The 576,716-nt window shown below is 41.5% G+C and overlaps 5 protein-coding genes and 2 long non-coding RNA genes across 10 annotated transcripts; 2 read left to right on the top strand and 5 right to left on the bottom strand.

The window, feature by feature from the left end:
* Positions 1 to 18,180: 18,180 nt before the first annotated feature.
* Positions 18,181 to 290,054, top strand: SPON1 (spondin 1). The gene is made up of 16 exons (XM_053673014.1): positions 18,181 to 18,638; positions 43,354 to 43,460; positions 92,151 to 92,284; positions 123,937 to 124,010; positions 129,059 to 129,181; positions 179,252 to 179,400; positions 260,442 to 260,506; positions 273,487 to 273,688; positions 274,660 to 274,800; positions 275,242 to 275,317; positions 276,362 to 276,544; positions 283,844 to 284,014; positions 284,105 to 284,272; positions 284,611 to 284,775; positions 285,763 to 286,023; positions 287,743 to 290,054. Exons 1-16 carry the CDS (start codon positions 18,395 to 18,397, stop codon positions 287,904 to 287,906), a joined length of 2,427 nt encoding a protein of 808 aa, XP_053528989.1. The 5' UTR covers positions 18,181 to 18,394; the 3' UTR covers positions 287,907 to 290,054.
* A 6,868-nt stretch (positions 290,055 to 296,922) lies between these two features.
* On the bottom strand, positions 296,923 to 374,491 carry RRAS2 (RAS related 2). The gene is made up of 6 exons (XM_053673015.1): positions 374,078 to 374,491; positions 315,152 to 315,239; positions 313,560 to 313,662; positions 313,285 to 313,393; positions 300,759 to 300,877; positions 296,923 to 298,406 (listed from the first exon to the last, which is right to left on the bottom strand). Exons 1-6 carry the CDS (start codon positions 374,183 to 374,185, stop codon positions 298,319 to 298,321), a joined length of 615 nt encoding a protein of 204 aa, XP_053528990.1. The 5' UTR covers positions 374,186 to 374,491; the 3' UTR covers positions 296,923 to 298,318.
* Positions 374,492 to 452,078: 77,587 nt separating this feature from the next.
* On the bottom strand, positions 452,079 to 488,473 carry COPB1 (COPI coat complex subunit beta 1). The gene is made up of 22 exons (XM_037150549.2): positions 488,370 to 488,473; positions 487,472 to 487,621; positions 484,091 to 484,320; positions 483,538 to 483,707; positions 481,788 to 481,902; positions 480,564 to 480,656; positions 478,775 to 478,912; positions 476,564 to 476,683; positions 474,865 to 474,972; positions 474,636 to 474,782; positions 472,315 to 472,460; positions 470,775 to 470,871; positions 468,948 to 469,108; positions 467,974 to 468,094; positions 463,334 to 463,561; positions 463,003 to 463,182; positions 461,049 to 461,193; positions 459,805 to 459,924; positions 456,559 to 456,704; positions 455,738 to 455,827; positions 454,741 to 454,896; positions 452,079 to 452,466 (listed from the first exon to the last, which is right to left on the bottom strand). The coding sequence occupies exons 2-22, from the start codon at positions 487,560 to 487,562 to the stop codon at positions 452,407 to 452,409; spliced, it is 2,862 nt and encodes a 953-aa protein (XP_037006444.1). The 5' UTR covers positions 487,563 to 487,621; positions 488,370 to 488,473; the 3' UTR covers positions 452,079 to 452,406.
* A 3,879-nt stretch (positions 488,474 to 492,352) lies between these two features.
* PSMA1 (proteasome 20S subunit alpha 1) lies at positions 492,353 to 504,388 on the bottom strand. Its single transcript, XM_037150534.2, has 10 exons — positions 504,301 to 504,388; positions 502,961 to 503,005; positions 502,604 to 502,705; positions 502,377 to 502,480; positions 500,407 to 500,495; positions 499,738 to 499,808; positions 499,493 to 499,622; positions 497,888 to 497,967; positions 493,948 to 494,058; positions 492,353 to 492,723 (listed from the first exon to the last, which is right to left on the bottom strand). Exons 1-10 carry the CDS (start codon positions 504,301 to 504,303, stop codon positions 492,667 to 492,669), a joined length of 792 nt encoding a protein of 263 aa, XP_037006429.2. The 5' UTR covers positions 504,304 to 504,388; the 3' UTR covers positions 492,353 to 492,666.
* Positions 504,389 to 504,434: 46 nt separating this feature from the next.
* On the top strand, positions 504,435 to 518,870 carry LOC119053089 (uncharacterized). Its single transcript, XR_005083236.2, has 3 exons — positions 504,435 to 504,816; positions 507,426 to 507,481; positions 515,893 to 518,870. It is a non-coding gene; the product is annotated as an uncharacterized LOC119053089 (long non-coding RNA).
* Positions 518,871 to 543,056: 24,186 nt separating this feature from the next.
* Positions 543,057 to 553,189, bottom strand: LOC119053120 (uncharacterized). Of its 4 annotated transcripts, XR_008392970.1 has the most exons (5): positions 552,867 to 553,189; positions 551,106 to 551,230; positions 550,383 to 550,671; positions 547,287 to 547,432; positions 543,057 to 545,529 (listed from the first exon to the last, which is right to left on the bottom strand). It is a non-coding gene; the product is annotated as an uncharacterized LOC119053120 (long non-coding RNA). The 4 variants fall into 4 exon arrangements; XR_008392971.1 differs by having other exon boundaries at positions 547,287 to 550,530; XR_008392969.1 differs by having other exon boundaries at positions 547,287 to 550,671.
* Positions 553,190 to 565,950: 12,761 nt separating this feature from the next.
* Positions 565,951 to 567,693, bottom strand: LOC119053098 (heterogeneous nuclear ribonucleoprotein A3-like). Its single transcript, XM_053673174.1, is given in 2 exon segments — positions 565,951 to 566,741; positions 566,744 to 567,693. Coding segments are annotated over 2 exon segments (1,041 nt in total). The 5' UTR covers positions 567,687 to 567,693; the 3' UTR covers positions 565,951 to 566,643.
* Between the last annotated feature and the right edge of the window lie 9,023 nt (positions 567,694 to 576,716).

Here is a 576,716-nt window from a genome sequence, read left to right on the forward strand (position 1 = left end):
AGCTGTCCCGGTCAGGGCTCCTACTGGCATTTTAAAGAGCACTGCTCTATAGAGGAAGTGTACAGGCTTGATTCTGGACCTTGTGGTTAGAAACAGGAAGCAAATGTGCTGAGATATTAATTTGAAATATAAATGTTTCCCCTCCCTCCATTTCCAAAAGTGGACCTTCTTCTGCTCAAACTAAACCTTTCTAATTCTTTATCTCAGGGGTGGAATGGGCCCCCATTGGGAGAAAACAGAAGCTTTCTGCTCTTGGTTTTTAGAAAGCCAGCCTTCAAGGGTCACAGGGAGAGCTCTGGGCTTGAACAGTGTACTAGGAGACAACCAAATAAGTAAGAGCCAGGCTACCCTCACCTCAGCTAAAGAGTCTCTGGAGTGGGAAGAGGGGAGTCAGAAGGCAATGGAAAAATTCATCAGCACTGTGGGCCTCAGGAGAAGGAGCTTTCTTATCCCTCAATCAGTCAAAGCTCAGGGCAGGGCAGATGCTTCAGAAATGTTGGAGGAAATGGAGAGATGAAAGACCCTTATATTGTTTCTTGTGTGGAAACCAAAAAGCTATAAGACCTAAGGAAGGAAACAGCTGCCCTGTGTATGCAGTGCCCATAGAGATTCCTTTAGCCCAGTGGGGCCTGATAGCAGTAGAATAATTGAGGGCACTGCAGAGGGACAGAAAAGTAGCTGAGAGGTGGTCAGACCTCAAGTGGACTGCAGAGATGCTTTGTGGAAGAGTCAGCCCATCCCACAAATGCTCTCACGGGTCAGTAACCCAGAGCAGATGATGCTTCCCCAACCCTGGAACTTGGATGGGACTTCCAGGAAGCAAGGAAGGGGAAGCAACTAAAATTTAAATTTGAATTTTTACCATCCAGCGAGAAGGGGCAGGAGCTTTTAATAAAAATTGCACTGAGTTCAGCCAAACTGAGTTTCATAACTGAGGTTTATATCCATTGAACAATAAGTCTCCTTCTGGGAGACTCAGCAGGAAGAGAAAGATGGGTGTCCAGGAGGAAGCAAACTGGTGGATCATAACAGGAAGGGCCCCAGGTATTGATGCTTCCCTGAGTGCCCCCTCACCTACCTCATTTTACACCCGTTCCATAGCCTCTTGTGTGACTTGCTTATAGCAAGGGACGTTAACAAACATGAGGCCAGCTGAGGCATGAGCTTGCACATTGGCACTTGTCCTCTCTCCTGCTGCTTTTGGAACCAAGTGAAGAAGCCCAGGCTAGCCTTCTGGTGACATGGGCGTGGTCCAGCCAGCCGACAGCCGGCACCGGGTGAATGAAACCCTTTTGGACCATTCAGTCACAGAGTGTTGCTGTCAGATAACTTTGGCCGCACAAGTCATCTTTACAAATTTTCTTTCCCATGGAATCATGAGTAATTAAGTGGTTGTTGTTGTAGACTGTCATATTATGCAGTGGTTTGTGACACAGCAAAAGATCACCAACACAGGAGCACACAGGGAAAATATCTCTGAGATCTGTGAAACTGAGCTCCCCAGCAGGAGCTCAATACAAATGAATTAGCCAATGACCTGACATTACTGTGCATTTGAACCAGGAACCTATATTTCATTTGATGTCAGACTGATCCTGTGAAGTGAGATTTATTAGAGGTAACTCCGGCCAAAAGACTGTGTTAAAGTTCCTGGTTTTCCGCTGAGTCCGAGCTGGGTTTTAATAATGAGCCCAAACTCTCATTCTATTCTGTAGCACTTACTAGGAGGGTAGATCCCAGCATGCATAATAGTTAACTCCCCTTTCCTTTTCTTTCTTTTCTCTTTCGGATCCAGTCCCAAACCTGCAGCCTATCTACCACAGGCCCCTTCTTCTCTCAAAACAAACAGAAGAGTTGGAGGGAAGAAAAGGGAGGAGGGAGTGAGCCTTTGTAACACCCCTGGGTGAGACTTGAAAATCACCATGGAGCTCAGTGGTCTCATATGAGACAAAAGCATTCAATTCCCCTCTGTTTGGACAGCTGAGACTGGCCCCTTCTCTCCCCAGAATGCGTGCCAGGAGACCCAGGCTGAATGCTAATTCCAGTCAGTAAAAGGGGGCTTCTCAGGAAAGGTTTTCAACAGCAAATAGGTGAACACTCTCTAATGATCCAATACTGTCTTCCAGGAATACTTCAGAAAAATTTTGGCTCTATTTTTGTGTCGCTCCTAATTTTTTACCCCTTCATACTCAGAAAGTGGAGATATATAAAAGCTGAGTATGTGTTGAGGATGAGGGGAAGGAAAAGACTTTAGAGAAATTCTTGGATTCACCAAATTTTAGATTGGGAGATTATCTTGGGCCTTTAAGCCACACAGAAGGCAGGTCTCTGTCAAGAAGTCCTTTCTCCATAGCAGTTCTAACCCGGCCTTTTGCCCTTAGAAGATGCTGTAGCACCTGAGGCATCGGAGACCGTGAATCAACCCATGGTAGCCTCTACACCTATGCTCCTTCTAGAATGTTGCATCCTCTGCCCTATCCTAAACTCAGAGGAGGGACTGCATGTGCAGATTTAGTGGATAATTCTAGCTCTCTGGCTTACAGAGGGTCACCATGGGCCCCAGCTCCCTCCTCTGTAAAACACGGATAATATGGCATGCCCTGCTGTGTGGTTCTGAGGACGAGATGCTATAATATACAGGGGAGAGCAAAAGCAGGTTTTCAGTTGTGAGTACGCAAAATAGAGTTCATTCTTGTATTACATATTTTTCCATAACAACAACTGTAAACCTACTTTTGCCCACCCTGAACATGAATTTCCAACATGGCTTTTTTACACATGTTAGGTACTCCTGGAGCTGGCACTCAGAGGAGGTGTTCGGAGAGCACCAATTCCTCTTAATCTTTCCACGTGTGGATTTATTGGAGGAGTGAATGGACAACGGGTTATATTTTTATTCCCTCCAAAAAGACAGGAGCACTTTATTTTGTTTATAGAGTCAGGAATTATTTATTCTGTATTTCTGAAAAAACAAAAAAGCCCTGGCCGGTGTGGATCAGTTGGTTGGAACATCTTCCCCTAGACCAAAAGGTTCCATTTGGTTCAATCCCAGGTCAAGGCACATAGATAGGTCAGTTTTCCCCTCTTTGCATATCACAGCACCAAGAGGCAACCAATCAGTGTTTCTTTCTCACATCGATGTTTCTTTCTCTTTCTTTCCCCCTTCCTCTCTCTCTAAAAAGCAATGAAAAAATGTCCTTGGGTGAGGATTAAAAAAAAAAAACAACCTTTCTGAAGGTTCCTTTGCTAAATTGGAAAATCCAATCAATCCCTCTAGAGTGCCTACCCAGCAATCTTGCTCCCCTCCCCCACTCCTTTTTATTTCCTCCTGCTTTATAGAATCCTGACTGCATACAGATATTCATGCTCCTCCCTGGTCCTGGACTTCAAAGAAGTAGCCCGTGCCCCATTTCCAGGGAAAGAGTCTACTGATTCAAGCCAGAGTACTTCAATCTCAGAGCCACTGATGTTTTGAACTGGGTATTTCTTTCTTGTGGTAGAAACTATTCTATTCATTGCAAGAGTTTAGCAGCATTCCTGGTCTCTATCTACCAGATGCCCTTTCCAGTCATGACAATCAAATATATCTCAAGACATTGCCAATGTCCCCTGGTGGGAGGGGACAAAATCACCTCCTATGGAGAACCATCAATCTTAGCCAATCATAGTGATCCTATTACCTGCTGGTGATTAACTTAGACATTGGCTTGTAGTGCATTTCTGGCCAATGGAGCTGGGGGAAAGTTTGCTGGGGCTCCTGGAAAAGGTTTCCTCGCTCTTAAAAAAGAGACTCCAGGAGTAGATGGGTCTGTTTCCTTCTGGTGGACATTTTGGAGTCTGATTATAATGACTAGAATTGTAGGGGCCATCTCAAAACCATGGAAAACTAAACTGAAGGCAAAGTCAGCTAAGCAAAAGACAGACTGAACCTCAATCTCTGATGCTGTCATTGAGTCACTGAGTTACCCACGCCTGGAGCTCATGCACTGCTTGAGAGAGCATTCATTTGTCCATTCAGACATTACTTACTGGATGCCTACTGTGTACCTGCTACTGTCCTAGAAACTGGGGCCAGATTGGGAGCAAAATAGCCCCATTTCCTATAATTATGATACTTGCAATTTAGTAAACTTAGTGCTTAAACCACTTTGAGAAGACGTTCTGTTACTTGTTGCCAAAGGCAACCAAACAATACACCTACCAAATGCTAATACTCTCAGCATTGCTTGGGCCTTTCTTGATACCTAAGACTTTTGTCCTTTCTTTGGTCTGATTTCTATCTTATTCTTTAAACAGACCATTCCAAACCTTCTGCACTTTCTTCAGACCTCTGACCACCAACTACCTTTTCCAACTTGGCCTTTACTCTTGAGCTACAGACTCCCTGTAGTCACCAATGGCACTTCATGCATACCACTTTCATTGCATTTGTCTGTTGAGTTATCTGTGGAGGCTCTGAATGCAGAGGGGTAGCAGGCTGGACCTAGAAAAGGAGTTGTAGTACTAAATGATAAAGAGAAGCCATGAGGGAGACCATGTCTGGTATAGACAGAGGTCCTACCAGCTTTCTATTTTCCTTTTCCAGTTCCCACAAGTTCTTGCTATAGCCTTACAGAAAGAAATTCTTCTCTTAAACCAGCCCTAAGGGTATCTCCATTTCAGGGATCAGCAAACTATGACTTATGTGGGTCAAACTCAACCTTCTGCCTCAGAATCTAAGAATGGTCTCCCATCTTTAAATAGTTGAAAAATCAAAGAAAGAATAACACTTCTTGAACCATGAAAATTAGATAAAATTAAAATTTCACTCCAGCTGATGTAGCTCAGTTGATTGAGCATCCTACAAACTGAAAGGTCACCAGTTCGATCCCTGGTCAGGGTGCATACAGAAGGCAGCCAATCAATGTTTCTCCCTCACATTGATGTTTCCTTCCCTCTCCTTCCCCCTCCCTGCCCTCTCTCTATAATCAAAGGTAAAATTCCAGTAGATTCACTTTAATGATCTTTAAAAAAATTCAGCATCCATCCATGAGGTTGTATTGGAACACGGCCACACTCATTTGCCTGTGTGTTGTTTCTGGAGGCTTTCATGCCACAGTGTCAGAGGTGAGTGGTTGCTACAAAGTCCATATGACCCATGAAGCCTAAAATATTTGTTATCTGAAAAAGTTTGTTGATACCGGCTCTGTTTCACACGACAAAGAGAGCCCTGCCTAATACAAGTACTTCCTAAAATTAGAAATCATCAGGACCTTTAACAGATCATTCAGCATATTTCTCATTGGATTTGATGGAATCATTTTCTGCTCCTAGGAGAACAGAAGGCAAAAGCCAAGAAGGAACTTGGATTTAGTGTGGCAGAAAGATGAGTGATCCAAGAAATAATAAATCCAGACACCTTCTGTTTTAAATTATATTTTTCAATTACAGTTGGCATTCAATGTTATTTTATATTAGTTTCAGGTATACAACACAGTGGTTAGACAATTATATAATTTATGAAGTGATCTTGATAATTCAAGTACCCACCTGACACCATACTTGGTAATTACAATATCATTGACTATATTTCTTATTCTGTACTTTACATCCAGGGACTATTTTGTAACCACCAATTTATATTTAATCCCTTCACCTTTTTCACTCAGTCTCCCAATCCCCCCTTCCCTCTGGCAACCTTCAGTCTGTATCTATGAACTGTATCTCTAACTCTGTATCTATGAATCTATGAGTCTGTTTCAATTTTGTTAGTTCGTTTATTTTGTTTTTTAGATTCCACTTAGTATAAGCAAGATCATGTGGTAGTTGTCTTTCCCCTACTGGTGTATTTCACTTAGCATAATACCTTCTAGATCCATCCATACTGTTGCTAATAGTAAGCTTTCAGGTTTTTTTATGGCCTAGTAATATTTTATTGTATATATGTATTACAATATTTTAGCCACTCAACTATTGATGGACACTGAGGTTGTTTCCATATCTTTGCTATTGTGAATAATGCTGCAATGAACTTTGGGGTAAATGTATTCTTTTGAATTAGTGTTTTGGGTTTCTTTGGATATAGACCCAAAAGCAGAATCGCTAAGTCATAAGGCAGTTCCATTTTTAATTTTTTTGAGGAAACTCCATACTGTTTTCCATTGTGGTGGCACTAATTTACATTCCCACCAACAGTGCACAAGGGTTCACTCTTCTCCACATCCTCCCCAGCACTTGTTGTTTGTTGATTTATTGATGATGGCCATTTTGGCGGGTGTGAGATGGTATCTTTTTGTGGCTTTAATTTGCCTTTCTCCGATGAGTAGTGGCATTGAGCATGTTCCCAATAGTCTATTGGCCATCTGTATGTCCTCTTTGGAGAAGCGGACCCCTACTTTTGTTTCCCAAGAATGTTCTGCTAATGCTCCCTGGTGGTTTTGAATAGCAAATGTCGCCACACAAATATCGCCAAGAAACGCCATGGCCTATACTGTTCATGTAGCAGAAAGAAAACACTAAGCCACACCTGCCTCCGAATGACTGAGCATTCCCTGATGTATTTCTATGGCTGATTGAATTCATTAGTCTGTTCATATATTAGATACATTTATTCAGTCTACAAGCATATATTGGAAATTGTGTAAGGAAAGTTGGAGACCAAACTGAACAGAGACGTGCAAGAAATGTCAAGATCAAAAAAGCAGACTTTTTTTTCTGTTTGGAAGGATGAAGGCAGGGCCCAGTGTTTGTGGCTTTAAGAAGGGCCGTGAGGACAGTAGATGACAGAGAAAACAGAGCTGCTCCTCTACTTGGCTTCCATCTTTGTTCATTTGAATGCTCATTGGACTGGTGAGAATGAAATTGTATATTGGCAAGAGAGACCCAAAGTGCATTTAAAATTATTGGAAAACCCAGCTGCTCCAAATAATGCCAAGTTTCTCAAACTAAATAACCTACCTGGGTGTGAAGATAGGTAGCCAACAAGCTCACTGGCAAGTAGACAGTGGAGTTGTGAGGAATTCAGTGATGCTGGAAATGAGAAAATAGTCCAATAGCATCTTGACTCTATATCACAGAAGAAGATGAAGTCTTCAAACTACAGAGCAGTGGTGTTGATCCAGGTCAGAATTCCAGGGCAGACGTTCCATTTCAGGGTTGCATTTATCTGTTAGTAACTGGAACCCCAAGGAGTAGCTTCATAATTTTAGAGACTTATTTTTCTTGTTATGTGAGCAGTCCTAAGGTAGGCATCGGTTTGGCTGCTCAAGGATGTCAAGACTCAGCTCCACGAGATTTTCTTCCCTCCCGCTCGTTGTCACCTCAGTGCCAAGATGGCTCTCTCATTGCCAGCATAAATTTCTAGGTACCAGGCAGAAAGAAGAGGAAGAACAACAGCAAGTTGATTCTGTCCATTCCTCCCCATTCCTTCCTTTAAGGAGCTTTCCCCAAACCTCTACCCAGCAACTTCTTCATATATCTCATTGGTCAAAATGTGTCAGATGGTCCACTAGTGTCTGAAATAAGTGAGGAGTACAGTTTTTTAGCTGGGTGCATTGCTCCTCTCCCCCAACAAGACCAAGGATTTATTAGTGAAGAAGGACAGAATGGTACTGGTGACGTGTCTAGCAGTCTCTCTAACAATGGATTTTCCAAGAAACAGGTAATAGGCATGTTTTTTAAAGTGTCGATCACTAAGAATTTCCGTGAGTTTGCAAAGAAACTGTAAAGCAGATTAATCTACTTTTCTTCAATGAAAATGTTACTAGATTGTGGGAAAAAGAAAATACGGGAGATGTAGTAAATGCATTTATCCCCAGCAAGGCATTTAACAAAGCCACTTGGAATGTCCTTACAGATACTACGAAGAAACGTGGACAGTATGACAGCAGAGTAGGTAGATTTATCACCGGTTAAAAGACTCAAAGACTGTTGATGAATAGTCAGTGTCAGCCCCATAAGCAAAAGCTATTAGTATTGCATTGTATTATTTTAATTAATGTCAGAATTGTGAACAATAACAATATTTATAAATGATAGGAGATTCAGTTCTTGTCCCGGTCAAGCTTCACTTCAGTTTCTGGGATGAGGATCTAGCAGACCTTATGGAAGATGATCTGAGTCTAGAATAACAGATTCAGAATAAAAAATTATCTCGATGAGTTGGAAAGGTGGAGCAAATAAGATGCACTATCATTTATTGAACATTTACTACATGTCAGATACCATGCTAAATGTTTTCCATGCATAATCTTTTATCTATCTCTAAATAGCCCTGCATTGTAGGTTCTTCTCAGCATCCTCATTTTACAGATGAAAATCCAAGACTCCATGAGGTTGAGTCACTTGCCTAATATAGTTGGAAGCAAAAGAAATAGATTCCTTCCCAGGTCTCTTCACCTCTAAAACCTTTTCTATCTCCTCCCCACCCCCACTCCCATGCCATTCTTATTTCTATGCTAATAAATGTAAACAAGTCCTGTATTTCAGGACCAAGCATGGGATGGGGGTGGGGAATAGGTCGGGGGAGGGAGCAAATAGAGAAAGGACTTGGTGACTTTGGCCGAAAGGTCAATGGGGATGACTCCAGCTTACTTTGAAATGTATTAAACAAAAAAGAAGCACTAATGGAACGGCACAGTGGTAGACAGATTTGTGACGAAGCAAGCCTAGTGAAATGTCGACTGTGGAATCTAGGTAGTGGATATTTGAGTGTTAATTGTAAAATTGTTTCAACTTTCTGTCTGTTTGAAAATGTTCATAATAAAAGGAGGAAAGAAGTCAATGTCAACTGACAGCATGATGTGGCCATGTTGGGGTGTGGCCTCTCTCTTTGGGGAAAACACAGCCACACCTTAAATTCTGTTTTCAGTTCTGGGTGCCAGCCTTTTTCAGGGTCGGCGACGAGTTGCAAAACGCCATTGGGAGACAGAACAGGAGGATGAGGGATTCAGAACCACGTCTAAGATGGAAAAGAGAAGAAAATAGGACAATGTGGTAATTCTCCACAAATGCCTAGAAAGTTATGTATCAGTTATCTGTTGCTGTGTAACAAGTTAAACCCAAAACTTATTGGCTTAAAACATCATTTATTATATATACTTTCTGTACATCAGAAATTCAGAAGTGGCTTATCTGGGTGGGTCTCTCTTGGGGTCTCTCATAAGGTTTCAGGCAGAAACCTCGGGGTAGGAATGCAGTTCTTTAACATGGGTCTCTCCATAGGGTCACCTGAGTGTCCATCCTCAGGACATGGCCACTAACATCCCCCAGAGTGAACTATCTAAGAGAGGAAGGAGTCACAGTACCTTTCATGACTTCATCTCTGAAGCCACACACCAAAATATCTACATTATTCTAGTATTAGAAGCTCGCCACCGAGTCCATCTCACCCTCAAGGGGAGGGTTGGTTTCAGGAGGGTTTGAGACTCTTGTAAACAGGAGGATGGACTCCTGTAAACAGGAGGATGGACTCCTGTAAACAGGAGTCTCAAAGAATTTGTAGACATTTAAAAACTACCAGAGCCTGCTTCTTAGTAAGAGACTTTGGCTTGCTCTGTAGGGATCTTAAGAAACTAGTTTTTATTTCAAGAGAAAAATTTTTCCTAATTATTAGAATCATCTGAAAGAACAAGAATGAGTTTCCCTTCACTCAAGGGATCCAAAAGGAATCTGAACAGTTGACTGAAGATGTGATATTCAATCTTTTATTCAGCAAATATCTTCAGGGCATTTACTACTAGCTACGCGCTATGTGAGGCGCTGTAGATGCAACAGTGAGCACGACAGATGTGGCACCTGCTCTCATGGAGTTTACTGTCCTAAGAGAGGGAACAAGCACAACAAACAGTTATAGGCACTGATGAGTGTTAGGAAGGCAATAAATAAACAGGCTAGTATAATAGCAACTAAGGGCTAAGGAGCAACTTTGGTTTTACAGAGAGAGTTCATCAAAGAAACACAGGTTTGGGCCAGATCATCCTTTAGATTCCTTTCAATGTAATAGTGGTCACTTATTCATATTTCATCCATTCATTCAGCAGACACTAGCTTCTACAATGTGCCAGGCACCGGGCAAAGTACTAGGGGATACAGAGTAAACAGTTCTGCCTTTTAAAGACCCTGGGGTCTTGTGAGAGTTAACGAGATGGATGCATAGATGATGATTCCATTTAATAAAGGCTACAGGCTTCTGCCCGAGGAGGCTGATACACACGGTAGCGACAACCCTGCCTGGGGCATTAGTGGAAGCTTCACAGAGGTGCCATTTGAGCTGTATCTTCAAGGATAAGGAAGGGAATTAACAATCCACATAAGAATCTCTCTAAAAGGTCAGCAGCTGAGAGGCCAAGACTTGTTAAGGAGAATGAAGGAACAGAGACAAAAGTGAAATGTGAAGTTTAATGAGTGAAATCTTAAGTTTAATGAGTTAATGGAGCCTGACGAAGGGATGCACTCAGAATACTGGCTCCGGTACACCACCAGGAGGTGCGCTGGGCCGAGGACTCAAAGCTCATTTCACATTTAAAACGTCTCAAAAGAAACTCCAGTAGCACAGTCTCGTCACAGCAGCTTCCCCTGTGATTCTGTGCTCCAGACCACGTGCCTCCCCACTACCCCACCACTGCTCCTCATTCCTACAGTCTGTGCCACCCGAGATGCCTTTCCCCCAAATTCTGCCCTTCGACCAAGTCCTACCGCTTCCCTGAAAACTTTGGACTCTCTGGCATCCCTTTGGGGACTCACCAAGGAACACTGAGACCATTTGCCTCAGTTCCTCATTGACACTGAAATGTCTCTTGTAGATCTGCATGGGCTCCCCCCAAAATTGTGACTTTGGGCAAGCAAGTCACCTAACCTCTCCATGCCTCAGTTGACTCATTTGCAAAATGAGGATTAGATGAATTTATAACTATGAAGCATTTAGACCACTGGCTCATAGTAGGCATGATAACTGGTGGTCTTAATTATTGCAAGCCCTTTGGAGATGGAGGCATGACCTTTCATCCATCGGCGACTCAGTAAAGAGCTCAGCATTGTCAATGTGACCATTATCTAATGAATGAATAAAATGTTTTAGTCTCACTTTCTCTTAATGCCCAGACCAACACACTTGGTACCAATTTTCTGAGAAAAATGAATCCAGGGCTGATTATGTTCTTGGAACTTTTTTTTTCAGGTCCTAGCTCTTTGGGCTGTGTATTTGAAGTAACAGTTGGAAGCAGCTTATTTAAAGCCACAATCCAATCCAGAAACCTGACACTTCAGCAATTATATTTTTCAGATCGGGAGAGGTGCAAAACTTGAGCCACAGATAATTGGAAGGCAAAGAAGACCTTTTTTATTTTCAGCACACGGCCCCTTAATCATGATGAGGGAGAGGGGGGCATCTTTTCCTCTGCCCTCACTTCGTTACTCCTTTCTGGCCATTTCTGTCTTCTTCCCTCACCTCCAGTTTCTGGGCTTCCTTCTTTCCCTTCCGTCTCTTCCTCTTGTCATCAGGCCGACAGGCTGTGGGTCCATTTTCTCCTTCAGCTCTAGTCTGGTGCATCAGCAGAGCCGCTGTCTGCCAACAAACCCTGAAAGCTGCCCAAGACCAAGGGTACCTGCACACACCTCTCTGGCTCACTTTGAGATCCCACTGTAAACAACCACATGACACCTGGTGAGCCAGGTAAGGAACACAGATTATTTCTTTCCACTAATCTTCTGGTCAGAGTATATTTATCAAATTGGTCTGTTGGTTTGGAAATCAGCACAAAACTGAGAGGAAGCAACGTAGGACTTTGAGAGCACCTTAAATGGTGTTGGGGCCCAATTTGTTGCCAACCCCCAGGCACCAGTCCCCAGCACCCACTTATGTTCTGAACTGGAGACCTATTGCCTGTGACACATCCTCTTTAAATGGGATGCATCCACAGTACAATGTCTGTCCCCGGGCCCCACACCTCATAGCTCCTCTTCTTAAATTCATTATCTTGGGCAATCATATCACCACGGACACTCCCTGCCCGTGGCTCATATGAGAACCCTCAGAGTCATCCCTGACTCCCCTCCCCCTCCTACACTCACCAAGCACAGCACCCCACTTCCTAGCAATTCTCGATGTCATCCTCTCTAGCCTTAGCCATGGCTGCTGCAAAAGCTTTTTAGCATATGTCCCTGCCCCAGACTCCCCCTGACAATCCGTCTTCATAGGTGCCACTGCAAAGGTCACTCTGTCACCCCAAGGACATATCCCGCCTTTTCACGCCCCTCTGTCTTTGTACTATCTGTTTCCTCTGCCCAGAATACTTGTGCCCTTTTCTAATTGGCAGGCTGTTGCCTGTCTTACAAAAAGGTGTTGGGTGCCTTTTCAAATATTGCCTTTCCCTGGGCCCTCACCTCAGACAGAATTAGCCTGTCCTTTATCTGTTTTATCACTGATATTTAGTATGTATGGATCTTCATTTTACAAATACCTGTTTTATCTGTCTCTGCAGCTTCTTGAAGGCAGGAATTACGCCTTCCCTTTGTATCACCCTCCTCCTACTAAATCAGTAAATGTCTGTTGAATGAAAGGCTTAAATTTCACAAAAATTCATTGAGTAGCGAGTTCATGCAGACATAATATTCTAAACACAGTGGAAAACTCAGTGGTTCTACTCACAGAGCAAAACAGTCCGGTCTAAAATTGGCTCAAGGAGGTGACCTTATGAGTACCTTCAGGTTCCTTACTTAACATTGCTGCATGTTCAGTTTGTTGTCACCAGGTGGCAGTAGTGTGCCATGGTCATGTGGTCCAAGCCCTGAAATTTCAAAACTTCAAAAGGTGGTTGGGGGTTGCTAGATGAACAGCAAGAGAGCCACAGGGGGAATGTGGGCTGTCATTAGGTCCTGTACATGGCCGGACGTGCAGGGGCTTACTCATGGGAGCTGCCTGCAGCTGCATGCGACATGCTGTGCCCTCTCTAATCCATAAACCCAAAGCAGGGAGACTGAGAGGTCTCCAGGTTGGGACCAGGCCTACACCTTAGAATCCCTCCTGCTCTGCACCTCCCTTTAACTTCTTCCAGCGGTGAGCTCCCTTCCCCTGAGCCGTGTAATGACAGGGCCCTTACTTACAGCGTTTGCCTATTTTAATTCAGACCACAACCATGGCAATTAGGAGGTCTTAGGTGACCTCTGTTGGAGCAGTTTCAGTAAAGAGATACCAGCTGATCCCAAACTGCACTGCATGGAAAAAAATGAATGGAAGCAGAGGTTATAAGGGAGGGCACCTCTTTCAGCAACTTTGATTCTGAAACATGGTAAGAGAACAGCTGGAGAGGGAGAGAAAATTGGTGCAAGGTCCGGTGTCATGCCCAGTGCCACCTCACCTTCCCACCCCCTCTCCTGCCACCCGCCAGGGTCGGGGAGACTTACCCAAGTCTGCAGGCTAAGGACATGGACAGGAAGAACAGTAAACAAATACAAGAGGGAGAGAGGATCACAGCCTGCTCAGTGTTCAGGGGAAGGCAGGAGGGGACAAGGAAGAATTGAAGAATCAAAACTCTTCCTCTGAGGCAAAAAATGAACTTGGGTTTTGCCAGAGTTTGGTAGGAGGATAGAGGAAACAGAGATTTGAGGAAGTTCACGTCAAAGGTCCTTTATTTGAGGGTGAAATAAGTGATATAGAAAGCTGAAAAAGTGGTAAGGATTAGAAGCAAGACAAAAGACACTATGAAGAATGGGAAAGGAAACTGATGAGGAATACATTTAAGAGCTATGGTTAAGAATAGAATTCATGAGTTTATAGTAAGGCTTTTGGTGGGGTTGCCAGGTTTCGTACAGCAGAACTCAGATGGTCTGGGGTAGTTCTGTTGTTCTGCTTAGCTGATCTAGGGATGGGGTTGGTTAGAGGAATAAAGAGGTGACCTAATAAAGAGTGGTGGTGAGGGCGTGGTTAACATCGTTAGGCACGGTGTCGTGACAGGAAGGAATTGACAAGATGGGCGGGGAAATCAGAAGGGAGTAAGCAATTGTAGGTCTCAGCGACACAGAGGAGTCCAGGCAAGTGGGTCAGGAAATGGGAAAGCTGATGGTGGAAGGAGAGGGCTGTTGGGAGTCAAGATTTTCCAAAGCTGAGGATGTTTCTGTGGGGGAGGCAGCAGGCGTGGAGGGAGCTAAGCTCACTGGAGCAGTGGAAGTTAGATGGATGGCTGCACTCATGTCTAAGTTGTAAACTCCAGCACAGCGATCTCCTAAACTTCAGCTTGAATTCGTTCCAAGTACCAACTCAATAGGTCTGGGATGGGATTTTGGAATCTGCATTTAAGGCAAACATCTGATGCTTGCATTTCAATGGCCGTACTCAGAAAGATAATAATTCAGAAACTCCTTTTTCTTTCCTTCTCTGCTAAAGAGAAGGTGTGAGAAGGTGCCAGAAGGGGGCTGATCTGAACTTTTTCCGATCAAAGGGATCTTTTTTTCCTAGCAGAAGTGTTCTTCTCTTCTATGACTTACCCATACACACTGATAACGTTAATTATATGCCCTGGTTAAATGACTTTCCCTAGCAACATCCTAGCAACTAACACCAGCTCTGCCTTAGGCTAGAAAACTGGAAAGAGATTTCTTGAAGTCCAGTGTATTTTACAACAGAGCAAAACATCTGAACAGGAAATTAAACAGAAAATAAACTAGATTCATTGCTAGGAGATGATACCAGACACAATAATTCATGACGATCCATTGGAACACAATAGTCAAAATAAACTTCCTCCTCATAGATTCTACTGAAGTCCAGAGGAGAGAATAAGGGACCTCATTCCATGGAGAAGAGACTTTAACGAGGCAGGAGGGGGAAGGGCATCCTAGGTGATGGGGAAGCTATTAGCAAATGTGCCAAGTCAAGTCTGAAGTTGGGATAAGGTAACCCAGGTGGGCGGCACCAGGAGCTCAGTCTGGGATCTATGACCAGGTCATAGAGGGTCTTGAGGTCACTTGAAGAAATTCAGTTGAGTAACAGGGCATTGGGAGAGTGTTAAAGACATTTTATTCACAGAACAAGGGTTTATGGAGCCAGGCACTGTGATGTGCGTGGAGAACACAGTGATGAGCTCCAGGGACAGTCCCTGCTCATACAGGGCTTAGAATCTAGTGATGGAGACAGACACCGAACAAAAGCAAAACATAAAAATCAAACACATAAATGAATGAGTAATTACACATCTTGAGGACATTAAGAGAAAAGGTATCAAGTTCCAAGAGTGCATATAAAGAGGGGCAGGATCTGTTCTAGGAAATCAGGAAGGACTTCTCTGAGGAAGCAGTTTTGCACGGAGATCTAAAGGGTGCAGAGGAGTTGGCTGGGAAGGTGAAGGTGGAAGAGACTAAAGAGGGTTGGATTCCAGTCAGAGAGAACCTCAGCCACGATGGTGGGGGCCCACGGGAGAAAGGGCACATGGCTTGAGAGGCCGTCCAGCAGGGCCCTGGAGGCCACATCAAAGATTCTGTCTGTGTTCTGAGCCCCTTGAAAAGCCACTGAAAAAGGATTTTAATCTTGGGATTGCCGTTCAAGTCTGCATTTTAAAAAGGATCATTTGGGCTTCAGTGCAGAAGACAGATTGGAGGGAAGTAAGAGTAGATGCTGGCAGCCCAATTCGGAGGCTGAGAGGTGGTGACGGCTCAGACTGGGGTGGTGGCAGAGGAGATGGGGAGAAGTGGATTCAAGAGGTAGTTGGAAGGGGAAACTAATGACTTGGTGATGGCCTAGATAGATGTGTGGAGAGAGAGCTGAGATCTGATGGGACAGCCGGGCTGGGTAAGGGAAATCCAGCTCAGGTAATGGGCTGGAAGTGTGATGGGCTGCTTAGAGCCAGCTGTCATTGCTGTAATGATGGGGTCACTAAATGGCGTGGTGGGAAGGATACCATTTTCTTTCCCAAATCAGGTGGGGAGGCCTGATTTGAATGCTGGTTCTTTCCCCCTTATTAGCTGTGGCATCGGGACAGGTAATTTTATAAATTCCTAGTCTGGAAAACAGGAAGGGGGAGGGAAAATGGGCCTGCTCCCTCACATGGTTTTTCTGTCAGTGTTCCATGAAAAACTAACTATTACATCCCAGAAAGCTCCACACCACACACCTCCACATTAGATCTGAATGTGCTATTTAGATGAAAAGACGTTCAAGAGCACACATTTAGGCTGCTAGACACACAGTAAGCCTTGAGCTTTGTGAAACAGGGGACCCATTTTATGTGTCTCTGCAGTTTCTTGTCCTCAGAGATAAAAACAGGGTATACTCTAATAAGCTACTTAGTTTGTAGCATATATAACAATTATAATTTGAAAAGATTCACGTAACTGTACTTAAATTAGCCTTCCCCACAGGACTGTAAGATCCATAAAAGCAATAAATGTCCTGTGTCCCAGAGCTGAGCACATGAAGGACCTTCAACATGAATGGATAAATGAATGAATTTTTGTTCTCTCTGGTGCCCACTGCTCAGCCCAGACTTGGCCCCAAACCTACACTCAGCGCAGGCTTGCTGGATGACTGGGATTGTGCACCATGGAGTCTGGCATGAACTCTGAGGCAGGAGAGCGATGCTGAAGACAATTCAGTCAGGACACAGATGTAAATCTGAGTGTCGCTTTTGTAAAGGAAGGCTGGCCAGCTGGATCCGGTGCTGTTGAGGGTCAAGGAGGGTCGGAGTGGAGAAAACAGCACACAGTAACTAGCTTCAGCAAGAGGCTACTCTTGGGTGACCTCCGAGGAAAATGTCCAGTTAATAATGGCGGCAGAAGTCCCAGAACAAGAACCGAGGAGTGAGTGGGCTGGTGGAGAGGAATGGAGACCTGCGGTGCAGAGGGCTCCTCCAGGCTGTTTTGTTAGTGATGTTAAAGAGAAAAACCTGGCCTGGAAAGCAAAGGAGATAGCTTTTTAAGTGTAGGCTCTTGAAGTGTGTTGACGGCCCAGGGGAAGGGGGAGCTATAACCGAAGCTTCCGAAAGCAGCTAGGGAGGCATGAGCATGATAAGCTGAGGCAGAGGGCTAAGGCCTGTAGACTTGGTCTACAGGGTCAGCCAAGAGCTGCCCATTGAAGGGATGGTGGGGGCAGTGGTCACTGGAGACCAGCCCAAGTGTTTTACATGGGTCATTTCATTTGATTCTAGCACTCCCTAGAGGGAGAGCGTGTTGGCCCACTGGCACACACCAACACCTTCTCCAGAGCTCGGCGCTGAAGCTTGGAGAGGTTAAATAGCTCTCCTAAGACTCACAGTGGCTGAGTGGCAGAATTGAGCTTTGATCCAGGTCTGTCCCCAGGGAAACACTGGGAGAAGTCTCTTCACTTGGCCTTTCTCCTGGGTGGCCTGGAGGTTGATGCCTGAGGCCCTGCCTAGTGATGCCTCAGGCTCAGCTCCTCTCCCAGCATCTGTCACGGGGTCGGAGAACCTGAACGAAAATCTCAGCCAAGAAAACGCAGGCTTTTCTCAGAACCTTTCAAAACTCCTTTCCAAGGCTACATGAGGACTTTTGTGGACACCAGGCACTTTTGTCTTTGTGAATTTCTTTCTTCATAAAACAGTAGTAAAATATCCTATACTTGTATAGGTATAGATATAAGTATATTGATATTATATAGTGAAACCTTTTATCAGACCTAATTTTCTTCTGATTGTAAAGAAAATACTGCAGGAATCTCCAAAAGTATGACAGGCCGTGGGCGTTGTGCCTGCAGGACCCGACGGATGGGTTATTCTGTCCATTTCTCGTCCTCCAGTCTGACTTGTTGCAGCAGCCGCCACGGGAAGAACCAGAGATAGTCATGGCCTCTGACCCCGCCTTTACAGTTCGGCTCGGGCTTCAGTGTGCTCGTCCGTACCATGCGTGAAAGTAATGCCACGTTTATTGTGTGCAGTAAGTGTGAAGGTGAGCAGACACCGTAAGTAAACTGCCCAGCATACAGCTAGGCACAGAGTGGGTGTGCAGCAAAAGTTAGGTCTGTCTTTCCCTCCTTCCAGTACCCTCTTCCACACAATCCAGAGCATAGCGGGGTTTGGGGGAGCCGCCTCCTTGGTGGTGGGACAGAGCGCCCAGTGTCCTTGTATCCTGTGACTTCCTCTCCAGACCCTGGAAATCAGCATCGCAAAATAAACACCGCCGGTCCGCTAATCGCCAGCTCGGAAACAAAACAGCGCTGCGCTCGGGGATCTGGGCAAAATCAGCCCTCCCTCTTCCTTCGCCACCGCCCTCCCTTCCTCGCGCTGCTCACTCGCTCAGCTCCGCGCCGCGCCGCACAGCCGCCAAACCGAGGCAGGCGCGGTCTCTCCGCTCTGAGCTCCGGCTTCCCGCCCGGGCTCCGCCAGGTCTCGCTTCCGCGGGGACCCCTTCGGGCAGGAGTCGCGTGCTGAGAGGGCCGGCGGCAGCGGCGCAAAGTTGGGGGCCCGCGAGGATGAGGCTGTGGCTGTCCCCGGCGACCCCGCGGCTGAGCGGGAGTCCAGTGCTGCTGGCCCTGGCGCTGCCCCTGGCCGCGGCGCTGGCCTTCTCCGACGAGACCCTGGACAAAGTGCCCAAGTCGGAGGGCTACTGCAGCCGCATCCTGCGGGCTCAAGGCACGCGGCGCGAGGGCTACACCGAGTTCAGCCTCCGAGTGGAGGGAGACCCCGACTTCTACAAGCCCGGAAACAGCTACCGCGGTAAGTGGCCCGGCGTGGCGCTGGGGTCGCGGGACCCAGCCCCCGGGGGGCGCTGGACGCGCGGTGCGGGAGGAGGGCGCACAGCGTCCAGGCGCACGGTGCCGGCGCAGCCGGGCAAGGGCCCTAATGCCCTGGCTGCCCTCAGCCCTTCTAGCTGCGAGCCCATTTCTAAGCCAGTTCTGGGGTCGTCGCGGGCCCGCAGCCAGGCTGGCAGCGCGCATCTCCGACTCGCGGTTCCGGGTGTGTGCTAAAGCAAAGCGACGCGTCACCGACCTGTCTGGGAGGGAGCCCGCCTGCTCCCGGGGAACAGTGGAGACCCGCCTCTCTCCAGATCCGTCTCTGGAGGGGAGGGGACCCTGGCTTCTCGCAGTTGGGTCCCAGTCAAGGTGGTGAACTACGGCTTTCCCCAAAACAGCCATTCCTGAAGTAGAATATTTCAGCCCGTCTCTGAGTGACCCCCGGCGGGACGGTCACTCCAGCTTCCCCGACAGATCCCTTTAGGAAAAGGGACTTTAAGCTCCCCCCTTAACTGCACACGGGGAAGAAGGGAGGAAGAGCCTGAAGCTTCTCGGAAGGGTCCCTGGAAAGAACTCCCAATGATATTCTTTCTGTCCCAGGCTAGGGGAAAGACCCTGGATTTTCCAGGATAGGCTCCCGGCGGAACTGGAACGGGCCTTCAAAGATCTCTGGGTAGTCTCGGCAGTCTCGGGGAGCAAAGGGGAACCCGGTGAAGACGGAAAGGGAAGCCCGAATTCCTGAGGCCTGCTCCCTGGAGGCCGGGTGGCCTTGGCTCCGGAAACCCGGAGGCTCCGTGCCCCAGGGACCTGGCGCCTAAGCTCCCCAGATGCGAGCGGGCTTTCGGGAGCGCGGGGAGGGGATGTCCCAGCAGGTGAGCGCTTTCCAGGCAGGACTCGCAGCGCGACCGGCACAGCCCTGGCGACCTCCGACTCCATCCCTACGGCCCACCTCCTCTCCTGAGCCGGCCATCTCCCCAGACATCTTTTTCCCCCGTGCAGCAGCTGCTTTCTCCAGCTGGGAGACAGGACCTGAGGCAGGGAAGGAAGCCTGCCCGGCTTCACCTGTGGCCCCGCTGGCGAGGAGTGGCGAGGGCGCGTATCCCTGCACTCCCGCCCGCCCGCTCCTCCATAAGTCAGCCATGGTACCGAGCAGGGAAAAGTGGGATGTTGTGGCATCTGGTGGGGCAAATGGGTTCGCGGCCGCCATCCTTCCACCCCGCCTTCCCGGTTCCCAGAGCATCACAGGTGGAAGCTGTGGGAGCAACCGTGGAGAAAGTTTGGGGCAGTGTCAGCGGGCTCCCGGCCCACACAGACGACAAAAACCACGGGCCACCCTTCTCAGAACGCTTCGGCTGTTTCCCCCGTCCTTGCCCCCGACTTTCTCCATCTGGGCTACCCGGAGCCTGCTGGCAGGCGCCCTGGGCACCGGGAGGCGCTCAGCGATTGGGCACGCGGGTCGGCGGGATCATCGGGACGTCGCTGGGAGGAGAAAGACGGTTCGGTGGAGGACTGGAGACCTAACGCAGGAAGGAGCTCGCGGGGTGGGCGCGCGGCTGAAGTAGCTGAACCGACGTGTGGCCACAGCATCTCAGCCAAGCTGAGAGACAGCCTCTGCTCTCGGTGGGCCGGAGGGAAGCGGGCATACGGCATTGGCCTCTTTAGCCCTCCCCAAAAGAGAGGATCTGTGTTCTCTTAGGAAACTGCCCCAGCACCACGGGGCAGAGAAAGGTGTGGCTCTGGAGTCAGATCAACTTGAGTTTCGTAGCTGTAAGACGTTGTGCAAATCCTTGCTTTCTCCGAGTCATTCTTCCAGTGTGAAAATACCCGCTGTTTATCCCCCCTCTGTGTGGTTGTCAGGAGTAATCGACTTTACAAAGTAGAGTGTGCCCAAGGTCTCTCATACGTGTTCAGGGGAGCACTAGACGTTCACCTTACAGTAATTCCAACCTAAAATGTTAGCCTTTTGGACTGTGAAGCCCCCACTTAAACCACTAGGTAGGCAATCATCCTTTCTCCTTTCTGCTGGCGAAGAGATCTTGCAAGATCTTGCAGGAACCATACTTCGGCCTTCTGTGATTTGCAAACCTGATTCCACCACTCAAAGTTGGGAAGAAAAGGGTGCTGACCCAGTTTGACATTTTTCTGTTGGCTTATACTTTCTTAGAATACTTGTGTGAAAAGTATTCTGCTTGGAGTATTGACTTAGAGCTGTGGAAATTAAAATTCCGCTGGTGTTCTATTTGCTTTTTTTTTTTTAACTTCTTCTTGAATTAGTGCCCCTCACAATCCTTGGAATCAATCCTTGGCTTGTTTTCCTTCCTCAAATCTTTGTCCCCAGTATTCCATCCCCAAACAGCTTCTGCTCTCCATGCTCCCCACCCCAGTGTACCCTTTAGACAGTCTAGCCTGGAATAAAATGGTCACTGTTAAAAATATGTATATCGAAACATGGGGTTTCTTCTCAATAGCCAGGACCCGGTTGAGATTACTATTCAGCCTTTTCCAAGCTGTTAGTACTATACTGACTTCCTTCTCTCTCCCACCACTTCTCTCTACTCTCCCCCCTCCTCCCTCATGCCTGTCCCTCTGCAATAATTATGCTTTTGAAAGCTCTGAAAGGCCTGCTCTGTTTCTGACCATGCCCTCCTTTGAAAAGGAGATTACGGTGATTAAAAATAACAAGTTGAGGATCCTCAAGGGGCAGTTTTTATGGGAGGACAATTCGCAGGACAAGCCATTCCCAGATCACAATTTCAGGGCAAATAGAAGAGAATCAGCTGAAATGTTTAAGAATTGATTGAAAATAAAGGAGGCTCTTTTGTCTGACTAGAGGTCTGTTTATTAGGAAAATAAAGCCAGACCCTGGCTAATGAGAGTGGCTTTTCCTAGATGCTCTTTAAAGGGAAATTTCAAGGAACTTGATGGGAAAAGAATGTCCAGTTGAGGTTTGAAAAGCTTCTCCAACTTCAAGCACAAATGGGGGATTTATTCTAAACCTGGGGGTTTGGAGACCTCCAAAGCTGCTTTGCCTTCTCTTTCTTTGTCCCACTCTGGGGCACACACTGCCATAGGAGTGTGTGCCCAGAGTGTCCCACCTCAGCCTGGTAGAAAGAGCACAGGCTTTAATATTGGCCGAGTCTGTTTCAGGTCCTGCTCAGTCACATAATCACTTTGCAGCCCCAAACAGGCCACGCCACCTCTCTGACCCATGGTTTCTCCAACTGTAAAATGAGAGTGTTTTCCCGAACCCCACCCCCAGTTTTGCTGTGAGAATTAGAAATAATCCATATCAAAAGGAATTGTCACACAGTAGGTGCTAAAATAAATACATGTGATGAGATGATTATTTTAGAAATAGAAAAATACTTGGCAGTAAGCACTGGATGAGACATTGTGTTAAGTGCTTCCTACTCATCTCACATCTTATTCCTTGTAGTACTTTGAGGTGGTTTATTATTCTTATTTGCATTTGAGAACATTAAGTTTTAGGGAGGTTAGTAACTTGTCGTGGTCGCACAACTAATAATCAGTGGAGTCAAGATAAAAATTCAGGGATATCTTACTTCTGTGCTCTTAACCAGTCTTCCACGCAGACTCAATGAAATGAATTAGGAGTGGAATAGATTCACTCAGCTACTCCAGCCTTCTGGATGGTGTCTTCACTGAAGGACAACACAGGCAACAAATCAAGATAATAACTGACGTATCTTGGGACACAAAGTATGAAGTGATGGGTCCGTATTTACATTTGCTTTTTTTTCTTTTTCTAGACTGCAGATTTGCATTTTCCCATAAACCAGAGGATTAATTTGGAAAAATGAAGAATCTTGTCAATCTTTAGCAATTCGTTTTGTTTGCAGGGAAACAGAAACAAATTGGGTAGAAAAAAAGAAACTAATTCGAGTATTGTTTTCTTTTTACATACAGATGTTATATGATCGTGCCAGTAAAATCATATGTTTGAAAAGTACAAAGGTGTAATCTGAGAAATTTAAGCCGGATGGGGCCTTTTAAATAAACTCTTATCTAGTGTTTTTATTTTAGGTACTGCTGATGATATTGTAATTAATCGTAAGTTGCTCCTCCTACCTCTTCTCTTTTCTTGCACTACTACTCTCTTTTTAAAAAATAATGTTTGACTGGACTGCTACATGCAAAAAAAAAAAGGAAGAAAATCAACTACCAACATACACCATACACACACAAAAAACTCAAGGTGGATAAAAAATTTAAATATAAGTTGTGACACCATAAAAGTCCTAGAGGAGGACATAGGCAGGAAAATCTCAGATATTCCACACAGGAGTTTTTTAACCAATATGTCCCCTAGATCAAGGGGCTTAATGGGCACAAATAAACAAATGTGACTTCATCAAAATAAAAAGCTTCTGCATGACTATATAAAACATCACCAAAATGAAAAAGTAACCAGCCATATGGGAAAACACATTTGCCAATGATACCTCAGACAAGGGTTTGATCTCCAAAATGTAGAAAGAACTCACACAGCTCTGCTCCAGGAAAGCAAACAACCCAATTTAAAAAAATGGGCAAAGGACCTGAACAGACACTTCTCCAAAGAGGACATGCAGAAGGCCTAGAGACATATGAAAGGAGTCTCAGCATCACTAGCCATTAGAGAGATGCAATTAAAACCACAATGAGATACCACTTCATACCAGTCAGAATGGCCATCATAAAAAAAATCAACAAATAGCAAGTGTTGGAGAAGTTGTAGAGAAAAGGGAACCCTAGTACACTGTCAGTGGGAATGCAGACTGGTGCAACCACTGTGGAAAACAGTATGGAGTTTCCTCAGAAAACTAAAAATGGACCTGCCTTTTGACCCAGCAATTCCACTGCTGGGATTATACCCTAAAAAAATCTGAAGCACCAATTCAAAAGAACCTATGCACCCCAATGTTCATAGCAGCACAATTTACAATAGCCAACTGTTGGAAGCAACCTAAGTGCCCATCAGTGTATGTGTGGATCAAAAAACTATGGTACCTTTGCACAATGGAACACTACACAGCAGAAAGAAAGAAGGAGCTCCTACCCTTTGTGACAGCATGGATAGATCTGGAGAGCATTGTGCTAAGTGAAATAAGCCAGATGGTGAAGGACAAATACCATATGATCTCACCTATAAGTGGAACCTAATTAATAAAACAAACAAGAAAAATGGAATGATCGACATTGAAATAAAGAACAAAGGGATAGTACCACAGGGGAGGAAGGAGGGGATAACAAGAGAAAAAGGGGAAGGGTCATCAAGAAACATGTATAAAGAACACATGGACAAAGCCAAAGGGAGGTAGAATCAAGGGAGGTGGGGATGAGTGGGGCAGGGGGAGTGGTGTGGGCTAAATGGAGACAACTGTACTTGAACAACAATAAAAAAATAATGTTTGAGGTATATCGACAAATAACTTTATGTAGTGTACAATGTACAATTTAATATTTATGTACACTACAAAATGATCGACACAATAAGTCTAGTTACCATTGTCACTATACAGAGTTACAAATTTTTTTCATTTGATGAGGACTTTTAAGATTTACTTTCTTAGCAACTTTCAAATATGCAATAGAGTGTAATTAACTACAGCCACCACACTGTACATTACATCCTCAGGATTTATTTATTTTATTATTGGAATTTTGTACTTTTTGATCACCTCATCATTTCCCCTCTACTCTCTTCTGGCATCCACCAATTTGTTCCCTGTATATGTAAGCTTGAATTTGTTGTTTTGTTTTTTAAGATTCCACATATGTGAGATTACACAGTATTTGTTTTTCTCTGTCTGACTTATTTTACTTAGCATAATGCCCTTAATGTCCATTCATGTTGTCATAAGTGACAAGATTCCATTCTTTTTTTATGGCTGAGTAACATTCCATTGCACACATACACATGTACTGCATCTTTTTATTCATTACTTATTAATGGACACTTAGGTTGTTTCCACAACTTAGTGTTGTAAATAATGCTACAATGACCATGGATATCCAGATGTTTTTGCAAATTATTATCTTCATTTTCATTTCCCTCTTTTTTATTATTTATTTTTAAACCTTTTCCCCCTTTTAATAAATATTTAGTTCAAATCAATAATAAATATTAAAAGATGCATGTATGCGGTCTGTCGAGAAAAAGTCTAACTGCTGTTAATATAATCAGAACAGTTTGTGCAACATCAGTGTAACCTGCAAGCCGAGGAGAGTAGACTGGAATGCGCATGTGTGAACAATGACAACTTTACTGCACTAGTAGTGGGGGCAGTAGACAAGACTGAGTGAGCATGTGCTCACTGAGTGAGCATGTGTACTGTGTACACTTTGAATGCATTAGGTTCCATTTATAACAACCTAATGCATTCAAAATGACTGAGAGAGTAAAGCAATGATATCTGCATCAGTTTTTGCATTAAGCTTGAACATTCCTCCAAATAAACTATTCAGACGATTCAAAAGGCCACAACTATGGTCAACTGGTCATGATTGGCAGCTTCATTGCAACAACACACTTGCTTATGCATCACATCTTGTGCAGAGATTTTTAGTGAAACATCAAATCACCAAGGTGACTCATCCCCTCTACAGCCCAGGTTTGGTGCCCTGCAACTTCTGGCTTTTCCCAAAACTGAAGTCATCTTTGAAAGAGAAGTGACTTCAGACTGTTGAGATTCAGGAAAATATGATGAGGCAGCTGATGATGACTGCAAGAGCTGTGTGGGGACCCAAAGTGCCTACTTTGAAGGGGACCGAGGCATCATTGTCCTATGAACAAAGTTTCTTGTATCTTCTTCAATAGATGTGTCTATTTTTCATGTCACATGGCTGGGTACTTTCTGGAAAGACTATATCTAAACATTTAATGGTTGTGGAGACTGTTTATTGCTTTCGGTTTCATGCAGTGCAAAAAAAATCAAAACATGCAAAGAATGAAAGCATATCAAATTGTAATTTTTCAAGATTTAAAACTTGAGTACGTCTTCATACACAGTCATGTTGTTCCTTCACCATCATCTAGCACTGTTCTGTTCAATAGGTAGCCATGAATCACGGTTCCTGAGACATGGCTAATCCAAGCTGAGATATGCTTATAAAATGCACACCGTTGAATAATTAGTGTGAAGAAAGATGAAAACTTCTCATTAATAATTTTATACTGATTATGTGTTGAAGTGATAGTTATACATATTAGGTTAGATAAAATGTGTTGTTTAAATTAATTTTATTTGTTTTACATTTATTCCTACTGGATACCTATTAACAAAGAAAATTAATTTCACCGGGCTTATTTCCATTGGACAGCACTGTTTTAGGATGTTCTTATCAGCATAGTTACAAGTGAGCTCATTTACTACCACATCTGAGTTCTGCTCAACATGCAGGTGGAAAACGGAAGTAGAGGACCAGCAGCTTTCTTTTAATGATGTGACCCAGAAATTTCACCTAGCACTTTCAAACACACTCCATTGATAAGAATTTAGTCACATGGTCACATATAGCTGCAAGGGAGTCTGGGAGATCTAGCACTTAGCTGGACAGCCATATACCCAGCTGAAACTTGGAGGAAGAATTTATTTTTTCAAAAGGACAAAAATGAAGATGGAATTGGGGGATCAATTAGATATCTTTGTCAAATGTTTTAATATACCATTATGTAAAAACATAATCTTTGATGTTCTTGCAGTGATAGGTCATCTAGATGTATCTTCTCAACAGCATGCGAAGTTGACATAACTGCCTACTGAATCAGTAGGGGATGGAGTGTGTGTGTGTTGATAGATTTCACACTGAAAAGACAGAAAGGGGCCAATATGTTTGAGTTGCCTGTTCTGTCTTACCTTCTCTCTCAATAAAAAAGGAAGCTGCAAGGAAAAAAAGGGGCGAAGGTATAATTGGATAAAACAAGTAAATACACACGTGCTTGTGTGTGTGTGCAAGAGAGAGAGAAGAAGGGAAAAGAAACTAAAAAGGAAAGAAAGAGGAAAACCCTGGACATACATTCAGAATGAAGACAAGAGAAATAATTTGAGTGCAGCTGAGTCTCATCTTATTTCAGGGTTATATTCAAAAGGCACTATGGAAAACCATAGTTACATAAGTCAAAATTATTCCTTAAAAATCCTTTGAAATTGTACATTAAATATAACATGGACATGACAATCAATCTAGCCTAATTTATATACCCCTCCAGATAGTTTTGTTAGTGGGGAATAGAAACAAACTGACATTTTTTCAGTAAGTCCAGCACTTCTGGTTTTCCCCTCAGCATTGGAAGAGATCAATGTTTCCTAAGTTTAGGACCAGATAAAATAATTGGTTTTCTTGTCTTTAAAAACTGATATGACATCTGAAATACTATATGATGGAGTAAGGGAACTCATGCTCATTGAAGCAAATAATGAAGTAGCAAGTTGATCAAATTATCTAAAGTTTTATTTCTTCTCTTTTGTTTCTAACAGTATGTAGTTGAGTTTGAATATATGTGTATCAGGGAACTTACTATGTCACATAAAGAATTCCATGCAGCTGGCCAGCTCTTGCTAGTATGAAATTCTTACCAGGTATCTTTGCTGCTCTGGAGTTGAGGCTAAGACAGGAAGGGTCAGGGGTTATGTGACACCACCAAAAGTTCTTTGCAAGCTCTGCATAGACAAAGCTTCTAACTTTCACAGAATAATCATAACTGCTATGAATAGTTCTGGGAAACTTAAACAAGAGCCTACTTACATCTGTTTATTTGATGCAGCACCGAAAATCTGTAGGAAATAACTTAAATCCAATGTATGGTTGTGGTTCAAATATTTGCAAGTATATCTCATAGACTGTGCTAGAGAGGGGAAGGATGGGGAAGGGTACCAAGCACAAACCACTACATGTGGGGGACAGGAATGTGGGAAGGTGGGCAGACTCAGAAGTAGGTCATAAAAACTAAATGTTGATTCTAGGTGCCAAAAAAAGCTCTTCTGATGTTCTTCCTCTTTCTTCCTTCTTCCTTTTCTCCTCTCTTTCCTTCTTCTTTATTTTCTCCTCCACCCTTTTTTACTTCTCCTTCTACTCAAAACAGCAGTACTGCTCTTTGAATTTTCTAAGTGCACCAGGCTTATTTCCACCCCAGGGCCTTTGTGTGTGTTCTTATCCATGTCTAGGTTGCTCTCTGTATGGCTCACTCCTTATCTTTTAAGTTTCAGCTCTGATGTTATCTCTTTAAAGAGGCTTCTCTGACCACCCATTTATGTTTCCCATTATTTTGTTTGATTTTATTTCCTTTATAGCCCTTAATCATTCTCTGAAAATAATCTTATCATCTGTCTCCTCAAGCTAGAGTACAAGCTTTACGAAATAGATCAATGACTGTGCCTTTCTTATTGCCATTGGTGAAAGCTGGATCATTGATGGTTCAGAGATGAAGAGCAGAGGACATAAGGCAAAAGAGCAAAGGAAAAGGGCTGCCAGCTTCAGACACCAACTCTGATTACATAGAGAATAGGGCAGAAGAGGCTGTTGATCCATCAAACCTGGAAACCAGTTAATAAAGTGACTTTCCCTGAAATCAGTGCTTTGTGGGGTCGCTGTTCCCAAACCTGAATCAGAATCGCTTGGAAAGTTTTTTATTGTTGTTCTATTACAGTTGTCCCAATTTTTCCCCCCTGTTTTTCACTGCTCCCCTAGTCAATCCCTGTTGTCCATGTCCAAGGGTCAGTTATATGTATTTATTGACTAGACTCTTCCCTTTTTATCCCCTTTCTTTCCCTATCCCCTCTTCTAGTCACTGTCAGTTTGTTCTTTATTTCCATGCCTGTGGTTCTGTTTTGCTGCAAAAGGTAGGAGTTCCTTCTTTCTTTCTGCTGCATAGTATTCCATTGTGTAAATGTACCACTGTTTCTTGATCCACTCATTTGCTGATGGGCACTTAGGCTGTTTCCAGCACTTGGTTATTGCAAATAATGCTGCCATGAACATTGAGGTGCATAGGTTCTTTTGAATTGATGTTTCAGCTCTGGCATCACAGTCCCACTTTTTGTTTTTTGAGGAAATTCCATACTGCTTTATACAGTGGCTGCACCAGCCTGCATTCCCACCAACAGTGCACTAATGTTCCCATTTCTCTGCATCCTCTCCAACACTCGTTGTTTGTTGATTTGTTTATGATGGCCATTCTGACTGGTGTGAGGTGGTATCTCATTTTGTTTTTAATTTGCTTCTCTTTGATGGCTAGTGATGTTGAGCATCCTTTCAGATGGCTATGGGCCCTCTGTATGTCTTCCTTGGAGAAGTGTCTGTTCAGCAGCCTTTGCCCATTATTTAATTGGATTGTTTGTCTTCCTGGAATGGAGTTGTGTGAGTTTTTTCTGTATTTTGGAGATCAAACTGTTGTCTGAGGTATCATTGGTAAATGTGTTTCCCCATATAGTTGGTTCTCTTTTCATTTTACTGATGTTTTCTTTAGCCATGCAGAAGCTTTTTAGTTTGTTGTATTCCCATTTGTTTATTTGTTCCTTTATTTCACTTGCTCTAGGAGATATATGTGTGAAAATATTGCCATGTGGGGTATCTGAAATTTTATTGCCTATGTTTTTCTCTAGGGCTTTTATGATGTCACAGCTTATATTTAAGTCTTTTCTCTATCTTGAGATTATTCTCATGTAATTTATTAGTCTAGTTTCATTTTTTTGCATGTACCTGTCCAGATCTCCCAACACCATTTATTGAAGAGGGTATTTTTATTCCATTTTATGCTACTGCCCCCTTTGTCAAATATTAATTGATCAGAGAGACCTGGGTTTATTTCTGGGCTCTCTATTCTATTCCATTGATCTATGTGTCTGTTCTTATTCCAGTACCAGTCTGTTTCAATTACAGTGGCTTTGTAATATTGTTTGCCATCATGTATTGTGATCCCTTTTTGTTCTTCTTTCTCAAGAATGCTGAAGCTATTTGGGGTTGTTTTTGATTCCATATAAATGCTTGAAATATTTGTTCTAAATCTGTGAAATACGTCATTGGTATTTTAATAGGAATTGCATTGAATCTAAAAAAAATTTTTTTAAAAATATATAGCTTTACTGGCCCTCCCCCAACAAAGGGATGAATTCCAGGAATGTATATACTTTATATTTTTTCTTTTTAAATGAGACAACAAGGCACAAAGAGAAGGTGGGCAAAGTGTAGTCACTTTTCTATGAGCATGGTTTCCAATCACCACCTCTCCCAGCCTCCACCTCCAGATTCCAATGCCCCACGTACTCTAACACCTGGTCACCTCACTGCCCTTTCCTGTTGCTGTGGGCACAGTACAGCGGCCAGTGAAATGTCCTCAGAGCCAGCACAATGACAGTGTTTCTTGCCTTGGCAGTGGAGAGGTGAGGAGAGAAGAACCTGAGCTTCCTTTAGATGACCACTCACAGCCTTGTAGTACCTGAGCTAGGGCTGACTCGGTTGTACTTCTCTGCTGCCAGCATCTTCCTCTCATGCAACTTTCACTCATAGTTGAGGTTCTGTCCTTGGGAGTCAAGCATATAAGCTTTCCCGTTGGCCATATATCAGCCCTTGAGATGTTAGTGGAGAAATAGCTACTATGCCTTCTGACACAAATGCTCCATTTCTTTAACTATTCTTTATAGGATGCTGTTTCTTGTTTTCTTGCACTTTGTACTCCAGGTATGCCCTGATCAGGATGGAACAAAGCTGAATGATTATCTCGCTTGTCCCGGACACTGTGTTTGTATTAAGCTTGCCAGGTCTTGTGTTTGCTATTTTGGCAGCTGTACTCTGAGATCACACCAAGCCAGCCAAAATTCCTGTGATTTGCTGAGAGGCCTGCTGCCCTCCTCATGCATAAAACTTGACATGATTCCCCACTATATTTATTCCAGTACGTTTGGGTCCACCCCTGTAGCTATCAACCATTCATGAATCTGGATTCTGTCACTGAGTGACTAATCCACATATCTAATTTTGGATTATCCACAATTTTAATAAAGAAGTAGTCATTAGAGAAGTTGATTAGAATGTGGACAGGAGCCCTCTGACATCCATTAAGAGTCTTTCCCTAAAGGTGACATCTAGTTAAGTAGTTTTGAAGTCAACTGATCTGCTGTCATCTCAATGACATTTAAATACCAACTGCCACCCTCCTGGTCAGCCACCTCAGCTTAGTCATGAAAACTGTTTCTTTAGCCTGCTCATGAATTTTACAGTCTAGGCAGAATTATTTTCTTTCTTTGCTTCAAAATTAGTCACAACTTTTTCCATTGCAAGTGACAGAGGTAAAGTCAAACTAAAGCAAAAAAGAGAATTTATTGAGTCCCATATTTAGAAAGTCCAGGACGCAAATGTTTTCTCTCTTTCTCCCTACCCTCTCTCCTCTTCCCTTTCAACCCTTCCCTTCTACCTACTTTGTCTTGCTGCTCTCATCCTTTATGTCCATTTGGATTTCTGTGTGTTACTCTTGCTTTACTTGCTGAGATAAACTTTCTCCAAATGACAGGAAAGATAGCTGCCAATGACCTTCACTGAATAACCTTTCAGTTAGTTTTAGTTTTCTATCTTAAAAAATTATCCCTTTTCCTTTAACTTCAAACTGAACAATCCCAGGGAAGTGTTTTGATTGGTTCAGCTTGGGTCATATACCCAGGGGAATGGGGTCGAGAGAGATAGGCTGGTTCTGGGTCACTCATTTTTGTGACTTTATATCTTAAGGAGAGGGACTGTGATTGGTATCCCTGAAGATCACATGGTCACAGTAGGGGAAGAAGTGAGGTCCTAGAAGTATAGGTCCTTTAGAGCTTCTTGCCCTCATTCATATTCTCAGCTACAATATTTGTTTAATTAATAAAATATATTAAAATAAGTCAGTCTCCTGTATAAGATAGGGATCATCATTATCATCTCATAAATTTGTCGTAAGTATTAAAGAAGATAACGAATATGAAATGCATTACAACAGCTCAATATAAGTTCACTCTTCTTCCTGTGTGCTACCTCCTCATGGGATAGCTTGGAGCCAGATGAACAATTGTGGATAGAAAGAGGAATGAATGGCAAGGATGTGAGCATCTTGACTTATTTTTAATATATTATTGTGTTAATGAATGAATGAATGGATTAATTAATAATATATTTTCTTAATGTAGTGAACATTTATATATACTTAATATTAAAATATTAATTCATTAATTGCCATAATAACAGCATGACATAAGTACTGCTACTACCATTTTATAGGTGATTGAAAACTGAGACAATGAGAGGTCATGCAACTTGCCTAAGGTTACTACACACGGTAAATGGGAATTGAGATGCAGGACTGCTAGCTACATCCATTGTAGAAAGACAGCCTTTGCAATTTTAAACATTCATTATCTTTAATTCGGAATGGGAGATGTTCCCTGCCTTGAATTCTGGGAGTATATACTGAAGAAGTTCATCCAAGGAAACAGCATTATTCAATCCTACTATACATACACACTTGCTCACTCTTGGACTTTCAGCTGTCTTCCTATCTGCCAACCCATCATCAGGATCTTTTTCTGCCTGATCCTGATGGGGTGGGATGAATTATTGTGCCAATTTCTACGTGAAGCATGTCAGTTGCAGCTCCTCAGAGCTCTGGAAGTTGTGCAGAGTAAGGAGTGGATCACAGTGGCTTATGTAATGCTCCAGTAGTCTATACAATGTCATGTTACAAGTGAAGGCAGAAACTGAGTTCCCTGTAGTTGATGTGTGGGCATATAGCAAGTGGGTGGCAGGGGCTGGCTGTGCGATGGAGCTGGGATCTGATTCAGGTCCCAGACTGGGGCTGGGGTCTGAAACCTAGAGGCAGAGTGGGGCAGGCGATGGCACTGGACAAGATTCAGTAAGGCTAATGGGTATAGCCAATGAATTGGGAAACAGTTCACCAGAGTTTATGTTAGACGGTTGACACACAAACACTTGAAGGACCCAGAAAGCTATTTGTGATTTAGGTAGAACTGAAGTTTTTACATGACAAGTGTACCAAAAGGTGGGGAGAACTCAACCTTGATTGTAGATTTGCGGCCAGGCTCTTGTGTGAATTATCAGTCCCCAGGTAAACAAGGCAAGAAAGACCCTTGCCACTGAGCTGATTTCTAGGGCAGGGCTGTAGTCCAGTAATTGTGTAACTTTCAGCCTGATATTCCTAAAACATAAATCTGAATATAACATTCTCCAACTCAAATCCATCAGTGCCTCCTCGCTGCCTCCAAGATGGTGTTCACACTTCTTACCTAAGCTTTGAAGAAGCCTTTAACTATTTACCCTCTGTGTTCCTTCTTCTCCCACTTAGCCTCTTATCACAGCCTCTATCCTAGTTTGCAGCTTAGGAAATGCTGAATTTAGGAAGTGGTTTTGGTTTCCAAGTCCTAGACTGGCCTAGCATGCCTTTTTCTCTAACTGGGATGCTGTTGCTCATCTTGTCCCTTGGACAGACAGACACCTATTCCTCATTCACCTTGCTGCTCAAATGCCATCTTTTCCTCAAAGCCTCTTCTAACTCCCCCAGTAGACTTACATGTTCCCTCCTCTGGGATCCCAGACCATTTTTGTTCATACCTCCATTACATCCATCACATGTTGTAAAAACTACCTGCTGATGCGTCTTTTTCTCCCAACTCCTAGACTGTGCTTCAAGAGGACAGAAGCCATGCCATTTCTCTCTGTGTCTCCAGGGGTATAGCCCTGGGCTGGCATGGACAAGTGCTCGGTAAACAAAAGGATAAGGGAGGTTGAGACAGTACACACAGTAACCCATAAAACCCATGAGAACTTTGGAGGAGTAACCAGAGAAGGAATAGCAAACTGTGCACTAAAGAACTCTTTGTCATTCATTCATTCATTCATTCATTCATTCATTCAACAAGCACTTTTTGAGAACTTCCTTTGTGTTAAGAGCTATGGTAAAAGCTAAAGATACAGTGCAATTCAAGAGACTTGGTCTCTGCCCTCATATAATTTACAAGTTATTAAGGGAGACTGGCATTTAATCATTCACAAATAAATACTATATTAAAATTGGGGAAAGAAAAGGGGTATTGACAGGGTGTGTTGTATAGATGTGGAGGGGCTGAGAGGACCTCACACGGCACTCTATCTTGGGTCTGATGAGCTGCAAGAAGACTCGTTTCAGTATAAGGACTTACTCAAGTCCCTCCATAACCTGTCCCTGCAAAAGTTATCTCCCCAAACGATATCCATTGCAACCCTGCTAGTGGTCCTTTATTAGCACCTATTAGAGTGTTTCTTTGGAGATTCAGTCATTATGCCTGAGTACCAGCCCTTTGAAACTCATTGTTGGTTGATCAGCCTACTGGGCATCATTATCTTAATTATCATAATCATTATTTTTTACCATCATCTTCATTATCCCCCAAATCACCACCACCACCACCATTATCATCCTTTACAATTCTTGAATGCTTTATATGTGGCAGGTACTATGTTAAATGCTTATTTAATCCTTTCTACATTCTTATGGAAAAGGCAATATCATTAACTTCTTTTTAAATGAAGAAATAAGAAGGTTAAGTAACTTGCCCAGGGTCATGTAATTAATAAGTGTTAGCTCTAAGATTCTAATTCCAAATCTTTGCTCTTAACCAGTTTCCTGTATTTGCTCACAGGATGGCTTCACATGGACCCTTCTTTATTTCTTTCCTTTTAAAAATCCTTTGTAAGCATTTTTCTTGAATTTCTTAGGTCCCTTAATGGCTTCTCTTGGGAGGCACTTGGAAGAAGTCATTAGAGAGAAAATTCTATTATTTGTTACCAAGCAGTCGTCTTTAGTCATTACTGGGACTCAGAACACACCACTGCACATTTGTTCCTTTCAGGAGAGAGTCATGTAATGGGGTCCTTTGGAGAGATAGGGTCTCCTCACTTCCTTCAAATTAGGTATCTGTGTGATACCATCATCACCAGGGATAATTACAGACTGAAACACCGCCTGAGTTCAGCATCCAGAGCCTCCATCTTGTGGGTTGTAATCAATAATGTAGAGTCAAACCATAGTTTTCTAGAACCTACAGGAATGCAACATTCTGGAAGGCTGAGTTTATGGTTAGTCCTTTAAGGGCACTACACAGATGTACAAAAAAATGAACATGTATCATTTGGAGACATTTAATCAGAATGTTACTTACATACAGAAATGTTCACTAATCATGCAGCTTAGTGAATTATAACATGTTGAATACACTCACACAATTGGCATCCAGATCAAGAAATAGAACTTGAGCCCTGACCAGTGTGACTCTGTTGGTTGGGAAGCATCCCACAAAGCAAAAGGTCTCAGGTTCGATTCCCAGGCAGGGCACATGCCTGGGTTGCAGGTTCAGTCCCCAGTCGGGGTACAAATGGAAGACAGCCAAGACATCAATGTTTCTCTCCCTCTCTTTTTCCACCCTTTCCCCTTTCTCTTAAACAACAACAACAACAATAACAAACTTAACTACTTCTCCAGAAGCATCCCTGTGTCCCCTTCAAACCAGTACTCACTCCCCTTTCCCACATATAGAACCACTGTCCAGACCTCTAGCATTATAGGTTACTTTACCTGTTTTTTGAACTTTATATAACTATATATATATCAATGTAATCATACCTTTTGTATTCTTTTGTGTCTATCTTCTTCCACTCAGGATTGTGTTCATGAGACTTAACCATGTTGTATGTAGCAGCAATTTGTTTATTTTCATTACTATAAAGCATTCAGTTCTGCGAATATGTCACAATATACATATATATCTATTCTACTGCTGATGGACATTTGAGTGTTTCCAGCAAGTGTTGTTACATGTAAAATTACTATGAACATTCTTGTTCATGTGGTGTGGTTCCATATATGTATGCATTTCTGTTGACTTAAGAGTAGCAATGCTGGGTTCTGGGTATCTATATGTACAGCTTCAATAAATATTGCTGAGGAGTTTTCCAGTGAAAATCATTCATTTTCCATTTATCAACTCTGAGAATTTCAGTTAACAACATTTAATATTGTTGGTCCCTTTAAATGTAGTCAGTCTGGTGGACATGCAGTAGTATTATGTTGTGGACTTAATCTTTATTTCCCTGTGGACTAATGAGATTGAGTGCCTTTTCATATGTCTATTGGCTTTGGGTACCTTCTTTTGTGAAATGGTAGCTCACATGTTTTGCCTGTTTTTCTCTATTAGGTTGTTCATTTTTTTTTACTGATCTGAAAGAGTTTTTTATGTATTCTGGACAAAAGTTAATGTTGGATATATGGATTGAAAATATCTTCTTCCACACTGTGACTTACTTTTTCCTAATGGCGTTGTTTGATAAGAAAAATGTTAATATCATCCCTTTTATATATCTTCTCCTTTATTATCAGTTCTTTTTTATGTCTAGTTTTAAAAAAATTTAGGTCGTTCACATTTTATCCTATGCTATCTTCTACAAACTTCGTTATTTTACTTTTCACATTTAGTTCTACAATCTGTGTGAAATTTATTTTGTGTGTGATGTGACATAAAGACCGAGATTTTCCATTTTCTATACGGTTAACCAGTTTTCCTAGCACCATTTATTGAAAATACTGTCTTTCTTCCACTGCCCTGAAGTACATCTCTTATCATAAATCAAGTTTCCATATCTTTGTGAAACCTTTCTGGACCCCACATTGTTCAGTTGGCCCATTTTTCTTCCTTGCTCTCACACCTGATTGCATCTCTCTAGATGTGCAGGTCCTGATACCCGGCGGCAGAAGCCCCCCAACTTTGTCTTTCTTCCTTGATCACCATAGATATTCTCAGCCCTTTGCACTTCTGTGTACATTTTAGAATAGGCTTATCAATATCATAAAAGCATGCTGGGATTTTAATTTAGATTGCACCAAATCTATAAATCAATTCGAGAAGATCTGACATCTTCATAACACTGAGCCTACCGTTCTACAAAGTATGTTTAATTGTACATCAACTCTGTGTTAATCACTGTGCTGAGCTCAGAAGTGGTTCTTGCCTTTGAAGGCCTTACCAATGGGCCAACAAACACTTACACACAAAATATAATTAATGTGATGGTCTCATCACTGATAATAGTAAGAGCTAATATTTATTACATGCCTATTATTTGCCAAGATGATCTTTAAAGACTTTACATGTATTAATTCACTTATGCTTCACTTTTGTGAAGTGAATTGATATAATACTATGAAGTAAGTGCTATTATTATGCCCATTGTATAGGTATTTATTTTTAATCTTCACAGGGTCCAAGACCAAAGAGCACACAGGTCTTGATGGTGAAATCAGAGGACACACCACACAAAAGGTTAAAAGCTGATTTTTGAAGGAGTTTGTTAGGAATGGAGGAAGTGGAACATGGCAGACATATGAGTAGCCTCTGGAAAAAAATACTGCAGGGTGAAGTGATAAGCTTTCCAGGAAACTGCCAGTGAGTGAGTCCCAGGACTGGAATGTGGTATGGTGGGAAATGGGAATGTGGTTAGTGAGGCTGGAGAGGCAGAGGCTGAGGGCCTTATAGTCTATGGAGTTTGAGCTTTATGCTGAAGCCAGTGGCTGTGTAGCAGAGATTGACCATCTATCTGAGGTTGGGCTCCCCAGAGCAGACTGTATTCATTTCCTGGGGCAGCCACACACAGTACCACAAACCAGAGGCTTTAAAAAACAGATGTGTGTTCTCTCACAGTTCTGGAGGCTAAAGTCTGAAACCAACATGTCAGCGGAATTGGTTCCTTCTGGAGGCTTGGAGGGAGCATTTCTTCCATGGCTGTCCTTGTTCTGGTGACAGTCTTTGCTATTCCCTGGCTTGTAGGTGCATCACTCTAATCTCTACTTCTGTCATCACCTGGCATTCTTCCCTGTGTGTCTCTGTGTAGCTTCTAAGGACACCAGTCATACAGGATTTAGAGCCCACTGTAATCCTGTATGACCTCATGTTAACTAATTATACCTGCAAAGATACTGTTTCCAAATAAGGTCATATTTCCAGGCACAAGGGTTAGGATTGCAAAGTATATTTTTGGAGGATACAACTTAACCCATAACATAAGCCCCCAGGTGAGAATTTGGGTGCAAGTGACTTATTAGGAAGTGATCCCAGGAGAAACCAGGAAGGGAGTAGAGAAACAAGACAGACAAGGACAAAGGCCCTGACAGGCTGTGACCCCATGGGAGGTCCCTAAGAGGAGTTTCAGTTTGATCCTGACAAGCCATTTTGAAGTGGCAGGTGCTCTTCAGCGTTGTCCTCCCCTGGTGTAGGCAGCTGGGACTTTCATATTAGGCAGAGCAGCCTCCAGTGACATGAGGGCCACAGATGCTGACTGCTGGAAACAAAGACACATCAGCATCAGGGTCACTTTAAAATAGTAAAAATGAATTTGAGGGGATCTGAGCAGAGCACCTCTACTCTCTGCATCCCTTGCTCTAGAACTGTGGCCTTAAAAGCCACTCCACTCCACCCTAGAGAGCCTCAGACTGCTTTGGGGCTGTCTGTCTGTCCCTCGGAGATATCAGTTCTTTCTTCTTACGTCATGATCATTTTCTGCTTTCCACTCCTGAGCACCATGATTTTCTTACTGTGTTTTATAGCGCCCCACCCCCCTGCCTCCATACTTCCTTCCTTCCTTTCTATCTGACCTTTTATAAACATCAGTAGCCAATAAGAATGCTCCTTTACTTTTATGGGATGAACTGACCAATCATAGCATGAGATTTGCAATTTTTGTGTCTCAAAGTTCTCCTCTGAGAAGTATTGGTGGCTCATGGACCACTGCTACATTATCCAAGACGATGGTTTTAGTTTTGGGAGTTTTAGGGTGCTTCATTTTCAGGACTGAAACTAGTTTGAGAATTTGGAAGACTAAATGCCCCTCCTCAACAGAGGATTGCTTATCAGAATTGCATAAATATGATGTTCAGTGAATTAATTTAAAAAATTTTTAAATCACTTTTTTATTTTTCAATTACAGTTGACATACAATATTATATTAGCTCCAGGTGTACATTCCAGTGATTAGACATCATATAACTTACTAAGTGATCATTCTAATAAGTTCTTTTTTACCCGTCCCCAGCCCCATCTCTTCGAAAACTGTCACACTGTTCTCTGTATCAACAAGTCTGGTTCTGTTCTACTTGTTCATTTATTTTGTTGTTTAGACTCAATTGCTGATAAATATGTATCTATTGCCATTTTATTGTTCATATTTCTGACCTTTTTTTCTTCATGTTCTTAAAAAAGAACCTTTAACATTTCATGTAATACTGGTTCCTTTAACTTTTTCTTATCTGGGAAGGTCTTTATATATTCTTTGGTTCTAAACGATAGCTTTGCTGGATAAGGTAATCTTGATTCTAAGTCCTTGCTTTCTTATCACTTTGAATATTTTTTGCCAGTCCCTTCTGGCCTGCAAAGTTTGTCTTATGAGAGCTCCCTCATAGATAACTAACTGCTTTTCTCTTGCTGCTTTAAAGATTCTCACTTTGTTTTTAACTCTTTGCATTTTAATTATGATGTATCTTGGTGTGGGCCCCTTTGAGTTCATTTTGTTTGGAACTCTGTGTATCCTGGACTGGCATGTCTATTTCCTTCCCAGATGCCGCTTGTCTGAAAGATGTTAGGAAAATCTGAAGCATGAGCCAGGTCAGGCCATTTGTAGCAATAAGCCACTGGAAACAACTCGGGTGGACCCACAGGTTGGGTGGGGGTGGGGTCTCAGGGAGTCACCAGGGCTGGGCAAACAGTGTTAGCCAGGTTGATGGAGACTCATATGGGGCCCACCTACGAGCTCTGTGTGAAGGTGGTGGGTCTCAGGAAAGAAAAAATGGCTTCTGCCAGCATTTTCATCATTGGCAGAAAGCCAACCCTCAGTTCTCTCCCTGATGCTGGACAATTGAGTTTCTACTTAATTGTCTCCGGTTTCTTTCAGAATGCTGTCCCAGCGTGGGAGCTCAGAGGTAATTCCATGTAATTCCATGCATAGGCCATTTGAGAGGAACTGCTTGGGACTCCAGAAACCCTCTGTCTCCCTCTGCCTCAATCCCCACTGCTTTTTGCAGCCAGAAGTTATGGGAACTTCTCTTCCTGGCACTGGAACCCTAGGCCACAGGGGCCTGGTGTGAGACTGGGACACCTCGCTCCTCAGGGGGAACCTCCACAGCCCAAATAGTCTCCATATTGCTTTTTCTTTACATCCCTAGTTGTAAGACTTCCATTCAGCTAGATTTCAGGCAGTTCTGATTGATGGCTGTTCTTTAGTTTAGTTGTATTTTTAATGTGGTTGTGGGAGGATTTGAGTACCACATTTGCCTACATGACCATCCAAACTGGAAAGCCCCTGTAAACATTGCCACACTGTGCCTCCCATGGGGCACAAACCCAGGGCCATCTGTGTGTGATACAGAAGTGCCAATTGCTGCACTATGGAACCACACCATTTCAAAAATATTTAAATATAATCAACACTTGTGGGATATGCACACTCTGACAAATATACTCAGGGTGTGCAACCATTGGAAGAGTGTTAAATGTGGCAAAGGGTTTGGCCCTGAGCCTGCCTCTGGGTAGTTTTACTACCTTGGGAGAGTCTGTTGACCTTTCTGCATCTTTGTTTCCTATCTGTGAAGTTGAAAGGCTGGAATGGAGGATACCTGGGATAGCTTGAGGTTCTAGTAATCTATAATTCCATGTAAGGACCAGAATTTTAGCACTTTGATCATGCAGTGAAGTAGTCTAAACCTCGATTTATGTCAATTTCAAGGAACTTGAATGGAGTATCTAGTAGATGCCAGGCTCTGTACTAGGTGCTAGGGATACAAAGATAATTAAAATCCAGTCATTCTCCAGCATTAACTGACAGTTCAGTGGAGAAGACAGGTAAAAAGAGAATTTCAATTCAGTGCAAATTTACAATGAAAAATTTTCATCCCAGGACATTGGGGATACACAGGGAAGAGTGACTGTCATTGCCGAGAAGGCACTTGATCTAGATTTCCATGAAAGCATAGTGTTCTGGGTAAATGTGAGAAGAACGAGCATAATGTGAACTCATAACCCCAGTTGCTATAACAAAAGCCCACAATATAAGTTTATGCCCAGTACTATATTATTGTCTCTGGTCAATGAGTGATTCTTTGTGGTTTTTCAGAAGCCCAGGTTTCTTCCATCTTGTGGCTCCTTCTCCTGGGACACCAGACTACTCTGCTGGATCTCCTGCGTTTGGCAGGCAGAGGCAGGAAAGAAGAGAGGAGGATCATGTGGAAAGTTTGCACGGGCCAGGTTGGCAGTGGCATGCATCTTGTCTGTGCATGCTCTCCACCTAACTGCAAGGGAGGCTGGCAGTGTGGTTCAGCTGAGTGAGTGCCCACAGGAGAAAGAAAATGTGTTTTGGAGAACACATAGCAGTCTCTACCAGTCTGTGCTGTGAGCTGCTAGATTTCCCTTGGGCAGATCTAATGGGAAGTGTCTATCATTAGATAACTGTCAAGATTCAAGTTGCTGGACTTCCGCCAAGATGGAGGCATAGGTGGATATCCGTGCCTTCTCACACAACCAAGTTTAGAGACGACTAAATATTAGCAACAGAAAACACAGCCAGAACACAGAAAATTGAACTTTTCGGAAGTCCGTTAACAACAAATTCTTCAATCTGACCGGTAAGGGGCAAAACCAGCAGCTGGTGGAGCGGGGTTGCACGGGAAAACTCGGTCAGACAGACTCAGGCGCGTGGAATCCAGGCGCAGGGTTGGACCTAGTGAGCGACCAAGCGAGCGACCAAGCGAGCAACCTCGGGGAAACAGTGAGGGAGCAGGGCTGCGGGTTGACTGTGGTCGCGCATTTGTGCACAAGTAGACAAGCAAGGGAGTGGGTGATTGGACCAGGACCCAGCGGGTCCCCGCGCAAGCGGCAGGGAGGGCGCCACCATTTCCCTGCTCTGACCCCACCTCCACATACAGCGTCATAACCCAGTGACTCTGAGTGGCTCCGCCCTGGTGAACCACCTAAGGCTCTGCTCCTCACCCAGCGGTGCAAAACAGTAGAGGGTGCCGCCATTTCCTTGCTCTGACCACGACCCCACATACAGCGTCACAACCCAGCGACCTGGGAGTCCAAGGCTCTGCTCCTCACACTTAAAGGGTGCGAACAGACCAAAAATGGCTCAAGAAGATCTCAAAGCCCCAGAGCCTATAAATCTAAGCGATGAAGAAATAGCAAAACTCTCAGACGCACAGTTTAAAACACTGGTGATCAGGATCCTCACAGAACTGGTTGATTATAGCCACAAATTAGACAAATATATGAAGGCGAAACTAGTTGAAATGAATGGAATTGCACAGGAAACCAATAGCAATGAAAAGGAAACTGGGACTCAAATCAATGGAGTGGACCAGAAGAAAGCAAATAATGGCCAAACAGAAAAGAGTCAAGAAGCAAGAATTCAAAGAAATGAGGAGAGTCTTAGGAACCTCCAGGACATCTTTAAACGCTCCAACATCCGAATTATAGGGGTACCAGAAGGGGAAGAGGAAGAGTAACAAATGGAAAACTTATGTGAATAAATAATAAAGGAGAACTTCCCCAATCTGGCAAAGGAAATAGACTTCCAGGAAATCCAGGAAGCTCAGAGAGTACCAAAGAAGTTGGACCCAAGAAGGAACACACCAAGGCACATCATCATTACATTAGCCAAGATTAAAATGAAGGAGAGAATCCTAGAAGCAGCAAGAGCTAAGGGGACAGTCACCTACAAAGGAGTCCCCATCAGACTGTCAGCTGATTTCTCAAAAGAGACCTTACAGGCAAGAAGGGGCTGGAAAGAGGTATTCCAAGTCATGAAATCCAAAGACCTACAACCAAGATTGCTCTATCCAGCAAAACTTTCATTTAGAATGGACGGACAGATAAAGTGCTTCTCAGATAAGATCAAATTCAAGGAGTTCATCATCACCAAGCCCTTATTATATGAAATGTTAAAGGGACTTATCTAAGAAAAAGAAGTTAAAGAAACATGAACAGTGAAAGGACAACAAACTCACAGTTATTGACAACCACACCTAAAAAAAAAGCAAATTAAAAGGGCAGCTAGATCAGGAGTGGAAACATAGAAATGAAGATCTCAAGGAGGGTTAGCAACAGGGGAGTGGGAGGAGGAGAAGGGGGGAGAAGGTACAGAAAATAAGTAGCATAGACAGTAGATAGAAAATAGATGGGGGGGCAAGAATAGCATGGGAAATATAGAATCTAAAGAACTTAAGACACATGGTCATAAACTAAAGGGGGGGTAATGGTGCGGATGGGGGGGTAGAGTGGAGGGGAATGAAGGGGGGAATAGAACAACTGTAACAGCATAATCAATAAAAAAATTTTTAAAAAAATGATTCAAGTTGCTGAGCAGGGACTATCTTTATCCAACCATGGTTTACTAGGAGAGAACTCACCACAGCCTTGGTTAGGTCAAGAATTCCTGAGATAGCAGTTCAGGCATTTAGAAATGTAAGAGGGAGCTGGGTGGAGAGAGTAAGAGTTCACCACTTAACTGGACAAGTCTTTTCCACCATCTGCTGTCCCTCTAACCCACAAGTCTGAGATGCTGATGGAGAATTCACGTCTATCCACTTGGCAAATAAAAGGCAGTTGATTCTTGTGCTTATAATTTGCTTTCTTCTCTCTCCACAGTGACACTTTCAGCTGCTCCTCCCTCCTACTTCAGAGGATTCATATTAATTGCCCTCAAAGAAAACAGAGAGGGTGATAAGGAAGAAGACCATGCTGGAACCTTTCAGGTAAGATCCTTTCTGGGCTTATTCAGTGGCCCTTATTGCCCTGGTAGGTAGATGCCAAGTGAGAGGTGGACAAACAGAGAAGACTGAGTAAAATGAGAAGTGCAAGTGTCTGAGGTGGCTTCTTGTGCAGTTCCCTTGACTTGACCATTGACCGGGTGGGCCAGGTCTACTTGAAAGACCCATGATGGAGTACGCATCCAATGCCTCCAACTTACCTTAAGGGGTTGGCTACCAGGCAGGGCTCACAGTGCCTTTATGCAGCATAGTCCAGCACATTGAAAGAGCACTTGGAACCCAGGCGAAGCCCAGCTGCTTTTCCCATAGAGCCATTTCATGATTGACTGGCAATTCTCAAGTATAAACTGAACAGGAACTTAGGATGGTCAGACTGGAGGGAGTTCAAAGCACAGCAGAAGGACTATTAAGGGAACGAAGGGATTGATTTATAGGAGAAGATTAAAAGAATTAAATATGCTTTGCTTGGCTAAATGAACAGGACTGAGTTTAAGAGGTGGTAATGGTCTTTAAATGTCAGTCCTCACAGAGCAATCTGGGGCGGGACTGGGGGGAGGCTTCATCTGACTTTGTACAAGAGCACAGCATGAGGAAAGTGGGTCAGGAGAAGAAAGGGAATCTCAAAGGCAAGGGCTCTGACAGTGAGTCATATTTCACCGTCGAATATTCTTCCAAGGGAAGTGGCGGGAACATCATCCCCTTTCAGAGCTTTAAAAAGAGGCTGGCAAGTTGTCGGAACACATCCCAGAAGGACTGGGGTGATCCTAGGGGGGAGCCTGGCCAAATTTTCTGTAACCATTACTCATCTCAAATTTCCATTGTTCTGCAGTCCATTTCTATCTGGCATTTGCAAACTCCAAAGAAAAAGAAAATCTCCAAGGAAGATTACTTATACCCATAGTTGGCTGCTGGGGACTCTGATACACTTTGTAGGCTTCACAGAAGACCCTGCTCTGAAGTATTTTCCCCACCCAAAGATATTTTCTAATCTCTGTGGCCAGGTTGTAATTTTGAATCCTGTGATTTAAAAAAAAATGTCCATTTTTTAGGCTTCTGGGCTTCTGGCCTAGCAAGTCTGCTAATACTAATGCCCATTGTAATGTCCTTCTATGGACCTAGATGGCAGGGACTTTCTTGGCACATATCTGAAGGAGTTACCCCATAATAATACTAACGACAGACAGTATTTTCTTGTTGTTGGCACTTACTGTAAGCCAGGCACTAGGTGAAGTGCTTTCCTTTATCATGGTTTATCTTAATTTAATTAGCTTGCTTTATCTTAGTTTCTCAAAACAATGAAGTAGATAGGAACTTTTATTTCTATTTTGTAGAACAGGAAATTGAAACGAGAGAGATTAAATCATTTGCCTAAATGGTTCGTAAATAGTAAGGCCAGGTTCCCCTGTCTGATTCTAGAAACTCTTCCTTAGAGGACTGAATAAACTCCAGGCAGAGGTGCGTTTTAACAGTGCATCAGTAAGTTTTCCATTATAGGGACAGGAAGATCCATGCATGCATTTAGCCCATAGAGCATTAAAATATATCTCCCTGGTCCTTGTGCCAATTTACCTTGAGGTGTGGATGATTTATGAGATTCAGGCAGCTGAGAGAGAGCTGGGTACCTGAGTTTCAGGAGGGGTAAAGTTCTAAGAAAAAAAAAAGTTTGGGGGTGCCATGCGGGAGTGTGATCTTATTTTTCACCCAAACACAATTTATCTGCTTTGAAATGATGCTTCAAGGTGTATACCCAAGAGTTAGAAGCAGGAACTTGAACAGGTATTTGTGCACCCATGTTCATTGCTGCATTATTCACCATAGCCAAAATAGTCCAGTGATGGATGAATGTGTTAAAAAAATGGGGTTTATACAAACAATGGAATATTACTCATTCCTAAAGAGGAGGGAAACTCTGACACATGCTATAACATGGATGAACCTTGAAGACCTGGTAAGTGAAAGAAGCCAGCCACAAAAGGACAAATAGTATGATTCACTTATATAAGGTACGTGGAATAGTCAAATTCGTAGAGATAGAAAATAGAATGATGTTGACAGGGTATGCAGGAGTCGGAGATTAGGGAATTACTGACAAACAGGTAAGGAGTTTCAGTTTGAGAAGATGAAAAAAATTCCTGATGGTGGTTATGGCTGCACCATAGGAATGTACCTAATGCCACTGAGCTGTACACTTAAAAATAGTTAAAATGGTAAATTTTATGTTATGTATATTCTACCAAAGTTTTTAAAAAATGATGCCTGAGTTAGGCCAGATGGGGATATGATGTAGAGTTAGGCCTGTGGGGACATGGCTTCTCTTTCTTTAATGCTCTTCTGTCTTAATTCTGTAGGTTGGAAGTCCTCTCCAACTCCCTATAGTTTCTGCTCAGTTAAATCTTGGGCCCTGCTCACAGTGAGCAGTGAGTGTTTGTTGAATGAATAAATGATCAAATTATTCTTTCTACCAGTGTCCATAATTCAGTCCTATTTGGAATTGTTTCGGAACTTCTATCTTTTTATGCATACCTCCTTTTTCCTTCTCTTGGCACTTCTGACATATTTTCTCATTACATCTCAGTGGTTTTCAGAGTGTGGTCTGTGGACCAGCAGCATCAGCATCATCTGAGAACTTGTTAGAAATGCAAAATCTCAAGCCCCACCCAGACATACTGAACCAGAAGCTCTGAGGGTCGGGGCCCCATGACCTGTGTTTTAACCCTCGGGGTAAAAGCAATGCACACTAGAGTTTGAGAAGCCGTGCTGAAAGGAGACACAGACCCAGCCATCCAACATGAGCTCCTCCATCACCATGCCAACGTATCTGTCTGCTCCTGTCTACCCTCTCATTGCTTCCACCAGCACTAGAGGGATCAAAATGGGAGACAAATATGAAAAATGCCTAGCGTACCATACAAATGTGTGCCAGACATAGTTCTAAGTGGTTTACATTTATTAACTGATTTAAGCATTATTGTTCTGCTTTTCACAAATGAGGAAATTGTGGCACAGAGGAATTAAGTAACTTCCCTAAGATCATCGAGCCGTAAGTGACAAAGCTGGGATTCAAACCTAGGCAGTCCAGGGCCCTGCTTCCGACCACGGTGTGCACTGCCTCTCAATGTGCATATGTTAAGTGAGAAAATGATGGTGTACTGTGACTTTTTATGGTGGGACTTTCTGTGCCAGGGGCTTTATATACTGTTTCCTAATGGACTCTTGTAGCAATCTTGTGAGGCTAGTATAGTTATCCCCATTTTCCAGGTGATGAAACTGAGTCTCCAAGAAGTTAAGTAAATTGACCAAAGTAACCTGACATCTGTGGGAGGGGAAGGGGGCAAACGCTGTGCCAGGTGGTTTTCTCTCACTTCATCTCTCCCCGTTCCTGTCGTGCTTTGAACACGCACTCTGCTTGGGTTCCCATCATCTCAGACGTTAGAGGGTGCTCACGCTTCCATCTTGCCTCTCCTGCTTCAGACATGGTGGTCTCTATGCTTGCCCTCTCCCACTTCGGCAGAAAAGTGTTCTCTCTCTGTACCAAAGCTGTCATCTGTGGAGTCATTCATTTACCCATCAGCATTGATTGTCTCCTACATGCCAGGCCCTGAGGTCAGCAGTGGGGACATGAGGGTGAGAAAAACAGACATCGTCTTGTCCTCACACAGCATACGGTGTCCTCCTCATCACTGGACCTAGATTACCTCTGCGGCCAACAGGTGTGCTAGACAGGTGTGCTAGCAAGTCATCAGTTGGGACATGAGCAGATGATCAGAATGACAAATGCCATTGTAATTTTAAAAATATATATGTAGTGATTAACACGTATTTAGATAGACTTCTCTGTTAATACCCTCACTCTAAATCTGACAGCTTTGAGGCCTTAACCTCAACAACAAAATTCTAATACTCTTTAAATCTGGTTAAAGTTTACATTCTATGTTCTAAAAGTGGCTCTAAAAGTGGGTGATTTTGCTTTTGAATGGATGACCCCTCACACGGAGAATCCAGGCTCGCCAGGTACAGAGACAACAAAAGTGAACCTTAATGCCCCTTTAGACTCAGTGGGAAGGGCCTGGGGCTGCTTCCTACAGGGAAATAAAGGTTACGACTCTCACCGCTCCGGCAGAGGGCCCAAAGAGAGGTGGGACTGCCTTCTCTGCTGCCAGGGGAGGGTCCAGCGTGGCAGCATTGGCACCAACTAGGGGATCTGTCTCTGGCTGCCAGACAGGAGAGACACAGAAGTCTCTCTTTGATGCGCCGGTTGGGTATACTCGTGGTTAATTGAAAGTGACAAGGAATGCAGAGCCTGGCTGCCTGCACAATAGTAACCCGCCCATCCTTTAAAACTGTATTGCTAAAAACGAATTGCTGCCTGGAATGCTCATGGGCCAGCCAACTGCCTGGCTCGCTCTCCCGCCCCCCATCAGGTCTCTGCTCAGACCCCCCTTTTCCAGGGAGACCACCCTGATGACCTGATTTAAAAGCTCCTCCCTCCTTGCTTCCTCCCTGTTTCCATCCCTGAGCTGGATTCCCTCCCCTTCTTCCCCACTTAATTTTTTCCCATGGCCTTTATTGTCACCTGACATGCTATCTATTCTGCTTGTTGATTTGAGTATTACCTGGTCTCTTCCCCTAAATTATTAGCTTCATGAAGCCGGGACCTTTATCTGTCCTGTTTGCCGCTGTATTGCCAGCACCTGGAACCATGCCTTGCACACAGTAGACACTCAGATATTAACAGACAGAACTCTAAGCTGCTAATTTATCATACTATTGCTTTATTTAATTTTAATTGAAGGCATATTGCTTCAACTAGTTTAGGTAACAGTCTGCCAATCAAACGAAGAAAGACTCATTATAAAGGGCTGTTTGCCTGAGGAGATCCCTTATCAATACCACACAAACAAGTATTTTTTAAATAGCTAATTATTTCCTATTCTTAATCACCTGTTTCTAAACTATTTTCATTATCTCTTCATTAACAACAAAAATTTATTAGCATTTAATGGGTCTGAGCCATATGAGAAGCTAAGAGTTTTTCACACACTTTTTAAAAAGTAAAATGCTATTGGAAGCCTGTTCTTAAGAATTTTTTGTTTATAAGAAAACTTTTTTTTTGTTACAGTCACCTAAGTTTAATCCTGCATCTTATAAGATCCCAGGATTTTTTTCACCTGACTCTCACTGTTATAAATAATGGAGTAAAAATACTTTTTGGCATAAAAGTTCTTTTCTTATTGGGTATTACTTGCTAGAATTGATTCCCAGAGGTGTAATAAAAAATTCAAAGGATTTGGACATTTTTATGTTACTTAAGCACATTGCAAAGGTGATTTTCATACAACCTCCCCTCCAAAAGAAATTGCATTCAGCACTCTTTTTAACAACTTGAACCTGGGCCTCCCGCTGTGGCAGCCACACCCACTGACACAAAGGGGAACATGTATTTCCATATCAGGACTGGGCACCTCAGGATGTGGGCAGGTCAACTTGATGGACCAAATCTAGCGAGAAGCTAATGGAGAAAACAAGAAAGTCACCTACCTTGATCCGAATTTCAAATGGGGGGATCAGGATGGCTTCTCGGGGAGGTGATAAAGAGTGCAAGAAAAGAGCCTTGGATCTGTGGCAGCACATCAAACAAACAAGGACACAGATACCCCAGGATTTTTGGTTGCCGATACGTAAGTTCAGAATGCGTCATCCGTGAGATAGGACCACGAAAACTGATAAGGTCTTAGGATGCATCCTAGGAGCGGCACATAGGAGTCAGATTGTTTGTTAAGACTCCTCATCCATCCTGCAAGAGCCCACAATATTCTCTTTCTTCCCCTACAAAGTACACCTTTCTAGTGAACAGATATCACAGTCTACAATATAGTGTTTTCTTTTATTCATTCATTTGTTTATTCATATAATAAACAAATATTCATAGAACCCTGTACTTTTCCTTCAGAGTGAATATTACAATTTATGATTGTATATTTGTTTATAGCTTTATTTGTTTGATATTGCTTGGCCCCACCAAACTATAGGGCAAAACCAAATCTATTGTGTTAACCAGTGTGTTTCTTACAACTAACACTGCAGGAGGCACGTGGTGGACACTCAATAAATATTTGCTGAACTAAAGTAATGAACACACTAATTACCAGCTATTTGAAAGACAATGTTCTAGGCTCTGAACATATGGATATGAATAATTAAGGCATAGTCACTGGTATTAGAAATTCCCAACCCTGGGTGCTACGTATACTGGTAGATTACAAATAAATTCCAGGAGAGCCTAGATATTTATTTTCTTAGATATTGGGGTGGTCTCATCTGTTTAGGGAAATTCTCATTTCCTACATGTGACAGAGTAAAGGGACTTGTCCACAAAGAACTGTTTGGCAGTGTGCTGGTGCTATAATCGTTGCACGTGTATGCGTGCAAATGAGAAACTTTGCAGGAAGTGAAGAGTGAGTGCTGATTCGGGAGAATACGAAGGACATTTACTGAGATAACGTTTGAGTTGTCTCTTTGGGTGATGGAAGTTTGCAAGTGGACAAGGGATGAAGGTGAAGGGTGTGTGTGAAGGCTACTCCACTCTTTCATCACACCTCTATTTTAAAACTTCCCCTGCTTTAACATCTCTCCCTATCTTCTCTGGCAAGTGCACAGAGCCCATCCAGGGCCCGGTAAAAGTTTTCTTAAATGAATGAGTGAATAAATAAAACAGGATGAATGACATACCATGCCTGCCCCTGCCCTTCAGAAACTCACTCAATGTAACATGCTTCTGTGGAGTTGCATCCTAAAAGAACCATCAAAGGATACATTTAAAAAGCAATGTCAATACCTCTTTCCTGTTCAACACTGAGTTTGCTTTTTAAAATTGTTATCTGAAACTTGGAAGAAGGAGGAGACGCAGCACGCCCTGTGAGTGCCCGGGGCGGACATTGGGTCCTCCGGCCTCCACAGTCCTGGTCTCCAGTGTCTGCCAGCAGGAAGGATGAAAGCCAGGTTTTTTCTGAGCAGACAAGCTCTGAGTCTGGGAACGAGACTCCTTAGGAAGGCTTGAGCATCACTCTTCAGCAGAGCACGCACTTGTTTTGTATGGGAAAATATAGAAAAGGGTGAAGAATACAGAAGAAATAAAAAGTAATTGTCTTTTAACCTAGAGATAATCAGTATTAACGTTTGGGTACATTTCCTTCCAGATTTTAAATATATATATATGCATGTATATAATTTTTCAATAAAATTTTGGAACCATACTATATATAGGGTCTTACAACCTTTTTATTTTTTGTGAACATTATATTATGAGCACATTTTAATGCAATTTAATATTATTCTACAACATGAATTTTAATGGCTTTATAACACTCCACTATACTGTTGAATTATAGTTTTTTCAGCCATTTCTCTATGTTGGGCAAGATAGGGGTTCCAGTTTTCCTTTTTTCTTTTTCTGTTTACTTTTACTTCTAAAAACACTGCAATGAATACTTTAACCCATAATCTTTGTCAGCATGTATGAGAAAGGACCCCCCAAAATGGAATTTATTTATAAAACATTGTGTATTTGTTCTTACATTTTTAAACTTTTGTCACCTTCAAAGTAGCCTCCGTTTGATGCAATACACCTACTGAGAAGGTTTTTCTACTGCTCAGTTTTTGAACTTGTCGATTTTGATGCCTTTAGTGGTTCTGTCTTTTTTTGTTTCACCTCTTCCACAGTGGTAAAATGTTTCCCTTTGAGGAAAACCCTTTTTCATCCTGGAAAACAAAAAAAAAGTTGCTCGGGGCCAGATGCAGAGAATAGGGAGGGTCATGCTGGTTTTGGTCAAACACTGCTGATCGCTCAGCTCTGTGTGGGCAGGTGTGCTTGTAAATCACCCACCGTGAAATGGACAAATGCTTCAAAAGAGTCTTCAAAAAACATTCAGTGAAGCTGAACACAGCCTCTCACAACAGCGCCAGCTGGTGCACTGATACAGATGGGTTCTTAGAACACTCACCTAGATGGGGAAGCCTATACCACCAGAAGCCTGCCCTCCAGAAGATAATTCCAGTTTTTCAAGGGTCCCCCTCATATATTCCCTTATTATTAGTTTCAAAGTTTAAATTATGGGGTTAAACTAAAGTATCTCTCTCTCTCTCTCTCTCCCCTCTGTGCATGTAACATGCTTCTGATACAGGAATGAGCAGAAGTAGTTTTCTAGTAGTTTGTACGGAAAAAGACATGAAGGTTATGGTTATTACAATAGTTTTATTAACTCAAAAGTGTGTTGCAATGCAACTATGAAGATACTTTTGCCCTGTGTGTATACGCTTCTCCATTTCCAGAGGGGCCGTTTGGATTTGCCAGTGTCAGCGGTAGGCACACAGGTTATTATGGCAGCAGAAAACATCCCTATTTTTAGACTGATCCTCCTCCTCAAAAAGGATCATGTATCTTATTATTCTTCCACTTCCAGTTTAACTTTTCTATTCATAGAAGGATGTGTGGAAAGAACATAGATTTTGGGAATCAGCAGACCTGGGCTCAGATTCTGCCTGTGCCAGCTAGGTATAGGTGGGGAAGTTGCTTAATTTTGAGTATCAGCTGAGATAATTTCTGTAAAATGCCCAACAGAGGGCCTGGACATGATGGACTGTCAGTCGTGCCTCTTCCTCCTGAGCCAGCAGCCTAGCATCCGCTCTCCCCATCTCTGTGTCCTCTGACTCACGAACTGCCTCCTTCTGTGGACGTGGGCAGAGAGCTCAGCTTAGGTGCAACTGACCAACCATCTGTAGGTCTCCACCAGGTGAGGAGAAAGACAGGCTTCTCTCTTCACTGTAATATAAGAGGGAGATCTATAAAGTAGAATAAGAAATTTTATTATTACTGGGTAAATGATACCCAGTAAATAAAAACAAAACTGTTCCATGTGGGTGCTAGCTATTTGGCTGGGCTCAACTACTGCCTTTGTGATCTATTGCCGCACAACAGTTTCACTGAAAAATGCATTCAAATTATACCTCGACAAAGGCCCCACACCTGCGAATGAGCAGGTGGAAGAAACCACGACAGTCACCTTCAGGTACTAACCAGTCCCATTGTTTCATTTACTTAAAGTCTCTTTCTCTTGGTTCTAAGTTCTGGAAGAACAGGGACTGTCTGTTTCTTTCACGACAGCACACCTAGAGCTGGGCGCAGTGCCTGACACACAACAGACGCTCAGTAAATATTTGCCAAACCAATCAACCAATTTCCTATAATTTTCAGACCCATCTCTGGGGGTAGACACTATTATTATCTGCATCTTATAGGCCAGGTAACACAGAGAGAATTAAAAATGTGACAAAGGACACAGAGCCAGTCAATGGCAGTAATCAAGGAATAAATACCCGAGGTCTGTGCCATTTTCTCTACTGAGCATCTTTTGTAGCTTCGGGGGCAGATGTGTGGGAGAGACAGACAGACATTGCCTACTTGGTCTCCTGAAATCCTTTCTGGGTTGCTCCCGGAATCACACCAGGTTTGTCCCCTCCCATATCCTTCATCTTCCACGTCTCGGCCCTTCACATGCCAGCTCCTCTGTGCTTCCTGACACTTAGGTCTTGCTTTCATTCCATTTAGAGTCTGAGCCCCTGGCGCCATCTGTGATCTCTCAAACACTAGGCAGGTCCCTTTATCCTAGCTCTTCACTTATCGTGTGACCCTGATGCGTTACATCCCTATTGTTGTGCAAGATTCTGCAAAGAGGCAGAAATCTGGGCTGCAGACATTTCTGCATTCCCACGGTCTCACCAAGGCTTGGCACACTGGCCAGCGGATAAATATTTTCCAAACTGATGGATAACTGCTGCTGGAATTTCTGGCCCTGCCCACTTGTTCACTGGCATTAGCTGACCTCATGTTTGGGAACTAGCATTGTTTCCACATCTATTTTTCTAAAGGTCTGGAAATTATTTTCCAATATATTATAGAATTGTTTAGCAGACAATATATAACTTTTACTGCCCAAAAGAACTTTTATATGTAAGTATTAAGTAGCTTAAAAATGCCAATAAATCATTGTGTGGCTTTGCAATTCCTCATCTTTAAAATGAAAACAAGGAGCCACCATTCCAGATTAACTGTTTTTATGGGATGGATCTCAATTCTGGTTTTACTTAAGCCATCATGTTTGCTTTTTTATAGAAAGTATTTTACATGTTTATTTTTTTAGAGAGAGAGGAAGGGAGAGAGAAGGAAAGGAAGAGAAACATCAATGTGTGGTTGCCTGTTGCGTGCCCCCTACTGGGGACCTGGCCTGCAACCCAGGCATGTGCCCTAACTTGGAATCAGACCCGTGACCCTTTGGTTCACAGGCCCATGCTCAGGCCACTGAGCCACACCAGCCAGTGCTGCTTTTTAAGATAGTTAAATCCAAAAAGTGAGTGGATCATAGTTTACTTAAACAGAAGCTTATTGTAGGATATTTAGGTAAGTTTTTAAGTATTATAATTTAGCAGTGTACATTTTTATAAAGAGAACTTCTTGTTCATTTATTTATTGATTAAACAAATATTTACTAAGCCTGCTGTGTGTAAGACATGTTCTAGGCTGTGAGAATGTAACTGTGACAGACAAAAATCTCTTCCCTTATGGACATGGTGTTTCTGTTTTTTAGATCATTTTCATGGGATAGAGTCTCAAATTTCTGAATCAAATAGTATTTAGGCTCTCGATGTATATTATATCACTTTACATTGCACTTGACCAAGTAGGAGTTTGAGTAGGAGCCTGACTCAGCTAACTTCTAGAGAGAATGTATAACCTTTGCCAAGTTACTTTGTCTTGGTTTCTTCTCCCTTGGATACAAAACTGTCTCTCCAGTTGACCCTCAGCTGATACATGATGTCCCATAGACCTTTGTTTTGGGAGCAGCATGAGTGCTGGGTGGAAGGAATTCCCTTCTTTCTACTATGTGGTTACTAAACCACAGCATGCAAATCTCATGCTTGTGTAATTAATTACCTCCTTGGAATAAAGTTCAAGGCCTTGGATTTTTACCCTGCTAAATTGATTATTCAAAATGACCCATCTCACCAGCATTTCCCGCCTTTTCTAGATTTGGCGTCTTTTATCCCACATAATTAATTACTGTCCTCACAGCCTTATGGCATCTGTGGATTGAATGAGCCTGTAGCCTCAGTTGAGCTACTGGTTCATGCTTCAAGGACTTTGTATTTCCTCTTCCCTTGACCCAGATGCTTCCCACCAGGTATCCACAAGTCTCACCCCCTCACTTCTTTCAAGTTTCTGCTCACACATCATTTTTTGTCAAATGGTCTACTTATGACCATATTTTAGGAAACCATATCCCCATCAGTCTTAATCCCATTTATCTTGCTTTCGTTTTTTTTCTTTTTTTTAAAAAAGATTTTATTTATTCATTTTTTGAGAGAGGGAAAGAGAAGGAGAGAGAGGGAAAGAAACATCACTGTATGGTTGCCTCTCTTCCATCCCCTGCTGGGAGCTGGCCTGCAAACCAGGCATGTGCCCTGACTGGGAATTGAACTGTGGTTGTTTGGTTCACAGGCCCACGCTCAATCCACTGAGCTACACCAGCCAGGGCTTGCTTTTGTTTTCTTCATTTGTCTTCTCACCACCTGACCTGGTGTATCCTTGCTGGTCTTTTAGCCATTTTCCCTCACTGCACCATTAACTCCACGAGAGTAGGGACATTGCTTTGTTTAGCGCTAGCACAGTGCCTGGCACATGGTAGGCATCTAATAACTTGCTGTCAGTTTCTTTTTAAATTCAGCCCTAAAGCCGGTTGTATTTTTGACAAAATGACAAGGATTCTGGTCCTCGCACTCAGCCCCTTGACCTCCCAGAGACAGCTGACATCCAGGGTGTCTTCACATGTGCCCATATGAGGACATGCATGCTCACACACACCTTCTGACCTCTTTCCAAAGCAACCTGAACCTGTACAGCTGTCTTTCTGGATCCTAGGAGTTTGCCTGAATACCAATTTAATATTTTTATGTTAGTGGTGACATAGCCACTTTGTGCGTGTACTGGAGCCCTGAACGTGGAGAAAGCTGTGCTCCAGTGCAGATTGGCAGACAGACATTGTCTTAGTTCCGTGGGGCTGTTGTTACAAATCACAACAAATGTGGTGGCTTAAAACAACAGAAATTCATTCTCTCACCGTTGCGGAACCCAGAAGTCTAAAATCAGTGTCACCAGGCCAAAAACCAAGGTGTCAACAGGACCGCACTTCTTCCGGGGGACTCTTGGGGAGAGTCTGGTCCTCGCCTCCTCTGGTTTCTGGTGGCTGCCAGAAGTCTTGGGCTCGCAGCCACATGACTCCAGTTGCTCTGTCTTCCTATCACCTTCTCCTCTGTCTCTTTCTCTCAAAACTTCCTCTACATTTCTCTTTTAAAGATGCATGTGATTGTATTTAGAGCTCTCCCCATCTTCCTCCACCCCAGATAATCCAGGATAAATGTCTCTTCCCAAGATCTTTGAAGTGATCACATACTTTGCTACATAAGGTTATATTTATCAATTCTGGGGATTAGGAAGTGAATATATTCTGGGGGACATTTTCCACCTAACACACATATCCATTTGGGAACATGAACCTTGAAGGGCCCTCAGCCTGCCGGGCAATCTGCTAAATTACTCTGGAGGGTTCTCTGCCCCACTTCCCTTGTGCCGAAGTTCTGTAATTTCTCACTTTTCTCTACCGCTTCCCACATCTCTCTCATCAGATGACCTTGTCTCTTTCTCTATAAGGGGGGAAAAAAGAAGGCAATTCCTGGACTAGAACTACTAAACATGTTGGTATCAAGTTAATAAACTTCTCACCACCCCTCCTACGAAAGTGAGGGAATATGAATAACCCTGCCTTCTAAGGCCAAATCCTCTACTTAGGCTCTGGGCACTTTCCTGCCTTCTTAGTAACTTCAAATGGCCACTAACCCCTTCTCCTGTTTAGAGAGTCGGACTTTTCCTCTCAGATCCTTCCCTTCAAGTTTTATAACTCTTCCTTCAGGAATCTCTCTTAAAACAAGAACAAAATCTCACGATAAACAGACACTCCATCCCCTGACCAATCCACCACTACATCCGACTGATTGTACTTCCTCAGGATCTAATTCACCAGCTTCTTTTCTTCTCAGCCTAGTATTAGTCCAGGCTGTGGTCATGCTCCCCTGGACCATCGCGGTGACCTGCCTGCACCCACTTTTGCTGAACACCTTCTGTGGCTGTGTGGCCAGTGTGTCAACTCCATGAGATCAGGACTTTGCTTCATTCTCTGCTGAATTCCTTGTGTCCCTAGCATCTAGATAAGTGTCTGGTGTTTATCGAAGGATCATTAAAGACAATCAATATATTACCAATTCCAGGAGGAAAACAAAATTCCTTAACAGCTTAAAGGTCAGCCCCCACTTATTTCTTTTCTCACATCATCTTCCCCTTACTCCCTGAGTTCAATACACACTGGTCTTCCGTAAATACTTCAAGTTCCCTACTGCCCCGGGGCCTCTGTAAATCAACGTGTTTTCATTATTTGGAACACTCAACCCACTCAGTCTTTGGATCTTAGCATTGTATGTTGCAAGTTGCTTCCTTGCGAAAGCTTTCCTTAGCACCCTTATTTGCTCTTATATGTCTTCATTGTACACATAGATTTCCTTTGTAGAAAATTCCCCAGCTATAATTATGTTTTTATTTGATGACTGCCTGATAATGGCCATCTTTTCCAGCAGAAGAGAATGGGGGCCATTATGGTGCCTAGTGCTTGGCATGTTGTCTGACAGAGATGCTCAATAAGTCAGTATTGCAGGAATAAATGAATAGACAATGGGATAAAGCTGGGGCTCAGATCAGAGACAGGAAGAAGAGAGAGCTGGAAATTTAGATTGGGGGCTCAAGACAGGCTGGTTATTTAGGCTTAGATGGTTGGTGAAATATGGTAGACAAGAAAGATTGGAGATACAAGAGGATTAGCATCTAGAAACGAGAGGGGCACGGGTTAAGAGCAGAGTGGGAGCTCATTTTAGAAAGGAAGAGGTGCATCTGTGAAAGATGGGTGTGGATACAGATGAGTATAGAGAGGGAGGAGTTTGAGGGGGGATGTGAGCAGAAGGTGAGACTAGATGAGGAAGAAAGAGGAACTGGGGGAGAAGAGGGAAGGTTTAGATTCCCCGAAAGGAAAGAAAACCCCAAACTGCTGACATAAAGGAAGCAGGTAACCTACATGAGTGGAGCGTGTGGGGAAACATGATCACACTATTCTCATTCTGAGCCTGTTCTCAATAGAGTACTGTGCATCTGTTTACAGCACCCCAAGCTCACTGAGGCAGGTAAGTCAGGTGTGATGATCTTCCTTTTCTAGACCCAATATTAAGTTGGCTTCATGTCCTGTGCCTATGCTCTTTCCACTAAACCACACTGTCACTGTCTCACCCTGCTCTAGCCTACCTGTCTGGGCTTGAGCATATGTTTCTCTCATCTTTCAGAATTTCAGTCTATTGTAGATGCAGTTGGTCTCCAGCCAGGGGAATAGAGCATCCTTGATAAAAGTCATAATAGGATCTCAGCTTTAAGAAATCCTGATGTTTCTTACAACAAACCATTCTCTTTCTTGAATGGGGAGCCCTTAAGAATGAATTACATTCTCCTAATTGTGTGGGTGATTAGGACAGACCAGGACCAAAGTGTTATGCATAGAATTGAGAAGTACGTGCAGCCCCAGGGCAGACATCAGTCATCTCAGCTCCTTTTTATGGGTTTGATTCTGCTCAGGAAGCTCCAAAGAAAAAGCATTTGACTCTGCTGAGGGTGTGAGGTGTGAGGCAGCAACATAATGCCTGGAAAGTGCTCAGCAGTATGGCCAGTATACAGTGGATAAATGTAGGATGGTGAGGTACCTCCAACTGACAGGTGGTTGAGGGTCAGGTAATGGGGGGCTCATAGGCCACAGGTAGGAGTTTGTCAGTTCTTCTTTCCTTTCTTACCTTGAGCCAGATTTGACCTTGAGTCAATTCTCTGACTTACTGAATTAGGCTCCAACATTGCTGGACAGCCTTCCAGAGGCCCAACGCTCAGTGATCCCAACTCCTATACCTGATAACACATTGCTGCAAAGCTTCATTGTGCCAGCAGTGATTGCAGCCCAAGAAGACCCAGCCTGCTGACAGGCACCTTCAGTCCCAACACCCACCCTGGCATTGCACCCAGGGCCACAGGGCCTAACTGGGAATACCAATGCCATGCCACAGCAATGTGTCCTGAGATCCCACACGTGGGTCAGCTCTTGACCCTGGTGACATATATCTGGGAACCAGACTGACACCTGTTCCCTCGTAGAACAACTTAACAGTGCCAAGCATGTTCTCACTGTGGAGACACACAGGCTCCATGTACCCTGTGTGCAGGGGAAAGAGGCCTTTTCTTTAAGTGCGTCCTCCGCGTAAGCTGCAGCCTTCTGAGTAGCTCAAGGAACCCATTCAGAGTGTTGGCCTGATAAATGCTCACTCCTCTTTGAGACTCAGCTCACTTCTTCCAGGAAGTCTGTCCTGTTTCCCCTCAACCTCAGTAGAAGCCATGCCCTCGGAGGCTGCCTCTGTCCTTGGTTCAGATGAATTTCCCTTTTCTTCCCATTTCTCTGCCTCAGTCTTCTAGACTGCAAGCCCCTTGAGGACAAAGCATGTTTTAGTCAACTTGGGATCCCCAGGGCCCAGCACAAGTTCTAGTTCTTAATAGTTAATTAACGTGTTTGTTGAACAAAAGGATGGCTATCTTTGATGTCCCCTTCCTTAGTTATTAAATATTAAATGTCTATTTACATATCCTGCCTTATTGCAGAGGCGAGACTTACCCCTGCACAAAAGGTCCCCGATCACTGTGTTCTGGGATTTCTTACATCTTTTCCCTGTGTGTCTGTTTCTAAGAGCAACCTTATCCTCCAAATGGAATTTCACACGTGTTAATAAATCAGTTTGCTCCATTCTGAACCTAGGTTCCTGCTTCTCCTTCAGAGTAAGTTGCAGGCTGGGAAGACAGATCCAGGCAGTCCCAGAAGGCCCAGGCTAAGTGGACTGAGTGGGCCCAGCCCAGTGACTATGTCCATACCATGTCTTCTTAACAATAAGTGACATGTTAGCAAACACTCAGAATGCCGTGAGTGGGAAAAGAAAGGACAGGCTGCCACACCAGGGAGGGCAAGAACAGCTTCCAAAGATTCTAAAAGGCTCTTTTAAATTGCACTCAGAAATCAGAACGCACCTTACAGCAGATGTACACGTGAAATGCAGGATTCCTTCACCCCAGGTAGACTGTTAACAGTATCATTGATGCCTCTTATCCTCAATGACTTCAAATACTCAAGAAACTATGGCAGGTTTTGTCTTGTGTGTTAGTTCGATTGTTGGAGATGACCTGGAGTATGGGAGGAGAGGGTCAGATGCTGTGTCCTGTCACAGTGAGGAAGAAGGATAAGCTGGGGTGACAGTGTCTCTGGGAGGTGGCAGGAATCCTTTGTACCAGACGTTGCAACTTCATGCTGTATCTTTGGGAGTAAAAGAAGGAACACCTACCGTGTCTTTAATTGTAAACTGAGAGACACAAAGCTCAGGGAACATTTCCCAGGGACCAGGTTGAAGGCTCACCTCCACTCACGCGGATTGGTGACTTTGGTCTTCTTAAATAGCTTTTTAAAGTACTAATTTAATTATAAAAATAGCACCTGTTTGTTGTAAAACAAAGATGTGTAAGTATTTGAAATTTAAATTTTTTATTTTATGAAGTTACTGTTAATGGCTGCATACATACATTGTTTTTACCTTTTTTCTATTACAAATCAAAATAATGTGTTTGCATGCACATGTGTGTGTATTTACATACTCGCTTGTATATCTAGAGAGTAAATTTTTTAAAGCAGCAGAATTCCGGGTGGACATCATTTTTAAAAGGCAAAAGATTTATATGATCTGCAGAGAAACCAGAATATAGACATAATTTTTAATTAGAAAAAGAAAATAGTCCACGTAACCTTTCCCTGTTGAGGTGTAGCTTGAAGATTACTTCCTGGTTTTTACTTCCTGAAAACCAGGAAGTAATCTTCAAGCTACACACAAGACAAAATTATAAATGCTGGGGAAAAATCTTTGACCAGAAAAGCTCTTTTTTTAATGTTTTAGATTAATTTATTAAGATGGTTTCCCAGAAGTAGAATTAGTATATTAAGGGGTATGAATATGCTTAACGTTTTTGATAATTTGTGAATTGGTTCATAGACTTGTTTGATGGGCACTTGCAACAATGGATAAATTTAAGCTCAATAATAAAGCCTTTGTGTTTCCACTGCCAAAGAAGAAAAGAGAATCGGAAGTATCTCACTGTGTATCCATGGTGGCTGGTTAGCAACAGCTCTTGCTAGGAGTGGAGCAAGTGCAGTGAACCAGGAGTGCAGCGGCTTAGGGACACCTCTCGGGAAATATGCACGTTCTGGGTCACCATTGACTTTACTGGCCTCACGTGAATTGTTTGTAGCAGACTGGGGAAATGTCCACACTGCCAGGACTCCAGGAGGGATCTCCAAAGTGTCAGGCTGCACTGTCTTTCCTTCTCATGGGTTGAGTACAGATGACCACAAAGGGCTGGGCAGTAGAGGAGTTAGCCCTTAGGGTCCAAAAATCCTGGGATTGATTCTTGTTAAATGTCTTTGAGGGGGAAGAGGAAGGAACGAAGGAGATGGGCTCCGATAGCAGCTTCAGGCACTACTGTTCCTGTCTGTTGTGTTGTCTACAACTAGAAGGCAAAAGTCTATGCATCAGGGTGGACACTTATAGAAAAATAACAGTCAGCTTAGTCATTCTTTTACTTGGAAAAGGGCCCAGGTAATTATGGCATTGGTTATGCTTTCTCTAAATTCCATTAGCAGTCAAATGAACATACTGTTCACTTATTGCTAATGGGTGCTTTAAAGTAAGTTTTCAGCATAGCAGGATTTATTTTCTGTTATATTTTTATATTCACATTAAAAGAAAAATATATGCTCAATCTTGTTAAAAAAGAATTTAAGACAGCTCAGATCCGGTTTAATCTAAAATTAATCCTTTTTAAATAGAACTTAAAAATGACCATTTTAGTAGTGACTTAGATTGGGAAGGAAAGGAAGCTTGGTGTTGACTCACACAATTACTTTAACGTCCACAAGGTAATGTGCCTTTTTTTCCTTTCATTTCAATTCAGGCAACACTTCTTGATCACTCACTAAGTGTTAGGTGCTGCCTTTAGCCAGTACGACCCATGTGCCCTGTGCAGCAGCTGACAGCAGATCAGCAGACTTTTGCTTCCAAATGGACACACAGCATTGCAAGTTTGCAAAGCAAGCTCTAGACCCCTTTTGCAGGTGCCCAGGGCTTGCTGGTGTTGAGGGAGATTTTTGTAAGTTTCGGTGCCAGTGTCAGGCCCGTTTCATAGGCACTGGCCCTCCTCACACATGGTGCGTTTTCTTATGTTCAGATGAGATATGTAATTTTACTCTCCAGAAGTACTAATTATTAATGAAAATATTACAAACCACTTTTCAAGTTGAGACTGAACAAATGGCCAAGTATAACTGGATCCAAGGCCCCCAAACAATGATATTATTTCTTTAAAACATTTTCATTGACTTGAAAACCAATGAGGTCACAAATAAAAATAGTAAAACCCGATAAAATAGTCTCACTCTTTAGTAAATAGAGAGAGCCAAATAATGAAATAGATTTAAGAAATCAATGCAATGTGTTTTTAAAATAATATTATTGTTTCTAGACTCAGCATTAACTGAGAGATTTAATTTTGCTTAATTTGCATTAGTTTTGTTTGCCCATCTATAAATAAAGCCTTTTCCCTCCTCTGGGTTGAATATGGACTGGTCCTTCTGCAAAATTCATCTTACATTTCTAGAGAACTTAGCAGGGTGTAACTAGTGTTCATATTCACTCTCGTTTCAGCTCCATGATAGCCCTGTGATGGAAACAGAACTGGGTTCTTATCCAGGTTTCACAGATAAAGAATCAGAGGTTGAGCAACTTGGTACCAAGCCAGTAAGTGGCAGAGCCAAGCATATCTCATGGGGCCATGCTGCCTTTCCATATATTTACAAAATTAGGTACTCGAATGGAAGGGTGGGGGCACAAAAAAGTAATTTTCTAAGTCCTTCTGGCTAGGCTAATAATCAAATTAACATGAGACAGATGAACAAGAGAAAATATCCAAAATTTATAACAGATGTACATTCAGGGGGACCATGAGAATATGAGGCCCAGGGAGGCATTGGGCAGTTGAGATTTATATGCCATCTAGAGCTAAGGACAAAGATGGGTTGGGGGCATTGTGGTTTGGGACTTCAAAGGGCAGGGAGGCAATCACATGGAGGTAGAAATGCAAATGTTTGGTAAATAAATATTTGCTAGGCCATCTTTAACAATGGGACACCAAGAGGACTTTGAACAAATGAATCCTGTCTATCACACTCAAGTTTATATTAAACTATAGTAATCTGTGATGATCTCTCCCTTTCCAGAACAGGTCCTCTATCTAAATTTCTTTTAGGCAGTTAGGGGGAAGCTTTTGGATGGTGGAAGACAAGACAGCAGAAGCAGCTCGATTGTAAAGAGCCTGGTCATAGCAGCCAGCATTCCTTAGGAACTTACTGTAAGCTAGGACAGTAGAATAGTTCAGAATAGGTTCAGAAGGTAGAATTGTCAGCAGGTGGTGACTGCTTGGATGTGGAAGAGAAGAGAGAAGCACAGGTCCAAGGAGCCATGATCAAGAGGGAGGGTTTGAAGGAAGAGCCCATTTATTAGTAAGACAGAAGGTGGGCCCCATTTGGGATATGTTAAATTCAAGTTCTCGTTAGTAATCCAGGTAGCTGAGAGGCATCGTATTTGGGCATAGGAACCCTAAGACCTAGCTTGGCCACTTAGACTTATGACCTTAGGCAAGTTACTTAATCCCTCTGTCCCTCAGTTTCCTTATTAATAAAATGAGGATACTAATAGGTCTTTAGCATTAACCTTATAGAATTGTAGTGATGTTTAAATGGTGTATACAATTTAGAACAGTTCTTAACTCATAACAGGGACTTAATGAATATTTATTGTTATTATTATTAACAATTAATATTATCATTGTAAATAGTTCTGAGGCTTAAGAGACAGCTGCATTGTCACCATCAAGGTAGAGTATTAGGCTAAGCTGACTCCTATGTATCTATTTATTAGGAAATAGTTGGCTATAAGGAACAGAAAATCCATTTGAGGTTCTTGTCATAGACTATTTTATTGTTTAGCAAAGAATTTGGAGATGAGTGGTTTCAGCATTCTTTCAGCAGCTCACTGATGTTGAGCCCCTGGACAGGTGACCTGTGATTCACTTGGCCTTTCTCTCCTGGCCCATAGAATGGTTGCCCTAACTTGAAGTGTCTTATCCTCCCCGGCGGCATTCCAAATAGGGCTGAGGCTTGTGAGGAAACAACGGTCTTCTCACAGACCTATATTCTGTACAAGAAAATCCCAGAAGTTCCAGGCCGAAGTTCCCCTTGGGTATCACTGGCCAGAACCGGGTCACACAGGCACCTGTGGCTCACATAAGGGAATAGGACAGCCATGATTGGCTTAGATCATTCATGATTCATTCTTTGGGGCTGGACACTTTAAGCCTTGAACAAAATTTTAACATGAAAGTAGGAGAGAATGGCTGATGGCCTGCAATTAAGAAAGACTGCCACACTAAGGAATATGGGCATTTGGAGCAAGAAGAAGAAAAAGGGAGAACCCAGGACCCCATGGATGCATGACATTCATATGGGGAAGAGGGTAGTGAAGAGATTTCAAATGCCAAAGAAATAGGAGAGGAGAGCCAGAGGAGAGAGCCAAGAAAAGCCCAGGAAGACTTTTCAGGAGGGCATGTCTCTGGCGTTCCATGTGGCAGAGCTCTGAGCAAGAGGAGGCTGTAAAGAGCTGTCAGATTTGGAAGTAAGGAGGTCCCAATGGCCTCTGCCAAAGCACATTCAGTGGTGCCAAGGGTTGAGGAGAGAATGGCATCTCTCCCACATGCAGCTGGTGGGAATGTAAATTAATTCAACATTTTTATTGGTTTGGCAATGTGTATCAAAATTTAAAATGCTCGTACCACTTAACTCTGAAATTTCACTTCTAGGAATTAATCCAATAAGAAGAATTAGACAAATGTAGGCTGATATAGTAGATACAGGGGTGTTGATTGCAGCCTTGTTTATGATAACAAACAACAACAAAAAAGGGATAATGGATCTAAATGTCCATCACGCAGGATTAATTAAAGCAAATGAGGGTACATCTTGGCAATGGAATGCCAGACACAGTGGCTAAGAGCTGAAGTTCTGGAATCCGACAGCCAGGGCTTGAGTTCTGGCTCTGCCATTTACCAGCTGATTGACCTCAGCTTTCTGGAACACCTCTGGGGCTCAGTTTTTTTAGTCATAAAATGGATAATTACAGTAGCAACTCTTAAAGCTGTAGTGGGAATTAAGGAAATTGATACAAATGAAATACATAGAATATTACTGGCATATATTATTATGCAGCAAGAAAAATATATGGTGGGCCCCTTACTATGTAACAGGCACATGGAGACAAAAAAAAATGGCCCCCAAATGAAAGAACAGATCAGAGGCGTAGGTGGAAACACTTTGCTTCCTTGCACAACCAAATCTAAAAACAATAAAGTTTTAACAACAATAAATGCAACGAAATCACAGAAAATCGAACAATACGGAGTCCAAAAATAATGAACCGCTCAGCTAAACCGGTGAGAGGGGTGAAGCCAGCAGCAGAGCAGGTTGGGCAAAAATGATCCCCCGACCCTGGCGGTGCACAAGCAGCCAAGGACGCGGATCCCAGGTGCGGGGTAGCTACAGGAAGGCTCGGCGCAGCTGGCTGTCTGAGGTCGCACATTTGCACGCAGATAAACCAGTGAAGAGACGTGCATTGAGACAGACCTCGCAGGCCCCAGTGCAGGGCGGCGGGCTCGCACATTTGTGCTCAGATAAACAGGCAGGGGCAAGCGGTGAGATGGGCTGGGAGAGGGGAGAGGACTGCCATTGCTCCCTCTCTGACCCCGCCCCCACATACAGTGTCACAAACCAGCAACCCGGGTGGCAGAGACCTGCATGGCCCCACCCTGGTGAACACCTAAAGCAACTCTCCTCATACGTAACAGGCACAAACAAATCATAACATGGCTCAAGAACAACTCAGAGCCCCAGAACCAATAAATCTAAGTGATGAAGAAATTGCCAGACTTTTAGATGCACAGTTCAAAACACTGGTGATCAAGATGCTCACAGAACTGGCTGATTTTAGTCACAAATTAGAGGAACATATGAAGGCTAAACTAATTGAAATGAAGGGAAATGCACAGGAAACCAATAGTAATGGAAAGAAAACTGGGACTCAAATCAAAGGAGTGGACCAGAGGGAGGAAGAAAAATGATGAAACAGAAAAATATGAAGAAACAAGAATTCAAAAAAATGAGGAGAGGCTTAGGAACCTCCAGGACATCTTTAAATGCTCCAACATCTGAATCATAGGGGTACCAAAAGGCGAAGAAGAACAGTCACAAGTGGAAACCTTATTTGAACAAATAATAAAAGAGAACTTCCCCATTCTGGCAAAGGAAATAGACTTCCAGGAAATCCAGGAAGCTCAGAGAGTCTCAAAGAAGTCGGACCCAAGAAGGAACACACCAAGGCACATCATAATTACATTAGCCAAGATTAAAATGCAGGAGAGAATCTTAAAAATAGTAAAAGGAGACAGTTACCTACAAAGGAATTCTCATAAAACTGTCAGCTAATTTCCCAAAAGAAACCTTGCAGGCAAGAAGGGGCTGGAAAGAAGCATTCCAAGTCATGAAAGGCAAGGACATACATCCAAGATTACTCTATCCAGCAAAGCTATCATTTATAATGGAAGGGCAGATAAAGTGCTTCCCAGATAAGGTCAAGTTAAAGGAGTTCATCATCACCAAACCCTTATTATATGAAATGTTAAAGAGACTTATCTAAGAAAAAGAAGATAAAAATATGAACAGTAAAATGATGACAAACTCACAGTTATTGACAACCACACCTAAAACAAACAAAAAAAAACTATGCAAACAACTAGAACAGGAACAGAATCACAGAAATGGAGATCATATGGAGGGTTTTCACTGGGGGAGTGGGAAGGGAAGAGAGGGGGAAAGGTGCAGAGACTAAGTAGTTTATATGGTATGTAGAAAATAGACAGGGGGAGGTTAAGAATAGTATAGGAAATGTAGAAGCCACAGAACTTATATGTATGACCCACGGACATGAACTAAAGGGGGGGAATGTGTGTGGGAGGGGGTGCATAGGTTGGAGGGGAGTAAAAGGGGAAAAATGGGACACCTGTAATAGCATAATCAATAAAATATATTTAAAAAACTCAAGAAAGGAAAAATACAAAAAACATGGTAGATCTATAGATATAGAAATAGAAAGCTGTTTATGAGATGGTGAGAGAAAAAAAGTAATGTTACAGAATAGCCAGATAATATGATCCAACAGTTAACAATACTTTTTTCTGGGAGATGGAATCATAGAAAAAGTTCATTTTCTATTTTATACATTTCTGTTTTTCTTACCTTTAAAATAAAAGTATCTTAATGTCTAATTCACATGGCTGACCATAAGCCACATAAGGGCAGGTACCACTTTTGTTTTGTTCACTGTTACCAGGTACTGTGATATACAGCTACCACCCAATGGTAACCATATATCACAGCATCTGGCACATTGCAGACAGGTGATAAATATTTGTTGAACAAATGAATGAAAAATAGGAAGTGTCTTTAGGAGGAAGTTGCATGAACTAAGATTTTAAACTTGTAGCAGTTCTGTACTGACCAGGCCCAGGATGACCTCAGGGAAGAGGGATTCAAGCTGAGGGCTGTCTGTCAGTCATCAGCATGGATGCCGCAGTTTTCCAGGATGGGGACAGCACGAGAGGAAACCAGGTCCAGAAACAGTGGAATCCAATCCCTGCTTCATTTCAGCCTTTCCCAAACTGGCTGAATCTGAGAAGATAACCATATATTTTAGAACCACTATTTTGGTGGCCTTGAATCATTTTACATGATCAAATGAATGCCCAGAAAGGTTGAATTTCCTGTGTTACCCTAGGACCTTTGTCTCCCAATTTCCATGCTGGGGTTGGTTCCTTCCTCCAGGGACCCAATAATGTGGATAGTTCTGATAGAAATGAAGTTGTTGTGAGAGGACATTTATTGAATCTTTAAGAAACCCATTTCTCTTATGTAGCATGACTTGCATTTCTAAAGTTCACTGATCACACATGCCCTTTACTTTTGTACAGAACAAAGGTACTAACCCACAACTTTCATAGTCCTAAGTCTTTTTTAAATCTCTCTTAATCTTTTAATTACAGTTGATGAACAATATTATATTAGTTTCAGGTGTATACCCCAGTGATTAGACATTATATAACTTACTAAGTGATCATCCCAATAAATCTCATACCCATCTGATGTCATACATAGTTATTAGAATATTGTTGACTATATGTACTGTACTTTATATCCCTATCACTATTCTAACTATCAATTTGTACTTCTTAATCCCTTCACCTTTTTAATCCATGCCCCCAACCCCTCTCCCATCTGGCAACCATCAAAATGTTGTGTATATCTATGAGTCTGCTTATGTTTGGTTTGTTCATTTATTTTGTTTTTTTAGATTCAATTATTGCTAGATATGTATTTATTGCTATTTTGTTGTTCATATTTTTAACTTTTCTTCTTCTGCCTCTCCTCCTCCTTCTTTTTCTTCTCTTCCAAGAAGACCCTTTCACATTTCTTGTAATACTGGTTTGGTGGTGATGAACTCCTTTAGCTTTTTTCTGTCTGGGAAGCTCTTTATCTATCCTTCCATTCTAACTAATTGCTTTGCTAGAGTAATCTTTGTTGTAGGTCCTTTCTTTTCATCACTTTGAATATTTCTTGCCACTCCCTTCTGGCCTGCAAAGTTTCTGTTGAGAAATCAGCTGACAGTCTTATGAGAGCTCCCTTGTAGATAACTAACTGCTTTTCTGTTCCTGCCTTTAAGATCTTTCTCTTTGTTTTTAACTGCTTGCATTTTAATTATGGTGTGTTTTGGTGTGGACTTCTTTGGGTTCATCTTGATTGGGACTCTGTGCTTCCTGGACTTGTGTGTCTATTTCCTTCACCAGGTTAGGGAAGTTTTCTGTCATTATTTGTTCAAATAGGTTTTTAATTTCTTGTTCTCTTCTACTTTCAGTACCCCCATGATGTATATGTCAGTGTGCTTAAAGTTATCCCAGAGGCTCTGTAAACTATCCTCAGTTTTTTTAATTCTTTTTTATTTTTGCTGTTCTGATTGGGTGTTTTTAGCTTTCCTATATTCTAAATTGCTGATTTGATTCTTGGCTCCTTCTACTCTACTGTTGATTCCCCATAAATTATTCTTTATTTCAGTAGTGTGTCCTTCATTTCTGACTGATTCTTTCTTATGGTGTTCATGTCTTTTTTACACTGTCAAAGTTCTCTCTAAGTTCATCTACTCTTCTCTTAAGTTCATTGAGCATTCTTATAGCCAGTTTTTTGAACTCTGCATCTAGTAGATTGATTGTCTCCATTTTGTTTAGTTCTTTTTTATGGAGGTTTGTTCTGTTCTTTCATTTGGACCATGTTTCTTTGTCTCCTCATTTTGTCAGCCTCCCTGTGTTTGTTTGTATTTATTAGGTAAAGCTGCTACATCTCCTGGGGTTTGTAGAGTGACTTAATGTAGTAGGTGTCTTGTAGGATCTTGTAGCCTCTTCATCTGAGTTGGGTACTCCAGATAGGTGTGCCCACTGTGTGGGCTATGTACATTCTCCTATTGTAGTTGACCCCAAGCTGCTATGGCAAGTCAGTGGAAGGGATTTACCTTCAGTGCAATCAGCTTCAAGGGCTAGCTGTGATAACTGACCACCATGAGGATCAGCTATGCAGAGGTCCACCCCACAAAGCAGGACTTACTTCAACAGGGCTCTGGTGCTCGCTGAGTTTATCTCTTGAGTGTGTTGCTTGTGAAGGTGGTTGGGGTTTCCTAGACATGGTCTGGAACTGTCTACTGATTGCACTGGCTTGGGGCCTCCCAGGAGGTGCAGGCCAAGGTCAGCTGCCATTGTGTTCTGCCTGGGGCCACCTGGCCTGAGCTACAAAGTGACTTGTAGATGGCTGCAACTTGCACTGGGCTTAGAAGTGCCCAAGTGAGGCCAAGCTGCAAACCAAGGCCAGCTGTTGCTGGTGCTGGGCCTGGGACTACTTAGCAAGAGGTAAGGGACACACTTATCTGAGGTCAGATTCTGCTTTTTTAAGAAATTTTAGGAAAATCTGAAGCATGAGTTGTGACAGGCCATTGTATGGAAAAGCCACTAGAAACATCTTGGCTGGGCCCACAGGTTGGTGGGGCAGGCTCTCTGGGAATCACCAGGGCAGGGGGAAGAGTGATAGCTAGGTTGATGGAGAATCAGATATGTTGCCTTTCTACCAGTTCTGTCGGGAAGGGCTCAGAAAAGGAACAATGGCTTCTGCCAGCACGTCTGTCTGGGAGAAAGATGTCCCTCAGGCTCTTGTCCTCATGTCAGATACTTCACTTGCTTCCCATATGTCCTTGTTGCCTTTTGAGCTACTGTCCCAGCACTGGAGCTCAGTGGGAGTGAGTTCAAGTAAGTCTGTGTGTGGGCTCTTTAAGAGGAACTGTCTGGGACTCTAAAAGCTCTTTGTCTCATTCAGCCTCAACTTCTACTATTTTCATAGCCAAAAGTTATGGGGATTTCTTTTCCCGGCACCCCTAATTTTTATCCACCACAGGTAAGTGTGGGACCAGCCTGTTCTGTGTCTCCTCCCCTCCTGCCAATCTTGATGTGATTTCTTCTTTATATCCTTAGGTGTAGGACTTCTACTGAGCTAAATTTCAGGTGTTTCAGAATGATGGTGGTTCTTTAATTTAGATGTGGTTTGGGAGTATGTAAGTGCTGCATTTATCTCACTGCCATCTTGACCAGAAGCCCTAAGTCTTTTGTGAAAGCATTGATCGCTGTTCCTATTGTTGAAAGCAGGATTATTCTCTTGGCAACACACAACCAGAAAGAGGGCCCAGCAGGGCACTCAGCCTGTGACACTGTTGAAGTTTGATCTTATGGTTCAGGTAAATAAAAGAAAAAAGCACTAATTGAACAGAGAGTCATTCTGAAATGGTTACCAATCTAAACTATAGAATGCTTTGGGAGAAATGACATTTGGTTATTTTCAAGTACATTTAGAAATTCAGAATACTGGCCAACTGAACTCTCAAGGACAGGCCCTCAGAAAATCCAATTTAATGAATATTTAAGAACAGCTTGTTGTTATGCTGTTACAATTAGCACAGGTAAATGGAGGTTTCAAATGTGCTCTTGGAAAGAAGCCTTTTCTCAGTTTTCTATGTTAATCATTGATTACTCATATGCTATTGTTTACTCTGAGGCTGCTTTTACTGGGAAGAAAGGGTGTGTTTAGTGTGCTTAGTGTCAGAAGATGGTGTGGCAGAGGAGAGGGACTGAGATTTGGGTTCAGATACAGCTGGGTAGAATATTGGCTCTGTCCGTGAGGAAAGCTGTGTGTCCCTCAGGAAATATTGTTCTCTCCCCTGAACCTCAGTTTCCTCCCTGGATCATAACACCTATTTCAGCGAGTTGTTCTGCTGATTCAACAAAATCATGCTTAAAAGTCCTGGCACATAGTTCAATAAATTCTAGCTTCCTTTTTCTAAAGCTGAACTTTAGATGTTCCCTGATCATCTAAAAAAAAAGTTATAAATTACCAAAATCTTTCAATAGGTAAAGAGAAGGCAGTGTATTGGTTCCTTACCAGTTTGCATGTGCCTTTGACTTTATCCCTAGACTGTCTTGAGTTGCTTCGTCTACCCTTCCGGAAGCAGCACACTGAGAAAGCAAAGGTGAGCAGCAAAACTAAAAGTAGGCTCATGTTGGTTCACCTGAAAATCAGTTACCGTGAAGTCTCACACATATTTAAATTTGTTCCCTACTCTTTTCTCTCCTAACTCTTTAAGATCTATGGGAGGGATCATGTAGGACGGAGGCAGCCAGAAGCAGCCATCAAAGGCTCTGGAGTGGAGCGTGTCTAAGAGACTGCAGTGTGATGGACAAGACTAAGAGTAGCAAGAGATGCTGTTCAAGAAGTTGGCAGGGACCAGATCAGGTGGGGAACTTATTCACGGAAATCTGTTCCAAGACCCCCAGGGGATGCCTGAAACTAAGGATAGTACCAAATCCCTATATATCCTGTGTTTTTTCCTAGACATATGTACCTATTATAAAGTTTAATTTATAAATTTGGCAGAGTAAAAGATTAATAATAACTAATAATAAAAGAGAACAGTTATAACTATATTCCACAACAAAAGTTATGTGAATGGCTTTGGGGACAATATTAACTAAAATAAGGGTCACTTGCACACAACACCAGTACCATGACAGTTGATCTGATAATGGAGATGACTGCTAAGTGATGAATATGTGGGCAGCTTATGTACTGTTGATAGGCTGGACAAAGGGATGAGTCACATACCAGGTGGATGAATTGAGGTGGCAGGAGACTTCATCATGCTACTCAGAACAGCAGGCAATTTAAAACTTATGAACTGTTTATTTCTGGAATTTTCCACTTATGGTAATATTTTCAGAACTGTGGTCAACTGCAGGTAACTGAAGCTACAGAAAGAGAAACCACAGGTAAGCGGGCACGACTGTGTCAAGTTTAGATTTTAAGTACAATGGAAAGGCACTGGAAGTCTTCAAAGCAGGAAGTGGCATGACCTGATGTGTTATTTTAAATGTGCATTCTGACTGTTGCAGGAAGATTGGATTGCAGGAGTTCAGCGTGGAAGCAGAGAGATAGGTTAGGATGCAGCTGCCTTAGTTTATGGAGCTCAGGTGCTCTAGGGTGGTGGAGGGAAATACTGTAGAGGCACAATGAACAGGCAGTCAGAGGTGAGGCTTAAGTAAGATAACAGAATGAAAAGTTCAAAGTAGACATTTAACAAACACAAGTCCGCTTCCTCCTTTGTGCTATAATTACATCAACAAAGTGATGCTCTTCTCTGGAATTGGATTTAGAGGGATGAGAAATTAATAACCACATTTTCTCAGCTATGGATTTGCTCTTTGGAGCCAGGGCTGACGAGGTGATGAAGACTAGCTCTTGTGACCATGGCCTGCCTACTAGGAATACTTGCCAAAGGAGGGAGAAAGAAAGAAGCAGGAAGCAGGGGGAAAGGGAAGAGAAGTGTGGGAAAAGGCTGGAAGGTACAACCTGGAGACCTCCTAACAAACCTGAAGATGCTGCTGTGTGCTGAAGGTGCTGGCATAGCAGCGGGATGTGCATCCTTAAAGTGACAGTATAGGGACGGCAGGGCAGTCTGCTGTGAGAACCGGAAGGGATCTTCTAGAGGCCATTTCATCCTGTGTCCTCATTTTAGGAAATTCAGATTCAGAGAGATGTGACTCATGCAAAGCCGCATAGGTAATGGCAGAAGCAGAGCTGGTAGCAAGGGAGAGTGGAAAGAGACTAATTTTCCAAGTAAGAGACAGGGTGCAGTCTTTATTCAGTAAAGGTGTCCTGAGCCCTGCTCTGACTGAGACCCAACTCTAGGCATGGGAAACACAGAGTGCAATAAAACAGACTAGGTCTCTGGCCTGTGGGGCTTACAGCAACTTTGCCACCGTGGGCCAGCTATTTTGCCTCCACAAATCAATTTCTTGTTCTCTAAAATGGTAGTAGTAGTAATTAACTTATCAATTCATTCTGCAAAGATTAATTAAGTGTATATAATGTGCTAGGCACAGAGCTAGGTGCTGGTAACACAAACGTAAGGCCCCATTTTCAAATAGGATTCAAGATGATGTCATCCTAAATGTCCATCTAAATCCCCCAGGGCCTTTTAAAAGTTCATTACTACCCTGGCTCCACTCCCAGAACTTCTGATTCAACTGGTCTTGGGTGGGGCCCAGGCGTCACTAGTTTCATAAAGTCCCCAGGTGGTTCTAATGCTCAGGTTGGGGGGCAGGGTGGTGAAGAAGCTTTGGAGAGGAGAGGATAAAGGACACAGGCTGGTGGGGGAGGTGATGGGGCGGGTACAGAAAACAGCACATATGGCTCAGGCCCTGGGTTTTGGGAAGGTTTCCCAGAGAAAGCAAGGCCACTATTAGACGCTAGTCTACCACCAAGATAAAGGAATGGTGTCTGGGAGGTAGGGAGGACCTCAGAGAACTGACGAGTAACAAATAGCCGCTGTTACCACTGGCCAGGGCCAGTGATGAGCACTCAATCATGGTTCCTTTGCCTGTCTCTCTCTCTCTCCCTTTGTTCTTCCCAGCCTCACTCCCTTCCCATTAATGATCTTTCTCCGGCAATGCACTGTGCTGACAGGACAACAGCTGATTCTCCAGCTTCTAGTAATTATCTGGAAGAGCTTCTTCTGTCATCCATCAGCTGGTGAACCACTCACATCTCCTGCTCCTCAGCCCGGCACGAGCCGGGCTCTCAGCTCCCTCCCCACGGCTCCCAGCTCACATGCTCCCTCTAGCAGAGGGGAAGGCCCACACCCTTCTCTGCATGATTTGATGAGTGTATCCCCCCAACCTTCCACCTTCAGGCACACCAAGACAAACTGCATTCTTCTCAGGTATTTAATTTGTTCTGCACTCAGTAACCCCCAGCTGGTAACCCAACCACATTGGATGTGTTTGACAAATAGCCAGTGAGAATTACCATAAATCCACTTCATTAAGAGAGACTCTTAGTGTTAAAATATAGTTAGATTAAAGTTTGGCTTCCCCCCAGGGTGCGGAGAAGTTCACAGACATGTACCGTATTCAGTGAGATTTAAGTCCGTGCGCAATGTCTGCCGCTTTCATGCTGAAACAGGAGGGAAATCTGACATGCTTTTACATCCTGGAGAATAAAGAGAGTCAAGGACCTGGTCAAGCCTCTTCTGAAATAACCCTCAGCAGAACCTTACCTCCTTCTCAAGGCGAGGGGTGGAGGAGAAGGGAGCCCCCTCTTGACCCTGTGTTGATGTCTGGTGACTTAAGCAGAGTACCACCAAGCATCAGAGTAAGAAGGAAACTGGGACATGGAGGAGAAAACCCCATCTTCTGCTGGAAATGTCCTGTGCCAGGGTAGGGGAGAGCTGGAGAGTCCACTTCTATTTATAATCGTCTGAATGCAGTGTAAAAAAGGATTCAATTATTATTTTCCAGCCTGTAAGATAGCCCCATTTTGTCCCTCCTCCCTCCCACTTTTCCTCATTTTGGGCCACGTTGCCATATGGGCACGACCAGAAACAAAGGTTGTTGTTTCATCCAAGCAGCCATCTGTCCACACTTGCCAGTGAACTGAGTTTGCCAAGAACTCCCACTCTGAGGGCTCTCAGGAGAGGCAAGCTGATAAGCTTGTGCCTTTGATAAAGCTCACAGCCTCATGATCTGAGCGGGGTGGGGAGGCTGAAGCCATGGGAAACTGCATCTCTCATGGACACGGTCCGGATCCCTCTGGGCCTGGGGGTGCTGACAGTGAAAGAATGAAGGAATGAGGAGGGAGGGATGGGGCTGCAGGATGCACTCAGGATGTTCGAGGAGCCGGGGCTGCAAATAAAATCTGGCAGGGCTCAGTTTTCTTCTGCATCTGACCTTACCACAATCCTTTTCCCCAAAATCTAAGCTTTCTCTTTCCAAAGGCTGTTGATACCATGGAGAAGCTACTGGTTTGGAGCCAGACTGCCTGGTATGAGTTCACAATGAGCCTGGCAAACCTGGCTCAGTGACATTTCTTTGAGCCTTGGTTTCTTCAGTGGCATGACAAGCATGGTCTTCCTTCTGAACTGTTAGGGACTTTAAATGTGCCAACGTAGTTAATACATAGAAAGCCCAGCACAGCAACTGAGATGTGGAGGGTTCTCAGCAAACTGAGTTTTTGCTCCTCATTTTGTCCTTTGTTCAGTGAAGTCAGACCCTTGAAAGCCCATTAGTGTATGAGATGATCATCTGTCCATCCCAGAGGGTCCAGCACGATGTAACAAGGCCTCCTGAACAAGTTCAGGCAGAGCAGGACAGAGAGACACACATTCTGCCGAGCTGATCGTAAATCTGAATGAAATAATTACGTAAAGTTCTCAAGAGCAATTTGGTGAGAAGATGCCTCATCTACCTTGATGGGCTCTTCAATTACCCGTGTTTAGTACTGCATCGCACCATTCTCTGGCAATAATTATTAAACACTGCAACTGTACTGCAGTATAAAACCTAAAAGGCTGATTTAGTTCCTTGGCATTAGACTGCCTAGCATAGCATTCCCCAATTATACGGTTTTATTTGTTTAAACCTGTTTATCAGAGTGGTTTTCCAGCATTGAGTCAAAACTGACATCATCTTCCCAAGTGGATGACAAGGTGACTGTGCGTTGGGTCCAGTGGTTACAAGCTTTGGGGTTACAGGGGACATTAGGCCAGGCTCCCTACTTCCTAGCCCCAGTTTCTGAATCTGTAAAATGGGGATAATTCCTACTTCACAGTATTATTAAGGTGATTATGTGAAATAGTGGATATGAAGTGTAAGCAAGAACACAGAGTATGGACCCCATAATGCTGGATATTATTGCTGTGACTGTGCATTCTGGGACGCCCTGGAATTCCCAGTATCCACATACATGCATCACCTTCTAGGTTCTAGGCACTGAAGGTGCTGTCATGGTACGTTTTCTGTTTGTCACTTTAAGAAGTCAAAGGAAGTCACAGTTATGGGCCACCCAACTGTTCCAGCCACCCTGCTAGGCACTTTCATCAGCGCGACCTAACCCATTTACAGATAGGGACACTGAGGCACAGGGAGGTTGGCTACTTCATTCAGTCTCATTCAGAGACTAAGACAGAAGTCAGACTCAGGCCCGCTTGTCCCCAAAGCCCGTACAGCCTCCTCTCTTCACTACCCCATGCTCCTGTCTCAGGACCCCAGGAGGCGTAGTTCACCTGGTTTGAAGGAGCATTCTTCCTTCTCTTCATGAATCTTTTAAAGGCAATACCTTTGTGCTTCCTGAGGGTTACCTACCCCTGATAATTGACTAGTTCCCCCAAAGTCCGTCTGTACCTTTTAGGGTCCTCCAATCATGTGGAAAATGAGGTCTCTCTCTCATTCTCTCTCTCTCTTTTTAATCATCACCTGAGGATATAGTTATTGATTTGAGAGAGAGAAAGAAGGAAGAGAGAGAAAGAGAAACATCAATCTGTAGCTTCACATACCTGCCCTGACTAGGGATCAAACCCACAACCTTTTCTCTTCAAGAAACGGGGCGACTCTTCAACCAACTGAGCTACCCAGCTGGAGCAAGGCTTTCTTTTTAACCAAAGGCTATGCTGTGGATAGAGTGATCAGGCAATGACCCCTACATGTGCGCACACACACACACACACACACGCACACACTAGTTCCACTGGAGCCTGTCCACTGTACTTGAGGCCCCGAAGCCAAGCTGGATTCAGGTGCAGGCCAGCTGGGCTGGTGCCAGGACACCAGTTTTTAAGGAGCACTAAAACGTTGCTGAAAATGTAATGAGTCGGGGAAAACAGCCTTTACCAGAATCACTGATAGTGAGCATGACATGAGAATGATGATAATGTTTATTATTACAAGTGATACAGAGTAATTATAGTATACACAGCAATAGCTTTGTGCCAGGAACTTATCTAACTGCTTTCCATATATTAACTCATTTAAACTTTCCAGCCTACTGAGGTGGCCCCATTTTAAAGATAAGAAGACTCCTTCCAGAAAGGTTAAGGAATTGCCAGTCATACCACCAGTAAATAGGCTGTTGGCTTTCCCAGGATGTTTACTATTGCCTCTCGGTGGGAGGAAAAACCTCTGGAAGCACTTAAGTGACAAGAGATGGTGTCTAGCCTCCCTTCCCCAGAGTTGCTAGATGACATGTGCAAGTTCAGGGCTGGGAGCTGACCTGCTCAGGGCAATGAAGAGTGAGTGAGTGCTGAGCCAGCAGCCTTCCCTGCCTCCTTCTCTCACACAGCACTCAGCCTGTCCTCCAAATGGATGTTGGGCATCTATTTAGAGCATATAAACTCCTTTGACAGGAGACCCATTATTAGCCTTCTCAGACTGCCCACATGTTCTCGTCCAGCTCTGTTTCCAAGCCTGGCCTGTTGTGTTTGCTCTCAATATGGGAGACAACCCATTTAACTTGGGGAATTAACCTGCTTTGGGGGGAGGACACGATCCATTAGCTCTTGGGACTTGACCTGGACTTGACCATGTGCTGAGGGCCCGGTGTCAGAGGGGCCACCTGCAATGCTCACGGCCACCTGTGCAGGTTCTGAGGGAGGTGGAGGGCATACGTCAGGGAAAGAGAATATAAAGCAGAAGGGGTAACAGAGATGACTACAATGAAAAAAAATCTGTTGGAAGAGCTGCTAGAGCAGAAAGGGGTGCTCATAACGTCGGTGAGGGGGTATGAGGTTGGAAGGTGAGAGTCTTTGTAAGACTTTGAAGGTAAGTTTTGGGCTTCAGTCTTTACACACTAGAGGAGGGACCGCTGTCAAAAGTGACTGGATAACACAGCCAGTCCAGACATTCAAATGATGTTTCTGGTTCATTTCCGAAACCTGGGAAAGTACAGATGCTCCTAGCACAAAAATCAAGCATAACATATGCACAGTATGAACACAACAGTTTACAAATGTCAGAGTGTAACCAGGGAAAAGTCTAGAAGGAAACACACACCAAAATTATTGAAACAGTGGAGGATTTTTTCCCTTTCTGTCTTTGTAAAATTTTCTATAATGAATTTAGTCTTGAGGGCAGTAAAGAAAAAAATCTTTATTAAATTTAAAAAATCTGTATAGAAAGTTCTTTCAGAAAAGACAAAGCAGCTGTCTTTCTTTCCAGTATTCTTCAGACTGAGAAAATGCACATGGGAAAGCAGAAAGAGGTGGTTTAATGGCTGGGATTATTTTCTTTGGAGTCTCTTTCAGATATTACTGAAGTGGTTCAAAAACCCTTTCTGGACAGATCCAGCAATAATAATCTGCATCAATTTTACCCCCAGAAAGATGAAAGATGTGAAATTTAGCCATAAGTGGTGATCTTAATAGCCCCAGATGATAAACAACAAAATGTTCAACACACTGAGGCTTGTTAAATAAAATGTGGATAATCCAGACTGTGGCTATTATACAGCCAATAGAAAATGTTATTGAGACATATATTGAGTAGTAAAGAAAAACATTCATGATGTGTTACTGAGTGAAAAGCAGGTTCCCAGACAGTATAGTATAATCTTACATTATAGAATGGCACGTATGTGTATGTATATGTATAATCTGAAAAGATGCATATCAGAATATTAGTAACTGTCTTGGGGGTAGTAAATTATGAGTAACGTTTGTTTCATAATTTTTGTGTTTCTGTTTTCCGATTTTCCTCCAATGAAAAAGTATCCCGGCTTGTTCTCTTTAGAGTGTCTTTCTCTGTGTTAGTACAATTAGACTAAAGTATTGGAGGACCATTTTTGTCTAACTACCATATACTCAGGTCCTGAATGCTTTGTAAATACAATCTCACATATGTCTGTGGCTGACCTAGCAAGATGGGTACTATTATTTTTATTTTGCAGATGGGAAAACAAACTCAGGCAGGTCAAGTAACTTGGCAAAGTCATACAACTGGAAAACAAGAGAGCCAAGATTTAATTCAAACCTACCTTACTCAAACATTCATGCACTTTCTGTTCTGTCACTACTCACAAACCTCTAGAGAAGAAATATGTATGAGATGATGCCATAGAGCACATCTTCCCCCATTCTCCACCCCAGACTCTGTAACTTCCCCTACGCTCTCTGACAACAATCTGTGTTCAGACACTGATGTTCTGTCCTTCAGACTCAGCCCACCCACTACCCAGACTAAGAAGGACATAAGCAGTCACTATCCCCAGTTGTAGGTTATCATATCACTATTTCTGATAGGTGCAGGGACATGAAAAATAACTTTCCTTCCACCCTTTTAAGTTCTTCTAGCTGGGCTATAATCAAATTAACATGAGACAGATGAACAGGAGAAAATGTTCCAAGTTCATTATGAATGTACATTCGGAGGTGCCATAAGAATGTGAGACCCAGGGAGGCATTGGAAAGTTGAGATTCATATGCCATCTGGAGCTAAGGAGAAAGGTGTATGTGTGTCTTGGTGGGGAATGGGGGTGGGGGCGTCGGTTGTGGTTTGGGATTTCAAAGGGCAGGAAGGCAATTCACATAGAGATGAAGAGCTGATGTTTGGTAAATAAATGTTTGCTGGGCCATTTTCAACAATAGACACAGAGAGGACTTTGGACAAATGAACCTTGCTAGATTCCTCTGTCATTCATGCACTAGTTTATATTAAACTATAGTTATCTATGGTAATCTCTCCTTTCTTAGAACAGGTCCTCTATTTAAATTCCTTTTAGGCATTAGGGGGAAGTCAAAGGTTTTTCCTGAGTCTTTTGTTTTTTAAAAATAACCGTGTTAGCCCTGGTTGGAGTGTTATCCTGTAACTGAAAGGTTGCAGGTGTGATTCTTAGTCAAAGCACATAGCTAGGTAGCAGGTTCAGTCCCTGGTCAGGTTATGTATGGAAGGCAACCAATCGATGTTTCTCTCTCTCTCTTCTCTCTCTGAAAATCTATGGAAAATAAAAGGTCCTCAGGTGAGGATTAATAAATAAATAAATAAATAAATAAATAACCATCTTAAAATCAGTATTACAAATGGCATATGTTGCCACGGAAAAACTTTGGTCCCCCTCCTTAGGCGTCCTTGGTCGTGGTGCCCTGCACTGACCCCTGTGCTCCTGAGTTGCTCTCTTACTCACCTCACACATCCCGTCAGCAGAAGTCCCTTCTAATCACAGGGCCTAGCTTTCCAAACCTACCCTCTCCTGCCAACTATGCTGCAAGCCCATGATCATGGGCCCAGTTTCCTGTTGTGAATGCCATTTCATGCCCCTTTGCAATTAATGACTTGTGCTCAGTTCTCACTTGGGAACTGGAGCCCTGACCCTGACCACTAGTCCTGGTCTCCATGTCTGGGGCTCTTGTTTCCTGAACAAATGTCCAAGAGGGCACCTACATGGATTTGCCCATAGCAGTCTCCTGGATGTCCAAATCTCATAGTCCACACACTTTTTAGAATGCTTATGACTTCATCTGGGAATGCTATTTAGATTCATCTCCTGAGGCTTAGGTCTGTTGGACCAGAAGGGGTGAGATAACTTATCAGGAGAGAAAATCCAGACCAGAGATGAGGAGGGGAGCCAAGATTAGATTCAGGAAAGAAGTATTGTGTATTCAAGTCTAAAGAAAGTGAGATAATAAACTGGACGAGGGAAAACTAAAACACCAGGGTAAAGGTAGGTCATGATGTAGCATTCAAAATAGGTTTGGTATGTGATTCAGGACTAAGATTGTGACCAATGAAGACTTTTGGAAGCCTTTAAAGTCATGCTGATGAGGTAGCTTAGAACGTCCCTAATACTTGAAAAGGCTTGTTTGTGACCAGATGTCCAACCAGTTGCCTTAACTATAGGTTGCCAAGAATTCTGGAAATCAAACATTGTCCACCTGTCTAACCTGGGCCTTACCTGGCTTACCTGACTACCTCATCCGGTTGGATGGGGACCGGTTACAGTTACAGGTCCTTAAACTATCTCTCGTACAGGGAGTTAAACAGCCTGTTTGATCAGCAAATCTCCCTCAAGTGACTTTAAACTTAAACTTAACCTGAGAATGTTTATTTTAGCCTATATTTTAAAAATGGGAATGTTACCCATGGACTGTTGTAATGAGGTTCTTCAAAAACATTTTGAAACTTCTTCATTTAAAGGAATGCATCATTATTGTAGAAAATTTAGAAAATACAATAAGCTCAGAGAGGAAATAAAAATCACCCATAATTCTATGACTAGACACAAACCCTCTATTGTAATGTTTTAATTTTCTGGCCTCGGGTACTGAAAAAAGAAACCACAGATTGAAATGATTGGTGAAGGCTTCTTAAGGGAACTTCATTTAGTTGGTGGCTAACACAATGAGTCTACTCTAGACACTGACAAATGTGGAGATGTTTGGGGGTTGGAGAAAGGGAAAAGAACAGGTTCTGATAGGACTGAAGCTTGTGGAAAGAAGCTAATATTTTCTGAAAAGCAAACAACTTTGGAAGCATTCCCTGAATGGGAGGAAATAACCCTTCTGTTCAATACTTAATTACCATCTGGCATCTGAGGTTGTGGATAAACAACTGTATTTACCTGAGGAGGTTTTACGGTTTGGACAACATTCTTTTTGGTTTCAGTTCTGGGCCAAGGGTCTTAGTCTTATCACCCACTGGGATCTTTGCCCACTTGGAAGAGCACAGGCTTTGGCTTCAGACAGCCCTGGGTCAGAATCCAAACCAGACCACTTTGAGCTTCATTTTCTTATCTGTAAAATGGTAATAATTATTCCTATCAAGAATTCAACAATGTGACCACATTAAGCACCTGGCCCATAGTAGGTGTTAATTAAATATTAGTTCCCTTTAGTTTTCCCCAGGTAGTCACCCAGAATGCTCCCAAGACTTTTAAAGGTTCAGGATCAAAGGTACCTGTGAAAGTTTTCTGTGACATCTGGAAAGGGAGTTGTTACTGGAGCCCAACTGTGCAAGTCTAGGAAAATCACATTGTTTGGAAATCCACCCTCACACCAACAAAGCTGCAGAAGGAAATCTAAGTACTCTTCAAAAAAATACGAAGCAAAAGTACTATTTACATGTACTAAATATGTATGTGTGTCTGTTAGAGTTTAGTTGTTGGGGGCTGGTTGGCCCAGTGTATGTGGTTCTACTGGGGCTCAGCCTGGCTGCCTAACATAAGGGGGAATGACAGTTTACGGAGGGACTGTGGTATAAGGAGAAGAGCACAGGCATCAGAGCCACCTAGCACTGAGGTCAACTCCTGGCTCTGCCACTGTGGGACTTGGACAGGTTACTGAACCCACTGGCATCACAGGAGCTTGTTTAAGGATAGGCTGAATAATGTTTGAGGGGAGTGAAAATAACATATGTTAAGTCCTTAACCAACAGATGGCTGCTCAAAAGTTCTAGCTATTATTATTATCAAAGCTATTAGTAACCATCTAGGAATACAAAGTCCAAAGTCAGAAGGACGTCCAGGGAGTTGTCTAATTAAGGGAGCTGGAGCAGACAGTGCACTCAAGACTAGAGCCAGGAATCTCGCAACCAAAGAGAGGGGGCAAGTACACACCTGCTTCTTCAGTGCACACCTGCCATGTACCAGACCCTGTGCTAAGTGCTGAAGAAATAATGAGGGAAAAACTCCAAGAGATAGTACAGTCTTCATGTAGCTTATGGATTGCTAGAGAAGTAGCTATTAATCAAGGAATCAAACAAGTGCATATAAAATTAAAAGACCGATAAAAAGTCCGAAAGGAGAGCAATGAGTCTGTGGGAACATACAAGAAAGGGGAATTGCCAGAGTGAAAGAAGACAGGGAAGGCTTTCCAGAGAGAAGTGAGCTGAGATGGAGGAAAGCAATGAAGGAAGGGAAGAAGAAAAGAAGGGAGGGGAGAGAAGGAAATAGGAATTGACTAAGCTTTGGCAGAAGAAAACAAGACCAGCACAGCCAAGTGCAGAAAATGAGGAGGCAGCACAATGAGACTCAGAGGTAGGAAGGCAGGGACTCAGCTCCGGTTAGGATTCAGCCTTGATTCTGGAAACAACAAAAAGCTGTGGAATTGTTCTCAAAAGGGAGATATTATCATTACGTTTGTGTTTTTAAAAGATCACTCTGGCTTGCAGTATAGAGAGCAAACTGAAGAAAGGCAAGAGAGGAAGTACAAAGACTAGTTAGGATAATTTCAAATAGTTTTAGATTAAAAATGATGTGGCATAGTCTAGGGTAACAGTAGGGGTGGTAGTAGGAATTCAGGAGATATTTGGAAAGTAAAATGGATAGCATTTGGCTACAAAGCGTGAGAGAGAGGGACGAGCCAAGGATGACTTCCAACATTTCTGACTTGTACAATTGGAATAGGACCAGGTTAGAGGGAAGATAGCTAAATTGTTGACAAGGTGGATTTGAGGTGTTTTTGATCCACAGAGGAAATGCAAGTAGAATGTAGAAGGTTGGTGATCCATGCCTGGAGCTCAGAGAAACCACCAAGACTAGAAATACAATATAATTTTTGAATTATCTACACAGAGGTAGTAATTAAAGCATGAGCCGAATGAGGTCACCTACAGAGAGGTAATAAAGTCAGAACAAGAGAGTGCTTAGGACTGAGACTTGAGAAATTTCAAATTTAAAAGCCAGTAGAGCCCTGGCAGGTGGCTCAGTTGGTTGGAGCATCATCCTGTACACCAAAAAAAAAAAAAAAAAGATTGTGAATTCAACCCCCTATCAGGGCACATACATAGGTTGCAGGTTCAATCCCTGGTCAGGGTTCATGCAGGAGGCAACTGAGCAACTGATCAATGTTTCTCTCTCATGTCAATGTCTCTCTCCCCACCCACTTCCTTTCTCTCTAAAATCAATAAGCATGTCCTCGGTGTGGATTAAAAACAAACAAACAAAATGGTAGATTAGGAAAGACTTTTCTTTCTTTGGGAAAGAAAGTTGAGAAACATCGGACAGGAAAGTTGAAGTGGGAGAGGAGGCCAGTGAGGAGCTATGGCACAGAAACCAAGGGAGGGGAGTCTTTGGAGAAGGATTACTAGTATCTGTTGGGCACTGCAGAAGCCAGGGATTACCTAAACTAGAGCTGTTTTGGTAGCGTGATATGTCTCCAAACACCTGGGGTTGGGTTGAGAATGAGTGGGAGGTGAAGTGAAGACAGTAAGTACAGCCAACTCCTTCAAATAATTTCATTGTGGTGGAGAAGAGAGACCGCCATAAGCAGAAGGGGATTAGGGGTTAATTGTACCGCTTTATTTTTAAACAGAGACACTCAAATGCGCTTCAAAGGTGAATAGGAATGCTTCAATTGGGGCAAAACTTGAATCTGGAGGAGAGAACAGGGAAAATTGTTAGAGTCAGGAAGAAGGGAAGGGACCGAAGCAGAGATGTAAGCAAAGTCAGGCTCCTCTGTTATAACAGGAATGAAGAAATACAGGGTGGCTGCAGACGGGAAAATGAGAGCCTCTATATCTGACAAACTCTATTTTTCTTTTCTTTTTCTGTAAGGTAACAGGCAAAGTAATACAATATAAATTGTATTATATTGGGAGACTGTATTGAGGAGATTTGGGAAGATTTGAAATGACCATTGTCAAGAGTGGGAAAATAACCATTAGCCAGTTACATACAGCACCACAGCAGGGCACACTTGAGGCTAGGACTCTATTAATATAGGAGACAATCAGCCTGTCACAGGGTTTGTCCAGCAGCACCATGCTGCACAGGTGTGAGAAGTTCATCTAGGTCTGGGATTTTGTCACGTTGGGAAGATGAATGACGGAGAGATAATGGAGCTTTTAGATGCAGGGGTGTCCAACCTGCAGCCTACAGACAACATGTGGCCCAGGAAGCCTATGAATGTGGCCCAACACAAAGTCGTAAATCTACTTAAAATCTTTTTTTTTTTTTTTGGCTCATCAGTTTTCACTAGTGTTTGTGTATTTAATGTGTGGCCCAAGACAACTCTTCTCCCTCCAGTGTGGCCCAGAGACGCCAAAAGGTTGAACATCCCTGTTAGAGTATTTGTACCACAGATGAAAAATAAAAATCCATAAAGAGATAACACAATGTTGATAAAGAAGAGAAAGGAAGAGGGCCTTGCCCTTCCAAATATTAACTACCAGAAACGGCATGAGTTTTTAGGAACTTGCTATGTGATTACATTGAACATACATCCCATTTGCCTGGGAAAGTCTCAGTTTTGCCTGTTGTCCCAGAACAATTATTAATAACAGCCTTTTCCAACCTTGTTTGACAGTAAATCACATCATCACTCTATATATGAGAGAGGGAGCACCACAAAAAAGTGAGGGAAAGATGGATTAATTAAGTAGTAATAAGAGTAGCTCATAGCATGGGCTTCTGGCATCCCATCCCCCGTGTAAGGAGCGGAAGGTTGCCCCTCCACCCAAACAACAAGTGTAAATACCAATAGACTGGGAAATAAATCAATAACTCTTCTGTTATCCATCAGGGGGCATACCACAGCCCTCAAATCAGAGAGACAGACAGGAGGACACAGGGAATCTCAGCTTACCGGAACAAACCTCCACATGCCAGGGTAGCAACACTTGAACCGGAGCTGAGAGATTGCTAAAGGCTCGGTGTTGACAACTGGAGAGCTGCAGGGGCACCCATTTGGTGAACTGGGGAGGGGAGTGAAATTTTTGTGAGCTCTACCAGGTCTGTCCTCACAGTGAATATCGGAGAAAAATTCCCTTCTATACAGTTCTGGCAGGGGGAGGAGAAAATGAACCATTTCTAATGTGCCAGAGCATTCTGTTCTTAACAAGGCCTGCCCTCAGGATGAACTGTTTTACCAGAGCCTAATCTACGGGAAGGGGTGGGGCACGCAACCTCAGCCCCCTCCAGCCATCCTGTCTAATCTAAGGAGGGCAAAAAACTAAGGAGTGGTGTGAAGTTACAGTCCAGGACCACACCTCACCAGAAAGACAAAGACCTAACAACAGGAAAATAGAAGGGTCCTCCAAAAACACACACCTTACCACCACAATGCTAAATGCCTGTTTACCTCAGTTCCTTTTAGCCAGTACATCATGTCCACATGTCAACAAAAAATTGAAGGCCTCCTACAAGGAAAAAACCCACAATTTGAAGAGACAGAGAAAGCATCAGTACCAGACAGGGCAGGAATGTTGGAGTTATCAGACTAGGAATTTAAAACAGCCGTGATTAATATGCTAAGGGCTCTAGTGGATACAGTAGACAGCATGCAAGAACAGATGGGTGATGTAAGCAGAGAGATGGAAATCCTAAGAAAAAAACAAAAAGCAGTGCTAGAGATAAAAAACCTTGTAACAGAAATGAAGAATGCCTTTGATGGGCTTATTAGTAGACTAGACACAGCAGAGGAATCTCTGAGCTTGAGGATATATCCACAGAAACTTCTAAGACTGTAAAGCAAACAGAACAAAGACTTAAAAAAAAAAGAACAAAATATTGAAGGACTGTGGGACAGCTACAAAGGGTATAACATACGCACAATGTGAACCCCAGGAAAGAAGAGAAAATAAAAACAGAAGAAATATTTGAAACAATAACACCATTTTCTCAACTTAATATCAGACACCAAACCATGAATGCAGGAAGCCCAGAGAATACCAAGAAAAATAAGTGTCAGAAACACTACATCTGGGAGATTGCTGGAGGGAATGTGGGTACTGGATAGAAGGGGGCCAAGGGGAAAAGTTGGGACAACTGTAATAGCATAATCAATAAAATGTATATTTTTAAAAAACACAGAAGGCAGAAAATGTTGAAAGACAAAAATAGGAACAAAAAACATGGGCAAAGAACAAGAGCAAATATGGCAAGTATTAATCCAATTATAATCAAGAATCACTTTAAATGTCAATGGTCTAAATACACCAATTAAAAGTCAGGTTTTCAGAGTGAATAAAAAAACAAGAGCCAACTATGTGTTGTTTATAAGAAACTCATGTTGAATATAAAGCTATATATAGATTAAAAGTAGAATGATGGAGAAAGATATACAATGCTAACACTAATTAAAACAGGAATAGCTGTATTAATTTCAGACATAGCAGACTTTACAGCTAGGAAATTTAGCAGGGATAAAGAGGAGCATTACATAATGATAAAGGGCTCAATAGCTGAAGTAGACATAACAATCCTTAATGTGTATGTGCTGAACAACAGGGCGTCAAAATACAAGAGGTAAAAACTAATAGAAATGCAAGGACAAATAGATGAATCCACTTTTATAATTGGAGACTTCAACACCTCCTATTATAAATGGACAAATGCAGCTGGCAGAATATCAGTAAGGACATATTTGAACTCAACAATGCCATCAATTAACTGAATGTAGTTACATTCATATACTACTCCATCCAACAACAGTAGATTATGCATTCTTCTTAAGCTCACATGGAACATTCACCAACATAGACTGAATTCTGGTTCATGAAGCAAATCTTAAGTTGAATAGGATAGAATGCATATACTAACTGCTCTCAGACCACCATGAAATTAAACTAGAAATCAATAACAGAAAGATAGCTAGAAAATCTTCAAATACATACTTGGGGATCAAGCAACATACTTCTATCACATGTGTCAATGAAGAAACATCAAGCTAAATTTTAAAATATGTTGAGCTAAATGAAAGTGAAAATACAGCTTATCAAAATTTGTGGGATGCCACAAAACCAGTTTTAGAGGAAAATTTATATCATTGAATGTACATATCAGAATAGAAGAAATATCTAAGTTAATAATGTAAGTTTCCTTCCACTTTAGGAAACTAGAGAAAGAAAATCAAATTACATTCAAAGTAAGCAGACGAAAAGAAATAAAAAATTAGAGCAGAAATCAATGAAATTGAAAACAAGATATCAACTAGAGAAAATCAACAAAACCAAAAAGATAAGTAGGCCCTGGCTGGTGTAGCTCAGTGGATTGAGCATGGGCCTGTGAACCAGACAATCGCAGTTCGATTCCCAGTCAGGGCACATGCCTGGGTTGCAGACCAGTTCCCTGCAGGCCACTTCCCAGCAGGGGACGCACAAAAGGCAACCATACATTGATGTTTCTCTCCCTCTCTCCTTCCCTTCCCCTCTAAAGAGAAATAAATAAAATATTTTTAAAAAAAGGTAAATAAAACCCATAAGCCTCTACTCACACTAAGAAAAAAAACACAGAAGAAACACAATTACTAATATCGGAAATGAAAGAAAAGACATCCCCCCAAAGTCTCTGGACATAAAAAATAATAGGGGTGTATTACAAACAACTCTATGCCCACATATTTGATAACCTAGATAAAATTGTTAAATTCCTTGAGAAACACAATCTGCTAAAACTCCCACAAGAAGAAACAAACAGTCTAAATAAGCCTATATTTAATAAAGAAATTGAATCAATAATTAGTAACCCTACAAAACAGAAAGCACCAGGATTCACTAGTGAATTTTGTCAAATGTTTAAGGAAGAAATTATACCAATTATCTACTTTCTAACTCATTTTATGAAGCCAGCTTCATCCTAATACTAAAACCAAACAAATGCTTTGCAAGAAAACCAGACCCATACCTCTCATGGACATAGATGCAAAAGTTCTCAGAAAATATTAGCTAATTGAATCCAACAACATATAAGAAGAATTGTACACCCAACCAAGTGTGATTTATCCCAATATGCAAAGCTGTTTCAACATTTAAAAGCCAATAAATGTAATGTATCACAGCAACAGTCTAACAAAGAAAAATCACATCGTCTTATCAATGGATGCAGAAGGAGCATTTAACAAAATCCAATGTACATGCATGTTAAAATTTCTCAGGAATAGAGAGGAATTCCCTCAGCTTGATAAAGAACATTTACCAAAAAAAGAATAACATATAGCTATTTCAGCCTTGCTAGTAAGGATCTTGAAGCTTTCCTGTTGAGATCAACATCATCCTGGAAATGCTGCCTAATCCAATAAGACAAAAGAAAGTAAAAGGAACATAGGTTGGGAAGGAAGAAATAAAACTATCGTTGTTCATAAACAATATGAAATATATAGGGAAATCTGGAGGAAATGGCAAAAAAAAACCCCTCCTGGAACTAATAAGTGACTTCTATTAAAAGATTAATGATTGCCCAGTTTGGGGGTGGGAGACAGAGGAGAACTGGTAGAGCCCAGAGGAGTTTTAAGGCAGTGATGGTCAGTACAATACTTCAGTGTACAATGACACAATGATAGATACATGTCATTATACATTTGTCAAAACCATTAGAATGTACAACTCCTAGAGCAAAGCCTAAAATAAATATGGACTGTGAGTGGCAAGGACGTGTCAATGTAGGTTCACCTATTGTAACAAGTGCACCATGCTGGTGCTAGATATTGATAATGTAGGGTGTTGTGCATGTGTGGGGGCAGGAAGTATGTGGGAACTCTAATTTCTGCTCAAATTTGCTATAAACTTAAAACTGCTCTTTAAAAGTGTTTATTAATTTTAAAGTAGCTTACAGTATGGAGAAAATAGAGTTGACCCCTACTCCATCACATTAAAAAAATAAATTCCAAAAGGATTGAAGACTTAAATGTGAAAAGTAAAATTATAAAGCTAATGGAAAAAATACTGGAGAATATTTGAGGTCTCAGTTTTTAGACAAAACTTAAAAAGCGCAAGCCATGGGAGAGAAATTGATGAATTTGGCTACATGAAAATTAATTGAGTTCCATTAAACAAAGAATTCTAAAGGTAAGATGAACCTCTGAGGAACAGAAAGATAATTGTAAATAATGAAGGACTCATATCTAGAAAGTCCTACAAATCAGCAAGAAAAAGGCAGGAAAATCCACTGATAAAGACTCTAAGTAGGCAGTTCACAGAAGAACAAACCTGATAAATTTGTGAAGAGATGCTCAAATTTCCTAGTATTAAAACAAGATACTAATGTCCATGTATCAAATGGGAGACTATTAGGAAGTCCAACAATCACAGACTGGTGAGGATGTGGGGGAATGGAAACACTCATGCAAAGCTAATGGGATAAAAGCAGGCATCACCACTCTACTGCACAATCTGGCAGTAATTAGTGAAATTAATATTATTATATCCACAACCTAGCAGTGCAGCAATCCCACTACATGGTTTATGATTCTGAGAAGGTCTTGTGCGTGTTCACAAGTAGAGCAGCATGAAAATCTTCATTGCAGCAATGCTTCTGGGGGCAAAGAGCTGGAAGTCAGCTAAGTGCTCCTCGCTGGGACAGCGGGTAGATAGTACATGGTCTATGCATGCAATGCATACCAAGCAACATAATCAATGAATTACATTCACACATAGTAACACGGACATACCCCGAAAGCATAAGGTTAGGTGAAAGAAACATTAAAATACAAAATAATTCTATATAACTTCAACTAAGTAATACACACACACTCCAAAGAACATACATTAAATATTTAGGGGTAAGTGTTGAACAGAGGAGGGAAATGGGAGTAGGATCAAGAAAACAGAGAAAAACAAACTGTAATAGATGATCGCCTTTGTTTTGTCCAGTGATGAAAACATAAGATGAACTAATGAGTTTGGGCGACTTAATTTTTTTAACTGCTGTGCTAAAAAAGAAGAGGAATTTTTTTAAAAAAAGAAAATAACTAACTAAACAAACAAGCGAGCAAAATATAACCAGAGACATGGAAATAAAGATTAAATTGACAGTAACCAGAGGGGAGGGGACAGGGGGATGACAAAGCAAAGAAGGAGAAGGGTCGTCAAAGAACAGGTGTAAAGGACCCATGGACAAAGACAATGGTGGGGAGGAGAACTGACTGTGGGAGGTGGGAGGAGGTAGGGTGGGGGAAAGTGATGGGGTGGGGGGAAATGGGGACAACTGTAATTGCACAACAATAAAAAAGAAAAGAAATACAATATGGCTATAATGATCTCTCTCAGGTTATATCTGAAGATTAAATGAGTAATTCAGATAAACAGTTTAGTGCTTGGCATGTACTAAACACTCAATAAATGTTATCCATTAATCTATTAACAGTACTCCTGACATAGCTGCTACCAATCAACTGGACTTGGCACTTAAGACCGATTGGATTTAGATGATTCCCCCAAAGATCCATAGTCTATGGTTCTAATAGATGAATAGGCAAGTGCTGGCAGCAGACCCAGATGCAAGCAGCAGAAATGCTGAAAGCAGCTTTGGGGAATGGGAATGGCTACCAGCTTTTTGGCAGGGCCGTAGGAAACCTTGATGGTTAACATGGGAGAACGCTACTAGAATGCACACATTAAGAACGTAGAGATTGCATAAGTAAGCTGTGCTCTGAAACTGGGGAACTTCACGTACTTTGAGATACTTCTCCAAAGGGGCGTTTTCTTCTAATATTTTGTTTTTGAGCTATAAAACTGTAGCTGCGTTTAAATTCTAACTATGGTATATAGAGAGTGTTTGCTTTGGATGTTCCGTTCCCCATTCTCCTCTTCCTTCCCTGAGGTGGGACATGCCTCATTTTAGTGAAATGAGCAAGATCTTCACCTAGTAGTCTGTTCCTCAAAGTGTTGACCCAAGATCCTGGTCCCAGAGAGCCCAGGACAGACGCCAGAAGCTCGTCAGCATGTTAATTCAACAAGCATTGGCTGGGACTCTATCCCAGGCACTATTCTGGTATCTGGGGACCTAGAGTTGCTAACACAAAATGACAGGCTTAAAAATAAAATTAAGAAAGTGTCAACTTGGAATCTTAAGAGCCTTCCCAAAGTGAAGCACATTTTAATGTGTTTGTGTTGCTGGTTTTCCGTAGATCATAGATGAAGAAGAAACCCAGTTTATGAGTAACTGCCCTGTCGCGGTCACGGAAAGCACCCCAAGGAGGAGGACGCGCATCCAAGTGTTCTGGATAGCACCGCCAGCAGGATCGGGCTGTGTCATTCTAAAGTAAGTGAGCATGGAATGCATTTAACACTTCATTCCCCTTCCCTGGGGTCCATCGAAGACATCATGGTGTTGCAGAAAGGAAATGGCTTTGCTGGGGCATCAGGCAAACTGCATAATTTCTCCACCCTCAGTTATCTCAACTCAAAAACGGGACTTGGGCCATTATTGGTAAAGTGCTATATAAGAATCATTCTCCTGAATCTGGATTTTCATCTAGTACAGTAATTCTCCTGGCCACTTTCTATCTGCCTGGAGATAATGATACTGTGGCTAGTTAAGAGAAATTACAAACCAGGTGAGAATAATCTTTGACTTTCTCCATCTGGAATGGGATATCTAATATCCTTAATCCGCACCAGGTTGACTTGAGACCCAGTTGTAACCTCCATTAGCCTCTGGCTCTCCTTTATGGTCCTATTTTTTTTCTCCTCCCATCAAAATTGCCCCCTTGTGCCTTTCCTAAGGGGGCCCCTAATTTTCCTTTTGGTGAGTTACACTAGATGGTAAGAGGTATTAACCAGCTAATAGTTTTTCTCTGAAAAGTAGCATTATCTCAAAACTGCGTCTCCAAAATTGTATGCCATAGAGTGATGTTCAGGGAGATAGATATAAATAGGTGGGCAGGAAATCAACTCTGTGGTTAAACAAGTTTGGAAAATGCTGTGTACTCTAGCCTCTTCTTGCAGATTCACAACATATGTTAGCATACTGATGGTTTTACAAACTCCTACTAATATGAAATGTTTGGCCTGGTTTTACCCACCATTTCCCAAACTTATTTGACTGCAACATTCCTTTTCTACTGAGACATCTACTGACATTCACCAGTTTGGGAAACATAGGAATACATTTAAAATAGATTATAGACTGTGTAGGGTAATGGTGAGAATTTTAGGATTTCAGACAGGCAAACAGTCGTGGTTAGGTGAGCAGGGCTCCAAGTCCAGTGTCCGAGAAGTCATTTTCTCATGGAGGTAGGGGCTGGGACCTTCCCAACAACCTTCCTCTTCTTTTAATTACGCAAGGCCTTATTCATGTATTTGGTTCACTTGTCTGTACCTCTGACAGGTAGACCTTTCTACAGGATTACAACTGTAGTTAACTCCAGCCCAGCCCCGAGGAGAGCCTAATAAGGAAGCATTTTACCTATGCACTCCAATCCCTGAAGCTTCTGGACTCAGTTGTACCTGACTTGTGGAAAAAAGCTCACGGAAATCTTTGGGAACCTCTGTCCCCTGTCCAGACTCAGCCCTGCCTTTGGCTGCTATCTGTCTGGGCATAATTTGTTTCTCTTTTAGTTCAGATTCCTTGAGAACTTTAGCTCTTGGCATTAATTTACATTGGAGATTTGTTTTAAAAATTTTAGCAGTAGAATTTTTAGATGAAATATTTTATATATAAGCCCAATATATAACATGCATCTAGTATCTAGTTGAAATGTGGGAAAAGACCTTCTGGGAATAAACAAAAACACTGGAAGGAGAACAAGCAGAGACTATTTATTCAGAGCTTGGTGTATATCAAGGGAGTCGGCTGCCATCACTAGCATTTGGCAGAGACTCAAAGGCAGGCAGAGGAGCTGAAAAGCTTTACAGTGAAAAAGGGAGAAGACTGCAGCTACCTGCTGTTTGGAGGTGGTTTGCATGGGGAAGCGGAAGGTGGCTAAGCAGAAGTGAAGCACCTTATGCAGTTAGTTTGTAGAGTGTGTTTGGGTTTCTCTGGTTGGTCCTGAATTAAAAATAGAGGAGGCGGTGGGGACAAAGATTCGAGAAGTTGGCTGGCATTGACCAGGTCCTAGATGTTCAGGGCTGATAGCTACGGAGGTTGTGCTTTGGCTTCCCAGGCCAGTTGTTGCAAAGGTTGGGGTCAGATATCTATTGTCCTATGCAGCCTGGCCATTGTTCAAGAGTATATCCAATGTCTCAACCTGAACATGGCATCTTGGTTTGGGTTTCTTGTACCGATGGTGGCCCTGTCTCTCCACAGAGCCTGGAGCCTGAAGAGAAAGTTGGAAAACATCAGACCTATGTGATGAGTCTTCCCACTTCCAAAACTTTTATCTCTCTGGCCTAGTTCTCTGATTTTCTTCGACTTCTTGTTCTCACAAACCAGAAGCTTTTGATCTCCCTGGAGGAAGTGAGAACAGCGTCTCTTGTTTATGCATTAACAATGAACACATGTGAACATATGTTTATTTATTAACAGTTAACCAACGTGGCCTGTGCATTCACTTCTTCTTTCACCAAATGTAACAGAGCTTCTATTTGCACAGGCATCCAGGATATACAGGCAACTGAGGCATGTTTTTGGCCCTTGGTTCTCATGGGCCAAATGGAGGAGAAGAAAAGGTCAACAAGTTCTTTCTGTGTACCAGGAACTCAGCTGCTCTTCTCTCAGGCTTTATCTAAATTAATCTTCACAACAGTTACCCCGTTTTACAGAGGAAGAGTCAGGTCTCTGAGAATTAGACAAGTTTCTTGAAGTCACACATCCATGTAACTCTAAAACCCCCATGCGCTCCCTTTTCCTGGTTTCTTTTGAAGGAATGAAATACAAGCTTCAACTATTCCCTAAAGAAATAATAATTTTATAGGTAAGATGTAAATACGTTCACACTGTAGAATTTCAACACCATAGAAAATAGTGAAATACAGAATGCAGAAAGAGTGAAAAAAAAAAAAATCCCTGACATTGCCCCCAGTGAGTCTCAGAGTTTCCTACCCAACAGTAGCAAAGATATCAATTTGGTGTTTATTCTTTAGATTTATCTGTATGTTTGCATGCATGTAAATAAACATAAAATAACACAGTTTCATTTTTGTGGGGATTTAAATTTACACAAAGGGTGTCATGGTCTGCATGACGCACTGAACTGAATGGGCGTATTGAATTTGAATGGGTGTATTGAACTCGAATGGGTGTATTGAACTTGAATGGGTGTATTGAACTTGAATGGGTCTTTACTAAAACGTGTCAGAGATTTCCGGGTCAGGACGCAGAGACCAACCAGTTCTGAAAAATGGTTGCACACAGCCTATGATAGAAATGTGCTCATTACTCCATAGTTGGTGGAGGGCATTTAGATTGTTTTCCAGTTTTTTACTGTTACAAGTAATATTACGATGAGCATTCTTTGTACATGCCTCTTTGGGCAAATATGCAAGTTTTTATCCCTGGTAAATGGCAAGAAATGGGATCTAATGGGTACACATTTATAATTTTAATAGACATCGCCAGATTTTGCCCCCCAAACTATGCCACCTTAAACATTTTCTTTATGAACGAGAGAGCCTGTTTCCTTACTCACCCAACAACTCTTGATATTATTGATCTTCCAAGTTCTGCCCACCTGACAGTTAAAAACAGTATCTCATATCAATTTGCATTTTTCTGATTACCAGTAATAGTAAGAATCTTTACACATATGTTGCATTTCTATTTCCTATGCCTATTCATGTTCTTATTTGTTTTCCTAATGATACCACTTTTCAAAATTGATTTTAAAGTAGTTAAATATATAATTATATAAAATATTTTATGTGCAAAAAATATTTTATACATAGCACTTAAAATAGATTTTTATATGTTCCAGGAAACAATACTTTGTTATACATTTTAAATATTTCTTTCCACCTTTCTCTAACTTTGCTTATAGGTATCTAATATTCCAGAAAATTGAAATTATGATTTCAGTCACATATATCCACACCTTCATTTTTGAAGTTTGATTTGTGTCTATTTTAAAAAGTATCTTCCCACATCCAAAATTATAAATATATTTCCATAGTTTTAATATGTTTATAAATTTAAAAATAAATTTAGGTCTTAATTTTGTGAATGATATGCTTCAAATAAGTCCAATAGAAACAAGAGGGCAAGCTCAAAATGAGGTTGCCAAAAGGTCGGTTTAACAAAGGGCCTGTCTACAATGATGTGACCACAACAACAGGGAGAGGAGCTTTCACCAACCAGAGCTGAGGAGCAAAAGGTGGGGAAAGAGAGGGCAGAGCAGAGGAGACCACCCTATCTCAGGAGCTGAGACTTTTGGTTGAGGGAAACAAATAGCCTGAAGTCACAGAGGCTCCCACCCCGCTCCTGTCCTCTGACTTCCTGCCAGTTGGCCCCTTCGGCCTGGCCCCAACTCCCAAGAAGATGAAGCCCAGGGAGATTTATATAGTCCATATAGATTCCCCTCTCGGGCAAAGACCAGGGTGTCAAAGGATGGCAAAGGTCTTTGGAGGAGCAAGCCAAAGACATCAGCACAGATGGGAAATCAAAGTCTATCTCTCTTTTCTCAAAATGACTCGTTAGTTGTCTCATATTCATTTATTGCATAGTTTGTCCTTTCCCTGATTGCTTGGCATGCTACTTTGTCTAATATAAAATTTCCATACAGGTCTGTTCCATTCTGTTGATTTTTTTATTCCTGTGTGAGACCCACAACATTTAGTAGCATAATTTTATTTTATGTTTTGATAGCAAGTCATCACTCATTAATCTTATATTTCAAAATGTTCATGCAAAATGTCCATTTGAGCAGATTCATAATTCCAGACAAATTGCGGAGTAAGTTTGTTGTGTCTAATAAAAACTTACATTGAGATTTTAAATGGTATTGCATTGCATTAATAGTTTAATGTGAGAAGAGTCAGCATCCTACAATATGTTTTGCAAGTCAGAAACATGGACTATCCCCTATTTATTTGGTATTTTATGTCCTTCAGCAAAGTAATGTAATATTTCTTCATTTAAATTGCACATTTTTATGAGGTTTTTTTCCCCCATAGGTATTTTACAGTTTTATTGCTATTTTGAATGGGCTTTTTCCCCCTATTTTACTTTCTAATCCTTGATTGCTTGCATTTAGAAAACCTATTGACTCATGTACCTAGAATTTAAATCTGGACATTGCCAAATCCTCTTGATATTTCTAATGAGTTGTTCTTCCATTCTTTGGGGATATAATAAATAAATATATACCTTTTATTTTTTTTCATGCATTAGTTGCTTATCTATCCCTGTAGTAGAATATTAAATAGTGGTAGTCATGCTTATTATCTGATTTTAATAGGACTACCATTATATTTCACTTCTGAGTAAAACAGGAAGTACAGATTTCAAATCGATATCTGTAGTTGAGTTGAGAAAGACCCTTTATCTAACTGAAAAGGTTTCCATCTTTTTTCAAGTGGAAGGTGGTTGAGAAAGCAACCAAGCAACCAGTATTCCTTGTGCACCTGCCATGTGCCCAAAGCACATCAGCACTGATACTGACTTTCAAGACTTTCAGTCTATTGTGCTAAATAAAAATATGTATGCAGTCCTGGCTGGTGTGGCTCAGTGGATTGAGGGCTGGCTGGCAAACTGAAGGGGTTGTCAGTTCAATTCCCAGTCAGGGCACATGCCTGGGTTGTGGGCCAGGTCCTAGTTGGTGGCATGCGAGAGGCAGCCAATCTATATTCGTCTTGCACGTTGATGTTTTTCTCCCTTTCTTTCTTCCTTCCTTCCTGTCTCTCTAAAAATAAATAAGTAAAATCCTTAAAAAACATATGTATGCAAAAGTTAGCAAATCCAAGGCAGACATGAACAGGGGACAAATTAAGCATGGTTAGTCAGAAAGGAGATGAGTGAGGATCAAAATAATGGGAGCACCAGAGCTTCTTGGAAAGGTTAGTTTATATCTTAGAAGCTGAAATAGGGTTTGGATAGAAGGGATAAAATGGACAGAAGGGAAGAGGTTATTCCAGGTGAAGAAGGTGGACAGAGTGAAAACCGAAGTGAGAGCTTTGAGGTAAGAATAAAGACGGCAGCCTTGGGAGACACTAAAAGGCAGACTTAGTGAGATTAAAAAGGTCTGTGGGGGCCAGAGTCCATTGGTCAATCGTGGAGGTCCTCCAGTGTCAAGATGAAGAGCTTGAACTTGATTCCAGAGGACCAAGGGAGCCATTAGTGGTTATTAAACAGTACACTGACATGCTGGAGGAAGTTTCATTTAAAAAAAGTTAGTAAGGACACTGAAATCTGGCAGCGAAGTTCAGGACAGATGAAAGGGAGATGCCAACTTTGCTGCAGTCCTCACTTGCAAAAAGGAGTGCTTGTTGTTGCGGTGTTCGGGTAACGTTCCTGGGAGATGACAGCGTGGTAGAATCAGCGGCAGAGTCTGCTCAGTGTCTGGAGATGACAGCTCTGAAGCTGGATGGTTGTATTCTTTTGCCCAGGAGGGTTGGGAAGGGAAGCACACAGCAATTACGACTTTCCTTTTGGCACAAACCTGACACCATTTCCATTAGATGCAAAGACTTGAACATTTCTAAATTACAAGCTTTCCAGGCAGCGCTCCTTATATCCTCCTCCCTCCAAATGAATGACCCAGCACTTAAAGTTTCCCTGGCACGCTACAGTGCCACAAGAATGCTAAAAACCACTGTAACAAAGTTGCAACTGATTGAAAGGAAAAGCCCTCATGAATATTTACAATACCCTACCAGAGGGAAGTCCTGTCTTCTGAAGTGATGCTCTTTTTCCGTACATTTATTGTCTTTATTACATACTCTTACTACTGGATTTCTTTTTTTCCTTTTTTTATTGATGTTCGAATACAATTGTCTCCATTTTCCCACCACCACTTTCCCCGCCCTACCCACGCCCATCTTCCACCTTCAATCCCGCCCCTTCTTGGCTCAATCCATGGGTCCCTCATTCATGTTCATTATTACTAGATTTCTTACACCCATTTGCCACTTCCCAGGAGGGTCTGAGATGTCATCCTATACTGAGGAGACCAGTCACTTGGTGAATCATTTGGGGAATTCGACTTTATGAAACCGTGGTTGGCTAGAGGTAGTAATAATAGCCAAGAGCCAAGCCCTGTTCTAGGTCCATTACAAATACTTATTTAATTTTCACAGCAACTCTAGGAAGTCAATACAAAAGGAAAGGTTAAGACACATAGTGGTTAAGTGACTTGCCCCAGGTCGCACGGTGACAGAGCTGGGATTTAAACAGAAGCATCTGGGCTCTGCAGTCGGTGATTATAATACTGCATTCTGCTGTCTTCAATTGGCGCCACTGGGTCAGGTTCAACTCCAACTTAGCCCTCTCCCCCAACATCAGTAGTTGCCAATCTGTCTCTTCTGTCACTTGCTTTGCATTCACTGCCTTATTTGTAGACACTTCTTGCCTCCCTGTGGCAGGAACCTCCTCAGTCCTTACCCCAGCACCTTCCTCACTCTGGCATAAGACTGATGCCATGTGCTGCTGACCTGCATGTGCTGCTGAGTTACTCCAGTTACCTAACAACTTAAATGAGGGCTTCCATCACCTTCAGATTAAGTCCAGAATCCCCATCAGGGCATTGAAGTCTCCTGGTGTCCTTTACCAGGGTCCCTGATCAGCCTCTTCTTCCACTGAGTCCCTCCTTGAACACAGTTCTCCAGCCACTCTTGTCTGCTCACTCTTGGGAACACTCATTGTGTGCCTGCTGTGTGTAGGTACTGAAGACTCAGACACTGGCCTTGAGGACATCACAGTCTAGGAGTGAAATACAACAAAAGAATTCAAGTCCAGAGTCTACAATTCTGAAATCCAAACACCTCTAAAATACAAAATAGTTACCTTAACTCATTTAAGGCCCAAACCAGCCCTGAACTGACTTGAAGTCATTTATAATGTTTTAGTGTAAATATTAATGTATTTGATGCTCCCTCGGGCCCTAATGGGGATATTACAAAATATATGGAATTTTCACTTTATTGCTTTCTGAAATCTGAAACTCTTCTGAATTCTGAAACACATCTGGCTTCCAGGCTATCAGATTAGCCTATCGGATTAGGCCCCTTTGCTCTGCTGATTCAATAGGGAGGGGATGGGGGGTTGGCTATCACTCAGAACACTGGAGGAGAGCAGAGGAGGCAGCCCTCGGGTAGAACTGGGCTTTGCATAAATGTCAAAAAAGGAGGAATCCGCTTCTTGCCAGTGTAATAGTCTATTCCCAGCTGCAGTTGCCACAAGATATGAGAATTGATTTACTGTTCCTCATTGCCAGAGAAAAAGTTAAAATTCCTTAGCATGGTGTCCAAGGTCATTTATGACTTATTCCAGCCATGTTGGAGTCTCATTTCTAGGCACTTCCCCACCCCACACGAGACTATGAGCTTCATGGAGGAAGGGATCAATTTTATTTCTCTTTGTGGCTCTAATGCATGGGTTGGCAAACTACAACTGATAATCTAAATTCAACCCATTGATTGTTTTTGTAAATAAAGTTTTATTGGAACACAGCCATGCTCATTTACGTATGTATTGTTTAGGGCTGCTTTCCTGAAAAGTTGCAACAGAGACCTTATGGCCTACAAAGCTTAAAACACTTCTTCTCTGGCTCTTTCTAGAAAAAGCATACTGACTCCTGCTCTTATGCATCTCCCAGTACTAGGAACTCAGTGACTGCTAATATCTGGCCCAGGTTCTCCCCAAAGCCCAGCTGAGACAAAGGCTTGTATGCAGGTAGCTTGTTTGGGAAGTGATCCCAGCAAGCAGGAGGTAAGGAATGGGGGCCTGTGTGTTGTGTCAGGGTGGGGGGAGCATGTGTGATTCACTCATGTGTTACTGACTTGTAGGCAAGTGGTGCTTGATTCGGCTGAAAACTTTTGAGAAGGCTTATGATATGTGTCTCAGGATCATGTGCCCAGAGATGCAGGGGGAAGCCATTAGCCATTGGCTTCCATCCTCCATTTCAAAGGGGCAGGCACAAGCATTAACTTCCCTGAGCTTCTGGGGCGCACGTATGTGAGTGCTCATCAGATTCTGAACACATACTACAGTATCAAAGAAGCCGTGGTACAGAAAGCAAGAGGTATACCAGGAGGATATGATGTGCATCATCCACTTACAGCGGGCAGAGCTGGTCACAGCGCAACAGTGGCTGGAGTCAGAGGTGTGTGGCAGGATGAGAAGAGGCATAGAGAGGTGCCCGGTGTATCAATTAGTATGAGTAACAGTGTAAGTAGTTTACATTTATTACCAGCACTATGCATTGCATGCCTTATCTCCGTGCTTATAAAAGCTTATAGGTCTTCTGTATATTATTCCAATTTTGTTGATGAGAACACTGAGGTTTACAGAGTTTATATTCAGGGTAATAAAGCAATTACAATGTAGTTACAGTTGTCATGTAACTGTTACATGATAGAACTGAGTCTTAAACTCACTTCTGCCTAACTTCAAACCCCTTGTTGTTAACTAGTTGCCACTAAACTACACTGACTGAGCTTGACCAACCCCACCCCTCACCCTCACCTTCTGTCTCAGTTGGCCTGTGAGGGCTTAGCCCCTCCTATAAACCTGCCTGTAGGGGTAGAAGTCTGCCTGTAGGGGGAGATATTTTTCTCTGAGCAAGGAAACTATATGTCATTTACCATTTAGAAAGTGGAAAACAAACCCACAGATCTGGCAAGGGAAAGGCTTACCAATGATGTTTCCTGATCCCTGCATCATTTCTCCCTTTTCCCCCCTTCCCCCTCCCAGCTGATAACCCTCCAAATGGGGGATGTTGAGAATAGTATAGGAAAGGGAGAAGCTACAGAACTTATATACATGACCCATGAACAAAAACTAAGGGGGGGAAGGGTATGCTGGAGGTAAAGGGACAAAGGGGGAAAAATTGGGACAAGTGTAACAGCAAAATCAATAAAATATACTTTAAAAAGAGTGCATGCTATTTAAGATTCTGTGTATATAAAGTTCAAATGCAAGAAAAAAGTCTGTGGTGCTAAAAGTCAGATAATGACCTTCAACATCTGGAAGGGGAAAGACACCAGGGGGGTTTCTGGAGCACTAGTAGCGTAGTGCTTGTCGTGAGGGTAGTGTTTCCCTGTGAAAACTCATGAAACTGTACACTGATAATTTGCGTACTTTCTTATATAGGTCATTTTTAAAAGATTTTATTTACTTATCTTTTTTAGAGAGAGGGGAAAAGGGGGAGAGAAACATCAATGTGTGGTTGCCTCTTGCGTGCCCCAAACCGGGGACCTGGCCTGCAACCCAGACACGTGCCATGACTGGAAATTGAACACAGCGGCCCTTTGGTTTGCAGGCCAGCACTCAATCCACTGAGCTGCACCAGCCAGGGCTTGTATAGATTATTCTTTAATTTAAAATAAAATTGATGGCTTCTGAAACAAAAGAGAGAGAAAGGCTTATTAGTAGGGAGAGAAGATGAGTACTGAGGAATTAGCTAGCACCCAACACTTTGTCGCTTCATAGAGCTCACCAGCTCTTTTTCTCTGGGAAGGAAATAACACAGACAAGCCACGTGAGAGGACTGTGTGTGATTTAGAGCAAGCTGGCAGCCTCAGGAGATCTGATGTGGCTGGGGTGCAGCTTACCCCACAAGTTTCCCAGCATTAAGTAATGAGAAGAACCACAGACTCCTTTATTGTAACTCAAGGCTGCTTTCCCTTGAGGTCATCTAGAATCTCAGCAATGCGAACCAGGGGAGGAAACAAGGACCCTACAGCAAACAGGGTGGAAAAAAAACCCAGCCAGTTGAAGTGGCTGGTTCTTGAGAGAGCATTGGGAAAGACCAAGGTCGTGTCTAAGAGGGCAACATGTTCTTGGTTCAGGAAGACTTAGATGCCCTAAGACCTACCCTGCAACAGGTAGAGTCCAGATGCCAGGGGTTCCAGGAGAGCTGACCAATGGCAGCAGAGTTTCACTCAGCAGCTGGAGTCCCAGGGGCTGGATCCAGCTCCCAGGGGAGGAAGCTGCCCAGAATTCAACCAGAAGGAAGGGCTGCAGAGGCACTCCAGGCACCGCAGTGAACCGAAGCTCAGGTGGAAACACTATAGCCCTGCTCTGTGGATGGTGCCAACACTGGGAGGGGTCAGGGGCTGACTACAGCCCCTGGTTGACTCACGCATGGTGGGCATGCGTGAGTACATGGCCCACCCCAGCTGTGCACCCGTGCCCAGGGCCCTAGCAGCGAGACCAGTCTCGGTCCTCTCCCACGGATGGAGCAGGAGTTGCCAATCTATTCCCTTCCCTAGTCACTGTGGAATCAAAACAAAATGTTTGGACCTTGTAGACAATTTTTTAAAATTGAGATTAAATTCACATGACCTAACATTAAACATTTAAAGTCATCAATTCAGCAGCATTTTAGTCCATTCACAGTGTTGTGCAAGCGCCACCTCTACCTGGTTCCAGAACATTTCCATTGCTTCAGCATAAAGCTGTTTACTCACGGAGCAGTAAATTCTCCTCATTTTTCTCTGCCCCCAGCCCTTAGCAACCACCGATCTTCATTCCGTCTCGATGGATTTACCTATTCCTGATATTTCCTATAAATGGAATCCCACAATATATGATCTTTTGCATCCAGCAAGAGATTTTTTCACGTAGGTGATGTTTTTTAGGTTCACCTATGTTGTAGCATGTACGGTACTTCATTCCTTTATAGATCTGAATAATACTCCATTACATGTATATAACACAATTTATTCCGGTGGACATTTTTGACATGAAATGGTCAAAGGATAAAAATAGAGACATTTGAGCAACAGTGAAAAACTACCAGGTGGTATCATGCCTACATTAACCTTGCAGTCCATGTATTGTTTTAACCAGAGAATGTATCATGCAATAGACATGGTGCCCCACCCCTGGGCCTTCCCCACTCCCAGGAGGGACAGTGATGACTCTGCAACAAGGCCAGAGAAAGACAAAGAAATGGTTCCACTAGTATAGCAGACACATGGACAGTAACAAGGGGGGTGTGAAGACAGGAAGGAGATGAGGAGGGCTGGTGGCGATGGGTTGGGATGGGGGTAAAGGGCAGAAAACTGTACTGGAACAACAATTAAAATTAAAAAAATAATTAAAAGAAAAGAAATGGTTCCACACCTACTTTGTCTTTCAGGGTCACGAAGTAAGTGTGAGACAAGTTAGCATAATTTATCCAGTCACCAAAATGGTCCGGTTAGGTTTTTATACCCAGTATGTGACCACAGTGTCACAAAGTCACATCCTTGGCACGTGTTACGTCATCTGGAAGAAGCATGTGCTGAGTCCCACCCAAACGATGCCGGAAAGATGAGCCGCGGGTGCTCAGCAGTGTAGGAGAAGGTGTTTCCTCCACAGGTGCTCACGGCTCCATTGCCGTCCACTTTCAATCTGTAATCAAAGAATTGTCTCTGAGTTACCTGCCTCCCTGCCAGCCTGCTTACCACAGAGAATACCCAACCGAAAGCCAATAAATAAATGAGATTACATGAGAAGAATGTCCCCCTTGCCTTCCGTGATGAATTATTGCAGGTTGATTTCAGCTACATTTTCCCTTGGGCATTTCCCTAAGATTTCACATATAATAGCTCCTGGACGCTGGAAAAAAACAGAGGAGAAAAAGCTTCATTATATCTCAGTTCTATGCTACTCATAAATGAAAATCATTGTTAATTTAGAGTTTGACAGCTGTGGAAAATTTGTAAGTTTAGGGCAGCTGTCATCAACACTCTAGCTTATTTTTCAAACAGATGTTTAATTTGACTTTAGTGCTATTGCCAATTTTTGAGGAGAAAGGGGGAAGCAGAAACAGAAATAATCATTATATTCATCATTTGGTTTCCTTTCAAAACATAAATCGGCATGATTAACGATGACATCAGAAATGCTGTAATTGCAATTCTGGGTGCAGGACTGGTTAGCTATCATCTCCGTACTTGATCCAAAACTCCGTTTTTCCTCTCCTGAAGTCAGAGGCTGTTTTGTGATCATTACACCCAGACTCCGAACAACGGTCTCAGCTGACTAGCGTACAGGAAAACTCAGGGAGTGGTCAGCGATGGGTGACTGGCTCCCAACCCCAGATGGAAGTCACAGGGCCAAGTCTGTCTTGTGGCTGTGGAATCAGGAAACCATCAGGAGCCAACAGAGCCCAGGGAATGGCTTCCAGGTCTCCCACTCCCGTTTACATAGCTACCATGCGTCTGTGGCTCCGGCAGCTGGGTTAGTGCATGCTCACAGTGTGCAGATTGGTCTCAATGTATAAAATTAAACACATGTGTGGCTCTGGGTAGAAATCTGATGAGTCAGAATGCACTTGAACAGGCCCCGCTCTTCCAGTCCACGTTACTTGGAGGGAATCTTCCATTACAGCGGCTGGGTTGCTAGGTAAACCCACTGCCCGGATCTGATTTCTCTGCCCTTGCCTTTTTGTGTTTGGATGTCAGTGGTCTCCCTTGGCTTTTACTTTTTACCATCTGTCCTGTGTTTGATGGTGGCCCTCAGCACCTCTTCAATAGTGACTCTGTGGTGGGAAGACTAGGTGCAGTAACACACTTATTGTTTATCTTTGTATTTGTCTCTTTGTACATTGAGGCAGAAGACTCACCTTGCCTTCTCCCTCAGTCAACAACTCTGATACGTGCTATGCTAAAGAAGAATCTACCCCAAGGAAAAATTGGGCAGATATTTTGGATTTCAGTCTGAAGCCGTGGTTTGGTAGAAGAACGATCCACAGCCCAATCCAGCTAGTGCTAGAAAAAACAGGTCTGAACAGAACTGAGGATGTGCACTCTGAGAGCCAAGTCTGAAACCTCAAAGGGTGCCCCCCTCAGTCTCTTTAAATGGAAAGTATTATTTCTAGAATATTAACCTGGAACTAACTTTTTCTTAACAATAGAAAGACCAGGCTTCTGCCAGGGTAAATGCTCAAGAATCCTGGGGAATCTTTAGGGAATTATTGCATGGAAACTCCTGGCTGTTGCTCGCCACCCCAGCCATCCACCTGGGTCTAGACTACGCGTCTGTCCTCAAGCAGTAGCTCCCCGACCTTCGCTTCGTGCTTGGAGCCTGTCCTTCAATATCCCACACCACAGCTAGGGTCAAGCAACGATGGTTGATCAGATGTTGATGAAAGCTTGGGGAGTGCCAGGTGGGAACTTTAACACAGAGGACCTACATAACTGGCTTATAGGTTTGGCTGTTCTCAGGGCCCGGAAACCTAAGCTCATCCTTGGGGGTTCCTTCCTCTCACACACGGTGGGTATCGGGCTCTCAGCCTGACCTCAGGAGCCAGCTTACTTCTCCCGAAGAATGCCCCTGTGTGAGTCCCAGTTGTCCCAAATTTCAGACCCAATTCTCCTCTAGACTAGTTTTTTTAGCATTATAGTTACAAAGGTAGATTCACAGGTCAGGCAGCCTGTGATTGAATTCTGGCTGCACCACCCACTGATGACATTGGGCAAGTCATTCTAAACTCCCAGCACCTCCAATGCTACCCTGGAAAATAAGGATGATAATAGTACCTACCTCACAGGGCTGCCGTGCGGGTGCAGTGAGTTAATATATGCATGCAATGTGTTTAGAAAGTGTCTGGCACAGAATATGCTCTTTACAAGACGGCTTATTATCATAGTTTTGTTGTTGATGTTGTTATTGCTTCACATCTGCAATAAAATGAAGATCGTCGTATAGATGTTTCCTAAGACAAAAGAAGTGGTTAGCCCCCAGGAGTGAATTCCAATTACTAGTACTTAGGGCAAAAACTGTACAATTTTAAACCAGGTTTTTCAAACTGCAGAAACTATTACATTTCAGTCTCGCTGGGTCTACTTTCCTTTCGCTTGCTTGCTCCTTGCCAATTAGCATAAGAAAAACATAAAACAAAATAGTCATGTTAAATTTTTAGAAAATCAAAACCTGGTAAAATAAAAATGTAAATATAACATCAAGACAAGAGGGAGACCAAGCACAAATATACCTGGGCTCTAAGTTCCTACAGAGTTGTAAGAGGAATAGATTATGCCTATTAAATAAAATGGAAAGCTAGCGGTCATCTGATATAAATAAATACATATGCCAATTAAAGAAGTGAATGAATGAAAGAATGTAAGAGAGTTTGATAAAGAGCCAAATGTATAATCTCAAAATACCTGTGCTCAAAATACTGACTAATTGCAGAAAGAAAAACAGGAACTTTCGAGTGGGGACGTCTGGCTGACGCGGTAACAGGACAAATCTAAATTTACATCCTGCGCCACCTGATAGGACACAGTGAGAAAACATGGCATCATTTCTGTGGTGTTCCTACTAAAGACACATAACTTAAATCGCGTCCTGAAGAAACATCAGACGAGCTCAAATATTTTACAGAGTTACTGACATGTAATCTCCGGAAGTGTCAAAGTCATAAAAGTCCAGGAAAGACTGAGGGGCTATTTTAGATTGAAGGAGACTAAAGAAACATAAAATCTAAGTGTGACACTGTGATTCTAAACTAGACCTCTTGGCTATAAAGGAATAACCGGCAAAATTTCAATAGGGTTTGAGGATTAGATGTATTAATGTTAATTTCCTAAATCTGACAGTTGTATCATGGTTCCTCAGGAGAATGCCCTTGTTTATAGGACATGTATAATAAAGTACTCAAGGTGACCAGATATCATGTCAACCACTTACTCGCAAATGCTTCAGGGAAAAAAAATTCTTTGTACTGTCTTCTAAGTTTTCTTTAGGGTGGAAATGGTTTCATGTTCAAAAGACTCAGCTCAAAGAGAGAGTGAAAGGGAAAAGAGAAGAGCTGCATTTGCATCTTTGTCTCTCCTTTCTTGTTTCCGTGTCTTCCTGGCTTCTTCCTCTCAGCAGCTGGGGCTTACATGTTGGGGAGAAGGCTCTGGGTTCAATGGAGAAGACAGGCAAGGACTCAGCAGGCCCGAGAGGCTGGGCTGAGTTCATTTGCACCGCTGTTCCATACCAGGCACCATGCCAGAGGCCAAGAATGCAGAGCTGAGCAGGGCACAGCCTCCCAGGAATGCCCCGAACAGTAGGAAAACCAGACAATGGGCAGCAACTACGTGGTGTGAAAGAGGCCACCCTGGGAAGAGCACAGGGCTGGGGTGGGCAGGCCCCCAGCCTGGTCTGGGGCGCTGCAGCAGGGCCGCAGAGCACACAGAAACAAGGAGACAGAAAGCAGTTGGGGACAGAGAGCAGAAGAGGCAGTGGGTGGGCGTGTCCTTGGCCCAGAGAGAGCAAGGAACATTTGAAGACCTGCATGTGGATCCTGATGGTGGAGCAGGAAGGAGTGGGGTTGGGACGGCAGTGACACTCAATAAATGTGACTTTTTTTTTTTACTTTCTTTCTATTCTTTAGCCTTTCCTTTGCCAAAACATTCCTTCCTTGAGCATTCAGCTGAGTATTCCTCTATTTTTTTAATAACAGTAAAATAATAGCTAATTATTATTAGCTATTAATACTCTGCCATCAACTCTATAATGAAGATACTAACCCACTTTACAGAGAAGAAACTGAGGCACAACGTGCATAACATCATAAGTGGAGTTAAACCCCAGACAGACTAACTCTATAGCCCAAGCTTTTGATCTGCTACAGTGCAGATCTTTCATGAGGCTGAATTCTTGCAAGGATTGTCTTTTCTGGGACTCAATGGTTCTCTGACTAGAGAGGTAAATGGGAGAGACGCTTGTACACAGCTGTCTGTCAGTGCATCTTACCCACTCAGGTCACCTCCCCTCTCACCCCACTCCACACCATCAGCAGTCGTGTAAGCCCCGCCATGGGGCCAAGTGAGCTTGGAGCCTCGGCTGCTTACAGCCTGGCAGCTGTAGGGCCAGAGCAGCTCAGCGGAGGAGAACGACAAAGGGTCAGGTTAAAGAAGAAAGTCTAAGAATCAGGTCCAAAGCATCTTCAAGCGGGGGAGGCCTTCACAAGGGAAGAAATGGGGCACAAAGTTGGGTTAAGATGAGCAGTTTAGGATAGACACCGTGAATAAGGCAAAGGTATAAGTCCCATGCATATGTGCTACTACAGGTGGCACTTGGCCTCTACGGGAAGGAACGTCAGTGTACCTTTCACCACCCTCCGCACCCCACTACCCCGCAGGACTCTACTGTTCATTTGACAAACATTTCCTGAGCACCTATTATGTGCCAGGCTTGGGCTAGGTATGGAGGAGATGAGAGAACAAGCTGGAGGGACTAGCAGATGAATATTCATCTGGGAACCTGAAATGCCAAGCTGTGTTTGGAATGAGGCTGCATTTTCGTTTTCACTTTAGCCCCTGGAACAAAGCAGGGAAGTGACAGTTACCAGCTGGGCTGGAGTGGGGAGTGTGGGAGGGAAGAAGAGCAAGTTCTCTCCAGCGGCAGGACTATCTCCAAAACAGCTTTTCACAGAAAGCCTCATTATTTCATTATTCCTCCACAACAGGAAAAGTCCCCCTTTCCACACTTTTTTGGCTACAGACTCTATGGCTAATCATGTTTTTCAAGATGGTTCTTGACTGAAGCAAGTGTTGCCCCCTGCAGACAAGCTCTGGCATCAGACAGGTCAAGATAGAAGTCCTGGCCCCACCCAGTCTTAGCCTGTTTTGGGTTTGTTGTTTTTTTTGTTTTTTTTTGTTTTTTTTAAACAAATTTTGGATCTTCTATTTTTTTTTTAATATTTTATTATTTATTTATCTTTAGAGGGGAAGTGGGGGAAGGAGAGAGGGAGAGAAACATCAATGTATGGTTGCCTTTTGTGCGTCCCCTGCTGGGAACTGGCCTGCAGGGAACCGGCCTGCAACCCAGGCATGTGCCCTGACTGGGAATCGAACCGCGATCGTGTGGTGCGCCGGCCCGCGCTCAATCCACTGAGCTACACCAGCCAGGGCGGGTTTGTTGTTTTTTTTACTGTAAAATGGGGGTGAGGCTGTAAGGCTTAGGAAGTGCCCCTTTACCTTTTTAGGTAGTTTAGGGTTTACAGAGTGCCTTCCCAATGCTCTTGCAAGTTGATGTGTTTGAGTGAAACCAAAGCTGAGAGAGACACTGTGATTGGAACTGGATCACACAGACCGTGAATATGAAAGTCAAGATGGAAACCTGGCCTCCACTTTTAAAACAGAAAGAATTTTCTGTACTTTGGCACATTTTCTTTTATGATGATCAAAGTCACTGGGTAACTCTGGGGACACCTACATATTCTATTTCTGCCCAGGAGTTTTAGCTTGGGATTTCCTTGCCACATGGGAGCTGGGGGAGCAGTGGAGAAAGTGATAGCATCAAACTCATTACCTAATCCTGGCTCCACCTCTTAAGAGTTATATATACTTGGTCCCCCTGTGCCTCAGCCTTTTTCATCTGCAAAAGGAGATAATAATAGTAACTATCTCACAGGTGGGAGAATTAAACCGAGTAGTCTAAGTCAGTGGCTCTTGGCTACACATGAGAATCACCTGAGCAGCTTTTAAAAATTACCAGTAAAGGCCCCATCTCTGGAAATTCTGATCTCCTTGGTCCGGGATGGAATTGGGGTGTCAGTGCTTTCCAAAATCCCCCTCCCCAAATAATTCTAATGAGCAGCCAGGGCTGAGAACCCTCAAGGTATGTAAAACACTCACTACGGAGTGCCTGGAGCATAGTAAGCACTCAATATTGTTCACTATTAGTGTTGCACCAGCCGGTGGTGAAATAAGGCACATGGACTAACACTGGTGAACTGGTACGAACACCCTGGGCACCAGCTGCTGTGCAGTGCACTGTGGGTGGATAGATGAGCAAGAGAGTCCCCACTTCATAAGAGTTTAATTAACTCCCCAGTTGCATAGGAAAGGCATAAATACATGAGAAATTAGTAGCAATGTGAGGTTTAAAGTAGAAGAAAGAAAGTAAGAGAACATTTTTTCAGGTACCTACTTGGTGCTAGGATCTTTACAGACCAGCTTAGCTCATTAATTGCTCACAAGAGTCCCATAAAGTTGGTATTAACCCCAACTTCTGGGGGAGAAAACTGAGGCTGTGGAGTTACATTACCTACTGCACCCTGAAGAGGTAGGTCAAGATCTGCCTGACTGCAGAGGTCTTTCTATCACACCATGTCTGCACCATGCTGGATCATGGCAACTATAAACAAAAATAATGAACTAGCAGGGATTAGAATTTAAAAGGTTTAAATATCAGTTCTAATTTAAATATGTATGTGTATGTACCTTTTATTCTGTGTATCTACCATTCTATCCACTTACTCTTTCTCCCTTTCATCTAGCCATTCATTTAATCCTGTTACCTAACGGGGCTCTAAAATAAGATTTTCAGTGTAATCAAATATTTTGGTTAATAAGCCAATCTGTTGGGTAAAGTTTAATTAATTATTTTATTTTATTGCATAAAGTTAAAAAATCAGCATTAAGCTAAACAATAGATCACTTCCAACAAATCACAGAGGGATGGGAACCCTCGGGTTATGCTTCGAGGTACACTATGCATCGGAGTTTTTAATGTAGATTAACTACCAGTCCTAAACAGTAATAGAAATAGAGGAAAACAAAATTAACGTGATTAAATACACTCAGAGACTATTTATTCTGTTAATTGTTAAAATGTAGGCAGCAGTCAGATTGCAAGGAGACTTGCAGCTGCAGCTCCGAAATAGCGAGTCCTCCCCTCAGCTGTTGCTAATTAATGTGATTTTCCTAATAACAGTTGCCTGATAGCAGAGAGATGGTAGCAAATCAAAACAACTCCATTTCGGTGTTGATGAGCCCTGACAACAACAACCAAAAGAGCCCAGTAAGATCCAAACGGAAATGTTGCTAATTGCAGGCTAACATGTGGTGTTTCTTTTATTTTTACATTTTTTTTATTGATTGATTTGAGAGAGAGAGGAAGGGGGGAGGAGAGAGAGAGAGAGGGAGAACGAGACATTGATTCGTTCTTCCGCTTGGTGCATTGGGACGATGCTCCAACAAACTAAGCTGTGGGCCAGGGCTACCTGTGGTGTTTCTCACGCACCACTGACCTCCAGAAGTTTATTGTACAAATATGTAGGGTATATTGGATAGTATGCAAGTAACATCATTACATCAGCAACAGTCACCATGGGATTATGCCACAGGCTCCAGAGAGGAACAGAAAAGTATCCTGGACAATTGTTCAACGCTCTGGACCTTGGCATGTATAAGTGACCCATCTTCTCTTAACCTGTCTGACATTTTTCCCCCAAATGACAGAATTCAAGAAGCCAGTTCACACCATACAATATGCAGAACCCTACTGGGAAGAGTTTTCAGAAAAGGAATCCAGAAGCATCCAGCATCTCTCGTATCTAACCCATCTGTGGTTGCATTTGGCTTATGTATTGATCCCCAGTCCAATCAATTGCCAACTACTTGATTTCACCAAAATATGTTGCACAAATCATAACAATTTATAGATGAAAGAACTGGTTTGGTTTTCCTTAGGAAGGTACAAGGCACATGGAAGACTATGGCTTTTCTACCAGCAATGCAGGATATCAGCATCGCAAACTGGCCAGTCAGTGACATTAGACCCCTGGCTATAAGGAGCTCCTGGTCATCTTATGGCAACTTGAACAGAGAAGACACCATGTTAGCAGGAGGTCGAATTATAGATTTCCAAGACCAGCTATGTCTTGGAAGAAACACTAAGCATATAGACAAAGACGGGTTAAATACAGTGCAAAGGGTCATTACCAAAAGGTCATTACCAAATATCCTGCTAGGACAAGGATTCTGCTAGTTTACTTTCTTGAAATTTATTTTACTCATATTAAAATGTCCTTGACATGGAGCCATCCAAAAACGAGGGAAACGCACACCCCATTGTGGTGGCACAAACTCAACCATTTGCAAACACAAAATGAAGCAGTGTCTGTGACCAGGGCCATAGACACTGACAGGTTCGTGATCTTTCGGCCCACCACACTGTGAGGGTCCAGCTTTAAGGACATCTGCTCTGCTGCCCCCTAGGGGTGGCTACCATCTGGTTTTACTCCTGTTCCCTCATAGAGATGAGGTGGTTGAAGCTGAAGCCTCCTCCTTCCTTCCCTTCTCTCTCCATCTCCACCTCTATCAGCATCTCCCCTCTTCTGGTCCTCCCTCTCCATCTCTGCTTCTATCCCGACTTTGTGATAGTTCTAGACATTCCCTTAGGAACACACACACTGAAGTTCAACTCCATCTCGCAGAGATATGCAACATGTAAATGTGGTGACACCGTTGCCTTCAGGATAGAGGTCTTTATTGATTTGTTGGGTTTTAATTTATTCCTTGCCTACTTGAAAAAAAAAGACTTGTAGTACCTTGTTTAATATGGGTAAGAGGCTCCAGATTCATTCCCAAGTCCCCCATCTCAAGCCATTAGTGAAATTTTGTAATTTACCGTATTTTAGAAAAAGAATTAGTCACTTATATTCTACTCTGCATCATAATGAGGTTCCATTCATTTATCTTCCACATATTTTACTCAGAAAATTAGACCTCTTGACCTTCCTTCTTTCTTCTCCTCCATACCTCCTCTCTCCCTGCCTGTCTTCCCTCTTTTCTTTTGTTTATTTTTTTTTATCTCTGACATTATTTTCTATAAGAATGGCTAGAAAACAAAGCAAAGTATGCCCAGATTTTGTGGCTTACGCGTGGCTCATGTTGTTGTTCCAGAACTCTTTGGTGGTCAGATGTGATCATGGTTTACCTCCGATAAGCTTATGTGACATTAGAATGGGGTCAGGTGCTACAGAAGGGTGCAGATGTTGAAAAGAAGAAACATGGTACAAATCTGGAGTCAAAAATGTAAGGCCTATGGGTATCTATTTCTTTTCTTTTTTTTTTTTTGGTAAGGATCACCTCAAGAGATAACCAAAGTGGATTACACTGTGAAATCAGCCACTCTCTTTTCGATAAAGTTCCATCTTTGGTTTAACCTTTTCCTGGCAGATACGTCAACATCCTGTTGACTCCCAACATTGTGAGGGGATTTTGAATTCAACCCAAATGGTTCCTTTTGAGAATAACGGTTGCCATCAGTCAAACAGCCCAGCTTGAACAAAGCAACGCAGACCTAACCGGCCTTTGTGTAGTGAGGATTGTCCCGTGACTCACACCAGCCGCTGTGTGCTGCTCACCGGCCCTCCGGTACCACTGCTCACCCTGCGGAGCTACTGCTTTTTTCCAGATCGTGGATATATGGTAGACACCCAACACTATGTGCTGAATATGAAAGAGCTGAATGATGAGTACAGTCGATGTATGAAAATGTATCAGATCAATACACCTTCAATGCCTCCAGCATGAAAGGCACTGTGCTAAGAGCTAGAGGAGCCCCAGGCTACATATAGGGCTGCTTTTATGAAAGAGCTTAGAATTCAGTAAGAAGTACATGGTATAAACACACATTAAATGGTAACACAAGCTATTAAAGCTCAAGCAAGCATCAAGAGTAGCCAGTGCCCAAATGTCAAATAGAAAGTAATGACGGGCAGTGTTCTAGAAACCCAATGAGACTCTAAGGAGATGGTGAGGGGGCAACAGATGAGTGTGCTAGAAGAAGCGGAAGTGCATTCCTGGTTTAGTGAGTAGCGTGGGCAGAAGCCGGGAGGGGTCACGGGACCCATGCTCTGCACACAGTGAGAAAGCAGGACTGAGTTCAGGTATTTGGGAAGAGTCAGGTTGTGCCAGTGGAGTGTCAGACCTGGAAGGCGGTAAGTATCTGGGTGTTCAGGATTGTGGTCGTTTAGCTAAGTGTTTGGACTGTAGTTGATAAGTGAGAGAGGAACCTTTGTTTGGAGAGGACCTACTATGTGCAAGACCCTGTGCTGGGGTGGGCTGGGACAGAGCAGTTATGGGAGATGGGTTAGTTAGGACTGTGGTGCCCTTGCTGCCTAACAGTCTATGGAATGAAGTGATAATGTGCTCATGGTGATGACTAACCAGTCCCTTGGCAGAGTATATATAAATTGATGGGTTTGCAAGGACAGGTGATTCATTAGGAGGTTACTGCAGTAATTGTACAGGGAATCCTTCCTTTATTTTCCCATGCATGTTCTTTTTGAGGGTGGGGTGGATAGGACTCCAGTGGATACAAACAGGCATAAAAATCAAGATTCCTAATTTCAAGCAAATAGTTCTTGTAGAATCTCTCCCCGAAGCAAGGCAAATGCTTACCATTTTGCATACAGTTTTTTCAGGGGTTCAAGAATCCTCTGAAATTCACTCAGCAGCCTGAACCCCTAGCTAAGAACCGTAACCACCCTCCCCACAGTCCCTAACCCAGCCTGCAGGAGGGAGCATCTCCCAACACACAGGTCTGCTACTGTACAAGAAACTCCCATTTCCACAGCAGAAGTGCCAGCTGACAAACGGTCAGGGAAGCTCCCCGAGGGACAGGAAGAATAGCAGGTAGCCTGTGTTTAAGGATGTTACTCTGTCACCTGGATTGCTTCCTTACACCTGAGGGGACAATGTCGCCAACCCTGGCTTAAGGGAACCTGCAAAAAGGGGAGGCAGCTGAGGCCAAGGTGGAGTGGTAGAGAGTAAGGACTCAGCAGGAAAGAAACTTGCAAGGAGGCATTTCCTCTCTAAGGAGGGGGTGGAGTGATTATGGGATTACACCCACGCCCTGGCCCTGCAGAGCGCAAGGACTCAGCAAGGAACGCGGAGAAACCCAGGAGCAATGCTCTGCTTTCTATTTCTTGTTTTCCAGCCGAGACAGGTTCTATTTCCGATCAGAGCACAGTCTGGAGAGAAAGCAGTTGAAGTCTTGGATGCTTGGAATAAAATTTTAACCTTCATCTTTACAAAAGAAAAGCATATACCTTCGTTGAAGATTTTTATTAAATGGAATGACACCATGCCATTTCATATCTCTCCCAGCATGCATATCAGACCTAACAGTGGTTCTTAAGCTTTTCAAGGTCAGGAACCCCTTTGGGAAGCAGAAGAGAGCTATGAACTCTTACCCAGAAGTATGCACCTGTGGACATCACACAAAATTCCATCATCCTGAAACCCATCTGCGTACCCCAGATTATGAACTCTGGGTTCAATGAGCTTTGGCCAGATCCTCTGCTGGGTTCCAGGTACCCAGTGAGAAATAAGAAACAGTCCCGGAGCTCAAGAGGTTCACAATCTGCGGGAGGGTTTGTAGATGTGGAGAAGTTGGGGGAGAAAGTGAGTCAGAGGGCTGACCAGCAGCTTAACTGTACCAGACGTTATGCAGAACAATCATGGGTTCAATAGTACAGAAACAGCGAACCCAACCGTCAGCTGTCCTTGGATTACTCATACCTCAGGTACCATTGATCATGTTGCTAAATGGTGAATAATGTGCTGAGGCTGGTTTTTCTTTAAAAGTAATGTTTCAGGAACATAAAGCATCATGGTTTTGTATTCTTAAGAGAAAAAGATACCCTGGCCTCAAGATGCATTGTGAGATATTGCCTTCCCTCCAGGCTGATCTCTCTTTGCAAGGTTATGAAATGCCATGGGTAATTCAAGCCAGAGAGGAGAACCCAGAAAGGGTCAAAAGATGCTGGGGAAAAACAATTGAGTGGTTTAAAACAATTATAGGAAATGAGAAATGGTCCTGTTCACTACCCAGCATCGCCTACCTTCCAGAGCTTCCACCACTGGGACTACTTCCTGCAGTTTATTTATTTTGTCTATGTGAGTTTATTTAAGATTTTTTTCCAACAGGTGACAAATTTCCAGCCAGTGATTTAGCAGATACCCCTAAGAGTTTCCACTGTTTCCTCAGCCATGGGGCCCGGGCATGTGACAGCCTCCTCCAAAGAAAAATTATTTCCCACACCTGTGTTTTCCTGTCAAAATCCCACCCATCACTCTTCCCCTTATGGCCCAGTCTCTCTTCACACTGGCATGTACTTGTAGGAATGCCTGCTCTCTTCCTAGTCACGGTAAATAGGTGTCTGTCTTCTGCACCTAACGGCAAGTTTCAGCAAATGGCAGCATGACCTTCCACCCACCAATTCCGAGCCCCCCTTTTAAGTCCTCATTCATAATGTCCCTCTCCAAGGTTCTTCTGACCAAACTGTCCCACCCCAACCCCCGCCTAAGTCCTACAGTGCTCCCAGGTACAATCTCTTGGCCTGGTGCATAGGGGCTTATTTTTCTCACAAAACAAGAAGTCTAGGGGTAGGTGACTGGCTGGTATTGTTTCAGCACCTAAAAGATGTCAGGGCTAGTGTCTCTAGATTTTCTTGGCCTCTTCCTCATGGTCACAAAAAGGCTGCCTTGTTTTGTACATTGTGCTTGTAATCAAAGCCAGAAAAAGGACAGGCCGGAGTGACTCATTAATTTCTTTTACCTGGAAAGCAAAACTTCCTCAGAAGGCCTCCCCTTTATCCTGTAAACCTGCCCTTATGTTACTGAAGCCATATGTGGGGCATATACCTCCCATTTCCTAGCAGCAAGAAAGGCTGGGAAAGTGAGAGCAAGATACTGTGATTGGCTGCCTTGTACTACCTCCCGAGCTGAGGGTCTGGCAGGCACGGCAGATGGAAGACATGGGTCCTGGGTAGACTCTCATACTTGCTATGCAGTATTTTGATTCACTGGATTACATCTCTCTCCCTCTTTCATCAGGCCGTCAACTATTTGCTGTCGCGCTCACACTGTCTTATTCATCACTTCTCTGCCAGGGCCTCACGCAACTGTTAAACTGCAACATGAGTAGATGAATATCTTCCTGCTTTGCATGCCTCTCACATCTAAGCTCGTTCTTTTAAAACATAATCCACTTTTATTCTGTTTTTATGTCTCTCTTGTGATACGAAAATTAATTCCTCGTTGTTAATTTTCCACTGGATTTTGCAGGGGAGGCAGTAAAATGTTAAACCCTAAAGTAATAGTATTGAGAAGATATGATAAAGACCAGGTCTGACACTGGACAATAATAAGAGAAAATGGGACCACAATAAACTTGTGGTCCTCAGGGTTATTCTAACAAGAAATAAACTGAGTGCTAAAACAAATTTTCCTCTCATTTTTGTTAAAATTAGAACCAGCATTTATGAATGAGTGGTAATTATTAAGCAGGAATAAGCTCATGGCAGCTACTAGAATTGCTTCTTTGTGGTAACGACAAGTGACTATACCAATCTTTGAACCAATAGTTTTGTGACCTCAAGCGAGGATTGTAACCTTACTATTGGGCTCACGTGGAGTTCTCATGTGTGTTGTGGACAGAGCCCTGCAGGTACCCTCTGCCTTTTTTCTCCATGGGCACATTATCATGGGCTGCCAGGATGTCCGTTACCTCCTGGACTGAGCTTCACGTCCCGAGATGCGCCTAAAGCCATAGAAAGAATTGATGAGGGTCTGGATCATGAAATGTACCCAGCCTGTAAACATATCTGCTCATGAACATAAGACCATGGTCAGGGTAGCAGTCGGGGTCCTCAAGAAGTGAAATAAGGCAGATAGCCTCAGTTCCTAATGATATTAGCATTGCTATGACTTTAACATTTCATTCCTGGGGCTTCCCGCAGAGCTGTTCTTTCATGGTAGAAGGAAGATGACACTGATTATAAACTGGATCACTTCTATGGAAAACACCCCTGAGATCACAGGCAAATTTTGTCATGTATTATAAGAAGTTTTCAGTAATAGGGATTTCACTGGAATTGGGATGAGGATTGGCAAAAATAGTCTGGAGACCACAGACCCGAGCTTCATTTTGGCCATTCATTAGCTCTGCCTAAGGCAGATGACCAGGGCGGCACCTTCACTCCTCCCTCTGCAAGGGAATGAGACAGACCTGGCGCTGATCTTAACAATAGCTGCTATTTATTAAATATGTTAATGTGCCAGGCGCTTTGTTAAGGGCTGGTGATTTAACAACAGCAGCAATAATGGCTACCACGGACTGAATATTGACTTTTTGCAAAGTGCGTGTAGTAAGTAAGGCCTTTGCATGAATTCTGTGTACACAGCAGTGACCCAGCTCCTGAGGATCACGGTGTATTTTTAAGTCATTTCATGGCCGTGGCCTTTAGTTTCTGAGGTGTCCCTGTCTGTTTTCGGAAAGAGTTGGGATCCCAGGCCCGTTCAGCACTAGACAGCAAACCCACAACCTAGCAAACTCTAACTTCACTCCAACAGGCAAATTCCCCAAGGAAAAAGAACAGCCAATACGTAAACCCTTCAGAAAGAAAAGGGCCGAGCATCCAAGAGATTCAGGATGGCATTTCTGGAAATGTTCTACTTTAGGTTTAAAAGGAAACTTTTGAAATGATTACGTTCTTTAGAATCTCAATATTCCAAAGTTTGAGAAGCTAACACACTGAGAAATTTAATTTAGATTTCCTTAACACATCCTTTCATGATAAGAGAGCATTCAGTAGATCAGTGTATAAATGCTGTGCAACAGGACTGCCAAATTGCAACAGAGAATGGGAGAGATTTGTCATTGGGAAATGCTGAGGGAGTTCTTACTAACAGCTTTCTCATCTTGTAAAGCTATTATTCTCCTGAACGATAATATGATTTATAAATCTCAGCTGAGTTTTATACTTTGATGTGAACAGACTTCAAGTGAAATGCATTTTTGCAGAATATAAAAATCTCTCAGGAGTTGACCAAAGGAGGAGTAAAAAGAGACATCTTCTGCAGCTAAGTATATCCAGGTCTTGGTCTCTGTTGTCAGATTGGTAGGTGGATGTGGGTCTTCTTCAGAGTTCTGGGCTCAGCTTGACTTCTCCCTCAGTACACTTTCCCTGGATGACATCAGCCACTCTGAAAGCTTTAACGTTCACCTCTGCCTCAGTGACCTCCATTCCCACACTCACCACCCTTCACACCTCTTCTGAGTTACAGTTCCCCACGTCAAACTGTCCCCTAGATACCACCTTCACATCCTACGGTTCAATCTCAAATTCTCTCCTTTTCCTCCAAACCCTGTTTCTTCTACCACTACTACAGGGACATTAGTAATGTCTACAGAAATTAATAAGATACAGTTCCGGCTCTCAAAATTGAATAATCTAGCACAGGAGATAGAAGAGTGAACAGGCCATTACAATATAAATTAATCAGTGCTGTGGTAGGAGAAACCCAGCAGGCTGTGGCTGTGGTTCTCATAGGAAGAGCACCTGGCCAAGGAACCACCTGAAGGAAGTACCATCTTAGTTCAGTGTGAGTTAGGTAACTGAACTGTGCATGTGTGTATGTGTGTGCATGGTGCTGAGGAGTCATGAGGAAGGAGAGAAGAGGTCCCATGGACAGAGGCCCAGAGGTATAAGACCATGAGCCACAGGTATAGGACATAGCTTGGACAGAGTGCTCAAGCAGGACTGGACAGGGACAAGGGCAGATCAGAACAAGCCTAGTGTCTCATGTTTGATCTGCACAGAGTGAAATCCAAAGGGCACGACGCAGAGAGCTGGCCAGCCACGTGGAGCTGTCTGCTCTGGCTTTTCCTGGTGATCACGACCCAGGCTCCAGGCAGACCCACACAAATCTCAGTTCTCCACAGTGTGTGTTCCATGAGCTGATCCAAGGAAAATCCATCAGGGTTACATTTCATAATAATGCTCACCTCACAGGGCAATTTTTTATACCTCGCAGGTAGTTTTTATACCTGACTTTTAATCCTTACAACTGATCTGAGCAGAAGACAAAGCGTGGACTTGGGAAACAGACGAAGGAACTTCAAAACCTTAGGCACGTGACTTGAACCTTCCTGCTTCTCAGTCATTCTCCTCTGGAAGATAAGCCCTCATCTTAATCCCTCTGAAAACAGTAGCATTTCTCTAACTTTGCCAAGCTTGACCTGAAATGACATGAAGCTAGTTATAGTTTTATTTACTCTCTTGGTGTAAATATCCTTACATTTTGCTGCAGAATATTGATGTGTTTAATTGGGGGGGGATGTTAATGGTATCTGAAAAATTAATTCAAAAACACACCTAGCCCAAGGGTCTTGGATGAGGAATCTGAGGACCTGTGATATACGTAATGCATACGACATGGGAGATAACGTGCGTGAAGGCCTCCACAGTGCAGGGACTGGCAGGCTCAGTGCAAGGGCGCAGAAATTACAACTATTATCAAATCGAGAAAGTGAGCCCCCTGAGATCTTGGAAAACAAGGGATGAAAGAAACTGAAGCATCTTATAGGAAATACATGTTTCTATCTCTGGTCTCCCAAATTTTTACAATCTTAATTTTGGAACATTTTGGGATGATTTAATTGTTGAAACTGTGATCATGCTTTTAAATCATTGGCTTTGCCATTGTTCTCGAATTTATAGCAGGAGGAAGAAAATTCAAGATATTTGTCATAGACACTAGCAAAGGCAGGCTTTGGGAGCTTCTGGGAGAGTAAACAGCACAGACAAAGGCCTGGTAGAGTGGAAGAAGAGTTGGGGGAAGGGGCATGAACTTCTCAAAGTCTGCAACCCAGGGAGCACGGCACCAAATGGCAATAGATGAAACCATAGTAAGTTTGCATTTTATCTTGTACAGCAGGGTTTTCAAACTATTTTGGCAAGAGAATTTTATGGAGACAAAGTTTGAGTGGTGTGGGAGCTCTGTGTGCCGCAACCACATACCAACCTGTTTTTACTGTACAGCCCAAGAGCTTCTTCCAAAGAGCAAATCTGACCAGCCACACTGGTCAAAGCTACCTCAACAAGCTCAGAGTAAAAGGCCATCTCCTTGCAGCCTCTGGGGGATGTGGTTCTGCCTACTCTCCAGCTGTCTCACACCACCTCCCTGGCTCACCATTTGTAGGTTCTCCAATGAGCTCTGACCCTCCCCCACTTCAAAGATTTCACAAGGAATGCCCTCTCCCTTGCTTCGCCCTCCCACTTGCCTAGTTAGCCTCTTCTTTCAAATCTATGCTTAGCCATCTTTTCTGAAGGGAGCCTTTCCCAGCGTGGTCAGGGCTTGGTCCCAGCTAGGACCCCCCGTGTTATGCTATCCCCCACCCTGTGGATCTCTCCATTCAGCACTTAATCACAGTTGTGTTCAATGAGTAGGTGAGGATTTAGTTGTTTGATGCTTTCCCTTCCACGGTACTGTGAACTTTGAGAATGGAAAGGGGCCCCATCTGTCTTGTTCATAAGTGTCCCTGGCCAGTGTCTAGCCACTAAGTAGGCCTCCAACAACCACTTGTTGAAAATGTACCAGTAAATACAAGAAGGCAGGAGGGGAAGGAAGCTGCTTTGGCTAAAATGAGGATAAAGCCTTTAGTTGAAGCAAGAATGTGGGGCCTGGAATACTTCCCACTAGATCTTCTTCTCCTTGCCTTCCGAAGGGGTCCCTGAGGCCCTTCTCGGTGGGAAACAGTCTGAAAAGCACCGTGGGATACTCTGCCTAACAAAAGGCTTTATTATCTGGCTTTGGGGTGAGAGTCAGTGTTCTCAAGAGTGTTCTTTTGGCCCAAGGAAACATTCTGCTTGATGGTCAACAGAATGATCATCGTAAATGATCAAAGTAGCTTTGTGTGGACAGAAAGTATATTTCATTCATTTATTTCAACATGTTGTCTCCCCTGGGTGGGGAAAAACTATAAAAGACATATGTAGACTGGTCTGAATGTTATCCTTTTGTGCAAGGCAGGGTGTAGAGTAGACATTTCTTTGGAAAGTCATCTTGGCCTAGGCCCAGACCATTGAGAAAACTGCCTCTGTCCTCGGCAGATCCGTGCACACTTGGCCCCATTCCTGCTTGAGAGATCATGTGACGCAGGGCAAATTGTGTGACTCTTTCACTCGTTCAGTGTGGTCAGCTGGGATGGAGTCAAGGGCCCCTGCTTAATAGGGTAACTCAAAGTAAAAATTACCTTTTGATTGAGTAGCGTTGCTAATGAAAATCAGCAGAAAGGGCTGGAGATCCATTGGCACCGTCTCACCGTTAACTGTAGTAGACTTTTAAATTACTGGAACACTGGGTTTTGGGATTCAACTTGCGCACAGCCAGCTAAAAATAAGTAGCAGGGTGGATTAAAGGAGAGGTAGAATGTCTGTGTGATCCTAATTAACGAGAAATATGTGCTGGCTAAAAGTAAGTCATTTTTCAACCTCAAAATATTCTTTCCAGAGTCTAAGAACCTGTGTTTGGCATGTTTAAGAGAGAGATGTAACAGCTGAAGTTGTCTTTGTTCAGAATGCAGGAGACAGTTTTGACTAAACTTTCAGGAAAGATATAGAATGACATTTTCAGAACAAATCAAAATATATATTTTAAATTCCCTTTTTCCCCTTCAGGAATAGGATTTGACATGCTTCTCTGATTTGAATTTGGTTGATCTACAAATGGTCTCAACAGTTTATATGAAACTAGAGTAAAATGAACCACTGAGAAAGGTTATTAAAGATGCTGTTAATTCATTTTCTTACCTTAATATTAGCACCAACACCACCAACACAATTACTAATATTTATTGAGTGGTTTCTAGGTTGTTGCTAAGCTCTTAACATATTTTCTTATTTAGTTCTCATAGCAATCCTATGGGGTAGGTATTTTTTTTTTAAGATTCTATTTATTTTCAGAGAGAAGGGAAGAAAGAGAAAAAGGGAGGGAAAGAAAAATCAGTTGGTTGCCTCTTGCATGCCACGAGTCAGGAACCTAGCCCACAATCTAGGCTTGTGCCCTGACTAGGAATCGAACCAGTGACCTTTTGGTTCACAGGCTGGCGCTCAATCCACTGAGCCACACCGGCCAGGGCAGAGGCAGGGGTAGGGGTAGGAGTATAATAATGTCAACTTTCCAATGAAGAAACTGAGGCACAGAAAGTTGAGGTGACTCACTCAAAGCCACACAGCTGTGGGTGTCCGAGCAAAGTACCAACATCCCCCAGATCTGCCTGCCTCATTGCTGCACTTGTGTCTTCTTTCCCCACAGGGCCAGCATCGTACAGAAACGCATCATTTATTTTCAGGATGAGGGCTCTCTGACCAAGAAACTTTGTGAACAAGGTAAGAACATGCGGACAGCAGAGGACCAAAGAAGTGGAAGGTGGCTCATTCAGTCCAAACATCTTGCCTTGGGAATAAAGATGATTGGGCTTTCTGAGTTCCTCCAGTCCTTCATCACGTAGCTCCAATTTTTAATTTAGCTGTATGCTCTGGATAATTGGATCTGCCTTAAGCTCTAATTACCCAGCTTGATTCCCTGGGTAGGAGATAATGTACCTTATATTGGTGTCATCTTTTATTTTTGTGAAACAGTGATTATTCTGAAGAGGTTCCTTGGAATAATTCACAGGACTTAATTAAGGAATGCACAATCGTGTACCTTTAGGAAGTTTTTAATGGTTTTCCAGAATAACTACCAGCAGAGACTTGTGTGGCACCCCGGCAATATGGGGGGATCTTCTCCAAGAACATGGGGTTGCCAGCAGGTCACTGACCTTGTGATTTCAAGGATCTGGTCCTTAGATTTGCAAGCTCATCATCAACCTCTCCGTGGGTTGAAAGCAGTCTGACAAAGCCCATACGGACCAAGTAAACCGGAGAGGTCAAAGCAGAGAGGCCTGTATTCGGATCCGACCGGTGTTAGAGCCTGACTTTGCCCTTCCTAACCATCTGACTTAATGTATGTAAAATAGTGCCATGGTTCCTCAGCACATAGTAAACACTATATATAAGTATTAGTTATTGTTATCTATATCTGAGAGCTTGTTTGCTAATCTACCATAAAAAATTAAGACCTTAAACATCTGAATGTGTTTAGAAGTCATTAAGGAACTAAATAAAAATAGAAAATGTTCTATAATTATACATCTTTATCTCATTTCTATTCATTTTTGCAGGATTTTATTTGCATTTAAAGTAATTAGCATTTTGAGAAGAACTAATCCTTTCCAATTCTAGCAAGTCGTAAACTAAGAAAAAGGTTGATAAAAGTCTTCTGGGAAAATTATACGAGGTAATATTTTTTCTGAGTGCTTGCAACATCTCAAGCACTATTCTAAGCACTCCACATCCTTAATAATGTAATCTATACAACCCTATTTGGTGAAAACTATTAATTACATCATTCCTATTTTACAGATGGCTCAGACAGGAAAAGTTTAAATGGCTTGCTCAGCATCACACAGCTAGTGGTAGAGGGCAGGGTTTGAATCTAAGAGCCGATGCCCTTAACCACTCCCTTTTATCTGAGGGACTACCTCCCAATTCAGTAGAGTGAACTGTTGCCTTTTTTAGATCAAAGCATAGGTTTCCCTATAGATGAGCTTAGGTTTATCTATAGGTTCTATTTCTATAGAATAGAAATTAGGTTCTGTACTGGGCGGGGGGGGGGGTGCAGGGCAGTGCACAGTGAGCCTGGGAAGAGCAAAAGGGGAGAGGTCAGACACCCTGCATTAGGACCATACTTGCCATAGGGGCCAGAGAGCTGGAACCTGCGGGTCAGGGCCCTAGTCGGCTTCCAGGCGGGCATCACAACACATGGCTCTTGGGGCTTTCTTTTCCTGTATTTCACTGTGCACAAGTTCACCCCACTTTTCTCCAAACAGAGACCATCTCAGCTGTTGAGGCCCTTGCTTCTCAAAGGGCATTCCCAATCCTGCCCCGGCTCCATGAGGTGACAGGGAGGGCCTGTGGGTCGGAGTTGTGGGTTTTCTGGATCGCACATTTATAGGCACCTCTTAGTTTACACCCACTGGGGTATGGCTTTGTTAGTCTGAATATCAGAAAACAGCCTTATTTCCCAGATTTGAGGCTTCTCGGGAGACACTTCGCTGACACTCCCATGTACTAATAATGATCCTCAACTAAGTGCACTTTCCAAAGCCTCCATCCTTGTCTAAGCTATGAATGTGGTAAAATTCTGCAGGGGCAGTGTCAATAAAATGGCACTGCAAATCTCTGTTGGTTATCATTTCTGAAGCAGAGGTCCTGTCAAAATGACTAAGCACACACCTGCATAAAAACACCACTTCCTAATGGCAACTTCATGGGGGGTAGGAGGAGGTCCAGCAGGACCTGGGCTATAGGATCATTAGATACAGCTGTAGATGAGCCCTGGAGGCAGCAGACCAAGGAGGAAATTCATCCGCCAGCAAGCAGATCACGTTAAGAAAGTGTTTAATTTATGAGCATAGAGCAAAGGGATTTTTCTTAAATGTGTATGACTACTTAATTATCTCTAGCTCTTTCATTAAGGTCTTTATATTCTTTGCTTCTGTGGTGATTCCAATCAAATCTATCAAAGAAGAGGAGAGAGAAATGAGTATTTTTCCCCCCAGTTGAAGCTGTTAATGCATAGGGGAAAAATTAAGAACTGCACAGATCAAAAGCAATGGCAATCGTTATTTCAAAGAAGAAACATAAAACATTAAGCTCCTTACAATTAAATGAGAAACATAAAATATTCAAAAAGGTGACCTATCATAAACACATGAATCCCCACGCTCACTTTAAAACCATGTCACAAACAATTAAGGGAAAGAGACAAAGAGAGGGAAGGATGAAGGGAAAAAACAGAGAAGAGAGGAGAGTGTGGGAGAGAAGAGATCATGAGAAAAGGTAAGAAGAGGGAAGCCTAAAGGATGACGGCCGGAAAGGAAGCTGATGGAGTAGAAATGGGGAGAGAGCACGTACCTCAGGAGATGCTGTAGGACCTGAACTTGCCCGTAGCTGGCAGGCCCTGCCGTACTTGGGAGAAGGGGGAAGTGAACGCTTGTCATCACCGCCCTTTGAAAACCTGGTTCACTTTCAATAGGCTTTTCTTCCCTAGGAAACAGTATGGATGTTTCTAATTTCAAACTTAGACATTTACTTTTTTTAAGTGGAAGCTTGCTTTCTGTTGGAAGTCCAAAGGACTTATTATAAATGTATCCCTTTGAACTCCTGGATACATCTTAAGTTTACTACCTGTATCTGAGAGCCCTTATGCTAAGGTAAACTTACCAATTTGCCTCAGTTTTGTTCCCTGAGACATTATTAGTCTCATTTGATGCTGCCTGGTGGCTAACAATGGAAACCCCAGCATGTATCTCTGAGCTCTGAATCCCTTTTTCAAAACTGATTTCATTTTTTCACAACATAGTTGGTCATAATGGAAATGTAGAAAACAAAAAATCTTCAGGAGTTATTGATCTACCCTGCCTTTCCTAAAATATATTCAACAGGGCTTGTCCCTTAACTATCAAAGTGGCTTGCACAGGAATCAGACGTGGTTCCCTGTGCAGAAGGCAGTGGGGAGCCTGCTCCTAAGCACAGACGATGCTCTGGCCTCTTCCCAGTGTACAAAGAGGAGCTACACAATGATTTCTATTTCGGGTGGTTTCGGACCTCTTCTTCAGGGCCGTTTAGAAATCCTGGAGCTGTGCAGGGAGATAATTTTCTAAATGGACCATTCTTCATTTGAAAAAGCAAAAAGAGAAATACACAGAAAAAAATTCACTCATTGGTGTTTCTGCAGATCTATCCAGCGGAAGGTCTTCCCAGACAGGTGTAATGCAGACACTAATAGCATGGGCCCTGGGCTCAAAACCTGACCTCCAGTTCTGCCTGCACCACTCGCTAACCCTGTAACCTCGGGCTGGTACCTAATCTGCCTCAGTTTTCTGATCTGTAAAACAAGGTTAACTAAAGTACTTACCTCCTAGGATTGCTAGGACCAACCTACCTATAATATGGAAAAGACTCAGCGCAGAAAAGGACTCTATACGGTGTAGTTTTTATTACAGTAATGTGTCCCTTTTTTCTTCATCCTAAAACCTAGAATGCACTTCTTCTCCCCATCACTGATTTTGCATATTCAAAGCAAATGAACCCAGTCAATTCCATATGGAACACGTATAAAATGCTCTTCCTTACACTCAAGAGTTTTGTACTTTTTGTTACTGTTCTTATTATATAATATTTAAGAATAAGTGTCCAACTTGGGAAAAAAACAACATTTATGTCTATATGGCTAGAAGAACAGAAGATGAAGCAGTTGAAGCAAGTTGCAGCTGTAGTCATTGTTTTCGTCTTATAGCAGACAGAACAGACTACCAGCAACAATGCACAGTGAGGGATGTGGGCTTGACCGTCGGGTATCCTGAATTTATTCATGTAATCTCTCTTTCCCCACTTATGGCTATTCACAGCTAAAAACGGGGGCAGAGAGGGATTCTTAAGTGTTTCCTGGCTACCACTGCGCTCAGAAGTAAACCTGAATTTAGGAACATATTTCCAGACCCCCACCACTCCCATTAAAATGTCCAAAAGCTTGATACAAAGTAATGTGACTATACATGCATATCTTTTTTTAAAAATATAACTTTCAGCAGTCCTTTATCCCTCCATCTCTGTCTTTCTGTTCTCACTGCTGTCCTTCAGAGCAGCTCCTTCTGGTCCCAGCAATTTGGCCCCAGGAGATATTTCTTATCGAGAACACACACAATGCCTATATGCATATCCCTCTTAAAATCTGAAGAAAGCCCTGGCCGTGTGGCTCAGTTGGTTAGAACATCATCCCATACACTGAAAGGTTGCAGGTTCACTCCCCGGTCAGGGCACATACCTGGGTTGCAAGTTCGAACCTCGGTTGGGTTGCACGCAGGAGGCAACCAAGTGATGCTTCTCTCTCACATCAATGCCTCTCTATCACCCACCACACACACACTTTTTTCTCCAAAATCAATAGAACATATCCTTGGGTGAGGGTTAAAAAAAATTGGTGGAATAATTGTGTTGTGGTACAAGGCAGGGAAAGAAACTGGAGCCCAGAATGGATAACTGAGTCAATGTTATCTCTGGTTTCTCAAGATAATCTTCATCCCAAATATTCTGCCTTATTGGCACCACAGTCTCCTCACTTAATTAGAGCAAAAGTTTTCATTTTTGTTTTTTTTGCAGAATAGAATTACTGTACTTAGAGGTATACAAATCCTTTATAGCCTAAGGACTGCCCCATTCTCTGTATTGTCAGTAAAAACTCTACCTCACATTTTTATTCCCAAGCATTAACGAGGAGACCAAGACCCACATTTGCTTCCTCACTTCGGTGCCTTTCCTTCCTGTTTCAGATTCCACTTTTGACGGGGTGACTGACAAACCCATCTTGGACTGCTGCGCCTGTGGGACTGCCAAGTACAGACTCACATTTTATGGGAATTGGTCTGAGAAGACGCACCCAAAGGATTATCCTCGTGAGTAGAGCGGCTACTTTCTGGGTTGGGAAAAGCGCATTACAAAGTTCTGTCTGTCTCGTCGCGGGATACACTAGCTAAATTGTGTTAGGTCTGCTCACTCGTGCCAGATGATTCATGAAAGGCACATTCCCTGCAAGTGAATTCATCAAGATTGTGGTATGCTTCTATTTCTTTGTGTGGCATTGCTCTAAGGGTTTTCTTATTTGTGACTTTAAAAAATATTCCTGAAGTTATGCTGCTTATTTTCAGGTCACACATGTGGTTACCTTAGCCCTCTTCAAATGGCTCTAACTGCAAATTATACAATAGGCATCTTTGTGCTAGAAATAGCTGGCCAAATGGACCTGCCCTTGATGCCACAGACCAAGGTTGACAACTATTCAACATCCTTAACCACAGCAGGCACTGGTAGTCTCCCGGCACACCCTTTCCTTACTGACTCCAGGTACCCCCTTCAATCCTCCATCACACCACGCTCCAGATAAGCAGTGCAGGTCCATGAGAGCTGTCAGGAGACCCCAAACTTGCTATTTTGGAATCGATCCTTAACTGGGACTCTGCCAACTCACTTTTATCATTCAATTGTCTCAACAAATGCCTAGCGTGTGCCAGGCACTGTGCAACACACTGGAGATATAATGATCAAAAAAGGACACAGCTGATGTTTGCATAAAACTCAGATTAGTGGGGAGACAGACATGAATCAAATGACCACACAAAAAGATGTGAAAATGATGACAATGAATAGCAGACTTACTGGGTGCCATTTATATATTATGTCATTTAATTCTCAAAAAATAAACTGCTTTTGTGCATGAGCTCACTGGAGATCAGAGAAATGTCATGATTTGCCCACAGTCAAATGTAAGTAGTGGATCCAAGCTTTCAAAGGGGGTTGCGGGCCCCTGGCCCCACCTCTCCTTTGGATTGCCTTTAGGACCCAGTGTCGCTCGTTCTAGCCGTGGGTGGCAGGCTGTACGTGTGTGGCACAGAGCACGCTTTTTCTGTTCATTGATTTATTCGTGTTCACTTCACTTTGGAGTCGCCACAGCTGGGAAAGAACAGTGGGACTGGGGGAGAGAGATTAAAAAGAGGGATTTGAGTCAGCCCCAAAGGAAGGGGGAGCAAAGGATACATGGTTGGGACTTTGCAATATCCAGTTCAGACCAGAACCTCCTCGGTCCCAAAACAGCCCACCCAGAGGGCACTCCAACATTTCTTGGCAGGTCAAGAGGCCTATTGTTTAATTTTACCCACATGTAATTAGGGCTTGGGATCTTAGAAGCCTCTTAATAGTTCATTCTTCTGACTCTGGGATTCAGTTTGATCTGCTTCAGCTGGTGTGGGAGACCTGTTTGAACAAACTTGGGCTCTTTGCCTGGGGGTGGAAACCACTTGGAACAAGTATGAAGGAAAAAATTCCCTCCAGTGCCTCCCAGCCACCAGCCCAGAGGAAATAAAATGTTAGGGGCCCATTACTCATCTTTTCTAATTCTAATGAGCTACTTGATCTTTTCTGTTCTGACACCATTATTTCCCAGAATGAAAAAATAAATTTAAAAAGGTACAAACCATTGTTTCTGGGTCTTTGGGATAAATCAAGGACAAATCTGCACAGAATTTCTGTGGAGTTGTTGGTAGTCTCTTAACTAATAAAGCAGACATGTGTCCCAGATCCCTCAGGGTGGTTCCATTGTCAGCTGTCAGAGTGTGTCAATTTTGGGTTGGAAAAATCTGGTCACTATGTGCAGAAGAGCATTTATCACATCATGCTGTAATTATTTCTTCAGGAGACTTTCTTCCCCATCAAAGAAAGAAAGTCCCCAGGACAAAAGCCACAACACACTCATTTTTTATTTTCAGTGCCTAGAAGTGCCTGTTGCCTTCCCAAGTGCTGTGTCCTGATTGTTGGACTTGGGGTGGCATTGGCTTTGACCTGGCAGGCAGATTTCTAGTGCACATCCAGTCACAGTGGCCAATCCCGAACAGGGGATGTGGGCTAGACCCTCCTTGGAGGACAGGGGCAGCTTCGTACACTCAGGAGACAGGAGCCAGTTGGAAGGGCACAGAGAACATTAGTCAGGAGTTTCAAAACGTGATATTCTCTAAAGTTATTTCTACCATCTTAGGTCATAGATGACTTTCCTTTTGCCTCCCTGAGGATGATTTTTGTCTTGATAACCAAAACTTGCCATTAAACCCAATTAAGCCATAATGTCTCTCCACAATAGTGCAGACTAATAAATGTGGAGTTGGTCTCTCCGTATTAATTACTCACCCAAAACAACACTTCCTCTGCAAGGATCTTGGAGCAGCAGTTCTCAAGCTTTTTCATTGCAAGGTCCCTTTTACACACTTAAAATTTATTGAGAACTTCAGCATACTTTGGTTTATGTGGGTTGTATATCTCAATATTTACCATATCAAAAATTAAAACAGAAATTAAAAAATATTACCTAATTTTAAAAAGCAACATGCAAAGAATTAGCAATAATGAACTTATTACATGTTAACATATTTATGAAAATGACTGTTGTCCAAAAAAAGGAATTTTAGTGGAAAAAAAATCACTGTTTTACATTTTTCCAAATCTCTTTAATATGTAGCTTAACGGAAGACACATAGATTCTCATATTTGCCTCTGCATTCAACCTGTTGTGGTTTTTGGTCGGGGAGTGGGGGGTGGGCATTTTGGTTGAAATATATATGAAGAAAATTCTGGACTTCCGCCAAGATGGAGGTTTAAGGTGGATGTGCCTGCCTCCTCTCACAACCAAGTTTAAGGACAACTAAATATTAGCATCAGAAAACACAACCAGAACACGGAAAACTGAACTTTTCGGAAGTCCGCAAACAACAAACTCTTCGGCCCGACCGGTAAGGGGCGAAACCGGCGGCGGGTGAGGAGTTACAAAGGAGAACTCGATCGACCCGGGAGCGGGCGCGGAATCCAGACGCGCGAATCCAGTCGCACGGGTTCCAAACCCAGGATTGGACCTAGTGAGCAGCCCACCGGGTGAGCGACTATGGAGGAGTCAGTGGGGAGGCGGTGGCAGTGAGTTGACTGTGGGTGCCCGGTTACGTGCGGGTGAGGGAGTGAGTGGTGGGACCGGCTGCGGCGGTGGCGCCATTTTCCCGCTCTGACCACGCCCCCACATACAGCGTCACAACCCAGCGACCTGGGACTCCAAGGCGCCGCTTCTCTCACTTAAAGGGCCAGAACAGACCAAAAATGTCGCAGGGGGACCTCAAAGTCCCGGAGATAAATCTAAGTGACGAAGAAATAGCAAATCTCTCAGACGCACAGTTTAAAACACTGGTCGTCAGCTTCCTCATAGATCTGGTGGACTATAGCCACAAATTAGAGAAACATATGAAGGCTAAATTAAGGGAAATGAATGGAATTCCACAGGAAACCCATAGAGATGAAAAAAAAACTGGGACTCAACTCAATGGAGTGAACCAGAAGGAAGAAAAAAATGATCAATCAGAAAGGAATGAAGAAATAAGAATTCAGAAAAATGAGGAGAAGCTTAGGAACTTCCAGGACATCTATAAACGCTCCAATATCCGAATTATAGGGGTACCAGAAGGGGGAAAGACACAACCACCAGTGGAAAAACTATTTGAACAAATAATAAAAGAAAATTTCCCCAATCTGGCAAAGGAAACAGACTTCCAAGAAATCCAAGAAGCCCAGAGAGTACCAAAAAAGTTGGACTCAAGAAGAAACACACCAAGGCATATCATAATTACATTAGCCAAAATTAAAACAAAGGAGAGAATCCTGGAAGCAGCAAGAGCTAAGGGGACAATCACCTACAAAGGAGTCCCCATCAGGCTGTCAGCAGATTTCTCAAAAGAGACCTTACAGGCAAGAAGGGGCTGGAGGGAGATATTCCAAGTCATGAAAACTAAAGACCTACAACCAAGATTGCTCTACCCAGCAAAACTTTCATTTAGAACGGAAGGACAGATAAGGTGCTTCTCAGATAAGACCAAATTCAAGGAGTTCATCATCACCAAGCCCTTATTATATGAAATGTTAAAGGGACTTATCTAAGAAAAAGAAGTTAAAGAAACATGAACAGTGAAAGGACAACAAGCTCACAGTTATTAACAACCACACCTAAAACGAAAGCAAACTAAAAGGACAGCTAGATCAGGAGTGGAAACATAGAAATGAAGATCTCAAGTAGGGTTAGCAACAGGGGAGTGGGAGGAGAAGACGGGGAGAGAAGGTACAGAAAACAGGTAGCATAGACAGTAGATAGAAAATAGATGGGGGGGGCAAGAATAGTATGGGAAATACAGAACCTAAAGGACTTGAGACACATGGACATAAGCTAAAGGGGGGGTAATGGGGGGTTGGGGGGGCAGGGTGGAGGGGAATGAAGGGGGGAATAGAACAACTGTAACAGCATAAACAATTCAAAAAAAATAAATAAATTTATTTAATTAAAAAAAAAAAAGAAAAGAAAATTCTACCTCACACAGATGTGTAATTGGAAAAGGAGAGAATATTTTAACAACCTTTTCAGATGAGTACAGATGACCTCCCTTGATACTACACCAAAACTCTACAAATGGCACAGCGGTCCTCCCTCAGCTGGGGGTACGTTCTAACACACCCAGCGGATACCTGGAACTACAGATGGTACTGAACCCTAAATACACTATGTTTTTCCTATAGACACATACCTACGATAAAGTTTAATGCTTTTTCCAGCTTAACCCAGCACTTATCACACACTGTGAACATAGGTTTGTAATCTGAAGTGGGACAGCAAATCTAGTGTGAATGTCTTTCTTCTTCACAATTTCATCGACAGAGATTCATTCTTAGAGTAGATCTTAGCAACCTCAGCATATGGTTGTGTTTTTTGTTGTTGTTGTTTCCTTATGAAGTTGAAAACTTTCACCTTTTCACTGAAAGGAAGCACTTTACACTTTTCGTTGGCATATGCAAATTGCCAGCATCACTACTCTTGTGGTTTGTAGCCACTGTTAAGTAAAATAAGGGTTACTTGAACACAAGCACTGGGATACTGTGACGTCCACGTGGTAACAGAGACAGCTAGCTACCAAGTGACTAAGAGGCAGGTAATCTATACACGTGGATGCGCCGGACAAAGGAATGATTCACTTCCAGGGCAAGACAGTGGGGCATGTCATCACACAGCTCAGAATGGTGTGCGATTTTAAAACTTATGAATTGTTTATTTCTGGAATTTTTCATTTGATATTTTCAGACCATGATTGACCTCAGGAAACTGAAACCGTGAAAAGCAAAACCTCAGATAAGGGGGGACTACTCTACTTTGTTAAAGGATAATTGTAACATAGAATATTAAACCATGCTAATGAACTTGTATTTTGTTACATTAAAATGCATTGCTTTCCTTTGACTGGATCTTTTACAACTGAATGATTTTGTAACATCATTTATTGGTCATTTGAAAAATACTGGTTTACTGAGTTATGCAGACGATCCAAACGTTGAGCCATCTCATTATACAATATCAAAAATCACATTCATTAGCATCATTTCCAGTCTCATCAGAAAACGGTTTATATATTGGAAAGCTATAAAATTTATTAGTGACATGCTAAGTTTTTGCCAGAAAGCTTGAATTTTATCATTGGCAGCAAATGCTGTCAGTTGTGTTCCTTGAAGTGACAGGCTCACTTCATTTTTGAGATGTCTGCCAGATTCTCAAGTCTGAGTAACCATAGTTTTCAGCCCACCTTGCACCTCAAACAATCACACAAGGGCTTTTATTCAAGGCAATCATGGCACTTCAGCATATAGTGCTTTATACATATTTCCCAATTAGTCACACAGTATAATAAAAATATACTGTGTATACTCAAAGGTACAGAGATTTAATAAAGTTAGTAATTTTATGGTTTTATCAATGTACTCTTAAGCGAAACTGACTTTTTTGGTGGTTGGTTTGGCGGTTGTTCCAGGCAGTAAAGAATACATTGACTGCTGATACACTTAAGGCCACTGCCTGGATCTGCACTAAGTTCCAGCAGTTATACTCACCCTGTTTTCACACCATCATTGTTCACAGGAACATGTTGCAAAAGGCAAACTAGGTCTTAGTAGTATTATGAGAATAGTTTTCACCTCACAATCCCCTTAAAAAGGCCCCAGAGTCCCGACAGGTCTCTGTAGTACTCTCTCAAAGTAAACCACACTCGGAGAACCTCTGCGGTGACATAGCTACATAGGGTGTCTGTCCTGTTCTCTTTGGATACCTTGAGGATTCACACTGGACTCTACAGGGCGGATCGGGTACCGACCTTATGCTTTCGGCCACCTCTTGTGGTGAGCCACATCTGCCCATGGCTCCTCTCAACCATTATACAAAATGGTTTATTCCAAATGCTGACTTTGCAGTTCCCTCTCTTAGAAAACAGAGCACTCTCTGCGTCCAATACACTCCTTCCTCTTGGAGAGACTAGGTGTGGTGAGCTAAGGAAGATGGCCTAAACAACTTCTGACATCCCCTCTCTATTGTAATGCCATAAATCCTTGATGGCCATCTGGAAATAGTAAAGTCCTTTCAAAACACTCCCAATTGAGTAATTTTTTAGAAATTCATTTTAAGGCTGGATCCTGTAAGTTTTACCTCCGAATTTTATAAGTGGAAAAAACCTAAAGTGCAAAGAAGTTAAGGGCTTAGATCTCATAGCCAGAGAATGTCAGAACCAAAATCAAAGCTCAAATCTCTTGATTCGTTTTTGCCTTCCTCTGGGGCTGTCATGAGGCAATCTTCTCTCCTCTTCAGTAAAATTATATGTCTTATACACAAAGCATCTTTTAAATTAAAATTTTTTTTTATTTTAGAGAGAGAAAGGGGGAGAGAGAGAAAAAGAGAGAAACATTGATTTGTTGTTCCACTTATTTATACATTCATTGGTCGCTTCTTGTATGTGCTCTGACTGGAGATTGAACCTGCAGCCTTGGTGAATTGGGATGATGTTCTAACCAACTAGGCTACCCAGCCAGGGCTAAGCATCTTCTAATAAAGTCCTGTTGTACCACCATGAACTCAACAGATACCAAGTTCTGAACAGCTTTGCCCTACAGTACAAAGACCTACTCTGCAGAGATCCTAACTTAGAAGTGAGAGAGTGAAGGTCTAGATTCTCTGAGCCTGAAGAGTTCCAGAACCCTGGGGACTGGAGGTGCAAGGCCCTCCCCCTCTGTACCCCCTCAGTGTCTGTCCTCAGTATTCTGAGTCTGAAGTGCCCAGCAGCTGTCTGGGAGCACATGTTCTTTATAAAAACACAGTGACTGGGCAGTGTTTCTGCACAGGGATGCCCCAAGGAGACGTGACCCCTCTTTGCCAGGGACTGGGAGTTGCCTAACACATGCTGAGCTTTTTTACTCTCTTGTTCTGAACATAGCTCCTGGGTTTTCGACAAATGCTTCCACTCCAGAGAGACTGTGTAATCTCCCTTGACAATGTAAAATGCATAATGCCCTTCATTTTTGATATAGGTTTAACACTGTTCAACAAACTCATATTGACAAAAGAACATTTTTTTGCAGGAGCCAATTATTTTTTGCATTTGAGAACACTTTGCCTCAAATATAAACATGGCCACTGGGAAATATACTCTACAGAATCAAAGTCAATTTTATAATAAAATTCAGCCATTTTCTTAAACTGGGTCATTTAATTTAAAAAATTATTAATTACTAAATCTGATCACATGAAAGCCCAACATTCTGACACTTGGCAATTACTTCATTTCTTTGTATATTCATCTATATGTAGAGTTTCTGTATCACATTGGAACACATTGTGTCCCTTTTTTTTTTGCATTGGATTTTGTTTCCATGGTCACAATTTTTTACACCAGCTTGCCCTTAACTGCTTACCTAACTGTTCTTTGATTGAACATTTAAGTGATGTCAGGTCTTTTGTTAACATAAGAAGCACTGCAATACCAAAACTTTGTATGTAAAGTCTTCCTCCACCCTTTCTACTTCCTTTGAATTATCTCTTTGAAGTAATTTCCCAAGACTACTGGATCAAAGGATATGGCCTTTTTCAGCTCTTGAGATTTTTTTGTCACATTCTTCTATAAAACATTTCTATCAATTCACCATGTTACCAAGAATGAATAAATATCTGTTTCTCCCAGCCAGCTCAGTGTTCAAGTTACCCTTGTTTGTTTGGATTTTGCCAAATAATGATAATAAAAAGTGAATCTCATCATTTTCTTTTTTTAATGGTTTATTTTTCTAGGTATCCTTTTAAAAAAAGATTTTATTTATTTTATTTTTAGACAGAAGGGAAAGGAGGGAGAAAGAGAGGCAGAGAAACATTAATGTATGGTTGCCTCTGGCACACCCACTACTGCAGACATTGTCCCAGGCATGTGCCCTGACTGGGAATCAAACTGGCAACCCTTTGGTTCACAGGTCAGCGCTCAATCAACTGAGTTACAACAGCCAAAGCAAAAAGTTAATCCTATTATTTTAAATTGGGATTGGCTTAGTTACTAACACATTTGAATCTTTTTTTTTTTCATGTTTATTGTCCTTTGCCTTTAAACCCACTAGGGTATTAGCAGGAATCAAATCCGACTTTGCTCATTATTTCCCCAGAGCCTAGCTTATTGTCTGACCCAGTGAAAGCCTTTCAATAAGTAGTGGTAAATGAATGAATGAATGGCACTTACAAAATGAGCAAGCGAGAAAGTAGAGGGAGATGAGCAATGAAAAGCCATAAAGAGGTAAGGGCAGGAGAGAAATAGGACCTCGTGTGGCTTCTGAGTGGAGAGCACATTGGACGGAGCTGTATGGAAAGATGGGTTAGGAAGATATTGCAGTGATGGCAGTAGCTTGGACTAAGGCAGGTTACATGGTGACTGAGACAAGGGAGTGATTCAAAATCTTTTAGAGGTAGATTCTAACATGGATTGAATGTGGGAGAGTGAAAGAGAGAAGCATCAAACCTGACAAGCCAGGTTTCTGGCTTGGAAATGAAGGTACTCTTCCTTCTTAAAATATTCCTCAATATTATTGTCTGTCTATTTTTATAAATGATTGTGAAATCATTTTATCAAGTTCTATAAAGATCCTGTCAGAATTTTAAGTGGGATTGCACTAAATCCCCCAATCACTGGCAAGAATTATTAGCTTTATAATATTTAGCTTGCTCAGTTTCTTCCCATTCATGAATGACTATTCATGAGTTTCCATAGGACAATGATGAGCTACATAGGGACCATAGGACTCTTCTCTTGATCTAACCTCAGAAACAAAATTAAATTCAACAAACAATAATCCCACTCTTTTCTGTCATCACTGGGGAATTTTTTTCCCAAGCTGAGTAATTGTGTCCATCAGAGCCTCTCAGTTGTGCCACCCCCAGACTGAGTCACAGATAAAACATGTCACTGGGAAATAGAATTTGGTACCAAACACCTGTTTTATGATGTACCAGTTCAGTGATAGAAAGGGCAAAAGAGAAAGGATTAAACAGCTTTGTCCCCCTTTTCCTCCTCTCTTCCTTTCATTTTTCTGGGAAGTCTTATGGCAATACTCACTATTTATGGAGTAGAGAAGAAAAGTCCATAACCTGGTCTTCCACTTAAACATGGCAGGTTGAACGCTTACATTAATCTCTGATCTTTTTTCAATTCCCATTAAGAAAACACTAGATAAATAAAAAAATATATAAACCCACAAAGAGAAGGGGAAAGACAGCTAAACAAAACAAGAGATAGCATCAAAATCTGGGGAGATGAAAACAGAGAAATAAGACGCAACTCTCTCAGCAGAGCACAGAAAAGTGGATCCTAAAATCCACAGAGAGGGCAGTGCCTAAGAACCAAGCCCACTCATTGTACAAACGTGGGAATACCCTCAAGATAGGCTATTCTCAAAATAACCAAAAGAAGGCCAAATGCTCTACACAGTGAATGAAGTAGGCATATTATCTTGAAATTTCAGAATGTTGAGTACAGGGACAACCCTAAACACATCCAGAGAAACAAGTAACAAACAAAGGATCAGGAACCAAGTGGTATCATAACTCTTTCAAGCAATGCAAAGCAACAAAAAACAATGGCACAGCATCAAACTCCAAATTCACAGTTATAAATTCTCAAGGGAGACAATTTTTGTTCAGTCCAGAGTCCAGGCGGAGACAGAGAACCTTTCTTTCTGGATCACTTTTTCATTGAAAGTGTTCCCCTCCAAGGGCCCTGCCTTCCTGCTTCTGTGTAATCCTGCCATGCCCCCATTAATTGTTCCTTCATCAAACTTCCTTTCTTGCCTCATTAACCACGTCATCAGTTTTCTGTGGGACCCTGACTACTATGGCCACGTTTTCAGAAATTGATTCTTACTCTGTACGTGTATTCCCTTGATTTAAAAAAAAAATTTACAAACACAATAAAATCACTTATCACTTATCACTATAGAATTTTGCCTATATCCGCACTACACCACCACCACCTTTGACTTAGAATTCCCCACCTCTCCAATGCTGCTTCCCTTCCATTGCTCGTAGGACCTAGAGAGAGCCAAATGGGACTGTCTTTCTTGGTCTGTGGGTAAACTCAGATGCCAATTCAATTTCCACTCCTAAGGCTTCTAATTCTCTTCACCAGCACTAGGCTCTCATTCCACCCAAAGCATATGCAAAGCAGCACTGTTATATGTAGACATGTCAGTGCTTGTGTGCTAGGTTGTTTCTGTCATTTTAGCCAAGAGAACACCCTTTACTAATAGGCAGTACATTTGCACAGCTCATGTTTCCTGGTTTAAACATATATGTGATTTCTGTAAACACTCAGAAGAACAACTTTAATTTTTTCCTAAATGATTTCCTTCCCTACTAAAGCTTTCTTGCATATCCTTCATAAATTCCTAGAATTATTTTATATTTTTGTTGTTATGAATAGAATTCCATTTTTCATCATGTTTTCTGCCAGGTTACACTTATTATACTAAATGCTATTGATATTTTATTCACTTTTATTACATTTATATATTTTTATTGCTAATAGTTTTAGTCACAGTTCCTTGGATTACATATATAATCACTTTTGTCCTTTTCTTCTGATTACTATTTTGTGATTTCTATGGTCTCCTTGTTCACTGACAAGAACCACCACTATGAGCCATGGCGCTGGGCTGCGTGGTAGAGACCAGAGTGGTCGCAGCCCAATGGCAGTGGTGGCAGCAGGGGTCTGGCTCTGAGAACGTTGGCCTCACAGGTGGAAAGCACACAGAAATGAGCTTGAGGCAGCGTGGGTGCCACTTGGTGTAGCACCCAGGTGGAAATGAGTTCTCGACAGTTTTCTTGGTTAGGATCTCCTTCCACTGGGCTAAAACAGGCTCCTTCACAGATTGAAAACAGTGGTCCTGCAGGATTGATAAACTCAGTAGCTGCAGAGTAGGTGGAAGTGGTGAACACCAGGATACCCACTGAAAGAGGAAACCCAACAACAAAGGAACCACCAACAGATAACAACAGCAGAAGGTGAAGGAGGAAGTAAAAACCACACAAACCTCAATCCAGGACCTATCTGGAAATACAACTAAATAGTGGAGAAACTAACCAGTACAAACAACTGAACAAGAGCAGAATCCTCAGAACCTTGTACACACAGAACAACTAGCTTCAACACAATCTGCCCTCACCAGCACAACAAAATACAAGAGGTGGTGGACAGAGTGACCCTCAGTTAACCAGCTGATGGGAAGGACACACCAAAGAAAGACCCAAGAACAATCAAAACCCAAAAACAAACACAGAACCAACTTAAACAACAGCCCAGAACCAGTGAGCTTGGGAGATCAAGGAAACTACACCACTGAATCTCACAGGTATTCTACCACAGAAGTTCACACCATAAACCCAGGGAACAAGAACAGATCAATTTAAGAAGCTGAAGCTAATAAGAAGAATCTCACAAACAATGGGAAGACAAAGAAACAATCCCCAAATGAAAGGAAGGAGGAAGCCTCAGAAAGAATGCTAAATGAAATAGAGGCAAGTCAACTATCAGATATTGAGTTCGAAGCATTGGTTATCAGGAAGTTCAATGAGCTCACAATGAGCTTCCAGAAACTGTAGGGAAGCTACAGTGAACTCACTTCAAACTATACCAACATGAAAAAGGAAATAGGAACTATCAACAAGGGCCAATAGGAAATGAAGAATACAATCTCTGAACTGAAGAACAGAGCAGAAGAAATCAAAAGCAGGATCAATGAAGCAGAAGATAGGATCAGTGAGTTGGAGGACAAAGTAGAAAAAAAAACACCCAGAAAGAGCAAGAAGAGGAAAAGAGGCCCAGAAAGAATGAAGAGGGATGAAGAGAAATGCAAGACAATATGAAACATAATAATATCCATATAATAGGGATATCAGAAGGAGAAGAAGAGCAAAAGATAGAAAACCTATTTGAAAAAGTAATGATGGAAAACTTCCCTAATTTGATGAGGAAAAAAGTCACACAAATCCAGGAAACACAGAGAGTCCCAATTAAGAGGAACCCAAAGATGCTCACTTCAAGATACATCATCATAAAAATGGCAAAATTCCAAGACAAAGAGAGAATCTTAAGGGCAGCAGGGGAGAAACAGTAAGTAACATACAAGGGAGCCCCAATCAGATTACCTGCTGACTTCTCAATGGAAACACTCCAAGCAAGAAGAGAATGGCAAGAAATATTCCAAGCAATGAGAACCAGAGGCCTGCAACCAAGGCTACTTTACCCAGCAAGGCTCTCAATCAAGATAGAAGGCCAAATAAAGAGCTTCCAAGACAAAATAAGTCTAAAAAAATTCACCTCCACCAAACCAGCTCTGCAAGAGATGCTAAAGGGACTGCTCTAAGGAAAGGAAGGAAAAGAGACAGAGAGGAACACAGGTACAAAAATGGCAATGAATATGTACCTATCAATAATAACCTTAAACATAAATGGATTAAATGCTCCAATAAAAAGACCTAGAATAGCTGAATGGATAAGAAAGCATGACCCACACATATGCTGCCTACAAGAGACCCACCTCAGGAAAAAAGACCTACACAGACTGAAAGTAAAGGGCTGGAAACATTTTCCAAGCAAATGGACAAGAAGATAAAGCCAGGGTAGCAATACTCATATCAGACAAAATAGACTTCCAAAAAAAGGGCCATAAAGATAGACCCAGAAAATCACTTCATAATGCTCAAGGGAAGAATCCACCAAGAAGACATAAACATTGTAAATATATATGCACCCATCATAGGAGCACCCAAATACATAAAGAAAACCTCAGAGGACTTCAAGAAAGATATTGACAACAGCACAATTATAGCAGGGGATTTTAACACCCCACTGTCAAAAATGGACAGATCTTCCAAACAAAATATCAACAAAGATATTGTGGCATTGAACAATGCCCTAGATGAAATGGACTTAACTGATATAGATATATATATATATATATATATATATATATATATATATAACTTAACTTTATATATATATAAAGCCATTCATACTAAAGAAGCTAAATACACATTCTTTTCAAATGCACACGGAACATTTTCAAAGATAGACCACACGGTAGGATACAAAACAAGCCTCAACAAATTCAAGAAAATTGAAATCATATCAAGCATTTTCTCCAACCACAAGGGACTGAAAGTAGGAACCAACCCCAAGGGAAAAAAACCCAAACACTCAAAATCATGGAGATTGAATAGCATGTTATTAGACTATGAATGGGTCAAGAATGAAATTAGAGAAGAAATCAAAAAGTTTTTGGAAACAAATAAAAATGAACTCACAACAATCCAAAACTTATGGGACACAGCAAAGGCAGTCCTGAGAGGGAAGTTCATAGCAATACAGGCCTACCTAAATAAGACAGAAATATTGCAAACAAACAACATAACCCTACACCTACGAGAACTCGAGGAACAGCAACAAGAACAGCCCAGAGCAAGTAGAAGGACGGAAATAACCAAGATCAGAGCAGAACTACATGACATAGAGACTAGAAGCACAATTCTAAGGATAAATGAATCCAGGAGTTGGTGTTTTTAAAAGATAAACAAAATTGACAAGCCTTTAAGCAGGCTCATCAAGAAAAAAGAGAGAGGACCCAAATAAACACAATCAGAAATGAAAGAGGAGAGATTACAACTGACACCACAGAAATATAAAGCATTGTAAAAAAACTACTATGAAGAACTATATGCAAAGAAATTTTAAAACCTAGGGGAAATGGACAAATTTCTAGAAAAATATAATCTTCCAAAAATCAATAAAGAAGCAGAAAGCCTGAACAGACCAATAACAGCAGATGAAATTGAAGCAGTAATCAAAAAACTCCCAACACACAAAAGCCCTGGACCAGATGGTTTCACAGGAGAATTCTACAAAGCATTTAAGGAAGAGCTAACCCCTATTCTTCATAGACTATTCCAATAAATCCAAAGTGATGGAAGACTCCCAAGCTCTTTTTATGAAGCCACCATACCATCATCCTAATCCCAAAACCAGATAAAGACACAACAAAGAAAGAAAACTTCAGACCAATATTGCTGATGAACATAGACGCTAAAATCCTCAACAAAATATAAGCAAACCACATCCAACAATACATTAAAAAGATTATACACCATGACCAAGTGGGATTCATCCCAGGGATGCAAGGATGGTTCAATATTCGCAAATTAGTAAATGTAATACATCATATAAACAAAAGCAAAGACAAAAAGCACATGATCATATCAATAGATGCGGAAAAAGCATTTGATAAGGTACAGCACCCATTTATGATAAAAACACTCAGCAAAGTGGGAATAGAGGGAGCATTCCTCAATATAATAAAGGCCATATATGAGAGACTTACAGCCAACATCATACTCAAAGGGCAAAACCAAAAATCTTTTCCACTAAGATCAGGAACAAGACAAGGTTGTCCACTTTCACCACTTCTATTCAATATAGTATTGGAAGTTTTAGCCACAGTGATCAAGCAAGAAAAGGAAATAAAAGGCATCCAAATTGGAAAGGAGGAAACGAAACTCTCATTGTTTGCAGATAACATAATAGTGTACATGAAAAATCCTATAGATAGACTCCACCAAAAAACTGCTCAACATAATAAACAAATTTGGCAAAACAGCAGGACACAAAGTCAATATCCAGAAATCAAAGGCATTTTTGTATACCAACGATGAAACAGCAGAAGCAGAAATCAAGAAAAAATCCTATTTGATATAGCAAAAAGAAAAATAAAATGTCTAGGAATAAACCTAACCAATGAGGTAAAAGACCTGTATGCAGAAAACTATACAACACTGAAGAAAGAAATCAAGGAAGACACAAATGGAAACATATACCATGTTCATGGATCAGAAGAATTAACATCATCAAAATGTCCACACTACCCAAAGCAATTTACAGATTCAATGCAATACCTATTAAAGTACCAATGGCACATTCCACAGACATAGAACAAACACTTCAAAAATGTATATGGAACCATAAATAACCCTGAATAGTAGCTGCAATTTTAAGAAAGAAGAGCAAAGTAGGAGGGATCACAATACCTGATACCAAACTGCATTACAAGGCCACTGTAATCAAAACAGCATGGTACTGGCATAAAAATAGGCACATGGACCAATGGAACAGAACAGAGAGCCCAGAAATAAACCCAAGTTTCTATGGTCAATTAATATTCGACAAAGGGATCAGCAACATAAAATGAAGTAAAAATAGCCTCTTCAACAAATGGTGTTGGGAGAACTGGACAGCTACATGCAAAAAAAAAAAAAAAGAAACTCCAGCACCAACTTACACCATACACAAAAATTAGTTCAAGGTGGATAAAAGACAAATATAAGCCATAACACCATTAAAGTCTTAAAGGAGAACATAAGCAGGAAAATTTCAGATATTCCACGCAGCAACATTTTTACTGATACGTCCCCTAGAGCAAGGGACATAAAGGAAAGAATAAACAAATGGGATCTCATCAAAATTAAAAGCTTCTTCACGGCTAAAGAAAACAGTATTAAAATAAAAAGACAACCAAATGTATGGGAAAACATATTTGCCAATGATACCTCAGACAAGGGTTTAATCTCCAAAATATACAAAGAACTTACATGACGCCACTCTAAGAATACAAGCAACCCAATTAAAAAGTGGCCAAAGAACTTGAACAGACACTTCTCCAAGGAGGACATACAGAGAATCCAGAGACACATGAAAAGATGCTCAATATCGCTAGCTGTCAGAGTGACACAAATTAAAACCACAATGAGATACCACTTTACACTGGTCAGAATGGCCATCATAAACAAAGCAACAAACAATAAGTGTTAGAGAGGTTGTGGGCCAAAGGAGACCCTAGTTCACTGCTGGTGGGATTGCAGACTGATACAACCACTATGAAAAATAGTGTGGAATTTTCTCAAAAAACTAAAAATGCACCTGCCTTTTGATCCAGCAATTCCACTGCTAAGATTATATCCTACGATCCCTAAAACACCAATCCAAAAGAACCTATGCACCCCAATGTTCATAGCAGCACAATTTACAATAGCCAAGAGTTGGAAGCAACCTAGGTGCCCATCAGTAAATGAATGGATCAAAAAATTATGGTACATATACATAATGGAATTTTATGCAGCAGAAAGAAAGAAGGAGCCCCTACCCTTTGCAACAGCATGGATGGAAATGGAAAGCATTATGGTGAGTGAAATAAGCCAGGAGGTGGAAGACAAATACCATATGATCTCACCTTTAACAGAGGCTAAACAACAAAACAAACAAGTAAAACATAACCAAAGACACTGAAATAGAGAACAGACAGACAGTGACCAGAGGGGGTGGGGAGGGAATTTCAGGGGGAAAAGGGGAAGGATTTACAGGAACTAGTATAAAGGACACATAGACAACAACTAAGGGGAGTGGAAATGGGAGGGAGGTGGGGAGCACTGGGGAGGTAGGCTGGGGTGGGAGTAAAAGACAGAAAACTGTACTTGAACAACAATTAAATTTAAAAAAAAGAACCACCACTACAATAAAACAGTAACAGTAAAAATGGGTGGCTTTGTTCAGCTCCCACAGGCATTTAAAATGCCTTTAATATCTCAAGTACCAAGCTGACTTTTGACTTTAAGTATATATTTATATAAATGCCTACTTTTAATTTTTAAATGGTTATTGGGCTTTTCAAATGCTATTTTAGCACCTATGGATATGAACATATAATTGTCATGATTTAACCTCTTTTTATAGAATATTATAATTAATAGTTTTCAATTGCCAGCCTATTTATTCTTGCATTCTGCAACAAACATAACTTGATGATGGTGTATTTTTCCCTTTGGTGCACATGCATAGTTATTCTTCTTCCACTATTATATACTATTTGCAAGGCATTATATTAATCTTCCATATATTTTTCCCAATAACCCTTGCCTTAGCCCCATAGGATGAGTATTGTGTTTCCTATTTGCAGAAGAGGACGTTGAGTCCCAGGAAGGTCAGCAATCAGGTGCAGTCAGAGAGTCAGTGTGGGCAGTCAGGCTTTGAATTCTGGTCTATCTGACCGTAGAGCCCTTTGGCCACTACTCACCTTTAAAATAGTAATCCGTCAGTGTTGTCTTTAAATCATTTTCAACTGCCCGCAAGAGTGAAATAGTTCTATATTTTCTGATTTTTAAATGTGTTCTTTACCTGACTTTAGTCTCAAGATATTAACTTTCAGGAGAAAGTTGGTTAGTTACTAAGTACTCATCTCTATTACTCATTGATACTTCAAAAGATTTAACCACAAACACAGAATTTCTCCTCCATCCTCAACTCCAAGTTCTATTCCATTTCTTCATCACTTATTGGTGTACTCAGGCTCTATCTTTTGTGTTAACTTTAGAATTTTATTCCTTAAAAAATTATCTACTTTATTTAGATTTTCATAATGCATAGCAAACCACTACAGAGCACAAGAAGATAATTATCCTTTATTTCCTGACCAAACCTACCTGTGTTGACTTTACAAGTTTTGTTAGCTTAGTAAATAATGCTATTGTGATAGTGTTATCTTTTTTCCAATTTACATATATCTGGTTTTGTATGTACTATTCTCTCATTTCTTTTGGATTACCCACTTGTTCCTTTGCTAAATTTTTATATTGTTTAGTTAATATTGTTTACTTAATATGCTGATTTTTCCATTTTGGTTTTTTTTAAATATTAGTAATAAGTGCAATTTAGGGTCATGAATTTTATTCTTTAATAGAGCTCTGAGCCCCTCTTGAGATTTTAATATGTAGTTCTCATTTTCATGCTTTTTTTAAACAGAGTACTTTTGTATTTTATCTTCTTGACATACTTGTTAACTAGCAGAGTATTTTTAAATTTCCAATTAGTCAGGGATTTTGATTTACATTTTTGTTCTTAATTTTGTTTATTTTGCTTTGGTAATAGCATAGTATATAACTTCTGATTTTTTGTTTTAACAGTGTTTTTTTAAATAACTTCACTCATGTTTACTTTAGAAAGCCTTTTTTTTTTTTCCATTCCTCTTCAGGTGCTGAGTAGTATGTTACTTATTTCCTCACAACCATCATTGGTCCATGGAAGGCCCTTATGGTTATATTTGTTTTTTGTTTCATTTCATTTACCCCACATATATTGTGATTACTGCCGTGTTACAATTTTTTTCTGCCATTTTATTTTACATTTTCTTATTATAACTTTTTGTCTTTCTTTTTTAATGATTTCTTTTCTTTCCTTTGCGTAAATTAAGTTTTTTTCTACTAGTTTAAATGTTATTTGATTCATTTTTTTTTGTTGTTCTAAAGGGTAATTGCCTTTATTTTTGTTGTTGTTGGTATATTTTTCTTTTAAATTATTTTTGTTTTACTTTCTCTTTCTATTTTACTTTTTAAAAATGTTTTATGGGGGTTGCCTTTAAGATACATGTTTATGTTTATTTATCTCTATTGATTTCATAAACACTTTAAGATTTATGTCTTCCCTGAACAAAATAAGAATGTTAATATGCTTTCAGATTCTTCAGTCTCTGTCAACCCTCTACTCAGACACACACTTTATATTGATTATTTTCTAGAATTTTATTTCTGGATCATTATGGATACTTTCCTCATCTCTTCTTTAGTCAACCATAACTTTTTCTGAACTTTGGAGAATGAGTAGCAGATATCATGCCTGGTCTTTTACCCTTAAATACTTGAGCCATGTATTTTCTAAGAACAAGGATATTCTCTTACAAATCACAATGCACATCATTAACCCTGATAAAATACTATTATCTAATCTACATACCTTGTTCAAGTGACATTAATTGTACCTCCAATGTTCTCTATAGCAATACTACACTCTATCAGTATAATTCAAGCTGTAAATATGAGTCACATACAAGGTCTGTCTGGAAAAAGTCCAGCCATTGTTAATATAATGAGAACAGTTTGAACAACATCAGTGTAACCTGGCAGCCAAGGAGAGTGGACAGGAATGCAACTCTACTGTACTAGTCAGTAGGGGTGGTAGATGCCATTGAGTGAGCACATGTACTGTGTGGCCACCACATTCAAAATGACTGAGCAAGTAGAGCAATGAATCTGCATCCGATTTTGTGTTAAGCTTGAACATTTTTCATGGAAACTATTCAGATGACTCAGAAAGCTGCAGGTATGGGCAACTGATGATTGGCACCTTCCTAATGACAGTGCGTCCGCTCATGCATCACATCTCGTCTTCATGCAGTTTTTTGGTGAAACATCAAATCACCCATGTGACTCAGCCTCCCTACAGCCCAGATTTGGTGCACTGTGACTTCTGGCTTTTCCCAAAGCTAAAATCACCTTTGAAAGGGAAGAGATTTCACACCATCGATGAGATTCAGGAAAATATGATGGGGCAGCTGATCACTATTAGGAAAATTGTGTGAGATACCAAGGTGCCTACTTTGAAGGGAACTGAGATGTCATTGTCTTATGTACAATGTTTCTTGTATCTTGTATCTTCTTCAATAAATCTCTCTGTCTTTCATATTATATGGCTGAATACCTTCTGGACAGATCTCATAGGTAATTTTAAACGTTCTAGTAGCCACATGAAAAAAAGGGAAAAAAATCAAGTGAGCCCTGGCTGGGTGGCTTAGTTGGTTGGAGTGTTGCTCCATGCACCCAAGGATCATGGGTTTGATTCCCAGTCAGGACACATACCTAGATTGCAAGTTCAATCCCTGGTCAGGGCACATACAGAGAAGGCAACCAATTGATGTTTCTGTCTCACATCAGTATTTCTCTTTCTCTCTTTCTCAAATCAATAAATATATACTTGGGTGAGGATTTTTAAAAAAATAAATGAAATTAATTTTAATCATTTATTTTATTTAAACATATCCACAATGGTATCATTTCTACATGTAATTAATATGAAAATTTGTTATTGAGGTACTTTACATTGTTTCTTTATGCTAAAACCCAGGGTAGATTTTACAATCGAAGCACATCTCAATTCAGACGAACCACATTTCATTCACTCAGTAGCCACACATGGCTCATAGCTACCATATTACACAGCACAGCTCTGCAGCAAGTTAAAAATAAAAATTGCAGCCTGAGATCCAATCTAAGATCACATACTGCATTTCTTGTCATATCTCTTTAGCCTCCTTTAATCTGGAGCAGTTCCTTTGTCTTTCTTGACTTTCACGGTAGTGACATTTTGAAGGGCACCAGACAGTCATAGAGAGACCGTGTCTCTCAATTTGGAATTATCTGAGTTCCCTCTAGAGTAGATTCAGGTTGTGCATCTTTGGCAGGAATACCACAGCCATCACTACTATTTGTTTAACATGCAATTTACATTTGGTTCTTTTTCTTTACTTCCTGTTCTTCCTTCATATTACTAATATCCTCCCTAAGTCCTTAAGGAGATGTATGTGCTCAAGTTAAATCTTTGGTCCATCTGTTGAAAGAAAGCTGCTTCATGTTTGGCTTGCTTTCTGTTTTATTAGCTGTACCCCTTGGTATCCAGTTATTGTGACTGTTGGTTTTATGTTTCTCTGGTGATACAACTTTAGGCCTGCTAGTGTGTGATGAGAAAGGACCAAATCCTAAGTGGTATTTCTGTTAATGTATGTAAGGGACAGGAAGAGAAAAGAAGCTAAGTACCACATCACTCTATCAACTCCCCTATTTGCTCTCATTTTACTGGTACCTTCTCCAGTTAGGCATTCATCTCAACACTCTTAGAACAAAACGGGAATACTAAAAGGTGATCCCCTTAGGTTCTACTCCCTAGCCCTGTGAGTTTGAAGAGGGAAGGGACAGAGAAGGGTACACCCAGAGGTGCCTGGGCTCTCTTCACCTCCTCTTCCCTTGAGGAGTAGCGCCCTGAGATTGCTCTGCGTACAGACAGAAATAGGGCCGGCCTGCTCCATAGACATCTGGGTTGCAGGATAGGCGATGCCCCTCCCTTGGAGATGTCAGAGACGGGAAACAGGAGAACAACAGTCCTCCCAAGCCCATCCTCCCACCACTGCGTCAGAGGAAAGAGGAGGCCTCCATCCACCCTCCTACTCAAGGGTCAGGTGCCTTTCATCCCATCCCAACCCTCCAGTCAAAACAGCCTGTAATTTTCTTAATTTTTTAAATCTTCACCTTGGTATATATTTATTGATTTTAGAGCAAGAGGAAGGGAGAAAGAGAGAAGCATAGAAATGAGAGAGAAATAGGGATCAGTTGCCTTTCTATGTTCCCTGACCAGGGAGCGAACCTGCAACACTGGAATGTGCTCTGACTGAGAATTGAACTCACAACCTTTTGATGCAAGAGAAAACACCCCAACAAACTGAGCCACCCAGCCAGGGATGGACAGCCTTTGACCTCCCTTTATTTTAATGTCTCTGTTAGCTCCATGGGTCTGTGATTCCCTGTGTTTCTGAACTTTTCTGGGACTAAGTTTAGAGGAGTGAGGAGGGTGTGCTAATTCACCGCCTCATCAGGTACCAACAGCAGATTTTCAGGGGTTTTTGTTGTTGCTAATTCTTGTTTTTAATTCTTGTTTATTGCAAGAATTCTGGGCAATATCCAGTCTTAACTGCTTAATCGTGTTTTTCAGGCTGTCTATTCCTTTACTATTTTCTTCTTGATTTTTCTATAATGGGCTATTAACACCTTGTCCTAAAATCATATGCTTATTTCTCACTGATTTTTAAGTGATTGCTTTCTATTTGTCACTATGTTCTTTGGGTCCTATAGATTTATTAGTATTATACTCTCATTAACCCAGACTTCTATCATTACATTATTAATATAATTAGCTCCCTTTAATAACATCTGCCTTAAATTCAACCATGTCGAATTTACACCTGCTTTTTCTTTACCTTTTTAGTGTTTTTATTTTTAATTTTATTTTCCATAAAACATTTCTGACTACCCCAGCTAACATGCCCATTTATTTTCTGAACTCCTAACTGGTATTATATTTTGGCATCTAATCATGTACAGTCTTAGGACCATCCTTGTCTCAGCCTGTCTAGAAGTGTCAGTTAATATTTTACAGTTATAAGGAAAACCAATGGGATTCACACCAGACCTGGGTTGAATCTCTTGCTAGCTGTATGACCTTAAGTAGGTTAATATGAAACTGGAAAAGCCAGCATCCCTGTAGCCTGCCACCACCAGAACCAAGAAGCAGAGACAGGGATTGAATATTTGTGCTTTATTCAGATGGCTGGTGGTGGGTTTGTACCCTAACAGACCATCCGAAATTACATTTTAAACCTACTCTTTTTATAAGTAGAAGAAAGGTAAAGGGTTTGGAATTCAGCAGGAAAGTTAATCAAATAAAAAGCTGCAGCATTCTTTCATTTGTTTCCTGGGCGTTGGTCTTTATCTGTGTGGCTTAGATACCATCTTGATTGCTTGCAGTCCTCCTGAGGCACAAAGGTGGAATGCTTCTGGTCTCCTGGAGTCAGGGTGGGTCATATCTTCAGTTCCTGGAACAATAGTTTTTTATATACATTGATTACTGAGCTTATTTCTGATTACCTGGAACTAAAATTTTCCAATATTTGAGTCCCCCATTAATTTGATCTCTTTTATTCTTGTTAACATAAGAAACTTCCAAACCTGTAGAGAATTTTTATAAGTTTATTTGAGTCAAACTAATCACATATGCCAGGGAGTATAATCTCAAGTATTTCTATAGAATAACAGTTTGCTGCTTCTTTTCTGCATTTGAAATTAAGGGGTGAAAAGAAGGAAGATTACATGAAGGTGGGAGAAAGCAAGGCGGGGATTGGATCACAGGACAGTTAACAAGATTACGTGCTCTGTTGAGGGTGGTTACAGCTGATTTTAAAGGTGTGTTTATTTAGATGAACTGAAACAATGGGCAGGATTTGCTTAAAGATAAACCACTTAATAAGGAAGTTACATTCCTGGGGCATGACTACCCACCATGACTTGCCCAGTTAGCAATTTATGATCAGATCACCCTGTGAGGTTACTTTCCATAGAACTCCTTTTTTCATCCACATTCATTTTCCAGGAGTTTCTTATGATGATTAGATTGCTACTTCTGAAACCTCTGCTTCAGACTCATTTACTTGGCACTTAAATGGGACTTGAAATTTGAAGGTTCACAGCCTCTCACTCTGCCTTTCTCCTGGAAGTCCACAAACTACATTTCTTGAGTATATCCTTTCTTAAATGAGACATGCCTCTATTAAATTGACCATTCAGCACTGTATAAAGTTATACTTTCCTTATATCCATCAAGGTAAAGTTCCATTATCACTGATAGACACAAGTTAATTTACTGATAATTTGCCATTGAGTCTTGCTGGTTGGCAGGTTAAATAGGACATGGTCTCTGCATCTCATTCATGTAACTTAAATAGTCACTTGTCTTGAAGTGATTTGAGAAGGGAACAAAGTGGCATCACTGACACATCATGGATCAGTTATTACATGTTTGAATACTACCAGTTTTCCTGGCGAAACAGATGTGATTAAACCTCTTTGCCATTTCTTATATTGTGATCCCAAGAAATGCATGCTCTAATAATAAAGATTTAATTTTCCCTTTGCATGAAAATATTCTAAACTCTGAAAGGCTTTATGAAATCACAGGAGAGGGAATATACAAAGCCCATTAAACAACAGCATTAAGTATGGTTACCCAGGAATTTGCACACAGAACTCTGCTAAAGCTAATGGCATTTATGTACTTACAGTTTCCTAACGATGAGTTGAGGAATATACCCTCAAGAATTGTTTATGCCAAGAGAGGCCCACTATGTATAATTACAAGGGGAGTTTCTGCACAGTTCTGTGCCAGGCACTATAGACCTGGCACACATTTCTGCCAGTGTGCAAGAGCTCTACTGTTTTGGGCTAGATGAGAAGCATGAGAAGCACAAATACTCTCGGCTTTTTCCCAGCCTCAGTTAAATTCACAGTGAAAGAACAAACGTATAAAAGGACAAAGGGTATAGGAAATCACAGCACAGGCAGTCCTGCCTTGCATTTAGTAAAAAGGATTAGTATGGGGGACCTCGCAGTGAAGCTGCTTGCTGGTGATTCGGGAGTAGGTTAGTTGTAATCCCTTTACTCTACCTCTGAGTTGATTGATTAAATTGAAAGTTACACGTCAAACGCCCCAGCACCTCTTGGAACCTGTCAGAGTCTGTGCATATTCATGTGATCCTAATGACCTTCCGCTGGAAGGGAATGTGTGCATTACTTGCAGGGACCCCCTGAAGAAGGCTTGGGCAGAAAGCTAAACTTTTCCACAACTACCAGCAAGAGTTTAATTAAACCCTCTCTAACATAATAAGCTTGGTTCAGTTTCAGAGGAAAATGTGCCCTTTTCCCCCACACATGGAGCTTCGTGGGGCCTTGCAGCCCATGTGGAAAGAACAATAGAAAGCAGAAGTCTTTCTCTTCACATCTGGCTCCTCAAAATGAGCTAAGAGGCTTTCTGTAGGGTTTTGCTGGCTGGGACTCTTAGTGTTTACAGATGTGAGTGACTTTCAGTCATCGAATGCAAATTGCATTTGCTTTGCTGCACACACTCTGGGAATACCAAGAGGAAGAAGAGGAATGCTGTTCCTTTATCCTCCCACCCACATTGAGATTCAGGGCACAGATTTTTCAGGTTTGTTGGGTCCCTAAGCAACCTCTGAAGAGAGCTGTACATCTGTCCGCTGTCCCTGCTGCAGCAGACACGGATTCATTTGGCTTTGCCTTTCAACTTTCTGGTTCCATCTTTGGTCCATTGACTACATTTTTAGGTGAACATTTCTTGCCTGCAGCCCTGAGTGGCTACCCAGCTCCTGGTCTAATTCTGCCTCCCTCGTAAACTTTGATCCATATTCTGCGGGGAAGCTCATCAGAACAAAAAAAAAGAAGGGGGGGCTAGCTTTTAGTGAGGAGGCTTGACGCCAGAAAAGTAAGCTAAAGCAGAAAGTGGGAGAGAGCAGGTTCTTGCTGGAGTAATGGATCTGAACACCTATTATCAGAACAATGTGGGAGTTAAAAGAGCATTTCTGAGGTGAGAGAAACTGTAACCCAAGTTTCTCTTGTCCCAAGAAAGTGTCGCCAGCGGTCAGCACTCTGCTGAAAGACAACATGTACTGCATACAGTCGGAAGCATCCAGGACTTGGAAGTCAGATCCAACTTGGAGTCTTGTATCTGAGACTTATTATAGGACTTCAGGACAATTGCTGTACCTCTCCGTGCCTCATTTTCCTCATTTGTAAAGCAGGGATAATCAAAATTCATAAAGCTCTTTTGACAATGGCATGGGTGCAAAGCTAAGTTTCTTTACTGACTAGCCCGTAGGATCTCGGAAGAAACCACACCAAATGACCTCTCCGAGCTCGGATTTTGCACAATGAGACCAAATCTCCGTTATTGGGTTATTGCAGGGTTAGCTGAGTTAACATTCTTATCGCCCTTAAAAGGGGGGAAATAGAACAACTGTAATGGCATTAATATATTATAAAATATATTTTAAAAAAAACAGGCTTGGCATGTACTGAGAGCTCACGGTGTTAGTCATTGTTATTTATTTATTTATTTTTAAATTTTATTTAGTTATTTTTCAAGTACAGTTTTTTTTGAGTCATTGTTATATTTAAAATGAAATAACACATAAATGGTTTTCGAGCTCAGTACGAGAGGCACAGAAAGTGCTGTATTATCTGTGGCTGTAACTCACTTATTTCTAGTCTTATCAGTAGATCCACCCAAATTCTCAAACTTTAAATTAAGGATTTAGCTCTGATCTCATGATGATATCTTGGACAAATTCTCTCATCTGATTGGTTTCTATCACCTAGTGAGAACTTGCTGATGTTTCAACCTGGCTCCTGAATTTCATCCACATCCCAAATGGAGACAGCCTGAATTGCAGGTTATTTTGTCATCCTTAACTCTATAGATACCACTAAAATTGAATGGCCCCAAATTTAAAATTGAAATAAACTTTACAAAAAATCTCATGCTGCAGAAAGCCTGACCAGCAATAAGGAAATAGAGTTTGCGTTTGTGACTTTTTCTCCCCTCAGAGAGGAATTTAATAACAAATACAACATATGTCTCACAATCAGCCAGCCAAACACATGGAATTAGTCAGCTAACTTTAATTACAAGTTAGTATTTACTGACTTGTATTTTTGTAAATAAGCCCAGGCAAGTAAACAGACTTTGGGATTTATGTGTGCTGTGATTTCTGTTGGGCAAGATCAGTTTTACTGGGTTTTTCCTCCTCTCTTTCCCTCTGTTCCCCTCTCCCCCCAAACACACAAAGACAATTCGTAGGTGGAATTTGCCTCAAAGCATATTAGGGCTTGAGCAGCAAACCACTAGAGAGGCTACAAAGTTAGAATGAGAAAGTGAAACTGACCTAAAATATTAAGTGCAGCCCCGTTCTCTCTTCACCAAGCCAGGTCCGGCTCAGCCTTCCTAATGCAGCTGAAACCATCACTTCTTCAAGGTCTTCCCTGACACCCCACACTGGACTGGGTCCAGTTCTCAAAGCCCCTTTGTAACCTTTTGCCCCCTGTCTAAGCCATTTATTATTTACTGTGACTGCTACAGCTTCCCATAAGGTTATGTTCCTCAAGATATTTACATAATTTAAAGCTTATAGAATTCAAGATTAATCCTGAAGAGAATTAAGACTGCTGTTTCATTTCACCTATGAAATTGTATATATGTGAGCCAATAACAGCTTAAAATGCATTCAGTTGCCAGCTTTGAAATTATGATTCTTGACAGTCCTTTTTAATTTGGAGCAAGGGTAATTTGCATTGTTTTACATTTTGTGCATACAGGAGCTTTAATATTTTAATATCTCTTTTTATATGTCTTTATTAATATCTTTTTATGTTGCTTGCCCTATGATTTACATCCAAGTAAAATGAAGTTACTCTGTAATTATTTGTTTAATTACCCAGGCCCTCCTCACACTGGTAGCTTCTCCTCCTGTTTGCAGTAGAAGGAGCTGGAGAGCAGGACCCACGGCGGGGTGCCCACTGCCATGGTCACCTCTTTTCTCCCCCTCCAGGATTAGAGGTCACAGGTTGTGGGGGATACCTAGCAGTGGGAAACTGGGTTGGCAGCCCTGGACAAGCAAGGAAGCCATCCTGCATCTGCCACTTAGGACAAGTGGGAGGGGCAGCATAGACCAGGTACTGAGCTATGCAGAGGTAGGGGATGGTCAGGGAAGGTGTGGGCAGGGAGTGCATGTGAACCCCACAAAGCAGATACAAGCTCAGCATGATCATTGGACATAGAACACAGAGCCAAAACAGAGCTAAATTAGGAGTCAAAAGAAAATGAAAATAATGTATTAATCCAGCACATAAGCAAAACCCACTATGAAGGGCTGAACTGAGTCCTCCAAAAGACGTTGCAGTCCTAAGCCTCAGGACCTGTGAGTGTGATCTTGCTTATAAATAGGGTCTTTGTGGATGATCAAGTGGAGATCATTATCCGTAAGACTGCATCCTTACAAGAAGAGGAGATTATGACAGAGGGACGGACACACAGGAGGAAGCTGTCAACAAGCCAAGAGACACTTGAGGCCACCAGGGCTGGGAGAGAAGCCTGGACCAGGTACCCCTCTGGAGTCTTCAGAGGGAACAAGACCCTGCCACACCTTTATCCCAGACTTCTCACCCCAGAACTGAGAGAGAATTGATTTCTTTGTTTAAGCTGCCACTCCCCTTCCCAAATTAACTGTCTTCCATAAAGAATAACTTCCAGAAACTGTCACACTACCCATTGTTCATTGCAGTATAAGGGTGTGCAGCAAAATAGTGTCATATAGTAGACACTTGAGAAACATGGGAGGGGCTAATGAAGGTAGAAACTGACATCTTAAGAATCTAAAAGGAAACAATTTTTAGACTTCCAACCAAGATGGAGGCATAGGTAGACTTTGCCTCCTCACACAGCCAAAACAAGCGAAATAACAAATTTAAAAACAAAACAGCCAGAAGTCCCAGAAAACCGAACTGTATAGAAGTCCAACAACCAAGCAGTTAAAGAAGAAACACTCATCCAGACTGGTAGGAGGGGCAGAGATGAGCAGCTGGGGTGGAGAGGACTCACAGCAAGGTGGCAGGTGGAGTACCAGGCAAGGCGGTGGCTGGTGGACCAGGCGGTCCCACATTTTCATGTGGATAAAATGGAAGGAACAACCGGGGAGCAAGATAGACTGCACAACTCAGGGTTCCGGCACAGGAAACTAAAGCTTCAAATCCTCTAGTTGTAAAAATGTGGGGTTGCAGCAGCAGGAGAAACTCCCAACTTCACAGGACGGTTGGTTGGAGAGAACCATAGGGTCCTAGAACATACACAAACCCACCCACCCAGGAATTAGCACCAGAAGGGCCTAATGTGCTTGAGGGTAGTGTGGGTTAAGGGAGGGAAGAGACTGAAAGCTGGCAGAGAGTGGAGCAAGCAGCATTGCTCCCTCTCTCCCCTCTCCCACAAACAGCACCTTAACACCTGAAGTCGGTTGCCCCACCCTGATGAATACCTAAGACTCTGACCCTTGCAACATAACAGGTGTGCCAAGACAAAGAAATATGGCCCCAATGAAGGAACAGATCAAAACTCCAGAAAAATAACTTAGCAACAGGGAGATAGCCAGCCTATCAGATCCAGAGTTCCAAACACTGGTAATCAGGATGCTCACAGAAATGGTTGAGCATGGTCATCTAATAAAGGAAGAAGTGAAGGCTATACAAAGTGAAATAAAGCAAAATATACAGACAACCAACAAATAGTGAAGTGGAGGAAACCAGGATACAAGTCAAAGATTTGGAACAGAAGGAATAAACATGCAACTGAAACAGAATGAAGAGATAAGAATTCAGAAAAAATGAGGAGAGGCTTAGGAACCTCTGGGACAACTTGAAACGTTCCAACATCTGAATCATAGGGCTGCCAGAAGGATAAGAGGAAGAGCAATAAATGGAAAACTTATTTGAAAAAATAGTGGAGGACTCCCCCAGTCTGGCAAATGAAATAGACTTCCAGGAAGTCCAGGAAGCTCAAAGAATCCCAACGAAGATAGACCAAAGTAGGCACACACCAAGGCACATCATCATTAAATTACCCAAAATTAAAGATAAGGAGAGGATTTTAAAAGCAGCAAGAAAGAAGATAGTTACCTACAAAAAAGTTTCCATAAGACTGTCAGCTGATTTCTCAAAATAAACTTTGCAGGCAAGAAGGAGCTGGAATGAAGTATTCAAAATCCTGAAACGCAAAAACCTACATCCAAGATTACTCTGTCCAGCCAAGCTGTCACTTAGAATGGAAGGGCAGATAAAGTGCTCCCCAGATAAGGTCAAATTCAAGGAGTTCATCATCACCCAGCCCTTATTATATGAACAGAACCTAAAGAAAAAAAAAACAATTAAGCAAACAACTAGAACAGGAACAGAATCACAGAAATGGAGATCACATAGAGAGTTATCAGTGGCAGGAGTGGGGGAAGGTACAGGGAATAAGAAGCAAAATAGTAGGCACAAAATAGATGTGGGGAGGTTAAGAATAGTATAGGAAATGGAGAAGCCAAAGAACTTGTATGTCTGACTCATGGACATGAACTAAAGGGGGGAATGCTGGTAGGAGGAGTGCAAGGTGGAGGGGAAGAAAAGGGAGTGGAAAAATGGAAAAACTGTAATAGCATAATCAATAAAATATACTTCAAAAATAGCAAAATTAAAAAGAAACAATTTTCTTTTCTCCATGGGCAGGAAGGACAGTCATATCTTTCATCTCAAAAACAGAAGAAAGAGTTAATCTATTCCTCTGGGCTTCATCAGGATTTTGTCCACTCCTACAGCATGGCACAAATCCTAATTGGCAGGAATTATTTATCAGTCTATCCCCTGCACTAGACTACTAGTTCTCCGAGGGCAGAGGCTATGTCTTCCTCACGCTGTATCACCTCACAGCTTATGCAAAACAGAGTAGACACTTATGAGCATCAGAGAGCTGAAAGAACAGATGAGTCCTAAACTGGACTCCTGAGTCCACTCCATCCTCTGCAATGATACCAAGGAAATGTCACATAGAATAAAATCTAAACCACCTAAAATCTACCTTAAATACTTTCTGCTGTCTTTAATCTGTAAGATCTAGAAAAATATTTCATATTATCCTCAACCTCGGGGCATGCAATTATACTTGTAATTAGTATTTTCAAGGTACTGTGTATCTGAGAAATAATATTGGACAAATCTCCTTATGATCCTTTTCCTTACCCTTTATTCCCTGTGTCCTCATAGGAAGGGAGAATGTACGTGTTCTAAAAATCTTAATAATGTTACTCAGAAGTGTACACACAAAATTCTGCTGAAGCTAACAGCATGTATGTGCTTAAGTTTTCCAAACAATGAATTCAAAATATACCCTGAAGAACTGTTTATGCCAAATAAGGCTGACTATTCATGGTCATGACTAGAATTGCTGCATGTTTTGTGCCAGCCACTGCATTCCTGCCAATTTGCAAGGATTCTTGGGTTTCAGTTTGGAAATAAAGCAGGAAAATGCCTCTTCAACCCAACATACATAGACCCTATTCTTCATTAGCACTTACTTAGGCTACACTGATCAGAGCAATGTCCTAACTATTTTGAAAGGCTTATTTTGGTTGACAAAGTGGCATGAATTTGCAACCAAAGAGCATGGAAACAAGTTAATAGAGTTGTGAAGTCAGTTTGGGTCCTGAACACACAACAATTGGAAAATGGCTCACACTACTTCCATGCCAGAGGCACCAACTGAGAGGTTGTCAGTCAGATATTTCTCTCAGCGAAAGCAAAACATCAGCTCCCCATCCTGGTGGCTGATGGGCCAAAACTCAAAGAACAGAGGAAAAAAAACAAAGCTGGCAGAAGGAGGTAGCTTTGATTTGCTAATCACAGCTACTAGATGGTATGCTTGGAGAATAACTCACAACAAATAGCGCTTACAGGCAAAAGTGCTCCTGAAAAGTGAACCAGCTGGGGACCTTGAGCCTCTTCTTTAGACTCAATCCAGCCCCCAAAATTTGACATCAGTGATTTTCTTTGTTTGGAAGAACTTTGCAAGAGCTTAGTAATTCATCATTGTCCCAATTCTAACAAGGCCATCACATCTAATGGTTAAATGTGTGGACACTTGAACCAGACTGAATCCTGCCTCCACTACTTAGTATCTTTGAGATGAGTGGCAAGTCACTTAACTTCTCTGTGTTTCATCTGCAAAGTGGGAATCACAACAGTACTGACTTTACAGGACTATTGTGAGGATGAAATAAATTAATACATGTAAAGAACTGAGAAGAGTGCCTGATATATATAGTGTTATATAATTGTTAGCTACTATATACTTGTAGTAGCTAACAATTTATACCTCAGTTTTAGTGAGCGAGTTCTTGCCTTGGACCCTAGTTCTCATAATTAGGTCTCAATCTTCAGGCACTCATTAATTCCATAGGTATCTAGGGAATGCCTACTCTTTAGCTGATCTTGCCCTTAGTGTCGCCTTTTAGCTCAGTACCAGATGCCCAGAAATGTTAGTGAGATCACATAGGAGCCTTATCTCTGCCCCTCCAAGTTTGTGAGGTCCCTCCCTTGGTCCTACCAATGTTTCCAAGCCCTGGAATTCCACCTCTTGGGGCTGTCAGACCTGCCTGATGTCCATTGTCCCTGGTATGCCCTAATACTGGGAGGTTCCTGACCACTCACCCCTACTACCAGTTTCTCTGTCCTTTTTTTAAGTCTGCTCTGGTCTTGATTCTGACAGCACCCTTGAAATTTGTTCAGGCAATGAATAAATTATTCCACTCTTTATTTCCCTCCAAGGAAGAATTAGGAAGCCAGACCTCAGCAAGCAATTCCTGCTGACCCCACTTACTGTGATAATTTAATCAGATGGACAGCTATGGGGGTGGGGGCAGTTAGGGAGTGGAGAGATCAAGCAAAGAGGAAAAAGGACTCACGGACATGGACAGTAGTGTGGGGATTGTGCAGGGGGTGGCTATAAGAGGGATAAATGGTAATGGAAAAAATATAATAGAAAGTAAGTTTTTTTAAAGAAGTTTTTTAAAAAGAAGGAAATATTCCTCTAATCATAAACTATGCCTCCTCATCAGGAGAAAACAGACTTCTGCCTAGAATTGCACAAACAGAACTCTTCCATTTCACCAGAGCTCCGGGGAATAATAGGCCACCAGCTGCCACCTTAGGCTGCAGGTTTCAGGAACGGGGAATTTTCCATCCTGACTGCTGCCTCTGCAGTGTTCTCAGCCACCAGCATATGGTGGTGGGCGTGAGTCCGAGCCAACTTTTGTGTTCCTAAGTAATACAGCTGAGATGCTGTCCTCCTTTGCTATAAAGTTTTGAGTACTCATCAATCACCTGGTTTCCTGTATGCACCTACTACGTGCAGGCCTTTAGAAAACAAGTCACCTCTTTATGTATTTTTAAAACTATTGGTGGGAAAGCCAAAGTAAATGAAATACTCAAGGCAAAACTAATAAAGTTCTGATACTACCAAAGCAGAAGGAACTTGATCAAGGTCACAGACCCCCGGGTAAATTTGCAATTTCATGCTATCACCCTGTGTTAAAATACAAATTCTTCAACTGGACTAAATTCACTAGGACCTGACCAGTACCAGTCTAATCTCTTGCCCCTCTGCAGTTTGTACTCTTGTCTCCATTGCCATCTTAGCTTCCCTGACAGCACCATGCTGGTCGTTCTCCAGACCTTTGCACATCTCCTTTCATGGGCTTGCAACACTCTCTCCAGTCACTCCCTTTCATCTGACCGATTGCTGGCCAGTCTTTCATTCTCTGCCTCAACCCCACTGCCCCAGAAAGCCTTTTCCTGTTCCCCAATCTAGATGAGCAGCCCTCCTCCTTTCTTCTCAAGCCTTGTGGTTATCCTATCATGACAATTTCCATGCTGCATTGTAATTGCTCATTTGTCTGTTTGATCCCCCTCATAGGCTGAGTAGGCTGAGGGCCCCTTGCCTGGTTTGTCTCAGAGTCTCTGGGAGCTTGCATAGCAGTTAGAGTATAATATGTGACCACTGAGTTGCATTAAGATAAATAAAGCTTTTGCTCTAATAAACTGCCTCCCTGAGAGGTCAAATCACAGAATAAAGATACCCAGCTTTGCATTTCCCACCTATTGGGCTCCACACAGGCTGAGGTCCTGGCCCAGAGCACCTGACCTCTGATCTTTAGAATGTGCTAAGGTAACCTTTGACCTCCACCTCTACCTCTTACAAGTTCACAGCTCATCTCTGTCGTTTCCCTGTCATGTCCCCATTATTTTTGGTTCCCATACAATGCAGCTCAAGCCTAGGGTTGTCCAGAGTGAGACTTGAGAGACAAGGAAAGAGAGGTAAGGCTGCCTTCACTATCACACTTTCTTTTCTTTAAGTGAACTTTTTATTGATGCATAACATACATACACAAAAATTGGTAAATCATAAGTGCACTGATCATAGTTTGCCATTCATTTGAACACATTCAAGTTGCCCGCACAAAAAACAGAAGACTGCTAGGACTCCAGAACCTCCTTTTTTTCCCTTCCAGTTTTGCAAAGGGCAGTCACCACCTTGACTTCTATCATTGAGTAATTTTTCTTATTTTTAAACATTTATAGATGGAATTTTATAGCATATACTCTTTAGTGTCTGGCTTCTTTTGTCAACTTTATAGTTTGTGAGATTCATCCACATGGTTGCAAATAATTTTGGTTTGTTCCTTTTCATAGCTGTATAATACTCCACTGTGTGGCTGTACCTTTCATTTATCCATTCCATTACTGATGAATATCTAGGTAGTTTCTAGTTTGATACTTTTATGAATAGTGCTTTATAATAAGCATTCATGTGCATGTTTTTTGGTAAATATATGTACAGTTTCTGTTGGTTATACATTAGCAGTGGAATTGCTGAGTCACAAGATATGTAACCTAATTTTAGTAAATACTATTAGGTAATTTTGTACAAGAGAGATCTGGTGAATCTACATTCTTGGCAGCACTCAGTGCTATTCATCTTTTTTCTCTTTTCATTTTAGCTATCTGCTGTATGTGTAGTAATATATTGTGACTTGAACTTGAATTTCTTTGAGTTTGACTACTGTATTCACACTGGTCCTTTGAACAATCTAAAGTGACTGTTCAGGTCTTTTGAATGTTTTCTCTATTGAGTTGTCTTCCTTTTTCTTTTTTTTTTAAATTTAATTATTGCTCAAATACAGTTTCCTGTCTTTTACTCCCATACCAGCCACCCCCCCAGTGCTCCTCATTGAATCCCAGAGTCGGTGGATTTGTGTACATTTTAAGACCATGCAGGCTCTTTAGGCAGAGTTTTCTAAAATTCCAGCAGTTTCTTCCGCTTCCCCAATCCTCACTGGTTTTTACATCTAGAAGTTATGGGGATTTATCTTCCCAGTGCTGGAGCCCTGGGCTGTGTGGTCTGGCATGGGACTGGTATTGCTCAGTCCCAAGGTATCCCTCCCAATTTTATCTACTGTACATGAATGTGGGACCACCCATGCCTGTTTCACCACTGCCACTGCCTCTCCACTCCACACCACATCTCCTCACTTCTCCACCCTGTCTCTACATCTCCACCCCTCCTACCTGCCTGGATGAATGTGGCCTCTTTAAATCCTTGGTTGTCAGACTTCCATACAGTTCAATTTTCTGACAGTTCTGGGTGTTATTTGTTATGAAATTTAGTTATAATTCTTTTTGTGGTTGCATGAGGAGGCAAAGCATGTCTACTTATACCTCCATCTTGACTGGGAGTATATTACTCCTAATCTTTGATGAACAAAAGGTTTTAATTTTAATGTAACCTACATCATCTTTTTTCTTTATGGTCAGTACTTTTTGTGTCTCATTTAAAAATCTTTTGCCTACCTCCAAGTTCTGAAGACTTTGTTCTATATTCTCTTCTAAAAGCTTCATTGTCTTTACCTTTCATATGTAGATGTTGAGTTGATCTGTAATTGTATTCTTGCATGGTTTGAGGTAGGAGTCAAGATTCTTTTTTTTCCCCCCCAGACTTATCGATTAGAAGGCTGATCCTTTCTTTTATGCATTAGCATCACCTTTGTTATATATCAAGTTACTGTGTATCTGTGGGTCTATTTATGGACTCTGTATTATGTCTTTCTGTTTATTTGTCTATTCTTCATATCTGGGAGTGTTCATTCTCCAACTTTGTTCTTTGAGATTATTGTGTCTATTCTTGGTTCTTTGCATTTCTGCATACATTTTAGAATTATGGTCTTAATTTTTATTATTTAAAAATCTGCTAGTATTTTATTGGGTTTTTGTTGAATTTATGGAAAAATTAGGGGAGATTGATAACTTTACCTCATTGACATTTTTAATCAACAAATCTGTTATATTACCCCATTTACTTAGATTTACTCTAAGTTCACTCAGTAACGTTTATAGCTTTTTATGAAGTCTTGTTCATTTTTCACGAGATTTATTCTTTAAAATATGTATCTTATGCTATTGTAAATAAAAGGTTTTTTACCTACTAATTTGATTTATTTGTTACTGTATATAGAAATTAAATTGATTCTTGTATATCGACTTAGTATCCAGAGACCTTGCTAAATGCACTTATGAATTCTATTTGTTTATATATAGATTATTTTGGAATTTCTTACAGGCATAATTATATCTTACCAACAGTTCTTATCCAACCCTTAAGTCTTCTATTTCTCTTCCTTGCATTGTTGTGCTGGTTAGAACCTGCAGTACAGTGTTGAATAGGAATGGTGACAGTGGACATTCTTGCCTTGTTCCTGATCTTGTAGAGAAAGCATTTGATTTTAGCAGTCATTGTGGAAAGCTTTTAGTATTTTATTATTAAGTATGATTTTTGCTACAACTTTTCTCGTATATCTTTTATCAGGTAAAAAAAGTTCCCTTCTATTCTTAGTTTGCTGAGATTTTTTAAAATCATGAATGGATATTGGATATAATCAACTGCTTCTTCTATATCTGTGAAGATATTCATATAATTTTTTTCTGTTAATATGATAAACTACTTTGACTGAATTTTGAATGTTAAACCACCCTTTTATTTCTGAAATAAACGCGATATGGTATACTTTTTCCTATATAGCTAGTTGTCTCATTTGCCAATATTTTGATTGAGGTTTCTGCATCTTTGGTCATGAAAGAACTTGGACTCCTATTTTCACTTTTACCTTCAGCTTTGAGGTGGAATTTTTTTAACCTCAGCCTCCTCTTCATCCTATATGTAGACTTGGTTAAATAGACTTTGCTTCTATTATTAGTTTAACAAGCTTTCCGCAGAGCCTCTAGCTTCTCTCTCACCAGCAGAACAAAAAGTCTGCCCAAAGACAATGAAATCACTATCCAAGTCCTGGTTCAACCACTCATGGGCAATGTGCCCATTGGCAAGTTACGGACTTTCCACCAGCCCCCGTTTTCTCATCAATGAAATGCTACTGAAAGCAAATTAGGGGATGTGTATGAAGCACCTGAAAAAAGTATGTGCTCAGTAATTCCTATTCTTTGCTATCTCTTCTCTCCGCTGCCTAAAAAAATTTTAAGTACAGAAGAGCATTTTGGCTTTCTATTTACAGGGCATAGCTGGCAGTTAAGATTCAAACCTGAAAAAATGAACAAATGGTCATGGGAGAAGCCCTTTTTTTTCCTGTTAGACTCTAACAAACAAAGCAAAGTTATTTACTGCTCCTGCTAAGTTTTTGAATACAAGCTCCTAGATTTTTTAAATTAGATAAACATTGCAAGAATTTATCATCCAAAGTGCTGCAGTTTCTTCCCTGGGGTTTCAAATTCAGATGTTAATGGTATATTAACCATTTGGAAGGTGTCCAGGAATATAGCCTCTCTCCCATATTTAACAATGTTTATGTGGAAAAGTCAGCTTGGAAGGACAATGAAATAAAGTTCCTCTTTCTAGAAATGTAACCCCAGTGCCATTTGTCAGTGCACAACAAACTTTTAACCAGCCTCCGCAACGGCTTGACATGGGAGTCTGGGGGTGCCCTGAGGTTATGTTCTTTGCCTCTAAGATGAGAATCACTTGGTTGACTAGGCTTTAGAGATGTCTGAATAAATCACAGTCAGAAGTTCAGAAAAAATTGGGTTGGAAAGGCCGAGTTTGAAGAAGGCTGAGATTTATGATGTCAAGAGCCAATGCCTGCAATGTTGTCAGGGGTTCTGCATAAGCACGGTTCCATTTATTCCTTTGGTATCCCCACCCCAGGAGCTGATTCTGGTGACAGCCATGTGTGACATCAGAATGACCTTCTCACTACATCTGGACTTAGTTCAAGCTCTGAATTCCCAACGGAGTAGAAAGGGCATGGCTTTGGCAGATCTGACTATAATCTCAGCCCTGCCACTTACTAGCAGCTTGGTTTCCTGGCCATAACATACATAGGTGGTAACCAGCCACCTAGGATAACTACTGTGAGAGCAGAGGGATGCTAGCGAATACCTGTGAAGTGCATGATGCAGGGAATATGTTCAATAAATTGTAGTGGTTGTGATGATAATGATAACAATGGCAACAATGATGATGACAATGACAATGCAGGCATTGTCTACAGGTTTGGGTAGAGGGAGGCTGAAGGTTCATCTGTATTCTATAAGACTACCCTGCTTACAGAAGCAGGAGAAGCAGCCCCAGCTGTCTCTCATTTAATCTCCAGACTGTTATTTTATGGGTCTCTGGGCCCGAACACATGATCTTACTTGAATGAGCCTGTTTCAATTTCCCCAAAGGCAGAGCCAGAGGCAAGGACTTCGGTGCAGACACTTTACGTAGAAGTTATCTGGGAAGCATGAGGAAAGGAAATGAGGAAGAACAGAAGGGGAGGAGGAGGAATCAACCTAAGAGTGCATTGGCATCAGTGTACTTCTGGGAAGTGTACAGAATAGAATAATCTGCCTCCTAGACTTGTCCACCAGTACCCACCCCTCCACACACTACAGATTGTCTCCAGGAGCACTAACTTCCCTACATTCCCAGCCACTTGTTTATAGGCCAACTGAGCCTCACAGCTTCAGAGAAGGCCATGAGGAGATAAATGGAAAGAAGCACAGCCCACTTGAAGTAGACACTGACTGATGGGATGGATGAGCACTCACACCTGCCTACCATCATTGTGGCTGAAGGGAGAGGTAGATGGAGGGTGTGTGATACAAAGCACCGAATGCAACCGCCACAGGCCAAAGCTTAGTTCAAGTGTGGGCTCTTCCTACGTGCTGTCTCCCTGCCACGTGTGATTCACCACTGTGAGACACCCAGTCCCCAGAAGGGCTCGTCATCTTCTATCACCACTTCCTGGGAGGGGTTACCTGCACAGCTGGTGCTTACACTGAGCAGTACTCAGATCTACCCCAGATTCCAGAGTTGTGCTGTGCCATATGCTAGACACATCTGGCTATTTAAATTTAAATTGATTGAAATTAAGTAAAATTTAAAATTAAGTTCCTCAGTCACACTGGCCTCTTGTCACTTCAAGTAGTCAATAGCCACATAAAGCAAGGGGCTACCATATCAGACAGTGGAATATGGATCACCTCCATCTTCACAGAAAAGTTCGCTTAGAGCTTCTCCAGAGTGACTGGCCTGGGTCCAAATTCTGGCTCTGCCACTTAACAGCTGAGGAACTGAGCAAGTCATTTAAAGTCCTGTGCTTTAATTTGCTAAATGGCCTTGTTTGAGGGTTAAATAAATAATAATAATAATAAACACAATATAAAAAACAGCTAGAGGTTTACTAGCTGTGATCGTTATTTCTCAGTTTCTAGGGCAATAGGTGAGTCAGACAATGTTTAAAGACCCTTCAGCCCCAATCCGGACCCTGGGTCCTTTGTGGTTCATCTCTGGGCTCCTGCAGTGTCTCCCGGTGCTCTGCCACATGCCCCAAGTTTCAGAACAGAGAGGCTAGTTTAGCCACTGCTTCCCTCTCAGCCTCTTGTCAGTGTCTCACCCTGACTCCAGAAGATAGAATCTGAAGCCTAACTGAAGGCTTGTGATAGGGGCCCTACTGGCCGCTCTTCTGTACCTGACTCATTCGGCTGCCATTCTCTCACCCCTTGCTCCACCCACATGATGGGCTTCTGTTACCCGCCCCCCACCACCACACACCAGAGCTACATCACTACCACTGGAACCACAATTAAGCTGACCAAAGCACTGGGCAGATCCAGCCATCCTGCAAGATTTTCCCCTTACCCTAAAGGACCTGTGCATGCTCCAGTTTGCTCCCAATCCTTGCCTTCCTTGGAGAAATGGAATTTTAATATTAAAAGTAACATTTATCAAATGTTTATTATACAACAGGAACTGTGGTTTTTTCATATGGATTTTTTCCTGTAATATCCATAACAACCGTAGCAGGTAGGTACAATTGTTATTCTTTTTTCACAGGTAAGAAAATCTAGGTAGCTTGTTCAAGGTCACACAGCTAGTAAATGAGGGAAACAGGAATGTGGTGACAGCCTTAAATCAGGAGGAGGTCTCCTTTTTTCTCTTCTAAGACATTTGAAAAAGGGGTGAGTTGATACATAAAACAGCATGGGTTTTATGTATCTCATAAAACAGAATCTCAAATGTATTATGTTGAGTTAAAGAAGCCAGACTCAAAAGGCTACATCCTGTATGAGTCCATTTATACCATATTCAAGAAAATGCAAAACTGTAGGGACAACAACAGATCAGAGGTTGCCAAAGGCTGGGGGCACAGGAATGAGACTGACCCCAAAGGGGCACATGGCAATATTTTACGTAACAGAACTATTCTATATCCTGATTGTGGTAGTGGTTACATGATTGCATGCATTTGTCCAACCTCACTAAACTGTACATTCAAATGGATGAATTTTATTAAATTTTAACTATACTTTCATTTTTAAAAGGATATAAAGCATACAGTAATTTTCCCCTGGTTGCCCCCAGCATTTGTCCAACTACGGGAACAAAGTGGAGCAAAAGTCAGTGTTTCAAAAACTTGGTGGTGTCAATGGGTTCAGGGCTCAATAGGTGAGATCCCAGACGACTTTTATGAGGAGAGCTGGCAGGGCTACAGATCAGAATCGGGTGGCAAGGATTCCAGAAAAGAATCAAGCAGGGGAAACGAAAAAGTGAGCTTAACTTCCTTGAAAAGCCCAGAGGTGCGGGAAAGAGAACAGGTAGGCTTTGTGGCAAGAGAGCATTGATGGAAGATTTCTTTCACCCAGAATGAGAAAACTTGAACCTCTTTACTTCAAGGGAAAAGCTCTTCCATGAAAAAGAGATTAACGGTGGACTTGACCCAGGTATTTGCTATCTCCAGGACTCTCCATCCTTTCATGTACATCTGAGGTCCCAGCTGTTTTCTTATCCCTTCGGCCTGAAGAACTTATAAATTGACTCAGCCTTCATTTATCTGAAAACGTGGTTTATTTCACCCTCATTTCTGCAAGGTATATTTGCAGGATATAGAATTGGACGGTGACAGTCTTTTATTTCTTTTAGGACTCTAGAGGATCATTTCATTGGTTTCTGGTTGGTCTTGTTTTGGAAGCCAAAAGTCATTTTTACCTTTGTTTTCCTAACTGTAATCTGTCTTTTGTTGCCTCTGACTAGTTTTGATATTTTCTGTTTATTCCTAGTTATTATCAATTGCTTACAATGTGTATAGGTATATATTTTTTTAATCTTCTCTCAAGGATATATTTTTTATTGATTTTAGAGAGAGACGGGGTGCGGGGGTGGGGAGAGACGTCAGTCAGTGGCCTCCTGTACACACCCTGGCCAGGGATCGACCCCACAACCTAAGTATGTGCCCTGACCAGACACTGAACTCACATACTTGGGGTGCATGGGAGAGCACTCCAACCAGCTGAGCCACCTGGCCAGGTCTAGGTGTAATTTTTAAAATCCCGTTTGTAGTTTATCGAGCTTTTGCACCTGTAGATTGATATTTTTCATCAAATTTGGGGATATTTCAGGCATTAAATATTTTTATAATTCAATTTTGCTATCCTCTCCTAGAACTCCAACTACCCCTGTGTTAAACTATTTATTGTCATTCTAAAGGCCACTGAAATTCCAACTAATTTTTCCACTTTTTTCTGATTCATTTTGAATTGTTTCTGTCACCCTATATTTCAGTTTATAGATCTTTTCCTTTGCTATGTCTTAATACAGGTATTATGTTTGTCAGCTCTAGAATTTCCACTGGGTTTTTAAAAATAATTTCTGTTTTTCAGCAGAGAGTCCCCATCTGTTCACTCATTAAGTCAATCTTTTTGTAAAAAAAAATCCTTGAACATATTGATTATAGGTGTTTTAAAGCCCTGGTATGTTAATTCCAACATCTCTGTTAGAAACTCTCTTTATTGGATTTTTGTGCTCATAGACAATATTTTTGTGCTTATTCACATTAGCAATTTTTAATTGTATGAGGGACCTTGGGAATGCTACATTGTTAAGTATCTGGATTTGTTGATGTTTTGACCTGGCAGATGGTTAATTTGCTGTCAGATCTACTTGTTTTCTAGGCATTGTTAGGGTAAACCTAGAGTAGTATTACTCTAGGGATAAAGTAGTTTTACTAGTTGCAGCTTTTCTAAGGTCTCAATTCAATGCTCAGGGTCAGCACAACCTCTCTAATGTGGATGGTTAGAAGTCCTACATCTCCTGCATTGTGTGAATTTCTGAATCTCTTAGCTTCCCAGTAGCTATGCTCTCCGAGGCCTGTAGCATCTCACCGTGCACATATATAACTCAGTGTTTGGTCAGAGATTTAAGGGGATGTCTCTTCGTATTTATGGACTTCCTTCTCTGCACAGCTCCCTCCTCTCTGGCATTCTTACCAGTAAATCCTGTCTACCTCAGCAGCCTCAAGTTTCTACCTGCCTCTCCTCAGCTCAGTCAGATCGCCACCTTCTGCTGTGCTACACAGTCCTGCACCCAAAACCAGGAGACATTCAGGACAAATCTAGGGCTCACTTCTTATGTTTCCCTCTTTCAGGGATCACAGTCCTTTGCTGTCTATCTTCCAACATCTGGAAGTTAGTGTTTCATATATTTCACCCAGTTTTACAATTATGTGCAGAGGGTGGTCAAGTGCCATTTACCGCAGAAGTTGTGTGAGCATGTATAGATTTGGGAATTGTCTGCAGACAGGACTATTGTATTCTCTTCCCTGCTTTGCATGGCCTTCAAGATAAAATAAAAACTTACCATTAAGACATTCATATCTCCTCATGATGTGCCTGGCTGAATGGCTTCATTACGGTCATCCCTTCCTTACAAACACACACACTCATGCACACTACTTTACCTACTTGTGGTTTTCCATGTACCTCTGCCTTTTGTTATGTTCTGCTTTAGCACATACTGGTCATTCTGCAAAAATATCCTCCTTCCTATCCCTTAATTGCCTTGCCAACTGCTGCTTATCTTTCAGAATGTAGCTCAACTACCATCACCTCCGGGAAGCCTTTTCTGGTTTAGTCAGGGTTAAATGTCTCCTTATTTGTGCTCTTATATCACTCACTCTGTGTGTGCCTTTATCAAGGCAGCATTGCACACAGTTTTTTTGTAATCACCTGTTATGACCTGTCACTCGTGCCCTCCACCCTCCCCTCCCAAATGAACATCTCAAGGACAGGGACTAAGTCTGATTCTTCTCAGAGTCTCTCTGGAGTGACACAGGTTCTAGCAAACTTTTTCTATAAAGGGCCACATAGTAAATATTTTAGGGTTTGCAGCCAGACAGTCTCTCTGTCATTACTACTCAACTCTGCCATTGCAGGATGAAAGCAGCCATAAACAGTAATAAATAATAAGTAAAATGAAAACCTCTATTGGAATAAGAACAGTCAGGGAGCTATAGCTTGCTGACCCCTGAGTTAACACACAGTATATGCCTAGCAAATGTTCATCCAATGAACTAATTAACAGAATAGAATATTATTATTGGAAACCTCAGAGGAAATAACAGAAGAATATAACCAATTGCATAAGTGCAAGGGTTTGTCCTGGAATGGAAAAATGACACTTCTTTGAGACCTGAAAGAAGGAAAAAAGTTTAGTTGAGTGCTAGGTGTAGGAATTTCTGGCCTAATTGACATATTTCCCCACACAGGACTTTTTCCAGGAGGCCACACAGGGATGAGATCCTGAAAACCAGAATGCCTTGGTTAGAGTGAGTTTCTGAAGCAGCCAAGAGCAGGAAGAGCCACAGAGCAAGTACAATCTGTGTCCTGGCAGCACCCAGGGGCAAACCCAGAGGAGCCAAGTCCTGGAGCCAAATCCAAAGTGTCAGAAACCATGCAGATTCTGGAACCAAGCCTAGGATGAAAACAGCAAGGGCAAGAGGGAAGTGAGATCCAAGATGACTTTTGTGAATAGAGCTGGCAGGTCCACAGCATTTTTCTATTGGCCTATGCATGGATGAGTCTGTGGATGGGTCGACCTTGATCTTCAGAAGAGTTAGTGACAAAGTCATCTAGTAAGAGATAAAAGGGGGAGAAGAGGATAAGACTTAGAGATTAGAGGAGTTCCAGTGTTGCTAGTACAGCAAATTCCACCCCAAAATAAAATTTGTTCAGGCTGAGTTTAGACAACAGGAGGCTGTAGCAAACCAGCCACCAAGCTGTAGAATATTCTCCAGTAAAGTGCTATAAATGGATGTCAAAGAAATGAATGGGTGGCTTTCTTCAGGACTGGGATTGGCAGGGGAATATAGCCACTGTCAAAGCAGGAAATCTGGGCTGTCACTGAACACCTGCCATATGTGGAACACTTCAGAGAATCGATCTACTGTGCAGCATGCCTCCTCTTACACCAGACAAAGGCCAGACTTGGTTCTTCTTTTATCAGTTATGGATTTTTAGGCATCATTGTGAACACTGGTAATTTAACACCAGCCTTGACAAAAGAAAATGTGTCTAAGGTTACTACACATATATTCAGGATATACGTCCCTGGAGTGGCTTTTAGACAATGCACCTGGTTGGCTGTCAGTATCTCAAACTCACATGTCTAATCATTTCTTCCTCCCAGCTTTCCACCTGCTTCTGTCCCATCTATGCCTCATCCAAGCTACTGGGGGTAAATGTCTGGACCCAGATAAGTGAAGGCTGACTGAATACTGCCAGAACCAGAGAGAAGAATGCAAAACCCAATAGCTGTGGCCGTACCTGAGAGCAGAAGGGGCTGGCGATAGTCTTGGTGCCTCTGCTCCTGCCCCCAAGACTGAAGCCCAAGTGTTTCACCAAAAACCACAGCAATGGCCTCCATTCCTTTCTTAAAGGAATGAATATTTCTTTAAGAAAGTTGCAAGCATTTAGTTGGTTCCTTATCCCCAGGCTTTCTAATACCTGAGGCTTCTCTCTCTCTCCTTTATATCCTGGAGGATGATAGAACCAGGTCTAAATTTCTCTTCGTCTAAGTTTACTGGATTCTGTTTAACCACCTCATTCTGTAGGCCCCAGATTGGAGTCACATTTAGACAACTCTCTACCATTTTTTCATATTCAGGTTCTTGCATCTAACATTTCATCTCTATGTACCAGTTAAAAGTCAAACAGCCACCCAATCACCCAACCAGATCCCTGTTGGTTCCCATGCCATCCAGAGACTTGTCTGGGTTTGCCCTGCCTTGTTCCAATTTAATTTGATGGACTAACATTTATTAGCATCAAGCCTGTTTGGTGTGCCAGCCACTAGTCATTACATCAGCCTCAGAACAACAGGAGGGTGGTCATGTCAACATGTCTACTTAACAGAAGAAACTGAGGTCGAGAGTGACTAATTGATTTACTCAATCTAGAAAGTCTGAGAACTGAGGTTAGAATACATGTTAGTCTGATCCCGTAATCAGAGTTTTAACTATTTCACCAAACTGCCTCCCAAACACTGTCCCATATTCCCCTCTTACTGCTTCATACCTCTGCCCCCTGCCCCCATTTTCTCTCCACTGCCCTAAGTCAGACCTTACACAACTCATGCAGAAATGTTGGCGGGTTCTCTGTTTGGTGTCCTCCCCGGGCCCTCAGGAGCGTGTCCTGTCAGAGACGTGGTGCAGGCTGGTGGACAAGAGCTGGGCTCTGGCACCAGACACACCCGACTCACTGCCAATTCTTTCTCCCCTCCACTTCTGTGATCATGGATTAACCCAATGTCTGTGGGTCTAAGATTCCTCATTTGAAAAATGAAAGTTATGATAACATCTGTATCAAAATGGGGTTTTGTGGGGAGCAGTTTAGTGTTTCATGAGATAATGTTGGTCAAGTCCCTGGCACAGTGTCTGGCACATGGTATCAAGTCAGTATGTAGCTATTGTCTTGTCGTTCTTCTCAGGAGGAAACTCTCGTGATGTTTCCCCCCTTTGCCAATGCCATTTACCACAACGGACACTCAGCACCCTCCACATTCTGGCCCTGACTCTCTTTTTGAATCTTATTTATTTGCCTTCTAACTCTCTACTCACCAACTGATCTTCTCTGGTTCTGTACCTCTCTGCATGATATAGGGAAAAGAGAGTGTCTTCTGGGATGAGGCAGACCTCAATTTGAACCCAAGCTTTGCCCGTCACTCGTTCTGTGAGCTTAAGTAGGTTCCTTAATATCTCTGGGCCTCAGAGTTCTTATCTAGAAGATGAGAATGAGGTTGTAGTGAGGTTTAGACCTAGGAAAGCATCTTACCTAACACTTATTAGGTATTTAATCCTCTTGTCTATTTTTCAGTAGAATCCTTTTCCTACTGCAGGATCTTCCCATGGAGAATTTTCCCAGCTCTGCCACCTCCTTCCAGATTCCTCTTGTGGATTCCCATAGTGCTTTCTGTCTGTAATCACTCAGAGGCCTCTGTTTTGTACAGTTCTTTAAAATTTTTATAGTTCTTTCCAAAACCAGTCCTATTATTTTGCACCACTCTGAGAGACAGTCAAGCCCAGTAATTATTCTCTTTTTCCAGTACATGATGGTAGTTGCAGAATAGGCACAGAGATGCAGATTGCAGAATAAGGCATATAGTCAATAATGTCAAGACAACTGGGTATGGGGGCAGGTGGGTGCTTGAGGCAATGCCGGGGTTGGGGGGAGACTCTATAGAGTGCATGGTTTTATGGCCTCTTTGCTATCGTACATCTGAAACTGGTGTGGAATGGTATTGAATATAAACTTTAGTTGAAAAATAATTTTTTAAAAAAATGGTAAGTGGAGGCTCTGAGAGATCGAATGACTATTTCATAGTCACAAGTGGTGGCCTAGATCTCAGATCTTCTGGCTCTAGGTCATCTTGCTTTTCTCCCCTGTATCATTCTGCACTTGAATGACTGCTCCTCACCTGAAATCATCGTTCTGTCTAATGTTGCAAATTGTTTTTCCGTGGTGCCTGTCTCATCCCACCAGGGAGAGTATAGTCTGGTTCCTCACACTAGCCTAGTGCCCTGAAGATATCTGTTACATGGTTCAAGATACTTAATGTGTTGATATGTGAATTAATGTGGTATGTTGCAAGACCACTGTAGAGAAGCTACAACTGTATTGACTGGAAGATTGAACTGGTACAATGACATTTATTTTGGGGTAAGAAACCACAAAGGCATTCCACTCGTGGGCACTGGCTTCTCTGCAGTTGTGCCTTTAGACTGAATGCTTGGATATTAAGGGAATTTGGATTTAGCTGCTCCATCCCCTGTGCTCTGTGTTCTTTTTTCTGTAATAACCCTGACCATGCTTAATTGTAAGTAATCTGCTTATGCATCTGTTTCCCCACCCCTAGACTATGAGTCCCTCCAGAGCAAGCACCATGTCTAATTCCTGTCAGTGTCCAGGGCCAGCCACTGCACTTGGCACGTACTTAATGGATGTTGAATGAATAAACCAAAAAGGCCCATCTGGGCCCATCTCCTAATCCCCCTATGATTGTGCTTGTTCTTATTCTGTTGTCCTGTACCGCATTGTCTATTTCTTATCTCCTATACTGAATTAAAAGCAGGTTTCTTATTTTACTCATTTTTATAGTCTCCCTAACAACTAGGAAAGGAGCAAACTATAATTATTGAGTGTCTATTGTGTTGCTGGTAGTGATTGCACACATATTATCTCATTTTTTTCAATTAAATTTAATTCTTATAATAGGCTGATAAGGTAGGCATTATCATTTTTGAATTACAAAAGAGGGAGCTGAGACTTGGGAAGATAAAGTAATTGGAATTAACCAAATTTACAAAGCTAGGAGAAGATGATGGCAGGATTTGAATGCCTGTCTGTTGGCTTTACGACCAATGCCTTTCTTTATTATTGTTGGCTGGTGTTTGTTCTTAACAACATGCGGGATAGCTGAGTGTGCTAGTATTAGCTCAATAGGTGTCAGGAATTGTGCTGAACTGAGACGTTGCATCCAATCTGTACAAGCCTGCTCCCAAATGCTCCGAGCACATATACTGCTAACTTTCCATTGGATATTTAAATGAAATGCTTTAGGAAACATACTAAGCACTCATAATGCATCAGGTACAGTGCTAGGTACTGGGAATACAGTTTTGCATACAGGCTGCATCAGGGAGCTTACAGTCTAGTGAGAAAACAGAAATGTAGCAGTGATCATAAAAGTGATCTGTGTTGTGAGGAGACCAAAGACAAGGGCTTAAGTCAGTCTAGGGTGGCCTTAGGAGGCTCCTGGGTAAATCACAAAAGAGGAATGAGTTGGCCAAACCAAGAGTAAGGAAGCACAGAGGGAACGGCATGTGCTAAGCCACTCAGGTACAAAATTGCAGGTAGGATGGGTCTGGAACCAGGAGGAATTCTGGTGGAACAGAGTGAGTGGACCAAGAGATGCTGAAACTTGTCTGCCTGAGTTCACAACATGAATCTAAGGCCAGCATTTAGTTCCTAGCTCTTGCTTACGCAAGCAGTGCTCTTGGCTTAGATGACAACTAGGAAGTGAGTTAGAGAAGTAGTTGGCAGCATCTCCATCTGTCTTCTCTAGGGACATGATAGATAAACACAAGTTTGCATTTCCCTGATGTGTGGGAAATAATGAACAACCAGTTGGGCAGACCCATGTGGTGATATCATCCGCCTGGGGTGGGAAAGGCTGCCCTCAACAGGCCAGGGGACTGGCTTGGTGCTCATGCTCTTAATGTGCCCCTGGGAGTGGGTGCCATGGGGTAGCAGGTGGCAAATGTAAACAGGACCAGGCCCTGTTGAGTATTATTTTCTTAAGTGGTGGGTGGAGTGGAGAGTTCTACCCACGCTGGGCCACAGGGTGGTGAACTGCAAATGTCAGTTGAGTCCACCCAGTTTAAGTTTTCCTCTTTGCTATGCTTGAAAATGTTCTTTAAGTTGAGACATTATAAACCTAACCAAAGAAGGGCGGAGAACTGAGCCAACCTTATGATGAATTGTATGTCACTTAGTAAGAAATGTGTGAACAACCTTAAAGACACAAAACAAACTCAGTGTCACACTGGTGTTGACTCTGTTCCTCTCCTTCCTCTCCCTAGAACTTTAAAAAATCTTCAGGTTAAGAGCTATCTTGGTCCCACTCAGACCTCACTCTGTCCTCCTCTTGTATCAACCGTTAGTGCCCATCTGTATCCCACAGAGGTCATCAGCCTGCATGGTCCTCACCAAACCATGCAGTGGGCTGGTCACTTCCTCACGTCCCAGATGCCTGCCCATCCTCTAACATAGCTAGCCTGCCTGCCCCCCAGCCTGGAAGGTACTTAAAAGCCAGCTAAAGACAACAATGCTTATTCCCCAGAATTGCTACGCCTATTTCGCCCTCAATCCCTTGACCTTTGGCTCCTTGCTGACCTCCCCAGCTCTGTGCTCCAATTTTGCTTCCTCTAATGCATTCTTTACACTGCTGCCTGGATGATTTATCTGCAATTCAAATGTGATCGAGTTATTCCCCCACTCAGAATGCTTTAGCAGTGTCAGACCCTTTCAAATGACATGCAAACTCCTGAAGTATTCAGAACAAGGCCATCCACGAGAAGGCTTCTTCCTACCTCCCCAGCATCATTTCCTGTCCCTTCCCTTGACAGTCTGTGACACAGTAATGCCAAATTACTTATGGTTCCCCAAACACACCATTGTAGTTAATGTTTTTCATCTGCCAGAAATAGCCTGTCCTCTCTATTCTGTCTTAACAAATCTGATTAGTCTTTAAAATCCTCTCAGCTGTCCCCTTCTCGGAAAACTCTCCCAAGCGGAAGTCACCATTCTGGGCTGCCTCCATGTCTTATTCAGGCCTTTACTGTTGCTGTGTCTGCATATTCGCAAGACTTACTTGTTTATAGGGGCTGTTTTGCTCATTACTGCATAGCCCAGGACCTACCACTGAGCAGGTGCATAGTCAGATCTGGTTGAATCATTGTCCAATTACACATCCTTCCCATCATTTGAAGGATTTGAGTTTTAGCCACAGCCACACTGATACCTGTATCCTCATTGGCTTTCCTAGGTCGGGCCAATCACTGGTCTGCAATCATTGGTGGATCCCACTCCAAGAATTACGTGCTGTGGGAGTACGGAGGATATGCAAGTGAAGGTGTCAAACAAGTTGCAGAATTGGGCTCACCAGTAAAAATGGAGGAAGAAATTCGACAACAGGTAAGAAAAACAATCACAGAATAATCCCAAACCAGAAATGCAATCAAAGTGTTCTTTAGATTTCTTTTCCAGGAGCTTGAAATTTATAGTACAATACGCTGAAAAATTGGTACCATAGGAAGCAAAATCTATTTGCTGAGTCTAGAAGGTTTAAATTAGGTTGAGGACAGAGGAACCAGTGTCCATCTTGTTGTCGTTCCTTAATTGTATTTGTGTTTTCTTCAGTCTGTGCTAAAAGCAGCGGCTGTGGACAAATTGTTGGAACTCCACATCTCTGGTTTTCTGAGAGTCACTTCGGTAGATTATGGTTTGCTTACTATGATTTTTAAGAGGGTCGGGGAGTGACATCCAAGTTGTCTAAGCCAAAATTGCCATTTCCAGAAATAAATATTTTTGTATCACCACATGCTCTTGCCACTGTGTCTTGAGGTGTCTGATATATTAGTCAGTCATTAGTCATCATCTTTAGAGACTGAAGCATCTTTTAGGGACCATGTGCCATATTATGTGGGCCCACGAGCCATACCATTACCTCAGTACCCACTCATACCACCGAGAGACAGAGGAGAAATAGCCTGTTGCTCTGATGGGGAATTTTAAGAGAACTGCAGTGTTTCTATGGCCATCCACAGGCTGCCCATGGAGAGGAGATGTCCAGCTTTGGTCATCACTACCCACAAAAACCCTTCGGGCCAGAGAGAGCTCCGTGGGCAGCCATGTCTCATTGCCCACAAGCACTCAAGAGAAAATAAAGAAAGAGCAAACTGCTCTTGGAATGTGGTCATTTCACAACACAGGTCGCTATGAGGCTGCCCCATGTCTCCTGAGACACTAGGCCCAAGTCACATGATGAGCATACGCCCAGAGACCTGAGCTGCACGGGAGGGTAAGCCCAGCTGACAGAAGTGCTTCCCCTCGAAGTCAAAGATCTGGCCTCCCAGCCCCCACAAACCCCAAACTGAATGCAACAAAGGTCACCCTGACTCCTGCTGTAATCCCTTGAGGAATCCTTTTGTACCAAAGTCCAAAAATGCCCAGGAATTAGCTTATGTTTCATATAAAATTGATTTAAAGTCTTTTCTCCATTCTTAGAAGAAAACATGTTTAACCAGATGTTTAAGATTGCATGTTGTTCATCACAAGTGATGTTTATCTGACCAACTACTCAGTGTTTCTCCGATTCTGGCTGTCGTGCCTCACTCAGAAATGGCGTCACCCATTCAGGCCACAGCACAGCCACGTGCACCTGCAAGGTCATGGAGGGTCCATATTGGTCCTGGTCTTTGACTTGTCATGAAGGGTACAGGGGAATCCCTCATTTGAGTTTCTGGTGGTCCTTATTTCTAGTTCTCACGCATGGAATTGTGATACACTGGCTTGTCTGGTTCTGTTGTGTGAAATGGTGAAAACCTTCTGTTACAAATAATGATGGAAATGCTGAAGTTTGCAAATAATTTAGATCAAGAGCAAGGGCATCTTCATAATTATGCCAGTCTCACTTGTTGGCTGTCTTAAGAGGTTTTGAGAGAAGAAGGAAACGTGTCTGAATTGTGAGAAACTGAGACCCCGTTGTGCTGGTGAACATTGTTTGCCATGTGTCATAGCAGTGAAAGGTTGATACCTGGCAGATGGGACCCTCGGCCTTAGAATGTCCTCCTTAGGGAAACGTTCTCTGCTTGGTGTGTTCTTAACCAGCCCACCTGGGATTCACTTTTGTACCGCACAGGCAATTGTCTGCTTGTCCCAGGTGGCTAGTGTTCCTAATGTTCAGTCATAGTGATAAGTGTAATTATGGATACTGCACAGGGAGTTAAAAATCCTGCTGAGCATGTCTCAGGGCCTGTCACCACCTTTCAGCCCCACCCCCTGGGTACTGGACATGTACTATTAGCCCTCACATCTAGTTTGAGAAGACAATATATTACCAGTTTTATAGATAAGGAAACGGAGACAGTCAATAGCTAGAGAATAACAGAACTTGAACCCAAATCTGTGTGGCTTCAAACCCTGTAGATAGTACCAGATAAGAAATTTGCAAGGTCTTATGGACATGTCAGTTGCCTTGTTCAAAACTTATTAAGAATTTCAAGGTGGTGGTGCTGTGAATTCCACAGCATGGAGACCTAAAAGTTTGCAGTTCGCATACCCATGAAGCGGGCCCTGCCTCCCACCTTTCACACCCCCTAAAACTGCCCAACAGAGAAACTCATCTCACCAGCCTCCGAAATAAGCCCTGTTTCCAGAGCTCCACAAACAACACCTTGAACTCCCCAGCTCCTTGGAAAGTCAGTTGGGTAGAGTGATGTTGGGCCCCTTCACATCCAAACAATTCATGGTTATAACACCTACTTTATTATATTTTGATGTAAGTCAGGTAAGAAACAACATAAAAAGGAGCAGGAATGTGAATCCTCCTAGAATATTAAAGTGTCCTCTGAATAAATAGGAACTTGTTTGAACACATCTACAAACTAACACAGTGTTCTCAGCCTTTAATACTTTATATCCTACCAATCACTCTATCAAAAAACCTGAGTCTAACCAGGATGAAAATAAAAAGCCCTCTATTCCCAAGGAAGACATTTATATGCTCACCAGCATTTTCTTATTACAGACTTATCACTCACTGCAAGTTTCAAGGGCATTAAAAATCACAGTAGATGTTGTTGGAGGTAAATCTTATGCTGATGGCTTTCAAACAAATAAACAAACTAATAATCCCATTAGTAGTGGAAAATTGTAATAATATCCATGGGTATAAATTTTAATGTTAATATAATTACAAAACAGCGGGAAAATTAACAAAAAATTACAGCAGCATTACAGGCAATAGTGACACTGGTGGCTGGAGCGGGGGGTAGGGCACACTGCGCACATCTTAGCAGGGAGACAGAGGCAAACGTGCTCTGGCGGGGACTGCGGATTAGCCTGGCAGGTCACAAAGGGGCAACTCGAGGCAGGTGGAGGCAGTAGGAAATGGTAGATGACACCTGGAAGTGCACCAGGGAACAGAAAGTGAGCTGTTGTGTATTCATTGTTCTGAAATTGTTGCTCTAAGACCATTTCTGCTTCATCAAAGTACACATGTATAGCATGTGTACCGGGTGTCTGGTTTTCTGCTGTCTTCTGGCCCAAAGATGGTGCCCCATTCACACCATCTTATTCTCACTAGAAACCTAGCCATCATTCTTGATTCTACCCCCTGCCATAATTTCTGCCTTCCCTCTCAGATCCATCCAGTTAGCTCCCTCCTCAGTACTGCCCAGTCCAAGCCATCCTCATCTCTTGCCCAAATTGTTGCACTAGCCTCCTGGTCCCCCCGCAGCCTCCCATCCTCTGCCTGTCATTCACACTGCCCCAGGGCCACTTTGTGACCATGAATCAGGTCATGCCACACCCCCAATTAAGTGTATTACTTTACTTATTTAATAAATATATTAAACACCTACTCAGTGCCAGTCATTAGAGATGATGTGATCATCTCATTTCCTGCCTTCATGGAGTTTACATTCCAGCAGAGGAGGCAAAGAAAACAATTAAATAATTATAAAGTAGAAGTGAAAAGGAACAGGGGGTGACATAGAGAACTGTGGTAGAGAGGGACCTTTTAAATAAGGTGGTCAGGAAAGGTCTTCCCGAGGAGTGACCATTAAGCTAAGACCCTGAAGAAAAGCATAAAGAAAAAAAAACATTCTAGATGGTGGCAACAGTGTGTGCAAAGACCCCGAAGTGGGAGAGAGATTGTGGTGCTTGAAGCAGTAAGAGAAGACTGGCGTGACAAGAGGAGAGAGGGAGGAGCAGTGTGACACATGAGACCAGGGAGTTGAATGTGGGACTACTTTATCGCCATGCTGCAGATCCTCACAGATGGGGTGGAGAGGCAGGTAGTCTAGGTAACTCTTTGGAAATTGTAAGTTTCTTTAGGGGCATGTCTGCATCAGCTGGGGAAATGCAGACACTGGACGGTGACAGTTCTTGAATGTGCCATTTTCTGGACCCCCCCAGGCTCCACCACTGAGTCCTTTCCTCTCCCAGGCAGGCCAGGTGTCCCTCAAAGGCAGGCGCACACTTGTGGGCCTTCCTCGCTGCCTCTGTTCCTACTCATTCTGCTGTTTCAGTACGGTTACTTATACCTCTTCAGTTTTTAACATGTTTAATTGCTTCCTTCAGATTATTTTCTTATCCGAGGGTCTTAAAGATTAATGTTCCTTTGAGTTGAACTTGCTTTCTCTCTCTCCCCATCACCAGTTTTCTCATTGGTTTTGGACTGTTTGCTCATCTCTAGTGTGGTGTTTTTCTTTTTCTTTTTGTTTTCTTTTTCTAGCTGGAGCCTTTGCTCAAGTTGTGGTGTCTCCTTGGAGTGACATTATAACTTCGTCTTGTCCACCTGACTTTTTGTGTCATTTATCAGTTTGGAATTCCCCACTGCATGGCCAGTATGGCTGGGAACTCTGTTTATACATGAGAGAGGCTAAGGCTTCCATTTCTTGAAGGTGAATTTTACTCAAGGGCCTGGATAGAGGTCACACTTCCTTGCCACCTTCCCAGGTGATGGATGGAGAGTTTTCTCATGCTCTGTTCATAAACAGAGAAGCCCACCAGTGTCCAGCTTGATGCAGGGATGTCTTCTGACATCTCACCTCCCACCAGCTCAAGATCTCCTCCTCTCTCCTCTCATGGCTTACAAACCTCCACTTCTAGCCCCTGTGGCCCGTGTACTGGTCCACAGCCCACACAGGTCGCCATGTACTGGCTCCTGCTCATTGGCCTGGGTCAGATATTTCTTTCCATTTCAGGCATTTATGAATTTTCTAAACTCAGTTAGGTATCATTAAAAACGTGCCATTATAGTTTGTCTAGTATTTCCATGTTTGTAGCAAGAGGAAGAACCTTCTGCCTCAGCCCAGTCTTTCATGTTTCCCGATGCCCACTCAATGTCTCCAACACCTAATACAGCGACTCCGTGCCCAACAAATATCTGAACTGGTTAATCAACAAGCAAGCCACAGATGTCTCTTACATAAAACCATGAGCTGTGAATGAAAAAAAATCACTCACTCATGAAAAAAAATGAACTAGAGAAAAGCACTCCAGCTTTTAGATTCCCTGGACTCCAGGCTTCCCTGCTGGTGAGAGGTCAGGTAATGGTAGGCCCTCGTGTAGACACTGTTTCATCTTCGGGAGGCCCTGCTTTGGCAGATGCCTTATGCCAGCCAGCAGGACGATTTTAGCATCTATGGCACAAGAATCAATAAGTAAGCAGGTGTCCTTTTTTCTTTAAAATTGAAGCAGTTTATAAGGCCCTGGGAACTGGCAGAAAAGAGAACAATTTTTTTCTCATTTTCTTTAAATCTTTAGAGATGATGTATGTCTAACTTAACTTTTATTTTTCTTGATTGATCTCCTAAAATTTGATCACTTTCCTCTAATAAAAACCACTGCCTATTTCTGACATTTTCCAGGAATTATGGCACGCTGCCCCAGCTGATGGAGAAAGTCACACATATACACAAACATACACACACTATAAAAATAAAGCTCCAGTGATCTTCAGGGCTTGTCACACATAATACTGTCTAATAGCTAAAAGCATTGGCTCTGAATCAAGTTTTTCTGGGCTCAGACCCTGGCTTCATCATGTACTGTGTGACTTTGGGCAAGTTACTTAACCCCTCTGTGCCTCGGTTTCCTCTCCTATGAAATGAAGATGGTAATAGTGCCAACCTCATAGTTAACTGTGAGGACTGAGTGAGCTGATGTGTGTAAAGTGTTTGGAGCAGAGCCTGCCCTGTAGCAAGTGCCCACTAAATGTTACCTATAATTACCATGTTTTCATTCTTGGTTCTCCATTTCCTCATCAGTGAAATAAGGGGCTTGTCCTAATACTAAAGAGCCTCTACAGGAGCTAGAAAAGTTAATGTTTCTAAATGTTCAAGTTCATCATGTGACTCCTCAGCCTGAGAACGATGTGCACAGGTGGAGGACACAATTTCTTTGCCATCCCCAGGCTCTGCCTCTGCCTGCCCTTCCTCCCCCTGCCCAACAAGGTGATCCCCCATACAGCCTAACCCTGCGTCCTGAAGTTGGCCTTAAACAATTTGAGGACAATCACCATGCCTTCAAATAAAAAGAGGAGCCACGATAAAACTCCATGCCCATTCCAACCCTGTTCCTGTGCTTTGGCTCTTCCCTTTCCTTGGAGCAGCCTTGTCTGGATGCCCCCAGGAGCTAGTTCGGTGCCACCTCCAGAATTAGGCCTGCAGACAGCCAAGAAGAGATGTTCTCATATGCACTGGGACATCAGCCAGAGGCTAGAAATGCAGACAAGCCTCCCAACCTAAGCAAGGAGGTGGTTCAGTATAGTCTCCTGATTGCAAGTAACAGCAACCCACTGAAAACTAACTCAAAGACAAAGGAAATTTCATTGTAGGGAGAAAGTAGAATTCAAGAGAACACAAGCCAATACTGGGAGCAAAAAAGCCTCAGGACAGCTGTAACTAGAAGTCATTCACAAATTGTCACTCTCCCCTCTCCACTCCACCTCCAACATCTCCAGAGCCCCATGGTTTTTTCTAGGCTCTTTTCTGTGAATGTCTTTCCCCATCCTTTCTTGAGAGACCTGCTCCCTCTGCTTATTTATGTTGCCCATGGCCCCAGATGGTTACTCCACAACTTTCTTTCTTGGCTCCCCATAAAGAACTAAGCAGTCTGGATGACTCTTAGCTGAAATACTAGAAAGACAGATTGATCATTGGACAGTCTGTGCATTGGTCCCCCTTGCATATCTATCTACCCCTAATCCAACCAGTGGCTACCCCAATGTAGGAACCACCCAGTCAATTATTCCATACAGAAGCTGTGGGTAGCGGAGTTTATACTAAAAAAGAGCATTGAAAGTAGAAGGTAAGTGGATTGACATTTCAGAACATCAGTAGATTGGCAAGAATTAGACCGCGTCACAGAACCCCAGCCAGTGGAGTAGAATTCAGGGCAGGATGTCAGGCCTGCAGGAGGGAGGATCATTAAACAGAATAGACTCGGCACAAATGAGAGGGGACATCAGCAGAACACCAGGGTGCAGAACTAAGCCAATTAGGTGAGAAATGCTGGGTCCAGAGTTTGGTTCAGCAACTTAGGTGGGGCCACAGGACATCACTATACCTAAGCATAGAAATTTGGAAAGACAGAGATCAGAGAAACAGTATGAGTGCTAAGAGCACTGTCAAGGCCACTTACTTGCCTTTGTCACCTGCTGTCTTGTTCCTTAAGAACCATGAAAATAGTGCAGGACAAGTAGGTTAGCTTAATGTGGTTTCCTAAGTCTTCGCCCTTTAGGTCACCTAAGCCCTAGATTCTTCACTTGCAAATGCTGATAATGAGAGTATGAACAGCATATGTTTGTTATGAAATAATACACATACAGTGCCTGGCTTGAAGGATGAGCTCATTATTTGTCTTATTGCATGGACAAAATTTAAATTTGAAGTATTTATTATCCTATTTTTCTCTTACCTTCTAAGAAGATGCCTTTGTTTTATTGGGTGGGAATGCAATTTAAAGAAGAGGTACACTGTGCTCTGTAAGTGCTGCTTGAGAACGATGACCAAAACAAAATGTGAGGGATGAAGCCGAGAAAGTATTCGAATTGTAAGGAGTGAGAAGAGACATATTGGAGCAGCTGCCATCGGAGTGGAAATCAGGGTGAGAAGGAAAGGTCCAAAGAAGGATTTAGTAAGTTTGGTTTCTAAAAGAAAGAACCATCAAAATAGACCTTGAAAATATCATGCTAAGTGAAATACGTCAGAAAAAGCTGAGAACCATATGACTTCACTCATATGTGAGACATAAAACCGAAACTCGTGGACACAGACAGCAGTGTGGTGATTGGGGGGGGGGGGCTAATGAATGGTGACAGAAGATGGTTTGACTTTGGAGGTGAGCACACAGTGCAATATACAGATCATATATCACAGTAATGTACACTTAAAGCCTATATGACCCTATGAACCAACGTCACCTCAATATATTTAATAAAAATTTGGAGGAAAAAGGATAATTTTCAGCAGTACACTTGGCAGAACAGTGTGTGATGCAATTTGCCCTCTGCTGCCTCCTCAAGAAACATTCGGTAAAGACCTACAGTACTTTCCGAGGCTCCCAGGAGTGCCCAGGTCTATCTGTGCTACATTAACCTCATTACCGGTACCTCCTTTGTCCCTCCCCATCTCATTCAAGGTTTAACTCCATGGAGTGCATAGAAGCGGACACTTGTGTTTGATTAAAATAAAGTGATGTAGGAAAGGAGTTAACGATTCTCAGTCACAGACACTTGATACAGAAATTAGAACATCATTTGAAAGGTGTGATTTGAGTCACATGAAACCTCTTGTTCGCTTTCAGTTGAGTCTTCAAACAAATCAAAATCACAGTAGGACAAGCAGCCAAAGTGACTCAGTGATGCCTGTTCTTTAATAAAACTGGTGCCGGCTGCCTTGGGTGGAAGGAGGCAGAGTTTGACTCTTAACAGCAATTTCTAACCACCCTCCCCTTTTACACTGGGGCATCACCGAGTCCTGGAAATTTTTCTAAGAGTCTCTCTATGAAAGAAATGTGGGACAATTTTATCTAACACAGCTTATTTAACTCACAAAAAAAGTCCACTTTTACAGCAACTGAGCCAAACTATTGCAAACCAAAGGCAAATATAAGTGGGGAATAATTAATCAATTTGCCTTAAGATTTAGAGGGCGGTTTGGCAATATCTATCAAAATTGTACAGTTGTTATTATGGCAAAACATAACAATTTTTATTATCTTAATTTTTAAGTGTACATTTAAGTAGTGTTGAATATATTTACATTACTGTTTGCACATTTTATTTATACCTAAACCTAGTAATTTCTGTTTAGGAATTTATCTTTCGAAAATATTCTCATGCAAATGTATATGAGGAAAGATATTCATTATAACATTGTTTATAAAAAGAAGTGATGGAAAGAAGTTTTTATCAATAGAGGACTTGCTGCCATACAACTATTAAGAGGAATAAAGCAGATCTGTATATACTGATACAGGATGCTCTGCCGTGAGTGCTGTTAGGTGGGAAGAGCTGAACAGTGTCTCTAGCTTTCTACCATCTGAGAAGAAAAAAAGGAGGTGGGCCAGAGTCCAATGGTCATACGCACACACAGAACTTTATATGCACAGAGTATTACCATGATCACACTCTAGAAACTCGCTGTCCCTACAGCAAACCAGGAGACCAGGGGTGAGAATGAAAGATGTGTTTGCATTTCACCATATGCCCTTTTGTACCCTTTGTACATGTACAAGAATGTTATTTAAATAAACAAAGCAAACTTTGGCAAGAAACTGAACATTACAAAAAGGCCAATACTCCAAACTTAATCTGTAAATGTAATGTGCTGCCCCCAAAATATCAAATAACTTTTTAAATCATACAGACTAATTCTATGGAAGAACTAAATAGTCAAGAATAGTCAGAAATGCCTTAATAAGAATAGTGATTTGTGGGGAGGAGAAGAGAGAAGACTAGCTAAATCAGATATTAAAACTATATTATCAAACTACATTAAGTAAAACTGTATGAAACTAGAGCATGAATAGGCAGCTTAATAGAATATACGAGAAAATCCAGAAATAGACCCAAATTCATTTCAAATTAAGTATATGAAAAAAGTATAATTTCAATCAGTTGGGGGATGATAGATTATTTAATAAATGATAATGACACAACTGTGAACCATGGGAAAAACAGTTTGTTCCATACCTCAATCCTTAAACCATAATAAACTCCAAATATATAAAAGATTTAAATATTTTAAAATGAAGAAAACACGAGAGAATCATTTTTCTAATCTAGGGAAAAGTTCTTTCTAAGCATGTTATGAAACCCAGAGGTCGTAAAATACTGGTAAAGTAAACTAAAAACATTTTTATTCGTGAAAAAGATTGTTTAAAAAAGATGAAGGACAAAGTGAGAGAAAATATTTGTCCTTCATACAATAACCAAAGGGCTAATTTTTTTAGTATATAAGGAGCTCTTATGGGTCAATTTTAATAAACCAATAGAAGCAATGATCAAAATCCATGGACCATTCTCAAAGGAGGAAGTTAGATGGCTTTTAGATATTCTGAAAGATGCTCAGCTTTACTCACAATTACAGAAATGCAAACCCATTCACAGAGCTGCAGCTGACAGAGAGACACAGAAAACCAGACGCTCCAGGATGCCAGTTGCGGCTGTGCAGGGTGCCGTGCCGGGTGGTACAGCTTTGTGGAGGACACGTTTCCCTGGCTCAGCAGTTCCTGTTCAGGAATGTGTATGTGCAGATACACATAAGTGCGTGCTGTTTACCGCACATTGTTTGTTAATAGAAAGAGTGGAAAAACTTAAATACCCATCGATAGGGGAACCAGTTCAATAAAAAATGAAAATTTGAGATTAAACATTACCAAGACAAAGCATTTAGTTAAAACAGAAAGTGCAGCAGAGTGTATTTATAGTGCACTCTGTTTGTGTTATCTCTTTGAAGACATACGGGTACATCTCTTGAAGGATTTGTAAGAATACGAACGGTGGTTGCCTCTGAAAGGGGGACTGAGACTGTGGAATAGGAATAAGAGGAGAACCTTTCATTATATTGCCTTTGGTGCCTTTTGAATGTTGTCCCACGTTTTTACAGTATCTGTTAAAAAACTGATTATTTCATAGTTGAAATAAAAATAAAAAACCAAACACCCAAGCTTGGGAATCTTTGAAAGATACCATATAAGGGTGCATGTTGTGTGTTCTTGGGGGATCGCTGTCCCCTTGGTGACCAGCTGAGCTTCTCTAGACCCTGCTCATGGAGTCAAGTGAACATGGTGTCAGCATGCCTCAGAAGCCCCAGTCAGGACCTGGTCCCAGGGACTAGGCTGCTCAGAGACAGAGATTTATAATCTACGTGGTCCAAAGCAGTTATTCAGAGAAGGAGTGTGAATCATGGCCATGGAGGAAAGCAAAGGCAAAGTTGGTACCTGGCCTTAGATCTAAGGGGTCGGGACATGAGCAGGAAGACCCCAGAAGCCCAGACAGCATGGGAAGGGCTGGAAGATGACCGAAGGCCCTCCTGGCATGTTGGCTGCCGTGGGCCTAGGAGGGCCTGATGTCTTAGGATCAGAAAGGACTGGCCAGAACATTCTCCAGAAAGGCTCCAGGAGTGATCACAGCCACCCCTCTTCACCTTCAAAACTACTAGGCAGTGTTTCTATATGTTTTAAGTGTTTAACACACTGCAGAAGACAGAACCTTGACCGTAGATTGTCCCCCACTCATGGGACTCTGGTGTGAGCTGCCCTCGTGAGAGTGGCTCCTAAGTCAGCGTTACACTGAGTGCGGTCTTGGACCATGCTGTCCACAGGCCGTTTGCAGCCAGTCCTCGATGCCCTGAGCCCACAAGTGAAGAATAAGAACTCCAAAATGCCAATTTAACAGTGTCCATGAATCTAATAATAAAAATACCAGAACCTGAATTTTGTATGCCTTTGTTTTTTCATTTACTTTGTTTTACTATTACATTATAATTATATTTTACCAAAACACAGTCTGCAACAGATTAGATATTTTTTTTTAGATGACAACAATGAACTAGTCTTTCAGTCCAGAGTTGGGAAGCATTCTTTCAGAAGCAAAGACCATTTCTCCAACATGTCTTTACCTCTAGTACCTGAGTTAGGGTCTGGGGTACCACAGGTGTTAATAAATATTTATCTGAAGTTACCACAGTCTGTTGGTTTTTTTGTTTGTTTGTTTGTTTGTGTTTGTTTTTGTTTTAGACGAGAAAGCTGAGGCTCAGAAAATGTATGTGATGTACCCAAATGCTAATGGCAGCACAGATCTGCAGCTTGGATCCCTGACTGTAGGGGACCAGTTTGTTTAAGTCTGGCAAATGTGACTCAGCTCTGTATGGAAAACCTACAGAAGCAAAGTGGTGGACAGGAGCCAGACCTTCAAACTGAGTTTTCCCATGGGAATGAGGCCTAGAAAATGCATACAGATTGTTATGGCTTGCTCTTGCTAAAACTCCATCACCCTGGTCTAAAACAACAAATGTGTATTGTCTGTCTTCAAGGTAATATCCAAAGCCTGTATGAGTTTACCCAAGGACAGAGCTAATCAGCTCATTGCCATTCCCCTCTGCATGTTATTTTCATTTTCTTGATTTTACCTAGAATGTAGACAATAATATTCTATGTAATAGATAATAAATCTTTCTCTTATGTAAGACCCCAGGAAAACAATAAAAGCCTGTCGAGGCAAGGGTCAGGGCACTCCCCTCTTGAGAGAGTAGCCGTGCCTGTTCCCTTTTTCTCCACAGGATTGTTGTCACCTGTGCATCCATTCTCATCGTCAACCGCAACAGGTGGACTCTGCTGGCCAGGGTCCGCCGCACCTGACTTCCGTACTGGTGCTTGCTTTTCTCTCTGCTGATAGAGAAGAGGGATAGGCAGCCCTGAAAATTGCACCCTGTGTGGACTCAGCCAGTTTACAGAAAAACTTGCATAGTTTTCACTGGACCGTTTCCGAGATAGTTTAAAGCTGGACTTTCCAATGAATATTTGCCATCTAGTGGTTAAAAAAAAGTGTATGTACCTAGTATAGACATTCATTCATTCATTTTACTCACTCATTCATTCATGTGTCAAACACATATTTGGAAAACCACTTGTCTTTAAGGGGCTCTTGATCTCTTGGGGAAAACTGACATAGTAGTAGGTGGTTATAACACAGTGCAACTTCTACCAGGAAAGTCAAGCACAGGGCTGATTATGAGCACCAACAGAACTTTCTCCTGCCTCAGGAAGTTGAGGTTTCATGAGCAGAATGTTAAACTAAACATTTTGATGCTCAAAAAATATCTCATTTCTCATCTTGCTTTTGCTGGACCATGAGGACCAGGACAGCAGTTTTTGCTGTCACTTTCCCTATGTGAGGACAAACTCCTGAACTGAGCATGTTAGGACTGCAGCCAGTACATGCCCTTTGGCTGAACGGGGTAGCTGTCCCAACAGCTGTATCCTTCGCCACCACTACATCTGGGCTTCAGGTCGGTTTTGAGAATGGGTTGTTCATTTCCCATGTCTCGTCAGAGCATCTGTGGAATGTCCCTTCTATGTGTGCAGTTCTTTAGCTATCTCATCCTGAAATTCTCCCAGAGGTAAGCCTGGCATTCCCCAGGCAAACAAGTTCTTCCAGCGCATAGAAGACACCCTCCATGGAAACAAGAACCATCCGCCCAGTAGTCCAGCTTGCCATCAGTGAAAGAGGTTTGGCATAAAGGAAGAGGGGATGGGCCCGTACAGGGAGGTTGGGGTCATCTCATGAACGAACTTTAGTGTCAGGCTGTGGAGATTCCAATAGACCAGTAGGAATAGGGCAACCCCTGAGCATTTCTGAGCAGGGAAATGACTAGAGAGCAGGGTATTTGTTCAGTCAGCAGATAATTATTGACTTGTACCAAATAAGACCCAGTGTGGGAGACGCATAATGTCATCCCCTGGGTTATAATGTACTCTTTACTCCCAAGCAACAAGTTCTTGTCTCAGAGAAGGAAAGAAATTAAATTGTCTTTGAAGCGTCAGAGTATATGAAATTAGCTATAGAAGTTATAAATCTGTAAGTCACACGTGCAATTGTTCTGTAATTGTGTAAACATAGCAATTTTTCTTCAGGATAGAAATCTGTGAACCAACAAAAGAAACAGGAGCCCCGCCTCAAGGAGAGAGATTCTGCTCCTTTCTCAAGTTCCGTCCCCACATTATAGCATGTCCTCTTGACACCATGTAGCCAATAAAGCTTATGAGGCCTGGCTTTGAGGACTAAAGAGGATGGAAAAGCAAGTAATTTGAAGCTGATGAGCTGTGTGTTGGTAAAGTTTTGTATAAGGTTACACAGGAGTACTAGGGAGAAAGTATCAGATCCATCTAATTCTGTCTTTAATGAAGGAGTCCACAAAATCATGAGCTGAATTTTAAAGGATGAAGAGAGATTGTCAGTAGACAAAAGGGAAGGGCACAGCGGGTGAGAGGGAGGTGGGAAATACCTTCATGAAACTGTAGGGGGTGGGAGAGCATTAGGATATGGAGTTGGGTGGGACATGACTCATTCCCTCATTATTTCTGTGAATGTTTCCTGTGTACCTATTACGGGCCATGCCTGAGGTAAGCCAGAAGGCATAGAAAGGTGCGTAAGACACAAATCTCACCTTGAAAGAGCTCAAGTACTCAGAGTTTGTAAAAGCAGAAAACTCAAAAAAATTCAGTACACTGCCTTTGCTTCAGAAAAGGAAGGCAAAAGAAATCAAATGATTCTCTCCAAGTCTTGCTATCATTTCCATAGCTTCCACTATTATCTACCCTGTACCAGGCACTATGATAGACTCCTTACAGACTTAGAGATTTCAATGAATCTTAACAACAACACTGTAAAGGTGGTTATTATTGATTTCATTTACCCGATGAGGAAACCAAAGCCCAGGAAGCTTGGGTAACTAGCCCACGGTCACACAGCTAATAAGTTCGGTAGCACCGGTACTTGAGTTCTTCCCTTTTCACTGGTCCTTCACTCTTCCTTGTGTTGCCTCTCCATCCCTGAAAGAGCTTTCCTTCCCCATCTGTATCAGAATTCCTCCCAGACTCCCATATCCCACCCTGTCGTGATGCCTTTCCTGGTCCTTCCAAGCACATGCTGTTTCTGTCTTCTTGGATCTTCCAGAGTATCTTGTATCCCAGTTTGGCTCATTTCCTGTGCTGTGTTATGGATGTCTGCATCTGCCCTGGAAGAAAGAGTACAATGTAAAAGTCAGTCTGAGCTGGGCTGTGCCCTGGACCTACCCCTCCACTCCCTGGTGGGGCTTTGAATATGATTTATCCTACCTTGATAGGTGTCTGTTGAAATAAGTGGAACACATTAGCCCTCAGTTTCGCGACAGAAGGACTGCCTTGGCAAAGTCAGCCATCCCACGTCCTTTGTGTCCATGCCCACCACTGGTTCTCCAAACAACAATCTATTTCCCAGTGGGCTTCAGTTATAGTGCTCCTTAATTTATCTTGCCATTTAAAGGCAAAATGACTGCTTCATTAATCCATGGGTAAAGAAAATCAAAAGTCTATTAACTGGTAAGCCAATGCTATTCCAAAGGGCATTGATCCATCTGTGTTATGAGCAGCCTGCTCATTGGTGGCTGCAGTTCCTGAAATCAGCTCTCCAGGGTAGTAGGAGGGGAATTGGAATCCTTTTCAAAATAGCCTTCAAATGGATAGAAACACATCAGATTCTTATTGAGATCTTTGTGGAAGGAGGTGTGAATGAGAAAGGAGAGACTATTTGCTTGTCAGTAATAAGTATGTCATAGGATTTATAGATGCATGCATCTAACCAATAAGCACTGACAGATATTTATGTGTTATGTGGAGCAAAATTAATTTATTCTTTAAAATTTAATGAACTCCCTGCAGAACATAGTCAAGAATCAGTGCAAATACAGAAGGTGTGCTTGTGTAGCTGATGGTCTGGGATCATGGCTGTAATCATGGTTGGGACTCTCAAAGCCAGGTTTTTCTCTATAACAACATCCAAAGGGCTTTCTTTCTGGAGTGGATTTGGTGATCATTTAAAACTCACCCCTATGTTAAGGTTAGTGACCCCAATCTTAAGCAGATACATATCTGAAGTGCATACATACACTGTGCAAACCTACCACAAAGAAGTGGGTCAGAGGTTAACTCCAAAGCCCTCCAAATTAGGGCCTAAGACAATAGCAGTGTGTGTTGCAGGGGAGGTGTCTGGCCTGAGTTAGGACTTTATTTTATTATTCCAACCTCCACTAGCTTATTAGGTTTACATTCCCCTACTACATGCATTCTTTTACAACATGCATTCTAACTTACCCGAGTCTGGTATACTAACATTTAAGATGCTTTTACTGCATCCAGGACGATGCAGGAACCTTAGAACACTAATTTTCCTCACCCCACTGACCCTTCAAGTATTGCTGTTGCCAAATAATTAACTTTTACAAACACTTAGCCTACAAGACATTATTAGTATCCGTTTGTACAGTCAATATCCCTCTAGCGTTACCCATATACTTACCCTTTCTGTCGCTCTTCCTTCCTTCCCACAATTCCATTTCCCCTCAGGGGTCATTTCCTTCTACCTGAAGGATTCCGTTAGCATTGCTCCTGGTGAGAATTGACAGGCAAAAATTCTCGCAGTCTTTTTCTGAAAATGTCTTTATTTTTGCTGCCTTCTGTCTGAAGGATTTTTAAAGATAAGCTGGCAGTGATTTTTCTTTTACTATTTTAAAGACATCACCCCATCTCTGTCTTTGGCTTTCATCATTTCCTTGAGGTCACATGTCAGACTGGCTGCTGCTCTTTTGAAGATAACGCATCTTTTTCTAGAACTGCTCTGTCTTTGGTTTTCAGCAGTTTTACTACATACTTAGATGTGGTTTGTTTTTATTTATTTATTCTTAAAGGGAGCTGTTGTAGCACTTCTTGAATTCATGACTGGATATCTTTGTCAGTTTTGGAAAATTCTAGCCATTATTTCTTCAAAGATTGGTTCTCTCCTCTCTCCTCCTGAGACTCCAATTGCACGTATGTTACATTCTGCTGTCATTTCTCAAGTTTCTTATGCTTTTGTTTCTCTATTCTCCACTGATTTTCCCTCCATACGTTAGTCCTGATATTCCATAATTCTGTCTTTTGTTGGTGTTAAACCTGTTAGCTCTTAATTCCAGTTCTCATACTTATCAGTTTTAGAATTTCCATTTGGTTCTTTTCTACAGATTCTGGTTTATTGCTAAAACTTTCCATTTTGATTCTATTTCCTTGAGCATATTAATCAATTTTGTTTAAACCCAGGTATGATAGCTGTAATACCTGGACCATCTGTGGAGTGGTTTCTAGTTTCTATTTTCCTTGACCCGGTTTCCTGGTATGTCTGATAATTTTTTATTGAATGCCAGGCATTGTAGATGAGAAATTGTGAAAGCTGTGGATGACATTATCTTCATCCACAGAAAGATCACTTTAATTAAATCTTCAGTTGGGCTGTTCTGAAGCTAAATGTCATTCTTTGTGGGAGCTGTTTTATTTATGGTTCACCCTATTCCCAAGGTGTAGCTGTTCTGGGGTCCTAACTGGAAGCCTGGAGAGTTTTCCAGCATCTCTCCTCCTTATGGTTTCTGCCTTCTGATCTTAACCTCAAAGTATGAGGCTGCTGAAAGCTGTTTGGCCTCTTAGCCACTAATTTCTACTCAGGTTTGCAAAGTCTCTCTCCTGTGACTCTTACAAATCAGCAACTGCCTCAGAAGAAAAAGCAATGCCAAGTGTTGGACTCACTTCCTGTCCTGCCTTTCTTTTCAGGATCTTGGCTCAAGTCATTTTCTGTCCCCAGGCCTAAGAGACTGCCAAAAGCTATGCTCAGCTTCTAGCCTTCTATGGCTGATGGCAAAGCTAATGCCTAGAGGGCGAAAGCAATTGAAGATATCTGACTCACATTCGTTGACTCTATACATTTCCCCTCTCTCCAGGATCTTGGCCTTCAAGCTCTGGCTGCATTGAGAGGGCCTCTAATGCTTTTAACCACGTTGGTTTCTTTTTGTTTCATCTATATTTTTTAGTTGTTCTTGGCAGGTTGTTGGTCTGATACAAGCTAGTTTATCATGATTGGGGGTGAAACTAGAATCTCTTCTTCAAGTATTTGGGCTCTGTCTCTCCCATATACAACTGTGTCTCTGACATCAGTCAGATCCTTTTTCTTAAACCCAATCTCATTTTCTGGTATTGGTACTAATCATGTAAAGAGCTTTGTCTTTCTAACTGCAGTTGTTCAAAGCCCTCCCATTATGTATGTTGTGTTTATATTGGCTGTTGGTTTCCATTTCTAAGTTCTATTGGAAAATACAGTATTGCATCAGGTGTGACTTTCTTCAATGTGAGTGCCTTGGCAAAATTCTGCAAAAAGGAAGGAGCTTATAATACTCGAGTACTTTGACTGACAGGCTTTTCTGCATTGAAGTCTCTCTCCTGCTAATCAAAGCTTTCTTTGTCTGTGTCCAGCTTCTCACTCACATAACCCCACTATAAAGGGACTGCCTGCCCTGAGTCCGAACTGAACCTGTCCTGGAATTTTGCTCTCTGACTTACTGATACCTAGTGTATGTAGGAGATAGATGCTAATAAACTTGAGTTTTGTCTTTTTTTCAAATATTCAAACCCTTCAAATTAAAAAATCTCTATAGATTTAAAATAAATAATATTAAAATTAAATATCTAACAGTAGTCAACTAGTGGGACTCTGATTCTAAGATATTATTAAATTGTGACACTTTTTAGAGTGTTTGAAACTTTAGATATGAATCAGAAATTATTTAAGAATTTCTTAATGCCTTTGAAGAGGAATTAAAATAATAAAGAATTTGCTGAATATGTAAAATAAACTGTATTGGTTATATATTGAGCACCAACCAACACACAGATAGAACTGTCTAATGTGGTAAATGAGCTCCAGCCAACTCAGCTGGGACAAGTAGCGAGTTCTATAATCTAGAGCAGAATGTGTTAAAGCGGGGACTTATAAAAAGTAATACATGAATATGTCAAATATAAAACACTCCAAAAATTCATCATCCCTGATTTCCAGTTTGAGTTTCTTGAAAGTGGATCAAGTAGTTAAAGATAGTCGCCAAAAAGTCTGAGTGTAGAAACACCAATTTGTACAACTTTACCCAATCTTGACAGTTAGCTTGTTCTCACCTATATATGATATGTTTAGCAACTTTATTGACTCTTTTCAAAGCAATCACCTTCCTTTTCTCACTCATTACTTATTCATTTTAAAAAATTAAATTATAGCCCTGGCTGGTGTAGCTCAGTGGATTGAGCATGGGCCTGAGAACCAGAAGATCACGGTTCGATTCCCAGTCAGGGCACATGCCTGGGTTGCAGGCCAGTTCCCAGTGAGGGACGCATGAGAGGCAACCATACAGTGATATTTCTCTCCCTCTCTCCTTCCCTTCCCCTCTAAAGATAAATAAATAAAATCTTTAAAAAAATTAAATTATGTAAACACAATATAAGAATAAGAACATTAACGTGCTGCTGTAGCAAAGAATGGCCCACACTGGGGCATTCAGGATGGGATGGGCTCTGTCAGCATTTTCTAGAGAGAGATGACAAGCATTGGTTAGGTCTGCAAGGAGCTAAGTGGCAGACAGCCAAGAAAGCTTCTCCAGTACTACTAATGAGCACAGTACATTTTGCTTGGGCTGGGGTTGAACATTGTCTATTTGAAGTCACCTTCCTTGCCACCATCGCTCTTATCCTTCATATTCATTCACTGGCATGGTTTCAGAATGATTGAAAACAGTGCCTTCACTTATTGCCTTAGTTTACTAATAATAACCGTGAACTTTTAGTGTGTTACCAAGTGCCAGGCTGCTAAACACTTTACATGAATCATCTCATCGAATCTTTAGGACTCTATTAAGTAGTACTATTATTATCTTTGTTTTATACTTGAGGAAATTGAGACTCAGAGGAGTGAAGTGATTTGCTCAAAGGCTTATAGACAGTAATGGTTTGATGCAGAATTCAAACCAAGGTCATCAAAACCCAGAACTCACATTTTTACCAACACGCTTAACTTCATCCCTTGTCATGGAACTTGGAAATTGGTGGTGAGTCCTTTCTGCTTCTCAGGCTGGGGTCAGGCCGGGGCCAATTCCCTATACTGCCATTTTCCTTTTTTTTTTCTCTAGACAGTGTCTATGAACTCAGCCCACTTTCTTTTCGTATAGTCCTCCAAATTCTCCCTGACCCCCCAAACCTGGCAAAGTGCAGAGTTCCAGCATCTGAAGTTACATGCAGTGAAACTTATTCCTAAGTGATATAGGTAAGAATTTCAAACGTATTTCAGACACTGAAAGACTTGTTTCTTGTTCCCTTTCAAGGTCATTGTCATGTGAAGTATATTTACATCAGGGATTCTCTGGCTTTCTTTTTCTTTAGTACACTGTCTTAAAACACACATACTTCAGTCTCAGGTGACTGGGAAGAGTGATTTATTCTAATAAGTTATATTGTACATGCAATTCTTCAATTAAATTATGGGTTTATAAGTCAAAAACAACACAGAATCCTGCACAAACTTAGTCTCATCTTTAAACCAATCCCTACCTCCACCCCAACAGTAGGAAAAGAAATGAAGTCAGCCTGCTGTATTATTATTATTATTATTATTATTATTATTTCTTGAATTCAATGGTTACATACCCTTCAAGGAATTGAGAATAGATATTTCCAATACTGTACCATCATACACAAGAACTTGGTAATAAATACAATAAATGCCTAAATAAATCAAGGCGAGAATTGGTAAAGTAATTTTCCTATAAAAATTACAGTTCCTATAAAAGAGCACTGAAGCATCAGCCCACATGATGCCCCCAGCCCATTTCAAGCTGTCCGAGAATTGCACATCCCTCTTTTGTCCATTCCTCTGCCATTGTGGCAAGTGTCTGGTTCATGTTGTCCCACCGCTCAGTAGGTTTTCATTGTAGCTGCTGCAGCAGACACCTTGAGATGCCTTCCTACAGAGACCATTGTAGCCTGCTTGACTGGCCCAATGATGATTACTTTCAGTGACTTGGATCACTGAGGAGAGGGGAGCCACTTTCATTTTAATTACATCTACAGGAGTGCAACAGTTTGACTCCAGCTCATTGTCTTGAAACAAAAGACCTTCTGAAAGGAAAACAAAATCCGGCATGTGGTGGTCTCTGCTTGTACAGATCTCCTTTTCATAGTTCATTGCCCACAGCTCAGTCAGCTCCATATTGGGAAATACTGGTAAGCCATGGGATCTGCAGGAAGATTAGAACCTATGAAGAAAGCATTATTCAGCTTATTTTTGTTTATTTTACTTGGGCAATTAAAATGCATTGCGTGGCTCAAGATATGAGGCAGCATCTCGCCATCACTGCAGATGTTCTGCATAAAAAGGTCAAGAATAATTAACTCTGACATGCAGATGTATTTATTTATTTATTGTCCCAGAGAGAGAGAGCCAAAGACATTCTTGGGGGTTTCCAGAGCACTTCATACTTATTTGTGCCCTTGGATGCTGGCACATGCTGTTCTCTTCCCTCTCCTTTTCCATTTGGATAAATAGCATCTTTCAGCAAAGCCCAGTTCAACTGCTGCTTCCTCTGCCCTGCCCAGCAGTGGAGGCAGGGTTGGAAATGGACAATGAAAGAGCAGGTGAGACATATCTGACTGTGAATGCCAGTGCTGTGTTGACCGTGGGCAAGTTACTTTGGCTCTCTGAGACCAGTGTCCTCATCTGTACACTGGAGGAGAATTAATGTTCTCCTATATCATAGTTGTTATGCATATTAAATGAGATACATTATAGAAAACACTCAGAATGATGCTTGGTTATAGAAGTGTTATTATAGGTATAATTTACTTTCCTTCCGGCACCTCCAACTGTAGTATCTCTTTAGTCTTCTTTAAGATGCTTAATTGATTATGAGTCAGAAAACAGGGATTCAAATTATTCTTTATTCTTTTCTCCTCCCCCTACCCAAGTAAAAACATAATCAAGTTTAATTGTCTCTGCCTCCTGCTTTAGATCTGTTCACTTCTCTTGGTCCTCACTGCTAACTGCCTTGATTAATACATGTTTTTTTTCATGCCTTACCTGAATTAATGCAATAATGTCATTATACATCTGCCTGTCTCCATTCTTACCCCTTCCATCGCTTCTCCCTGAGGCTGATCTCCCCTGTCTCTCTTCTGTGGGGTAATCAACCATCCCAGTTTACCCAGGACTGAAGGGTTTCCTCAGATGTGGGACTTTTAAAATCAGGACTGTCCTGGGAAAACCAGGGTAAGCTGGTCATCCCACATCCCCTGCTTAAAACCTCCCAGTGGCTCCACGAAGATTTCAAGATACTCTTACATCTTCAGTGTAATCCAGCCCTGCTCACCCTCTGCCTTTATCTTCACCACACCCTTCCTATTCCACACACACACACACACACACACACACACACACACACACACTCTGCTTCAGCAACACTGGGCTCCTAGATCTTCTTCCACAGATGTTTCGTGCTTTCCCCCAGCCCCTTTTCTGTCCTTGCCCTGGTAGCTCTTTCTACTTGCAATGTCCATCCCCTACTCATTTCATCTGGTGACTCCTTCACATCTTAACGCACCACCTCCACTATGAGGTCTCCCCATTGCACCGGCCTCACACAGAGGCTCCTCCTAGCATGCCCACAGCCCCCTGCTTTTGCTTCAACCTGACATCTACAGTCTGAGTGCCCTAATAGACTGAGAGGTCCTAAGGATGGGGACTGGGTCCTCTCTTTGTAACTCCAGGCACCGACGCATTGTAAGTACTCACTGTGAAATGAACAAATGAGATGTACACCTTTTCCTCCCCACCCCCACAACTTTGTGAGCTCCTGAAAGGCAAAGGGCAAGTCTTGATTTTCTTTGGTTTCTCCATTGCCTCCCCCACCAGCTGGTACCCAGTAGGGTTCAATTAATATTTTGAATAAATAAATAAATAAATAAATAAATAAATAAATAAATAAGTTCTCCTTTAGTTATGAGCCAGTGACCTTTCACGGTGAAATAAACTTCCCTTCAGCTTGTCCCCTCCCCTAGCCATGTGTCTCAGACTAGGTATCAGATATCAGACTAAACATGGCCTCATGCTGTCCCCTAGGTGGCTCTCAGCAGGAAATCACTGGAGTCATGACCTCTTCTATAGACACAAACTCCAGAAGAAAGATGGTTTCTTTCCAAAGGCAGATTTCATATTGAAGAAAATTCTCAACTAGACTCCCTCCACAATTGAGTATAAAGGCCACTAGCACATGGGGAAGAAAGCTACACCAGATGGATTTCCCACTACAAAGAGATGAAATATGTGTCATTTCCACTTCTGTAGTGGTTTAGTCCTTTTGGAGCTCAGCATTAAACAGCTGGGAGTCCTTTCCGACAATGCAGATTCTACTGCCTGATGGCAGGAAGTCAAGCAGCAGGCAAGTTCCATCCACTTCCTCCAACCACCTTTCCAGCCAGTGGGCAATAACTCCCTCCCCTATAAAAGTTTTATGGTAAGTTGAGTAGAGAGCCTAGCAGGAAGTAAGGCCTCAAGGGGTTTGGCAGCATGAAGAAAATGAGAGTAGATTTGGAACATGAGTGATATACTGTTGGCGTAAATGCAAAAAGGTCCAAGGACCTTGAGGTCACAGGGACCTGGGATCAAAACCTCACTCTTCCAGGTATAAGCTGCATGACCTCTGTTTTCTAATTTCTACAGTGAGGAGAATAACAGTCCCCACTTGACACAGGGCATGTTCACAACATGTTCACTCTATTGCCTACTCTTGACTCTTACTGTATTTGCTGAAATGAAATTTGTCAGACTTACGGTCCAACAAAGGATTTCTTACCCTCATTTGTAGGTTTCTTTATAATGATAAGATTTTTTTCAATGAAATCACACTTAGATGTACACATTTTTTAAAGATTTTATTTATTTACCCTTAGAGGGGAAGGAGAGAGGGAGAGAAACATCAATGTGTGGTTGCCTTTCGTGCATCCCCTGCTGGGAACTGGCCTGCAGGGAACTGGGCTGCAACCCAGGCATGTGCCCTGGCTGGGAATCGAACCTCGATTGTCTGGTTCACAGGCCTGAGCTCAATCCACTGAGCTACACCAGCCAGGGCAAATGTACACATTTTTTTAATTACTTACTTTGAATGGAAGGACACTAGTATGTTGAACAGGAAAAAATAGAGCTCTAAAGGGGTATCTGGGAAATGCAGTGGTTCTAGCTGTGTGCCAACCATGAAAGCTGAAAAATGGTGGTTTTTGTAAGTTGCTGTGAGTCTCTGAAAAGGCCTAGAAACACCTGTGTTCTGCTTTAACTCTCCTACTTCCTCTCCTAAGCCTCCCAAATGGAGAGGGGTCTCTAACAGCCTTAAACTCTCTTATATACCCTGTGATATCTGTCCCCAAGACTACCTATTTCTATACAGGATTATTTCTGACAGTTATTTATTCACCTTCCAAGTTCACTAACCTTTTCAAATTATGGTACATTTGAATAGGCACGTGTGATGTAAGCTTTCTCACCTTCAAGCCAAAATCATCCCATAGGGAGCTATAGAAGACAGGCTACCATGGCTCAATGAGCAAGGGTTTCAGAATCAAAGACCAAATTCTAGACCTGGCCCCTTCATCTTTGCACAAGACCAACACTTTTGTCTATCAGCCATTAGGTAAACTCTACAAACACTCATCGCTTAGTTCAAGTTCTCCTCTAGTGCTAGACACCACTCCATCACAGTCCCAGCAGACAGTCACCCTACTTCTGCTTGACTACCTTCAGTGACAGTCTCCTCATCTCTGTCACCTCCCACGCACAATTGTGCCGCTTGCGCACCACAGGAAAGCACCAGTTGAAAACAAGTTTCCTTTCTGCTTGTCAAACTGGTTGTCCCTAAGGGGATACCTTTTTCTAACTTGATTATCCACAGGGGCTTCTTTTTCTAGTTTTCCCAAAAGCACCATATGGACTAGTGGTGACCTTGTCAGGTTGGTGCCCTCCAGTGCTCTTAGAAGGGATACTGCTCCCTGAAAAGTGGAAGGGACTTAGTCTCCATCACGAAGGTGTCATTGCAATACCAAGTAAGCCATGAAACTTTCTGTCTTTGGCTCTTCTTGGTAAGGACCAAGTCCCCAAATGAGTCCACATGTGGAGAGACCTGTAATTAGTCGGCATCCAAGTGAATGTCTCTGCAAGGGAAGAATATAACAAAATAAACAAGGACCTGTGGCAGCAAGCTCTGCTGGGTCATTTATCAGATTGTAACATCTTATCCATGACTGTGAAATGGCTTTATGGTTAGGAAAATGTACTAATAATTTTATTAGGCAGCAATTAAACTTAAATTCCTTTTAACTGTATTTGATGTCATCCTTTTTCTGAGCCCATTAGAGTAACATTAAGGTGTTTGTGCAGATAGCTAAGTCATTTTGAATTACTTCCCTGTCTAATGTGGGAGCCTTTAATAGCACACTCTTAGGTTGAATTCAATTTCAGAGACACCAGGCATGCTAATTAGATCGTCTCGGTGTTCCTTGCAAAAAAAAAAAAAAAAAAAAAAGCCAAAGAAGAGCTATTTTTCCCCCTCTTCTGCTTAGTGATGTTGGTGGAACACAACTTCCCAAGCAATTAGAGGTATAGACCCTTTACTGCACAAAACCTCACTTGAACTATTAAGTATTGCTAGCAGACACAATGTCTGGTTAATATGACACCACTGCTTAAATGTTTTTAAGATCTAATTAGAACCAGTAAGTTTTCTCTGTTATTCTTAGTTTCATGTTCTACCTCAGCCCTCTAACATTAGAGTTGAAAGAAAGGCAATAGAAAGGAATGAATGTTTATTAGGTACTTACTATCTCCTAAATTCTGAATAAGAGAGGCTGACTCCACAGCTTGCCAACTGTGTGACATTGGTGTTTTGCTTACCCTCTCTGAGCCAAAGTTTCTCTGTCCATAAGTGCAGATAATAAGCCACGGCTCACAGGGCTCTTACAAGCAGTAAGCATCTTATCCAGAACTTAGGAGGCGGTAAATGCCTAATAAATGTTCATTTATGATCTATAAAATAGGGATGATAATAATACTCACCTCCCTCACTGCTGCATTGTGTGGGTCAAATGCAGTAATAAATGTAATGGCCTTTACAGAAGATGAAGTGTTACACAGATATAGTAGGTATCTCCCTCAGTCTTGCCCATGAGGTCTTGGAAGGAATCTGCCTTCTTTCTGTGGGGCGGAAACCACATATTCAATGCCACAATGAAGTTGGAGAGAAGCACTAGTTAAACCACACACTTGGGACTTCAGTAAATTAGACGAAAGGGAAAAGGAGACAACACTGTGAGGAGGAGTTGTTCATGGTTCCAAAGGTGATTTGATGGATTTGCAACTCTTTAGGTGCTTCAGTTTCCTCATCCGTAAACAGGGGGTGGGGTGAGCAGACTGATCCATGGATTAAATGGTGCTCTGTACAGCAAACAGCACATTGCCCAGATCTGAAACATTCAGCAAAATAATAATTTCATTTCACAATCATTTCAACCAGTCTTCGTCCCCGGAAACCATCCGCCTATGTCATCCCTGCTCACTTATAGATTGGCTCTTTCATGGCTCTTTCCTCATTGATCTATTAACATAAATTCTTTCTCCAAATAGTCACTGTACTTGACATCGATCTGCTAACTTACTGCTATTACAACCATGATTGCAATTACCGTTTGTCTAGGCTCTTGAGATGCCATCATCCTTTCCTCTCAGTTACCATGATAAATGTTACTAATAACTCCTGCCTCAGATTCTTTGTGGAGTGAGGAAAAAGATTAATTTATTAATTGATGGATTAATGACTCATAGCTCTTACAATCATCATTAATTGCTGTTACCTTTAAAGCATCAAATGGTTGAGGGAGTTGAAAGCTAGGCTAAAAGAAGTTTCCTGCTCTAATGGAAAAGATGAGAGACATCACCAGCCAGGTAGAGGGAGCGAATGTCACCTTGAAAGTACAAGTGTGTTAAGGCTGCCATGGCACAAACCATAGCTGCACCAACCCATTCCCCTGTGTTCCCTGGCTTTCCCCCACAACTATTGTGATTTTCTCAACATCACACACCCTGCCCTGGGCTGCTGGCACTTCCCTCACCCCAAGACCATTCTCTACCCAGGGATTCCTGACAGCCAGTGAAACAAGACAAGAATACAATGGACTCTTGGTCCTGCCATCCTCTGGGGTCCTTGCAGGCTCTAGTCAATGCCTCATGCAGCTGCAATCCCATCACCTCGTCTTTGAGAGGGCCATCATCCTCCAGCACTCAGAGTCCATGGAAGACAAGAGCTCCTGATGCTCAAGTCAGCAAGACACCAGGGCGAGCCCAAACCCTGTGTCAGCCCGCTCCACTCCACCACCATGCACACCCACCTCTCACAGGTGAGGAAGGTCATCCTGGAAGAGACACACAATCCTCTCCTATAATTACATTTCTGCTTAGACACCAGAGTTATGCCAGTGCAAAGCACATTGCATTTTGCTGAATTATTCCAATCAAGCAAATACAATATCACACATTCTCCTCACAGGGTCTACCATCAGTGAAGCCAATCATATTCTCTTAAATGTTATAGCCATTGGTCCTTAACAGTTTTGCTCATGGAACGTAGCCCATCCTTTGCCATCCAAGATCCGTATGAACTGTTTTCCCTCCCTTTACTGTGAGCCCCGACTATTATTCAAATTCTATGCCTCCCACCCTTTTCTCCTGAAGAGCCTTTCTCAGCCAGACCTGGCTCATCTCATAGCTCACCTATGGAATCCTATAACTATGTTCCTGAAAAAATGATGGGAACGGACTAGGGACTTGGTTCCAGATTCAGCTCTGGGTTTGAATCCAGCATTCAACTGCTTTTAATTTAGCTCTCTGTAGCACTTGGAGCTTTGGTTTTCATGAATTCCATTTATTCTTCCTTAAATGGCATTCTCACTGGAGATGGTGTCATGGTGGGCGGACTGGTAGGAACTGCCTTCCTACAACAGCTTCTGTGGGATCTGTGTGTTTCAGTGGTGGGCCCTATAAATGGGAGCAATGCTCTGTACAGACTCATCTGTAAGGAGAAGTGTTTCATGGCCACCCCTCACAGACATCAGGATGCTGTGAGGGGCAGGCCAATCAGTGAGGGGTTTGACATTCCTTATCAACAACTGGAGCGATTCCTCACATCAGAGAGGGTACCACCAGCAAGACTGCAAGTGAAACCTGAACTTACATACCAGAATGAATTACATACAGTTTGCCAAAGAGATTAAAATGTGTACATAGCCACCATAAATAGCATACAGACATCACTAGACAGTGAAGTTGGATTTAATATCAAATCCTCCAAAACAGAGCATTGGGCAAGGCCTTGGCCTAGGCCTACTGAGTAGATCTGTCCTGGAGCTCCCAATCCACCTCTGTCTTTGTTGTGGTTCTGTGATTTCTGCTGACCTACCTCTCGATCCAGGCTGATGAACACACTTTCTGATCCAACTGGCCATTTCTATATATCAGAGTTGACATTCACATTGCAGAGTTCTTTTTTTATGTCAGTCCAACTGATCTGAAATGACTAGGGGGCATTTCAATGCCAGATTTTGCATTTGCTTGTATAGTCAATAAAAATTATTAAGCTAAGTAGTAGATTCTAATAATAACGCACTTCCCTGGGTTGTATGAGAAATAAGTGAAATAATACATGCAAAATGAGTTTGAAAAGCACATAGGCCTGGTTGTTATTATTCCTTTTTGAAAGGAGCTATTCCCTGTTAATGATTCCTGTCTTGCCCTTTGGACTCCTCTTCAAAAAGGCAAGCCAGACACATGTGACAAGTTAAACAGACATAGAAGATATTTTTATCTCTTTAAGCCAACAACAATAAAAGCATCACAAGACAATGTGTGATTAATTGCCAAGTGAATTATGAAAAGAATAATTGCCAGAAGAATATGAGTGGGGGGCGGTCACTGTAGCTGATGGCAGAGGGAGAGAATGAAGCTCCAGAAAAGCTGTGGAGAATAATAGAGATTTGTGCTGGGTCTTGTAGAACCAATGGGAATTTTGGTTGGTGAGGAGAAGACATTCCAAGGAAGGTCATATAAAGATAGGTGGCCAGATAAGAAATGGGATATTCAAAGGAAAGTCAGAGTGGGGGGTCAGTGTGCAGGGTAGAGCATGGACATAGTGGGAAATGATGCTTTGCTCTGACTCTATACCTTTCAACAACTTAAACACACCTATGCCATATGCTCTAACCAAATGAAAAGTAAGCTCCCAGCATGACCATGTCTTTTGCCCAACACACCCTCCTTCTTGCTCCCTGCCCACCCTTTGCCATCCCAGCTCAACTAGATTCCTAACTTGCCTACATTTCCAAACAGAGAATTGGAGGTAGCACTTACCTAGGCTTTTGTGTGCTTAATGCTTTAAATATCCTACCTCCTTTAATTCTCAAAATAACCCTGGGAGATGGTACTGCTCTTATCCCCACTTTGCTGATGAGGAAATTGATGCTTGAGATGTTAAGGTCCAAGGTCATATCACCTACAAATGGTAGAGTCAGGATTTGAACTCCAAGCTGTCTGACCCCGTAGAATGATTCCTAACCACTAGGCAGACAATTCAGCCTCTCATTATCTAAGTCACTCTTCGATAGGATGGCTTTACTTCAGTCAATCCTTGGAAACCTGTTTCGTGATGCCCTCCTATTGCAAACCCCTGTGTACCAAGATCATGATACAGATAGGAATTGTTAGTAGGGCAATTGTTTAGGGTCTTAGAAGACTTTCAACGCCCACATTTATAGTTTATCCTTTTGACAATTGGAGCCAATGAAGATTTCATGATGATTATAATTGTGAGGAATAATATGGTCAAAACCCATATTTTCAGAAGACGAATTAGGGGACCCAGTTCAGCACTGTCCTGCCTGATCCACCCTGGATTGTGGAGAGGTTGCAGGTAAAGGCAACAACTTACAGCCTATTTTGCGGTTCAGAGCAAGTTAATAGGATCTGAATTAAGGTAATGGTTTTGGAAATGATAAAGAATCAACTCATTTCACTGTAAAATAAAATGTACATGTATTTCTTTTGAAATACTAATAATGTCATGTTATCTGTAAGGAACTGACTGATAGCTTCATAGTTCCTCAGGGTTCAGATGCATAACAGGTATGTCATTGTTCCTTGGAATGTATTCTTGAAACCGTGGGAGGCAACATGACTTGGGGGAGAAGCTGTTCCCAGATGTCAGACAAGCATGGTTCAAGTAGTGCTCTGGCCATTCAACTCACCATGTGCTTTTGGTAGAGTATGTAATCTGTCAAATGGGGGTAATAATAATAATGTCTGTCTCACAGGGTTGTTATGAGAATGAAATAAGACAGTGAATAGAAAGGCTATGATTAACACAAAATAAATGTCAGATTTTGTACTATCATTTCTTAGCCAAACATCTCATTAAAAGCCCTGCATAATCACCCATAAAATCTTGTTTGAAATAAAGTGATTGGGTTCAACCAACCCTTTGGAAAGCAATTTGGCTTTCCAAATGCTCTCTACTGTGTATTAAGACACATAAAAATGTTCATTTCATATCCTTTGACCCAGTTGTTCCACTTCTCGGAATCTATTCTTAGGAAATTGTCCTCGATACAGGAAGAGCATAATGCACAAAGAGGTTCACCGCACAGATGGCTAAGAGTGAAAAATTAGAAGCAAACTGAACGTCCAGGAGCAGATGATTGAGGAGTTCTTGTGCAGTCTGCTGGTGCTCTAAAAATGCTTTAAGTTGTTATTAAATACAGAGTTCAAAAGAATGTCTTAAAATGGGTAGTCAGTCGAGGATCAAGCGTATTCTGTTCTTCAATTCATTAACCCCTGTCCTACCCAGGGGTTCCCAGCATGGCCCACAGACCAGCAGTTCATTCCTTTTTTTTCTCATTGTCTGCCATCCAGGCACAGTCCATGGGGGCTTCCTGAAAGAGCCCACTGCACCGCCTTAGGCTCCTCACCCCTCTGAGGCACACCTCAGTTCTACCCCCTTCCCCAAACCCTCACCCTCCCCACCCCACCCCCACAGACACAGGTTCTCTCCAAGACAGGGAGCTCTCTTTAGGTCTCCAAGGCTACCACACCAAAGCATCTTTCTCCACTTTGCCCCCACCCCACATCCCTGCAGCCTCCCCACTTCCAACTTCTTTTCCATTATTTTCAACACCATTTGTTATGTTTGTTAAGAGAAAGTGTTTTCCTCAAGTGTCCAAAATGTGTTCATCCAATTAAATGTAAAAGGGGAAAAAAGATTGACTTGGGTGTTAAATGTTATTTAGAAGCCCATTTACACTTAGACTGTGAGTCTTAGAGCCTTGAATGCTTTGGAAAATACTTCAAGAGAAGAGTGAAATTTTATTAAACCACATCATTTCAAAGCTGGCACCCATGAACTTAAAAACTCAGACATTTAGCTGGTTAAAAAAACTCCAGTAAAATCACTTGGCCTGCCTTTATCTTGTAAGCTGGAACTTCTTTTGATAACACCTAAGAGGGAAAACATTTGCTTCCTCTTAAGTTTGTATAATTATGTGCATTTTGCAATTTCATAGCTTTGGCAGACAATGGGTAGTATTTGGCTTCAGTGACTTCAACTTTAAAGACAATTTCACAACTGGGCTGCTCTGGAAAACTCCAACATCTGGGCCCTGAGTGGCCCAGGCTCAGCCTGTGGTGGAAACCCCTGTGAACCTCCTCAGCGGAGCACAGGACAAGGAACAAGCTGTACCGGGCCCTTTCCTTCCCTCACTCCCAGGACCCTTGGTGCAAGCCTCCACAGTTCTTGCATAAGTTTATGGGCATTTTTAAAGTCAGTAGGGCATGAATCTTTATTAATGTTGTTTGCTAGTTGAACAATAATCAATATTTCAACTCAACATTCACTCAGCACCGACTGCATGACAGGAGTCCTGTACTGAGCACTGGAGATATGAAGATACCTCATGTTGGTTCATTCTGGCCCTTCCTTCCTTCCTTCCTTCCTTCCTTTCTTCTTTCCTTCCTTTTCTCTTTTTTTGGGTATTGTTTAGATAATGCTAGAAAAGAAAAATAAAAAAAGTATTTACAATCCCACTGCTTTGTATATAAAGAAAAAAAATTAATGTCTCTCCTTTCCCATCCCACTTTCAAAACCCCAGAGGTGGTAACTATCCTTAACAGATTGGTGTGTGTCCCTCCCAACTGCTTCTTCTTTTTTTATATTTTATTGATTATGCCATTACAGTTGTTCTATTTCCCCCCTTCACTCCCCTCCACCCTGCACACCCCTCCCCCACCATTTCCCCCCTTTAGTTTATATCCATGTGTCATAAGTTCTTCAGATTCTATATTTCCTATACTATTCTTGCCCTCCCCCCTATCTATTTTTTACCTACCGTCTATGCTACTTATTTTCTGTACTTTCTCCCCCCTTCTCCTCCTCCCACTCCCCTGTTGCTAACCCTCCATGTGATCTTCATTTCTGTGGTTCTGCTCCTGATCTAGCTGTTCTCTTAGTTTGCTTTTGTTTTAGGTGTTGTTAATAACTGTCAGTTTGCTGTCCTTTCACTGTTCATATTTTTTATCTTCTTTTTCTTAGATAAGTTTCTTTAACATTTCATATAATAAGGGCTTGGTGATGATGAACTCCTTGAATTTGATCTTATCTGAGAAGCATTTTATCTGTCCTTCCATTCTAAATGAAAACTTTGCTGGATAGAGCAATCTTGGATGTAGGTCTTTGGATTTCATGACTTGGAATACCTCTTTCCAGCCCCTTCTTGCCTGTAAGGTCTCTTTTGAGAAATCCACTAACAGTCTGATGGGAACTCCTTTGTAGGTGACAGTCCCCTTAGCTCTTGCTGCTTCTAGGATTCTCTCCTTCATTTTAATCTTGGCTAATGTAATGATGATGTGCCTTGGTGTGTTCCTCCTTGGGTCCAACTTCTTTGAGACTCTCTGAGCTTCCTGGATTTCCTGGAAGTCTATTGCCTTTGCCAGATTGGGGAAGTTCTCCTTTATTATTTATTCACATAAGTTTTCCATTTGTTACTCTTTCTCTTCCCCTTCTGGTACCCCTGTAAGTTGGATGTTGGAATATTTAAAGATGTCCTGGAGGTTCCTAAGCCTCTCCTCATTTTTTTGAATTCTTGTTTCTTCATCCTTTTCTGTTTAGTCATTTTTTTCTTCCTTTTGGTCAACTCCCTTGATTTGAGTCCCAGTTTCCTTTCCATTACTATTGGTTTCCTGTGCATTTTCCTTCATTTCAATTAGTTTAGCCTTCATTTGTTCCTCTAATTTGTGACTAAAATCAATCAGTTCTGTGAGCATCCTGATCACCAGTGTTTTAAACTGTGCATCTGATAGGTTGACTATTTCTTGGTTGCTTAGAGTTATCGGCTCTGGGGCTTTGAGTTCTTCTTGAGCCATGTTTTGGTCTGTTCGTACCTGTTTATATGAGGGGCAGAGCCCTAGGTGTTCACCAAGGCTGGGCAACTCAGTCACTGGTTTGTGATGCTGTATGTGAGGGCGGGGTCAAAGAGGGCCAATAGCAGTCCCCTCTGCTGCTTCCCGCCACTGGGGCCTGCGCAGTCTGTCTCACTGCTCACTCCTTCACTGGTTTATCTGCACGAGAATGTGTGAACACAGTCAGCCTGCCACCTAGCGCCCTCACTGGGTTCGCCCCTTGCTACCCCACACCTGGAATCTGCCAACGGCTGCCTGCGTGACTGGGTCGGTCTGGTGGATCTTTCCTGCCCAACCCTGCTCTGCTGCTGGCTCTGCCCCTCTTACCGATCTGGCTGAATGGTTTGCTGTAGTCAGACTTCCATATAGTTCAATTTTCTGTGTTTTGGCTGCGTTTTTGTTACTAAAACTTTGTTGTCTTTTAAACTTGATTGTGTAAGGAGACACAATGTTTCCACCTATGCCTCCATCTTGGCCAAAAGTCTCCCAGCTGCTTCTTAAATTTGTATAAATGAAGCTATCTATGTGTGTGTCTGTTTACCCAGACATTACTTGGAGAAATAGCATGATGCAATAGTTAGTAGTCCCCACAGCTTGATTATTTTACTTAATACAGTATGGATTTTACCTAATTATTTTTAATGGCTGATTAGTCCTTCATTATATAAAAAGTCTATAATTTATTCAAATATTACCCTATTGGTGGACATTTAGGTAGTTTCTAATTGTTATGCAACCACTATTATAAATGATTGTGTTATGAACATCTTCTGAATATATACTCATATATGCTTACAAATTTGCATTGTTAATATTTATCACAAATAGATTTGTGTTGAATATCTATTTATCACAGATACCCAGAAGTGGTATTAGTGACTCAAAGAGTATGTGTCTTTTGCAATTAAAATAGATATCACCAAATTGCTTTCCAAGTGCGTTCCTCCCATTCACACTGCAACCAGCCGCGTAGGACAGTGACCATTTTCCTGCCTCTCACCAACACTGGAGAGTCCTCTCTTTTTCATTGTTCCCAGCCTTATAGCCAAAGCTATCACTGTTCTAATTCATATTTCCCTGACTTGTCAAAAGGTTGTATATTCCATGCTTTTGTATGTTTATTGGCCATTAGCACCTATTTTTAAATGCCACCTTCATGTGCATCATTACTGTTGTCACTGTTAACTCTGACATAGTGAATGCTGGCTAGGCAGCCAACTTCACTGGACACTTGACATGCATTGTTGTGTTTAATTCTATAAATCTGGCATGAAGTAGATTCTATTATCCTCTCCATTTCATAGGTGAGAGACACCTGAGGCTGAGAGCAGACAAGCAACATACTCGTCCAAGTGGCATAGCTGAGATTGCAATGTAGGTTTGCTGGCTTCAAAGTTTTTGATTGTTCCACCATTCCAGTCCACCTCTCACAAATCCGCCCTCCTACTTACTTCTGAGTCTTAGCTTTCTTTTATAGATGATCCTGTTCATCTCCCATCTGCCTCGAAGGCCCACAGTAGCCTTGGGATGAGAACCCAACTCTTGCACCAACCAGTCCCCGAGCAGCAGGACTTACATGAGTCCTCACCAGTCTCTGCCTGGGAAGAGTGCATAAATTAAGGTTATAAACAGTGCACTGACAGCTTAAGTTTCCCCTGTAATTTATAACCTTGTGCCTGAGCTCTCTGGTTCTCCCACAGACCTTCCCACTCCGACCTCCCCTAGTGTAGAACTCCTTCAATGTCAAGTCATTCCTTTCTTCCCTCCCCACACACTTAGAACAGTAGGGCACATCTTGTTCTCCATGAACTTGCAGGACTGGGCACACATTGTGAAATAAGAAAGGAAAGGGAGGAAAAGAGCAAGGGCTGCATGATTCTCTGGCTCCAGAAATTTTCTTCCAGGGGAAGTTAACATCCAGCTCGCTCTCACAAACAGTCCTGAGCCAAAAGATTCCAAATCAAAGCAAAAATCTAGCAAGAGAATTCTGATTTAAAACTTAAGAAAACAGCCTGTACATATTTTTAGAACAACCGAGAAAAGAATACATCTGTGACTTGAAACAGCTGGAAATCTACTTTTTTGCCAAAATTATGCCAATTACAAAAGCCTTAATAGAGAAGAGGCATTCACAATCCAAGCGGTCCTGTATTTTTTATATATTCAACTTCTGAGTAACCTTCATTTTCATACTTTAAAAACTAACATCTCTCAAATGCCTTGTGACCACCAAATGCCAGCCAGCTGCACAGTCTGTACAGCAGTGTTTGTATAACTACTTGAAGATTTTATTGTATTTTATCCTTATTGGCTTAGTAAAAAGAGTGGTAACCCAAAAGAGCAAAAGTAATAAGAAGCACAGGTCTTATAAGCTCATCATGTAGTTGAGGAAATTGAAGAAATTATAAGGCATGCTGCAAACAGAATAATATTAGCCTCTGATAGTCATTGGACTTAAGCCAGTCAACCATGTGTTCAGTTCCAAAGGAAGACAACAAAATTAAAGAACATGTGTTGAAAATGGGGGTAGCAAATTCTGGTTATAAAAAATGTCATTAGGGAGTGAAAAAAAATGGGGAAGGGGAGTTACTGAAAATGAAACCACCTCTTACCTGGGTCCCTGCTGGGGCAGGGCCTCTCTGGTTCACTAGTATGCCCCAGCGCCTTCTTTGCATGTCATAGAGGGTCCAGAAATGTTTCATTTGCAACATTAAGGACCTTAAGGTGCAGGGAAGTATGTTTTTCTGCCCCTAAATATCAGAAAAGAAGCAGGAAAAAAAGGATCCCTAAGGCTACCCTGTTACTGTGCCTTAAAGTGGACCAGCACCTTATGGGGACACAGAGTAGACCTGAGCAGAAAGGGCAACAATGAAGGCCTTTTGTAAGACTATTGTTCAAATGCTGTCCTGGATTGTACCTCTTCCTCCAATTCACACACACACACACACACACACACACACACCCTGACCAAAGTCAGGCAAAACACAGACCCAGCCAGTTCACGTGTCCCAAGGACAAAGACGGGACGTGGCGGTGCAGTGTCTCTCATCAGAGAATGCCATGTTTGGAGAACAGGTAGAACTGGAAGCTGTGCCTCGGAGGCCCAACATCGACATCAAAACCAATACTCCGAGCTTTGGAATAAAATGAAAATGTATAGTTCAGGTAAAGAATCAAACCAGAAAAAGAAAATCAAACCAGAGATACTAATGAGTGAAGAATATTCAGATGAATGAGTCTAGAGGAATTCTCAAAGTCGAGTGAGGGCATCCAAATTGGTGTTTTCCACCAACTCTGTGTGCATTTGAAGGAACTAGAGCAGACTTCGTGTAGCTATTTTACAGACGATAAATAAATGACAACATCAAAAAGAAATCTGTGCTCCACCAGAGTGACTCTCTGGAGTGCTAGCTCCAAAAAATAGTGAAGCCAAAAATTGGAGACAGTTGAGATCAGACACTGGAGAAGTATTTCTGTGGCACCAATGCCACAAACACAGAGGAAAAGGTCAGTAGCAGGGGAGGTCAAGAACAAGATAAGAGCAGGGTGAGCCTGAGATTCTAAGAATGGAACCAGAAGGGCTGGCTGGAAGGCCTAGGATACAGGTGCCAAACACAAGACCTACAGGCCGAATCCGGCCCTCCACCTTGTTTTATCTGGCCTGACACCTTGTTTCTACCCACCGGCAGCACTGAGCTCTCACTTAACTGTTAAGGAGCAGTTACACTTATACAGTCCTAAAATTATGTTCAGCCCTTTGAAGGCAACTATGAGGCTGATATGGCCCCTGGTGAAAATGAGTTCAATACCCCTGGCCTAGGCAATGATCAGATGGTTCTACAAGGACAAAGCTTCCTTCAAAGGCCCTAGCCCCTAGCCTCACCCTGATTGCCACATCACCCAATCTTAAGACAATGCACCCTGAACTTCACCCATGATGGCATGTGAACCTGTATGAGGCTCTAGAGGCACTGTGGTAAAAATACATACATGCATGCATACAATATGTCCACACATCCATACATATTTATCATTCTGCTTGAGGGTTTTTGAGGATAGTAAGCCTTTCTTGTCCTAAAGATAAGGGGGTGGTCATTCATTTTACTTTAAGTGACCTTAAAGTTTACTTTAAGTGAATTTGCATTCAACGTGTCTTGCCTTCAAAACGTTGCTCCATGAGATGGTTGAGGAAGAGGGTCTTGTTCATTGTTAAGGCTGCTAAAGCTCTTCATTCCCCCTGCTGGTCTTCCTCAGACCAACAGAACTGGGACACTGTCCCCAAGCACAGGTATTACCGAGAAACCCCAAGAGAATGCTGGGGAGGGGATCTGATTGGCTAGGTCCGCTACTCAGCTCTTCGAGTAGAGATTTTTTTCATACAAATAAGTGGTATATCTCCTCAAACCCTGGAAAAGGTAAATAGTAGGGGGCAGAAGACTGGTCAGGGACTGTATGGAAAGGAGGTAAGTGGGAGGGAATGCATGTCCCAAATTTCACCATTGCTTTGCACGCATGCCCTCAAGTGGGAATCAACAAGCTGAGTTATAATTCTCAAGTTTTGAACTTGAACCCCATCTGAGTTTCCAATCACATATCCTGATGGAGAACTGTTATTCTGTCTTCCTGGTGAGGAGATACTGAAATACACCATCAGTCTATATGCTCCACTCCACTATCTAGAGAGGCCCACGGCAGGGTGACCCTGATTGTGAAGCCTGGCCCATCAGAGGACCCTCACAGAGGATTGCCACTAAGTCTTTTGACATTAATGGCCATTAGTGGCTTTTAAGGTGCCCTGCTCCCCAGTGTAGCTCTTTGGTGCCTATAAGACTCTCAGTAGTGCTTCTAAAAGGCAGCAGTTTAGACAAAGACCCTGTTGAGCCCCTATTGAAGCTGAGTTAACTGCAGAGCTTGCCCAAGGAATATCTTCCCCAAGAAACTTCCTCAGCCCTGGAGACTGCTTATAGAAAACGAGTCTGCTCTGGTAGTTATCCCTAGAGGCTCTTCCTCCAGGGCCCAGCACAAGGCGGTGGTTCCAGCCCCCATGGTTAAGAATGAACTTCACCTCCCCCAAGTTTTGTCTCCCCACCCACTCCCCACCAGTGAGGCAGAGTATGCCTGTTAAAGTTTCCCATTTAGTAGCTGAGATTTCATCTCAAGGGTATCTGGCAAAAGCTCGAGTGAAGCATATACCTCTGGGCATGTAATTGAGTAATGACAGTCCTAAGTATTCTTCAGCTTCTTAAGCAATAAATGCATATGAAACTTCATTAGTGACTCAAGCAGGAATGGCCAGAGTCAGCCACTGGATCAGCTTCAAGCTTAAGGATAGATTGTAACAGTGAAACACCCATGGCAAACCTCAAGTAAAAGAATGTTCAAGTAAAAGCAATGGGAAAGAATTGAGGAGAATCCAGACCTACTCTGCAAAGATAGGGTCTGCCTTGGCAAACACAATGAATGTATGTGTTTATTCACTCATCTCGTTCACTACAAAGCACCAATCACAAAGATATCTGTCTTCTTTCTTGCTCTGGTAAGCTAATTACAAAGTAATTAAATTAGCTACAGAATAAATTAGTTGTTACCAAGCTAAAAGTAAAGGTGTTCTTCTAAAAATTATTTGGGGTAAAACCCTGGCTTGAATGATAATTCCAGATTGAGAAATATTTTTTATTTCCTTCTTTTACTAATGTATTTATTATTTTAGAAGGAAACCCTCAATTTAAAGGTACACCTAAATACTTATTCTACCTTTAATGAATGACAGATAAAGGACAGCATGCTTGCATCCTTGGAAATAAGAGAGGGGACAGCCTACGTGAAATGTTTACATGATGGTCCTTGTCAGCTGAGGTTGCTGAGATATTGAAATGTCTCCAGGAGAGAGTAAGTGGGCTGGAAATTAATGATGCTTGCTGTACATATTATCATTTGATTTAGCTGCCTCACCACATGTCACTACTAAGTAGCTAGAAATAATGCCTTTTTCCAAAAGTGACTACCCTGCCCTCTTAAAATTATGAAAATATAAAAAGTTATTTCCAAGCTCTAAATTACACTTCTCCGAGACGCCAAAGTTCAAAAAGTGGCTGTCTCTGATCAATTGGTTTTGCAGAGCCCTTAATGAAGTCATTTCTATTTGATCACAAATAAGTCTGAAAATACCATGTAATAAAAGTGTCAGGCTTTCAAGCTCTCTAACAAGATGAAAGTTATTTACGAGTTGAAAGAGCATGAGATATTAATGGTGAAAGCACAAACGACTGGTAAAAGCCCAGAGTCAAAGGACAAAAGCTAGAATCATTAAAGATAATGGAGCAAAGTCCCGCCATCAGAAACCCTGTGATATCATGGATTTCTTTATAGCTCGGGTCAGGTCAGGGCCTGTGATCACAGTGCGTTATGGGGGAGGGTCAATGTCAGGCCCCACACTTGGGCCCCACGGCAACAGCACGGTTAATAAGATCAGAGAGCTGTCCTGGGCATAAATACGCTGGCAGGTTTTAGTGGCTAGTAAAGTCCGTCAAAGTCAGTAGCGTGAAGAAAGGCCAGTGTGAGTGTGGATAATGTTGGAATGTCATCTAGAACAAGGGTCCTTACCTGGGGCCTCTGGTGTGGAATACAGAGGTCACACCCTCTCTTATCAGACATTTTACAATTTTCAGTAGTACGGTTAACACTGTTGCGATCACCCTTGTTCATATATCTTTGCAACCCTTCCCATGCGTGCCTAAGGACAATCCTAAGAGGATAAATGCCGGGGTTAATTAAGGGTGTGTACATTTTCAGAATTCTTAGTGCACCTTGTTAATGGGTCCCTAGGAAGGGTGTGCAGTCTCTGTTCCTAACGTGAGTCTTTGAAAGTCATGTTTCCTCCGTGCTTTCCTCAAGGAACAAATTTTAAAGTAGAATGTTTAAAAGGAGGGGAGAACCTGAAACCCATCCATTTCATTTTTAGGAGAAAATACCGTGAAAGCCTGGAGGAACTGAAGGGATGGGTCCTCCAAGCTACAGCAGAGCCGGTGGGGTTGGGGGCGAAACAGGTGTCTGTAGGCCCGTTCCTGGCCTTAGACCCTGTACATCACAAGTCCTCGGAAACGTCCGCACAGACGGACCTGTAGGAACAGAAGGTAGATGAGTGGCTGCCTCGGGGGGTGACTGCTAATGGGTGTGGGTTTTGGGCGAGGGGCGCAATGGTTACACAATGCCGTGACTACACTAAAAACCACAGAACTGCATACTTTAAATAGACAGGTTGTAGGGTACAAGGTTTTTTAAATCCCAATAAAGCTGCTGTTTAAAATAAGAAAAGGTGCTTAGTAAACATCTGTGGGAAGAAGGAAGAAAAGGGGGAAAGGAGATCAGACATTCCCGTCCCTCAATGTCCAACCAGTGGCCCATGGTCTGTCTCCGTTTCAGAGAAGCAGAGCAGGTCTGTAACTGATCCCAGCCTCGGGTCGGGGTTGCATCCCTTTAGGTACTTCCCTGTGTTCAGTACACACTGATCTGCTTATTCTCAGAACTTAGGGGTAAAAAGTAAAACAACGATCTGGTCTCCATCCTTTCACATTCCCCTCAGACTCAAGCTCAGGGCTGGTTACAAAGTAGGAACTTGATAAATGTCTGTGTACAGAATTACTGGTGAACTGTAAGTAAATTAAATATTAACAAATAAGGCAGTGACATAGCGTTATTTCCTAACAGTGAGGCTTCATTTTTCTGCAGCTGTCAGCTCAGCCTCTATAAAATAGGCTGACAGTTCAGTTTGGTATTTTGGACATTCTGACTTTCCTCCTGACTTTTTGCCGCACGTAGTGAGTAAGGACTCATGGGTCCCCTTTTCTCCTTCAGTGCCGGAAAGCACAGGACTAAAGTTAGGGCTCAAGCGTAGTGGCTGCTCCATGGAGGGGTGAATCCAGAATCCATGGGGCTTGACGCTTATTTAGTTTTAAGAAAAAAGAATACAAGATTATGAATGCAAATTAAGTATAGGACCTTAGAGGGCTGTGAAAGTGTACCTTCCCTACCCTCTGGCCACACTCATTTCTCTGCTCATTCTAGTTGCATTTTATTTTGTTTTGGCATTTAAGTGTCCGTTGTCACCAAAAGTTTATCAGTGTAAATCTCCTAGACTTCTAATGCTTCTTAAAAATAGAGTCTAAGCAATTGTCGAATTAACACCCACTGCCAACATGAAGATACTAACTAGAATAATGACAGGAGCATCTGTTCTTGGGTGAAGGTTGGCCTCTAAAATTGTTCCACAGTGCAGAAATGACACATCATCATCATTGTCCTTAAAGTCCCTGAAGTTGCCTGTTAAGTGCGGAACATGGGGTTTTCATGTGTATGACCTTGAGTTCTTGTGCAGACTCAAGTTCAAAAACTGCTTAGCCAGGTTGAAGGTAGGGAGGTGCAAATGCAGGTGGCAGGACTTGCAAACCCCTCCCCCCCATGACAACACTCGATCCTCCAGCTGGAATGGAAGGTGGGCGCCTACCTGGGGTGCTTCCTTCATTCTGTTTCCATACCAAGCCTTTACAAGCTTAATACGTATTAACAGGTTTGTTTGTTGCTATGGAATTTAAAAGGTGATGGGATGTGTATGAAAGCAAACAGACCTGGCAGAACAGGTGCTCCATAAATGTCGGCTGGATTTAAATCTCTCATTAGACTGGTTCCCTGTACACACTGCTGTGTGTACAGACAGTGTCTTCTGAGCTGGGGTTGCTGCTGTGACCCCTCTACACAACCTCACTGTCAGGCACATGGGCCCTGGACTCAGCATCTCAGAGTGGGCGTGGGGTTCCTTGGACCAATGGCGTGATCTCAAGTCCTTATCTAAAAACATTTCAACATTACAGCTACTTTATCTTACTTTGTATATACAACAGCTGTTTTGGAATGAAATTATTTATTTAGTAATTTGCAGTGATACGTTTGCATTCTTAGTTCTTTCGAAAGCTGCCACTTAGAGGAGAACACGCTTCTTTTTTGTTTGTATTTTTAAAACTCACTCAAGCAAGGCAATAAGATTTCCAAGAGGCAAGTAGGATTCTAGCTAAACTGGTCTCAGGACTTCAGTGAACTTTGCTCCTGCCTTCACATTTAATCAAATATCTCATTGATACAGTAATAACTTTTCCAGAATAAAATCTCATAGCACAATCTACGTTGGGGCGAAAAGTACAGAGTCCCTTTGGTGGTACAAATTTACTTAGAACTTTTTAATTATATTCTATTGATTATGCCATTTCGGTTGTCCCAATTTTTCCTGCTTCCCCTTTCCACCCAGCACCTTCCACTCCCTCAGGCAATCAATCCCCACACCATTGTCCATGTCCATAGGTCATGCATGTAGGTTCTTTGGCTACTCCATTTCCTATGCTGTACTTTACATCCCCATGACTGTTCTATGTACTTTATTTACATCCCCATACCTATTTGCACTTCTTAATCCTCTCACCTCTTTACCCATCCCCCACAACCTCCTCCCATCTAGCAACCATCAAAATGCTATCCATATCCATAATTCTTTCACTGTTCTTCCAGTTTGCTTAGTTTGTTTTTTAGATTCAATTGTTGATAGGTATGTATTTATTGTTCACAGTTTTGATCTTCTTTTCTTCAATAAGTCCCTTTAACATTTCATATAATATTACTTTGGTGGTCATGAATTCCTTTAGTTTTTTCTTGCCTGGGAAGCTCTTTATCTGCCCTCCAATTCTAAATGATATCATTGCTGGATAGAGCAATCTTAGCTGTAGGTCCCTGCTTTTCATGACTTTTGAATGCTTCTTGCCAACCCTGTCTAGCCTGCAGTTTCTTTTTAAAAGTCAGCTGACAGTCTTATGAGAACTCCCCCGTAGATAACTAACTGCTTTTCTCTTGCTGCTTGTAAGATTCTCTCTTTATCTTTAACCTTTGGCATTTTAATAATGATGTGTCTTGGAGTGGGCCTCTTTGCATCCTTGTTTGGGACTCTCTGTGCTTCCTGGACACACATGCCTATTTCCTTGACCAAATTAGGGAAGTTTTCTTCCATTATTTTTTAAATAGATTTCTAATTTCTTGCTGATTCTCTTCTCTTTATGGCAACGCTGTGATGCAAATGTTGGGACAGTTGACGTTGTCCCAGAAGCTGCTTACACTATCCTTATTTGGGGGATTTTTTTCCTTCTTGGTGTTCCTGTGTTCCTTCTGTTTTGCTTCCTCATGTTCCAAATCATTAAGTTGGTTATTGGCTTTATTCACTCTACTGTTGTTTCCCTATAAATTGTTCTTTATTTCAGTTAGTGTATCCTTCCTTTCTGATTGGATCTTTTTATGTGGTCGATGTTCTTACTAAGTTCCTTGAGCATCCTTATAACCAGTGTTTTGAACTATGCATCTGATAGATGGCTTATCTCTGTTCTGTTTAGCTATTTTTCTGATCCGTTCTTTCATTTGGGCCATGTGTCTTTGTCCCCTCATTTTGGCAGCCTCCCTGTGTTTCTGTGTGTTACATAGAGCAGCTATGATGCCCTGTCTTGGTATCATGGACTAATGTCAGTGGTATCCTGTAGGGTCCAGTGGCATAGCCTCCCCTATCACCCAAGCTGAGTACTCGAGGTATGTCCCTCATGTGGGCTGAGTACACCCTTCTTCTGTAGCTGTGCTTTGGTTGCTATTGGCAGGTGAACGGAAGGGTTCTACACAGGCCAGCCAGTTACAAGGACTGTCTATGACCACTGACCACCAACCTCCTCCCTTTGTGGTGGATCAGCTGTGTAGAAGCAGGATGATGGTGCTCCGACATGGTCTGTAGCTATCCACTGACTATACAGTCCTTGGGGTTTCCCGAGTGGTGCAGGCCAAGGTCAGCCTCCATCTGTGTTTTTCCCGGGGCCACCCTGCCTGAGCTATAGAGAAATCTGAGGTGGCTGCTACTTGTGCTGGGCTTGGAGACCCAGGCAAAACCAAGCTGTTAATCTAGGCTTGCTAGTGCCATGCCTGGAGCCAGTTAGCTAGAGGTGCAGGGCCTGGGGGCTCACTGAGGCCAGCTGTTGTTTGTTTGAAAGCATTTAAGAAGTTGTGGAGCTTGAGCCAAGACAAGCCATTCATATGGGAAAATTACTGTTAACAGCTGTAAGTTGGGTGGGACAGAGTTTCAGGGGATCTCCAGTGTTAACCAGGTTGATGGAGTCTTAGATATGGCACCTGCCTGCCGGCTCTGTGGCTCTGCCTGCCTTCTGTCTGGGAGAAAGCTGTCTCCCAGCTCCTGCCTTGACGCCAACCCCTTCAGTTCCTCCCCATATGCTGCTGGTGGTTTTCAAGCTGCTGCCCTGGTGCTGGAGCTCAGAGAGAGTGAATCTGGGTAAATTCGTGAGTGGGTTCTTTAAGAGTAACTGCTTGGAGCTCCAGAAGTTTCTTCTACCAACTCTACCTGCTGATCTTTGCAGCTATAAGTTATGGACCCTATCTTCCTGGCACTGGTATCCTGTGCTGGGAGCCTTGTGTGGTATTAGCCACCTGCAGAAACTCCTCGATCCTGAGATATCCCTCCCAATTTTTATCTACTACATGTGTGTGTGGGGCCAGCCCATTCTGCATCTTCACCCCTCCTACCAGTCTGGATGGATGTGGCTTCTTTAATTTTGTAGTTGGCAGGCTTCGACTTGATTTCTGCAGGCTCTGAGTAATGGTTGTTACTTATAATTTTGATGTGGTTGTGCGAGGAGGCAAGTTGCGTCTACCTATGCTGCCGTCTTGACCAGAAGTCTGCTTAGAACTTTAGTAACAGTCCAGTGCTGGGCTTGGGGCCACAGCGGGTGGGGGGTGTCCAAAAATAAATAAACATTGCTAACCACCAAAGAACAGTACTTCTAGATCATAAAATATTCTCTGACTCTATCTCTTCTTCTTTCTCCGCTGCTTCTTCCCCAGTTGGGGAAGCCTTCCATGCTCCATCCACACCCCTAATTTCTTAATTATATGTTCCTCCCCTAAGCTCATGTATGGCTTCTTGCTTATCTCTAATTAAGAGAGAAGTCAAGTTTATGGCTTGTCTGCTATACTAGAGTATAAGCTCCTTGAACCAGGGACTTTGAATTATTAATTTTGAAAACTTCAATTCCTTGCTTAGTGCCTTGCTTCCTAGGTATTTGCTAATATTTGGGACTTGTGGAAGGAAAGGAAGAAAAAAGAAAAGGTGGAATATTGGAGCTACACTCATTTTCTTTCCATCAAAGCCATTGAAAAGAAAACATTTTTAACATCCATTTAATTAACTTCATGCATTTTAAGTCTTTATGTAAAAGATCTTTTGGCTGATTTCTGTATTCCCACTCTTGGTCATTGCTCTAAAGTTATACAAAGGATTCCTAGAAACCTGCAACGCTCCCAGACTCCAAGAGGGTCCTCTGTACGGTAGAGTCTATATAGCACAGGTGGCAAACGCAAGGCCCATGGGCCAAATCCAGCCCTCCACCTGGTTTTATCCAGCCCAGCACCTTCTTTCCACCCAGTGGCAGTGCTAAGCTCTCACTTAACTGTTAAATGTAGTTACATTTATGCAGTCCTAAAATTACAGTCGGCAACTGCAAGGCTGAGCAGACCCCCAGTGAACATGAGTTTGACACCCTGGTGTAGGATGACGGCTGAGCGACCGGGCTCTGAAGTGAAACAGACCTGCGTTTGAATCCCTCTTGGCTACTTACATCTGTGTGGCTTGGGCAAGTCACCTTCTATCTCTAAGCGTCAATTTCCTTGCCTATAAAATGGGGATAATAAAACTACCAACTCCATGGCAGTTGTTTGAAATTTAAATGGGAAAACACGTACAACTGAGTAAATACACATGTGCCAATAAATGATTACTATTAGAAGGACAAAATCTAATATATCCAATCTTAAGTCATGGCTCCATTAGCAGGTAACTATTAAGTAGTGGATTCTAATAAAGGAGGAACAAAAAGTTCACTGAGAACTTAAGAGAGGTAATGAGGTGATGGAATAACCATGGTTTTCTAATATGTTTAGCATTGTAGCATTCTCTTACAATTAAGCTACAAGATTATTCCTTCACCTACAGAATTGATAAATTCTTCATTGTATTGACTTATTTGAAAAGATATCCTAGTTTAAATGAAATGCACATCCCTTTAATACTATTTTCTAGGAAGATTAGATTCTAATATAGATTAATTTCCTACATCGAGAGTTCTAATTGAACACTGCAAGAACCAAGCATGAGTTCAAGACATCATCTCATTTACAAATGTCAGTCACCGAGGAGACATTCGCCTGTGCCTTGGGGGAATGCCACAACCTCAAGAACAAGAATAATCATGAGTGATATCGACTGAGTACTTGCTGTGTGTTAGGCAGCACACATCAACCTGAGCAAAGCCTCATGCCTACACCAGGGCTGACTATCCATTTACGGAGTGGGAAGCCCTGGCTACAGAGCAGAGCAGTTTCATCTGCTCTCTAGAGCATTCTTTACTCAGGATCTGAGGGCCTCCCCAGCAGCCTCTGTGATCAGCAGGGATCTCAACAAAGGGAAGGAGGAACTCCCCAAGGCTCCATCATCCAGACCAGGGTGAGATTTGGAAAGCTATTGGTCTCACTTCCTTTCTGCAGAAAGACCTTCTTTCCCTTCCCCCAGTCATCATCTAATATTTTCCTCGTAGTGCTTATTGCTTTCTGAAGTGATCTTGCACCTTTAGATTTTTAGCATCCTGGAGCTTCCATTAACACAAAGACCTTTCTGTCTTATTCACTGCACCCCCCCACCCATGCCTAGGACAGTGCATGGCTCAGAGTAGTGCTCAGTGCCTATGTGTTGAATGCACATAAGGAAGGAAGGTGGGAAGGGAGACAATACCCTCCAATGCAGGGGATTCTCATGCCTCCAAGACCCTGTGCTTGCTTGCCCAGACTGGATTACAGTTGACCAAAGTCTCCCTCCCAGATTCCGTTTTCCAAGTTTTCTCGGCGAACCTTTGCTTCCTTTGAGTCTAACTCACTGAGTAGCCTTCAGTGTCTTTCACTGTCAATCATGCTCGATCCTGTTCTCCCTGCTCAACACTTAAGGACACATCCCATCTTTTACCACGATTTCTGCAGGTGGCTAATACCATCGATTATTTGACTCATTCAGCTCTCAGAGGGTACTCTTTCCTTTAATCCAAATTTTAAGGCCATCTCACCGTGGGCTCCTGTATATCACTGATTACACCCGGCAGAGTCAAGCAGAAGTGTTGGCACTGCTCTTTACAGATTCCTCTGGAAGCTCTGCTGCTGTTAGTCTCTCTGGTGTCCCTGCTAATAGTGCCTTTCTCTAATCAACCCCAATCTACCCTTTGCCATGCCAAAAAGATAAATGCCAAATGACAAGAAACAAATGAAAGGCCACCCTCGAGGCCCAGAAAATCTCATCCACTCTGCCAGGACCCAAGAACTCCTGATTTAGGAGGTTGGTCTCTCCTCTAATTCATCCTTAGAATGTATTGCAAACTCAAAAGCCAATAGTTACACTTCTCGGCAAAGGAGCAGACAAAAAATGTTTATGTTTGATGTAGCAGCAATAGAAACAAGATCATGTTTCTCTTTTATGAAACCTGTGAGAGTAATTCATTGAGATCTTGACACTTAATATCACCTAATCACCTCTCCAACAAGATAGTTGCTTTGGCTCAGTCAGCCCCACATGCAGACATTGCTGCTGCCACTTACTGGGTCTCGTTGTTAGGTGGGCTGCTTTAAATATCCAAGGCAGGATTTGGCAAGAGGAAGCAGCACCTGCTTTATTGAAATACAGCTTCATACTTTATCCTCTGAAAGAGAAATGTGCCATGTAAATGTCCTTAAGAGATGATATTCATACATCAAGACGTCCGTTCCAACAAGCATTGCACCAGATGCCCAATCACATACAGTCACCCAGAGTGGAGGTGGCAGATGGAGAATTTGAGCTTTTAGAGAAAACAAATTTGTAAATTCCTAAGTGTCTGCATGCTCCTGGCCAACACATGCAGAGGTATTTTTTTATTATTCTCACCCGAGGACATGTTTATTGATTTCAGAGAGGAAGGGCAAGAGGAGAGAGAGTGAGAGAGACCACTGATATGAAAGAGACACGTCCATTGGTTACCTCCTGCACAGCCTCAAGCAGAGATCCCACTGCTTAGGTATGTGCCCCGACCAGGAATCAAACCTGCAACCTTTTGATGTGCAGGAAAATGCCCCAACCAAGGGAGCCACCCAGCCAGCACAACACACCCAGGTACTTTGAGTGGCACCCACTGGCTCAAGGAAGAGATTCATACCTCAGAGAAGACTGGGGAAGAAAATGACATTGAGGTCCCTTGTTGGCTGGAGCCTATGAATAGATATTTGCAGGATGTGCAACCTCAGCCTGGAGAGTTTTATGCACTGAGTTAAAAGAAAGGATTGAGTGAGCACTGTCCGTTGACACATTAGGGTTGGTTTCCTGGCATCAGGGGAGACATTAAGGTAGAAGACATTTTCTCTCCACTTTTCAAAAATTGAAACAATCATTCCAGCAGTGGGAGCAGGGAAGTTGAAAATCCATAACGCTTAGCAGCCCAGGTACAAAGAAAATGAAATCAGAAATCCGGGGTGTTTTGCTATTACTGCCAAGGGCCTATCTTCAGTATAAAAGCAATCTTTTAAATTTCACATGGTTTGACTCCTATAAATCTGATTGAGTCATTCCCTGTCTAAAATCCTCATGTGGCTTCTATTGTGCACAACTGTAGTTTTCAAATTGTTCAGCGGTTTGCGGTGGGGGGGGGGTGGCATTTACAACTTTACATTTTAAATTACTACTACACATATTTTGTGACAAGGGCTAGGAATGCAATGGTCCCATCCTCCTAAAATAAGTAGACTTTGGTCTGCAACACAAAATGTTTCAGTGAGATAGCAAACAAACACATAACACACAAAAAGCTTCTTCCAAAAGTCAGATTAATACAATGCTCTTTATGTTATATGAGCAGGAAGAAGGGCAAGTGGAAAAATAAGACATTAGGGGTGCTTTAAATGTAGACTATCTTGAGGTCTCACAGAATAAGTGGAGTATTTAGTTTAAAATGTAAAGTTGTGACATACATATGTTTAAAATAAAAACCCAAACCAAAAAGCTGTGAAACGTCTCGTGTCTTACGTTCTCCATGTTCGTGCAACTGACTTGTCTGTCCTTTTCTGACATCTGGGTCCAAGGACTGGTCTCCAGCCAGTCTGCATCTGTAACCCACAAAGATTCTGGGAAGCTGCCACTTCAGTCTTTTCCCTGTATTATCGTAGTTTAGTTTGAATAAAGTATATAATAACAATGAATACCAAAAAAATGTTCTGTGGGGCCTCAGCGAAGGCCTCTGGGGGGTCTGAGGGGGAGGGAAGTGACTCTCAGCCTCAACCCCTCTGCTCCACTCAGAGACGTTCTCCTTTCATCTGCTCTGCAAGTTGGGCTGCCAAGTAGGATGATCAACAAAGAGTTTTGTGACTTAGAAACAAAGTTGGAAAATGACCTGCCTAAAGGATAAAACCTAGACAAGTCCTGCCTGTTCTTTACCCCGTCTGCCTCCCAGACGGCCCCAGGACACCCGTGCAGTCCAGTTCTGCCCAGACGTCAGTTTCTCTCGTGCGTCAAGTCTTGTTCTGTCCCCCTGCCCGAATGTCCTCCCCTCTTCCCTGCCGAGCAGACCTGTATCCCTTTCTGAGACGTGGTTCGGATTTTGCCCTCCGAGTGCCGCTCTTCCCGGGTTTGCAGTGATTTCCCGTACTCCCCTGGCATCTGGGGCACGTTTCTGTGTCTTGGGCCAGTCTGCACACTCACAGAACATAGGGCCCAAGTCTCATTTCTTTCCTTCTCCATCTTTCTGCAGGGCCCGAGCGTGTGGTGGGCACTCAATAAATATTTGATGGATGAATGTGTAGCTGTTTAATTCACCACCAGATAGCAAGTTGGCATTTTCCCAAACAGCTTGATTCAGAAGGAATTCAAAGACACAGCCACAGACTCATAATCAACTCAAGCAGCTCTGTGTTAATAAAGAGCACGCATTCTTATAACTAGTTCTGTTTAGATCTGAACTTCATTTTTATAAAAGCATTTATTTTAACAACATTAAAAGAAATATTGTATAGAGGTCACACGCTGAAAGTCATGGACAATAAGAGTCTCTTAAATTGGTGTACTCTGGCCCTGCTAATCTGACCAAATCACTTCCCTACTTAAAATCCTTGTGCAGCTACCTGCTGCTGCGGCTTCCAAACTCCTCCTCCACGGGGCTTCAGGTGTTCCACAGGCACCCCTAAGAGTCAGGTCTCCATGGAGATCTGACTTGGGGGGTGTAGCTCTGTCCTCACACCCTTTGCTCCAGTTGAAGAAGGTTCCACAAAATCTAAGGGTTTGAGAGTTTTGTGTTACATTTTTACTTGAATGACTTTGGCTCAGCCTGACCCTCCAGCTCATCATACGGCTCACCGCTTTTTTTCCTATCCATCCCCACCTGCCTGATCCCTGATATCGTGTGAGTTTATGACTCAGACTCACTCCAAACCCAGCTTTCTAACAGCTGTTTCCATTTTTATGAACTGCTGTCCGGGGCCAGAGCACAGAGCTGTCATGTGGCACATACCGTTTTATGTTTTCTTTCTTCCCTTAACACTGCGTCATAAACATTTTTCCATTACGTGAGACACTTCCTTCATGGTGACTTTTTAAATGACAAATTTTTTAATTGGCTGGATCTAATTTATTAGGTCTTCCATTACTGTTAAAACAACTTTTGACTCTGCGGGTCACTTGAGCTGCTTCCAAATCTTGGCTATTGTAAATAATGCTGCAATGAACATAGGGGTGCTTATATTCTTTCAAATTAGTGTTTTGGGTTTCTTTGGATATATTCCCAGAAACGGAATTGCTGGGTCATAAGGCAGTTCCATCTTAAATTTTTTTGAGGAAACCTCCTATTGTTTTCCACAGTGGCTGCACCAGTCTGCATTCCCACCAACAGTGCACAAGAGTTCCCTTTTCTCCACATCCTGGCCAGCACTCGTTGTTTGTTGATTTATTGGTGATAGTTATTCTGACAGGTTTGAGGTGAGCTCTCATTGTGGTTTTAATTTGCATCTCTCTGATGATTAGTGATGTTGAGCATCTTTTCATGTGTCTATTGGCCATATGTTGTGTCCTCTTTGGAGAAGTGTCTATTAAGGTCTTTTGCCTATTTTTTTAACTGATTTGAGAAAGAGAAAGGAAAGGGCAGAGAGAAAGAGATAGAGAGAGAGGGAGAGGAAGAGAGAGAGGACATCTATTTGTTGCTCTACTTATTTATTCGCTGGTTGATTCTTGCATATGTTCTAACCAGAGAACAAACCCACAACTTTGGCATATCAGGAAAACACTGTAACCAACTGAGCTACCCAGCTAGAGCCCTTTGCCCATTTTTTAATTGGATTATTTGAGGGAGAGAGTTTGGTATTGAATTTTATAAGTTCTTTATAAATTTTGGATATCACTTCTGTACTAGATGTATCATTGACAAATACGTTCTCCTTCAGTGGGTTGTCTTTTCATTTGGTTGATGATTTCTTTTGCTGTGAAAACCCTTTTTAGTTTGATATAGTCCCATTTGTTTATTTTTTCTTTTGTTTTCCTTGCCTGAGGAGGTATATCAGAAAAAATATTTCTTGAGAAATATTCACAATTTTACTGCCTATAATTTCCTCTAGGATTTTTATGGTTTTCTGTCTAATATTTAGGTCTTTAATCCATTTTGAGTTTATTCTTGCATATGATGTAAGAAGATGATATAGTTTCATTTTTTTCATGTGTCTGTCCAATTTTCCCATCACCATTTATTGAACAAGCTATCTTTACCCAATTGTATGTTCTTGCTCCTTGGTCAAATATTAATTGACCATAAAGTCATTGGTTTATTTCTGGGCTCTCGTTTCTGTTTCTTTATTGATCTATATGTCTGTTTTTATGTCAGTACAATGCTGTTTTGGTTACTGTGGGCTTGTAGCATACTTTGATACCAGGAAGCATGGTTCTTCCAACTTTGTTTTTCTTTATGCTTCGTGAAATAAGCCAGTCAGAGAAAGACAAGTACCATATGATTTCACTTATATGTGGAATCTAATGAGCAAAATAAACTAGCAAACAAAGTAGAAACAGATTTATAGATACAGGAACAGACTGACAGCCATCAGAGGGGAGGAGACTTTGGAAGGCTGGGTTAAAAAGTTGAAGGGACTCAGAAAGGAAAACTCACGGACACAGAGAACAGCCTGATGATTACCAGAGGGAAAGGACAGTGGAGGGAGGGAGAACAGAATAAGGGGAGGACAAATGGTGACGGAAGGGGGCTTGACTTGGGGTGGTGACTACACAATACACAGATGATGTATTATAGAAGTGTACCACTGAAACCTATATAATTTATTAACCAATGTCACTCCAATAAATTCGGTTTTAAAAAAGGAAAAAAACTTATATTTTATGCTCTTAGAAATAATGCTGTGTTGAATATCTTCATACATCTGACTTTTTTCTAGAAATAAACATGTTCTTGATTTTAACAAATTCTGTAGATGATATTGATTGTACTATTTCAAAACAAATATTTTTTCTTTTTTATATTTTTATGGTTAAACTATGTTAAGTGTCACCCTGACCAGTGTGGCTCAGTTGGTTGGGCATCATACCACAGCAAAGAGCTGCGGGTTCAATTCTCAATCAGGGCACATACCTGGGTTGCTGGTTTCTTTCCCATTGGGGCATGTCCGAAAGGCAACAGATTGAATCTCTCACACATGGATATTTCTCTCCCTCTCATTCTCCCTCCCTCTCTACCTCTCTAAAAAGAAATAAATAAAATATTTTAAAAATATATAGTATTAATTATCCAGCTGAATCTTTTTATCTTTTCTATTATTACTTCTTCTATCACTTTGAGCCTTTAAAAGTTCTTCAAGTTTATTGTTTACAGGCCCCAAGATCTGATGCAACCTTGGTTTTCTATTTTTTGGTTGTTCCATAGATATATACATTTAGTTATTTAATTCATTTGAGTATATTTGGCACATGTTTAGTTATAAGTGATATTTAAGTTGGTATCACTGTTTACTTAATAACTTCCCTTTTGCCCCATTGTTTATCATACTTCATTATACATCAGGTTACCACATGTAAATAAGCTTGTTTCAGTGCTTCTAATTCTCTTCTACTGCCTGGTTTGCACCAGTACTATACTGTTCTAATTGCTCATGCTTCATAATACGTATAAAATTTACGGTGCTAGTCTTATCTAACCAGAGGTCTTCTTTTCAAAATATCCTTGTATGCTCTTAATATTCTGTTTTCCTAATAAATGTTAGAATCATGTTGTCAAATTCTAAGAAAAAAAAAAGATTTTTTATTTAAAATTAATCAAGTCTTTACACTTAATTTCTCAAGTCAGTGCATGCATCTTAGGGTTTTATGTTGTTGTAAATATATGCATTCCGGCTGTTTACTGCTTGTGGATGGTAATACAGTGTATATAGTACACAGTAACATGTTATGTACAGTAATGCTGCAGAGTTTTCAATTTGAATACCACATCTTTAAACACCAAAATTTGAATACCAAAACTTGTTGATTTACTTTTATCTCTTCTCCAACAGCTATTGTTCTTTATATCTTTTGCAATTTGCCTAAAGCAATATTAAGTCATAATGGTAGTGACCTTCTTATTTTGGTCCTATTTTTGAAAGAAAAGCTTGACCCAGACTAAACCCAGCTTTTGAATGGGACAACAAAATGGGCTTTGTTCATCCTTTTGAAACGGAGCCCAATTATGTTTCCTTAATAAATGAAACTCTGTGTCCAAAGAGGAGAGGCACTGCGGAGCAATGGTCAGAAAGCACTTTGTGTAGAAAAAAGCCGATGAAGTTTTCAGAGCATTCATTTGCCTGGAGCTGGGCTAAGACAGAGCAATATTCAGCCTCCGAATCCTTCTCTTGTTTCCCTATTCCCCTCTTTCTCTTACATATGTTTAACTATTCTGTGTAAGATTTATTTTGCCTACTTGATGATGGATTTCTGTGTTTATTCTGTCATTTAGGAAAAATGCACTATTAAAAACATTTCTAATCTGTTTCTAAATGTCAACAGAAAAAGAAGCCAAAAGGTAGACATAGTAATTAATCAAAAGATCTTTATTGAGCTCTTTCTATCTACAAAGCTCTGTGGTATATGCTATAAGGGAAGAGTTAAGAAATAGTCCCTACCCTCAAAGGTCCTTTAATACAGTTGAGAAAATGGTTAAACAATTGCTGGCTATAAAACATGAGAAATTGATATAAACGCTATAACTAGGTCATAAGCCATACCCTGTAGATAAGTTGAGTCTACAGGTCAATTGATTTATCCACAGATCAATTGGATAGATGAGCAAAAACTTCATGAGCGACTTGCATTTAGGTTGCATCTTGGAACATAAATAGGCTTCCCGCGCATATGTTGAGATTCTTTTAGGTGAGTCAGCCAAAGCACCCATGCACTATGCCCCAGATGTCAACAAGCACAAGCAGTTGCTCTAGGCTAGTCCACCAGCCCCACGTGTGCACGCAAGCACACAAACGTGTTCCCAAATCACATACATTTGCTTTCCTATCCCTCGCTCCATTTGTCCAGCTCCAAAACCCATTCCCAGTGGCTCTGGCCCTCCTCAGTTTGGTGACCTCCAAAGTCTGGCTTCTTAGATCTGGGTTTTTTTTTCTGCATGGTTTTTGCTTCTGATCCCTTCCTTGAGTTTAAGCCCTTTCTTCCACAGTGTTCTAGGGGAGAAATTCTCAGATCCAGTCCTTTGCCTATAGAATCGTCATCCTCAGCCAGACATACTTTGTATTGAGGGAGCTGTTGAAAGAATTCACTTCATTATCCATCCAGGAGTCATGGAGGTAATCCAGGTTCTCCTCCAGCCCCTGACTCTAGGAAGGAGAAGAGAGGTGAAGGGAAAGCAGATGAGAGGATGTGCAATGGAATTCCACCTGTGTTGTCCACCCAGCTAGAATAACTGGATGTTATGCATCAAGCTCCAGGAGAACCTCAGAGGGCTACCTCAGGACAAATTAGCCATTCCCAAATGGTAAATTTGTTAAAGAAGCCAGAGTCTGATTTCAAACCCAGCCAAATCCTTTGGCCCCTGTAGCAAACTCCACTTGAGAGACAGGATGTGGGGGGAAATGTGTGTTAGAATGCAGCCACCCACAAGTAACAGAAAATTTAATCAAGAGTGGCTTAAACAATACGGACTTTTCTACCTCACTAAATGAGAAGTTGGGAGATAGCTGGTTCCAAGGTTAGGACAGTGGCTCATTGATGTCATCAGGGACTAAGACACTTCTATCTCTCCACTCTGCCATTTTTAATGTGCCATCTATGGCTCAGTTTATAGCCACAAGATCAATACAGCAGTTCCACACTTTGCCTCCCCATGTCACAACCTGGGTGATTTCTTCTGCTCGGAGTACTATTGACCAGGTTACTCATGGTATTCAGCTGACAAATGGGTTGGTCTAATCTGTCAGAGATGGCATTATTCATATAGCTGGAACCCTGGAGGGGTGTGTGGAAGCCTAGAACTGCCAACGGGAGTGTCCATACTTAGCCTCTTTAGCATAGTGGTCTCAGGAGAGTCAGACTTCTTATGTGACAGCGCAGGGCTCCCAAAGAGAGTGTTCCTAAAGACAGGAAGTGTGCACTGCCAGTTTCTTAAGGCCTGGGCCCAGACACTGGCCAAATCAGCCACAGAGAAGTCACATTCAAGGGGGAGGGACATAGACCCCCATCTCTTAATGGGAGGAGTGTCAGGATTTATGGTCATCTTTGATCCATGCATAAGTTATAAACTAAGCTGATGCAATAAAGAAACCAAAAATTTGGTGATTTAAATCAGACACAAGTTTATATCCCTCACATATGGCACTGCGAAGGTGAGCATTACAAGGCTGGTGGTCTGTATCTGCCAGACTCTGTACGTGGCTTTCATATCTGTGTCCAAGACAGGTGCTCTGATTGCTTCTCCTTTCCAAACAGTGGGAAGGAGGAAATGGAGATGGAGGGCAAATAGCTTCCTTGTACAAGGTGATCAAAAGTTATACACATACTTTCTGTTTGCATCACATCAGCTGAATAATGATCCCATGGCCACACTCGACTGCAAGTTATGACTGAAAGGAAAATGGGGAGAATAGGTGCTGGGAGATCATTGCTTCTTGGTCTCTCTTGTCAGCCCAAAAAGAAATAGGTGGTGGTAGGTAAGCTTCAACTCTAAATGATGAATTGGTGTCTGGGGGTGGTTTATGAATCAGCCATGTAAGTGCAGATGGTCTTCACACCCAGGGTTGGGTAGTGAATCACAGGGCTTTCTGAGCACATCCGTAAGTATTGGTCTACTCACCCAAACAGAAGCAAATAATGTGCAGATAACCCCCTGTTAGGAGAGGTTACTTTCTTGAACCTCTCATTAAATAGTAATGATAACGAGACATTGGGTTTGCTTGGAGGGATTCTTCTTCTCCTTAGAAGTATTTGATATGGTACCTTACTTTGACCTTCACAAAGACTACCTAAGAGTTAGCTGAGAAAAAATAAGCTAAATAGTTCAGTAAATCACTTGTCACCCATAAATGCAGTCTAGATGTAATCTGTGTTAAAAACCACTCATCCGAGGAAGGTCTAACAGCAGCATTAGCTGGATCTAACCAACCAACCCTACCTCAATAGGGTGTTGAGGAAGCCCTTCTGAGAGAAGGTGGCATGCATCGTGGGTGCGTGCCGAGATTTCTTCTGCCTTCTTCTGGTTCTGAGAAACTCACTGGTCCACTTTTGCATCTGACTGCAAGGCAGGTGGAAGGTTCTCTTGCTTGTATCAGAGCTGATGTTCCCATGGGGAGAGGTCTCAGTTTCTGCCCATAAGTGCTCACAGTTCAGTCATTTTATTTTATTTTTTAAGATTTTATTTTTTTCTATTTTAGAGAGAGGGGAGGGAAGGAGAAAGAGAGGAAGCAAAACATCAATCAGTTGCCTCTTGAACCCAAATGAGGAACTGAACCCAAAACAGACATGTGCCGTGACCAGGATTCGACCTGGCAACCCCTCACTTTTGCAGGACCATACGCAACCAACTGAGCCACACTGGTACGGGCCAGTTCAGTCACTTTACCTAACACCAACATGTGTTTCATAAGTATAGAAGCAGCTCTACTCCTCTCTGCTTTATATATTTTTATACATTGGGGCTCTGACTATACTTTTGCTTAACAAAATGTGTTTCATTAGTGAAGATGAAGGGGGGAGGGATTGATGGCTATTGGCTTAGTCGGCTCCTTGGGCTCAGGGCACAGCCAGCTCCTGCTCCCATATATTTTCACAACTATTTTCAAGAAGGAAATGGTCTTTCCACTGGCTCTTGAGGGATAATTTTAATATATTTGGGGACATATTCGAAATTGAATAAGGGTATTATGACTCTAGACTCCATTTATTTATAGTTAAATCTCTTTAGCTTCTGTATTTAAAAAAAAAAGAAGAGGAGGAGGAAAGAAAAAACACATATTTTACTGAATAGGCAGAAAAGGGTGACAGAAAAAAACATGAATTTGCTACTGAAAAGACTTAGGTTTCAATATCCTATCTCTACTACTTATTAGCTCCGTGACCCAGGGGAAATATTGAGCTCATTGAGTCTCCACTTTCTCATATGTAAAATAAGGAGGATAATAATAATTCCTGCAATATCATGCTGCAGTGAGGGTTAAGTTAGCTAGTTTATGTAAAGCACTAAGCATAGTACCTAATACTATTAATAACTATCATGTATTGATCCCTTACTAAATGACAGATACTGTGTAGGTCAGTGGCTGTCCCCTGGGAACTTATTAAAAATAAAAATTCTCCTCAGGCCCCACCTCAGACTCACTGAGTCAGAAACTCCGGGGGCGGGGGCCCAGCAACCTCTTTAACAAGCCCTCCTGGTGATCCTGATGCATACTCAAATTTGCAAACCGCGAGCCTGGGTGTTTAAGAAATGAAGGATATGATTCTCACATCCACATTACACTACAGCTAATAGTTTGTGCTGAAAAAGAAGAACGCGCACATGCCCTCTTCTATTTTCTTTGAGGATGACCCCAGAGTCTTACTGACTTAGTCTCACCTGTGATATTTGTTGTTCCCAGAGCCATTTCTTACAAGGAGATGGAAGACAGGAGACTTAGGACAAACCAAATATCTCACCTCCTCCTCCCTCCCAGGTCATCTCCTCCTCCAGCAGAGGGTCTGCACTCCATCTATGTCGAATGCTGTGAAACGCCCTCAGGGAACTCAGCCACTCCAGAAAGCGTGAACAGCTCCACCTTAGTGCAGCCTCAGCACCTGGGGCCGCTATCTCCCCAACTTGTCTTGATGTGTTCCATCCATCCCCCTGATAAAATACGAGCTCCTTGAGGGCAGGAACTATGTCTTAATCATCTCTGTGTTCCCAGTGCCTGGTACACATAGCAGACACCTAATAAATGGGTAGTGAATGAATGAAGTGTCAGCCCCAAATCAGAGGGGCATTTGTTCCAGGAACATTCAGGTGGTAGGCGTGCCCTCACAGCCAATATATCTCTGGCCCTGGTGACAAGTAGGCAACAGGATTGCCTAGGGACCTTTGAAATGTTACCTGAGTCGTGCCTCCTCCATCCATCAGCTGGGTTCAGTGCCACAAGGAAAGCTGTGTGACGCGGTCTCAGGTCGGAACCACATTAGGAACAGCCCAGAAAAGCAAACTGAAAATATCCATTTCTTTTCTCTGCCATAAATTGTTTTCCCAGTTACAGGCGAGGTTGAAATGAGCTTTGTCTGTTGACAATTTGGATAGAATAACTTTTCTGTCTCATGAATTCTGAAGAGTGGAGGACTGAATTTCACTCGGGGCCGTGGATAATGAACAAAGCACTCAGGGGGATAGGTGGGGACTGAGCGCGGCTTAGCTGAGGAAGAATCTGGCCCTACTTTGGGCTTTCCCTGAATTGTTCCTGCCTGTCAGGTCTTTTCATGCTGAATGGGTGCAGAAAGCCGTCCTGCTCCCCAGCCTTTCCCCCACTCACTGCCACCTAAGCCGGAAGCCATTCATCTAATTCACTTAAAAGAACCGGAATAAATATAGATTTATCCTTCCACACATTAATCTATGGAACTTTCCTGTGTCTTTCTCATTGCAATGTTCCTACCTGCAGTGGTCACATTCAACTTTATTGAAAAGCAGCAGGGAAATCATCCTTCGCTAGAAAACTTTGATGATTAAATTCAGACTGTAAGGGAAAATCTATTCTAGTTTAAGCTTCTCTCTCTAAAAGCAAATGTAGTCAGTATGAGGCCATGGTAAGGGGTCCCCATAACGAGGAGATCAGGCACCCCGTAAGAGTTGAAGGAGGAACAAACAGTGAAGGTGGTCCAAGTTAAACCATACACGGAAGTGACCCTGCAGTCCAGTTACGAGTGGGTGATGCCAAATCCCAATCATCCAAATTTGGTGTACGCTCTAAAGTAAAAAATTGATTATACAACTGCCACCTATTCATATCAGATTGTAGCCTAGATGAAGGGAGAAGATGCAGACAGAAGGGAGTGGTCTGCATGGCCTCTAGAAAGATGGTGGACAAAGAGGAGTTTGTGAAGAAGGTTTTCTATGTGGTCTAGGCGAGAGGCTACCACAGCCAGTAGGCACAGTGCTAGCCTACTGGCCTACAAGGCAGGTCTGTCCCCATAATGGAGGTAAATTCATCTGACAGCTCCATGAATATGTCCATTAAAACCCTTCAGCTACACCCCTTTGCTTCAACTCCAGGCTTCCCAGGCAATATTCGGTTCAGATTATGGCTTCTCCAAAAGCCATTGCTACACATGTAGGCTGTGCTGCACAGTATTCATGGGTTTTTATTAAATCCACTTGACTTTCCTATTTCTCACCGTTGAACATGTCTCAGTTCCTCTGGTTGACCCCCTCACACACACCACCAAAATCAGTCTTGAATGAGGAAAGGAGAGGAATATACTGGTCCAGCCAACATCCTAGATGACAAAGCTCTTGAATTCAACTGGGATGATGATTTATCTTCCCTATCTCTGTCTTCCAAGGGCCAGTATTAAAGTTAAATGACAATCTTAGTCTTTCTCTCTCTCTTTCTTTTTTTTACTAAGGCGAAGTGTTAGGTTGTTTTAAGCACTCCTTTGAAGTAATTTTCTTCCAAAATTTTCTAATTTTTGTGCATTATATATTTGAAAGGGATTTCAAATTGCCTGGTGATAGAAAATGAAAATATACAAGCTATACACTCCAACCTTAAAAACATCTATAATACATCACCGAAAATATAATTAGAAATCCATTCCAACATCATATTACAAATCTAAGACTTAAAGGTAATTTCTGTCATTTGAATATGATGGTGAGCTGATGGCTGAATTGGATTCTTCAGATAAAAGCAATTCATCCTGCGTTAGGAGTTATTACCTTAATTGAATAATATCTGGATAATGCCAGTAGTTAATGTTATTACCCATTATCTTGGTGATTTCACCCCCCTGTTTCTAGAGAAAATATAGCCCATTAAATGGATGGTAGGATTAAAATAGAAAAAAGCTGCAACCTTTTCATGCCTTGTTATGCCAAGGTCAGGACAGAAGAATGGCCCTGACCTTGAAATAGAACAAAGGACCTGGTCTGGGCTAAATGCTTCAAAGAATTGCAAAGGAAGTGCTGTCAATTATGCCAGAGTGCCTTGGGTTTCCTCAACAGTATATCTCTCTGAAAATTAGCATTAATTTATTTATTTATTTATTTATTTATTTATCCACTTACCCACTCATCCCTTCAACCAACTTATTCATTCAACCAACATATTTTGTGCACCTTCATGAAACTATCAGTGATGTCAGACCATGGAGAAACAAAGATAAATTAGTCAAGGGAGGGAAGGGCAAGGCTTATGGAGAATTTACTATACCTCAGACAATATAGTGGGAGCTTCCCAAAATATCTGGTTTATTCTTCACTGTAGTCCACATGGTAGGTAGCCTTAGGGCACCCATTTCAAGCACGAAGAAACTGAAGTTCAGACAGGTGAAATGACTTGCCCATGGCCTCTTAGCTCCTAAAAAGAAATCAGGATCTAAACTTAGTTTATATTATTTCAAGGCCTAGGTTATTTCCACTACAAGTGGAATTGGGCTTAGGACATAGATACATTTTTATATATGATATTGATATATTAATATATTATATATGATAATGATATACAATAAATGCAGCAGGACAGCCTCACCGGGGGAATCTACATATCTGCTCTGGGTGGACTCACTGACATTTTTGGCAGGGGGAAGTGTCTAGATGGTTCTCCCGTTGCTTTCAAAGCTTCTTTACATCCCAAACCCTATCGCACAGCTTTGTCTCCATCTCCTTCTTATCAAAAATCTGGTCTATATGCCCCCAATCTCTCAAGTGAAAATCTTTTGTTTCCCCAGATTCAACATGACTCAACACAAGAGAAGGGATGAGCTCCACTTCATTTCCATCACTTCCTCAGGCTTCATGTTATGGAAGGAACTATGCTCCTTTGAGGCTCCTCACACCCAACTAAACAAGCCCCTGTCCTGGTCACCTCCCAATCTTCTGGTCACTCCGAGTCCTCATTTGCATATGTTGGGGTAGCATATTCTATTACCTTTCACCTTCCACTGGGTCATATTTGAATCATAAAATAGCCAATACCAATAATAAGAGTTAAAGATTGAAGGGGAAAAAAAGATGAGGGAGTCTAGCTCCCTCCTGTACCACTGAGGATCAGAAGTTACTTACAAATGATGGGCTCTTTCATCTGGCTCCAGCCTGGCAAGGGGTCTGGTGGAAAAGAATTCTTCCTGAGTTTCATGTTCCTTATTTCTCTAAGCCACTTCTGGCTGGAACAGTATAAGCAAATCAAGTTTTGATTAGTTGAAGCCTACTTGAAGGCTCTAGGAAATGCTGCTTGTTCAGTCATTTATTAAACAAACATTTATTGTCCTCCTTGTGCTAAATTCTATGCTAGAGGAGTGGGGAGGAGAGATACAGAAATGAATATGACACGGTTGCCCTCTGGAGGCACTCACAGTGGGGAAGGGGGGAGGAAGGACATACTTGATATGTAAGGGAGTAACTGCTGGTTACAACCTAGGTCAACACAGGGTACCTTGGAAGCACAGGGGAGGGGCACTTCCCTCAACTGGAGGCTAGAGCTGCATTCTGAAGGACCCGGAGGCATTATGTAGGTGAGAAAAGGTTAAAAGTTACTCCAGGGAGATGGTGGTTTATGCAAAGGTACAGAAACGTAAAGAAAGCATATCTGGCTCCAAAAAGACAGCAAATTGTTCGGTAGGAAGGCAGGCACCCTAACGATTGTGCTTTAACATCACAGGACATCGGGCTCAGATTCAGACTCCTCCACTTATTAACTGTGTGAAAGGAATGAATTGTTTGGTTTCCCTGAGGAATGTCCTCTCACACAAATTCCCCCTTATAAGACGATAGGTACCTACCACATAGACCACACTCACTACTCGGTAGCTGGTTTGGTGAGGAAGAAGTTAAGGATGCTGGTACATAGATAAAGAGTACATATAAGCAGAGACAGGTGTGAGGCTTGGAGATAGGGGGGCCAAAGAGTGAAACCGAAGGAGAATAAATGAAAAATGTGAACAATAAAATGGCAATAAATACATATTTATCAATTGAATCTAAAAAAATAAGCAAACAAGCAAAACAGAAACCATCTTACAGATATGGAGATCATTTGGGTGGTTGCCAGATAGGAAGGAAGTTGGGTGGATGGTTGGAAAAAGTGAAGGGAATGGGAAGTACAAATTGGTTGTCACAGGACAGTCATGGGGACGTAAAGTACAGCAGAGGGAATATAGTGAACAATGTTCTAATAACTATGTACGGTGTCAGATGAGTATGAGATTCATTGGGATGACCACTCAGTAAGTTATATAATGTCGAATCACTGGGGTGTAAGCCCAAAACTAATATAATAATGTATGTCAACTATAACTGAAAAACAAAAATGATTCAAAAATGGAAAAAAAACATATACTTACTTTCAATCAAAATGGCCATTCTTTCCTTACTACCTAAGTTAAAAAAAATGTTCAATTAAATTTCAAAAAGGAAAAAAAAATGTTGATAGGGCCCAGCTTCCAACTTCTGAGCTCTTCATTTTCTCCCTTTTGCTTTTGGAGACGGTGCTGTGCCAGTGAAGACAGACTGGAGACGCGTGAGCAGTCTTACGTCTGAAAAATCGCACTCACCTTTATTGTTATAGCTGCAAACATGAATTGTTTCGTGATTTATATTCAGGAATCTTCAAGTGCAGGAAAATTGCCCCAGTAGTTAGAGATGATTGGATTGTCTTCTTCAGAAAAATAAAATATCTCATCAGAGAGAAGCCCAAGTGACAACAACATTTTCACACTCAGCCTGGGTAGTAAATGGATAAATGGAAGGAATTGAAGGTGAGCCTTGAGTGCAGTTTAGTGAAGTTCAATGGAAGCTAGACAGGGGTCTAAGAACCGAGATTTTTCAGCAGCATGCCCCAAAACATTGAGTCAACATGCCCAAATCCAATATTCATGAAATCTCCTTAGATGTACATTTTATGCTTTATTAGGCTGTCTTCTTAAGGAATGGAATCTTGATTAGAATTTTCAATTTTTTTAAAACAGTAATAATAATGAGAATAGTTCACACAGTTTTATGGTTAATAAGGTGTTCAACATTTACTCCTCACCACAACCCCATGAGTTATGTTCAGCCCCAGTTTAGACAGGGAGAAAGTAAGGCTCAGAAAAGCTGACTGACAGGCCCGAGGTCACACAGCTAGAAAGTGGGGAGACCAGGATTCAGACCAGCTCTGCCAACTCTAACAACCACGACCCTTTCACGCTCCCTGCTTACAACTAGTCTTTTTTATCTTACTATTGTCACTAAACTCACTAATTCAAAAGGCGAATAGGATCTATAGGAATTGTATTAGTACTTATCACTGTTATAGCAAATTACCACAAATTCAGTGGCTTAAGAAAACACAAATTTAGTTTCTTACAGTTCTAGAGGTCGAAATTCCACAATGAGCTTTACAGGGCTAAAACCAAGGTGTTGGCCGGGCTCATTCCTTCAGGAAGCTCCAGGCTGCTTTTCACCTCTTCCAGAGTGTGGCTGGGGCATTCCTTGGCTTGTGTCCACATCACCCAATCTCTTCCACCATGCTCAATGGCCTTCTCGTCTTTTGTAGTCAAATCCCCCCGTGCTTCCCTGTAATAAGGACGTTTATACTTAGAGCCCCTCCAGGTAATCCAGAATAATCTCCCCCTCTCAAGATCCTCAACTTAATCATACCTGCAAAGTTCTAAAGAACATACAAATTCATATTCACAGGTTCCAGGAATTAGAACATGGATATCCTGGGGAGCCATTATTCAGCCACAGGAATATTTGTTTCATGTCCTGAATGGTCCTTAAATGTAAAATTCTCTGAGTGTAAATTTAGGCCATAGCTCTTCTTAGTTTTCTATTTTTAACCTTTCACTTTTGAGGGCCTTGGGGCTTTAGTGTGTGCTTGCTTGCAAGCTTTTAAGCAAATTTAACTCTTAACTCTTGTTGGAAGTAACTTTCCTAAAAGCTGAAGACAGAGGAGGTGTTCCAGATCAAGCAAGAGCTTACAGAGAGGTGCATTTTCTATTGCTAAGCCTCTCTTGCCTGCTGCCTTTATGGCTCACCTACTATGTGTCAGGAACTGTCCATGCATAGTTCATTTATTTTTACAGTATTTTTCCATTACCATTTATCCCCCTCATACCTTCTTGCACACCCAAAGACCCCCTTCCCCTCGTAGTCACCACACTGTTGTCCATGTCCATGAGTTCTTTTTCTTTTTTGCTCTAACCCTCCACCCTCTGACTCCCACCCACCACCCCAAGCTGTAAGCCTGCTCTCTATTTAAATATTACAACAAGCCTGTAAGGTAGATATCATTACCCCATTTTACTGATGAGAAAATCAAGGCTCAGAGTTAAGTAATATGTCCAAGGGTACACAATTAAGCCACAGAGCCTCCCAAACCCAAGCTCTTAATACCATGCTGTTGCAGTTGGATAATTCTCAAAACTCAGTCATGGATGGACTTCTTTTGCAGGTCAAGTATAAGCTCACAAACCCCCATGGTTGAATTAGAAACGCTTTTACCATATTAGTATTTAAATATGTGCAAAGATAACAAGATATTAACTCCTTATTTTTACAGTTCTCATATGACTATAAAAGCAAAATAGCAATAATAATAATACAAACAAAACTAAAAGCCTTTTAAAATACTAATTAACATTGTTTCTATGTGGTGGGTGATGCTTGTTGCTGAAATCAAGTGACTGCTCACAATCTGCATTCGATGCTGACTGCCCGGACCCAGGTCCTTTGGAGCTTGGCGCACCTGTATACCAGGGTCCTTGGGTCCAAGTCACCTTTCCCACTTCTCCCAGCCATCGATATCATACCTATCATTCAGGCCTTACCTGGTAAGAATGTCACTGATTTGTTAACTCTTCCTTTCTTTTTTCCCCCCAGTAACTGTAGCCAATGGGTTCTCTGGGAAGCAGACTGAGTCACGATTGGTGTGCAGGAAGTTATCAGAGAGTGCTCTTGGGACCCGCACACCTGTGAACGGGAGGGGGCTGAAGTAGAAACCAGCAGAGGGAGGAGTTGAGCTGGGCTGGGCCCCAAAGAAGGCCTCTGCCAATCCACTGGGCCGGGGTGGCTCTTCAGGGTTGCCCTGACTTCAGGGTGAGGAGTCCGACCTATGTGCCCCTGGAAGGAGCAGCTTCATCCAGTCTACACAATTCCCCAAAAGAACAGACAGCTAAGGGCTAGAGTGATCTGGGCAGAGTCACAGGGTCCACCACGCTAGCCCACAATCAAGCTGTGCACAGCAGCAGTGGAATGGAAACACGAATGTGTCCTGGCCACCGAAATGGCCTGGCAGTGCCTGATTAAGTCACTCTGAGATCATTCATAGTTACTTAGTTGATTTTTTAATTATCATAAGAATATAAAATGTTTACATTCCCACATAGATCTGAGGCTCTAACAGTGACTTCACAGACCCCTAGGGTCCCTCAGACCTTACTCTGAGGAAGGAGAACATTAGGAATCATCTAGTCAGCTCTGCTGGGGATTACTATAAAATCCAGCGAGATTTTTCACATGAGGCATGAAAATCACAAAGGTTTACAAATGCTTCTTTGGGCGGCAGCCATAATAATTTCCAGGTCCTCTCCTAATTCACAAGTAACATTTGGAAATAGAAACTTCCATTTATTGAACATTCATTTAATAGATTTCATCAGGTAGCAATACTATAGAGCAGATGCTTTGCCAGGCACCTTTGGTAGGAGAGAAACATTAAGTGAACAAATAATCATGCAAATGATAATGCAATGTGATTGAGGTCCTGGGAAAGGCTGGTGTGTGTGGCCATCGTGACGGAATTACTGGGGGCGGGAGGAGGGGAAATGGGAGGATGTTGGGCGGAGGGTACGGGGTCTCAGTTATGCGGGGTGAGTTAATCTGGAGATCTGATGCACAGCAAGATGAGTATAGTTCATACCACTGTATTGTACACCAGACATTTCCTCAGAAAGTAGATTTCACCGCACACAAAGAAAGTCAACTGCATGAGGAGATCCATATGTTAATCAGCTTGGCTGCAGGAATCATTTTACTATGTGTATGCATATCAAAAATCATGTTGTGTACCTTAAATACAGTAGCCCCCTCCCCCACCCTTGGTTTCACTCTCTGCCATTTCAATTACTCATGGTCAACCATGGTCCAAAAATATTAAATAGAAAATTCCAGAAATAAATAACTCGTAAGTCTTCCGTTGCATGGCAGTCTGAGTAGCATGAGCAAGGCTCGTGCCGCCCCACTCCACCCCGCCTGGGACAGGAATCACCCCGCTGCTCAGTGGACCCGCTGTGCACACTCCCCACCAGCTCATCACTTAGTAGCCATTAGGTTTTCAGCTCTACTCTCAGAGTATCTCAGTACTGGGCTCACATAACCCTTACTTTTCCTAATAATGGCCCCAAATGGCAAGAGTAGTGGTGCTGGCAATTCTGACACACCAGAGAGAAGCTGTGAAAAAGCCTCCTTCCACCTTCCTTTAGGTGAAAAGGTGAGCGCAGTACAATAAGATATGAGAGAGAGAGCACGTGCACACAACTTTTATTACAGTGTATTGCTATCATCGTTCCATCTTGTTATTGTTATTGGTTAGTCCCTCACTATGCCTAGTTTATAAACTGTTTCATAAGGACATCTAGGAAAAAACATAGCCTGCGTAGGGCTCAACAGTGTCTGTGGCTTCAGGCATCCGCTGGGGGTCTTGGGACATATCCCAAGAGGATTACCATGGACAGCTGTATATAAATTTCTATTCGAAAAAGAAGACAACAGCTTTCCAGAGGAGGGATTGCTTAAGAGGAAAGGGATGAGGGCATTCTGGGCAAAGGGACTCACAGCCTTGAGCGAACCCGGACAGGACAGGTAACGTAGGGGATCTAGGCTGAAAGGCAGGTCGGCAGGAGTGGGAGACCACAGTGAAAGAAGGGGGGTGGGGAGGTGGGAATAGAGTTAAGTGCTCATTGTCACCCTTTTCATTACCATTCACCTGGCCCTTGACCTACCTTATCTCATTCAATCTTCACGTGTTATTAGTGACCCATCAGGAGACACACCCCACAAAAGCAGGGACTGTCATCTTGTCCACTGCCTGGGGCCCCATGTCCAACACAGTCTCTGACCCCCCCCCAAAAAGGAGCTCAGTAAACATGTTTTCCACATGAAGAACCCTTTCAGAGAGGGTGAGTGACTTCTCCAAATTTACACAGCACGAAGGTGTCTGAGTGGAGATTTGAACTTCAGTCCACCATACTCCACCACACTGCTGTTTAACTCCCTCTCCATGATGCCACAGTGATAGCTGGAAGGGGTTTTCACAGTCAGGGAAACTTCTGTTACCATGGGAAGTGGAGGTCTGTGCGTGTGTGTGCAGGTGTGAGGTACCTTACGACTCCTCCTATCATCTCTGTGTTATCTCCAGGAGTACTTGGGGGTCTCCGGAGCGAGAAGGGTTAAGCTCTCACAGCTTATCAAGTTGTTCCTTTGCATTTAAATAGCACCATTTAAGAAAGCAGCATTACTGGAACCTTATTTGAAGCTAACACTAAGCACCTTAAGGCATGCTTATTTCTCCCCTATCCAGGTCATTTAGAGCTTCATTACTTAATAATTCGAAAGCTTTCTCTAGAAATCAGTGAATGAAGGGAGATGATGAAGTAAAATGTTATTATATTTTAAGGACCCAGCAAAACAGGCTGACTGACACCTGGGTGGGAAGCTTCTTACGGGGAAAGAAAGGAGAGAGAGAGAGGTTAGTGTACGAATGAGTTCTCGTTTCCTTTTGAAACTGCTTTTATTTTAAAGATAATAAAGCCTAACAGGCTTTAAACTTGTCCAGTAGAGAAGCCATCGGTTGTCTCACCAACTCGGGCCCTGCTCTGGTTCTCTTGCCCCTTCCCCACACGCCCCGCGGGCTCTGAACCCATCACCTGTAGGCATCTGCCCTGACCCCCTGCGCACGGTGAAGGTCTCACACTTGCCTCCTGGGAAGCCTTCCTCACGATCCAGTTGAGAAAACCACAGGAAACAGACTTGAAGTGGCCTTTTCTTCCCATTTTTCATTAAGGGCCATATAATCACACGGTTCCAAATTCAAAAGACATTTAAAGTTACACAGGGAAAAGTCTCATTTTCTTTGCTCCCTGGTTACCCAGTCCCCCTCCCCTGAGGGACCCTGGAGAAACTTTACACAAATAGACGTACAAGCCCACACAGGCACGTGCACACACATTTCGTCCCTGCCATTTCTTTGCACCATGGAAGCTAGGTTATTATACACATAGATTTTTATACAAACTGTACCTTGCTTTATTATTTTATGTTAAAGATAATCGCACTAGTGATGCAGGTATCCCCTGCTTTTCAAAAGTTCGAGTTACATGCGCCACTTCACTTTTACAAAAGACCCACATTAGTACCTGTGTTCACTAACCGGAAGAAAGTCCAAAAAAGATTTTTACTTTTGCGAAAATAAGGTTCACCCTTGGGTTTGCAGTGAGCCCTCATAGAGGCAGCGCACACTCCAAGCGGTGAGACTGGCGCCACCAAGCGCCTTTTCCTGGAATTACACCCAATATCTTCTCATCAAGCTGTCAGAGCTTTGAACTGTGTCTGAGCATCTGTGCTCTATCTCAGTTTATTCCGCACATCCGTTAGCAAGATGTGTCCTAAGGCAATTGCTTCTTCGCTTTATGCCATTTCACGTTACGAAAGGTTTTTACAGGAAAGCTCTGCCTTCAGATAGCGGGAGAAACCTGTATAGCTCTGTTAATGATGAACCCAAAGACCACATAACAATGTTTAAAAAAGAACATATATGCTTTTGTATCTTTTTTTACAAAACTATGTCATCTTTGGGTTAATAATTAGAGAAATTATATCATAAATTAAATTATATCTGAGATATATTAAAGGATAAAACAATATATGAGGTAGTTTATATCATCTATTTGTATAAGAATCTAGCTAGCATTGGCGAGAGAATGGTAGGAATAAAGATTGTGTGTGTGTGTGTGTGTATGATCTCAGCTGTGTGACAAAGACATACATGTATACAAATGAACACAAGAACTGATGATAACTGTTGGGTAAGGATGGTAAGGTTGTTTCTGTTTCTCTCTCTGTAACTTTCTATTACATGGTCCTATTATTTTCTTTAATTCTAAAGACCTTATTTTAGTATGTAAGGTATATTTTCATCTTGGTACAGTCCTTTCCTGACCCTTTTCAGATGCGTTAGCGCCCCTGTCTCACAGGACTCAAGTCCCTTTACCAGTGAAGCCTTCCTCAGCTGCTCTGTGTATAACTGCAGCATTCGTCCCCACCCAGCCCCGACCTCCCTCGTGCCCTCCCCTGCACTGTTTCCTACGGACAGTAAAGTCTGGCACACTGGAACTGTTCATTTGGAACGAAAGCTCCCCGAGGGCAGGGACGGGTGTCCCGTTTGTTCAGGGATCTGTCTCCAGCACCCAGAGCAGAGCCAGGCATGGAGTCGGGGCTCTGCCAATATTTGTTGGATGAGTGACTCCTCACCGGCGGCCCCCAGCATGCCAGCGATCACAGGCATGTGTGAGTACCATCCTCTGCCTTCCTCTCTGTCCTTCCACACTCGCTGGAAGGCCACCCTCAGCTCTGGTCTAAATCTCAGCTCTTCTCATCTTTTCAAGGACCCCATTCTTGCAAGTGCACCCTCTGTCCTGCAGTAGCAGTTTCTCTTTATTGGATTATCCCCTTCCACTTACAAACTTACCCTAATGGTGCTCATTTTCTGGGAAAAAAAAAAAGTCACATGCCCTTCCTGCTACTGCCAATTGTCTCCACTCCCCAGGTAGCAACCTCCTCAGAAAGCTGTCTGGGCTTGCAGGGGCACCGCCTTGCCTTCTCTCTTCCTAAACTTGCTGCAGTTGCATTTGCAGCAGTGACCAGTGTGGCAATGGAGGCAGCAGTGGGCGGGAGGACATCAGGGGGACAGTGGGGGCAGTAGGAAGACAGCAGGGATTGCAGAGGGCAGTGGGGAGAGTAGGGGGACAGTGGCTGCAGCACCAGGCCCCACAGGGGCCCTGTAAGCTGGTCTGAGTGCACCCCCCCCTCTGGCTGTTCCTTCCTAGGCTGTTTGCACTTCCCCATCCTCTGTCTCCACTCACTCCCCAGGCACCACGTCCTGTGGCTTTTACTACCACCTACACACTGATGACTTTCAAAATTATGTCTCAGCCTGAGTTCTCTCTTGAACGCCAGCCTCCCATCTTCGCCTGCCTCCATGATACCTCCCTGTGCAGTCATCCCGGACCCCTCTTTGTTTGACACCCCCCATCTAATCCATCAGCACAGCCTGTTGCTTCTCTCTTCAAAATAATGTCTTGTATCCAACATCATCTCACCCTCTCGATTGCTCTCTCCTGGTCCAGTTCCACCTGACCCCACTCCCCAAGACCCCCTTGCCCTAGGACCCTTGCTCCCCCACAGCAGTCAGCAGGCTCCCCCAAACACGGGACTCCGGCCATCGCCCCCCTGCTCACCACCCTCTCAGCAGCCTCCCAGAGCCACAGCTCAAAGGGTGCCCCCAAGACCCCCTGGGAAGACAGCCAAGGCCAGAGGCTTCCTCTGCCTTGTCATTAATTAATTGCTTAATTAACGAATCCATTATTCATTCCTTAACCATTCCCTGCATACCTCCCCCAAGCCAGGTCGGTGCTGGGGACACAGGGAGGACACAGTCCCGCCCCTACTCTGGCGCTGGCTTCCAGGCTGGGAGGCATTTGTCCTCAGAGGAAGGTGGGGAGTGGGGGACAGGGAAGAAGAGTGAAGACTGTCAAATGCTGTGTCTTTAAGACAACCGGAAATGAGCATGGTTGGGGGCTGCCTTTACAGTTGGCCTCACAGGCCCCTTTTCGGCCAGACCTGCTCTGACTCATCCTCTCTGCAGGCTCCAGTCGGGCTTCTCTGCAGCCTCAGCCTGTTTGAAAGCAGACAGCCCCTGCCTGGCATGCTCTCTCCTGCGTGATGTCAGAATCTGGCCTGGCCTGGCCCATTTCTTACTTCTCGGCTCTGCCCTCCATGCCTGCACTGACGTTTTTCTAATTGCTGCAAATAGGGGAGGAGGTGTGGAGAAGGGCCTGGGCGGATGGGGCCACCAGGTGCTGGCAGGATGGGGGAGACAGACATGCCCCGATGATCTGTTCAGCTCCCTGCTTAAACTTAGAGGAGAGAACATCATGAAGGACACATTAAACATCATGAAGGACACATTAAAAATCCAGAAAATGAGGTTAAATCCAGGATTGGCAGTTTGGTCACCAATGGACGGGCTAATCGATGCCCGTGGCTAATAGAGGCACATGCAAGGCCCGCCCCTCCTTCGGGTCCCAGAGTGATGCCAGTTGTCCGAGCTCTCCCCCTGCCGAGGACAGGCAGGCGCAGGTGGAGGGCAATAGGGGGAAGGCAGGCAGTGGATGGGCCCCTTTTCTCCCGCTTCAGAAATGCCAAGATGCTTTCACAATAGTCTCGAGGGAGAATTGTTATCTACAAGCATTATGCAATTTTCCCATCAGAATTACAGGCTGTGTTTGAAAAGAAATAAAAAGAAATTGAATTTGAAATGCTTCTGTGCAACCACACCATCTTCTCGTGGATCTGTGAATGGGCTTCAGATGCCTCCTCTGGCTTTGAAACACCTGATCAGGCAGCGGCTTGTGACAGAAGCTGCTTCCCAGGGGGACGAGGAGTGCGGTGGGCACTCCCAACAGCCAACCCAGGTTTCCAGAGGCAGACTCAGAACCTGTGAGCTCTGACCATAGTGCCTAAAGTGACTCCTCTGTCCTGTCCCTTTCCCCTCCCTCTGCTGCATGGCAGTCCCAGCAGAGTTTTCTGGACGGCGTTCTCTTCCTGCTCTTCTAGTGCCCACCAGCTCAACACACAGGTCTCTTCCTGTCACTTCACACAGCTCCAGGTCCACCCCGGGCCGGTGGATGCTGGTGGACTGGGGCTCAGAGGACACCAGCCCCTTCCTCATCACTGTCTCTCATTCATTCAACACACGTTGATCGAGCATGTTCCAAGTATGGTTCTGAACACTGACAGTACGGCAGTGAGCAACACAGACTCCTGTCTTCATGGAGACTTTATTCAGCAGGGAAGATAAATAACAGAAAAGTAAATAAGTGAGATACATGTATACAGAACAGTGACAAATACAGAAAAGAAGACCAGCATGTAAAGTGGTAGGAGGTGCTGGGTGTGATGGAGAAGGAAGGGCAGAGGATTGCTCTTTTGAACAGTGTGGTCAGAAAAGGCTTCGCTGAGAAGGTGACACGCGAGCAAACCCCGGAGGAGGCGTGCTCGGACATCGGGAGGGGCGGGGGTGGGCAGGCAGCGCATCCCTGGCACAGGGGACATCAAATGCTGTGTGCCTGGCACATCTGAGGAAAAGCAACGTGACCAGGATGGCTGGAACCAAGTGAGCAAAGGGAAGAGTCGTAAGAGATGAGGTTAACGAGGTAATGGGGACAGGGAAGATCGTGAAGGGCCATGGCAAGGTCCCCATTTGCTGTGAGGTGGGCAGCCATTGGAAGACTATGACCAGAGGAATGTGGCTACTGGGGAGCCTGCAGAAAAGTGAGGGAGGAGGCAGAGAGATGGGCCAGGTAGCAAACACAATAATCCAGGTGAGTGATGATGGTGGCTTGCACCGGGATGGTGGCAGGCAGGTGACAAAAGGCAGTTAGCTCATAAATACAAGGGTCTGGCACAAATAACACCCCTTTTGAGTACAAAATCTTTTATTACAAAAGCATAAGCATGTAATTCTGTAACATAACAATATCCCACTCAAGCACACCAGATGACATTTTAGGTGCAATGTTCAAATTAAAACTATAAATGATTACACCTGTATTACCACCAGCCGCACTCAAGCAGGCCTTACTTCTGCTGGACCCTGGACAGTTTAATAGTGGAGTTGACTGCATATGCCAATGAGTCAGATGTAAACCACAAGAGGAAGAAGCATCAAGGATGAGAAACTGGAAGGCTGGCTTTGCCATTTCATGGGAGGAGAGGTAGGGAGGCCGGGTTTGGGGAGAGGAAGATCAGGAGTCTGATTTCAGTACATGGACTAGAAAATGTTTGACCACAAACACACAAGTCTAGAGTTTGGGGGCGAGGCTGGCGTAGGAGACTGAGGAGGCATCAGTGTACATTAAGCTAGTATTTTAGGGCACGGGACAAGAGGAAATCACCCAGACAGTGCGGATAGAACGGCGGAGAGCACCGAAGGCTTGAATCCAGGGTGCTTCAATGTTCGGAGAAAGGTGAAGAAGGGCCAGCAAAGGAGACTGAGAAGGGATGGCCAGCGAGGTCAGTGCAGAGACAGCCAGTGCCAGAACCAGGTAGGAAGTGCTTCAGGCAGAGGGAACGACCAGTTGTGTCCAGTGCTGCTGAAGGGTCATAGGAGCTAAGAGCTGGGCGTTGACCTTTGGCAGTGGGGAGTTCACAGGTGACCTTGGCCAGAGCTGCTGCAGAGGAGAGAGGTGAGTCTAAGTTACTTCCATCTGAGAAATGGGACCACCTGCCTTCTTACCTCAAAGGGTGGCAGTGGAGACCCCATGAGTCTGTGAGCAAACTGGAAATCACCAAGAAATATAAGATATCTGTTTTGATTTATGACCCCATAAACCCAGAGTCTGTTGAAATGGTAGGAGGGACCACTGGGCGCGATTGATTGTACAGATGCTTATAGGCCCATTATCACCCCATAAAATGGCTCATTTCCTGCTGCTCATCCCCAGGACACTCACTGAGGAATGACTTCCCACTTCCCTTCAGAGGTAGAAGCCATCAGAATGATACATTTTATGGGTGGAAGTGGGGATTCTGGGGAAGGGTACAGGCAGAAAATGGGGCCTAACCCTGCTCATTAGGACCTTACCACAGAATGTGCAGCGCTGCCTCCCAGAGCAAACCTGTAACCCTGCGCCTCCGAGCAAGGGCTGCTTGGAGAGAACGGTCAGCCAGGAGCAGCCCCGCGCTTGCAGGAAAAACAAGCAAAGTGGGGGAGCAATGAGAGGGAGATGGAGAGGAAGAACAGTCAGGGAAGGGGGGAAAAACATGAGTTTTGTAGTTAGACACATCTGTATCGGAATCGAGGTGTCTGGTGGTCGTCAACAAGTCCCGTGACTTCTCTGAACCTCAGTTTTCTCATCTGCAAAATGACGTCATGGTTATTCCCCAAAGGTTTTCATAAGAAATAAGCTGAGGACATGCACAAAAACGTGCAATGGGACAGAACTGTGTGTGTGCATGGGTGTCATCCCGTGTGCACACGTGGGTATCACTGCACATGCACGTGGATGTCACTACACGTGCGTGCATGGGTATCGCTGCGTGTGCATTTAGTATCATCAGGCTTCCTCCTCTTTAGTAGCAATTCCTCCCCAACTCAAGGACACTTGGGCTCCCCCATCTTCTTTAAAACCAGGACGGCATTAATATTAACAGTACTGTGGACATTCTGATAACCCTCCAAGTGTGGCTGCAATATTCAGACTCAGAGTAGGCTCAGGCGAGCATGAGGCCCGGATCAGGGCTGGGGCCTGACTTTGCACGAGTGTCTGGACCCCTGCGCCACAGCTGCCCTCGTCCCAGCTCCCCTCCGCCTGGGTTCACAGGGCGATGGGTGTGGTCTCCAGGGTCAGACTAAGGTTTAAAGTCTCACTCTGCCATTGACTAACTATGTGACTAATTTGGCCAAATGAATGGTTCTGAAGATTAAAAAGTACATGCCAATCTTGAAGCGTGCTGTAAAGATTAAATAAGATACTATATGAAGGTATAATAATTAGCGAGGTCCCCAGCACATTAAAAACAATAGATCGCGGTTGTTCCTGCTTCTCTCCCTGTTTCAGTTCCCCTTCCTGTCTGACTGTGGGTTGCATCCATTCCTCTTCCTGGGGGGAGGAGGCAGGATGGGTGGGCAGACTGCAGGACTGCAGGTCTGGGGCAGGACGTGCTGTGTTGGGGGAGCTTAGCCTCCCTGCCTCCCTGAGCAAAGGGGCCTTAGGGTGAGGAACAGATGTGGTTCGGGACTAGAAGATGAAGGCAAAAGGTCAGGATCCGGGAAAATGCAGGAGCAGAGCAGGAGGTGAGGAGTAAGGAAGGGAGGAGGAGACAGACTTGGGCCTCCTGCTGTGGGCCTGGCTGAAATGCCCAGTGCCCTCCCAAACAGGGTGTGGCTCTGTAGGGCATGGGAGGGTCAGTGCGGGGTAAGGCGGTTTACACACCAGCCCCTGCCCTGACGCCCTCAGACTCACATTCTTGGACTCTGCTCTGCTCCGACTTTGTGTCTCCTGGTATTGGTGGGGTGTCTGCCTCCAACCAGTCCCAGCCTGTTTGCATTCCACGCAAACCCTTGCTCCTCTGGGTCTGACCTCAGCCCGTGACCTGCTTGGGGCTGTGTGATTCCCGCTTGATACCAGTAACTATGGAGCCTGAGTACAGCTGTCACCTCTTCTCAGTATGTGTGTCCAAAGCCAAATGAAAGAACTCATCCCTGTGAAGATGGACACGAGTGACCTGTAGCTTCTTTGGGCTTTTAAATTTTAATTGGTATAACTCTGGAAATTGCTAATGTCATCCAAGTGAGGCACGAACTGTGAATGTCCTAAAATACTTACTTTGTTTGAAAAGGATCCTATGAGAGATGTATAAAAGCTCTAAGGATTGTTGAAAGATCCTTTCTGTGCTTTAGAGACTTGTTAAAACGACTTTTCATTAAGTCCAAAGTTTGGATTGCTTACTCTGAATGTAAGTCTGCCATTCATCAAAACGCAAAAGCCTAGTGCCCCCCCAGCCTGTGGCCCCATCTGGGGCTTACCAAGTTGCCCATCACTGGCTCCCTGAGTTTCTCAGCTCTCCTGGGCTTCGTTAGTTCATAAATGCAACCGTGTGCTCCACTTTCTGTGCTCAAGCAGCACAAATCGATTCTAATACCAGCTCGGCCTGAATGTAAGTAAGAATAAGAATAGTAGCTAATATGGTTTTTTTTTCAATCCTCACTCAAGGATAGAGGTTCTTTCTTTCTTTCTTTCTTTCTTTCTTTCTTTCTTTCTTTCTTTCTCTCTCTCTCTCTCTCTCTCTCTCTCTCTCTCTCTCTTTTCTGATTTTAGAGAGGAAAGGAGGGAGAGGGAGAGGGAGAGAGACGTCTATGTGAGAGAGAAACACCCATCAGCTGCCTCCCATAGGCACCCCAGCCAGGGACCAAACCCACAACCTGAGGATGTGGCCTGACCAGAAATCAAACCTGCAACCTTTTGGTGTCTGGGACAGTGCTCCAGCCAACCCAGCCACCTGGCCAGGGCTATAGTCGCTAATATCTATTAGCAGTAGAGGCACTGTGTTAGCACATTACATGAATTATGTCATGCACTCCCCCGAACGATCCAGTGCAGTAGATACTGTTTAACCCCATTTCGCACGTGAAGAAGCTAAGAGAGGTGAAGACAGTTACCAAAGGCCACGGAACTAGCAAGTGGTGAAACCAGGGTTTAAACTCAGGTATGACCCCAAAGCTTGGGCTCTCAACCCAACTGTGTTCCTGCCGCCTGGGTCAGAAATACTAAGGAGAATGAGAGGACCAGTGTGTCCAAAGTCGTGAAGACATGGGCAGACACGTACACATTCTTGCTGGAGTATAAATTGGTGCAGACGTTTGGAGGAAAAATCGGTAGGCCCTGCCAAAAATTTAAATCTGCTTTATCTTTTAATCATTCCTGGGAACCTATGACACAGGAACCCTTGGGTTTGTAAACAAAGAAATATAAACACACATGTCTATCATGCATCATTTATGGCAACAATTAAATATCCACCAATAACGTTGGTTAAAAAAATATTAGAGAACATCTGTGCTGTGGAATTCTACACATGCTCATATATCATCAAAAAGAATGATGTGACTTTGCTTTTTCAGAAATTTGCTGACCGTCCACAGCATCTAGATATGGCCATGAACAAGCTAGACACTCTCCAATCCTGTAGGACTCGGGTTCTGCCAGAGAATTGATACAGTAACAAAATTACTTAGCTTTAAAAATAATTTTTCCAGAAGGCTCCTGCTTTCTTATTTCATTGGGTAACATGAATGAGCACAAATGAGAGACAATGAGCAGTTGATCGTGCAGATGGTGTGGAACCACTAGATGAAACAAATTATAGCGGCAAGCTGTGCCGATGCCCCCAACACGTGGACCCACCATCCTGGGAGCCTCCGTAGCTCTGAAAACGACAGACAGAATTTCATCACCATGAGTAAACAATAATGAAGGGCCCAAACAATTTTTGTGGAGTTCTTCTGCAAAAGCAAAATCAATATGTCATTAGTTGGGACCCAAAAGTCAAAATTTAATGGCAGTGCAGGGTGATGCTGCAGGGCCTGCCAACTTGGGGGCCACTGCAGCTCCACCCGTGCTAATTTTTTCCTTTTCTGTGAGGCATTTCTTTCCTACAAGACAAAATGATCAGCATCAGGCAGTGTCTCATTTCTTGGATTCCTTTTTTATTAGTCTTGACCAGGTTTACCATAATTGAAAGACCTTCTATACTTCAAAAATCAACAAAAAGAGAGCTCTGACGCTGTATCCATTGACAAGGAAAGTTTCCCGTGATGTTAATATTAAGGAAAAGTGTAAAAATCACAGTGCGAATAAGAGGCACAGTGTGAGGAGCTGTGTCTGACGCATGCGCACACACAGAGTCGCACCTGCAGACCCGAAGGCCTGGAGTGAGGCACACCCAACGGCAACGTTCTGGAGAAGGAGGTAGAAGGCAGGGCACACACCAAAGCGGGGAGTGCTCCACATTTACACTGCATGCTTCTGCGCTGCTAATTTTGTCTACAATAAGCATGGAGTATACTGGAATTAAAAGTCAAAAAAGTATATCAGGAATTTCAAAATGACCATGGGAAGTTGTGGGGAGCTGCTGAAGGGTTAGGCAGGGAGTGGATTGGTCGGATTTGCAGCAATATGGAGGGCGTGGTGGGGAGAAGCAAGAAGGTGCAGGGGACTAAGAGACCAGTGAGGAGACTGCGGAAGAATTCAAGAGATGTTAAGGCTATGGACACAGTGGATGTTGGGGCCCAATTGCTGTGAAGGGGTGGGCGCTGTAGGAATGCTGGCGACGCCTGGCGTCTACTTCAGGTGGGTGCGCCTTTACCCACGTGGGGCCACAGGAGGAGGAGCAGGTTCTGGGTCAAACAAAGAGCTCGCCGTGGGACACGGGATCCATGAGATGACTACAGCAACCCAGGTCTTGGGAGATCCAGCGCTGGCATTCGGGAGATAGGCCAGGTCTCACAAGCGACTTCATGATGAGCAGCTTCTTTCAGTTATTCAATAGATATGTATAAGGAATAAATCAGGGAGACATTCTCAACAAGTAAAAATGTCTCTCATGAGAAGTGTAAACCTCTCAGTTAGCACTTAGAGATGCTCTTTGGAGACATGTGAATGTGGGGTGTTGTGTGCATTCAATGATTCTTTACTCTGATGAAAAGAGGGGAGCCTGAGCCCTGGCCAGGAGGTTCAGTTTGTTGGAGCATGGTCCTGATGAGCTAGCGTTGGGGTTCAATCCCCAGTCAGTGTGCACGCTGGATTCAACCAATGAATGCATGCGTGGGTAGAACAACAAATCGATGTTTCTCTCTCTCTCAAATCAATAAATTAAAATAATTTTTTAAAGAGGGAAACCTGAGCTCAGGAAGACGCTGCAACTTTCTTCTCAGGCTGGAGGGAGGGACTCTTCCCTGTGGGCCACACGTCTGCCCTTCACCCCACCAGGACCATCTGTAACACCCAGGCCAAGCCGGATCCAGCTGATCTCTCTTCCTCTCAAAGGTCTACCACCCACCAACGAGGTGCTCCAGACCAGCAGGTCTTAGTTCATCTTTGGGCCTGATCCTGGAGACACTTTGACCTCTTTCCTTCCCATCTCCTTGGGGCCGTGGGAATCTCTGGGCAAGGTACCCAGCTAAGGAGAAATCCACCAGTTAATTCCAAAGATGATGTTCTAGGCACCCACAGCCAGGCATGGCTCTAAGAACTGGGGCAGAGCTGTGAGCTGTCCAAGCACACCTCTGCCCTCCTGCAACTCGGGGAGCTGTTTAGTCGGCAGCAAACCTCTTCCTTCCACAGCCAGCGCCAGTCTGGACCTCTGTATGCGTAGCCGGCAGCGGTGTCTGAGCACTGTAGAGCCCAGTGTGTAACTGAAAATAAGAACATAAATAAACCTCCTATTTAACAAAAATTAGCAAAGTTCTCATTTTTCCCCCACAGTGATGACTTCATGCTTTCCTTCAAAGTGTTAATTGTCAGATTCTTCCTCAAAAAAGTATTTTTGGTCCCCACACCCTAAGGGTGGTCTACACACTGTCCAAAGCAAAACAGAGTGTAACAACATGAGTGGCATGGGCTGTGGCCCCGGCTCGGTCCTGGCCTCCTCATCTAAAGGAGTCCATTCTGGTGCGTGAGTCTCAACAGCAGGGGAGGCCTCAGGGGTGATGATCCAGGGGGCAGTGTGGGCTCCCACTCCAGTGTGGCCTGGAGCGGGTTCCAGCCCAGGTCTGGACACAGAGCATACAATCTTCCCTCAGGCTAGACACGTACGGAAGTCTGGCCGTTCAAGGCAGGCTCCAGGTCATAGCCCGGCTTCAGGGGCCAAGGGACGGGCTGAGCTGGAAACCAAAGGTGTGGCTCCGTCGATACTTCAGTATGCAGCACACACCAGGCACACTGGGCCCTCAGCCCTTCCTCCTGGGATTGCGTAGGCCTCAGGGCTTCCCCACCCTGGGGCCGGATGGTTCCCACACCTGGGCAGGTAGAGCCTCCATAGCAGGTAAGTGAGTGAGGGGTAGACAGTGTGACCATGTCAAAAACCTCTTGCTCCCCTGAGCCCAGCTCCCCTGACTAAATATCTGTGGTCCTTTTTTGCAGAGTGATGAGGTCCTCACCGTAATCAAAGCCAAAGCTCAGTGGCCAGCCTGGCAGCCTCTCAACGTGTAAGTACCAAACAGACCCTGGCTCTTCGCTCTCCCTATCCTAGCCTTGAACTTGAAGCCACTCACCCAATGGCCACAGCATGCCAGTTAGCTCATTAAAGTCAGCAACACCTGTCAGATGGACACACAGGCCAGGCGCATGGCCATGCGTTGAGTGTCGCTGGTGCCCCTACTCTCTCAGGACGCAGTCTTGGTCTCTGTTCCCCTCACGGCTCTAACACTGCAGAGGATCCGACTTAGAACATGGATTCACCGGTATGCATTCACTCATGCTCTCAGCCACAACGAGCTGCAGGACATTTGCTCTCCAAGTTCAGGGGTGTACTCACTCTAAGCAAATAATCCTCACGGGAAGCCCGGTTTACCCCAGGTTCCTTTCTCAGTCTCCATCTTTTCTGTCTACTCCATCTCTTAGAGACCTCATCCTACCATGCACTTTGGTAAATAGGGGTATGCTGATGGCTCCCCAAACTACCACTTCCCCAGGTAGGTATGTAGGTAGGTGATGAATAAATCCATCCACCAGCCTTGGAATCCCTCCCTGACTTCCCTGTGTCTCCAGGATGCAGTCTGCACTTCTCAGTCCCCCCGTGAGGACACAGTGAGGACACAGTGAGCATGACACACTTCGGCCCCTGCCTCCTGTTCCTTGGGGCTCATGTCTGGCCGCCTCCTACTCTGCACCTCCCTGCAGTACCCTGATTCCCATGCAGTTCCTTGAACAAGCCTGGATTTTATTTCTCCTTCATGGATGCCAGGCCTGGAGCAAAGTTCCCAGCCAACCACCAAAAAATGATTTATGAAGACAGGCTTGGCTCGCCCCTTTGTGAGCCGTCTGCCCACGCTAACAATAACACTGATGACGAAGGCAACAACGTGGGGAATGTATGAGATACTGGTCAGGGGGAGAAAAGGCGAACTCATATAAAGCGTAGGAAAGGAAGTACAAGAAAGACTGCACAGGATGGGGCAGCAGGAGCCGAGGGAGGAGCACTCGCACACGACCAGCTGGTGGCAGGGAAGCTGTTGCCAGGGACCTGGTGACCACCTGCTTAACCACTCAGGAAACTAGTGGCTCATCCCCTGCTCAGTGCCCATCCTATACCCAGTCCCCACCCTTTGGAATGCCCAGCCAAGAAAGAGACAGACAACAGACAGTTCCACCACTCCAGGCCTGCTCTGCACAAGTGCACGTGGCCCGTCTACACAGAGTATGTCCACCATAACGCCACTGTGCTAGCCCTGTTTGCTCCCAAAGGAGCAGTGTTACAATGAGGATATGCGTGGCTCTGGGAGCCCAAAGAAGGGGCACAACCCAGCCTGAGACTGGGGCCAGGGCAAGGTCAGGAAGTCTTTGTGCAGGAGGTGCCACGGGGCTGAGTCTGGAAAGATGCTCCTTGCCCCAGAGTGGCCCAGGTCTGGTGGAGCTGAGGCCCTGAGCGGAGGCGTGAGGAGAGCAAGACAGGACAGGGACAGCTGACCAAGGGCAGCCCCGCTGGCTGCGTGGAGGCTTTTGCTAGCTTGCTGTGATCTCTAAGCCTTGCTCTCGGTCTTGTCTGAGGAAGCTCAGAACAGAGTAAGCAGTCCCTGAAACAGCGCAGGGGTTGGGGTGCCAATCCTTTGCACAGCTGGAAACCCATGTACACCTTTTGACTCCCCCAGAGCTTAACTACTAATAACCTACTGCTGACCAAAAGCCATACCAATAACATAAATAGTCAATTGACACATATTTGTATGTTTTATGTATTATACACTCTTTTCCTACAACAGAGTAAGCTAAAAAAAAAATGTTATTTTAAAAAAATCATAGGAAGAGAAAATGCATTTACAGGACTATACATATTTATTGAAAAAATTCCCCACATACAGGGTGGGGCAAAAGTACAATTGTGAGTATGCAAAACACTTGAATTTATCTTTTATTATCATTTATTAGTTATCACATTATTTTCCATATGAACAACTAACTGTAAACCTACTTTTGTCCCACCCTGTTAAATGGACTTGCACAATTCAAATGCTTTTTAAGGGTCGACTGTAGTTGAAAACATGCCCAGGCTTAGAAGTGCCTTCCCCTCCGAGAAGGGCAGGGCCTTCTGGGTGGGCTCTCTCCTGGTGGGCGGGCAGTTTCTTGTTTCATGCCTGTCCCACCAGAAAACACCGAGGTGAATTCACAAAGGCCTTCAGCCCCCTTTTGCATAATTAACATCGAAAAAATATCCAGTCCGAATCCTGTTTGCTCAGGCTGTCTTCTCAGCTTCCCCCAGCTCCCAGGCTCTCAGAACCTTTACATGATGAGTTCCTCACCTTCAGCTCAAGACCAGGTAGGGGTCAGGGACATCTGGGCCACAGTTTGTGGATGTCAATTTTTACACCACTAAGGAAACCTATCCCGTTGTCCCTTAAGGAGCCTGGGTTTAGAAAGACGTAAACTGTACAGCAAGGTGCTTCAGGAAGGACAGAGGGAGGAAGGGAAGGAGGAAAGGAAGAAAGCAGAGAGAAATCCTTTTCCCGTGAGCACCTACTATTTGGCAGATCCCGTACTAGGCACTTACATTCCTTATCCCACTTAACCCTCATACCAGCCCCAGGGTAAACCCCACGGGGACCATAATCCTCACTTACAGAGGACGGGCCCAACGCTCAGAGGCTGTGTGACAGGCCCAGCCTCAGCATCGGCTGCACCAGCGCAGAAGCTGACTTCAGTGTCCACGCCCTTCACTACAGCAAGGCCCTTCCGATTAAGTAACCGTCCCTTACCCATTCTTTTTTTAAATACTTTTATTGATTATGCCATTATAGTTGTCCCATTCCCCCCTTCATTCCCCTCCTCCCTGTACACCCTCTTCCATCCACATTCCCCCGCTTTAGTTCATGTCCATGTGTCTGTCATAAGTTCTTTAGCTTCTACTTTCCCATACTATTCTTGCTCTCCCCCTGTCATTTTTTCCCCCACTGTCTATGCTACTTATTCTCTGTACCTTCTCCCCCCTTCTCCTCCTCCCACTCCCCTGTTGCTAACCTTCCATGTGATCTCCATTTCTATGGTTCTGCTCCTGATCTAGCTGTCCTCTTAGTTTGCTTTTGTTTTAGGTGTGGTTCTTAGTACCTGTGAGTTTGCTATCCTTTCACTGTTCATTTTTTTTATCTTCTTTTTCTCAGATAAGTCCCTTTAACATTTCATATAACAAGGGCTTGGTGCTGATGAACTCCTTTAACTTGACCTTATCTGAGAAGCACTTTATCTGCCCTTCCATTCTAAATGAAAGCTTTGCTGGATAGAGCAATCTTGGATGTAGGTCCTTGCCTTTCATGACTTGGAATACTTCTCTCCAGCCCCTTCTTGCCTGCAAGGTCTTTTTTGAGAAATCAGCTGACAGTCTGATGGGAACTTCTTTGTAGGTGACTGTCCCCTTATCTCTTGCTACTTCTAGGATTCTCTCCTTCATTTTAATCTTGGCTAATGTAATTATGATGTGCCTTGGTGTGTTCTTTCTTGGGTCCACCTTTTTTGGGAGTGTCTGAGCTTCCTGGATTTCCTGGATGTCTATTGCCTTTGCCAGATTGGAGAAATTCTCCTTTATTATTTGTTCAAATAAGTTTTCTACTTGTTGCTCTTTCTCTTCCCCTTCTGGTACCCCTGTAAGTTGGATGTTGGAATGTTTAAAGATGTCCTGGAGGTTCCTAAGCCTCTCCTCATTTTTTTGAATTCTTATTTCTTCATTCTTTTCTGATTGGATTGTTTCTTTCTTCCTTCTGGTCCACTCCATTGATTTGAGTCCCAGTTTTTTTTTTTCCATTGCTATTGGTCCCTGTGCATTTTTCTTCATTTCAATTAGTGTAGCCTTCATTTTTTCATCTAATTTGTGACCAAAATCAACCAGTTCTGTGAGCATCCTGATCACCAGTGTTTTGAACTGTGCATCTGATAGGTTGGCTATTTCTTGGTCACTTAAAAGTATTGGCTCTGGGACTTTGATTTATTCTTCCGATTGAGCCATTTTTGGTCAGGTCACGCCTGTTATGTATGAGGAGCAGAGCCTTAGGTATTCACCAGGGCAGGGCAAACCACATCGCTGGGTTGTGACGCTGTATGTGGGAGTGGGGTCAGAGGGAGCAATGGCGTTTGTTCCACACTCTCTCGGATTTCAGTCCCCCCTGCCACTTCCCACAAGCTGACACCTTTTCAACTGATGCTTCTAGGCTTTATTTCCTGTCGCTGGGGCCCTGGGTTTCCAGGTCTATCTTGCTGCCCGTTTTTGCCTAGTTTATTTGCACGCGAATGTGTGACCACAGTCAGCCCTGCACCACCTGTGTTCCCAGGTCTGGCTGCCACTGCATTTTCCTGCCACAATTCCTCTCTGCCGGCCGCCAGCTCTGCCCCTCTTACCAGTGTGGTTGAATGGTTGTCGGACTTCCGTACAGTTCAATTTTCTGTCTGTTCTGGCTGTGTTTTTGTTTCTAAATCTTTGTTGTCCTTAATTCTGGTTGTCTTAGGAGGCAGTGTTTCTACCTACGCCTCCCTCTGGGCTGGAAGTCCCATTATCCATTCTTTAATCAGTCAAAACATAAAGCTGCCAATCAGACTTCTGATCAGCATGAAATTAGCAGTGTGACTGCACCCAATTGTCTGACTCCTGAAAAAAAAAAAGGCCCACAGATTCTTAACTTGCACGTACCCCATGTTCTATCAAGGGTGACTGAAACATTTCATTGCCTCAACAAACGTGCACCCGGTGTCTCCCAAGGAAAGTGCTGTGGAAGGCCCCCAGGGACACGGCGCTGAGCAGAGCAGATCTTCCCGTGGAGCTCACAGTGTGATGGGGGAGAGACATGGACCAAAAGATGGCGAATGTGACATGTCTAGGAAACAAAGACATGAGCTGCCATGAGAGTGTGTGGTTGGGGCCCCAAACCAGCCTACGGGTCAGAGGAACCTTCCTTGAGGACATGGGAATTGAGCTAAGAGTCAAGGAATCAAGAGGAGTTAACTAGGTAAAGAAGCAAAGCAAGGGGAGAACGTTCTAGAAAGTCTAGAGAGACTATTATGTGCAAAAGCCCTGAGGAGGGAGCAGAGCATAAAGTACCAACAGGTTATGGTGTAACTATATCCAGAAATCAGAGCTGAGCTTGGTGCAGGGCCAACCCATGTGACATTGAAGATTTTGATTTTTACATTAAGAGTAATGGGAAATCATTGAAGGGTTTTAAGCTGGATGACAACATGATCAGATTTAGATTAAAACAACACCCTGGCTCCCGTATGAAAAGGGTAAGCGTAGCTGAGGCAAGACCAGTGGGGAGGCTGTTGCAGAGGTGCGGGGAGAATTAACAGAGACTTTGACCAGGATGGTGGCAGTGGAGATGGGGAGGTGCAGGGGCCTGGGAGACACATGGGAGTAAAAACAGACGGCTGTGGTGATACGTTGGATAAGGAAGATGAGAAAGGCAGAGAGGTCAAGATGCTTAATTGATGAGTTGGTGGGTCCTCTCATAAGGTATGGAACATCAGATGAAGTTCAGCAGGGAAGATCGTGGATTCAGTTCTGGATGGGTTACCTTGGAAATGCCTTCAAGGTACCCAGTCGGAGGTGTTACATAAACAGTTACCTATGAAGCTCTGAAGCTCATGGGTGTGCAGGGGAATTCTGCACTAAGAGTCAACAAGGAATGGTTGACAATGACAAGGTTAAGGGTGAGAGAGCTTGAGAATAAGTCAAGGCCTTCGGGCTGAGTCCAGAGAGCACCGGCATTTAGTGCTGAGGAGGACTTTCCTGCAAAGGAAACAGAAAAGGAATAGCAGAGAAACTGGGGAAGGAAGCTTGCTGTCAGAAAAGCCAGGCAAAGAACACATTCAAAGAGTGGGCGGCCTGTGTCCAATGTGGCTGAGAAATCAAGTACGATTAGAGCTGCAGAGTGTCCACTAGATTTACCAACATGAAGATCTGTCAGTGACCTTACTGAGACTACTCTCTGCAGAGCGGTGGGGCAGACGTAAACAGCCTGGAGCAGGGTGAAATGTGAACAGAAGATGAGGTTACGGAGTCAGTGAGTACAGACAACTGTCCTGTGAAATTTGCTGTGAAAAACAAGACTGAGCCGCAGCTCCAAGAAGATGAAAGAATCAATGGACTTTTTTTCCCTTGGTTTTTAAGACAGGATAGGCTTTCTGAGAAATTGAAAAAAAAATATTTGGAGATGCCTTCTTATGCTTCACTCCTCCCTTAGACGTCCTAATACCCCAGTGGAACAGATTTAATTGACAGCAAACACTCAGACATCCCAAACACCCAAACCCTCTCCACTCAGTGCTACCAGCTGGCCAGGGGAACATTGTTTTCCTTTGATATGCACATACCCCAGGTTCCCCTAACCCCATCCAAATCTCATTAGGAAGTCAAATTGGGAAGCCAAGTTTTGTTTTGCAGACTCAGCCCTGCCCCCCCTCACTGAGCCTGCTCGATTGAGGTTAATGGGATTCCAGCCTCTCTCCGGGCCAGTGGAAAGCCAGGGTGACCTACTTTGCAAGGTCCTGCCCATGGAAACTGACTTGTTTTCCAATGATCTTCATCTTTATCCACTAGACCACTTCTCAAAGGACAGCCTTGAATGAACAAATTAGCTGCTGACTTGTTTAGCTCAATAAATCAAGCTGTGGCTCCAACAGCCCAGAGCACAGGTACAGACAGGAAAGACAAATTCTTAACAAAACCCACATCCGTCACCAGTTCCTCTGGTGCCTGAGCAAAAAATTTTGCAGGTTTCCTGCAAATCGATTCTGAATTTCCACCACCCAGTTCCTCTGGTTTAGTCTGGATGTTAGGAATTACTGGAACTTTTAAAAAGAATTTTTATTTCTTTAAAAAATAAAACAAAAGTTTATTATTATTATTTTTTAATTTATTTTTTATTGATTATGCCATTACATTTGCTCTATTCCCCCCTCCCTTCCCCTCCACCCTGCATACCCCTCCCCCACCATTTCCCCCTTTAGTTCATGAACATGTGTCTCAAATTCTTTAGATTCTGTATTTCCCCTACTATTCTTACCCTCCCCCCCTATCTATTTTCTATCTACTGTCTATACTACTTATTTTCTGTACCTTCTCCCCCCTTCCCCTCCTCCCACTCCCCTGTTGCTAACCCTCCCTGTGATCTTCATTTCTATGGTTCTGCTCCTGATCTAGCTATCCTCTTAGTTTGCTTTTGTTTTAGGTGTGGTTCTTAATAACTGTGAGTTTGCTGTCCTTTCACTGTTCATCTTTTTATCTTCTTTTTCTTAGGTAAGTCCCTTTAACATTTCATATAGTAAGGGCTTGGTGATGATGAACTCCTTGAATTTGACCTTATCTGAGAAGCACTTTATCTGTCCTTCCATTCTAAATGAAAGTTTTGCTGGGTAGAGCAATCTTGGTTGTAGATCTTTGGTTTTCATGACTTGGAATACCTCTGTCCAGCCCCTTCTTGCCTGTAAGGTCTCTTTTGAGAAATCAGCTGACAGTCTGATGGGAACTCCTTTGTAGGTGACTGTCCCCTTAGCTCTTGCTACTTCTAGGATTCTCTCCTTCATTTTAATCTTGGCTAATGTAATTATGATGTGCCTTGGTGTGTTCCTTCCCGGGTCCAACTTCCTCGGGACTCTCCGAGCTTCCTGGATCTCTCGGAAGTCTATTTCCTTTGCCATCTTGGGGAAATTCTCCTTTATTATTTGTTCAAATAATTTTTCAACTGGTGGTTGTGCCTTTCCCCCCTTCTGGTACCCCCTATAATTCGGATGTTGGAACGTTTAAAGATGTCTTGGAGGTTCCCAAGCCTCTCCTCATTTTTCTGAATTCTTATTTCTTCAATCCTTTCTGCTTGGTCATCTTTTTCTTCTGTCTGGTCCTCTCCCTTGATTTGAGTCCCAAGTTTCTTTCCATCACTATTGGTATCTTTTGTATCAGCATTCATTTCAATTAATTTAGCTTCCATATGTTTCTCTAATTTGTGACTAAAATCAACCAGTTCTGTAAGGATCTTTATAACCAGTGTTTTGAACTGTGCATCTGAAAGACTGGCTATTTCTTCATCACTTAGGTCTATCGGTTCTGGGGCTCTGAGTTGTTCTAGAGCCATTTTTGGTTTATTCGTGCTGTTTAGTGAGCAGAGCGAAGCCTTAGTTGTTTACCAGGACGGCGCGACCCAGGTCGCTGGTTTGTGACACTGTGTGTGGGGGCGGGGTCAGAGAGGGAGCAATGGCGTTCCTCTCCGCTAGCCCAGCGCATCTAGTCACTCAAACGCCTCGGGCTTGCTTATCCGATCCTAATTTTGCGAGCCTGCTGCACCGCGTGGGTTTCCCTTCTCACTGGTTTCTCCGCACGTAAATGCGCGCGACTGAGCGACTCACCGCGCCTATTCCCTGTGCGCTCCGGCAGCCAGCTCGCTGGCGATCAGCCCTCGGTTGCCTGCGCGCCCCGCGCACCGCCCCGGGAATTTTTTCTTGCTAACCTGCTCTGCTTCTGGCCTTGCTCCTCGTACCGGTCCAGCCGAGTATCTAGTTGTCCTTTGGACTCCGTATTGTCGATTTTCCGTGTGGCTTGGTTGTGACTGCTGTTAAAAATAGTTGTTCTTAGATTTGGTTGTGCACAGAGGCGAGGTGGACCCTCCACCTACTTCTCCATCTTGGCGGAAGTCCCAAAAGTTTATTATTAAAAGGAACTTATATTCCCTTTCTTGTAATGAGTCCTGTAAAAGGACTGCAGTCTCCTTAATTATTCCCAGCCGCTCTGCTTAATTAACATTTGATTAGACAGTGGTTGTGTTCTCAAGACAGATGAGGGGCTGCTGAACTGGAGACACCCTCACCCTGCCCAGAAATCCTGCCTCCAGGGAGGGTCTGTGCCCAGTAATCACCCAAGCCATGGTTCCCCGTAGGGTCAGAGGCATCTTTCTCTCAAATCAGGGCTGAAGGCACAGGACCTTCCCTGCCTCCTGCAGCACTTGCCCAGGCCCACTGATGTCCTCAGGAATGTAAAGGAAGACTGGATTATATATGATCTAATCAACCAGATGGACCCGGAGCTCCAGATGCTTCCAGGTTATAGTTTTCTAGGTCTGGAAATCACTCAAACCTTCCTCTACTCACACAGGGCCTCAGCCTAATGCGTGGCTCGAGCGCCCTCTCGTGGTCCTATTGAGTTTCTGCAGCCCCCAAAACTATTGAGCATTAGTTGAAACACACCATGACAGACAGAACTCAGTATGTGAATGATCTGGGTCACCAGTGGCTTGAGTCTCACCGGCGTGGATCTTTAATTTAGAAGGGCATAATAAGACTCGAAAAGGATCATTAAAAAACCTTTATTGCCTCTTTTCTTTTGTGCTGCTTTTGAAATTTTTGTTTAGACATGTTTTCTTTATCTCTCGAGATTGTGATGTTTTTCTTGCAGATTTGGATTACCTCTGTATATACAATAGGTATTAACATTTGTCCATCACACTAGAGCAGGGGTATCAAACTCATTTTCACCAGGGGCCACATCAGCCTCGAGGTTGCCTTCAAAGGGCCGAATGTAATTTTAGAACTGTATACACGTAACTGCTCCTTAACAGTTAAGCGAGAGCTTAGAGCTGCTGCCAGGTAGAAACAAGGTGCTGGGCCGGATAAAACAAGGTGGAGGCTGGATTCGGCCCTCGGGCCTTGTGTTTGCCACCTGTGAGATAAAGGGAAACCTTTTGCCCACGTTATTTTTTTCTCTATACTTCAGTACAGCTGTTTTCATTATACAGCTAGTTTCAGTTGAGTCTAATACAATTTGCTACATTTGTGATTGTTTTTATTGTTGAAAAGCTGGGAAAATTAACATTTCTCTAGCAGATCAAAAAACTTGACTTATTTCAATAATCTGGTTGTTTTCTATTTAACACTGGATTTTTGTGTGTATGATAGTGGATGTGAACCCCATGCTTTTATTGCAATTAAGGTAGCCCAACCCCACTCATTGCACGATCTTTTCTTTTCTTTTCTTTTTTATTTTTATTTTAATTGTTGTTCAAGTACAGTCTTCTGTCTTTTACTCCCATCCCAGCCCATCCCCCCAGTCTTTGCATGATCGCTTCTTTCCCCCTAAATTGAAAAAATCCTTCTCTAAAGTTTGTGGGATCTCCAGTCTGTGCCACTAATTTCTCTTTCTTATCCTGAATATTATATCATTTCCATTATCATGTTTTATAATATATTCAGTTTTACGGTATAGCCGGATCAACTGTCTTTGCTAGAAAACTGATTAAAATTTAAATCCCACATAGAAAAATGAAACCAAATTAACACAATACCATATATGGGAAAATGTGGCATATAAAAAAGCATGAATCAGAATGTCTATTATGGTTTGGGCAAATTAAAGAACTCTAATCATATTTAGCACTTCCTAAAGGAAATTCACATATACTCTTAACTCATTATTTTAACATTGCATTTTTATTACAGAAGTATTAAGTACTTGGAGGTGATTTTTAAATTACATTTGAAGGTCAAAGAAAGTACAACGGCTCCATATTTGTTTCTTAGATTAATTCATTTATTTCAACAAATATTTGACGAGAATCCACTGCATGCCAAGTTCTATGCCAGGCACTGGGATGTAGCTGTGAAAAACATGGCCCCTACTCTGTAGGAACCCAGCAGGGAAGGTGGAAATTACCCAAGACACTCCAAGGAAAGACTGAATTCAACATACTCTGGGAAGGCCCACCAGGGGTCCAAAGCAATTGCATTTTGTGCAGGGATTGGTTGCTACAAATTTTCTACATCTTGAAATATGTACCAAGGACTGCGGGATACCTCCCTCAGATTACAGATTTGGCCAAAATGCATTCGCAGAGAACGATTTGCATAAGTCCTTATAAAACATGGGGTTCTCAGGTGGTTCCATTCAACGCTGAGCAGTGAATCCAGGGGGCGTTGGGTAGGGGTTGGTTTGGTTTCTCCAGCTCTGGATTCCTCAGGAGAGCTGTTTTCTTCCCCTCGGGTTGTCATGGTGAATAGTCTCACCAGTGGGGTACAGAATATTAACCACTAACCTGTCCCAAAGCCACATGCTCAAGGAGATCTGAAGGGAGTAGGTGGGAAGGTTGGTCTCTATGGCAATGGCAGAGGAAGTCTGCTCTCCAAGGCACTGCTGGACTTTCAGGGGCCAGGGGCCAGGGACCAAGGAGGGCTGGGGCGCAAAGCAGCCCCACCCAGATGCCAGTGTTCTCTGTCTGGCACTTAGTGGAAAGCAGGGGCCAGTCTGTGGCTACCAGTCCCTAGGTGAGCGACGCTGCAGCACCCCAGACTGCAGGTATTCTAGAAACAGGGTCTTTGAAGAAGCTGCTGAAACCACTGACCTCATGCCAGGAAACACAGACATGGGGAAAGGACACGGTGAGGTAATGATAGCTTAGGCGGCAGCCACTGGACTAAGTACCAAAGGCAAGTTGTCTCCCTGAACACTCATAGTAACCCATATGGGGATCCTCATTTTACAGATTCAGACACTGAGGCACAGAAAGGTTTGTCGGTTTATCCAAGGATACTTGGGCTTTCCTCTCTCTCTCTGCTTATTGCTTGATCCCATCTGGCCTGGCAGAGCGGGAGTGATCCAGTGCCATGGGGCCTGGCCAGGTTCAGAGTAGATGCTTTCCCGTCACAGGTGAAGGCAGCCAGAAGCAGCTGGTCCCAGCAGAGGGACACAGGGACTCCTCAACAGCTGAGGCGGACCAGCTGCCAGCTGGACTGCACAGACGAGTTGGCCCCCGGCCAAGGATTCCCCACGATTAGCAGCCTGGGGGTGCAGAGTCAGGCAGCTCGACCTTCAAACCTCAAACCACGGCCCCAGTTATCTCTAAGTTCATGAACCTCTCTATGCTTTCCTTTCTTCCCTGCAAAACAGTATAATAACTCTAACCCCACAGGGAAAGGGAAACAAAGTAACGCAGGCCTGCTACCAAGCCGGTGCTGACTGACTAACCCTCCAACCCAGCCCCTCAGTGGTCCACCGCCTTCCATCTCATCCAGCCCCAGCCTCTCCTACGACCTCTTCTTAGCAACACAAGGGGACAGGTTGTAGCTCAGGGGTTGTCAGGCAAAGGTCTCTGGGTCCTTGGCGGGGGGGTCCCCGCACACTGACGGGGTGGGGAGTGGGGGATGGGGGTGCAGTGGCTGAGAGCTGGGTGCCAGGGCAGGGCCTTGCTGGAAAGCAGCCTGTTACGCAGGCAGCAGGATGGGGAAGACACGCCCCCTGGCGGCACAATGGAGATCTCAGTACAGTCACAAAGGGGCAGGGTGGAGGGTTTAGAAACTGACGGTGAAAAGAATACTGGCCGCGAATGAATGTGGACTTTTGGGTTGTGGTCTCCATTCTGCCACTTGGTGACTTTGGACAAGCCACATAACCCTTCTGAGCCGCAGTTTCCACATCTATGAATTGGAGTCAATTATCCTGTTCTGGGGATTCAACAAGAAAGTATAAGGGCTCGGGACATTGTTAGCTGGCATTTATTCGTGAAGTTCTTCTCACACCCAACACAGCTGGGCTCACGTGTAGAACAAAGTATTCGTTCATTCATTTATTCAGAATCCTTCCGTGGCAGGAACTGGAAATAAAGCCATGATAAGACAGACAAAAGCCCTGCTTTCCTGAGTGTATAGTCCTGTGAGACGTGACAGTCAATAAGCAGCTAAACAAATCGATGAGACGGTACAACACAGTAGCTCGTGCTGTGTACACATCAGAGGCGTGGGATGGAACGGCAGCATGTGGCTCTCTCCACGTGTGGCCAGGGGACAGACTCGGGGGAGAGGAGGGTGTGCACCACTCATGGCCAAGGGCTGTGGGAGACCAAGAATCCACCCTCCCTCTGTGCTTCTCATCCTTTAGCCATGGCCTGCCCAGATGTCCCTCAGAACGGGCACCCCTGGAGTCCCTAATGTCGTGGTCTCTGTGTTTGGTCTCCAGGAGAGCAGCACCCTCAGCTGAGTTTTCCGTGGACCGGACACGCCACTTGATGTCCTTCCTGACCATGATGGGCCCAAGCCCCGACTGGAACGTGGGCCTGTCTGCGGAGGACCTGTGCACCAAGGAGTGCGGCTGGGTGCAGAAGGTGGTGCAGGACCTGATTCCTTGGGACGCCGGCACCGACAGCGGGGTGACCTATGAGGTGGGTGTGTGCCTGGAGTGGTGAGTGACGAGCCTTGCCCGGCCCTGTGGCAGGAGTCCTGGACACAGAGGCGAATGTGGCCCAGGCTTGCCCTAGATGAGCCCACAGAGTGGTGGTTACCGGGAGGCTAGCGTGCACTCCTCAGCCCGCCAGGAGGGGGCAGAGAGGGAATCCGCCAACAAGCCGTTCCTCTGTCCATAAGCAAGCTCTGGAACAGCAGGCAAAAGGCAAATGCCTGGGGGAAGTCGGGGAGAACAGAGGGAGGAAGGGGGCTGGGCCGCATTCCAAAAGTTCCTGGACAGCCAGGCCGAGGAGTCTGGAATCTCTCCTGATGCCCGTATTTCTCAGTTATGGCCGACACACCCACAACACCAAAACCCAGAGTCATCAGAGAACCACCGGTGGCAGCACAGCCTAGGACAGACGGCGTAACTACGGTTTGTGGGACAAACCCGGCCTTCCACCTAATTTGTAAATAAAACTATTGACCCCGGCCTCGCATATTCAATTGCGTGGTGTCTGGATCTGCTTTCTCACCATGACAGCTGAGTTGAGTCCTTGCGACAGACACAGTTTGGCCCACGGAGCCTAAAATATTTACCATCTGACCCTCTGCAGACAAAAGTTTGCCAGCACCTGGGCCAGGAGGAAGAGGAGCTCTGCATTCAGGCCCGCGGGGCCCGTAGCCGGGGGCGGCCTCTCCACAGCCTACGGCTCCTTCCTCTCCCACATACCACGTGTGCGGGAGAATCTGAAAGTCCAGATCAGCAGATGGCCATCCACAACGCAGGGCACAAACAGAATTCTGCAAAAATAAATAGTAGTTACACTTGTCAAGTTCCTATAGAGGTTTTGTAGTATGATTGGTGTTCCGATCATACTACAAATTGCTTTCGCAAATTTAAAAAAATTGCTTTTGTGGTTTTTATCCAATTTTATTTCCCACTCTCTGTTCTCTCCCCCCACGGCAGTCGCCCAACAAGCCCACAATTCCCCAGGAGAAAATCCGGCCCCTGACCAGCCTGGACCATCCGCAGAGTCCTTTCTACGACCCCGAGGGCGGGTCCATCACGCAAGTAGCCAGGGTCGTCATCGAGAGAATTGCCCGGAAGGTACTGGGTTAGGGCTTGCCCTGGCACAGACCTTTCCCACCGGGGTGCAAGGAGCCTGTACCCCTTTCTGCTCTTGAGTTATGGGTTATGGGGTCCCTGGCATATTCCGGGATGTAGAACCCCTGGGCCTCCCTTCTAGTATATAAATTATTCATGCAATATAAATGAGCAAAATGAACATAACAGGGTTTGATACTCCACTGAATGATTGGATCCAGGCAAATAGGTTTCATCATGAGTTCCACAATCAGTTAACAATGGTCTGCCACAGGTCAGGTTTGGAAGTGGCTTCATGGCCATTTCTTTTTCAGTCAGATTGTAAATGGTGTCCGAGAACTCTGCCTTGAACACAGGGCGGGCATCAGATGCCACGTCCTCCCTCATCTTCCCTGCACACATTCCTTCTTTATTGTGAGCCCTCTGAGTGAAATTCCTTTGCAGGGGGAACAATGCAATATTATACCTGACAACGTGGATGACATTGTAGCAGACCTGGCTCCAGAAGAGAAAGATGAAGGTACGTTGTTTCCCTTTGTTGCCGGTGGCAACATAAATTGGCACCATCCTTCAGGAAAGCAATTTGCTAACATGTTTTAAAAGCCACAGGTACATCCTTTGGTTTGGTAATCCCATTTATGAGGGTTTCTGCTGGAGGTATACAATCCAAAGCAAGGCCGAGACGAGGCACAAAGTATCAGAGAATGAGGGAAGGCTTGACACAGGAATGAACATGCAGTCAACAGTGTCTCCGGCCTTGACACTGATCACATAAATGGCATTTGCATAGGCTTCACTGCGCCCAGACCCCTCTCTGCTTTGATTCTCCTGCCGCCCGGCCTGTGAGGCAGCCATGGGTGAGTCCACTCCCCCAGCCAGGAGAGTGAGGCCCAGACCCTGCAGTCAGCGGGGAGTGGCAGAGCCGTGGCTTCAGCTCCAGTTTTCTCACAGGGTCTGGGGCCACACAACCGGGGCTCTCACTCTGCGGCTTTGGGTGAGAAGCTCACCTTTCTATCATGGTATCCTCACCTGTAAAATGAGGACGATAACAGAACCTGCCCCAGAGAGCATCGTTGCCTCAAAAGGGAAAGAGCATGTACAGTTCCTAGAACAATGTTGGCACATAGTATGTGCTCAGTGAACACTGGCTGCTCTTACTCTCATCATGACCACGTGTACGTATCGCGGTCACCGCGAAGATGAAGCCGCAACACAAAACGCCCGTGCTCCCCCAGCGTGTCTGGTACGTACGCACACCCGTGTGGGCACAGTGTCTGCCATGGTGAGGGGCTGGAGATGGAAAGGCGTCCATGTGTCGAGGGGAAGGGAGAGGAAGAGAATCTTTTCTTATTATTAGATTATTTAGATATTTATTAGTGGAAGCTAAAGTATAATTTTCAAAGAGAAGCGACTGACTTGCTTCTGTCCCGGGAGTATCAGGCAGGCCCACAGAAGCTGGTCGGGCAGCAGGGATTCCCTCGTCCCCGCAAGAGCTCGTCTGGGGAGAGGGTCAGTCCCAGCGGCCACAGGCTCCCAGGGAAAGCCTGTCACATACTCTTCCCAGATGACACCCCTGAGACCTGCATCTACTCCAACTGGTCGCCGTGGTCGGCCTGCAGCTCCTCCACCTGCGACAAAGGCAAGAGGATGCGGCAGCGCATGCTGAAGGCGCAGCTGGACCTCAGCGTGCCCTGTCCCGACACCCAGGACTTCCAGCCCTGCATGGGCCCCGGCTGCAGCGATGAAGGTGAGGAGCCAGCCCGGGCCAGCGAGTGGCTGGCAGACGCTCAGGAGGGGGCGCGTCGGCCTGGCAATGCCCGCCCCGCACACCTGGTCAGGCTGCGGCCCTCGTGGGGCACCGGGACCCTGACTGTAGTCGTCAGTGGGGTCCACCCAGGGCAGTCCCTCGTCTCCAGCAGTGTCCTCAGGACTCTGAACACAGGACACGTATCATGACTTCAAAAGAATTCTTGAGACTGACTGGCCACCCGCCTCCTTCCCCAGCCATGGAGGTAAATATACACAGGCTACTGAAGAGCTAGCAAACGTCTCCTGATAAATCACAAATGGCAAGTAGCCTGCTCCTGGGCCTTAACTCCAACCTCTTTTTAGAAGCAGATGAACCCTGACCATAGTAGCTCAGTTGGTTGGGTGACGTTCCCCAAAGTGAAAAGTCATCAGTTCGATTCCCTGTCAAGGCACATGCCTGGGTTGCGGGTTCGGTCCCTGGTCCCAGTGTGTGTGTGAGAGGCAACAGATCAATGTTTCTCTCTCACATTGATGTTTTTCTCCTCTTTTCCCTCCCTTCCCCTTTCTCCCTCCCTTCCCCTCTCTCTAAAAGTAAGTAAAATCTTAAAAAAAAAAAAAAAGCCAATGAACAGGTTGGACGAGTTTGAATCTAGACCCACAGCCCCCTGATTCTGTGTCCCCGACAGACCCTCGCGATGTCCTGCCTCAGCCTGAGTCACTTGCCTGTGTTCAGGGCCTGGGGCTGCCGGCAGGAATTCTCAGACCGCCTCGCCCTCTGCCCCTGGCAAAGGCCAGCCCCTGTGAGCTCGCACCACCATGGCCCTGACGGCCGAAGCTCCCAGCTGACACCTGATTGCTGCCACGCACAGGTCGGCTGCCTCCTTTCCAGGGGACGACTCCTGGTCCATCTGGACAGATCTGTATAGACTCCGTATTCCGAGATCTTCCCCGTCTCGGAGGTGCAGCCAGGCGACGGGAAGGCACGTACTGAGCTGGTTTCCCGCAGGAAGTAAAACATCTCCCAGCGGAGACTAGCTGGAGTGACCCCACTGCAGGTCGCTCGCCCCCTGGCTCTTCCCAGGGCGCAGGCAGAACACCTCCCTGCTGCCCTGCCTCAGAGGTTTGCTGTGGACTATCGTGCCTGTGTCGGACCCTCCCAACGGCCGTGAGCCCCGACACAGGTGGGGGGGGTGGGGAGCGGCGCTGTGACAGCCGGGCAGTGTCGGGGTGCGCTCTCCTCCCCGGGCCTGGGGGCCGGTCGGTCGTCTGAGGCCTGCGGTGGGAGTGAAGGTCTCTACCCCTCCACAGGGGACAGCCCTTCCTTAGCCCAGTTCAGGTGGCTCCCACGTGGTGATAACAGCTCTAGAACATATTGGGCTGTGTCTGCTTTCTTAAAAAAGATTTTATTTATTTATTTTTAGAGAGAGGAGGGGAAGGAGAAAGAGAGGGAGAGAGACAATGATGTGGAATATGCAACCCAGTCATGTGCCCTGACCAGGAATGGAACTTGCGACCTTTCACTTTGCAGAAGGACACCCAACCAACTGAGCCACACCAATCAGGGCTGTGCCTGCTTTTTTCTTTCTTTTTCTTCTTCTTCTTCTTCTTCTTTTTTTTGCTGCAGTACCTAACATCAAATTTACCAGCGTAACTATTTTTAAGTGTACAGTTCAGGGGTATTAAGTACATTTAATGGTTGTGTAACCATCACTACTGTCCATCTCCACAACTTTTTATTTTTAATCTCACCAAACTGAAACTCTGCCCCCGTTAAATAGTGACTCCCATGCCCCCTTCCCTGGGCCCCTGGCAGCCTCCATCCCACCTCCGTGTCCAGGAATCACGAGTGTGAGTGGAATCACACAGTGTTTGTCTGTTCATTACTAACCTATTCCACTTGGCCTGGGGTACGCGAGGTGCATCCGTGTTGCAGCATCTGTCAGAATTCACCTCTTTTTAAGGCTGAATGATATTCCACTACGTGCCTATACTGCCTTTCCAAATTCATTTACTGTCGATGGACACAGGTTGCTTCATTTTAACTACTGTGAGTAATGATACTGTGAACACTGGCATGCGAGTGCCTTTGAGACTCCGATTTCAGTACATTTGGGCATATATCCAAAAGTGCAATTGCTGGGTCATATAGTAATTCTAATTTTCCTTTTTTTGAGGAACTGTCCTACTGTTTTCCACAGGGCTGCACCATTTCATCTTCCCGCCAGCGGTACACAGGGTTTCAACCTCTCATCCTCACCAAGGCTTGTACTTTCTGTTTTTAGTTGATAGTAGTCGGCCCAGTGGGCGTGGGGGATCTCACTGTGGTTTGGGTAGAATTTCCCTAATGACAGTGACATTCAGCATCTTTCATGTGCTAATAGCCATTCATTTCTCTGATTTCGAGAAATGTGTATTCAAGTCCTTTGTCCATTCTTGAATCAGGATATTTAGTCTTTTGTTGTTGACTTTTAAGAGTTCTCTGTGTGTTCTAGATATAAATCTCTTAGCAGATGTGATTTGCAGATATCTTTTCCTCATTCCGGAAATTGCCTATTCACTGTCATATTGTTCTTTATGCACCAAAGATGACTTCTCATGAAGTCAAAGTTGTCTTCTTTTTCTGTGATTGTCTGGGCCTTTGTGGTGCCATCCAAGAAATCATTGCCAAATTCAACGTGATGAAGTTTTCCCCCTATGTTTTCTTCTAAGATTTTATGGTTCTAGCTCTTATGTGTAGGTTTTTGATCCACTTTGAGTTAATTTTTTATATGGTATTAGGTAAGGACCAAACTTAAGTCTTTAGCCTATGGACATCCAAATTTCTCAGAGCCATTCATTGAAAGGACTGTCCTCTGTCTATTGAATGGTCTTGGCCCCCTTGTAAAAATCATTTGACTACATATGCAAGGGTTTATTTCTTTTTTTCTTTTTAAAATATATTTTATTGATTATGCTGTTACAGTTGTCCCATTTTACCCCCTTCACTCCCCTCCACCCTGCACACCCTCTCCCACCCACATGCCCCTCCTTTAGTTCATGTCCATGTGTCTTAAGTTCTTTAGCTTCTACATTTCCCATACTATTCTTGCCCTCCCCCCCTGTCTATTTTCTACCTACCACCTATGCTACTTATTCTCTGTACCTTTTCCCCCCTCTCCTCCTCCCACTCCCCTGTTGCTAACCCTCCATGTGATCTCCATTTCTGTGGTTCTATTTCTGTTCTAGTTGTTTGCTTAGTTTGTTTTTGTTTTAGGTATGGTAGTTACTAATTGTGAGTTTGCTGTCATTTTACTGTACATGTTTTTTATCTTCTTTTTCTTAGATAAGTCCCTTTAACATTTCATATAATAAGGGCTTGGTGATGATGAACTCCTCTAACTTGACCTTATCTGAGAAGCACTTTATCTGCTCTTCCATTCTAAATGAAAGTTTTTGCTGGATAGAGCAATCTTAGATGTAGGTCCTTGCCTTCCATCACTTGGAATATTTCTTTCTAGCCCCTTCTTGCCTGTAAGGTCTCTTGAGAAATCCGCTGACAGTCTGATGGGAACTCCTCTGTAGGTGACTGTCCCCTTATCTCTTGCTGCTTCTAGGATTCTCTCCTTCATTTTAATCTTGGCTAATGTAATGATGATGTGCCTTGGTGTGTTCCTCCTTGAGTCCACCTTCTTTGGGACTCTCTGAGCTCCCTGGAAGTCTATTTGCTCTGCCAGATTGGGGTAGTTCTTCTTTATTATTTGTTCAAATAAGTTTTCCACTTGTGGCTGTTCCTCTTCCCCTTCTGGTACCCCTATAATTCGGATGTTGGAGCGTTTAAAGATGTCCTGAAGGTTCCTAAGCCTCTCCTCATTTTTTTGAATTCTTGTTTGTTCACTCTGTTCTGTTTGGTTGTTTCTTCCTTCTGGTCCACTCCATTGATTTGTGTCCCAGTTTCCTTCCCGTCACTATTGGTTCCCTGTACATTTTCCTTTATTTCACTTAGTGTAGCCTTCATTTTTTCATCTAGTTTGTGACCAAATGCAACCAATTCTGTGAGCATCCTTATCACCAGTGCTTTGAACTGTGCATCTGATAGGTTGGCTATCTCTTCGTCACTTAGTTGTATTGTTTCTGGAGCTTTGGTCTGTTCTTTCATTTGGGACTTTTTTTTTTTTTGTCTTGATGCACCTGTTATGTGTGAGGGGCGGAGCCTTAGGTGTTCACCAGGGCAGGGTAACCCATGTTGGTCGGTTGTGATGCTATATGCGGGGCAGGGATCTGAGAGAGAACACTGGCACTTGCTCTACTCTCTGCTGGATTTCAGTCACTTCTGCTGCTTCCCCCAAGTAGACCGGGCCCTTCTGGTGCTGATTTTCATGGGGGTGGGCTTGTGTAGGTTCTAGAACCCTGTGGGTCTCTCCAACAAACTCTCCTGTGAGACTGGGAGTCTCTCCCAGCACCTCAACCCCCACAGGTGTTTTCAATTGGTGTTTTAAGGCTTTATTTCCCCAAGCTGGGGCCCTGGGTGTCATGGTCTGTCTCACTCCCCAGTTTTACCTGGTTAATTTGCGTGTGAATGTGGGACCACCCAGCCCACCAGCTGCCATGTGCGCCATGCCTGTCCACAATCCACCGCCTCCCTGGGTTCTCCCACTGCTATCCCACGCACCCAGGGTCTGCCAGCCACCACTTTTTTTGCCACGACCCCTGTCTGCCCGGCCACCTGACTCCTCCCCTCCTACTGTTCTGGACGAATGTGTCTACTTTTAACTCCTTGATTGTTGGACTTCCATACAGTTCGATTTTCTTTCAGTACTGGTTGTTTTTTGTTTCTAAATTTTTGTTGTCCTTATTTTGGTTGTGTGAGGAGGCACAGTGTGTCTACCTACACCTCCATCTTGGCCAGAAGTCACAAGGGTTTATTTCTAAGCTCTCTCCATTCTATTCCATTGGCCTATCAGCCAGGACCACACTGTTTTATTTACTGTAGTTTTGTAATAAGTTTTGAAATAAGAAAGTATGAGTCTTCCAACTTTGTTCTTCTTTTTTAAGATTGTTTTGGTTATTTGGGGTCCCTTGAATTTTTTATATAAATTTTAGGATAGGGTTTTCTATTTCTGCAAATATACCTGCTTTTTTTTTTTACCTAAGGTGCATACTCCCCAGAAGCTACCCCACTCAAAGTCAAATAAAGTTCTCTTGTGTCCACATTGGGTTACCTTCTACACTTGGTTATCCAGGGGGCATTTAGAATAGGAAGGAAGCAAAGATCCCTTTGGACATTCAGAAGTAATTATATGACAGTTCGAGTGTACATTTTATTGTGGCGACCACATCTAAAAATGTTTTCCTGATTATCTGAGCCAGCCCTTTATCCCAGACCTTGTCATCTCTCTCCACTTCCAGGGCACCGGTGGAAGGATCCTTTGCAAACAAAGATCTGATCATGTCACTCCCTAACTGAAAAATCTGTGGCTCCTTACTGCCCACGTGCAAACTCCTCAGCTTAATTTACTGTCAGAAATAGTTCTGCAGAGAACCCAGGTGGAGGCCTGGTGAAAACGAGCACTCTGACACTGCTCTGATGTAATCAATGTCACACTGCAATACTGAAACACACATTGTTAGTAAAAGCACCTGAGGACATCTTTTGGGGGGATGCTTCAAGAACAGAGCCTGTTGACTCCAATCCCTTCCTCTCAGAAGACCGTCAGGTGGGGGTGAGGATGTCTTAACAAGCCTGAATTGGGGCTTACCAAGCCCTGTACCACATCACCCTAGAACACAATTAGCTTCTTTCGTTGTGCATATACCTCTAGTTGGCCTTGTCTCTGGCTCTAACTTAGGGGTTCCAGCTGAAACTTCTTGCTGCACCACCAGCTTTGTGTAGCTGCACTGTCCGAAGGTCAGATAGCAAGGTGTGGGCTTCACACGTGTGCAGGTGACAGTCTCCTGCTCTGAGTGCAGCCGTATTTTCTGGCTTCACCTCCCAGGACCATACACACCCCCTCTCCACAAAGGGGTGTTTGCATAATTGCTCCCTTTACCTTCAATGCATTTATGCATTACCCAGCGAAGGTCGCTAAGATGTGTGCCCCTGTGTGTGAAGTCTTCCCAGAACTCCCCAGAGGGATGATTTTTTCCCTCTTCAATGCCCTGGGCTCACCTCCATTGTCGTATTTTCAATGCCTGGAATTATCATCAGTTTCTCTCTCTGGAGTAAAACAAGACCCACATCCTTCACATCTTTTAACCTCAGAGCACCCCACTCAGCACCCAGTGTTTTTGTTCACACTAATGAACGGACAGTTGGTAGGTGCATTACCTATTTTCCTCTTCTTGTTTAAGAACCGAGCGAGCACATGCACACACGCCCGGCTGTGTTTCCAGCGGGAGCAGCACAACATCCCCGCCTAGAAACAGGACCCCAGGCCACGCTGAGAGGCTCTGTTACCCTTTCACCGGATCCTGAGTGTCTCCTACACGCCCATGGCCGTTGCTAACACCCCCTCGTGGGAGCAAAGCCCTGTGTAGTCTAAGATACCACCACAGATGCCTGTGGCCACTTATGTAACCTGCTCTTTGGGTACAAATCAGCCCTCAGGTCCCTACGTCCCACGGCCAGTGACACTCTCTAGCCTTTAGGGACATAATTCCCTCATCTATTTTTTCTAGACTGGGAACTGGCAGCCATAGACAATAACCAAAGTCTCAGTTGCCTCTGAGCAAAAGAGCTTACACAGCGTCTCAGGACACTGTCCGTGCCATGGCGTTCCGGTACTGCCCCGTGGAACTTTCTGTCACAGTGGAAACGCTCTGTGCTGCACTGTCCAGTATGGTAGCCACTAGGCATGCCTGCCTGGTCCCCACTTAAAACGTGGTTAATGACTGAGGAAGTGAATTTTAGATTTTATCCAGCGGTCTTACATGTATAATACATCCTAGACCATACAAGTGGACTATGACTTATCTTAAATTATATGTAGATTACATTTACATCTTATCACACATGTACTGTATATAAAACATCCTAGCTCTCCAAGTATCTTTCATATGTATTATCGTGAGACAAGGACTAATCCTCACTGTCCCATGTGCCTAAAAAAAGCATTTCGCTTGGTCTTAGAGAGATTACTGGTTTAAAAAAAAAATGTATACCTTTTTTTGTCCCCTTATGTCCTCAACTGCGTAACTCCCCTTGAAGGCCGGCTGGTTCCTTCCGGATTCCTGCCCTTAAGGACTTGGGTCGCGCAGGCGGTGTGTGGCGCACCCCCTGGCGGCCGGGCTAAGGCTGCAGAGTCTGCTCCGTTTGTTGCAGATGGTTCCACCTGCACCATGTCCGAGTGGATCACCTGGTCGCCCTGCAGCATCTCCTGCGGCTTGGGCATGCGGTCCCGGGAGAGGTACGTGAAGCAGTTCCCAGAGGACGGCTCCGTGTGCACGCTGCCCACCGAAGAGACGGAGAAGTGCACCGTCAATGAGGAGTGCTGTGAGTGAGGGGGGGGCGGGGGGTAGGCGCAGGGCGGGCACCCGGCTCCCGAAACAGCAGATGCAACTCCAAGGCCTCGGGACTCCCCAGCTTCCAGCAGCTGCCTGGTGACGGAGTGGGGAGAATGGGATGAGTGCAGCGCCACCTGCGGGATGGGCATGAAGAAGCGGCACCGCATGGTCAAGATGAGCCCAGCAGACGGCTCCATGTGCAAGGCCGAGACTTCCCAGGCGGAGAAGTGCATGATGCCTGAGTGTCGTGAGTGGGCGTGGGAGGTGTCGAGGGAGGGGGCAGGGAGCTCAGACCCTCAGCACTCTTTCAAGCAGAGACCTATGTATTCCCATCACCTGTGTATTCAAGACCATCAGATATCGTGTTAGCCTCCAGGGTGGGGGGAGCTGCAGGACAGAGACGAGAAGAGCAGTAGTCTGCTGAGCCATTTCTTGCCCTGTGGGGTTCACTTGAATTATCTGAACCCATCGATCAGTTTCACCTCACTCCTGGGGCCAGAGTGGGGACAAGGGGGCGGGGTGCACAGAGATCAAACAACGCAAAGAGGGGACCAATCTCAGTGGCGACCCTGGCTCTCGGCCTAGACACCATCCCATGCTTGCTGTCCCCGTGGTCCGAGTGGAGCGACTGCAGCGTGACCTGTGGGAAGGGCATGCGGACCCGCCAGCGGATGCTCAAGTCTCTGGCCGAGCTCGGGGACTGCAATGAGGAGCTGGAGCAGGTGGAGAAGTGCATGCTGCCCGAATGCCGTAAGTCCTGGGGCTCACACAAGCCCACCACTCTGTCCTCTGTCAACCAGCCCAGGGCGGGATCACACTGCTGGGTCATAGAATCCGACCGTGTGCGGGGGAGGGAGAAAGAGCATGGACTTGGACCTCTGTGTTAGCAGTTATCTAAACTCTCAGTCTCCTCAGTGATGAGGATCCCACTGCCATCTACAAAGCACACAAACTGCGAGTTGTTATGGTGTCTAAGTGGGAGACTGGGATGAAAACCACTCAGCACAAGGCTCTGTAAACCTTAGTTCTTTCCCTCCCCCGTACTCCACCGTCCCTAATTAGGGGCTGTCTAACCAATGGATTTTCCAAGCTTTTTAATTCTATTCCTCCTTCCTCTGGCCATTTTATTTATCCATGACCAGAGGGTGGACATTGAATCAGTGACCGTGGTACCCTTGCAGCTGTGGTAAGACCAGCCTGCAGGAAAACAAGCTCTCAAAAGCTCACTGCTCATCCCCATCTCCTCCCAAATCTCTGTGATCAGCTATATGTATTACATGGGGACGAGAACCTCTCTTTTAGGTGTTGGAACGTCAGCCACCCTCGCTATGTTCTGTTTTTTGGCTTCCTCTGAAATGCACTAGCAGTGCTTCATGCTTCCTCTCCCTTATTCCTCAGGCTGCTTGCCCAGATTCAGATCTAGTCCAGAAACTCACAAAGCAAGGCAAGAAGCTCTGAGCACATCTGCAAGGTCCCCCGAAAGCCTTCTTGAGTCACAGAAAGGCCAGAGAATGTGGGTTATAACCTGGGCACCAATCCTGCCTCCACTGCCTACCAACCCACGTGGGCTGGATGGAGTCAGTCTGCCTCTTAGTCTTGATTTCTTCTGTGAAGTGAGATAACAGCACCTGCTTTGCATTTCTCACAGGCTGGTGTTGCAATGTGCAAAGGAGAGTGTAAGTGACCGTATCTCGTGTCAGACAGGAGATACACTCATGCCCATCTGTGTCTTGCCAGCCATTGACTGTGAGCTCACCGAGTGGTCCCAATGGTCTGAATGTAACAAGTCGTGTGGGAAAGGCCATGTGATTCGAACCCGGATGATCCAAATGGAGCCTCAGTTTGGAGGCGCACCCTGCCCAGAGACTGTGCAGCGAAAAAAGTGCCGCGTCCGGAAATGCCGAAACCCATCCATCCAGAAGCTGCGCTGGAGAGAGGCCCGAGAGAGCCGGAGGAGTGAGCAGCTGAGGGAAGAGTCTGATGGGGAGCATTTCCCAGGTGCTGCTCCCCAGTGTGAGGCTGGTGCTCAGGGAGATGTGAAAGCAGGGGATTAGGTGGGTCTTGGAGAGTGGGTAGGCGCTGGCCCATTGGAGAAGGGCAGCCCTTCTCTTTGAATGAGTAATTGCAGAGGCACAGAGATGCCAAAACACATGGTACGTTCGAGCAAGCAAGGGGTGTGCAAGGGGTGTGCAAGCATGGGGTAGAGCCGTGTGCAAGAGGACAGGCGGGAAACCGGGATGCAGTGGTGTGGGGGCCAGGCCAGGAAAGGTCTGGTGGCCTGCTGAGGATCTGAGACTTAGCTCTGTAGGTGAAGGTTTTAAGCAAGAGTGAATTTCACAGACAGACTGAGTGGCTTGGACGTGGCAAAACAGAGGCACAGAGGCAAGTCACCCAACAGTTTGTAGCACAGGAAAGAGATCACATGCCCCTCTTCTCCAATGTAACGTGAGGAGTTTCAGGATTTAAGACTCCCTGCCTGAGGCTTTGCCACTGAATAAGCTGCTCCAAGCCAAGACTGCTGAATTCCCAGCAAATCCATGAAACAATTGAGTCGGGAAGCCCCATGGTCAGTCTGGGGTGCAGGCCAGTGGATGGATGGTCTTTAGATTCCCTACAGTGGGCGAGGGAGGTGCCCATCTAAACATGGACGTTAAGGGTATGTTGAGTCTGACTTTTTAGAAGCACAGCTCAACTCGCCCCTTTTCTTCTCTGCTCTGCAAGGCATTCTGTCTAGGGTGATGAGGAATGCACACAGGGAGCTACCCAACAGTTCAGTCTCTCATAGGAAGCCATTCGCATATCAGAATGTTGTCTGTTGGTACCTAACAGTCAGCCAGCCAGTCCGCATTCGTTTAAGCCCAACCACATCCCAGGGAATCACTATGCCATGGCGGTCGCTCCCATGCAACCTGGCATAGTGGTAAACGGCCATACGCCAGTTCTACAAAGGGATCATACCCAGGGTGCCAAGGAGACCCTTTTTTAAAGATCGAACCTAACACCCAGAGGCCAGGGAAGTTTTCTTTGGGAAGGGCACATGTATGTAGGAAAAATTAACTAGACGAGTTTACTTAGTATTTGGGTGGCTAAGTATTTGGGGAGCAAAGCATTGAGACAAAGAAGTGGTTAACAGCAACTTCAGCGGCTGCTGCACTGACAGGCCCCCCTGCAACAGTCGCTATTTAAAACAGTCACGTTATTAACACGAATCTGTGGTTCAGTCGACTTGGGCTGGCTCAGCTGGATGCGTCTTCTGGGTCCAGCTTAGGCTCATTCATGTGATAACTGTCAGCAGCTGGCTCAACCTGGGTCATAAGGTCAATTCGGGTCTCACCTGTATTTCCAGGGGCTCAGCTAGGGTAGCTGGGGCCTCTCCTCCGTGTGGTCTGACAGTTTAGTCAGGCTTTCTTACACGGCCGTGGAAGGGTCCCCATGTTTGCTCACATCCCATTGGCCAAAGCAAGTCATATAATCAAGCCCCGATTCAAGAGGTAGAGAAGCAGGCTGCCCCTTGGGTAGAGGAGCTGTTATGTATTTGCAGTCTATCACCTGTACCTAACAGTCATTAATAAGGGCTCTAAGCATTATTTAATTCAACTCATTACACACAAAGGTAGTGGAGAAGCCCAGACACACAGGTTTCACAGTTGTGAAGTACTTGAGTTCAGCACCCTGTTCTGCCCGATTTCTGCCGGCCTAACCTTCTCACACTTTCAGGCTGTAGGATGCGCCCGTGGACAGCCTGGTCCGAGTGCACCAAACTGTGCGGAGGCGGGATTCAGGAACGCTACATGACTGTAAAGAAGAGGTTCAAAAGCTCCCAGTTCACCAGCTGCAAAGACAAGAAGGAGATCAGAGCCTGCAACGTTCACCCCTGTTAGCGAGGGTCCGAGTGTCCAGGGCTGTGCTCCAGACTCCAGAGTCACCAGTGGCCAGATCGTTTGTTTGCTTGTTTGTTTAAGGCAATGTAAATCGTGTGCACTAGTTTTCATTTCCGCAGTGTCATTTGCCCAGTAGTCTTGTGGACGCCAGGGACATGCTTTCTGTATACTTCTCGGGAGGCACAGGCGGAGCCAGGCTCCCTCATCCTCAGCCGGCCCTGCTGGAGCACAGACGGCAGTGTCCCTCTGGAGCACCCACCTGGGCGCAGGACAGAGACCCTGGCCTCCATAGGAGGCAACTGTGTCTGGAAGTGACTCCATGCCCCGGCCCTGGGGTGCAGCACAAAACACACCCCCTCACACAGAGAGCAGATGCCCTCATTCTCATCTTTGGCCAGCTCTCTCTTACAGGAAGCCATTGTTTTCTCATCTTTTCTCACTTAGTGGAGCTTTAGGTCTCTCGTTGAGTCTCTTCAGTCATCAACAGTTCTTGGGGAAAACAGAGCTGGTGAGAACAGCTGACAGGCACAAAGAGGAGCACTGATGCAGGGTGGCTTTCTTCCACTCTGAGAAAGTGAGTACATTCACCTCACCTCCTGATGCTGGTTCCTGGTAGTAAATGGTGGCTGCTTTAGCTGAATGTAAGGTTGCCAGTTCTTACAGCTGATACAAAGGGTAGAAACAATTTTTCCCTTGTTTGGGGGGGTTTATTGTATTTTTTGCCACATTCTTCCTAGGAAGCCAGCCTAATGAAGTGTCCAATACCAAATCCTTATGAGGACCTAGCCCTTGCTAGCAGTCCCAAACCTGAGTGTTTAAAATCTTCCAACACACGTCTAAACTTCTAAGTTTTCAAACCAGTTTTTAAAAAAAACTTATGTAAACATTTTGCTGAGTCTCCCCACAGCCCACCAAGACATTCCTTTAACAAAAATACCATTTCTGTACTTTAAATGTGTTTTTAAGTCATAAAATTTTATATGTAGAAAGAGCTTTGCTTTCTTCTGTAGAAAGGTACTGCAAAGACCTTTAGAAGAAAGGCAGAAATCGAGAGAGAAAAGAGCGTGACAGAATCAAGCTGGGCAAGAAGACCTGGTGGGAGGTCAAACCCAGGCCAGCTCTGCACCCGAGGGCTCTGGTCCTCGGCGCATCCCCAGGAAAGGCCGGGTTTCCTGCCGCCTCCCCGGAACTCACCCGCACACCGAATGCGGGGAGACTGACTACCAAGGATTAGTGTAAAAGGACACTTAGTACCGAGTTGAGTTCATCAGCAGTTTTTACTCATTCATTTATTGTTAAAATGAGTGTTTCATTTCTGTTGCAGGTCTTTTTCATTGTGCTTAATCCAAATGTGTATCGTGGATATGATGCATACAATGCTTTGAATATTTTAAGAACTTGCATTAAACACATCAGCACACTTCCAAACACAACACATATATACGCTATAGCCCTGAATCTGTATTATTTTCTTTAACATAAGAGAGACTGTTCAATAAAAACCTCGTTTGGGTCCGTCCTCTGTGTTTTTACACTAATTAAGTGTTCCGAAGGCTGGGTCTGTTTGCAATTGTTATCCACCTCAACCCCATTCAGCTGAAGACACGGTTTTTGCTCCCTCATCCTGGAGGGGCCGTTGCGACCACATCTCTCAGTCTCCGGAGCCATGTTTCCGACGTCGTTGTTGTAGCCCTTAAATGAACTGCTTTCTCCCCCCACGAAAGAACATAATGTAAAGAAATAAAAGGAGTCAAGACAGAATCTGCCCACTCAGCAACATTACTCTTAACTATCAAGAGACAGACTTACTATCAACCCGTGAAAATCAAAGTTCCTTAATTAAGATGGTGGTTCCTAAGTAACTCCAAGGACAAGATCCCCACCCCCCAGGGTCTCGTGTTTTTATTTGGTCCCTATTGGGTGCATTTTTAATCCTAATTTTGCAGAGTTAAAACGTGGTAACTGGCTAGTGGCTGAGCATGGGGAACGTCTTTCTTATTACGTAAGTGTTACTTCTTTTGCTTATGAGGGGAAATTTATAACAAACGTCAAATCTCTTTTTTACCAAAGTCCTGTGTTAGGTGATTTATAGTTTTTCTGGCTAACCAATCATTTTGGAAATAAAGACTTTTTACTACAAAAATGAAATTTGTTTGGACTTGCACTTGAGATAGTCAACTGATCATAAGATGCCCAATGAAAATTGCCACATAAAGAGCAGCTGTAATTGTCGTGCACATATTTTTATCAATGCCAAACCGGTTGTAATCCACCTGACATCCACATTTAGACTCTGGGTCACTCACCTGTCCCCTTGCCAATGCATTATTTGAAGGAAAACTGTTGTAGCAAGTGAGAATAAAGCCTGGGCTTCTTTGGACCCAAAATTTAAAACAATTAAAGATTTTGTGCTTTTTAATTTGAACTTTGTGTATTAAACACATTCTGGGCATTCTCAAAGTCTGTGTACTTCTTCCAGGAAGTGCAGGTGTGTTACACATTCTCACGTGAAACTTAGTCCAAGTCAAGTCTGTGGCTAAAACGTCGACACACAAAAGTTCTCCATGTCAAATGGTTCCTGTGACCTAACAAACAGCCCACATTTTTCAGGCAGGTTTAAAGGGTTTCGATATTAAAATGTACCATGACTGTATGGTCAGTACCTTTTTTCCCCAGAGTTAAATATTTATACCATAAAGGAACAGATACTACTGTCCAAAGAAGACAAAACATAAATGTTTAATCCCTAATTACAACACAGAATCAAGGAAGACACAGACATTCCCCCATTTAGTTATTTGGTACCACTAATATTAATAATAGAATGATTCATTTTATTCTTCATATTACCCAGTCGAGAATGAATGAAAACAGTTCCTTTTGAAAATGAATGAGATGCTGACAAACTATAAATAGCACCTGAATGCTAATGAGTGTAAAATCTATGAGCAAAAGATCTCTACTAAAATGTCACATTTAAATAATGACATCCCTGCTTTAGACACTGTCAGTTCAGAAGGTTGTATTTTTTTAACATTTATTTTTAGAGAGAGGAAGGGAGGGAGAGAAACGTCAATGTGCAAGAGATACACTGATTGGTTGCCTCTCACATGCCCCCAACCCGGGACCTGGCCCACAACCCAGACATGCGCCCTGACTGGCAATTGAACAACTGACCTTCAGGTTCACAGGCCAGCATTCAATCCACTGAAGCCACACCAGCCCAGGCAGAAGGTTTTAATATCCTCTGCAGGGGCGAGAGGCAGAAGGTGTGTAACAGTTAAGCAAGGGGAACCTGGGTTCAAACACCGTTGTGCCCCTGAAAAGCTGTCAGAGCAGGGACCAGTTATTTTACTTTTTCTGGCCTCAGGCTTTATTTTTTTAAGGTGAGGGGCAGGGGTCAGAGAATGAGAGAGAGAGGGGGGCTGACTTTTTTGTTCCACTTATTTATGCATTTATTGGTTCATTCTTGTATGTGCCGTAACCACAGGCGGCCTCTGCAGCCTTGGTGTATCAGGCCGATGCTCTAACCAACTGTGCCCGGCCAGCCCCCAGGATTCCACACAAGCTTTCTCACACCAGGGATTCCCCCGTCCCACCTGCACAATTTGGCCAACGCTCATCTTGAGAGCACAAGCTGATGGCATCCTGACACAGGAGTCACTGAAAGCCAGTCTCACCCTACCAGCCCCTCACTTCTTCATAAAGCAGAAAATGCCCACTTCCTGTTGAAGTGGGCTTGAGTTGTATGCCTGCCTCTTATGACTGGAAATGTCCTGATAAATAAGATACATGTGCAATACTTTACCTAGATATCATCAGAGAAAACGCCATTTCAGACCGCCCACTTAAAATTCATAATGCCATAAGGTAAACTAGCATTCATTAACATTTTCTCATATTGCTCTAAATCCCCCATAAAACAGATTATGTTCTTAAACTATTTCCTGGCTTTAGAACTGATTAGTAATAGGTCTCCTATTTTAAGCAGTTATATGTTTAAAGAGCTCTTTTTTACTTCAAGTAATCTTCAATATTAGCAGATGGGAAAAGGGCCAACATCACGTTCAAGACCACTGACTCCTTGACAATAGCTGGAGTGTACAAAGTAGTTTCTATTTTTTTCTTAACCTGGAATTTACCAGTCTATCGGGAAAGTCAGAGGGCCACTTGTGAAAAACGCCTGCGTCTCCTGCTGTCTCACCTGCTACATCAGTGCTGCTCAAAGCAGGACCTGCAGCCCCAGAACGTCCACGGTCATTACCATCCTACAATGAGATGCAGGAGCTTAAAGCAGGCACTTGGAGAGTTTTATAACAATTTGAGACTGCACGAAACCCAAGAGTATGATTATTTTTCTAGTGATTCATTTTTACTACATTTAACAGAAGTATCAGTCCTCGAGAGTAAAGATGAAACATTTTAAAAACCAGCTCTTCACCGCAGGCAGGCAGGGGAGGGCTGCACGAGGCCACGCCAGCACACAAACCCCAGGCTTTCAGATCTCTCTAGTGCTGAAGTCCCTGTGCAGGAGTATCCACCTCCAGACTTGTACACCTACATACCTACGATCAAGTACCCAGCACAGGCTCTTTCTCTCATTCCTCTAACATCCTACCCTATCGAGCAAGATAATTGTTCCTCGTGCCCTCTGATTTTGCCATAGAGTTTCTCGTAAGAGTAGCTCACACTGACTTCCTCCACTTCCTTTCCCTCTAATCACACCTCAACCTACTACAACCTGGTTCCCACAATCAGATGACGGACACAAACCTCCCAAAGTCAGCAGGAACCTTGGAGAGATCACTGCTGCTCCACACTCCCTGGTCCTAGCACGGCTTCTCACCGCCCCCTCGACATCCTTGACAGTGAGTCCCCTGGTTCTCTCTCCAGGTTCTGGGTGCTTCTCTTGGCTTTCTGCTGCCTCTTAATCCTCTATCCCCTTAATTCATTTTCCTCAAAATTTCTACCCTTGAACCTTCCCTCAAACACACTCTTTCTCCTTCCACCTCTTAAATAAGTAGCTCAAAGTACATGGATTCCAAATCTGCACTTCTAACCTTAGCCACTTCTGAGTTGCGCACCCCATCGCCACACGCCTCCTGGACTAACCCTGTATGTAACTGGCACAATCACCACACATTTCAGTCACGAGAGGGTTGCCTGCGCTCCTTCTTCATTCATCAAATGGTTTTTCTGCGCGCACCGGGAAACAGGATACAGCAGTAAACTCAGCAAACGTGGCTCTGTCCTCGCAGAGCTTACAACAATAGGTGGTAGGTCAGGCGAGACACAGGAATCGTCACAGGGGTAAGGGTCATTAAGTAAACAAGGGTGGTGTGATACCACAGTAAGTAATCAAAGGCCACTCTGAGGATGTGGCATCGAAGCCAAAGCAAAAGGACACGACAGCTCATTGGAATACTGAGTGAAGGGGCTGATTTGGAAAATAATACAGTGTGTTCCAGAGCATAACCAAGCATTATCAACTTGAACATAAAAAGCAAGGATATGGCAGCTCCTTGTACACTATGGGAAGAAATTCAGATACTCATCCAAGTGCATTGAGATGGTAACAAATTTTAAGCAGCAGTATAACATTTAATTTACAGTCTAAAAAGTATCCCTTTGGCCCCACTGAAATGACAGTTTTGTGCGGACAAAATGGAAACAGATTAGTTCAGAGGCCACTGTAGTAACCTGGGCGTGAGATAAGAGGCTGAGACAAAAGCGGCAGAAGAAATGGAAAGGGGCCAGACGCCGTGATTCCGATAAACCTCTTACCCGATCGCCCTTCGCGAGGTCCACACCTCCCTGCTGTTCCCGCACTAGATTCAACGGAGGCAGCCCTGTTCTGAATCCTGGGCAGTCTTCCATTACAGACAGAAGGACAAACCTATATAAAGCCTTACTCTATCATTTTTTTCCTATTATACTTAAAATCCTTTTAGGTTAAGGTTCCAAACCCAGGACACACCTCGCACTCCGCCAACTCGGTGCCTTTGCTCAGACTCCAGCTCCTCTCTTCTCCACCCCAAATCCTACCAATCCAGAAAACTGCAACCAAAACACCACTTCTAATTAAGAAGTTTCTTCAGATCTTCCAGGAGGAACACATCTCTCCTTCTGAACCTGACGACCTCTTGCACGCTTCTCATACGCTGCCTTAACTCTGCAGCCCTGGCATTTGTTTCTGTGACTCTTACTCTCCCTCCACTAGACACTGAATAATTCGTAGGAAGAAGAAGCTCCAATGTATCCATTTCCCCAGAACTCCTAGTAAAGTCTTGTATAAATAAATCTGTTTAAATTAAAAATACCTTCTTCTCTAAAAAGTACCCTGAAATTTTATACAAAGTCACTGGTTACATATTCCTAAGTGGTCAAGTGATGCTGAAAGTGACTAGGTTATCGTCGCCTCCTCATATTTACCTGCCAGTCGCCTGTTCAATGGGATCGTTATGTGAAGGAATGAAGAAACAAGTTAGAGTGAGTAGTGAAGAAAAGTTAAAAGAGGAACAGGACAGACCGGACATATACACAACCTAGTGACGTCAAATGATAGAGAAACCAATTTATGTTATAAAACTCTAAAGCCTCAAATTTAGAGGCTCATCAGTGTAAGATGTATGTCAGTAAGACAAAATATCCAACTCTAAAATGTTATAAATCCTTAAACAGTGTAGGGAGAAAATTCACGACTGTCAATTCAGGAAGTCCTGTGAAAGAATTTCCAATATATACAGCAACAGAAACATAAGAGATTCTAAAGTTAGAAACGCAACCTTAAATGCTCAATGTGCTAAGGAGCGAGATTGGCAAACCATGGCCCACAGATCAAATCCAGTCTGCCATCTGTTTTTGTACAGAATGGTTTTTACAATCTTTGAAGAATCTTTAAAAACTCAGAAAGATTAATATTTCATGACATATGGAAATGATTGAATTACAAATTTCAGTGTCCACAAGAAAAGTTTTATTGGAACGCAGCCATATTCGTTCATTCAGTTACACACTGTTGATGGGCTGCTTCAGTGCTGCAGTGGTACAGAGACTGGCCTGCAATGATATTTACTATCTAGCCCTTCACAAAAAAAGTCCAACCCCCCCAGCTATAGAGAAAAGATTTCAAGTCATAGATTAAGGGGGCTACGAGGTACCTATGACTCTTGATGGAAATCAAATAGGTCAGACTTCAGCTTTCAACCCCAGAGAACAGGAACCAGGTTTACCCTCCTACCTGAGACAATCAGAAAACTGGAGTAAATGTGTGAAACAACTGTTTTCAGACATATACCCAGCAGCAGAGGACTACAATCCCTGCTGGAAGAGAAACAAGTAAGGAAGGCCTTAAAACTGCCCTGGCTTTCTGCCTAGAGGCATACTCCAAACCGCAGATGGGGTGAGGAATTCTAAGCAGGGCACAAATGTGTCCCTGAGCTGAAAAGACAGACACTGGAGTTCAGGGAGTTTGAGGCAGGTGAAATTGCAGGACAAAGTTCTAGAAAAAAGAGAGCTACACAGAAAAAGAGCTCCAAAAATGTGCATGGGGTTGATGAGTCTGCTGAATATCAAGATACGCACACATGTGCAGACAGAAACTCCAGTTAGCTGGGCAAAGAATGGCCCAGGGTCTGTGAAAAGAATGGTCCCTAGAGCTCTCTTGGGGCTGCAAACTGTTTCACTCCCCACTAGCTAAATTGAAAAGTCCTCACTGATTACTCAAGGTATTCAGTAGAGACCCCAAATGGGCCGCATCTATTGCGGAGCTAAACTACCCTAGGAAAAAACTACTTGATACCCCATGTGAAGCTTAAAAGCAAGATTTAAAAGGATCAAACGGAATTGCAAATAAATTAACCAACTGCCAGGGCAAAGACCAGCAATCTTTAGATTAATACAACAAACTTAGGCACCCAACATAAAACACAATGTCCAGCATTCAATCGAAACTTAGTAGACATGCAAAAAAGCAAGAAAATATGAACCATAACTAAAGAAGAATCAGTCAGCAGAACAGATCCAAAAGTTAAACAGATGATAGGATCAGCACAAAATAACTTAACAGCTATTTATAGCCATGTTCAAATATTCAAAGCAACAGGAGAATTAAGCCCTACAGAAAGTTATAGACTGTTTTCAAATCTTCCAAGGAAGGTATACAGCTAGTACTATTCTCGGCACACAGAAGAGAAGTTAATTTATTACATGCAACCGATAAAGCATTAGGCTCAATTCTCTGGACACCCAATTGAGACAGGCTGGGTAAATACATGAACATAATGAAGAGAGAAATAGAAGATATTTAAAAGAACCAAACAGAACTTCTAAAGAAGAAAATAGGCATAAAATGAAAATTTCATTGGATGAGATTACTAGCAGATAAAAAAGTAAAGGCTGGGGAACTTCAAGATATAGCAATAAAACTTATCCCAAATGCAGCAGGGGGGATGAGCAAAGTGAGATAACAAAATTTAACTTTCAGGCTGCTCTGCTACAAATTACCTGTTCAGAATAAAGTGAAAGGTTTCTCATTAAATTTGGACATTGCGTAGACAGTTTCTTGCTATCTGAAGTTACCCATAAAAAAAAAAAACTTTCCCAACTGAAAGTACTGACAAGGATAGAAGATAGTCCACAATACCAAGAGCCACAGGACAAATGTGGCATCTTACTGGGCAATAATTGTAGTTAGCATTCAAATAAATTTGTCTGCTCTGCTTCAGCTGTTTTAGGCTTCATCCTCACATGAATTCCACTCTCCTCTATAGTTGGGGCTCTCATCAGGAGCATTTCATAGAAAAAGTTTAAGAATACACAGACTTACGGAAATATTCAAGAAATCACTAAGAACAAGCCATTTCACTTCAAGTTCACCTACTGAATGACCAACAGTAACTTGCGATTCCAACCCTAAAGGCATTGTTGGGAAAAGGCTCCGAGCTACTAAAGTAAGTTTCCTCCAACAGTTAGTCCTTGAAGAAACCACCAAAATAACAAGTCATCAAGCAGCATCTTGTGATAACACATCGATTTTAATTCTAGCACCTGAAGCTACACAAGGGTATGCTTTATAAACCTCATGGGACTGTTGTACACGTTTAATAAAGTGACAACTGTGCAATACCACTTAGCATCTCCAAATCAGGAACATACTTTTGAATTGTTTAAACACAATCCACAGAATTGAAAACAAAATCAGAAGCCATCCACAGTCACACTAATTGTCAATTTAAAGTTTTACACGCACTATTTGATACAACAGTCAGTCTCTAGCAGGGACGCTGGAAGTGATTTCAGCTCCTCAGCCTGCTGTACTCTGCTGGGAAGGTGTCTAGAGGAGCTACGGGACTGGCCAAAGGCAGGTAAGCCCAGACCAGAACAGCGAGTACAGTTCTACCACAGTTTCTGTAGTTTTCACGGTTTTTCTTTGCCAGTTAAAAGTGAACAGTGAGAATTAAATACCTTATCTTTACATATACACAAGATATGCTGTGAAGCACAGTTGCTTACAAACATATAAAAATACTTGTTAACTAGTTTGATAAGAAAATAATGTATAAAAGTATATAGCAAAAACATTAATCGTCTCTGACTCTGGAAAGATCAACTCCATATTTTATATTACAAACAAAAACAGTTTTAGTTTTTATGAATCCTTTATCCAGAAATACTTACAAAGGAAGACAGACATAAACTCTTTATTTTTACTCTCAACAAGGTTGTGAAAAGACTTAAATTAGAAAATCCAGAACACTGAGATGCCTGCGTCCAGGGTGAATCCGAATATTGGCCACACAGAATATTTTCATCTTTAAGAGGAGGAGTAATAATAAAGGCTTTTAAGTTAGCTTTTAATTCATAAATACATTGGCATTTTGGTATTTTGGCCACTGGAAAACGAAGGCTGTGAAGATCTGAGATGTCTCGCTCCTGAGGAGTCAGTTCAGTGTCTTTAAGGTAACTGAGGGTGACGTCAGAAGTTTTAGATAGGCAGCAATTCACATTAAAAGAAAAGCCTCCCTATGTTCTACTTAGAGTAACAGTAGGGAATATGATTCCAGAAGTTAAAAGTTATTTCAAAACCTATGACTTCAGCTTGGCAAACAGCTTACGTTCCAAATCTGATTCATCCTTATTAAAATGTAAGCCCTTCAAAAAGAATGTGTCTGTGTGTAGAGATGTATGTTTTGAAATAATCCAATAATTTTTGAAGCAGCCTTAGTGTTTCCTTACATCTGTCCTGAAATGACCACAGGATTAGCTGCACAGAAGGACCAGCCTGCTGCCGGGTCTAAGGCGACCGCAGTGCTCGTCTGTCTAAGGCTAGAAAGGCGCCAACGAGATGTAAACCGTGAGGGAAGAAGATGAGGGCTCTTCCTGGCAGGTGGCAGCTAAAACTCAAGGGATTCTCAGAAAATGACACAATGGCAGCCTTTCTTGTCTTTTTCTTTCCGCGTTGGTTCTGGTGAAGGAGGACATTCCTGCTCTTGAAATTTCCTGTAAGACAGAAACATCTACATATAGTTGCCTTCATGGTAACACATTACTACAAATGCAGGTTGTTTTTGGCTCAGTCTAGTGTATGAGCACAATCTTTTCCATATTAAATTTCAACCAGGGTATCCAGGCAAATCTGGGGGCAGAGGGGCGCCCACAAATGCTTCCACACCAGCCTAAGGCGGCCGTCCAGGTTTCATTAGTGCTGAGTCTCAAATCAGATGAGATGCTGAACTCACCACCTCTAAATTCCCCCATAATTTAAAATTCCATGACTCTAAGGCAGCGATTTTCAACCTTTTCATTTCATGGCATACATGAATTACTAAAATTCTGAAGCATGCCAAAGAAATGTATTTTTTGCCGATCTGACAACAATAACAAAAAAAATGGTATGATTTTGATGCATTCACACCGACAGCTGTTGTTGAACTGGCTGCTGTCCTTTTTTTTATTTGACAATCTAAGGGAAAAGAGGTCAGTGCACCCTAGTAAATAGTCAGGTACGGCATGTTTTAAAAATTCTTGCAGCACATCGGCTGAAAATTGCTGCTCTAAGATATACTTAAGAATAAACATCCTTAACTAGAGTACAATATAAAATTACCCCTGTGAAGTATTCCAGTGATTATCCATGTCCTACTACTTACCATCTATAAGCCAGTATTAGACAAGTTAGCTGACCTCTCTGAACCTTGATGTTAATGAGGGAATAATAAAAACCCACTTTTTACAGTTGCTATGAAGAGTAGAGAAGATCTTGCTATGTTTGACCAGCCAACAGTACATGGCATTAAAAACCCCCTTCACCATCTCCTCAATCCTGACTGACTGACGGGGATAGACACTGAGGATCAAAACCAGACAAAACATTTCAAAATAGCAGTGGAAATTACTTTAAGAAGGACTAATTCATCTCTCTGTGTTAAAATATGCGTAACATAAAATTTACCATCTTAACCATTTTTTAAGATTTTATTTATTTATCTTTAGAGGGGAAGGGAAAGAGACAGGGAGAGAAATATCAATGTATGGTTGCCTCTCGTGCATCTCCTGCTGGAAACTGGCCTGCAACCTGGGCATGTGCCCTGACTGGGAATCGAACAGAGATCCTTTGGTTCACTGGCCTGCGCTCAATCCACTGAGCTACGCTAGCCAGGGCCCATCTTAACCATTTTTAAGGCTATAGTTCAGTGGCATTTAAATATATTCACAATGTTATACAACTATTACCACCATCTATCTACAGAAACCTTTCATCTTGCAAAATTCAGACTCTTGTATTCATTAAAAAATAACAGATCTGGGATTTTTAAGTAGTGCTAAAAAAAAACAAAACAAAAAATACAATCTCTTATCTCACCCCCCCTCCACCACCACCACCTAAAGAGAATGCTCTAGGAAGAGGCTAAAAGTTACAAGAAGTCCATAGTTCAGATATCAATTCAGCTTACACATAACTGGTATGAGCCACTCCACATACCTGTCAAACTAACTAGCAGAGAAGCCAGTAGATCTAGAGACCAGAGGGTCAAGTAGGGGCGGGCACAGACTCAAAATAATCAAATTAAACCCTGCCCACATAAGCAACTCAGTCTTTCTCACAGGCAAGCATATACAGTAACTCCAGTGACCTCACCCATCACACCTCAAGCTTCCTAGAATTCATTAACACTTTCTGAGCCACAGGGGCCTGCCAGCCCAGCTAACAGAAAGACTCTTTGTAGTCTGAACTGTACACTTCACGGCCTGTGGCAATGCTGAATCTCTACTGTTTACTTAGCTTACTCATTGCTGGGAGGAGCCCAGTAAGAAGCAAAGCTAAGAACACAGGCCTTGGAATCAGAAATACAAAATCAAGTCCCAGTTCTGCCCCTCCATATGTATAAGCTTTGAACAAGTTATTTAACCTCCCTGTACCTGTTTCTACATGTCAAAGTGGGGATAAATGAGAGTACTCAGTTTACTACTGGGTGGAGGCAAGGGTTAAATGTGAAGCACTCAGCACAGTGTCTGGCAGAAACTATCCTCCAGCACAGCTGCAGTTGTCGCTGTCTTCCTACCACCCCTGACTTTGGAAGATGCCGAGATTCTCTTCAGAATCACTATGTGCCCTGTCCACTTCACTACGATTAAATTAGGTTTTATATGGAGGAAGTACCTAGAATATAATACGTGTTTAATTAAAAATTTTAACATACCTTGTGCATTAACTCCTAGAACACAGTCGCTCCTATAAATAGTGTTGTTTCTTATTAAAAACATTTAATAGGTTCTTTTTTTCAGCTTATGGTTTTTAAAAGCATGGTGTGAAATTCAGTAAAATAAATTTCTAGACTGTGCTTTGCTTACCTTATAACCCGGACAAGTTCATGGAAAGCCTGGTCCACATTCATCCTAATCTTTGCTGACGCCTCCATGTAAGTCACCTTCAGTTGCCGTGCTAGTTGCTGTCCTTCTTCCTGTGTTACCTGAAATTCCAAGAAATTCATTGTGTTAACAATGAGATCTGCTCTAACTAACCCCTGGCCACAGAGTGCACTGTTAATCCACCCAGAGGCCAAGCTGGTTTGTCACAGATGAGACGAGAGACTTCAATAACCCAACACATACTGAGGCCCAGCTCTGAAGAACACACCAGTGACAGAAACAAGATTTCGGTCCAGTGGTTACTCACAAAGTATTAAACACAGCACTGATAAATTCTGGGAAGGTACTATGAGAGTCTTTGCCCTGTTGGGCAGGTCCAGGAAAGCTTCCCTGAGAAGTGGTATCTATGCTAAGAACTAAATAAAGAATTCGGAGCTAGGTGGAGGCGGGGTGAGGAAGTATCCCTGACAAAGGGGAAACAGCACCTGTGAGTGTCGGCCACGGTGGGGAATGGGCTTTCCAGGTCGGTCGCATAACCAAGAGAAGCCTTGATCGGCTGGCATACAGCAAGCCAAGACAGAAACTGACAAGAGGTGAGGATGGAGAGGAGGACGAGTCTCAGGAGGAGCCTTTTTCAATTCTGCATTTCCCAGTCCCTGGTACATGTGCGGGGAAAATAACAATGAACAGGATCACAAGCTCTTCCTTACATTAAGGAGGCAAAGGAAGTTAGGCAAGGAAGGGGGCCATAGCCAATGGCAAAGAAAATGGTAGGCCAGAATAAGAAAACACTAACTGAATCTGAGTGAATGCCTTAAATATTTTAAAGGTAAGAGGTCAGAATAGTGGTATGCGTCTAAAATGATTAAACTAGGACTTCTGCCAAGATGGAGGCATAGGTGGAAGCACTGTGCCGTCTCACACAACCAAGTTTAAAAACAACAAAGTTTTAGCAACAAAAACATAGCCAAACCACAGAAAACTGAACTACACGGAAGTCTGACAACAACAAACCCTTCAGCCAAATCGGTAAGAGGGGCAGAGCCAGCAGCAGAGCAGAATCGGGCAGGAAAGATCCACCGGACTGACCCAGGCACTGTACCCAGGTGCGCCAGCAGCCGTGGGCGGATCCCAGGTGTGGAGAAGCGGGTGGACCCACTGAGGGCGCAAGGCGTTGGACCCACTGAGGGCTGATCATGGTCACACATTCATGCGCAGATAAACCAGTGAAGGAGCTAGCAGTGAGACAGACCACGCAGGCCCCAGTGGCGGGAAGTGGCAGAGAGGACCACCATTGTCCCTCTCTGACCCCACCCCCACATATAGCATCACAAACCAGTGACCTGGGTGGCCCCACCCTGGTGAACATCTAAGGCTCCGCTCCTCATACGCAACAGGCACAAACAGATCAAAACATGGCTCAAGAAGAACTTAGAGCCCCAGAGCCGATAAATCTAAGCAATGAAGAAATAGCCAAACTTTCAGATGCACAGTTAAAAACACTGGTGATCAGGATACTCACAGAACTGGTTGATTTTAGTCACAAATTAGAGGAACATATGAAGGCTAAACTAATTGAAATGAAGGGAAATACACAGGAAACCAATAGTAATGGAAAGGAAACTGAGATTCAAATCAAAGGAGTGGACCAGAATAAAGAAAAAAATGACTAAACAGAAAAGGATGAAGAATCAAGAATTCAAAAAAATGAGGAGAGGCTTAGGAACCTTCAGGACATCTTTAAACGTTCCAACATCCGAATTATAGGGGTACCAGAAGAAGAAGAGGAACAGCCACCAGTAAAAAACTTATCTGAACAAATAATAAAGGAGAACTTCCCCAATCTGGCAAAGGCAATAGACTTCCAGGAAGTCCAGGAATCTCAGAGAGTCCCAAAGAAGGTGGACCCAAGAAGAAACACACCAAGGCACATCATAATGACATTAGCCAAGATTAAAATGGAGAGAATCCTAGAAGCAGCAAGAGATAAGGGGACTGTCACCTACAAAGGAGTTCACATCAGACTGTCAGCTGATTTCTCAAAAGAGACCTTACAGGCAAGAAGGGGCTGGAAAGAAGTATTCCAAGTCATGAAATCCAAAGACCTACATCCAAGATTGCTCTATCCAGCAAAGCTTTCATTTAGAATGGAAGGGCAGATAAAGTCCTTCTCAGATAAGATCAAATTCAAGGAGTTCATCATCACCAAGCCCTTATATGAAATGTTAAAGGGACTTATCTAAGAAAAAGAAGATAAAAAAGATGAACAGTGAAAGGACAGCAAACTCACAGTTATTAAGAACCACACCTAAAACAAAAGCAAACTAAGAGGACAGCTAAATCAGGAGTAGAACCATAGAAATGAAAATCACATGGAGAGTTAGCAACAGGGGAGTGGGAGAAGGAGAAGGGGGGAGAAGGTACAGAAAATAAGTAGCACAGACAGTAGATAGAAAATAGATGGGGGGGCAAGAATAGTATGGGAAATATAGAATCTAAAGAACTTGAGACACGTGGTCATAAACTAAAGGGAGGGAATGGTTGGGAAGGGGGTGTGCAGGGTGGAGGGGAATGAAGGGGGAAATAGAACAACTGCAATGGCATAATTAATAAAATATATTAAAAAAGAAAAAAAGTTATTAAACTATATTACATTTACATTAAATAATGGGGCTGAAAAGTTACGTTTCTGAAAAAAAAAAAAAAAAAAAAGACTTTTATTGCTGTCATTACCACAAAAGTAAACACTTGCAGAAAAGTCAGAAAACAGATATGGGGCAAAAAAGGAAACAAAGTTTAGGAGCCCATTGCCCATAAAGAACCACACTGTTCTGTATTTTCAATGATGTATATTTTTCTCTACAAAAACACAATAATAACTTTCGTGTATTTGTGTTATACCCCAGAAACATGCTAGTCATTTATCTAGGTGTTCTTTTGTAATTGCCATAGGCTTTTCTAAATCAAGGGTCACGTGACTCGCTCGCTTCCTTTCTGAGGTGGAAGCCTCTTCCTTCTTTTCTGGCCTCACCTCACTGCCCAGGACCACAAGCACAATGACATCAGTGGTATGAGGGGCACCTCTGACTTGTTTCTGATCTGATGCACAAAGCATTTACCATGAAGTAAAGCTGTTTATTGCAAGGCTTTATGTACCTAATAACAGCTTAAAAATTCTTGAGGTAAAAACTGAAAAGAACTACACAGAGAAATGGATGTATTCATACTTCTTATAGTCAGAAATTTCAGCATCCCTCTCTCAATAATTGCTGGCGCAAGTAGAAGGAAAATCAGTACTAATATAGATGGCCAGAACATTATCGAACACCTTATTCTAACTGACTTTAGCTGCCCTTTGTCATCAGGTTAGCAAAGCTGCCCACTATACCACTTGTAAAGTTTTGGTTTTTTTAAATCAGGAATGGATGTTAAATTTTTGTCAAATTTTCTTTCTGCATCTACTGAGATCATGATTTTTCTTTTTAGTCTGTTAATACAGTACATTGTATTCATTCATTTTCCCATGTTAAACCAACACTGCATCCCCAAAATAAACCCCACTTGAGGGATGATGCACTGTCCTTTCCTTATATTGTTGAATTTTATTTACTGAAAATTTATTAAGAATTTGCCCATCTATGATCATGCGAGATACTGAACTGCATGTAGTTTTCTCACAGCTCTGCTGTGTTTGGTATCAGAGTAGTCCTATTTCATACAATGAGTTGGAAAGAATTTTCTCTTCAATGTTCTGGAACAGTTTCAGCAAGATTGGTTTAATATAATTTCAGCAAGATTGGTTTGATGAATCTGTCTAGACTTGTAATTTCGTTTGAGGGAAGGTCTTTACAACAAATTAAATTTACTTTATAGATGCAGTGCTATGCAGGTTATCTGTATTTTCCAGTGAGTTTGGTAGTTTGTGTCTTTCAAGGAATAGTTCTGTTTTCTCTAATGTGCTGAGTTTACAAGTATAAACCTGTTTATAGTATTTCTTCGTTATCTTTTAAATATCTACACACAATCTCCCATCACAGATGTTCGTGACTTGTCTTCTGTGTTTACTAGCTAGACGGGTTACTTTGACCTTCTGAAAACCAGTCTGGAGTTTTTATTGATGGATTTATTTTTTGGTTTTCTATTTTTTATTTCATTGCTTTTCATTCCTAGCTTTATTATTTCCCATCTCCTGAATAAGTACGGTTTTAATTTGCTCTTTTTCTTTTAGTTTCTAAGTAGAAGCTGAAGTCACTGCACTGAGACCTTTCTTTCCTGATAAAAGCATTCAGTCTTAATAATTTCCTTATGTACTTCTTCAGTAGCATCCCACAAATTTAGGTACGTTGTGTATTAATTTTCATCCGGTTTATAATACTTATTTTGATTTTAACTTAGTTAAAACTGATTTTTATTTGTACCCAGAATTTAAATATGTAGTTCCCCCATATTTGGAGATTTCCTAGATATGTCTTATTGATTTCCAATTTAATTCCACTGTGAGCAAAAAAAAAAAAAAAGTTGTCTCATTAGAATCCCTTTAAATGTATTGAGACTGTTTTATGACTCACTCTCATTTCAAAAGAATGTGTATTTGTTGTTCTGAGGTGAAGTCTTCACTAAACATCAACTGAGGAAGTCTTCGACAGAGCCATCTACACTATCGCTACGGCTTTCTTTCCACTTGCCCGGTCAGAGGTGCTGAGAGAGGTGCTGAAATTTCTGACCGTACGTATGAGTGTGTCCATACACCTCTGTAGTTCTTCTCATTTTGATTCAAGAATTTTGAAGCTACTATTAGGTACATGAATATTTAGGACTGTTATGTTCCCTTGATGAATTAATCTCTTTATCTTTATGAAATAACCCTCTTTATTCCTGGTAAGTCTTTGCCATGAAATCTACTTTGTCTGATATATAGCCACTTCAACTTTTTTTCATTGGTATATTTTAGCCCATCCTTTTAACCTATTTGTGTCTTTACATTTAAAGTAGATTTCTGGTAGGGTCCTGCTTTTTTATCCCATCTGAGCTCACTTCAATGTCCATCTTTTAATTCAGATGTCCACATGACTTACATTTAATGTGACTGCTGATACAGTTGAGTCACCTTGAAACTTGCTGTGTCCACCCTGTCTGTTCTTTGTCCTCTTCCACCTAATTTGGGTTAACTGCATTTTCTTTTATGATTCCACTTTATCCCCTTTGTTGACTAATGAACTGTATATGTGCCATACTATTTTAATGTTGCTTGAGTTTATAACATTCATTTTTCACTCATCATAGACAGGCTAATTCAAATGGTTATATACCATTCATGTATAGTTTAAGAACCTTATTACCAGAGTCTGTTTCTCCCTCCTGCCTTTTTGTCTTTATTACCTTCACCTCACAATACACTGTTATTATTCTCCTTTAAACACCTAATTATGTGTTAAAGAGATCTGAGTAACAATAAAATAATTTACACCTGCCCACACAATTACCATTCTGGTGTCTTCATCTCTCTGTATAGATCCAGATTCCCAGTTGGTGTACCTTTTCTTCTTTTCTATTTCTTGCAATACAGGTCTGCTGGTCATGAATTCTCTCCTCCTTTGTACATCTGGAGAAAGTCTTTATCTCACCCTTATTTTTTACAAGTTTTTTCCTCAGAGCGCTTAGAAGACGCTGCACCTCCCCGGCCAGGCCTGCGCAGTTCGCTGTGAGAAGCAGCGCCGACCGCCAGCGGCCCCTTTTACCTCTGTCCCGCGGGTCATTCTGCAGATTTTCTCATTATTTTAAACATCTTACTACAGTGTGCCTTCTCATTTTCTTCATACTTCTTGTGCTCAGGGTTTGTTGAGCTTCTCAGATTTACATATTAATGGTTTTCATCCAATTTAGAAATTTTCCATACTGCTGCTGTTAACCTCAGACACTGTAGATTTAATTTCTGAAAGTTCTATTTTGATCTTTTTACATCTTCCATGTCTCCACTTAACATATTCGGTCTTTTCTCCAGCTTCCTGAACCTATGAAGTTATAACTGTTCTAATGTCTGTGCTCACTAACTCTACTTGCTTTGTTGTTTCTGGGTCTGTTTCTACTCACTGGTTTTTTTTTCTTGTTATGAGTCATATTTTCCTGCTTCTTTACCTGCCTGGTAATTTTTGAGTGAATGCTTGCTTGGGTACTGGATTTTTACATACTGGGTTCTGGATACTCCTACTAACATTTTGACCTTTCTTTTGATTCAGTTATGTGGAAAGTTTGACCCTTCTGGTAACACGGTGCCAGAACAGCGGTTAGTCTGGGGCTAATTTTGCCCCTCTGCTAAAACAAACAAACCTCCTCAGTCCACCACTCAGCACCCCATGAATTACAAGGTTTTCCACTCTCACTGATCAGACTATGAATTATTTCTGACCCTATTTGAGCTCAGGGTATTATTCTCTCTAATCTTTCAGGCAGTTTTTGTTTTTTCCAACTTAATATCCCATTCCTCAAATCCAGCAACCTCAGTGAAACATCATTAGGTTACCACATTAATGCATATACATCTAAACGAGTGTTAATACTTCAGAACACTTTGCACTATGTTATTTTCCAAAAGGGTGGCAGGCAGATTTCAAGTTTACATAATTTTTAAATTCACCCTTCTTCTCTTCAAAATAGCATTATGTACCTCAAAGTCCTATGCTTCTGAATTATAAATCAATCAAATCAAAGAATTAATTAAGAACAAATAAGGAAGCCAACTAACAAAAGAAAGCTTCACCAAGCCAAGAATTTAGAAAGAACAATTCCTATTTTTTTTTAAACTGGGCATCGTAACTTCCTTCCTATAAAAATACCCCCGAACGGTCACAAATTCTGTGCCTTCTTCCTGGGAGAGGCCTCCCAACTCTGTCCTCTTCATCTGTTTCTTACTTCAAGACTCAAGCAATCAGAAAGTCCTCCTTAGTGCTGATGCTGTGTCAGCACGGCGCGCCAGTGCAAGTCTGAGCACACCATGCTACACTCCACTTTTTGTGCTGTTTTCTCATTCTCCTGCCGTTACGTCCTTTCTACCTAGGGAACGAGGTGCATTTGTCCTGGTAAACCTAGAGCCTAGACTCAGTGCAAGGTAGTTAACTGAATAAACATATGTTAATGAGTGTCACCAAGCATATACCTTGAAGTAAAAGAAAAGATGATATAGGAAGAAAAATAGAAATGAATATTTGAGACACATCAATCTCAACAACTTGCTTTATTAATATAAGTTTGACCGGGGTGGGGTGTGGAATGCGTGCCCTTAAGACGTCTGCTGTTTGTCTCTCTGCTCAATGATTCCCCAAGAGGTAGTTTGCCCTGCTGCTCCTGCGTAATGTAATTCCGTCAGAGGGGAGCCGCAAATGACCTACTTTCATACACAGTAAGGAGAGTAACAAAACAAATTAATCCTCTAGATGCTAAAACAATCCCACTGCTAAGATTTTTATGTGCTTCATTTATTTATTTTTAAAGCATGGTCTTACACCACTGTCTTCCAGGAATCAAGGTTAGCTAAGTTCATACGACCACATTTCTGGTCGAGAACGCTCTAGCCACATACAGAGGTGCTGCTGAGCTCACTGCTGTAGCCTTGTTTTAACCAAGTAGTACAAACAGCACGGCTACCAGCAAGGCAAACAAAAATGAACAAAAAACCCCACATGGAACAAAGCAAAGCCACAGAACTAGGAAGCCAGAAATCAACAGAAGATTGAAAGCTCACAAACAACCATCTCAGAGGTTCCCCAACTCAGAGAATTTGAAAAAGATGCCAATTACTAAGCCTCATCCCCTGGATAGTCTGATTTGACAGATCTGAGCCCTATCTATGAATGTTTTGTTTTAAACAACCAAGGTGAATCTAATACAGCAAATTCACTGAGTCCAGTGAGACTCAGTTCAAAGGCACAAATGATTATTAGCAGAAATCCACAATAACATGAACTTATCTAGTACTGTATTATTTCCAAACACAGAAGACCAAAATGGGAATGATGAAAGCAATTTTATTAAAACCAACAGGGTTTAACTGAAATAATCCACAACATTTGTAATACTTATTCAGGGATGTGTCCAGTTAATGAACAACCTAAGTTTAGAGAAGCAAAACTTGTTTTTCAAAAATATCTATTATGTAGAAAGAGTCATCGCAATACCACATCTTGATTCGTCAATGCCCTGATTCATTCGTTCAGCAAATATTTACTGAGTGCATAACTTTGTTCTATGTGCTAAGAATAAACATGAACAAAACCAACAGGTGGAAACTGAGAAGCACCCATTGCATTTTCTTTGAGTCAATGGTTTAAAAACCTTTTAGGTACAGACACAAACAGGTCAGGCTAGAAGCCCCTTACTCTATTGCTTGAGAGGGATGGGTTCTTTTTCCTGGGAGGCTGCAGGGATGCACTATGGTCCAGGTACTGACAGAAAGGAGGGCTAGAGGTTAGTACACTTAGCCATCTATTATTACAAGTACCACGGGTTTCTTTCTTGAATTGATGAGGGCCACTAGCAATTAAATAGCTAACCAAGGGGAAAGGAGAGGGGGTAAGCTAAGGTAAGCCAGGGAGGAAGAGAGGGGGTAAAAACAGTGCATTCTACACAGGGATATGTGAAGGATGTGTTTCAGAATCAGAAGGAATCTGAAACCAGAGATATCAGAGTCCACGGTCCAACACCACATGCTGCACTGGTATGTTTCAGCATCAGTGTGATGTCAGGTTACCCACCTTTTACATCTTAGCAAGGGGAAGCAAACCACTTACTTGTGTTTTCTTCCTATACCTCTGACAGGACAAACAAAATGATCTATGTATCTCTGAAAGGCCAGAGATGCAGTAATGCTAAATAACTATTCAAATTCTACAAATCTCTTTGTACGTAATGTAAACTTCAGTGACCTTTTTTTTCTTTCTTTTTTTGCTGTCGCTCTATCGTCACTGTCTGGAAAAAGTGTTCAATAAATATCAGATGGATGGGTGGGATGGAAGAAGCAAGTGTACAGAGACAGAAACTAAAAGGAAGCAGGCAAAGCCTCTTCCGGCTGACCTAGCCTCTCTGACGGGTTCACAATCTCAAGAGCCAATGGAAGGAATGCCCAAGGCTGACCCACCATCCCAGTGGGAAACTGGCATTTGCTATGAAAGAGAAAATAGGCCGGAAGCTAGAGCAAGTCCAAAGGATCACGTCTAAGACAAAGGCAGAGAAGAAGGAAGTTAGGCCAACAACTATGAACGAGTCTGACCGGTTACTAAGAACCTAGAAATGACCGAAATGTAAGCATTTCTAACCAGGGGTAAAAAAAGTTAAGTCCCAGTGACCTGTCCAGGCTCAGCTGGTGGAGCAATTAAGGTGCCAAGTCATTACAGAGCATCACCTTTAGTTCTGAAGGGATTTTTAAAAAAAACCTTTAGTACGACATTTCAACTTCAGATGTACTGCGTATGGCCCTTCAGGCTGAAAGGTAAGGCACGCATGATTGTCTTTGTACATCCCTGGGCCCTAAGGCACCTGGAAAGATTCGATGATGAGGAGCCAAGAAAGGCTACTGTAAAAGAAGAGGGAAGGGGAGGGAATGGTGTTCCAGAGCTGAGTACACAGTGTTTCAAAAAGAAGAATGTGACCAACTGTGTCAAATGTCACTGACATCTGCTCAAGTGGTGACCTTGACTGGGGCACTGCATGCCTGCAAGTCAGAGCAAGCAGGAATGACAGGAAAGGGGGCAGAGAGCGCAAGTGTAAATAATGCTCTTAAGGAGTTCTGCTATTGAGGAGGAGCAGCAAAAAAGCACTCAGAGGAATGTGAGATTAAGAACAAGTTTTTGCTAAAATTCCTTTTTGTTTTAAAAACGAGAGCCATTGTAGCATGGAGTACGATGATGGGAATGATCACGTAGGAGAGAAATGGACCAACTGGGATGGAACAAGAGGTGCCCACAAGCTGGTGAGAAGGAACAGGACCCAGTGCTACTGCAAGGGATGGTGGCACAGATGCAAAGAGTTTACCCATGTAAGTGGCAGAGGGAGGACTTGACGGGGTACGTGTGCACTGGGGTTAGTTCATGTGGAGGTGGGAAAGTGTAGAAATTTCTCAGTGAAACAGAAAAATATCACTCATCACAAAGTGAGAGTAAAGAAGGGGAAGAAAGTACTGTAAGTTTAAGACAGAAAGTATGTCATAATTATTCAAACAAGTGGGACATGAATGGACTGGGGAAATGCAAGATTTCCAGCAGGCTCTGAAGCCAGTGGTCATGACTTTAAAGTGAGAGCAGCTAACATGCCTGAGTGCAGGTGTGAAGGAACCTAGAAAAGAAAAGATGAAGCATATGAAGAAGTAACATTTTTATTTGTACCTAACCTTCAGAGAATACGCTCTAGAGGAATGAACAGAAAATTAAGCAACCGGGTTTCAGCTACTTGCTTTTCTCCCTTGAATATATGCATCTGAATTTTCAGTACGTCTATAACAGATATGAATTCAAGCAGAGAAAGAGAGAAAATATTCCTGCAAGCTAACTGCATGTCTTTAAAGTGATGGAAGTGTGAAATTATTATCCCCTATATTGTTTCTCACCACCTTGTTTTACTTAAAAAAAAAAAAAAAAACTAAGATGAAAAAACCTTCTAAGTCTATGGTAAAAAAATGACCAAAATGCCATGGCACATTGAATATCTGCAGACAGATGTGAGCCACACACCAAACGCTGGCAGTCTTCAATAGACAGAGGACTGAAAAATAACTCATACAGACTCCTTGTCCCAACTAATCATGTTTAGTTCTGGTGGCATATGCTCCCCCTACTTCCACTAATTTGTCACCACCCATCCTAGAGACAGACCTTGACCTCACCTCAGGCCTATTCCTTCCCTGGAGGTGCCATCACAAAACATTTTGTGAAAAAACCTACTTCTACAGTCAGGGCAGAAAGACATTGCAGTGACACAGGGAAGACAACCTGTTGCTCACTGCAGAGCTACTCAGCCATTATTCCCAGACCCAATGGTCTACAAAAGTCTTTCTAGAAGTAGAAAAGATCGAAGAGAGCAGTAGGTAGGTTCTACTGGGCAACACGCAATAACTATAATTAGGTTCAGAAACCGTAAAGGAAATGGCCCAAAGAAACGAAAAATAAGTTTAAAAAACAGATGAACTATCGACTCTAGGTTTAAGATATGAGCAATGCACCCTGGCTGGTGCTGCTCAGCGGACTGAGCAAAGGGTCACTGGTTCAATCTTCAGTCAGGGCACATGCCTGGGCTACCAGCCAGGTGCCTGGCGGTGGGGGGCACAAGGGGCACCACACACCAATGTTTCTCTCCCTCTCTCTCTCTTTCACTTCCCCTCTCTCCAAATATAAATAAAATAAAAAAAAAAAAGATGTAAGCAATGCCATATTCTAAATTATATTCAAACATTTTATACTGGTTTGAAACGAAAACCACATTTTTTACCTCAACTTTATAATAATTCAGATTTGAAAAAGACCCAGTGGTAAAATGTATCCACAGTAAATATCATCAGTACATTTCTAAATTGCAGCATTAGAACAGTAACATTCTTGTAGGTTCATGATTTAAACTTGGTATACCTCCAACAAAAATTTTACAGAGAGCACACAGATCAAAGGTCCTGTTTTAAACAGTTGACGACAAAAGGGAAGGCTGCCCACGCTGCTATTTACCAGGCAATTCTTCCTGACGTTTAAACAAAACCTTAAGAATCTGTTAACATAAGGTTATACAAAAACAAAAAAAAGAACTTAAATAACAGCAAAAGTTAAGAAACATTAAAACAATTCTATTCCAGATGTGGGGCAGAGGATAATAAAGACCTACCTAAAAGAAATAAAGACACAAAAAAGAAACCCCCAATTAATGTACAGCCTGCATTAATTTACATCTGACCTTGTTTCCTCATCTACGAAGAGATGAGTAAATTATACCAATTTTTAAAATTAAATGTGAAATATAAGGGTAAAGAAACAAGTGAGTATAAACCAACCTGCAACTAAAAGCTAAAAATACTCTTTTCTTTGCTGGTTACTGGTGTTAGATCTAGCTGGTGTGAAAAATTAACAAAAAATTCAGTTATTAATGGGACTTAAAAAAAAATCAAATAGTGTAATTTAAATCAAGTCCATTCTCTAATTGAAGGTAATTTAGCATTAATACGGAATAAATTAGGCCTTTAGGAGTAACTTTAAGATTGTCTAACTAAATTAGAGTTGTTGCATGTTACCCAAGAAATCATAACATGTGAACTGAGCTGGTACAAACACCTGCACGCAGGCTTGTAGAGTCCACTGAATTTCCGTGCAAAAAAAATGTGAAAATTTATTTCTCACCTGTTGTGATTCTGTAAAACCTGTGCTGGGTGTGTCAAACTCAGCAGTGTTTTTTGACCATGGCACTTTCAGTTGTTACAGTAAGTAAATCCATTCCCTTACATATAAGCGACCGGTTTCCCAAACGCAGAATTCCTTCTCACCTGCCTCTGATGATCCAGATCTGCTTTGTTACCAATTAAAATCATTGGAAACTCATCACGATCCTTTACTCTGAGAATCTGTCTTTGAAACTTATAGATTTCTTCAAAACTAAAAACACAAAAACAAATGAATCAATTTGACCAAGTAGCAGCACCACCCCACGCCCCATTTAGTACTCTATTTCCTTTCGCTTCTTTAAAAAACAAGAAAACCCAACCTCTAACACAGGGGTCTAGACTGAAGAACAGATCTGTAGTTTAATGTCGGTACGAACCTGCCTCTGTCTGTGACTGAAAAGACCAACAGGAAACCCTCGCCAGTTCTCATATACTGTTCTCTCATAGCTCCAAACTCTTCTTGTCCTGCAGTGTCTAGAACTGAAGAAAAAACAACACATGTAACTGTGTTCGTGTCTTCATTTTACAAACGGTGTCCCTGCAAAGGCAGGCCCAGTTGATGTGGGCCCTTGAGAGCACATCACACTCAGTGTGACCCTCTTAGTACTTTATTCTCAATACTAAAGGCAAACATATTCTAATAGCAGCCATGACAGAATTATCTTCATCAGTACAGGTTGATTTTGTAGTTAGAATATATTAGCATACCAATCATAAGGTTAAAAATATCAACTACATCTAGGCAGATGGGAGTCAGAGAACCTGTGAAATCATTTGAATGTTTATCTCCTCCATGGAAAGAACTGAGAAAGATACCTATAAACTCAAAAAAAAAAAAAACAAAAAAACCCTTCACTCTGCCTTCCAAATACCAAACTCAAGGTGCAGGTGCCAATGTAATTCTTCATCTCTGAAAGAAGTTAAAAGAACAGGGCTTTCTTCTGTGGAGAGGTGAAATGTCTGCCAGGCAAAAAGCACTATTTGCTAAAGCCTCTGTGCTACAAATTCTAAGCAAGTTATCAAATACTGAAGCTCTTCTTTATTCACTTCACCCATTTTAAGCATCACCAAAAAGAAGTAACAAGAAAAAAAATCCTTAAATGTTTTAAATTAAAATTACAGTGGCCACAGAGTGAGAGAGACAGAACAGTTAGTCTGTTAGTAGCTGTGGACCAGGACTGACAAAAGACTGCTCACATTCCTCCGAGCCTGCTGGAATTTAGGATCCATTTCCAGTTGGCTATTTCTGTGATTATCCCAAAGAGAGAAGGGCTGCGCACCACAGAACCAAGCCCAGGAACTTCCACTTCTAATTTACACAAGAACTTCCGACCCTGCTCCCCACCGCTAATCCCCAGGAGCTGGCACTTCCTTGGACTGTCCAGGCTTATCCTAGAACTGGCCCATGCCATTTCTCCCATCCCCTTTGTCTGTAGATAAGTCAAATCCTTTTCAGAAAGAATTGCAGCTTTCTCCACCCGAACCCTCACACATGATCTACAGACCCTTCCAAAACTCCAGATGACGCGCTGTCTTTCCTACCTAACCGTGTTGCTGGAGGTTTACACTCCATGCCCTAAGATCGGTCTTGTTTTTTGTTTTTTGAGTTTTTTTGCTAGCAGTGATCTAATAAATGTTTTCTTTTAAAAAGACTTTCAGCCACAGAAGTAAAAGTTTTTTAACAGTAAGACAGCTGAAACCTCACATTTTTTTTCCAAATGTCAAAAAAAAAATTTCTCAAGTTACAACATCACACGACCAGTTTCCGGAACAAAATGAATCCAGGTACTGTTTTACATTACCTTACTGGGAAATATTTCATTTCCCTAATATACATATTCATCAATCAAGACTAATGAGAGATGGGTTTATATGCAAGATCATCAATTATACTTAACCTAGAAAAACATCAAAGCTGAGTTTTTAAAAATATGACATGCGCTCTATCGAATAAAAGAAGATGACTTACTATCCAGCCGGGCCGCTCTGTCATCTATCACGCACTGCTTTGTGTAGGAGTCCTCGATGGTTGGATCATAATCCGTCACAAAATAGGACTGCAAGAAAAATGACCTTATTTTAAAATTTATGTCTGCATATACGAGTACCAATGTAACTTTACCAAATCCCACATATTCAGAACTAACCAAAATGTTTTCATTGTGTATTAAGGTTTAGCTTTACTGTTTCAATTGCCCTTTTCAACGAAGTCCATTCAGAGCAGCTTACAGGTGCAGAAAAGAAATTATCTCTGAATTTTCCCATCCGAAATATGCAAGGCAACTGTAGATTTGTAACTTTTTTCATCATTAACACATATATAAACACCTAAGAATCTAGATCTCAAGAAAGACCCAGTACATTATAATTCAGGTCTACTGCAACCCGACGGTAAGTAAGCGTCAGTCCTACGAGCGAAACAGCTGGAAACAGATGGAGACGCCGCCCAGAGGCCCGGAAGAGTCCGCACCCGTCTTCCCGTGGCTCGGCTCCTCTTCTCTCACGTCTGTGCTGGTCCTCCTCCATCTGCCTTGCGTATTCTCTTAAGGAACAGGACTTCAGAATTCTTTCATTCACAGGGACCTCAAACTTACTCTTCCACTGATAGTTTTGTTGTCATAGTTTTATCTCAACTTCAACTTCCCACTTCTGTTAGCAAAGCCTCCCCATTGTTCTCCTTGTAAATCGTCACCAGCATTAAGGACAGTTCAGGTAACAGTGTCAGAAGGGAAGAACCTTACCTCGTGAACCACTTAAATGTTTGTGTATTATATTTTATAACTTTAAAAAATGTTTTAAAAAGGAATCAGCAGGAACAAGAGTCTGGGAGAGAACTTAGTTCCCATTTGTTCAGAGGGGCACTAACCAGTCAGTTCACTGACATCACCCTGCTTTTTGTTCTGAGTTTTCTCCCTCCTTCTCCTCTGGACGGGCTGACTTCCTCAAAGCCTATTATCCTGCAGGCTCCTTACAAAACCCGAGGGAATGACCGGGAGGAAAGCAGCTGAATGTCTTCCAAAGGCGTTCGGCCACTGTCAGGACCTGTTCGGCTCCAGGAACACCGTGTTCTTAAGTGATGGCCCTGGGCACCGTGACGCCGGAAAGGCCAGGCAGCTCCTCAGAGACAGACACTCAGGGAGGACAGCAGGGGAACTCGGGGGCAGGTAGGGAAAGACTGCCGATCTGCTTGCTACTGTGATTTTATATACTAATTTTATTTTTGAAGGACACTTGCCATGTTTATATTTTAGGGTTAACTTAAATCACAAAATTCAATATCCATAATCCTACTTCCCTTTGATGGTTTCACTTGAATGCAACACTTACTAAACAAAGCCTGTAGAAGAAACATTTACCAGCAGGAGCAGCTTGGAGTAGCAAGCATTTCCACCACCTCATTCCCCATTTAAAAATAAACAGGTATCAGAACAAACTCACTTCCTGGTATCCACACCTCTTCAAATATAACCGGCAACAATGTCCTTTGTACCAATTGCTCTAAGCAACTTAAAACTGCGTCTTTCGCCAAGCTAGTTGGGTAAAGCACACTGTTTACCTCTTTAATATTAGTTTCTTGAAACACGTTTCTCCACAGCAATCTGATACGCCTTGCATGCTCCCATTTCATAAAATCTGAATTCCATCGAGTAATCCCAACTGGTGTGCAAATGGGCTACAATGCGCCCCACTGTCCCTCCCTCTTTGCAACCATAATGGACAAATAGTATTTTTCAAATGTCCAGGCCATACATAATAGCTACAATTCCTTCAATGTGACGGTTTCTTTTTGTTTTGTGAGACCAAATTAAAACATTAACACTTCTAGAAGAACTGATGGTTTAAGCAACTGTGAGGCCATTTAAACAAAGGTAGTGGCGGTGGAAGTTTCACATTTTCTTTGGGTGTCTTAGTTCTTGAAACATAATCTCGATGTTGTAAGAATTTTGCAACTTTGCTAACTAACACCAGCAAGCATTTATTCCATTTATATTAATTTTTAAGACAAATTAGTTTTTGGAATTTCTGGATTTAGGTCCACATTTCATCTTCATTGTGTCCTGTTTTCATAATTTGTCTGTAGATCCCATAATCTTCCTACTACATGAGGGGGTGCCCAACAAAACCGGAATTATCTTCTGGAGGGCAGGTCCTCTGTACTGCAGGCTTCCCCCACTAGGTGAGTGTTCTAGGAACCTATCTGCATCAGTGCACCAGCTGGCACTGTTGTGAGAGGCTGCCCTCAGCTCCAGTGAATTTTTTTGAAGACTGTTTCGACACTTCTGCCCATCTCGCGATGGGTGATTTATGAGCACACCTGCTCCAACCATGCTGAGTGTTCAGCAGTTTCTGACCAACAGACGGCATAACCCCTGCACCACACCCTCCCTACCCACTAATCTTACTCCGAGCAACATTTTTGTTGGATGAAAAAAGTCCTCAAAGGGAAACCTTTTCCTATGTGAAAGAGGTGAAACAAAAAATGATCAGAGTGCTAAAAGACATCAAGGTCGACAAGTTCAAAAACTGGTTTTGAGCAGTGGATAAAAAGTCTTGCTAAGTGTATTGCATCAAATGAAGAGTACTTTGAAGGTGACTGAAGCTTAAACATGTGAGAATAATACACAACTTTCCATGAATTCCAGGGGCATGGGGTCCCCCCTCATATGCAGATTTTAAAGAGTCACCTTTATGAAAGCATCTTCCTCCCTCAGAGACCAATCCCCTAAGGATCACTGTTACATAGGACTGGGCAAGACAGAGCTGTGGCTATAAATCCGTTTCCTTTACTTGCTGCAAGTCAGTAAAGCTGCCTTGTGACAGACAGCTACACCTCACTCTTGAATGGAACAACCCAAGCGGTGAATCCCTTCAGTAACAACATCGTTCTGGGCCTGTCACAGAATCAAAGCTCCCCTTTCCCTCTCACAAGTCTAATAAGACAGAGGTCAGAATATGCCTAAAAAGAGCACTCACCATGTGCAGGTAACAAATATAATTGTTACCACCTACCACAGAGACATAGCATTGCTGTTACTTAAACTTGGGTACCAGATATTTGATCACCAACAAGAAATCAGCCTCACCCTGGCTGGTGTGGCTCAGTTGGTCAGAGCGTCATCCTGTGGACCAAAAGGTCACGGTTCAATTCCCAGTCAGGGCATGTACCCAGGTTGCAGGTTCAATCCCTGGCTGGGATATGAATAAGACGACAACAAATCGATGTTTCTCTCTCACAATGATGTCTGATGTCTCTCGCCCTCTCCTCTCTCCTCTTGACTCTCTCCCTTCCTCTTTCTCTAAATGCAAAGAAAAAACATGTCCCAGGGTAAGGATGAAAAAAAATTAAAGGAATTAGGTTCTGGTGATGAACAGTTCTGGACTGAATTCCAACTCTACTTGCAAGCTGTGGCACCTGAGGCAAATGACTTTACCTTTCTAACATTTGGCATCTGTAAAATAGGACAGTAACAAAACCTGGTGGAAGAGATAAAACAAAGTAAGGTACATAGTGCTAAGACATGGTGACGATTAATAAACATTAACCCTAATAATCATTGTATTACTTTAGTCATGTAGTTACATGGTATGAACTAGTGTTTTTACTCAGGTATAAAGACTTGCTAATCCCAAAAACAGGTGTAATAATTCTAATCTTAGTTGTAACACAGACTAACCATGGGACCTGGTATCCAAAATGTTGTGAATCAAGATAAAGGCTCCCCCCACTCATCTGGGGTCCTAGACATATTTTCTGGATCTGTGCTGTGATTGCAGAGGTATATACATATGCAAAAGTTCACCCAGCTGCACACTTTTTTTGCATGATACAAAGTATACCTCTCTAAATTACACAAATTAATGGTGGGATTGAATAGTCCTCTGCTGCTTATAAGATTCAATTCTTTGTTTACACAGTGAGCAGAGCCTTCTAGTTTGATCTGTGCCATTCACCAAATACTTATTTTTTTCAATGCTTGAAATCTGTTAGCCAATCGCTCTTGCTCTCTTGGTTTCATTCATTTGTTTGACAATTAAATATGGAGCATCACAGGGACAAAAGTCCTTACTTTCACAGAGCCCACTGCCTTTTGTACAACATCCAGTAAATGTGCTGTAATTGGAGACAAGAACAATGTGGAGTGTTAAATGCATTGGACAAAGAACAGACATCATGAAACACCAATACCATGCTTGTTCAAAAGGCAACAAAATGTGAGGGGTTAATACTGCAGTCATGCATAGAAACTATGTGTACATTCACCTATTAACATAGAGTCCCAGCAATCTGGGGAGGGCAGTCTCTCCACTGAAGCTGAAAAATGTTACCAACCATAGCCCAGAAAGGATATTCTGTAGCAAGAAACAAGTTAAAAAAAAATAATAAAACCAACAAACAGGGTACTGCACTGTGGAAGATAGTAAGGGTTCCCCAAAGGCAGGAAAGGAGAACCACTAACGAACTGAGAATAGCAAGGGGGGAAGAGGTAGGACCGGGGAGGATAATGTGCTGTCCTGGTATCGCAGGAAGGGATGCATGGAAAAAGATCCTGGCCAGAAAGAAAGCTTCCGGAGGGCAGGAGGCCTCCCAGGTAGTGAGGTGGGCAGATGGACCTAAAGCTTAAGGTTGTTAGAAGTTGTGAGAAAATCTTAGGACTAGGGAAGCTATCCCAGTTCAGGCAGGGAGAGCTATTTCTCTTGACAGAATTTGGTCCCAGGAAGGTTGTCAGAAGCCCTTAACAATACAAGAGTTTTATGCTGTGATAGCAGGAATATTATTCCTGATGACAAGCTGCTAGATTGCACAACGGGAACTCTGTTTGGCCAACTCACTATCTTCCCATTCAAACTGTAGGGAAGAAAAGAAGGGGGAAGGGAAGGAATGAGAATGAGGTGAGGCAACTTCTGCATTCAGTGGGAGAGAGTGACAACCCTCTTTCTTCTGATGCCAAGCTGCCAGTGAAAGTGTAGTTCCCAACCGCTGCCACAGAGCGGTGCCTGGTCTGTGCACCAGGGCAGGTAGTTAGAGACTCCGGGAAACTCAGTAAAGCCAGCACGCTGGTCCACTACCCTTGCATATAAAACGGAGAGGAGGCTAGAGCTACCGGCCCACTGGGGAGCTGTAAACAAATGACAGAGCGTTTCTGGGCACCCCACCATTCTCAGGAGTCTTGGGAGTCCTCTGAAAACACGGGGTGCAGAAAGAGGAGCAGAAAGGAAAGACCAGAGGAAGGAAATAGATGAAACCGTGTAGAAAAACCTTGATAGCTACTGACTCTGGGCAATGTGTGTATTGTATTGGTCTTTCTAACAGTGCATATGTTTGCCAATTTTCATGTGAAAATTCTTTTCTCAACCTGGTGGCAGCACAGAAGCACCACAGAAAGGGTCCCATCAAGGGAAGGAGGGATGCTTTCCACCTCTGAGTGTTCACCTCCCTCTGCTCAAGACCAGCTCACCTAGAAGCCCAGCATTTCTTTGTCTTGGTCAGAATATTTTCCAGCTTTCTTCATATTTCATTTTTTACTTGTATCGTCCATCCTGTCCCCCATCCGACTACAATATAAACTCAGTGGGGACCCAGATCTTTGTCAGAGGTAAAAGTGACTTGCCTAGTGCTCACACACCAAATCACTGGCAGATCCAGCACCAAAATCAAAGTTGCCAGGGTCCTTCTGCTTTATTTACTCTGCCTTCCTAGAGTTAAATGACACTCATACTCAGCCTTCATTCCTGCTTCCATTGCTCCCTTTAAAAAAAAAAAAAAGTAGTACCCTCCATCAGAGCAACAGCAGTCGCCCTTTATTTAGCATTTAGCATGTGGCAAGCAGTTTACAACACTGTCTTATTACGTGATACACAGGACATTTTCCCAATTAATTTCCACAACAAGGCTGCCTGCTTCGGGGTCCCTTCAGGGTTGGAACTGCAGGACGGGGAGAGAGGCTGTAAAGCGGCACCAGTGAAATCTGGCGCCCGTGCCTTCCCGCCGGGCCTCCGGGTTTCCTGGAAGGGTCCCCAAGTGGAGCCCTCCATGGGCACACCCAGGACCCGGGTGAGACCTGCCGTTTACACCTCTAACTCCCAGTCCTTGGGGTTTCAATGGCACCTCACTCTGATCTACCTTATCTCCTAGGTGACCATGCACAGTGGCTCACCCCCCACCTTTGTAACTGTTTACTGATTTTAGAGAGAGAAGGGAAAGAGAAACATCCATGTGAGGCAGAAACATTGACTGGTCGCCTCCCATACTCGCCCTGACTTGTGTCCTGACCAGGACTTGAACCCACAACCTTGTAGAGTATGAGACAATGCTCCAACAAACTGAGCCACACAGCCGGGGCCACAGCATCCCTTTTTAGAAGGCTTTAAGATGGTTCCAACCAAAAGCTCTGGGAAACACTACTGTCTTCTGAAGTTCAGACTGCTAACTACAGGGTGGGGCAAAAGTAGGTTTACAGCTTTCTGTAAGGAAAACAGTACAAGAATTAATAAATAAGAATAACCTCTGTGTTTCACATACTCACAACTGTAAACCTACTTTTGCTCCACCCTGTACATATAGCCCTCCTTTTTTCTCTCTGGCCTGCTATCAATTCAGAGATTCACATATTAATCCTTATTCTTCCCAAGCAAAAGGGATACATGTCAACATCTCAAAATAATCCTTAATTGCACTTTCCCTATCACCTGGTTTCAATGAAGGAGACACAAGAAAAGCATTCTCTCCTGTCTGCTACATGTGAAGGGGGCAAAGGACAAAGAACATATCACATACTATAACAGCTCTCTCCAAATACATCTCCGTCTCAGAACCCTTAACTTTCCACACTTTTACTTCCTGGAGATAAGGTATGGGCCGAATGTGCAAAACTCAATTAAAGCTACATTCTATGCATATCCTTGGAATAGGAGGGTGACTTGGCAACTTTTACTTTATTCTCAGCCTCTGGGGCTTCGAGCGAACTAAAAAAGGTTCAAGTTCTAGTTAAAATCCAGTTCCAGGAGATTTGACATCTCCCAAGCCTCTCTCATGCTTTTCAGAGCTTCCCTGCAGGGGAGTTAAGCCATGTACCTTGTACACAGTTAGAACCTCACAATACTGGTGTTGGAAAACCCTATTACAAAGACTGTAATGGGCAGTCAGGAATTAATTTCCCAGAGCACAGTAAGGACCTGGTTAGCTATCAGCAGCCCCTACTTGCTAAAACAAGGGCAGCACAAACTGCTCTGGTAACACTAGAGAAGAGGGGCGCAACTTCAGGCAGCTGTGAGCCAGAGCCCGGCTCTTCCTGGTGTCGCTTTTTAACAGCAGCTGTCAAGTCACAGAGAACCTTTGTTCCCCGCGAACAGCCTCGCTTATTTTTATGTCAAATATTTCCAATATGCTTGATATTCCTTCACTCAAGTACTTTTTTTTTCTGACTGAAATTAGTATTTCATTTTATCTAACATGTATAATGAGAAATCTCCATAATTTATCCTCTAGAACTCAAGTGCAGAATAAAATCTACACTAGGCCCAGTAATCCTTGTCGTTTCTTTTTAACGAAATTTAGGCCTCCGTGTGACTTCTGCACAATCTCAGCGATCTGCACACCTCAGGGACAAAGCGTCTGGTTGCAAATCAATGGGCCTGGTGTGCAACAAGCCAAAGCACAAAGTCAAACTACACCCTGGTCCTGTTACAAAAGCCTGTTTCTAAGTCAGTTATTTGGTCAGTCGTTTCTCCAGATAAAAAGCTGCATTTAGGTCCATAGGCCGGAAGACCACAAAAACTACCATTGAAATACGGTCCTGAGCCAGTATTAACCCTGAGTTTTAACATCCTAAGCAGAGTCCTTGGACCTAAGAAGAAATGGGAAAAGGATTCCGGTTCCTTTCCCAGAGTACAGAGCCGGCCCTAAGATACACTTCCCAGGAAGGAAAAGTTACCTTTGGGGCACCCCTCGTGCACCTCGGCCCCTTGTCCTGCCCCAATGCCCCACTGCCACACTCTTACCCAACCTTTCGCCTCGTTCTAGAAACATTCTAGGTACAAAATCCCTTACCTCTCTCCCTACTGTTCCTTCCACTTTCAAATTAAAACCAACAGTTCCCTCCCTCAAGAAAGCTAATCTCACCCAGAGGCACAAGGTGAAAAATTGTCAGCCAAATCAGAGCACACTGCAGTATGAGAAAGCTCACCCCAGCCCTTCCAGGGGTGCTTGCTCTTCTAAAAAGCAACACTCTGAACCAAAATCAATCTTCAGTAACATTTTCGGCACAGGTGAGAAAGGAACAGCTTCAGACTGTGAAGGAAGAATTATTCAGAGGGGTCAACCACCATTTCATGTCAGCTCCGCAAAAGGAGCTTTACCTTACTCTTCAAAGCTTTCATCCTTCCAAACCCACAGGCTTTGAGAGGAAAGAGGAGAAAGGAGAAAAACCTTTCTCCTCTTTCCTTCTTTCCCCTTCCTCTACAACACCACAGCTTGTAAAACTAACCTGCTGGGTGGACGAGATCACACAAAAATGTTTAGCTCAGAATACCAGGAGAGTCATTTTAAACACTGTCCGCACGAGGAAAGGGAGCCCGCCGTGGCTACAGCCACTGTCCTTGCATGCAAACTGTTTGTAGATAAGAAGACCCTGACTGAAGGACTGCCCACAGGAGCTGCACACTCATCCTTTAGAGCTGGCGTATTTCAAAACCATTAAGCAACAATAACCCAATGGCCTCTACCATGTAGCATGAAAAGCTTATTTCCCTTGCCTGACCTTAACAGTTAATTCTTTGCTCTCAATTTCCAATTGTTAGTCTTATTAAAACATATAACACATAAAGCCTATTAAAATGTTAAGGATAAGAATTAACATTTTTCAAAGCACAATGATGGCTGGCATAGACTAACAGATAAAAAGGGAGGGCCTGTGTGTGTGTGTGTGTGTGTGTGTGTGTGTGTGATATACACATTAAATAAATATTTCACATCATTCTCATGGGAAATATGAATAAATCCCGTGACATTCCTTTTTCACACCAATGCACAAGTTTTTATTGTGCCATTCGGCTCTTGCTTTGACTGAACCTTGCACTTCTACGAATTTCCATCTCCCCACACCGGAGACCCCTAGGTCTTCTATGCAGACTCAGCCGCACCACACAGACCTCAGGGTCATTACCTCAGGACAAGAAGCAATTTCAACCATTATAAGATCAACATTCAGAGTCTCAGCATTGTTAGCTTTGTTATTTGTCTGTCCTTGGCAATGCTGATAATGGCTTCTTGTTTTATTTCCAAACCCCAATATCACCATTTCTCCTTCCTCTTCTCAAAGATTTTTCCCAATCAACAGGTATTCCAGATCTTAAGAGTTCAGCTTCTTCTACTTTGAACCTTTTTGTTATGCTGATAATTCACTAAGTAACACAGGTCATTCCTAGAACCAGGGCCTCATTTTTTTTTGTGTCTGAATGTTTTTATCCTTGTTGTAGCTTAGATCAGTACTTCACTTCTCATTCCTTTTTATGAGATGCCATCGTACAGACATACCACACTATATCCATTCACTGGGTGATGGACATTTGGGCTGTTTTCACATTTTGGCTACCGTGAACAATGCTGCCATGAACACTCATGCACAACCTTTTATGTAAACAGGTTTTCATTTTTCTTGGGTATATACCTAGCAATGAAACTGCTGGACCACATGGCTATGTTTAACTTTGGAGGAACTGCCCGAGTTTTCCAAAGTGGCCGTGCCGCTTTACACCCCCATCAGCAGTGCCTGCGGGCTCTGATTTCCCAGCATCCTCCTCCTCCCCCACACTTGTCATTGAACATCTACCTTGTTGATTCCAGCCATCTCAGTGAGTGTAAAGTAGTACCTCCTATGCAGTTTTGATTGACATTTCCCTAATGGAATGCTGATTGTCTCTTTATGTGGTTATTGGCCATTTGTACACCTTCTTTGGAGAAATGGCTATTCAAACCTTTGCCCACTTTTTAATTGGGTCTCGTTGACTGTTGAGTGTAATAGTTCTTTATATATCCTGCCTACAAATCCCTCATCAGATATATGATGGGCAATGTCTTCTCCATAGTCATTATTTAAGTCTTCCTGCCATAAATTAGTACACAGTTTCAAAATCTCAACCCTGGGCCAAAGTCCTGTTACCCACAAAGAATCTGCCACAATTCTACCTTCCATGTACTCAGATTTGTGGGTAACATCTGTTCCTGTGCTCCACCATGCAGGCAGCTGTCCTATCTTCCGCTCCTTGACGGACCTGCTGTGCTGGCTGCTTGCCTGGATGAAACCTCGAATGCTCCACCCACTCCTCTAAGGCCCGTCCACCTCCCACCCGAACCCTGATCTTTCCTCATCACACTGCATTTCTCTACCTGTACCACGCCCTAGCACAGTTTGCTTATATGTCAGTATGTGGAATCACCCTACTTTGTCAAATTTAAGATGCCATCAATCATAAAACCATCATTATTTTATGTGCCAAGAAAGAAAGAAAAATGCCAGAACAACTAGGGCTTGTCTTTGATTATGAATCATTTCAATGTCAGAGACATTAAAATGTGTGTGTGTTGGGGGGGCGAGAATGTGTGCCTTAGAATCAATGACATACAGTAGTTCTAGACAACACACTCTGTAAGGCTGGCGTGACTATTCCCGTTTTACAGATGAGAATACTGAAGCTCAGCATTTGTAACCTACCAAACAAAGGTCACAAAACCACTAGGCTGGTGGAACCTGGATCCAAATTCATATCTAACTCCAAAGCAGCTTCCATTAGACTTTCTTTAACCTTTAACATTAACATAAAAGCCCAAAGAACACACCAGATTAAAAAAGAAGTCCTATTATTTTTAAATAAACTGCTACTGCCAAATAGAAAAGACAAAAACAGTTTTGCTCAAAGTGAAAACATTTCTACATTAAGAATAATGATCTAAGTGTGGCAATATAAAAAAATATGTACAAAATCATTCTTTGACCTAACAATTTTATTTCTAGAAATTTATCCTACCAATACATCTATGCCTATAAGAAATGACATATGCAAGGTCATTCATTATTGAATTGTTTTTAATTTAAAAGACTGGACATTTAACTTTAAATGTCCTTCAGTAAATGAGTGGTTAAATTATGAAACATGCACTCAATTATGAATGAAACCATTTTTTTAAAAAATGACTTCCTGTACTAATATGGAGTGATCTGCAAGATACGTGGCTACATAAATATACAGTTTACATATATGCCTTATGTGTATAAAATATTTCTAGAAAGATATACAAGAAACTGATTAACCTTGATTACCTGTAGAAAGAACTGGGTTGCTGGGAGACCTGAGTGGGAGGAAAATATTTTTATAGGTTTGAAAACTGAAACATGTGAATAAAAGAGGGAACCAAGGGGAAGGACCTACACAGATTAAACATAAACTCTTTGGTAATAAAAGCAGAGCACAGGAGCATGAGGAAGCCTAGGTTCTAGTTCCAGATCTACAACTAGATGAGTGTTCCTGGGTGGGTCAACCTCTTTCTTGGCTTTTAGTTATACATGAGGAAATTGCTCTTGTGAACCCTAAAAGGAAAAAAAAAAAAGGACACTTGAGGACTAAGAAGGGGGCTCTGGGTACCTGGGTTCAATTAAAAAAAAAAAAAAAGGCAGTGCCTAGCAGCCATTTCTGCGCAAGGACCTCTCATGCAAACCGCACCTCACACTATGCCCCAAACCGCCTGCCCCTGCCCTGGTAGGCTGCCTGCCTGCACTGTTTCTGCCTTTAAGCCAGTCCTTAAAAAGGAGTTCCTGGAGTCTTATTACAACCAACAGGACTAAGGCTTTCCCCCATCCAACTGGAGCTGTGCAGCTCTAACCAATCAGAGTAGCTCTATTCTGACCAATCAAGAACCAGGGGCAGGGACTCCTAGCTATATCAGCCAGCTAGCTAGCACTCCTCCAGATCTGGGGATCCCAGAGAGCACCATTCAAAGACTGACTACTGCCTTTCCCAGGCTGGAGCTGAAACACTGAGGATATCTCATGAGTGCAGAGTGCTGTTTTCATAGCAATGCTGTATTACAGTCAAGCTATTTGCAGTAAATAAAATTTCCTTCTTCTCTGCACTCCAAACTGGGGATTCCTATTGGCATCTGAATTGGCACCAGCGACCATGAGTTGACACTCTTTATGAACTCTTAAAAAGATTCCAGCTAATTTTATAATAATATATTTAGCTCCTACAGTATGTCAAACATAATGTGTAGGTACTCTCAAGAATTTAAGTCTGTGGTGGAATACAAGGAATGTCAGATTTTAAGACAGAAGGGTTGTTTTAAAGCTCTAGCTCATGCGACTTCCTAGCTGTAAGAACTTGCAGCAAATCACATCACTGACATCAAGTTTTATTACCTGTAAAGTTGAGGTGACAGTTACTTTCACAAGTCTGTCACAAGGAGTAAGATACATAAAAATTTTCTGAAATTTTCACACCATCATATAAAATGTAAGTTAATATATATAGAAACCCCCTTGAGGTACTATTAAGTGTAAGAAAGAGCAAAGCATGGATTTTGGAGTCAGGCAGACCTGGATATCCCCATTGCTGTGTGATCTTAGGAATGTTATTTAACCTCTTCAATTTCAATTTCCTAACCTGTAAGATGGCGATGGTGATTCTTATTTGAAAGGACTATTGTGAAAATCAAGTAACATTGTAAGGTACCCAACTACACTGTTTAGCTCAAAGCAGGCATTCAAAAATTGGTTGCCTTCCTTTCCAAACTTAGAAATGAAAGGCTGCCCCATAAGCAGGTAGCTGACCAACTCACTTCCAGCTGTAATTTTTGCTCCCTAGAGCCTGGTTACTTCCTTTTTCATTTCCTTCCCCCTCTATCCACTGTTACCTATGAATATCCTAAACCCCATTTTCATTTCTCACATCTTCTAGAGCAGAGAATGGTCTGCAGAAGCAAAACTAGAAGTAAAGAAAGTAGCCCACATTCTGCTAGACTTTGAAAACTTCCACATGAATCTTCTTCCTTAGGTTCATTCATTAACCCCCTTAAACTACAAATGCTACCTGAGCACTTATGTTGAATCAGGAGCTAAGGATAGAATTCTAGCTCTCACCAGGCTTGCAGGTTTTGGAAGACTAACCATCAACAAATAAACATAATACAAGGTCTGTTTGGAAAAAATCCAGTCGTTGTTATTATAATGAGAATGGTTTGTGTGACATCAATGTGTATACACGTGAGCAATGTATGCATGCACACACGCACTCATACACACTAGAGAACGAGATAAGTCTCTAAGAACACATCTCAAGAGTATTCATAATATACAACAGGGTGGGGCAAAAGTAAGTTTACACCTGTTCATATGGAAAATAATACAAGCATAAGCTGTGTTTTACAAACGATGGTAAACCTAGCAACCAAGGAGCATGAACTGGAATGCACGTGTGTGAACAATGATGACTTCACTGTACTAGTCAGTGGGGGCAACAGAAGCCATTAACTGAGCATGTGTACTGTGTGGCCGTCACATTCAAAATGAGTGAGCCATTACAGCAACAAATCTGCATCCAATTTTGCGTTAAACTTGAACATTTCTCCACGGAAACTATCTGAATGATTCAGAAGGCTGCAGTTATAGGCGACTGGTGATTGGCAGCTTCATCACAACAAGCCTGATCATGCATCATGTCTGGTACAGAGATTTTTAGAGAAACATCAAATCACCCAGATGTCTCAGCCCACCTACAGCCCAGATTTGGTGCCCTGACACTTCTGGCTTTTCCCAAAACTAAAATCATCTTTGAAACGGATGAGATTTCATACAGTCTATGAGATACAGGAAAATATGATGGGGCAGCTGATGGTGACTGAGAGAACTGTGTGAAGTCCCAAAGTGCCTACTTGGAAGGGGACTGAGGAGTCATTGTCCTATGTACAATGTTTCTTGTATCTTCTTCAATACATGTCTCTATTTTTCATAGTACATGGCTGGATACTTCCTCAACAGACCTCGTGTATCACAGGTGATGTGAACTCTGAAGAAAAATAAAGGGAGCTGACAGCACAGGAGCTAGAGGAGATGATGTTATATTGCGAAAAATGGCCATAGAAGGCTTCACTGACAATGTGGCATTTGAGGAGAGAATCCAAGGTCAATTGAGGGAGTGAGCCATGCTGCTATCTAGAAGATTATTCTAGACAGAGTGAAAATGAAGTTACAGACAACAAAGTGAGAGTATGGGAAACACACTGAAGAACAGCAAGGAGACTAGCGCAGTCACAGACAGAACAAACAGTAGTAGGGAGAGTGTTAAACAAGTTCAGGACGTTATCAGGGACGCAGACCCTGGGAGGTAGACGTCCAGGGAGGTCTATCTTGTAGACCATGTGAAGGACTTTGGATTTTATTCTGAACGAAATGAAAACCACTGGAGCTCGATGCTCTAATCTTCTCCATTGGCTATTGCTCTCCTTCCCCAGGCTTGCTGTGCAACAGACAGATCGTTCTAATACTTCTTTTCACAGGGATTAGCCAAAATCCATCCCAAAATGGCAATCAAAGTGTGTATGAGTGTGTGTGTGCGTGTATACACATTGCTCACCATTGCTTATGATCACCTTTAAGATGTTGTGGCAAGCGATTTCCATTGAATCAAGGAAAAAAAACATTTTAAACTGTACTTAGGAAAATGTAGGTCAATTATACTTAAAATTACTACAATAATATATTTTTCAGTGTGCTTAATTGTTTTACAGGAATGGAACTATAAATGAAGGAAATTAACATTGTTTAAACTACCAAAGGTACATATACAATATGCCTACACACAAACAAGCTGTTCAGGCAGCCTAGTCTGCTATCATGAAAAACTATTAATAACCTAAATGTGCATAACAGATAACTATTGCATGGGTATGGTATATCCATTACAGAACAGTAAACAGCCATTAAAAGGAACGAGATAAGTCTCTAAGAACACATTTCAAGAGTATCCATAATATACAGGGTGGGGCAAAAGTAAGTTTACACCTGTTCATATGGAAAATAATACAAGCATAAGCTGTGTTTTACATACTCACGACGGTAAACCTACTTTGCCCCACCCCATACTAAGTTTATTTGTTGAACAAATATTTCTTAGGTGATTACTATTTAGAGGAGCTGGAATATAGTCCTGAACGAGAATAAAACCGACATGGTTCTAGCACTTCTGAACCTTGTATTTTAGTACTCAAGGGGACAACACATACACAACCAGAATAAAGATGATAATGTTTTAAATAAATGCTATAAAAAACAACAACAACAAAAACTAATGTGAATGGAGAATAAGTGCAGGGAAGGGGCTTCTTGTTTTAGAAAATTACAAAGTTAAATATTATAGTTATGGGTCTACAGCACAACTAAATTTAAAAATTAAAAAAAAAAACACCCTATTGAGCCCTAACCTTCTTACTTCTAATTATTTAACCTCATTTATCCACCTAGCAATTCTCAGTAGTATCTATAAAATCCTTCCTTGTGGCATATAAATGTAAATCAGACTAGATCACTGGATAAATCTAAAATCTTTCAAGTAAAGACAAACATGTATAATCAAAAGAAACTATATAAACATTCACCTTACGAAAATATCCAAGCACGTAGGTTTAAAAAGTCAAGAACTAAATGGTGTATGTCCACAGAACTGACTTCGCTCACACTGTTTAAATCACAAATTACAGCCTGTCTACATGTGCGCAGCCTCATTCACAGTGAAAGGATGCCACATCAATTGCAAACCACATGAAGAGAAAGTAAACATGCAACTAAATTCTGAATCACATTTATATGCGTAAGTCAGCCTATAACTATTATTTCATTTAGTAAAAGTACTTTTACAGTGTTTATTAGCAAATTCAGGAAGCGGTTTACTTACTTCAGTGGGCTGAATTGTGGCACCAAAAAGATGTCTAACTCCAAACTCCTGGTATCTACAAATGGGACCTTATTTAAAAATAGGGTCCTTGCAAATGCAATTAAGTGAAGGATGTCCAGATGAGATCATCCTGGACTGTATTATTATAAAAGAGAGGGAGATGAGGGACACAGAAAAGACTCGGGGGGGGGGGGGGGCTGGCATACGAGGGCAGAAACAGAGGTGGAGTGATGTATCCACAAAGCCAAGGAGCACCACGGGCTGCCAACAATCACAAGAAGGAGGAGTCCAGGGAGCAGATTCTGCTTCGGAGCCTCGAGAGGGAACCAACCCTGTCAACAACTTGACGTCAGGGTTCTGGGCTCCAGAACTATGGGATGGAAAGTTGCACTTCTTTAAAGCTATGAAGTTGATCATAATTTGTTACAGCAGACAAAGGGAGCGAATACACTCGCCTATAAAATTTGAATGCCCCATTCTTTCTAATTATTTTCTGTAGTTTATAAGGCCAAAAGGAGTAGGTAACAAACCATTTTTTTCTACTCATAAGCTATTGAAACTCAAATTAAACTGTCTTCACAACACCAGCGCTATAATTTATCACATATATTCATAGACACATGAGTTTTCACTCTTTGAACTTGATATTATTCAATTAATCAACAAAACACAAAAAGTAAAAAAGGCTAAATGAATTTAAATTGGTTCTAAGTTTCTAGTAGTTTTGGAAAAGCAGTCAAAGTCATTGATTTTAAAATACAGTAAGTCTCAAGACTAGCAAGTTAACTTTATTTTTTAGGGTTTTTTAAAATTATAAAATATACATTCTCATTGTAGAAAATAAGAAAAATCATGAGAAAAAAATTTCAAGTTCACCTTTAGAATCAAAGGTTGTCTACACAATTTAACTTAAAATGTAAAATTAGGCCTATACTTTCTACCCTTCGAACTGAACACCTGTTTCTTAAATTGCTCAAAGAAGCTCCATCACTAAAGGCCTTTGTTTACAATCAAGTTTGTATGACAGTTACACAACTATGAAATTGAGAGTCTACAATGGAAATTCTGATCTAATTTCAACATAAGCCTTATCATTGAAACACACAAATGGGAACTACAAGGAGAGGTTCATTGTCATGGGGGTTTCCGACAAGGTGCTTTCCCTTGAACATTTTGGGTCCTGAACTGTTCTGGTCCCTAATCATAATTTACATACCAACCAAGCCCTCAACTTTAGAAATGTTTTTAGTGCAGAAAAAGCAATAGATGAAGATCAAAATAGTAACAAATTTTATTCAAGAGTTTTTGACTAATGATCTACATTTGCCTTTCATTTTATTTTCTAAAAAATAAGAATTGAGTGAATAAAACAATTAGGTAAAGAGGAACATCTAACATGTAATAGCTACCACATAAGAAAAGAGACTGAAGGAAGCACTGAGAAATTTTAAAAACTTAAAACATTTTGCCAAATCAAATCTCTAAATGTAGGCATGCTTAACATTTTAAACAATGATGTTTTGTTAAAAACAAATATTTCACTAACTTAGGTACATATTTAAACTGTTCTGCCATTCAAGTATGTTTACTCAAAATTACATGGCACCCCTAATGCACACTACAACTTCCTTCCAAAGAAGACCAGGTGGTAAGGAGGCAGAGGCGAGCGGTGACTTTACAGTACAGAAACCAAACGCCGCCTCGCCTCAGACGATCGAGGTCAACACCGACAGTCATAAGTCATGTGGACAGTTGATGTGCCCTTGATGCGATGGGATGAAAATGGCACTTGACCTCTGTGGTCTTCCTCCTAAAACCCATAATTCCAGTGCAAGTCATGAGAAAACAAATTCCAATAGCAGGGCCTTATTCAAAACACCTGACAAGTACCCCTCGAAATGGCCAGGGTCACCAAAAACGAGGAAAGTCAGCTAAGAGGAGCCTAAGAAGACATGACAGCTAAATGTAATGTATTTCATGATGGGACCCCAGAACAGAGAAGGGGTGTTAGGTAAACACAATAGAAACCTGAATAAGTATGGACTTTAGTAAATAATCATAATGTACTAATGTTGGTTCATTAATTATAACAAATGTACCATACAATGTCAGGTGTTAATAATAAGGGAACTAGGTACTGGGTACATAGAAACTTTTATCTTCTCAATTTTCCTATATATCTAAAACTCACAAAATAAAGTATATTAAAACAAGTTGCATGGCAGTCATTTCCAGAAAAATACCAAATAAAGTCCTAGATAAGACTTTTCTAACCGCACACCTGTAAACACTTAACTGAAGAAAAACAACTAGACCCACTAAGCAGCTTCTTCTAGCACTAAGATTACATCTAGATTTTACAAGATGATCAAGGTACGCAGGGGCAAGACAAAATCTACCCCACCTGTGCAAGCGAACATTTGAATTATTGTGATAAGGTTGTGAAAATCTCCTAATTTTCAAGTCTCATAATCACAGCATTATTTATAAATAAAACAGATAGTCTAAACTATTATAAAAACGAAAGAATAGTAATTCAGAAGAGGATTCTTACAAAGCAGAGGCCTTGAGCAGGAAGTCTGGCCTTGCCTGCATCCCCACAGACCAAACCTTACGCCCCGAACACTTACTCCCTGTTTCCTCATTTACATAATGGACTATGCACAGTGCAATAGCCAAAGGATGCTCAAAACGTAACAGTGTATCATAAATGAGAATAGAGCACTCCTGCTCTTTCACTTCACTGGCATCTGCTAAAAAGCAACAAATTCAGGTCAAATGCATGTAATGCTTTGTCAGTGAGAGATGCAGAATCAACCAAAAGAAAGAGAGAAGGGGTACCAAAAAGGGGGGGAGTAGAAGTAGCACTCAACTACTTACCAGCATTTACCAGGACCTCCTCTTCTATGCCTCACCAGGCCAAAGTGTCTTGATGAAACTCTCATCAAGAATTGAGACAATCCTACAAATTGTTACACTGTAATTCAACAAAAGCAGGACTCTAAATGCAAATAGGACCCGGTAGAGAACAATAAATATGTATCAGTTCTTGCCCCCAAGGACTCAATGTCAAGTCAGAAGCCAGAGAAGAAAAGGAATACCATCTTCTGTTCACACTAGGATGCCATCAGCTGGAAGACACATCCTAATTACAAAGACATTAAAAGAAGATTTTCCAAAGTGTCTTAGAATGGACATTATAGTTGCCAAGTGGTAAGTGCTAGAATCCATGTAGCATAAGGGACTATGAGAGCAGTGCTGTAAAGGTTACACTATTTGACACCAGTCTCTCTACAGGTGGTTAAGTGGGGGAGGAGGTTTGAGCAAAGCAAATCCACAGGTTCTTAATCCTTTTAAGTCAATGGAAAATAGAATTTGCAATTTATACATCTTGCCAGGAACAGATTTATTTACAAAATACAAGATAGACTGAAATATTTTTATTAATAAAAAGATTGTAAGCCAACATAAATTCATAGTAACTCTTCGGGAAACAAAATTCATGGGTTATTTCTTTAACTTAAGAAATGCAGCCTCTCATCAACAAGAAACTTAGAAACCAACAGTACTTAGTTTTTCCTCTTGATCTTCCTCTATAAAACAAATCACAGCAAAGCTTTTAATTGTACGAAAGGGACGATCATAAAATAAACTGCATTTCTAAAGGCGAGTCATGTCTTTTTTAGAGATACCAGGAGAAACAAAACCATTTTCATGTTTCCCCTTCCGTTAGCACTAAAGCTCTACTTTTGAACAGGGACACCTTGTCTTTGCTAACTCCTAAGGCCATGCACATAAGCCTTAGAGCATAATTTGCTGAATGAATCACTACCCCAATGAATCCTATTTGCGTATTTCTTTTTAAATTGTTAACACTATTACAGATGTCCCTCATTTTCCCCTACTTTGTCCCCTTCTCCCCAACCCCTAGTCTTCAGCAGTGTTGCCTGTGTCCATGAGGTATGCAAATATGTCCTTTGACTAATCTCTTTCAGTCCCTCCCCTCTCAGATCAGTCTGTTCCATGCACCCATGCCTCTGGGTTTATTTTGTCCATCAGTTTATTTTGATAATAGTTCCACATATGAGTGAAATCATATGGTACTTGGCTTTCTCTGACTGGCTTATTTTGCTTAGGGTAATAATCTCCAGGTCCATCCATGCTGTTCTGAATAGATATGTCTCCAAAGAGGACATATAAATGGCCTATAGACATGAAAAAATGGTCAACACCACTAATCATAAGAGAGATACAAATTTAAACTGCAGTAAGGTATCACCTCACACCTGCCAGAATAGTTACTATCAATAAATCAACAAACAACACGTGCTGGCAAGGATGTAGAGAAAAGGGAACCCTCATGCACTGTTGGTGGGAACGCAGACAGGTGCAGCAACTGTGAAAAACAGTATGGAGTTTGCTCAAAACACTCAAGTGGGAACTGCTGCATGACCCAACAATCCTACTTCTGAGAATAGATCCTAAGAATCCCAAAACATCAATAAGAAAAAAATATATGCACCTTTGTACTCAGCATTATTTACAGTAGCCTAGATCTGGAAACAGCAGAAGTGTCCCTCAGTGGATGAGTGGATTAAAAGGCCGTGGTGCCTTTATACAATGGAATACTATGCAGCTATATGAAAAAGAAGGAACTCTTACCCTTTACAACAGCATGCATGGACCTGGATGCTTACTTCTTTCAACACTAGAGTACCCCAAAACGAGGAGGCATCTGTTCAGTCAGGTGCCGTTATGAGAGAAGCAAAACCCTTGTCTTCAGAACTCATGTACCCAGCTGGGCGGGGCCCTCAGGCAGTCTCCCCATACAAGCTTCCCCACTGTGGTCACTCCAGCAGAGAGCACAGCTGGGCAACAGAGCAGCTAAGACAGAAGAAATGTTTCCCAAGGAAGACAGGTGTGCAGTACGGATGAGCCAAACACAGGCACTTTATTGATTCTTTGGAAACTCCTCAGGGAAACAGGTATCTGCCCACCTTGAGTCACATATGTGTACTGACTTGGCAACAATACCTCTGTAGAGTTTTACTATGTGCCAGGTATTAAGTGCTTTACACATATTAATTCACTGTAAACTTCTCCATTAGCCCATGAAGTAGGTAGATAACTCATATTACTGCCTCCGTCTTAACACCTGAGGAAACGGAGACACTGAAGGGTGACTTGCGCAAAGCTGCATGGCAGTCGGCGGTGGAGTGGAGACTGACCCCAAGCAGCCTGGCTCGGTTCTGGGCACCAGGCCGCTACGTCCCTCCACTGTGAGGCACTTCAGAAAACAGTAAGTGGACAGGCTCTAGTTTCTCTATAGTTATGGAGTAAAATGTCCACACCTGAAACCCTTCTCCCCAAACACCTCACTCCATCCTGACAGCGGTAATAAGCTGGCAAGCAGGAGGTTCCCTAGGTACGTGAACACAATCTGCATTACAATGAATACACACTTAAAACGATCCAGACTCCCTTCTGCCTTCTGCACGCTTACATAACTGAAAGAGTACCATACGCAATGAATAATTTTTTAAAAGATTTTATTCATTTCTAGAGAAAGGAGAAGGGAGGGAGGAAGAGACAGAGAGAAACATCCCTGCGTGGTTGCCTCCCATGTGCCCCCAACTGGGGACCTGGCCCACAACCCAGGCATGTGCCCTGACTGGGAATGAAACCAGTGACCCTTCGGTTCACAGGCCAGCACTCAATCCACTGAGTCGCACCAGCCAGGACATGAAGAATTTTTTTAAAGCATTATCATTAATATATCATACCCAACACTCAATTGATAAAAAGACATCATTCTACCCAAAACACTTATGTTACAGAGATATAAATGTCAGTTTTATTTTTCTGAGTACAAAACAATTGTGTGATCAAAACAAAAATTTGCATGATAAACTAACAAAAACAGATGTGAAAGAATTCATCATAAGATAAAAGAGGGTTAGTGCCATGCAATTCACAGTTCTCTTTTTTTAATCCTTACCCCAGGACAAGCTCGCTGGTTTGAGAGAGAGGAGAAGGGAGAGAGAGAGGGAGAGAACAACGACGTCATAACAGAAACACTGATCGGTTGCATCTTGTGCACAACCTGACACAACCTGACCAGAGACAGAACCCTCAACCTAGATAAGCGCCCTTACCAGGAATTGAACCCGCAACCTTTTGGTCCACAGGATGATGCTCCAACCAACTGAGTCACACCAGCCAGGGCCACACACAGGTTTCTCACTAAGGCACTCACAGTAAGTAAACTGTCAGCCCAAAAGGGGAAAAAAAAAGGATTACCAGAGAAATGATAACCAAATAAGGTTATAAAAATACTAAATTAATTGTAATTATATAAAAGATTAACAATGAACCTGATCACTGTAAAAATGTTTAAAGAATAAGGAGCTGTACTCTCCAAAAAAGTCACAGTGTGAGAAGAACATAAAGATGAGTAAAATAAAGGTCTTCCCGCACAATTCAATGTTTATTTAGTTGTAACACTGCCCACCCACAAAAAAGTCACATTTTATTTGAGGTCACTTTACCTCTTGCTATTTCCTTTGCAGTGAGTCTGCAAAGTTGTGATGCACGGTGGGATCCTGCTCACTGAGCAGAGAGCAACTGAGTGAAACGTACCAGGAACCAAACTTCTGGCACCCAGAAAACCACAAGAGAGCAAGATCTTTTTTTCCCATGTCCTAACATTATTCTAAGGCGGTTTCTTCACCAGCAATACACCTAGAATGGCTGCATGCTTGTCTAGTCACCACGCTCTCTACCAGAAGTAAAAGGTCAATTTGACACTGAGACTGGAAGGTAACCGAGTCAAAAATGTTAAATGAACTTCCTTGAGCAGCTCTCATTCACTTGCTCACTTAGCTAATCTCAACCTATAAGCAAAATAAAAGCAGTGGAAAGTTTTTCCTATAGCAACTCATGAATACTGGGCCTTCAAAGTAAAACTCCAGGTTGGCCCAGGGATTCCCCTTAATCAATTTTTTGCTGCTTGTAGAAAGCTGCGCAAAAACATTAGCTAAGACAGGGAAGAAACTTTTCCGAAAGCATTAAAAATACTGTCAGTTTATATAAAATAGCATTGATTGGCAATAATAAAAATACCAAATAATTTCAATGTATTTCAAAATTCATTTTTCAAGACCCTGACAGCCAGCTGTGAAAAGAAGTATGATGTAAAAGATGGGAGAAGCTCGAAAATGTGAGTTTATCTTAGTAGTAATTTAAACAGTGCAATGATAAAAGACAAACTGACTGTAAGTGAATAAATGCACATCAACACTTTAAAACCTTCGGGAATGTCCATACCATTTCTCCTTCTACTAGCCTGATTGTTGACAGCAAATTTTGGGTTTCTCAATAAATTTCCCTTCACGTGGTCAGATGGGGCAGGGAATTCTATAAGGATGGCACGGAAAACCCTCATTCTTGTATTTACACCCTAAAAAATGTCAAAAAGTGTCAAAATATCTGAAGAACCCGCACAGGGAGGGGTGGAGTCTAAGTCTGTTGTTTGTTATCTCTGCCCTGTCCTGCCCTCCCGTTAGTGCACATTCCAGTGCACGTTCGTTTCATACGGAGTGAGTAGGCATAGGGCGGGGAAGGGGTCTCTCCCTGCTAAGACTCCCACCTATGACCACTGCAGGCTGGTTGGGAGGGTCCTTCCTAATGAGGAAAAGTCTCAGATTTAGCTCCCTTCCCAGCCCTCAGCTTTGCTGCTCGGGCACGGCTCAGTATCTAATTGAAATTCTGATTCAACCCTCAACTTCTGCCTTCCCTGTGTTTTCTTATGAGTAAGTGCTCCTTACTCTCCTTAGCTCACCCTTATTCAGGGATGAAATAATTAGAAAGCCTGAACAGTCCTAGGACCAATAAAGGAAGAAAAATTGAGAAACAAAATAATCTTGCTGTGCATACATAAAAAATCAGGTCCAGTATTGTAAAAACCAGCCCTACCACACTTTCAGGGGCAGGAGGTTCCAGTATTACCCAAATTCTTCCGGAGCAGAAAAGGAGGCAATCCTCCCCAACTCAGAACCAGCAGAACCTAGACACCAGATCCAGGCAAGGACGTTGTGAAAAATAAAAATCATAGGCCAACTTAACTAAATAATAACATAGATGCAAAAAAAGCTCATATATAAATATTAGCAAACAGATTCCAACAGTACATAAATAAGAGTATTCATTAAGGCCAGTAAATTCCAGGAATCCAGGAATATAAGGATACATAAACCTTTTAAAAAAAATTATGGTATAATTCACCATATGAACAGATTAAAGGAAAAACAATATGATTAAAGGAAACATGATTAAAGGAAAAGTATGAGAATGTCACATCTACATTAAATGTGAAGAGAATAAACAATATCATTACATTTGTAAATCAACAATATCACATTTACATTAAATGTGAGAAGAGAGAATCAACAATATGATTAAAGGAAAAGTATGAGAGAATGTCACATTTACATTAAAAATTAATATACCATGTGGGACTAAAAGAGAACGAAAAATGTATAGCAAACATTTTTTAACAACGAAACTCTTTAAAATCAAGAGCAAGAAAGAACAGCTTATATTACTGTGTTTATTCAACATTGTAATGGAGGTCCTAACCAACAAAATAAGACAAGAAAGCAAAATTGTATAAGAATGGAAAACAAATTACTTGATGATATGGTTATCTACACAGAAAGTCCTACTGACTACAGAGAATGGTTACTGGGAACAGAAATCTGCCTAGCTGCCTAGCCCCTCTTCAAAACAGAAAGTTTCTGTGTGCGAGCTATAAAAAAAAAAATGAAGTCAAATAGATGATACCATATAGAACAGGCAACAGCATATATATGGTGACTAGGAGTAAATCTAGTAAAATATATTCTAGACCTTTATGGAAAGAAACTATAAAACTTTAAACAAAGGCCAAAGGGGGGGAGTGTATATGAATGAAAAAGTATTCAATGTTCATGGATAAAATGTCAAAACATCATTTTCCCTTATCTGATACAACTTAATATTAAAGAGCTATTGGGTTTTTCATTAAACTTGACAAGCTCATTCTAAAGTTTATAAGCAAAATCAATACAACCAAGAAAATCCTCATAAGAGTAATAAGTTCCATGAGCATTTTTCATTTTGTTCAGTGCTATTTTCCTGACACCTACACAATTCCTGGCACCTAGTAGTAGTAGTTATTCAATAAAATTTTTATTAAATGAATGTACCAATGAGGCTTGTCCTAACCATCTATGAAGTTAATAAAGTGGACTGACACAGAAATAGGCAAAAGGATTAATAGAACAGAATATAGACCCTAAGAAAACAAATCCACATATATGAAATGTGACATATAAAGACCCAGAATAGCAGCTCACAGGGGAAGGACAGACCAGTCAGTAAGTGATTCTGGAACAACTGTGTGTGCATGCAGGAAAATGGGAAGTTGGGAGGGGGAATCACAAAGGGCCTATATAATCCATAAACACAGCATGCGTTATCTCTGCACTCTCCCTAGAAAAGGCGCACAAATTTTGATTTTCTAAATATTTAGATGCTATTCTGAGAAAATATGTAGTACTTTCATGGAACAGTAATGCTTAATCATTAAGTACTTACTAAATACTACAGCTACCATTACATCTGAAGCTTTCACACTCACCTTGTTGTGAAGCTTGGCTTCAACCACTTCCTTGCTTTGCAACCTTAGAGAGGCTACTTGATTTCTCTGAGCTTCATCTTACACATCTACAAAGACTTACTACCTCGTCATGGCAATTGCCTGGTGGGTTTTTTAGTCCTTTTAGTTTTGTTTTAGAATGCCATTAAGACTGTAGATTAAGTTTTAGAGTTGACACAATTAAGAACTCTAATCTTCAAGAATATAATGAGCTTTTCCACTTATTTAAGTCTTATATGTTAACTGTGGTAGTACTTTTAGATTTCCTGAGCTGTTTGCACAAGTGGGTCTCATCTTCCACTGCATCTTGTTTGTAAAATGACAATCTTTGCATAAAACACTGCTGTCCGGTTACAGAACAGAGTGGGAGCTGGGGAGGGGGCAGCAATTGATCCCACTCTGAGGGAGGATGGAGTTTACAATCTCACTAGGCTTCTCTCACCTACTTCCTCAAATTAAGACTTTCTGTCTGGGAATATTAGGGGGAAAAAAAACCAACATTCAGCAAAACACTGACATAGCAGAATTTCCTCAAGAGAATTTAGTTTTCTTTCCTTGAATAGCACCAAAAATGAAAATGACCTCATTACCCCATGGCATGAACTCAAAAATAGTTAAGACTTCAACAGAATACGTACAAATCTGACAATCTCAAGTCATTTAACCAAATGCTTCATTTTCCAAAAAACTAGAGATAGTGACAGCTTAAAACTATAACTCACTAGAATATTATACAGCTTCTAAAATTCTGCTATAATTTTTAGTATTCTGTACATTGAATGTCTGTGCCAGGAAGTCTGAAATCGTTAACTATCTTATATTGATGCTTAAGTATTCTTTTAAATAAAGTTAAAAACCTATTAGATTATATTCAACTACACTAACTGTTGTGATAATCAAACTACTTCAGGGAACATATATTTTCCAATGTTAATAAAATTTTGGAAAAGCTTGTATATATGCGACATAAAATGATACTGAGTTTCGCTCATTCTGCAATTTGTTTAGTAAAGGCTTCAGAAGCTAAACAATGGCTAAAAAAAAAATTCAGGGGTACAAGTTCTCCTGTACCTTCACTCTAACTGGCATGACAATAGCAGGAGTCCTGTTCGATTCAGGGACACAGCTTCCAGTAGGAGCAAACCATGTCCTCTCCTGGCGTGGTGGTGGTGGTGGGGGGGAGGGGGACGCGCCAAGCAGCCAAGCAGTGGAAATTCATGATGTATCTTAAACAATTTACATGTTAACCAGAGAAAACCAAACACTGCAAATCTATTATGGGTAGAATTTTGCTATTCAGTTCAGCTGTGGAAAGTAGGCATTCACTTGTTAAAAAAACTACTCAGATGAAACAGAAATAGCATAAATCAATTAAACCAAATTAAGTCAAACAACAGCAGTGTTTGTATGTGCAAATTTTTTATGCTAACATTTTTTACACAAATTTCATTACATAAGCTATTACAGTTAAAATAGCACTGAATATACTCAAAGTGACATGTAAAAATAAAAATAGCTGAACAGAGGATGGTCAAACCTCAAAACAAGTGCTACAACCACCACCCAAAAATGCAAAATAAAGGAAGTTGTCTTCTTCAGGGTGAAGAGAAAAAGTCTCATTCTACCTAGTAGGTGGGGGGTCCTTAAAGGGGAAATCAGTTCTATGGCCTAGAGATTTTCAACCTTTTTCATCTCAGGTCACACATAAATTACTAAAATTCTGAGGCACACCAAAAAATATTTTGCCCATCTAACCAAAACAAACAAACAAAACAGGTGTAACTTTGATTGATTTACAAAAACAAAATAGTAATCACCTATTCTTTTTGCTCCAAAGTGACATTTTCTTTTGTTGCTTTTTAGAGAGAGAGGAAGGGAGACAGGTATTTTTTGGTTGCCTCCCACACACACCGGGGCTTGGGATCATGTCCGGACCGAGGGTCCCAGGCCCCTACACCCAAGCCAGGGATCAACCCGCATCTTAGGTGTGTGCCCTGACTGGGCCTAGAACCTGCGCTTTTGGTCACAGAACGTGACACTCCAACCAACTAAGCCACACCAGCCAGAGCCCAAAGTGACCTTTTTAAAAAATGAGGTGAGTCTATTGATAGGTTTTTAGCCAATCAGATGCACCCTTATCATGTAAGATGCAACTCTTATTATACGACCTGTGTATTTATGGTTTAAGAGAGATGTTCACACACGGGGCTACTGTGTTTTTTGCCTTTTTTTTTAAACCATCTCACAGGGGTGTCCAATCTTTTGGCATCTCTGGGCCACACTAGAGAAAGAGTTGTCTTGGGCCACACATTAAATACACAAACACTAATGAATACCAATGAGCAAAAAAAAGGGGGGGGGGTTTAAGTAAATTCACGAATTTGTGTTGGGCTGCACTCATAGCCATCCTGGGCCACGGGCTGGACGCCCCTGAAAGGGAAAAGAGATCAGCGCACCTGAGTAAGTAGTCAGCTATCGCATGTTTTAAAAGTTCTTGAGGCACACTGAGTACCACTGCCATGGCCTTCCTGAGTGTTTAAGGACAAATACAATGAGTCATTACTAACAGTAAAAAGGGCAAGCACTGTTATGTTAGCTTCAGAAGCGTGCTTACCCATACTAACAATACTGCCTTTTAATTCCCACTAATGAACCAAGCCAACTAAGTCTGAATTGCTTGAATGTACATACATATACACATACATTTATCTCAAAGACCCCAGAAAGAAGTGAGCATTAAAATTTTACTCCAGGAGAATAACTGGTTATCTTATTAATTCTCACTTGATTTCATTTAAAGTCAAGTTATCAGTAAAACTGCTACTACAATTGTGACAATACAAATTCAGGCAACATAACCCAAACCACACAAATTTCCCCCTACTTAACAACTTTATAAATGCTTCAGAGAAAAAGAAAATGTGCGGTACATAATTTCAATCTTTTCCAACCAAATCTTCATACACGCAGATGTACTTTTTAACCACAACCACAATTCATCAGAGAAAAAATTTCATAGACGAAAACTTTATTGCCCTCGCTGGCACAGCTCAGTGGATTGAGCACAGGCTGCAAACCAAAGTGTCACTGGTTCACCTCCCAGTCAGGGCACATGCCTGGGTTGCAGACCAGGTCCCCAGTGCAGGGCATGTGAGAGGCAACCACACATTGATGTTTCTCTCCTTCCCTTCCTCTGTCTCTAAATATAAATAAAAATAAAATATAAAATCTTAAAAAAAAACACCTTTATTTACTCTCTCTCCCACATGCTGCAGGTAATGAAAACAGGTGCTGCTCCTTAAAAGTCACTGTAAAATAAAGAAACTAAAACACAGGCCAAACACAGAAAGGTACAGAGCAAGAAATACAAAGAGGCTGAACTGGAAACAAAATGACCATGATAAGAGTTTAGTGGCTTCACTGGAAAAGAGGCTCAAGAGGCTTTCTTTCAAAATAAAATCCAGCAATGGGGTACTTAAAAAACACAAAGACAATAAAAGGGTAACAAAAAAGTCCATCCAACTTAGTCAACAAAGGAAAGCAAGTATGAAAACATCATTATCATGCATGGTAAAATTTATTTGGCAAAAGCTGCAGTGATAATTTGAAACACCATTATGCAATAATGGAAACAATATTTAGGCAACAGAAAGTATAAATCAACGCAAAGCACCACCTACATCACGTAGTCAAAACTATAGGATACAAAGGCCATAAAAAAAAGTAATGAGGATTCAATGTACACAACTCAAATTTTATACTTCAAAGCAGAGGCTGATTTGCCACAAAATGAAGACTGGGGCTTTGAGGCTGTTCATTTACACAGATGCCTTCTTTTCTCACTCTAAACAAATACTCATCTGGGTAGAATAATTCTATATTCTACTTCTCAAGGAGGGTCCGAAATATTACATAAGCTCTAGGTCTTTTAATACTTACACGTGTCCCTGGACTAAAGACAACAAATGTATCTTCTCTAATGTCTAAAAATTCCAGATCTCTGGCAACCATGCCAAAAAAAAAGAGCAACAATCAACAAAGACAAATTTCAAATATATATTACACTAAACCATTTAAATAATAAGGGAAATAACATGTTTTAATTTAGAAAATTAAAATGGGAATTTAACAACTATCACAATGACTAACTGCAGTCTTCACAGGTGAAATCAATTTGAATGTGCTCAAGAGAAAAACAAATAAATTCTAAAAGTTTAGAAAACTATGCAACCCAAAGGAAAACAGAATATAATAATTGGTAGCACTCACAATTTAAGAGCTGGTACCTGGGCCTGGAGCAGGTAGGGTGGTACCTATTCTAGAAAATCCAAATAAGTAACACTCCAGGGGTGCCTTGATTTTCTTAGATTTATTGGAAAACTATGTTAACATGTAGTAACGCCCTGGGTGGTGTGGTTCAGAGGATTGAGCACCGGCCTGCGAACCAGGGGGTAACTGGTGCAATTCCCAGCCAGGGCACATGCCAAGGCTGCAGGCCAGGTCCTTGGTTGGAGGGCACGCAAGAGGCAACCACACAGTGATGTTTCTCTCCCTCTTTCTCCTTCCCTTCCCCTCTCTCTAAAAATAAATAAAAGTCTTTTAAAAATGTGGTAACACTTAAAAAAAAGTTCATACAATATTTACTTATTCAAAGGAAAGAGTTCCCCACAAAAATAAGATACTCTTATAAACAGCTACATAATGAAAGCTGAAAAGTTTAATTAAGGTAATGTTTTCACACTGAAATTTATGAAAGAAAAAACAATATACAAAAAGCTGAGATCTCAATAACTAGAAAACTAAACCAACTGAAGATAAAATAGACAAAACTGTATAAAAACTAATCAAATTCATACCTGGAATTAATGACAAGAGTTGTAAGTTGATTTTTAAAAAGAATAAAATTTAAAATTCTTCAAGAATATAAAGATAAACAACTACCTAATTCACTCTACAAGAAAAATATAGTCTTGATCACAGGTTTTATGTTCCCAGAAAATGGAAAACAAACACAACACTCATGCAATGCAACTTAATGAAATAAAAAAGACACTTTTTAGGTGAACTGATAGTATATAAAATTCCTTAGTGTGTTGAATCAATGAACTGATGCATGTCCCAGGTGTCTAAGAACAATTCCACATTAAGGAAAACTCCAATCGCAGTTTTAATAAAAACAAAGAAAAGCCATTTCTATAGATGCCAAGTAGTATCTGATTAAAATTACACTGCCAACTCGAGCATCCAATAAAATAGTGACGGATACTTATTTTACCTAGCTTTTCCAAAATATTCTTAAACATTTTACAGATACAGGGAAAAAACAGTAGCAAAACATCTACTGTGTTCAATTTGATTTAACTCGTTATTTTAAAAGTTCAAAGTTCTGGCAAAGCAATACAACTATATAAATATGATATAAATATTAAAAGGGAAGAAACCTGTATAGTGATAAATGGTAACTGGACTTACTGTGATCGTTTCATAATATATACAAATATCAAGTCGTTATGTTGTATACCTGAAACTGATAAAAAGTTTTGTCATTTATACCTCAATATAAACAAATAAAAAACAAACAAAAAAGGGAAAATATTAACAATGCACATGGTAACAAAGGACCTATGCTCCAAATATAAAAACCCTTATAGTTTAGTGCCACAAGCACCCTACTTTTTAAAAGACAGCTGATTTGAACAGACACTAATGAAGACACTATATTGGACATACGACAAACAGACTGAAGAACATAATGAAGAACAGACACTATATTGGACATATACAAATGCCCAATATATAAACAAAAAGATGTTCAACATCACCAGTCTGACAAAAACAAATTGAAACCACAATGAGATACCAGCCATTACATACCAATTAGATTGGCTAAAATACCAAGTTTTGGCAAGAACCCAGAGTATGTGGAATTCCCATACATCGTTGAGTATGAATACAAAAATGGGACGACCATCTCATAAGAAACCATCAAGCTATTTTCCAAAGTTAAACATACACTTACCTAATAACACACAACTTGGTTTTAATCCAAAAGATATAGAAATATAAATTCATATAGTAACTTATACATGAATGTTCAGAGCAGCTTTATTTATAATTCCTAACGTCTAAATCAACCCAAATGCTCCATCAGCAAGTACAAGGACAAATAAATTTGGTACACCCATTCTATGGAACACTACCAAGCAATAAAAAGGAACAAATTACCAAAATAAGCAATGTCATGGATGAATGACAACCAAAAACAACGTTATCACACAGAAAGAGCCCAGACACAAGGGTATAACTGTGTAATTCCAAAACATACAGTCTGAAACAGGCAAAACTACACTATGATAATCAAAATCAATACAGTGGCTACCTCTGGGGGTTACCGGATGGGGAAAGGGTACAAACAAGGAACCTTCTTCAGTGATGGAAAGGTTCTATATCTTGCTGTTGGGAATGGTTACATAGTTTTCACATACACATTTGTCTAAACTCATCTAACAAGACACTTCAAATGGGTGCACGTAATTGTATGCGGTTACTACTAGAGAGTGAGAACCCAAACGGGAGCAAAGTGGAGGGGCAGAGTAGGAAGCTTTCGCAATACTTTTTATTTTCCATCTTTGCATTGCTTTTATCTTTGCATATGATAAGGTTACAACTTTGTATTGTAGTGAAATTTCCACAAATTTCACTCATTAGTGCAATCAATTTTTTAAAATCACACACAATAAAGAAATAGATTCCTTATAAAAGAAGGTACAACTGTAAAATGCCTGATCGTAGTAAATAAAAACATGTCCACTCTTAAGAGAAATTATCTTTTTCTAAGCTTTAAGTGATAGAAGAAATTTTGATTTGAAGTGTACACTGTGTTTCACCACAAAATAGAGAAACTAACTGTAGTAAAAATAAAAGACAGAGGGGCTTTTTTTAAAGTAAGAGGCTAATAAAAGAAAATGGGCAAAGACACAAACAAATTATACAAGAAAAACTACAATAGTAAAAACAAGATCTCAAACTTCCCTGTATATCATAAGAATGCAAAGCAAACAACTTTACGTATCGTTTTATTTTTAACTAGCAAATTTATTTTCAACTTTTTTTCTAATTCTAAAACAATGGCCATTGTAGAAAGTTTATAAAAGTATAAGGAAAATAAGTCAATATTTGGGTCTCTTTCATCAGTTTTTTTTCCCATTATTTTAAGAATGAACATCAGGATGAGACTTAATATATGTTTTATATTTTCTTCATGTAAATTAGAGTAAGCAACTTCCTGTGCCATTATATATATATTTCCAAAAGCATCAGCTCTATTGACCTGCATTATGCCCACCAGAGCAATGACCTATATTTTAACCATTGGCCTCTTTAGGACAATTACAGCATGTCACTATTATGAATCTTATCATGATAACTATCTTGGTGTAAAGAGCTTCATGGTTCTTACTCAAGTCCTTGGTGAAATCCCTGGAGATATACTTATCAAGTCAAAGGATAAGGGTACACTACTGATAAACACGAAACTACACTGTAGAAATCGCTATACCAGTCGTATCCCTTAGTGTTCTCAGCAACACTGACATGGTCAAGTTCCTTTCAGAATATACTACATGTTTGGTGAAGAAAATCCAGACACAGAAAAGAAACAAAAATAATTAAAATCATCCAGGAATGTTTACTCATCACTTAATGAGTCCATTTCCCACATGCATATGTAAGTGAATCTGTACTGTCTTGTATATTCAATATACTCAGCAGTTTTATAATCTGCTTCTCTGCCCTACTTAATGAGCATTTCCTCCTTGCCAAATAGTCCCTGAAGAGTAATTTGCATGAAATTGACTACCACTTATTTTTTATTATTGACCATATAGGCTATTTCTATTATTGTATAAGTAACACTGTCACAAAATTTTGTATGTACATCTTTGCACACAGAGCAAATTAGTTCATTAGGAAAAATCCCTTGAAAAATAACTAATGGGTCAGAGGGTATGAAACATAAGACCTAATTCAGCTTGTTGGTTTGCAATTACAGTAGCAGTGTTAGAGTACCCGTATCCCCACACTTTTGCTTAAAATAGGTAACTTTTTATTGATCTTTGCTAACTGATAATTTTTCAATGGCTTCTTATTTTATTTTGCCTTTTGTTTTTGCTCCTCGGTGAAGGGTAACAATTTTAAATATTTACTGTATTTTGTTTTTTAATCGTCTGCTCATCCTGTTACCATTTTTCTTTTAAGGTATAAGAATCGCTTGTATTAATCAGTAAATTCTTCTTTAAATATGCAATTCTGATATGCCTGTAATGTAACCTATGAAATTACTACTGGCTAAAACTTTTTTGAAAGGCACCTATGTGCATCTAGATTATTTTGCCTCCTATCTCTAGCTGAAACTCCCATCAAGTTCTCCCTGTTTCTAAAAAGTCACCTGCATTCATAATCATATGCATAAATATCCTTTCCACCATTCTTTGAGGGGGGAAAAATGTGTTATTCCTACCCAACTTTCGATCCTTCAGTTGTGCTCCAGATTTGATCGCCTCTACCTTTTCAAAGGTCCCTTTCTCTAGTACCTTTCCTATCATGCTAGTACTTTAGCCTCGGCATGCAAACAAGAAACTTTTTTTTTATTTGAAAACATTTGCAACTCCAAATTTTACCTTCCTTCTTTCTCATCCATCAATATTTTTCTTGCCCTGGCATTCAGTGTAGTCTGGCTCCTATTCATGCCATTCCACTACCACTGCTCTCTGTAACCTATCCATTGCCAAATCCAACCTCACATTTCCACCTTTAGATTATGGACCAACCTGAGACATGTGCCCCGCTGAACACTCCTCTCTTGGATTCTGCAATACCTAACACGATTTTCATCCCCAGTTCTCTGGTGGGTTCTCGTCAGTCATCTTCTTCCTGCTCTCTCCAACGGCAGCCTTCCAGAGTTCCATCTTGAGCCAACATGGGTTTCACCTACATAATCTATCTTCAAGAATCATCTATTGCTTTAGATTCCCAAATCTCTCTCCCTACCCAGATCTCTCTCGTACTCCGCTCTTCTAGTCAGAAACAGGGATAACCCATGCCTGCACAAGGCTGCCCCCACGCATCTCAAACTCAACAGGTACAGAACTAAACTCATTATAAAATTAAGTATAATGACATAATGACTTGGAATGTGAATCAAGAGGTATAAAAATATTTGTTCATTTTTTTTTTGAGTTAATAATCTACGGTCAAAAGAAATAGGAAAAAAACTTTGGAGAAAAATATTAATTACGCCATTATTTAATAAAACCAAAAACAGAAAAGGACTTTTCCTTTGGGAAAGATGGAGTAGACATACTTTTCCCATTCCTCCTGCTAAGCTCAAAACTCTTTCATATTCGTAATACAGTTAACCTTTGAACAACGTGAGTTTAAACTGCACAAGTCCACTTATACACAAATTTTTTTCCAAAAAATACATACAAGTACTGTAAATGTATTTTCTTTTCCTCATGATTGCTAATTTTTTCTCTAGCCTACTTTATTGTAAGAACACAGTATGTAATACATATAATGTACAAAATTATGTGTTCATTGATTGTTTATGTTATCAGTGAGGCTTCCGGTCAACAGTAGGCTATTAATGAAGTTTTTGGAGAATCAAAAATTATATGCAGAATTTTGACTACACAGGGGTGGGCACCTCACGCTCTGTGTTTGTAAAGGGTTACCTGTACATAAAATCTACACAAAAAGATTCTTAGTGTTGGAGAGAATGCAAACAGGCTAATGCTTTGGAACCCAAGAACACCACCACCATGGTGAGTTCCCTGGGTTTTCTTTTTACCTTAAAAATCCCAGAATTGGGGCTGAAAACACCTGTAATCTGGAAATGCCAACCGGCACAAAGAAGAACTCTAGCCAAAGCGTGCTCTCTCTAGCCAGGAGACCAGGAAGAGGGCAGCCCAGAAAGATGGAAAACTCAGACAACAACCACTGTACTCCAGTCACACACCACAGGAAAAAACTATGGCCCCACCTACACCTGCACCAGCAACAGCCCAGAGCAGCTTAGAATTCTGTGCTCAAGGCTCTAAGGAGGCACCCCCAAACCCCGCTGGGATGGTGTAAGAGAATCTGAAGTTGAGAGCCAGGACGCTCACCCCTACAGCTAGTAATGAACCCCCACTCCCCCAACAGCATCAGTGGAGATCACGTGGGGAGCCTGGACTCCCACCCCCACCCGACAGTAATGAAGAATGTCCTCCCGCCTCAGATTTCATGGAGGCTGAGTGCGGAATCTGGACCCTACCTCCCCTGGCAATGGTGAGACAGCACCTCCACCTCCCTCATCTTGCCAGAGCAATTATCAAAGAGTCAGCTAAAACAGATGGTTTGAGTAAGATCCGGAGCCTCTGAATAAAAATACAAAAATGTGGAGGTTTCAACAAAAAAATCCAAGAACCAGGAGGACCTCAAACTGAATGGCAAAGAGAGGACAAATGAATACACACCAACAGAGAAATGACAGGGATGTCAGAATCGTCTGGCAGAGTCATTAAAGTGGTCTTATAAAAATGTTTCAACAATTCTAAACACACTTGAAATAAATGGGGGGGAAAAAGCCTCAGCAAAATAAACCAAAATCTCAGCAAACAAGTATGTTTATAAAGAACCAAATGGGAAATTAAAACTGAAAAACAGAATGGCCAAAACAAAGAGTTCAGAGGATGGTCTCAACAGCAGATGAAAGGGAAGAAGTAATTAATGGATGGGAATACGAAACAACAAGAACTACCCAATCTGCAAAACAGAGAGAAATAGATTTTAAAAAAATGAGCAGAGCCTCCAGGCCCCGTGGGACTCTGACAAAAGATCAAACATTCGTATTGTCACAGTACAGGAGGAGACGACAAGGAGAGTGGGGCTGAAAAAGTACTTGAAGAAATACCACCTAAAAATTTCCCAGGTTTGGCAAGACAGAAACCTACACATACATACATTCAAGAAGCGGAGCAAAACTAACATGGAAAAAACCCAAAGAAATCCACACCAAGACACATCATAATTAAACTTCTAAAAATTAAAGACAAAAAAATTTTTGAAGGCAGACAGAGAAAAACATCTTACTTACAGGGGGAAAACAATGAAAAGAATAGCAGATTTCTCATCAGAAACCATGAGGACCAGAAGTGACAGAATTTTTCAGGTTCTGATCAAAAAGAATTATTACCCAGAACCTATACCCCCTCCCCCAAAAATAGCCTTCTGGAATGAAGACGAAGCAAATGTAAGAGAATTTGTTATTCGTGCATTTACTCTAAAAAGAAAGGAAATAAGAGAAGGAACCTCAGGAAGAAAGAACAACAATGTGGATAAATATGAATGCTTTCCTTCTCTTCAATTGTCTAAAGTATGCTTGACAGTTGAAGCAAAAATCATAATAATGACTAATATGGTTCGATATGTCTGCAGAGGAAATACTTAAAATAATTGTATTATAAATAGGACAGAGTATAGGGGTGGAAAAGGAGGTAAGGTTTTCATGCTTCACTCAAACTGGCGAAATGACAATACCAGTGTATTGTGACAGTAGGTGGAGATAGTAATGGTACCTGTGGGATTCTAGCCTTTTGCAGGTATTCTAGGTATAATGTGCTATAACCGTATCAGGGAGGAAATTAAGGCTCAGAGTTGCAAAAGTGTGTAGATAATAATAAGGAATGAATATGAGATTCAATCCCATAATTATTTGGCTGCAAATCCTTAATTTTTCTTCCCACCAATTTTTAAAAAAAGGATTCTTGGGACTAAAATTTTGAAACGTGGATGGGGAGGAACATTTTCTCACTAACTGAAATTCAGCACTTTCTCCAGTGAACCCCTGCCGCAGTCCGTGTCTGTGGCTGGCTGACAGGGGTCACGGGCACTCTATGTAGCAGTGGGTGCAGGTCGTTCAGAGCAGGACTTACACTCCGCACAAGTTAAATGGAAAGACTTTTGTTTTTAACATTTTGATAACTGTATTTAAACATAATTGGTCTCCTTTATAATTCTGTGCCTTTTATTTTACACATTTAAAAAAACAGTGTTCTGAGGAGTCCATAGGCTCTACCAAATTGCCAAGAGTACTGAGTACAAAAAAGGTTTAAAACCCCGGCATGTAGAACATTTTCCAAATTCTCTTTTATAAGAAATGTCTTAATGGACCACAGTGTCCACTTGCCACTGGGAACTGGAAGAATACCTCTGCTTTTGAGAAGATGCAAGAGAAAGAAAACCTATAAAATGAAACCATGCCAGAAACAAAACACTTTAAGGTTCTCAAAAATCAATACCACAGAGTCCAGTCCTTGGATGACATTCAGAATCCATCCAGAAACAGCAGGGGGCCCCCAATTTGTACCTAATTTATCGGTAAGCTCCCTAAACAGAGACACGCAAACCTCGGAAATCAACAACTAAAGTGACCTCCCCCCGCTTCCCCGCACGTCTGCTCAAATCTTCTTCTGAGTGTCCATTTCTAAGCTCCCAGGGAGGGCCTCTCCTTTCGCCTCTGTAACTTGTTTCCTTAGCCCATTTCTTTGACGGCTCTCGTTTACTACCTCCGGAGCTTTCTAAATAAACTTTCTCTTATAATTCGAGTTCTTGTCTCTGAACTCCTTCTTTGCCAAACTTAGGAACTGAGGTCCAACTTCTCCGGCAACTCTGGCAAATGGGTGCCATTTCAGCCAATGTGGCAGGTAACAGAGTAGGCCTCTGGAACACCTCAAAATATTTTTCTCCTTACAAAGGACAATTTTTTAACTAATCGAGCCTACCTGATATGCTTAAATTACACAGGAAACTTTGTCAACTAAGGAAATAAATTATATTATATTTGTATGTATATATTATTATTAAATGGATATTCTAGGGATTATATTAGAATCTCCAAGGTCTACAAAGTCCTGATATGATCCTCATTTGGAATTCTTGGAATCTTAAAATGTTATGTTATAGAAAAGCAAAGTTCTTTATCAACTGCATTATAAGATCAAAAATTGTCATTTAAAAAAATTATTCCACCTTCCCCAACCTTCTCTTACCCACTCAGCCGACCCCCTCACTTCCTCTTAAGCACATGTTTTCTAAAGATGCCCTTAAATCACGTTTTCAATCAATTTCTTTACTGAGGAAATTAGCAACTGTACATACTTTCACATTAAAGAACACAGAATTCTTTCTTGCTCACATTTTACCTCTCCAAAAATAAGAACTACCCAAATAACGGCAAAGCTCTTAGGTGAACAACTACCAACATTTTTCCTAATGCCATGATCATCCAAACTTGAATATAAAAGACCTGTCATTTTCAAGGCCACCAAATGGGTAGCACATTTTGAAATTAAATAAATATTTCTAAATGCCCCCACACACACACAAAATTAATTCTTGTTGAAAATGTTCTCAGTCCAAAAGTTATCTATTTATATTATAAATAAGTAAATTTTATGACCCCAAAATGTCAACAGTATAGCACAGAGCACAGGTCTATTATATTCCAGATTTTCTCTTAATTCGTACTCACGCCTACCTAAAACCACATTATGTGAGCGCTTATTTTGTATATCTACAAATAGTATCATGAATTTTGTGCTGGGAAAAGGTAACAGTATCACTTCTTCATACAGGAAATTTAAGGCAAAATTAATCATCAGTTCCTGTAACCACCAAGACGAAATCAAATAACTGTGCTTTGGAGAAAGCTTTAGAAACTGTGTATGTATAGTAATTTTAAAAGCAAGTCACAATGCAAAGACTGATACACACTCATTCACAAAAAAAGTTTTACTCACAAATATGAACTTTTTACTGTAATAAGTATTGTACTTAAGCTTTATTCGTTGTTTGAAGGGGCAAAGGGAGAAAAACCATTTCCCACCCTGGAGGAAAACCCCTAAAGAACATATTCGTGTCTGGTCAACCAAGTCAAGACACCTTGAACACCAAATGAAGGGCTAAAAGTTTCCAGTCCATTCAGAGTAAATTATTGTTAATTAACTATATCTTAGAAAACGTTATGAAGAAAAATTAAGATCATGTGTACCTAACTCCTAATATAGGAAATAAAACATTAGCAATATGATTCTAGGCACTTCTATGTCCCTCATCAATATACCTCCCCCTCCTTGGCCTCCCCACCCCAAGAGGTAATCAATCAATACCTAAATTTGGTATTTGTCATCCTTCAGGCATTTATACAACAGTGATTTGTAGAACGGATACCTCAAACTTCTTAAGCTATGTTTTATTTTTTATTTTTCCAAAGACTGATCTGTTTTTAATGAGAGGGGTAGGGAGGGAGGAACACTGATGTGAGAAACATCATTAGGTTGCCTCTGGCAGACACCCCAGCTGGGGACCAAACCCACAATGCAGGCATGTGCCCTGACTGGGCATCCAACTGGTGACTGCTGGGCAACCCCTCACCCTGCGGGACACCACCCAACAGAGTCACATCAGTCAGGGCTTCAGCTACATTTTAGAGAGAGGATGCCATTACAAATCTTTGGCCCCATACTAACTTTTTCATCAGTCACCATCATTAACAATTTTGGCAGAAACATACCATGTCATCAAATTTCTGATGAAGCCTCAGTTACTCTTCCCTCTCTTCCCCCTCCCCCATTCAGTGCTCTAGTCACGTAACAATTTCATTCATTAAAAGGATCTATATCACTCTTTCCAGTTCCCCTCTAGTAAGTTCCAATTGAACATTCATAATTCTGTAGTAAGAAGAGTCTCTATTTGAAGAGTCAGGAGACCGTCCCACCAGCGTGGCCCGTTGGTTGGGCATCATCCTGCACAGCAGAAGCTCGTGGGTTTGATCCCTGGGCAGGGCAAGTGCCTGGGCTGTGGGGCACATGCAGAAGGCAACCAATGGATGTTTCTCTCTCACATCAGTGTTTCTCTCTCTCCCTTTCCCCCTCTCTAAAAATAAAGTCTAAAAAGATAATAACAAAAATTTTAAAATAAATAAATAAATATGTTTTAAAGAGCCAGGAAACGAACATAAATAAATCCCAGCTTCACTGTTTACTTGTCATAGGACCTTGGGCAAATCACTTCTTCCCAAGCCTCCATTTCTTCATGTAGAGCAGGGGTGTGTCAAACTCATTTTCACCGGGGGCCACATCAGCCTCATGCTGCCTTCAAAGGGCCAAATGTAATGTTAGGACTGTATAAATGTAACTGCTCCTTAACTAGGGGCAAGGAGCGTGGCACTGCCACCAGGTAGAAACAAGGTGCCTGGGTGGATAAAACAAGGTGGAGGGCTGGATTCTGCGCCCCTGGGGGGCCTTGTGTTTGCCACCTGTGATGTAGAGAATGGAAAGAACAATGACCATGACAATGTCACACTGCCTTCCAATCCATAGAGGGTCCTTGCTTGTACAGAAGGAAACCATGCACACAAAAGTTCTGTGAAAACTAAAGTATTACACAAATGTAAATCATAAAAAGCGTTAGGTAAAAAATTCTTAAGGAAGAATTACTTTAAAAAGTTAGTGTGCCTAATTTTTTATAATTCATTAAATAACCTAATGCTTTTACTAGAGAACTCGAAATTATTAACAATGTTGAAATAACACTCGACTCAGTCTCTGTTTATAGTGAAATAATTCACAACTGAATAATCTGTTCTAAATCCTACACAACTGTTTATAGTGAAATAATTCACAACTGAATAATCTGTTCTAAATCCTACAATGAGTCAAGATTCTCACTTCTTTAGAAACTCTGTAAAACCTTCCACAAGAAATTATACATAAATCATGTTTTCAAGGTAATAAACACTATCAGACAGAACTGGGGGTCCTCCCCCTTTTTTTGTTTTAAACAATTCAGAAAACTCGAAGGAATTGCAGAATTTATTTAATGACTGTGTGGGAATGAGACCCCACTCCCACCCTGTCCCATCAAAAGAGAAGAAAATCACTGTCTTCCAACTTGGGGGGTGGCATCACCTAGATGTGAAAAACAAGCTGGCCCCAGTCCAAGTAAGGACAGTTCTCTTACAAGTATGAGACATCTATATACTGTACAAAAATACGTAAAAACCTTTTCAAAACCTTATTTTAAAAGGTCAAGTAAGATATAACAATCTGATTAACTTTTTTAAACTCAAACTCATGTGCCATATAGGACTTTAGAATCCAAAAGGACCTTAGATAAAATCTATTTCAGCCCCTTCAGTTTACAGATAAAGAAACCAAGGCCAAGAAAATATAGATCCTTTTACTGATTTTTTTTAAAGATTTTATTTATTTATCTTTAGAGGGGAAGGGAAGGAGAGAGGGAGAGAAACATCAATGTATGGTTGCCTTTCATGCATCCCCTGCCGGGAACTGGTCTGCAGGGAACCTGCCTGCAACCCCGGTATGTGCCCTGACTGGGAATCGAACCGCGATTGTCTGGTTCGCAGGCCCGCGCTCAATCCACTGAGCTACACCAGCCAGGGCCTTTTACTGATTTTTTTAAAAAATGTAGTAGCTGGGAGCTTTTGCCCTAAAGAAAATATGATACAAGCCTTCTTCAAGGGCATAGAAAAACATTCTTTTCACAAAATGCAAATTGGAGACTGTAAATGTAACAACAAAGAAAAAAACTAGGAAACAAGGAAGGAGAATGGTAAGGAGTTGGAAGAAAAAGGAGGAGGCCCAACCCCAAAGGCTCAAAAATGGCTACTTATTAACCGAGTCTTAGTACCCCCACCCACAAAATATCTATTAATTACAAAGGGAAAATTACTAATTTTTCAGCAGATAACTAAGCTATCAGGTTTTACATCATTGCCAATGGGGAAGGTAATGTATGCCCCTGTGGCTTTTCTTTTGTGCCATTTCTGTCAAAACCACATAATCTGATTCTAATAAGAAAACACCAGCTAATCCAAATTGTGGGGCATTTTACAAATAACTTGAAGACTAAAAAGACATGAAAAATAAGTGCAACACGCAATCCTGGGTTGTATCCTAGACAGACCACCAAAAAAATGTTTTGTTATAAAGGACATTATTGTAACAATTGGTGAAGTTTGAGTTAAGTTAGAGAATAATGCTATAATTTCCTGATTTTGACAACTGTATTAAGGTTATACAGAAGACATTTTTTGGTGTTCAGGAATTAAACACCAAAGGACCATCATCACTTCCACAACTTACTTTCAGGAGAAAAAAAAAGTGCAGAGGATACTGTGGAAGCACATGGCAGGGGCACCTAGTCCAACATGGATATTCCTCAGGAAAGGCTTGTTGGAAATAAAAACCTTATTTACATCTAGAAAGATGACTAAGAATTAGTCAGCTGAAAAGGACATTTCCCAAAGGAATATCACAGATTGTGACTAAGTGTGATCACCGCGTTTCCCCGGCACACTGTGTGACAGCATGGGTCACAAAGAGCTACTAGGCAGGTTCCTGGGGGCTGCCAGGTGGGGGAAGAGCGGCGGCCCCAGAGTGGTAAGTGCAGGAGTAATGAGAAATGGATCACGGGGAGACAGGACGGAGGAGTAAAGGATGTACAGGGACACTTCCAACAAAACTTCATTCTCTCTTCAATCCCAGCTCTCCTCATTTTTCAACTGAATGGAAAATGTCCCAAGAACCTAAGCATTTTTTTTAAAAGAAGAAAAACTTAGGCAATGCCTTCATTATTAAGGAAGGAAGGAGGGTAACTAGGTAGGTAGGTAGGTAGGTAGATATATAAATGTTGAAAATAAGTATTTTAAATTAAAAAAATGTTGAAGGGGCAAAGGAGTATATTTCTCAGGCATTGTGTAATCAGAAAATATGGATTTGAGTCTCATGTTATGGGACCTTGAACAACGTACTTAAAGTGTGAGCCTCAGTTTTTTACAGCCTCCCTACCTGTAAAAAAGATTTAATAAATTGTAAAGATTACATAAGGCAATGCTTGTTTTTACCCTGGTGTCTAATGCACAGAAAAAGCTCAATATATGAGGTCTAACCAGAAGGCATCCAGCCACGTAATATGAAAAATCGAGATATTTATTGAAGAAGCAAGGTACAAGAAACGCTGTAAACAGGACAATGACACTTCCGTCCTCTTCAAAGTAGGCACCTTGGGACCTCACACAGTTCTCGCAATCACCATCAGGCGGCCCATCATATTTTCCTAAATCTCATTTATGGTCTGAAGACTCTTCCTTTTCAAAGGTAGGGTTTGTTTGTTTGTTTGTTTGTTTGTTTAGGGAAAAGCCAGAAGTCTCAGGGTGCCAAATCTGGTTTGTAGTTAAGTCACCTGGGTGACTGGATGTTTTCCTAAAAAACTCTGCAGAAGAGGTGATGCACGAGTGGGCGCATTGTTGTAATGAAGCCGCCAATCACCAGCTGCCCATAGCTGCAGCCTTCTGAATCATCCTAATAGTTTCTGCAGAAGAATGTTCACGCTTAATGCAAAATTTGATGCAGATTCATTGCTGTACTCATTCAGTCATTTTAAAAGCTCCAGCCACACAGTACACATGCTCACTCAGTGGCATCTACCACCCCCACTGACTAGTACAGTACAGTTGTCACTGTTCACACATGCACATTCCAGTCCACTCTCCTTGGCTGTCAGGTTACACTGATGTACTGCAAACCATTCTCTTTATATTAACAGTGGCTAGACATTTTCTGGACAGACCCTGTACATACATCATTATTGATTCAAAATTTTCTTCACAATCCCTATTCCTTATCCTTAGTAAAAAAAAAAAAAAAAAAAAAAAAAAACCTTGAAATGTTTAGTATTATAATTCAGTTACTATATAGGATAGGAAAATCAAATGAAGTCTAACCACCTTATCAAAAACACAAACTAAAATCTACCTATACAGGTTCTATACAAGTTTTATAATCACACTATTATGGCTTTTTCATCTTACAATTCTAATGAAATTAAAAGAAACTCTTCCCTTTCTCCCTTCTTTCTCCTCTCTCAAAAAAAATGAATTAATACAAACTCAAGGTTAAAATAAGAAATTAGAAGATGACAGTTTCATTACCCAGATAACAACTACTTATCTGGGCATATTAAGTTTGGTGCCTTTTTCAATGTTAACCACTTAACTTGTCTTGTATAAATATTTCACAACTGCAACTTTAATTCACAGTAAAAAAGTATAAATACAAGGTTTAAATCTATTAGTCACAATCCATTTTGGCACCATTCTGAATAAATAGCTATTGCCAGGCATAAAAGTAAGTCATTAAAGCAATTACTAGGATCTACTTTAATAGAATATTACAAGGGTTTCCATTAAAAAAAAAAAAAAAGGAATGCAGGGTATTTTGTGACAGACCAGTAAGACAGCTGGAACAAAGCTGTCAAAGCAACAGCTGTGTACTATGTACTGTTCATCTAAAACCACAAACTAAAGCAACCCATGTCAGACAACTTCATCTGACTAGCCTACTCAGTCAATGGCGCCTTCCTGAAACTGCTGCAAAGAATCTAACCAACTACATAATTTGCAATGATTTGAGGAAGGAGAATAAAACAAAACAAAATATCAGCCTGTGTCTTTAACACCTGCTACAGGTGTCTATTGTAGCACCTGCTACAATATTGTAGCACAGAACCAAACTTCCTAACAGCAAGGAAGTAATCCCAGAAATGAATCATTTGATGAAGTTTGAATTAGTAACTTGCAATCTCACCAATTCCTACTCCATTCTTCCCTTTGAACTGAATGAAGAGTACTTTAAAATAAAACACTGCAGAGGTTATAAGAAAATTTTAACATTAACTAACTAGATAATTTAAAAGTACTTCATTCAAACCAAGTGGCTGGCATGGAAATTTCGTGCTAATACCAGAAAATAAATTCATATAGTACTCAATGAAGCTACTACAACCACCCATTTAAATGTCTGCAGTTCTTAAATTACCAGAACTACACCTTTGCTTTACATTTTATTTCCAATTTTTTATTTCTAAAACCCACGAATCCTTTTCGAACCTTAGGTTCACTTCTTCCTCGGTTTATACACCTTCCTGTGCTTGCACACAGGCATCTACCTGCATAAGGTGACCTTCCCTACTCCATTTAGTTGGCACAAGTTCAGAGGTAAAAGGGCCCAAATTACAAATTTAAGTAACATATCTTTCCCACAAGATTTCGGAAACTTAGTATTTCATCTATACCTCACCTTCCTTTGCAGTTTGACTCGATTACCTGCTTACTGTTCTTTTCCTTTCAGCTAACAAACTGCTGACTGTTCTGATCTCAACCACATGTCATCATTTAACCAAAAACAAGACAGTAAGAGAAAACCCACCAGGAAATAAAACAAGAGTAAATAAACCTTTAGACCTCACTCTTAGGCTGTTTTACATTTCCTGAATCAGAATTTTCAGAGAAAATTTAAAATGGGACCATCTTCTCTAAAAATTATTCTGAATAAGACTGAATGCTATGGATCAACTGCTAAAACTTCAACGAAAACTCAAGATTCCAATGTGCACATGCCACATGTACAGAACCTTTAACTACAGAGAAACTACAAAACCCAGCTATTTGTCCTCTTTGGTAACTAGCTGCTACGGAACCGTACCAGATACCACTCCTCGTTCCTGAGACCTCTTTTTATTTCCAACTATTTCCTCTGTCTTGCTCAAGACATAACTCTTGTGATACTAACAGGTATTTGATTCATGCTTAGTTCTATGTAACCAAGGTATGCCCGATCTATTATTCTTAAAATCTAAATAAGAATAAAATATATAAATACAACAAAGGGGCAGACACAAAACATTCCAAATCTCTAAATTTTTCTACTGAAATACTTGTTTTACTTGTAAACATTCTAGTGTTCACAGTATTTAAAATACAAATGCTGAAATGAATCACATAGAATGGTTGCCTTGTCTAAAGCCAGTCACACAGGGGCTGGACCAAGACCTAAATGTCTTGGCTTGCACAGATTTCATACTTCACTTGCAGGTGACTTTACACTGCTTCAAGCTGCTTTTTCTCAGATAAGCAGTCTATGAATTTTCCCAGGTCCCGGACATCTTTTTAAAAACAAAAACATGGCAGCTATGGTGTTCAATTTTATAAGGCAACCACAAGGAATAAGCTGCTCAGAAACAACTTCTACTTTTAAAATAATGTCTTATACTACTCTCAATGCCAGAAAAATAAAGCAATTAAAAAACCTTCATTAAGCCTACATAAATAAAAGTTAAAATAGATATGAAATATAAAATGATTTTAAAAGATTTAAAACAAAGTTATCTAAATTATCTCACAAATACACAATTTCACATATACAATAAATGTAAATGGACTGAATTCCCCTACTAAAAAGACAGAGATTCTCAGGTTTGATTTTTAAAGATCCTATTACATACTATTTACAACAGCTTACCACAAAATGACAAAAAATAAAAAAATGCCCTGGCCTTTCTGGCTCAGTTGGTTGGAGCAACCTCCTGTAAATCAAAAGGTCACGGGTTCTATGCCAGTCAAGGCACATGCCTAGGCTGCAGGTTTGGAGCTTTGGAGCTTTGGTCCCCAGTGAGGGCACATGAGGAAGGCAACCAATCAAATGTTTCATATCAACATTTCTTTCTTTTCTTTCTCTCTCTCCGCCCCCCTCGAAAAAAAAGTACAAATGAAGTGAATGCATATAAACAAAAAGCAGGAATGGTAACATTAATATCGCAGAATAAATTCAGTGTAAACTTCAACACAAGACTGATACAAATTATAAAAAATACATAGATGTAATCATCATAACATTTTATATACCCAAAATGTAACATCAAAATAAAGGAATACTAGAAAGGCAAGAAAAATTAAAGGTCCTCATAGGAGATTTAACAAATGTATTTCACAGCTTCACGGGTTAAATAGGCAAGAAAAAAAGGAAGGCTATAGAAGATCTGAATAATACAATCAACAAATTCCATTTTAATAGAATTGTGTAAAACATTGCACCTTATGTGATACAAATAAATGCTCATTCTTCTCTCATGTTCTTGGCATATTTACAAAAATCCGTTTTATACTGGACCACTACATTAAAAATTATTAATGTTCCAAAGCACAGAGAACTTACAGGTCACATTTTTTGACAACCCAGGAAAGCCAGCAATCTTTAAAAGGTCAACTCAGTGCTTCACCAAATTCAAATTACTCAAACATGAAGAGGATACTCAAACTCAAATGCAAGTTACAGTCAAACCTCAGTTCTCAAACACCTCCCATCCGGAACAATTCAGTTCTTGACCAAGTCGTTCACAGAAAAATGTCTCTGTTCTCGATCTGACCACTCTTTCCTGCTGACACTGTATTTTTAATGGGAAAAAACAATTCAGTTTTCAAACAAATCACTTCATGAACAGACTCCCAGAATAAATTGAGTTCAAGAATCAAGGTCCCACTGCATCTTAGAATTGATAAAAAGCACAAGACTGCTTACCCAAGGAAACAATGCAAAATTAGTCTTATAACCCCTTTCCAAAACTCATTAAGGATACTAGACTTTGTAATGATGGAAGCTAAGAAAACATTCTGTCCTCACTAGAATTCCTTTTAAAATATAAATTATAGCACATAATACACCTAGAATACAATAGTGAGAGATGGCAATCTCCCTCATCTTTTTGTAAAAAGGATAGTACAACAAAAGTTCCTATGTTAAGTCATGAAAGACCAATACACTATGCAGTATAAAATAACCGTACTTCGGATTACACAAACACACACACACTCTGAAGAAAGGACTCCTTCTGCTTCTAGATCATTCCAATTTCTCTATCTCCAGTAAAAAAAACCTTTGCCTTGATCTGCATTTTACAGCTCAACACACACACACACACACACACACACACACACACACACACACACACACACCCTCCCCCCAGGCTCTTCTACTTGCCTCAGTGCAAAAAGCTTAGACTGGAAGGATAACAAACTTGAAAACTATCCCTTTTAACCTTTTCTCTTTCTCTCAGCCAAAAACCCAAATGCAGCTGAATGTCTTAGCAGACTTAATAGAATTTCACATTTGTTGAAATCCTGCCCCTACTGATACTCCAAAAATTAAAGCTTCCTGGTGTCAACCCACCCTTTGGCATCAAAAAAAGAATGAGAATCTCAGTGGTCATCAGTAATTCTGAAGGCTGGCCAGTTCTTCACGCCCAACCCCAAGAACAGCTAAGATCAACTCTGTCTGGCAGAAAAAAAATATAAAAAACCCACACATTCTGCCATACAAGAAAAAAAAAAAATCAATGACACAGAAAACAAATTTGACAAATTCTTCTAGAATGGATACTATCTTACCCTTTTCACTAATTAACATATTATAAAGATTTCAGAGAATCAATGCACAAATAGCAGATATTCCACAAGATCATTGAGAAAGTGAAGACACAAATGGAGAAGAAAACCTCCCGCGACCCGAGCGTGTTCCCCAGTTTCCCAGGGAAAAACTAGTGAACGAAAAAACTTCTAGTTCCTGACTGTTTCCATTTCCAGTGATAAGAAAAGGCTACAAGTGCAGGAGCAGAACACCAAGTATTCCTGCAGAGTGGAAACTTGAGACCCGCCTGATAAGGGCCAAGCCATGGAAAAGAAATAAAGCAGAACCGCCACTGTTTTACAGTACAAAAGCGCCGGGACCCAATAATTTTATACCCAGCCACATCATTATTTAGCATGCAAAAGTAACTATAACCTTAGATATCTTCTCAGTAAAAAGTACCTGAAAATGTCCTCTGAATTACAATTCATTTAAAAACTTGTTGCTGAGGACTGCTTGTAAGCACTGAAACCAGTTGGAGTGATAGACACGGGAAAAGCAATAATCCTTAATGAGATTCACACCATTATTTTTTATTATAATAACAAAATAAGCTGCCAAACACAAAAAACAATCTTTTAAAAACAATTCAATCACACGATTTTAGTTGCTTTAAATAAGGGCACTAAAGAGGTGGGTGGAAACAGAGCGAACGAAACTGCTGAACGTCTTTGTTTTCCATAACTGAAAACATGATTATTCTGATTTTCTAATTAAATGTTTAAGAGAGAAATAATTTTAAGCAGTAAAAAATGAGAATCTACCTTACAAAATCACCCCAGAGCCCTGACCAGTGTGGCTCACTTGGTTGGGCATCATCTCACAGGGTGAAAGGTCTCTGGTTTGATTCCAGGTCAAGGTGCACATGACGGACAACCAGCTGAAGTTTCTCCCATCGACATTTCTCTCCCTTTCTCCCCGTCCCTGCCCCCCACTTCCCCTCTCTCTAAAAAGAAATAAAACCTTCAAAAAAAAAACACCACAGAACACAGGAGGAAAAATCTACATAGCAAAAAAACAAGATTGGTACAGTGACTGAAGAACATAGCCAAAACCTGTATTGATTTAACTAAATTTATCAATCCTTCCCTTGAAAGGCATCTGCCTACAAAATTAAGCAGAAATTTTCTCCTTAAACAGAGAGAAAACTGGTCCCCTTTTGGCCTCAACTTTGTGCCTTTAGACTTACTTACTCTAATTCGGTGGCTAGCCAGAATGATTATGAAGGCCAGATCTCATTAGCAGAACTAAGTAAAACAAACTCTGCTCACTGTCATTATCCAAAGCAGGGCCAGAGATGTTACCTTCGCTTACTCATTCAAGGTGATTATCAGCCCAGTTTCTCTACTGTGGTTATCATCTTCCCCTTGATAATCAATAATATCTTACAGGCAGATACTCCAGCTACTCGAACTTTCAGCCACTGGTTTTAACATCCGTTTATGACGCACGCTTGAATTAACTGTTATCACGGCTGAATGATTTTCTAACCCCGTCATTTTATCTATGCTTATTAGTCAAGAATTCTACCTTAAAAAAATCCCTTCCTCCTTCATTTACTCACCACTATGGAGTAGCAGATTCTTTCTTTATAGGCAATTATCAATTACTATCTTTATATTTCAATGATCGTATGTATACTGTCCCACGGTGAGCCGGCGGGAGTTCTTACAGACTGACCATTATGTCCTCAGCCTGTCACCGTCACTTTGCTTTCTGAGCACTTCATTTCCACAAGACGCTCCAGGCTCATCTCAGGCTCATCGCCTGTCCTTCCCTACCGCACCCTGGGACCAGTCATCTCACCAAAGCTCCTTTTAGTAAAGGGGTTACTCAGAAACCAAGTTTGGGCTGTCTGTGTCTTCCCTGCTAATGTGGGAAGTGCCCACTGTTCCCAGCTAGGCCCTCTCAGCAGACAGAACTGACAAAAAGATACCTAGATGCGTGTATTTCTACACCTATCCCTGTACCTTTTAAACCATGAGTTCATGCCAATATCTTCAATTCCAATCACACATCACGGAGTTTGCCCTGGCCAGTGTGGCTCCGTTGGCTGGAGTGTCATCCCACAAAACCAAAAGGTCACAGGTTCGATTCCTGATCAGGGTACATACCTAGGTTGTGGGTTTGATCCTGAGGTCCAGGCCCCTATGGGAAGCAACAGATCACTGGTTCCCTTTCACATCAATGTCTCTCTCTTGCTCTCTCAAATCAATAAAAATGTCCCTGGGTAAGGATTTTTTATTTTATTTTATTTTATTTTATTTATTTATTTTCGGAAAGATGGGGAAAGGAAGGAGAAAGTGTGGGAGAGAAACATCAGCGTGTGGTTGCCTCTCATGTGTCCCCCACTGGGAACTGGCCCACAACCCAGGCATGTGCCCTGACTGGGAATCGAACCACGATCCTTTGCTTCACAGGCCCGCATTCAATCCACTGAACTACACCAGCCAGGGCAGGATTTTTTTAAATAAATAAAACATCAGTGTTCATTCTAGGCTTTCCCTTTTCCACATTTATAATTCCCTTCTCCAACAATCAGAAAATGTACCTTCCATTTTTCACAATTATATTTACTTATTTGCTTAGTCCTAGCATAAGAAATTATTTCAAAATTGTAAACCCATTCTTCTGTGACAGGGAAAAAAACTATTAACTAGGGTTCAACATTTGTTTAAATGTTTTTTGGGGGGTGAGGAGATGGGGGGGTTGGTCCTTATCCTAAGGACACAGTCCAAATACCATGTTCAAAAGCTGCTTAGTTTTTCTTCTTCTTCCGTTCAGTGTGGTCACGTTACTCACTTGAAGAAATGTTTGGTTCCCTTGTTTCTGAATCTAGTCTATCTTGGGATGGTTTTTTCTTATGACTCAATTTTACTGGTGTTTGCTGTTTATATACTGAGTGTGTACACCACTAACATGGTTCCAAAAGTGAGAGAGGCACCCTCAGAAGGGTCACCACCCCCATGACCACCCACCTCGAAGGACAACCAATCTCATTCATTTCTGACTTCTTCTTCCTGCGCTGTTTTCATCCCAATGAACAATATGTGTTTTTCTCATTTCCCCTTCTCTCTTATACAAAAGGTAATATTATATGTACAGTAGATACTTTAATACTTTCCTTTTTTTCACTGAACAAGATACCCTGCAACCAGTTCATAGTGACCCTTCCTATCCTTCTTGTAGCTGTGTGCAATGCTCCACTGGGCAACTGTATCAGAGCCTATTCAACTCCCCCCCATCCTATAGGCTACTTATCATTATTTTAATCACAAACATGCTGTGAACTCCTGCATGTGTATTTTCATCCTTGTTGGAAATGTATCTTCATAATAAATTCCTAAATCTGGGATTATTGAGTCAAAAGGTAAGCACCCATGTAGTCAAATCAAAACGTATCTGATGTCTCCTGATACAATGCACTGAGAAGAAACCATCATTTTTGTTATTCTGGCCCCCAAAATGCATAACCTGAACCTAACCATGAAGAAACAAACTCAAATTGAGGAACCTCTACAAACAACTAACCTGTACTCCAAAACTGTCAATGTCATGAAACACAAAGACTTTCCCCACCCTCCTCCACTTTCAAAGTTACCAATTCATTTTCTTAAATGAATTAAACAGACTAATTTCAAACCTCAGGAAAGACCCACAACACTTTAGCAACACAGATGAATTAAAAATGCCATCTCAGTAATTAGCTGCCTGTCAAATTTTGAAAGATATGGAAACAGAATGCACTGCATAACCTGAGATGTTCTTTTGCTATAAAGGGCATTTTGGGGACATTTCACAAAAATCCAAAAAAGTTCTAAATATTAGATTAGTAGGAAGTCAACTCTAATTTCTGATTTTAGTTGTATACTGTGTTTACGTAAGTAAATGCCCCTATTTCAGGGAAATCTATATGGAGGTATTTAAAAATAAGGGGCATTATCTTCAACTTAAATGATTCAGAAAAAAAGCAGTGTGTATACATACAGTGTGTATGTGGGGGAAGGGGTGAAACTAACGGTAAAATGTGAGCACTGGGGAAATCGGGGTAAAGTTATTTTAAAAAGCAACACTGGGTGCCTGTCATTTTGACATTTACATTCATATTTCTGGTACCAAACGTTTCTTACTTGGGAAGAAGCTCCTCCTACGGGAAAAACATTACTATATGAGATGACAGGGAAGGTGGTTGGCAATATTAAACTAATACATACAAACAACGAATTCTGTGACTATAAAAGTTTTAACTAAACTAAAGACAATGCTATTTACTGCTAGGTAACCAATAAACAATCACACTGCTTTCATAAAACACTAAAAATAAAACATAATTTATAAGGTTACAAGGAACTAAGTCCAATTATATCTCCAGCAGCACAATTTGACAACCTATCATTTCTTTGCTTCTTTCAGAACCAGGCGGAAAATAGGAAAATAAACATATAAATCTTTATCTTTTTCATAAAAGCCTGGGAGACACATTTCTTTGCAAATCAGAGGCCCACCAAGGACATTACTTTAAACTAAATTTCAACCCCAAATACAGACTCGTGGCTCTACAAAGTAATTTAAGATCAAGGCCTTTCAGGAAGATTCAGTGACTATTAACTCCACATTGTCTACAGGCAGAGTGAAAGTTTTTCACTCATCACTTTTCAGTAAAGAAGGTACAGTAAAACTAATATTCTACAGGTTCTTCAATTTTACCATGACAAATAAAAAAGGGGGTGTGTGTGGTAAATGTTCATGCAGCATCACAAAATCTGTTTCAATTTTAAGAGATCTATTTTATTTTGAAAAAAAGAACCCTTAAAATTAAAAAAAAATACAGCTGTAAGAAAGTTTCTTTACCTTCCCCCACTTTTAAAGTCACCAATTTATTTTCCAAGGTGAATTAAACAGACTACTTTTGTTTCAAAGCTTAAGAAAGACCTGTGACACTTTAGCAATACATGAATTAAAAACCCCATCCCAGCCTGCCCGTCAAAAGCAGGGTTTTTGAAGTACTCGGCAGAAGTGTCCTCACTACACTCCCAGGAGCAATGGGAGGGGACACACACACACACACACACACAGGGTGGAGCAAATAAGAATGAGTTTTTAGAAATCCTAGGTTAGAATTTCCTGGTTTCTCCTCTGACAAAAGCAGTCACCTTCTGTAAGAAGACAGTGCTCTTCCCTGAGTACCTGGCGCTTGTGTCCAGTAATCGCCAGCAGAAGAACCATTTTGACTGTTGCCAGAATGAGGACATCTCTATTAACTACCACTGAGAGAGAGGTCTTATTTTTCAGTGCTAACAATTCATCTGTAAATTGCTATGAAAATGTAAACCAGTAATCTGCACACTAAAAAGAAGCCTGCAGTATAGTTTCAAATTCACAGATAAAAATAATTTTAAATGATTTGTAATTGTAAGATGTGTCTTCAAGATGTCCCAAGAGAACAGCAATTCATGAACCTCAATCTTCCCATGTGGATCAACTAACTGTGAACACAAATACATTAAGTCTTGAAATCTCTTTTAGGATCTCTGCTAAAAAGCATTCAGCAAAAGACAAAATCTAGGCCTGACTGGGGTGGCGCAGTTGTCTGTATATCACCCCACCAAGCAAAAGATCACTAGTTCAATTCCTGGTCAGGGCACATTCAAGAGGCAACCAATCGATGTTTCTCTCCCTCTCTTTCTCCCTCCCTTCCCGTCTCTATAAAAATAAATAAATAAAGTTATCAAATAGTTCCTAAAACCATAAGTTTAATTTAAAAAAAAAAAAAAAGACAAACTCCAGGTAAAAAGCAATGTCTGCATCAGGTCCAGCCTGACAAGTTGTAGGACTGACTGAAATTCAGTATGTGAGAAATCAGCTACCCCCTATACAGCTCAAAATCTGACAAACTACTGAATTAAAGTCAGGATGCTTAAATAAATAACAGAAGCTGGAAAATTCCTCTCTTTATTTCTGCAAAGCATGTTTGGTCTCTTCTCAGAGAAGCTAGATTAGCATTAACTCAAAACCCCAACGATTACAACATTAGTCCCCAAAATTAACCCCCCGGTGATAAAAAAAAATTTCCCCAACTGGAAATGGGATCAGGACTCGTCACCTCAGGGCAGTGAGCAGGGATCACGAGGATGAGGGGTGAAAGGGGAGGAGAGTGTTGAAGACTTTAAGAGACCAGATTATGTCTCTTACCTTTATATCAAGGAAAAATGAACAAATCACCAATGTTTGTTTTGGAGGAATGAGATACAGAAATTAACAGCAAATAAAACCAGGTAATAATTATTACTTACTCTGTACATGGCACTGTGTTAAATGATTTGTATGTATTATATTATTTTTTCCCAAAATTGTGCAGGTACTACAATTAGTTTCTTTTTCATACAAGAAAGCATACTTGGAGAACCTAAGAAACTTAACTGACACAGAGCTAGTTAACTAAGTAAGAACCTTAAATTTGAAAGATGCAGAGATTTGTACAACTAAACCCAGTATTTCGTGAGGAAAGTGAAGCCTTGAAGAGAGTAGGGAGATTAGATATTCCCCACTGTCAACTGAGTGGGAAGCCTGAAACCCACATATCCAATGTTCTCTCTACTTCACTTTCTACGACGTTCTAAATAATTTCCTAACTAGAGGTTATTCACGATTTAGGAATTCCATTTACCAAGAGAACTTAAAACATTTTCCAAAAATCTATGAATAACATAAGGGAGGTTCAAGTACACACATATACTCTTAACAACAATATTTTATATTTTCTCACATTTTATGATTTTATATTCATTTTAGAGGAAATGCACCTCAATTAAGTAATTATTGCCTTAATTTCCTAACTTGCTGCTCTTCATAAACATGGAAGATAACAAGTAGAGCTAACGTTAAAGAAAGTCAGGGCTAAAGGCAAAGTTGTTTTTAACTTCTCCACTCCCAAATTCACTATATTTTCCTGCTCAAGATTATAAATAGGAAAAATATATATTAAACACTATAAAAACACTTTTTTAATTTCAAGAGTCTTAAAAAAAATAAAACCAATTTGTGCCATCTTGAACTCCTCCAAAAAGAACAGACTTCCGCTTGCTAAGCTTATTATCCTCCTGCTGGGTCCTCTCCCCTCCAATGACTACGCTGGACAATCAAAGCATAATAAATTTCAATTTTCCGGGAGTCAGAAAATAAACAAACAGCAGTTCTATTAAGCGTACAGGATAGTCACATTAGCTCCATAACCTAAGATTAATATAACAATAATAAAAACAGTAATGCCTGTAGCCTTACTATGGACTAGACACTATTCCAGGCTCTTGACAAGTTAACTAATTTAATTTACACAACAGTGACATGTGGTACTTTGTATTTCCCCAGTTTACAGATGGGGAAAACTGAGGTACAGAGAGGTTAAGTAAAATTGGTCTATGATTACATGAAACTGAAACTGTCCACCCTACGTTTCTTCCTTTCACTGGCCCCAAGTCAACTGCCTTCCCCACACCCCCTCCTGCCTGCCTCCTCTCACTAGCATATATGACTCCCCATACTCAAGCAAGACATAATATCTCTCCCCACTACCCACCCTGTATCGTGCTTTTTAAAAATCCTCACCCAAGGACATTTTTTAATTGCTTGCAGAGAGAAGAAGGAAGAGAGAGAGAGAGCAGGGAGAGAAAGAAACATTGCTCAGCTGCCTCCCATGTACACTGGACCAGGGTTCGAACCTGCAACCTAAATATGTGTGCCCTGACCAGGGATTGAAACCTCAACCTTTAGGTTCACAACAGGGCTCTCCAACCACCTAAGCCACATAGTGCTTTTACCAACCAATCCTTAGCAAACTGACTTTTCCCTGATTCTGAATTCCCTTTGCATTTAAATGTGTTACAGAACTGTACACATAAAAACTTGTAATAATAGCCATCATTAATGGAGTACATACTACAGGAAGTTTCCCATAAAGGATTATAAAGAATGTGCGATGAAACCCAGTTTACTAAAGAGAAAACTGAGGCTCAGAAAAGCAACGTACTTTGGCAATGTTCTCACAGTGAATAAATAACAGAGCAAGACCAGGCACTTAAATCTGTATGACTCCAAGCTCACACCATTTCTCTGTGTATAAACATCTGTGTTCCCGATGCATACGTGCCTCCTCTATTTCTTTTATACCTTCTAGAGCACCTAGGTCCATTTATATTCATAAAGGACGTATTTAACAAATGAATGCTAGAAAATCATTAGAAAGTCATCAAAGGGTTCCAACTCTTTAATTAAATAATTCACTTAAGCTCAGGTTCATATACATACAGATGGCCCCTTCCTCCCAAAAACTAAAGAAACTTGTGGTTTAAGTCTTTTAGGTAACATTCTTAATTAATACTGGAACCCAGTATTAATTACTGACACTCCTTGACAACACCCTCGTCCCCATTAACTGCAATCCCCAAAGAAAGGGTTAGCTATAAATTGTTTTGCTTTGCCATCAGTAACTTCAAGTCTGTCTTTAGCTCCGGGGAAATAGCAACATGATAGCATCCCTGCTTCTGCAGCCTGCTAAACTTAAACCAACCTCACCTCTTAGTGTAATTTTTTTTAACCCACTAATGGGCATACTGTAAAATGATCATTACATAAACATCTTCTCTTCCTGGATATAAAGGTTTAAGCAGCAGTTTTTTTTAATACCTTGAACTACAGTAACATCAATTACTTTTCATTTAGTCATTATGAAAGGTAGCAATCACATTTACGTTTTAGTATTCTGTATTTTAATGTCACTATAAACATCACGTGAAACAAAATAAGCTATTCCAGTATTCCAAAGGACAACAAATGGGTGGACGTAAACCAGAAATAAATATTTCACCAAAGCCTCTTAACAGTACTCATGACATACTAAGAATACCTTTGTTACCTGTTATAATGAGGTACCCTCGTTCTCTCCCAGCATACACCACACCTTTTATGTTGACAAAAGCAGCGATAACTGGGTTTCACTTTTTAAAAATCCCAAAAATGATCATTCAAACCTCTCACCAAGAATGAATCCCAAGAATGAAGAATTTCACCTCCCTTTTCTTTACAACCCTTGACTTTCCGCCTCCAGCTACCAGAGAGGGCTGGGGGCGGGGGAGAGGGTGGTTGGAACGGACAGAGAATGCTCGACTGGGTCGGCCACCTCCTAGCCTGGCCCATTCCAAACTTTACCTTGACACACCTAGGAGGAGGAAAGCACCAGGAATTCCTGGGAGATGGTCTCGCCCATATCGGAGAACATTCTTGTCTTCCTAGAAGCTACCATTTCCCTGGGGCATTATCACACACTCCCACCCGGGCATATTACCTAAGAGACTACTTAAAAGAAAAGCACACGCACAAAGAGAAACAACACAGTGCTTGAAGCGAGCAGCTCCGGCTCAGCGTGCGCGGAGAACCGGGAGACCACGCGGAGCCTCAGCCAAGTTACCACTACGATTGCACCCAAGGTCCAGGAGATGGCCGGAGCAGCTGAAAACCCAGCGCTGGGGGCTCCAGCCCCACGCCCCGGCCCAGCCCTCCCCGCAGGAAGCCCAGCCCAGCCGGGCTACCGCCTGAGGGCACGGGCCTCCGCCAGAGCGATAAGGTGGATCAGCGCTTCCTACCGTCCCAGCTCCGCCCTCCGGGGCACATTCCTTAGAAGCACGATTCCCTGGACGCCGACTAGGGCGCCAGGCAGACAGGAGCGCGGCATAGCGGGCGCGTAGGGTTGGAGAAAAGAACCAGCCTCGCTCCCAAGCCTGTCGGCCCCCACCCCTCGCAGCACCTCCGGGGCGGGGTCGCGGCAGCCGCCTCGCCCCAGGTAGCGCGAGCCCCTGCCCGCCACCCCCCCAAAACCCCAGGGCAGGCCCGCTCTAGGTACCTGGATAAACTGGATGGTGAGCGCCGACTTGCCCACGCCGCCCCCGCCGACCACCACGAGCCGGTACTTCTCCTGGCCGGAGCCGTCCCGCCAGCCGGCCGCGGCCATGGGGACGCCACCGAGCCCAGCCCGGCCACGCCGAGCCGCCGTCCGCCCTAGGCCCGGCTCCGGGTTCGTGTGCGCGGCCGGCGGGCTGCGGGCGAGCAGCCTGGTGGGGGTCCCGGGCGCCCGGAGCTGCTGGGAACGCTGGTGCGTGCGGCAGCGCAGCGCCCGGGCTAGCCAAGTCCCACAAGAGGCGCGGAAAAGCGGGATAACCGCAAGGACCAGGAGCAGCAGCGGTCGAGGGGCGCACTAGTCCACCCGTCTCCGTAGCGCCTGGCGAACGCAGCCTCCAGCGCCGCTACAAATGGCCGTCTGGGGGCCGGGCTGCTGCGCTGAGGTGTTGCATATGCATGAGGGGGCGTGGTGGGGAGGGGCCAAGTGGGCCGGCTGAGATTCCGGAGCTGAGATTCCCGAGCTGACCCAGGGCTCAGACCTCCAGGATGTTGAGTGTGTGTGTGAGTACGTGAGAGGGAGAGGGTGTCAAGTGAGAGTAGGAAGAAGACAGTGTATCTTCTGTGTATGTCAGGGATTGTCAGGGATTATGTGCATGAAAAATACAGTATGTGAAGGCATGTGTGAAAAATAGCACTGTTGTCATCTTAACTCCATTTGTGGGAGAATAAATATCCTGTTTGAAGAGTACAGATGGTGACCGTGATTATGTGAAAAACAGTGTGTGGCAGTGACTGAGGACTAGAACTCTGTCACAGTATTGCATGTGTGAGGAACTTATAGTGGTGACAGTGTGTGAGGAATGTGGCAAAGTCTGAGCCATGGAGGATAAATCAGTGAGCATGCCTGGACAAGAGTGAATGTGAGATTTTGTACGTGTCAGGAGAGTGTTTTAGTGGCCGTATTTATGTGTGAGAAATACATGGTAACTATAAGAGGAGAGTATGCATGAGAGATTAGGAGGTACTTACTTGCCCACTACATGCCAGGCACTGTGCTGGGGATCCTATCATAAACAAAACAATATCCCTGCCCTCAGGGAACTTAGAGTCTGATGGGAGAGACAGCTGGGACAACAGGCAAAGTATAAAGCATCAGGATAAGGGCTGTAACTACTAAGCACCGGTAGCGTGTACACTCATAGGGGAAGCACTCACCTCAGAGTTGGGTGGTCATGGAAAGCTTCCAGGAGACCTGAATAATAAATAGTATAGGCAGATAAATAATTGAAAGAAAAGGAAACTACGTATGCAAAAGTCAGACCTGAGAAGGTAAGCATTGTGTCATATGATTTTGAATGTATTGAGAGTTTACAACCACTGACTGTGAATGAAAAATGATGATCTCTATGTGTGTGGCAGTATAAATTAATGTAGCAGGAGTCAGAGCTCTATGTAGAGGTATAGTATGTATACGGTAGTAGATAAAACCATGGGCTCTGGGGCCAGACAGTCTGGATTCAAATCCTAGCTGCTCCCATAATGGAGGAGGCCCATATGGGCCTCCCATAATGGATATTGTAGGAGCCATGGATATATCCCAAAGGATATTGAGAACTTACTTAACCTCTATGCCTCTCTTCCCTAAAGCAAGGATACTAAGACTACCTACCTTGAGGGGGGTCTTTTTAGGAAGAATCAAATGAGTTAAAACACACAATAGCACCTGGCATGTAGTAAGTAAGCATTTATGGCAGTTTTGGAATGTGACTGCAAGTTCTTGGACACAACCTAACTACTCTCTTAGAACCAGCAGAATGCAGCAGAAGAGATGCTGCATAACTTCCAAGGCTACATCAGAAGAGGCCACGCACCTCCCACCTATTCTCGCTCTAGGAGAAACAAAGTAAGAAGTTTAGCTACCGCGAGATTGCCATGCCAGAGAGGCCACACATAAACATGTCAGTCAAAGGTCCAGATGACCTGACCAGTGTGGCTCAGTGGGTTGGATGTTATCCTGCAAACCAAAAAGTCACAAATTTGATTCCCAGTCAGGTCACATGCCCTGTGTTGTGGATTTGGTCCCCAGTTGGGACATGAATGAGAGGCAACTGACTGATGTTTCTCTCTCACATCAATGTTTCTCTCCCTCTCTTTCTGCCTTCCTTCCCCACTCCCTCCAAAATATCCAGCTGAGCTCTTAGCCAATGGCCAGCATCAACTGCCAGCCATGTGAGACATCTTGGACACCCAGTTTGTCCAACCTTCAGATGCCTGCAGCCCCTGCTGGCATTTGACTGACTGCAACTGCATGACAGATTCCAAGCAATAGCCACCGAGGCCAGCCATTCATGAGCTAAAAAATCGTAAGCAAAATAAAATAGTAAACCTGGTTGTTCTACTTTTTAAAGCTTTTTATTTGGGAATACTTTCTACATATAAACTATAAAGAGCACCCATATATACCTCTCTCACATCAATGTTTCTCTCCTTCTCTCTTCCCTCCCCTGTCTCTCTAAAAAAAAAAAAATCACTAAGCATGTATTCGGGTTGGATTTTTTTAAATAGTAAATAAATTAAGGGCTTCTGATCAAGATGGAAGCATAAGTAGACACGCTTCGCCTCCTCATGCAACCACAGAAAGAATTACAACCAGACCTCAAGACATATAACACCCAGAACCATCAGAAAATCAAGCTGTATGGAAGTTTAACAGTCAGGGATTTAAAGAAGACACATTCTTCCAGACAGCTGAGAGGGGCGGAGTCTCGGAGATGGGCAGAAAGGCAGTGTGGCGTGGAGAGACAGTGGAGGCACTGGAACAGATGGTCCCATGTTCACATATCGTTGATAAAAATCAGGAGGGATACCTTGGGAGTGAGTGATCCAAGCCCCGGACTAGACCACAAAGCCCAGGGTTCCAGTGCCAAGAACATAAATCCCCAGGACTTCAGGCTGTAAAACCAGTGGGGTTTAGGGCAGCAGGAAAAAATGCTGGATTTTCAGGAGGGTTCATTTAAAGGGACTGCATGGACTTCGAACATATGCAAGCCCACCCACTCTGCAATTTAGCACCAGGGCAACAGCTGGAAGGATGCCAATCACATATGGGAAGTGGGTGAAATGACTGGAAATGGGACAAGTGCAGGGAAAACCTCCAGAAGCCAAGCAGTGGTATTTGTCCCCTCTCTGAGCCCTGCCCCCCCCCACAGAGCCACAAAGCAGCGAAGTGGGGTGTCCCAACCTGGCGATTACCTGAGACTCTACCCCACATAATTGACAGGTGCCTTTTCTACAATAGGCCATGCTACTAAGAAAGGGAGTCAAAGCAGCTCTACATAGTACACAGAAACAAATAGAGGGAGGCTGCCAAACTGAGGAGACAAAGAAATATGGCCCAAATGGAAGAACAGAACAAAACCCCAGAAAAATAATTAAACCAAATGGAAATAACCAATATACCAGATGCAGAGTTTAAAACACTGGTGATCAGGATGCTCAAAGAATTACTTGAGTATGGCAACATACCAAAAAAGACCCAAGAAGAAATGAAGATTACACTAAGTGAAATGAAGAAATATCTACAAGGAACCCACAGTGGAGGGATGAAGCCAAGATTCAAGTCAATGATTTAGAACATAAGGAAGAAAAAAGCATTCAACCAGAACAGCAAGAAGAAAAAAGAATTTAAAAAAAACCAACAAGGATAGTCTAAGGTGCCTCTGGGTCTCCAAATATGCTGACATCCGAATTGTAAGGCTGCCAGAAGGAGAAGAGGAAGAGCAAGAAATAAAAAATTTATTTGAAAAAAAACTTCCCTAATTTGGTGAAGGAAATAGACATACAAGTCCAGGAAGCAAACAAGTTGGACCCAAAGAGGACCACACCAAGACATCACATAATTAAAATGCTAAAGATTAAAAATAAATAGAGAATCTTAAAAGTAGCAAGAAAAACGCAGAGAGTTACCTACAAGGGAGTATCCATAAGACTTTCAGCAGGTTTATCAAAAGAAATTTTACAGGCAAGAAGTATTCAAAGTAATGAGAAACTAGCTATGGCTGGTGTAGCTCAGTGGATTGAGCACGGGCCTGCAAACCAGAGGATCGCGGTTTGATTGCCAGTCAAGGCACATGCCTGTGTTGCAGGCCAGATCCCAGTGGGGGACACATGAGAGGCAACCATACATTGATATTTCTCTCTCTCTCTCTCCTTCCCCTCTAAAAATAAATAAATAAATAATCTTTTTTAAAAAATTTTTAGAGACAGTCTCTTTATTTATTTATTTTCACATTTTTTAAATTGTTATTTTTCAAGTAAGTTTTTTGTCTATTTCTCCCATCCAAGCCCACCCCCCTGTCCCACGCTCCTCCCTCCCCCGACCCCCACCCTAAAAAAATCTATTAAAAAAAAAAAACAAAAAAACAAGGACTTATGACCTATATTCCTCCATCCAGCAAAGCTATCATTTAGAATGGAAGGGTAGAAAAAGTGCTTCTCAGACAAGGTAAAGCTAAAGGAGCTTATCATCACCAAAACATTACATGAAATGTTAAAAGAACTTATTTAAGAGAATGAAGATAAAAAACTATGAACCTTAAAATGGCAACAAATTCACAACTATCAACAACTGAATCTAAAAAAAAAAAAAACTAAGCAAACAAAAAGAACAGAACAGAATCATTGATATGGAGATCATTTAGAGGGTTATCATCTGGGAAGGGGAAGGGGGAGAATGGAGGAAAATGTTCAGGTTTTAAGAAGCATAATAGGTAGGTTCAAAAAAGATGGGGGATGTTAAGAATAGTATAGGAAATGGAGAAGCCAAAGAACTTCTATGCATCACCCACAGACACGAACTAAGGGGGGATTGCTGGAGGGAATGGGGTTACCAGATAGAAGGGGGCAAAGGGAAAAATTGGGGCAACTATAGTAGCATAATCAATAACATATTTTAAAGTCAAGGGAAAATAATTATTATAATAAGTAAATAAAGTACAACCCCAAATCTTTATTTCTTGTCAAAAACTTCTGGTAATCAGAAAAGTTTATCAAATCTCCACAATATCCAAAAGAAAGTTATTCCCTGAATGGAAAAACAAAACTCTACTAGCCACAGCTATTTAGACACAGGTCCCAGGAGAATTGTAATGCATTCCTTAGTATTCTGTGGCTTGGCGTCTGGCAGAGGAGCACTCAGGGTTCTGAGCCTACTGCCAGTTTGACCAGAAAAAGAAGGTGAGGAGGATACAGTAATAAACACAAGCCAGTAAGCACCTGTGTGTCAGTGACTAAAGTTTTCAGGGGGAAATCTTTTTTCAGTAGAACCTATTTCAACAGCCTATTGGCTGAGCTGCTTCTCTGCGGAGCCCTGACCAAGATTTTCTTTCCTTCCTGCTCTGCACCACTATGAGCCTTGTATACAGGACAATTCCAACACTCAAACCAAGCAAGCAAACCTGGCCTGTAGAAAACATGCTTTAGTTGATCCCCAGGAGTCCATTTCTCCTTGCTTTCAAACAGTATCTTCAAATTTCCCCTTTGTAAGTTTGGGAGTGACTGATACCCACCCCCAGTTCCAGAGTTCACTCGGATTCACTTAAGATTATCAATCTCCACTAGCCACGGTAATTAGCTAAAAAATGGACACATGACCTACGTCAGACCGATAAGGAACAGATTCAACTGCAGAATCAAAACTGCAGTGAGACACCAGTTTACACTCATTAGGATAGCTACAATAAAAAAGACAAGGAATTTTGACAAGAACATGAAGAAATTGGAACCCTCATGCACTGTTGATGGAAATGTAAATGGTGCTATTGCTTTGGAAGACAGTCTGGCATTTCCTCAAAAGTTAAAGAGAGTTTACAACCCAGAAATGTCACCCCAAGTATATACCCAAGATAAATTAAAACATATGTCCATATAAAAACTGTACATGCAAATTTATAGTAGCATTGTTCATAATAGCCTAAAAGTGGAAAAACTCGAATGTGTATCAACTGATGAGTGGATAAACAAAATGTGGTAATATTCATTAACAGAATATTACTTGGCAATAAAAAGGAATGAAGTACTAGTACAAGCTACAATATGGATGAACCTTGAAAATATGCTAGATGAAAAAGCCAGTCACAGATGACCAAACATTATATGGAAGTCCAGGACAAGAAAATCTTTAGAGACAGAAAATAGGAATTAATGGTTGTTGGGGCTAAGGGGGAAATGCTGAGTAATTGATAATGGGTATGGAGTTTCTTTTTGGAGATAGGAAAATGTTCTGAAATTAGATTGTTGTGATGGTTGCACAACTCTGTCAATAGAGTAAAAACCATTGATTTATACTTGTTTAAAGTGAATTTTATGATATATGAATTAAATCTCAATAAAGCTATGAGGTGAAAAGAATCAATTGCAGGGTTTTATATGAGCTAACGAGAAAATCTATTTTTGCCCTGGCTCAGTTAGTCAGGCATACTCCTGCAAACTGAAAGGTCACCAGTTCGATTCCTGGGCAGGGCACATGCTTGGGTTGTGGGTTCAGTCCCTGGTAGGGGCACATTTGGAAGAGAACCATCAATGTTTCTCTCCCTCTGTTTTTCCCACCCTTCCCTTCTCTCTAAAAAATAAAAAATAATTTTTTAAATGGAAATTTAAAAAAATGTCTTTTGCCCCGGCTGGTGTGGCTCAGTTTTTTGGAGTGTCATCCTGTAAACCGAAAGGTCACGGGTTCAGTTCCTGGTCAGGGCATATGCCTAGGTTGCATGTTCGGTTCCCGGTGAGGGCATATACAGGAGCTATCAGTGTTTCTCTTCCTCTCTCTCTCCCTCCCCTCCCTTCTCTCCGAAATCAATAAGGAAGTCCTAAGATAAGAATTTGTTTAATTTTTTTTACTTCAAAATGCTCCTCATGCCAATTCTATTCCTTTAGTGAACCCTCAAAATGAAGTGTTCATCAAGTAAAAAGCCACGTCATTATTCTATTCCAAAACACTCTCTTGCCCTCAGAAAACAGCCCAAAAGCCTACAGCAAAAAGATACTCCCTGCAGAAACAAATTGCTGAAGATATAGGAGATTATGAGAAAATTCAAGCCAATTAAAGATGAATTCTTATCTCAATCTGAAAAGTTTCTCACTCAAGTAGAGGATAATAGGTGAGTACATAATCTTCGTGAGAATAACCCAGAATATTGGGAAGAGCAATAGAGATCATCCTCCTTACCTTGACAAAAGAAATCCAGGGATTTTCCCCTGGCTGGTGTAGCTCAGTGGATTGAGCACGGGCCTGTGAACCAGAAATCCAGTGACTAGGGAAGGAATTTCTTTCCCAATGTTACCTAGCAAGTTGTTATTAGCAAGACACAGGTCCCCTGAGGGCCCTGCTCAGAGCACTTCGCCTCATTCCAAGGCCAGTGTTGTCCAGAACCCCTCAGAGCTTCACAGCACAGAGACAGTGAGACGCTGTCAATCAAGAAGGCTGTTGAATGCATCCTTCTGACTTAAACTGAGCAAGTATCTGGGTAAGGAGCTGTCAAGAAATTTCAACAGGCAGATTTAGGGCCAGATTTGACCAGCAATATGTTTGGGCCCACAAATACATTTTTTTAAAAAGTTCGAATTGATCGCCAGTATTTAAAAGTAGACTATTTTACAAACAAGTATGGATTTCTTACTCTTCCTGGAAAAATTAATGAAACATGTAGCAACACCAGGCCAGCATGATCATATGACAGCTGGCTAAAGGTAGATACAGGGTGTCCCTGACAAAAGTCATGGATGCTCCTGTTCTTCAGACTCCAGCACTCTCCTGTCACACCCCACCTGTCTGATGGTGCCTGCCTGGCCTTTGTGAGCTTTAGGAGTTTGCAAATCCTGGTACTGCACGCCAGCGTTTTCCACCTAGGATGTGCATCTGAGTCCCCTGCAGTGCCTTACAAGGAAGAAACTGGGCTCCACCTCACAATCAATAAGTAAGAATCTCTGAGGTTACAGACCCAGGTTCTGAATTTGTAATTTAATAACCAAGGCAACTCTGAGACACTTCCATAATTGAGAACTCTTGGAGAAGAGCAGACTCATTTATGTCCACTCTTTATTTCAGGACAAACAATGACCTTCTCTTCTGGAATGTTGGTTACTCATCATCTGTAAAAGTCACCATCGCCGAAATACCATCCTTGGCCCATCCCAGAGAAAGGATCTGGGCGTGGAGTGGGGAGGGAGGTGCTGAAACCAAGATTGCCCTGACCTCACGTCTAGCTGAGTCAGATAGATCCCAGGCCCGGGGACAAAAAAGGGCTATTCCCCAAATGAGAGAGCATTTGACCCTTATGATGGTTGATGGAAAAGTACTATCCACTTATTTTCTTCATGGGCCCCTGTTTTTTTTTCTTCTTTAAATATTTTATTGTTCATACTATTACAGTTGTCCCACTTTTCCCCTCTTCAACCCCTTCCCCCCAGCCCTCCCCCCACTCCTGGGCCAGGGCTTCTAATATGAATGAATGGCTGGTGGAGGATGAAACAGCCCAACCGGACCCGCATGCGTCTGAGATGAGACAGACACACAAATCTACTCCTTGTTTAAAGATCATGCTGCTAAGAATAGAAACTGAAACACGCACTCAAGCGTGTGCACACACACCCCTGAAGAAGGCCACAACAGGGCTGGGGGAATCCACAGCTTAGCAGAGAACCATCTGAGAATCACAGGGTAGGAAAGACTCCCTAAGATCTTCCCCACTAAAGCGCTCATTTTACAGAGGAGGAAGCAAAGGCCTAGGTAGAAAAGAGCAGTCCCAAGCATTGCCTGGGGATAGAACGCGGAAGAATGAGTGGAACGCAGATTCTATCTGCCAGCTAAGGCCTCAACATGGTGCACAACCTTGGAAGCCCCGGAACCCAGAAGGCGGAGCAGCGCCAAAATCACACGCCCTTCTCAGGAATGTCTGCCAGAAAAAGTCAAGCAAGAATGTCCACTACAGCATTTTGTAAAATAATGAAAAATTTAACAATACCTAAATACTCAACAACAGGGACTTGGTTAAATGATGGTACAGCTGTGTTATGAACTACTATGTGGTCATTAAAAATAATTTCTATTTATACTGGAAAATTAGAAAAGTGGGATACAAAACAGTATGTTTAGTATAATTCCAGTGTTATAAAATATAAATAAATATATTTATGCCACTATATTTATATAAATATATTTATACCACTTACTGAGCATTTACCATGAGCCTGGCACTGTACTAATCACTTAAAACATTATCCAATTTAATTTACAAACCAAGCATCTGAAGTGGGTTTTGTTATTATTTGTATTTTGCAAAAGCTGCAGCATAGAGATGTCATAGCTAGTAAATGGCGGAGTGTATCTTTTAATCCAGAAGGTCTGAGTTTTAGAGCTTTTGTACTTGACCAACACGTATATATTAAAAAAAAATAAACAACTGGCAGGATATTCAGTTATCCTAGGTAGTGAGATCACAGGTGAGTTTTATTTTTTACTCTCAGTTTTCCTGTACATATTTATCTTTCTTTTATTTTCTGTTTTCCTTTTTGTAATTCTCCATTCTCTCCTATCTCCAGTCCCTGATCATCTCTAATCTACTTTCTGTCGCTGTGAATTTTCTTATTCTAGACATTTCCTGTAAGTGGAATCATACAATATGTGTCCTTTGATGCCTGGTTTATTTCGCTTTGCATAATGTTTCAAGGCTCCTCCATGTAGTAAGTAGCACATCCTCATTCACGCTTCATTCCTTTTTGTGTGAATAGTAAACCATTGCAAGGATATACTACAGTTTATTTATCCACTCTTCTATTAATGAGCATTTGGGTTATTTCCACCTTTTGGCTATTGTGAATAATGGTACAATGAATATTTGTGTGCAAGTACCTCTTTTCAGCTCTTTCAGGTCTATGCTGAAGAGTAGGATTACTGGGTCAAATAGCAATTCTGTTTCACTTTTTGAGGAACTACTAAACTGGTTTCCACAGCAGCTACACCATTTTACGTTTCCATCAGCAATGTACAAAGAATCTAATTCCTCCGCATCTTCATCAGCACTTGTAATTTTCCATTTTTTATGGTAGACATCCTAGGTGTGAAGTGGTATATCATTATAGTTTTGATTTGCATTTCCCTAATGACTAATGATGTAGAGCACATTTTCAATGCACATTTGCAATTCATATGTCTTCTTGGGAGAATTGTCAAGTCCTCTGCCTATTTTTTAGTTGGGTTATCTTTTTGTGTTGAGTTGTACGAGTGCTTTATATATTCTGGATATTAAGCCCTCATCAGATATATGATTTGCAAATATATTCCCCCCAATTGGTGGCTCTTCACTCTTGATAGTGTTCTCTGAGGCACAAATTTTCATTTTAATGAAGCCCAATTTTTATTTAAGTTATACAAATGTAAAATTGTGTCTGTGAACAATTTTTAATGATATGGACGAAGTAGAAGCCAAAGTTACACATATATGTTCTAACTGTGTAAAGCAGATGCATGTATATGATCTATGTAAGAATACATGGTAGTTTGATGATCTGGAAGAATGAACTATTCCAGGAAGACTGAGAAACAGGTTGCTGCTGTGCAGAAAGCGCTTGTCCTCTACCCCTCGGGCTGAACTGTAAAGGCTGCTTTGTGTCTGTCCTTCCTGCACCAGCTTTCCCAAGGGAGGCGTGTCCGCTGCTCTAAAGGGACTGGGCCCGAAAACGAGCTCCTGGAGCACCCAGGTCTGATTCACAGAGCTCCCAACAGGTCTATGGCTGTTTTAAAGATCTGTGAATAACAGAAAAGATCAAAAGAGTGGAAAAGAGAGGAGGGAAGTCCGATTTTTTCTTTCAAATGATAAACCTCCCAAACAGAAGGGTGCTTCAAATGTAGCCGTGCGGATTTACGTTAGACGGCTGGTAGAACCAGATAATAAGCCATGGCACAGAGCTCCCAGGAAGCTTTTAGAATGCAGAGGTTTCTGGGACCTCTTCCTGCCCCACAGAATTACAGTGTTTCAGGAGAGAACTGAAAGGAAATGCCTGGCGATTGTAATCTTCCCTCCTCTGCCCCAGGGAGCAGGGGATAGATGTGTCTCCCACAGCGCAACACCAGTGGTCTGGTGAGAACAAACAAGGTTTTCTTCCCAGGGCACAGGGAGCCCGGGAGAGAGGGAGAGAACCGGTGAGACAAGGTGTCCTGCAGTTACAAGGGGGAAGGGCCTGAGAAATCTACCCCTCTCCCCGAATTAGTTAATGTCGGGGCATGAGGGATTCAATAAATAGCCCTCTTCCTCATCCAAACTCTGAACCAGTTGAGAAAACAGACAAAGAAAACCCACAGATGGAGATAGAGATGTCAGCTGTATTACTGGTAAGAGCTAGACTGAAGTATATGGGTTAGACATGAGGTCAAATGGCCTTGCAGACACCATTCCCAGAATATACTTATCACACTGAGCCACAGGCAAGGCTGGAAAAACTGCAGGGAACTGCCGCCACAAAACTGGTAGCAAGCACATAGGGGAACACAAACAACTTCCCCTGTGGGTCAAGCTGTCTCACCCCACCTCTCTCCTCCCAAAAAGGAAGGAGTTAAACTGAGCATTCCCAGATCATCCTCCCAAACTGATTAATTAGATAACTCATACCTTCTTCATAGAGAAGGACGAAAAAGGGGTGGGGAGAGAGGCTAGGAGTCTTACTCCATTGATTTCCAAATTTTAGTGGGCACCAGAATCACCTGGAGGGCTTATTTCAGATTTTTGTGTTCCACCCCCAGAACCCTGACTCAGTAGGTCTGGCACAGGGTTTGCTAAACCGTATTTTTTTAATGAGTTCTGTAGTGATGCCAGTGCTGCTTATCCTGGGACCACAGTCTGAGAACCAATGGTCAAAAAGAACCTCTTCACTGGGAAATATAAGGAGAAATAAACATGGCCCTTGACAGTCAGGACTTGTTTGGTTGCCAGTGACAAAGACTCAACTCAAACTGAAATAAAAAGAATGTATTGGTTCTTGTAACTAAATGATACAATTGTTGGTCTAATTTCAAGAACAACTAGACTCAGTATCTTCAGGAGTCTTTCAATCTCGGTATCTTTCAGAGGTGTTTGTGCTATATGACTGGTCTTAACCAGGGTTTCCCCAGTACTTGTTTGCAAGATAGGTCCACTTCCATTTCTTCCCCTCAGCTGGTTCTTCTCAGACTTCAGTATGAATCAGAATCACCGAGAGGGCTGGTTAAAACACAGACTGCTGGGCCCCCACCCAGAAGTTTCTGATTCAGTAGGTTTGGGGTAAAACCCAAGAGTTGAGAATTCTAACAAATTCCCAGGTGATAGTATCAATGCAATCAGAAAAATGGAGAATGGATGCTGGGGAAACACAAACAAGAGATGTTCACTACTCTTTCTTTTATAGATCAAGAAACTGAGAGGTTGAGTGGCTGGTCTGTTTTATTCCATTTAGAAGATGAAAGTTTTTCCAAAGGGCATGTTCGCACGATAGAAAGAGCAATGATTTTGAAGAAAATCTAATGTCAAATCCTATCCCCAACACTGACAAACAATGGTTTATGGTAGATCACTAAACCTCTTTCCTCCACTTTGCAGGATTTTAAAATGAGAATAACTGTAACAGGTACTCATTGGGTGGGATGAGGGTGTAATGATTTACTGGAACATGTAAGAAGAGACCTTTATAGTTAGAGAAGTATTAGATGGTTGGGGGCTTTAAACTATTTTATTTTATTTTGTGTGTTTATTGCCATTTTAATGTTTATAATTTTGATCTTCTTTTTCTTAAATAAGTCCCTTTAGCATTTCATATACTAATGGTCTGGTGATGATGAACTCCTTTAGTTTTGTTCTTTTCTGAGAAGCTCTTTATTTGTCCTTTGATTCTAAATGATAGCTTTGCTGGGTAGAGCAATCTTGGCTGTGGGTCCCTACTTTTCATGACCTTGAATATTTCTTGCCAATCCCTCCTAGCCTGCAAAGTTTGAGAAGTAAGCTGACAGTCTTACGGTCTTCTTTAAAAAGTTGGTTAGATAAGAAGTTAGTTAGATAACTAACTTCTTTTCTCTTGCTGCTTTTAAGATTTTCACTATATCTTTAACCTTTAGCATTTTAATAATGATGTGTCTTGGAGTGGGCCTCCTTATTTAAAAAATATGTTTTCTTTATTATCTATTACAGTTGTCCCATTTTCCCCTCTTATTCCCCTTCATCCTGCACACCCCCCTCCCACCCACATTTCCCCCCCTTTTAGTTCATGTCCATGGGTTGTACATATAAGTTCTTTGGCTTCTATTTTTCCTAAACTATTCTTAACTTCCCCCTATTTTCTACCTACCATTTATGCTACTTATTCCCTGTATCCTTTCCCCCTCTATCCCTCTACCACTCTATGTGATCTCCATTTCTGTGATTCTGTTTCTGTTCTAGTTGTTTGCTTAGTTTGTACAAACAAACTAAGCAAAAGTTTAGCAAAGCTAAGCAAAAGATTTTGTTTTTCTTTTTTTAGGTTCAGTTGTTGATAGCTGTGAGTTTGTTGTCATTCTACTATTCACAGCTTTTCTTTGTATCCATCTTGTTTGGGACTCTCTGTGCTTCCTGGACTTGCATGTCTATTTCCTTCACCAAATTAGGGAAGTTTTCTTTCACTGTTTTTTCAGATAGATTTCCAATTTGTTGCTCTTCCTCTTCTCCTTCTGGCACCCCTATGATATGAATGTTGGATATCTTAAAGTTGTCCCAAAGGCTGCTTACACTATCCTCATTTTTTTTGGATTCTTTTTTTTTTCTTGTGATTCTGATTGGTTGTTTTTTGCTTCCTAATGTTCCAAATCAGTGATCTGATTCCCAGCTTCATCTATTCTACTCTTGATTCCCTAAAAATTGTTATTTATTTTAATTATCTTATCCTTTGTTTCTGACTGGATTTTTTTATGCTGTTGAGGTCCTCACTAAGTTCCTTGAGCATCCTTATAACCAGTGTTTTGACTGGCATCTGATAGATTGCATATCACCTTTTCATTTACCTCTTTTTCTGGAGTTTTTATTTGTCCTTTCATTTGGATGAGGTTTGTTTGTCTCCTCATGTTGGCAGTCTCCCTGTGTTTGTTTCTATATATTAGCTAGAGCTGCTTTGACTCCATGTCTTTGTTCTGTGGCCTAATATAGTAGGTATCCTGTATGGTCCAGTGGAACAGCCTCTACTACCACCCAAGCTGTGTACTTGAGGTGTGCCCTTTGTGTGGGCTGAGGACACCCTCCTGCTATAGTTGAGACTTGGTTGTTGTTGGCCGATCAATGGGAGAGATTTACCTAGGTCAGTCAGCTACAAGGACTGGCTGTGACCACTGACCACCAACTTCCAACCACTGTAGAGGATCAGCTATGCACGGGTCCCCTTCACAGAGCAGGACTTACTTCATCAGGGCTCTGGGGCACACTGAGTCTTCCCCTTGAGTGTGTTGCTTGTGGAGGTGGCTGGGTAGTGGTGCTCCAATAGAGTCTATAGCTGTCCATTGGGTGTACATTCTCTGGGGTCTCCTGAGAGGCACAGGCAAATACCAACTGCCACCTGTGCTCTGTCTAGGACCACCTGGCATAAGCTACAAAGTGATCTTAATATGGCTGCTACTTATGCTGGGATTGGAGGTGCCCAAGTGTGGCCAAGCTCTGAACCAAGGCTGGCTGCTGCTAATGCCAGGTTGCAGTCCAGTTAGTGAGAGGTACAGAGCACACTGAGCCAGATGCTACTTGTTTGAGAGAATTTAGGAAAATCCATAGCATCAGCCAAGACAAGTCATTTATATGGAAAAGTCACTGGAAGCAGCTCGGGTGGGCACAAAAGTTGGGTGGAACAGAGCCTCAAGGAATCACCAGGGTGGGAGCTAGGTTGAGGGAATCTTAGGTATGGCACCCACCTGTCTGCTCTGTGGGGGTAGGGCTCAAAAAAAGAACAATGGCCTTTAGTATTTCTCTCTGGGAGAAAGCTGCTCCCCCTCTCCCGCCAGTTCTTGCTCTGATGTCAGACAATCCAGTTCCTCCCCATGTGCCTCTGGCATCTTTCAAGCTGCTGCCTTGGCCTGGAGCTCAGAGGGAGTGAGTCTGAGTAAGTCCATGTGTGGGCCCTTTAAGATGAATTCCCTGGGTCTCTAGAAGTTTCTGTCCTCTACAGCCTCAGTCTCCACTGGTTTTTACAGCTAGAACTTATGGGGACTTACGCTCCTGACACTGGAATCCTGGGCTAGGGGGCCTGGTATAGGGTAGAACCCCTCAATCCCAAGATATCCCTCCCAATTTTTACCTGCCACATGTGAATGTGGAACCACCCTATTCCCTCCTATGTCCCTCCTACCAGTCTTCATGTGGCTTCTTCTTTAATTCCATAGGTGTAGGACTTCAATTCAGCTTGGTTTCTGGAGATTCTGAATAATGGTTGTTCTGTAGTTTAATTGTAACTTTGATGTGGTTGTGTGAGGAGGCAAGAGGTATTTGCCTCTGCCAGCATATTGACCCCACGGTTCTCCGAAACTATTTATTGAATGAATGAATGAACCAGTGACTGAGCAGTATAGTGTGATGTAGTGTAGGAAGTCCAAAGGGATAAAATAAAGTCTCAAGTTATAACTCAACTGAAAAGACAAGACAAGACAAAAATACTATAATATTTAGGTAAGAGGAGAAGCCAGGACTATAAGTAATGTCTCAGTGCTAAATGAATCCTGAGCTACAGAAAATCAGAGGTGAGCCCTGGCTGCTGTGGCTCAGTAGATTGAGTGCCAGCCCGCCAACCACAGGTTCACTGGTTCAATTCCCAGTCAGGGCACATGTCTGGGTCGCACACTTCGATGTTTCTTTTGTTCTCTTTCTCCCTCCCTTCCCCTCTAAAAATAAATAAATAAAATAAAAAAGGAAAGAAAAATCAGAAGTGAGAAACAGCCCTGTAGGCTGAAGTGATGGGAAGATGACATATGGAGAAGCAGAAATAAAAGGCATTCTGGAGCACAATTGCTAAGGGAGATATGGAACAAGCCCAATATCTCGATGCTCGTGGAAGAACTACAAGATTTGGAATTAGATAGAACCAGGGAGTTAATCTCATATTTACCCCTTACTGGTGGGCACAGTTTCTTAACCCCTCTGATAGGGATAATAATGGGGCCTCAGAGCCAGGCTGATATCGATGCACACTGCACAGCCTCCATGGTGGCCATTCTGGGTGCTTGGTCCTTAGGATCTCATCCTTCCTTGAATGCTTGTCTGAAGCCAAAGCAGAGAGAAAAGAAGACTATGGATCAGAGAGAGGAAAGGTTTTCCTCTGTGCCTCTGAGAGCCTCCAGACCTGGAGCCAATTGGAGAATGATGGTGAAATTGGTGTCCCTAAATGGAATGCAAGGACTCCTCAGGTCCATGATACAGGTAAAAGCTGGAAGGGGAAACAATGGCAGGGGGACATCTTCCATCACGGCCGGTGACGTCATCTCAGCCTCTGTCAGTCACTCGCACCGCCTCAGTGGTCAGCAATCCAGGCTGTAGGCCTGAGACCTCCAAAGGCCCCCTCCCCTTCTACTGGATCTTGGCTTCCTGCCCTTGGCTTCTTGATCTTTGAGACTTCTCTTTGTTTCTATTTAAGTCTCTATTTCAGCTTTTTATTTTTGTGTGTGTCTGTTTCAGTCATATTCATTCTCTCTCTCTCTCTGTTTCTGTCAATTATCTCATGTTCTTTTTCCATCTTACTCACATTTCTCTCAATAACAAGGCCCAACTCTCTGACAATACTCCTTGCATTACTGGAATCCAGAACAAAGAAAAACAGAAACCCAGAGACCTGGCTTATTCACAAAAGCACGTCAATCTAAAAGCTAGTGTATTCATTTAGATTCATACCTGTATACAATACTCAAAAATATAGCTCAGACAGATTAAAGAGTTAAGTATATAAAAGCCAAATCACAGAAAAACTGGCAGGAAATTGAATTGACTATTGGATCTTTGGAGGAATTATGACTTTTAAAACATTAACTAAAAGAAGAAATCACAAAGGAAAAGAACAGATTCTACTACATAAAAATGTGAAACTTCTGTACAAAAAAATGTAAAAAGATGAAAGTAAAAAGAAAAACGGATGAAGAAAAATGTTTGCAGTAACATTCAAAGAATGAATAACTAAATTATATGAGTTCATATCATAAAAAGAAAAATTAAAGCTTGAATAATGGGCCATCTTCCATAAATAGAAATATTACCATAAACCAACATAAGAAGAAGTGTTTAGTTTAATATTCTCGAGTATGTACAAAATTAAAACACTAACAGGAAACATGTCCCTGCCATTATTCTAGCAAAAATTAAAACAATAATAATACCCAGTGGTTGTGGTTAAGTAAATTTACACAATACTTTTGGAACGCTCTTTGGCAATAATTATCAAGAAATTTAAACTATTTGTACCTTTGTCCCTTAATTCCTTTCCAAGGGATTTGTCCTAAGGCAGCAGATTTTGAACTATGCTACTTGCAACCTTAGAAGTTCTGTAGAGGTGTCTGGGGGACTGCTAGAGAGAGTACGTATTTGTCAGGGGGCGGGCTACATGCAAGAGAAATTAACCCTATCATTAAGTAAAAAGTCAACGCACTGAAAAAAAGCTCAGAGACTCCCGGCATCATGGTTGTTCAGCCATACAACCAGGTTCTGAAAACAGGCGGGAAACAGGAGAATTCCATAGGGCCAAGCAGCTGGAACCACACCACAGGTCACAGCACAGAGCCAGCACAATCAGGCACACGTGGCACTGCTGCTGAGAGGACAATGACCTCCAGTCACCCCCACACGGTCACATACTCATGACTCAAAAACAGGAGAGAATGCCTGATAGACTGAACCTAAGTCACATGTCTCAGGTTCTGCAAGGAATCTGAGGTAGGGGTGAAGAATCTGGTTTTCTTTGGCTTTCTAATGGGAGATGAGCATTATCTCTCAAGTCTGCATACATTTAGGAAGTCCCCCAAACGGAAGCCTTGGGGGACTGATTGCAAGATAACCTGGGCACTGGACAGCTAGCGGGAAAGCAGGAAGTATCCTCTACTGGGTGATAGGGTGCTGACCACATAAAGCTCTAAGCTCCTCTCCTCACCTCAACCAAAGCACTCCACTTTCATCAGCTTTTCTAAATAGGTTTCCGGGCAAGATTTTATTTGAAGGAGGGTTTCTGCAGCTCCAACACACCAAGAAGCCATTGTGACAGAACCAGGAAGGTGGTTTAATGCACATTACCAACTCTTTTCTTCTTCGCTGCCTCCAAATAAAGAGGCTGGAAGGATATGTGTTTTTTCAGCCTCCCTTACTAGCAGAGTTGACCACACAACACAATTCTAGCCAAAGAGGCATTAAGTTTATGTCTGTTAGGGATGATTCTGGGATGATAAAAACAGAAAGGCAGACCTGACCGGTGTTATCGCTCCATCTTTTCTGCCTTAAATGCTGCCATTATGACTAGAGCTTCAGCAGCCATTTTGAGAACATGAACAGAAGAAAAAGGACGAAGGAACCAAAGCCAGCTGTCATCCACTTCTAGTGACTTGTACGAGAAAAATAATCCCTTATTTTAAAGGACGCTAAGAGAAGCTATCTGTTCCTTGCAGCTAAACACATTACTAATTAGTAAACCCCTAACAGAAAAATTTAAAAAGTAAATGTATGTATTGGTATGCTGTTCATTACAGAATTTTCCCAACTGATAAAAAATTAAAACTAAATAAATTAATTTAAATGTCCAACAACAGGCAATTGCTTAAATAAATTGCAGTCTATCCCTTGGATAAACTATTATGCCTATATTAAACTGGGTAAGTGTGAAGTCTTTATATGCTATGATGTACTTCAAACACTAGAATCCATCATTTTATCAATGTTATTATTACTATACATTAAAGCCTGGCTACCCACAATAGCCATAATCCCTTTTTAAGGAACTGGGTGCTGGGTGCATCACCCCAGCACCTGCTGAGCAGAGGAGCCCAAACAACCATGTTCCATGCCATGTAGCCCTACAACCCCTCCTCTCCACACAGTTGATTGGCTCTGTGCTGGGCAACTGATCCGGATTAGCTGACATCGTCTGAGATGCTTTGGGCCAAGACTCTGCTCAAAGAGGGTGAACCAGGACAATAGGTTTTTTCATCCTCTGGAATCAGAATTGGGGAATACCAAAAGACTGGGAATTATAATAACCTAACATAGGTCTAATAAACACAATCACGAAAAACTCTCTTTCATGTGGACAAGAACACAAACAAATAAAAATAACTGTTTTGTCAGGGAAAGGAATTTGTGGATGATATGTCTTTTCAGGAATTCATGATTATCGTTCTAATGTTGTTTTCACATTAAATGAAATTATGTTTTAAAACCACTCTAGAACTGCTGGAGGAAAGACTTAAATGTGTGTACATGGTTTGACTGTGTAACACTATGCTTCCAAGAATTTAAGATATTCTATGTCAAAGATAATGCAGGAAGATGTAATTTCTTGAATATTCATCACAGCGTTGCTGTAGTAGAAAAAAAATGCAAATCACTAAAATGCCAAACAAGACTAATGGTTAAGTAACTGATGACATATCCATAATGGGATGCTGTGTAGACCATTGAAAATCACATTGTAGCCCTGCTGGGTAGCTTACTGGGTTAGAACATCGTCCCTGCAGCCAAGGTTGCAGGTTTGATGCCTAGTCAGGGCACATACAAGAATCAACCAATGAATAGGAACAATAAATCCCTCTCTTTCTCTCTCATAAGTTTTTTTTTAAATATTTTAAAAATCACTTTGTAGAAGAAGATTGTTAGGCACAGAAAATGTTCATGGTTTACTGCTAAGCAGAAAAATAAAACCCAACCAACCAACCAAATAGTAACTACTGGTGCCTCTTTTTGGGTAAAGAACACAATATGTTGTTTCACAGGCCAAGTACATGTATGTATGTGTGCACGTGTACACACACATACACACTAACAGAAAAGGACAGACACTAACATGTTAACAATGGTGGTCCTTGGGTTGGGAGGTAGGGATGACTAGAATAAATTTTTGTACTTTTTCTTTATGCTATTCTTTTTTCCTGTGTTTCTGTCTTGGGTATATATATCTTACTTGTACAATTAAGAAGGCAAGGGGGGGCTCCCCATCCCCCACGCCCGCTTACTTTTTTTTTTTAAGAGAACCCCGCTGCCTGCCACAATGCCCAACACCTCCCACAGCCCCCGCGCCGGGGGAGCCAGAGACTTCTGCTCTCGGAGCCAAGTGCGCAGGTTAACAGTGGGGAGAGAGGACCAGAGCACGGAGATCCGAAGAGGTTGGGGAGATCCGAAGACGCCCAGGCTGTTGTGGGGCCAGCGGCCAGCCTCCGGGCTCAGGAGCAATCGCCCCCTGGCCTGCCCAGGCTGGCCTCTGGCCAGGCACTCTGCAAGGACCCCGGCCCCGGGCGCGAGTGGGGGGACAGGAAGGGGTCACCCCGGTGCAGCGGACCCTGCTGACCGGAGTGCTCACAGGCTGTGCTCACAGCGGTATGAAGATTTAAGCTGGTGAAAGTCCATCCAGCTAGGCAGCAGCGGCTCGGCAGGCGCCAGGCCGGCCGGGGAAGGCTGCTCGGGCAGCCTCGGAGCCCGCACTCGGCCCGGCAGAGATGCCATCGATGACGTGGGTCTCGGGCCAGAGAGAAACGTGGGGTAGGTAATTCGGGCGGGAGGGGACCGTGTGCTTCCAGCGCTTACCTCACCGCTCCAGCTCTCCCTCCGTTCCCACCCAGCGGCTGTGGGTCTTGCTTTAACAAGACAAAGAAATTATGGTGACACAGAAGGAACGTATTGTAGGAAGAGGAGCCAGAAGACATAGAGTAGACGCTTAACTCATGTGACCATGAGCAGATCCTCTTGCTGCTTCATGCCTCAGTTTCCCTGTCTGTGACACGGGGATAATTATAATTTATCCCGATCGGTAGCTATGACTTGTATTAATGAAAACAAAAATGATATAAGAAAGGATACATCAAAACTGCTTCATCAGTTATGAAGGACTAAGCTAATGTCAGTCCCTGTTCATCAGAGGCGTGCTTTTTAGTTCTGTAATTTTGAAGGTTATCTGTATTTAATGGCACCTCACCACTCTCCACTTCCCGCAGCCCACGATGGGAGCTTTCACAGAGAAATGATCATTTAGACACAGGAAGGAAATCAGATCCAAAGCAAAGGAGGACATGTACCTGCCGATATAAAGATCCATACGATTTTCTGAGTTTTCCAACAGAAAAGATGTAAAAGGAGCCACAATGGAGTATGTTGTTCTCACTATTGGAGAAAATTAGTTCGGAGGAGGTGAAGCAGGTTGAACATCTTCAGGGGAAACAGAAAGTTTTCTAGATCCATACTGCCCAAGCATCCGTGGTTTGCAGAATGACCTCACAGGTCTTGCTGTGTCTATAGGCCGTGTGTACTTTTTGTTTCTGAATACTTTTTCTAAGAGTCTGATGAAAATGATTCCCTACAAAAAATGCATTTTCCCTGATACACTGTGCTTTATTTAAAAATACATAACCACTAGAGTTGAAAGTATTCACCCTCTAACCAATTAAGATCATCTAGAAGGCCACATAAGACATGTGTATGTGTGTGTGCAGTGTCTGTGTACCACACTGGAGAAACTGCTCTCGGCATTTAGTGCACCCCTTACACAGTCCGTCAGAGCAGGTACACACGGACTGAGATCCTAGTTATCACTGGGGCCAACCTCCAGGGCCGCCTTCAGGGAGAGTGAGACCCCCGCAATGGGGCAAGACCTGCTCAAGATCACACATCAGGGAAGGACCAGGCGGAGGGCTCCTGACCTTCAGTCCAATGCCCCTGGCTCCCCTTTACCCACTGCTTCTCCTTGAATCCCTCTCCCCATCATCCTGGTTGACCCCTGTTCAAGATTTTGGACAGTCTCTGAAGAGTCATAGGAAATCATTTAGGCAGAAGAGTGATAATAAGAGTTTGCTACAATGACGACTGGATTGAAAGGATGCAGAGCAGAGGCATGAAGGCCTGTTAGGAGACTCTTGGAGTAAGATATTAATGTGCCCATGACTGGTTCTGAGAGAAGGTGAATTGATACAATCTGGGAAACTCCCCAGAACCTGGGATTTTAATCTCTGTTTCTTTCTCTAAATTTCGCTAAAGAACTCTAGGACAGAAAGAGCTGTGATTTAGGAGGTCCGTGTGGTACTATAGGTGTGGAGATGGAGTTTTCTAGACCTCACCTTAACAAGAAGTTTCTAAATAAGCTTTGGACAAATTACACAGGATAAAGAAGAGTGGCCAGAGGAGGGAAAGAACTACTGGCGGGTTGCAGCTTCTAGGGGAGCAGTTTGTGAACCAAAGGCAGGCACCCTGCAGAGGAGGCAGGCACCCTGCAGAGGAGGCAGGCACCCTGCAGAGGAGGCAGCCCAGAGCCCCCAACTGAGGCCGAGCCAGCAGAGGAAGGAAGGCTGTTTGTGTAGGCTCCGAAAACAGCTCCCTTTCACAATTCATCCGCTGGAAGAGCTGCCTGTTTGTAGTATGCCCCGAGGTACTATATGTGGTAGCCGGGCCCTATGTGGGTGCCAAAGAAAGTTATATCAAAGATTGCAAGGTGATAACCTGAAACTCAGATGGCTCCCTGGGGCCGCACAGGGATGCATTTCTTTACCCAGACCCCACCCCCACCCCCGCCCCAGGGCCCCTGCAGAGCCATGAACAGTTCTGCCTTGGACTAGTGAGGACAACCTGCAGAATTCATTTGCAGCAAAGCTGTAATACAGATTTGAGTTAGAAACAGGGGTGCAGAGACCCCCCTAAATATGGTAGTCATGCTGCCAACACTCAAGGTAGAAATGGGATGTGCCTTTTCAGCTCCCATAGCCTCTGCCAGGTGCTGCTGCTTGAGAGGCTGTGAGCTGAAGAAAAAGGCCCTGGATTAAGAGCTGAAGGCTATATAGTTCTTGCTTTGGGTCTGTGTGATGTTGGGGAAATCAGTTTGCTACTCTAGGCTTCAGTTTCTTCATCTACACAACTATTTTCCTAATTTGTGTCCTGCTGCAAGAATTGGGAAATCTAGGTTCTGTGGTCAGACAAGCTTGGTTTCTGGTCAAGTTCTTCCCAAAGGAACTCAGAGTTCAGTGGAGGACACAAACACACGAACAAAGATGTACCGTAGACAGTGGCACGCAAGCAGTGATCTTGCTTCCTGCTCAAGCCAGCACAGACAGTGAGTGGCAGAGTGAGGACTCGAATGCAGGGACCAGACTCTAACATAGAGACGCATCTAACCAATAACCATACAAATAATACAATGGTTAATCATGAAAGTAACAGATACCGAGAAGGAAAAGTAGGGGATGTGATGAGGACACAAAACAGGTTATAACATGACATATAAGTCATGTTAAAGATTTTGAGCATTCTCCAAAAAGTCACAGGAAATCATTTAGGCAATAGTGTGATACTATGAGTTTGCTGCAGGGAAGGCTGGATTGGAAGGGCAAAGAGCAGAGGCATGAAGCAGTTGCTATTACAGCTCTTGCAGTAATAGAAACGAGAGACAGCAATGGCCAGTGTAGTGGGAAGACCAGACCAATGGGGGCAGAATGATCAGGACTCAATGATGGGTTCGATGTGAAAGAGGGAAGGGAGAGGACAACATTAATGATGACCTCTTTATGACTGGAATGAGCAATAGAGCGAGTGATGGTGTTGTTTACTGAAGCCACAGTGGACAGGGAGGGGCGGCTTGTCTGACCCTAAAGCAGAGAAGGTAGTTCGCTGGGCACAGGCTTTGAATGACACCTATTTGGTTCTGTTCCCTCTTTACTCCCAGATATGTGACCTCGGGCAAATTTCTTCATTTCTCTGAGCCTAAGACTCCTTATTTGTAAAGTGGAAATGACTTTAGCTATCTCACCAAATTATCAGGAGAATAATACAAGTTAAAAAGATTCTCATCTACTATACAAGGTCTATCCAGAAAAAGTCCAGCCATTGTTAACATAACAGAACAGTTTGCACAACATATATGTAACCTGGCAGCCAAGGAAAGTGGACTGGAATGTGCATGTGTGGACAATGATGACTTCACTGCACTGGTCAGTGGGGGTGGCAGACACCATTCAGTGAGCATGTGTACTGTATGGCCCTTGCATTAGAATGACTGAGTGACTAGAGCAACGAATCTGCATCAAATTTTGCCTTAAGCTTGAACATTCCTCCACGGAAACTGTTTGGATGATTCAGAAGTCCACAGCTACGGGGCAACTGGTGATCAGCAGATTCATCACCGCAACGTGCCCGCTCATGCATCACGTCTCCTGCAGAGATTTTTGGTGGAACATTACATCACCCGGGTGACTCAGCTCCCTACAGCCTAGATTTAGTGCTCTATGACTTTTGGCTTTTCCCCAAACTAAAATTACCTTTAAAAGGGAAGAGATTTCAGATCATCGATGAGATTCAGGAAAATATGATGGGGCAGCTGATGACGATTAAACCAAGTGAGGTCCCCAAGGTACCTACTTTGAAGGGAACTGAGACATCATTGTCTTATGTACAATGTTTCTTGTCTCTTGTATCTTCTTCAGTAAATGTCATATTTTTTCATATTACATGGCCGGATACCTTCTGGATAGACCTGGTATATGAGGACTTTTTTTTCCTAAGGAGGGAATTTTTAAATTAAATTTATTGGCATGACGTTGGTTAATAAAATTATATAATACATCATCTGTATATGGAATTGTGTGTTCACCGCCTCAAGTTAAGTCTCCTTCCATCACCATTTATTCCCCCCTTTACCTTTTTCTACCTCCCCCACCCCCTTTCCCTCTGGTAATCATCATACTGTTGTCTGTGTCTATGAGGGTTGTTTTGTTTTGTGTTTTACTTCATCTCTTTAACATTTTCACCCAGTCTGCCAACCACCCTCCCCTCTGACAGCTGTCAGTCTGTTCTCTGTGTCTATGAGTCTGTTTCTATTTTGTTTGTTACTTTGTTCATTAGATTCCACATATAAGTGAAATCACATGGTACTTGTCATTCTCTGACTGGCTTATTTCAATGAGCATAATACTCTTCAGGTCTGGCCATACTGTTGCAAAAGGTAAGATTTCCTTTTTTTTTTTTTTTTACAGTGAAGTAGTATTTCACTGGGTAAATAAATGTACCAATGCCTCTTTATCTGCTTGTGTACTGATAAGACACTGGGGCTGCTTCCAAATCTTGGCTATCTTCAATAACACTGCAGTAAGAATAGGAGCGCATATATTCTTTTGTCTTTTTTTAACTTTTGTTTACTCTGTTACCATTGTCTCAATTTTCCCCCTGGGTCCTCTCCATCCAGCCCACCTCCCACTCCCACAGTCCACCCTACACTGTTGTCCATGTCCATGGGTCATTATATGAAGATATTTCAGACAAACACCTTGTACTGTATCTTATAGGCTTGGTGTGAAGTTTAAAGCCAATATAATTTATCTGAACAAAAGAACATATCAAAAGCACTTGTCATAGCAGAGAGATAATATAGAATAGGTTTATACAGATATTTTAGAAAGAGGCAGCCCTGGGTTCAAGCCTGGGCTTACCACTTCCCAGCTGCATGACTTCAGGCAATTATTTAGAGTTCCCTTTTCTGAAAACTTGGAAGAATAATGAAATCATTCTCATGTGATTGTTATACCAGTTAAATGAAATAGTAATGCAAAGTAACTTGCGCTTATCACGTGCTCAGAAAATGCTATTTATTGTTATTATCCACCATATTGTGTCTGGCACACAGTATTCATTATATTTCTTTCTCTACATCCTCCTCACCACTCCTCCACCCTCCACAGGTCCATCTGCACACATTTTAGATGCTCCAGCCTCGGTCAGTGTCTGTTGATAGAGGACACGACGCAGAGCTCTCTGAGTTCTAATTCCTCACAGAATTCCCCAATTCAGCCCTCTCCACAGCAGTCTCTTCTCCCCTTCATTCAACAAGCATGGCAGATAATATAGGACATTGTCACATTGTTCTCAGGTCCCAGCTTCCCTCCCTCACTGAGATGGTAGGAGACAGAGGCTGGAGGCCATATGCTCACAACATCAGCTGTGTTTCCATGACTACCAGTCCAGCATAACTAGATGCTTCAGCAGGGATGAGCTGTGACACCCAGCTCTTCACACAATATAGCAGACTAGCTATTATTATATTCCTTGCACTGACCTAAGGGCTAAAGGAGACTGGACATGATTCTTAGGGGTGGGTAAGTTTGTGTTTGCACAAGTAAGACACTGAATTTAGAAATGCATTTGACTATCCATTGCAACAGTAACTGCTTTGGCTGTCATAAGTTAAAAGAAAGCTAAAACCAAACCAAAAAATGACAGAACAAAGGAAGGTCTATTGCTATATGGATATAATAAAAATCTAGTTTTTCCTAATAGGATCATAGAAGCCTTTGTTTTAATAAACACAGGAAGGGAAAGATGAGAATCAGAGAGACCTGTTAGCAAACTTGCAAAAGTCATAGAAGAGCTGGTGAGATCTGAACTAAGTCGGGGATGACAGGAGTTGGGGTGGGAGTCATGGAGGGAGACAGAGGGAATTGGAGGCTTAGATTGTCAGTGGCATTAAAAACAGAGATTGACTGGTTAGAACGCTTCTTAGATTTCTTATTTTTCTATATGAGTAAAAGAGTCTTGCTGTCATCTGAGTGGAAGAACATCACAGGAGCAAATTTGAAGGAACTGATGATTAGCTCCACTATGTAAATATTGAGCTGGGGGACTAGGGTACATCCAGGAAATGGGGCAATATAGAATAGAGGCTAGAAGCTCAGAGACAGATAGTAGCTGGTAGTCATCAGCATGGGCAAGGTTGGTGAAAACCAAAAAAATGGATGAGAGCACCCACAGCAAAAAGAAAGTGAGCCAAGGAGAGAACCCTGGGTGAGGAGCATTTAAGGAATGGGCCATGGATAAGAATTCAGTGAAAGAGACGAATTCAGAGAAACCAGAGAGGTAGAAGGAAAACCAGGGGCAGGTGGCGTCGCAGATGCCAAGGGAAGAGGATTTTAAAAGAATGTCAAGCCCTACAGAGAATCTATAAAGAGAAGGGATTGGTTTCGGCTTTTCAAAAGCTTTAATGACTCTTAGGACAACAGTGAACACAGCCTATGGAGTCTGACTGTGAAGGGGAGTGAAGGTGGAATGAGGCTTGAGACTGGCCCCAGGCTGCAGGAAGAAGCCCAGAGCCAGGGCGGTGCTATCATTAACATCTCTCCCAGACACAGGCCAATTTGGGAGCAAAACTCCAAAACCTAGAGTCTCTCCTCCACAGGGAGTTTCCAGGCATCTCTCGGCCTCTGGTTCCTTTGATGACATTCCTCCATAAACTTTTATTGTTCTTGGGAGACACCAGGGAATTAGTAACTCCACTTACTACAGGCTTACTAGGAATTATGCAAACTACCAGCTGTCTCCCAGATCACCTTATTAGAGCCTTAGGGTGGTGATTTCACAGAAATGACTCTGAGGCAGCCCAGCAGGGAGCATTTTACACAAGGCATCTGTCTTCCTTATATTCTGTGCCTTCTGTGGGGCCAGCCCCATTGTCCCTAGGCCACACTCTTTGGGGGCTGTGTCCTCAGCTTCCTTTGTCCACTTAGTCTCAGGGCAACCTTTGCCCTGGACAGTCTCTCACTGTCCATCCCTTGGTGGCTCAAACTGGCCTAGGAGCAAAGAATAGGAGATGCAGCTTGGTAAGGTTAGGGGTGTGCAACCTGAAAGAGACCCAGGAAAAGCTGTCGAGATTGTGCAGATCCCAACAGAACCTGGGACATGAATGCTGCCCCCTCACAGCCCCTATGGGATCCATAGTGAGGTTTTGGCTTCTCTGGAGAGTCCACCTGCCTCGCCCCAGTAGTTCACTTTCAGAAGCCATGTTATTGCTTCATTACCCTACTTTTCATGCTCATCATTGGCTAACTGGGCCAGCGGGGACATTAGACCCAGGAGCTTTCTCCATAATCTTTTTTTACTGCAGAATCCCCATTCCCCCATTGTATCTAGTACTGAGAGTGGTTGGTAAGAAGCTAGAACATTTTTTAGCAAGTGGAATCATGAAACTGAGACAGATAGCTGAACACAATGGCAGGGCAATTTACAGCCAGGTGAAGATGGTCACCAGGGCAAAGGAATGCCTGGCAGGAGTAAGCCCTCCTCTCTTGGCCATTCCTCCCTGGAGAGAACATTTAGGAGATGATATCTAGGCCTCAGTTGTGTTTCAGCTCCAGGCCCAGAGCAGCAAAACCAGGTGGGAAATGCCGGGACCAGATGCGATGTCCAAAGACCCCCTGCCCTGCCACTGACCAATCGGGGGAGACCATGACCCTGCAAGGGCGCACCTGGAGAACTGATGGATATTCTACTGAAACCCTCCCCAAGACCTTCCCTAAGATTCCCACTGCAAGAAGCAGATTAAAGGACCCAGCAGCATGCTTTCCCTCTGAGGAGCAGCTGGTGCCAGGGATTGCCCCCCACCCCAATTTCTTTCCCCACAGGCATGTGTCTCCTAAACTCTGGCAGCTTGTCCCAGGCTAAACCTCTGAGCCTGTCTCCCCAATTAAATCCCCTTTTCTCTGACTTCCCAGTGAGCTAAGGCAGCTCAGCCTGGGCTCTCCTTTTATTGAACACAGATTCAATAAATGGATCCTCATAGTCACCTGGACTTGGGCTGTAAACTCTTTCCTACATGAAGTCAAGAACCCACCCACTGCAGCTGGCTCTAGGCAGACCCACTCAGGGCCAGGCCTCTTCTCTGGTAACAGTTCAAAGAAGGCACTTGGTAAATATTTCTTGAATTCATTTTTTTTTTTCATTCACCACATGCTGTTTGCTTTACCAGGAAGGCTCTTTCCCCACCCTCATCGTTTAGCTAATGCCTACTCATTCTTCCAAGCTCACCCAAAACATCACCAACACCATGAAGACTTCATGGATTCTCCACCTCTGGTCTGCTCTGCAGCATTCAGAACTTATCTCTGAGATAGAACTTTGCACTCGGTGTTTCAAATATTTTTTTGCTTACCTTCTATGTTGGCCCCTCCTTCAACAGATAGACTGATAGGTAGGTAGATAGATGTCCCAACACATTTGAGATTCATTCATGTCGTAGGATGCATCAGTACTGCATTCCTTTTTATTGCCAAATAATATACCATATTTTATGTACTCATTCCTCAGCGATGGACATTCAGTTTGTTTCTACTTTTTGGTTTTTATAAATAATATTGCTATAATAATTTATGTCCAAAAGTTTTTGAGTGGATGCACATTTTCATTTCTCTTACAATTGCTGGGTCATATGGTACCTCTGTGTTTAACCCTTTGAGGAAGAGATAAGCTCTTCTCTGAAGCAGCTGTGCCACGTTACCTTTCCACCAGCAGTGTGTGAGGATTCCAGTTTCTCCACACCCTTGGCAACACTTACTGTCTTTTTTATCAGAGTCATCCTAGTGGGTATGAAGTGGCATCTTATTGTGGTTTTAATTTGCATTTCCTAATGATCGGTGGTGTTGAGCGCATTTTCATGTGCTTATATATCTTATTTGGAGAAATATCAAGTCCTTTGGCATTATTTTAATTGGGTTATTTGTCTTTTAATTATTGAAATGTGTTCTTTATACATGCATATTCTGAAGACAGTTTCTTATCCAATGTCTGATTTGCAAATATTTTCCCCCATCCTGTGAGTTGTCTTTTCACTCTCTTATTAGTGCTCTACACAACAGTTTTACATTTTGCTGAAGTACTATTTATTTAATTTTGGGGGGGGTGCTTATGCTATTGATGTTGTACCAAGAAGGCTTTTATAACCTGAGGTCACGAAGATTTATTCCTATGTTTACCCCTAAAAGTTTTATAGTTTTAGCTCTTGCATTTAAGCCTATATTCATTTGGAGTTTAAAAGGTTTAATCTTAAATTTAGTATATATTTTATCTCCTCCCCTTCCCCATTTCAGGCCTAGGTTGGGACCTTGATCACTGAGCGTGGAAGTAGGGCCAGGGTGAAATCTAGCACAGAAACATCTCAGGGGGAAGGCTTTTCCCTCATTCACATAGTATTTCAAAGTAGAGAGCTCAATTGCTGTGACAGTCTCCACCTATTTACTCTGCCCAAGGAAAGTGGAATGACTTATGTGATTTATAAATTTGGGAATAGGGTGGACATATTTGATTCAGCGACTCCTTTTCCTCCTCTCATTTTGGGAAAGAGCCTGCCCACAGGAACCAGGAGTTTCCTTTTGCTCCTCATTTTAAGTCTTACCTGGGTAGGACCCCATATCTGCAGGTTGCTGGGGTCTGGTACTGCCTTCATGTACAGTGAGTCTGCCTAATGCTGAAATTCGGTTAATGATCGGCTCTGGCTGTGAACTCTATGCCCCAGCTTAGCCTTTGTCACCAAAAACATGATACTTTGGCCATCATCTACCTTATTCTTTGTGCAATTTCTTAATTTCTTTAGAATGCAGGCAATGAAAGAGATACTCTGATTGGGGTGTCTGATACCTGTTACCCTTCTTTTTGCCTGTACCATATTGGAGTGGGCAAGAAGGAATGGGACCAGGGTCTTAATTTGACTGGTTCTGGTTATAGTTTTCCTTCTGTTGGTTGTTGTTGCTTCTCTGGCTGTCAGTGACTGGCCACTAGTGAGCTCTGTGAGGCAGATCCCCTACGGTGGTTTCTGTCATGGAGAGCAGTGGGAGCTCTTTGGGAAGGCACTGCAGGGACCTCCCCACCGCAGGGTTGTCTGAGGATCAGTCCGAGTCCAGGCAGGAATCAGACTCCTCACTGAAAAGTAACTGAAGAGACTCTAATGCAGGACTGTTTAGAGGCAGAGGAGTGGACAAGGTTAGTGGAACCAACTAGGACTTCAGACGTGCCCCAGGATAATCAGTGGAAGCCTTTAGCACTTCTGGGCTAGAAAGAATAAGGGGAAGAAATGGTTAACCACGGGAGAGGAGCCACCAGAAGGCTGTGATCATGGGAAAATGAGTGAAGCTACGGTAAAACCATGGCCCAGCACAGAGGGATTCGAGATGGTGGTTGGAGGGTAATAAATGTCTTTCTTTCCTCCTATCCTCTAAGCTCTTGCTGGTGTCTCTGACTGCCCAGACCCAGCTGGAACTCAGAGGGCAGGGGCGCCTGGTGGTGAGTCCTCTAGGAGTAAACTTCCCGGGGCACAGAGCAGGGCATGGAAGGGTAGAGAATGGAGTTGGAGAGGCAAGTGGATAAAACCCTGCACATCTGTCCTGGTCAGGTGGTCTGATTGGTTGGAGCATCATCCCTTGTACCAAAAGGTTGTGGGTTCAAACCTCAGTCAGGGCACATACCTAGGTTGCAGTTTCGATCCTTGGTCAGGGTGCATATGGGAGGCAACCAGTTAAAATTTCTCTTTCGAATTGAGTTCCTCTATCTCTCTCTTCTTCCCTTTCTCTCTCTCTAAAAATCAATGAACATATTCTCAGGCGAGGATTTAAAAAATGCTGCGCATCTGATAGAAGAGATGGGGCTCTGTCTCCGCTGTTCCGCACCCCTCCGCAGCCACCGGCAGGGTGGTATTCGGCAGTACCGCTGCCAAAGTTGTTTACCACTAGTAAACATTCGGAGTAAGCAGCAGCTATGCTATCCAGCTGTTAAATATTTATTTTGAATATCAACCAAGAGCACACTTTACAGCTTATTGATGTTGGAGTCTCCTGCCTGGCAGGTACCATACTCTTAGATAGAATAACAACTAAATAAGAAACCTCAAACTTCCCTACTGTCTGTGATGCTCACTTGACCTTCAGGAAACTCACAAAAACTCTCAGTTCCGAGTCGTGGGCATGCAGACCACTCCACTCCCCCACTTCCTCTCTCCAGCCTGCCATTTCCCTCCATTTTTTTCTTACCTGCTCAGTTAGACACTAGAGACAGCTCGGGAATGCACTTCCTGAGCAGAGGTCCCACGTGCCTGTGCTACAGGCAACTCTAATTTCTACAAATGATTCTCTTGGAGCTGCCTCTCCACGCCTCAGCACCAGGCTTCAGGTAGAGAAGAAAGAACCCACTCACCATGAACAAATGCTGCGGTGCCCACAAGGCCAAGTCCTGTCAAGAAGCACCCCCTGTCTTCCCTACCCTAACTTTTAGTGTATTTCGGAAAGGGGGCGTGGAGGTGGAGAGGTGGTGGATCATGGCAGCAGGACCATTCTGCACCTGTTTGTAAGCCCAGGGGAAGACTGAGGGCAGGGAAGCCTACCCCCAAATGTAGGCTGTTCTCTTTAGAAGGTGAGGTATTTAGGTGTTTGGTTTTTTGTTTTTTGTTTTGCAGTCATTGACTTTGATGTGACTACAAGGCAAGAGAAAGAGAGCCATCAACATCCTATTAAAAAATAGTTTCTGCTCTTTGCAAAAATATTTTAAATTAATTAACTAACTAATTTTTTAGAGAGAGGGGAAGGAAGGGAGAAATAGGGGGTATATCAGAAACATCCATCAGCTATCTCTGGGACACGCCCCTCTCGTTAAGCACCCCAGCTGGGGACCAAACCCACAACCCAGGCATGTGCCCTGAGTGAGAACCAAACCAGTGACCACTCTCTTTGTGGGACAATGCTCAACCAAATGAGCCACACCAGCCAGGGTGGTAAAAACATTTTTAAATGCTGCAAATAGAGATGTTATATAGAAAGTACAAAGTTCTCATTATCCCACCTCTCTGACAAAAAAAAAAGCAGCATTAGCCATTTGATACATATTCTTATAGTCTTTTTTTTTTGCAATGAATATTAACTTTAAAAAGGAGGATCTAGTAGTTCTGTACTGTCAAAGTATGAAGCCAAAAACATTGAAAGGGAGAAAACCAGAATGTAGTGTTGAATTAGAAATTGAGGTATTGGTGGAAACTGCTCACTTTCAATATGGATGGATAGATGCAGAAATAAATAAAAATGCGAATGCTTGTATGCAAGTGCACACACCGCAGCATAGCTGCATCCACAATGAGCATACCTGGCACTCAGTTTTGGGTCCCCAAACGCCATTCTCCACTAAAAGAACAGAGGAGAAATGGTTGAATCCAGAAGTCAGTGAAAGCACAAGATGAACCTGGAACATCTCTGTGCCAGAAAGTAAGGAAATGTTCAAAATCAACTGGGCCAAAAGGACACAGAAGCAAGCTTAAGGGGACCCCCACTGGCCAAATTTAGAGTAATTTGAACATCAAAAGGAATAATGATAATAATGGATTATATCGTTAATTCAGTACATAAATTAGGAAACTGTAAGTGTGTACTGATATAAGAAAATGAATAAATCAAGAGCTTGAAGAAGAACAGTATATTTCCATGGTTTCAAAACACATCCGTACAAAACACTTATTAGTTACAGAGAGTTGTTGCTCATTGGATGTAGTTTCAGTTTTGCAAGACGAAAAAGTACTAGTGATCTGTTGCACAACGATTCACATACAGTTAACACTGCTCTACTGTACACTCCAAAATGGCTAAGACAGTAAAATTTTATGTTTTTACCACAATAAAAATAATACTTATTTGTTACAAAAGGGAAGCGAGTAATTTTTTGATGAAGAAGCCTGTTAGACATCACCTTAATCAAGGGATGGATCAAAGAGAACATCATTAGTAAAAGCACGAATTGAATCCATGTACCACCCGCAGGATGCAACGAGGAGACAACGTTACTCCTGTGATATCCCTGCCGAGGATGCAGAACCTGAATCTACTCACAAGGAAACACAAGACAAACTTAATTGAGGGACATGTTACAAAGTAATTTGACGGCAATCTTCAAATGTGTCAAGATCATGAATGTCAAAGAAAGACAAAGAACTGTGTCAGATTAAAGGAGACTAAGATAAAACAACTAAATGAAACACAGGATTCTGAACTGGCTCACTTTTCTGTAAAAGACCGCAATGGGATAACTGGTAAAACTTGATGGGGTCTGAGGGTGGGAAGGTGGTAACACGTCATTGTTGATTTCCTGAGTTTGATTGTTGTATGTGGTTAAGTAGAAGTGCGTCCTTGCTTTTAGGAAATATACGCTAAAGAACTCAGAGATGAATCCTCATTATCAGTGCCTTGTTCTCAAATAGTTTGAGGGAATAAAAGTTATTCCACACATACTGAAATTTGTCAGTTTCTACCAATACCTCTGTAGGTATTGTACTTGCAACCTTTCTGTGGATTTGAGGGTTTTTTTTTTTTTTAGTATTCTTCTAAAGGAAGAAGATAGTGGGGCAGTAAAATGCTGGCTGGAATCTGTCTACTGGCAGAAATTGTTGGCTAGAGGGCTTCCCTGTAGCTTTCCCATAGGCAGAGCGATGCATTTTTCATTGGAGAATCTCAACACTTTTCAGAGCATCTGGTAACCCTCCAATTCCTGAGCTTTTCTAGGGCATCGAAGAAAAAATTGCTTTGTGTTTTTGTCAGTGTCCCCCTCTGCAAGTTCTGTCTGCCTTAGTTTGGCTGGGTACAGGTAGCTTGTCTAAGAGGTGACCCCAGGAAGCAGCAGTAAGGAAGTAGAGAAAAGCAGGTCAAGAGAAGACAGAAAAGCCACTCTGAGGCTTTGTTGTTGAGGCTGTGACTGTGGATAGTGGGGACCAGAGCAGCGCACATATGACTCAGCACGGCCCCTGCAGCTCTTAGCGACTCCCTCTCGGATCCCTCTTTGGGAGAGGACTGACCCCAGTAGGAAAATGTACTCTCCCCAAAACACACTTTCACTTGTACATGAGCCACGCAGTGTTCACAATATCAGAGTAGCTCCAAGGCCGAAGGAGAAAAGATACAAGTCACGTGTTGAGGCACGAAGCTGTCATAGCAGGGGAGGCTGGGCTATGGCTGAAATCCGAGGACCCGTGAGTGCGGCACCACAGGTACCTTCTGTAGCAGCTTTACTTTCCTCCACTTTCTCATTGTCGTTCTTTTAATTTATTTTTGAATTGTGGTTTACATTCAATATTATTCTGTATTAGCTTCAGATATACAGCAAAGTGGTTAGAAAATCATGTACTTTACAGAGTAGTTCCCCGCCCCCCACCTGCTGCTTCGAGCACCCACCTGGCCTCACACGTAATTATCTCAGTATTATTTCTTAAGATAGTTCCCCCACCTGCTTTCTCTAGTTCAGACTGAGTCATCAATGAAGGAGTTTTTATTTTTATTGGTCTCACTGTTTGTGTGGACTGATGCTGAGTAAAGGAGAAAAAAATACCCAATTTTGCTAATTTGTAATAAAAAGGTCACTCACTGGTGACTGTAACGCTTGCTTATCCTGTATCCAGCACTTGCACTGCTCTAACTGACCCCCAAGCACCGCCCCCAGCCCTCCTAGTCACGTCCTTTCCCAGGACTTCTTTGGCATTGCTCATTAGTGAAGCAGGATTTGCTCATCCTCACCAAACCACAGGTTAGACGCCTTCCATCCAAGAAGGACTGCAATTCAGGCTTTACAATTTTCACAGAAGCATGCCAGTTTTGGTTCTGTTGGTCTTATATTTAAAGTCTATGGATATGGTGATTACCAGAGGGACAGGGTGGTGGGAGGAGGTAGAAAGGGGTATAGGGGAGATATGGGGGATGGGAGGAGACTTGAGTAAGGGTGGTGAACACACAACGCAATATACAGGTGATGTATTATAGAACTGTATACCTGAAACCTATATAATTTTATTAACCAGTGTCACCCCAATAAATCCAATAAAAAAGAAAATAAAGTCAATGGATACCCCTTTAATCATCAGATGAATGCCGCAAGCCCTTGCCGAGAAGCACGACTTAGAACTGAGTGCAAATTACCTTCTTACAAGAAGCCCAGTTGGAATTAAAAAAAAACAAAAACAAAAACAAAACAAAAACCCCAGTTAAGAGAGAGACTTCTTGAGAAAGGCACTTACAAGACAAGATCACATCTTCTCTCGCGCACATTCTTCTGGGTAGCACTTTACACCATTACGGTAACATTATCAGTTGTGAAATCAGTTGTCTAATCTCTAGCCCCTCTCTACTGTAAGATAAACTCTATTGGAGTTGAGATGTGTTTTCATTTAAAACTGCTTCCTAAGCACCTTGTAAATAGTGGGATTCCAATGGATATTTGTAGAATATATTATTTCAGTTGCAAATGACTAAGGCCCCAATTGAAATTTGCTTTAATAAGAAGATAAATGTAGGATAGGCTCCCAGGTTGGCAACTAGGTGCTGCCATTAAAAGTCCTGCTCCTTTCCAGCTCTCTGAATGTCATCTTTGACTTCATCCTCAAACTGCAAAATGAATGTAACGGAGCAGTAAGAGCTCCAGGAATCGCACAAATCTAGAGGAAGAGAAACCGTTTCTCTGTGGCTCTTTCTTGAAAATAAACAAACTTTTCCCAGAATCCTCCAGGAGACTTCTCAGCTCTCATTGGCTGGAATTGGGTCATGTGCACATTCCTAGATTAATCATGGCCAAGGGGATAAGATTGTCTTCCAGTCAGTCAGGCCTATCCCTTGGAGCCAGGAGCAAGGTTCACTTGCCCTGATACACACAGATGTGTGAGGGAGAAGTGGGTAGCAGAACAAAATCATGCTTTTATTAAAATGGAAGTTGGAGTGTCCACTGTGGGTTCACACTCCATGTAACTCTCCACACAGCACACTGCAGTTCTAATCTGCTAGCCTGGACAAGACCATCTCTGTAAGAGATACCGGCTGTCTACACCATGCTGATGGAGACTCCTCCCCCAAAACATTACTCAACTCTCTTGTTAACCACCTCCACGCCGAGTGCTAGAATCAGCCTCAGACACAGCTTGTTTTTCCCTTGAGATTTTTGCTGTGCTCTCATGGAAGACACTCTATGTTCTTGTTCACTATCCTTTATACAGGAATCTGTGACGAATTTCTCCTTGAATTATAAGTTTGTGCCTATGGACAAATATCCTCTCGCCAAACAAGGACAATTACACAATCGATGGTCGTTCTTTCAGCAGTGAAATTTAGAGCTCTGTGTATTGCTCAGTAACCACAGTGATCTCATTCCCAGGCTCTTGGTTGTATTCTGTTTCTCCTTTCTCCGAGACTAAGATTGGATAGTAGTTTTTGTTTCTTTATGTCATAAGTTTATTCTGGGAAAGTCCGAACCCCAGAATTTTTGAGCTCTTGAGGAAAGAGCAATTGAATATGAACTAAGTTTGGCATATTTCCCCCTGGGTCAGCCATTGACATTCTAGACCACATATCTTAACCTGATTTCTAAAGCCCACTGAGGAAATAATTGGAACTATATTCAAGTCAGATTCTTGTGGTCGTCCTTTGAGAACCATAATGCCAAAACATACCCCGCGGGCACGCAGGGGATACTTCCCGAAGGGAGTGGATATTGTCATTGTTAATCATCCTGGCAAAAGTTCAGTCCTATGGCTGGAAATATGGTCTGGGAAGCTACCTCATGAACCAGGGTAAGGGGAAAACTTCCTTCTCTTTCTGGGACCTTGGGTGAATTTGGCTTGGTCTCTGAACTGGGGACATTCCTAGAGATTTCCTGGTGGTGATGAACCCTGACTCTGACATATGAGGCCAAGCCTGGAACAAAGCAGGAAGATGGCCCAATAGGCGATACCTGAGGATGGATCTTACTTTGTGTAGTCTTAGGAAGTCATCTTTTGCTATTCATTCCTCTCTTTATTCTGGAACGATCAGTCACTTTTCTTTAAACATTATTGGCTAGTCTCCAGCATCTCCCATGCTGGAACATGGGAGATGGAAAGGAAGATCTTGTCTCACGCTTGGGCCAAAGAAGCCAAGAGGAAAGCAGTACTTTATATGAAGCCCAAATAGTGTTAGCAGAGGACAGCCAGGCCCATGGAGCAGCCGCTTCAGGGGCCATTGTATCAGAGGCAGCAGCACGCTTTCTTGGAGAGAAGGCCAGAGCAAAAGAACAGGAAGGCTGCTCCCCCCATCTTCCCTTTTCTTCCTACTTCCCTTTCTTTCTCCTTCCTTTCTTCTCTTTTCCCCCTTCCCTTTCTCCCTCTCTTCTCTTCCCTTCCTTTCCTTTTTTTAAAAAATAGGCAATATAATCACATGGTTCTAAATCAAAAGATTACAAAATATATGCTCCAGAAATCCAGTCAACCAATCCCCTCCCTACCCTTGTTATTAGTTACTCTTTAATTCTTCCAGGGGTACCCTATGAATAATATGCAAATATAAACATGTATAATGCAATATGCTCCTTTCTACTCTCTTCTATAAAAATTAGGATACTCTACTTAGTACTCTGTACCTTTTTTATTCATTTAACAATATACCTTGGAGATGCTTACATAGCAGTATAAAAAGAGCTTCCTCATTAAAAAAAAATAGCTAGATGGTATTCCACCGTATGGGAACATATTTTATGTCATTTTTTTCTTTTACCAACAGTACATATTTCATTTCCCATGTGAGTAAATATATCTATCAGAGAAAGACTTAGAAATGGACTTGTTGGATAAAAGGGAATGAGTATTTATAATTTTGAAGTATATTGCCAGATTGAGGGGGGAACCTATTCTTGAACATAGTGGAACACCCTGAAAAATTCTCAGAAATAACTGGGGGAATTCATAAAGAAAATATTTTTCTGGTAACTTATTTCTGGGACTTAGTGGCTGGAGCCTATAACTTGGGTTAAGATTATATCACCTGAGTAATGGTTATTTATCATTATAAGACCCCCAAATTCATTATCCAATTCTTTTGTACTAATACAGGGAAATCTAAGCAATGGCTATCCATTTTCTGGTTAGTCTGAAGCTTAGTGTAGCCTTGTGACTAAGTTATCACCAATGGACTATGAGTGAAAGTGAAGGGTGCAACTTCGCCTCATTTGTTTTAAAAAAAATCACTTGCCCTGGATTCTCCTCTGTCCCCTCTCACAAACTACAACATGTATGGGTCACATGTGACCTGTCTTTGACCATGCAGATGTAGATGGTGGCTTTAAGGATGGCAGAATAATAAGATGGGAGAAACTTGGGACACTTAGGACTGTGGGGATCAGAACGGTTCAGTCACCCTGATTTGTTTACCTTGGGTTTTTTTGTGAGAGAAAAATAAACTTCTATTTTCTTTAAATCGTTGTATTTTGGGTCCTTTTGTTATAGCAACTTAGCCTTTTCCTAATATCCATCCAGTATTTTTGTGGAATAGGCTCTTGGAGTATTACCCTCTATGTCCAAGGCAAATGATGCATTTATATATGTATTCTGCATGTTTACACAAGGGTTTAAGAGAGCTAAACAAGGGCCTGCCACAGAGTGGGCAAGCCCTTCCTTCCTTTCATTGTATTTATTGAGCATACGCTAAGCAACAGACGCATTGCTAAGTTCTAGGGATACACTTACATTAGTAAGGAAAACAGGTACTGTCCCTGCCTTCATAGGCCTCCCAATATGGTAGAACAAGCAGACATTATTTAAACTGTTACATAAATAAATATGCAGTTAGAAAAGTAGAATATGAGAAAGGTCATGGTAGATTAGATGGGAGGTAGGCAGTGGCCGGAGCTTACAGGCCTTACAGCTGCAGTTGAAGCCAGTCTCCTAGTCATTTTGACTCCCCCTTTCATTGGTTTAACAAATATCTAGTGATCATTTAGTTAGCTGATGGGCAGGAGGGACCCTCTGGTTTCAGGAAGACAAAGTGCTTGGGCCTTAGGAAGACCTGAGGCATCATATTCCTCGGAAAGGAGAAATTCTCCAACTAGGACTGGGTGCTTAGCTGAAGTTAGCACGATGCCTGGGAAGGCATGAGTCTCTCCTGATTGAAGGTGTTCAAGCAGAAGCAGGATAAGTGCCTGGCTCTGGAGAAACTAGAATCAGAATTCAGGGAAACAAGGTTTGCTACCTCGATAGTAAATAATTCACTCAAGGTCACCGAAGGGTGACAGAGCTGGGACAGAGAACTGCAGTGGGAGTCACGCAGTTGCTTCTGAACTGGCTGCTCCCACTAAGGCCTTTCTCTCTCTGGGGTGAGGAGGGAGCTGCTGCCACATGTCCCACCAGAGTCCCTTACTGAGTGCAGACTTCACCTTCCCTCGGGCAACCTGAGTTTAAAACGGAACTTCCTGGGGCCTGCCAAGGCCTGTTAGTCCTCCCCCCTTCCCAGCCTCCGGGGAGTGCTGACTCAGCCTCGTCTCCCCTCAAAGATCTCCAGGAGAGCTGAGGATGCTGGATTTTCTGTCAGTGTTACTCCCCAGGAAAGAGCAAGATGATCAAGTGGAAAGATGGATGAGAAATCTGGTCAGAGCTCTGTCATGGTGACACATCTCTTCCCCTCAGTTTCCTGATCTGTAAGAAAAAAGCCTTTCTGCTCTAATACATTGTAGTGGGGGTTGTCGATATGTGGTTCCCCATTAAGTAAGCAGCATCAGCATCACCTGCAAACTTGATAGAAATGCAAATTTTCAGTATCCTCCCTAGACCCACTGGATCAGAAACTCTGGAGTGGGCCCCAGCGATGTGCAAACCATTGCTCTGCAGCGTGGTCTTTATTATGGTACCCGGTGCCTCCTGAGCTTACACGGTGGCCCTGGTGTGACGGGGCAGGAGGCTGCTGCTTCAGACCGTGCAGGGTGTGCTTTGCACAACGCCAGGGAGTGCCTTTCGCACTGTAGACATTGTAGGTTTATAGGCTATTAAGACAAGTTTCTGAAAGACAGAGGTAAAACGTCTCTTGAAGAGGGACACTTTTTTTTATTGTTACCCAGTAACACTTTTTTTCATTGCTTTTAGATAGAGAGGAAGGGGGAAGAACATTGATGAGAGAGAGAAAAGCATCAATTGGTTGCCTTTCATACACACCTGGACTGAACCAAGGGTCAGCACCCAAACCCAGGATTGTACACGTCTGGATTGAGGGTTGGGTTGCGTAGGACCCACACCGAACCAGGAACTGAACCTGCAACCTAGGAATGTGCCCAGACTGGGAATCAAACCCCAAACCTTTCCTTTATAGGCGGCGCTCCAGCCAACTGAGTCACAGTGGCCAGAGCAGAGGGAGGGACACGGTTTTCTAATTGGAATGGAGGTGAAACTGGCAGGGGCTGGAATTTGGGGTTGAAAGCTGGAGCCGGCTGAGTTTAGCTGTAAGACCTTCCCCACTCCCCAACTTCCTGGGCATGAGCCATTGCCACTCCTTTAACCATTTCAAAGCCTAGAAGAAGAGATTCCGGTAGAAACTTTCTCCTCTCACCACTCTCCACACAGCATTCGTGTCAGGTCCAGTGATTCAAAACCAGAAAGTCCCCGAGAGTCATCCTCACCAAGTCTCTTCACTTTACAGATGAGGAAACTGAGGCCTGGAGACTTTAAGCAACTTCCTTAAGGAGACATAGAGTTGGTGGCTCCACCAGGATTAAATGAGGTCTCTGTTTAGAGCTAATCTGCATTCAGTGGGACCCAAGCCCCAGTTCTGAACATGTTTTTTCTTTCAATTCCACGTCCTACACTGACCTCCAAAACACACATACACACACCCGCTCCCACTGTTCCACTGTCTTCCTGTCCAAACCAGAGAGGAGGAAAGGATGTGAAATTCAGTCTTCTGTAAAGCCCATGGGACTGGGGTCAACTTTTGAGGACGGGCAGTAAGGAGAGTCCCACTTTAATTGGGACTAAAGCTGCCAGGTAAAGGGAAGTGTCTGCTGGCTTATTGTAGGCATTCAGAGCAGCGGGGGAAGGCGTGCCGGGCAGGGAACATTGCCAGGCCCCCTATCCCGTGCCCCCTCCCATATGGCCAAGTGAAGCCCACTCTGCCCACCCAGGAGATTCCCAGGGGCTGTGCTGCCACCACCTACTGCCATCCTTGCCAAATCTGTGAGGCAGTGGATTTAATCCCTTAACTCAGCTCTGAGGCAGAGGTGGCCAAGCTTCAGAACCAGAGCCAATGCTGTTACGTGTGAGATGGCAAATGTACCCCCTCGAGCTCTGAGCACATCATCCCTGAATTACTCAAGTCCAAAGCAGAACATCAGAACTGCTCCAGCAGCCTCTGAAGCAGGCTCCTCTCAAGGGACAGCAGTGTTTCTCTGTATCTCTGAGACCCACTAGTGGGAAGCATTTTCCTTCCCTCTCCTGCTGAAGCAATTCTAAATCGGGGAAGGGACAGGGGAATTCTGACTTGGGGAAAAGAGAGAGAGGGATAGGTTTGCCCCAACCAGGCAATCATTTGGGAACTTCTGGCTGTAAAGAGAGTCAATATGAGTCACTGACCCAGCTCTCCAGGGGCCAAAGCCCCGTGAAAAAGTCACACTGTCACAGCTTTGGGCACCAGCTAGCGCAAACATTACATGGATAGTACTCACTGTGCCAATTAACTCAACTTTATATCCACATTCCCTCCACTCGTGCCTGCTGCCAAGGACGGCCCTGCTCTTATCATGTGACTCCACCTCCCCTTGGCTGCAGCTGGCGGGCAGGTGGAAGTAGGAAGCTGCAGCCAAGTGTAACAAACTCGCAGCCTGGTCAATGACCTCCAGTGTGGAATGACACAGAAAGAGGAACTGAAATAACTGGGTTTTCTTATTTGAGAATTTAAACAGAGGAGCACAGAGAGATGAGGCGTGTAGCAGCAGGAGCAACATGGGAGGGTTATGACTTACAGAGAACCAGGGGCAACCACGACGAGCAGGCAAAAGCTGTAAGGACACAGAAATCCTGAGGAACCAGGAGCCAGGAGTGGAGATAGTACTGAGGAAATGGAGTGGCCCTAACTGGTGTGGCTCAGCTGGTTGAGCGTTGTTCCACAAAGTGAAAGACCGCCGGTTCAATTCCCGGTCAGGGCACATGCCTGGGTTGCGGGCCAGGTCCCTGGTTGGGGACAGGTGAGTGGCAACTGACTGATGTTTCTCTCTCACATAGATGTATCTCTCCCTCTGTGGGTCCCTCCCTTTCCCTCTCTCTAAAATAAATAAATAAATAAAATTATTGGAAAAAAGAAAGAAAGAAAGAAAGGAAAATGGAGCAGCTGAATAGACGTGCGGAATAAGAGTCACGATAATAGACCAGTACAGGAAAGGTCCATGGAAACCCTGTTGTTAAGGTCCCTTGAGCTTCTTTCTTTTTATGATTTTATTTATTTATTTTTAGAGAGAAGGGAATGGAGGGAGAAAGAGAGAAAGAGAAACATTAGTCAGTTGTCACTCGCATGCCCCCAGTTGGGGACCTGGGCTTGGGACATGGCCAGGCATGTGCCCTTCCCCCAGGGAAGGGAGGGAGAAAGGGAGAGAGAGAGAGAGAGAGAGAGAGAGAGATTGGTCAGTTTTCTCTTGCATGCCCGCAACCCAGGCATATGGCCTGACTGGGAATCGAACTGACGACCTTTCAGTTTGCACACCAGCACTCAGTCCACTGAGCCACACCTGGCAGAGGTCCTTGAGCTTCTTTAGATACAGAGCAACCTTATGGCCCAACCACACTACCATAGGGGTTTTCTCATCAGAGTCAATGACAAGTTTATCTCTTTTTTCATCCTTCCCCCTCTCTCTCACACACACATTTCTTGAGGTGAATTGAATGATTATTTGTTCCTGACAAACAGAAGAGCCAAGCACAGCCTAATGTCAGATTTTTAATAAATATAATGATTCAATAGTACAAATAACAATGCTGAAAGAGCAAGATAAAAATCTCCCACTATGCTTTCCCATTTAATAAAGTTACTAATGATAATAGTAGTAGCTTTCTAGTATTAGATACATACTTCTGTTCATCCTTGTACACATTTGTACCCAACTGAAATTATGGTGAACATATATTTTGATTTTGGCTTTTATTGGTTTACTGGGACTTGAAGAGATATTTGGGAGATGCATGAGGAAGAAATGAGGATTCAGGGAAGACGTGAATCAATGTACAAAACTATGGGGTTGAACATGATGGCCACCAGCCACATGCGGCTATTTAAATTAAAATAATTAAAATTAAATATGATAAAGTGTAATTTTCTCAGTTACCAACCACATCTCAAGAGCTCAGTAACCACCCGTGGTTAGAGGCTAACATATTGGCCAGCCCAGAGGTAGAGTATTTCCCTCACAGCAGAAAGTTCAATCAGACATTGGTAGGAGACAGGCTCCTTCTTCTATCAAAGGGCTAGGCCAGCTTTTCCTGTAAAGAATCGGAGAGTAACTATTTTAGACTCTGAACTCATGAAAGCAGGTATAGACAATACACAAACAAGTGACCATACCCGTATTCCAAAAACACCTCATTCACAAAGAAAAGGCAAAGGGCTACATTTCGCCTGCCGGCCACCTACTGTACCCTCACTTTATCGCATCCCCCTATTTGTTTCCTTCATGGCACTAAGTATTTGCAATAACTTACTTCTTTATTTGTTTATTGTCTCTCTCCCCACATTAGACTACAGGTGCCAAGATGGCGGAGATGATGTCTATCTTGAGCGCCACAGCGAATCCAACACTGACAGCACGTGCTTCACTAGTATTTATTGACTGAGTGAGGAATGGTGTTGACACTTGACAAGGGAAAGCCAGAGAAGGAACACTTTTTTAGGGAAGATAATGAGTTCCCTTAGGGACATGCCAGTTGTATTATAATTTATTATTTTTATGACTCTGGAGTCTCTTTCAGCTTTAGCCTTATTTAAGCCTCATTAGTCTGGAAGGCAGTGATGTTTTTCAGGAGCCAGACAGAGTTGCTGCTTCTTGGACCTGCTCCCTGGGAGGCTGTAATTGGAGGCCCGGCCATTGAAGAGATTCCCTAGGACATCAGCCCTGAGCCAAAGAAGCAGGAGGAAGACTTGGGCGGAGCCTGGCCACGCTGCTTGTTTGTGTGTGTTGGCTCTGAGAGCTTAGATTCCTTTCCCATTCTGTCTGAGCTGAGCAAATCTCTGACCTGAGGAGTTACCAAAGGCAGAATTTCCCAAATTTCAGTCATTCATGTAATCCCGTCACAATATTTACTGCGTTTCCATTCCACCTGGAAATATGTTTACTTTATACCTCCAACTCTGTGAAATCTTTAAAATGTTTACCGCAGACTGGATCACTCTTTGCTCAAAACATCCCCCTGGATTTCCGTCTCCGACTTAAGTCCAGAGCTCTGATCATGGCCTACAAGACACATATAATCGGGCCCCTGGATAATTCTCTGACCTCACTTCTGCCACTGAATCTGTCTGCTCCTGCCACACTGACCCCTCATATTCCTCGGGCGTTCCAAGCCAGCTGCTGTCTCAGAACCTTGGCGCAACCTGCCCAGAATGCTTCCATCCTCAGATGCATACCTCAGAAAGGTCACCCTACATAAAGCAGCAGCCCTCTTTGCTCTTCCAAATATATTTTAGAATCAGAAAAATTTCACTTGCACACACAAACACACAGAGTCAACATATTGATTGGGATTGTATACATTTCTAGAACAATTTGTGAGAACTAACACCTTTATAATATTGAGTTTTATTCTTATCTATGCTACGTCTCGTAATTTCAGTTTTATGTGTTTTATTAAAGTTTTACAATTTTCTTGGTAAATACCAAGCACACACCTTTTGTTAGATTTGCTTCTAGAGGCATAAAATTAAGCTACTTTTGTAAAGAATCTCTTTTTAAAAAAAATTACATTAGAAAATATTTTGGGTTTTTAAAAAGATTTTATTTATTTACTTTTAGAGAGAGGGGAAGGGAGGGAGAAAGAGGGGGAGGGGAACATCAACGTGTGGTTGCCTCTAGCCCACCCCCTACTGGGGACATGACCTACAACCCAGGCATGTGCCCTGATTAGGAACAGAACCAGCAATGCTTTGGTTCACAGGCCCATGCTCAATCCACTGATTGCTGGTATATCTTTATATTATCTACTGTATCAGTTATGACCATATTTTTATTTATTTATTTTTTAAGATTTTATGTATTTATTTTTAGAGGGGAAGGCAGAGAGAGAAACATCAATGTGCAGTTGCCTTTTGTGCAGCCCCTAGCAGGGACCTGGCCTGCAACCCAGGCATGTGCCTGATTGGGAATCGAAACAGTGACCCTTTGGTTTGTAGGCAGGCATTCAGTCCACTGAGCCACACCAGCCAGGACCCCATTTTTATTTCTAACATTGTTTATTTGTGCCTTCTCTCTTTTTTTCTGATGAGTCTTACCGGTATTAGAGAGAGATACTAAAGACCTACTAGCATCTAATGGTGACATTTTTGATGTAATCAAAGGTGTTGAAAATGGATGGAAAGAGGAATAATTAAATAGTATTTGTTGCTGGTGTTTACGTACAAACCTTCAAACATTTTGTGTCCCACCAGTGCTATATGGTTTACACGTTGGGGAACACTGATGTATTAAATGTCACAACCATAATAAAACACCTTTTGAGTTCTCAGTTGCTTTGGCTCACCTCTGGGCCTATCTTTAGCTCAGGAGGTGATAGAAGGATGTTGAGCTAGAAGAAATGGGTGTGGAGGGTGCCCCCAGAGAAGTGGGGAATCCCAGAGTCTAGGTAATCTGAGAGCCCTCTCTCCCCAACCCATCCTGTTGCCCATACAGCTTCTATGAGTATCTCCTCTGTGCACACAGAAATACTCCCCGGGGTAGGGTTTGGGGGTGGAGGGAGCAGTTGGTGAGGGCCTGCCTGACTTTCCCCACCCAGGCTCTGGATGTTAAGCAGGAAATGGGGGCTTTTTAAAACTGTCAAGATTTCCTGGAAGCCTGTGAGAGCTGAGGCCATCTGGCTTTCTACAGCTCACTTTCTGGTGGTGTTTGGGACCCGTGGCAAGGAGCCCTCTCTGGGGACATAAGCCCACTAGTTGTAAGTTCTGAGGGTCTGAGCATGTTCGTGTTGGACTGGCAGAGGAGGCTTTCAGACCCGGCTCTTCCAGACTCTACTGGTGTTCGTCACAACCCTACCCCAACCAAGGACTCCCCCCGGGGCAGTGCTTGTCAAATCAAACTATGTCTTCTGGGAAATGTGACCATTTTGAAGGCTCCTTCTCTGAGAAACCCTTGAACTGAGGAAGACAGGAAGCCACAGGCTCCTGGGTGGGCAGAGCCTACCTGGGTTACCCATCCTCTCTACCTCAGAGGGCAATGCAGCTGTTCTGAGTCATCAAAGAAGCCTAACAAATAACAACTTTTTACATGTTAGCATCATCAAAGCGGTAGGTTAGAGCAAGGTTATGGCTGGCATGAGGGTGCTGAACAGAACACAGGTTTGGGGGGCTTTAAAGTTCAGTTTCCAGTTCTGCCTTCTGTACCTCCTGGCGGTTCTTAGGTGGCCTTGCTCAGCTGTGAAAACCAAATAACATTGTGGTGTAATGTGTGATCCACATTTTAAAAAATGTTGTATAGGTGAATATAATATAATATAATATAATATAATATAATATAATATAGCCTGTGTTCATACATGTTGCATCAATTATGGTACTGCTAGCTGCTACAACAAATAAGCCCCCAAGTGTATAAGGACACCAACATAATAGTAGCTCATTTCTCACTCACATAAGTTCAAGGTTGTTTGGCAGGAGGCCCTTTTCCCCTCAGTGCTTCAAAGACCCAGGTCCTTTTATCCGGTGATTCTGCCATCCCTCAGGGCTTCAGCAGGCCAAAAAAGAACAAGGGTGTGGAAGAATCACACTCACTTCCTGAAAGCTTTGGCCCAGAAATGATAACACATCTTCCCGCTCACATTCCAAAGGCAACAACTGCACACACCGCCACACCTCAGTGCAAGGGTGGCTGTGGCTAGAAAATATAATTTCTTCACCAGTAGCTGCTTCTGGCAGCAACTTGTATCGTAAAGAAGGGAGTGAAATTCTGGTGGACATGCCATGCATGCAAAAAAAAAAAGTCTGGAGAATGTGCATGAATCTATTAACAGTTGTTACCTCTGGGAAGTAAGATTAGAGATGATAGAGAGACTTCCATTTTTATTTTAAACAAGTAATATTTTATGAGCACATATTAATTTTATAACTAAGAAAAGAACAATGATCATGATTCATTGTAAATTTCTGGGCAAATAGGTGTTATTTGTTGTTATCTTTTTATCTTGTTCTTTTGTATAATCTTGGAGTCAGAAAATATTACCCAAGAAAAGAATGTCCTATTACATGTCCCTCATTAGAGGCAGGCGGGTTTTATGGTGAGGGTGGTGTGAGGAAAAGCAGAGGGTTTTTTTTTTTCTTAAAATTAAAAAGAATATTGCCCTGGCTGGTGTAGCTCAGTGGATTGAGCACGAGCCTGGGAACCAAAGGATTGTGGTTCAATTCCGGTCAGGGTACAGGCATGGGTTGCAAGCCAGTTCCCAGCAGGGGACACACGAGAGGCAACCATACATTGACATTTCTCTCCCTCTCTCCTTCCCTTCCTCTCTAAAAATAAATGAATAAAATCTTTTAAAAAATATTTATGCCAGCCCTGGCCAGGTGGTACAGTTGGTTGAAGCATTGTCCCATACACCAAAAGGTTGTGGGTTGGAGCTCCAATGGGTACGTATGGGAGGCACCTGAATGATGTTTCTCTCTCTTTCTCTCTCTCTTCCCCCCTAACCCCCACTCTCTAAAAAATCATGAACATATCCTAGGGTGAGAATTAAAAAGCCCTGGCTGGTGTGGCTCACTGGCCTACGAACCAAATGTTGATGGTTGGATTCCCAGCTGGGGCACTTGCCTGGGTTGCAGGCTAGGTCCCCAGTTGGGGGCGTGTGAGAGGCAACTGATTGTTGTTTCTCTCACACATCAGCGTTTCTCTCCCTCTCTCTAAAAGTAAATAAGCAAAATATTTTAAAAAACAAAAGTAATAAATAAAAAATACATATTTATACCAAACAAGACCTCAAAGGGGATACAAATTTAGGAAACTGGAATGGTAGCCTAAGAAGCACTAACCAGGAAATACTACATATGCATTTTTAAAAAAAATATATTTTCTTGATTATGCTGTTACAGTTGTCCCATTTCCCCCCTTCATTCCCCTCCACCTTGCACACCCCCTCCCACCCACATTCCCCCCCTTTAGTTCATGTCCATATGTCATAACTTCTTTAGCTTCTACATTTTCCACACTATTCTTGCCCTCCCCCTGTCTATTTTCTACCTACTGTCAATGCTACTTATTTTCTGTACCTTCTCCTCCTCCCACTCCCCTGTTGCTAACAGTCCATGTGATCTCCATTTCTGTGGTTTTGTTCCTGTTCTTGTTGTTTGCTCAGTTTGCTTTTGTTCTGTTTTAGGTGTGGTTGTTAATACCTGTGGGTTTGCTGTCTTTTCACTGTTCATATTTTTAACTCCTTTTTCTTAGATAAGTCCTTTTAACATTTCATATAATAAGAACTTGATGATGATGAACTCCTCTAACTTGACCTTATCTGAGAAGTGCTTTATTTGCCCTTCCATTCTAAATGAAAGCTTTGCTGAATAGAGCAATCTTGGATGTAGGTTCTTGCCTTTCATGACTTGGAATATTTCTTTCCAGTCCCTTCTTGCCTGCAAGATTTCTTTTGAGAAATCAGCTGCTAGTCTTATGGGAAGTTCTTTATAGGTAACTGTCTCCTTTTCTCTTGCTGCTTTTAAGATTTTCTCCTTCATTTTAATCTTAGCTAATGTAATTATGATGTGCCTTGGTGTGTTCCTTCTTGGGTCCAACTTTTTTGGGACTTTCTGAGCTTCCTGGACTTCTTAGAAGTCTATTTCCATTGCCAGATTGGGGAAGTTCTCCTTTATTATTTGTTCAAGTAACTTTTCCACTTGTTGCTCTTCCTTTTCCCCTTCTGGTACCCCTATAATTCAGATGTTGGAATGTTTAAAGATGTCCTGGAGGTTTCTAAGCCTCTCCTCATTTTTTTTAAAATATTTTATTTATTTGTCTTTAGAGGGAAAGGGAAGGAGAGAGGGAGAGAGGGGAAGGGAAGGAGAGAAGGAGAGAAACATCAATGTATGGTTGCCTTTCGTGCATCCCCTGCTGGGAACTGGCCTGCAGGGAACCGGTCTGCAACCCAGGAATCGATTGTCTGGTTCACAGGCCCGTGCTCAATCCACTGAGCTACACCAGCCAGGGCACCTCTCCTCATTTTTATGAATTCTTGTTTCCTCATTCTTTTCTGTTCGGTTGTTTCTTTCTTCCTTCTGGTCCACTCCTTTAATTTGAATCCCAGTTTTCTCCCCATCACTATTGGTTCCCTGTGCATTTTCCTTCATTTCACTTAGTTTGTCCTTAATTTTTTCATCTAATTTGCAACCAAAGCCAACCAATTCTATGAGCATCCTTATCACCAGTGCTTTGAACTGTGCATCTGATAGGTTGGCTATCTCTTGGTTGCTTAAAATTATTGACTCTAGGGCTCTGATCTGTTCTTCTGTTTGAGCCATTTTTTTTTTTTTTGGTCTGGTCCAGTGTGTTACACAGTGAGGGGTGGAGCCTAAGGTGTTCACCAGGGTGAGTCAACCCGCCCCTCAGCAATCAGTTTCTGAGTTGTGATGTTGTATGTGGGGGCACTTGCTCTGCTCTCTCTCAGATTTCAGTCCCCTCTGCCTCTTTGCATAAGCAAACTGGGCCCTTCTGGTGCTAATTCCCAGGTGGGTGGACTTGTGTACATTCTAGGACCCTGTGGGTCTTTCCAATGAACTCTCCTGTGAGGTTGGGAGTCTCTCCCAGTACCTCATCCCCCACAGGTTTTTCCAATTGGTGCTTTTAGGCTTTATTTCCCAGCACTGAGGCCCTGGGTTGTGTGGTCTGTCTCGCTGCCCATTTTCATCTGGTTTATCTGCATGGGAATGTGTGACTGTGGTCAGCCAGCCACCTTGCATGCCTCACTGCTCGTTGCCACCCTGTGCCTGGAGTTTGCCAGCAACTGCTGTTTCCTGCCGCAGCCCATCTCTGCCAGCCACTGACCCTGCCCCTCTTACTGGTCTTGATGAATGGTTGTCGGACTTCTGTATGGTTCAATTTTCTGTCAGTTCTAGTTGTTTTTTTTTGTTTCTAAATTTTTGTTGCCTTTAATTTTGGTTGTTCAAGGATGCTCAGAGTGTCTATTTATGCCTCCATCTTGGCCGGAAGTCCTCTCTGTATGCAGTTCTTAAACACATGCACAAGAACATAAATGCAATTCTCAAAAAAAAAATACCATGTCTTAAATCTTTGCAAGAAGTAAGGGCCATTCTGGTTTTCTAATTTTTTTGAACACAAGATATTCAATACTTTTTTATGCAGAGAATAAGAGGTAGTCGTTAGCATGAAAAGGAAGAAGAAAAAAATTTATAATCAGTACTGTGTAAAAAATAAAGCAAAATCACAAATTCCAGTCAGTCTACTACACAGATGGGCTTAGAGGGACAGGGAGATGCCTATGGGGACAAGTAAATGGAGAGAAAGGGATCAGGGAGAGAAGAAAAGAAGGATCTGTGAAAGTGGCAACCATTCCCAGGCCCCATAACAGGTGAAGCTTTAAGGCATCTGGCTCTGGCCAGAATCATTTATTCATTTAACAGATTGTTACTGTGTGCTGGCCATGGGCTAGGACTCTGCCAGGTACTAGAAATACAGCATTGAACAAACCAAAACCTCTAGTCTCATGGGATTTGTTTTCTAGAGGAAGGACACAATAAACAAATAAAGCCAAAAGTATGTGACATATCAGGTGGTGATAAGTGCTTTAGATAAAATTAATTCAGGGTGAGGGATATAGGAAATGCAGAGGAAAGGTGGAGGAGAGGAGCAAGTGTGTGTGTGTGTGTGTGTGTGTGTGTGTGTGTGTGTGTGTGATTTTATGTAGCCAAGGTCTGAAAAGACCTGTGTGAACTACCATGCCAAGAATGAAAGAGTAAGTATAGCAGAGAACGCAGTTGGTTGTCCAGCCAACATCCAGATCTTCCTCCCTCCTCTCTAGCAGAGACCCTCCCCTGCTGCCAGGATGCAGCCAGGTCACCAGGAGAAAGCTGGACTCCATCTCCAACTCCAGGGGTGGATTCTGATTAGTCTAAGCCAATCTCAACAACCCAACCTCACTTAGAGTGACTGGCTCAGGAAGCCAGGCATAAGTTAACTAACACAGGAATCCCCAGTCACTGTACTGGTTCAGAGGCAGGCCCTCAACCTAAGCTGGCCTTACTAGACTGAAAAAAAGAATCTATATTTCTGTTTGAGGGGGGATATTTTTTTCTCTTTCATGATGGATGTGAACAAGGAAGCATGTTGTCACAGTTGCTCAGGACATGGTGGCACGGACATCCTTAGACAATGAGCCCGTAGACAAGGCAAATACAAAGAAGAGGACAGAGCTGGACGCACTGCAGAGAAATAAAGTCAAAGCCCTGATTATTCCACGCCTGGAGCCCACCCTACTCTAAGACTCCCCATTATACAAGCTGAAGAATATCCTTACTGTTTATGCCAGTTTGAGTTAGATTCTCTGTTCCTTCGTTCTTAAGGGTTCTTAACAATGACAATGAAAATAATAGCAGCTAACCTTTCTTGAACATTACCTTGTTCCAGGTCCACTCCTTAAATTTGTAATTTCATTTAACGTTCTCAACAATCTTATAAAACAATAAATTATTGTCCTTATTTGCAAGATGTAAGTGAATTTGCCCAAGGTCATGTGGGTAGTAAGTGTGGCAGACTCAAACTGGTCGAGCTCAGTCTGTGCTCTGAAACACTGTGATGATTCTAAGAATCTATGGGGCAGAGAAATAGAAAGAGGAAAGAGTATGTGAAGAAGCCAAAGGAGGAAGAGATGTTAATACTCTTATAAGTTTTATAATTATTACAATCTTGTGATCTGCCTGGAGTATCCTAAACCCAGACCACCTTCTCCCCACTCCCACCTCTGTGCCTAAGCACCTCTATTTGTTCTTTAAGACCTTGACTCAGATGTCACCTCCATGGACTCTCAGTACACAGAGAGGCAGTTTTCCTCTTTCTTCACCTCCACCTCTCCTCCCTCCCCCTTCAGGTCTCCACCTCCCAGGCCCACAAATGCCAAGCTCACAAGTCATCTGTTTTGCCAAAATTCTGTTCCGATTTGATAAACTCTGGCCGGGCCAGCTCACTCAGCATGATTCAGCCGGGGAGAGAATAGAGAGGCTGCATGCTCGGCATGCCGACCGTCTGAGCTCAGGCAGGATGGGCGGCGCAGGAACCTCAGCCTGACAGATGGCTCCACTCGGCTGTCTTTCCCGGCCCGATGCCAGGGGCAGCGCTCGCACTCTGCAGGAGGGAGGGCTGGAGCCAGGTCGTGTGGTTCTCACATGCACAGCCGCGTGTATGTGAGTGGTTACATAGAAAACATGCATGGGCGAGGCTGTGTGCGAACCAGACTGCATATTTGTATGTGGACGGTTTGTGTGCATATGTTTATCTGTGTGCGTGCAGGTGGGTATGTATGGGCATGCCTGGCTGTGTGCTTGTGTGTGTTTGTGTGCACACAGAGGTGTGTGTGTTTGAATTTCAAGTTTGCATTCATTTTGGTATGTGTGCTCATGAGCACAAAAGGGAAAGACAGAGAGGGGTAGAGAGAGGAGGGTCTTAGGCTTTGGAATTCAGCCTTTTGAATGTCCCCCCCTGTGGTGGACGGCTGCCACCCACCCCTCCCTCTAGCTCTTTCCTTATCACAGGCTTGAGGGACATGAGCTACAGCAGAAAGTCACCCCATTCACAGAATGAAGTTTAGGCTCTCACCAAGCTTCAGGTTTCTAAAATTAACAACATCCTTGCTACAGTTTCTCCCTAAGGTGGAGATGCTTAACCTTTTGTGAATTCAGACTCCTCTAAAAATCTGATGACTAGATGGGATCTTGTTTCCAGGAAAATACGCTAAAAAGTACAATTTTACATACACTACACAGAGCTCAGTTGCCCTCCAAAGTTTATAGGGACTTCAGTTAGGAAACTAAGTATTATACAAACACTTATTAAGCACTCACTGAACACTTATTGAGTGTTATACTGAGCCCTTGTTAGATAACTACATAGAGGAATAAGAAGACCACTGTTTTCGAAGGTACACAGTCTGGTAGGAGAAATAGATGTAAATGCATAGCCACAGGCCACTAACACAAGCACAATAATGGTTGAATGAAGAAGTTGCCAGGGCATAAGAGGAATGCACTTCTTGAGAAGTTCCAGGAAAAGATTTGCTGAAGAATAAACATTTCAGCTATATCTTAAAATATGAGAAGACACTGGTAAAAAAGAGAAGATGGGGAAGGGCTCTCCAGGCAGAATGAAGAGCATGTAAAAGGCAAATGGGATGATGTGTTTGGAAATAGCATATCTGGAATTATCAGGAGGTAAGGCTGAAAGGGAATCTGGAGGCAGGCTGTGTGGAGCCTTGTGCACAGGAAGCTAAAAGTTTAGATTTTATCCTGTGTGATGAGAACCCCAGGAACTCTTTAATCAAGAGAGTGACATGATCTAACTGGTGTCTTGTAAAGACCACAGGATATCCAGCACTCATCCAACGACCAGATAAGAGACTGTTACAGTAGTTCAGGTGGGCTATCATGGAGGTGTGAACAACAGGATTGTGGGAAAACCAGGGCACAGGTTTGAAGAAGAGAGATATTCAGGGGACAAACTAGTCAAGAATTGTGTGCTTCCATCAAATGTATGTGGTTAAGAAGGAGAAAGAAGGACCAGTTGAGCATGGTTTCTCCGATTCTAGCTTTAGAAGACAGGTGGCTGTTAAGGCCATTCACTGGGATGGAACCAAAATGCAAAGCAAATTGTTGAGGAAGATTGAGTTCCATTTGGGACAAATTGCGAGACATCCAACAAGAGATGTATATTAGAATATTAGCTTTATATAGGTCTAAAGTACTGGGGGGAGAGATTCTAAAATATAAATTTGTGAGTCATAAGCAGGTGAGTAATAACTGAAGTCATGGAGAACAGATGAAATCACTCAGGGAGAACATAGATATTGAGTGAGAAAAGAAGCAAGAAAGAAGTCAATATTTAAGGGTACAGGGAGAAAGAGAAATTTGTGGAGGAAGAGAAATCTTTGAAGGAAACTGTGAAGGAGGATTCTTAGAGTTTGGAAGGGTTGAAATAAAATCAGGTGAAAGGGATTTCCTGGAAGCTAACAGTGAACAAAACTTTTTAAATGAGGAAGTGGTCATTAGTGTCAAAGCCTAGAAAAAAATCTTGTAAGGGGAAGACTGGTATAAAAACCACTCAAAACCAAAAGATAGAAAGAAGACTGGAAGGTAATATGAAATATATGAAACCCTGAGCAATAATTACTATGGGGCAATTATGGGAGATTTTAACATTCTTTTTTTACAATTGTCATCTAAATATTCCCAGACCAATCCAGTGTTAGAGGAATCATGCTACCTGATATCAAACCATACTACAAGGCCATAGTAATTAAAACAGCATCTAATTGGCATAAAAGCAGACACATAGATCAGTGGAACAGAATAGAGAGTCCAGAAATAAACCCATGCCTTTATGATGAATTAATATTTGACAAAGGTGGCAAGAGCATACAATGGGGTAAAAATAGTCTATTAAATAAATGGTATTGGGAAAATTGGACAGCCATACATGCAAAAAGATGAAATTAGATAACCTTATACCATAAAGAACAAACTCAAAATGGATTAAAGACTTAAATGTTAGACTTGAAACCATAAAAATCCTACAAGAAGACATAGATAGTAAAATCTTGGACATTTCTCATAGCAATATTTTTTCTGATATGTTGCCTTGGGCAAGGGAAATGAAAGAAAACATAAACAAATGGGACTACATCAAACTAAAAAGTTTTTGCACATCAAAGGAAACCATCAACAAATGAAGTAACAACCCAATGAACGAGAAAATGTATTCACTAATGAAATAACTGATAAGGGATTAATATCCAAAATTTATAAAGAACTTATAAAACTCAACACCAAAAAACAAATCCAATTAAAACATGGGCAATGGACCTGAATAGGCACATCTCCAAAGAAGACACACAGATGGCCAATAGACTTATGAAAAGATGTTCAATGTTACTAATCATCAGAGAAATGCAAATTAAAACCACAGGGAGAGGCTGCCGGTCAAGATGGCAGCATAGGCAGACATAGCTCGCCTCTTTGCACAACCACATCAAAATTACAGCTAGAATATAGAACAACCATCACTCAGAAATGTCTGAAATAAAGTTGAATGGAAGTCTGACAACTACAAAATTGAATAAACCACATCCATCCAGACTGGTAGGAAGAGCGTGGATGAAGAATGGGCTGGCCCCACACCCACATGGACAAAAATTAGAGAAGGATGTCTCAGGAACTAGGAGTCCCAGGCCCACACCAGGCTCCCCAGCCCAGGATTCCAGTGCGAGGAAGATAAGTCCCCGCAACTTCTGGCTGTGAAAACCAGTGGGGATTGAGTGAGTAGAAGAACTGCTGGAGCCCTAAGCAGTTCCTCCTGGGAAACACACACACACAGACTCAGCTACTCAGACTTGCTCTCTCTGAGCTCCAGCCCTGGGGTGGTAGCTTGAAGGGCACCAGTGGTATACAGGGAGAGACTGATGTGTCAGGCATTGGGGTGAACAGAGGCCATTGTCCCATTGCTGAGCTCTCCCTGCCACAGAGCCAGTAGGTTGTTGCCATACCTGAGACTCCGTCAGCCTAGCTAACACTCTGTGACCAACCTTGGAGATCCACAGAGGCCCTACCCCACCAAACTTACAGGCCAACCCAAGCTGCTTTTCCATAACAATGGCTCATCTTTGCTCCTAAATCCTATCTAACAAGCAATAGCTGGCTTCAGGGAGCCCTAGCAGCAGCCAAATTAGGTTTCACAGCTTGGTTTCACCTGGGAATCTCCAAGCCCAGCACAAGTATCAGCCCTCTCAGATTGCTTTACAGCTCAGGCAGGGTGGCCTGAGGCAAAACACAGGTAGGGGCTGACCTTGGCCCACACCACTGGGAAACCCCAGGGCCAACCCACCCAGTGGTCAGCTGCAGACCATGTCTGAGCATCACCACCCTGCCCCTGCACAGCTCATCCTCCATGGAGGGTGGAGGTTGGTGGTCAGTGGTCACAGCCTGTCCTTGTAGCTGACTGGCTTGGGTAAATCCCTCCTATTGATTTACCAAAAGCAACCAAGTCTCAACTACAAGAGGAGTATGTCCTCAACCCATACAAAGGGCACGCCTCAAGTACCTAGCTTGGGTGATAGGGGAGGCTGTGCCACTGGACCCTGCAGGAACCTACTACATTAGGCCACACTACCAAGACACAGAGCCAAAGCAGGTATACCTATTACATAGAAACAAACACATGGAGGCTGCCAAGATGAGAAGACAAAGAAACGTGGCCTGAATGAAAAAATAGATCAAAACTTTAGAAAAAGAGCTAAACGAAATGGAGATAAGCAATCTTTCAGATGCAGAGTTCAAAACACTGTATATACAGTGCTTTTGATGCTCAAGGAACTTAGCACCTCAGCAGCATAAAAAAGACCCAGCCCAAAACAAAGGATGTGGCTACTGAAATAAAGAACAATTTTTAGGGAAGCAAGTGTAGAATAGATGAAGCCAAGAATCGAATCAATGATTTGGAACACAAGGAAGCTAAAAATAACCATGCAAGACAAAAAGAAAAAAGAATACCCCCCATGAGGATTTTGTAAACAGTTTAAGAGGTCCAACATTTGCCTCAGAGGGATGCCAGAAGAAGAGAAAGAGCAACAAACTAGAAATCTATCTGAAAAATCAGTGAAAGAAAACTTCCCTAATTTGGCGAAGGAAACAGATATGCAAGTACAGGAAGCACAGAGAGTCCCAATTATGATGGATGCAAAGAGGCCCACTCCAAGACATCATTATTAAAAGGCCAAAGTTAAAGGAGTTAGTTACCAGAAGGTTGCTGGATGGAGGGGAAGGGGGAGAATAGGTAATGAGGTGAGGGAATTAAGAAGTACAAACAGGTAGTTACAGAACAGCCATGGGATGTAAAGCACAGTATAGGAAATGGAGTAGCCAAAGGACCTGTACACATGACCCATGGACATGAACTATGGTGGGGGATTGTCTGAGAAAGCAGGGGACGCTGGGTGGAGTGGGGCAAAAGGAGAAAACTCAGGACAATTTTAATAGCATAATGGATAAAATATAATTTTTTAAAGATTTTATTTATTTTTTAGAGAGGGGAAGGGAGTGAGAAAAAGAGGGAGAGAAACATCAATGTGTGGTTGTCTCTCATGTGCCCCCTACTAGGGACCTGGCCCACAACCCAGTCATGTGCCCTGACTGGGCATTGAACCGGCGACCCTTTGCAGGCCAGCACTTAACCAGTGAATCACACCAGCCAGAGCTAATAAAATATAATTAAAAAACCCACAATGAGATATCACCTCACAGCTGTCAGAATGGCTATTACAAATAAATCAACAAACAAGTGTTGGCAAGGATATGGAGAAAATAGAACTCTTTTGCACTGTTGGTGGGAATGCAGATTGGTGTAGCCACTGTGGAAAGCAGTATAGAGTTACCTCATTAAGTTAAAAATGGCCCTGGCCAATGTAGCTTAGTTGGTTGGAACATCATCCCATTACCAAAAGGTTGCAGGTTTGATTTCTGCTCAGGGCACATACGTAGGTTGCTGATTCGATTTCCAGTGCAGGTGCAAACAATCTCCTGTCTGGAAACAGGTTGGGATAAAATATTAGCAAATCACAAACACATAAGGGAGGCAACCAATCAATGCTTCTCTGTCACATCAATATTTCTCTCCCTCTCGCTCTAAAAAAGCAGTGGAAAAATGTTTTCAGGTGAAGCTCAATGAATTGAGTGCCGGCCTTTGAAACAAAGGGTCACCATTTCACTTCCCATGGTGCACATGCCTGGGTTTTGGGACAGGTCCCCAGTAGGGGGCATGTGAGAGGCAACCACACATTGATGTTTCTCTCTCTCTCTTCCTCCCTCCCTTCCCCTCGCTCTAGAGATGGATAAATAAAATCTTTAAAAAATTTTTTAATGCAACTGCATTATGACCCAGTGATTCCACTTCTTGGAATATACTTGCAGAAACCTGAAACACTAATTCAAAAGAATATTTGCACCCCTGTGCTCATTGCAACAATAGCCATGATGTGGAAGCAGCCCAGTTGTCTATCAGTGGATGAGGGCATAAAAAAGCTGTAGTACATTTACACAGAGGAACACTACTTGGCTGTAAAGGAGAAGGAAATCTTACCCTTTGCAACAGCATGGATGGACCTGGAGAGCATTATGTTAAATGAAATAGGCCAAAAACAAATACCATATGTGGAATCTAATGAATAAAATAAACTAACAAACAAATTGAAAGATATTCATAGATAGAGAAGAGACTGAGAGCTGTTAGAGGGGAAAAGGGTTGTGGGGCTGGGTGAAAAAAGTTAAGGGGGAAAAAACCCTAAGAACAAAAAACTTGTAGACACAGACAACAGTGTAGTGAAAACTCATAGATACAAACAACCGTATCAGAAAGAAAAGGGGTGAGGGAGGTAAAAGAGAGTAAAGGGGAGATAAGTGGTGATGGAAGGAGACTTGACTTGGGGTGGTGGACACACAATACAATATATAAATGGTGTGTTGGAGAACTGCACACTTGAAACCTATATAATTTTATTAAGCAGTGTCACCCCAATAAATTCAATAAAAATTAAGTTAAATTTAAAAACACACTAAGGTACATCATAATGAAATTATTTAAAGTAAAAAAATAATTGAATGACTAGAGAAAAAGCAGATTTGTACCTCCACAGAGGTATAAAGATAATGACAGCAGACTTCTCATATGGAATTATATAATCCAGAGGACAGTATCACAACATTTTTAATGTGCTGAAAGGAAAAAAAGACTGTCAACCTAGAATTCTATATCTAGCAAAAATATCTTTCAGAAATAAAGGAAATCAAAACTTACTACGAAGCACAATTATCAAGAGAGTATAGTATTGGCACAAAGATACACATTTAGATCAATGAAACTGAATTAATAGTCCAAAAATAAAACTTTACATTTATGGTCATTTGATTTTGGCAAAGGAGCAAGGACAGTTGAGTGGGGCAAAGGATAATCTTTTCAGCAAATGGTGCTTTGATGATTGAATAGCCACATACAAAAAAATTAACTCAAACTCTTACCTTACACCATACACAAAATTAACTTAAATGGATCATAGACCTAGATGTAAGAGCTAGTGTTGTAAAACTTCTAAAAGAAATATAGGAGGACATCTTCATGGCCTTGGATTAGAAAAATGAGTTTTTAGACATGGAACTAAAAGCATAAGCCATAAAGAAAAGAATCGATAAGTTGGACTTCAAAAAAAAATCTTTGTGTTTCAAAGACACCATTGAGAAAATGAAAAGTCAAGGCATAGGTTGGGATAAAATATTAGCAAATTACATGTCTGATAAAAGACTTGAATCTAAAATAAATAAAGAACTGTTACAATTCAGTAATAAAAGAAAAGTAACCCAATTTATAAATGGCAAAAATAAGATAAACAGGTGGGGGATTAAGAGATACAAACTTTCAGTTATAAAACATAAGTCACAGGAATATAATGTGCAGCATGGAAAATATAATCAATAATATTTTAACAACTTTGTCTGGTGACACATAATTACTAGACTTACTGTGATGATCATTTTGTAAGCTATATAAATATTAAATCATTATGTTGTACACCTAAAACTAACAATATTGTATGTCAACTACATTACAGTAAAAAGAAAATATGAGATGCCACTATGTACTGACTGGAGGGGCATAAAAAGAAAGACATATAATACCAAGTGTTGGCGAGGATGTGCAGAAATTGGAACCCTCACAAACTACTGGTAAAATGTAAAATGGTACAACCACTTTGGAGAGCAGTTTGTCCACTTCATAAAAAGTTATACATTTCCATTTCTGTGAATCTATCCAAGATAAATTAAAACATATGTCCATAAAACCATGTATGAAAATGTTCATAGCAGTCTTATTCATAATAGTAAAAAAATGGAAACAAGCTAACTATTCATCAATTAGTGAAAGATAAAGAAAATGTGGTATATCCACGCTTTGTCTTAGCCAAAAGACTGAGAAGTGATTCCATGGTACAACACATCCATGTAATGTAACATTATTCATTATTTAAAAGGAATGGACTACTGATTCATGCTACACCATGAATGAACCTGAAAAACTAAGTGAATGAAGCTCAAAGCAAAAACTACATGTATGATTCTATTTATATAAAATACCTAGAAAAAGCAAATTTAAAGAGATTAAGTGATTGCTAGGTCTCCAGTGGGAGTGGAGATTAACTATTGAAAATCAGGGAACTTTTGGAAGAGATGATAATGTTTTAAAACTGGATTATGGCGATAGATATACAAGTTTATTAATTTACCAAATCATTGAATTTATACATTTACAACGAGTGCCTTTTGTTTAAAGAAAACAACAACAAAGTAAAGGCCTTTACTTATTTTTAAAAAGCTGAAAAAAGTCATTATCAGCAAACCAACACTGGAAAAAAGATTAAAGGCAATTCTCCAAGCAAAAGGTAAATCACACCAAACGAAAATCTCAATCTACACAAGAGAATGAGTATGAATGAGGTAAGGGTTGGAGGAGAGAACTTCAAAATAGAGATATACTGTGTAGCAGTCCGTGGTCTGGTAGAGGCTCTTTGGCATTCAAGATGATGGCTAAGTTGGTTGAGGGAACCACAGCTTCCTCCTCCTTGGAGATGGCTTGCAGATAGGAGTTTGCCAATAACTGAGATGAGCTCTTGATTGACAGGAGAAACCACAGAGCCTTCACCCTCCTCCCATTCAAACAAAGGAGGCAAACCCACACACAGGGCTTGAGACTGGAGACGGTGAGAACTGGAGATGGTCCCAATGGCTGGGAGATGAAATTCCCAAAGGCAGAAAACTCGGACAGCACATTGGCTTTATTATTTTTACTATAATTATACAAGTAATGCATGCGTATTGTAAAAACTTTGACTAGTACAGAGCATAGAGAGGGGTAAACAGAAACTCTCACCCTGCAGAGCCCACCCCTCAGAGACGCGTAAGGTAAAGCATTTACTGCCTCTCCCCATTCCCCTAAGTCTCTTCTCCAGAGGTAACCAACTCTGTTGTCTCTTACGGCAGTTGTAGATCTCTGTTTTCCTAAAAAGTATGTTCTTTTTGCTACCGTTGATTAATCCATTTCAGACATCCTACAGTGACTTCTTTTTGTAGATTAGGACTTAGTTCTGCTGCACCTCCACCCAGTTTCTTCTCCCCGGCTTCCTGATAGAATTACAGTACAATTTTCAGCTAAATCAACAGTCAGTATTTACATTATGATCCCTATGTAAATATTATTTATACCTCACCACTGAAGCATACCAAAATTCTACTTTTTTCAATTTTTCCTTTTTGTAAAGTTTACAATTGCCTTGGTTTTTCATTTACTTAATATTCTCTGCAATAATTACCTATAAGGAACTCTTCTAACACCTTCTACTAATTTTTCACTATACTGTTCCTTGTGGCCAATGGCATCAGGTCATCTGTCAGGTCCGATTTTTCTCTTGAACACACCCCTCCTGGAGAACTTCATTTTCCTGTCGGAACTGTTTGTATTCTAGCCCTTCTGCTCAGCCGTCTTCTGGGACTCTCCTTCCCTGTTATCCTGAGCAACTTTTTTTTGGGGGGTGGGCCTTGTCCTGAATCAGAGTCCTTGTTGACTAGAATTTGTATCTTCCTCCTTCTTAGGTTACACCCTTATTGGAGAGATTATGTGTACCGGTGGCTTCATCAGTTTTAGCCTGGTGAGAGCCACAACATAAATCTTTTGAATCACCTTGCTTTTATCAGGATGGTTGCCCTTTACACCTGGTGCAAAGCTGTGATCCTAGATTTACCTTTACTTCCATTTTCAGGTGCTCTTCATCTCTTTCCTTGTTGGAATTTCTGTTTTTTGGTTTAGTCCTTGATTTTGGTGAGAAAGAATGCATTTCAGACCTGGCATGTCTATAACATTTGTTTCTTTTTTAAAAATAATTTTATTTAGTTATTTTTTAAGTACAGTTTTTTGTCTATTTCTCCCATCCCAGCACCCCCCGCCCCGTCTCCCCACCTCCCTCCCATTTCTACCCCCCTTAGTTCTCGTCCCTGTGTCCTTCATATTTGTTCCTCCAAATCCCTCCCCTTTTTCCCCCTTAAATTTCCTTCCCTCTCCCCTCTGGTCACTGTCCCCTTGTTCTCTATTTCGGTGTCTTTGTTTTTATTCTGCTTGCTTGTTTGTTTTGTTGTTTAGCTTCCTGTTAAAGGTGAGATCATATGGTATTTGTCTTTCAACACCTGGCCTATTTCACTCAGCATAATGCTTTCCAGTTCCAACCATGTTGTTGCAAAGGGTAGTAGCTCCTTCTTTCTCTCTGCTGCATAGAATTCCATTGTGTATATGTACCACACTTTTTTGATCCATTCATTTACTGATGGGCACCTAGGTTGCTTCCAACTCTTGGCTATTGTAAATTGTGCTGCTATGAACATTGGGGTGCATAGGTTCTTTGAATTGATGTTTTAGGATTCTTAGGATATAATCCTAACAGTGGAATTGCTGGGTCAAAAGGCAGGTCGATTTTTATTTTTCTGAGAAAATTCCATACTGTTTTCCATAATGGTTGTACCAGTCTGCAATCCCACCAACAGTGAACTAAGGACCCCTTTTCCCCGCAACCTCTCCAACATTTGTTGTTTGTTGCTTTGTTTATGATGGCCATCCTGACTGGTGTAAAGTGGTATCTCATTGTGGTTTTAATTTGCATCTCTCTGATAGCTAATGATATTGAGCATCTCTTCATGTGTCTCTGGATATTCTGTATGTCCTCCTTGGAGAAGTGTCTGTTCAAGTCCTTTTCCCATTTTTTAATTGGGTTAGATGTCTTCTTAGAGTGGAGTCGTGTAAGTTCTTTGTATATTTTGGAGATTAAACCTTTGTCTGAGGTATCATTGGCAAATATGTTTTCCCATACAGTTGGTTGTCTTTTTAATAACATTTCTTTATTCCATCCTAAATATGGACATTTAGGTCATTTCCAAAATTGTACTATTATAAGCAATCCCTACACAAGCTTCTTTGCACAAATGTCTAAATTATTTGAAAGGAGAAAGCCAAACTTAAGCACCTGACAGATGCAGGAAACAGCATGATGAAGGTCAGAGAGGAGGAGGAGCTCATCAAGCCCCTATTGGGTGAAGGGTAAGCCACGTACAGGGGACTAGAAGCTAGAGCTGGAAAAACAGGTTGTGGCTAAATCACTGAGTGTCTCAAATGTCAGTTTAATAAACTCAGGTTTGGAAAGCCACAGAAGTCTTTTAAATGGGAATTTGACCTGATAAAAGGCACTTGGTGCCACTTCAACAGAAGGAGAAAATAGTTCTACTCTCCTCCATAGAAGCAGGAGGAAAACCAAGAGTTGCTGGTGTCCTAGTAGCCAGAGGAGAAGCTTCAAGAAGAGAGTAGCCAGCTACGCCACATGATGCAGGGAAATCCAATGAGATGATTTAAGCAATAGGAGAAATGTGGTGGCATTTGCCTGAGTAAACTGTCAATGGAGAGGAGTCTGAGGGCTAAAAACCACGTCAGAGATACTGTAATTCTATTTCAAAAAGTGCAGGGGAGGTGAGGAAGTAGAGAGAGTAAATGTGCTAGTAGACTAGGCTATGTTGTAGCAACAAACCACCCCCTAATTTGGTGACTTACAGCAAAAATTTGTTTCTTTCTTACACTCTGAGTGGCAGTGGGGGACGGCTCGACACAGTCACTTAGGAGTTTGGAGTGATGGGGTCTCCATCATCTTGAAGTTAGAACTTCTATGAGACAAAAACCTCCATAACTGCCTCAGCACTGGAAGAATTCACTGGAAGGTCACATGCCAGCTATTCCATGCTTAAGTCCGAAGTGAGATACTAGGTACCTAGTTCTGCCTACCTTCAAAGGAGCTGGGAGACGCGGTGAGTACGTGGACCGTTCGGTGAGCACCTCCTTCCCTGACGTAGGGGGAAGAGACTTTACAAAGTTTGTTATACAGGGAGGAGAGAGAGAAGGTAGAAGCTAGGCTGACAAGAGGTTAGTGGATTTCGGTTTTTGTTTTTCTAATTGGAAGAGAATTGAGTTTGCTTCCAGGACAGGGGGTGGACAAGCAATGGAGCATGGTATTGGGCCTGGAGGGGAAATGATGGGCTTTAGAAAGGAGACCTGACCTTCTTTCTCTGAGGTTGGCAGGAAGGAAATAAAGGCCATGTACTTAGCTAAATCTGTGGGTGTAGAGGCAGGAAATTGAAGAAGTTCACACCTGATAGCTTCAGTTTCCTAAGAAATAGGAAGCAAGTCAATTGCCAAAATTGGTGGTAGTGGTGGTGGTGATACTGGGAGGAATGAAAAGTAGGTTATGGGCCTTTTGGAGTCTGGAGAAGTTCCTCAAATCTGTCCCCACTAAGCCTCCAGCCGTTGAGTGGGCAATTACAACAGCTTTCTATCTGGTTTACTTACCTCCATTTAATCCTTTCAACATCCTACTAATGGGTCGACCTCTTCTACAAGACAAGGCAAATCGGACAACGTCATTCTCTGCACAATGCCCTAATGGTTCAAAATTCTAAACATGACCCAGAGATCTGGCTCACAGACTTCTCCGACCTTGCCCTCCACACACCCTCCCGAGGCCCCTTTCACTTCCTCCCTCCCTCCTGTCTCAGGGCCTTCGCAGACCCTCTTCCCTCCATAAAGAAAGCCCTTCCATTCCACTTCTATTATACTTTCATTTAGTTCATTTGAACCCTTCCTTCAGGCCAAAATTAAATGTTACTTTCTCAGGTTGACCTTTCCTGATCCTGAGGCTAGGATAGGCTGTCCTATGATATACTTTTATAATACTTGGAGTTTTTTCCTTTGTAGCACTCTTCATGACTGTAACGATACATTTGTATAGAGTGCACAAGGGCTCTCTTTCCTGGCAAGCCATTTTTCAGTGAAGGCAGGCACCGTGTCCCTGGTCTGGTTTTGCTCACTGTCTACTGTTTTCTGTTTAACATGTAGCACCTTGCCTGGCATGTAACAGATGATAAGTAAATGTTTGCCAGATGAATAAATGGACTACTCAGTTTTGTTAGTTAAATTAATTCACATCTATTGTGAAGAGACGACCAAGGTTGCTTTAGGGCTAATCTGTGCGGTTGTGCTCAGGAGCCTAAGTTTAGGAGTGAGGAGGGCAGATGGTTGGACTGATACAGAGTTTAGACTTTTCAGAATGGGTGTGGCAGAAAGAGGATAGTGCTGTTTTTCACACTGTACTACAATGTCAAGGCAGAACAGGGAAGAAAGCAAAATATTAAAGAGAGAAATAGACCTGAGAGAAAACAGTGAGGCCAAAGGCCAGGATGTCAGGAAGAAGATATGGTAGGAGTGAGAGGGTTGGGGAGCTAGGATATGACAGGCAGAGAGATTCAACACAACAGGACTTAAGATCTCAAAAGTGGAGTGCCAGGTCTTGAGGAGGTCCAGGGTCTAACCGTGGCTGTGAGGTGGTGGTTACTGTTGCCAACATTGAGGAACAGAGAGGCTAGGATGTTAAATGGCTTCACATTATGAAGTTAGCAGGGCTTGAAGTGGAGAAGGCTTGAGGGGCTGAAGCGGTCAGAAGACAACCACTGCAAAGAAAACACAGAAGATGGTGTGAACCCCAAAGACAGCCCTTCCCACCCAGTTATTCCTTCCATTCGGGTGCACTCGTTCCAGAGTCACGGTCTCAGGACAGAGGGTCTGATCAGCTGAGCTGGATGGCATAAGCCTCAAAGGAGAAGTAAATTTTGCAAGTAATACAAGTGTAGTGACTGGTTCATGTCAGTGGCGAATGTTGAGATTGCCCTGGAAGCCCCAGTGGAATGTGTGAGAATAGGCAGCTTCTAATCAGGAGACTGGAAGAGAATGTCAGATGTGGCCTCGAGAGAGAACCAAGTTTCCATTAAGCAGAAGGTGAAGACAGTAATCTGCCCTGAACATAAAGTTTATAGAAGTTTTTGTCTGTTTGCTTTTTTACAGTGGATTGAATGGCATTCCAGCAGTAAAAGTAACACCATGTAATAGAAAGAGGACAGGCTCTGGGTCAGAAGTTAGAATTGCATTTCTGGCTCCATCACTTACTTGCTGAGCAACCTTTGCCAATTTGTTCACCTCTTTGAGCTCAGAATATGAGCGTGCCAGATACGAGGCATCCTGCTTCAGTTTCTGCCTCTGAGCATCCTCCTAATTGTTTGATGATGCCTGTTATTGGCTGACTGTCCTTTATGTGGGAACCAATGAGAGGCCAGGAGGTCAACTTGTGAGCAGCTCTCCCAGGAACCAGCAGGGCTTTAAAGGAATATGACTCGTCCTACACTCGCAATTGCGGCACACTTAAATGAGCTTGCTGGAGAATTCCCCACCCTATCCCCTTCTCCCCTCATTATTTCCTTCAGGAACCTTGAGGAAAAAACCAGATTATTTCCAATTCTTTTTTTCTTCATTCCTCTAGGTTCCCAAACTCTGATGGTTCCCTTCTCACTTTTTCAAAGAGCATTTGTGAGGACCTCATGCCTGGACACTTGGTCATCCAGGATTGGGCCCTGTTTTGCTTAATAGCCAATAATAATAATAACTATGGTTTGTCTATTTTATAGATAAAGAAACTGAAGGTAAGAGGTGAGGGGCTCAGGGTGAGGAAGACGTCTTGGAGGGGAGCCAAAAATTGAGACTGGACTGTAGCCTAAGGCAAGAAAATAATGACTGCCAAACTGGATGTCTGGCTTACAAGCGCCCTATCCCAACAGCAGTCTCGTTTCTGTGCCACTATAAGCAGTCTTGGTGGGAGTGGACATCCAGATGCCTCTCTTCCACCACCACTACCTGAAGGGCTACAGAGTTCTCACCTGGGCAGTTTAAAGGAAATAGCAGTTCTTTTGCCACCGAGCCTAGCTTACAGTGCACGCTTAGCAACTGGCATTTATGTCACCATTGTCTGTCACTTATTATCTGTCAGGCAACTCACTTAACATTCTATGCCTCAGAAATAATGAGTGTAAAAGTATCCCTGCTCTTAACATCTATTAACTACTGTGATTATCATAATTATTTTTTAGTCCTTGAAACAGTGAATGGGTTGAAACAATTGTGGTATATCATCAGCATGACAAATTATTTAAAATAATGTAGAATCAGGCATTGATTTGTTGATACAGAAGTTTATATCATTGAATAAAGTCATATTATGATAGATTAAAATATGTATATAAATGAATACACGTCTGAAATGATATATCACAAAATGATAACCAATATTTATCTCTGGGTGGTGAGATTGTGAACAATTTTTTAATTTGATTTTTGCCTTCATTTTTTAATCTTCATAAGCAGACAGTATTTTAGTAATTAATTTTTAAGTTAAAAAGGCCATTATGTAGTGGAAAATCAAGTACTCTCAGTTGAACTCGGTCAGGGGTAAATTCAAGTGGGGAGGGCAAGACAGTCAGGTTCCCTGTGAGAGAGTTACAGTGAGAATGTGAGTCACCGCATACTTCTGGTTTAAAGGAAAGTTCTTGGAAGTGGCTAGATACAGATCCAACCCTCCGGGGATGCTGGAGGCCAGAGCCCAGAGAATAATTTTTGTCTGTCCCCTGCCTGTCTCTTCACTGCATCTTCTACTGCTGTCACAAAGTTGAGAGAGAGAGAGAATCCCAGCCACTCTGTTCTTCTAATATGCCAAAGCCATTTTCACCTCAGGACAGTGTTACTGCCTCATTTCCCCGAGAACCCTTTCTAAGTTACCTGCCATCTACCAGCCATCAAAACTATCCCATTAGCCTATTTATTTCCTTGATAGCACTCACTCATTTTGAAAGTATCTTATTTGATTGTTGTCACAAAAATGTAAGCTGTCTTGTTTGCCATATATATGCAGTGACACGAGTAGGGCTTATACAAAGGAGGAGCTCAAAACAAAACAAAGCAAAAGAACACAACCCCCACCCCCTGATTTAATGCGAGGTCAGAACTCATCATTAGAGGAAACGTGAAGCAGGGAAAGAGACGGAAACCAAGCTGTGCTGCTGGGACCCGGAAGTGCAGAGGGTCAGCCAGTGGGAGTCCAGTTCACCTTTCCGTTAGATGCAGTCAGGAATATAAGGAAAGAAATAATAATTGAAATGGTTTTTTTTTCCTTTGCAAAAAGCAGTTCACACACACACACACACACACACACACACACACACACGATGACATTTCCAGAGGAGTATGACACAGTTTGTATGTATGAGTTTATTGGAAATCTGGGTTAAATGAGTAACTTCCTGAATTATGTGAAAAGCGATGAGGCTTGTGCCACTCCGGAAAAACTTGACACAGACTGTGCGCTAAAGCAATTCCATGGAATGATATTTGATAGTATAAATGGTCACTGAGTTTAGAAGATTTTGGCTTGAAGTTATGACAGCTGAACATTTCAGATACACATCAAAATTCCTGGTATGTAGCTCTTAAGTCTGTTTTTCTGGGACACAAGGAAGCAGATAACTAAAGTTTTATGTCAAACCTGTGAACAAGTTTAAAAAAAGGGTGGGGGGAGTAAGGAACAGTTGAAACTAACTTTTATTCAACACCTTTTACATGCCACATGCGAACAGGCATGCATTTTCTCATTTAATAACTCAGCAAGATGGGCATTATTTCTTTTCCAGATGAAAATAGTAAGGCTGAAACAGACTGACTTAATGAAGATCACAGTTAATATTACAGAGGAAAAGTTGATTCCAGGTTTATCTGACTTCAAAGTCTGTACACTTTCTACCACCCTTGCTTTCCCAGCATTCCTGGAAATCCCCCTGATGAAATGTATTGCTCATCTTTTTCTTTTTTTTAAATAGCAATGATATGGCTGAAAAGGAGGCAGGAAGTAACAGGAAAAACTAACCCACAAACTGTGAGGATGAATCACCTGACACTACTGATTTTTTTTAGCCATAAAAGAGATAATTTCGTATCGTTCAACCTCATATTTGTTCTGTGGATGAAGATCACTATGGCAACATTATTAATAGCTACTCTACTGCCCATTTGTACACCTCTTTACAGATTCCATTTCATTGCCATTTCAGTAACCCCTTAAGACAGGAAGGGGAAGGATAATTGTTCCCATACTATACGTGAAGAAAAGCAGATTTGGTTGCCCTACCTGCTTATCAGAGCATCATTTGCCCTTAGGAAAATCTGTAACTTATTTTTAGATGGAGGGAGAAAGCGAGGGAGAGAAACATCAATGTGTGGTTGCCTCTTCTGTACCCCCAATTGGGGACCTGGCCCACAACCCAGGCATGTGCCCTGACTGGGAATTGAACCAGTGACCCCTTGGCTTGCAGGCTGGCACTCAACCCACTGAGCCACACCAGCCAGGGAAAAACCTGTAACTTCAAGGCTTCTTTCTCCCTGTCCTCTATTCCCTGGTTCTACCACCTCCCACTCATATCTTGTTGTCAAAACAGTCTTGAATTTGATTTTTACAACAGGCTCCTAACTGGTCTCCCAGAGCCCCAGTCTACTCTCTGAACTAGCCAGAGGTTTTTTTCTAAATGCAAATATCATCTTTTCACTTATCTGCTCTAAAATCCTTAGTAGTTCTTCATTCCCATAAACAAAGTTTGAATGCCCCAGCCTGACCCTTGTCTACCATCTCCAGCCTCAGCATCTGCCATTTCCCCACTACATTCTACACGTACGTTGAGTAGAACACTCTCTTGTGCCATGCACTCGTGACTTTACCAGAATTGTTCTGTGTGGTTGCAATGGCTTTCCCACCCCTTCTCTGACATTCAGCAGACAAATTTACGCTTTTCAGGCTTAGTTCAAATGTCACCCTTTTGTGAAACCATGCTTGACCTTCTCCAATAGCCACCAGTTTTTTTGTTCTCTTAGGGCAGCTAGCACCTTTCTCTCTGATTGGGTGTTTACGTGTCCTTAAAATACTCACTGACCTGTTTTTTTATCCTTAGAAACTTCAGAATGCAGCACAGAACTAGACATACAGTATTAATAGTCAGAGCCCAAGGGTCCTAGGAAGTTCTCATCTTGTGCCTTAGGTTAGGGAAAAAGGGAAAAGTCTTAATTACATGTTGAGTGCTAAAAACCAGGGCACATTCTCCCAGGGCTTTTCCAGAAGTCATTTATTGAAGGCATAAGCCAAGGATTACCTGAACTTATATTTACACTTTTATTACCAAAGGTTATTTTCATTAAAGTAGAGCCTATATGATCTGTACAAAATACATAAGAATACTTGGATTTTATATTTTGCACAGGCACCTAAGTCCAGTGGTGGAACACCTAGAAATCAAGTTGTTCTTTGCTGCCACCATGATAACACATTTAACTCCATTTGATGAACAAGGAACAGTTTACTACCAGAAAATACATGTGTGCAAGTAAAACAACTAGGAACACACATGGCCACAAAGATAAGCTATTCAGCCAAGAATGTTCAGCTGACTGAATATTCCGGTAATGCTTTCTCGTAGCCTTTTACATTCAGTAGGAGATATTAATGTACCAAAAACATTTACAGAGAAGAAACACACAACTGACAAAATTCTATCTACCAAATTTTCTTAGACTTGGAACAAAGGCCACCATTATTTGATTTTAACTGTGGGAAAACATTCGTCTAGTTTGTGGAATCCCACTGTGCTAGCAGGTAATTTGAAAACCACACTCTTCATAGTCATTCCTTTACTCACAGCACGAGTGACAGTCATACCTTTACTCAAAGCACAGGGTCATTAAAAAAAAAAGTGTGACCTGAAACAACTTCATAGAAAGATAAAATTTTGATTATGATTTATTAAATTCACTTATTAATGTTGTTGGGCTTTAAGAAATGGTCTGATAGCTTAGGAGAGTTCGGTACTTTTCTCAGACAGATGCCTTGAGCCACATAGGCGCTGTCCTGCTGTCCTGCTGTCCTGGCTGGGGTCCTGTGCAGTGAGATTCAGTCCCTACCCTGTTATAAGAAAGAGAAGGCAGTACTTTACAGGAGGATGCCAGCCAGCTCTCTGGGTGGACCCAGAAGAAGCTGAAGTTTCATCCCCTCAGAAGCCCAAGAGATCAATATCACAAATCTAAAAATCACTAGGGCTGGATTTAGGGACTCTGCCAATGAAATATCTTAGCCATGCCCAGTGACCTGAGGAGGTAGATAAGATTTATTTTCAACATGTTCTAGTGATAGAACTGGTATATTTTGATTTTTTTAATCACTTGGAGAGTCAGGCAGTATAACATATCCTGGTTCATCTTAATGTAAGAGACATTCTTACAAAGTAGTGTGTTTTCCCCTAACATTATTTCACTGGCACATGTTCAGTATAATTTAATCCACAGTTATCTTTATAGCTACATGTGTGATTCATTCGGTCACTCAGTATTTATTGAGCATCTACTATTTATTGGGTTATCTAATACACACTGTATATACTTAAAATTTGGGTCAATACTCATTTGGGGGTGCCACCATCATTTGCAATTTTCCCATCTCAATTATTAAAATCTTTGAGCCTCAGCTGGTGTAGCTCAGTGGATGGAGCACAAGCCTGTGAACCAAAGGGTCGCTGGTTTGATTCCCACTTGGGCCACATGCCTGGGTTGCAGGCCAGGTCCCCAGTCCCTACTGGCCACAGTAGGCCACATGAGAGGCAACCACACATTGATGTTTCTCTCCCTCTCTTTCTTCCTCCCTTCCCCACTCTCTAAAAATAAATAAATAAAATCTTTAAAAATATCTTTGGACTTTTTTCTTTTTTTTAGGTATGTATGTCAAAATTACCAGGGAAGAGCTCGAACAGGTTAAGGAACTGTTCAAGCAACTGTATAGCAACTGTTGCATGTGGTCAAGATTAAAGCATGGGCTTTAATTTCACAATTATAAGTGAAATTTATGGTTAGGCCACTGCAGTAGGCTAGAATAAAGGTGGAAAAAAATATAAACCAGGGAAATCTCAGTAGGAGTTAACAATAACAACAAAAAAAAGATTAGAAAAATACTGTGGAAGAAAATGAAACAATGTCTGATGAGAACTAGGGGTGAAGGTAGAATTAAGGGTGACTTCTGGGTTTCTAGCATAAGTGACCAGAGAACACAACAGGACAAGTTTGAGGGGCAAGCTAAATTCCATTTCATGTTGATTTTCAGGTATTTGTGGGTAGTATCTAGGCGGAGATATTCCAGTTGATTATAAAGTTTGTTGAAGAAGTTGCTATAAAAACACAAGGCTTTTTGTTTCTTTAGCACCCATTTCTTAAGCAGTCAGTTAACTCATTTTGCAGATAAAGAGACAGGCCCAGGTGGACACACCTATTTTGAGTACTGAGATTAGATTTAGGAAGACTCATTCAGGGCTATTTTAGCCCACCCTGCTGCATTTCAGTTTTGTATCTTGTTAGTTTTACAGTTGTTCAAAAATACATAGAGTAGTCATCTCAGAACCCAATACACAGAGAAGCCCTCATAAAAGGCGTCATTCCCATTTGCATTCTTTTGTTCCTGCCTGACTTCTTAGCGATCCTGCCATGCTAGAGAAAATTTTTAAAAAGTGGTCTGATTGCTAGAAGTGACATTTGATCAGAGTGAGCAACTCTAAATATCACATTGTTATTATAACCTAGCTGCATTTATCTCTGTGCTCAATTGTTAAAGAATGTTATTTGGTTGTCATTCTGAAAGGAAACCAAACTAGTGTGTTCATCACAAGTCATTTATCACATGAGATAAACGGGTTGTGACAGTTACACATAGCTGTGGTAACAATAGTTGATAAACAGAAGTGTCAACAGCCACTTAAAAAATTGACATGATAAATACTGTTACAAGGTCGAGGACCAATGATACCTCAAATAAAGAATTTATAGAGAAATGAAGTTGCTTTTAAGTTACTAGTTTTAAAAGTGAAAACAAAGCATTCAAGTACAGTATGAAATTAGGACCTAAATTCTGGAGGGATCAAGACAGTGAAGGGAACAGGTTTGTTTTCTCTGCAGTGTAAGAACTAAAGGTGAAGGGGAAAGAAATGGAACAAAATTTACTATGTACCAAATGGTCATAATAAATACACTGTATTGTTTTATTCCTCACATCAACTTTATGAAGCAAACATTGTAAGAACCTTACAAATGTGGAAATGGAGGCAGAAAGGGATTAGGCAGTGGTGGCAATGTCTGACTAGTTGTTGCAAAGGCTTTAATGTCAGGCACACTGGCTTTATATCTGGGTTCAACTCTTACTATTAAGCCTTAATAACAACTTATCCTCTGTGTATATTACTGACATACTCTATATACTTAATACAATTTGCTTATCAATATTCTTATGAGGTATAATCATCAGTAAGTGACACTAATATTTGCCTCATAGAGTCATCAGGGGGATTACCCATGTCATGGAAAAAGCACTCAGTGTTATGCATTCAATAAATCAGCTACCTACCACTGTCTAAGACCACACAGCAAGTAGATGGCAGATAGGACTCCACACTTTTGTTTATTCTAAACAAACATCTGCACTACACCTCAGTAACTCTTTGGGCTCCTGACATCCAGGGGGAAAGAGCAGAGCCCAAGGAGGGGGACAAATAACACTGATGATACACTAAGAGGCTGGGAGAGGGCAGTAGTAGGTAGGGAGCTGATATATCTGACTCTGCTTTGAGGATAGCATTCAGAACTGTTAGGACAAAAGAAAAACTATAGTTAATTATTATTTTAAAAAAGATTTTGTTTATTTTTAGAGAGAGGGGGAAAGGGAGGGAGGGAAAGAAACATCAATGTGTGGTTGCCTCTTGCACGCCCTCTACTGGGGACCTTGCCTGCAAATCCAGGCATGTGCACTGACTGGAATGGAAATCAAACAGCTCTTTGGTTTGCAGGCTGGCACTCAATCCACTGAGCCACACCAGCCAGGGCTAATTAATTTGTTTTTTAACTATAATTTTAAACTGAATCTTGATTTAAGGGGAAGGTTTAGCTAAGAACATTTACCAGTGTAAAAGGCAAAGACCACCAGTAAAACTACTTAGTTTATCCAATACGTTGATAGATATTTCACATCTGACATTGAGTTTCTAAAAGTATTTTGATTCTCTTGTCTTTTCAGGAATCCTAAAATGAGTTCTTTTGTCTCCTATAATATTTATGAATCACAAAGAAAAGTTTCTTACAGCTATCAAAATATCACTGAAAACAACTTGAAATTCCAATCACTTCTAATCGCAAAATGAAAGTAACTGCACAGAACCCCCTCTAGTGTTAATACAGCAAAATACAAGGGCCATTTAACTCTCCTAAGATTTACAGATAAGTTCATTCAATTATTTACCTATTATGCCCTCACTCGGTGTCAGATACTATGTTTATTTTCTTACTGGAAATTATGGTCCTAATTATATAGTATATTCTTTAAAAATGTTTTTAATTTAATTTTCTATTTTTTAACCTTTGCCCAAGGACATGCGTATTGATTTTAGAGAGAGAGGAAGGGAGAAAGAGGAGAGAAATATCAGTGTGCGACCGAAACATCAATTGGTTGCTTCTCTCCCACGCCCTGGCTGAGAGCCACACCCACCACCTAGGCATGTGCCTTGACTGGGAACCGAAGCCACGACTTTTACGTCTGTGGGAAAGTGTCCACCCAACTAAGCCACACTGGCAGACCACTGTTGTCCACTGTGAGCAGCCACCACCTTTAAATGTATATTAGATCCTAATTAAGAGGGCACAGCATAAACAGCTTCTCTAAGCAGTGCTGCTATCCAATTGTGCAGTTTACACTAACTGCACAAAGCTAATAAAATGCTAAGGAAGTAAATAGCTTAATGTGTAATAGATATGTGACAACTGTGTTAACATCTCTTTGTTTTCCATATTTAGGAATTTAAGAAAATTGCAGTGTAAGCCAATTCGACCCCCAAAATGACCCGAGTATGTGAGGCAGGCGATTTTCTCACCATTATCGACCTAAACACACAGTGGCACACTCTAGGACACAGCGGCATAATTTCTTGAGATCTTAAATGCAATACTGATGGATTGTGAATACAAAACCAAAATATTTAACATGGTGTGTCAGTTTTCCTGTCCTACATATTGTGAATAAGTGTTCTATGAAAAAAGGAATTCCCTGGTCAAATAAGATGAAGATCTGATGGGTTAAACCAAACTAATCTGCTTCCTTTACAGAAGTACTCTTGGAATTTTTTTTAAAAGATTTTATTTTTAGAGAGAGGGGGAGTGAGAGGACAGATACATTAATGTGTGGTTAGTTGCCTCTCGCATGCCCCCTACTGGGCACCTGGCCCCCCCACCCAGACATGTGCCCTGACTGGCAACCAAGCCCAGGACCCTTCGGTTTGCAGGCCAGCTCTCAATCCACTGAGCCACACCAGCCAGGGTTACTCTCAGAATTTTTTGTATGCTAATGTGAATGATAAATCCCCAGTACAGGTCGGTATAAAGTTTTCCCCAAACTTACTTGACTTTGAAATGCTTTTTCTCTTAGAAAACCTAATGACATCAAGAAATCTAATGTTCAGCCCTGGTTTGTGTGGCTCAGTGGTTGAACACCGGCCTGCAAACTAAAGGGTGGCAGGTTTGATTCCTAGTTAAGTAGGTTCCCAGTAGGGGGCACTCAAGAGGCAACCACAAATTGATGTTTCCTCTTTCTCCTCCCTTCCCCTCTCTAAAAATAAAAGAAATAAAATCTTTAAACTTTGGGAAATGATCTAATCCAAAAAAATTGCATCAGTTACTCTGCTTTTCACCACAAATCTCCAGACTTTGACTCAATGCATCAACCCAACACCCAACACTCTCTTCCTTCATCCCTAGTGTCTTTCATTGGGTAGCCACCTACTCTTTGAGATTTCAATGCTCTGGAATCTCAAATGCCTGCTAATCCTCTGGTTCTTTTTGGTTAAATAAGCAATTGGCTTCAAAGTTTATGACATCATACAAAGTATCAATTTCCTTGACAATCGAAACAAATCATTCCAGTCCTCTCACTCAAGTGCTGAAATAGGAGATGCTTACACTCTTTCAGACCTTATCTATGGACTCATCCTGAATGTAGCCTGACGTCTAACTGGAACACCCAGTGTAACAGTTAATGTTCCGCCCAGCTAAGAGATAAGACTACCTCAATCACCCCCAAGGAAGGTAAGGGCCGAAAGGACAGCACAAACAGCCTCTAGGGAATTCAGCTCAGAAAAGCATTTGTTATCATATTAGGAGGTGATGGTGCCTGGTTTGGTGTAAAGTGAGAAAAAAGGGAGGAGTAAAGCAGGGAGGCATCATGGAAACAAAATAGTTTTTCAATCCTCTGGAGTTGAATTCTCCCAGAGTAGCTTCAGTAACTGGCAGGAACTGATTTAATTCTAAAGGAACACCCAGAACTAAATGTGAATGAATAAAAATCTATTTTGGTTATCTATTTTTCATAACTATTCAGGATAATTAGAATGTTTATTTCAGTCAAGATTCACAATACTACTCTTTTAAACTGAAGCTGGGTGTGTTTTCTCAAGTTCTTTGGTACTTTTTCCTAGAGCTAAATTCCAGAGAAAAGTCCTTTAGAATATAATGAGGCATTTTTAGAAATATTGATGTCAGAATATTAAGTAAAACTCAATCCAGTAAACCAAGACCTGTCTCATTTCACATCAATGGGTTTGTAAATTCTCTTAATAAAGTTCATGTATATGCAACTCAAAGTAATTTAAATTTGTAATAGAAATCAATAACACAAATAAAAGGAATCCACTGCTACGTAACTAAAATTATGTAATTATACATTTATTTATAAAATAACAAAAGATTTAGGAATAGATCTGTTTATTGTACTGTGAAAATGGTCTTAGAACATGTGAGAAACATCATATACTTTGAAGACACCATTCAGAACTGTTAAGACAAAAGACAAACTATAATTTTAAACTCAGTCTTGATTTAAGGGAAAGGCTATAAGTTATTGGCTGCGATGCAATCAGCATGAGCTCAGATCCTATACAACATAAAGCATGAAGAGTACAAAAAACGCGGGGGTCCAGTAAGCCCACACCTAAAGTTTAGCTGTAAAGCTGCAAGGACTTGTTGTTTATTCTTATATACTGGCTTTCTTCTGAGACAAGTTGATTTTATCTCCAAGACTTAAGGCCATGCCCTGTGAACAAGATTGAAAATGTTTATAATTATTTACACTAAGTAAAACCAGCAGGTTATTCTATCCTAACCAAGTCCCCATTCAATAATACAACCTTTGACAACGACACCAAGGAGGTACAAATCAGACTCACCAAACCACCTTACTTGGTTATTAAGCACTTTTAGTGTTAGAATTACAAACAGTACTAGATTTGTAGCTTGGATTTCAAAAAAAACAAAAACAACTCTAAAGAACCCATTTCATAAATACCCCATGGGAATCGATCTGGTTTTAAGCAAATATCCAAACTAAGGCCCAAAAGGTGAGTCATTTTAATAAATCCTAAGTTGTATTTCTTTTTTTTTCTTTTTTAAAAAATATATTTTATTAATTATGCCATTACAGTTGTTCTATTTTCCCCCTTTAATCCCCTCCACCCTGTATACCCCCTCCCCCACCATTCCCCCCTTTAGTTTATGACCACATGTCTCAAGTTCTTTAGATTCTTTATTTCCCATACAATTTTTGCCCTCCCCCCTATTTTCTACCTACCATCTATGCTACTTATTTTCTGTACCTTCTCCCCCCTTCTCCTTCTCCCACTCCCCTGTTGCTAACCCTCCATGTGATCTTCATTTCTATGGTTCTGCTCCTGATCTAGCTGTCCTCTTAGTTTGCTTTTGTTTTAGGTGTGGTTCTTAATAACTGTGAGTTTGCTGTCCTTTCACTGTTCATCTTTTTTATCTTCTTTTTCTTAGGTAAGTCCCTTTAACATTTCCTATAATAAGGGCTTGGTGATGATGAACTTCTTGAATTTGATCTTATCTGAGAAGCACTTTATCTGTCCTTCCATTCTAATTGAAAGTTTTGCTGGACAGAGCAATCTTGGATGTAGGTCTTTGGATTTCATGACTTGCAACACCTCTTTCCAGCCCCTTCTTGCCTGTAGGGTCTCTTTTGAGAAATCCCGACATTCTGATGGGAACTCCTTTCTAAGTGACTGTCCCCTTAGCTCTTGCTGCTTCTAGGATTCTCTCCTTCATTTTAATCTTGGCTAATGTAATGATGATGTGCCTTGATGTGTTTCTTCTTGGGTCCAACTTCTTTGGGACTCTCTGAGCTTCCTGGACTTCCTAGAAGTCTATTTCCTTTTCCAGATTGGGGAAGTTCTCCTTTATTATTTGTTCAAATAAGTTTTTCACTGGTGGCTGTTCCTTTCCCCCTTTTGGTACCCCTATAATTCGGATGTTGGAGCGTTTAAAGATGTCCTGGAGGTTCCTACGTGTCTTCTCATTTTTTTGAATTCTTGTTTCTTCATATTTTCCTGTTTGGCCATTATTTTCTTCCTTCTGGTTCACTCCATTGATTTGAGTCCCAGTTTCCTCTTCATCACTATTGGTTTCCTGTGCAATTCCCTTCATTTCAATTAGTTTAGCCTTCATATGTTCCTCTAATTTGTGACTATAATCAACCAGTTCTGTGAGCATCCTGATCACCAATGTTTTGAACTGTGCATCTGAAAGTTTTGCTATTTCTTGATCGCTTAGATTTATGGGCTCTGGGGCTTTGAGATCTTCTTGAGCCATTTTTGGTCTGTTCACACCCATTAATTATGAGGAGCGGAGCCTTAGGTGTTTACCAGGGCGGGGCTGCCCAGGTTGCTGGGTTGTAACGCTGTATGTGGGGGCGGGGTCAGAGCGGGGAAATGGCGGCCCCCTCTGCTGCCTCTCGCTGCTGGGGCCTGCTTGGTCCCCTTGTCTCACCGCCCACTCCCTCACTGGTCTATCTGTGCAGGAATGTGGGACCACAGTCAACCCGCTGCCCTGCACCCTCGCTGGGTGCGCCAGTCACTCACTGGGTTGCTCACTGGGTCCGCCCATTGCAACCCCACACCAGGGATCTGCACCCCTAAGTCCGTCTGACCAAGTTTTCCTGTGCAACTCCGCTCCACCAGCTGCTGGCTTCGCCCCTCTTACCGGTCAGGCTGAAGAATTTGTTGTTATCAGACTTCCAAAAGGTTCAATTTTCTGTGTTCTGGCTGTGTTTTCTGTTGCTAATATTTTGTTGTCTCTCAACTTGGCTGTGGGAGAAAGCACGGAGTCTCCCCTATGCCTCCATCTTGGCGGAAGTCCCTAAGTTGTATTTCTATTCAGAGAATACATTACATGTATGTGTACCTACCAGCACAAAACACTAGTAGGACAGAGAATACTACACACAGAAATAAGAAAGACTTCAATTCTTCCTCCTCTTGTTCAGTTCAGGGATGACCTCAATAAAAGCAACTGTTACCTGACTCTTCGCACGAATTCTGATATGGCCAGTGACAGGGGCCTCTGGTCCCTGTTGAATAGGCTTCTCAATGCTGACATTTGCAAGTGCATCTTCTCCAAATATGGACCGAGCATAGAGGTTGGCTGCCATAAAGCCACAGTAACCAGAAAGTGCCTGAAAGAAATTTGTGATAAATTCAGTGCTTTACTATTACTAAAGAACTTACATGTAAGCAAGACTGAAGAACACAGATAAATTATCACTGAAATAGTAGTTATCATATGGTAGTGATTACATGACTGCATAAATTTGTCTAAACTCATGGAACCACACGTGTAAACAGTATGGATTTTACCATATCTATATAAGTCTGAATGTAAAGAAATAACACTTGTACTTATACATTCTCTGTTCACTTATAGTTGTTTGACTGCCTCCCACATCGGACCTAAGATCCATGAAGAAAGAGATTTACTTTGATTTTGTGCATTACTGTACACCCCGCAGCTCACAGAGTACTGTTGGACTCACTTATCTGGCAGCATTCTTTTACTGATAAAATTAATATCGTAACAGCTTTATTTTTTCTTTCTGGTCTTTTTTTCATACATACACAAACATAGCAGATAAGCAAAGTATATCAACAATTTTCTACATAAACACATATATTCTGTCCCACAAGAAGAGCCAACAGAAGACATTGTGAATATTTTCTAGCTGAGTATCAGAAATTATTTTGGAATAAGCCTTTAGCTGAAAGGGAGAAGACTGAAAAGAAAAACTAATTTGACTATTCAACTGGGATATTAGGAACAAGCAGACTGATATACAGTACAAAAGAAAGAGGTAAACAGATTCATACATGCTATGGGATAACTTCTTGTAGCTAGTCCAGAAAGACGCTGCTTTTCTCATGCTGAATAAGAGCAAAAATACACTAAAGGACATACAAGAAAGCCTGGACTCTACCATACTCCTCTCTACTGGATTTCAGAAGGTCTCAGTCAAATTTTACCTTCTCTGGAGTAAGGCATTTCATGTTGGTTGACTTTAGTATGTGTTGTAAATAGTCATTTAAATCAATTATATTTGTGTTAACCGTCACCTGTCAAGACACAGAAAAAAGTCAAGAAGATTATCATTTCTTTTAAAAAACTTTTTCAATATCAAACAATTTTATTAAAAGCAATACAAGTACATAAAGATACATAAAATCATATTATGCTGTTTTCTTTTTTCTTCACCTATGAAGATTATAATTCTTACAATGAGGAAGTTGTAAATTTCTTATGTCGGGATTGAGAAACACTCACTCATATGTTATATGAGACCATTCTTCCAAGTATTTAGTGAAGAAGGATAGACAACAACAACAAAAATAAATGAGATCTACAAAATCCAACAAACTGTAGGATGGTATCAGAACTTTCAGATATAGGTAACTTCGCAGAAAATCAACACAGCACTGCATCTAAAATATTTCTAATAAAAACCAAGGCTCAAAGAAAGTTGTGCAGGAAGCCAGTGACTTTGCAAAGCCTCTTTTGGACACCAAATTCAATAATAATGTATTATTCATACAAACAAGAAATGGAATATTGTCTATACTGTCAATCAATCAATCAGATTAATTATACTCTCACAAATTTCCAACAGCGACTTACCAAACTAACTTGCGTGACTTTCAACTAAGGCTAATTGGCCAGAAAGATACTGAAAGACTTTGCTTTTTCACATCTGACATTTTTTAATGGGATTAATATTCTAGAAGAATCCCTCAACACTAGCTAAAAAGAAACAAAAATAAGGAGTTCAAGCAAATCTCCCAGGACTAACTTTGTTTTCCCATTCAAATTCGGCCCACATCTGACGGAATTCAGCATCTGTGCAATTCGCAGGCTGGATATAGTCCATGATGTCAATGTGAATATCACTAAGAACCACACAATTTCTGTCACTTGCTGCTCCAGAGACATCGTAAACTGCAATATACACACAAAAAACAATTCTCAATCACCAGAGGCAAACTTTACTTTAAAAAGTTTTAATATTTCCAAGTAATAATTATGGTATTAAATATTTATATAATCCTTATTGTACTAAACACTGCTGTAATCTAAATGCTTTACAATTAGCACTTGTTTAATATTCACATCAATTCTATGTTATAGTATTATTATCTCCCAACTTATGGATGAAGAAGCAAAAACAAAGAGAAATTAATTAAGTTGCTCAAGGTCATAGAACTAATAAGGTCTAATAAGTTGCTCAAGAACTAATAAGTGTAGGAGCCAGGATTCAAACTCAATTGCTGTATGTAAGGCACACCAGGAGAATACACCAATAGTAGTGTTCCCATAGTAGGTGCTTAAGTAATTTTTAAAAATATATCTTTATTTATTTATTTTTAGAGAGGAGAAGGGAGAGAGAAGGAGAGGGAGGGAAACGTCAGCGTGTGCTTGCCTCTCACATGCCCCCTACCAGGGATCAACCCAGGCATGTGCCCCGACTGGGAATCGAACTGGCGACTCTTTGATTCACAGGCCAGCACTCAACCACTGAGCCACACCAGCCAGGGTTAATATTTTTGAATGAATATTGCTGAGCTGATACTTAATGATACAAGATTATATGCTTCTACGACTATCTTTTCCATGGTGTAAAGTCATAATCTCATTGGAGCCTTCCTTTCCTCCTTCTAGACTCACCTCTTGACACTCCCCCGCCTTATCTACTTTCAGAGAAAACTGAGGTTACCAAGAATATGTTCCTTTAATTTTCAGCCTCGATTCTAAAAACAAATGTATCTTTCTCTGAATCCACCTTCTTGCCTTTTACATCAGAGAAGTGCTGCCCATTCTCTTCAAGGTTACTATTTCCTGCCATCTGTGATCCCTGCTTTGGTTCAACCATTACCTCTTTTATTCTGTCTTTACCTTTGCATTCTCTACTGACTTGCTTCCTTATAATCTTTCTATGAACATACTCAAGACTCTCTCATCTTAAAAAAATAAATCCCCCTCATCCTTGATTTCTGTTCTAATGCCCTCTCTCACTCTTACCAAAACCAAGGTCCTACACTCAGAATAGTGTGTTTTCACTATCTTTATTCCCCAACCTTCTATTTAGTCTTCAACTTATCACCACCACCCAAGACATGGACAAGAAAAAATTTAATATCACGAATCACCAAATTCAAAGGATCCTCTCTTTTAGATTTCATGTTATTTGATCTTTTACCAGCGCAGACATTTCTTGGAAATTTTTCCTTACTTCTCTTACCATACCTCAGATTCCTTTGTAGGCTCCTCCTCCTCTGACCAGGCTGTTACTATCACTGTTCTCTTGGATTTGGTTTTCGAATCTCTTCTCTTTTCAATTTTAAGCCCCCTTGGTTATCTCCTCTACTTCTATGGCTTTTAAACAAATATTTACCTCTGGTTCAGGTTCCAGACTTGTATCAAAATTGCCCTGGAATATCTTCAGATACTTTATTACTCAACCTGCTCAAGATTTAACTTACTCTCTCTCTCAAATTTGTTCTTCTCTATATTCTTTGTTTTAGTGATTGACATAACCATCAACCCAATTAAGAAATTGGAGTGTAAGTTATCCCTGAGCCTTTTGGTGGTCTTCCTTTATTTGTTCTTCTCTATATTCTTTGTTTTAGTGATTGACATAACCATCAACCCAATTAAGAAATTGGAGTGTAAGTTATCCCTGAGCCTTTTGGTGGTTTTCTCCTATATCTATACAAACCACAACCAATTAAGAAATTGGAGTGTAAGTTATCCCTGAGCCTTTTGGTGGTCTTCCTTTATTTGTGTCTCCTCCTTCTTTTCAGTTGTATCTTTGAAAAATGCCTCTCGAATTTTTAAGTAGAATGTTACCCTCCACTGGCACAACAAAAGCCTATTTGAAATCTCAAGTAAAAAAGAAATCTGAGTATTACTCTAGCCACTCCCTCTTCAGTCAGTAACCATGTCCTGAGCATTCTAGCTCCTTAAAACCTATTACACTTAGCCCATCTCTCCATCCCAACCACTACGGAGTTGGCTCAAGCTCTCTCGTCAAGTCTCATTTGTGCTCCTGCAATAGTCTACTAGTTAATCATTCTGCCCCTTCCCATCAGTCTTCTGTAGTGCTGTCACAGAAACATTTAATCACATAACTCACTTATAATCCCTTAATGGCTCTCCATTATATGCAGGATAAAGTACAAAATCCTTAGCATGACAAGTAAAATATAGCTCTCACTAACTTTCTTAAACTTGTTTTTTTCTACCACCATCCTCTGGCCCATGTAAACTCCAGGTATAAACATGCCTTTGTTACAGCTGAATCCCTGTCCATCTGTAGAATACTTACTGGTCTTTTAAAACCCTACTTGAGAACTCTTCTAGAAAGACTATCCTGACCTTCCCCCTCCACCACCCCCATGTTAAGAGAACTGAGCTAATGCTTCATAGATTCCCACAGGCTTCTTCCATAACAGTTACCATTATGAACTGCACATATGTACTTTACATATCTGTTTTCCTTTACTTGACTGTAAGCTGAGGACAGAGATCATTTGTTTCTCACCACAATAGACCCCCCACCCTACTACAGAAATTGCTAAAAAATAAAAATAAAAATGAAAAAGTTTATTGACTGAATGCCTCTGTAGAAGCTAGTCCTTTGGGGACTTGACAACAAATGCCTATACAAAGTTTAGACTGAGTTCTAATGTTATCCTCTGACAACATACCATTGACCTTTACAAAGCCTTCCATACCGTTAGCATTTTCTCCCATGACCCCGGAGCACACAGTAGATAAACTAGCCCTATCACAGTGCATTGTAATTATATATTTATTTATCTCCTCCTCTTGCTTGACAGTTTCTTGAGGACAGTGACTCTATGTGGTTTATTTCTGTATATCTAAAATATAGTACAGTGCTTGGCATTTCAGCAGGTGCTCCATAAATGAATGCATGAATAGATTCAGGTTCTGTCCTTAAGAAATGTCACAGTGACTCACTGCAAAAATTCTTTAATAAAAGTTTTCGAACACCACACTCTGTAAAATAATGCCTTACCTATGTTACCAAATATTATTCCATTTTCTGTTGATGCTACTTTGACATTAGCTTTAATGTTTGCAAAATCATGAGGGGCAAGAGTCAAAGGAGATGGCTTTTCCACAAGTTTCAGATCCCCTGAAAAAAATTCAGACACAGTTACAAAGACATATATATAAACCTCTCAAATTGTAAAACTTTAAAATATATGCAGCTTAACAGTTTCTAGCAAAGTAAGAACCAAGAGAGGGTTATGATTCAAATATTATGAGGACAAAATAAAGAAATCATTTAATACATTATTCATATCAATACGCACACTTTCTTTTAAAAGGTAATAGCCTTTTCAGAATAATTCTGTATTTAATTCACATGTGTGTGTGTGCGCGTGAGTGTATGAGGGCCCTTTGGGCACACCCTTTTATTTCAACAAATGATTACGAACTTCTCAAAAAGCTTAAGTCATAAACTATATAATCCATTACAAAGAAAGATAAAACAACAGAAAGATATAAATTCTTAGAATCATAGTTCTTTATACAGACATCAAGCTGTGCTGATGGCAGAAGTATATTTTCTCAATAGCTTCAGGAGTTGCTCTTGTTAACTCTTTAACCCATGCTGGAATTTACTAGGGGCACCGCACTGTTCCCATACACAATTTATATTTCCCAACTTCAAAGCCAGATGTAGAAGTGTAGAAAGTCCAATTCCTATTTCTTTAATAAGAAAAATAAGACATTTCGCACTGCTAAATATTAAGGATATAAGCTGGGGCTGAAAGAAAAGCCCTTGGGTGTGTCTTTGCCCTGGGACTGTGCCAGGGGCAGCTGTCACTCAAAGGCACAGAGGAAAAAAAATTAAGGATATATTGCTCTGTCCACATGTAGTATATACTGGTTATAGAAAATACTCAGAAAATACTTAGTTCTGTACAAAGGAAATAAAAAATTTAACTAAGTGAGCTACTAGGTAAATCTGTAACTTAAACAGCTCATTTCTATTTGGAAAAATTTATATTTGCAATCGAACTCAGTGAACAAACTTATTTGGATGTACTAAAGCATAAGCATAAGAAAGTACCACAGAGGTTCTGAAAACTGGAGTTGAAAAAGACAAAGTATTAAATGTAACACTGAGCCTTGACTAAAATGTCACAAAGGGCTCAAGAGAATTCTTATCCTAAAATGTGTGCGCATCCCTTAATAACCCATCATAAAGATTTACTGTAAATATCCTTCCTTTACGGTAAACTTCCTCACCTAGAGTAGCTAACTCTAACGTGCAGTTCTGTAAAGTGTCACTGGTTTGGTTCACAACAAGCACATCCAGGACGATGTCGTACTGGTTGACATGCACATAAGCTTCTGCATATACAGGATCTGAGAAACCTGTCAACTGGGTGACCTGTCAAACAAAAATAAAGAGATAATCAAGCAATTGAGACAATTTAGCCAAACATATTCTAGCCAAATGATTAAGTCTGTTAGGTAATTAACAGGTGTGCTTAGTTTAGACAAATCACTTTGAAACAGGTATAATAAAATTGTTTTGTAAGGCAGTCACAGTAAATCAAAACGGGGACGTTAGAAATAATAGATCCTAAAGTTTATATCTCAGTAGCAGAAAGACATTAAATATACCCAGCAAATACATTAAACAAACAAACAACTTAGGAAATAGACGTGGATACATTTCAGTTAAATCCCTCAGCATCTAAACTCACTATAAGTTCTCCAAATCTCAAGAACCCAATAAAATTCAGATCATGCGGCAGTCCCTGCTACCCAAGTTCAGGCATAAAATAGATTATATAACAAGTAATGTTTACAATTCCATGAAGATAATTTTTTAAATGTTTCCCCCCAAATTTTTAAAAAAAACATCCCAAACACAGCAGTTTTAGGACATAATATTGTCACCAAAAACACAAACAACAAATGAAATAATAGATAAATGGAACTATATCAAAATAAAAAATTTTATGCATCAAAGGGCACTATTAACAGAGTGAAAAGCATGGATAAATCCAGAGATCATGGATAAATCTTGAAGACATCCAGTTAAGTGAAATAAGCCAGTCACAAAGGATACATATTATACAATTCCACTAATGTAAGGTACCCAGAGCAGTCAAATTCCTAGATAGAAAGTAGAACAGTGGTTGCCAGGGACTGAGGAGAGAGGGAATGGGGAGTTATTATTTAATGAGTATGCAGTTTCAGTTTGGCAAGATGAAAAAAGTTCTGGGGATAGATGTACAATAATATGAATGTATGTTGTTTTTTTTAATTCCTCACTAGAGGACATGCTTATTGATTTTGGGGGAGAGGAAAAGGAAAGGAGAGAGAAAGAGAAACATCAATGCAATAGAGAATATCGACCAGTGCCCCCTGCAGGTGCCCTGAACAGGGACCAAATTTGCAACCGAGGCATGTGCCCTGACCAGGAATCAAACCCGTGACCTTTCAGTTTACAGGACGATGCCCAACCAACTGAACCACACTGGCCAGGGAGATATGAATGTACTTAATGCCACTGAACTATATACTTAAAAACATTTAAGAGTAAATTTGATATTATCTAAATTTTACACAATTTTTTAAAGTAATTTCTTTTTAAACCTTTAACTCAAACATTGAGATCAACTCCCAAATGGAAAGGAGGTAAAGTGTTCTAGTAGTTCCAGTTCTGCAACTAACCTTATCTTGGACAACAAAATTAATTTGAGACTGTTTACTCATCTAAGAGATAACAGTATTAAACTAGATCAATGATTTGTAAATTTATATATTTTGAGTGTAGTATAGTTTTCCAAATAAAATCCTATATGGAACTCAATATACTAACAATATAAAAGTAGAATCACCCTATTTAAAGCAGCAGGACATAGGAAAAGCTGAGGGCGAGGTGTCGGGGAGGAGGCCAGAGCCCTGGCCTCTAAAAGCTTTAGTTAACCTCTAAGGATCCCCGGCGCTGTGTATTACACTGTGATTTCAACAAGTTATAAAATCATGTAATAACATATAGTAAAGTACTTCCATCAGCTTCTGAGTTTCCATCGTGTTTAATAAACCTATCACTCACGGTAACTTGACAAAAACTGATGCTTTATAAGTTGTTTCTCTTTTAAAAAAGGAGACCAGCAACTTCCTGATTATTGCTGTCTTAATAGCCAATTTAAATAACTTACTAGTGTATCTGACACTTTGTTACCTTGTTAAGTTTAGATGCTAGGGGATCTGCTGCCTCCTTCCTCTGTGTGTTACCCATTGCTGCCAGCAAACTCAGCTGAAACTGATCTTCCTTGCAGTTCATTTCATTCTTAGCTGTTAGTTGCATGAAGGAAATGGGGTCATCAGGCTGCACTGTCACATTCCTCTTTTCAGATTCTTTCTGTGTTGAGAAAACAAACACATGTCTCTGTTTAATATGGAAAGAAAGACAGCTTTTTGTAAGCCTTTAATGGGGACAGCCTTCACATATGAGGACTGAAATTTTTTTTAAGCCACAAGGCACTTTTATGGCTTTATGATATATACCTTACCTTTTGGGATAATTTTTCTTCTTCAAGTTTAGCAGATAACATGTGTGAAAGGGACTGTCTGCATTCCTTATTGAAAATGTCATTCATTAAAGGTGAGCATTCAGACAAGACCTTGAGGCACAGGGAAATTCGATCTACATCATCATCTGTAATTGGCTTCTTAGGAAGAGAGGATTTTCCCAAATGAAGGATAGTGGCCATGAGCAACATAGCCTCAGCGACAAAAGACTAGAAAAGAAGAGATATGGGTTATTTATTGTCATGAGTCTGCAATTGCAATAACGTCACTCTATTATAACACACGACCCAAGAAATAAAACAAATTTTCAGATCACTTGAAGATTTCAAATTTTTTAGGTTTTCTTTTTTGCATCCTACTTCCTCCTATGCTAGCTGCCATCCTCCAAAACCTCCATGAAGCTCCAACTAAAAGACAACAATGGCTTTTTAACTGTCCTGCATTACTCTAACCCCTCCACACGTCAATGCTATCTTTTTAAAATTTCAACTACAGAAAAGCCAAAAGAATGATACATTTCATAGTTATTTTGTTTTTTACTTATTTTATTTATATACATGTACGCTTTTTTTTAGGTAAACATATGAAAGTAAGATTTTTCACCTCCTAAGTACGTCAGCATACATCTCTTAAGAATCAGAACAGCTGCTCTGGCTGGTATGACTCAGTTGGCTGGAGCAGCATCCCGTAAACCAAAAGGTCACGGTCCGATTCCTGGTCTGGATGCATCTCTAGGTTGCGATTTGGTCCCCAATTGGGGCACATGGGAGGCAACCAATCAATGCTTCTCTCACATCGATGTTTCTCTCCCTCTCTCTAAATTCAATAAGCATGTCCTTGGGTGAGGATAAAAAAAAATGAGAACAACTTCCTATATAACTGCAGTATCATTATCTCACCTGAGAAATGTAACAATCCCAAAATATATTTACTGTACACTCTAAATCTAAAATAATCTCCCTAATTCTCACAAAATGTTTTCATTGTTTTCTAAAATCCAGGATCAGCTTCACATATTTTATTTGACTGTTACTCTCCTTAGTTCCTTTTAATCCAGAGCAGCCCCTAGATTTTGTATTGTTTTCCCTCACAGGGACTTTTTAAAAGAGCCTTGTTTTATAGACTGCCTCCCACTTCTGGTTAGATACCAGGGAGATGATGATGTGTATCTTTTATATCATCATATCAGGAGGCATATAATATTAAGTTGTCCCATTACTGGTGACACTAAGTGTGATCACCTACTGCTGCTATCTTAATCCTTATTGTACACCAATCACTTCACTCTACATGTGAATACCTTCAGTGACTTCCCCAGACCATACTGACATCACAGGACTTAGTCTGCTAAGGTCTACCACAAAGTGAATAGAAAGTAATTTTTGAGTCTTATGTAACATTATCCCAACACATGCTCTATGTTATTGCCAAATCGTTTTTGGCTAAGTGTTGATTTGCACACATACATGAAAAAACTACCAGAGGCCTGGGAAAGAACCAGAAGAATAAGTGTTAATAATCCTCTGAACTGTCACCAGAAGCAGAGGAAAGAGAAGAGAACCAGAAAAAAAAAAAGTAGCTGAAGAAATAGTGGCTTAAAAATTTCCCTAATTTGATGAACACTATAAACCTATACATTCAAGAAGCTTGGTGAAGCACAACCAAAGTAAACAAAGAAAACCACACCAAGGCATGCGCCTTAATCAAATTACTGGAACCCAGTGAGAAGAAAAAGTATCTAAAATCAGCCAGAGAACACATTCCATCGGAGGTACGAGAATGACAGTGGCTTCTCATCAGAACGCCTCAAGGTAATGGAGCTACACCTTTGTAACTGTCAGCGGGAAGAAAATGGAGCAACATCTTCAAGACACTAAAATCAAAACATTCTCAACAGAAATCTGTATCATAACAAAGATATCTTTCAAAAATAAAGGAAAAATACTTTTTCTGACAAACAAAAACCAAGAGAATTCAATGCCAACAGACCTGCATGACAAAAAAAAATTGAAGCAAACTCTTTATACAAAAGGTATATGATACTAGAAAGAAATTCAGATCTACACAAAAAAATGAAGAGCAACGAAAAAGGCGTAAGTGAAGGAGAGCTAGTGCGGTGACAAACGACCAAACCTCCACCTGCCTTGTACGAAATGCAGCAAACTTTGGGAGCCAGCTATGTCACCAGAAACCTGGCTCTCTCAAATGTCAGCAAATGTTCTCCCACCTGAACAACCGAAGCAGCCTTTCCATGAGAGAAAATCGAAGAGGACCCCGTGACAAGGAACCTTGGAGACTTTTAAAAAGCGTAATTCAAAGAAGAGGTGATTATACTGTGACAAGACTGGAATAAATAAATAATGGCCCAGAGAGAGTAACAAAATAAATTATTGTCCATAAATCAAACTAAATTGATAAAAAGAGATAATACCCCTTGCAATCTGTCTGGCCTATAAATGTCTTTTATGTGTCCTTTAATCATAAAAGTTAAAAAAACAATCCTTTGTGCCCTGGCTGGTGTGGTTCAGTGGATTGAGCACCGGCCTGTGAACCAAAGGGTCACCTGTTTGATTCCCAGTCAGGGCACATCCCTGGGTTGCAGGCCAGGTCCCCGGTAGGGGGTATGTGAGAGGCAACCACACATTAATGTTTCCCTCCGTCTCTCCCTCTCTTCCCCTCTCTCTAAAAATAAATAAATAAAATCTGTAAAAAAAAAAACCCAATCCTTTGAAAATCCCAAATCTAAAATGAAAATGTCTAATTACATGTTGGGCTTAGGTAAATGAAGGAATTTAATGGATAGCTAATATAGCTATTAAATATTATAACTATCGCTAGGAACAGTTTAAATTAACATGGGAAAATATTATAATGCTAAATGAAACTGCAGTATTATAAAACACAAAATAATCACACTAGAGAAAAAAGTATTTCACAGATAAAAACTACATCAAACTTTTTCTGGGAGAAGGAAACATTTTTGTTATTATATCTGATACTGTAATTCTATCTTTTGATGTTTCCATCTCCACATTAACAAGATTTGTACTTCAGTGCTGTGACCAGGAATAATTTTTTTATTAGTTACTGCCTCACTCCCTATTTACTTTAGCAATGTGAAAAAAGAAATGAGCAAAGATAAACCATTCACAATTCTACCACACATGGTAAATACAAGTATTTTTTCTCATTTAAAAAAATCTTTAAAAGAAAATGGACTATTTTCAACAGGTGAACAAACAAAAATAGAAGAATATTATGTGCACAGCCTTAAGAAGGAAATTCTGATAAATGCTACCATACTGATGAAGTTTGAAGACACTGTGCTAAGCAAAGTAAGCCAGTTGTAAAAGGGCAAATTTACAGAGGCAGAAAGTAAAACAGTGGTTGCCTAGGGCCGGCAGAAGGTATGGGGAAGCACTGCTTACTCGGTACAGTTACAGTTTGGGATCATGAAAAGTTCCAGATATTGGATATTGGTAATGGCTGCCCAACAGTGTGAATGTACTTAATGCCACTGAACTGTCCATTTAAAAATAGTTAAAATGGTACATTTCATGTTTGTACATTTTACCATAAAAAACTATCTTTAAAAATGTTTTAAAAGGCATCCAGGAAGGTATCTGAACTTCCACCCTGTTTCAACTCTCAACTTCTTACTATTGGCTAAGTATGCTTCTCCCTGTCTGAGTCTGACCTCCAGATAAATAAGATGTAGGGGAAAAAAAGGTGTGTGTGTGTGTGTGTGTATGTATGTATGTATATATATATATATATATATATGTGTGTGTGTGTGTATGTGTGTGTATGTGTGTGTATATGTGTGTATATATATACACACACACACATATATATATACACACAAAGATAATTAACTATTTAATGCATAAATAATTACAAAGAATCACAGGTTGATATGACATGTAGAAATAAACTACAGAACAACAAAACAAAGGATGGTAGTAGGGATTGGGGAGAATAGAAGTACATTATTTTTATTTATTTATTTATTTTTAAAGATTTTATTTATTTATCTTTAGAGGAGAAGGGAAGGAGAGAGGAAGAGAAATATCAATGTATGGCTGCCTCTCGTGTGTCCCCTGCTGGGAACTGGCCTGCAACCCAGACATGTGCCCTGACCAAGAATCGAACCGCAATCCTTTGGTTTGCAGGCTTGTGCTCAATCCACTGAGCTACACCAGCCAGGGCGGAAGTACATTACTTTAAATGACTATTTAGTCAGAACGGTCAGAAGCTATGATGAAGGTTATGAACTGTAGGAATGGAAATATATTTAAGAGACATTTCTGGAATAAAATAGGTAATGATTGACTGGATGAAGATGCTGGAGAGAGGCTTATTGTTCACTGAGACTTGAGTAATCCTAGCAAACAGAAATGCCTTCATAAACCCTTATATCTCTTCCACTGGACTAATCATAAGGTAGTATTGTTGTATTTGTCAATTTTACACTAACATTATAGTACTATGTTGCCCATTAAACCACAAGCTCTTTCATGACAGGAACTTTAGCATTCACTTCTGGGTCCCTCACAGTGTAATGCACACAGCAGACACTCAATGTTCACTTGTTGGGTAAATGTAGAATAAATAGACTTACATTTTGCTTTTTCTTCTCCTGAACCAAAGCTACATAGCGCAAGGCAATCTTGGTCAGAGTTGTGGCAAGGGAGGCAGCGACAAAGAAATCTCCATCCAGAAGGAATCCTCTCAGGGGAGGTCTGCAAAGCAATCGAGGAAGATGAAACCCACCAACTTCCTAAACAGCACACAGCTTCTGCATAAATGATTCAAATAAGGCTACTTAACACTCTCACCACCACCCTTCAGTGAGGAAGATCTAAACTAGTTCTCTTCAGCTCTCAGAATGAAAAAGGAAAAATAAAATAATACATGGACTTAAAACCTACCTTCAATGATACAAGAAACAAGTAAATATAAAGAGAAAGTGGTGAAGGGTACTGAAGCCAATGATCCCGGCTTATCTACAGTATTTACTTATTGTGTGCCTTTGGGTTAAGTTATAAACTTCAAGCCTCAAATTCCTCTTCTATAAAATAGGACAATAATATACTCAATCACAATGGGTTGCTGTGAAGATTATATGAGGCGAACTACAAGTACAATGCCCAGCATGTAATAAGCAACCATTAAAATTTCAGGCATTATTTTTATCATCTTCACTGTAAAATTGGAGAATAAAATGAGGAAATCAACAAAATTTTATTCCATCAGTTAAAAGCTGAAAATCTTCCACAATATTTCTTAAAAGGCATCGAAACTCCAATATTACCAAACTTATTTCATCTTAGCATTTTCTGTATGAGTAAAATGATTCTAGCTTAAACAGAAACCAGTTATTTCAATAAAAACACTTATAAGGAGCAGAAGATTAAACCCATCAACAAAATTCCTGAAAGAACTTAAATATCCTTCTCCTTTCAAGTACCTTAAATGGCAAAGATTTCCATTTTTGTCATAAAAGCGAGTAAGAGAAAAGAAATCATTTGACTGCTTTATTCACAAGAGTAATAAAAAAAGGACAGCTAGCTGGGAACGAGAGCTGCAAATTACCTTTCTTCCTCCTTCTTGGTGGGCCTAGAACTGCTAAGGGCGCTCTGAGTTGCATAGGTGCCCATCTCGGTTACCAGTTTCTGAACTGGCCCCACAGTTATTTCTTCTTCAGGTTTTAATTCACCAGCTTCTTTCTTTATTTCTGACTCTACAATTGGAATCTACAAATCAGTTGGAAACATCAATTTAGTAATAATATCTGTGGCAAGCAAAATCATATTTAAAGATTTTATTTTCTTACTTTTAGAGAGAGGGGAAGGGAGAAAGAAAGAGAAGGAGACAGTGATCGGTTGCCCCTCATATGCCTTCAACCAGGGACCCGGCTTGCAACCCAGGCATGTGCCCTGACCAGGAATCGAACTGGCAACCCTTTGGTCTGAAGGATGATGCCCAACCCACTGAGCATATCATTCAGGGCACAAAATCATATTTAATATTCAATAATTTCTACAGAAATAACATTTCCCCAATGGGATTTTTGGAACTGAGACCAGTCAATTTTCTTTCCTTCCCATGATAATGTAGTGAGAAGAACAGGGGCTTTGGTATTATATGCCAGTTACTTGTCATATAGTTTTGCACAAATTAATTAAACTACTTTGAGCCCTAGTTTTTTAGATTTTATTTATTTATTTTTAGAAGGAGGAGAAGGGAAGGAGAGAAGGAGAGCAAGAGAAATGTTGACGGTTGCCTCCCACACGTGCCCAGCCAGGGCCTGAGCCTGCAGCCCAGGCACGTGCGCTGACTGGGATCAAACCAGCGACCTTTTCGTGGGATGACGCCCAAGCAACCTGAGCCACACTGGTCAGGGTGAGCCTTAGTTTCTTACTCTGTTAAATGCAAATCTTAATTCTTTCCACACAAGTTACTCAGTAAGAAAATGCTTTTAGGACAATGACTCAAAGAAAATGGATACTCTTATTCTTCTTTTCCATCCTTTTCTGAACCAAAAGAACTCATCCTCGTAAAATGAAATAAATCTGAGTTAACTGTACAAAATAACTTCATCAACTACCCTTTTAAAAAAAGGCTACTATGCGTGTATTCCTCCGTGCCAGTCTATCTAATTTAAGACTCTGTGAGTCTTCAACCATTATCTGTCAATTCATTTTATAAATAAAAAATATGTCCAGGCAGGTTAATGAATTATATCCATGGTCCCAGAGCTAATTATCCCATATGGTTGTTGATTAAGGAAATACTACTGCCAGTTTTAGTACATAAACACTGGCAAGTCACCCTTGTTCTTATAATATTTGCATTCTTCTTTCAAAACACATAGGTTAAAGAAGAGTTTTACAAGTGTTTTTTTCTTTTTTGAAACACAGAACATCCTGTTCAAATAAACTCTTTCCCGGAAGGGTAAACAATACAGGGAAGGGAACCCCCCCCACGTTGCCCACGGCTGTTAGGTTTCCTTACCTGGGTAACTAAAATACATTTTTCAGGGTTTTTGAGCCCAGATGAAAACACCAAAGTGAAAAGTGAATCAACACATAAAAGTCAGATGTAAAAAAAGAAAAAAAAGGCAAATGTACTCAAGTAAAAATCACCATCTTAAGTAGCAGTTACACCCTGGCTGGTGTGGCTCAGTGGACTGAGCGCTGAGCGCCAGACTGAGAACCAAAGGGTCGCTGGTTCCATTCCCAGCCTAAGGCACATGCCTGGGTTGCAGGCCAGGTCCCCAGTAAGGGGCATGAGAGAGGCAACCACACACTGATGTTTCTTTCCCCCTCTCTCCTTCTCCCTCCCTTCCCCTCTCTAAAAATAAACAAAATCTTAAGAAAAAAATAATAAAGTAACAGTTACAACTAAAGTAAAACATACCTCCCCCAGGGACCTTCGGACCTCAGTCATCACACTCTGGATGTCTTCCTTGGTACTACAGTATTCTCCCAGAATCCACAATGCTCCACGGTAAATCCTAAAACAAGAATACAAGTTCTGAAACACTGATTTGTCCACAAATCTTGAAGCCATTTTTCTTTGTGAATTTAAGCTCAAGCAAGAAAATAAGATTCTGCAGTTCTAAGGGATTATGAATGACATTTTAAGAAATATAACAAAAGACACGAAGTTTAATTCTCCCAGAAATTACAAGCATTAAAAGGAAAATAAGTGCTCTCATCCATCATTATTAGGGACATTTCAAAACTGGTAATCCCAGTAGTAAAAATAAAATACCAAAATGTTTCCCAGAGAGGTGTTACTCTCCTTTTAGGACAGAGTTAAGATAAAAGTTTATCTTAACACAACTATAAAAAATTTATCATTTTAATGCAAAAAGTACTTTTTATTTGTAGTCACTGAAAAGAACAGGCAAAATGCTGACCAGAACAATGAATAAGGAGTGCAAAAGGATCAATAACAACAAAAAAAAGTAAAGAAAGCAACAATTTTCTAGTTAAAAATGTTAAACAAAGTCATCTTTTCCCTAAGATTTTCATTAAAGTTACTTTTTTAAAAAATCCTAGAAACTAAAGCTCTAACAGATCATGCATGGATTCAAAAAGCAAAACTTTGATACTTTTTTTTTCTCACAAAGGAGCCATTTACTTCCCTAAATGCCAACACATTTTCAATCAGAAATACAACTTTGTAATAGTTCTTTATTTTCTACCTAGGTAGATATAATGCAAGTCTATTATAGTCTATCCATCAAATGCTTTAAAGGAAAAAAATTTGAATGCAAAAGTCCCTTCTCATTAGTAAAGACTATCTGAAGAGAAAAACATAATGTCATATTCAGGGTGCATTTGCAATCCTTTATTTTTTGCTTTAAAAAATATATATGTTTTTATATAATGTTTATATATATATAATGTTATATATAATGTTTGTTTACATATAGAAGCAGGGGAGGGAGAGGGAGAAACATCATTGTGAGAGAAACATCAATCAGTTGCCTCCCGCATGCAGCCCAATCAGGAACCAAACCCACAACCCTGGTATGTGCCACAGGAATCAAACAGGTGACCTTTTGGTCTATGGGACAAAATGCCAACTAACTGGGCCACACCACCAGGCACAATCCTTCACTTTAATAAATGATAAAGGGGCATGTAAATAATAATAATAACCAATAAGATATGTTCTTATGTTCTTAGTCACTTTAGGACTCACTGTTTTAGAGGAAAGCAAGATATAAAAATTGAGCAAAATTACCATAACTGTAAAAAAATTTTTTTCCAACAGGTTATGGATCAGCCAAGGGTGGGTGTATGGTAATGTTTATTGTCATTCTTGTTTTGTCTTGATTGTCTTAAGTCATTGTTCTGCTCTTATATTTTATATCAACTGACCCTTTAAAGATAGATGCTGGTAAAGTGCTTATTTGACTTTACATTTAAACAGGTTTTAAACCTACTTGACAGATTTAATAGCATGAAAGACTTCAAGCATCTTCTCAACAATCAGCATTCTCAGGTTATCAAAGCGCTGAATGGCTTCACGAACAAACTCCAAGACATCAGCAGCTGCTGCTTCATTACTGTCGCTGAGAAATTCCATTAACTTAAAAAAAAAAGGAAAGATAACAATTTAAACTTAAGTTTTAAAAACCTTATGCAATTTTTAATAAGGTTAAAGTAAATTAAACAAATTTATAAAGTATGTAATTGATCATTTTCAAATGCGTAACAAAATGTAAGTTGAGAGACAAGCACAATTAAATTAAAACAAACCACAATGGCTTTTCTGATTCATGTGCAAAGTTTATTACAAAACTCATCATATAACAAAAGCCAGAAATTCACCACTCAGAATAAATTAACTGGATCATCCTAAGTTTTAACTCAAAGTAAACCCATTTTAGCCTTGACTGGTATGGCTTAGTTGGTGGAGTGATGATCCACAAAACGAAAGGTCGCTGGTTTGATTCCAACTCAAGGGCACGTATGTGCCTGGGTTGCAGGTTCAGCCCCTGGTCAGGGCACATGCAAGAGGCAACTAATTGATGTTTCTCTCTCACATCAATGTTTCTCTCCCTCTCTCTCCTTCTCCCGTCCCCTCTCTCTAAAAATAAATACATGAAATCTTAATAAGAAAGTAAAATCATTTTAGAAAAAAATTCAGAGCTCAATGGCAGAATTTCAAATTATAATACATACCTCATTTATCTCATAGTGACAGAAAACAAGATACTCTAGGTATGTGAATTTTTCCTATACTTGAACTCTTCAACCTTAGGAGGTAAAACTATTTGAAAGATTTATTTATTTGCCCTAATGACTTATACATATATGTGGTCCAGTACAAATAATGCCCCTTTCTTACTACAAAATTTTTTATTACAAAATTATAAGCATGTAATTTGTAATGTACACAATTGTGTAATTGTGTAATGTATCATATCATTGAGTATGATACTCAAGAACACCATACGACACTTTAGGTGAAATGTGCAAACTAAAACTATAAATTATTACACCCATATTATTCATCTAACAATCACACTCAAGCAGGTCTTACTGCTGCCAGACCCTGTATATATAAAACCAAATATTTAGGTATGTCCAGAAAAAGTGCAGCCATTGTTAATATAATGAAAATGGTTTGTGCCACACTGATATAACCTGGCAGCCAAAGTGAGTGCACTGGAATGTGCATGTGTGAACAATGGCAACTTCACTGTACTAAGCAGTTGGAGTGGTGGACACCACTGAGTATGTGTACTGTGTGGCCATCACATCAAAATGACTAAGTAGAACAATGAATCTGCATCAAATTTTACATTAAGCTTGAACATTCTTCCACGGAAACTATTCAGATGATTCAGAAGGCTGCAGCTATGGGCAACTGGAAATTGGCAGCTTCATCACAACAATGTGACCACTCATGCATTATCTCATGTCTTGTGCAGAGTTTTTTGGTGAAACATCAAATCACCCAGGTGACTCAGCACCCCCTGTAGCCCAGATTTGGCACCCTGTGACTTCTGGCTTTTCCCCAAACTAAAATCATCTTTGACAGGAAAGAGATTTCAGACCCTCAGTGAGATTCTGGAAAATATAACAGGGCAGCTGATGGCAATGGGGAGAACTGTGTGAAGTTCCAAGGTGCCTGCTTTAAAGCGGGGCTGAGGTGCCATTGTCCTATGTATAGTATTTCCTGCATCTTCTTCAATAAGTGTCTCTATTTTTCATATTACATGGCTGGGTACCTTCTGGACAGACTATATGTATACACACACATACAATAACTTTACTTTATAACTGCAACAAACATTAATTATAAAAATATGGGGAGGTATTTTTGTCACTATAGTTTAATTAATTTTTTTAAAAAACTTAAAAGATTTTATTTATTTATCTTTAGAGGGGAAGGGAAGGAGAGAGGGAGAGAAATATCAATGTGTGGTTGCCTCTTGTGTGTCCCCCACTGGGAACTAGCCTGCAATGCAGGCATGTGCCCTGACTGGGAATCGAAATGCAATCCTTTGGTTTGCAGGCCCACGCTCAATCCACTGAGCTACACCAGCCAGGGCTTATTTTATTTTTTTAATGAAGGGGTAAGAGAAAGTCAAAGTCCTTATTCCTCTAAGTTCAAGAGTGAACATAAAGATCCTTTCTGACCATGAGATTTAATAACTCCAGAACCCTGAGATTCCCAGCATTTAACTACTGAATAACTAGAATTTTTAAGATTCTTTTTGAGAATTTCAAAAGGAAGGCAATCAGAACTACATACCACAGGAATAACATTCGCAGCCATATCTGGAAATCGAACAGAACAGGAATGCAGTGTTCGCACAAGGAGCTGTCTGTATTTGTCAGTATCTTCATGCTCAGACACATTATTTGTTTTAATCACTTCCTTCTTCAGAACAATAACCAGCTATAGAACAAAGTGAAAATAAGTGAGAATTACAACACATTTGTCCTGATGGCTTACAAACTATCGTCAGAGTTGTTCTCACCTCTTCAACATTCCTAGAAGAGACAAGATCCAGTGCTAACTGCAGAGTTTTCTTGCGTACTTCTAAGTCTGGTGTGCTTAAAACTCTTAGGATGTCCATAACCAGATCCTGAAAAAGAACAAAAATCGAGAATTAATACCACTATTTCTGGTCACAAGAAGAAAACCTCAACTCAAGAATGAAGGGTTCTGTTCAACATCACCTTAATTCTTTGATCAATATAAAATCATTAGTGGTGGAAGAAACCAGTATTTTTGGTCTACCAATGTAATACAATATGAAGTATACAATACTATAAGAAGATGCATCCAAACTGAAAATGTTTCCTCTGACTCTATCAAGTTTCAGATCAAACTTATAGTTTGTAGGAAATATAGAAGTCTGTGGAACAGGCTAAATAACACCACCAGAACGTAGCCACACACATCCAGAGGAGGAACAACTGAAAGGAAAACTGGTCTGGTCTCTTCAACAAGTCAGTGTCATGAAAAAAAAGAAAAAGAAACTGCTCAAATAAGAGAATTAAGGGACAAAACAACCAGTTATGATGCGTGGCCACAAATTGGACAAAACAAATAAAAAGGGCCTTGGGGGGGAACATCTGGGAATATCTGAGTTTAGAGCTGGTATTAGATAATATTAAGAAATTATTACCAATTTTGTTAGGTGTGATGTTATTTTGGCTTTGTAGAAAAATGTAATATTTTAAAGATGGACACTTCAAAAATTTATGGCAGATGAAGATTTTAAAATATAACAAAACTAATTTACAAATGATTTTACTTCTTTAAAATTTTATATGTTTTAAAATTTTCACCGATAAGCCATGACTAGTGTGGCTCAGTTAATTAAGCATTTTCCTGCAAAGCAAAAAGTCACCGTTCCAATTACCAGTCAGGGCACATGTCTGGGTTGTGGCCTGGTTCCCAGTTGGGATGCATGTGAGAAGCAACTATCAATGTTACTCTCAAACATCGATGTTTCTGTCCCCCTTTTTCTCCCTCCCTTCCCCTCTCTCTAAAAATAACTAAAATAAAACTTTAAAAAAAGATTTACTGATAAGAAAGTTCTAAAAAGTCTAGGAATAAACTTCTGTATTGCCTTCACTTACATTCACCAGTTGTTAACAGTTTGCCACAAATGCTTTATGATACTCTCCCTACTCCTAAACATTTCATGTACACCTCCCAAGAATAAGGATAATTTCTTATATAACTACAATTATCAATTCAGAGTTATCATTGATACTGACACTATTAACTAATATACAGTCTATATTCACATTTCCCCAATTTAGCAGTCCTGGGTCTTTATTTTTATAATGATCATTATTCTCATAGATTAAATAGGTATGCTGATAATCTTCTAGAATCTAATCATCTTTTATTCTCAATCAGTTGGTACAATTATTTTCCAGGAAATGCAAATGACATTCAAATCAAAACAAATATATCTTTATTGCTAATAATACCAAGTGCATTACAATAGAAAAGATAAAAGATAACATATTAATTGTTAGACATATTTCTTGTGGCAAAGACGATACCCCAAAAAGAAATGGTGATTCAAGAGTAATACCTTAGTGAGCAAAATTTAAACTGCCCAGACTCATTTAAGCTAACAAAGGTGGCAAAGCTTGCGAATTCATCTCAATATGTAGAAGATTTTATGTAGGACTTCTGTTTCAAGTAACATTTACCTGTAGTACTCGTTCGTGAGCAGGGTGCTCTTTTAGTTCTACCAATCGATCCAGAACTATGAGCTTTACGTTGTTATCACTCTCCTTAATAATCAAATCAATGTAACACTGAGCAGCAGCCTACGTAAAAATAGAGACACAAACAAAACAAATATACATTTACAAACATATCCATCTATCTTTAACATAGATGAAAGTAAGAATAAAAAACCCAAGACAAAATATATTTACTACTTCTCCACTAAAAGTTTATGAATTTTTTTCAGACCATGTGCCTCCATTCCCTAAATTCTAACAAATCTCATTATTTTTTGAGTTTACAAAATATTAGAAGCATCAGAAATTAAAGGATGAAAAGGGACTGTTATAGGCAGAATATTAACAACAAAAATTAAGGACTGATATTAAAAAACAAGGCAGAAAAAGCAGATATGCAATTCCAAAAAAATATAGCTACTGAGCATCTTTTACCTTAGGTGTAAAGTCTAACACCCTCATTACTGTACAGAAAAATAAAAAATACTAAGAATACACTGAATTGCCTGGCTGGTATAGCTTAGTGGATTGAGCATGGGCCTGCAAACCAAAGGGTCACGGGTCTGATTCCAAGTTAGGGCACATGCCTGGGTTGCAGGCTAGGTCCCAGGTAGGGGGCGTGCAACAGGCAACCACACATTGATGTTTCCCTCTTTCTCCTTCCCTTTCCCTCTCTCTAAAAATAAATATGTTTTTTTTAAGTAATACCCTGAGTTATTAAAAGCAGAGAACAAAAGAGCAAACCTGAAAGAACTCCCAATGACTTGGAACAATATGATCAACAAAATAAATGATTGGAACAATATGATCAACAAAATAAATGACAATAATAATGGATTATAATCCATACAATAAAATATCCTTGCTGATATAAAGGAAAAAGGAAGAAAAGGAAAGATGAAGAAGGGATAGCTCTTCCTTGCAGAAGAACTCCAATTAGTAAATATAGAATGAGGAAATAGAAAATCACCATTAAAATACCACAGTAATAATTGCTGTAGAAAAGAACCATTGATGGATGCTAAAATTAGCTGGTACAAATTGAGAATAGAATCTGCACAGTTTCAAAGTATCTTCTCACAATATTACTGATTACAAAGGAAAAATCCTAATTCAACAGGGGAGAAATATGGCAGACACCACCTTAACCAAATGATCAAGGTTAACATCACCAGTAGTGAGATATATCAGCCTCATGTACTCCTTTATGATACACGGAGAAGGGAGCATCACTTCCATGGTATTCTTCCCCCAAAATGTAGAGACTCATGTAATTATGAGAAAACATCAGACAAATACAAATTGAGAGATATTTTACAAAGTGACTCTTCTAAAGTGTTAAGATCATGAAAAACAGGGAGAGGCTGAGGACATGAGAACTATCACCAACTGGAGCTCCTCCATGACCACTTATGTGTCACGTGGGAACATGGACTGGATCGTAGGGAACAGAAAGAGCATTAGTGGGGACACTGGTGAAATTCGAATATAATCTGTAATTTGGTTAACAATACTGGTCCAATGGCAATTTCTTGGTTTTGACAATTACATAACTGTCATGCAAGATATGAACATTATGGGAAGCTGGATGAAGGGTAATGGGAACATTGTCTTATTTTTGCAACTCCTCTGTGAGTTTAAAATTATTTCATTATAGAAAGTTTTTAAAAAAATTTAAAGTACCAGTGTGTATAGCAGTAAATTCTCCTATTTATATAATTTGGCTTTCTAGAATAATTCCTTCTCTGAATATAGTAGGGGTTCCTCACATAGTCTTGATATAATAAACTAACAAAGAGAAAGATAATATTCCATTATTGAAAATACTGGAAACTTTTTTAGGATCCATCATGTAAAATCTAGAATTCCTTCTCCCAGATCTAGTTTTTAATGTTAAAGTATGCGCAGAGATATTAAAACACCAGAATCATTCTCCTGAAACCAGAAACACTGATATTATCTGTCTCTCCTTCTCTCCACACGTGTATATGTACAAAAGCAGGAAGGAAGAAAGTCAGACTACGTAAGGAATCAAGTTCATGAAATTTGTTGCTGTCACCTCCATGCCACATAATGCCATGTAACAACCACATGGTAAACTGCAATGTCAATAAAGCATAAGTGATGAGACAGAGCATTTATCATCTAACTGGCACCAAAAGAAATAAGCAGTACCTTGATGGCAGTGGGTGCACTAGAGAGTGTCACTAAGGTTCCAGCGGCTTCGTATTTTACAGCAGGGCTAGATGACTGTAGTAAGTTATAGATGCAGCGAATAAAACGCGCCCTCTCTGATGGATTAGCATGACAGACCTGGAGGAGAAATGTTTAGGTTTCGACTTACTTCGTGGACACTTGATTTCAAGTGAATTCTTAAAAATAGATGTCAGTTTATGGAATGCTAGTTTTTTTAGCTTGAAAGCTAAGAATAGTTTTATAAGGACTTCTGAAGATGCCAACCAACCTGGGGTGAGACACTGTGACACAACACTGGCCATTTTGGACAGATAGGTTTTACTTCAAATAATTGTTGCTGCTACTCATTCATTTATTCATTCAATAATAATTTATAATTTTACTCTTGCACAAGAGATTTTCAGATGAGTTATAATAAACAATGCATACTATACCTAAGTGAAATAGAAAATGTAAAGTGCAAAAGCAAGGACAACAATACGTTAATCAAGTATACTACAATGGGTACTGTGATAGGATACTATACATGGGCTTAAATTTTTATTGTGGATGTCACATCAAGAAAGGAAATATGATAAATTATATAAATCTCAAAAGCTGATAAATGGAAAACACCAGTTCTTAAAGAAAGATAACCTCTGTTTAAATTACTGCATCATTATTTTGTGATTATATTCAATACTGGGGAGAAAACTAAAACATTCTATCCTGCTCTAAATGTACCCTAATGCCTTTACCTGTGAAGAAAATATCCCTTATTTTTGATCTTTTGAGTTTTAGTATTTATGTTAGATTTTCCTAAAATGTATCCAGTAAAATCTTTATTATTTGGACATGACTCAAAAACTCTTCCCTCTTGCTCTAACCTGGCTCCTACTGGACAAAATTAGTCAATGGATAAGCAGAGAACCCCTATCTTTGAGAACCTCAGAGGCATCCTTAAACCATACATAGGAATTAAAAGGAATTACCCACTACACTTTTGGTTTCATCTTAAATGCCAACTTCATATGACCAGTACTCAATGTTAAAAGGGGTCACTTTGCTGCAGGGGCAAAGATGGCTGTAGTGAGTCAGCAGTGTCTGCTGAGTATTTTTCGTCCACATCACCCTATTCAATAAAATCATCCCAAAGGTATATTTCATTAGCCTCCAATGGTATCAACAACAAAACTAGGTGTTAATGTGTGTTTTATTTTATTGGAACATTAAGATGCAATCAGTTCTTTCAAAAATATACATAAAATTAAAATACTGCCAATAAAGTACTTCATTTTAAAACCAAATCTCTTATCTAGTTTCAGACTTTCTGTTAGTCAGTGGCCTACAATGCTATATTAACATGTTTAAAGTCTCTTTTCTCTTTTGCAAGTGGGGAACATTAAAAAGTATTTACAGTTTTTTTTTGTTTGTTTTTAGATTTCTGAGGTAGTTTGGTGTGTACTCAAGAAAAGATTTTGAGTTTTATTCCAAAGCCTGATTCACAATCTATTCAGTGCCTGAGCAACAAACAATAACTTCTTTGCAGCTGCATTAGGTCAAGTCATGAGTTTTTACAGAATTCTTTACAGAGGTTTAGAAAGAATGGAAGTATTTCGAAAATACAATAAACCAAAAGAAAAAAAAAGAAAGAATTTAATAGGGCATGCTATAAAATATTTCTACTATTAAAACATATATCCCAGCAATTAAGCAGCTTCCCAGAAAGACTATTTAACCTTATCTTAAACTGTTCAAATTTATTTTCCCCATCATAAATTGGTCTTACCTTATAAATTAGCTCAACAATAACCAACTGAAGAATGTCTCCAAATGTCTGAACTTGATCAATACAAGTACTTAGGTAATCCAAAGCTCGATCCTAAACAAATAAAAATATATTTATCAAACTCCACCTCATTCAATAAAAGCACTTAATGCAACTTAAAAATATATACACAACTAAATAGAAAACAAATAAGAAAATTAGGGCAAAGAAAATTAATTGATTAAAAAAATGAAGGCTAACACATAAATATAAGCCATGGTCAAATACATGTTCTAAAAATAGGTCACAAATATGGTGCCTGAATTTTCTAGCAGCAAAACCAAGGAGAAAAATATTGTATTCAGGGCATTTATACAATCAAAACAAACCAGCTGCTTAAGAGTATGGGTCTTCCTATTTCTCTGAGACTGGAAGAAAAAGCTCATAGATTCTCATACACCGAATACTGTGATCAAGAGAACTATGGCGTCAACATCTCTAGAGTAAAAGTACCAACAAGTTTTATCAACTGTTTCTGATTATGTCCCTTTGTGTAGGTAACACCAAAAACACAGATCACTAAAACCAACTCTGTAAGAGGACAGCTTTCTTATAATCTTCTTTATGAAGGTAAACCAGGAGCATCCAGATTTCAGAGGAATGAATAGACTCTGTATTTTTAATCTTCATTCATATTATCTCCCACATTTTGATAAATACCGAATAGCAAAAATTCCTAATTCAGTGCCACCAAGGTGTGCAAAGTCACTGCTAACCACCAGCAGACCTGGATGTAGAGTTGAAATCCACTTAAGAAACTTGAAGAGCCTAGTAAGAACACACACCTACATTGAAGGCCACCCTCATTCGCACACATGGTTTAGGTGGACCTTTTGAAAAGCTACTCTTTTTCTTTATTAAGCCATTTTAGATCTATACCAAGAGAAGGAAAAACAGGCATCAAAGCCCCAAAGTAGAAGGCCACAGAATATGGCGGCAATTTCAATATGGAAAACCTATAAAGTGGTTGTTATTAAACGCCTCACCAATGTTTAGTCTGATACTCCAAAGAAGGGTTAAGAAATTTTTTATACAAATTAAGTTCGAAACTCTTAAAAAATTCTAAATATACAAATCACACAGTATAAACAAAATTACTGACTGAAAACTTGACTAGGTCTATGTAATACTTTCAATTATGATTTAAATACAGTCATAAAAGTAGTTTTTTAAAAAGTACTTCACCTGATCTGCATGAATTAGCATCATAAATGCATTCCTTTTGCAACTTGCATCCTTCTCATTCACCAGAAAATCATGTATCAGTTCAGGAGCATCGGGTATAAGATGTTCAAAATTTCTTGAAATAAAACCGATAACATCCATGTTTAATAAAAACTTACTTTGTTATTTTATTTTAGTAACTTTTTGTATACTACTAAAATTAATCTTTATCAAACTTTATAACAGTAACAATTGTTTTGCTTTTAAAAATTTTAAATCTATTAGAAAACTGTGGGTAGAAGTCACAAGTTTACATCTTCCCCTTTGAAGTTATCAGATTATACTTTTCTAGTTCAACACAGAAAGAGCTAATTTATTCAACATGATATCTATCACCTATCTCAAATAATTCTTTCATATACTTTAGGAATATAATATCGCTTGTAACGACATCCTCAAGGCACTAAAAGATCCTTCTTTAAAAATCATTAGAGCCCTAGCAGAGTAGTTAAGTTGGTCAGAGGATCCTCCCTATGAGCCAAGGTTGTGGTTCCAACCCCTGGTCAGGGTACATACAAGAATCAACCAATGAAGAATAAGTAGAATAACAAATTGATGTTTTTCTCTCTCTCAAATAAATAAAAAAAATAATTCCTTGAATTTTACTAGTTATGTACTATATTTATTTATTTACTGACTTCTTATTTTAGAGATTTTGAAGTATTTCTAACAGAATAATGAAAAGCTTCTTATTAAAAACCAATTATACTTCAAAAATTATTAATTCACAGCCATTTTTTTGTCTCACCAATACCCCTCTCCCCATTCCTCTCCTCCCATATTATTCTGAAACAAATCTCAGACCATTTCTTTTGTAAATATTATCACTATGTTCTCTAAAATTAATAATTCTTTTAAACACTAATCGTAATACCTTTATCAATAATCTAAAAAACTTAACAATTCTTTAATATCATATAAACTGTCTTAATGGCATAATTTTTGTGCATGTACTATAGCTTAAACACCGTGTAGTCTGTGAAATTTGTGTAGCCTGTATGGTTGGTTTTAAGGAACTCTACATTGTTAATGACAATGCCACTTTCCCTAACAGGTAACAAAATCTAATATAACAGTAAGAAAACTGTCAAATTATATAGCAACCAACTATTAGAGTACAAAGATGTTCATAAAAATTATATCCTACTCATAACTGGATTGACGCCAGTGACTGTAAAACTCAAGCGTTCTAACTTCATCTAACTAGTTCTTTGAGTTGTTTTTAAAGTCCAAAATCTTCAGCTTTCTAAGAACAAGCATTAGTTGAGAACTGAAACCTTTATATTAAAAAAAGGTCCCTCTTTAAGGCCTTTAACAGTAAAAAGACCCACATTCTACAAAAAGAGAATTCTAAAATAGTCAAAACTCTTAAAGCCTGTAGGGGCTAAGTAAGTTAATAAATTCATTAATTGGGCTGGAGTAATAAACCTGAGAATGGCAGGCACTGTCATAAACTGGGAAGTGTACAACCTGCCTTAAAGGGGGCTGCTGTCACTGAATTCCAGCAGATTGTTGTTATGCAGAAACTAGGACCCAGTGTTGACTCTCCACATTGACAACATAATGATAATAAGGAAAAAGTCTCGTTTAGGCCAAATAAACACATCTGCAAGCTACATGCAATTTGTAAGGAACCACTCTGGAATCTGTAATCTAAAAGACTAAATAAACAGTCCTCCCAGAACTAGGCCAAAGGAGCACCTTTATTTACCTATATATAGTATAGATGGCCAAAACAGCATTTCTTCTAACATAGCTGTGACGATGCTCTAAACAAGCCCGGATAGCTGGCATTAAAGGTTCTAGCAATTCTGCTTCTTTCAATTTGCAGAGAAAACGAAGAGTTGATCCTCGAATAAATTCGTTAGGATGCTGAAGATCCTGATAGAAAAATTTAAATAGGAAATGTCGAGTTTCAATATTTGACAAAAAAAATTAATGCAAAATTTTCTAATGAAAAAAAATCAGAAAGTACTGTAGGTTTAATGACAAAGACATAGATTATCAGGTAATTTTTATCAGATTCCTGTTAATTAAAGCAATTTTTTATTTTTCACATTAATGTCTTATATTCTGTGTCATTACTTTTTATTAATAACACATAAAAATACACGGAAAATGTCTGAAAAAAGTTAACAATAAAACTGTTTACAATAACAACTTAAAACTTCAGTTCCAAATAGCTACATGTAAAACAAAGTCCCTCCCACCAACTCTTCATTTATCTAAAATCAAAGCAATATTCGTAGATAATTATGTTTTACCTTTCTATATGCATCGCATACAAGGATCATTTCATGTAAAAGCCTCCCATCTGGTGTAGTTTTAGGAACAATTTCCCAAAATACCAGAAGTAATTTTTTGATGGTATGATCCTGAAGAGGCAGCACAAAACGAATGATGGTCATCAGAAGTCCAGGAAGCTTTTCCCCATTCAGAATCATAATGATGACTTTCTTCAAAGCCTCAGTCTTTGACTTCACATCTCCTTTTTCTAATTTAAAAAATGTTAAATAAAACCTAATTATTTCAAAAGAAAATTTCTCAGATAATTTTAAAAGCAATTAACAAAACAAAACATTTTCTAACTTTATCAGTGGCAGTAGTAATAAAGGCACTAACCCAAATGACATGTGTTCCCAACCTGGTCACGTAAAATCACAAGCTATGTGACTTTACACAAGTGATTTATCTGTGAACCAAATGATTCTTTATATATAATATGGAGGCACTGGTTTAGCTCTCTGGTCCCCAACTAATGGAATTAATGCAGAGACCATAAGTGTATGGGTATACTAAATAATGTAAGTCTCAAACAAGCACGCAGCTATTTTTTAAAAATGTAAATAGATGCTATGAAGTGCTTCTGAATTCAAAGTAGCTTTTAGTCGGTATGTACTGGATTTTCCCAACTGAAGTTACAACCATTATTGGGAGGTGGGGATCAGTGACATGTTTTCAACATTAGGATGATCCTCAAACTCAAAAATATTGGGAACCAAAGATTAGATTAATTCCAAGATCCCATCATGTTCCTACAGGCTATAAAATCAGAATTTAGAATCTTTAGAATTAAAAATACAGGCTTTAGAATCTTTCTTAAGAAACTACCTAAAAAATCAGAAAAATATAATGTACTAGATTAGTGGCCACCGTTTATAATTAAGAATAACACATTTAAGATACCAGTTTACTGTTACTTAGCCCCCCCAAAATGCATTATTAAGTATTTTATGCAAAACGATCTGCAACTTTACATCTTTACCACTGACTACTAAAGAACTTATGGTACATCTTTTGGACCCAAAATTCAAAGGCAGAAATTTAAGAGGCAAATACAGTGTTACTACAATTGTTCTGGTCATAAAAATAAACAAGTACCTAAAAGAAGGGACAAAGAAGGATGACAACAGTGTTTAGTAATCATAAGGAAAAAATAGAACTGAAACAACAAATTTCTAATACTTAGAGTCAAGTGACTACTAAATAGAGTTCTTTGCTGTTGCCAAAGAGACAGAGACTGTGAATGATCCGTTGGTAGAGTTATAGGAAGGATTTAAGCTTCAAAAGAACTGTACTAGGTAAATCAAAAGTTCGTATCTTCAGGTATTTGAACCAAAAACACAGTAAGGGTTACTGTCATATTTATCTCATAAGGGTCAGTATTTTTGTTGAAAACTGATTAACTTCTCATGCATTTCTCCCTGCTTCAGAGTATTTCATGTCCTGCCATACACGAATAAAAATTGGTGTGCATCATATCAAACCAAGAAATGAACTGAAAAGATGCAGTAGCAATCTGAGCAAACTTTCAGTTTTAAAGTCTGTGAGGTTGACAAAACAAAGCATCAGGAGAGATGGCAGTAGCTGATAGCTATAATCAAAATAAGACAGACGAGGCAAAGTTCTAAGTGGCTAAAGTTGTATTCACTGAGCAGATACAGGTTTTCCTCTCTTTGTCCCAAAGCTTCCTTTCCAATTTTTTCCCCTAATTTGTTTGATACAGTAAAGGACAGAGTCAAAACAGCATAAAATTCTATCACTATTATGCTGATGGCTTCTTCTGTTCCAGTTTTTGTCTACTTTTCACAAATTAGCAAATCTGAAAGTTTAGCAGGATGAAACACCACTTGTAACTAAAGGTTAAGTTTAAAAAGTTTAATAGCAAAGCTGTAAAAAACTACACCATTTTTATTTGAAACCTCCCCAACAACAACTTCCATTTATTCCAACAATTGAAACTGAAGTTGGGAATGTTTTTATCAACATCTTCAAAATTTTCAAAACTCTGTTCCTTTATGAACATTATCAAAAATATGGAAAATATGGCAAATTTACCAGAACATACTAAGTACTTCATACTCCAGGGAATGTACAGTCATCAGAGCGCATATCCAGTGATTGAAGGTAAAGAAAAGTGTATTTAAGCAACTCAGTATTTCACCAAACAAAAAGTATTTGTTACTCAAATCGGAAACTACTTTTAAACTTTTTCTCAATCTCAACTCTTTTGAGATAAAGTAAAAATTATATATAAAATTTTAGAATACTTATTTAGTTATTGGTTAGGGAAGGATAGTCAAGGCAGCTGCAATTAAGAAAGGGTATTGTTTACAGTTAAGGACAGATTTTGTTCTTTACCTTTCTGGGTATGACCTTAAGTATTTTGGGAGTCTATAGCTAAGGTTTATTCATTATTTTGCATTCTATTCTACTATATAAATATGAATACACATATATTCATTATACCTGGTTTTTGTATATAAGGGTATCAGTTTAAATGCCATAAAACAGGATTTTTTTCCTTCTTATTAAGAGGTGGGAATAGTAAGTAAACTATTGTCTCCTTTCAAACCATGACTATCTTCTAAAAGATACTTTCAAGGTCAGAAGCATAATTTTCATTCTACTCTATTTAAACAGTAATTCTCAGTTTAAGTTAAACTTGTTTTTAGTAGTTCAATTAAATAAGAATCATTATTTTGGAGTGTGCATTACTTAAGAATTTTTTTTGACAGAATTGCAAAAAGGAGATACAGTGTACACTTTTGAAATTCAGAAATATATTAGTTTCTGCTTTGCATAAATGCTTTAAAAATGAAAAGCTTAAACTTTTCTAGAAAATACATGTGTATTACAGCATTGATTCATTTGTTCAACAGGTGGCAAACCCAAAGAACAAAGGTCTTTTGGTTTCACAAGCTAAATAATATGATGTTAAATGCACAAAGGAACTAAGACATTCAAATACACATTCTCTCAACCTGTTACCTACAGAGAATTATCAGCTATATTTAAGCATAATATGTTAAGCCATTATGCTATTTTTAGGAATACCTATCAAATTATTAATTATGATTTATTATATTAAATTATGTATTGTATCACTATAATAAATGATTTGTTATAATAAATTATTATATTTCTTCAGCAGTAATAAGCTGAACTGAGATGTTTTATTTCAAAAAACCAATACTGAAAGTCTAAAGATAACAAGTTTTCATTTTTAATAAGACAAAAGGTCTTCTGAAGAGATCCTAGGAAAAAATTTAGACAAAAATTAAGCATGTCTAATTATAAAGGAACTTAAAATGCAAATGAGCTTTTTATATTCATGTCATTTTCAAACTATTATCAAAGTTTACCTAGATCATTTTTTAGGCTAATTTCGGATGGTGGTTCTGAATCCATTGGCACGTTAATTAACGTATAGCACACGTTCTCAGCAGCCGTCATGTTTTCTGGTGATAATCAACCCTTGATACAAGATTTAAGGATAGTAAATGCCAGAAAATCTGGAAAAATAAATACAAGGATATCATTATAAGTAAACACCTCTCAAAAAAGAAAAAAACAAAACAACCATAACTACCATGATCTTTACCGTCTAAAGTTCATTCAGTTGGCTTATGTGAGTTTTGAAGTATTAGAAAGGCTGAGTCGATCTAAATTGTGTCCCATAAAAAGAGTAATTTTTTTAAAGCACTTGTCAGTTTCGACCTAAGATATATTATTTTCCACTACAACTCCCCGCCCAGGGTTTAGAATGCTGTACTGCTGAGTTAAGGCCCACCGCAGAGTGACAGTCCCCGGGCCCCGCCCCACTACATTATAGAAATGATTTCACATAGCATACAATCTGAACTGCTCGAGTTAAGAGTTAAGTCCTGTCCTGTGTACGACTCCTCTGCTAAAGCCTTTAAGGGTTTTAACGGGTTTTAACAGTGGTACCCGAATCTGCGTACGTGTGTCCCTCTATCCGTGAGCTGCACCCCCACGCCCCTTCCCCGTCCTTTCTTCCAGCAACGTAAGGCCCAGCCAGGAATGGCAAACCCAGGGGGCCTAAGAAAGTAGACCCCTGGCCAGCTCGCAGCCCGGAACCGGGCGCCCAGCCCAAAGCTTCCCAACCCCTCTCCCCACTTCTCCAGGCCCGGACGCGAGCGGCCTAGTCCCTGCCCTGCCGTATCTTCCCGCTACAGAGCCAGTTCCTCCGACTCTGCCCACCCACCAAGCCTTTGGAATTGGGTGCTCGTGGCCCTCTACCTGGCTTCGAGGGGCAGCAGCTGGGGCAATCGCTGGACCGTCTACCCTTGCTTGCTCCAACCCCCAGCAGAAGCGACGGCTCCGCAAGTGCCCTGGCTGACGTGGAAGGGGGCGGGGAGACGGCCGAAGTTACAGCCACCTAGCTCCTACGGCAACTCAGAGAGGACATGCCTTCTCCGTCCTCCGGCTGTGTACGGCCAGTTCGTCTAAGTTTCTTTTTTTTTTTTTGTATGCATTTTATTTAATTATTTTTCAACTACAGTATTCTGTCTTCTACTCCCATCCCAGCTCACCACCCCCCCCCCCGTGCTCCTCACCTCCCTCCCATTCCACACCCCCTTAGTTGTTGTCCATGTGTCCTTTATACTAGTTCCTGTAAATCCTCATCCACACTTGGTTTAGGCCGCAGAAAGGACTGGAAACATATTTATTGTTTTCCCTGCATGCCTGAATTAAGCGCTGTGGTCATTTAAACGCGATTTGGCAATAGTCTCATATTCCAGGATTTAAAATAGGCAAGGGGTGGAAGTTTGAAGAGAGGGGACACACATTTTACAGGGTTCTGTGGTCCACTGGGAAATAGCAGAAGATTGGCAGCCGGAGTCTTTTCTAGTTCATCCACTAATAAACTGGGAAAGTAACTAATACTCTTTGGGTAAGTAAGTTAAGTTCTAATGAGGGACACTGGGTTATATGAAGATCCATTGCGTTCTTAACGTCTGCAGTAATGCGAATCTTTCTGTCTCCGCAGTTAGGCTGGAGTTGCTTGACATCAAAGTTTCACTCATGTGATTTTTTTTTGGTAACTGTCCCTTTCATGATCCTTTATGAACACCAAGTCAATTATAAATTTGTCACGCATAAAGGGAGGTTGACAGTCACTGAGGATTTTAACTATCTTCAAAGACCCAGTTGTTACAGCTACCATCAGCCATAATACCTTCCATTTTGCCTATTTGAGGTTCCGTATCCCCATCCCCCCATATTTTTGTTTTAAAAATTGAAGACTTTGGGGGGAAAACGGGGACGACTGTAATTGAACAGTTAAAAAACTTTTAAAATTAAAATTGAAGACTTAATAAGCAAAATATTATGAATACAAAGAGGTCTGACAGAACCTACCCTTAACAGGTTAACCTTGGTTATGGAGATAGAACACAAATAGTACCTCATGTATCTACAATACAGCTGTTTTGAGATTTCCTCTTTTTGGAACAATCAAGCAAAAAATCCATGTGTTAATAGCACATTCTGCGTGCTCCTCAAATCCTGAGCATTCATTTTAAACTGAGATAATTGCAGTGATGGAAATCCCATATACTCTTCAGTTTCTTCCAATTAGCACCTTGTATAACAGTAAATTATCAAATCCAGGAAATGGACAGGGATACATACATTCACTCACCAGTCTTAAGTGCACTCATTTGTGTATTTAGTTACTATATTTAATTCATGTGATCACCACATCAAGGTACAATTCCATTTCAAGGATCATTCCTATTCCTTTATAGTCACAGCCACATCCCTCAACCCCTGGTAACTATTGACCTGTTCTCCATTCTGTAACTTTTGTCATTTTAAGGATGTAATATAAATGAATTAGACAGTGTAAGCTTTTGAGATTGGTCCCCCCCCCCCCATTCAGCGTAATTCCCTGAGATCAAACCAAAATGTGTGTACAACAGGATGTTCCATTTCTGTGTATTCATTTCTGACACGGACTTTTTACAAATGCAGTTTATCTGGCTTCCAGGCCCACCTATCAGAAAATGACAATCGTTGGCATGAAATGAAGCCTCCCACCCCAAAATAAAAAAAACTAGACAGCATTAAGAAAGCTCATCAGTTTAGGGCCACCATGAACGGTATGACTAACCAACTTTAGTTGCCCTGGAGGCTCCATTGAATTACAAAATAAAATGAGGCTTACCATGACCAAGGTATTAAGTAAACTATTAAATGTGGAGAAAGGTAAAAAAAGGGGTTCTATAAAACCTAATTTAAGGTATGCACTTAAAATGTCATAGGCAGTGTAAACACAGAGCTCGTTGAGCAGACTATCAGAACCTTAGGTACCCTACTTCTTCCTGCCTTGCTATAAATATGCACTTTTGTTTTGGGACTTATTTTTCCTTTAACATGCTTACATCATTTTGAATGCTAATTTATACATTATTTGAGAGCAAGGACCTTGTCATATACTAAGAATCATAAAAATTTACATGTCTAGGAAATCAAGGCCTAGAAAAAAAGGGACTTAACCCAAATCACAAAAGGCGACACTAAAAAAGCTGGGACTAGCAGCTCAATCCTGTCACCTACTTTCCTCTTATTTTTAACCACATCAGTTCTTCAAAGATGCACATACAGACAATGAATTCCAGGTGATTTGGATATTACGTTTATATCAAAGTGACAGTTTCTATGAAAGGACATTAAGAATTTTGTTTACAATTAACACAGACTAAGTTGAATTAACTGAATATAACTCGACAAAACAACATGAAAAGCATCACAATGAACTCTGTACAGTGGGAATGAATCTTACTGGTGTGAGGAAAATTTTAATTTCTAAAGTCAGTATATAAGACTAAAATCACATGTTGAAAAAAATTTCTAAAATTGCCCCCAAAGTACAATACAGAGCAGTTTCTTCTTTTCCCAACTGAGTGCCAGCCAAGTAACTGCTTTACATGTAGGGAACAGTGTACAAAAATGATGTATACACAATCTTTAAACAGAATCACTTCCCAAAGACGAAGGCTCGTGCCAGGAAAGGCACAGGGGGAAGAGACCTGCCTGAGGACAGAGCAGTTTATGAAATTTCCCACTTATGCTCCTTCACTAGATTACATACCCACTAAGTCTGCAGGCAAGTGGGAGGACTCCCTCTCACCAAGTATGTTTGTGAAAGTCACCTGTGCTTGATGCAACTCCATTGCTGGTTCAATGGCCACACGGTACAATACTTGTGACCTCTTGAGGCTTCTCCAGAGTGGAGAGGCATTTCATACACTCCTCTATTGAGCCAGAGGACTTTCAACAAGGTTGCCAGTCTCTGTTTACCACTGTCCCCTCAAGAAGTCACAGAGAGGTCTAAACCTACTTAATTTTTGGCACCTGGAAAAAAGTTAAACTAGCATTTTGTGAATCCTAGTGTATACAAGGTATTTCCACACAAATTCTCTAATTTAACCTTCAAAATAATTCTTCAAAAAAAATTCCTTAAAATAGGGCTAAGTTGCCCAAAGCAAACAGCAGCTAAGGGAGTTAATTTCCCTAATTAGTTCTAAAATCCAAGATCCCTATCTCTAAGGAAGGGGTGTCGAACTCATTTTCACCAGGGGCCACATCAGGATCATGATTGCCTTCAAAGGGCTGAATGTAATTTCAACTCCTTACCAGTTAAGTAGTTACATTTATACAGTCCCAACTGCAAGGCTGATGTGGCTCCCAGTGAAAATGAGTTTGACATCCCTGCTCTAAGGGAACTGCTCCTCTCCAAGTATACGAAATAACTTAAAAAAATAACTCCTCTAGGTTTCTTAATAGTAAAATTTTAGATTAGTGATTTTGAAATCAGACTTCCTCTCATTTCCCTTTCGTGGTCTAAGATGAAAATTGTTTTGCAGAATCATGGTCCACAGCTCACAGGAATAAAGGAAGGCAGCCTAAAGATTATGCCAGAGAGTGGCTGGGCAGAATAAGCAGAAATGATGGTTTTGGATTAAAATTTTGTTATTTTTGCAAAAGTTCCCTACACTGAGACCAAAAGTATTCTGAACCAAATCTCCATGAATTCTCATGCAGCCAGTCCCTACACTGGGAAACTGGTATAAGGCCTGAACTATAAGAGGAATTATTTTCCCCCACCACTGAAAATAAGGCAGTTTATTTGGCAAACATGGCAAGTGACCAAGTTGCAATCTCAGACTACTATTTATATAGGTGAAGCTACTTGAAAAACAAATAAAAACTCAATACACCAGCAGATGAAACAATTTTATTTCACAGTTGTCTTTAAAACCACAAAGACACTATGTTTTTCATATAAAAACATTAGTACAGATAACTATACTTTCTAGAAAATGATTATATAGACCCTCTCAAAGAAAAATGCATCCCATTATGTGGTTTCAGTGAAGTTGCTTGGGAAAAACTCACAGCTGGACTGATTCCTAAAACATACCATTCTACCACTGCGTCTTTTGGTTCGAAGTATAGAGTATTGTTGTCAGGTCATGTTCCTGCATTCTTACACATTTGATAATAAACATATAGTCAGGGGGATTATCACTTAATGCTCCATTGGTTCATCAGCCTTTTCTGCAGGTGCATCAGCTGGCTGAGCAGGCTTAAGAAAGGAAGAAAAAAGAAAATGTGCGATATTACATTATAAAAAAATCTATGAGAAAAAAGGGGTTACATATATTTTAAAGACTCAATTTTAGTTCATTATCCTGTTAACATTTCTAAACAAAGGATTTTAAGGAAATAAATATAATTTTATAGTTCTGAAAATCTAAGCATCATAAACAATTCTAGCATTTTATCATACTTTGTCTTGCTCAATAGAAGGCCTTCTTTTCATTACCACTACTAGCAATCATACTTTAGACATCCTTTTCCTTTCAGCACTAATACACACAGCAAAAATACGATCAGACAAACTAGCTGCATGGAACTCCAGTCAATCTGCCACTTCTCAACAGTGCTGGTTCTTACCAACAGCAGTTTAATGCAAATCTTGCTTCTCCAAATACCAACAATATCTTTTCACATTGTAAAGAATTCATGCTATAGAAGAAATTTCTGTAGAGGACACTTTATTTTCAATCACACAGCTACCAAATAAGCATTGATAAGTGGCAAATATGTATTGTAAAAATCCAATTTAAAGCCCAATATATAACCTGAGATTCACCAATGCTTCCTGATCCTTTCTCAATGTTTCTGAAGGGATAACTTAGTTTCCAAAGCTGAGGAAGTTTCTCTCCGTCTCACTACTATAGACTCCTGGCTGGCCCTATGACTTGCTTTAGCCAACAAGATGTATGAAAGTGACGCTGTGCTAGTCCTGGGCCTTACCCTTAAGAGCACCTGGCAGCTTTCACTTTTGAACTTTTTACAGCTCTGAGCTGCTGCCCTGCTAGAGAGATGCCTGTGAGAGAGGAACCCAGGGACTACACAGACGGAGGCCCAGCCACCCTAGCAGAGGTCTTCTACTTGTCGTTGTAAGATACCTAGAAAGTGTGGTAAAGATGACACATAAGTTTACAGTTGTGTGGATGCAAAATAAGCTTGTTCCTGTATTACTTATTGCATCATTTATTTGTATCACCAACTGTAAACCTACTTTTGCCAACCGCCCCCGCACATGACTAATAAACCCTTTTCATGTTTGTGGAGAACACTGCCCCTTCAGTATTTTACTTTATTCAGCTTAGTTTTCCTACTGCTATTTGAATTATAAACTTATCTCAATATTTAAAGACGAAGTGGTAGATTTACAAAGTTGCGGTAGGAATGGCAGTTTACTACAGAACTAAAGCCTCTTGTGTTATGATTAGTTATATACCTGTGCCTTTCTCTGTGGCCTTTCTTCAAGACCTTCCAGGAATGGAGACACATCATCATCATCATAAATCGTAAACTCCAAGTCTTTACCGACAATTCCAATGGAAACATTCTGAGGATGGGAAAAAGGTAAAAATAAAACATCAAGAGAATTTAGATTGAAAAATGCTTATGATAAAATGTTGGGGGGGAAATGAATAAAAATTTACATAGCACTTGAATAAGACTTAACTAGTAAGCCCTTATAATCTGCAGATTTAAACTCTCGCTTTTGATAATCATAAGTAGCCCCCAAGGTCTATGTCATCTAGAAAATTTGCAAACTGGCTCCTAATGGGAATGTGCTGCATACAAGTGTGAGGGAGAAAACCATTTACTAGGAAGTGAGCCTAACTCCTAAGAAATAATCAAATTTGTTTCTCGTGTAAGTTAAGACATGATGTTTCTTACCAAACAAAGAAACTAAGTTTGGGGTTCTAAAGAGCTGAATTTGGTGGGGACTTGCTAACCAGTGCAAAACAGCTCCTATAAAATTAAAATTTTAGTGAAACACTGCTTTGTTGTTCTATACCCATTTATGCAATCATCATTTGTTTTTTGTATATGCCCTGACCACAGATTGAACTCCCAACCTTGGTGTATTGGGACAATGTGCTAACCAACTGAACTAGCTGGCCAGGGTTAGGCCATTCTCAATGATTCATTAAAAATATGAAATTAGGAAGCCAGATACCTGAGCAAACTTTTTCTGAACTGTAAATGTCAGTAGGCAACTGCATATCCAACTCTTATGTTATTTTATTTCTTAAAAGATTTTATTCATTTATTTTTAGAGAGAGGGGGAGGGAGAGAGAAAGAAAGGTAGAAAAACATCATTGTATGGTTGCCTCTTGTGCACACTCTACTGGGAAGCTGGCCAGCAACCCAAGTATGTTCCCTGACTGGGAATTGAATGGGCAACCCTTTGGTTCATAGGCCAGCACTCAACCCACTGAGCCACACCAGTCAGGGCTATATCCAAGTTTTAAAAGATATTAATCTTGGAGTGATGGTACTATAGGTATTTTAAATAAATTTTAAATATTTAATGTACTTTCCTAATTTTTCAAAAATAATATTTTGATAACAGGAAAATTTGTTTAGAAACGATTATGTAGGCTATAAAGTTCATATACACATTAAATAGTAATTATGCAACCACTGTAACAAAATGAATTTATAATATGCTGACTGGTCATTAACCTCAACGAGGCCCTTAGCAGTTTCTGCGTTGTACTTACTATACAGGTCCCTAGATTATTCAATATCCTATTCTCTTGGACAACTCTACCATTCCCCATTCTCCTTATAGCTGGAAACCTTGCTATTTCACTGAGAAAATAAAAGCAAATTAAGAAGAGAACATTCACAAGCTCCCACAGTATCCATTCTTTCCTGTATCTGTGTCCCTATATTTTCTCCCTTCCTGTTACTGTGAATGAATCTTCCGATTTCGTGTTGAAGGCCTACCTTTCCACCTGTGTACTGTTGAAGGAAGTTGGTCCAGCAGTTTTTCTTATATTTTTCCTACATATATTTTCCTTTACACTAGATTATTTTCATGCAACATACATGCTGTATACTTCCCATCTTAAAAAACCGAAACTACAAACCCCCCATTTTTTACTTCCAATTTGCCAGCCAATTTCTCTGGACCCACAACAGAAAATATCCTTCAAAGACCTGTCCACCAATTCTTCTCCCATTCTCTTCTGATTTCATTCCAATCAGGCTTTTGCCTGATTTCCATTAAGGTTGTTACCTAAGTCCTCAGTGACATCATTGCTAATTTAATGGTCAATTTTCAACCCATATCTTCCTTGATCTATTAGCAATTTTTCATTTCTTCCTCCTTGAAACAGATCATTCATTTATTTTTAGGGATGCCTCATTTCCCAAGTTTGCCTCTCACCCCCCTGATCATCTTCCTCAGTCCTTTTGGCTAATATCTACTCACTTCTCAATCTCTAAAGGTTAGAGTGCCTTTGGCCTGGTTTTCAAACCTCTTGTCTAATCAATTCTTTTAGCAATCTCATCCTATCCAGTCTCTAAAAGCTATTTCTATATAAAGACTCCAAAATTTGTAACTCTAGACTCGACCACTCTCTACCAAATTCCAGGGGGCACTCAACTGATAACTGGGTCTTTGTGTCACCAAGTGGACAAACAGGCATTTCAAACATCAAATCCAAGTAACTGCCTGATTTTCCTCCACAACCTCTACCCCAAAACTGATCCTTCCCACTGTCACATTCAGCTCAGTAAATCATAAATGTCTTTCTTTTATCGGGCTAAAAACCTTGAAGGCATTCCCCTCACACCTCCACAACCAAATTGTTAGCAAAACTTCTTTGGTGCTTATTTTATTTTATTTTATTTTATTTTATTTTTTTTATTTTATTTTATATTTTATATTTTATATTTTATATTTTATTTATTTTATTTTATTTTATTTTATTTTATTTTATTTTATTTTTACAAGAACGAGGAGAAGGGAGGAAAAGAGAGAGGGAAACATCTATCACTTGCCTCTGGCATGAACCCCCACAGGGGACCAAACCTACAACCCAGGCATCTACCATGACTGGGAATCCAACCAGCAACCTTTTGGTTTATGGGACATCTGAGTCACACCAACCAGTGTTTCTTCAGCTCAATTTCAAAACATACCCAAAACTGAACCCATTATCATCATCTCCAACTCTATGACTTGGCTGTAATCCACCACAATTTCTCACCTGAATTATTTTAACTCTTTAAACTATGTCCACCCATGTGCCCACTACAATCTGTTCTCAAAATGGCAACCAGGTGACTCTTAAAATCTAAGTCAGCCCTGGCTGGTGTGGCTCAGTGGATTGAGTGCCAGCCAGTGAACCAAATGGTCACTGGTTTGATTACCAGTCAGGGAAAATGCCTGGGTTGTGGGCCAGGTCCCCAATTGGGGCATGCAAAAGGCAACTACACACTGATGTTTCTCTCCCCCTCTTTCTCCTTCCCTTCCCCTCTCTCCAGAAATAAATGAATAAAATGTTTTTTAAAAAACTCTAAGTCAAATTGGATTTCCTCTGCTCAAACTCTAACAGCACACTCACAATAAAATCCAAAGTACTACAATGGTTTATAGGACATACACAATATGGCCTCCATTACTTTTCTAGCTTCCTTTTCTTCTTGATCACTGACCCCAACACTATTAGCCTCCTTGTCTCGAACACCACAAACATTCTGGACCCAAGGCTCTTGCACTTGTGTTCCCTGAAATAAGCTTGTTATAGACATTTGCATGGCTCACTCATCTCCTTTAGACCTTTTCCTCAAATTGCACATTCTGGATGAAGCCATCTGTGACCCCTATTTTAAATTATACCCACCATACTACCTTCCTACACCCAACTAGTCATTCTTTCTCCTCCTAACTTGTTTTATTGTTTCTAGAACATTTGTCACCTCCTACTATACTATATAATTTACTTACAGGTATATCATCTATCTCACCCCACTTAGATATATGTACCATAATGACCAAAATGTTTACTGTGTTTATACTATACTGTTAATGCTTAATGCCTGTGTGTGGGAGGTGCTTAAAACAGACACATATTTGTAAACTAAGTTAAAAATATGAAGATACTACTATCTGCTGAAGAAGTAAAGAACATTTCATCTATTGGCTTTATTTCCCCCCCAAAAAAAAAGAGTTCAAAAAATAATTTTAAAATCAAATCACTTGGTGAATAGCTTAAAGAGAAAGAATGAGCCAAAGCAACCATTTCCCAAATTACAGAACTATTAGTATATCTATCAGTATATGCTCCTCTACTACTTATGTTGACACAATAAATGATTACACTGTAATGTTAATATCTACATTGGAAGACAAGGTATTTACCAATATTTACCTTTGTAGTTAGGTCCTGTTCTGCAGGAAGTGTTTCTCTTAAAGCACGCAGACCATGCTTAACCAATTCATTCAAATTGCCTATATAATAAATTCACAATTATTTCTTAATTCCATTTTCATGTTAGGCTTCTTTTATTTGTTGGGTCTATACAATGAAATTGTTTTAGTTGCATACTAAATATATCACAATAGAAACAGTCAAAAGTTAAATGTTTAGCCCTATAATCTTCTAATAATAATAACTATAATAATAGTATTACTGATTATTGTTTTATTTAATAAGAGGACATGGGCTTTTGTTACTAAATTTGACTTTTCCTTGTGGTAAGTTAAATTAAAATCCTGATTCACAAATGATAAAGCTCAAAGTTTTGTAGAATGTATTCTATGAAATGCTAGATACTGTCTTTGCTGTTTATGAAAGGAGTCTCCAACTCTCTCTATGTGGCCAATATTATTCTGATACCAAAACTAGACAGAGATATCACAAGAAAATAAAAAAACTACAGATCAATTTGACTTATAGACACGCTCAAAAAACGTCAACAAAATACCAGCAAACTGAATCTCAGGAATGCAAGATGGTTTAACATTCTGACCGGTATGACTCAGTAGGTTAGGCATCATCCTGAAAACTGAAAGGTTGCTGGTTTGATTCTTGGTCAAGGCACATGCCTGGGTTGTGGGCTAGGTCCCTGGTTGGAGGTATGAGAGGCAACTGATCGATGTTTCTTTCTCCTTTTTTCTCCCTCATTTCCCCCCTCTCTAAAAATAAGTAAATAAAATCTTGAAAACAAAAACAAAAAACCAACCCCAAAGTCAATGAATGCAATGTACCAGAACAGAATGAAAAGGGGAAAAATTCCCCACATGATCAGTAAGTAATTTAAAGAGCATGTGTTAAAATCTAAGACCCTTGCATAAGCAAAGCACTTGAAACCTGCCCTATCACCATTATCTTACATCTCTTACTTTTCTTTCCCACAACTATACTGACTTTTTACTTGTTTATGGACTACTAAATGCAGAAATGTCTGCGTGGCTAAAAGTTAAGATCAGAATCATAGAAAACTAAAAGTTGTAAACAGGGCTTAAATTGGTAGGTAGTAGAGTGTTTCTCAATTCCTCAGACTAACTGACAAGAGTCTTCAAGGTTAGGGATACATATTTGTATTTGAAAAAGTCCTACTGGTGAATGAAACTACTATGGTAGTTAGAAATAGGGTAAAAGTTAGCATGTGTAACAGAAATAATGAACACTTTATGGGCTTATTTTCATTTTTGAGAGGGAGAGAAAAGGAGATGAGGGTGGAGTGGGAGTGAAGAAAGAATGGATAGGGGAGTGAGAGATGTCAATTTGTTGTTCTACTTATTTAAGCATCCATCCATTGATTCTTGTATGTGCCCTCACTGAGGATCAAACCCCCACAACCTTGGCATATTGGGACGATGCTCTAACCAGCTGAGCTACCTGGTCAGGGCCTTCATGGTCTTAATTTTTTAAAAAACTCTTTCTGCAAGACTGGTGGTTTTCCTCATTTAGGATACTGTGTTAATTCACTATATAAGGATTGGAAAGGGCAAAAAGAAAAAAATCACTTACATTCCATAAATTCAGACATATGTCTCTCCAAGTAAGTACGAGCTGACTGAGAACGGGCTCCAATGGACATCGCTCTGCAGTCAAAATAGTTAGCAGATGGACAGGTTTGGAAAATATGAGGACCCATATCCTATAAATATGAAAAAAAGTACACATAATTCTTGATTTTGGTCAAACTAAAAATTAGAAAATTTCTAGTCAGTTTTAAAAAATCATTACAATATAAAAATAGTCTATGAACTTACATCATAACCAGCAATAAGCAGCCCAACACCATATGGTCTTCGGCCATATCTTTGCGTTGGTATCTGGGTCTCTTAAACTAGTTAAAGAGCCTGGTCTAACAAGGAATAAAGTACTATGTTTATTTTCATATTAAATATTACTAACAAAAGCCTTTGATTTATTAATTGTTGCATAATCCACCATAGGAAGAAGATAAAATAGAGCAATTTTTCTTTGGTCTAGTGTTAAAAAATGTTCAACTATCCACCAAACCCAAGAATTAGTCCTAACAAAATGTTTTCCTGCCAAGAAGAGAACCTCATTTGTTTTGGATATGAGCAGCGAAGGATTTTTTAGGACATCTAGAACCACCAATAAAATCTTTAAATTTCCTCTAAAAGTGATGCTTGGTTAGTTTTCCTGAAAACTGAACTTTTCTATGTCTGCAAAATATCAATGGTTTATAAGGGCTGATGAAAGAACAAACAAATTCCTTATTTTAGAACCCATTCTTCCATGGTAAAAGTTCCCATAACTCTCCTAAATTTTAAACATTCTGCTATTGAAAAGTAACTAAACTTTTTCCACAATCTTACCTATGTATATATGATCATATTCCCAATAACTAACATAAGGAATATCAAAATCCTTAAAAGTTCATTTCCAAAATTGTAACATAAAAAGGATACTGCTTCCAATTAGAGCTACAAGACGAGACACAGGAAGAGGTCTGTCAAATACAAATCTGGAATCCAAACACTCCTGGCGCATAAAATTACTAAAAAAGAAACAAGAAAAATTAGTAATTTTAAATCACAGAGCTATTCAAATCTGAATAAAGTAGTTTGATTTTTCTTTCTTCCAAACATTCATGTGGATTACATTCGGGAACCAGAAAGACATGGAAGGATGTGTTTTTGTAACAAACTCTGGGGGTCTGGGGAGGTCATGTGATATTTAAAAAAATACACTCTAAAATATAAATTAAAAAAACCCTTGTCTCAGAGCATTTATAGAATAGAGAGAAAGCTGAGCAAGAAAAAAAGAGCATTTTTTCCTTCCCTTATCCTTCCAACTATGCACAAGACTGTCTTAAATTCTAGGTCTCAAGCCAGCAAAGAGTGTAATTACTCATTTTTTTTTTCTTGAAGGCTGACTACAATTTCCTCAACAGAGCAATTTCAAGAAACAGAATCCACACTAGGGCACTGTTACATATTCTTGCCAATGCTACTTCTATCCATAAGCAGAACTCTAGTGGAAATACTGGACTCTGGACTGTCAAACCTGACAAGACTCAAGCAAGTCTGACATTTAGGGAAAATGAAATCCATGCCTCTTAAAGCCAAGAGCATAAACAACAGATACCCTCCTTTCTTTCTCCGTTGCTTTGTGCAATTTATCTGTATGTCACATCTAATGATTAAATGTTGACTGTAGGAACCAAGCTGTTCAGCGTCTTTAAGTCCACTTCCCAAGGCTGTCTCAAACGATACTGCCCCAAAATGGCAGGTACTAATTGCATGTGACTACTGAGCACTTAAAAAGTGGCTAATCTAAATTGAGATGTATCATGAGTTCAAAATACACAAGAAATTTCAAAGACTTAATAGAAAAAAAGTGTAAAACAGTTAGGTTGTTTTTATACTGATTACATGTGGACATGACAGTATTTTTGACAGACTGAATTAAGTAAAAGGTTTGACAATGCAATATATTGCACATTTTCAAGAGCTAACAGAAACCTATAACACTGTCACTATACACCTTGACCTAAGAGAGCAGGAGTTTGCTGATGACTTGAAAATCTTAAACACTGGCATTACTATTTTCCCTTAGTGATTATACTTTCTTCCCCAAATAAGTGAAACTTACACACAACAGTTTATTACCTCCCATATCCCAATACCCACACTCACATATTACCTGAAGGCACTGTTAAGTGGTCTATGTGTTAGGTTATTTAACAATAACCTTGAAAAAGACACTAAAAAAATTAACATTGACGTTAAGAGGTTAAATAACTAGCCCAATTTCAGATACTAAGTGGTAAAAGTGGGAAGTAAACTCAATCTGTGTGATTTCAGAGCCCCAGCTCTTCATTTACACAATATCTCTAAACTAGAAATAATTTGATCTCCTCTGGGCTCCCACAGAAATCTGTTACTCTTTACTTTATACCTTGTTTTATGGACATACTACTAGATCTCCAGTTCCTAAAAGGCAAAAGCTAGGTCTGATTCACCTTTGTATACCCTGCAATATCCAGAATTGAGCACTGCAAAAAATAAATGCCTGATAAATTCTGGTGTATTAAAGAAAGCAAGGGTAGTTCAGCTGTTTCTTAGAAACCAGAAAAAAGTTGTCAAGCTCTTCTTAGACAAAACAACATCTCAAACAACATACACTGAGTTAACAAGTATCACATTATTCAGTGATTTCTACAAAGTGTTAGTATGCTTAATTCTATTTGTTACTATTCCAGGGATCAAAAAATGGAATACTTAGTAATTGAGCCCAAATCCATTAAGGTATTCACAATCTTATAAACACTCTAGAAGAGAACTTCCTAACATTATCTTACCTAAATCTTTTCCAGCAATTAAATCAATTATAAGTCAAAAGGGATGTTTCTTTTGTTTTTCATGATCATACTCACCATAACAGTCTAGCATCAGCAGTAAGTCCCGCAATTGAGATACCAATATGGTTGTCAACATGGAGAATTTTTTTCTGATGAGCTGCAAGCTCTGACTGTGCTCTCTAAATAAAGACATTATAAGAGATGAAAAACAAGTTTGCAATTTTATTATTTATATGGTGTGACACTTATGTTTTATAGTTCTGTTTTCTAAAGGAGGAAGATAGACTTACTGCTTTACGTACCTTCAATGCAACCAACACTGCATGGGTTTTTGATTTTAAACCAACTGTGGCTGAACCTTGTTTGACAGCTTCCATTGCATATTCAATTTGATGAATCCGGCCCTGAACAAAAAAAATTGTAGAGTCATCTTACAAGACCCTTTTATAAATTTAAAATTAAGAGCTTCAAAATCTCAGATGAACACAGTTAAATCTCAAATGATGTTTTTTAAACCAGGAAATTTAATGATAAATTTAGGTTCCAGGAATGTCTTAAATGATTCTATTCCATTTTCTCCTGGCCTAGAATCTCATAATGTTCTAAACATACTGTGACCACCAAAATCCACTTCACAGAAATAGTATAAAATATTTTACCTGAGGACTCCAAACAGTGACATCATTGTCATACTGGTTGCGAAACTGAAAGTAAAAAAGGCCTATTAATATAAGAACATCACAAATCCTAACTCTTAAGTTGCTCTACCATTAAAAAAAGTTTTCTGATGTTTCCATGAAACATTAACACAATGCTATTAATACAACCTCACTGTAAGATTACTACTACATGTACTCCGCTCCAAGCCAATTCTACAGACACAATGAGCTAGTGTGTGTGTGTGTGTGGGGGGGGGAATCAGATCCAGATGGGACTTAACTACCAACACCCATAGTATCCTTTTGGGTTCAGCCAATTACTTAAGTTCATGTGTCGACTTTCTTTCCTATGTTTGCTTATGTTCTTCCCTTATACGAGACCCTAATAGAGTCAAAAGCATTTCTTTTGTAAAAACTAACTCAAATGTCTATCTCTTGAGGTTTCTCCTTTTTTTTTTCTTCCATAACTCTCCCAATACATACTCCCACCAGTTCTTTACCTACATGTCCCTTACTTCCTTATACTGTGATTAGGGACATGTCTGATTTATCTTTGAGCCGTCGCTACGCTTAAAATAGTGCCTTTTAAGTACAGGCAATCATATTGAATGAATAAATACAAAAAAATTCCTCAGGAAGTCAGAAGTGGACTCACATACCTCTAGCGACAGAACCATTGCTGCTTTAATGGCGGCATTAACGGGCAGGGCAGTACTTGGGAAAATAGTTTTGGGGGTGAGAAGGTTGAGTACCGGAAGCCCTGAAATCTATGTTGTAATCCTAATAACATCACTTTTCTCAGCCTTGGTTTACTCATCTGTAAAACTAGATGACTGGAAAAAGTGATTGAAGAGGGCCTTTTCTGATCAAGTTCTAGTGGACAGAAAAATGAAACAGACCCAGCAGGTAAATACATGCGGTACAAGAACCCAAACCCTGAGGTCAAGTTCGCACTGGCAGTACACGGAGGCTTCCAGGTCAAATCCCTATTATCTCCTCTCACGCCCCTGACGTAGAGCACGAGGGGGCCATTCAGTACTGCTCGGAATCTACTTCACTGAAGGAACTTGAGGGGCGAATTCGGCTAAGTCACGGAGAAGGTAGTGTCTGAGGCCCGGCAGAAAGTGAAACAAACCCAGGAGAAAGGCCGCACTGACTCCCGACAGCCCTTCTCCCCCGCAGGCCAGAGATGCTGAATCACTGCCCGAACCCTCCAGACTGGTATGGTTTCCACGCCCCGTGGCCCCAGACCACTCTAAGGATGGCAGGAGACGCGGCTCGTTATCGTCCAGTTAGCGGACCTCTGCCCCAACCCTTCATAGGCTTGGAATCCAACGCACCATGGTTCCGACGCAGACCTGGCAGTCACCTCCTGCAAAGCGGCAGATCAAGCAGCGCAGCCGAAACTACCGCTCCGCGATCTACAGGGAGGTCTGCGGAATTTTGACGGCAGAGGCGCAGGGCAGAGCAGTCTATTCCAGAGATATCGATTGGCTTTCAACGCTTCCACGCCCACAGAGCTCTCCACCACTCAAAAGTGGGCGGGGCCTCAGGAGGAGGTGGAACTGAGATTGGCGGGAAACCTTGGCAAGAAATGCTTGTGGTCGCTTAGAGCTGCCTGGCAGTCACTACCAAGTTAACGCTGCTTACATCCTCGTGATTTACCTGTGAGTTGCTGACACTCTCCAGTTTCTCACTGGCCCTGCCGGATGCACCTGAAATCGCTTCAGACGACAGCTTCGACTCGGAGTGATCGAATATGCAACTAAACCTCTCATAAAGTATCCACAGAAATTTGGGGTGTTGTGTGACTGCGAGAAGAACAAGACTACCACAAGAAAGGCCACAAAATAACGGTATGTGTGTCAACCATACTGTTATTGTGTGTCTGTCAATCAATAAGAGTTTGTGTGTCAACCATACTCTTACTCAAGTATGTTGTTTGTGAACACGGTTTTATTTCCATTTTGGAATCCAAAAGGAGAACTCACCTTTCAAGGCTCTGTTGTCATTGATCACTCTTGGTCATTATCATTGGTTTCCTCCCACCAGACTTTGAACTCTTTGAGGGCATTGATGTCTTTGGTGTCCTCAAAACCAAGCATGGTGCCTGGCAGATTAGGCCACTGAGAAAAAAATGGACATTTTCTTTCAAAATATGTATTCCCTTCACATCTTTTAGCAAGTCCCCAGGTTTAAAAAAACAGTTTAGGACAGCTCTGCAAACAGCTGCCAACCTGACGTCTACCGACTGCCAACTATGACTTTTTAGCGAAGAAAGGATGAATGTCTAGGCTCAGGTAAGAATTGAAAGGGTCCTTAAGGATTTGAGATTTGCAGATAAAGTAACACTCATATTACGTGATTTACTCAAATTCAGGACTATTTAGTATCACCCTTTCACTTATACACTTTGGCCATTTTCTATATTAAATATTTTCTAGGCTCCCTAGTATTCCACCTTATAAACATATATTTTATTTATCCAAGTCCCTACTGTTTAATATTTAGGCACCGCCCTTCTCCCAAGCAACTCATTTATGAGCTGTTTGATATATATTTTTTCGTGTACACTTGCGTTCCGGTCTTTAGAATAAATTCATAAAAATATCCCTGGCTGATGTGGCTCAGTGGACTGAGCACTGGCCTGTGAACCCGGGGGTGGCTAGTTCCATTTCCAGTCAGGGCACATGCCTGAGTTGTGGGCCAGCTCCCCAGTAGGGGGCGCCAGAGAGGCGACCACACATTGATGTTTCTCTCCCTCTCTTCCTCTCTCTAAAAATAAATTAAAATCTTTTTTTAAAGTTGAAAGAAAAGAAAACAAAGTCCTTTGGAACTCTCTCTTCCCTTCTCCTCTTTAAAAACACATAGATAAAATCTTTTTTTAAAATTCATAAAAATAGAATTGAAGGATTAAATGAAATGGATATTTCTAAGGCTTTTGATAAGAAGTGCTAGGTTGCCCTCCAGAAATGTTCACCAATGTATACTCTGAACAGTAGTATATGGGTGCCCTCCTCCTGAAATTCAATACTAGTTGTCATTTTTAAAAATCACTGTTAGTGAATTAAATTTACAGATTTAAATGAATGGATTGTTCTCTTTTGTTTCTTCAGCACCTAGCACAATGCCTAGCACATACTTAGTGCTTAATAAATATTATTGAATGAATACTACACTTAAAAAGTTATGGCCATCTTTTCATATCCATAAGTAATGATCTATATGGTTTTCAACAGTTTCATAGTATTCCATTAAGTGGAAATACAATAGTTTTGTTAATTATGGGTGGCAATTAGATTATTTCCAAGTTTCTGCTATTACAAAAATACTACAATGAATATTCTTGTCAATATATTGCATGGTACCAAAGACCATGTCCAAAACTGTGTTTCCAGTATTCTTCTAGTAGAAATCTTTAAATTTAGAAATATTTATGGTGAAATTGTAGAATTGCTTGTACTTTGATGTCACCATGCTAGATAATCTTGTTACCCGTATGCATCTACTTCACCCTTTACGGATTACAGCAACAAGTATCCTTCCTCTCTGGCTTCTGGTTGAACTCTGCTGATGTATGGTTGTAGCAGGAGATCGAGGGCAATAGGGGACAGAATATTTATTACTCTTTCTCCCTCCATGTTGGTGCTGGGTTGGCAGTGGTACTGCATTATCTCTTTCTGTTTCCCTGCCCACGTTCTGATGATACTCCCTTCAGTTACCCTTTTGAGTGTGCCATCTGTTTCTTGCTGGTATCCTGATGGATACAGTAATATCTTAAATTTCACAGGGTACAGGAGATGTACACTACTTATTTTTAATGTGAGAGAAACATGTTATCTTTTCTTGAAGCTTAGAGTATATTATACTCCTAGAAACAGTATCAGTAGGTCTAAAACATCTGGAAAGTAGAACCTAAGATTATGATGTATGCCCTTCCCTGTTTTCTACCTGCTCAGATATAGGAGTAAAAGAAAAAAAGTCAGTTTGCAGTTGGTTGTATAATATTTACAATTATAAAGAGAATACACATTTATTTAAATTTTTTCAAGTGCATAGTATGAAGAATAATCCCCTGTCATCTGCTAGATAGAGAAAATCACGGTTAAAATTTTTAGTGATTTTTTTCTACAACAATATCTGTCTAAAGAATCGAGAAAAATTGTCCTGAGAATATATTTTCCAATATTTATAATATGTAATACACTGTGTGTGCATTCATATTATGTGTGAGACGCTTATTCTGTAGAAAGAAATACTGCATTTCTTGCCACCAATTTGGATCTAACACCTGCCATGCTGGTGGAAATTCAGTCTCGGTTATTATTGAGAATTTCCTCTTCATCTACAGTTGTACAAAGTTTCTAGAGCAATAATTATTGTGGAAATACCTGGAATAACCTCAAATTATTTGGTTGTCTCTACACATCGATTTACTGCTAAATTTCCTCTATGCCATCTTCAGGTCTGATGACTCCAATATTCCTTTACCATCCTTGGAACTCAAGAATCTGGAATCAAGTGAGTGAATCTTGCAGGCCCTACACCCAGGTGCAGCCTTCCTCTTTGAGGTTGTGCCACCATCCTCGGCTCTGTCACAGGCACAGGAGTCTTGGCTATGCACTCAACCAACAGGCTACAGACTTCTAAATCTTGCAGGATCTCTCTTGTACCTCACCCTCAAAGGTTCTCCTTTCTTTTTTCCCTTTTCTCATTTCAAAAGACAGGGAGAGCTTGTGTTGTTTCTAAGAGGATTTTGATTTTTGCCTTATAAAAATCTGAGGTCCAGATACCTGCTTGAATAGGGGCAAGAGGCAGGGTGTAGGCAAACACATAGAATTAATATCTCAACAAAATAAACTGCCACAAAAATTTGTGTCAACTTATATATGCTTATTTTTAACATGCTTTTTAATTTAAACATTATAGCATAAACATTTCTTCATGTTGCATGCTTTTAAATGTCACAGCATAACAGTAAGGTATTCTATCACATGAGTGTAACATCATTTATTTCACTAACATTTGATAGCCTTTAGATAGCTCACTCTAAAGCTGGCCTTGTCTATATCCATGCCCAACTTATTATTATTTTTACTAGTTATTCAAAAGCTAATATTCTCTGATAGTAACAGCTAAAGCTTGGAATAGAGCAGATTGGAATTAATAGGCCTAATTTGGAAGAGTAACAATTTAGAGTTGTATCTAAACCATGTGATATAATTTTCTCCCTCAGTGTGTATGGCCAAAAGAGAGGCCTGTACAAAAGCCATTGGCATACTTAAGTTGTTTAGAAATATTTTTCTAGAAGTTAAGCAATTATTACAGAATGTCATCTAGATAGTTGAGTAACAATGAATATTACATGTCCATGGGAAATTTTTGACCTTGGCTCTTACTAGAATTTGTTTTTATTTAGTTTTTAACCACCTGCCCCACCCCCACCCCAATCCACCCCTGGCTGGGTAGCTCAGTTGTTTAGAATGTTGTCCCAGTTCGCAAAGGTGCGGGTTTGATATCTGATCAGGGCACATACAAGAATCAATCAATGAATGCATAAATAAGTGGGACAACAAATTCATGTTTCTTTCTCAATCTTAAATCAGTCAATTAAAAAAAAAACATTTAAAAAATCCAGAAGTAACTAACAGTAGTCTTTAAATTACGGAAGCAATGCTTCTTTTCTGGCCTGTTCTTTCTACAAAATTCCCTTATTGATCAACTTTGCAACTACTGCATAAGAATGAGGATGTACCCTGGGCCAACTCATGCTTCGGAGAGTGAAAGCCATTAAAACCCCAGGAGGGCAAATATCTCTTCTGTTGGTGCACAAGTGGAACTTTCATATAAGAGCCACTTTGAAGAGTCCAGGCAACCACCTTCAACTCAGAGCCGCCAGTATATGCATAGAAGGGAATCATGAAGAGGATAGGCTTTGGAGTCAGATAATTCTCATTGATTTAACAATATTTATTAATCACCTTACCATATGCCAAGCATTATTACTAAATCCTGAGAATGCCTCAGTTAACAAAACAGGCAAAAATTCCCAAAGAAGATTATTATGGGATAAAATCAGGAAAGGGGGTGGGGGTTGCAGATAATATAAGGCCTTTAGGCCACTGCAAGAACTTTGAGTGAAATAGCCACTAGAGGGTTTTGAAAAGAGAAATGCCATGATCAATATTTTTAAATGATTATTTTTTAAGTACTAAGCTAGATTAAAAAAAAGATTTTATTTATTTATCTTTAGAGGGGGAAGGGAAGGAGAGAGGGAGAGGAATATCAATGTATGGTTGCCTCTCATGCATTCTCTGCTGGGAACTGGCCTGTAACCCAGGCATGTGCCCTAACTGGGAATCGAACTGACAACCTTTCAATCCACTCAGTCCACACCAGCACACCAGCACTCAGTCCACTGAGCCACACCCGCCAGGGCTAAATGATTATTTTGACCCTTGTGTTGAGAACAGACTGTTTGGAGCTGGGCATGCTAACAAGATCAAGGCAATTCTAGTAATCCAAGTGAGGGATGGCAGTGGCTTAGACCAGAGTTACAATGGTGAGAGGGTAGAACGTAGTTAGATTCTAGATATATTTTGAAGGCAGAGCCAACAGTACCTTGCTAATGTGGCATATAGGAAAAAGAGGTTTCAAAATGACTAAGGTTTTAGGTCTGAGCATGCTGAAGAATGGAGTTGCAATGAACTGTGACGAAGAAGAGATAAGAGCAGATTTGGGGGAAAAGATAAATATGGTTTTGTATATTTCGTGTTTGGGATGTCTATTACACATCCTAATGGAGACATGGAATAGTTGGTTGGCATATGATTTGGAGTTCAGTGGAGAGGTTCACTCTGGAAACCCCAAACTGAAGGCCATCATAGTAGAGAAGTTATTTAGAGCATAGGTCTAGAGTGGGAGTAGATAGAAAAAGAGTTCCAAGAATTGACCTCTGAGGACTTCAATGTTAAGACAACTGGCTTTGTATTTAAGCTTAGTTACTTGGGAGCTCTGAGACCTTTGATAACTGATTTCACCTCTCTGAACCTTGTTTGGTTGTTGCTTAAATCTATATATAAAGTAGAGAGAATATTGGCTAATATCTTTTATGATTGTTGCAATGACTAAGTGAATTTCTCACTTAAAGTGCTTAGCACACTGGCTGGCACATGGTAAATACTCAATATTTATTAGCTATTATTATTGTCATTATTATTTTAAAACCAGTATTTGTCTCGAAAAATGTTGCTCACTGACTTAGTAATAATATACTCATACAATTAATACAGTAATGATGCCTATTATTTAACTAGATAAAAAGTAGCAAACTAGAAGTATACAATGAGCCCACTCTTCCGGCCATTCGGTATCTTAAGTTACATTTTCAGCCTAGAACCTTCTTTTTCAACTTGTTAACTTTTGGAGTCTAAATATTTAATTTTGCTTTAGTCTCTGGAAAATTTTAATTTTTATTTGTGAAATTAATTTTTATTTAGCTGCCAAGAAATAAATTTTTATTTTTATTTGTGAAATAAATTTTTATTTAGCTGCCAAGATCTATGAAACACAATAATAGAGAACTATTTTTTTTTAAAGCATTGGCATTCAGCATGGCTGACTATTAACAAAAATAAAAACATGGTTGGTGAAGTTAGAAATAAAGATGCTCTTCTTTAACATATTTGAATAATCATTTGGTCTGGAAATTATTTCATTTTTTTATAAAAAGATGTCTTCTGATTTTCAAAATAAACAACATTTTTTGTCCTAGCAAAATAAAATGTATTCGATCTCATTTTTATAGAAATCCACCCTGAGATTATTTGAGTAACCGCTTTCTGTATTAAAAACATGCATTTTTTCCTTTCCTAAGCCAAAACCAGCATTTTTTTAGTGTCAAGATGGCTTCAGAATTTCTCTTCCTTTGGCTTATTGCTTAGGTGGCAAGGGTAACAACCATAGAGAAACAAAAGAACAGATACTTTCTGATGGAAAGAGTATCTTATAAATAAGTCAAAATTTGTCATTTGTTGTATTTTTTTTCTTTTCTCATTACAAGAGAAAAAACTCAATTCCTAGTATACCAGTAGGCTAATAATTCTTTAGATATTGGTCATAATAAAAGTAATGTAACCTTTAAAACCAATGTTTTCTAGAATCGAAGTCAAGTTAAGTATGCAATTCCCTTGTCTACTGCTAGGTGGCAATTAATGACTTGGAGAGAAAAAAATAAGTCCACTCTCCCCCACCACCCGCCCCATCTTCCCCACCCAGAAAGATACGTGCATTTTCTCTTCCTTAAGGTAAGAATTCTCTTAAGGATAATATTCTCTTTCCTACTTTGTTTTGCTTGAGTGAATTTACATTCACCTTTTCCTTTCATTGTTAAGAATAACACATACAAATCCAACACAGGCTGCTATAGCTAGAGAAGAACAGATCGTATCTTCTAAAGAGGGTGGTTTCCACAGGGTATGTTCATGAGTGATATAGAGTAGGAAGTTGCTATAATTTCCCTGCAGGTTTTCTTTTCAATTTTAGTAAAGAAAAATTTCCTGTGAAAGGAATTACAACTGGCCCACTTAAACATTATGCCAAATGTAATATAATTCAATGTAAAACAAAAATGAAGAAAGTACTTTTAAGGACATAAAAGCAATTCAGTTTCAAAGCGATGAAATTGCTCTTTCAAATAAACTATAGGAAAAACCATAATTCTTCGCAAGGGTCACAGAGTGGCACAATATAAAGAACATTTGTTTTCAGACAACATATCCAGATACATCTATTCCTGGCAAAATTATTTAAATACTACACAGTTTCTTATGTATTTATAAGTCTAGTGAATCTGGTCTTTATCCTTTTAAAACATATGTTGAATTGCGTACATTGGTTTTTGTGACCTTCTTTACCAAAAGAATGCATGTAATGAGTATTTGTTTCATGTAAAGTTGAAAATACCAGAATCCCTGTTCAAAGAAGACTCTCAGTTTGGGTCTTAAACCAAAAAGACTCTCCCCAGACTGAACTTAATGAAGCCTAACACCAAAAAGAAAAGCTGTTTCTGGCATTCTAGGCCTTCCCTGCATCCAGATGGCCGGTCTGTAGCCCAGCCAGAACCAAACCCTTCCTGCTGCCTTTCAAGCTGGCCTTGGATGACAGCCCCACACTACACCAGCTTCCATACCCCCTTAACTCTTCAGCATCCAAGATTTTTAAGAAGACATGGGGACTTCCAATGTGAATTTGGTTGAAAGCGTAAATCAAGTTTTAAGCTTCGAGTGTAGTTTATAAAATATTTATCCACCTCACCTCTCCCCTCCCCTCCCATAGGCTTCCTCTCAAAGTAGCTCAGTCAGCCAATTGGCATCAGAGGAGCACCGTTTGGAAGGGAGTGTGTGTGGGCAGCTTGCAGGTGAGGACAGGGCTGCCAAGGCAGACCATGCGGTTTGTCCTGTGCCTACACCCAATATCTGACTTGTGCCTTTCCAGGGCATTTGTATACACACAGCAGAACTGCTGTTTAGGGTGTGGGTATTTCAAAAAGTATTTTTTAAAATAACTCATTGACAAGATTTCAGTTCAGCAAAAGAGAATGTATATAGGAGATACAAAATGACCATGCATGGAATTAAGCAGAACTTCACTGAAGTATTTGTGCCAGAAAAACAAATGTACTCTGTTTTAAAAGTGCCGTTGGAAATCTTACTAGTGGCAGCCATTGTTTTCATCTTGGGTTTTCAAAGGTTTGTTTGTATGTGCAAGTTTCACCGGAAGGTAATACACAAAGTAAGCTCTGCACTTGAAGGCAAAATTTCCCTATAATTTTGCTTTTCTTCACTGAGAGAGATGTTACTGCCTGATTTGCAAGGGTGCTTCTCAGTTGGCCAGAATAGATATTTTTCAGATGAAACCCTATGACTCTCTGTCACTTTCTTTCTTATTTTTGAATCTCATTTCTTAGTTCTGTGCTCACTGTTATTTTTAATTATTATTATTATGCCTGTTGCCAAGCTTTTCCACTTTCCACAGGGTTGATTAGAGACCTGAGAAATCCAAGCCAACATAAAGTCCTGGTTTCCAGATCAGACTACATGAAGAAAGTAAAAAAAGAGTGCGAAAGTGCTAGCTTTTACAGAGCCCTTAAGTAAAATAAAAAATAAATAAAAAGGAACCTAGAGCTGGAGAGACTGGAGCTTGAAAACAGTTGACCCATGGAAGGAAGAACAAAAGGATAAAAAATCATATAGCACTGATATGAAACGAAAGTATTTTAAAAAGAGAATAAAAGTAAATCTGATATGTCTATTGATTTGCAGTGTTTAGCCTGGAGTGTTGGATAGTTACTCCAAGCAGCAGAAACTCTTTTAGCAGCGACATAAAAAGGGCCCTCTGGCGCCAGCTTCTCATTTGTGGCTCCAGAACTGAAACCCTTCCCTTGACTCTCCACCTGCCTAGCTCTGTTCAGATCTTCACTCCTCTGGTTTCAGCTTCACCACTTGCTTCTCTGCATTTGCCTGACCCGCAAATGCACAAGGTTGTCTTCTGTGCCGTGACTTTTTCTCCTTGCAGTCGGTCTGGTGAAAATTGGGACCTTTCATCCAGCTGTGTTGTCTCAGGCCACCTTGGCTGACAATCCTCCCAGTTGGACCCAGTCCTCAGGATTTTTTTCTTTTGTGAAAAACACACAGCTCAATACACATTTCCAGAAAATAAGGCTGAGATCACCTAAATGCAGAAACAGTATAAAGGTCTATCATTTCTGGACATAAATGTCTCTTTTTCAGTTTTATACATTATATTACTTTTAACTTTTTACCTTACTAGTATCACCATATTATTAATATTACCTTACTAATAACTGGCATCTGATGGATTACAACTGGATTTGCACAGAATAACAAAATACTACTTCTGCCAGAAAGTAAATGCAAGAAAAAAATTAATGAAAGCAAGAAAGGAACTAACACATGGAGTTAGACATCAACTTTTCCTCTTAGAGAATCTGAAGAAAAGCTCAATTGAAGAGGAAGATTGTTTTAGAATAAATCATCTTATGTGGGTTTAATACACTTTTTAAAAAATGTGCATTTTTATTTTAGGGAAAAGAATTTTACTTCCCTTTTCATTTTGAGGAGGGGGCAAAAAACTTGGGAGCACCATAACCATGTTTTAGTGTAAAAAGGAAATTGCTGACGTGAGAAATGTTATGAACTTATGAAAAACAGTAATTTTCTCTCCAAATTAGAATGTTGTATATTTCTCTACCTTTCCCTATCACCATGAGAATATATATATATATATATATATATATATATATATATATATATATATATAAGGGCATTCTTGCATAAAACCCTTTGGCCAGATTTCACAACTCTCATCTTATGTTAATAAGATGTCTTTACTTAGTTTTAGTCTTTCTGAATAAGCCTGTAAGTTTCTGATACAGCAAATACCAGTTTGGTCTTCACTCTCCTCTGTCCCTTGACCCTCTGCTGAAACCTCGCTTGATCTATTCACGTAAAAAGGTGAAATTAGGCATGTAGAAACTATTTCCACAAAGCGTTTTGTCTTTATGCAGGGTCACACAGAACTGTGGGGAGTTCCTCTTAGGCCCAGGAAGAAGAGAGATTGGCTGCCATCCAGTTCGGCTGGCTCAAGAGAAATTCAGCTTCCTTGTGCCCACAGACAGCCCCTTCCATGCTGACCTTTGACTAACTGGCAGGGCACTTGAGTTCTGACCCTTCTTCCCCTCTTTCCATAATCTTCTTCTCCACACTGTGAGGGGAAAAGCCTAAGAAAAGATGCTAGGGAGAAGAAAAGTGGAAGTCCTGACTTTTGAACCCATAAATATTTTCCCCCATTGATAAGGGAGTAGACTTTTCATCGAAAAGAATGCTAACACATGGCATGCAAAAATTGCAAAACGTGGAGGATTTAGCTTGGTCTTTGCATCAGAGTAGGTACCTTACAAACCTTAGGAGACTATTCTACAGTCTTTTTAAAACTCTATATTTAATGGAATTTTTTGCAAACGTTTTTACTTTCTTTTTATAATTATTATTCTCAGTACTTCCACTGTGTGGAAGTAGGTTCCAGGAAAAAATTAAAATGCATACAATGGTGAAATCTTATAGAATTTGATGTTAAAGCCTTTAAAATGCAATTGATTTACCTCATAATCCTTTAATTTTGAAAGAGACCCAGCCAGTACACTTTAAAACCCTTCATTCCACATTTATAACTTAAAAAAGTAAATAATATGAAATAACAATTGTAAAAAGTACCTTTTAAATTATAAAAGTAAAGATTTTATTGTATTTTCCTGATTTTTTCCTCTTTGATGACTTTAGTGATAGCTTTCTCCTCCCACTAACTTTGAACAAACAATCTCTTCTCTTTTGGGGCGTCTGTCACTCTTTCATCTAGCCCACTCTATTTGCCTTCCAAAAGCTGGCATTCAGCTGAAACCAGAAAAAAATCTTTTTCCAGTTTGTTAGCAACTTGTTGAAGGCAATTGACTGCTTTTCAATAGAAAACATTTCCTTCCCCTGTTGCGTCACTTCACACAACCCCCTGAACACGCCCCAGACCTCTGGCTGAGCCCCCTCCCCTGATTGCCAGACAGTGGCTTCCTTAAAACAAAACAAAAACTTAGAAGCAGCTTGTGTCACAGACATGCGGCATTTTTTTCATAACAGAGTCATTGCTGTCTACTCATAATGTCTGAACACTAATGAGCCCCACAGAATGGGAAGGGACTTCCCAATTCAGTTCTACCCACAAATTTTACAGGGGAGAAGACTGAGGCCCAGAAAAATAAGGGTATGTAGTCCAATTGATGGAGGACTCAAGAGCTGGAAAATTTTAGTTGAAGGTGAATAGTTAAAAGCCTAGTAATGCTTATGTTAAAGCTTTTGTTTCAGAAACTACATAAGGCCCATCCTGGCTCCTGGAAGAGACAGCCTGGCTCCTGGGAGAGACAGCCAACCTCCTGGGACACAGCTAAAGGTCACTGCCTGGAGACAAGTGGAGGCATCCGGGCCATTGTGTTCCAGGGAGAGACAGATGACCACCTGACCCTAGGAACAGCTAACTGCCCAGGGCGAGAAGGCTGCAGTCTTCTTTCATCTGAAATTTTCCCTGAGCTTCAAAACCCTTAACCACACCTTGTTTATTCCCTGTTATAAAAATGCTGGCTTGGAAAGAAAAAGTAAGATGGTCTGTTGGGGTATGATGAACTCACCATCTTCTCAGATTGCTGGCCATCTGAATAAAGTGCCCATAAAGATCCAATCCATGTTTCTGCATATTGGGTTTGGCACGTGACAGGCAGCACGAACGCCAGTGTCTTTTCTGGTTTCACAATTTCTACAACAAAGTTTTCTTTTTCTCTACCATGGACTACCTTGACAGTCTGATGAAGCCTATGGATTCCCTGTCAGAATAATGTTTTTAAGAGCATAAAATAAATTACATGAATTTGGGCACTTTTCCTTATACTATATACAGAAATTAACTCAAATTGACCAATAATCTAAATGTAAGAGCTAAACCTATACAATTCTTAGAAGAAAACATGAGTGAATATTCATGCCTATAGATTAGACAATGGTTTCTTTTGCCTTTTTAAAAACAGCTTTACTGAGCCGGCCAGTTAGCTCAGTTGGTTAGAGCGTGGTGCTAAAAACAGCTTTACTGAACTACAGTTCACATACCATAAACTTCTTTCATTTAAAATTTATACAATTCAATGGATTTTAGTATATTTACAGGGTTGTCTAACCATCACCATGATCTTATTTTAGAATCTGATTTTTTTTTGTATTTTTAAACAATAAGGAGGATTTATTGGTTCATGTACAGAGATGATCAAAGAATGATTCTAAGGTCTGGATTTTTCTGTCCTTCTGCCATTTTGGTGTTAAAAAACAGCTTTACTGAAACTAATTTACATATAATTCACTTATTTGAAGTGTACAATTCAATAGTTTTTATATGTTCACAGAATTGTGTAACCTTCTCCTAGGCAGCAGTTTCTTAGGTATGCCATCCAAAGCACAAGCCACAAAGAAAAAATACTGTTCTACATCAAAATAAAAAACTCCTGTGCTGCAATTTATATTATCATTAATGGAAAGTTAACCCACAGAATGGGGGAAATATTTGCAAATCATATATATCTGATAAGGAGCTTATATCCAGAATATATGAAAAATTATTACATAATTAATTTTTTTAATTAATTAAGAGATGAACAACCCCACTAAAGAATGGGCAAAGGTGTTGAATGGACATTTCTCCAGAGAAGATACATGAATGGCCCATAACAACATAAAAAAATACTCAACATCATTAGCCATTAGAGGAATGCAAATCAAAACCGCAATGAGATATCACTACATACCCAAGAAGATAACTATAATAAAAAAAAAGACATGTAGTAAGGCAGAACATTGAGGAATTGGAATCCTCAAACACTGCTGGTAGTAATACAAAGTGATGCAACAAGTTTGGAAAACAGTCTGGCATTTCTTCAGAGGTTAAACATGGAGTTACCATATGACCCAGCAATTATATTAGGTATAAACTGGTTAGAAATGAAACATACATCCACACACAAACTTGTATGGGAATGTTCATAGCAGCATTATTCCAATAGCTGAAAAATGAAAGCAACTTAAATGTCCATCAGCATGAATAAATAAAATATGGTATATTCATGATATGTACATGGTATATATGGTATGTACAATGGAATATTATTTGGCAATAAAAAGAAATGATGTTCTGATACATGGTAACGACTTGGATGAACCTCAGAAACTTTATGCTGAGTGGAAGAAGCCAGTCACGAAAGACCACATATGGTGTGATTCCATTTATATGAAAGGTCAGAATAGGCAAATCTTTTAAGACAGAAAGTAGATTAGTTTTTGTCTCAGGCTGGGTGCAGGGGGGAAGAGAGTAGGAAGTAACTGCTAATGAAACTGTTTTTGTGGTGATGAAAATGTCCTAAAATTAGATTGTACTGATGCTTGTAAAATTCTGTGAATATATTAAACCCATTAAATTGTGTACTTTAGATGGGTGAGTTTCATGTTTATATGAATTATATCTCAATAAAGATGTTTTTAAAATAAAATGCATAAGAGTCCAAAGGAAACCAATTTCAATGACATTCAGTTATCAGAATATTAAAAAACAAATACGTGATGTAATATGTATGTGCTTCTTTGTTAACATGTTAAATCATGAGATGTAGCAGCGAGTCTGCTACTGCCATAATTTTGAAATAGTAATTAGTGAATATGGTGTTTTAAGACATAAGCAACCAATGTAAAAGCAATAAGAAAATGTCTGATTTTTGTTGATGAAAACTCCTAAGTACTGCTAACACTCTGTTTTCTTGTCTGCATTAATAATTAAAGGACCGCATGGCCAACTTAAGCCTACAAAGAGGAGGAAGTGACAGATAGGGCAGAGGTTGGGGAGACCCTGAGGGAAATCCTCAATTTCAATTAAAGGTCAGTGAAAATAATGATGTAACTTTTTCCCTTCCAAATTCATGGACACCCTGAATTCTGTGTATAGACCCCCTGGGGGTCTATCAAGAGAGTAAGAAAGCTGGTTTAAAATTCACACTTTCCAACATAGTCCGGTTCTTGAATCCAACCCTTTTTCCTCTCTTATTCAAGGGGATTAGATAGAAAAGAAAAAATTTTATGTGAACTACTAGATTGAGTCAGTGTGAAAAAGAGAGGGACCCGAGATTTGCTTGTCTTGCAGTTTTTTTCAAAAAAGGATTTTGACGATGACCCACTTTCCTACGTGGTCCCTGTCCCAACCCATCACCACACCGGCTCATACAATGCCTAAGCACCACCACCATCGAATGATGCCACAATGTTTCTCCCTTTGAATAGAAGACGTTGATTAGAGAAATAATTGTTAAGAGCTCTAGTGAAAATGTGAATTTTGAAGTTTTCTTGGAATATTTTTAAGTGTTTACCTTTGCATGCCTGGCAAGACAGAAAAGCTGCCAACAGAGATTGAATCAGTTGGAAACAGGATGGGGTAACCGAGCTCAAACCACTGATTTTAGATTTTGTGGAAATTTAGCCACTTTTCAATTAAGGAGGGCTTACCAGGGCATGCTACCTATTTTTTTTTTTTAATTCTCACCTGAGGACATGCTTAGCTGATTTTAGGGAGAAGGGAAGGTAGGGAGAGAGACATCAATCATGTGCCACAGTGGGACTAAACCTGTAATTTAGGTATGTGCCCTGACTGGGAATTGAACCCGCATCCTTTCTGTTTATGGGATGCTGCTCTAACCAACTGAGCCACACCAACCAGGGCAGGGCATGCCATCTTTAGAGAGAGCTGCAGATACATGTGGTGGCTAAGAGGTGGACTGGAGGGAAGCAGAGGCAATCAAGTTATTCACCTCCTTTGTATTCAAATTATAGTAAATTGAGATGATTACAGTATGTACACACAAACAGAGTAAATAATTTTTTAAAACGAGAATAGAATATATGACATTTCTGCCATTGTTTGAAATCTGGGGCAAGGAGGTTTTTGGGTCCTGCACTGAACTGTGCCTTCCTTTCAAATCACTATCATATCATGTAATATGATACTGCCTGATAGAGCAGTAGAACCCGGACTGTGGTTTGGGGTTGGGCATTGAGACTGGTGGTCATGCCTCAGCAGGTGTGGCACAGTTTGTTGGGTGTCATCCCGCACACTGCAAGGTCGCTGGTTTGATTCCAGGTCAGGGCACATGCCTGGGTTGTCTGTTTGGTCCCAAGTCAGGACACAGAGGGAAGGCAGCCAGTTGATATATCTCTCTTACATTGATGTTTCTCATCCTTTCTTTCTCCCTCCCTTTCCCTTTCTCTACATATCAAAAATAAAAAAAAAATTTTTAAAGGCTGGTGGTCTCTGTAGTACTGGAACTTAAAAGGTTAGGCAAACCACAATTATATTTTCTGAATGAAAAAAAAAAGAACATGTTACGACTATGGGGTTTTATAGTTCTTTCTGTCCTCAAAAATTCTTTGGCCAATATACTTTGTATACCAAAACACTAAAGTCAAAAGTACAGAATATTTAAAGTTAACACTATCTTTAAAACCCAGGTTGAATGGCCATCATAAAGCTATCCCAGATTAAGAGAATTGGAGTAAAAACGTACAGAAACCGGGGAAGATCCAGATCAAGCTCAACAGCCAGGATTTCAAACCAAAGCAAGGTCAGAACCCAATAGTCAAGGTCCAAAGATTGAGGTACAACACTCAGAGCAAGGGTCAGGGCAAGCCACCAGTCAGAAACCAAGCAACAATGAGAGGTAACCAGATGCACTCAAAGATTCTGGAGGACCAAACAGACACCCCAGGGCAAAGCTCCAGTAACAGGAACCCTGTAGGCACTGATGGGGAGGGGCAAGTAGGTAAGACAGCTGACAAGGCTAGAAGATAACTGGGACAGCTCCAGCCTCAGGGGATTAGCTGATTCCTATAGATTTGAACTTAATCCCTACAAGGATAACCCGAATCTGTGAATGGGAGGAAGGGAGAGATGGGGCAGAGGTCGGGGAGTGGTGGAAAAGATGGAGGTGGAGCATCAGCTGCTTCTGATGGTCAAGATCCTGACGAATTATTCTATATAGACAGAGTTACATACAGATTATATTATTAGCAATAACAAAAATAGCTGATGTTTATACAGCACTTATGCTTACATAGCACTTCTTTTACTCTTAATGGTTTATAGTGATATATCATCATGGCTTTACTTTGCATTTCCCTAATGTTGAATATATATATATATATTTTGCCAAATTTTTTCTCTTTTTATTGATGTTCCGACACAGTTGTTCCCATTTTCCCATCACCACTTTTCCCTGCCCTGCCTATTGAATATATTTTTATTTGCCATCTATATATCATCTTTATAGAATTGTCTCTTTGTGTCTTTGGCCTATGTCCTAATTTAACCCTTTACATATGTTAGTTTATTTAATGTTTACAACAAGCCTAGTACTATTATTATGTTCATTAGGCAAAAGAGAAAACTGCGGCACAGAAAAGTTAAATGATTTGCTCAAGGTCAAATAGCTAGTGAATGGTAAAGTTGGATTTCAAGGTAGGCACTGGCTTCTCCCTCACTAATCAGTAGCCCCCTTGGTGTGTATGTATACAGATTTTTATACTTGGGTGCATGTGCACACATGCAAACACACACCCACAATGGTGTTGGAGCTTGTTTGTACTGGCTCACGGGAGCCAAATGTGCACCTCTTTTCCCAACTCCATATTCAGTGGCATCATATTGGTAGCTTGACATTGGCCATGGAGGAGGATTTACAGGGTAGAAACTGAGAAATCAGGACTTTATTTTTTTGAAGCGGTGGCTAAGCAGCATAACACAGGATATGCATATCACATAGATATACATATATATGGAGAGGCATGTATAATATATGTAACAAAAAAACAAATAAACTCACATTATAAGCTACAAATGAATTAAAAATCCCCCACTATGATACAAGGTTTAAAAATACTAGATACGAGAAATATATTGTTTTTTCTCGCTTGCGTAGTAACTTTATTTTGACCTACTTTCCTTCACACCCAGCCTATACTTGTCAAAGATCAAATAAAAAAATTTATTTGGAAGACACTTGCTATAAAATGTTAAATTAAATTTCAGTAAAAAAATGCCTTGATATGGTTCTGTGGACAACACTGTAAGATGGGTCCCTATCAGTCCTATACCTGCTATGTTTCTAAAAGAAAAACACTGATTTAAAAAACCCTGATGTTTGCAATTAAACAATTACTGTTTGTTTTTTTCAGTTAGACTCATGATAGAGTCAGTAATGAAAATTATACATTACAATGTCTATTTATGGCTTTTGGTGAAATGTGCCTATGGGTTGCTGTGAATTTTAATATGCAGGTCATTGCCTGGGCTCTGCACAACTTTCATTGTTTAACTTAATAAAATCCTCCGGATGTGGATTAACTTCCTTTGCTCTGTATTTACTATTGTGTCATCTGCAATGAAATGGGAACTGTGAGCATTTTGATAAGTGGACTGAAAGGTTTCTAAATCTCACTCTGGCCTCTCATAGTGAACCCCATTAGGTGCAGTAACCTGATTTTATAATTTCCTACAGTGGAAATCAAACCTAAAGAGATGTTATGCCACCTCATACAACAGGGCAATGTAAGTAGGCAGCTCTCCCTGTGCCCTTGGATCCTCCTGGCCAGATGAGCACCACAGAGTGAGCTCGAGGCTGGAGCTTCGGCCGGAGCAATGAGGACATGAACAGATTCTGTACTGATGCTCTAATCACAAGAGGATGGAGTCAGTAGGTAATAATAATACATGGGACTGGGCCCTTTTTTGCCTTAGTAAAACAAAATGTGTAAATTTTACTTAGCCTCATTGCCTAAAGTCTAGTGTTCTGTATTTAACAAAATGTACCATGGGGGAAATGGTCACGGAGCAGATTTGAGCACAGTCATTACTTGCAATCATGGTGAGAGGCAGTGGAGTCCATCAGACTGCTCTCTGGGGTCTGACTGCATCTGTTCATCTCAAAGGGCAGAGCTGAGCACAACTAGCTTATTATTATTATTTCAAGTTTACATAAATAAAAAGGGGTCGTTATGCATGAGCTGGAGGAAAGCAAAGCTCAAAGTAAATATATTAATGTATTTCATAAACATTCATGTGTTTCATAAATAGTTAAGGAATCAAATCAAAATAAAAGAGCACAACTGGATAGAAACATTAGTTAAATTTTACCCCAAACCAGTTGAAATAAACTTAAAAAAAAAAACAAACTTCAATTTCTCATAAACTGCCTTTGGATTCCTAATATTATGCTGGAATTACTTTAGAAACCCTAGTATATTTATTTATCTTGATAGATAAAGCTATTATAAAATCATTCACAAGATTTACAATTGGCTAGTGTTTTTTCTGGTTTTATTGGACATAATAAATTGATTAAGATTGGGAAGATCTCAGTAATAATGAATACTCTGCTTGTGCCATTTAAAGAAAACTGGAAAAGAAAAAAAAAGATTGAAAAGAGGAAAAGGCCAGCAGAAGATACTAGAGAATATAAAGTTACTAAACAGAGTTAGAAAGAGCAGGTTCAGTGTGAGTTTTATTCTTGTTGCCATGTAACTTAAACTTTTTAGAGAAAACTGAACCTTGAAATCTTTTATTACTATTATTAATTATACTTCCTTATTCTCTTAATATAAAATAGGAAATAGGGTAATAATTCTTGAGGTATGCATAGATACATAGGTGAGGAATTACCATACAGATTAATTTTAAGCACTTTGCAAATTTCAGAGTATAATGCTTTCATTAGAACATTAATTATTTCTCTGCAAAGAGTGGAGGAAATGTCATGGATTTGCCTGTCCTTTATTAGATTATTGATATGCCTGAAGTTTAGACATCTCAACATGGCACACATACAATAACCCAAAAAAGATATTGTTACCCACCAACACATAAATACCAAGAACTTTTTTAGTGAGACCTTTTGAGATTGGCTTTTTTTTTCACTTCATATGCTGTAATTCTTTTGAGATTCATCCACCCAAGTTGTTGCATGTATCAATAGTTTCTTTTTATTGCTGAGTGGTATTCCATGAGATAACATACCATAGCTTAACTATTCACCCATTACCACTAGCAATATATGACAGAGGCAATTTCTCTGCCAGCATTTGGCTTTGTTTTATTTCAGTCTTTATTTTTAGTCTTTGTGTTTTATTTTATTTTCATTCAATGATTTATAGTGGTATATCATCATGGTTTTAATTTACATCTCCCTAATGTTGAATACACTTTTATTTGCCACCTATATACCATCTTTATAGAAATGCCTCTTTATGTGTTTGGCCCATTTTCTAATTGGATTATCTGTTTCCCACAGCTGGTTTTTGAGTGATTTTGTAAATTGTTTTACTTACCGATTTGAGAGAGAGATTTATTGTTCCATTTATTTGTGCATTCATTGATTGATCCTCGTATGTGCCCTGACTGGAGATTGAATCCAAAACTTTGGAGTATAGGGATGATGCTGTAAACCAACTGAGCTACTGACCAAAGCTCTTGAGTGATTGCTTTTAATGGTCCTTTACAATTGTTTGATTTGCAATACTTTTCAAAGTACTTTTTGGTTTGTAAACACTTTCTTTCAGTCTGTGTCTTGTCTTTTCATCATTGTGTGGGATCTTTTGCAGAGCTAAAGTTTTTAAGTTTGATGAATTCCAATTTAGCAGTCTCTCTCTCTGGATTATGCTTTGAGGGTGACATCTAAGAATTCTTCACCCAGCCCTAGATTCCAAATATTTTCTCCGCTGTTTTTATCTAAAAGTTTCATTATTTGACATTTTACATTTAAATCTATGATGTATTTTGAATTAATATAAGGTGTAAGGTTTAAGTTGAAGTTCATTTCTTTGCCTGTAGATGTCCAATTGCTCTAGCACCATTTGTTGAAAAGACTTTCTTGTTTTTGCATCTTTGTCAAAAATCAGTTAGCCATATTTAAAGTGGATCTATTTCCCTCTGCTATTGCATTGATCTATGTATCTATCCTTTGGCAATACCACACTGGTTTGTTTATTGTAGTCTTAACATTTAAGATGTAATTTTAAAAAGCACTTCTCTGAATAATTGCTATCTTTGTTTTTTGGAGTGCTTATGTTTTCCAGGCCTTGTTTTAAGTGCTTCACATGCATAAATTCATTTAATCCTTACAAAACCCTATGAGATGATAATACTTAGGCCCATTTTATAGGCGAGAAAACTGAGTGCAGTCATTAAGTAACTTTCTTAAGAGGCAGGTTCAGAGCCCCGGCCCATACCCACAGCCACTATGTTTTACTGCCTCTCTGAAGTGAATGGATTTCTACCTTCTCACAGAATTGCTTTTACTGGACTCTGCTTTGGCATTTTGCCATCAGTCTATGTTGAGAGACATGATAAGAAACATCTCTAAGAAACCTACTGCGTTTACTGTAGGCAAGTTAATGAGGATGTGGTTGAGTATGTCACATGGTGTCCTCTTTAGGAGGACAGATGGGAAAAATGTCTCTCAGGTCTCAGTACCAGGAATAGATATATTTCTCCTGAGTAAGTGGTTTGTTTTTATCTCTTGGACATTGTGAAATTGTATAAATGATTACATTTCCCATTTTGTGCTGGCTGCTAAAAAGCTCAGAACCAAATTTTCAGCTATCTTTAGCAATGATGTGTACCGCATCTATTATTACTTCTGACTTCATTCTTTTCTACCCTAATTTACTCTTTTCCATCATTTCCTCTCAAACTCACTTTTTTCCACTTTAATCTTCTTAAAAATGAGAAATATACAAGCACATCACATTAAAAAAATCAAATACAAGGCTTTTAACATCAACAACAAAAAAAACCTCCCAACATGGCAGTCGCTTTGCCTATTCCTCTCATCTCTGATTTCTGCTCTACCGAGCCAACTAGGTTCATAGCTTTTATTGTGGGGCTTATACTGTTTTTTCTTTTCCCCTGACTTTTAGTTTAATTACTACCTCTTGATTTCCTCATATAGGGATAAGATTTCATTTCTTTATACCACCCTCAACACACCCTTCACCTGTAACCATCCTCCCCTTGTAATGATATCACAATGTTGGTTAAACCTGTTTTCAGTGTCTGCATTGTTGTGCCTATGGAAATATTGTTCCTAGATGAGCTGCTTACTGTTCACTTTGTGTCTTATGTAATCATTTTGTTTTCCCTTAGCTTAATAATTGTCTTTTTTAAACTTCAGTTTCCATACAGCAATCACTAATTTCAGCCAAGTCCTCTGACAGATTTGTAAATCTCTCTATCAGTTTTGTTTGTTTTCTCACAGGCATCTCTTCTGGATGTCATCCTGGAGCCTTTGTTGTCCAGCTCCGTGCTGGGCCGGTTGATCTCTGGGCCAGTGGTCCTGCTGTCGTCCTGACACTTCCTTTTCTCATCATTTTGAGAATTTCTTTTGCATCTCTGTTTCGCTGGATCTTCTGTTTCCTTAACTTCATGTTCTCCTCTCGGTTCACTCACTTGCTTTGATGAAGGTCATCCTGCAATAGCTTCCCGAGGAAAAGTTCGTGAAAGGTAATTTTTGAGACCTAGAATGCCTGAAAATGTCTTATTTTAACAGCACTTGGATGATAGGGTATAGAGTTCTAGGTTAAAAGAATTTTCCCTCTGAAGTTCAAAGGCATCGCTCCTTCTTGTCTAGCTTCCCAGTTTGCTACTGAGAAATTCAACACTAATACCTCCTATGGGACTCCAGGTTTGTTTGTTTTCTTCTTCCTGGAAGGTTTTGAGATCCTCTTTTCTTCCTAATGTTCTGAAATCTCATGATGATACATGCACCTTAGAATAGGGTCTTTTTTCATCCAGGGTGCAGAAAGAACCTCAGTACCATGGACCTTTCAATCTGAAAACACATTTCCTTCAGTTTTGAGAAATTATCATGTATATTCTTACTTAGTAATTCCTTCTCCTCCATTTTCTCTGCTTGGTCTTTCTAGAACTCTCGATTCAGTTGTTGGATTACTCAAACTGATCTCTTTTTTTCTTTTCTTTTTTTCAAGTTTCTTAACGTTGTCTTCTAACCCTTATATTGCATTTTAAAACTTCTGCTATAGTATTTTTATATTTTAAAGTTCTTTCTGGTTCTATGATTGCCCCCTTCCTCTCGTCCCTATTCTTGTTTTGCTTTGTTTTTAAATGGCATCCTGTTCTTGTTTCATGGATGCAATCTCTTCTCTTACCTCTCTCTAGGACATTAATTTTAGTATCTGAAGTTTTCTTCTATATTCTCCGTCTGACCAGTTTTTATTTGTATTTCACATTAGCGGCTTTTCATAAATAGCTGTCTATTCGTACTTAAGAGTCAGGCACTTACATGCCCCATGAGGATGGGTAGAGCTCACTGACTGTTGTACTTCACATACCACCACATTTCTTTTGAGGGGAAGGGAGGATTTAAAGATGTCATTTTTAAAAAGATTTTATCTATTTATCTTTAGAGGAGAAGAGAGGGAGAGAGGGAGAGAAATACCAATGTATGGTTGCCTCTCGTGTGTCCCATGCTGGGAACTAGCCTGCAACCCAGGCATGCGCCCTGACTGGGAATCAAACTGTGATCATTTGGTTTGCAGACCCATGCTCAATCCACTGAGCAATACCAGCCAGGGCCAAATGTCATAATTTGAAGACCTTTTCTCTTAAACCAGTCAGTCAATGAGATAAATTCTTTTGCATGGGAGTTTATAAATCTGGCTTCTAGCCTTCTGGGAGCTTTTCAGGGGAGAGGTGATGGAGGCTGGGAGTGAAGGGAGTTCATTATTCCTGATAGAAACTTCCATATAACCCCCCCTGTTTTCAGCTGTGCCTGGTGCACTAAGCCCAGATTCTTTGAGCCAGGTTCTCAGGAAAATAAATTTCCCAGCCTTTTCTAGGATGGTAGAAGGGTAGCCACTTGGCTGTGCTTTGTTGGGAAGAAGATCTAGAGTTCTAACTAGTCATTAAGAAGATTTTCAGTCCACCGACACAATCTTTTCTTTCCAACAATATCCCATACTCCTATCTTCAGAGGTGTCTGGTGCCTCTGATTTCAGAGTTTTCCAGGTAATTTGTCTTCCTTCTTTCAGCATTAAAAAAAAAATTGTCCCACTATGAGCAAGCCTGAATCCTGATTCAGGAGCAAAACAAGAACGTGAAGTTGAAGTCAAAGAAATGGTGCCTCTCATAGATAAAAAGATGAGCAAAAAACAAGAAAGGCTTCTGCAACTGAAAGAGTCATCATATTCAAGTTTCAGTCTTTGTGTTCTTTCTCTACATATTTCTCCATGAGAAATGACTATACTCTGAGAAAATATGCTGACGAGTAGTAGTTCCCTCTTCTGACCCCAAGCTATGCCCTGAGAGAGAAGCAAGGCTATATATGGAAGAACGAATTACAAGGTCAGAAACCTGGAGGTTGTAGAAAGGTTGAGAAGTGCGTCCAGGCTTCAGGACTAAGGTCAACAACAATGTGAGGATGGAGAAGGTCCAAATTTATGTGAGTCTTGATTTAGAAATGCACAAGAGGGCCTGATGTCTTAAGGAGCTACTGGGGGGGGGGGTGGGTTGTGGTTTCCAGCTGCCTGTCCAGTTGGCCTTTGAAGACTGGCTGGTCGATAGAAATCTACCGGTTAGGGGTATTTCACTTTACTACACTAAACATAGTGGGCCTTTACAAAACTTGGAGGCCTTCCTACACAAAGGGAATGCTGTTAATATGCTCTCCATCGAAGGGCATGAGCTCTGGCTTGTTGTTCCAGTGGGATGTGCTGCAAGACTCAGCCAGACCAGCAATCTGCTGCCAACTACGGCCCCTAGGGAGGTTCCAAAAAGGAATGATTGTGTTCCTAATATCACGTTTAATAACCTTAAATAGCAGGAGGTATAGCTTAGCTTTCCTTAAGAGATGACTCTTGGTTGGTACATAAGAAATTTCCTGAAGGAAGAAATGAAGTTTAGTTCCCATTGATAGCTTTGTCATCCAGACATTTTAAAGTGTAAAACAATAACAACAACAACAACAACAAAATAGAAAGTATAATACAGAGATTAACTATAAAAAGGTGTTGAAATCCTAGCAGGCAGAGGAACTGGAAGACACAGTGGAGTCAGGAAGTGACTTTACTCTGATCATGAAAGAAAAGCTCTGGGGGCAGAGGAAAGATACAGAGAAACAAGATGGTGTCTGCTGGCCCGAGTAGTCTAAGTTCCCCTCCTCCTGGTGATGCTGGAGACAATCCCGCAACTCTCTAAGCCTCTGGAACTTATTTGACTCTGGGTGGAGGAAGGCAAGTGACAGATAGTGGGACCAGTGGCTTTCTGGAAAGATGGGATAGAAAAGCTCAGGGCCTGACAACCAGAGAGCTGAAGAAGAAAGGAAACAGCCATTAGACAGAAGCAGAACTGAAAGGCTTCCTGGTTGCTTCTGGTATTCAGCACATGCAATGGGGACCCAGAAAAACAAAGTCTCTAAAAGGAGAAGGAATTGTGCCAATGTTGGTGAGGTAAATGAGCATTCCAGACATAGATGACCCAGGGATTTCTTAGTATTAACACACAGCCTTGTGTGCTAGATAGTATTTTCTCCTATTAAAAATACCCCCAAACTAATGTAACTGTTCTATACTGAATCTCCCAGAAACAGACCCTGAGATGGATATTTGCATGCAGGAAGCTTACTGGGGAGGGCCCAGGGATTCATACTCGAAGAGAGGTGAAGGAGGTAGGACCAGGCAGAAGGAGAAATTAAACAGCAATGTGGTCACAACAAAGGTCTTTCAGTCAATTCCATAGGGAAAGAGGGGTGAGCCTTTATACCTGGGTGTGGGGGCAACTTTGCCCGCAAAGTCCCCCCATCCACCATGGATGAAAGTGAAACTACCAAGACATGATCTGCTTGGGGAGGAAAGGTGACCCTCAAAGGGGAAGGGCCTCGGGCCCCTTCCTCCAGGGGTTTTTATTGGGTTGTAATACACAAGAATACAGGGTGGCAAGGATCAAACAGTAGATAACATTTCAAAGAAATCTGAGGGCTTAGTCTGAGTCAGTGTCTATCAGGAAGGGGGTTTGCAGAAACTTTTGGGTTTCCTGCTTGGATCCTTAACATATGAATTGAAAGCACTCTTAGCAGAGTACGTTTCACAGGTTTTTGAAGAATTCTTTGTGATGCCAGATATTTCCCCCCCACCTCCCCCGGATCTGCTCTGGCAAGGCAAGGAGCTGCCCCATCAGTTACTCAGGCTTAAGTGGGTTAGCGCCAGGAAGCGCTTCTCCCAGAGGACATGAGGACTCCGGCTATATCACATAGCCGGGGGGGGGGCAAGGATCCATTGCTCCCTCTTTGTCACAGCCCCCCAAGTCCTTCCATGATGGACTCCCAAGTGATTGAGTCTGGCTTAAGTTGCTCCCCCCCCACCCCGCTGTGAGGGGTCTTACCCATCATTGACTTCCAACCATGCTTTGGGGGCAGGGAGAGGAAACTGAGTCAGCGTTTGCTACCAGAGACAAGCTTTGTCTCCTGTGGCTTGCATTCCGGAGGTCACTCACTCATCTTTAGCCATGGGGGTAGAGTTACAATTCCTGAAACCAGGCAGAGTGGTTCCCAACACCTGGGCAAGGACTAGTCATTAGATGTCTGCCTATCAGCTCACGCAAGGTGAAGCAATTCTTCAACTGAGGACAGTATCAGAAGAGTCTCCTGAGAGCTAACAGCTGCCAATATTCTTAGCAGCTGAGGGAATGAATGATTGCCTCAGTCTAGATTGGAGGACTGAGTGGCACACCATGGCATCTGTTACAGCCGATCCTTTGCACTGGATGCAGTCACTGTATATACACTCTAGGAACAGCTCCTCTCAGATTCTGGGGTAATAGGATAAACAACAGCCCCTGGACTTACCCCGTCTGAAGGTACCAATTGATAATCATTGTTTCCCCACTCTACAGCCCATTTTTGTTTCCCTCACCCTTGGATCTGTTGTCTAGTTGGCTTGCCTGGTGGGCCTGTGGTTACCATGCCTTTCTAGGCTGTTTCTGTTTCATTTACTATCAAAATTGGGCAAACAACTACCCAGTCAATCGCAGGCACCTCTAAACCCACCAAGTTCATAGTTGCTGGGACAAGAAGCATAAATACCAAAAGTGGGTCACTGTGAATGATGGTAAGTAGGGCCCAGGGTCACTTCTACTTCCTTCCTTCCTTTGGATTCCAGAACCATGTTTTATACCTTTTGAGAACACAGGTTCATGTAATAATGGTTAATTTGTGATGTTTGCTGCATCTTGGAAGATGTTATTGCATGGTATCACCTCCAAAGTGGAAGCTCAGATGCACCTTCAAAAGGCCATTTCGTTACCTGTCAGGCTGGCAGCTTCTGTGTAGTGTGGCATGAAATAGGAAGGGTGGACCCCGTGGTCATGTATCACTGCTGCACCTGCTGATATGAAATGGATTCTTGGGTTCAATGAAAATATTGCACGTCAGTGACTCAAACACTCTCAGCGGTGCTAGTTGAGTCCCTGAAGGCAGGAAAGGCAAACCCTATATCCCAAATATGTATTTATTCCAGTCAAAGTTAATCATTGCCTCTTCCAAGTGTAATTTGCCATCAAGTGGCTGGTTCATTTCCTGGAAGAATGGTGTGGTATCAAGACTCAGTGTTGCTCTCTCTTTGTGGCAGGTTGGACAGAGGGAGAAGTAAGTGGTGCAGTTGCAACAAAGGCTCCTCCCATAGGGAGCTCTGGCCAGAGATGACCCTTCAGAGGTGCTCTTCCTTGAGGCAAGGTAGTCTGGTCTTTATTGTCCTTCACCCCACAACACTGTCCAGTTGTTAGAAGTGGCTGGCCCCAAGGAGAGGGGCATGGTCTTGGGCAAAGCTCTTTCTTTAGCTGAAGGGAGGCAATGCTCAGAGAGACACTCCTCTGAGAGCTGTCAGCCAACTCCCACAGCAGTTGGGGGGATGAGTCCTGAAGGGGAGAGGCAGGGGGACAGCATACCACAAAATGCATTACAAAGTAAGTGGTAGGAACTCCTGTGCTAAATTTCAGCTATTCCTAGGAGTTCTGGAATGGGGATGGATTGGAGAAGGATAGAGAATTGTGATGTATGTCGTGTGCCAGATTTCATAGTTGACTATCTGTGAAATTTTATTGAAAACTGCATAGGCTATGGTTTTATATGTATTTAATCAAATTAGATTTGATGCAATAGATTAAAAAAGCACAAAGAATGGCTTTATCATAAGATATACACTATTTACAAGAATCTGCTTGCTGTCTTTTAAAATCTTTATTGTTGTATAGACATAATATTTACAGTCAAATCAAGAAGTTTTCATTCTATTTTAAGCTGTTTTTGTTTTCCATTAATACACATTGTTCATAAATTCATGATTTTATCAGCAATTCAATATTCTACCATATTAACATATCAATATTTTCATAATGACTTATTGCCTTTTTTGGAGGCATTGGCTTATATCTAGTTTTTCACAATACTAAGTAGTACAGATATAAAAAATGGTTTTAGAAATCTTTCTTTTTTTCCTCAAAGTGAGATTAATACTTGCTGCTTTTTGGAAAGGTTTTCTTAATTTTTAGTACTATAACCCATGTTCAAGTACCTGTTTATCAATTGTTATGCTTACATTAGATTTTTTCTCACTTTTACTTTTGATAGTAGAATGAGTTGTTACGTCATCATTGTTTTAAATTTAGTTTCCTTAATTATTAGTGAGATGAGACTTTTCTCAAGTTGTTTCTTTACTTTTTGTATTTTTTGTTATTTATATCTTTAGGCTATGTATTGCTCCAGAAGAGGGTACTGACTGTTCATATTTTTATCAGTCCCTTATATAAGAGATAGACAATAAGCTTTATTTGATATTTATTTTTGGTGGTTTCTTATTCCATTGCTCTTTATCTTGAATTCACTTTTTAATTAGTTGATTTTGTGTTTCATGACTCAAAGCCCACTTGACTCTGTCATTAATGATTTTTTAAAATGCTTTAATATTCCAAAAGTGACATCTTGTTTTCTGTTAATAAAAGCATAGTATTGTATTGTCTTCTATATTTAATGATACATTTTTGAAATTTTTACCTTCAAATGAAAATAGATTTCAATTTAACTATTGAACTCTGAATCTATTCTGGCATATAGTATAAAGTGTTGTAATATATTTACATTCTTTTAAATGATATCCAGTTTCTCCTATGTGGTTTAATAAGATTTATTAATTGTTTTCACAAAGTCTTTTATGTATTAACTTACTGTGTAGATTTGAATTTATTTCTGAAATTTCTGATTTGTTTAATTAGTCTACTTAAAAAAAAGTAGTATTATAAGACTCTTCCCTGTTATTTCTTCCATAAGAAGTGAACTACTTTTCATTTTAAAATCTATGCATATGAACATAGGTATATGTGTATGAATACAGAGATAGGAAAAAGGTCTGGAAGGTTAACCTTGGGTGGCTGGATTACAGATGAACTTTTTGTCACTTATCTATAAATTCTAATATATATTACATGACATTGAACACATATCACTTCATTACTTGAAAAGGGATAAACTCTCCAAATAAGATAAAGAAGACAAAAATATTAATCATGTAATAAAAGACAATTATGAAGAAAAGAAAAAGAGAGGGCAGGTTGGGGAATATGTCACATCAGGGGCAAATTCAGATAAACTGTAATTGCTCCGAAGTCCCTTTTATCTGACTATACTTAACACCATCCAGCACTTTGCACACGTGAGCACGTCTCTGCATAGTTACCCCTGACTCTGCTGAAGTGTCCGCTTGTGTCCCAGTCTGTCTCAGTCTGTCTCAGTCCTGGAGCCTATTTCCTGTGACAGCACCCGTACGTGCCTTTGGCTTTCGACCCTGTTGGTTACCACACTGACTACTGGTCATTGATTTTTTTCCAAATTTCTGATATCAGACTTTGCTCTGCATGTTAGGGCAACTCTGCTCAAATCTCTTTGTAGTCCTTCCTCAGTTGTCAACCCACCTCACCCATACCATCCATCCATTCCCAGCTCTTCCAGCTTCTGTCCTATTCTCAGCTGCACTGCAGTTTGGGGTGACAGAGCATCTGCTGAAAACAGCCATGCCCTGAACATGGGTTTTGGACCAGAGGTGGATACCTGCCCATAAGAGAAACAGCTTGTGATTTGTACACTCTGGCTCAAACAAAACAAAACAAAACAAACAAACAAACAAACAAACAAACAAAAAATGGTCAGTGTCAGAGGTGACAATGTAGCAACCAGTGTCCAATCAGGGAAACAGAAACCGCTGTAGATATGTTACACAGAAGCGATTTAATTCAGGGAATTTGTTACACTGCTGTTGGAAAAGTTGGAAAAGCAAAAAGGGGGAAGCCAGGAAAACCAATTACTACCTCTCTGACAGGGAGAACAAAAGTGAAGAGGTGGTCTGAACATCCTCTACAGCTGCCTCTGCTTGAGACTGAATGGGAGGTAGGATGAGGCATCACTCAGAGAGTGGGGGGTAAAGGGGAGGTGTTCTTGAGATAAGGAAAGATTGCAACAGTTTTAGTGCAGTGAGGTACAGTTTATCTTTGTTTCCACCCCTAGCTGAAGTAAAATTGCTTGTTATAGATGTCCTCTCTTACTTGAGCTACCTTGAAGGAAGTCTTTATTTTGCAAACAAAAGAGCCCTCCAGAGGCACCCACTGACTCTGAATAGTCTAGCTCAGGCCTCTTCCCCCACATTTTCCTTCACGGTGCTGACTCAGAGCCTCCCTTTCAATTAGGAGTTGTGCTGCCCAGGAGTTTGGATCATTGCTGCTGCATGTGACATCACAACATTTTTAAATCCAGGGAAGGGAAGTTCTGCAACATTATCTCTTTTCCTCCCAGAACATCATCGTTTGGATGCTTCTTTTCAGTGCATTGTACAATTATTTTGTATTCATAAAACTCCAAATGCCCTGTTAATCAGCATTGCATGGAATCTGTGAATGGGAAGCATTACCATATCATTTGTTTTGTCTTTCCAGTTATGAGCAGGGATGACTGTTTCTGTAGCATGACTTCCTTTTAGTGTATCATTAAGGCTTTGGAATTCTCTTTATAGTTCTTATTAGGTTGGCATTAAAATATATAATGGGAGTTTGGGGTTTGGGTTGTGAAGGGAATGCATTTTACACTTTTGTTCCTGGCAATTGATTATAACAACTTCTAAAATTGGTGTGTTTCCTGCTGACCAATTGAGGAAATGAGGAATTGTCCAGGGTGAGAAGAGGTGCTTAGCAGAGATGGATTGGTGTTGTCTGTTTGCTTTCACATATTTGTGTCTCCTGTGGACAGTGTTTGGGCAGTGCCTGACCCATGTGAGCCATGTGTGGGGTAGACCTTCACTATTTCCCTGTGTGAAGAAGCCAAGTTAATCAACCTGTATGGGGACCTAATCCATGTCCTTAAACCCTCTGAAGGCACAGACAGGATAGGCCTTTGCTTTCAGCAGCTCTTATTTCTAATAATTAGAGCTGCCTGGACTGCTTTGGGAGATATTGTTCTCTATTATATGAAATTGAGATTCAGTTTTACAATCAATAATTAAATTTAATGACATACTTCTCTTCTTCCCCCCAAATAACTACAGTTAAATATATTCTATGGTATCTCAAAATTGAGATTTTAAAATTACACTTTTTATTTTTACATAACTGTAAATTTGTATGTCATTGTAAAAAACAATACAGAAATAATGCAACCCTTACCAAATGTGATAGTTCATTTTATGTGCCAATTTGATTGGGTTAAGGGATGTCCAGATGGCCAGTAAAACATTATTTCTGGGTGCGCCTGTGAAGATGTTTCTGGAAGAGATTAGCTTTTGAATAAGTAGACTGGTAAAGCAGATCATCGTCTTCCAGGAGAGTGAGTTAAGTATTATCCAATGCTTGCGGATCTGAATAGAACAAAAAGGTGGAGGAAGGTTGAATTTGCTCTCTTGGTTGATCTGGGATGTCCATCTTCGGTCCTCAGACATTGGTGTTCTTCCTTCTCAGACCTTTGGACTCAGACTGAGACTTATGCCGCTGACCCCTGATTCTCAGGCCTTTGAAGTTGGACCTAACACTATCCACCTCCCTGGTTCAGGGGCCTTGGGGCTTGGACTGAATTATACCACTGGGTAGTTTCCTGGTTTTCTGACTTGCAGATGGCAGATCATGGGACTTTTGGTCTTTATAACTGTGTGGACCAATATCTATAATAAATGGCTTCTTATATATGTATATAAATATATCAGTGTCTATATTTATATTTATATCTATTTATATATACCATTGGTTCTGTTTCTCTTGAGAACCCTAATATACACAGTTTCCCCAACAGGTAACATCTTGCAAAACTACAGTAGAGTATCGCAACCAGGATATCGATGTCGTTACAGAACATTTCCATGACCGCAAGGATCCCCACATTGCCCCTTTATAACCACACCCACCTCCCTCCCATTCTCTTCAGCTTCCACCCTGTTTGTTATCTCTAGCAGCCATTAATTTGTTCTCCATTTCCATAATTTTGTCATTTCAAGAATGGTCTATAAATTGAATCATACAATATGTACATTTTTGGCTTTTTTCACTTATAATTCTATGGAGATCAATCTTAATTGTGCATCTACCAATAAGGTTACTTTTTTGTTGTTGTTGAGTATACCCAATTTGGTTAGCCATTCACCCACCGAAGTACATCTAGGTTGTGTCCAGCTTTTGGCTATTACAAATAAAGCTGCTACAAACATTCATGTACAGATTTCTGTGTGAACATAAGCCTTCATTTCTCTGGGATAAACATCTAGGGGTGCAGTTGCTGGGTTGTGTGGTGGGTACATGTTTGGATTTTTAAGACACTCCCAAACTGTTCTACAGATTGGACAGGCCATTTTACAGCCCCTCCCACAGAATATGAGTGATCTGCTTTCTCTGCAGCCTCACCAGCATTTGGGGTTATTTTTTATTTTAGCCATTCTGAGTTTCCTAAATAGTTATGGTGCTAGTCAGATGATTTATTTCATATTGGGTGAATTGGGTTACTTTGTGTTTTTCAAGGAATTGGTTCATTTCATTTAGTTGTCAAATTTATATATGTAGAATTGTTCGTAGTATTCCCTTCAAGTTCACTGATTTCAGCTCCCATCTTTGTTATTTCCTACCTTTTTGAGTTGTTTTGCTCTTTTTCTAGTTTCTTGAATGGGAACCTAGGTTATTAATTTGAGACTTTTCCACTTTTCTATATGTGCACTAGTGCTATAAATTTTCTTGGAATAGATGTTTATATCACACCAGAAAACCATGTTTATAGATCCCTACTAAAGAACTCAATTTGATTCATCAAATATTTATGGAGTGCGTGGATCAGGTACAGTTCTAAATCCTTAGTATACATCGAGGAAAAAAATAGATGAAGATCTCTATTTTTGTGGAATTTATATTCTGGCAGGGGGAGACAGACAGTAAATAACTAGCATAATTTATATACTATGTTAGAAAGTGATCAGTACAGGACAAAAGGGAATGGATATGTAGGGAACCATATATTTAAAAACCATAAGTATTTAAAACCACAGCGATTTGAGTAAAAATCTAAAGTTGTTAATCAAGCCAGTACCTTTTAGAAGTGTGCTTCAGATGGATGGGGCAGCTAGAGCAAAGGCCCTGTGGTAGGAGCGCACCTGGAATATCTAAGGAAAAGCAAGGAGCCAGTTGGCCAGAGTAGAGTAAACAGGAGGAAAATGGTAAAGATGAGGTCAGAGCATAATGGGGGTCAGGCGGGGTCGGGGGAGGAGCTAAGTCTTTGGCTCTGGCTTTGAGTGAAATGGGTGTACAAAGCAAAGGAATGACATGACCTAATTCAGGTGTTAAAAGAAGCACTCTGGCTGCTATGCCGGGAACAGAGTCTGCCTAGAGGCAGATGACCACTTAGCAGGCTATTGCAGTAATGCAAGTCAGAGGCAGTGTGGCTTGGAGCAGAGTGGTAGCAGTGGGAATAGAGAGAAGTGAATACATTCTTAATATAATTTGAGAGTAGACCTAATAGGACTTCTTCGTATATTGGACTAGGAGTATTAGAAAAAGATAGGCTTCTAGATAACCAGCTTGATATAAATCATTAAACATAAGTTACCATATGTAATACTATATACACAACTTTTCCTTATAACCTTTCCCACAGCTTCTTGGACAATGGCAGGCACTGACCGAGGAGCAGCTGATCAATGGCTGGACCTTAGCCTACAAAGCATCCTGACATGAAAGGTTTGCTCAGATAAATGTCAATTAACTGTGCCAGTGATTTTTTCTTTTGGGAATCAGAACTGAAGAGACGAAGAAAATAATAATCAGTGAGAGCAGAAGCTGCAAGACTCGGAGAGAAGGCAGTATTCAGAGTTCCTGAGTAAGCAGAAACCATGGATAAACAAGAGCTCTGAGCAAACAAAAGCCTTGAGGCAGCAAAAATATATACAGAGTAATGACGTAAGTGATGGAAGATGAGTAAGAAAGCATCACAATCTCAGGAGAGAGAATCAATGGCTAGGGCTGGGTCACAGGCCAATGCTGGGGCCAGATGTGCAGTCAGCTGCTCCGTTACCAGAAGTGGAAGAATGGTGGTAGACAGACACACACCACAGGTGCTCACCAGCCATGTACAGTAGGCTGCAGTCAGCACCGTGGTTGCCAGAACCACATATGAGCCGAAATTAGGAGGGTGCAAGGAGGCCAGAGAAAGCAGAGGAAACCTGTGTGCTGAGAGAAGCAGAAAAGTGTAGCAGATGCTCAGAGAGAAACAAGAGTGGCCAATGATGCAGCCACGTAAGAGTAGGAACTGCTTCTCATTTTCCTGTTTCAGTCCCATTCCAGAGGGCCTGGCTGTGCTGATTCCTGCACTTCAGCAACCCAGGAGATTGCCCTCTGAGTTGGTTCAAAATACCTCCTTTTCTCCTTGAGTTAGTATGAGCAGTTTTTTACCTATGTTCTAGGGATAAAGATGGTACATTTGGCTGGAAATTTGAAAATTCCTTGGTGTTTACTTATCTCTCAGGATTGAGCAGAGCAGATAAAGTACCAAAGGCGACCATGCAGACATTTGGTATAAAGAAGAACAAACTGGAATCACGTGAAGGCTTTTACATACCTTGTCTCATTTAACCTGTAGCATCCAGGAGGTTCCATGACTGAGGCCCACAGAGGGTAAGTACCGTTTATCCTCATTATTCGTGGATTCTGTATTTGCAAATTTGCTTACTCACTAAATTGTATTTATTACCCCTAATCAATACTCCTGGCACTTTCTTGGTCATTCACAGACATGTGCACAGCAGTGGAAAAACCGAGTTGTCCAACATGCCTGTTCTCGGCTGAGGTAAAACAAGGCAAAGCCTCTGTCTTCTTGTTTCAGCTCCTACACTGAAAACAAGTTTCCCTTTTAAAGTCTATTTAGTGTCACATTATTGTGCATTTTGTTGGTGCTTTTGCTGTTTGAGACCTCCAATCATAATGCTGAAATGCTGTCTACTGTTCCTAAGCACAAAAAGAGCTGATGTACCTCTCAGAGACAATATGCATGTTAGATAATCATCATTCAGGCATGAGTTACAGTGCTGTTGGCTGTGAGGGAGGTCAATGTTAATGAATCAACAACATATGTTAAATAAGCTGTCTCTAAACAGAAACACCCATAAAATGAAGTTATGTGTTGATTGGTTGACGGCAACGTGATGACCAAAGGTTTGTAGGAACCTAACCCTGTATTCCCCCTAGAAGCAATAGTTCAGTATTTACTAATTCATAGAGACTTTATCAAACATAACTACCATGAGATGCTGGAATCAACTGTAACACATGTAGGATCAGACAGTCTGTGGAAGAGTGGAGTGCCCAGCTCCAAAGCCACGCCTCTCACTCTGGAGAAATCGTGCTCCTTCCATCCCACCATGCCATGCTGCAAGAGGGAAAGAAAAGTTCCTCTGTTCAGCTTCCAGGGCTCTTTCTACCGCATAATGCTGCCTTCCCTAGCTCTTGTTCCTTGTTGGAAAATGAACAGGTATGGAACAACTGTGAAAGATGTAGAATGATCTACATTAGGGCTGGGGTAGTAATATATAGCACATCTGCCATCACTCATCCTTAAATACATGTGGCAGACATTGCTAATCTATCATAGCCACTTTTCCTGCTTCAGACCAGATGGGGTTTCACAATCCGTCTCAACAAACGACTCTAGGCAATCATTATCAGTCGGTCGGAGTTGGCATCTAAGATGAAATCTTTACCTTCCTTGCGTGACAATCTGCGTCCTTATAAGATGAAGCATATCAGATCAGCTGTATCTGAGCTGAAGCAACTGTATCAAAGCCTAGACCCTTAGGGCAGCTCTGAGTGTCTGGCTGACTCTGCTTTGGAAAGTCTTTCTGGATTCATTTAAATAAGACTTTTGCTCTTGAAAGATTCATTTTGATGGGAACATTTTTCTTGTTTACCTCTGAATTGCCTGTGCCTAGAACACTGTTTGGCATAGAGGTGGTGTTCAGTGATGTTTGTTGAATGAATGCCTAAGCACCTAGGTCGACACCTACCTTCCCCAGGGAGAAAATGAAACTGAACTGGAGCAGCATTCTATGGAATCTGTCTGCCTCTTTTCTTCATTTCTCTTTATGTTCTCTCCTCCCATGGCTCACCTCTTCATCTCTGGTAAGATGGATCTGGGAACCCAGAGCAAGGGAGGCATGGGGGCATGCAAGGAAGACAAGCATGAGGTATGCTGCTTGAACTAGGAGCTAGTTGAACTCTGGGACCAAACCCCATCCTTCAGCTTCTAGACCTGCTAGGCATCATTGCTGCCCATTCTCCTGTAGGGCTCAGAACTCTTACCCCTTGTATCTGCCCCCAATTTCTCTTCCTGCACCCTATCTCCTTTCCCCTTCTTTTCTCCTCCATCAGTCATGGCAAATGGAGTTTGGGAGGAAATAGGAAAGACAGGATGCGGAGTTAGACCAGGACGAGATGATGTAGTTGGGTGGGAGCCTGAGGTGCAAATGTCACTTAGTGGGCCAGTATAGCGTGGGAGTTAGGATTGAAAGAATGCTGTTAGAGTTTTGAACTATGTCAGTTATTTTATTATCACAAGTGATTTTCAGTTATAGTGTCTGCTCTGGCATTGCCAGAACCACAGGAAGCTGGGCGCCCTGATCTGCAGCTAGTTACGGAGAAGTGATGCAGCACCTAAGGCAGTGGGAAGCAGTGATAAAACACCTGAGGGCATGGGCTTTGAAGTAAGATTGAGCTGGGTTACCACTTGATAGCTCTATGCTTGGGGACAGTCTCCTTAATCATGCTACATTTTATTTATTAGTATGTACCTTATAGGTCATGATGATTAAAAGAAATGAGGCCTGTAAAGTTTCTGTGAAGTATGTTTACTCAAATGGTATCTATTGTTATCATTAAATTAACATGATTATCATGTGGCACTTACTTTTCTTTTTAGCTCTGAGGCTGAAAGCAAAATAAACTGAGTTTCTGAGACTCTACGGGGAAGACAGGTGCTCCTAGGGACATGTGAGTCTGTGTCTGAGAAGCAGTCCTGACAGCGTATCAGGAGGCCTGCAGGTTCATCAGCAGGGACTATAGTGGGGGCTTCAGAGACCATTAGTTCCCAGCATCACAGGGTGACCAACTAGGAAACGCAAGAAAGACTTACTCTGGGAAAGTTTGCCCACATTTCCTGCTGCCTTTCCTCTGCAGGTGTGGAGAGTGAGGGGTGGCCGTCTCCAACTTAACAAAGAAATGAACCAATAAGTCAGAGAGATGGCTCTTATGCTAGTGAAAGCTTTGATACTTTGGGCTTTACCTCTCTAGCTTCTGTGATATTTAGTTTCCCACAGCTGGACTCGCTGATGCACATGCCCACCACCACTATATAATGACTCAGGGTTTGCCCATCTCCCACTATATTAGTTTTCTAATGCTGCTGCAACAAATGTTCACAACCTTAGTGGCTTAAACAACACAAATTTCTTATCTTACAATTCTGCAGGTCAGAAAACCAAATGGGTCTCCCTGGACAGCAGGGCTCTGGAGGGAACGGTCTGTTTCCTTCCCTTTTCCAGATTCTGCATTTCTCAGTTCATGGCCCCTTTCCTCTTCAAAGCCAGCAATGGCGGGTTGACGCCTTGCATCGAGTCACTCCAGCCTCCACATCCATCATCACATTTCCTTCTAATTTCCCTCCCTGTTCCACATTTAAGGACCCTTGTGATTACATTGGACCCACCTGATTAATCCAGAATAATCTTTTTATTTTAAAGTCAGGTGATTAGCAACTTTATTTTCATTGGCAATCCTGGCCATAATTCCACAGTTACTCCTTGCCAAGTATCATGATACACTCAGAGGTTCCAGGGATTAGGATGTGGATGTCTTTGGGGGCCATTGTGCTGTCTTCAACAGCCATTATCCATTATGTCCTGCTGTCTGATTCTAGAATTAGGGCTGATACTAGGAAGTTCCCTCTAAGACTGAGCCTGAGCCTGAGCCATCCTCTTTGTGATGCTGTCCAAGAATCCCATGCCTGAGGAGCTGGTGTCTGGCCTGAGCGGCTCCCTCCCCCTCACTTGACCTTTACATAAAGTGACTCAGTGCCTTACACTGAGCATGAGGGTGCTCTGGCTGCTCTGTCTAAATGGGTGGGTAGGAGAAACTATTTATTTCTTCAACAATATTCAGTTTCTTTATTGTGAGAGCCAGGCTAATAGATGCAATTTTCCTTTAATGCATATTTTTTAAACATGAGAAGCCCGTCTATCCATTTTCTGGCACAGCCTTATCAGACAGTACTTTCATTAACTCTATTAATGTCTAAGGACTGTTTATACAAATTACAGTAATCATTAGCTGCCAATTCCTAAAACTACCCAGAGGTAATCCATATTTCTTTTTTAAAAGATTTTAATTAATTAATTTATTTTTAGAGAGGGGGAAGAAAGGGAGAAAGAGAGGGAAAGAAGCATCAGCTAGGGACCAAACCCACAACCAGGCATGTGCCCTGACTGGGAATCAAACTGGTTGATGTTACTTTGCAGAATGACGTGCAACCAACTGAGCCACACTAGTTGGGGTGACCTGTATTTTTAGATACATGCATAAAGGCACTCACCAACACACACAGAGGTCAGTGTGGTGGGGAAAATGTGTTAAACATCTGTTAAACGTGTGTTAGATGCCATTTTTTACCTTAAGGGGAAGGAAGAGAAGGAAGAGAGCTAACATTTATTGAGAAGCTGCTCTGCGTCAGGAACTTTATAATTGTAAATTCACTTTAATTATCATTACAGTGCAAGAAAGCAGTTTTCATCACCCCCATTTTAGAAATGGGGAAATTGAGTCTCAAAGGTTACATAGCTAGTAAGATCTCAATATTTGACACATGGCCTGTCTTTCCCCTTCACCTGGCCAGCTTTTAAAACAGAAAATGAAACAGAATAAGGATGTTCAAATTGAGTATAGTGATATGAGCCCTGGAGATTCATGGAGGTACCCAGGAACTCTTCAGTGAAGGTGCTTAGTAAAAAGCAAGCCAGTGGGCTGGGCTTTGGGCCCTTCCCATCTTCAGTCAGACCAGCACTGGGATGTGTCGTAACATTTCAATAGAAAAAATGATGGGGTATTGTTCTGTTAAACAAGTTTTTGAAGGCCATTAGACTAGAATCTCACCACAAACAAATTGGTCAATTTTTCCAATGCTTTAGTTTTTACTTAATGTGCATCAGGGGCTTTGGGAGGGATGGTGCTCTCTTAGAATGAAAGAGATCATTTTGGTTAGCAGGTGTTACAAGAATTCTTAAAATAGAGAAGAAGCAAGATTCTTCAGATACTAGTCTGCACTGGGACAGGATGTTAGCTGATGGTAGAGGGAAATCAGATTCATGTTGGAGATTCATGTTGAATCAGATTCATCTTGACAGAAATTGCTACAGAAAAGGAATCCTTCACAGTGATGGTGAATGGGATCTGAGGACATACACAGACCATTTGAGAAAACTACCTTGAAAACTCCCTTCCAAGATTCTGCCTTGTCATGTCACTGATTACTCATACTGAGTAAATAAACTCACAAAACAAGCAGAGTTCCATTAAAGTATCACATATTTAAATTTGTAAAGCAGATAATAGTTTTGAAAAATTTAAGTCAGCCCCTAAGCTACAATGTATGACTAAGTTACTATCTTAGCAATGAAAAAGGGTGAAATGAAAGCCACATCTTCTCTTCATTGGGGGATACTCTTATTCCTGATTTTGCTGTACTCCTTAGTAATTCCTCAAGGAAGAATATTAAAAATAGCCAACATTTACTGATGGGCCACTTCAATCTTTAAAATAAATAATTTATGTAACAGAGTTTCAGAATGTCCCCAAAATTCAACTTACCTGTCTTCCATTGTAACATGGTTCTCAATTTTTAGCTTTGCACAAGGCTGCCTGGAATTTCCCTGCCTCCCTTGCAGCTAGGTGTGGCCATATGACTAAGTTTTGACAATGTGATACATGCAGAAGTGTTTGTATGGCAGTTTCTGGCAATTTTCTTCTAAAGACAAATGGTACATGCCCTGTCTCTTCTTATTTCTTCCTCCATCCTGCTTGCAGGAACACAGAAGTGATGTTTGTCACTTTAGTCACATTCTTGGACCATGAAGGTGAGGGCCACGCTGGAGGGATGAAGAGCAGTGAGGTGAGCCTGAGTCTCTGAGAACACTGTGGAACAGCTCTGGGTTTTCCACCTCAGGACTTTGATGTGAGAGAAAAATAAACTGTATTGTTTAAATCACTTACACTGTGTTTCTTTTTCTCATAGCCAATGCTAATGCAAATTGATATACCCTACATATTTTTATATTATACCGATTTTGCAAATTGAGAAAACTGTGGCTTAGCCAGAGTAAATCATTTGCCAAGGTTACCTACCTAGTAGATCAAGGAGTCAGGATTTGAACCTGATTTTTGCCAAATCCCATGTGCTTTTCTCCTTCTTTCTTAGTATTCACTTTCAGACCATGAAGGTGATAATTTTTGACCTTCTGTGCCTGGCAAGAGCCTTTGACAAAGCTCCCTGGTAATGTCTGGTTATGTATATACAGTCTCCAACTTGCCCCATCCATTATCTCATTCAAAAATAAAATTCATGAGCCACAAGAGTCATGGTGAGACTCAACTGCATATCATCTTCAGAGTTCTGGGATATCACAGCAGCCACCAGAGGTCTGATTTGCATGAAGGCTTGTTGGCCTTCTAGGAGAAATGGTAAAAAGAACCATGGGAACTAATGATGGGGACCCTAGAAAAATGGTTGATACCCTTGAACAGAGAGGGGATGATGAAGTAGTCCCTAATCCTAAGAGGAGGGGAGATGTCTAGTGCTGGAAAAGCAGAGCACTAACTTGAGGTGAGGGTGGGGTGGTGGTGGGCAGTGGAACAATATAGGCATTTTTCTGTGGGCACAAGTCAGGCAGGTGAGGGAGGCTGAGGTAGGTGGTGTCGCAGAGTGAGTTCCACCCAAACCTCTTAATTAAAACAGCTTCATGGCCATCTGTTTGAATCCAAATGTACTTATTTAGAAGCCAGATTATCCAAGGTTTTTGAAAAAGCTTTCACTCTTTAGAGGGGCAATTTCATTCCATTTTGGGGTTAGAGAGGGCTGTGGCATAATTGAATAGAGCTACACTGGTAGTTGTGACTGGGGAACATGGGCAAATTGGCAGCACCAGCAGAAGTAATGGAAAGGGAGAAAGCAAACCCCTTCCTGCTGACTGCACACATCTTCGTCGAGGGGAGTATCAGCACCAGTGGCGGATACAGGGCAGGTGGCTGGTTCATCTGAAGACCTAGTAGAGACATAAGGTGGGGCAAAGCTGACAACATGTTCTTGATGAAACTTGAGGAGATATTAAAAAGGTATAATTCATAAACCAGGCATAAAAGGACAAATATCATATGATTCCATTTATATGAGGAATATAGGGTAGTCAAATTCATAGAAATGGAAAGTAAACTGTGGTTACCAGGGGCTGGTGGGAGAAGGAAATAGGGAATTGTTTAATGAGCTTTAGTTTGGCATGGTAAAAACTTCTGGAGGTGGATGGTGTTGATATTGCACTACAGTGTGAATGCACTTGATGTCTTTGCACTGTACGGTTGCAAATAGTTAATTTCACGTTATGTGTTTTACCACACACCCAAAAAATAGATTTCTGTGTGCAGAGCATACATATTTTTCTAACCTTTACCTCTCGTTGAGGAGAGGGAGCCCCACGTAACCTAGCACTGTAACTAGGAATCCTACCCTGACCTGCTCAGTTCCTGCATTTACCTGTTTCTGACATTATGCTGCTGCTTCTATTTTCGACCATACTTTGTTCCTTGGGCTGAAAGAAGATTTGGCTTCTAAGCTTTAATTGCTACTATATATTTCTGGGTCACATTTGCTCTTTCCCTATGTCTCAGTTATATCCCAGCTGCTCTGAGGAGCTCTGCATCCCTGCTCCCCAAAGTTGTTTCTACTTCCTGGGCCCCACTTTCACCTATGGTCTTGCCTGGCATGATCTGGCTTCTCAAATTAGATACTTAACCACTCAGATCCACACTGTCGTCTGGCTTCCCCAACCCCCTAAACTCTAGAACTAGAGCACTGATCATGTATGTACTTCCTGGTGACCCCTTGGGAAGTGATAAGAGCTGAGCAGAGCTCACCAGGCCAGGCTGGGGATGAGAGGACAGGACAACAGGCAGACCAGCCTCAGAGACCAGACAGACTAGTGGAGAGGCCCATGAGTGGGCAGAAGCCCATGTGGCCAGCCTAAGGGTCAGGGAGTTCTGCTAGCAGGACCCACAGGCCATTTTATGCTCTGTTTCCTTTCCTGCTGTAACCCAGGTGAAAGCTGAGGCCCTTATGACCAGTGAGAGCTCAGTGAGATTTCCCCAATTACCTGATTCCACAATGTAGTGTAACACAAAGCGTCCCACAGCTTTTGGAGAATTTTCAGAGGTTTATGCTCTACTTAACCCCTGACCAACCTAAGTTGTCCCAAGAGCTGGAAAACTCAGCTCTTTCACAAGTTACTCAGACCAAAAAATCTGTACGTATTACAAAGTGGTAGGTAATATCACCAGTGTTTTACAGGTGAGGAAGCTGAGAAACAAAAAAGTTAAATAATACTCTCAACAAATGTTTGTAATTTGTGGACTTTATTAGACTTTTTATAGGGGGGTTGCTATTTCATTGTATGGTGCCCAGTCCAGTGTCTTGTACAATTCCTCTTATCCCTCCTTTTCCCTGCCCTAACCTTATCCATCCCAAAGGGCCCTCCACATTTCATATCCATCTTCCTTTTTATGCAGAAAGGATTTCCACTCTCACATTTTTGCATTTTAGCAGTTATTAAAATATTTCTTCTCAAGCAGTTAATTTTCCCCTGATAGAAATACTAGTGTTTAATGTATACAATGTGCTATTACATTCTTTTGGTTTTAATTTTTTATATCAACCAAGCCATTTTCAAAATAAAAGCTATCCATGTCACTTAAAATAAAAGAAAAAGTTTATAGTTACCAAATCAGACAGCCCTTCCTGTTTTTAACCCACCTGGATGTCTTCTTTCTTCAGCCCCCTTGTATCGTGCAGCAGTTCCTAAATTGGGCTGTGTATTTGTCACTCCTGAGGATCTCTGCAACACATCCTGGACTCAATTGCAGAGACTCTAACTCAGCAGATGACGGTGGGGCCTGGAGCTGTGCAAAGCAACAAAATTCCTCAGTGATTGTGCAGGAGCGTTGATGGCTCTGACCTCATTTCAGGGGCTCACAGGGCTAATAATAGCAAATATATATATATTCTAAGTGCACTCACATGTGAAGTCATTTGTTCCTCACAACAATTCTGTGACAAAGGAAGGTATTATTATTACTGTTTTACAGATGAGGAAGCTGAGGCACTGAGAGATGAAGTAATGAGGGCAATGTCACACAGCTCATAGATGACAGACCCAGAATTTGAATCCAGTCAGGCTTCAGAGTACACATTCTTTTTCTTAGATTTTTATTTATTTTTAGAGAGAGGGGAAGGGAAGGAGAAAGAGAGGGAGAGAAACATCAGTGTGTGGTTGCTTCCCATGCACCCCCTACTGGGGACCTGGCCCGTAGCCCAGGCATGTGCCCTGACTGGGATTGAACAGGCCTGTGCTCAATCCACTGAGCTACACCAGCCAGGGCCAGAGCACACATTCTTATTAACTGCGCTAAGGACAATAAGCCCAGAGTAGTGGGGAAAATCCTTATCACCTGGAGATTTTTTTTCCCCAAATACCTATGCCTATCCTCCAGTTCCAAATGTTTGCTTGTTTGTTCTTTTATTTTGAAAGAGCTTCTCAGATGACTTGGACATTGGCCTCATATTGAGAACCACAAATTAGATAATTTCAACAACCTCCCAACCTGGCATTCTGGTTGAGTTCAACCTACTGTTGTCCTGCCAGCCCTGGTCAGAACTGCTTCACACAACAGACTAGTGCATGGCCTGAGAGTAGAGGTATCATCACCAGTACAGCTGAATCCAAAAAAAAAAAGGCATCAGTATCAATATCTTGGAGGAGCTGTGGTGAGCAGGGACAGACAGATTTCTTAATGACTACATAATATTTGATGTGGTTTTTTTTCTCACGTCCATCTGATTTGATCCAATAGCCAAGGAGAAGACCAGCTACTTAGCTGGGGATGGCACAGGGCAGCAGTTTGCTCCTCATTAGCCTGAAAGCGTATAAAACAAGAAAGCAAGAGAGAAGGAGGGCGAAGAAAGTATTCTTGGCATAGGTCCAGAGGAAAAGCAGTCTGGCTGAAACCTTTCAGTTCCCTTAGCCAGGAAGCAGCAATCTACGTAAACAGGAAGTTGAGAAGGTTGGGGGAGAGGGCAGTGGTTAGTTAGTGAGAACAAGAGCTGACGCCAGATCTGTGTAAGTGGTTACATGCAAAAAAGACTCTTATACAGGCCCAGATTTTGCATGTTAACCATCCCTGCTCTCTCCTGGGAAGTGTTGTTTCATCAGAGCATCTGTGCGGTGTATGCTGGGGCCTGTTCTTACCTGAATACATATTTGAGCACCTGCTTTTTTCCCTTTTTGCCAGTTGTCTGCTGGGTAACTTTATCTTATCTCACTTAAGAGTCTAAACACTTTGTGAAGATGGCATTATTACTTCCATGTTTTTAGGTAAGAAAACTGGCTCAGAGAGACTAAGTTACCTTGCCCAAATTCATTTACATTATACAATTATACAGCACTTTTGAAAATTGTTTCCTCTCGGAAAAGTGACTATTAAGCATAACCTATTAGAAAGAGGGTATAGAAGTTTTCTAAGGATACCATAAAATTTCACTACAAATCTGCTGTCTTAAAACAATAAATCTATTTTCTCATCATTTTGTAGGCCAAAAGTCTGAAATCAAGGTGTCTGCAGGACCACGCTCCTTCTGAAGGCTCTAGGGGAGAACCCTTCTTTAACTGCCCCAGTTTCTGGTCACTCCAGACATTCTTTGCCTTGTGGCTGCATAACTCCAATCTCTTCCTCTGTCTTCACATGCTCCTACCTCCATGTTCCTATCTTATTTTCACTCTCTTATAAGGACCCTCTTCGCTGGATTTACAGCCCACCTGGATAATGCAAGATGATCTCATCTAAAGATGCTTAACTTAATTACAGCTTCAAAGACACCCCCCATTTTTCCAAATAAGGTAACATTCACAGGGACAAGGTATGAGGACATGGACATATCTTTTGGGGAGCCACCATTCAACCCCAAATAGAATATCATTATCAAACTATAAATGCGGATTTTATAGTATTTTAATAACCATGGATTTGAGAGGGATATTATCTTGATTAATGCTCCCATGGCCAAATCCCCATTCTTTAAAAGAATAAACTTCCCCAAATGCTGCTATCCCACCACTCCTACCTATTCTCCCAAACCTGAGGTCTATTAGAATTTCAGGGCAAGAGGGAAGTGTATCACAAAGGCATGGTATTTTGAAAATGTACTCCAAGTGAAGATGATATACCCCCTTCCCAAAACGCACATGACCACACATGGTTGAAGATTACTTCTCTTAGGAAATGCTGTAACTCAGGCTGATGGGTAAGGGGGAGCCTCAGGGTATATTGGTTGTATGTTGAAAAAAGAAAGAGAAAAATCTAACACTAGTGATCATGGAAATTCAAAGTTGCATCAGTCTGAAGATCATCAAGTCCAAAAATCATGTTTGGAAGGAAGGACACAATTACTGCCCAAGAGTGACACTGTTGCCCATGTGACATGGCTGAAATACAAATGTAGTCAAGTCACTCTCTGCTTGAGGTTTTTCACTGGCTCCCTTTGAGTACCAGGTGAATTTCAGATTCCTTAACAGAGCCCACAAAGACTCTGTAAACTGGCCTATACCCACTTTTTTAGACTCATCTTTCACCACTGTCTCTCAAAGACTGTCTCCTCTGGCCACACCAAAACTGTTGCTGTTTCCCAAACAAGTCATGTGCTTTATTGCTTTTCTAGACTTGAACGTTCTGTTTCATCTGCTTGCAATGCTCTTCTTTCTTCTCTGCCTGGAAATTCCTACTGACACCTCAAGAGTAATTTCCCTGCTCTTCGTTAACAAGACTTCCCTACTTTTTTTCATGACTGGCACCTTACCCTGTTGTGATTTCAAGTCAATTTATTCATGGGAATTGTTGACCTCTGTTACGTCCAATCTTTCTCCAATGCTTTGAGAGCTTTCAGAAAGAACTGCCATATTCATCCGCAAGTTCCCAGTGTCTAGTTGGTGCTCAATAAATGTTTGCTGAAAAGTGAAGGAACACAGTCATCAATGGCTTCAAGTTTGAAATTCTTGGTTTCGTGACAGTAACATCCAGGCTTTCATTCTTTGTAAATGTGTCATGCTAAAGCCACAGACAGAGAAGACGTAGTTCAAGATGTAAGTCTAGAAGAGGCACAAGAAGGAATTGTAGGAAATTGAGTTACTTAGTTTGGGGGTATAATGGGGCTGGTTTAAGATAGGTTGGGAGTCCTCAGTCCATTTTCCCACCTTCAGCATGAAGAGTACTGAAGTGCAATTAAGTTATGGTTTCCCATCAATACTAGTGACAACACATCAGAAGTGTTATGGATGATAAATGAGCTACAAGTAAGTGTCAGTACTGATAACAAGGAGCTACGTGATTATGGGGAGAACTGGGGAACAGAAGACAAAAGGAAACAATTTATGAGAGACGCTTTAGGAACTTACTGAACAAGATAAGAGGGATTTGATGTTGGACCCCATGACTTGTGTACATATGTTGGTTTAGAGTCTATTATATTTTTAGTACCTGGTATTTTTACCTGATTCTGAGGAAAGTGGATCATGTTGCTCACCTCTGGCATTTGTTCAGGGCATCTGATCCATAGACTGGCAACAGTAAATGAATGAGGACTCTTCTTCAAATAATGTTAGTAACATCTGAATCAGTTGGAACAAACAACACTGTGTAATCCAAGACCTAAAGCCAGAGTGCACACCAATTGGATACCTTATTTAATGTCTACGTGCCTCAATTTCCTCTTTAGTAAAATGCATGTGATTCTAATAATACATACCTCATAAGATTACATTAAAAATACAATGGATTACTTAACACTTAATAAGAGTGATCAATAAGCATTATCTATTATTATAATTTTAAGAGGCAAATACAAAAAAATTTAATTATGTGAGGTGGTGGATATGTTAACTAACCTTATTGGAGGAACATTTTGCATTATATAAGTATATCAAGTTATATACCTTAAACTTAGGCAGTATTATATGTCAATTAATTCTCAAGCAAGCTGGAAGGGAAAGATACTCAAAGTACCTTCTTCTAAACTGAAATAATAATAGTTATCTTTTTCTAGCATGTTAGGACCTGTATTAGTCAAGACTTAAAATTGCAAATGACAGAAACACAGCTCAAACTAACTCAAGTGAAAAGAGAATTTTCTTGGCTTGTCTATTTGAAAAGCCCAAGGTAATGTTTATCAGCTTCAATATAGCTGGTTTCAGGGGCAAACAGTGACACTTCTGGAGTTGGCTTCTTTTTATCTCTCAGCTCTGCTTTCTTCTATGTTAATTTTATTTTCAGACAGGTTCCTCTTGGAGAAGCAATATGGCTATTGACAATGTCAGACTTGGGTCCCCACAACTTAACCATAGTGGAAAACATCCAGCAAAAATTCTGACACCAATTCTCATTGGTCTAGAGTACATCCAGTGCTCATTCCTGACCCAACCACTGTTCTGTTTGGCTTGGCCTGGATCATATGCTTATCACTGAGTGAGTAGTAGGGCCTTTCCACAAAGACAAATGGAGGTGTGATGACCAGAAGAAATGCAAATGGAGGCAGCAAAAGACAGATTCAGGTCTTGTGGGGTCTGAAGCTTTATAATTTTGCACTTCTCCTTAATAAAAATAATACAAAATTACAAATTTAAAAATAAGCATTATAGTGAATTTTATTAAAAATGAAAAAATAAATCACAACAAATTATTGGAATCTTGGCACTTCTGTTCTTTCCTTCCAATGTCTGTTTAGGCAATCTACCAGAAATGCTTAGGTTAAGTGCTTCTTGATTGTAATGTGGCTCCCCATCTAGAACAGTCCATGACTTCCAGGATCTCCCAGCCCTTACAGGGACCCATGCAAGTGAAGGACTCTGAAGCTTAAAACTTTGTTAGCTTCACAATAAATCCACCTTTAGACACAGGGCAGCAAAAACAACAGATGTCTATTTCTTAATAGCAATTTTTTTGTTTGTTTTAAAGAATGGTGATCTGGACTACCATCCAAATAACTCTGCTCAGGCCACCACGTCTGGGGAACCTTGAGTCTTGGCAGAACAAGTGATCATCATTTTGTACTTTGTGGCACTGGCCAAACCCAGCTGGATTTTTTGCTACACTGATTTTAACAGCTCTGCACTCACGTAATTCAGTGCTTTAAAAGGCCATGTTTTATTTGGCACTGATGCTTTCAACAAATTTACAGGGGCCGTTGGCTCGAGGAGTTAAAAGCTGAACCTGTTCTGCCACAGCTCCTGGCTATGTCCTAATTTCCTCCTTCTTTTTCTTCTCATCTACTTCTTCTTTCGACTCTTACCTCTCTTCTTCCTTCTTCTCTTCCTCTGCTTTTCTTCTTCCTTCTCCTCTTCCTCCCTGATTGTTTTGACGGATCGTTTAGTTCAGACAGTACATCACACATGAGGCCTAAATTATGAGCAAATTCCACTGACGTCAGGCTGTTTGTACATCCAGTGAACTTGGCTTGGTTTTTGGCATTTAAGCTGTGTCCAGTGGAGACAAGTGCCTTCAGGGCAACAGAGGCATTCCAGATGGTGGTGTTCAGATAGGCTCCCCAGCACGCTGCCTCCCATCTGGGCCACCACTCTGAATGCCATAGGCCACTCTTGGCACATCCCCATAGCTGCTGTTGACTCTTGGAAGGAGCGCAGCAAACATACTGTGACTTATCAGGGAAAACCTGCAGATGATTAACTCTGAGCCCATTATATGATGCATTTCCATCCAAGTGGACTCCGGGCTGGGGGTAAAAGCAGGGTAGGCGAGAGAGTAGGCACAGTGAAACACCAGGAGTTTAGTAACCATTGTAAATGCTTTTCCCAGCAAAAGAGACTTATCAGTAGGAGAAATAAAACATTTAGAGATGGACAAACTTGGGTTCAGGGCCTTGCTCTGTCACTCATTACCTATGTGAACTTGAAAGACTGTGGTAGATAGGTCATGTGTTCTTCCCCACACTGCTACTTCTGGAAAAAGCAGCTACTTTTTGCGGGGGGCACTCCTTTCCTACTCCATGAGGCCTCAGGGCTCTCTGTTCTCCTACCCCCAGCCCTCCTCGGTGATAGTACCCACCGGGGCCAAGTACAGTGTCACAGTAAGCCCATGATGTATGCCAGCATGCTAGAACTTCCTTGGAGGTTTCAAATTTTTAAGTTGGATCAAAGCTGTATATGAATGTTAACATACCTCACAACTCCAAAATGAGGGAGACAGTAAGACAGCTGTCACTCTAGCTGGGAGAAATGGAGACAGCTAAAGTTAAAGAGCAATGCCTCTACTTCCCTGAAACACTGCCACAGCTACCTAGATTTATGGAGGCAATGTGGGATTACACACATGTGAATTTTGCTGGTGGTTGAAGGTTATTCTTTCTTTCAAGGATGAAAGGACCTCTTTTTTTCTTTTTAACCATATAATCCACAGACTTTTCTAAAATGTTTTATACACTTCCCTTAATTTATAAAAGATAACCACACTTAACCTCTCCTGGGTGGTTCAGAGTCATCAAAATGAAGTTAGTAGGCAGTGTGATAACATAATTTGAGGTTTTTTTTTTTAAGTTTGTCCTACCCTACATTTCCTAGCTCCTTCCTGCTCACCCAAGCACCAGAGGGTGAACTCCCTACAAGAATGAGCTTCATTCATAGCCAAAGCTCTGGTTCTCTTCCTGTCTTACATCTCCCTTCCTGATGTGTTCTTGCATTCCTCTGGCTCTTGAACTTCTGTTTGCTTCCTGCTTTTAGTCCAGCAGTTTCCCCTTAGATCTCACCTGTGATACAGCTGCTCTGTAACTGACCTTTGGTCCTTTTCCTCATATGCCATTCTGCCTTTGCCCTTGGGCCCCATTCTGCCTCCAGCTGGCATTTGTGCTGAGCCAGGCTAGGGTCCCATGACAAGGGGTCAGATGTTAGTGTTCCTGTTGCCTTTCACGTGGTTAAATGGACTGGGATCATTTACTTCAGAGACAAAGAACCTTATACACCACCATAACCCTTAGAGTAAGGCTTAAAATATCCAGTGTAGAAGAAGGGTTACAGCAGATACGCTGACTAGTGCTGCAGTAGGCACATTGTAATAGGGCAGTATTGATATCAGTTCTCTGAGGAGTGTCAGTTACCATTTTTAATGGTTAATTGGGTTACAGATGCTTTGTCAGAATTGTTCAGTTTGCAAGCCTGACAGCTAGGCTCAGTTGCTGGTCTCTATACTGCCCAGGCCTCGCTTTCTCTTGCTCTCTCTGCGGACCCATGAACCCAAGCCTCCCTAGGTATTACATTTTCTTTTTGCTTCAGCAGACCCAGCTCTTCATCTCCATAACAATAACAAAGATGAGTTAGTAAAACATGAAAATGTATGTATATACATGCTAAAATTGTTTTACCCTTTGGTTTTTTAAAGGGTTAAAGGCAGTGACACACTAAAAGTATTCTGAAAGAATAGATGCTCTTAGGTAACACGATGAGAAACATTGCAAAGGACAGATCATGCGAAATTAAATGCTTAAACTAAGTATAAATGTCTCAGTCCCATTTTAAGAACTTCGGAGAACCCTGACCGATACCATGTTCTTAATAACACACTGAGAAGCAGCTCCTTGCCTCCTCTGCGTGGAACTGGCCCATCTGCCAGTCCAGCCACAAAACACATGAGAGCCCAGCCTGGAAGCCCCACCTTTGACAGGCACACAGAACCTCCCTCTCTTCCCACCCCTCCTGCTCAGTTCTGCTACATTTGGGTTCTGTGATCTGCTGGCATACTTTAGTGGTCCTCAAACCTGGCCCCACATCAGAATCACCCAGAGAGAAATTTTAAAATTCTGATGTCCGGACCCAAATACAATAGATTAAATAAAAATCCTGGTTAGGGGCTCAAGAATGAAATTCCCTCCTAACATTTTATTGAGAAAAACTTCAAACATTCAGTTTAAAAACATTTATAGGACACATATATCCACCACCTAGATCTTTCCGTTAGGATTTTATTATATATGCCTATTCATCCCTAAATGTTTTAGCAGTCCTCTGATAATCCATTAATTCACTTCATGTTTATTTATTTATTTATTTATTTATTTATTTATTTATTTAATTTTAAAGGGGAAGGGAGGGAGTAAGAGAGGAAAAGTAACATCAATGTGTGGTTGCCTCTTGCACGCCCCTTACTGGGGGCCTGGCCCACAACCCAGGCATGTACCCTGACTGGGAATCGAACATGCAACCCTTTGGTTCACAGGCTGGTGTTCAATCCACTGAGCCACACAAGCCAGGACAATCCATTTCATTTTCGATACAATTTAAAGTAAATTAATGGACATAGCCTATGGAGAAGGAGAATGGAGAGTTATTGCTGATTGACTGCACAGTTTTTGTTTGGGGTGGTGAAAAAGGTTCAGAAATAGTTGCAATGGTTGCACAATATTATGAATGTAATTAATGCCACTAAATTGTGCAGTTAAAATGATTATAAAGGTTGCCCTGGCCAGTGTGGCTCATTTGGTTGGAGTGTTGTCTCATACAGCAAACTTTTGGGGGTTTGATTCCTGTTCAGGGCACATACCCAGGTTGTGGGTTCCATCCCCAGTCAGGGCACGTATAGGAGGAAACTGATCAATATTTCTCTTTCACATCAATGTTTTTTTTCTCTCTTTCCCTTCCCTTCCTCTCTCTCTAAAAATCAATAAATGTATTTAAATTTTTAAAAATTATATAGGTAAATTTTATCATACAGACATATATGTATGCATATAGTATACAAGTATATATCTATATTTTTAAACCATATTAAAAAATAAATTGCAAATAATGATATATTATTTTCTGAATTTGGATAGTGTATATGTGTTTCTTTTTCATTATTCTTTATACTGTACACATATAGTATAGATACTGCTAAGTAGAAAGACTTTAAAAAAATGAGTAGAATTATTTACCTGCAGGAAAATACTCTAGTGGTTCCTTCTGTTAGGAATACCTACTCTTTTTTCTTCGTCTACAGAAATTCTACATTTCTTAAGGAATCAGTATGACTTTCTCCCTTCTGAGGAGTCTCTCTCTTGCTACTGCAGCCACTATTAACTTCCCCTTCTTTTGAATTTGCTTAATATCTTTGCCATTCTTTCTAGCCCCAAATTAAATACTGTTTCATTTCACAGCTTGCTTGCAGTGGTCTCAGGCCCATTCCTATCCTTCCCAGGCTCTGGTCTCACAGGCTCTCTTGTTCTTTGGCTCTTGATACAGTAAAGTAATGGGAAGCGCCATCAAAGACAGAAAACAGGAAGGGAGAAGCCAGGGTATTTCTCACTCTCTCTTTCCCTGCTCCCTGTGGAATCTGGCAGGGGCCCACTGGACAGCCTCTCCCGTCCTGGCCCCAGGTCTCCCTTGGGCAAATCCCCCAGTGGTTCTAGCTTCCTCTGCCTGTCAGTTCAGGCTTCTGAGCCCTGGTAGCACCATCTTCTCCTGTATCAACATGCAACAAGGGGAGTGACTTCTCAGTTTTGCTAAATTTCTGGGTTGCTGCATCATTCCCTATTTAGCCTCCTCACTCTTCCATTCATCTATGTAACTAATCCTCAGTAAAAAAAAATTCCTTCCTCTGAAAGACCTGTTTATTTTCTGGCTAGATCCCAACTGATACAATGTATAGTGAAAAGAGCACAGGCTGGGAAGCTGGAAGGAATTACTTTTGAATCCTGTTGCTTACTCTATGAACTTGGACAGGCAACTTGACTTCATTCTGTAATCTAGGGGCTATAACACCTACCTCACAGGGTTGCTATGAGTTTTAAATGGCAAACTCTATGGATAGTGCCTACAACATAGTTAGGACTCAATCAATGTCCTTGATCATACTCTTGACAGCATGGTCATATTATTATTCTCTTTGTGTCCTAGTGCCTTTTATAAAGGTTTTTGTCACATTTCTGCCTCTTAAATTTTACGTCATCAGCAACTTATTTAGCACCTGCTATTTACTAGTAATTATGATGGCATTAATTCTAGAAAACACAACACACACAAAAAATCCCTGTTTTCAATGTGCTTACAGTTTAATGGGAATGAGAGACGTGACACAACCCAGTTTACAGAAAAGCAGTCTAACACACAGCAAACTGGGGCGCAGGTGACACCGATGGGTACATGGCTGAAGGGATGAGGGACAGACTGTCTAGGAATATCAGGCACAGCCTCTGAGGAGTAAGGACTTTGCTGGCTCTGAAGGAAGTGAAGACTTACAACAAGCAAAGCATGTTTATTGTTTGTCCCTTCCTTTCTCCATTAGAATGTAGGTTTCATGAGACCTGGGATCTTGACATATAGTAGGTGTTCAATAAATATACGTTAAATGAATGGAAAAGCTGTGCTAAAGGCTTCACATGGATTATCTCACCTTCTGCTCACAGCAATCCCCATTCAACAGCACCATTAGACTCCCCTTTTCACAAATGACAAAACAGAAAGAGCTAGAAAGTGGTAGAACCCAGATGTTAACACAGGTGGTTTGATTCCAGAACTCATTCTGAGTTAGTTTATTTACCTGCAGGACTTCTTGGAGCCTCCGAATCTGCCATCTACAAGAGAAGGGAAGCATATACAACATTTTCCAAACTTACTTGACCACAGAATTGTCTATGTATGTGTGTGTGATATTCCTAGAGTTATATAGATATATTTTGGGAATCCTGCCATATATTTTCTAGCCAATTTGACTGGGAAGTTGGTAGAGCTTTATTTATAGGTCAATAACAATTCCATTGTAATCTCATGTGGTCTAATACACCTGAGGGGCATGGTGGGATGAAGGGGAAGGGATGGAATTTGCCTCAATGGGAAAGCAAAAGCAGTAAAAGCAATTGAGGAGGAAAAGTATCTAGTGAGAGACCAACAAACAGCAACAAAAAAAGGTAGTCCTAGTAAGGGAGGAAGGTGGTGCTAGGATCACCTTTCTTTCAGCAAAATCTGTGACGGTTCAGTATGTGAGCCTGAGCAAGGCAGCAGAAAGTTAAGTTTGGTCTATGACATAGAGGAGATTTATGTCATAGCACGCAGATCTTTAATGAATGAATAGACACTGGTATTGTTTACTCAATATCTGTTCTCGTTCTTCCTCTTTCTAACAGAGCCCCATGATTCCCCTTGTAATTTACCCTCTTTCTCAGCCCTGTACCTCCATTAGCCAATCACTCCCCTTGCCAGTGAATATTGTAGAAATGAATGGGTCACCTTTTGCAAATCTGGCCAGTAAGACATAAAGGCAAGTCTGCTTGGGGACTTCTGGGAAAGATTTGCCTGTTCATGAAAAAGAGACACATGGAAAGAGGTGTTGTTTTCTGTATGTGATGTCTGGGACTGGACAAAGCTAACATTAATGAGAATAGCGGAGCAGAAAAATGGAATATTCTCTCTTTAGTTCTGTTTTATGTTTTTAATTTTTATGTTGGGAGACATATTCAAGGGATTACATTTTAGATAAGGAAATAAGCCATTCATTTCCAAGGAATAGCATTATTCTGTTTCAGAATTTCATTATGACTCCCTGTCTCAGTTGACTATTTCAGGAATGAGGGTCTGGGTCTCAGTTACATGTGCAGTTTGCATGAAATATTGCAATAGAGACGAATCAGTGCCAGCACAAGGGTGCTGCTTAAATTGGCGTAAGTGTGACTTGTATTGGAAAAGGCAGAATGGACGGAGCTGTCAGATCGATGACAAAATATTGGAGTAAAGATCCCCAAACAACTGCAGCTGAGGATTTTAGGGATCCTTCCCATTTCTAAATTAGGTTCTTATCTCTCCAATGCCGAAATACATGGCTGTGCCTGGGTCTTATAAAAGTCCCACTTGAAACCTACAAAATCTGCTGTGCTTTCATGTCAAAAACATGAGGCCAGCTGCCTGCGTCCTTGCCTGAGAGCCTTTAGATATTTTCTGGAGCAGATGTAGGCCCTGTCAGACTAACCTCTTGCATTGTTGGTTACTCTGGGGGAATGGAAATTCAATACAAATAGAACAAGAGGTTCTCCTTGGCTAGATAATCCTCTCTACATGCTCCCTCTAGGCAATCAGACAGCCATGGGCTTCAGAGTGTGGTTTCAACAGATTTTTAGGTGCTTTAAGGAGCAGCTGTGAGCACTCCTACCCCTCATTCCATGAACTTGCTCAGGTAATTTGTCCAAGGCCACACAGTAAGTAAATGGAAGAGTGAGGATTAAAACCCAGTTGTCTAGCTGCCAACATCTGTGCACATAATCATTACACTAAATGAGACCTGTTAAACCTGTGCTGAGTAACATTATACATGAGGAAGTCCTGTGAAGGGCTTGCAGTCAGAAAAAGGTTATAGGACTGATTCCCCACCTTTCACTTTTACCCCAAATTTAGTAGAGCCTCTCACTCTCAGTAAAGACCACTGGTTCTTCACTATTGATGTGTAGCTTTATGCTTCACACCCAGCAAAGCACAATTAGGGAAGTTAGTTTTATCTTAAGCTCAAGGAGACCACTTTGAATATTTCTTGCCAATCTCTTCTAGCCTGCAAAGTTTCTTTTGAGAATTCAGTTGATAAGAACTTCCCTGTAGGTAACTAACTGCTTTTCTCTTGTTGCGTTTAAGATTCTCTCTTTATTTATCTTTAACCTTTGGCATTTTAATTATGATGTGTCTTGGAGTGGGCCTCTGCATTCATCTTGTTTGGGACTCTCTGTGCTTCCTGGGCTTGCATGTCTATTACCTTCACCAAATTAGGGAAATTTCCTTTCATTATTGGTTTATTAGGTTTCCAATTTCTTGCTCTTTCTTTTCTCCTCTGGTACCCGTATGATGTGAATGTTAGACTTCTTGAAATTGTCCCAGAGGCTGCTTACACTCTCCTCATTCTTTTTTTTTTTGTTCTGATTGGTTGTTTTTTGCTTCCTTATGTTGCAAATCATTGATTTGATTCTCAGCTTCATCCACTTTACTGTTGTTTCCCTGTAATTGTTCTTTATTTCAATTAGTGTATCCTTCATTTCTGACTAGATCTTTTTTATGCTGTTCAGGTCCTCACTAAGTTCCTTGAGCATCCTTATAAGCAGTGTTTTGAACTCTGCACCTGATAGATTGCTTATCTCCATTTTTCTCCATTTTGTTTAGTTTTTTTCTGGAGTTTTGATCTCTTCTTTCATTTGGGCCATATTTCTTTGTCTCTTCATTTTGGCAGCCTCCCTGTGTTTGTTTCTATGTATTAGGTAGAGCTGCTGTGACTCCCTGTCTTGGTTGCATGGCCTAATGTAGTAGGGTACACTGTACAGTACACCACTGTACAGTAGTAGGGTCCTGTAGGGTACACTGGCACTGCCTCCCCTATCGTCCAAGCTGGGTACTCAAGATATGCCCTTCATGTGGGCGAGTACACCCTCCTCTTGTAGTTGAGCTTTGATTACTGTTGGCAGGTCAATGGGAGAGATTTACCCAGGACAGCTTCAAGGACTGGCTGTGACCTCTGACCACCAACCTCTGCCCTCCATAGAGAATCAGCTGTGCAGGGGCAGGGTGGTGGTTTGTAGCTGACCACTGGGTGTGCAGGCTCTGGGGTTTCCTGGGTGGTGCAAGCCAAGGTCAGCCTCCACTTGTACTCTGCCCAGGACCACCCTGAGTGAGCTATAAAACAATCAGAGATTGCTGCTATTTATGCGGGGGTTGGAGATTCCCAGGCAAAGCCAAACTGTGAATCTAGGCTAGCTGCTGCTAGTGTTGGGCCTGGAGCTACTTAGCAAGAGGTACTGGGACTGGGGACTCATTAGGCAGACTGTTGCTTGTTCGGGAGGATTTATAAAGTTGTAAAGCATCAGCTAAGACCAGTCATTCATATGAAAAGTCATTGTTAATGTTTTGGGTGGGCCTATAAGTTGGGTGGGATGGAGTCTCAGAGATCTCTAGGGCAGGGCAAACAGTGTTAGCCAGGTTGATGGAGTCTCAGATGTGGCACCCACCTGCAAGCTCTGTGGCTTAGTTGGGGAGGGTTCAGAAAAAGAATAATGGCCTCTGCCCACCTTTCTCTCTGGCAGAAAGCTGTCCCCCAGCTCTTGCCTTGATGCCAGACACTTCAGTTCCTCCCTGTATGCCACTGATGCCTTTCAAGCTGCTACCCTAGTGCTAGAGCTTAGAGGAAGTGAGGAGGAATGAGTCCATGTATGGGTTTTTTTAAGAGGAACTGCCTGGGACTCCAGAAGTTTTCTTCCACTAGCCAAATCCCCACTGGTTTTTACAGCCAAAAGTTATGGGTACTTATTTTCCTGGCACTGGAACCCTGGACTGGGAGGACTGGTATGGGGCTGGGACTCTTCATTCCCAAGATATCCCTCCTAAGTTTTTATCCACCACATGTGGATGTGGGCCCAGACTGTTCTACGCCTCCGCCCCTCCTCCCAGTCTGGATGGATGTGGTTTCTTTAATTGAGTAGCTGTCAGACTTTCATCGAACTTGATTTTTGATGGTTCTGAGTGATGGTTGTTCTACAGTTTAGTTGTAATTTTGATGTGGTTGTGTGAGGTGAGCTGTGTTTACCTTGCTGCCTTCTTGACAGGAGGTCCTCTCCCCCTTAGTTTTTATCCATTTCTTGGTTTTTACCCTGAAGGATTGAGAGGCAGCCTCTTGGTGATTGGGGAAGAAGGAGTAGAAGCACCAAGTAGAAAAATAGAGATAAAGCTAACTAATCCCCCCGTCACTGCAAGCATTTTTTCAAAGGGAGAAACTTGAACTTTAAATGAAATTTGGAATTTTGGCTTCCACATTTAAATTACTAAACATTTTGGTTAATAAAACAAGACGATTCATGCAACTAGATGTCATTAGATGACTTTTATATCTAGGAGTGTCCTGGTTTGGCTTTATCCCAGGGGGAGGACCATTTGCTGAGCATGAGTAATGAAAATGAAAGGAAAAATTGTTTTTGAATGCATTCTATGAGTCCACTGACTCAAAGTGCCTCCTGTAGTGTTTTGAATTGTACTTTTTTGTTATTTGCAACTGAAAGAGTTCTAAATACCACACCAAATATCCTATGGGTAGATTAAACACCAATATACACAAAAATGAATTTCTTAAAGTAATGCCTTATTTCAAATTCTACCTCTCTCAGCTTACTGGAAAGGACATTTAATAGTTGGAAGATATATATATATAATAGAATAAATATATTATATAATAGAATATATAATATAGTATATATATAATTATATGTGGTATATAACATATGATATAAATATATTTCTAATATAATATAATATAAACTATTATGTAATAATATATTACATTAATATATATATATATATATATATATATATATATATATATATGTTGAGAATTGCTTGCTAAGGGTAATTTTCAGGGGGTTTGTAGGGAATCACCCTTTCTCAAGAAAATGTTCAACATCAGTCTTCTTTTTCCCCTTACTAGCCACAAGCCATATTCCTGTTGATGGAGCTAGCCACAAGCCATATTCCTGTTGATGGAGCTGTGGAACTAATGCTTCTCTTTGCATTTGGATTCCTGGGATACTTCCTGATGCTGGTTTCCACTTCATAATTTTATACATATATTTTCTCTATCACAATATGTTTGCATTTTGAACAAATACTTACTTAAACTTTTTGTTTTGCATTTATGATTAAACAGTTGACTAGCTTAAGTCCGATGAGAATATAATTGACGCCAACTACTTGCTGCTTTTAGCATGCTTAATAATTTTCATCTTTGGCTTACTTGAATAATCATACATATTAGCATTTTATTTTTCTGATTTCCACTCATTTTTACAAAGTAGTTTCAATCAAAACATTCACATCATTGCATCAACCAGTATTTTTTTATTTTTGATAATAAAACAATTCAGAGAAAACAGACACAATGACTAACAATGACTTCTTGGAAAGTGTGGAGTAGATTTGTAAGTTTAAAAAATCCCACTTGATTTTTAAGATGAATACTTTTCCAGTTTAAGTCTACTTCCTTGACTATTATGTTCAACCTACTTGAAATATCTAGATTCAAGCCTTTCCAGGTCCCCAACACACAGATGAAATTATTTGGGCAAGCACAATCTTGGTCCACTCTTTGTCATGTGCTAGAGTAGAGATCATGTGAGAGAATAAGATAATTGGAAGTTGGTTTTCCATCAAATAACCTTTTAAAAAAGTATTTGTCAAGACATTCTGTGAGAGATTTCAAATGTGACAACTTAAAAGTTTAAATGTAATATAAAAAAATAAGTTGAAGACTACAGGACATAACCTTATAAACACTCCTAATGTATTCACTAGGTGTATTTTTAAATTTGCATGTATCAAAAGCTTTCATCATGAAAATAGAGCTATGATAAGAAATGACAACATATAAACACACAGAAGCTAAGAACTCAACTTCTTGAGTTCTATCCTGCCACTTGTTGCCATGTGATCTTGGGAAAATTATTTGGCTGACTATATCTCAGTTTCCTCCTAGATAAAAAAGGAAAAATAACATCTTCTGCCCAGTGGAGTTCAGAAGTAGTTATGAGATAAAAAGGAGAAGACAGATGGTGGTCAAAATATCATCTGCTAAACTTCTAAGAGCTGGAATTGAAGAGATGGCTTAGATGTATGCAGCAATAGGCTTCCTAATATGGACCAGTCATACATCAAGTAGTGCTGAACCTGCTGGTTTCCCCACACAGCAGCCTGCCCCTGTAAAACATGTGTGGGGAAGCAGGATATCATGCATGTTTTCTGTGTTCCACAAGTTAAAATGAGGTAGGAAAGGGCTTAAGAAGGCATTAAATTTTTTTTTCTCCTCATTATGTCAAGAAGAAAACTCACTCCTTCTCTGGGGAGGAGTGTGAGGGATTGGCAGGAAGTAGAAATGAGTATTACCTTAGTGAAGCTTCTTCTACAAGGAGAATATTGGAGTGGGGAGGAAGTTTTACCCCTTAACATTTCCCAGACTTTTCTTCTCTTAATCCTTTGGGCTTGACCATTAATTAGCCTGTATTCAGCCAGGCTATAGCTATCTCTTTTTATGGAAGAGATTAGCAAACTATCAGGATAGTCCTATTCTCATTTTCATGAGGCTATTGCCCCAATGCTAACTGTGCTCCTCTGTGAGTCCTCCTGGTATTCTCCAGGTCAGCAGTGTTGCTTTTGCTCCCAGAATGCTCTGAAATAGGCCAGGTGAGTACATTCATTAAATTAACTTGGAGGCCACACTGTACCCTAGGATGAAAATCAATTTCTTATTTTATTTCTCAGCCCAAATTATGTCTAGCCAATTTGTCCAGTTACACATTATGTTAGTTCAATCCACTGAGAACTAGACACCAAAGGAGACCAGACATGTAAGAAGTTTATTAGGAGAAGGAATAGAAGAAAGCAAGGAGAGCCATCAGACCATGGTGCAAGTCTGACATCTGTGCAAGATGAGGAAAAAGGGAGGAGGACGGGAAGGAAGAACCTCAGACTGCACTGCAGCTCCCAGGAAGATTAAACCTGGCTGACAGGGAATCCTTGAGCCAAAGTCACTTGTTAGAGGAGTTCTATGTCTCACTGGAATGGGCCTGCTTTAGTACCTTGGTCATCCTCAGTCACTGGCTAGGAGCAGTGGGTGGGAAGGGTGGCCTCAGTGTGAACATGGTGATAGATCCAGAGGCTGTCAGTCCATTATGAACCCCAAATCAAGATGTCTGAGAAGTGCATTTTATGGCCAAAACATGTGTATAATCTATTAGCGGCTCCACAGTGTTGTCAAATGACACAAATACTCTAATGGAAATATGCTAACAATAACATGCTTCATATCTCATGATCAAATTACAGGGGAAAATTCCAATAAAGATAAATATTATCTCCCTTTGCAAATTATATCCAAGTGATTTAAAGTCCAAAAAGATTGAAGCCCTGAATCAAATTCTTTTGACTTTATGAGTTAAAGTTCTTTTTAAGGGTTCAACAATGTGTGATTTTTATTCTCTTGCTTTGAGAGTTTATATAAAAAAATATTAAACCAAAGAAAATAACTGAAGATTTATGGGCCTCTTGTGTTTTAAAAAAGAAAAAAGGTAGCCACCAATTTGCTCAGATACAGCAGAGGCTTAGTGGTCCTGTATTTTGAGAAGTTTTTAAGAATGACTTTTAATGAAGAAAAAACATCCACTACCTCTCTGCAGTAGACATTCTTTACACCCAAATAAAACTATGGCAGCAGTTCACATGTGACCAAGGTGAATGTAGAATGGAGACGTTCTAAACATGGCTAGGACTCTCAGCAAGGCTAACACACTAAAGTCATGATTACATTTTTTGGGGGGAAAAATGCACAAAACCAAATAGGAATTTTGAGATTTTTTTCATTTGAAGGTAAATCTTAATGTTATTAAAGTCACAAATATGCTAATTCAAATGCCCAATTCTATTTATCTAAAACACACAATGCAAACATACAAATATCTGTTCTCTCCACATGTCAGAGCCCATTCATTTCATGGTTTGGAAATGGGGAGAATAGATTCCCCTTAAATTGCAAGTCAGCAGGTGTTTCTTTACAGTTAACTTTAGCAAAATTCATACAAAATAGTGATTAACAATGGTCTTCTTTACTTGTTAAATCACAAGGAAACCCCTTCAAAACTGCATTTTGTTAAAGCTTCTGTACTAAAATGTAGAAAAACTGAACTACACAAATATTGAAAAGTTAAAAATGCATTAATTTTTTATTCCTCGTACCACTACCACAATTTACAGGGCAATATACCTGATGTAATGAAAAGAAAAAGAAAAAGAAAAAGCTACAACAGATAAAAGACCTCAGGAATATACATCTAATTGACACTACATTGCATTAATCAATGGCTGCACTTTCTGCAAACTGTGGCCATGACAGTCCTGAACAAGAAGGGTTTCCTGTTTAAGCTGCAGTAACTTTTCTGACTATGGATCATCACTCCTTCTGTGGCAGATTTTTACAGTTCCTCTAATGCATTTGGGACGACTGTCTCAAAGTAACCTGCAGCTTTCCTGACAACTCCTCACTCTCTCTCCTGCTAAGAACTGTAGCCCTTTTCTGCTGAGTTTTTAGAACCTTCTGCTACCATATCCACCACTTCCACCACCAGATCCATAACCACCACCATAGGGGCTGCCTGAGCTTCTTCCACCAAAACTGCCCCCTTCATGGGTCCATAATTTGACTGCTGTTGTCCACTATAATTTCCAAAATCATTATAGTTCCCACCGCCACCACCACCGTAGTTACCACCAAAATTTCCCCCTTCACTGTAACCATCATATCCTCCACCACCACCACATCCACCACCTTGGTTTCCATATCCTGGTCCACCACCATAGCCTCCTCTACTAATATAACCAGGTCCACTGCCATAGTTGCCACCATCACCTCCAAATCCATTATATCCACCATCACCTCCTCCATAACTACCTCTCCTGCCACCTCCACCATAACCTCCTCTTCCACCAAAGTTTCCACCACGGCCAAAGTTTCCTCCACGACCCATAAAGTTTCCAGATCCACCTCCATGGCCTTTTTGGGATCCAGCAGGCTGCATTTTGTGTTTAGAAAGGGCCTTTTTCACTTCACAATTATGCCCATTAATAGTGTGGTATTTCTGAACAACAATTTTATCAACTGTATCATGATCATCAAAAGTTACAAAAGCAAATCCTCTTTTTTTCCCACTCTGCCTATGTTCCATAACTTCTATGGTTTCAATTGTGCCATACTTTTCAAAATAGTCTCTCAAATTATACTCTTCTGTATCTTCTTTCATACCACCAACAAAAATTTTCTTCACTGTTAGATGGGCACCAGGCTTAACCGAATCCTCTGTAGAAACAGCTCTCTTTGGTTCCACTACACTCCCATCAACCTTGTGTGGTCGAGCACACATGGCTGCATCCGCCTCCTTAACACAAGAGTAAGTGACAAAACCAAAGCCCCGGGAACATTTTGTTTGAGGGTCTCTCATCACCACACAATCTATGAGAGTGCCCCATTTCTCAAAATGTTCTCTTAAACTATCATCTGTAGTTTCAAAGCTCAAACCACCGATAAACAGTTTTCTCAACTGCTCTGGTTCCTTTGGATCATGGCCCTCCATTTTGAGACCAGACTTGCCTCTTCTAACTCGAGTTCAATATGGGACCGAGAGGAAACTGAGTGAAAGTTTAAAAAAATTAAAATCCAGCCCTGGCTCGTGTGGCTTAGTGGATTGAATGCCAGCCTTGAGAACCGAAGGGTTGCTGGTTTGATTCTCAGTCAGGGCACATGCCTGGGTTGTGGGCCAGGTATCCAGTAGGGTGTGTGCAAGAGGCAACCACACACTGATGTTTCTCTGCCTCTCTTTCTCTCTTACTTCCACCTCTCTAAATATAAATAAATAAAAAATAAAAATAATTAAAATCCAAAATTCACCTTTCCCAATTTTTTGCCCTCTCAATCTTAGTCAAGAGAGAGCAGATGTGGGCTTGGGTTCTCTTGGCAGCATAGCACCAGGAATGAATGTGCTTCCTTCAAGAACTGAAAATTAGAATTTGTCTTCATGACCCCCCACTTTATAAAAGTTAAAGAATTCCTGAAATATACCACGTTATAAGAGTTCTAGCTCAGTAATTATACAATTAGAAAGCAAGTTAATGACTACAGCATAATGCAGTTACCACAGGAAAGTTATGCTCCCAAATCATACCCCTGAAAAGGCCCCACACTATATCAAAGGTACCCAAATTGAGGTGAATAGATGGAAGTAATATGAGTTTTTGTCTCACCAAGATTCATCAATTCATATCACAAATAATTATTGAATACCTACTATGTTTCAGGAGGTATTCTAGCAGTAAATTAAATAGACAAGAGTAGACCTTGCTGTCATGGAGCAAAATTGCATACTATTGGGGAAGATTTTCTTTAAATGGGATAGGTAATTAAATATGTAAGATATTATGGACATGGTAAGGAGAAAAATAAATAAAAGAAAAGGTTCTAACATGTTGGGAGGGGATCAGAATTTTAGCTAGGATAATCATGGAAGGCAGTTTTGAATCAAAACTGAAAGGATATTAAAGAGTAAGCCAGGAGAATATGAAGGAGGGAACAATTGTTTTAACGATAGAGGAGATAACACACGCAAAGGCCGGTGGCAGGAGTGTTCTGGAGTGTTTAAACACAGCAAAGGAGGCCTGTGTGGCTGGAGTAGAGCAAGCTAGGTGGAAAATGGTAAGGGATGAGACCAAAGGGACACAGAGGGGCGTGTCATGTGGAGTCTTGTTAGCATTCAATCTGATGAGTTGGGGAGCCAATGGAGGGTTCCGAGCAGATTACCCAAACTAACAAGATCACATTGGATGCTGTGTTGAGACGAGACTGTGAGGGGCGAAGTAAGAAACAGGAAGATCATTTAAAAAGTGATTGCAACAATCTACAGAAGAGATGATAGCAGTGAGAGGGGGTGGCAAATAGTTGAGTTTCTGTATTTGGTTCTATGGGGTCTAGAAATTGTGAGCTTAACTCAATTCAAAGAAACCACTCATCAAGAAGTTAATCTCTCACTTCCAATCTGGGAGGAAGAGCCACCCCTGCACACTATTTTCTCTCTCAGGGAGTGGCATCTGTGACACTCCTGGCCTCTAAAAACATTTAAAAATCTTCACATGATGGCAGCCCCAGTCAATAGGCTTTACTTGAAGGACCTTTCCTTCCTACTGTCTTCAAAACCTCTCCGTTTCCCTTTCCCGTCGAGTCCCCTGTTTTTAGCAATCCTTGCCGAAAAGAATGGGGCTCAGACTAGTTACACAACCTCCAGGGTATCTTATGAGCAGCTCTTCAATCCTGAGCCATAGTGGTTGTTACCTTCACCTCTTGTCATGGCTAAGACACCTGTCTCCTATTGCTGACTTCCCCCTGCTTCCTACAGTTGTTTCAACAGGATATCACTCTTAGCAAAGAACTGAATTAAAGCTGCTTTTGGAACCTGTGCCCCTATGGGCCTGATACTACTCAAGTCCTTGTCTTTCACTTTCAATGTCATAGCCTTGAGTAGCACTTCTCTCAACTACAACCTTGTCTTCAGCAAGAGACTAGGCCCCTAGTGTTATATTTCCTTCCTCTGTTCCACTGCTATTTTTTTGCTTCTATTTCTTTTTTTAAATTACTTTATTGTTGTCCAATTACAGTTGTCTGCACTTCCCCCCTGCCACTCCCCCCCGCTGCTATTTTTCAGAAAGACTCAAATGAGTTTATAATAGTTCAACTTGTTTTTTAGTTTGCTCCATTTCTTTGTTTATGGTAAGTCTAGTACTGTTTGCTGGATTCGAACATTGGCATTATTTTGCTTTTTCATACCCTTTTTCTTTGTCTCTCCTTTTATTTTCTAGCCAAGACCTGCATTTTTCTTATGTACCTCTCTAAATTTTGTTTTGGGGGGTCTCCCATGGTAAAATATATGCAATCTATGCATTCTGTCTTTGCCAAAAACAAAGAAATTCTCACCTTCATTTTTCTGAGCTGCACAATATTCCCAGGAGACAGTCTCCTAGTAGGTCAATATCCAATCAAGTCCTGTAACTTGACTTACTGTCTTTTCCCAGTCTTGCAGGAGCAGGACCTATGCCACTCTGCTGCTGGCCTTGCTGAGAGCAGACTAACACACATGCTCCTTGCAGGCTGAAATATCTGAAGGAGAATGGAGAAGGAGAAAGGAACATCAGTTATACATGACCTTTATTATGTGCCCTGGTCCTCAGCCCAAACTTATCAAAGTTGCTCCTCCCTCTTCTTGGAAGGAGTAAGAGTACACAGGCCAGGAAGATTACTCCCATATAGGAGGGAATACTAGAGTAGGGAGTAAGTGTTTCCCCATAAAAGTATGTAAAATACTTAGCACAGTAACTGAATAGAGGTTAGTCCTCAATAAATGTTGACTGTTGTAAGTAGAAAAAGAATTGAAAAATTAGGATGAAAATTATATTCCAGTTTATGATTAATAGGACTAGCTAAAGAAAAGGTATGTATGATAGAAACAGGGCAACTAAGCAAAATCTACAATACTGGATTTTTTTCTTGTTTTTTTTTGTTTTTTTTTTTTTTAAAGAATAAGACCCTCTGTATAAAACTGTCTTTTCAGTGATCATCCATGAGTACAACCTGCTTCAGCCCTAACTGGTGTGGCTCGGTGGGTTGGGCGTCATCCTGCAAACTGAAAGGTCTCATGTTGATTCCTGGTCAGGGCACATGTCTGGGTTGCGGGCCAGGTCCCTGGATGGGGGTGTGTGAGAGGCAACTGACTGATGTTTCTCTTGTACATAGATGTTTCTCTCCCTCTCTCCTTCTTCTCCTCTCTCTAAAAACTAACTAAATAAATAAACACAACCTGTTTCAGACATGGAACCAGCCTTCAGACAAATGAACATGTTTATTAAATACATCGAGTGTAAATTTTTTTAACTCGTATCTCAGGACAACAGAATTGGGTGAATCCTAATCTATCCTTATGGCACACTCTCCTCATTGGTTCCTCCCTCCCACGCCCTCCCTCCTTTCTTGCCCTGCCTTCTTTCTAACTTGCTCCCTCTCCTAGAGAATCTTACAACATCAACATCTTGTTCTGAGCGGAAAAGAACCTTAGATTTCTCTTGCCCATTCCCTCCTTCCCCCTCCCAGGCAACTGTCCTTACTTGTTGGGCTGAGTTTGAAATTTGAATAACCACTGAAAGTGACAGACTTGCCACATCTGGAGAAAAAAAAAACTGCTGTTTCTTTTGGTTTCTCCCAGAATTCCAAGTGTATCCCAAAAGCTCAAAGGAAGGGAGTGGTTTTGACTCAAACTTTGCCCTGTTTGCCAACCCCAGGGAGTCTGGACTGAGTTGGGGGAATGTAACAGAACCTGACAATAGACAAGTCTAATGTGGTTTAGAGTTTTATTATGAAACTTCTGTGTAGTTCTGCTTTTCACCCACTTGTGTCATAAGAAAACAACCAAAACATTCATTTCAGTTTTGCTAACCATTTTTTAGAATAACACAAATACATATTCAGCATTAAATATTCTGTATTGTAACTAATAAATTACCTTAAGATGTTGAAAATGTATTATGTATTGATTCACAAGTCAGTTTTAAACTAGTTCTGTATTTTCCTCTAATTATAAGTATGATCATATATAGAATATATATACAATATCTTAGGTCTATATAAGATATACACCTTAAAAACACAAATATTGAGACAATTATTTTTATTATATAAGCAGCTTATATTCATTAAAGAAAAATTGGATAATATAAAAAATTGGAAAGAAGGAAAATTTTTATATGGGAGAATTTCTGATTTCATTCCTGACAACTGATATGGTGCTAGGTTCTGAGAAAAATACATAGTTGACTAGGGCATTGACTGTATCCTTTAGAAGGCAGATCAGATAAAATACAAGTATTTTAAATATTCAACAAAAGGTTATGTTTGTCAAGCATCTTCAGTATGCCTGGCTTTTCCTGTTACCTTTGACTGAGACATTTATAGGTCAGCCCTGTTTACCTAGAGATCATATGATCTGTGGGTACCTGGGCAGTGTTACGATTTAACTCGGGGTCATCCTTTTTAGACCATGTGTATATGCTCTTCATTCTTTAGAGAGGCAGGAGCTGAAAATAAATCTTTCCACTTGTTGCATGGGCAGGGAACACTGGGTAGATGAGTAATAAAAGGTGCAGTGTTGATAATATCCATTGAAGACAAAGAAACTATGTTAAAATTGAGGTAGGGAAGGGTCATGGTAGGTAGTGTATTAATGACTCACTCCAAATTTTCCAAGAAGGACACCACCAAAGGAGAACATTTTTCTAAAGCTATTTTGAATGAAATTTTGAAATGAGGATTTTAACAAAATGGAGTTTAATCAGCCATTTTACAATTTTTAACTGGTGTATAAATCATATATTTAAAAATATATTTTATTGGTTATGCCATTACAGATGTCCCAGTTTTTTTCCCTTTGCCCTCTTCTACCCTGTAACCCCACTCCCTCCAGTAATTAACCCTTTAGTTCATGTCCATGGGTCATGCATATAAGTCCTTTGGCTACTCCATTACCTATACCGTTCTTAATATCCCTATTTTGTACCTACCAATTTGTACTACTTAATCCCCGTACCTTTTCCCTCAGTCTCTCCATTCTCCCTCCCACTGATAACCCTCCAAATGATTTCCCTATCTGTGATTCTGTTTCTGTTCTGCTTAGTTTGTTTTTTAGACTCAATTGATAGTTGTGAATTTATTGCCATTTTAATGTTCATAGTCTTGATCTTCTTTTTCTTTTATTAAGCATATTTTATTGATTATGCTATTACAGTTGTTCCATTTTTTCTCTCACTTTTATCCCCATTTGCCCTGCACTCCCCACTCCCTCCAGGATTCCCCTGCACCCCTTAGTTCATGACCATGGGTGGTACATATAAGTTCTTTGGCTTCTCCATTTCCTGCACTATTCTTAACCTCCCCCTGTCTATTTTGCACCTACCAATTATGCTTCTGATTCCCTGTACGCTTTCCCCCATTTCCCCCCTCCCCATCCCTGCTGATAACCCTCCAATCCATATGATCTCCATCTCTTGATTCTGTTCCTGTTCTATTTGTTCACCTTTTTTTTAGGTTCAGTTGTTGATGGTTGTATTTGTTGTCATTTTACTGTTTATAATTTTTTTAAGATTTTATTTATTTATTTTTAGAGACAGGGAAGGGAGGGAAAATAGAAGGAAAGAAACATCAATGTGTGGTTGCTGCTCGACGTGACCCTCAATGGGGGCCTGGTCCATAACGCAGGCATGCGCCTTGACTAGGAATCGAACCAGTGACCCTTTGGTTCAGAGCTCATGCTCAATCCACTGAGCTACACCAGCCAGGGCACTGTTTATAGTTTTGATCTTCTTTTACTTAAATAAGTCCCTTTAACATTTCATATAATAATGGCTTGTTGATCATGAACTCCTTTAGCTCTACCTAGTCTAGGGAGCACTTTATCTGCCCTTTCATCCTAAATGAAAGGATAGCTTTGCTGGATAGAATAGTCTAGGTTGTAGGTCCTGCTTTTAATGACTTTGAGTACTTCTTGCCTGTCTCTTCTCGCCTGCAAAGTTTCTTTTGAGAAATCAGATGATAGTCTTATGTGGACTTCTTTGTAAGTAACTCTACTTTTCTCTTGCTGCTTTTAAGATTCTCTCTTTATCTTTAACTTTTGGCATTTTAATTATGATGTGTCTTGGTGTGGTCCTCTTTATGCCCATCTGGTTTGGGATTCTTTGGTTCCTGGACTTGCATGTCTATCTCCTTCACCAAATTAGGGAAGTGTTCTTTCATTATTTTTTTAAAATAAGTTTTCAATTTCTTGCTTTCTTTTCCAGATTTGAATGTTGGTATGTTTGAAGTTGTTTCAGAGGCTCCTTACCTTATCCTCATACTGTTGATTCCTTGTAAATTTTTCTTTATTTCACTCAGTGTAAACTTCATTTCTGCCTGTGTCTTTTTTTTGTGTTGAAGTACCCAGTGAGTTCCTTGAGCATCCTAATAACCATTGCTTTGAAATCTGCATCTGATAGATTATCTCCATTTTGTTTAGTTCTTTTTCTGGAGTTTTGTTCTGTTCTTTCATTCGTGCCATGTTTATTTGTCTCCTCATTTTGGCAGCCTCCCTGTGTTTGTTTCTATGTATTAGGTAGAGTTGCTTTGACTCCCTGTCTCAGTAGTATGGCCTAATGTACAAAAGTGCACCTATAAGTTGGATGGGGCAGAGCCTTAGGTAATTGCCAGAGCATAGCAACCTATATAAAACAGGTTGATGAAGCTCTGTGGCTCTGCGTGGGAGAAGGCTCAGAAAAGGGACAGTGGCTGCTGCGTGGCCTCTGGAGTTTTGTCCAGGAGGAAGCTGTCCCCTGGCACTCACCCTGACGTCAGGCATTTCTGTTTCTCCCCATATGCTGGAGCCCAGAGCAAGTGAGTCTCTGTAAGTCCTAAGTCTATTGTGGGCCTTTTAAGAGGGGAAGCCTGAGAACCCCAGTTTCTTCTACCGCCCTAAGCCCCCGCAGTGGGGACTTCGCTTCCTGGCACTGGAACTCTGGGATGGGTGGTCTGGTGTGGTGCTGGGATTTCTCACTCCCAAGGTATCTTCTCCTATTTTTATTCACCACATGTGGGTGTGGGACTGCCAGTTTCATGTCTCCAGTCTCAATGTCTCTGCCCCTCCTGCCTGTCTGGATGAATGTGATTTCTTTAATTCCTTGGTTGTCGGACTTCCATACTGATTGATTTTCTGATGATTCTGGGTGATAGTTGTTTTGTAGTGTAGCTGTAATTTTTACTATGGTTGTATGAGGAAGCGAGCTGTATTTACCTATGCCTCCATCTTGACCGGAAGTCCACCTTCTCTAAATTGACAAAAGCATTAAAATATCCATTTCAGGGTTTAGGTCTTGATCTCTTCACCTTGACGGGGAATCTAGGATGCTCCATGAGTGGTGGGAAGGACTCAGAGATATTGCAGGCTTGGTTCCAGACCACCTGCTCTTTCATGAGGTTGAAGTTGGCATTCTGCTTCAGAGTTACTAACTTCCTAAAAATGTCAAGAAAATCAGCTTTAAAATTTGAGACTAATAAGTGGCCTCTTTTCTATGTAATATCTTCTTTCTCCTTCTTTGGAGTCAGAAGACTGGTATGTCAGCTAGAGCTCGGAGAAAACCAAGTTCACCCTTTGCAAAACAAGAAGCTGATGAGGCAAAATGGGCCCCTGCTGGCACCTAGCACAAGTCCAGGCCTACAGGTGGTCTGGGGTGGGCTTCTTTGGAATCCTGCTGCACTACATGCTAAGTCACATACTGATCATGTATGCAGTTAGGAGTAGAAAATCAACTGGTTTTACTTGTGCATCATTATGTACTGTTAATAGTAGACTTCCATTGGTTTCTGGTAACTTTACTTGTAAGATTTCAAAGTAATTATGCTTGGAACTATACCAAAGAAGTAGAGTTGTAAGACCCTGTTTCTATGATCCTATGGTCATTTAACATAGCAAGGAATCTGAACAAATGCATTTCAGTTCTTAAGTAAGATGGCCAAGGCTGCCAGGGCCAAGGGAGAAACTGGCTATTGTCTAATGCTGTCTCACTTGCACTGATGAAGCAAAACTAGACAGCTTCTAATTCTCCCTTGGTGATGTCTTTACACATTTATATACATATATCAAATTCCTTACAAAGTTGACATTAATATAATCTATTGCTTTCATTTAACCATCTGTCTACCATCCATTCATACAATAAATATTTATTATGTGCCTACTATGAGGGGAAGCACTTTGCTGGACACAGTATTACCAAATGCCTCAGTAGAAAAACAATTGCATTTCACCAAAATATGAGTTTATATAATAAAATAGAGCTGCTATGGAAAATTAGGAATTTATTTACAAAATAAAAGAGCTTAAATTTAAGTAGCAAATGGTACTCCATTTTCAAAACTGGCTGTTGTTTATTGTCTTTTAAAGAACACTCTTAAACTACCATGCAATTCTGAATGGTGAGTTTCTATTACTAACAAATAAATATAAAACTCTTCCCAAAGACAAGGAGTATCAGCAGTGGATTATCTGACTCTCATCAGGGTTTATTTCATTATATGTGAATTTTTTCCGTTGTTAGTTACAGAGATTGAGAAAAGCCTGGTGACTATATTTTACATAAGCTACAAAAACATAAATTGTTGTTCTCTAAACTGTCTGTCTGGCTCCTAAGTCTCTTGCAGAGTCCTGGTCATCTATTATTCATTGCCAACTAGACATTTTCCTGTTAGCGCTCCATAGGCACAATACACTCAGGACATATAAAGCTGAACTCTATGTTACCTTCCATAACCTGTCTTCTTGAAGTCTTTCTTGTAATTAATAGTACCACTATCTACCTAGTTTCTCAATCTTGAAATTGGATTCTCATCTAGAGCCTGTCTTTGCTGGCACTCCTCATATTTATTAGGTCATCAAGTACTGTTCACTTTATTTTTTAAAAAGGTGTAGAATCTTTGCTTCATTATCATCACTGCTTTAGAGCCTCTCATTTTTATCTTTCCTGGACTATTGTAAAGACTTCCAAAA

Source organism: Artibeus jamaicensis, unplaced genomic scaffold, assembly GCF_021234435.1.
Source record: "Artibeus jamaicensis isolate MK-2021 breed Jamaican fruit bat unplaced genomic scaffold, CSHL_Jam_final contig_797, whole genome shotgun sequence".
Lineage (NCBI taxonomy): Eukaryota > Metazoa > Chordata > Mammalia > Chiroptera > Phyllostomidae > Artibeus > Artibeus jamaicensis.

Bases quoted from the DNA above. Each gene is read 5' to 3' on its own strand.
- SPON1 (XM_053673014.1), top strand. From the start codon at position 18,395: ATGAGGCTGTGGCTGTCCCCGGCGACCCCGCGGCTGAGCGGGAGTCCA. The intron at 129,182-179,251 runs GTGAGTAGAGCG...TGGCTTTCCTAG, and splicing joins GCACCCAAAGGATTATCCTC to GTCGGGCCAATCACTGGTCT. The intron at 276,545-283,843 runs GTGAGGAGCCAG...CGTTTGTTGCAG, and splicing joins CCCCGGCTGCAGCGATGAAG to ATGGTTCCACCTGCACCATG.
- RRAS2 (XM_053673015.1), bottom strand. From the start codon at position 374,185: ATGGCCGCGGCCGGCTGGCGGGACGGCTCCGGCCAGGAGAAGTACCGG. The intron at 315,240-374,077 runs GTACCTAGAGCG...TTTTTCTTGCAG, and splicing joins TCACCATCCAGTTTATCCAG to TCCTATTTTGTGACGGATTA. The intron at 300,878-313,284 runs GTGAGAAGGAAT...TTGGAATTTCAG, and splicing joins ATCTGGATCATCAGAGGCAG to GTAACACAGGAAGAAGGACA.
- COPB1 (XM_037150549.2), bottom strand. From the start codon at position 487,562: ATGACGGCTGCTGAGAACGTGTGCTATACGTTAATTAACGTGCCAATG. The intron at 472,461-474,635 runs GTATGTAGTTCT...TTTTTTTTTAAG, and splicing joins CTGCGAATGTTATTCCTGTG to TTAATGGAATTTCTCAGCGA. The intron at 468,095-468,947 runs GTAATTTGCAGC...ATTGCTTTGCAG, and splicing joins ACCAAGAAGGAGGAAGAAAG to ACCTCCCCTGAGAGGATTCC.
- PSMA1 (XM_037150534.2), bottom strand. The intron at 499,623-499,737 runs GTAAGTTCATAG...TCATATTTATAG, and splicing joins TGCTTATTGCTGGTTATGAT to GATATGGGTCCTCATATTTT. The intron at 497,968-499,492 runs GTAAGTGATTTT...TTTATTATATAG, and splicing joins TATGTCTGAATTTATGGAAT to GCAATTTGAATGAATTGGTT.